This window comes from Salvelinus alpinus, chromosome 22 (genome assembly GCF_045679555.1).
Source record: "Salvelinus alpinus chromosome 22, SLU_Salpinus.1, whole genome shotgun sequence".
In the NCBI taxonomy this organism is placed as follows: Eukaryota; Metazoa; Chordata; class Actinopteri; order Salmoniformes; family Salmonidae; genus Salvelinus; species Salvelinus alpinus.
The window spans coordinates 798386-1285972 of NC_092107.1; the positions used below are offsets into that span (position 1 = coordinate 798386).

At 43.4% G+C, this 487587-nt stretch overlaps 7 protein-coding genes and 4 long non-coding RNA genes across 26 annotated transcripts; 5 read left to right on the forward strand and 6 right to left on the reverse strand.

The window, feature by feature from the left end:
* Positions 1 to 11730: 11730 nt before the first annotated feature.
* On the forward strand, positions 11731 to 75015 carry LOC139548734 (endothelial cell-selective adhesion molecule-like). Its single transcript, XM_071358511.1, has 7 exons — positions 11731 to 11903; positions 61828 to 61973; positions 66276 to 66477; positions 66843 to 66998; positions 73478 to 73600; positions 73698 to 73827; positions 74008 to 75015. The coding sequence occupies exons 1-7, from the start codon at positions 11849 to 11851 to the stop codon at positions 74903 to 74905; spliced, it is 1710 nt and encodes a 569-aa protein (XP_071214612.1). The 5' UTR covers positions 11731 to 11848; the 3' UTR covers positions 74906 to 75015.
* A 3389-nt stretch (positions 75016 to 78404) lies between these two features.
* LOC139548735 (isobutyryl-CoA dehydrogenase, mitochondrial-like) lies at positions 78405 to 83624 on the reverse strand. The gene is made up of 11 exons (XM_071358513.1): positions 83472 to 83624; positions 82212 to 82312; positions 81819 to 81988; positions 81557 to 81666; positions 81363 to 81439; positions 81127 to 81264; positions 80759 to 80894; positions 80116 to 80213; positions 79881 to 80033; positions 79355 to 79457; positions 78405 to 79187 (listed from the first exon to the last, which is right to left on the reverse strand). Exons 1-11 carry the CDS (start codon positions 83584 to 83586, stop codon positions 79129 to 79131), a joined length of 1260 nt encoding a protein of 419 aa, XP_071214614.1. The 5' UTR covers positions 83587 to 83624; the 3' UTR covers positions 78405 to 79128.
* Positions 83625 to 83800: 176 nt separating this feature from the next.
* Positions 83801 to 86104, forward strand: LOC139548737 (uncharacterized). Its single transcript, XR_011669767.1, has 5 exons — positions 83801 to 83938; positions 84112 to 84156; positions 84314 to 85338; positions 85415 to 85510; positions 85661 to 86104. It is a non-coding gene; the product is annotated as an uncharacterized lncRNA (long non-coding RNA).
* Positions 86105 to 86265: 161 nt separating this feature from the next.
* On the reverse strand, positions 86266 to 89846 carry LOC139548736 (vacuolar protein sorting-associated protein 26B-like). Its single transcript, XM_071358514.1, has 6 exons — positions 89060 to 89846; positions 88706 to 88862; positions 88265 to 88429; positions 87903 to 88078; positions 87669 to 87811; positions 86266 to 87444 (listed from the first exon to the last, which is right to left on the reverse strand). The coding sequence occupies exons 1-6, from the start codon at positions 89280 to 89282 to the stop codon at positions 87307 to 87309; spliced, it is 1002 nt and encodes a 333-aa protein (XP_071214615.1). The 5' UTR covers positions 89283 to 89846; the 3' UTR covers positions 86266 to 87306.
* Positions 89847 to 89928: 82 nt separating this feature from the next.
* Positions 89929 to 116450, reverse strand: LOC139548739 (uncharacterized). Its single transcript, XR_011669768.1, has 2 exons — positions 116391 to 116450; positions 89929 to 91509 (listed from the first exon to the last, which is right to left on the reverse strand). It is a non-coding gene; the product is annotated as an uncharacterized lncRNA (long non-coding RNA).
* LOC139548738 (junctional adhesion molecule 3B-like) lies at positions 95601 to 111830 on the reverse strand. Its single transcript, XM_071358515.1, has 9 exons — positions 111454 to 111830; positions 104879 to 104947; positions 104641 to 104754; positions 104375 to 104527; positions 102213 to 102415; positions 101969 to 102068; positions 98974 to 99106; positions 96467 to 96518; positions 95601 to 96310 (listed from the first exon to the last, which is right to left on the reverse strand). Exons 1-9 carry the CDS (start codon positions 111500 to 111502, stop codon positions 96275 to 96277), a joined length of 909 nt encoding a protein of 302 aa, XP_071214616.1. The 5' UTR covers positions 111503 to 111830; the 3' UTR covers positions 95601 to 96274.
* Positions 116451 to 127005: 10555 nt separating the features above from the next.
* Positions 127006 to 131258, reverse strand: LOC139548740 (uncharacterized). Its single transcript, XR_011669769.1, has 3 exons — positions 130847 to 131258; positions 130522 to 130619; positions 127006 to 129808 (listed from the first exon to the last, which is right to left on the reverse strand). It is a non-coding gene; the product is annotated as an uncharacterized lncRNA (long non-coding RNA).
* Positions 131259 to 157067: 25809 nt separating this feature from the next.
* Positions 157068 to 230458, forward strand: LOC139548741 (protein turtle homolog B-like). 6 transcript variants are annotated; one of them, XR_011669770.1, is made up of 22 exons: positions 157070 to 157518; positions 175980 to 176177; positions 191424 to 191570; positions 198513 to 198664; positions 203023 to 203140; positions 206256 to 206400; positions 207451 to 207596; positions 208765 to 208907; positions 209171 to 209311; positions 209435 to 209554; positions 209670 to 209820; positions 212078 to 212201; positions 216991 to 217166; positions 217783 to 218009; positions 218333 to 218417; positions 218669 to 218830; positions 218923 to 218968; positions 219412 to 219498; positions 220223 to 221857; positions 223221 to 223266; positions 224044 to 224308; positions 224934 to 225045. XR_011669770.1 is itself a non-coding variant. In XM_071358520.1 (22 exons), the coding sequence occupies exons 1-20, from the start codon at positions 157455 to 157457 to the stop codon at positions 223264 to 223266; spliced, it is 4113 nt and encodes a 1370-aa protein (XP_071214621.1). In that variant the 5' UTR covers positions 157070 to 157454; the 3' UTR covers positions 224044 to 224087; positions 224934 to 225046. The 6 variants fall into 6 exon arrangements, 5 of the variants coding, with proteins under 5 accessions (XP_071214622.1, XP_071214621.1, XP_071214620.1 ...); XM_071358520.1 differs by having other exon boundaries at positions 224044 to 224087; positions 224934 to 225046; XM_071358521.1 differs by lacking the exon at positions 224044 to 224308 and having other exon boundaries at positions 157068 to 157518; positions 224934 to 225038.
* On the forward strand, positions 178711 to 180696 carry LOC139548742 (uncharacterized). The gene is made up of 2 exons (XR_011669771.1): positions 178711 to 179954; positions 180185 to 180696. It is a non-coding gene; the product is annotated as an uncharacterized lncRNA (long non-coding RNA).
* An 8284-nt stretch (positions 230459 to 238742) lies between the features above and the next one.
* On the forward strand, positions 238743 to 294180 carry LOC139548759 (rho GTPase-activating protein 32-like). 8 transcript variants are annotated; one of them, XM_071358563.1, is made up of 23 exons: positions 255717 to 255999; positions 256101 to 256184; positions 261195 to 261287; positions 262159 to 262264; positions 262464 to 262561; positions 265248 to 265332; positions 281575 to 281661; positions 282052 to 282189; positions 282447 to 282539; positions 282715 to 282837; positions 282994 to 283071; positions 283239 to 283320; positions 283587 to 283748; positions 283879 to 283981; positions 284151 to 284295; positions 284625 to 284707; positions 284945 to 285052; positions 285384 to 285529; positions 285609 to 285816; positions 287603 to 287751; positions 287960 to 288034; positions 288188 to 288907; positions 290894 to 294180. In XM_071358563.1, the coding sequence occupies exons 1-23, from the start codon at positions 255947 to 255949 to the stop codon at positions 293152 to 293154; spliced, it is 5280 nt and encodes a 1759-aa protein (XP_071214664.1). In that variant the 5' UTR covers positions 255717 to 255946; the 3' UTR covers positions 293155 to 294180. The 8 variants fall into 8 exon arrangements, with proteins under 8 accessions (XP_071214667.1, XP_071214666.1, XP_071214664.1 ...); XM_071358564.1 differs by having other exon boundaries at positions 255718 to 255999; positions 283599 to 283748; XM_071358566.1 differs by lacking the exons at positions 255717 to 255999; positions 256101 to 256184 and adding an exon at positions 238743 to 239211 and having other exon boundaries at positions 261195 to 261367.
* A 13256-nt stretch (positions 294181 to 307436) lies between these two features.
* On the reverse strand, positions 307437 to 484823 carry LOC139548743 (cell adhesion molecule 1-like). 4 transcript variants are annotated; one of them, XM_071358525.1, is made up of 11 exons: positions 484695 to 484823; positions 375714 to 375734; positions 352868 to 353014; positions 347918 to 348070; positions 345046 to 345183; positions 340903 to 341061; positions 334848 to 334944; positions 334338 to 334510; positions 329021 to 329074; positions 313053 to 313181; positions 307437 to 312878 (listed from the first exon to the last, which is right to left on the reverse strand). In XM_071358525.1, the coding sequence occupies exons 1-11, from the start codon at positions 484768 to 484770 to the stop codon at positions 312760 to 312762; spliced, it is 1266 nt and encodes a 421-aa protein (XP_071214626.1). In that variant the 5' UTR covers positions 484771 to 484823; the 3' UTR covers positions 307437 to 312759. The 4 variants fall into 4 exon arrangements, with proteins under 4 accessions (XP_071214626.1, XP_071214627.1, XP_071214625.1 ...); XM_071358526.1 differs by lacking the exon at positions 329021 to 329074; XM_071358523.1 differs by lacking the exons at positions 307437 to 312878; positions 313053 to 313181 and adding an exon at positions 328468 to 328829.
* Positions 484824 to 487587: the final 2764 nt, after the last annotated feature.

The following is a 487587-nucleotide window of genomic DNA, read 5'->3' on the forward strand; positions in this document are numbered from 1 at the left end:
GCTGCCCTCCAGTCATGAGCTGCCCTCCAGTCATGAGCTGCCCCCCAGTCATGAGCTGCCCTCCAGTCATGAGCTGCCCTCCAGTCATGAGCTGCCCCTCAGCCTGGAGCTGCCCTTCAGTCCAGAGCTGCCCTTCAGTCCGGAGTTGCCCCTCTGTCCTGAGCTACCTTTCTGTCCTGAGCTACCTCTCTGTCCTGAGCTACCTCTCTGTCCTGAGCTGTCTCCTAAATCATGTGGGGGCCTTGGGGAGGATTCCTAGGCCAAGGTCGGGGGCGAGGGTCGCCACTCAAAGGACGCTAAGGAGGGGGACAAAGACAGTGGTGGAGTGGTGTCCTCGTCCACCGCCGGAGCCGCCACCGCGGACAGATGCCCACCCAGACCCTCCCCTTGAGTTTTAGGGGTGCGTTCGGAGTCCGCACCTCAGGAGGGGGGTACTGTCACGTCCTGACCATAGTTCTTATGTGTTTTGCTTGTTTAGTGTTGGTCAGGACGTGAGCTGGGTGGGAATTCTATGTTGTGTGTCTAGTTTGTCTGTTTCTGTGTCCAGCCTAATATGGTTCTCAATCAGAGGCAGCTGTCTATCGTTGTCCCTGATTGAGAATCATATATAGGTGGCTTGGTTTGTGTTGGGGATTGTGGGTGGTTGTTTCCTGTCTCTGTGTTTGTGTTCTGCACCAGATAGGACTGTTATTGGTTTGCCACATTTTGTTATTTTGTTATTTGTTAAGTGTTAAGTGTTCACTGTTTATTAGTGTTATTAAACATGTTGAGCACTGGCTACGCTGCGTGTTGGTCCGATCCCTGCTACACTCTCTCTTCTAGTGAAGAGAGGGAAGGCTGCCGTTACATAGGAAATACATTTATTTCCATGACTTAAAAGTTACATATCACACAATTTTGATTTGAAATCTTTTGGATTTGAGTCAGAAAAGGATGTTCATATGATAGGGAAGTTCTACAAAACCTCGTAGAAAGCATATCCAAGTGAAAATCTCTTCGAAAAAATGATATACTATTGGAACCAAGACTTAACTCATAACTGCTATTGGCATAAGACGGAGGGAAAGTTGGAGCATAACTAACGAATTTACAGTTAACAAAAATGTTAGCTTATTCCAGTATAAACTAATGTATAGAATTCATTATACAAGATACGCAATTCACAAGTTCTACAGCACGGCAGAGTCATGTCTCAAGTGTAAAACAAATAATGACTCAACAATCCATGCTTTCTGGGAATGCTATAAAGTTTGGAAGTTGTGGGCAAAGCTATAAAAATTGTCAGAAGTATTACAATGTAAACGTACTTTTAATCAATCTCTCTGCATATTTCAAGACATGACATATGGGGGTGTAGTGAGATACCCAATGGGCTGGACGATTCTCTTCTCATTACTCATTTTGAAAAAGCGTATACTAAAAATGTGGAAGTCAATCAATCCGCCATCATTGACACAATGGAAAAATCAAATGATGTATTATTTAAATATTGAAATAGGATGGGCAACCAAGAAAAACAAATTGGTACAATTTAATATCAATTGGAAAACAATAATGCAGGCAATAGGGATGGAAATGTGAGCATGCGAGTCTGGGCAGATGAGATGTAGTCATTGTTTTATTTGTCTGTAAGTTATCGTTCGTATGTATACAGTACATTTGTTTTTGGAATGTAAAGAAAAGAAAAGGAAAAAGAGCTACTCATTATTATTTGTAGATCAGTCAGTCAGTCACAACGTACCCATGATACACTACAGTTTGATCCTCTCGAACACGACCATTATCTCTCCTCTGGTGATTGCTCACAAACAGGGAGGCTACAGTCGTCAGGAACAGTAGTACTGTATATGTACAAGTGGGGGAGATATTGTATACATTTAGAGCACAGGGGAACATGATAAAGTGGATTGATGACAGAGAAACAGTCAGAGGTGTGAACATTGCGTTTTTCCCCTCTGTCCGACCTGTTGGAATGAGGGCGGGCAAAAGTGATGGTGGAAGGGAGAACAAAGATACACATATTTAGAAGGCTGTGCATTGATATGTATTGGAGACATAGAACCAGCCCATCCACTCTCCTAATAATCCTGGTGTCTCATTCATAGTCAAGTCATTCACATAGTCCCCTTTAGGGATTCAAGCACAGGAGGCTTTTGAGGGGAGTATGGCTCATAATTATGACCGGGGAAACCATGTGTTTGATGTATTTGATACCATTCCACCTATTCCGCTCCAGCCATTACCACGAGCCCGTCCTCCCCAATTAAGGTGCGACCAACCTCCTGTGGATTCAAGTATTGTGACCCTACTGTGACTGTGGGATCTGTATATTACGGCATAAAAGTACTGTCTGAGACTGTGATGCTGTACACTAATACATTATGAGGGCGCAGTTAAATGCATCACCCTAATAAATGCCACAGATGATGAGAGATATGGATATGATGCATTAAAATAGGTTACAATTCTACTATGTTTAAAATCAACAGATTATTTTTATGTAATCACGGAATCCCGAACCAAATCTCACGTGTGCTGGACATGATAGTCTGTCTCGAGAGACTGGTATTTACCTCTTTGGCATCTGTCTGTGTGAATAAAATACATTTTTCAGTGAAGAGATGCTTTTCAGAGAAAGATGTTGAGACTGAGGGTTCACACAATGAGATGATTGGGGGATATCCTCCTTGTAGATTATGTTTCTAGATTGAAGTCACCTCTCAATTTTACATTTAAATTAAAATACTGCAGACTATCGTCTGGTTGTGAAAACGAATACTCTTCACCTCTTGACCACTAGATGAGACTAATCAATCATACATTAATAACAAACTAATTGGTGATAGATTCTCTGCTGCATTTGAGTTCCACATGTTTAGAAAACGAGAAAGTAAACTGAGGAACAAGGCACAAAGAGTTGAATTGAGTCATTAATCGTGCCAGACCAGACACACTATCAAAGCATGGACACCACAGTTGAGGACAGAGAGGCCCATATAACACCTGGAATTGAGATCGGGGGTTCTTCGCACATGAACATGTTTAACAAAGAACTTCTTCAGGGAGTCAACTGCAGCTCAAAGTGAAAAGATACCAAATAATTAGGAAGTACATGCAATTGAAATAAGCTATTATACAGAATGGATGGACAACAAGGAAGTACTTATTTAACCTCTACAGGATCGGTGTCGTCGTCGTGTCCCAGTGAAAGAATACCCTGCTATTGTTTGAGGAGAGTGTACAGTTATGAACTTGAAAATGTATTAATAAACCAATTAGGCACATTTGGGCAGTCTTGATGCAACATTTTGAACAGAAATGCAATGGTTCATTGGATCATTCTAAAACGTTGCACATACACTGCTGCCATCTAGTGACCAAAATCTAAATTGCGCATTGATTCCTAAGTCATATATTGGCCTGTTTTTTTTGTTTGTATTATCTTTTACCAGATCTAATGGGTTATATTCTCCTACAATATTTTCACATTTCGTCAAACGTCATAGTTTTTCCTTTCAAATGGTATCAAGAATATGCATATCCTTGCTTCAGGTCCTGAGCTACAGGCAGTTAGATTTGGGTATGTCATTTTAGGTGAAAACTTAAAAGGACCAGTGCAGTCAAAAACATGATTTCCTGTGTTTTATATATATTTCCACTCTACGTGGTTGGAATAATATTGTGAAATTGTGAACATGATGATAATGCTCTTTTAGTGTAAGAGCTGTTTGAAAACGCCTGAAAGTTCTGCCTGTTTTGGTGGGATGGAGTTTAAGCCTTCTATTGGGACATCATCCTGAGGAAAATTAGTTAACAAATGAATAAGAAAGACAGTTCCAAATCTCTCTGCCAATAACAGCTAGTTTTCAGTTTTCCCCTCCCCACTCAGACCACTCCCAGACAGTCCTAGCTAATTTCTTGCTTAAGAAACTGCCCTTTGCTAAGAAACTATTTTTGTTTTTTGTATTTTACCCCCTTTTTTGTGATATCCAATTGCGATCCAGTCTCATCGCTGAGCCAAGTAAAGCCCCCCCCCTGGCCAAACCCTCCCCTAACCCAGACAATGCTGGGCCAATTGTGCACCACCCTATAGGACTAACGGTCACAGCCTGTAGTGACACAGCCTGGGATCGAACCAGGGTCTGTAGTGATGCCTCAAGCACGGTGATGCAGTGCCTTAGACCGCTGCGCCACTTGGGAGGCATTTTTGTTTCTTTTTGACCATTTAATTGACAACATTCACAGTGAGGTACTTAATTGTTACCCAGTAAAGATCAGAGATAAAAACGGATGCGTGGGGCTTTTAATTATGTTCACACAAAGTACATTTTAAGGCAATCCAATTTCACAAATCACAGTTGATCTCACGTGGAATATAGTGTACATTTTATGGTTCCTTAAACAAAGTAACAGTGATATAGAGGCCTACTCTACAAAGCTTGCCACACAATTTGAAAATCTGTTCTGGGAATATATGTGGAGTGAAAAATAGTGCAGGCTTAGAATGTTCCCACTGTGCAGTTTGAGATTAGTGCATCTCTCCATATACCCACCATTAATTATCAATAATTTACACTAGCCATCAGGATCAAGTTTTCTTGGTATGTTAGTGTGAATAAGCTGGGGGGGGGGTTCAAATATTAGCTAAATCTTTTCAGTAGGCTTTTCAGATATCTTTGGGTTTTGTTCCAATCTAGTGAGAGTAAAACATGAGCATCAATTACATAGACAGGTCATTGTGAGGTCATGTCAGGGTCTCTCTCATTTACTTATACCTGTCTACTGGAGGACGATGCTCAGAGCCTCAGACAGTCACATTTGACCTCCATTCAGACTAGCTAGCGACTCTGTCTGGTGTAACATAACAACTCATGTTATTAATTGAAGCTCTATTTTATAGCCAGTGAAAATCTTCTTCGTAAGCTATGACCTCTGTCAAATTGGCTGGCAATGTTAAAAAGCAGGAAAAGCAGGACCGAAAATATGAGGGCATGAAAAATTCAAGAGTCTGCCAGTCAATTATTAACTCTAAGTCCTGGAACACACAGGTCTGATGTGATGAGGTAGTGGGGTGAGGTTAGCAGTGGTGGCGGTCATGGTCGTTGTGTACTTCACTGCAGGTCGAGGTGCAGTCTAAAAGATGCTGGATTTGATATCATGTAATAAATCCATTACATCCAACAACTAAAACAACACATTGGCCACGCAGACATTAATATTTCACCTGACAACCCATTTATGAGCTGAGGCAGGACCTCAGACTTACACTACAACTTAAAAGCCTAGCTCATGCTCCTGTCTGTCCTCTCACACAACTATCTGTTAATGTTTCCTGGGGATTTTTACATGCGAAAGAAGTGTGTCCTATAAGTAAACTTTTAAATGAGACTCAGGTAATGCACTTTAACTGATTTCGCATCTTTATAGACTTTATCTGGAATAAATTTCAGTATGAACTAAATCCCTGAAATGTTTTATCTATGGCATTGACCTGAATATACATTTCTGTACAAATCAGGAATAATCTTCTCCATGCCCATTCACATCATTAGTCCATACACCCTATCCCTTCAGAAGACAGGCCACTGCCATGCTTATCTTCTTAAATCTTTGACAAGCCTGTAGGCCAATGCTTGTATCCCCTTAGCACTTGACCTTAAAGGTCCAATGCAGCCATTTATATTTCAATATAAAATCATTTTTGGGCAACAATTAAGTACCTTACTGTGATTGTTTTCAATTAAAAGGGTCAAACATAAACAAAAACAGCTTCTTAGCAATGAGCAATTTATATAGAAATAATTTTGCTAGGACTGTCTGGGAGTGGTCTGAGTGAGGAGGGGAAAACTGAAAACTAGCTGCTATTGGCAGAGAGGTTTGGAACTCTCTTTCTTATTGGTCTATTAACTAATTTACCACCCGGTGATGTCTGGTGATCCAGGTTGAAATTTCAGCTGGTCTTTTCAAACAGTTCTTACACTAAAAGGGCATTATCATCAATTTCACAATTTCACACCTACTCATTCAAGGGTTTTTCTTAATTTTTACAATTTTCTACATTGTAGAATAATAGTGAAGACATCAAAACTATGAAATAACACACATGGAATCATGTAGTAACCAAAAAAGTGTTAAACAAATCAAAATATACAGTGGGGAGAACAAGTATTTGATACACTGCCGATTTTGCAGGTTTTCCTACTTACAAAGCATGTAATGTCTGTAATTTTTATCATAGGTACACTTCAACTGTGAGACACGGAATCTAAAACAAAATTCCAGAAAATCACATTGTATGATTTTTAAGTGATTAATTCGCATTTTATTGCATGACATAAGTATTTGATACATCAGAAAAGCAGAACTTAATATTTGGTACAGAAACCTTTGTTTGCAATTACAGAGATCATACGTTTCCTGTAGTTCTTGACCAGGTTTGCACACACTGCAGCAGGGATTTTGGCCCACTCCTCCATACAGACCTTCTCCAGATCCTTCAGGTTTTGGGGCTGTCGCTGGGCAATACGGACTTTCAGCTCCCTCCAAAGATTTTCTATTGGGTTCAGGTCTGGAGACTGGCTAGGCCACTCCAGGACCTTGAGATGCTTCTTACGAAGCCACTCCTTAGTTGCCCTGGCTGTGTGTTTCGGGTCGTTGTCATGCTGGAAGACCCAGCCACGACCCATCTTCAATGCTCTTACTGAGGGAAGGAGGTTGTTGGCCAAGATCTTGCGATACATGGCCCCATCCATCCTCCCCTCAATACGGTGCAGTCGTCCTGTCCCCTTTGCAGAAAAGCATCCCCAAAGAATGATGTTTCCACCTCCATGCTTCACGGTTGGGATGGTGTTCTTGGGGTTGTACTCATCCTTCTTCTTCCTCCAAACACGGCGGGTGGAGTTTAGACCAAAAAGCTATATTTTTGTCTCATCAGACCACATGACCTTCTCCCATTCCTCCTCTGGATCATCCAGATGGTCATTGGCAAACTTCAGACGGGCCTGGACATGCGCTGGCTTGAGCAGGGGGACCTTGCGTACGCTGCAGGATTTGAATCCATGACGGCGTAGTGTGTTACTAATGGTTTTCTTTGAGACTGTGGTCCCAGCTCTCTTCAGGTCATTGACCAGGTCCTGCCGTGTAGTTCTGGGCTGATCCCTCACCTTCCTCATGATCATTGATGCCCCACGAGGTGAGATCTTGCATGGAGCTCCAGACCGAGGGTGATTGACCGTCATCTTGAACTTCTTCCATTTTCTAATAATTGCGCCAACAGTTGTTGTCTTCTCACCAAGCTGTTTTTTTTTATTTTTATTATTATTATTTTTTTTTAGGGGTGGATCAGCTTAATGTTGCGGAAAGAATGTTGCTTCCAATGTAATTGTCTGCATCATTTCCAATCCCCCATATTTTTGGGGGTAAATATATATATCCATACACGCATGCATACATATACACATACAGTGGGGAGAACAAGTATTTGATACACTGCCGATTTTGCAGGTTTTCCTACTTACAAAGCATGTAGAGGTCTGTCATTTTTATCATAGGTACACTTCAACTGTGAGAGACGGAATCTAAAACAAAAATCCAGAAAATCACATTGTATGATTTTTAAGTAATTCATTTGCATTTTATTGCATGACATAAGTATTTGATCACCTACCAACCAGTAAGAATTCCGGCTCTCACAGACCTGTTAGTTTTTCTTTAAGAAGCCCTCCTGTTCTCCACTCATTACCTGTATTAACTGCACCTGTTTGAACTCGTTACCTGTATAAAAGACACCTGTCCACACACTCAATCAAACAGACTCCAACCTCTCCACAATGGCCAAGACCAGAGAGCTGTGTAAGGACATCAGGGATAAAATTGTAGACCTGCACAAGGCTGGGATGGGCTACAGGACAATAGGCAAGCAGCTTGGTGAGAAGGCAACAACTGTTGGCGCAATTATTAGAAAATAGAAGAAAATAGAAGAAGTTCAAGATGATGGTCAATCACCCTCGGTCTGGGGCTCCATGCAAGATCTCACCTCGTGGGGCATCAATGATCATGAGGAAGGTGAGGGATCAGCCCAGAACTACACGGCAGGACCTGGTCAATGACCTGAAGAGAGCTGGGACCACAGTCTCAAAGAAAACCATTAGTAACACACTACGCCGTCATGGATTAAAATCCTGCAGCGCACACAAGGTCCCCCTGCTCAAGCAGGCGCATGTCCAGGCCCGTCTGAAGTTTGCCAATGACCATCTGGATGATCCAGAGGAGGAATGGGAGAAGGTCATGTGGTCTGATGATTCAAAAATAGAGCTTTTTGGTCTAAACTCCACTCGCCGTGTTTGGAGGAAGAAGAAGGATGAGCACAACCCCAAGAACACCATCCCAACCGTGAAGCATGGAGGTGGAAACATCATTCTTTGGGGATGCTTTTCTGCAAAGGGGACAGGACGACTGCACCGTATTGAGGGGAGGATGGATGGGGCCATGTATTGCGAGATCTTAGCCAACAACCTCCTTCCCTCAGTAAGAGCATTGATGATGGGTCGTGGCTGGGTCTTCCAGCATGACAACGACCCGAAACACACAGTCAGGGCAACTAAGGGGTGGCTCCGTAAGAAGTATCTCAAGGTCCTGGAGTGGCCTAGCCAGTCTCCAGACCTGAACCCAATAGAAAATCTTTGGAGGGAGCTGAAAGTCCGTATTGCCCAGCGACAGCCCCGAAACCTGAAGGATCTGGAGAAGGTCTGTATGGAGGAGTGGGCCAAAATCCCTGCTGCAGTGTGTGCAAACCTGGTCAAGAACTACAGGAAACGTATGATCTCTGTAATTGCAAACAAAGGATTCTGTACCAAATATTAAGTTCTGCTTTTCTGATGTATCAAATACTTATGTCATGCAATAAAATGCTAATTAATTACTTAAAAATCATACAATGTGATTTTGGGGATTTTTGTTTTAGATTCCGTCTCTCACAGTTGAAGTGTCCCTATGATAAAAATTACAGACCTCTACATGCTTTGTAAGTAGGAAAATCGGCAAAATCGGCAGTGTATCAAATACTTGTTCTCCCCACTGTATATACATACACATACCTATATAGACATACATACTTTTTTAAAGAATATACCTTTATTATTATTCCCCGCAACCCTACCACCGCTCCCCCAATTGGAGTAAACTAATAAACACTTCTGCTTTTACCTTCAATTTATACATCTTATACCTATTTTACAGACACAGTCTACTTTACAATAGTTCTCTCTTGTTCTCACCAAGCTGTTTGCCTATTGTCCTGTAGCCCATCCCAGCCTTGTGCAGGTCTACAATTTTAACCCTGATGTCCTTACACAGCTCTCTGGTCTTGGCCATTGTGGAGAGGTTGGAGTCTGTTTGATTGAGTGTGTGGACAGGTGTCTTTTATACAGGTAACGAGTTCAAACAGGTGCAGTTAATACAGGTAATGAGTGGAGAACAGGAGGGCTTCTTAAAGAAAAACTAACAGGTCTGTGAGAGCCGGAATTCTTACTGGTTGGTAGGTGATCAAATACTTATGTCATGCAATAAAATGCTAATTAATTACTTAAAAATCATACAATGTGATTTTCTGGATTTTTGTTTTAGATCCCGTCTCTCACAGTTGAAGTGTACCTATGATAAAAATGACAGACCTCTACATGCTTTGTAAGTAGGAAAACCTACAAAATCGTCAGTGTTTCAAATACTTGTTCTCCTCACTGTATTTTATATTTGAGATTCTTCAAAGTAGCCACCCTTTGCCTTGATGACAGCTTTGCACACTCTTGGCATTCTCTCAACCACCTTCATGAGGTAGTCACCTGGAATGCAGGTGACTACATTGTTAAAAGTTAATTTGTGGAATTTCTTTCCTTCTTAATGTGTTTGAGCCAATCAGTTGTGTTGTGACAAGGTAGTGGTGGTAAACAGAAGATAGCCCTATTTGGTAAAAGACCAAGTCCATATTATGTAAGAAACAGCTCAAATAAGCAAAGAGAAACAACAGTCCATCATTACTTGAAGACATGAAGGTCAGTCAGAGGTCAAGAACTTTGAAAGTTTCCTCAAGTGAGGTTGCAAAACCCCTCAAGCGCTATGATGAAACTGGCTCTCATGAGGACCGCCACAGGAAAGGAAGACCCAGAGTTACCTCTGCTGCAGAGGATACGTTCATTAGAGTTACCAGCCTCAGATTGCAGCCCAAATAAATGCATCACAGAGTTCAAGTAACAGACACATCTCAACATCAACTGTTTAGAGGAGACTGTGTGAATCAGGCCTTCATGGTCGAATTGCTGCAAGGAAACCACTACTAAAGGACACCAATAATAAGAAGAGAATTGCTTGGGCCAAGAAACACGAGCAATGGACATTAGACCGGTGCAAATCTGTCCTTTGGTCTGATGAATCTAAATTTGAGATTTTTGGTTCCAACCACTGTGTATTTGTGAGATGTAGAGTAGTTGAACGGATGACCTCTGCATGTGTGGTTCCCACCGTGAAACATGGAGGAGGAGGTGTGATGGTGTGGGGGTGCTTTGCTAGTGACACTGTCAATTATTTCTTTAGAATTCAAGGCACACTTAACCAGCATGGCTACCACAGCATTCTGCAATGATACGCCATCCCATCCGGTTTGCGCTTAGTGGGACTATCATTTGTTTTTCAACAGGACAATGACCCAAAACACACCTCCAGGCTGTGTAAGGGCTATTTGACCAAGAAGGAGAGTGATGGAGTGCTGCATCAGATGCCCTGGCCTCCACAATCCCCCGACCTCAACCCAAATGAGATGGTTTGTTATGAGTTGGACCGCAGAGTGAAAAGCAGCCAACAAGTGCTCAGCATATGTGGGAACTCTTTCAAGACTGTTGGAAAAGCATTCCTAATGAAGCTGGTTGAGAGAATGCCAAGAGTGTGCAAAGCTGTCATCAAGGCAAATGGCGGCTACTTTGAACAATCTCAAATATATATTTGTTTAACACTATTTTGGTTACTACATGATTCCATATGTGTTATTTCATAGTTTTGATGTCTTCACTATTATTCTATGATGTAGAAAATAGTCAAAGGAAAGAAAAGCCCTTGAATGAGTAGGTGTGTCCAAACCTTTGACTGGTACAGTATATATATATATATATATATATATATACAGAATACCAGTATACTGTACCAGTATATATATATATATGAAAAAAAACACAGGCAAATCACTTTTTTTGAACGCACTGGGCCTTTAATAACTTTTTTCCACAGTTAATAAGGCTTAATAAGGCTTCATAAGGCTTCATTACATGCCTTAGTTCATAGTAATTAGTACTATAGATTATGAATCTTGTGTAGAGTAGAAAGTATAAAAACAACCAGTGCAAAATTAAACCATGCCCATAATGATAGGGGGCGGGGCGTTTCATGTACGCACAGGTGCAGGCGGGCAGGTGACCCGTTATAACGGTCCACTTCGAGGGTAAGGAGGGGAGACTACTGTCTACATTTCAACTCTGGAGAGAGAGGGGCCGCAGCACATATGTAGGGGGTTTCAGGAGTGACGGGTAAAGTCAAGGGAAACAGAGCGTCGATTTCTCGACAAATGTACGGTGTACGGTGGAAGTGTACCAGCGCCAGTTCTCTGCAATGTTTGCTCGGCGGACGGGAATACTGAAATAATTAATAAACCAAGTTCTGCTTCCCGCGTTCACTTTGGCCAGAAGTGGAGCGGATGAGAGCCCACTGAACAGGAGACGAACTTCAAAAAGACAACAGACGCCCACTCCCTTTAGACAAGTTTGCTGATCGTCTTGCACCGGGCACGTGCGGTTCATGTTGGGCAATGGCGATGTCTGGGAGAGTCCGAGCGCTCCTGTTGTTGTTATGGATTTTTCAAGGTAAGATCATTTTGTGCCGCAACTATTCTATTTACTCTTTTGTTTTTTTTGGGATTATGTAAACAAGTGACACATTTTCTACTATTTCAATCATTATTGTCGTTCCAGGCTCTATGCGTCATTTATTTACACATACAGACTGTTAGGTTACGGTCTTGTGGTATACGTTATTTTTCACATTTAGTGGTTCTGTGTAGCTTTCAGAAGATGCGGCATTGGAAAATTCCTCAGGCAATTTCACATTGTTTATAAGATGTCGAACTGCTATGGCTATACGGCAGGCTACCACCTGTTTTATAATTATGATGTAGCCAATGAATACCTAAAGCATGTGTGAAGACCTCGCTCTCTAGTGTTCTAGCATGACGAAAAGCAGATCTTGGCTCTAAATCGGCAGTATTTGATATCAATAGATATATGATATTGATTAGACATGTGGGATCCACTGTCTGGCCCAAAAGCATGTGCATGTTGTTACAATAGTGTTGTAATGTAGTTTGTAGAAATTGCCTCCTGAGATTTGGCCCCTGAAGTGAAAATGTATCTAGTACAGGGAATAATAAGATATATCTACATGTTTTTTAGGTGGCTATTATTTTTCAAAGCACAATTGAACCAGGTGTTGGTTTCTTCAATAGTGGAGGGGAGAAAGGTGTGGTGTGCTCATAGGTTACTACATACAGCCATTCACCTGTCAGGACAGTTCAAACTATCAAATTGCATTGTTATTCTGATGGTAGAGATGTCGTTTTTAATCAGCTAGATTCAGACGCAGGCCGATTTTGTTTTCTTGAGCGGATGGTTAGGGGACCTGAACATAATTACAAATAATTTTGTGCAAATTGACCGCAATAACCCCAAACAGATCATATTTGATTAAAACAATCACTTGAAATATTGTTAATTTGTGTACGATCACACACATCTCTGTGTGGGAATACATTTTTTTTTTGGTTTCTCATGTTTGGGGAGCCAAGTAGAATCACCCGCATGCCACCAGTTGGGGAACAAAATAAACATGTTTTATATTGTAACTTATTTTGTGTTGAGGAAACCCCCATACTAGATTGACATCTAGCAGCAGCAGCACAGTGAGATGAGCATTGTGGTTGTCGCTAAGCTGTCCAGCCCACGCTGCTGAAGTCAAAGGAGGTTGTAATCCTCTGATTTGCCCTGGCGTTTTAACAAGGCAAGGACAAGGTACAGATTCACCGGCCGGCCCGGGTGGCGGTCTTGGTTGATGAGATTAAAACGCGAGTGATGACGACAGACTGGCTAAGGGACTGGTTTCACGTCAGGCTGGGATTAAAATGGCAAACATGGAGTTGGAGTGTGTTCATCATGACACTCCATTCAGCCTGGAGTAAACCCTGTGTTGAAGGATAGGCCACGGCCAACATGAACTCATCAACTCACAGCATTATTTTACTTCCGTCTGTCCTACTTCCATAGGATGTCAGGGGATTGACAGCAACCATTGGCTCCTCCAGTCAGAGAGGATTTATCATCTATGCCGTAGGACAGGACACCTGGGTGGAGTTTGATCAATTAGGATAACAGTATATAAGGGTGGACAACTGAACTGCATGAGCCAGAAAAGGCATTTCTCTTTTGTTAGTCTTAAATACATCCCTCAAATTTAATTCTGGACCTCGAAGCCAGTTCCACTGCTTTGTTCATTCGTTTTTCATTCTGCCCCTCTAATCATTGACTGATGTAGACCTTGGACACTAGGTGGGAGCAATTCATTATCAGGTAAAACAGAAAACTAGCAGTGCTCCAGACCTCTTAGGGTAAGATTTGAGTACTCCAAATCAGTCCTTGATTAGAGGGGAAGAACAGGGGGGAGAAACAGTGGAACTGGTTTAGAGGTCCAGATATGAATTTGAGGGCTCAATGCCAGGGATTTTAAAACCTCTCCTCGGGGACCCCCAGCCGTTCCATGTATTTTAACTATTCCACAGCTAGCACACCTGATTCAACTGGTCAACTAATCATCAAGTCCTTGATTAGGTGAGTTAGTTCAGGGCTACAACAAAATGGTGAGACATTTGGTGGTCGCAGAGGATATTTTTGAAAACCACTGCTCTGGGCTATCAGTTATAACCGCTCAACTCGGCCCCCATAACGTTCTGCAGATGTCAGACCATGATACTGCAGTTTGCTGCTAGATAAGGAAGGTGATTACACTGTGTTGCTAGTTTATGGGTGTGTATGGGTATATCTCTCTGTGTGTGCTTAATGCGAGCACATGATGGGGCCTATTAAATGCTCACCCAGCTGAAGCTGTTGCCTCCTAACATTAACTAAGCCTACTGTCAATGGAGAGCTTCCATTTACAAAACAAAATGTCATTCAAGTTTTCATTAGTTTTTGCATGTTTTTATCACCGTTGCTATGCTCAGATTAGGACAGAATGATCTGTGGAATAGTATTTCATACCCAAGCTATTTAGAGGGAGAAGTAACAAATCCTGTTTCTTTGTATTATGTTGCTACTCTGTGTTAGCCATTAGTGTCTCCTGTCGCTGTATCTGTACCTTGTGGAGGAGCAGGCGTTAATGTGATCTATGAGCTTCTTTTTTCCTCGCTGGGGAGGAAAAGCAGTAAAATTAGGCTAGGGGTCTATTGGATTGAGGAAGCCTCTTGTCAATAAACACACTGACAGGGTTGACAGCTAGTGCAAATGTCACATTTTAACTTAAACTGGCCAATTAGGGCTGACAGAAGAGATATGATGATAACATTGCTATGTGACAGTTTTCTTTGTTTGAGACAGCTGATTCGACAAACATTATCTCTATGTAAATACACTGTTAATGATATGTTAGAGAACGACCTCAATGAACGAGTCAGAACGTGAAGAATTATATTTGTCTTGGTAAAATGTATTTTATAACATAAGGAAGTGAGATTTCATCACCAACGTGCATTTTCACCCACTCTTGGCAGACCCAACTCTTTCTGTCAAACCATAATAGGAGATACACTGAAATATGTGAATTTATGTTGGGTCCATGTGAGCAATTAATCACTAAGTAGTGCTTTATGGTAGGCAAAACTCTTTGGTATTAAAGTTGATCGAACAGTAGTACTGTCCCCACCCCCAGGGGTTTTTACTTGTGTTCATTATTGTCTAAATGTGAAGTTAGCAAAATCACATGTGTTCCATAGTAACAGTGGGCACGTAGGGAGCCAGTGCCTCGGAGTCGGCTCCTCTCTCTGCAGAGATCATTAGCAAGGCTAGTGCCAAGCTAGCTGGGGCAATTTATTATTGTTATTATATATATACCCCCCACAATGCAGCCAGGACATGTAGCACCTACAGTCAATATTTCACCTCATTAACTCCTACTACTGACAGTGAATGGGTGAACATGTTACACTGAGTTTTAATATTTGAATATGTATTGTAATATAGACTCCTGTGTTTCTTTCCATTCTGTTTGAGCTCCCTTCAGAATAGCATACAGTAACCTTTTATACACTGTCAATCTGCTGATGGGTCTGACCTGAATTAGCAGCAAGACAAAAGTAGCATACAATGGTTGTTTAATGGGTTGAAAATAGGCCTGTCTCTGTGGCACGATAATACTCAGTCAAACATACAGTACAGTGATTTATGTTTGTATTTTACTACGGTACAGTGTGACTCTGTGGGGAAGGAAACAGAGCGGTTCTGATGATGAAGCCGAGTGTGGCAGTGAAGCGAGCTGAGGCACACAGACTGCAGTAAAGGTGGCGGTGTGGGTGCTGCCACACAGCTGCAGCTTGACAGGAGCACTTCACCACCAACACATCTAGATCCTGTCCTTATGTGACTAATGATGCAGGGGTGGGAAGGTGGAGGAGGGCAGGCAGGTGAGAGGGCAGGCATCAGGCGGGGGAGGTCAGGTATTGAAGGCAGGGGAGTGGGTGTGAACGGAAGGCTTAGGTGGCCAGTGAGAGGAGTTGGAACACAGGCCAGTGAGGCCACGCCACTATCACCCCACTGCCAATTACTGACTGAGACAGTAGAGGCTCCTCAGGGGAGGCCCTTCCTCCTCAGTAAATTTCATAAAATTTGGAAAACATTTAAAGTTATCCTTTTTAGATAAAACTATATATTCACATGTCGTCAAATAATTTATTAAAACACGCTGTTTTGTAATGAAGGTCTACAGTATCCTCAACAGCACTCTGTAGGGTGGCAATTTGGTGTAGCCGGAGGACAGCTAGTTTCCGTCCTCTGGGTACATTGACTTAAATACAAAACCTATGAGGCGCATGGTTCTCACCCCCTTCCATAGACTTACACAGTAATTATGACAACTTCCGGAGGACGTCCTCAAACATATATCAGAGCTCTTGCAGCATTGACTGGCATGTTGTCCACCCAATCAAAGGATCAGATAATTAGTCTATCACTGAAACCATAAGCTTCAGCTAACACTGCAGTGCAAAAAATGTGGTGAGTAGTTGACTCAAAGAGAAAGACAATAGTTTAACATTTTTGAACAAATTAATTTATTCAAAAATGAAGGAGAAGCAAGAGTGGTGGAGAGATTTAATAATTTTAGCCTATTTAGCCCTGGCTCAAACAGAGGGATGCTATGTTAGCTAGTTGGCTATATCCAACAGAACACTGGTACTCTTCCAAGTCAAGGTAAGCTTTTGGTTTTACAAATGTATTGCCATCGGCAGTTACCATTACCGCTGGTGTAACTGCCTGCTAAACTGCGTACTGACTATACACTGTAACATTACTGCATAATTGTAGTGGCTTTACTAACGCGTTAGTTCTATTAGCTATGTTGACTATGACGTTACTTTAACTAAAATGGTGACAACAGTGTAGGCTGTGTGTAGTGGTTATGATATGGTTTGGGAAAGGTTTTCACCTGGTCACATACAGCTGAGATATTGTGCATTTGAAGTTCACCAACAAAGGGTAAAGGTGAGAGGAGGAGAGTGCATAGATGCAAGAAGGGATACAATGTGGCTGCTATGAGAGTGAACTGTGTTTGTGTGTTCAGGGGTGTATTCATTCTGCCGATTCTGTTAAAATATTTCTTAAGCAGAAGCAAAGGGGATAAACATACCTGAATTTGTCCAATAGAAACTCTTGTTTACAAATGTTGGACTAATGATTACACCCTAGATCAGCTAGATGCAGGCAAGGGTGTGCAAGGCGGTATTGAATGTGTCACTGTCTGTAACATCAAATCTTTATCTCGACCTGTGTGCATCTACTTCGTTAACTTTAATTCATAGGCTAGGTTGTAGCAACCTCATAGTGGGTATAGGGAAAATTGGAAAATAATTTACAGTAGTAGCCTTAACCTATCGATGTTACTTCGAACTGTGTGAATAAAATATGAATGACAATCATCCAATAATCTGTAATAGATATAAGGCCGTGCTCATAAAAAAATTAAGTCCTCCTTGCTTTGGCCTCAAAAGTTTCAGTTCACTTATTCACCTTTTTAGTATTGACTTTTATGTCGTTTGGCTCAATTTCACTTTCATACAATGCATGTCAGTTGGAGTACTTGATGTCCAGGGGTTAACGGTATCACGGTGTCAATCATAAATGGCAGATCTCTGAGCAAGCGACGTGCCATTTGCTCCCTGGCTTCGGGTGGTGATTTAGGCCAGGTGCATCCTGGGAAAATAACATGCACTAATGGGGTAGAATCTCCTTTCGCTCAAACAGACAAACTGACAGCAGTGTGTGGGATTCAGAGATCGAAACAATCAATGGAAGATCACAAACCAACACATTTTTATGAATCATCCCTGTTAGTGTATACTACCATACATGTCATGAACAAATCCACATTCTGCACATAGTGTTGCATTTTCTTTTGCAGTTCATCACAATCAGGTTGAGCCTAGTGGGAGGCTGTGGTGGTCTAGTCTCAGCTGTAGAACTGTTATTCCCCCTCATGTACCAACACAAACAGCCCTTTGTTAAAACCGAAACCTCAAAGCATCTTTCATTGACATTTTAAAATGGCTTGCCATTGATTTCCGAGGCAGGGTATAAAGGCGTGGAAAGTGGTGGTCTGTCCGGAAAGCCTACCTTTATTCTGTCGGCTTTGTTGTGCAAGTAGGAGACGGGTTACCGGGTCGAAGTGAAGAGTTTTGTAGTGAGCGAGTGGAAGATTAGTTGTTTGTGTGTAATTGTAGAGCGACGTGATCCGGGGGTGTAATGGCAGAGGATGGGTCTGTGTTAGAGAGCTGTTGGAGATTGGTTTGCTCTGTAATGATGGATGATAGGCTTGCAGAGTAAAGCTAGATGGGTTTGTCAGGGGAAAAGGGCAGAAGATGGCTGTGTTGGAACGGAGGAGGGAGATTGATGGTTTTGGCTGTGGGGAGATGAGAGATTAGTATTCATTGAGGAGTGAGAGCGAGGCATGCTTTATCCTCTCTGCTGGCTGCAGGCCTTGGGCCAGGTGGATGGGGTAAATCAGGAGGGGTGTGACCTGGTCTTAGAAGGTGCTGTCAGGCTTTAGCCTCACAAAACCTGGCTTGTAAGGTCTAAGGACCTTCTAAGGAGGCTACTGCAAGGGATTGATCAGCACAGGGTATGGCTGTTGTCCAATGCCGATTACAGCCAGCTAAGTATGCTTCTCTCTCATGAGTGAGACTTCGTGGCAAACAGTTATTCTGGGGTCAAAATTGACTACAACATGTAAATAGGATGATTTTGGTCATAGTCAGTCTTGGCTTAAACTGAGTTTGGAACATCCGTGTGTCACAATGGGTAACTGAAGGTTGGGTTTTGATTTAACGATGTCCATTTGCCAACTAACATGGAGTGAACAGCTACAATGATTGATCTCTGTCCAATAGCATAGACAGTGAGACAGACCTGCCCAGCAGCTCTAAATTTGTTTACGTAAGACAACACGTCTTACTTGAGAAATACTGCAACACCTTCAACTCAGATGTGAAATTGTGCAACTTAAACATCCTCTGCAAAAACATCAACTCAAGAAATCTGTAATTCATTTTATCTTAGATTCAATCTGGGGATTTTGAGAAAGGGAAATGGGCTTCTATAGTGCCTCGTGGGGGGAAAAACATAATTAACCAAACGCACAATCGGTCAGGAAATACAGCTCCGACTGAAATCTTGTTTTTCTAATGATCAACAGAAAAACGCATGCCAATCGGTGTGTTCAGTTTTAAGTGGGATGCAGCTTTCTTCCACAATATGCTTTTCATTAGTCGTCTGCAGTTTCAATTGACCTCTTAATAAAGACCCTTTACTTCTTAGTTGGACTGACTCCCTCCCTAACAATGTTCTCTAAGTCAATAAGGAATTACAGAATATAAACATGTTAGATCTCAGGTCAGGGAATTGGATACAACTTGCTCTTCAATTATCCTGTCTCCAGCGGTACGTAATCATGGAAATCAGACCAATAGATTTATAAGTGCCATTCCAGGCAACCTGCTTTGGTAATTACTGTTGGGTATTGGAATTACCAGGTTTTAAGTCCCCCTGAGTCAAGACATTTGACATTACTAAGAGCCTTGGAAGTCCTGGTAGATTATATTACCTTTATGGACGTGCAACACAACCTTATTGGCTGAATGGAGAATGTCTAATCAAACCAAATACATTTATTTGCGCTGTCATTGGCTCCTAGTAACGTTTCATCAGAGTGATATATATGATAACAGGAGAAATTAGGTTACATATCGGGGGGAAAATAAACAGTGATTTTTATTAGATGTTCTTGGGAGTGGAACTTTTGAGCTTTTCTCATTTCTATTTCAAGCCCTGAGGTCGCCTGGTTGGCTCTCTAAATTGATGCGAGCAGGGCTGCTTCTCAGAAACCTGCTTCGACCTGATAAGCCCAGTAACCATTGGCATTTTCAGAGGGCTTGCTCAGGCTCCCTTAAAGTATTTTCCGGTTCAGGTGCTAAGATGTCCTAGTATGCACTCCATTCACGTGGTATGGCATCTACCATACCTCAGGTCCATCAAATATGGAACTCATTTTGAAAATATAGGGACATATTTGTTCGTTTGATAGTTTCAAATCTGAAACTGACGCCATTTTTCTGTTCAGTTGTCTCAAATCATTCTGTTATTTAACAGGCTGCAATTATTCTAAATGGCTTTACTTCTAAAATAATTATCTCAGTGGGTATTCTGCTCTCTGATATTTCTAATGGATCACTACTATTAGTCCATGTTTTCAATACAGAATGAGGCATCATGTACTCAGAGTAGCAGACGTCTCCTTTGTCAGACATGGATAACCAAATGTACATTTTTGGGTTTGATGATTCAGATGCATACAGAGAGTCTTATGTGTAAAATAGACAATTTAATGGTTGTGGGGAATTGATTTACTGGTTCTGAATGTCTGTGGCCAGTCAGGCCTGACACAGATCTTTAGGTTCTGTATCATAGTCAGTGGCATTTTCAGACAGGCAGGTTCAGGCCACATACTATAAAACCAGTGCCACGTTCAGTTGCCAAACATTGCAGATAGAAATGCCGTGAACAAAGCCGACATGATTCCTTGTTCTGCATGTTGGAAAGATGTTTGTTCTACATAACATATTTCCATCTGAACGTTCCAAAACAGTGTGTCCTGCTGAACATGCCCCAGGTCTAGAGGCTCGTGATCTGCATAAACATAGTCTACCTCTGTGACTGGTGTTTGAAGCCCCCCTGTATTCTTTCAAGGGTGCAGTCACACAAACAATTGCACTCACCGAGCATGTCAGTATTTATTGGCGTTTTCATCCACCATATAAATGGAGCAATTGTCTGAAAGCAGATACTGATTGTGGCTAGGCATTCATAGAATTTCTCATACTTTAGTGGAGATCACTACCATATTCATCAGCCATGTGCACTGCTATACTAGGATGTCTGGACCTATTGGAAATGACTGAATTGGTCTCAAGCCACAGACAGCTGGTCAGAATTCTCTGCAGCACTTTACCAGCAATGGATTCTGAAAATTGTATATAAGGTTGTCACTTTCTGTCTCATAACTTTCAACCTGTTTCTTCTCACTCTTCGAGAAGTCACATTGGAATTTTACAAGGTTAATGAAATTCTTTGTTCAAATTCCACACCTGGAGTACCTATCCACAGCAGAAAGTCTTCAAGTAACTTCCATCTCAAACCTTCCATATCCGAGGCAGCCCGCAATCCTAGATAACCATTCCCTTGCTGCAATCCACTGAAGCTATTCCAGTGTCTTTTTGGTCTTGTCTCCTTCGCTTCTTCTGTTCTGTGTACACCTTCCTACACATACACCAAACCTCTCAAATCAAATTTATTTGTCACATACACATGGTTAGCAGGTGTTAATGCAAGTGTAGCGAAATGCTTGTGCTTCTAGTTCCGACCATGCAGTAATATCTAACAAGTAATATAACCTAACAATTTCACAACAACTACCTTATACACACAAGTGTAAAGGAATGAATATGTACATAAAAATATATAAATGAGTGATGGCCGAACGGCATAGGCAAGATGCAGTAGATGGTATAGAGTACAGTATATACATATGAGATGAGTAATGTAGGGTAAGTAAACATTATATAATATGAAGTGGCCAGTGATAAATTGATTACATCAATTTTTCCATTATTAAAGTGGCTGGAGTTGAGTCAGTATGTTGGCAGCAGCCACTCAATGTTAGTGATGGCTGTTTAACAGTCTGATGGCCTTGAGATAGAAGCTGTTTTACAGTCTCTCGTACCCCGCTTTGATGCAGCTGTACTGACCTCGCCTTCTGAATGACAGCGGGGTGAACAGGCAGTGACTCGGGTGGTTGTTGTCCTTGATGACCTTTATGGCCTTCCTGTGACATCGGGTGGTGTAGGTGTCCTGTAGGGCAGGTAGTTTGCACCCGGTGATGCGTTGTGCAGACCTCACTACCCTCTGGAGAGCCTTCCGGTTATGGGCGGAGCAGCTGCCGTACCAGGCGGTGATACAGCCCGACAGGATGCTCTCGATTGTGCATCTATAAAAGTTTGAGTGTTTTTGGTGACAAGTTTAATTTCTTCAGCCTCCTGAGGTTGAAGAGGCGCTGCTGCGCCTTCTTCACCACGCTGTCTGTGTGGGTGGACCATTTCAGTTCGTCTGTGATGTGTATGCCGAGGAATTTAAAGCTCTCCACCATCTCCACTACTGTCCTGTCAATGTAGATAGGGGGCTGCTCCCTCTGCTGTTTCCTGAAGTCCACGATCATCTGTTTTGTTGACATTGAGTGTGAGGTTATTTTCCTGACACCACACTCCGAGGGCCCTCACCTCCTCCCTGTAGGCCGTCTCGTCGTTGTTGGTAATCAAGCCTACCACTGTAGTGTCGTCTGCAAACGTGATGATTGAGTTGGAGGCGTGCATGGCCACGCAGTCGTGGGTGAACAGGGAGTACAGGAGAGGGCTGAGAACGCACCCTTGTGTGGCCCCAGTGTTGAGGATCAGCGGGGTGGAGATGTTACCTACCCTCACCACCTGGAGGCGGCCCGTCAGGAAGTCCAGGAACCAGTTGCACAGGGCGGGGTCGAGACAGAGGGTCTCGAGCTTAATGACGAGTTTGGAGGGTACTATGGTGTTAAATGCTGAGCTGTAGTCGATGAACAGCATTCTTACATAAGTATTCCTCTTGTCCAGAGGGGTTAGTGCAGTGTGATGGCGATTGCGTCGTCTGTGGACCTATTGGAGTGGGTCTAGGGTGTCAGGTAGGGTGGAGGTGATATAGTCCTTGACTAGTCTCTCAAAGCAATTCATGATGACGGAAGTGAGTGCTACAGGGCGGTAGTCATTTAGCTCAGTTACCTTAGCTTTCTTGGGAACAGGAACAATGGTGGCCCTCTTGAAGCATGTGGGGACAGCAGACTGGGATACGGCTTGATTGAATATGTCTGTAAACACACCAGCCAGCTGGTTCTGTGCATACTCTGAGGATGCGGCCGGGGATGCCGTCTGGGCCTGCAGCCTTGCGAGGGTTAACACGTTTAAATGTTTTGGTAGCGGAACGTGTCAGTGGCACTGTATTGTCCTCAAAGCGAGCAAAGAAGTTGTTTAGTCTGTCTGGGAGCAAGGCATCGTGATCTGCGACGGGGCTGGTTTTCTTTTGTAGTCCGTGATTGACTGTAGACCCTGCCACATACCTTGTGTCTGAGCCGTTGAATTGCAACTCCACTTTGTCTCTGTACTGACGCTTAGCTAGTTTGATTGCCTTGCGGAGGGAATAGCTACACTGTTTGTATTTGGTCATGTTTCCGGTCACCTTGCCCTGATTAAAAGCAGTGGTTCGCGCGTTCAGTTTTGCGCGAATGCTGCCATCAATCCACGGTTTCTGGTTGGGGAATGTTTTAATAGACACTGTGGGTACAACATCACCAATGCACTTGTTAATAAACTCGCACACCGAATCAGCGTATTCGTCAATGTTGTTGGGCGCAATGCGGAACATATCCCAGTCCACGTGATCGAACCAATCTTGAAGCGTGGAATCCGATTGGTCGGACCAGCGTTGAACAGACCTGAGTGCGGGTGCTTCCTGATTTAGTTTCTGTCTATAGGCTGGGAGCAACAAAATGGAGTCGTGGTCAGCTTTTCCGAAGGGAGGCCGGGGGAGGGCCTTATTTGCATCGCGGAAGTTAGTATAACAATGATCCAAGGTTTTGCCAGCCCTGGTAGCACAATCGATATGCTGATAGAATTTGGGGAGCCTTGTTTTCAGATTAGCCTTGTTAAAATCCCCGGCTACAATAAATGCAGCCTCAGGATTTGTGTTTTCCAGTTTACATAGAGTCCAATGAAGTTCTTTCAGGGCCGTCGATGTGTCTGCTTGGCGGGGAATATACACGACTGTGATTAGGATCGAAGAGAATTCTCTTGGTAGTTCAAACAGGTGCCATTAATACAGGTAACGAGTGGAGGACAGAGGAGCCTCTTAAATAAGAAGTTACAGGTCTGTGAGAGCCAGAAATCTTGCTTGTTTGTAGGTGACCAAATACTTATTTTCCACCATCATTTGCAAATAAATAAATTAAAAATCCTACAATGTGATTTTCTGGATTATTTTTTCTCATTTTGTCTGTCATAGTTGAAGTGTACCTATGATGAAAATTACAGGCCTCTCTCATCGTTTTAAGTGGGAGAACTTGCACAATTGGTGGCTGACTAAATACTTTTTTGCCCCACTGTACCTCTACATGCTTTGTAAGTAGGAAAACCTGCAAAATCGGCAGTGTATCAAATACTTGTTCTCCCCACTGTGTATGTATGTATGTATGTGTATATATATATGCGTGCGCACCGGTTAGTCAGGCTAATTAAGGTAGCATGTAGGTATGGTTAAAGTGACTATGCATATATGATAAAGAGAGTAGCAGCGTAAAAGAGGGGTTGGGGGGACAATGCAATAGTCCGGGTAGCTGTTTGATTACCTGTTCAGGAGTCTTATGCCTTGGGGGTAAAAGCTGTTAAGAAGCCTTTCGGTCTTGGTGCTCCGGTACCGCTTGCCATGCGGTAGTAGAGAACAGTCTATGACTGGGGTGGCTGGGTTCTTTGACAATTTTTAGGGCCTTCCTCTGACACCGCCTGGTATAGAGGTCCTGGATATGGCAGCCCCAGTGATGTATTGGGTCGTACGCACTACCCTTTGTAGTGCCTTGCGGTCGGAGGCCAAGCAGTTGCCATACCAGGCAGTGACGCAACCAGTCAGGATGCTCTCGATGTTGCAGCTGTAGAACCTTCTGAGGACCCATGCCAAATCTTTTTAGTTCCCTAAGGGGCAATAGGCATTGGCGTGCCCTCATCACGACTGTCTTGGTGTGTTTGGACCATGATAGTTTGTTGATGTGTACACCATGGAACTTGACTCGCTCAACCTGCTCCACTACAGCCCTGTCGATGAGAATGGGGGTGTGTTCGGTCCTCCTTTTCCTGTAGTACACAATCATCTCCGTCTTGGTTATGTTGAGGGATAGGTTGTTATTCTGGCACCACCAGGCCAGGTCTCTGACCTCCTTCCTATAGGCTGTCTTGTTGTTGTCGGTGAACAGGCCACTGTTTGGTCGTCTGCAAACTTAATGATGGTGTTTGAGTCGGGCCTTGCCACGCAGTCGTGGGTGAACAGGGAGTACAGGAGGGGACTGAGCATGCACCCCTGAGGGGCTCCAGTGTTGAGGATCAGCGTGGCAGATGTGTTGCTACCTACCCTCACCACCTGGGGGTGGTTCGTCAGGAAGTCCAGGATCTAGTTACAGAGGGAGGTGTTTAGTCCCAGGATCCTTAGCTTAATGATGAGCTTTGAGGGTACTATAGGGAACGCTGAGCTGTAGCCACTGAATAGCGTTCTCACGTAGGTGTTCCTTTTGTCCAGGTGGGAAAGGGCAGTGTGGAGTGCAATAGAGATTGCATTATCTGTGGATCTGTTGGGGTGGTATGCAAATTGGAGTGGGTCTAGAGTTTCTGGGTTAATGGTGTTGATGTGAGCCATTACCAGCTGCTCAAAGCACTTCATGGCTACGGTCGTGAGTGCTACGGGCCTGTAGTCATTTAGGCAGGTTGCCTTTGTGTTCTTGGGCACAGGAACTATGGTGGTCTGCTTGAAATATGTTGGTATTACAGACTCGATCAGGGACAGGTTGAAAATGTCAGTGAAGACACTTGCCAGTTGGTCAGCACATGCCTGGAGCACACATCCTGGTAATCCGTCTGGCCTTGTGAATGTTGACCTGTTGAAAGGTCTTACTCACGTCGGCTACAGTTTGTGCTCTCATGCATGCCTCAGTGTTGCTTGCCTTGAAGCAAGCATAGAAGTGATTTAGCTTGTCTGGTAGGCTCGTGTCACTGGGCAGCTCGCGGCCTTTGTAGTCTGTAATAGTTTGCAAGCCCTGCCACATAAGACAAGCTTTGGCGCCGGTGTAGTATGATTCAATCTTAGCTCTGTATTCGCACTTTGCCTGTTTGATGGTTCGTCGGAGGGCATAGCAGGATTTCTTATAAGCTTCCGGGTTAGAGTCCCGCACCTTGAAAGCGGCAGCTCTACCCTTTAGCTCAGTGCGAATATTGCCTGTAATCCATGGCTTCTGGTTGGGATATGTACGTACAGTCACTGGAGAAGACGTCCTTGATGCACTTATTGATAAAGCCAGTGACTGATGTGGTGTACTCCTCGATGCAATCAGTCTGTGATAGCAAAACAGTCCTGTAGTTTAGCATATGCTTCATCTGACCACTTTTTTTTATTGACTGAGTCACTGGTGCTTCCTGCTTTGATTTTTACTTGTAAGCAGGAATCAAGAGGATAGAATTGTGGTCAGATTGACCAAATTGAGGGTGAGGGAGAGCTTTGTACGCATTTGTGTGTGGAGTACAGGTTATCTAGTTTTCTTTTTTTTTTTTTTTTTTTTCTGATTTTGCATTTAAGATTAGGATTGAGATTAGGTAAAACTGATTAAGTTTCTCTGCATTAAAGTCTCCGGCCACTAGGAGCTCCGCCTCAGGGTGAGTGGTTTCCTGTTTGCTTATTTCCTTATACAGCTGACCAAGTGCGGTCTTAGTGCCAGCATCCATCTGTGGTGGTAAATAAACAGCCACGAAAAGTATAGATGAAACTGTAGACCAAACGATTTGCCAAGAGTTATTATAAAATACTCTACTTCAGGTGAGCAAATTCTAGAGACTTCCTTAGATTTCGTGCACCAGCTGTTTGCAAATATGCACAGACACCCCACCCCTTCATCTTACCGGACGGAATGTGCTGTTCTATCTAGACGGTGCAGCTTATATCCTGCTAGCTGAATATCCATGTCATCATTCAGCCACGTTTCCGTGAAACATAAACTGTTACAGTTTTTGATGTCCCGTTGGTAGGATATTCGTGATCGTACCTCGTCTAATTTATTGTCCAATGATTGTACGTTGGTGAGTAATATTGACGGTAACTGCAGCTTTCCCACTCGCCTTTTGCGTATCCTTACGAGGCACCCCACTCTGTGTCCTCTGTACCTGCGTCTTTCTCTTGCTATTAACGGGGATGTTAACAGTATGTCCTGCTTGTTGAATATTTTTTTTTTGTCTAATCCGAGGTGAGTGATTGCTGTCCTGATACGGTGGCAGAAACATTATGTACAAAATAAGTTACAAATAAGGCAAAAAAAAAACACATACTAGCACAATTGGTTCGGCGCCCGTAAAACTGCTGCCATTTCTTCCGGCGCCATTTTAAAACAACCTCATTGATGGGGCTCTAGGGGAGCAGGTCGAGAGCTTCGAGATCCTCTGCGTTAACACGGTCCACACACACAGTTGTAAAGAGGGCACGTCAGCACCTCTTTCCCCTCAGGAGGCTGAAAATATTTGGCATGGGCCCTCAGAGAGATTAGGGCCTGCCCACTTTATCTCCATATTAGATCTGACCAAGGGGTACTGGTAGATACCCCTGACAGAAGCTGCCAAAGAAAAGTCGGCTATCGCGTCCTTCTGTTCGGGGGGGCACAGAGCTCCATGAGTATCCAGCAGCCTAACTGGCTGACATAATCATTCAGAATGGACCACCCATCTATCATGGCTGGATGCAGTCTTGAGGGCCCTTACGAGAGGCCAGCTTCATGGCCAACCCCAGAAAATACAGGCTTGGCCTAAATGAGGCTGAATATCTGGGCTACACGATTGGCCGGGGGAGCGTCTAACCTCTGCAGCGAAAGGTGGAGGCTATTTCAACCTGGCCGAAGCCCACCACAAAGAAGCAGGTAAACTTTCCTTTGGTTGGTGGAGTATTATCAACGGTTTATTCCCCAGTTTGTCACAACTGCTGCCCCTCTCCATGACATGACCAGACAACGCCTGCCCCACCACGTCACTCGGACCAGGCTTTCTCGACCCTGCAGCAGGCTCTGTGTGTGGAACTGGTACTCGTCACTCCCAACTTTCAGGAGCCCTTTGTGGTCCGTACCAATGCCTCAGAGGTGTGCCTTGGCGCCGTGCTGTTTCAGATTCGAGGTGGCAAGGAGCATCCCGTGACATACATCAGCCGTAAGTTACTCAAACATGAGAAACTATTCGACCCGAGAACAATTGTCTGTCTATAAAATGGGCCTTAATGGAGCTCAAGTACTATGTACTGGGGAGGAAATTTACCTTCATATAGATCATGCCCACCTCAAATGGATGGCCATGCCCAAAGATGGTAATGCCTGCGTCACTAGATGGTTTTTGGAGTTGCAAGCCTTTAACTTTATCGTGGAGCACAGGTCCGGGAAATCCCATTGGAATGCCGATGCCCTGTCCAGGAGGGATGCAATGGGCCACCATTGTTCCTGTTCCCAAGAAAGCTAAGGTAACTGAGCTAAATGACTATCGCCCTGTAGCACTCACTTCTGTCATCATAAAGTGCTTTGAGAGACTAGTCAAGGATCATATCACCTCCACCCTAGACCCACTCCAATTTGCTTACCGCCCCAATAGATCCACACACGACGCAATCGCCGACCCCCACCCTGTGCAACTGGGTCCTGGACTTTGACAGGCCACCCCCAGGTGGTGAGTGTAGGAAACATCACCCCGCTGATCCTCAACACTGGGGCCCCACAAAGGTGCGTTCTCAGCCCTCTCCTGTACTCCCTGTTCACCCATGACTGTGTGGCCATGCACGCCTCCAACTCAATCATCAAGTTTGCAGACGACACTACAGTGGTAGGCTTGATTACCAACAACAAAGAGCGCCTACATGGAGGAGGTGAGGGCCCTTGGAGTGTGGTGTCAGGAAAATAACCTCACACTCAATGCCAACAAAACAAAGGAGATGATTGTGGCCTTCAGGAAACAGCAGAGGGAGCACCCCCCCATCCACATTGACGGGACAGTAGTGGAGAAGTTGGAAAGTTTTAAGCTCCTCGGTGTACACATCATGGACAAACTGAAATGGTCCACCCACACAGACAGTGGTGAAGGCGGCACAACAGCGGCTCTTCAACCTCAGGAGGCTGAATAAATTTGGCTTGTCACCAAAAACCCTCACAAACGTTTACAGATGCACAATCGAGAGTATCCTGTTGGGCTGAATCACTGCCTGGTACGGCAATTGCTCCACCCACAACCGTAAGGCTCTCCAGAGGGTAGTGTGGTCTGCACAACACATCACTGGGGGCAAACTACCTGCCCTCCTGGATACCTACATCACCCGATGTCACAGGAAGGCCAAAAAGATCAAGGACAACCACACAAGCCACTGCCTGTTCACCCCGCTATCATCCAGAAGGCGAGGTCAGTACAGGTGCATCAAAGCGGGGACCGAGAGACAGAGGCTGTTTATCAATCGCAAGGCCATGAGACTGTTAAACAGCCATCAATAACATTGAGTGGCTGCTGCCAACATACAGACTCAAATCTCTAGCCACTTTAATAAATGTACCACTAGTCACTTTAAACCATGCCACTTTATATAATGTTTACATACTCATATGTATATACTGTACTCTATACCATCTACTGCATCTTGCCTATGCTACACGGCCATTGCTCATCCACATATTTATATGTACATATTCTCATTCATCCCTTTACAGTTGTGTATAAGGTAGTTGTTGTGAAATTGTTAGATATTACTGCACTATCGGAACTAGAAGCACAAGCATTTCGCTACACTTGCATTAACATCTGCTAACCATGTGTATGTGACCAATAAAATTTGATTTAGTTGATCGACAGCCCACCAGAAGGCTATGAGCTTGAGGTGTATGTGGCAACCTGGGGGCCAGGAGGGAGCTGAGAAGGACCTTGGTCAGCTCCAGAGTGCTAGAGAGCCCAAGGGGAATCGGCACCATGGACAGCTCTACAGGCACCAACTGGGGCTGGTGTCAACACCAATACTACCCTGTCCAGGTGCTGCAATCAATTGGCACCTGGAATTGGTCTCACCTGTCCCCCGTTTCTCCAAATGGGTATAAGTAGAGGTGCAGTTACTTGGGCAGACAGGCAGAGGGTAAGCTTAGACTTCAGAAGAACCGGCGTGCGTATGATGGGCACCTCGATCAGACGCCAAAGAAGATACTAGGCAATGTTTGACTCGTCTGTCTCTCGCTCTCCCTTTTCTTTGGGCCAAAGGAAGAGGACCCATTCCCGGGCAGCAACACCCCTGGTGCAAGTATTGAAACCCCAGACTCATCGCTCTCTGTTTTGTTCATTAACACTGACGGTCCAAGGAGCCGCCACGCCAGACAGTGACTCACCCTCACCCGTATTTCTCACCAACCTTTATTAAAGATAAACTTTTGTTTGAGCATCACAAAACGGTCTCCCGCTGTCTTATTTAATTGGGAGTTTCACCTCGTGACCCCTGGGCTGCCACAATACATTCAGTAACATAATAAGACTATTCCTGAAAAGTGTGGGGTCAGTGCAACATCAGACCAAACAATTACAAGGGTTTGAGTCAGGACTAACTGGTGTATTTGGAACACAACCTTGCATCCCCAGCCATCACACACTTACTGTTTACTCAAGCCAAAAAGCGGTTAATTTATGAATCTCAATCTGGGTCAGGTGGGCATGATTTGAAAGCTTGTCCAATTGTCAACATGACTAGCTAAGTTATAAAATACAATCTTTATGTTAGGCTTTCACAAGGCAATTGAGAGAAACGCATTGTATTTTTGGTGCGCATAGAATGGAATCATGAGTGCATTCAGATGCGTGCATTCACTGGTGTTTGGCTTGCTTGCGCTGTTTTATTATAATCATCAGTCTCATCTTTAAAAATACATTTAGTCTTCTTTTATTTACAGCATTCCCCTTACTCAGACAAACCATTAGCAAAAGTTGCCCAATTGCCAGGAAAGATGGGGCCAACTTCTTATTGCGCATGGTGCTTAAGTTCAGAATGGCTGTCAGTCAAACCCATACAGAGCTGTGAAGTGCAGAATCGGAGCTCTGATATGTGTAAGCATGTTACAGTACAGGCATTATGTTCTAATTTAGACGCTTTATTAGGGCCGTTTTTCAAACCGTATACCATACCCTTTTTGTCTCCACTCTCAAAATTGATGGAGAGCAGACCCTACTAAAGCGGGAGTATCAATTCTGGCAAATGTATTCTCAATTTCTGTCGTACATGGCAGCATTTTAGCCACAGAATGTTGTGCTGTCTGTGTGTAAAATAAATAAATTCACATTTATTTAATTAAATTAATTCACATATTGGCAACTTGTTCTCATTCTAAGAAATAAACATATTCTTATACAGGTACAGTAGGCCACTTGAAGCATCTTAACAAAGTGGACAGGCTAGTATGCTGTTCAAACAGTTGAAGACCGACAGGAAGGTTTTCATCAGTTCTACTTTGTTAGCTAGCAAATAGTTGGCTAGACTTGAAATATAAAGATTAGCTGGCTACGTAAAAGCTTGAGAGCTTGTTTGAGACGTGTGTTCTTTTTCTATGCCTGCTATTGGTCATTATTAGTGGATGTGTGGTTCTGTTAATTTCTTTTACAAAAAAGCAATTTTTTTATAGACTTGAAAGCCAGATGAGTGATTTATTGTTAAAAAAAGCAGCTTAAACTATTTTGATGAAATGGTGGGAAAGAGAGAATGGCGCCGGAGGAGAGGGCTGACATTTTACGGGCTCCTAACCAATTGTGCTATTGTGTTTTTTGCATTATTTGTAACTTATTTTGTAAATAATATTTCTGTCACGGTCTCTTATGACCGAAAAGAGCTTCTGGATTTCAGGACAGCGATTCTCACATTGTAATGGATGAAGTTTTTTCTTTTAACGAGTTGGATGTGAAGGATTTACTTCAGACACCTGACAAGGCCCAAATCCCCGTCATTCGCAGACCGAGATATCGGAGATGTTGGTCGTGGTGCCTTGTAAGGATCTGACGGCGAGTGAGTAATCCTCCTCTACCATCAGTCCTATTAACCAAAGTGCAATCATTGAATAACAAAATGGATGAGCTCCGATCAAGAAGGAGCGGGACTCTAACCCAGACACTTATAAGAAATCCTGCTATGCCCTCTGACGAAACATCAAAGCGTCAATACAGGACTAAGATTGAATCGTACTACACTGGCTCCGACGCTCGTCGGATGTGGCAGGGCTTGCAAACGATTTACGGACTACAAAGGGAAGCACAGCCGAGAGCTGCCCAGGGACAAGAGCCTACCAGATGCGCTAAATAACTTCTATGCTTGCTTCGAGGCAAATAACACTGAAGCATGAATGAGAGCATCAGCTGTTCTGGATGACTGTGTGATCACGCTCTCCGTAGCCGACGTGAGTAAGACCTTTTAAACAGGTCAACATTCACAAGGCCGCAGGGCCAGACGGATTACCAGGACGTGTACTCCGAGCATGCGCTGACCAACTGGCAAGTGTCTTCACTGACATTTTCAACCTGTCCCTGACTAAGTCGTCTGTAGTACCAACATGTTTCAAGAAGACCACCATAGTTCCTGTGCCCAAGAACACGAAGGCAACCTGCCTAAATGACTACCGACCCATGGCACTCACGTCTGTAGCCATGAAGTGCTTTGAAAGGCTGGTAATGGCTCACATCAACACCATTATCCCAGAAACCCTACACCCACTCCAATTTGCATACCACCCCAACAGATCCACAGATAATACAATCTCTATTGCACTCCACACTGCCCTTTCCCACCTGGACAAAAGGAACACCTACGTGAGAATGCTATTCAGTGACTACAGCTCAGCGTTCACCATAGTACCCTCAAAGCTCATCACTAAGCTAAGGACCCTGGGACTAAACACCACCCTCTGCAACTGGATCCTATACTTCCTGACGGGTCGCCCCCTCAGGTGGTAAGGGTAGGTAAAAACACATCTGCCATGCTGATCCTCAACACAGGGGCCCCTCGGGTGTTTTGCTCAGTCCCCTCCTGTACTCCCTGTTCAACCATGACTGCATGGCCAAGCACAACTCCAACGACATCATTAAGTTTGCTGACGACATAAGTGGTAGGCCTGATCACCGACAACGACGAGACAGCCTATAGGGAGGAGGTCAGAGACCTGGCACTGTGGTACCAGGATAAACGCACCCTCAACATGATCAAGATTAAGGAGATGATTGTGGACTACAGAAAAAGGAGGACTGAGCATGCTCCCATTCTCATCGACAGGGCTGTAGTGGAATAGGTTGAGAGCTTCAAGTTCCTTGGTGTCCACATCACCAACAAACTATCATGGTCCAAACACACTAAGACAGTTGTGAAGAGGGCACGACAATGCCTATTCCCCCTCCAGGAGACTGAAAAGATTTGGGATGGGGTCCTCAGATCCTCAGTTATACAGCTGCACCATCGAGCGCGTCCTGACTGGTTGCATCACTGCCTGGTATGGCAACTGCTCGGACTCCGACCGCAAGGCACTACAGAGGGTAGTGCATACGACCCAGTACATCATTGAGGCCAAGCTTCCTGCCATCCAGGACCTCTATACCAGACAGGAAGGCCCCAAAAAATGCCTAATTACTCCAGCCACCCTAGTCATAGAACAGTCTATCTACTACCGCGCGCCAAGCTAGGTCCAAAAGGCTTCTTAACAGCTTCTACTCCCAAGCCCTAAGACTCCTGAACAGCTAATGAAATGGCTACCCAGAGTATTTGCAAAGTGCCTTGTGAATATGCTGGAGGAAACCGGTACAAAAGTATCTATAGCCACAGAACCTGAGAGGCCGCTCAGCAAGGAAGAAGCCACTGCTCCAAAACTGCCATAAAAAAGCCAGACTACGGTTTGCAACTGCACATGGGGACAAAGATCGTACTCTGGTCTGATGAAACAAAAATAGAACTGTTTGGCCATAATGACCATTGTTTAGTTTGGAGGAAAAAGGTGAGGCTTGCAAGCCGAAGAACACCATCCCAACCGCGAAGCACAGGGGTGGCAGCAACATGTTGTGGGGGTGCTTTGCCTCAGGAGGGACTGGTGCACTTCACAAAATAGATGGCATCATGAGGGAAAATTGTGAATATATTGAAGCAACATCTCAAGACATCAGTCAGGAAGTTAGAGCTTGGTCGCAAATGGGTCTTTCAAATGGACATTGACCCCAAGCATACTTCCCAAGTTGTGGCAAAATGGCTTAAGGACAACAAAGTCAAGGCATTGGAGTGGCCATCACAAAGCCCTGACCTCAGTCCCATAGAACATTTTTGGTCAGAACTGAAAAAGCGTGTGAGCAAGGAGGCCTACAAACCTGACTCCGTTACACCAGCTCTGTCAGGAGGAATGGGACAAAATTCACCCAACTTATTGTGGGAAGCTTGTGGAAGGCTACCTGAAACATTTGACCCAAGTTAAACAATTTAAAGGCAATGCTACCAAATACTAATTGAGTGCATGTAAACTTCTGACCCACTGGGAATGTGATGAAAGAAATAAAAGCTTAAATAAATAATTTTCTCTACTATTATTCTGACATTTCACATTCTTAAAATAAAGTGGTGATCCTAACTGACCTAAAACAGGGAATTTTTACTGGGATTAAATGTCAGGAATTGTGAAACTGAGTTTCAATGTAGTTGGCTAAGGTGTATGTAAACTTCCGACTTCAACTGTAGGTACATTGTTTACCTAGCTAGCAAGCGATAGGTCTTAAGCTAAAGTGTGATGTTAGCTAGCTAGCTTTTGTTAGCTGTCCGGCTCCCTAGCTGACATTATTTGTTTCCCAGAGCCGTGTGCTGTTCTAGTTAGAGCCTAATGTTAGCTAGCTAACATTGAACATGGTTGGTTAGCTCTCAGCACTGTGGCATTGTTGGCACTGTTTATTGTTTAACTAGCTAACGTTGCGTGACGTGTGTACAACACCTGTTGAATATGGCTGGTGTCAGTAAACTTCTGCAAAACAGCGTAATGAAATTGTTGCCAGCAGAGCTGGTTCAGCTGTTTTCATTTTATCCAGAGTTTAAACAAATAATCGGCCAGTGCGTCAAGTGTGTGCCTCGAGAGTGACACGAGATGGGTGAGGTTAAAGCTTAGGGTGAAGGTGTGAACGATGCCGAATGGGTGTCGGTAGAAAAAGAAGAACTCTTCACTAGATAGCAAAACATTCAAAGGTAATTTTCTCAAAATTGAGTTTACAAATTGATCAACTTTCAAAGCAAAATTACTTTCCCATTGTTCCTCAAATACAGTGTATGATATACCATTTTGTAGCTGTTCTGAGTCTCTACTTTTATATAATGTAAAAAACCATTTCAAATGTTGCTTCATAAGACCGAATCCAGGTGGTGAGTCATCCAAACTCAGCAAAAAAAGAAACGGCCCTTTTTCAGGACCCTGTCTTTCAAAGATGATTTGTAAAAATCCAAATATCTTCACAGATCTTCATTGTAAAGGGTTTAAACACTTTCCCATACTTGTTCAATGAACCATAAACAATGAACATGCACCTGTGGAACGATCAATTTTACAGACGGTAGGCAATTAAGGTCACAGTCATGAAAACTTAGGACACTAAAGAGGCCTTTCTACGGACCCTGGAAAAACACCAAAAGAAAGATGCCCAGGGTCCCTGCTCATCTGCGTGAATGTGCCTTAGGCATGCTGCAAGGAGGCATGAGGACTGCATATGTAGCCAGGGCAATAAATTGCAATGTCTGTACTGTGAAACGCCTAAACAGCACTACAGGGAGACAGCTGATCGTCCTCGCAGTGGCAAACCATGTGTAACAACACCTGCACAGGATCGGTACGTCCGAACATCACACCTGCGGGACAGGTAGAGGATGGCAACAACAACAACTGCCCGAGTTACACCAGGAATGCACAATCCCTCCGGTGCTCAGACTGTCTGCAATAGGCTGAGAGAGGCTGGACTGAGGGCTTGTAGGCCTGTTGTAAGGCAGATCCTCACCAGACATCACCGGCAACAACGTCGCCTATGGGCACAAACCCACCGTCGCTGGACCAGACAGGACTGGCAAAAAGTGCTCTTCACTGACGAGTCACGGTTTTGTCTCAACAGGGGGGATGGTCAGATTCGTGTTTATCGTCGAAGGAATGAGCGTTACACCGAGGCCTGTACTCTGGAGCGGGATTGAGGTGGAGCGGTCCGTCATGGTCTGGGGCGGTGTGTGTCAGCATCATTGGGCTGAGCTGGTTGTCATTGCAGGCAATCGCAACGCTGTGCGTTACAGGGAAGACATCCTCCTCTCATGTGGTACCCTTCCTGCAGGCTCATCCTGACATGACCCTCCAGCATGACAATGCCACCAGCCATACTGCTCGTTCTGTGCGTGGTTTCCTGCAAGACAGGAATGTCAGTGTTCTGCCATGGCCAGCGAAGAGCCCGGTTCTCAATCCCATTGAGCATGCCTGCCCCCCCCCCCCCCCCCCTCTAGAAATGTCCAGGAACTTGCAGGTGCCTTGGTGGAAGAGTGGGGTAACATCTCACAGCAAGAACTGGCATATCTGGTGCAGTCCATGAGGAGGAGATGCACTGCAGTACTTAATGCAGCTGGTGGCCACACCAGATACTGACTGTTACTTTTGATTTTAAACCCCCCCCCCCCCCCCCCCCCTCTTGTTCAGGGACACATTATTCAATTTCTGTTAGTCACATGTCTGTGGAACTTGTTCCGTTTATGTCTCAGTTGTGTAAATATTTGTATGAAAATAAGATTCAGTATGTTAAGTTTGCTGAAAATAAATGCAGTTGACAGAGGACTTTTCTTTTTTTGCTGCGTTTATATCATTAATCGACCATGAATTGGAAAAAATCTATGTTTTTTACGCCATATTGCCCAGCCCCAATTTAGAGACTGTAAAACAACATGGGTTGTTTTGGAGACATGGATATAACTGTTCCATTAGGTTCTCAGAACTAATTAGAACTGCCTTTTCCTTGAATTTGCTACAAGGGATTGATAGACAGGCAAGTTTAATCAAATTAGTAATGGCACAAGGTACACTCTGTGTGTGTACACACTATGCCTTGGAAGGTAGTCACATGATCTGTTTGCATTTCCCACTAATACTATATATTTGGATTGTCTCCCAACCAAATCAAATTGTCTTTCTGGACTACTATAGTTAATTTTGTATGAACTTGAAATCATTTGGACTTGATGGTTCCAAGCTGATGTGTTATTTGAATGGGGGCTGCTTTCTCCAAGGTAAACCATGAATAGCGTAGATTACATGACGTAAAACATTGGTAATAGCTTATGAAAAGGGTATCCACCCACCCACGCAGCCAGCCAGGCCCCGTTGCCTATTGCAACTGTTGGGAATCAATGCGCAGCGCAGTGGCCAGATTAAGACGTGTTCTCTGTACAGTTGGGATCAGCCTGTCCCAAACTCCCTGCCTCTCCCTTAAAGCCAGCTTGGGCTGAAAATAAGATTAGAGTGTGGAGAGACAGCTTAGTGACCTGGACTAAGATACATCAGCCATCCCTCATCTCTGAGTGGCACAGGATCAAGCAGACTGGCTGGGGATGGGTTGGCTCAGAGATGGAGTTGGGGTTAAGAGCGGTAAACCCCTCTACTCAGCCTTTACATACAAGCATATGCTAATGTAGGCTTGGGCGATATACCGTACCGTATACTGGGGTATTTGGAAATAGACACAGGATGTTTGTGCAGTACCGTTTAATTTTTGTTTTTAAATCAATACATGTTTATATTTGTTGCTACTTTTACATTTTTTAAAGTTTTTTATTTTTTTAAGTACGCTATACAAAAATGTAAACACAAAATGTAATGTCTTGGTCCCATGTTTCATGAGCTCAAAATAAAAGATCTCAGATGTTCCATATGCACAAAAAGCCTATTTCTCTCATGTTGTGCACATTTGTTTACATCCCTGTTAGTGAGCATTTCTCCTTTTCCAAGATAATCCATCCACCTGACAGGTGTGGCATATCAAGAAGCATGATCATTACACAGGTACACCTTGTGCTGGGGACAATAAAAGGCCACTCCAAAACGTGCAGTTTTGTCACGCAACACAATGCCACAGATGTTTGGAGGGAGCGTGCAGTTGGAATGCTGACTGTAGGAATGTCCACCAGAGCTGTTGCCATATGGAGAAATGAACATTCAATTATCATAAGCCGGGGCCAACATTGTTTTAGAGAATCTGGCATTACGTCCAACCGACCTCACAACCGCAGACCCCGTTCATGGCGTTGTGTGGGCGAGCGGTTTACTGATGACCATGTTGTGAACGGAGTGTCCCGTGGTGGGGCTATGGTATGGGTAGGCACAAGCTACAGACAACAAACATAATTGCATTTTATTGATGGCAATTGGAATGCACAGATACTGTGACGAGATCCTGAGGCCCATTTTTTTTTTTTTAGTTATGTGATCAACAAAGGCATATCTGTATTAGAGGTCGACCGATTAATCGGAATGGCCGATTAATCGGGGCCGATTTCAAGTTTTCATAACAATCGGAAATCGGTATTTTTGGGCGCCTATTTTTTTTAAGTAAAAGAAATTACACCTTTATTTAATCTTTATTTAACTAGGCAAGTCAGTTAAGAACACATTCTTATTTTCAATGATGGCCTAGGAACGTTCTGCCTCGTTCAGGGGCAGAACGACAGATTTTTAACCTTGTCAGCTCGAGAGTTCAGCCACAAAAGCAAGCCATACCCGCTAAATTGTGGAGTCAACAAAAGTCATAAATAGCATTATAAATCTTCACTTACCTTTGCTGATCTTCGTCGGAATGCACTCCCAGGACTCCCACTTCCACAAGAAATGTTCGGTAATGTCCATCATTTATGTCCAAATAGCTACTTTTGTTAGCGCGTTTGGTAAACAAATCCAAAGTCACAAAGCGCGTTTACTAAAAGCAGACGAAATGTCCAAAAGTTCCGGAACAGTCAATAGAAACATGTCAAACGATGTATTGACTCAATCTTTAGGATGTTTTTAACATAAATCTTCAATAATGTTCCAACCGGAGAATGCGATAGAACAGAGCTCGCTCTCACATGAACGCGCATGGTCAGCGCATGTTCAGCTCATGATAGACTTTACTCAATCCCCTCTCCTTCGGCCCCACTTCACAGTAGAAGCATCAGACAAGGTTCTAAAGACTGTTGACATCTAGTGGAAGCCGTAGGAAGTGCAAACTAACCCATATCCCACTGTGTATTCGATAGGCGATGAGTTGAAAACCTACAAACCTCAGATTTCCCACTTCCTGGTTGGATTTTCTTCTCAGGTTTTTGTTTGCCATATGAGTTCTGTTATACTCACAGACATCATTCAAACAGTTTTAGAAACTTCAGAGTGTTTTCTATACAATACTACTAATAATATGCATATATTAGCAACTGGGACTGAGGAGCAGGCAGTTTACTCTGGGCACCTTTTCATCCAAGCTACTCAATACTGCCCCTGCAGCCATAAGAAGTTAAACGGGTTAAATCTCCAGTTCCAAGGAAGAGGGAAAACGGTCCTGGACATGGAGAACTTGAGGCCTTTACTAGAAGCTTGAGTTGTTAGATTTGGACTTGTCATCTGAAAGGCTACTGCACTTCAGGACACTGAAGAAATGACAGGCAATTGTAAGTAGGCCTAAAAATCCCTCTTCTATTAAGTAATATTTTTTTTTTCTTGTGAAAGATGCTGTTCAGCCTCATAGCCAGTTAAATTATTTAATATAGGTTTAGGCTCGGAAGAAATAGTCTGGTGAATTACTTGACTGGTGTGGTGTATAATTTTTTTTTTTTCTCCATCTGTTGCTGTTCAACACTTGCATAACCAGTTATATTCTCTGTACCAGGCACTGTTCACCTCCTATTGATTGCGCTGCGATTGCGGCTTTACGTTTCAGCACCACAAAATGGTCCGCCGCCTGCCTTATTAGTTGACTGTCTCCGGCATTCTCTCTCCTCATGAATGATAATTTTTCATTCATTTTGGGAGCTTTGGGGGGCCACATAATATTGCTGGCGGGACAGGTTTGGGGAACCCTGCACTATATATACAAAAGTATGTAGACACCCCTTCAAATGACTGGATTTGGCTATTTCAGCCACATTGTTGCTGACAGGTGTATAAAATTGAGCACACAGCCATGCAATCTCCATAGAAAAACATTGGCAATAGAATGGCCTTACTGAAGAGCTCAGTGACTGTCAACGTGGCACCGTCTTCCAACAAGTCATTTCGCCAAATTTCTGCCCTGCTAGAGCTACCCCGGGTCAACTGCAAGTGCTGTTATTGTGAAGTGGAAACGTCTAGGAGCAACAACGGCTCAGCCGCGAAGTTGTAGGCCACACAAGCTCACAGAGCGGGACGGCCGAGTGCTGAAGCGTGTAGTGCTTTAAAATCGTCTGTCCTCGGTTGCAACACTCCCTACCGAGTTTCAAACTGCTTCTGGTAGCAAAGTCAGCACAAGAACTGTTTGTCAGGGGAGCTTCATGAAATAAGTTTCCATGGACGAGCAGCCGCACACAAGCTTGATCACCATGCGCAATGCCAAGCGTCGGCTGGAGTGGTGTAAAGCTTGCCACCATTGGACTCTGGAGCAGTGGAAACGCGTTCTCTGGAGTGATGAATTACGCTTCACCATCTGGCAGTCTGATGGATAAATCTGGATTTGGCAGATGCCAAGAACACGACCTGCCTGATGCGGAGTGCCAACTGTAAAGTTTGGAGGAGGAATAATGGTCTGGGGCTGATTTTCATGGTTCGAGCTAGGCCCCTTAATTCCAGTGAAGGGAAATCTTAACGCTACAGCATTCAGTGCGTTTGGAAAGTATTCAGACCCCTTCACTTTTTTCACATTTTGTTACGTTGCAGCCTTATTCTAAAATGTATTAAATGTCGCCCCCCCCCCCATCAATCTACACACAATACCCCATAATGACAAAGTAAAAACAGGTTTTTGGAAATTTTGGCACATTTATTAAAAATAAAAAACTATCACATTTCCATAAGTATTCAGACCCTTTAATCAGTACTTTGTTGAAGCACCTTTGGCAGCAATTACAGCCGTGAGTCTTCTGAGGATGAGGCTACAAGCTTGGTATTTGTTCTGAGTGGCATAATTGACAGATTCTGCCTGCTCAGGGACAGTGTTAATCTTTTTTTTAATTGGATCTTCGTAATTTTCACTTGCCTTGCATATATTTTTCATATTAATTTCATGTATGGCGCCTGGCACCAGATTTGACTGAAGAGACGTTGCAGGCTTTCCGTCCTCGCTCATGTTCCACTTGTTTGTGTTTATCCGACAGCGATTATATTGTCCTCATACCTTATCCTCTTTTCCGTAGTGCTTGGCTTTGGGTTCATTTCTCTGACACCATGTTAATGTGAATAACTCTCGTCGGAGAGTTAGATGAGATGCAAGCATAATCCTTTACTCAGGTGTTACCGGTCACGACATCTTAATCAGACAATCATAATGCACCTGTTTATCTATCCTAGATAGGTGCCCCCACTAGCGCCATCTCAGGATTGGCCTAATGCCGTTATCTCAACACTGACCAATGCCCTTCTTCCCCATTTGGCCGGGCGACCAGCTTTAGGAAGAGTCTTGGTGGTTCCAAACTTCTTCAATTTAAGAATGATGGAGGCCACTGTGTTCTTGGGAAATTTTAATGCTGCAGACATTTTTTGGTACCCTTCCCCAGATTTGTGCCTCGACACAATCCTGTCTCGGAACTCTATGTACAATTCCTTCAACCGGTTGGGCGTACTGCCAGATTCTCTAAAACGACGTGGAAGGCGGCTTATGGTAGAGAAATTAACATTCAATTCTCTGGTGGACATTCCTGCAATCAGCATGCCAATTGCACGCTCCCTCAAAACATGAGACATTGTGGCATTGTGTTTTGTGATAAAACGGCACATTTTAGATTGGCCTTTTATTGTCAGCACAACGTGCACCTGTGTAATGATCATGCTGTTTAATCAGCTTCTTGATATCCCACACCTATCAGCTGGATGGACCAATTATCTTGGCAAAGAAGAAATGCTAACTAACAGGGATGTTAACAAATTCGTGCACAAAATAATAAGCTTTTTGTGCGTATGGAACATTTCTGGGATCTTTTATTTCAGCTCATGAAACATGCGACCAACATTTTACATGTTGCATTTATATTTTTGTTCAGTGTAAATAGCACAACAGGAGAAAGCGGGAGCAGGTCCAGAGTCCACCTGTGTATTGACAGGGGTCGTGTTATATATTGAAAGTCACATTTAGTTTTTGCTTCAATAGAGTGATCAGGGATGTGCAACTATAGTTCTTTCACAGAAAATACGTTAGTGCATCACATTCGGCAGACAATTGCTTCATTGTCATCAGATGACAACAGAAGTGAAACACTATTTGGCTGTCAGCCACACAAGTAAATGCGCTTACAATGAAAAAGCAAGGTATTTTTTGCAAAATTAGATGCATGGCCATCATATTTCATCATAGAAAGAATGTAACCAGCTACATTTCCTAATATTTTGCTTAAAGTTAATCTTGCATTTTACCAGAAAAAAGTAGGCTGGACTCACTGAAGTGTAGCTTTTCTCCAGGTACATCAGAGTGCTGTCTTTTGATAGAATGCCCGTTCCTGAATTCTCATCCAAGTGGAGAGGTGCAACTGAAGCACAATTTGTTTGCTGACCCAAAATTACAATAAGAAGCATTTTAGATCTGCGTTTACTTTTACAGCAAGGTATTTCTTGTATGTTTTTTATTTTTCTTGCTTGGGAAAAACAAATAATTTCTGTTAGGGCAACCCCTGAGTTTAACTTACTAGTTATCTAAGTAAGTGACCGAATTAGTACGGTCACGGGGCATCATTTTGTGGTAACTTCTGTGAGAAGTCATAACCCTTTTTGATGAGTTATCTGTACAGCTGCAACTGCAGCTTCATTTCCTTGTGTTTTTTCTCCTCTCCGTTCTGGGCCCATCTGCTCCTTCTCCAAGCAGAGCAGGCAGACCTGTTGCCCTAGCAACTCCCAGACTCCACACAGACCGTGTGTACACACTACTGTTCTTTCTTCAGACAAGCATGTCAAAACTTTGTTCGTTTGCACAATGTCTCTCATTCACACTTGCTTGTAAATGTCCAAACTCACCAAAAATAACATTTGGTAGCTCCAAGGCATTCAGTTGTACAACTGACAAGGTACCCTTTCTGTTTCCTTTCCTACTTATATATGTATAACTTTATGAGCTGGATTGTTGGTCTTTGCAATTTGTTCATTTTCGTTTGCTCTCATTAGCATATTTAGCGAAGCCTCCATTGAAATTTGTGATTACTTGTGCTCATTTTGTTAGCATTCCCCCATTTTTACACTGCTGCTACTGTTTATTATCCATGCGTAGTCACTTTACCGCTACCTATATGGGCATACTTCAATTGCCTCGACTAACCTGTGCCCCCTCACATTGTACCGGTACCCCCTGACTCTGTACCGCTACCCCCTGTATATAGCCTCGCTACTGTTATTACATTTTTGCTCCTTATTTGTTATTTTTCTTTATCTGCTTTATTGTTTACTTCAGTTTATTTTAGCAAATACTTAACCAACAATGCAGTTAAGAAAAATAAGTGTTAGGGGCTTGTAAGTATGCATTTCACTGTAAGGTCTACACCTGGCGCATGTGACAAATACAATTTTAATTGATTTAAATAGACGCCCAATGGGAATTTTTTTCCCCCTTGTGTACTAAGCTGGTAATGCCGTAAATCCTGGTGTGAGAGAAGGACGATAATGAGGATATAAAAATCTGGATACCGCCCAACCAAACCATATGTAAACACACTGTATGGACATGTGTGTTTAGGTGCACAGCATAGACTTCTTAAGACACACCTCACACAAACTTTATCCCACATACTCACATTATATGCATTCACACACTTGACACACACAAACACTCCCACTAATCTCTACAAATTATCACACACACACACACAGTGAACTTACCCCCAACACGACAGGTTTCAAACTTATCTGCCCTGTTAAACTGTGGGAGAATTAAAGACTTAACCCCTCTACCGCCAACTGTCAGACTGTTGTCACACAAGCTGTCAGTAATGGGATGTTTTTAATAAATTTCATCAGCAAGCTTTATCGAGACAGAGTAAATTAGTGTTTACAGTAAACGAGTAAACTATACTGTAACTCGTATCTTTGATTATGCCAGGTGTATGCATGTTCACTCTGACAGCTGCATATACAGCTGAAGTTTACATACACTTAGGTTGGAGTCAATAAAACTCGTTTTTCAACCACTTCACAAATTTCTTGTTAACAAACTATAGTTTTGGCAAGTCGGTTAGGACATCTACTTTGTGCATGACACAAATACTTTTTCCAACAATTGTTTACAGACAGATTATTTCACTTATAATTCACTGTATCACAATTCCAATGGGTCAGAAGTTTACATACACTAAGTTGACTGCCTTTAAACAGCTTGGGAAATTCCAGAAAATGATGTCATGGCTTTAGAAGCTTCTGATAGGCTAATTGATATCATGGGAAAATCAAAAGAAATTAGTTAAGACTTCAGAAAAACAGTTGTAGACCTCCAAGTCTGGTTTATCCTTGGGAGCAATTTCCAAACGCCTGAAGGTACCACGTTCATCTGTACAAAAGAGTACGCAAGTATAAACACCATGGGACCACGCAGCTGTCATACTGCTCAGGAAGGAGATGCGTTCTGTCTCCTAGAGATGAACGTACTTTGGTGCAAAAAGTGCAAATCAATCCCAGAACAACAGCAAAGGACCTTCTGAAGATGCTGGAGGAAACGGATACAAAAGTATCTCTATCCACAGTAAAATGAGTCCTATATCGACATAACCTGAAAGGCCGCTCAGCAAGGAAGAAGCCACTGCTCCAAAACCGCCATTAAAACAGCCAGACTACGGTTTGCAACTGCACATGGGGACAAAGATGGTACTTGTTGGAGAAAAGTCCTCTGGGCTGATGAAACAAAAATAGAACTGTTTGGCCATAATGACCATCATTATGTTTGGAGGAAAAAAGGGGAGGCTTGCAAGCTGAAGAACACCATCCCAACCGTGAAGCACGGGGGTGGCAGAATCATGTTGTGGGGGTGCTTTTCTGCAGGAGGGACTGGTGCACTTCACAAAATAGATGGCATCATGAGGAAGGATAATTGTGGATATATTTAAGGAACATCTCGACCTCAGTCGGGAAGTTAAAGCTTGGTCGCAAATGGGTCTTCCAAATGGACATTGACCCTAAGCATACTTCCAAAGTTGTGGCAAAATGGCTTAAGGACAACAAAGTCAAGGTATTGGAGTGGCCATCACAAAGCCCTGACCTCAATCCTATAGAAAATTTGTGGGCAGAACTGAAAAAGCATGTGCGAGCAAGGAGGCCTACACACCAGCTCTGTCAGGAGGATTGGGCCAGAATTCACCCAATTTATTGTGGAAGGCTACCCGCAACGTTTGACCCAAGTTAAACAATTTAAAGACAATGCTACCAAATACGAATTGAGTGTCTGTAAACTGCTGACCCACTGGGAATGTGATGAAAGAAATAAAAGCTGAAATAAATCATTCTCTCTACTATTATTCTGACATTTCACATTCTTAAAATAGTGGTGATCCTAACTGACCTAAAACAGGGAATTTTTACTGGGATTAAATGTCAGGAAGTGTGAAACTGAGTTTCAATGTAGTTGGCTAAGGTGTATGTAAACTTCTGACTTCAACTGTATATGCATACAGAAAGTCTCTGAGTAGTAAGGGCTAGTGAAACTACAGCACACTGTACAGTAGCTTTTGTTTTATGTATGTGTGCACTCTGCTGTAAGATTACCCTCACATGACCCTGTGTCAAGTGATTGATTGTGTTCCAGGTGTGTGTGGGGTCTGTCCATCACACCTGTTAAAAAAAAAGAACAGCTTCTCACCACTAGGCAGCTATCTGCTCCCCTGCCCCCTGGACTTCCTACCCCCACACCCCAACGGACATTTATCATTGTTACTGTCACAAATGTATTTATTATTATTTGTATTATTGTTTCATTCACTTCTCTTTTTGACCTGCACTGTTGTAGCACAGCAATTAAGAATGTCACTGTACTCTGCAATTACATCTGTGACCCTGTTCATGTGACTAATAAACTCCTCTCTCCTCAGTGGTGGCCTATTGACCTGTAAATCCCATGTGCCCGTGTCTCTCCAGCTCTGGAGTTGGATGGACAGACGGCTGAGCGTCAATAATGGCTGCCTACCCAGTACACCTGCAGCATATTCAGTGCCAATTGTAGAGAGGGGAATATTAGATGTTTGAACACAACATATTATGATAATAGCCTCTTATAGTCTGTAGCTAATATTTTCTATATCAGATAGGTAGGCAATACTGTTGCTTTATTCTTCTCTCAGTTGGTGGTCTTGTCGACAACTTGCAAGCTGGTCTCTAAATGTAAAATAAGAGCACAGCGAAGTTCTTTGATTCTTACATCCCAAGGATGTTTGCTTTTCTGTGTACATTTTATTTTTGTGCAAAGTACATGTTTCAAAAAATGATATATACATAAGCTATAAATTACCATATACATGTCAGCATGCATATGAATGCTAACATTAATTTGTTTCTTGGGTGGCTGCATCTCATCTCCTGACAGAACGGAGTTTTGTCTCCAATCCTCGGCTGACACTGTTATAGCACAGCCTGTTGATCGATTAAATCACTGCTAGATGTGGCACTTTCCCCTTCTGGTATCATATGTTAAAGTTTTCAATGTTGCCCTACCTATCTGTACCCACCCTTACAGAAATACCTAATGATTTCACATGTGAAAATGTGTTTTTGGAACACTGTATGTGACCAGGTTTTCACAAGTGTAGTTTCATGTTATCACATTAAGACCACGTGATTCACTAGTACTGGCGAATTTGCCAATCTTGGTGTTCTCTGGCAAATGCCAAACGTCCTGCATGGTGTTGGGCTGTAAGCACAACCCCCACCTGTGGACGTCGGGCCCTCATACCACCCTCATGGAGTCTGTTTCTGACCGTTTGAGCAGACACATGCACATTTGTGGCCTGCTGGAGGTCATTTTGCAGGGCTCTGGCAGTGTTCTTCCTTGCACAAAGGCGGAGGTAGCGGTCCTGCTGCTGGGTTGTTGCCCTCCTACGGCCTCCTCCACGTCTCCTGATGTACTGGCCTGTCTCCTGGTAGCGCCTCCATGCTCTGGACACTACGCTGACAGACACAGCAAACCTTCTTGCCACAGCTCGCATTGATGTGCCATCCTGGACGAGCTGCACTACCTGAGCCACTTGTGTGGGTTGTAGACTCCGTCTCATGCTACCACTAGAGTGAAAGCACCACCAGCATTCAAAAGTGACCAAAACATCAGCCAGGAAGCATAGGAACTGAGAAGTGGTCTGTGGTCACCACCTGCAGAACCACTCCTTTATTGGGGGTGTCTTGCTAATTGCCTATAATTTCCACCTTTTGTCTATTCCATTTGCACAACAGCATGTGAAATTTATTGTCAATCAGTGTTGCTTCCTAAGTGGACAGTTTGATTTCACAGAAGTGTGATTGACTTGGAGTTACATTGTGTTGTTTAAGTGTTCCCTTAATTTTTTTGAGCAGTGTATATAGCCATTAAAATATCTATCTTTCTTTTTCCATAATTAGCTATTCATATTTGTAGTAATTTATGCAAAGGATTTTTACCTCTCACCATTACCAAAATGACATTATGGCAAGCAATTATTATATTAGCAAACAATTATTGTGAATCATCCTATATTGTCCCTAACATCTTTTACTCCAACAGTTGTGGGACACACACACTCAACCCCTTTCCTCCACAACAACCACAGATTCTCAACAGTTGCACCATCCCAGAGCCCAACTCAAGAAAGGTCTTGATTTACGAATGCAAATAAAGTTGCAGCTGTATGAGAAGGCCTGCAAAACTGAGCAAAAAAATGTAGAGGTTTGATTAACCATTGTCACGTCCTAGATGATGGTCAGATATACTCCCTTCCCCTGAAACAACCACATGGTCCCCCATAGTGACCATATTCCCAAGCATCTCCGTGCAGTCAGACCTTTGATTTTGTTAGCCTAGCCCCAGTTAAAGACAGTGTGAGACCCAAGAGGCTTTAAAAGCCTGTCTCTGTTAAAACATTTGAATCCATTTAGGCTGTGACAATCTATACAGATTACACTCCTCTCACCACAACGATTTACCCGCCCGCCCCCCCCCCCAAATTTAGTTTGAAAGGCTATTAGGGATTATTATTATTAGCCGTCTCGTTTGTCACAGTTAAATCAAGGAGGTAAACAATGTGCAGTCATGGGCTGTGCCAATGTGCATACAACATACTGTGCACCTTTGTAAAATAGTATGCAAACTTGTTATATCAAACATCAAGTGCAGGATTAGACCTCGCTTCAATCTTCGATATTGTATTATCCCCAGTGCCATTTACATGTAAAGTGGCCCCCTGAGCGCTGGTCACCCAAGAATGAAATGTATAATCAGTGAAATGTATAATCAGTGAGTGACAGTCCTTGGCGATTGCCCCTCCTTACCAACCCCATTGATTATCCCTCCTCTACAGTACGCTCCTAGAGATTGACAGACCGAGCAAAGGTCCTCTTAAATCTTTTGAATTAACGTTCTTATCACATATTCCATTGATCTATAATTAGGACCTCACCAAGTTTGTTTATTTCAATATTAAACACCGCAAAACTGTGCTTTGAAAACTGCCTGGGAACAGAGTAGCAGTAGCAGTAGCAGTAGCAGTAGCAGTCTGGGGTTATGAGGCTGCAGGGCTCAGGTGGGGCCATGACTGACAACATTTCCAGTGTTTTCTAAGTACTAGGCTAAGTGCTGTGTTATGTCTCTCAGTGCTGGCTAAACTCCACTGTGGGGTACACATCATGGACACACATATTTGGTTGTGTGTATGTCTACTGGATTTGAGTCCTGGCTTGGCATTGATCTCGCTGTGTGTGTGTGTGTGTGTGTGCGTACACTGGCTTGGCACTGACCATGGTGCAGGGCCACCTGAGCCCTCGTCCTAGGGTTTTGCTACATCCCAGATAACAATTCTAGGGAGAGAGAGAATGTTTTGATGTTTACAAGTCCAGTTTTCCATTAGAATCTTCCCCTAACTATCTATGTTAGCAAAAATCTTTTGAGAACCTTTTTAGCATATGTTGGTGATGAAGGTAGAACATTCCCTTCATGTCAAGCAGAACTAATCTTGAAGGTGGTTACAATGTTCTCAGAATATACAATATTCATGTTCTAGAAGTGATTTATGGGACTTTGCAAGAACATTCATGTGTCCAGTTTTCTGAGGGTTAGGAGAATATTCCATCAACGTCACATCAAGCATACACAGAACATGGTTGCCATGTTCTCAGAATATACTATATGAATTTTCTAGACACGTTTCATGGGAAAGTTGTAAGAACATTTCTGTGTAGCAGTTGTCAAGAAGTCACCTGATGGTCCCATAGAAATGCTCTCCCACCCAAATTTATTTCACAAGACCTTGATTGGTGAACCACACATCCATTCACAGCTCTTTTTGTCTGTTGGCAATGTTAGGGATATTCAGACATAGTGTTTTCAACTGACATATTTGACACACCGGATTACATTGTGCATGTTCATTTATACAGTAATTATTATTCACCATGTCCTCACCTGGGATTTGAACTCACAACCTCTTAGTTCACACCATTCAGATCTTCCTGCTATGCCACCATGTCTGTCAGGTATCAGTATTTTATTTTACCTTTATTGAACTAGGCAAGTCAGTTAAGAACAAATTCTTATTTTCAATGACGGCCTAGGAACAGTGGGTTAACTACCTTGTTCGGGGGCAGAACGACAGATTTGAACTTGCAACCTTTTGGTTACTTGCCCAACACTCTAACCACTAGGCTACCCTGCCGCCCCAGTTAATTTGACTATTCTCTCATTGGTTTAATTGAGTTATTTAAACAATTTAAGGGCTTTCTTTATAGTTGTCTAATGTTGGTGGGGCATATTAACCTATTTTAGTGATACTCCTGAATCACTATGATCAATATTAAGAAAATGACAATAAAAACTGTTAAATCCCCTTGGATTGTCGAGGAATTTAAAAATTGTATGGTTGAGAGGAATGAGGCAAAAGGTATGGCAAATAAGTCTGGCAGCCCAACTGATTAGCAAACATACTGCAAATTTAAGAAATCATGTTACTAAACGAAAGAAAAATAAACTATACTATGAAACAAAAATAAATCCTATAAAGAATGATAGCTTTGAAGCACCTTAAATGACATTTTGGGAAAAAAGGTTAACTCGGCTCCATCATTCATTGAATCAGATGGCTCATTCTTCACAAAACCCACTGATATTGTCAACTACTTTAATTACTTTTTCATTGGCAAAATAAGCAAACTTCGGTATGACATGCCAACAACAAATGCTGACACTACACATCCAAGTATATCTGACCAAATTATGAAAGACAAGAATTGTACTTTTGAATTCTGTAAAGTCAGTGTGGAAGAGGTGGAACAATTATTGTTGTCTATCAACAATGACAACAATGGAATATTCTCCTAACCCACAGAACTTGACACATGAATGTTCTTGCACCATTCCCATTTAAGTTCTAAGAACTTGGTAACCACATTCTGGGTAAGTTCTATTTGACATTAATGGAACGGTCTCTTGGAAACATTCCTTGCACATCACAGGAACATTCTTATGAAAACATTAAGTTAATGACCAAATGAGACTCTTTAAAGTTGTGGGAACGATTGTTGTTAGCTGGGATGCCTGTCTCTTCAAGACTTTCATCACAGTCTTTTATCTAGATAGCATTAAATCATCACATCTCTTTCGTCTCTCACAATGATTCACATACATACACTCAAACCATTCCTCAACCCACACTCTATCTATCCTCACTCAAACGCCACCACAATATTGGTCTTTATCTCTATCGGTGATGTGAGATGTTTACCATGTATCTAATGAGGACTGCCTTGTTCGACTTGTTTAAACCTCGAAACAATTGAGACCTGTATTGTGTATGTGTGCCATTCAGAGGGTGAAAGGGCAAGACAAAATATTGAAGTGCCTTTGTACGGCATGTGTTAGTAGGTGCTGAGTTTTTCACGCTCAACAGTTTCCCGTGTGTATCAAGAATGGTCCACCACGCAAAGGACATCCAGCCGATTTGACACAACTGTGGAGTGAACATGGGCCAGAATCCTTGTGGAACGCTTTTGAACCTTGTAGAGTCCATTCCCCGATTTTAATTGACTGTTCTGAGTGCAAAAAGGGGGGGTGCAACTCAATATTAGGAAGGTGTTCCTAATGTTTGGTATACTCAGTGTGTATAATCCCTAGCTTTCACAGTACAGTGTTAATTCTTTATGACCTCATTTCCATGGACTGGAGAAATGGAGTCATGAACATGACTTGAGCTGCAGTGAACATGTATTCTTGTCAAACTGACACTGTCCTGAATTCTGATAGTAGCTTGTGCCCACAAAGCCAATAGTAGTCCCTTACAGTAAACATATTGACCGTAGAGGCCTACTGTATTTGCGCAAATCCAAAATACTGGAATATTTAGGTTAGAATTCTAAACAGAAGATCTGATACACACAGTTGGTGAAATTCCAGGAATAATCAATGAGGATCCTTCTAAAGTATCAGCTGAAGGTTTATTCCTTGGCCTGGCATAGATTAGTAAGAATACTATGAAATTCTTAGTATTCACAATGCCATTCATGTGGACAGGATTAACCATTAATACAAATCTATGTGAATGTCTTTGTGGATTCAGCGTGTAGGTGGAACTCGGGACAAGATTCCTGTGTTTAGATTTGCCATCCACCACCTCTCTAGGTTAAAGACTCATAAGCAAAGTAGATATTTGTCCTGCTGCCATAGGTCATGTTCTTGAGGTTCTGAAAGGCCACTCTATTGTGTTCAAGGGCTGAAGGTACACACACCTCCCCGTCTGGAGCAACATAGTCATCCAGAGGAAGCCATAACTCTATGGAGGCAGCTGCCTGGCTGTCGGCCTTTTATTCCTGCTCCTACCTCCTGACCGTCTCCTCCTGCTGGTTTCCTGACCCAACCTGCCTGCACAATGGAGATGAAGCTGCCGCTTACCGTCACTGAGGGAAAAGGTTGTTCCCTGGCAGGTTCTAAGACGTTGTGGTGGGGTTTTGCTTCCCCATCAGCACACTAACCCCTTCAAAGGCAACATCTCTTTCATCTTCAACATTTCTGTAATATTGTAAAACATTGTGACATGCATGCAGATATCTAATGTTTTCTATGCTTGAGAGGCTTTCGAGTATTGTATGATGGGCCCTGTAATTCCTCTCAGATAAGAGCTCAGTGGAAATCTGAAATCAGATCACATCTTCTTAATTACAGGCCTGCATTAACCTGTGCTGTGCTCATCAGGGCTCCACGGTGCGATATGCACTTAGGCAGAGAAGTGGCGAGGTAGAGACGGACTCCCCCAGCCAGCACTGACTCTCTCTGTCACTAGTCAGCCTGTCAGCACTGCAGCCCTCTCTCTTGGATATAAAAGGGCCAACCCGTGCCCTCCCGATTTTCCCCCCCCCCCCCGCTACACTAATGACTTATAAATATCTCCTTCAGAGCCCAAGATGGTGGGCTGCCTGCTGCTCTGGTGGTGTAACAGTGCAGACCAGAGCCATTTAGGTCCACAGCCTTCCTTTCATGCCCTGCCATCATTCCTGCCAGAGAGAGCCAGGCCCAGGCCCGTGTGGGCTGTTAGATGATGGACAGCTGTTCTGATGAGGCCACTGACATGAGACAAGACTGCTGGGCGGTATACCGTATTTTATGATATACCGGTATTGATGCACGGACTGGTTTGGGTTTTTACTTTACCTTCTATAACGATATTTGAATGTTTGGGTTGTTAAATGTGATACACCGTGTGTAACGTCCATTTTTATAGTTTACTTCGCTACTTGAGTCATCTCTCCCTGCTATCTCTCTGCGCTTTCCATACAGACCTAGCCCAGCCCACTCAAGGAGCGCATTTCTTGTTCCTCGACCACGAGACACTTGAGTTCGATCTGCATGGTCAATGCAGCACATGCAACAATGTTGATAACGATGCTGTTTTCACTTTGCTTCTTAATATAAATCAACTTCCGTTCTATAATTACACTATCAGTTTGTGTTTCTTATATCTGCAAACAGCTAGTTTGTCTTTTCCTAGCAAGTTAGGCCTAAATCTTGTTAGCTGCTAATGCTAATCGCTAGCTAGAGAATAAATGTACTGAGTCAGCACAAACGTAATTAGCTATACAGCCTGATAATACAAGTTATGGTGTGGACATAAATCAGCATGTTGTTTTTGCAACAGTATCGTCTAAATCAAAGAGGAATAGGCAAAGGAAGAATATGTTATCTACATAAAGTCCCTAAGAGAGAACATTTAATGTAGCCAAAGATTATAGTTCCCCCAGGAAACACTAAACACTTTGGTTCCTACCCTGTCACAATAACTCCTCCCTGGCATTTTCATTCGTTGTCATGTCAAACAACACAGTGCCCACTATTATATTCTAACTATAGAATAATCATTCTATTTCCATGATTGCAACAGTTCACCCAAGTGTTTTGCTCCAAATCACAAGTCAAATCGCAATTGCAACATTTGATTAAAAATAAGGCCCATATTGTGCAGCCCTACATGGCAGTGTGAAAATGACCTAAAATGAGTGCAGAAAATGCCTGAAATTGATGAAAATGCAGAAAATTATTTTTGATTTTAATTTAACGGTATAAAACAATCAGAATGGAGAAAGACCCATTGGAATAACTTAGAATGTATAATACTCATAATGCAAATGTATAACTTTTATTATATAAAAACATCAAATACCGCCCCATTTTAAAAAAATATGGTATTTTGGCCATATCGCCCAACCCTCCACTTCCATTAAACTAGTAGTCTTGACTTGCACACTATGGTGTTAAACAGCTGCACCTGTTTTTGTTTACACACATTAAAGGATTTACACACACACGATGCATTTTCCCATTGCAAATTATTATTTATTCAGCTTTGCCTTCAATGTTGTCACAATGGTGTTAAGCTCTTATCAGAGGGCATGGCTGCTGTATTGTAGTGTATCTGTGTACATCAAAACGTCTCATATCCCTGCCATATCCCTGGTAAGGAATCTACACTACTGTTCAAAAGTTTGGGGTCACTTAGAAATGTCCTTGTTTTTGAAAGAAAACCAAATGTTTTTCCATTAAAATATCATCAAATTGATCAGAAATACAGTGTAGACATTGTTAATGTTGTAAATGACTATTGTAGCTGGAAACAGCTGATTTTTTATGGAATATCTACATAGGCGTACAGAGGCCCATAATCATCAACCATCACTCCTTTGTTCCAATGGCACATTGTGTTAGCTAATCCAAGTTTATCATTTTAAAAGGCTAATTGAACATTAGAAAAACCTTTTGGAATTATGTTAACACAGCTGAAAACTGTTGTTCTGATTAAAGAAGCAATTAAACTGGCCTCACAAGTCCTCAACTGGCAGCTTCATTAAATAGTACCCACAAAACACCAGTCTCAATGTCAACAGTGAAGAGGCAACTCCAGGATGCTGGCCTTCCTCTGTCCAGTGTCTGTGTTATTTTTTTCTTTTTCTCATGCAGTTTCCAAGCAGACAAAGTAAACAAAGATGAAAAGACAAGGCACTAAGCAAACAGGAGCAGCATCGTGCAAAGATTAGACACCCATGAACTGCACTGGGCCCTAGTCCAAACACAGTTCTGACTGTTGATAAGCCTCAGTCCTGTAGAGTGGAACAGACAAGTTACCCTCCAAAAGGCACCATAGTAGAATACCATCAGTCAAAACTGACCTCTGTCTTCAGCCTACAGGATCTCTCTTGATATGTGAAAGATGAAGGATTACTGTCTACTGTTATTAATTACTGTCTTAATTCAAGCCCTATCCACTATGTTCTACAACTCACTCTCTCTTTATCAGTGTAAGTAGGTCATGGTTTATGGTTTATGACAGTGATCAATGGAGATATGAATATTAACTATTGTAGTGGTCATGATCTGGTCGTTAATGATGATATAACGGTCATGAGGTAATGGTCATTAGTGATCGAGGGGAAGCTCCTTTCCTTCACGTTGACTGGGCCTAACACTCTCTCTTATTTGGATTAGCCAAAATGCATTATTCAAGTCCAATCCATCTGTGTGTGTGTGTGGTGGGGGGGGGGATATAGGGAGGGGGACTTTGTCCTAGTGCCACAGGCAGTGAGGAGATTTAGAGTGTTCGTTTTTCAGTCCAGTTTAGTGTTTAAAAGGACTGCTCTGATTGATGGCCCTCTATATAGAATAGCCCAATGTGGTTTCATAGAGTCTCTGAAGACATAGAGGACTATTTCTACATCAATCATGCATCTCCCCACATGGGCCAGCGGAATAATGTGTCCACTTTGGGGTGGCAAAGGTTTAATAGTCTTATCTTATTCTCCCCATTCTCATGAACAAATTGATATGATACCCACTCCAAAAAAAAGTCGCTTTCTATGTTTTTCACACCTGTATATGCTAAGTGACTGAAATGCACCAGTTCTGTGTCTGTAGAGAAGATCTGTTAGCTTCTACCGTTCAAAAGTTAGAGGCAGATTTGTAGAAAGAATACAAAAAACATTGAATATTTGTCACACCGTCGCAGCAGCTCAAAAGATTCAGGGCTGACCCAAAACCCAGGTCCTGGTGATGTCCCTGTAATGCTGTATTCCATTACCTTTTCCTCTCGTACAACCTCAATGCCTGTATCCAACCTCGCCAATGTACACGGTTAAAGACCTGAAAAATAGTGATCTAAAATCAGCTTAGCTGGTCAAATATGTGTTTCTCTCTGAACTGCTCTTCCTTAAGTTTTTTTTCCATTGATCAATTTATTATGTAGTGAGAGAGGGAGACTAGGTGAGAGGGAGAGAGAGACCATACCAGTACTGTATGTGGTGGAGAGTCCGGGGGTGTGGGAGTTAGAGCCCATGTTTGCGTACAGAATCAATTTGAACACAGTCAAAACTTGAGGAATTAAAGCTCCTGTGTTGCGATGGCATACTCAAAATGGTTTAAAATAGCTTCAGAGATTACGCTAATGTAATCCAATTTAAAGGAGCCTCCTCCAAATATTTATTATTTAAGCACCATCTGTTTGAAGCCCCAGGGGTCAGCCACAAACAGTATATGCACAAAGTCTTCCACAAAGAGGGCTATCTCATTGTCCTACATCACAAACTGTCTCCGCACCATCCAGAACCCAACTCACTCCTCATATACCCTCCATATCCTCACTTTACCTTAATCCTCTTTTTACATAGCCAAACACAGGCTTAGCTTTGCGGACTGGGTACTGTATCAGGACACGTTTTGTAATGAAGCCTCATATTTTCCCATCATTGAATGCCACTCAGTCTGAGATGTTACATGGGTCACGGCCCATTTGTGAACTGTAGCCCCCCTGCCACTCACTGTGCTGTCAGACAGTCTTTCCTAGTCATTGCCCTGTGAATCCTTCCCTCTCTCCTGTGAAGACCTTCAGCCCCTCCGGAGTGTGCTACTGACACTTTCACCAGCAGCTTCAGATTAGTGGTTCATTTGAAGGCTGTCTCAGTCAGCACAGGAGAGATAGTGGGGGCTGTGCTGTAGCTTGAACACAGGATCCTCAGGAGATAAAGACTACGGTGAAACGAGAGATTATAGTGAAAGATAAGTGGTTCTGTTTAATGAGAGTTGGTTTATCTTCTGCCCGAGGCTTGAAGGCTGGAGGGTGGGCATGGTTGTGTGTTTCAGCTGGGGACTGGAATCATTTGATTGTCTTATAAGCCATTTGTATTTTTCAAGGAGCCTATGGTGGTGTTTAAAACGTAGGGAATATCCATTTGTTGTTTTTCATTGTGGATTTCAGGTGTTAAGCCTATATTTTAACATACTTGCTTTGATATCATTTAATTACTATCATGGATTATTATTGGTTATTGATCATCTAAAAATGGAGGCACTAAACATTTTGCCTGGCTACCCATCCACATCGCTCTGGCCAAATGCCACGCCCACTAACATTTCTTTCCCACGATGAGTCTGGATTTGATCTCCTCTCCGAAAACTTCTCGAATGCGAACACATTCAAACCATTTTGATTGGTCCCTGAAACCTATGGGTTGTGCCAGAGCCTGAATGTAACAGTTTAGCTTCCGTCCCTCTCCTCGCCCCTACCTGGGCTCGAACCAGGGACCCTCTGCACACATCAACAACTGACACCCACGAAGCATCGTTACCCATCGCTTAACAAAAGCCGCGGCCCTTGCAGAGCAAGGGGAACAACTACTTCAGGTCTCAGAGCGAGTGACGTCACCGATTGAAACGCTATTAGCGCGCACCACCGCTAACTAGCTAGCCATTTCACATCGGTTACATGAACACACATAGGTAGAGCTTAGTTTCGGAAGTAGTCATTGGCTTTGATACTCTAATTGATTAGAGACGATCCAATCGCTAATGACTTGTTTTGTACAACTCCCCTCACTTTGACGTCAGCAGAAAATGACTTCTATCATTGCAGGCTAGCGATAGGTGGAGCATTGGAATTAAATTCAGTATGAGTCATCAGGCTATCAAACATTGGCCATTGATTTTTAAATGACTCCACTACATCCATGTGATTCTAGTCTTTTGCTTAGTTGGTGATTCTCATAGATTTGCTGCCCCCTCTTGGCTGCTCATGGTAACTGACATATTCTCAGTGTGCTCTATTTTGAACACCAGCTTGGTAGCCTCATTCGACCATCCTGATGGATCAGGCCAACAGCTTGGCATGGCCATGACAGTTTTTGCTGAGATATTTTTTCCCATAGATTTTAGAACTCTCCAAAAAGGCCCACTATACTAATGTCTATCATACATTTTTGGGGAACAGATGAGTCTAGTTGTATTTCAAAGGCAAGATGCATCTTCTTTTTTAAACACCCACATTGTTCGTGTAAAAACATGGTAGTTATTAAACAATCCAGTTGACAGTGATGCCCCGCCTACATTGTGTTCTACAGTGGCAGCTTTTCAAGGGTTTATCTGTTGATAGATGTAGATTAATGATACCCATATCCACACCTTCTAGTGTGTCTCATCTGTCTGCAGCAACACACAACCCAGATGGAGAGTGGAGACAGAGCCAGGGATTAGGGAAGATTTTCCTTAATTTAATAAACAATTGAATGGCACAGTTCGGAGGATAAACCTAGCCCAAGAAAAAGCGGTAAGAATAGTCACGGGAATATCGAGCATTATCGTGCATTAAGGCGCAGTGTAATAATTTAAAAGAACCATTCCCATTCATCATCATTCTAATCTACAACACAGTCCAATACTCCTTCACATTAGGATACACTGTATTATTATTATCCCCAAAAGTCTGGAGGGCTTAGACTTAGCTGCACATAGTTGTATAGAATTTTTCCCATAGGTATGTAGACTATGATAAAAATTCAGGGTCATAAAGTATCACTTTGAATTACTTTTTTCAAAGTGACGCAATCCATCCTAATCCAATCACATCCTACATCCGTTTTCCCATAGGAAGAACAGTTATATATTCCTCATCCTCATCTATATACTCTTAGAAATGTTTGGGGTTCCATGTAGAGTCCTCTGTGGAAATTGTTCTACATATAACACCAAAAGGGTTCTACATGGAACCAAAAAGGGTTATTCAGAGTTCTCCTATGGGGGACAGCCAAAGAACCCTTTTAGGTTCTAGATAGCCCCTTTTTTTTCTAAGAGTGTAGCACTGCTCTTTTCAAACACACTCATCATTTCTCAGTAAAGATGATGCCCCCATTGACTTCCAACTAATGAAATAGCCCACCCCCTCACCTTTAAATCTGCCATCTCAAGCAGATACACTTGTTTCTATCCCTAGCAGGATTAGAGACAAGTGCAAGCCAAATCAGAAAAACCAATCCAGGGTCTATTATGTTGTGGAATAACAGAATGGCTAATACAATGAGGATGCTATTAAATCCACTTCAGTCAGTCTGACAGCATCAGCTGTGATTACTGTTTTGGCAAGTTGGACTTTCATTGGCACAAGAGTAGATGTTGCATTTTCCATTGGCGCATTGGTTCTCATTTGCCTTAGGAATTTCTGTGGAACAACAATTTTGAATAAACTTGTAAGTTCAATGCAAGTTCAAGTTCAGGACATGAATCAAGTAGTTTTATTTAGGCCTATCTGTTTCTGTTAGTATATGTTTTGAAAACCTATGCAGGCAAAGAGAAGTGATTGAGCTACAAATATGAGAATGAGAATCCAGTCATAACAACAGTCAGCGCAGAGACAGTTGTCAAAGTGACCATGTGTTAGCCTACCTCATCTGTGTCCAGCCGAGCTGCTGTACTTGGGTCACGTGAAGCAAGAGTCAGAGTCAGGGTTAAAGGATTGAGCCAGGGATTGTTTAGGGATTAGTCAATAGGAGCTTCACGGCAGATATTAAACAAGGGACACCATAGCAATGGGGTCACGTGATACCAGAGGCAATAAGAAAGCATAGAGTCACTGCGACTATAATCCAAGAACAACATGCCAGCCCTGACGCCAGACAGATGCCCAGTTGCTCTCTCTCTATCACTCCCCCTCCCACTCAATCACTCTCGCTCTCGTTCTCTCTCTAATTCACCCAGCTGAATAGTTTCATTCCAGAAAGAAATTAACCGGTGTGCTGTCACAATGCAGCTGTTGAGCAGCCCCTGGCCTAGCTAGATGTATGTGTGTGTACGGACTTGACCGTCTTGCTGAATGTGTGTTTGTTTTTATTGGGACTGGGGGTTAAGACCCTCCTCTTAAAGGGCTAGTGTTTTTGCAGACTAGGGATTTGAGACCCTCGCCACGTCACGCTGAGGGGGTTATCTGTGTGTGTGTGGAGAGGGGTTATTCTGTGTGTGTGCGTGGGACCTAGCGCCAAGCTGGCGGAGGGCGAGGACTACGATTGCTGGGATCAGATGATCCATCTTCAGCTGACCGTCTCAGGGGACTGGCCAGCACCCTGTGAGTGAGCCTGCCCACCACCATACTCTAGTTCAATTTCTCCTCTTTTTCTCCTTCTCTTATCTCTCTCATTTCATTCTCATCCATTCATTCAATTCTCATCATCTGATCTCTTTCATTCCAACTTTCATGCTCCTCTACACCTTCATTTTATAATCTGCCTCTTCTTCCTCAACCTCTTTTCAATGCTTTGGTTGTAGGCTGCTGGAGGATACTTTAGGTTTTATTGCTCTGCCTTATGTCTTTATGATTATCCTAAGTGTAGTTATATGGGTTATTTCTTGGCATATAGTCTTGATATTTTGTAGGAGGAGATATGGGTTAGACCTGGTCATTAAATCTAGTAAGCACTTAAGTCCTCAGACAGTTCAATCAACTAAATGCTTGAGATTATTTTATGCATATCCAGATATTCCAATCATTTCTAATGCTTGACATTAGCGAATGTCTCTTTTAGAAAGTTCAATCAACTCAAATGTTTGATTTTACCTTATGTTTTTTATGGATATCCCAAATGGCTCAAACGCTCAAGGTAAGCTTATGAATGTATTTTTTCTGAAAAGTGTAATTTTGTTTGAGGTTGTTGGCTATATCATCAATAGAACTATGTTACAGTTCAGGTTTACTGCAAACAATTCAGGGTTGTCTGACCACATACAGTAGGAACAAACAGAACTCTGGTAACCAAGTACAACATCCCAAATGTGGGTCAATTATTGATTTGTGAGATCTGTTATCTCCTTTTTGGTCTGTCAGAACCTCTGTGGAGCCGAGTCCAGCTGAATGTTGCCCAGGTTACTTAAAAGCCCTCTCAAACAGCTGTGGGGGATGACAGATCTTTATCCAATATTAATCAAGGCACTGTCATTATTCTGCTTTTGATCTCATTTTTCTAATGTGCTCCATCTTCCCCTTCCATTGATCTCATCTGGGCTTTGCAGGTTTACATCTGGCCAGTGTTTGTAGTGTTAGGGGGATTACCAGTATCGCTGTTGAATTATGATGGGTGAATACAAACAGATTGCAAGAGAGGGCTATGCAGATGTCAAGGAGATGTCAAGGAAGACCTGAATGGGCTTCAAGGCTTGGCCATTATGTGAAGCATGCTGTGACAAGTAGGGCTGGCATAATTACCGTATAACCGTGTAACCAACGGTTATGGATGAAGACCATCATGAAAATAAAATGTATTTTTATTGTGGAATGAACAGCTGACTGAAGATGGGACGGCCAGGCATTCGTGTGGTTGAGTCTGTCTCTGTTGTAACATGGACTCTACAACGTGATGAAACGTTTGTTGCACCTTGCTGAAAACAAGCAAGATGTTGTAGCAAACAAGTCATCAGTTGTCGAAGCAACGCCCCCCTCCTTGCAGCAGTAGCACCTGCAGTAAGGAGCATAGGAAAGAACAAAATGTGCGTCTTATATTTAAATTTTTTCAAACTGTTAGTACGGTGACCACAGTTATTTGGCTGACCAATAACCATCATCCAAAATTCCATGACCGTCACAGCCCTAGTGGCAATTGACATCATACTTGTATATAAAACTGAACTGATTAGATTGGAAGAGTTTTGTTGACTGCAATTCGCTCCCTACCCCTTCCTATAACCCTTCAATGTTGGCAGATCTGTGGAAGCAATATGGTGGAAGCTTCACAACTAAATCGCTTATACCTATCCAGAGCCTTCACATCTGCAAACACTGAAGGGTTAGCACGAAGGGGGTAGGGAGTGTATTGGAACCGGCTGTGCGTTGGTGCTGTGTCAGGTGAGTTTTAGTGACTGTGTCTCTGTGTGTTTGCTGTGTCAAGGTGACTCCCAGCGGGTGGAGATGCCCAGGAGAGAGATGGAGGTGGTGAAGGGTCAGATGGTGGTCCTGCAGGCCTGGTACAGCCCCACATCTGATATTGGCAGGAACAGTGTCATCTGGAACTTCATGGCCAACGACTCCAAGCAGGTATGTAAGCCATCTCCTCTTCTTCAGACATGCATGGTTTCCACTAGAGGTCGACCGATTAATCAGCATGGCCGATTTTCAAGTTTTCATAACAATCGGTAATCTGCCTTTTTGGATGCCGATTACATTGCAATCCACGAGGAAACTGTGTGGCAGGCTGATCACCTTTTACACGACTGCAGCGTCAAAAGGACCTTGTGGCTGCAAGAAGCTAAAGTAAGTTGCTAGCTAGCATTAAACGTATAAAAAAACTATCAATCTTCACATAACTACACATGGTTGATGATATTACTTAGGTTAACTAGCTTGTCCTGCGTTGCATATAATCAATGTGTTGCCTGTTAATTTATCATCAAATCACAGCCTACTTCAACTTCGCCAAATGGGTGGTGATTTAACAAAAGCGCATTTGCGAAAAAAGCTGAATCGTTGCACAAATGTACCTAACCATAAACATCAATGCCTTTCTTAAAATCAATACACAGAAGTATATACCTGCATATTTAGTTAAAAAGAAATTAATGTTAGCAGGCAATATTAACTAGGGAAATTGTGTCACTTCTCTTGCGTTCAGTGCAAGCAGAGTCAGAGTATATGCAACAGTTTGGGCCGCCTGGCTCGTTGCGAACTGTGTGAAGACCGTAATTAATATGCCAGAATTTTACATAATTATGACATAACATTGAAGGCAATATTTAGACTTAGGGTTGCCACCCGTTCGATAAAATACGGAACGGTTCCGAATTTCACTGAAATGCAAATTAATTACTTAAAAATCATACAATGTGATTTTCTGGATTTTTGTTTTAGATTCCGTCTCTCACAGTTGAAGTGTACCTATGATAAAAATGACAGACCTCTACATGCTTTGTAAGTAGGAAAACCTGCAAAATCGGCAGTGTATCAAATACTTGTTCTCCCCACTGTATATATATACATACATACATACATACAGTTGAAGTCGGAAGTTTACATACACTTAGGTTGGAGTCATTAAATCTCGTTTTTCAACCACTCCACAAATTTCTTGTTAGCAAACTATAGTTTTGGCAAGTCGGTTAGGACATCTACTTTGTGCATGACACATACTTTTTCCAACAATTGTTTACAGACAGATTATTTCACATATATATCACTGTATCACAATTCCAGTGGGTCAGAAGTTTACATACACTAAGTTGACTGTGCCTTTAAACAGCTTGGGAAATTCCAGAAAATGTCATGGCTTTAGAAGCTTCTGATAGGCTAATTGACATAATTTGAGTCAATTGGATGTGTATCTGTGGATGTATTTCAAGGCCTACCTTCAAACTCAGTGCCTCTTTGCTTGACATCATGGGAAAATCAAAAGAAATCAGCCAAGACCTCAGAAAACAAATTGTAGACCTCCAAGTCTGGTTCATCCTTGGGTGCAATTTCCACACGCCTGAAAGTACCATGTTCATCTGTACAAACAATAGTATGCAAGTATAAACACCATGGAACCACGCAGCCGTCATACTGCTCAGGAAGGAGACGTGTTCTGTCTCCAAGAGATGAACATACTTTGGTGCGAAAAGTGCAAATCAATCCCTGAACAGCAGCAAAGGACCTTGTGAATGTAACAGTATAACTTTAAACCGTCCCCTCGCCCCGACACGGGCGCGAACCAGGGACCCTCTGCACACATCAACAACTGACACCCACGAAGCGTCGTTACCCATCGCTCCACAAAGGCCGCGGCCCTTGCAGAGCAAGGGGAAACCCTACTTAAGTCTCAGAGCAAGTGACGTAACTGATTGAAATGCTAGTAGCGCATACCCGCTAACTAGCTAGCCATTTCACATCCTATATCGACATAACCTGAAAGGCCGCTCAGCAAGGAAGAAGTCACTGCTCCAAAACCGCCATAAGAAAGCCAGACTACGGTTTGCAACTGCACACGGTGACAAAGATTTAACCTTTTGGAGAAATGTCCACTGGTCTGATGAAACAAAAATAGAACTGTTTGACCATAATGACCATCGTTATGTTTGGGGAAAAAGGGGGAGGCTTGCAAGCCGAAAGAACACCATCCCAACCGTGAAGCACGGGGGTGGCAGCATCATGTTGTGGGGGTGCTTTGCTGCAGGAGGGACTGGTGCACTTCACAAAATAGATGGCATCACAAGGAAGGAAAATTATGTGGATATATTGAAGCAACATCTCAAGATTTCATTCAGGAAGTTAAAGCTTGGTCGCAGATGGGTCTTCCAAATGGACAATGACCCCAAGCACACTTCCAAAGTTGTGGCAAAATGGCTTAAGGACAACAAAGTCAAGGTATTGGAGTGGCCATCACAAAGCCCTGACCTCAATCCTATAGAAAATCTGTGGGCAGAACTGAAAAAGCGTGTGCGAGCAAGGAGGCCTACATACCTGACTCGGTTACATCAGCTCTGTCAGGAGGAATGGGCCAAAATTCACCCAACTTATTTTGGGAAACTGGTGGAAGGCTTTCTGAAACGTTTGACCCAAGTTAAACAATTTAAAGGCAATGCTACAAAATACTACTGGGAATGTGATGAAAGAAATAAAAGCTTAAATAAATAATTTTCTCTACTATTATTCTGACATTTCACATTCTTAAAATAAAGTGGTGATCCTACCTAACCTAAAACAGGGAATTTTTACTAGGATTAAATGTCAGGAATTGTGAAAAACTGAGTTTAAATGTATTTGGCTAAGGTGTATGTAAACTACCGACTTCAACTGTATATACATCGGTATCGGCATTGAAAAATCATAATCGGTCGACCTCTAGTTTCCACAGAAACCACTGTTGCTGGATGTTTTCTCATGAACTTTTCCCTGAAGTGTTATGTCTCCCTAGTTGGTGATTAGTTGGTGTGCGGTCTGAAGGAACAGACTTGTGTTGAAGAAGCTGTTGATAAACTGTTGAAGAAGCCGTTTGATTATTTCAGGGCTGGGAGCGGCTCTGCTCAGGTTTCAGACAGTTTTACTTTGTTCACCGAAGTACCGGACCAACCTCCCATTCTCAGTAATCCAATCTCCTTCTAGTAATCCCAGATCTGACCACATCTCACAGGCATTTCAGCCATGCGGCAGGTAGCCTAGTGGTTAGAGGGGCGAGCCAGCAACCCGCGGAATGCAAGTTCGAATCCCGTGTCCAACTGGAAAAAGCTGGTGGGAAGTGAGCTGGCAACTAGAGGGTTGCTGGTATCAAATCCTGGATGCCATTGCCTGCCATTGTGCCCTGAGCAAAGCATTTAACCCCCTACAACAACAGGTGCCCAGTGTGGCAGCCCCCTGCACTTCTCAAAAACCGGTATGTCTGTCTTTTGGAGGACAATAAAGTAATCTTAATTTTAATGGCATGTACAGTGCCTATAGAAATTCTACACCCCCTTGAACTTTTTTTCACATTTTGCTTCCTTAGAATTAAATCTAAAAAGGGATTCAATTAGATTTCTTTCCTATACATCCAGACAACCTCCACTTTCTTTCAAAGTGAAAGAAAGTTATAGTACATTTTCCAAATTAAGAAAAAAAAGAACTGAAGTATCATAATTGGATAAGTCTCCACCCCCCTAAATTAATACTTGGTGGAAGCTCCTTTGGCATCCATTACAGCTGTGAATAATTTTCATTAAGATTCTACTAACTTTGTAACCATATGTCACTAATGGTGTGGTTGTGTTGCGTGTATCTCCTGTATGTTTAGAAAACCTCGATGTGTGTGTGCGTGGCTTCTTCAGTGATTACGATAATCTCAGTAGTTTCACTGGCCATGGCCTGTGAGCTTATCTCTAACAGTCTAAAAATTCTAACTCCCATCTGCACATACATATCAGGATTATCTGAAGGACATTGACTTTTGTTATACGGTAAAATTGTGTGGCTATAGATGGCACCAAAAAAATAGTATATTTTAGTATATATGTATATATATATATATATATATATATATATTTTAGTATATATAATAGTATATATCAGTATTGTATATTTAGAGAACTGGTATTTCTGTAGTTACTTGCATTGGTTTTCATTACAACAAATCCGCTCGTGCAGTGTTGCAAAAATGCTAGTCTCTCTCCTCGACAAGCAACACAAATGCTGGCTTGAAAAAGGCTAACAATATGTAGAGTTTATATACAGTATGCTGTCGCAAATAGAGGGCTTCTATGGAATGGAGTGCTCATCCGGGTAAAATCCTATCATTGCTGACAGTACATTTGGTTCCTGAACTGCGAAAAGGAACACAATATACTGTAGCGGTCCCTATTGTGAAGTATTTCCCTTGTCTGTCTGTATGTGCAGGTCATCTCCTACAGTAACGGTGAGCCAGGGATAGGTAGTCCTGAGTTCAGGAAGCGTGTTGGGTTCAGCCTGTCCATGCCCTCGGCCAATCTCTCCATCTACATCAACAACACCCAGGAGTCAGACTCGGGACGATACTTCTGCAATGTCATCATCCCTGGAGCCGCCGGACTCTCTGGAGAAATGCGCCTTAATGTCAAAGGTACCATCCGGACCGGACGCCTTGTTTCTGGCACTTTCCAAAAATACTCGACTGTTTTTTGGAACAACACTCAGAGATGGAATCACAAAAGTGTAAACTGTACTGCAGTTTGTAAATATGCACTGGGCTGTCTCTATAATATTTTCCTTCAGCTTCAACAGATGGAGAGTGTGTGTTGGCACATTTCCATTACCTTGTGCAGTGTGGCCAGCATTCTTGGAAATACAGTACCCTGTTCAATTGAAATGGATTAATACAATACTTCAGGAGGTCAATTGGGGGTCAATTGTAGTAGACCAAATCCTTTCATTTGTTTCTCTCATAGCTCTTCTGTTGTTTCTAACTATCTGTTCTCTCTCACTCAGTCCCTCCCTCGCCTCCAGTGTGCTTGATGACTGGGTCATCTGTGCTGAACGGCAACGTGACACTGAGCTGTAAGTCCAGCTCGGGCAAACCCATCCCTCAGTACAAGTGGACCAAGAATGCCCCCATGTCAGAGGTCTTCTTTTCCCCCATGCAGAGTGAGTACTCCTTTATATCTGTACCAATAATGTTAGCCAATCACATTACCTCTCTTACTCAGTTAAGTTTAATCATAATATGAGTAGTCCCCATCAAAATGGATTGAATCCTTATTGAATATACACAGAGTAAAAAACATTAAACACCTTCCTAATATTGAGTTGCACCCCTATTTGCCACCAGAACAGCCTCAATTCGTCGGAGCATGGACTCTACAAGGTGTCTAAAGCGTTCCACAGGGATGCTGGCCCATGTTGACTCCAATGCTTCCCACAGTTGTGTCAAGTTGGCTGGATGTCCTTTGGGTGGTGGACCATTTTTGATAGACACAGGAAACGGTTGAGCATGAAAAATCCAGCAGCGTTGCAGTTCTTGACACACTCAAACCGGTGCGTCTGGCACCTACTACCATAACTTGTTCAAAGGCACTTCAATCTTTTGTCTTACCCATTCAGCCTCTGAATGGTACACATACACAATTCATGTTTCAATCGTCTCAATTGTCTCAGGTGACAACAATAAGGGATCATAGCTTTCACCTGGTCAGTATATGTCATGGAAAGAGTTCCTAATGTTTTGTACACTCAGTGTATGTACTGTACTGTATGATATAAGGATTACAAAGGATAGCTCACCTCCATCCATCGCCGATGTATAGCACTCAACCATGTGATGCAGAGTAACCACTACTAACCAGCACTGAAAACACCTGCCACTACTGTGAATTGGTGCAATATCATTTTAGTCAATGCAAGCTGTCATTGTCCTCTTCACAGCAGCTTTATATGGGTTATTGTAGTAAGGAGCCCTGCCTGTCACTAAGATAAGGAGCCCTGCCTGTCACTAAGATCACTAAGATACATTGATAGACTCTAAGTAATACCTAGCTTTTAAATAGCCATTGACATAAGATGGAGATGATTCCAAATGAATAACAAATATATAGTTCAGAGAGCCTATAATTATGATCTTTTTTTTTCCCACTAATTGGTCTTTTGACCAATCAGATCCGCTCCTTTGCCAATAGAAATATAATTGGGCTGACTGTGTAAACACAGCCATAGTATCTCCCATGTTTTTACTGGTAGATCTGTTCAGAAAACCCATTCAGGATGCATTCTCCCATATGGTGTTGTCTCTCCTAACCTTCTCCTCTGGAATGTATTGCCAGGGGTTCGCTTGTTAACTCTGAGTCGGGCTAAATGTTGAGGACAAATGTCATTTAAATCCAGTGATTTAGAAAGTTCTCAATGAATATGTACAGTTTTCATATATAAATAGGACATATGGAATGTCATTTACACAAACACAAGGCAGGTAAAGGTAGAGCACATCCTCCGATAATTCTTATTTAGATATCATTCAATAATTATTTACTTAAAAAAAAAAAAGGCATAGGTTAAGGCCTGATTACAGACTAGTACTAAAACACTTGAAGTAGGCATTCTAGAGTTAAGTCAACAAGTTACTATATCATTGTGTTTACTTGATAGCTACCTACACAAATAGCTAGCTAGAACAAAGTGTTAAGATTTAAAAAAAAAAAAAAAAATTTAATTGGCGATGGGATTACAGATCCTAATTTCTCTCTTTTTTTCACTCTGGTGACTGAGTTTTTTCTTTGAAATGCCACAACATGCATCACTTAATCCTCTTTAAAGAATGGGAAACGTTCACGACGTACACACTGCATGCTCATGTCAGACTTGCCGAGAGCGAGAGAAAAATATTAAATCAAGGTTTATTTTTCTTACTTTACATATGCCTTTTATATTGTATTATTTTGTGAAGATACAGTGGAAACAATTATTGTGAAAGCACCAGCTGTTTCTGAGCAACAATGAGGCTTACACTGATTGACCAAGTATTGGAATAGCTCCTCTTCTGATCTCTGATCCCCTTGCTTGTTCTATAGATTACCCAACAAATAATACACTTTATCTGTTTCACTGCCTTATTGACTCAATGTCCAGGACTGTGGGTTTGAATGCACCACCAAACACACACCGACAAACCTGCAAAATCTCTAGAACACTCTGATCCTCTGTATTTTTCTCTTTGACCTGGCACATGCTCTCTGTGACATTGAGCCTCCACCCATGTGTTCTACTGGCATTCTAAAGGACACAACTGTCGACTGAGCGTAAGGGCTTGGTATTATCAAACTCAAGTGATCATTTTGATTGTTTTGGTCCAGCAGTAGCAGTAGGCAAATTATTTTCTGCTACTGAAAAATTTGGCAAGTTTCAGTTGTTTATGGTAGTAACTTTGTCAGTGGTGGCACATTGCTTAGCCTAAATTGCCCGTATGGAACAAGAGATGTGATTTACAACACCATGTGACCTGATCCTACCTACTGTAGAAACATTGAAGTTGTTATTATAAAATTAGTCTTTGTTTTTATTTTATTATATTAAAAACCAAGCTTATGTAAATGATTATCTTTCGTAATGCTATACCAACCTAACTGAAAATGTAATCTTGCTTATTTAACATTTGACATGTCCATACATGGCTCGCACATGATGCAACACAATTTAGCCTAATGTAGCCTATGTAAGGTATTTTCTACTTATGAAAGTGCTGTGTAAGAATTCCATATTGAAGCCAATTACCTACTTACAATGTAGACTACATACATTTTTTACATATTTAGCAAAAAACTACATACATTTTTGTTATTGCTATTATGGCCTATTAGGTCACTGTTGGTTTCGGAAAAAAAGAACTATACTCCACAAATCACAATAGACTAAGACGAACATTCATGCCCTCCCACTGAATTGGAGTGCATGACAACACACAACGTCAAAGACCGTGCGTGACTTGAAGCCACCACATATTAGCTATTGATTGGTCAAGCCCTTGCCACACCTACAACTTCTTCATTCATCAAAAGCCAGACCTTTTACGACACCTCCAGGTATTTCATCCTGCCGTGAAAATGGCAACAATATTTTCTGACACACCCCATGAGCTATTTTAGTTTGTCAATACAGCGAGCTTCCCTCACATAATCAGCATGTCTCTCTCGCTTCATTCTAAGATGCTGTGTTTCTATTGTTCCTGGTCTCTACTTCTCTCCTGCCTCTGTCTCATCACTCTTTTCTTGCAAACTTTTGCAGCTATCAACACCTTACAACTCCCTTCTAAGGGCTAGGGGTTGATGTCTCTCTTCCCTAATCACTCTCTGCACCAGCCCTTCTTCTCTCAGTCACTATCTCTGCCACTTTTCTATCCTACATGACCACAGAATGGAGAGCCTGCCCCTCGCCCTTGCTTGTTCTAGGGTTCATGGGTAAGGGTTTCACACATACATCCTCAACCCATCACAACCCCCCTAGGACTCAGAAGCCTGTAGAGCCCCACAGCCTATATAATGTTAGATCTCGCCGGCTTGTAGTCCTAAAAAACGGAAATTAGTTACCTCTGGTTTGTTCAGCCATTCCTATAGGGGAATTAATGAGGAAGGAATGGGGTTTTGGGATAAATGCCAAAAATAAGGTCTGAGGTTAACACAGGCTTAGGAGATCTTATACCTTTTGTTCTATGATATATCAGTCAGTTAACATGACCTTTATTAATTATGAAGCCTTTATGTGCATTAGGTGCTTGTTTTGATTAAATAAGTACTTCAACATTCACAATAGTGGCATTAGCTGACAGCTGACAATGTTTATCTCATAGAACAAACTGTATAAAATATCCTGAGCCTGTGTTTACCACAGACCTTATTTTTTGACGTTTATCCAAAAACCCACCAAAAAACCCATTCATCCCTCCATAGGCATTGGCCAATGAGCCATGGCGGAGTTTGTGCCTACAAAAAGATGCTATTGCTCTCTATAATCTTGCTGGTGTCACCCCAACCCCCCCGTCCCCAGGTAAACTCCCCTGACCCACCACTGGACAGACACAGATATAAAGTTGAACCTTTAGAAGAATTGTATATGTTATTCATCCAAAGGTATGTCTTTATTAATCCTCACCAATGACTTTGCCTTGAATACATCTGCACATCTGCATTGCCCTTTATAAACTCAGTCGATCTGAGATTACATGTCTTTGACAAGGCTGGTTAGACTTGCGTGATATAAAATGTTTCCTTTAGTATGGATCAACTGATACGAGCCCTTGGCCCTTAGACATCTGGCCTGAAGATGAAACTACTTCATAACATAGCAACCACTATACTGTAGGTTAACCTCTTCATAACATGCTCAAATAACATAATATAAAAGTACGAAAGTCCACAGTAATCAATATGCTAATATAAAATAAATGGTAAATGACTGTAAAGGTAACAATGAAGTCAAGTAGTGAATGTAAAGGCTACATATCAAGGCCATAGAGAAAGAGAAAGCCTGGACTTTCGCACAATGGCTGTCATTGGTCCATTGCATCAAATGACACATTCAATACTATGATTGCAAGGTCCACTCTGCTGCGTTTGCTGAGATCATTGAGCTTTAATTTAATCCAGAATAAGTGTTTTGTTTTTGTCTTGTACGTAGACTAAGATTGTGTCTTAACATTCTGAATATGTATGAAACATGAAGGTGCACAAATACTGTGAGTTTGTTTGTGTGTTCTTGCGTTCTTAGATCTTTCCAGTAGACATGTTTGTGATAGTCACTTGCTACTGTAGTTAGTACTGTAGTTAGTTATTTCATGGTTTGATTTCAGTGTATTTTGATCAGTACAATACTTTCTTGGTATATAGAGATTGGTGATGTCTTTGGATCTTGATTGCAGTGCAATTTAGAAAATCTGCTAAATTTAAGAATGGGCGGATCTGTCGTTAATCTGTAGCAATTCTGTCTGGCTCCTCTGGGTTACTAATGTCAGGTGCCTATTATACACACCTATAGGCACGTCCATCCACAAATGATATCTTCTCCAAGAGGTTTTGTTTATTCTGAAATTTAAAGTATGAGTTGGCAGTAGCACCGTTGCTTTGCAGAGTTTGTGTGCTTTGCGTGCCTAATGATTTGCCCCCACCCTCCCAGAGAGAACAGCAGATGGTGCATGCTGAGGTTATCAAACAAGAATCCCAGCCAGCAGTTCATTCCTAGACTTTGGGACAGGGACAAACAGCTGTTTGTCACAATGAAAATTTAGGACAGAGGACATCATTCGCCATAGTTTATTTATAGGATTTTCTAGTCTGGTTATTAGTAAAGGTATTGACTTCATATTGTGAACTTTAGCTTCTCTGCTTGAGTTGAGCTGGTTGAGTCACTGGGTTGTTTTGATTCTCCATTTATGATATGCCTCAGAATATATGATGAAGATATATCTATTTGTTTTCCCCCTTGATCCTTTATATTGGTATATATGGGTAGAGGCCCCAGCCACCCAAGTCATAGATGGTTCTATCTGCCACTGCACAGCAAGCGGTACCGTTGCACCAAGTCTGGAACCAACAGGACCCTGAACAGCTTCTACCTCCAAGCCATAAGACTGCTAAATAGTTAGCCTATTTTGACTCATCACATTCTGCTGCTACTGCTTATTATCTATCCTGTTGCCTAGTCACTTTACCCCTACCCATATGTACATATCTATCTCAATTACCTCATACCCCTGCACATTGACTCAGTACTGGTACCCCAGTATATAAAGTTTAAAGTTAGCGTTACTCATTGTGTATTTATTCCTTGTGTTATCTTTATATTATTAATAAATTTTTCTCTCTGCATTGTTGGAAAGGGCCCGTAAGTAAGCATTTCACTGTTAGTCTACACCTGTTGTTTATGACGCATGTGACAAATAAAATGCTATTTAATTTGAAAACACATCTGATGAAAATATTCTCTTGTGACGTTTCCAATCGGATTTTGAGGGGATTTGCTTGATAAGAGCTGCCCCACATGTTTATTATTCTCTAGTGCCCCCAGTGCTACATACTTACAATAGAGCATCCCCACGCCAGCTATGACAAGTGGACCACAGCAACTAGGATTATGTCAACTGATGAAGTCCAGCTGTGAAAAGCCACAGGTTCTGATTCATCATTGTTGAGACTCCTTGTCTGGTGTTTAACCATTTGCTAGTGAGGTCTCTCCATACAACCTCATTATTTATGCCCGGGACAGAAAGGAGTGATATCATCAAAGAGGATCTGTACTTGTATAAAGAAAACCAACAGCCCATCCCACTGGGCACACACTGGTTGAATCAACATTGTTTCCACGTGGAATAGACATTGAATTGACATCTGTGCCCAGTCGGATTTGACTCCCTAGGACCAGGATACCCCTCAATACTTATAGCTTCAGAACCAAGAGAATATTGTACTTAGAGTGTGTAGTCTAATTATGTTTGTATACATACTGTAGCTACCCTTGTGTTACCTAGTGTAACTGTCAACATTACTGTCGATGGAGATTGTGTATAACGTTCTGTGCACTGTACAGTACATGAATATGTTCTTGATGTAGAGCCAAGAGTGTGTAACACTGTCTTTCTCTTTCAGATGAGAGGCAAGGCACCCTCAGGCTGAGTAACCTCACTAAGAGCATGTCAGGGAAATATGTGTGCCGAGCTAGCAACACTGCCGGCTCTGACACTTGCTCTATCAACCTGGAGGTCTTCACCTGTATGTATAGGAAGTAAACACACATAATCTCATACTAGTATATACAGACTGCTCTTGTTTCCTGTTCTAATCCTCTCTGTGGTGTCCTCTTCCACAGCCTCTAATGCTGGAGCGATTGTTGCTGCTACTCTGGGGTCCATCGTGGCACTGGTAGCCATCATACTCTTCCTCATCTTCATACTGAGGAGGAGAGACCACGAAGAGGAGGAGCTAGCCAATGATATCAAGTGAGATTTTGTCATTGGAAAACAGGTACAGTTGTTAAACATCACAGGATGTACAACTACTAGTACTCCACCATGGACAGTGTTCTAATTCAGTTTCTGCAGGTTGGTGATTGGAGGATGTGTGTAGCATGTGATATGATCTTGGTTTGTGTTTTCTCATTGGCTGTCTATCCATTACAGGGAGGATGCCCAGGCACCCAAGCGTGTTTCCTGGGCAAAGAGCGGCACAGGCTCAGACATTCTCTCCAAAAATGGCACGCTGTCCTCCATAGCCACGAGCCCGCATCTACGAGACCCCCAGCAGCCCAACAACTTCCGCTACCCCTACCCCACTGCTCCGGCCTCTGACACAGGCTCTGTGCTCAACGCCTACCGCCTTCGGCCTGGAGAGCCCAACCCCCTGCAGGGCCTCCCAGGGTACATCAGTGGCACACCTCCACCCAGGCACACCAGACCCCTCTGTGTTGCAAACAACATTGATGCCACCTCTCCACACAGGCACAGTGAAAATTCGAACCACATCAGTGGGACTCTACCCCCTGGCCTTACCCGTCCCCTCAGCACTAGTATCATTGTTGACACCCCTCCCCATGGGTTCAGTCAACCCCCCAGTCCTAACCATGTTGGTGTCACCTCTCCACATGGGCACAGCAGACCCACTAGTTCTAACAACATTGGTACCCCCTCCCCATATGGGAACAGTCAACCCCCAAGTTCTAACAATATCGGTGCCCCCTCTCCACATGGGCACAGCAGACCACCAAGCTCGAACCACATTGGCGGTAGCGCTCCACACAGGCACAGTCGACCTCCCAGTTCCAAGCACAGTCGACCCCCCAGTTCTAACCACAGCCGACCTCCCAGCATCAGTAGCATACCTCACTATGGACACAGCAGAACCTCCAGTTCCAACGGTGCCCCACCCGGTCACATGGTCACAGACCCCGACAAGACTGAGAGGGCCCAGCCCCAGGTGCCACGCCCTCTCACCTCGCCAATCAGCTCCACCACCCTGGCCCGTATAGGTGCTGTGCCCGTCATGGTGCCCGCTCAGAGCCAGGCTGGATCACTGGTATAGCCCACTGGAGTGTCTCACGTTTTACTTTTGAACACAAACTGAAGCAAATGGATAAAGACTTCCTCAAAGGCTATAGAGAGAAGGATTTGCTACAAATTAAAATCACTTTTTTTATTGCAGTTGTTCAAAGTAGAATGAAGAACTCATGCTAAAGAAGACAAATGAGAAAATATGACACTTGTGGAATCTACACTATTCAAGTCTGCACAAGTTAAGACTTGTTTTATTATTTTTGTTTTCAAATGCCATGATCAGATTCTTTAAGGTTAAAACAAGGCCTATTCTCAAAAAAAATATTTGTGAACAAGTTGTTTGTGAATCCATATATTTGACAGTTTTGACCTAGTCGTGGCCAAAAGTTTTGAGAATGACACAAATATTAATTTCCACAAAGTTTGCTGCGTCAGTGTCTTTAGATATTTTTGTCAGATGTTACTATGGAATACTGCAGTATAATTACAAGCATTTCATAAGTGTCAAAGGCTTTTATTGACAATTACAGGAAGTTGATGCAAAGAGTCAATATGTGCAGTGTTGACCATTCTTTTTCAGGACCTCTGCAATCCGCCCTGGCATGCTGTCAATTAACTTCTGGGCCACATCCTGACTGATGGCAGCCTATTCTGCAATAATCAATGCTTGGAGTTTGTTTATAATTTGTGGGTTTTGTTTGTCCACCCGCCTCTTGAGGATTGACCAGAAGTTCTCAATGGGATTAAGGTCTGAGGAGTTTCCTGGCCATGGACCCAAAATATCGATGTTTTGTTCCCCGAGCAACTTAGTTATCACATTTGCCTTATGGCAAGGTGCTCCATCATGCTGGAAAAGGCATTGTTCGTCACCAAACTGTTCTTGGATGGTTGGGAGAAGTTGCTCTCGGAGGATGTGTTGGTACTATTCTTTATTCATGGCTGTGTTCTTAGGCAAAATTGTGAGTGAGCCCACTCCCTTGGCTGAGAAGCAACCCCACACATGAAGGGTCTCATGATGCTTTACTGTTGGCATGACACAGGACTGACGGTAGCGCTCACCTGGTCTTCTCCGGACAAGCTTTTTTTCCAGATGCCCCAAACAAACGGAAAGGGGATTCATTAGAGAAAATGACTTTACCCCAGTCCTCAGCAGTCCAATCCCTGTACCTTTTGCAGAATATCAGTCTGTCCCTGATGTTTTTCCTGGAAAGAAGTGGCTTCTTTGCTGCCCTTCTTGACACCAGGCTATCCTCCAAAAGTCTTCACCTCACTGTGCGTGCAGATTTAGAGGTCGACCGATTATGATTTTTCAACGCCGATACCGATTATTGGACGACCAAAAAAAGCCGATACCGATTAATCAGCCTATTTTATTTATTTGTAATAACAATTACAACAATACTGAATGAACACTTATTTTAACTTAATATAATACATCAATAAAATCAATTTATCCTCAAATAATGAAACATGTTCAATTTGGTTTAAATAATGCAAAAACAAAGTGTTGGAGAAGAAACTAAAAGTGCAATATGTGCTATGTAAGAAAGCTAACGTTTCAGTTCCTTGCTCAGAACATATGAAAGCTGGTGGTTCCTTTTAACATGAGTCTTCAATATTCCCAGGTAAGAAGTTTTAGGTTGTCGTTATTATAGGAATTATAGGACTATTTCCCTCTATACCATTTGTATTTCATTAACCTTTGACTATTGGATGTTCTTATAGGCACTTTAGTATTGCAAGTGTAACAGTATAGCTTCCGTCCCTCTCCTTGCTCCTCCCTGGGCTCGAACCAGCAACACAACGACAACAGCCACCATCGAAGCAGCGTTACCCATGCAGAGCAATGCCTAGTTAAATAAAGGTATAAAAAAATAATTATATATATTTTTTAATCGGCGCCCAAAAATACCGATTTACGATTGTTATGAAAACTTGAAATCGGCCCTAATTAATCGGCCATTCCGATTAATCGGTCGACCTCTAGTGCAGATGCACTCACACCTGCCTGCTGCTATTCCTGAGCAAGCTCTGTACTGGTGGTGCCCCGATCCCGCAGCTGAATCAACTGTAAGAGACGGTCCTGGCGCTTGCTGGACTTTCTTGGGCGCCCTGAAGCCTTCTTCACAACAATTGAACCGCTCTCCTTGAAGTTCTTGATGATCTGATAAATGGTTGATTTAGGTGCAATCTTACTGGCAGCAATACCATTGCCTGTGAAGCCCTTTTTGTGCTTCCTTGCAGGTAACCATGATTGACAGAGGAAGAACAATGATTCCAAGCACCACCCTCCAGTCTGTTATTCGAACTCAATCCGCATGAGTGATCTTCAGCCTTGTCCTCGTCAACACTCACACCTGCGTTAATGAGAGAATCACTGACATGTCAGGTGGTCCTTTTGTGGCAGGGCTGAAATGCAGTGGAAATGTTTTGGGGGGATTCAGTTCATTTGCATGGCAAAGAGGGACTTTGCTATTACAGTAATCCCTCGTTTATCGCGGGGGTTACGTTCCGAAAATGACCCGCGATAAGTGAAATCCGCGAAATAGAAAACTTTTTTTTTTTTTACAATTAGCAACTATTACATGTATACAAATACAGTGACTCACGTGTAGGCCGTTTCACTGCTCTTCAGACTGGGCCGCTGCATCCTGACTGCGCTCTGCAGTGTTCTCTTCTTCTGAAGCCCGCGGTGCAGGTGTGTTTGTTCGGGAGAAGAACATAGTGATAGGCAGCTGTTGTCGCTCTTTTTTCTTCTTTGCAAAAAGATCCTTGTACACCGACATGCCACCATCGATTACGTTGGAGAACTGTAATGAACGGCTCATCAAAGGGTCCCATTCCTCAGCTACTCGCTTAAGTTCAGTGGCCATTCGCACCATGGTTGCTAAGCGACCAAGCGTTAGTCCTTCCTTCCTTCCTGGCCAACTTAATGTAAATTTGCCAAGCTGTTTTATGTACGTACACATAACTGCACGAGACGACAAAATGATAGCACAATTCGTAGCATGTTTTGATACAAGAAGCGGGAGTGAGTTTTTAGCGAATCAGAATGCAGAGCACAATGCACCAAAAAAAAAAAAAAAATGCATTATGAAAATCCGCGAAATAGCGAATCCGCGATAAGTGAACCGCGAAGTGGCGAGGGATCACTGTAATTGCAATTCATCTGATCACTTTTCATAACATTCTGGAGTATATGCAAATTGGCATCATACAAACTCGGGCAGCAGAATTTGTGAAAATTAATATTTGTGTCACTCAACTTTTGGCCATGACTTTATATACACCAGTTACAACAATTGACGAGGGTTTGCCTGGAGAGAATGTGTGCTCATCATGTTGACACTAAGCACATTACTGCTCATAGAAATGTAAAGCATTCTTCTCAGGCCAACTGTTCATGTGGAGTTGTGATCACCCCAGTAGAACAGGCCATTTTATAGAATTTCATACTCATATGACTGGAAATGTTTAAAGACAGTGTCAACCCATACTTGTATCTAATAAGAACGACTTACAGAATATTTGTGGTTTTATGACATTTATGATGTACACAGAGAATATATCACTAATCTCAATTAGGTAGCTGGAACGTATAATTTGTCAATGACTGAGATCTGGGTTTTAAATATTCTTCCCTTAACGGCTAAAGGTCTAGTACAGTCAATCGTGAGTTCCTGTGTTTTGAGGTTGGAATACTGTGAAATTATAATGGCCATTTAGTGTAAGAGCTGTTTGAGAAATTGGTCATTGTTTTCAATAAAACATTTGCAACATTGTTATCCAGAAATTATTTGATAGAGATACAGCTGCATTGTACCTTTAAAACATGGTTCTTATAATGCAGTACCAAATATTTTATAAAACCTCAGTCATCCAACCCACCTAGATGATACATTTAATTGTGTTTTATGATTAAACTGAAACATGAAAACCAAACGTTGCCGCCATAACTGAATGTGCAGGAGAGGCTGTGATGTCATCGAACTAATCATCTGATATAGATAACCAAAAACCTTCACCCCAATACTGATCCACAAAATACGACATATCTAATATGGTTCCACTTCCATATCCCTCAATGAGCAGCTGTTATTCCACAAACAGGAAAGGACCTAATTATAGTTTTCCCCCTATAAAAGTGGGGTTCAAGACACTTGAGGGATACAGTCAAACAACAAGAAGCCTGCCGCCACACCATCCCTTCAAGACAGGAGAAAGTCCAGTTTTGGCCAGCCCATGGCATATTTATCCAGACTCTGACAGTAAACTTCTGGCAATTATCATCCGCATCACTTCATTTGTTCCTGAAAGAGAAAATATAAAAGGGTAAATCAGTAATTTGTCAATGCAACAGTGGCTAGTGATCACAAGTTTATAAAGATGTGTGTGCCATTAAAATACTGAACCATTACATTATAAAGCACAATTTCACAAGGACAGCTTTGTCATAGTAAGAGCGGTGTATACACACCCTCCAGTATCTGGTGTACTCTGATGTCCCGGACAAACTGCTGAACAGCGTAGTCTTTCAGGTAACCGTATCCACCATGCATCTGGAGTGCCTGGTTACAGATCTGTTGAGAGAGAGCAGAGATACCGATGTGTGTGAAAGATGTGCAGCTACAGCTGATAACTAGACTTCTACATCATTACCAGTGCGTAAAAGGAGACCACTTACTGTAAAACATTGAGTCTCCAACATGCACTGGTCCTTTTTAATGGTTGGGCATCGTTTCACAGTTTAGCAAAGAAACACTGGCCTACAATACGCTCTGGGTCCCAAAAAAAAGTGTCATTGTGCTGCAGTGGAATTCCACTGCACCTCTCTCTACCTTGCGTTGAATGACTGATCCCTACATGTCAAAACGCAAGTCTGCTGCAGTTGAAACAAATACACTTCCAGGCTAATAGCTAGCTAATGGAAGTTTTACAGTAAATACTCAAATAACACAGTATCCCTAAGAACCATTTTAAAGAGGAACAACGAATTGACTCACGTTGAAGCACTCGTCAGTGACAAAGAGTTTGGCCATGGAGCAGAGGGACACAGCGTCAGACCTGCCCTCCTGCAGTGCCAGGGCAGCCTCACGCACCAACAGACGCGACGCCACTAGCTTGGTGGCCATCTCTGCCAACTTAAACTGCAGGAACTACAAAAGGAACCCAGAGGGAAACCGTCAAACACAGTATCACTAAAGGTCTTTCCCAATTCAAAGCTGATGGAATGTTTACCTGGTTGCTTGAGAGGGTCTCTCCAAACTGCTTGCGTACTAACAGGTGATCTCTCGCTAGCTGTACACATGCATGGGCCGCCCCAAGAGAACAAGATGCTGCAGGCAGATAATGCACAGTAAGTTAATGTAGCAGACACCTGAGCCTTGGTTGTGTTTTCAAAACGTGAGAAGTAAATGGGTTAAGCAAAAAAACACACATATACATACACATATATATACAGTGGGGAGAACAAATATTTGATACACTGCCGATTTTGCAGGTTTTCCTACTTACAAAGCATGTAGAGGTCTGTAATTTTTATCATAGGTACACTTCAACTGTGTATATATATATATATATATATAAAATGCAAATTAATTACTTAAAAATCATACAATGTGATTTTCTGGATTTTTGTTTTAGATTCCGTCTCTCACAGTTGAAGTGTACCTATGATAAAAATTACAGACCTCTACATGCTTTGTCAGTAGGAAAACCTGCAAAATCGGCAGTGTATCAAATACTTGTTCTCCCCACTGTATATACACACACATACACATATATACATATATATATGTATATATACACACACATACATATGCCCATCAAATAACAAACCATTAAATAACCAACCAAAAAGGTAAAACTTTTGCCACCTCACCAATATTGATCCTGCCTCCATTCAGGCCTCTCATAGCGATGTTAAAGCCCTGTCCCTCCTGACCCAGCCGACTGGTCACTGGGACATGGCAGTCCTCTAAGATCACTGCTCTGGTTGGCTGAGAGTTCCATCCCACCTGTAGAGAGAGAGAACAGAGGCCTCCGTTGGAGAATCACTGCATCCCTCAGGGCTTCAACACAACTATGACTCAACTATGCCCCCTTGTGGGCATGGCTTCACTTAGACTTGTGGAAATGAACTATATACCATGTAAGTTTGTAGGCTCCTGCTTCACAGTTTATTAGACATAAGGATTGTATTAAAAATAACCAACTTAAGACTATCAACATCAATCAAATGCCAGCTACCTTCTTCTCCTTCTTGCCAAAGCTGAGTCCTGGAGTGTCTTTCTCCACCACCACACAGGAGATCCCCTTGGGACCTTTCCCTCCCGTCCGACACATTACTATGTACACGTCTGTGTCTCCTCCTCCACTGATGAAGGCCTGCAGCAGGACAAACACAGTGAGAGCGATACCTTCACTTTATATCACAATTTATTCTTTCATATCAGCTACAGTAAGGAGATGAATAAAAACAGTACCTTGGACCCATTGAGGACATAATGGTCTCCTTCCAACTTTGCAGTAGTGAGTAACGAAGCAGCATCACTGCCACTGCCTGAAACATGAACGGGAAATGAGATTTAAAAAGACAAAGGATAGCCACACTATACAGGTTCATGGTGTCAATGCATGACGCCATCACATAATAGAAAAATTAGGACAAAATACCAACCTGGCTCAGTCAGACAATAAGAGGCAAACTTGTCCATCGTACAAAGCTCAGGGCAGTACTTCTCCCTCTGTTCAGTGTTGCCGAAGGTGTCAATCATCCAGTTACACATGCTGCACAGAAATGAGCATCTATTAATGAACACCTGATACTTACTCCTGCTTTCAATTAATATCTAGTCAATTGTCTATATGTGATGTTTGGTGCATCTCTTGAGCAGACACTTGAGAGGTTGTGGTGATTGCTGGCATTTGCCACGCCTTACTTGTGAATGCTGAGGTAGGCTGTGGTGCTAACGCAGCCTGTCGATAAGGCCTCAAAGATGAGTGAGGTGTCCAGACGAGACAGGCCAGATCCCCCCACCTCCGGCTGTACATAGATTCCCCCAAACCCCAGCTGGGCAGCCTTACGCAAGGTCTCCACCGGGAAGATTTCCTGAACAATGAAAGTTGCTTTTTACGTTCATACAAATGCCCTCTCACAAAAAAAGGGGTTTAGTGATTGCAGAGGAGGCTGGTGGGAGGAGCTAATGGCTGGAATGGCATTCATGGATAGGAGTCAAACAGGTAGTTTCCATGTTTGATACTGTTCCATTTATTCCATTGACATGTATGTGTTGAAAGGGAATAGCTAAACAAGCTGCACTGCACAGTAATACCTTTTCATCCCACTCAGCCATGTGTGGAGACATTTCATTTGCTGCGAAGTCAAAGGCCATCTTCTGAAACTCTTTCTGTTCATCACTGAGGCCATGAGCAGCTGCAAGGAGGGAGTTACGAATAGAGTCATACAGGTGTAACAGTTGTTAAAGTACAGTGTTAATTTCACCAGGTTCAAATATTAATATTTTGTTTTGTTATTATGCATGCCTGCATCCTGGGACTAGGGGAGTGTGTACTTACATTTTGCCCTGCGTGCTCGTGCTCAAATCATTTTGATGCACTATGAGAGGTAGACACGCTTTTTCTGTCGTCTTCAGAAAAGTTTGATTATTTTAAGTACAAAGTCATACACAGTGTTTTGTTCATGAATAATGTTGTATATTTAGAGGTTACTCATAAGTGGATGGTATTTTTAAGATGCACTTGTAACTGTAGTTTTTAGAATGATATTAACATTCTGAATTCAACATGTGGTTAATAGCTAGCTAAGGTATTAGCAGGCTATTTATTGTATGTGTGAACGATGGCTAGCTCTTCAAATGATCCCAGTCCCTTGTATTGTGCATCTGTTGTAATAAGAGGCTACGATTCGCAGAACATATGTGCTTTACAAATGTTTTATTTTCTTTTGGATGCAGATGCAGGATGCAAATAGTGAATTCTGCTTAATTAAAACAACCTGATCTCCAAAGTCCACGTCTAGTCTCAATCAACCACACACAACGCAGAGTTATAGCGGTGCAGTACAGGGCACATATTGCATAAAACCTAGCAGTGTTAAGAATAGAGTCACGCAGGGCACATACCGCATAAAGCCTAGCGGTGTTAGACAATGGTAGTATTGTAGAGTACGGCATAATTACCAGAATCATTTTAAACACTTTTATATGAAGATAAATAGTTGAAACAACCATTGAACATGACACACACATCACACGTGCCCTTCTACTTTAGCTGCAAAATAATGATTGACCACCAGAGGTTGTTACATAGCTAGTTGGGTAGTACAGTATAACGTTACCAACAGAGGTCAATATGACTAAGTAGTACATAAGTAGCAATGCATTTCTGGAAAATGCACACTTAGCAATGAAAAAGACACTTTATGCAGTAATTTACCTACTAGTCAGCTAACTAGTTTAGCGAGCAATTCTGCTCATAACCAACTAACTCATGTTAACGCGTCAGATGACTAGCAGTGCAAGTCCGCATTACTCTACCAACGATTTGAAACCCAAAATGCTCATGGAACTTACGGTCAACGCATGACGCTATTCCTCGTCTCTTTTCGCTGTTCGATATTAAACGACATCTTCTGCCAATGCATAAACTCAGTCTGGCAACTCTAGAGAACGTTCCAACGGCCGCCATGTTGGTCACTGGTTATATCACGCTGCTGCTGTAGGGAAATGTAGTTCCGTTACATAAGATACGTGTAGTTCTTAGATTGTGCAGGTTCAGGTTAGTTTTCTTCGATCCTTTTTCAGGAAAAGGCACATTTTTCTCATAATTTCATTAACCACCGAAATATACCCTAAGGTCAATTGCTTGCTTAAACCATAGACATTAAGGAGGCCTAAACAGAGAAATCAAACCTAAGTGAACTGTTTCTACATCACGTGCCTTTGACACACGTCACTAGCGCGGGAGTTATTCATTATTCAGCGTCCTTCTTTTTGCAGTGTTCAGAGTTTAATGACGTTCGCATCTTTATAACATACAAGTAAGTAACAATGTAATCCTTTGCATAGTTATCTGATTTAATGAAACACGTTCTTTATTTGCTTTAAATCAAATGTCACCTACTGTCACGTACACAGAATGGTTAGGCATCATTGGAATTGGACTTTGAGGTTCAATTTCTTCCAAGCCAACCACTATTTCGTCATCTCTCAGACATGACAGGTACAACGAGAACTCGTGGAAGAACACTACAATCCAGTAAGTAAAAGCATTCACATTTCTGTACAATACATGACATGCAATTGCATGGTTTTTCAACGTCCCTGAAACTGTTTCACAATCACTTTACTACCACTATGATTTGACTTTCAAATGGCTATTAATAAGTGAATGTATTTTATGTACTCTAAACCAGTCAACGACGAAGAGACAAATTGTGCCCGCAGTGAGGATTCCCTATTGGAGATTGGTCAGGCAGTCGGGGGGAAGAGGAAAGGCTCAGGGAAGACTTGAAAACAGGACTTCAAAGGAAGAAAAATCACCTGAATGACAATTGGAACGCTCCAACAGGAATCTGTTCCCAAAACTTCATAAATAACAAGGTTGTCAACAAACAAGCATACAAAGTTGTATAGCGGCAGAATAAGATACCGGGTAGGGAGTGGGCTATTTCATTAAGTTTTTCACTCACCATGTTTATTCTGAAAAATGTCTGTGCTCACTCTGGTAGGCTATGGACAAACATTAAGAATAAGCTACGTGGTGAGTTGATGTCTATTCAGCAGCTAGTTAGCAAGGTGAATTGATCTAATTTGTATGCGTTGTTTTTGGCAACCTTGTACTTTACAAAGTTTTTGGCACAGATTCCTGTTGGAACGTTCCAATTATACCCACCCCCACAGTACTGTCACAGAGCCAGAGAGATGCTTTGAAAATGGCATAAATGTCAAGATATTCTGTTCTCCTTAATAATAGGATGGTGTCATCTATGGCTATTCCATGTCAGGTTTTGTGGTTAATGTGTCCACCCTTAGATTGGAAGGTTGGGGGTTCAATCCCCAGTCAAGTTATACCAAAGACTCAAATGAGACCTGATGGATCTGCTTGGCTTTCAGCACTAAGGAAATGGATTGGGGGTAAGGCCCTGCGGCAGACTAGCATCCTGTCTAGGGGGTATACTTTTACATCAAGCTGCCTAACGATATACAGAAACAGGAGATAGGCTCTTGCCCTATGGGTCGTTATGGCTTGTTAAGGCTTACTTACTTTTACTATGCCAGTTTGGGATCAAGGATTTGAAGATTCTTCAACCAAACTGGGTGTTGGGATGTTGTTTGGAACTACCGGGCCTGTAACTTAATGCGAGACATGAAAGCGGGGCAGCAAGTATTCTTCTAGCACAGTAACTGCAAGGAGCCTGGAATATCTGGAGTTATGAAGGTGAGCCTCTACCTGTTCCTATTTCTGTTGGTTGTATTTCAGGTATGGTGCCTCTCACCTGCTTTCTCTTTTCCAGATTGTAAAGGAGTCCTATGTGGACCACAGTCAGTTTGACAAGAAAGATGTCCATTACGACACCTTCAGCAAGGCAGACAACCCCAGATGGAGTATGGTATGAATGATTTCATGTTTACATTTGTTTGTGTTCCAAATGGCTTGAGATCAAGATACATCACTGATATGTAACAGGCTTTAAAAAAAATCACAATCCAATTTAGTCTGTACTAGTACTCTGCTGGCTTGTTTAATGTTTGACTGCTAGGTTGGTGTCCAGTTTGAGAGGATGTTGAAGTACTTTATTCCTCTGTCTGAGTTGAAGAAGACCCACCTGCAGCACAAGGCGGGCCCCTGAATGGCATGGCTCTCTTCACCAGGGCCAGGCTGTCTGTCCAGCCCCTCACCAGTGGTATGTGGAGATCAGTGACACTAAGTAATATGGTTGTCAAATCTCCACATCATATTTTACAAAGCTTTTGTCTAAGTAAAATCATATATTTAAAGAAATTCAAATGAGTTTGGAGGACAAAGACCCACTGAAGATTTGGACAAGATGATGATGATGATGATGCTGCTGCTGATGCTAATATGATGTTTACTGTCTATTGAACCATTGTGCTTGTATTGAATGAAAATTGGCTCAAGGTTTCTGTTTGTCAGACACCCTGGATGGAGTTTATTTCTAATATAATATGTTTATATTAAGACAGTTCATGTGTTTGCCCTCACTATCTATAAAGGAGATAATTTCAGTCTAAACATGCAACATTTTCATTTCCAAGGTAATCGATCATTCCATCAGTCCATTGAAATATTTATCAGGTGCAAGCAACTTATTTCTATAGCAAAACAAGTCTGTGGATAACAATGCATATGGCATCAATTTATTTCAGTTTTGGGGAAGGGGCTATAATTAGTAATTTGCAGAGCACAAAAAAATACAGGAAAATTTTAGGCTAAAAGAAGTGTTAAACGTATTGAGGCAACAGGATTTAATTCGCTAGATACACTTAGGCACGACATTTCAAGTCTAACGTGGACGATACAGAAGACTTCTTAATATCAGACCTCAAATACAAGCACTTAAAATCCCTGCCTAACAGTATTGGAATGCTTAGGTAAAGCATGTGAATTTAATGGTCATATTGTGACCGTCTGTATGCTATTCACTGTACATGATGGTATAAGAGGGTGAGAGTTCTATAGCTCTTATTTGCAGGACTTTAAAATGAATGGGTTAGTAATACTTTATCTAGCCCTCTCACTCAAAGAAATTGGATGACACTTCCAATGCAGTAGAAACCTTCCATTGATCTCACTGCAATCATTACACAAGGACTGAGAGGAGAATGTGTATGTGGAGAAGCAACGGACATATCTGTGCAAAGATACAATTTCAGATTTCATTATGACAGACCACATTAAAATGTCAGGAATGCATTTGACTGGGTATGGAATGTTTTCAAAATGCATCGCTGTTACTCATGACTAACTCCCTATGACAATAGTGTTGTATACAGAGTTAGAATCCATTCATATAAAGCTAAAGCTAGAAATATATTTTGTGACAAAGAAAGTTGATAAATTGATGACAGATAACAGGGTATAATATTCAATTTCTAGGGTATCACGCACAGGGGGAGATCTAAAGTGGCCGGCTTTACTTTCACCGGATATGTGTGTTGATGGAGTTGACCTGCAGCGGAATTTTAGGCCCCTGTAATGCCTCATGCAGGCTTCTTTTTCATTGTTCAGGTGTTTACCTCTAGACTTCCCTTCATCCTTCCTTTATTCAGCAGCCCTAATAAACAGAGGGCTACTTTATCAGTGATCATGTGAGCTGACAGGTGACCCCACTACTTTTCCACAGACACTGCCAGTCTTCTGTGAGGAGAATGAGTGGAGGCAGCTTTAGGCGCTGTCCTCCCTCGCCGCCTTCTCCAGAGCACTCTCTGAGCTGACTGAGCCCTCGAACCGCTGGGCTCCGATGGTGGCCTGGCTCGACATGCTCTTCCTCACCACATCCCCTTTCCTCCACAGTGTGATTTCCTGATTGAGAAGGAAGTGGTCATGAACTCATTGTCTTAATCACTAAAGCATTTCCATAGGGACACATTTACTGCTAGGTAGGAATGCAATATATAATGTGCATCACAGTGAACAATGGATACACCATGTTGAACCTGACACCTGATAAATTCCCTCTATAAGGACACACAATTTCATCTGGGATCACTGCTAACAGTTACCCATCAGAAGCCACTGTTCTATACCTGCTGTTTGAAGTAGCGTCTCTCCTCCTCATCAATCAGCACCAGATTAAGGTAGTAACGCACAGAGAACTTCTTATTGATATCTCGCATGGTAGGGGTCATCTCATAGCCAGCCAGAAACAACCGGATTGGAATTGACTCTCCTTAAACATAATTAAAACACCCAGTTAGACCTGATAGGTAGTTTGAGTATTGCAATTTTCAAAAGCATACAATCTTCACTATATCCTTTACCTCGGACAGGAGCTCCATCCATGATCTCATATTTGGCGATGGTGTCATTTTCATGGTATACACTAGGACCGGTGCCAGTTGTCTCCCTTTTGATGATGTCAATCTCCATGTGCTTAATTTTAATCCGCACCAGCAGGAAGTAGATCTTACCCACAATGACGTCTTTCAGGTGGTACCTGTGAAAGACAGGAAGGATTGTCACAGGACTGCTCTGCCGCAAAGACAAATAGTCAAAGGTTCTAAGCTACAATGATTTCTGCATGTTCCTGTGACTAGGAGAGGTGGCATTTTGTTATTTTGTAAATTTACCCAAAAAATTGAGGTGACAGGGTACTGAAAAAATGTATCTCTTTCAGCCTTACTTGGATTTGTTGTACTCAAACTCAATGTGGAGACAGTCTTCGATCCCAACTTCCATTTTTATTGACGAGTTGAGCTCTGGGTAAGTACTGAGTGTGTGCACCACAATATCCATCTCTTTACTGATGTCATTCAGTCTCCTGCTCACCGTAGCGCGCAGAAAATACCTGCAAGTACAACCAACAAACACTGAGCAAACCTGCTGTAATCTCAACAGATGTCATCCAACAACATATCTCATTGCCCCCATTATCATAACCACTAATCATGATTTGTGTGTGTAATGCAAGACATTGAGCATATGAAGCACACACACATTACTCTTGCTGAGGATGTAGTGCTAGGCACATGACTGACGGGTCAAAGGGGATCTCGGGTTAAAAAGTGAGCCATAAAGTAATAGTTATTTTGGCAGAGAATGTTCAGGCTGAATGTTTCCTTACCGTAGCTTCACATTCTGGCCTGTGTATGACTCATAGGGCTTCTCAACATGGGTGAACTCAAAGTCGAAGGTCTGTGACTGAGTAAGCTCACCAGGCCTTGCCAGATCTTTCACCAGGGAGACAAACTCATGATGGTTTCCTCTGTCATAGTACAGCTCTGTGAAGGAAGGACAGGTATACACTTCAGACATTCAAAGACATCGCAAAATAATCACTCTCATAGAAGAATGCATCTAGGCCTATTGGCACATTCGACACAACTGTTGTTAACTAAAAAGTACAACATAAAGCGACATTGCATTTATTATGATTCATTTGGAATAGATATCACTGCATTAAACTAAGAACACTCACCAATCTGGCCTACAAATTCGATTTTGATGCCTTGATGTTCCAGTCTTTTCCCAGGGTTCTTCAGTGTAACGTTGACCTTTCCTGCCACAGTCTCCCCATCATAAAATAAGAAATATTTGTCCTTCTTCCCATCTTCAGTCTTATGTTCAGCCTTCTTTCTCGTCTCAGCATCAGTCAGAACTACATCAATTTCTGCACTTTGGCCAAAACTGAAGAAACTCATGCTTGTTATTTTCTGGCCCGTTTTATGAACAAGGTTAAGATTGATCGGGTCTGAACAGAACCTTTAAGACCAATTTAGGTGACACTTTCAGTGACCTATTTCTTACTGAAGTAAATTCTGTCGTTCATTCGAAATGACGGAAAGTGCAAAAACACCGACTTGTTTGTTACCAGCAATGATCACAGAACGTAGTAATTCTGCTTATAGTCAGCACATGCAGATGGGAGGTCTGGACAAATATGCAAATGTTATCGTTATTTTACCTTTATATTTCTTCTCAAATTCAATTGAATTCAATTACACACAGCACCATGTCTTCATATCCCTTTCGATGAAATAGCCTAAATACTACAAAACATGTCGCATGGTGATATCCACAAACACTGAAGAATGTTGCGTTTCCCTCGAACTCAAGATGTATCCGTCATTCAGACACCGATTAACAATGTAGTGAGTCTTGATTGTTTCCTTTAGAACGTTATTCACGTTAAATTGTATATTTCCTGAAAAAGCATAATATTGCAAGCGATCATTTCCTGTGTTGTTGCACTTCCGGGGTTGTCTGGTTGACTGCATTATTTTTCAAAATAAAAGTTAAACTCTTCTGTAGTCATTTGCAAAACAAAAGTCTCAACAATACAATAAATACAGTTACTAATGTTATTTGTGTCTTTATTGACAAAATGAAGTAAGCATAACAGTATCCATTACTTGCACTACAACGAACATTTTACATTTTTCAACAGTTCCTGAGTAGTGTTATTTAACAAAATAACCATGTTTCAAAAAGTCATTTTTAACAATTTCAATTTGAAACATTGTTTCATACTTATATATTGTTACTGATAAACATGTATGTGTAGACATTTGTTTCTAAAAAAGTTGTATTGCCTGTATATCCATTAATATTGTATATTGTGTTCATAAAGAAAATACAGTTAATTGTGAGTCAAAACTGGACAATATGTCCAATATTCATAAAGTACGTAATTAGTAAGCAAAGAAGGTCACTTATACAGACACGGCACTCTGAAAAAAATCATAATTACTTGATATAATCATAATAATACATCTTAGCAGCATTATTATGGGATTATACTGTATAACTGTCATATGTTTCTTTGTTATTCTGAACGCAGAGAATAAAGTCAGTTGGCTTTTAAGCACAACAGACAGTTTCATTGTGCCCCTTGGCTCTGCATGTAAAATATTTCATCAGCTTTTTAAACATGCCCCACTCATTATCTGTATGTATGTATGTACAGTTGAAGTTGAAAGTGTACATACACCTTAGCCAAATACATTTAAACTCAGTTTTTCACAATTCCTGACATTTAATCCTAGTAAAAAATACCCTGTTTTAGGTCAGTTAGATCACCACTTTATTTTAAGAATGTGAAATGCCAGAATAATAGTAGAGAATGATTTATTTCAGATTTTATTTCTTACATCACATTCCCAGTGGGTCAGAAGTTTACATACACTCAATTAGTATTTGGTAGCATTGCCTTTAAATTGTTTAACCTGGGTCAAACGTTTCAATAGCCTTCCACAAGCTTCCCACAATATGTTGGGTGAATTTTGGCCCATTCCTCCTGACAGAGGTGGTGTAACTGAGTCAGGTTTGTAGGCCTCCTTGCTCGCACACGCTTTTTCAGTTCTGCCCACAATTTATCTATAGGATTGAGGTCAGGGCTTTGTGATGGCCACTCCAATACCTTGACTTTGTTGTCCTTAAGCAATTTTGCCACAACTTTGGAAGTGTGCTTGGGGTCAATGTCCATTTGGAAGACCCATTTGCGACTAAGCTTTAACTTCCTGACTGATATCTTGAGATGTTGCTTCAATATATCCACATAATTTTCCTACCTCATGATGTCATCTATTTTGTGAAGTGCACCAGTCCCTCCTGCAGCAAAGCACCCACAACATGATGCTGCCACCCCTGTGCTTCACGGTTGGAATGGTGCTCTTCGGCTTGCAAGCCTCCCCCTTTTTCCTCCAAACATAACGATGGTCATTATGGCCAAACAGTTCTATTTTTGTTTCATCAGACCAGAGGACTTTTCTACAAAAAGTACGATCTTTGTCCCCATGTGCAGTTGCAAAACTTAGTCTGGCTTTTTTAATGGCGGTTTTGGAGAAGTTGCTTCTTCCTTGCTGAGCGGCCTTTCAGGTTATGTCGATATAGGACTCACTTTACTGTGGATATAGATACTTTTGTACCCTGTTTTTTATTTTTTATTTTACCTTTATTTTACTAGGCAAGTCAGTTAAGAACAAATTCTTATTTTCAATGACGGCCTAGGAACAGTGGGTTAACTGCCTGTTCAGGGGCAGAACGACAGATTTGTACCTTGTCAGCTCGGGGATTTGAACTTGCAACCTTTCGGTTACTAGTCCAACGCTCTAACCACTAGGCTACCCTGCCGTTTCCTCCAGCATCTTCACAAGGTCCTTTGCTGTTGTTCTGGGATTGATTTGCACTTTTCGCACCAAAGTACGTTCATCTCTTGGAGACAGAACATGTCTCCTTCCTTAGCGGTATGACGGCTGCGTGGTCCCATGGTGTTTATACTTGCGTACTATTGTTTGTACAGATGGTTCATCCTCTCAAGGATGAAACAGACTAGTGGAAGTCTACAAACATTTTTCTGAGGTCTTGGCTGATTGCTTTTGATTTTCCCATGATGTCAAGCAAAGAGGCACTGAGTTTGAAGGTAGGCCTTGAAATACATCCACAGGTACACATCCAATTGACTCAAATGATGTCAATTAGCCGATCAGAAGCTTCTAAAGCCATGACAACAATTTATGGAATTTTCCAAGCTGTTCAAAGGCACAGTCAACTTAGTGTATGAAAACTTCTGACCCATTGGAATTGTGATACAGTGAATTATAAGTGTAATAATCTGTCTGTAAACAATTGTTGGAAAAATGACTTGTGTCATGCACAAAGTAGATGTCCTAACTGACCAAAACTACAGTTTTTTAACAAGACATTTGTGGAGTGGTTGAAATACGAGTTTTAATGACTCCAACCTAAGTGTATGTAAACTTCCGACTTCAACTGTATGTATGTATGTATGTATGTATGTATGTATGTATGTATGTATGTATGTATGTATGTATGTATGTATGTATGTATGCAGGTATGTATGTATATATGTATGTATGTATGTATGTCTGTACGTACATATACATTACCAGTCGAAAGTTTGGACACTTACTCATTACAGGGTTTTTCTTTATTTTTGCTATTTTCTACATTGTAGAATAATAGTGAAGACATCAAAAATAAGAAATAACACATATGGAATCATGTAGTAACCCAAAAGGTGTTCAACAAATCAAAATATATTTTATATTTGAGATTCTTCAAAGTAGCCACCCTTTGCCTTGATGGCAGCTTTGAAAACTCTTGGCATTCTCTCAACCAGCTTCATGAGGTAGTCACCTAGAATGCATTTCAATGAACAGGTGTGCCTTGTTAAAAGTTAATTTGTGGAATTTCTTTCCTTCTTAATGTATTTGAGCCAATCAGTTGTGTTGTGACACGGTAGGTATACAGAAGACAGCCCTATTTGGTAATAGACCAAGTCCATATTATGGCAAGAACAGCTCAAATAAGCAAAGAGAGAGAAACGACAGTCCATCATTACTTTAAGACATGAAGGTCAGTCAACACGGAACATTTGAAGAACTTCGAAAGTTTCTTCAAGTGCAGTCGCAAAAACCATCAAGTGCTATGATGAAACTGTCTCTCATGAGGACCGCCACAGGAAAGGAAGACCCAGAGTTACCTCTGCTACAGAGGATAAGTTCATTAGAGTTACCAGACTCAGAAATTGCAGCCCAAATAAATGCTTCACAGAGTTCAAGTAACAGACACGTCTCAACATCAACTGTTCAGAGGAGACTGCGTGAATCAGGCCTTCTTGGTCGAATTGCTGCAAAGAAACCACTACTAAAAGACACCAATAATAAGAAGAGACTTGCTTGAGCCAAGAAACATAAGCAATGGACATTAGACCGGTGGAAATCTGTCCTTTGGTCTGATGGGTCCAAATTTTAGATATTTGATTCCAACCGCCATGTCTTTGTGAGACACAGAGTAGGTGAACGGATGATCTCAGCATGTGTAGTTCCCACCGTGAAACATGGAGGTGTGATGGTGCTTTGCTGGTGACACCGTTAGGGATTTAGAATTCAAGGCACACTTAACCAGCATGGCTACCACAGCATTCTGCAGCGATAAACCTTCCCATCTGGTTTGCGCATAGTCCCACTATCATTTGTTTTTCAACAGGACAATGACCCAACACACCTCCAGGCTGTGTAAGGGCTATTTGATCAAGAAGGAAAGTGATGGAGTGCTGCATCAGATGACCTGGCCTCCATTAATCACCCGACCTCAACCCTATTGAGATGGTTTGGGATGAGATGGACCGCAAAGTGGAAAAGCAGCAAGTGCTCAGTATATGTGGGAACTCCTTCAAGACTGTTGGAAAAGCATTCCAGGTGAAGCTGGTTGAGAGAATGCCAAGCGTGTGCAAAGCTGTCATCAAGGCAAAGGTGGCTACTTTGAAGAATCTAAAATATATTTTGATTTGTTCAACACTTTTTTGGTTACTACATGATTCCATATGTGTTATTTAATAGTTTTGATGACTTCACTGTTACTCTACATTGTAGAAAATAGTAAAAATAAAGAAAAACACTTCAATGAGTAGGTGTGTCCAAACTGGTACTACATACATACATATATAAATACATACATACATACATACATACATACATACATACATACATGCATGCATACAACTGTTCAAAAGTTTGAGGTCACTTAGAAATGTTATTGTTTTTGAAAGAATGCACTTTTTTTTGTCCATTAAAATAACATAAAATTGATCAGAAATACAGTGTAGACATTGTTCATGTTGTAAATGACTATTGTAGCTGGAAACGGCAGATTTTTTAAAGGAATATCTACATAGGCGTACAGAGGCCCATTATCAGCAACCATCACTCCTGTGTTCCAATGGCACGTTGTGTTAGCTAATCCAAGTTTATCATTTTAAAAGGCTAATTGATCATTACAAAACTATTTTGCAATTATGTTAGCACAGCTGAAAACTGTTGTTCTGATTAAAGAAGCAATAAAACTGGACTTCTTTAGACGAGTTGAGCATCTGGAGCATCAGCATTTGTGGGTCAAATTATAGGCTCAAATTGGCCAGAAACGAAGACCTTTCTTCTGAAACTCATCAGTCTATTGTTGTTCTGAGAAATGAAGGCTATTCCATGCGAGAAATTGCCAAAAAACTGAAGATCTCGTACAACGCTGTGAACTACTCCCTTCACAGAACAGCGCAAGCTGGCTCTAACCAGAATATAAAGAGGAGTGGGAGGCCCCGGTGCACAACTGAGCAAGAGGACAAGTACATTAAAGTGTCTAGTATGAGAAACAGATGCCTCACAAGTCCTCAACTGGCAGCATCATTAAATAGTACGCGCAAAACACCAGTCTCAACGTCAACAGTGATGAGGCGACTCCGGGATGCTGGCCTTCTAGGCTGATTTGCAAAGAAAAAGCAATATCTCAGACTGGCCAATAAAAATAAAAGATTAAGATGGGCAAAAGAACACAGACACTGGACAGTGTCCAGAATGCCAGCATCCCAGAGTCGCCTCTTCACTGTTGAGTCCGGTGTTTTGCGGGTACTATTTAATGAAGCTGCCAGTTGAGGACTTGTGAGGCGTCTGTTTCTCAAACTAGACACTCTAATGTACTTGTCCTCTTGCTCAGTTGTGCACCGGGGCCTCCCACTCCTCTTTATATTCTGGTTAGAGCTAGTTTGCGCTGTTCTGTGAAGGGAGTAGTACACAGCGTTGCATGAGATCTTCAGTTCCTTGGCAATTTCTCGCATGGAATAGCCTTCATTTTTCAGAACAAGAATAGACTGACAAGTTTCAGAAGAAAGTACTTTGTTTCTGGCCATTTTGTTCCTGTAATCGAACCCACAAATAATGATGCTCCAGATACTCAACTAGTCTAAAGAAGGCCAGTTTTATCGCTTCTTTAATCAGAACAACAGTTTTCAGCTGTGCTAACATAATTGTAAAAGGGTTTTCTAATGATCAATTAGCCTTTTAAAATTATAAACTTGGATTAGCTAACACAACGTGCCATTGGACCACAGGATGGTTAATGATAATGGGCCTTTGTACGCCTATGTAGATATTCCATAAAAAATCTGCCGTTTCCAGCTACAATAGTCATTTACAACATGAACAATGTCTACACTGTATTTCTGATCAATTTGATGTTATTTTAATGGACAAAAAAATTGCATTTCTTTCAAAAACAAGGACATTTCTGTGACTCCAAACTTTTGAACGGTAGTGTATATATAAAACTATTGACACAACCTACCTTCATATTAACATAAACTAGTCCAGCTTGCATTCAGAGGTTATGAAATACTGTTTTTTTAAAACAGGTTTGTTGTACTTTGTAGAAATTTTAGGAAGTAAAAAACCTTGTTTGTCTAAAAACAGTATGGGGGAATGTTCCAGCATCAGTTAAGATGAACATGCTGGTGGAAGTTCAAAAGTCACAGCTTTAAAAAAAAATCGTACTGTAATTGTAGTTACAGTAATGACTGAGGACAAAACATATTTGTGCTACAAAAAAAAGTAAACAGTGTACTAACAGGGACATGACGTTACAGTTGCCTATCAGAAAGCAAGATTGAAATAATGATTGATCTTTTTCATTATGATAACTTTGGCAAGCTTGTAGGTTCATGTGCAATGTTACAGCTCAAATTTCTCACACGAAGCCCCATTATGGGATTTGGCACGCTTTTGACTTCAGTGGGTCTCCTCTTCAGAGTGTCTTCTTTTCAGTGTGTCTCCTCTTCAGTGTCTCCTCTTCCCCTTCAGTGTGTCTCTGCTTCCTCTTCAGTGTGTCTCCTCTATCTCAGATGTCAAATGATAAATGATGATTTGTGACGGAAGTGACCCTGATGGAAATATAAATTATCAAAAAAAGACATCCATCTGCAGTTGATAATTCTTTTCGTTTGTCATTTTTAATAATACATTGTGATTACACTTTAGCTCAATAATAATAATAATAATAATAATATAGAAAACACAATTAAGTTAATTTTATTCACCTCATCTGCTTCGGCATAGTCAACGCCATCATCCTGCGCTGGAAGTTTGTAGCTAAAACACACAATAAATCCTTAATTTCCACACAAAGATGTACTAAGCAAATCACTTCACATAATATGTCACTATTAAACTGGTCCATTTAGCTTTAAAAGCCCTGTACAGAACAATGGATGTCGATTAAGGCAGCCCCCCCGCACCTCTCTGATTCAGAGGGTTTGGGTTAAATGCGGATGACACATTTCAATTGCATGCATTCTGTTGCACAACTGACTAGGTATACCCCTTTCCCTTTCAACCTATATCGTACTTTTTGGGTTAATTTTTACATTTCATTTTTAATCAAATGTTCTATTATTATCTATATTACTATTATTTTCACTGCATTGTTGGAAAGAGCTCTCAAGGTAAGAATTTCACTGTACTGTTTTACACCTGTTGTATCCTGTGCACGTGGCAAATAAACTTTGAAACTTGAAACTAAAGGTCGACCGATTAGGATTTTTCAATGCCGATACCGATTATTGGAGGACCAAAAAAAGCCGATACCGATTAATCGGACGATTTATGTATATATATATAATGACAATTACAACAATGATGACAAATACAACAATACTGAATGAACAATGAACACTTTTATTTGAACTTAATAGAATACACAAATAAAATCTATTTAGTCTCAAATAAATAATGAAACATGTTCAATTTGGTTTAAATAATGCAAAAACACAGTGTTGGAGAAGAAAGTAAAAGTGCAATATGTGCCATGTAAAAAAGCTAACATTTAAGTTCCTTGCTCAGAACATGAGAACATATGAAAGCTGGGTGTTCAATATTCCCAGTTCTTCAATATTCCCAGTTCAGAAGTTTTAGGTTGTAGTTATTATAGGAATTATGACGCGTCGACTATTTCTCTCTCTACCATTTGTATTTCATATACCTTTGACTATTGGATGTTCTTATAGGCACTTTAGTATTGCCAGCCTAACCTCGGGAGTTGATAAGCTTGAAGTCAAACAGCGCTGCGCTTCAAGCATTGCTAAGAGCTGCTGGCAAACGCAGTAAAGTGATGTTTGAATGAATGCTTACGAGCCTGCTGCTGCCTACCACCGCTCAGTCAGACTGCTCTATCAAATATCAAATCAGACTTAATTATAATAGAATTAACACAGAAATACGAGCCTTTGGTCATTAATATGGTCAAATCCGGAAACTATCATTTAGAAAACAAAACTTTTATTCTTTCAGTGAAATACGGAACCGTAGGGCCTCCCGGGTGGCGCAGTGGTCTAGGGCACTGCATCGCAGCGCTAGCTGCGCCACCAGAGTCTCTGGGTTCGCGCCCAGGCTCTGTCACAGCCGGCCGCGACCGGGAGGTCCGTGGGGCGACGCACAATTGGCCTAGCGTCGTCCAGGTTAGGGAGGGTTTGGCCGGTAGGGATATCCTTGTCTCATCGCGCACCAGCGACTCCTGTGGCGGGCCAGGCACAGTGCGCGCTAACCAAGGGGGCCAGGTACACAGTGTTTCCTCCGACACATTGGTGTGGCTGGCTTCCGGGTGGCGCGCTTGGAGACGCACTGTGTTAAGAAGCAGTGCGGCTTGGTTGGGTTGTGTTTCGGAGGACACATCTCTTCGTCTCTCCCGAGCCCGTACGGGAGTTGTAGCGATGAGACAAGATAGTAATTACTAGCGATTGGATACCACGAAAATTGGGGAGAAAGGGGGGTAAAATTATTTTTATTTTTATTTTTAAAGAAATACGGAACCGTTCCGTATTTTATCGAACGGGTGGCAACCCTAAGTCTAAATATTGCTGTTACATTGCACAACCTTCAATGTTATGTCATAATTATGTAAAAATCTGGCAAATTAATTACGATCTTCACACAGTTCGCAACGAGCCAGGCGGCCCAAACTGTTGAAGTGACATAATTTCCCTGTTAATATTGCCTGCTAACATGAATTTCTTTTAACTAAATATGCAGGTTTAAAAATATATACTTCTGTGTTTTGATTTTAAGAAGGGCATTGATGTTTATGGTTAGGTACATTTGTGCAACGATTGTGCTTTTCTCGCGAATGCGCTTTTGTTAAATCATCACCCATTTGGCGAAGTTGAAGTAGGCTGTGATTCGATGATAAATTAACAGGCCCCACATTGATCATATGCAAAGCAGGACAAGCTAGTTAACCTAGTAATATCATCAACCATGTGTAGTTAACTAGTGATTATGAAGATTGATTGTTTTTTTATAAGATAAGTTTAATGCTAGCTAGCAACTTACCTTGGCTTCTTGCAGCCACAAGGTCCATTTGACGCTGCACTCGCGTAATAGGTGGTCAGCCTGCCACACAGTTTCCATGTGGATTGCAATGTAATCGTCCATAATCGGCGTCCAAAAAGGCCGATTACCGATTGTTATGAAAACTTGAAATTGGCCCTAATGAATCGGCCATGCCGATTAATCGGTCGACCTCTATTTGAAACTGCATAGCCCTACTTACTTGGTTCCTGTGTGATCCTTGCCGGAGGAGAAGCAGTGATGTTTGTGTGCATGACAAACCCCCACCATCACAACAATGAATCCAGCCAATGCCGCCAACACCTTCAGGAAAATCCCCACAATGTCGACATCATCTGAAAATACAAACAGGGAATTTTGAGATGAGATCTGGGTAACATAAACCCAAACCCAAACCCATAAACACAATGCAGATAGCCCGGTTAGCCAATGTGCGGGAGCACTGGTTGGTCGGGCCAATTGAGGTAGTATGTACATGAATGTATAGTTAAAGTGACTATGCATATATGATAAACAGAGAGTAGCAGCAGCGTAAGAGGGGTTGGGGGGGCACACAATACAAAAAGTCTGGGCAGCCCTTTGATTACCTGTTCAGGAGTCTTATGGATTGGGGGTAAAAACTGTTGGGAAGCCTTTTTGTTCTAGACTTGGCACTCCGGTACCTCTTGCCATGCGGTAGTAGAGAGAACAGTCTATGACTGGGGTGGCTGGGGTCTTTAACAATTTTTAGGGCCTTCCTCTGACACCGCCTGGTGTACAGGTCCTGGATGGCAGGCAGCTTAGCCCCAGTGATGTACTGGGCCGTACGCACTACCCTCTGTAGTGCCTTGCGGTCAGAGGCCGAGCAATTGCCGTACTAGGCAGTGATGCAACCAGTCAGGATGCTCTCGATGTTGCAGCTGTAGAACCTTTAAAGGATCTCAGGACCCATGCCAAATCTTTTTAGTTTCCTGAGGGGGAATAGGCTTTGTTGTGCCCTCTTCACGACTGTCTTGGTGTGTTTGGACCATTCTAGTTTGTTGTTGATGTGGACACCAAGGAACTTGAAACTCTCAACCTGCTCCACTACAGCCCCGTCGATGAGAATGGGGGCGTGCTCGGTCCTCCTTTTCCTGTAGTCCACAATCATATCCTTAGTCTTGGTTACGTTGAGGGATAGGTTGTTATTCTGGCACCACCCAGCCAGGTCTCTGACCTCCTCTCTATAGGCTGTCTCGTCGTTGTCGGTGATCAGGCCTACCACTGTCGTGTCGTCTGCAAACTTAATGATGGTGTTGGGAGTCGTGCCTGGTCATGCAGTCGTGGGTGAACAGGAAATACAGGAGGGGACTGAGCACGCACCCCTGCGGAGCTCCAGTGTTGAGGATCAGCATGGCAGATGTGTTGCTACCTACCCTCACCACCTGGGGGCGGCCCGTCAGGAAGTCCAGGATCCAGTTGCAGGGGGAGGTGTTCAGTCCCAGGATCCTTAGCTTAGAGATTGCATCATCTGTGGATCTGTTTGGGCGGTATGCAAATTGGAGTGGGTCTAGGGTTTCTGGGATAATGGTGTTGACGTGAACAATGACCAGCCTTTCAAAGCACTTCATGGCTACGGACGTGAGTGCTACGGGTCTGTAGTAATTTAGGCAGGTTGCCTTTGTGTTCTTGGGCACAGGGACTATGGTGGTCTGCTTGAAACATGTTGGTATTACAGACTCAATCAGGGACATGTTGAAAATGTCAGTGAAGACACCTGCCAGTTGGTCAGCACATGCCCGGAGCACACGTCCTGGTAATCTGTCTGGCCCCGCAGCCTTGTGTATGTTGACCTGTTTAAAGGTCTTACTCACGTCGGCTACGGAGAGCGTGATCACACAGTCGTCCGGAACAGCTGATGCTCTCATGCATGCCTCAGTGTTGCTTGCCTCGAAGCGAGCATAGAAGTGATTTAGCTCGTCTGGTAGGCTCGTGTCACTGGGCAGCAAGCGGCTGTGCTTCCCTTTGTAGTCTGTAATAGTTTGCAAGCCCTGCCACATAAGACGAGCGTCGGAGCCGGTGTAGTATGATTCAATATTAGCCCTGTATTGACACTTTGCATGTTTGATGGTTCGTCGCAGGGCATAGCAGGATTTCTAGAGTCCCGCACCTTGAAAGCGGCAGCTCTACCCTGTAGCTCAGTGCGAATGTTGCCTGTAATCCATGGCTTCTGGTTGGGGTATGTACGTACAGTCACTGCGGGGATGACGTCCTCGATGCACTTATTGATAAAGCCAGTGACTGATGTGGTGTACTCCTCAATGCCATCGGAAGAATCCCGGAACATGTTCCAGTTTGTGATAGCAAAACAGTCCTGTAGTTTAGCATCTGCTTCATCTGACCACTTATTTATTGACTGAGTCACTGGTGCTTCCTGCTTTAATTTTTGCTTGTAAGCAGGAATCAGGAGGATAGAATTGTGGTCAGATTTACCAAATGGAGGGGGAGAGCTTTGTACGCGTCTCTGTGTGTGGAGTACAGGTGATCTAGAATTTTTTTCCCTCTGGTTGCACATTTAACATGTTGATAGAAATTTGCAGTTTCCCTGCATTAAAGTCTCCGGCCAGTAGGAGCGCCTGGGTGAGTGCTTTCCTGTTTGCCTATTTCCTTATACAGCTGACTGAGTGCGGTCTTAGTGCCAGTATCTGTCTGTGGTTGTAAATAAACAGCCACGAAAAGTATAGCTGAAAACTCTCTAGGCAAGTAGTTTATCACAATATACTCTACTTCAGGCGAGCAAAATCTAGAGACTTCCTTAGATTTCATGCACCAGCTGTTGTTTACAAATATGCACAGACCGCCCCCCCTCGTCTTACGGAGTGTGCTGTTCTATCTTGCCGGTGCAGCGTATATCCCGCTAGCTGAATATCCATGTCGTCATTCAGCCACGAGTTCGTGAAACATAGGATATTACAGTCTTTGATGTCCCGTTGGTAGGATATTCGTGATCGTACCTCGTCTAATTTATTGTCCAATGAATGCACGTTGGCGAGTAGTATTGACGGTAACGGCAGCTTTCCCACTCGTCTTCTCCGGGTCCTGACAAGGCATCCGGCTCTTTGTCCTCTGTACCTGCGTCGCTTCCTCTTGCAAATAACGGGGATGTAACGGGGATGTAAACAATACATAGTTGCAGTAAGAATGTCAGTTGGGTGTTTAGTGCAGGATGGCCTACTCACAGACGTCCATCAGCTGTGTGGGACACTGTGCATGTCCAGCTACATTCTTTGCCTGGCAGTAATACTCCCCCGCATCCTCCTTTCTCATCCGGCGGAATTTCTGCAGGGAAAAACGCCAAAATCAACCCCAATACATCATACAGCTTTTCTCTTGTACCAACATCATCCAACAGTTGGATCTACTGTCTCATTAAACATGATATTCATGTATCTAGTTTCCGTTCAATCTCCATTGATTCCTTACCAGACCACCCGTGTCAGCGTTAATGGAGTAGGTGGAGTTGATGAACTTGGGGCTGCTCTTTGGGTCCTGGGGAAGCTCCTCGTTGTTACGGAACCAGCGGTACTGTGAGGCAGGGAAGCCCTCGTTCTCCAGGCAGCGCAGCTCAGAGGACGTGCCAACAGTCACCGCCACAGGCACACTGCACCTGGGCACCACAGGCTTTACTGCACAGACAATAAATAAATAATAATTGTACACAATGGTCCGACAGGAATTCGACTTCTGCTTTTTCCCAACTGCCCTGGAAGACACACATACACATAGGCAAAGGGCAGAGGTCATACTACGGCACCCAAAGAACAGTTTTCTTTCGAGAGAGAGTGAGCACACTTTACTTAGAAATAGACAACACTGAAAAAACACAGCAAACTCTACTACAGGATTAAAACATTGGTCAACAACACACTAGGCCTATACTGAGATTGACCAGCGGACACACATACAGTGGGGAGAACAAGTATTTGATACACTGCCGATTTTGCAGGTTTTCCTACTTACAAAGTATGTAGAGGTCTGTAATTTTTATCATAGGTACACTTCAACTATGAGAGACTGAATCTAAAACAAAAATCCAGAAAATCACATTGTATGATTTTTAAGTAATTAATTTGCATTTTATTGCATGACATAAGTATTTGATACATCAGAAAAGCAGAACTTAATATTTGGTACAGAAACCTTTGTTTGCAATTACAGAGATCATACGTTTCCTGTAGTTCTTGACTAGGTTTGCACACACTGCAGCAGGGATTTTGGCCCACTCCTCCCTACAGATCTTCTCCAGATCCTTCAGGTTTCGGGGCTGTCGCTGGGCAATACGGACTTTCGGCCCCCTCCAATGATTTTCTATTGGGTTCAGGTCTGGAGACTGGCTAGGCCACTCCAGGACCTTGAGATGCTTCTTACGGAGCCACTCCTTAGTTGCCCTGGCTGTGTGTTTCGGGTCGTTGTCATGCTGGAAGACCCAGCCACGACCCATCTTCAATGCTCTTACTGAGGGAAGGAGGTTGTTGGTCAAGATCTCGCGATACATGGCCCCATCCATCCTCCCTTCAATACGGTGCAGTCGTCCTGTCCCCTTTGCAGAAAAGCATCCCCAAAGAATGATGTTTCCACCTCCATGCTTCACGGTTGGGATGGTGTTCTTGGGGTTGTACTCATCCTTCTATTCCTCCAAACACGGCGAGTGGAGTTTAGAGCAAAAAGCTCTATTTTTGTCTCATCAGACCACATGACCTTCTCCCATTCCTCCTCTGGATCATCCAGATGGTCATTGGCAAACTTCAGACGGGCCTGGACATGTGCTGGCTTGAGCAGGGGGACCTTGCGTGCGCTGCAGGATTTTAATCCATGACGGCGTAGTGTGTTACTAATGGTTTTCTTTGAGACTGTGGTCCCAGCTCTCTTCAGGTCATTGACCAGGTCCTGCCGTGTAGTTCTGGGCTGATCCCTCACCTTCCTCATGATCATTGATGCCCCACGAGGTGAAATCTTGCATGGAGCCCCAGACCGAGGGTGATTGACCGTCATCTTGAACTTCTTCCATTTTCTAATAATTGCGCCAACAGTTGTTTCCTTCTCACCAAGCTGCTTGCCTATTGTCCTGTAGCCCATCCCAGCCTTGTGCAGGTCTACAATTTTATCCCTGATGTCCTTACACAGCTCTCTGGTCTTGGCCATTGTGGAGAGGTTGGAATCTGTTTGATTGAGTGTGTGGACAGGTGTCTTTTATACAGGTAACGAGTTCAAACAGGTGCAGTTAATACAGGTAATGAGTGGAGAACAGGAGGGCTTCTTAAAGAAAAACTAACAGGTCTGTGAGAGCCGGAATTCTTACTGGTTGGTAGGTGATCAAATACTTATGTCATGCAATAAAATGCAAATTAATTATTTAAAAATCATACAATGTGATTTTCTGGATTTTTGTTTTAGATTCCGTCTCTCACAGTTGAAGTGTACCTATGATAAAAATTACAGACCTCTACATGCTTTGTAAGTAGGAAAGCCTGCAAAATCGGCAGTGTATCAAATACTTGTTCTCCCCACTGTATATCTCAGGCTAATGACAAGGTGGGAGCTCTGCATTGGTTAAGTGACACGGGAATATGACAATACGACCTCACCCCTGACAGCAAGACTGATTAGAATTTCATCAAAGTGTTTGTGGTCATCAATGGCAGCGACCTCACAGCGGTACTCTGCAGTGTCTGCACGGCTGGTGTTGAGGATCAGTAGGTTAGCCGGCTGGATCAGCTGGGCTCTGTGCTCCAAGTCCCCTAATAGAGAGGCAAAAACACACTCCAATCTCTCATTCACTTACAGAGAATAATAACACAGTTCTTAGGCCAATATGGTGTTGGTAAGGTGCTTAAAAAAATAATAATCTTACCCGAAATTTGATTTTGAAAGTACACATAACTAGGGATGCCGTTTTGGATTTTCTTCCATTCGATTCTGGGGTTGTTTGTTGAGATGGACTCTATCAAGCAGGTCAACTCAATAGCTGGAAAGAAAACCGTGATACTACGATGTCAAAATACCGGCAGACAACAGAAGAGACTGGCAGACAGACGGGCAATGGAAGAAAAATAATTCAGAGAGAATTAGTCAGTGTTTCAGTGACTTACGTTCAAATTCATTTGCCCACACAGTCTTGTCTGTGGTTCGGAGGATTACCCCAAGTGATGGAATGTAGCCTGTAAAAGTCAACAAATAAGTGAGAAGAAAAAAATTCGGACTGACAATCTTCAGAATTTTCATTCCAGGACAGTGCCAATTTTGCCAATGCCCGTTAAACAGATAGGCCTAAAGGATTAGAGGGTCAGGAGGTGTAGGCCTATAGCTACAGAGAGGGTGAGAAAGAGCCGTAGGGTCCAAATTAACAATTTCTCCAGAATAATTTCTCATGTCTAGGTGGAGACAGGTGGAGCACATCTCAAGGAGAGCACAAGTCTCAGGATTAGTGTCGTTTCATCACTTATCCTAACTCTACAAAACACTCTCAAATGAAACAATTGGGAGATATTTTAGTAACTCTTAAGCCTCCCTAAGTATAACACACAGTGAGTAATAAAAACAGTCCCTCCTTCTGTGTGGGCGTCAGCGATATTAAGGATTCCTAATGAGGGGTGAAATCAAGACTGAAATGTATTGGAGCACAATTCATCTGTGTATTAAGGACTTCCAAGGTATAATCCAGACAGATAAAAGCACTGCAGCTGATTTAAAATGTCTCTGGTTATCAATTCATGATGCACATGAAAGACAATTCCCTCATATGCAAGATGGGCCTGTACTCCAATAACCTGGCGGTTTGGTGGAGAATAGGCTAGTTTTATTGTACGTCCCTCTCAGAGACTGTGAGAACACGTGTAAGCTTTTAGGATGGGTTTGAACACTGCCTCAAAGGCTTCAGCCAGCCCTGAGAGTGGAGAAAACATGTGTCCTGCCAAAGTGGAGCACTCAGTCATATTAGCTCAGCTGTGAGCGCTGATGAGATCCGACTCTCAGCTTCCGTCACAGCGACGAACTTTCAAACCCCTGTACATCATGAGCTATTTTTACAACAAAAAGTGACTGGCCATCCTGAGAGATACGAGGAGAGCTTGTCCAGCAAATCTTCCTCTGGTAAACAGAGCAGGGACAGCCTATCCCTGTAAAACCACTCATTAACCTTCAATTCCTTTACAATGTACTTAGACTGAACATAATATGAATTACTAGTCTATAAATAGCTTAAACTACATGTCTCATTTTTCGTTGCCTACAAACAGACAGGCAGACCGTGTCCAAGCTTCACTGTATCCCCCCACCTGCATGAGGCTTTGTTGACCCAGACAGTTTTCAGACTGTGGGAGAGAATCTGTGGTTAATTAAGAAGACAATGGCTGATTGCTATTGTGTGCCTGGAATAAAAGCATGCCATAGCCGAAAGCTTTCCACTGTGTAGCCTACATAAAGAAAGGGATCTCTCTCTCTCTCAAAAGACCCAAGCTGTTGATCCAGTGCATCCATCCATCCATATTTTTTTTTAAAAACCCATTTCCCAGACATTCCAGCACAGCCAGTGTAAAAGCAGCCAAATCAAATTGTATTTGTCACATGCTTTGTAGACAGTAAAATGCTTACTTATGGATCCCCTACGGATGAGTAAAAAGATAGAAAAAATGTTTTTTTGTTGTTGTTGTTGTTGAAATAGTGACACAGTGAATAACAAATAAAAAGAATGAGTAAAAATAGCATGGCTATATATAGGGAGTGAAAACGAACATGGCTATATACAGGGAGTACCAGTGCTGAGTCTGTGTGTACACTATATATACAAATGTATACACCCCTTCAAATTAGTGGATTCGGCTATTTCAGCCACAGCCGTTACTGACAGGTGAATATAATCAAGCACACAGCTATCCAATCTCCATAGACAAACATTGGCACCAAATCAAATCAAATCAAATTTTATATGTCACATACACATGGTTAGCAGATGTTAATGCGAGTGTAGCGAAATGCTTGTGCTTCTAGTTCCGACAATGCAGTAATAACCAACAAGTAATCTAACCTAACAATTCCACAACTACTACCTTATACACACAAGTGTAAAGGGATAAAGAATATGTACATAAAGATATATGAATGAGTGGTGGTACAGAACGGCATAGGCAAGATGCAGTAGATGGTATAGAGTACAGTATATACATATGAGATGAGTACTGTAGGGTATGTAAACATAAAGTGGCATAGTTTAAAGTGGCTAGTGATACATGTATTACATAAAGATGGCAAGATGCAGTAGATGATATAGAGTACAGTATATACATATACATATGAGATGAGTAATGTAGGGTATGTAAACATTATATTAAGTGGCATTGTTTAAAGTGGCTAGTGGTACATTTTTACATAATTTCCATCAATTCCCATTATTAAAGTGGCTGGAGTTGAGTCAGTATGTTGGCAGCGGCCGCTAAATGTTAGTGGTGGCTGTTTAACAGTCTGATGGCCTTGAGATAGAAGCTGTTTTTCAGTCTCTCGGTCCCTGCTTTGATGCACCTGTACTGACCTCGCCTTCTGGATGATAGCGGGGTGAACAGGCAGTGGCTTGGGTGGTTGTTGTCCTTGATGATCTTTATGGCCTTCCTGTGACATCGGGTGGTGTAGGTGTCCTGGAGGGCAGGTAGTTTGCCCCCGGTGATGCGTTCTGCAGACCTCACTACCCTCTGGAGAGCCTTACGGTTGTGGGCGGAGCAGTTGCCGTACCAGGCGGTGATACAGCCCGACAGGATGCTCTCGATTGTGCATCTGTAGAAGTTTGTGAGTGCTTTTGGTGACAAGCCAAATTTCTTCAGCCTCCTGAGGTTGAAGAGGCGCTGCTGCGCCTTCTTCACAACGCTGTCTGTGTGGGTGGACCAATTCAGTTTGTCCGTGATGTGTACACCGAGGAACTTAAAACTTTCCACCTTCTCCACTACTGACCCGTTGATGTGGATAGGGGGGTTCTCCCTCTGCTGTTTCCTGAAGTCCACAATCATCTCCTTTGTTTTGTTGACGTTGAGTGTGAGGTTATTTTCCTGACACCACACTCCGAGGGCCCTCACCTCCTCCCTGTAGGCCGTCTCGTCGTTGTTGGTAATCAAGCCTACCACTGTAGTGTCATCCGCAAACTTGATGATTGAGTTGGAGGCGTGCATGGCCACGCAGTCGTGGGTGAACAGGGAGTACAGGAGAGGGCTCAGAACGCACCCTTGTGGGGCCCCAGTGTTGAGGATCAGCGGGGTGGAGATGTTATTACCTACCCTCACCACCTGGAGGCGGCCCGTCAGGAAGTCCAGGACCCAGTTGCACAGGGCGGGGTCGAGACCCAGGGTCTCGAGCTTGATGACGAGTTTGGAGGGTACTATGGTGTTAAATGCTGAGCTGTAGTCGATGAACAGCATTCTCACATAGGTATTCCTCTTGTCCAGATGGGTTAGGGCAGTGTGCAGTGTGGTTGTGATTGCGATTGCGTCGTCTGTGGACCTATTGGGGCGGTAAGCAAATTGGAGTGGGTCTAGGGTGTCCGGTAGGTTGGAGGTGATATGGTCCTTGACTAGTCTCTCAAAGCACTTCATGATGACGGAAGTGAGTGCTACGGGGCGGTAGTCGTTTAGCTCAGTTACCTTAGCTTTCTTGGGAACAGGAACAATGGTGGCCCTCTTGAAGGATGTGGGAACAGCAGACTGGGATAAGGATTGATTGAATATGTCCGTAAACACACCAGCCAGCTGGTCTGCGCATGCTCTGAGGACGCGGCTGGGAATGCCGTCTGGGCCTGCAGCCTTGCGAGGGTTAACACGTTTAAATGTTTTACTCACCTCGGCTGCAGTGAAGGAGAGCCCGCAGGTTTTGGTAGCGGGCCGTGTCAGTGGCAATGTATTGTCCTCAAAGCGAGCAAAAAAGTTATTTAGCCTGTCTGGGAGCAAGACATCCTGGTCTGCGACGGGGCTGGTTTTCTTTTTGTAATCTGTGATTGACTGTAGACACTGCCACATACCTCTTGTGTCTGAGCTGTTGAATTGCGACTCTATTTTGTCTCTGTACTGGGACTTAGCTTGTTTGATTGCCTTGCGGAGAGAATAGCTACACTGTTTGTATTCGGTCATGTTTCCGGTCACCTTGCCCTGATTAAAAGCAGTGGTTCGCGCTTTCAGTTTCACGCGAATGCTGCCGTCAATCCACGGTTTCTGGTTTGGGAATGTTTTAATCGTTGCTGTGGGTACGACATCGTCAATGCACTTCCTAATGAACTCGCTCACCGAATCAGCATATTCGTCAATGTTGTTGTTGGACGCAATGCGGAACATATTCCAATCCGCGTGATCGAAGCAGTCTTGAAGCGTGGAATCAGATTGGTCGGACCAGCGTTGAACAGACCTGAGCGCGGGAGCTTGTTGTTTTAGTTTCTGTTTGTAGGCTGGAATCAACAAAATGGAGTCGTGGTCAGCTTTTCCGAAAGGAGGGCGGGGGAGGGCCTTATATGCGTCGCAGAAGTTAGTATAACAATGATCCAAGGTTTTACCAGCCCTGGTAGCACAATCGATATGCTGATAGAATTTAGGGAGTTTTGTTTTTAGATTAGCCTTGTTAAAATCCCCAGCTACGATGAATGCAGCCTCAGGGTGTGTGGTTTCCAGTTTACAAAGAGTCAGATAAAGTTCGTTCAGGGCCATCGATGTGTCTGCTTGGGGGGGAATATATACGGCTGTGATTATAATCGAAGAGAATTCCCTTGGTAGATAATGCGGTCGACATTTGATTGTGAGAAGTTCTAGATCAGGTGAACAGAATGACTTGAGTTCCTGTATGTTGTTATGATCACACCACGTCTCGTTAATCATAAGGCATACACCCCCGCCCCTCTTCTTACCAGAAAGATGTATATTTCTGTCGGCGCGATGCGTGAAGAAACCAGCTGGCTGCACCGACTCCGTTAGCGTCTCTTGAGTTAGCCATGTTTCCGTGAAGCAGAGAACGTTACAATCCCTGATGTCTCTCTGGAATGTTACCCGTGCTCGGATTTCATCAACCTTATTGTCAAGAGACTGGACATTGGCGAGTAGTATGCTAGGGAGTGGAGCGCGATGTGCCCGTCTCCGAAGCCTGACCAGGAGACCGCTACGTTTGCCCCTTTTACGGCGTCGCATAGGGTCGCCGGCTGGGATCAGATCCATTGTATTGGGTGGAAGGCAAAACACTGGATCCGTTTCGGGAAAGTCATATTCCTGGTAGGAACGATGGTGAGTTGACGTTAATCTTATATTCAGTAGTTCCTCCCGACTGTATGTAATGAAACCTAAGATTACCTGGGGTACCAATGTAAGGAATAACACATAAAAAAACAAAATACTGCATATTTTCATTCGCATGCTCAATGCCAAGCATCGACTGGAGTGGTGTAAAGCTTGCCGCCATTGGACTCTGGAGCAGAGGAAACGAGTTCTCTGGAGTGATGAATCACGCTTCACCATCTGGCAGTCCGATGAACTAATCTGGGTTTTGCGGATGCCAGGAGAAGGCTTCCTGCCCCAATGCATAGTGACAACCGTAAAGTTTGGTGGAGGAGGAATAATGGTCTGGGGCTGTTTTTCATGGTTCGGGCTAGGCCCCTTAGTTCCAATTAAGGAAAATCTTAGCGCTACAGCACACAATGACATTCTAGATTATTATGTGCTTCCAACTTCCAACTTCAGCATGACAATGTGCCCGTGCACAAAGCGAGGCTCATACAGCAATGGTTTTTTGAGGTCAGTATGAAAGAACTTGACTGGCCTGCACAGAGAACTGACCTCAACCCCATCAAACACCTTTGGGATGATTTGGAATGCCTAATTGCCCAACATCAGTACCCGACCTCACTAATGAAATTGTGGCTGAATGGAAGCAAATCCCAGCAGCAATGTTCCAACCTCTAGTGGAAAGCCTTCCCAGAAGAGTGGAGGCTGTTATAGCAGCAAAGGGGGGACCAACTCCATATTAATGCCCATGCTTTTGGAATGAGATGTTCAACGAGCCGATGTCCACATACTTTTGGCCATGTAGTGTATGTGTGTGGGTATAGAGTCAGTGCAAGAGAGTCAATGCAGGTAATCCCGGTAGCCATTTGGTTAGCTATTTAGCAGACTTGTTTAGAATTCTTCTGGCTTAGGGGTAGAAGCTGTTCAGGGTCCTGTTGGTTCAACACTTGGTGCATTGGTAACGCTTGCCGTGCGGTAGCAGAGTCTTTAGCAGAATAAAATAATTCATACAATGAAATGTAGGCCTACCTGACAGCTTGGATGGAAATAACGGTTGACATCATCATCACATTTTGAGCGACAGATGAAGAGAGCTCAACGTTAGAAGATGCAAAAGCAGTGTGTACAACCTGTTCTCTATTTAAATATTAATGAAAAACTGCTGAGGATTGTGTGAGCGTTTCAATGTGATTATAACGCATGTATAAAGAAAATTAATTACCATCTAATAATTGTGTGGCTCATCCTCAGCATGTTTACACCCGGCCAAGCTACTACTAGTATGCTAGGATAGTAGGAAAACCGTTTAGCTAGTCAGCGCGATCATTTTCATAAAAAAGCATTGCCATGTCTGCGAATGAATACATTTGCGATGCACAACATGTACCGTTACACTACACCTTATCTTAGTGGAAATGAAAATAACTTACCAAGAATCGAGTAAAGGATGAAAAAAGACATCAGTCGTTGTAACGCCATCTTGAAACGTCTGATTTATCGGTAATTCTGGCACACATAAACCATCTAGCTAGCTACATCACACGCAGTGCCTGGTCTGAAAGGGTGAACAGGCTGGTGGACGTTTCCATAGCTACAAGGGCATCAGGGCGGAAAAGGCATCGTCCCCAAACCGGAAATGCCTTTACATCTGTTTTATGATGGTGTCCAATAATGCAATTTCCTTAATGTGCAAAACAAGATTCATGCTCCTTAATTCTCTCTGATATATCCCATACGCAGCTTTGACCCCGAGAACTAATCAATGCAAATGTGATTCTCTGTGAACATGACAGGTTAAGGTGAGAGAAACGGTACACACTCTTTTCAAGCCATTTCGCCGGGTGGGTGGTGCTATACGTCACGGTGGGCGTGGGTTTCAAAGTGCTAGGACTGTCGGATGCGCGTCCACGTTCATCCGAGAACCCTCCATCTAGGACGTAATTCATAAATAAACTATGGTGGGTTTATAGTTTACAGTTGCACTTTAATATGAGTACATCGTGTTGCTTTATTTGTACTAACAATAGCTAGCTACCAAGTGGCTGGACCAGTTTCCCCCAAAGTTAATTTGTAACGTCAAGTTTTGCTTGCTAGCCAACCAACAACGTCAATGCCGCTATCAAGCCAACCTACAACATTTATTTGAATGAAATATATTAAACTGATCATGACTAAATTTAATCTAATTTCAATGCGATTATTTTGTCAACATATAAAAATTCCAGTATTGTGTCAATCACTAAGATTAATTATTTGCGTTGCTGGTTTAATTAAAAAACTCTTAATCTGATGGATTTTGGATGACCTTGGTTTTATTTATTTGTTTGAGAGCATATGCATGAGGCCAACGTTACCATATTATTTTTGAGGCACACATACACACCCAGTCTCACGATGATAGGCCATTTCTCAACTTTAAACAATGCGAAATTTGAATACAAAATATTTGTTTAGCATCTTTCTATTCTGTGGCTGCATGAAATAGCAAACATAATTACACTTGTTTACTTCATCTTTGTGTCTCCCTGATGAAACAGTAACATCCATTAATGTAGTTAGGCTTGGCCAAATTGCCAACCTGTGCTCTATGGCTTTAGTTGTGTGTTGAATAGATTCCATGATATGGATATATGATCCGCTGTCATTTTCTACATGACACCAGTCTTGTTCTTGACACTATGTGCAACCGTATGCGTGATGAAATCTATGCCAACTGTGATGTATAGCACCAAAATGGCATGAAAATTGTGTGCCACTGAGAAAACCACATGTTTGACTTTGTTCCATTCCAGCCATTACAATGACCCAATCCTCCTATAGCTCCTCCCACCTGCCTCCACTGATTTACGATATGTTACGAATTCCAATTTGTTGTGCTAAAATTAGCTAGGTGGCTAACGCTAACTAGGTGGCTAACATTAGCTAGGCTGGGGGTTAGGGGTTAAAGTTAGGGGAAGGGTTAGCTAACATGCTAAGTAGTTGCAAAGTAACAGAAATCTAGTAAGTAGTTGCAAAGTTGCTAAAATGCTAAAGTTATCCGTGATTAGATTCAAACAGGCAACCTTTGGGTTGCTAGACCTTTGCTTAATATGCCCACCCATACATTTACTATGTTACGTCCAATCTATGAGACCAGGTTGTAAAATAAGATAAATGTGGACTGTCAAAGCAAAATGTATTGTTGCCAGAATCTGGTCACACGTCTTCATTCTCTCATAAATCCACCAGGTGGCAGTATATGACCAAACATCACTGATTGTCATTCAATCATTATACTGTGTCATGTGTCACTCCAAACACACCCCACATACAGCACAATTCCTCTGTACTGTAGTCCCAATCAACACCCAGTGAATCATCTGCCCTTGTGCGAATTGCCTTAGGTCAGATAATATTATTAAGGGTTAATACGTGATTATTACAGTGTTATTGTAAACCTATGGTTTATAGTGGGGATTAGTTTATGGTTTATATCCCTTTACTCATAGGCTATATGCAAATCCATCAAATGATAAGCCTCGCTGACTTCCCCATTATTCTCAACAATCAATCTACAGTTGAAGTCGGAAGTTTACATACACCTTAGCCAAATACATTTAAAGCATTGATGACAGCATTGCCTGTTACGAGAATTATGTTCTCAATGTTCATAAACCCAATTCAATTAAACTACTCAGTCTGCAACCCGGAATTTGTAAGATACTGGTTGAATGAAACAGACGGAGGCCCAGCTATGACAGTCAAAATGTTTATTCACGGGCGCGCTAGTTCGTTGTACAAAACCATTCATTTTATACTAGCTCCTTACGTACATACTTTTGCACACAAACAGTAGGTATCCTACGCACATACTGTATCAATACCCAGCCGACAAAGATTAGGGACCGTGAGAAGCACTCACTGTCCTCCCTCAAATCTCTCAGTGGCCCCTAGCCAAGGTCGGCACCGAATCTTGCTCAGACAGTCTGTGTTTAAGATACTATAGAGACATATTGTACAGATATATTGTTTTACCCTAATTCTGACTAAAACTACACACATAATTTATTATAATTTTACTGACTAAGACTACACACATCATTAATAATAATTTGATGATTCTAATGTATTTCATTGATGATTCTAATCAATTACATACAATTATATAGTTTCAGGTAAAATATTCTAATCATTCATTTAAACATATAAATTCCATCAACAATCCACCGTTAATGACTAAATAATACACCCTGATACATCAATTGTATACAAGGCTAATCCAAACCAATACATGTATGTACATTCGATATTCATCAATGACTGTTACAGGCCTATATCCAATCATAACGCTTCCTGTTAGGATTTTTATTACAATCTTCATAAAAAAACAGTCTAAACAATCCTATATAGTCTCATCCAACATTGGCTCCTCGTAGTTAAAAGAAACGGAGCCATCTCCTAGGCCTGGAGTCATCCCACTGTCCGGAGCTCGGAATCGGTCCGTAACTCACCATCTGTTGCGTCATTGACCTCTCCAGAGTCCTGGTAATCAAACCTTTCACACAGGGGACCAAACAACATCCACACAGAACCAAAACACTCATACAGGTGAAAGTTGCCCACAACACAGTGATGACATTTTTCCATTTCCCAAACATACTGTCAAACCAATTTGTAAGAGAATTATCCACCCCAGAGTTCTCTGCTAATTCGTGAGCTAATGTGGTTAAACCAGCCAGGGCCTTGGTCACTGATCCGTCTGGAGCTGTGTTATTAAAAAATAAACGTACAGCAATGAACCCCAATCATTCTACATACCCCACCCTTTTCTGCCAATTAACATATCGAGAGTCAGTCTATTTTACCAGGTCATGAGGGAGGTGGCGGATAATTGGTCAGAGAACCCCTTTACTGCATCCCCAGTCTCATTCACGAATCTCTGTTAATTATAATAGATGTAATTAATCCAATCCCCATTTTTATTTATTGTCAACCACCAAAAGAACGTAGAGGTAAAGTCTTCACCCATTTGATTCATAGCTTTGTATTAATCTGTAACTTCCCTGAGGATACCAATAGCATCCATCTAGACAAAGCTACTCCCATCCTGGTCAAAACTCCTCCTGTGCCTACTTTAGCCTCCTATAACTTGTCTCTGATGACTAACTCGAACTGGTTGGACCAATAACCCCGGGGCGCAAGTGCCTAACCACCCTTTCTGGTAGTTTCTGTCGTATGCGTCATTGGCTGGTACGAGCCCACCCTACATCAGTTATAGGTGCTGTTAGGTTAAGAATTTTCTCCTGTACTTCCAAACCTAAGTTAGTCACATTAACGATTACCTTTCAGCCATTAAAATCATCTATGTTCTCGGTGCCATTCTTGTATCTATAACACTGGTACTCACCAGGAGTTAAAGGGAAACGAGGTGGGTTGGCCGAGTACTTCAATCTGGCCAACCCAATCCCTGTAAAGTTATTTGCTTTCCTAGGGAAGTGTTTAATGTTTACCTTAAATCCTACATCTTGATCTTCTTTAACTCCTTATTCTGTATGTCACTCATCAGTGTATTATCTAGTTTATCTTTTACTTCTCAGCTTGTATTTCTTTCATCACATTCCCAGTGGGTCAGAAGTTTACATACTCATTTAGTATTTGGTAGCATTGCCTTTAAATTGTTTAACTTGGGTCAAACGTTTCGGATAGCCTTCCACAAGCTTCCCACAATAAGTTGGGTGAATTTTGGCCCATTCCTCCTGACAGAGCTGGTGTAACTGAATCAGGCTTGTAGGCCTCCTTGCTCGCACACACTTTTTCAGTTCTGCCCACAATTTTTCTATAGGATTGAGGTCAGGGCTTTGTGATGGCCACTCCAATACCTTGACTTTGTTGTCCTTAAGCCATTTTGCCACAACTTTGGAAGTATGCTTGGGGTCATTGTCCATTTGGAAGACCTATTTGCGACCAAGCTTTAACTTCCTGACTGATGTCTTGAGATGTTGCTTCAATATATCCACATCATTTCCCCCCTCATGATGCCATCTATTTTGTGAATTGCACCAGACCCTCCTGCAGCAAAGCACCCCCACAACATGATGCTGCCACCCCCGTGCTTCACGGTTGGGATAGTGTTCTTCAGCTTGCAAACCTCCCCCTTTTACCTCCAATCATAACGATGGTCATTATGGCCAAACAGTTTTAATTTTGTTTCATCAGACCAGAGGACATTTCTCCAAAAAGTACGATCTTTGTCCCCATGTGCAGTTGCAAACCGTAGTCTGGCTTTTTTAATGGCGGTTTTGGAGCAGTGGCTTCTTCCTTGCTGAGCGGCCTTTCAGGTTATGTCGATATAGGACTAATTTTACTGTGACTATAGATACTTTTGTACCTGTTTCCTCCAGCATCTTCACAAGGTCCTTTGCTGTTGTTCTGGGATTGATTTGCACTTTTCGCACCGAAGTACGTTCATCTCTAGGAGACAGAACGCGTCTCCTTCCTGTGCGGTATGATGGCTACGTTGTCCCATGGTGTTTATACTTGCGTACTATTGTTTGTACAGATGAGCGTGGTACCTTCAGGTGTTTGGAAATTGCTCCCAAGGATGAACCAGACTTGTGGAGGTCTACAAAAAAAATTCTGAGGTCTTGGCTGATTTCTTTAGATTTTCCCATGATGTCAAGCAAAGAGGCACTGAATTTGAAGGTAGGCCTTGAAATACATCCACAGGTACACATCCAATTGACTCAAATTATGTAAATTAGCCTATCAGAAGCTTCTAAAGCCATGACATCATTTTCTGGAATTTTCCAAGATGTTTAAAGGCACAGTCAACTTAGTGTATGTGAACTTCTGACCCACTGGAATTGTGATACAGTGAATTATAAGTGAAATAATCTGTCTGTAAACAATTGTTGGAAAATTACTTGTGTCATGCATAAAGTAGATGTCCTAACCGATTTGCCAAAACTATAGTTTGTTAACAAGAAATTTGTGGAGTGGTTGAAAAGTGAGTTTTAATGACTCCAACCTAAGTGTATGTAAACTTCAACTGTATATCCTGCATTAAACCTTGAGTTGTACTCAAATCCACTACAGTATTCATATCTGAACTCTAACTAGTTTGGGTGCTTGGGTCTTGGCATTGCTAACATCCTATCCTGAGCAGCTGTGCTCCCCCTCTCTAATATCGTCCACAGTCACTGAGCTAACACAGTCTCTATATGTCGTGTCTCACACTAGCAGCTCCACAAAGAGCAGGTCTATTCGGTCACCGTCTGCTTAAACAGAGCTGCTGAGGGCTGAGGGTAGGAGAGCGTGTGAAAGCAGCCTGTCTTATGTGAGCCTCAGTGCTGTGAACACACTGATCTAAATGAAACCTCTATACCTGACAGAGATCCCACTGGGAACAGTTGTCAATTCAACGTCTATTCCACATTGGTTTAACATAATTTCATTGAAATAATGTGGAACATTTTTGGAATAAACTAGTATGTGCCCAGTGGGTTAACTCTCATCACAACATTTTGACACGATAATATCTAGCTGTACGTCTTCGTTCTGTGACTTGTTTGCATCACAATTGTGAGAGCTTTTTGTGTGGGGATAGGGAGTTTCATTATGGGAGGTTCATTGTGATATTTTAACTCTGTCTTATTACCATGCTACTGGAGTTATAATTAAGCAATAAGGCCCGAGCGGGTGTGGTATATGGTCAATATACCACAGCCAAGGGCTGTTTTTAAGTATGACGCAACACGGAGTGCCTGGATACAGCCCTTAGCTGTGGTATATTGGCAATATACCACAAACCCCCAAGGTGCCTTATTTCTATTATAAACTGGTTACCAACGTAATTAGAGGCGTAAAAATAATTGTTTTGTCAAACCCGTGGTATATGGTCTGATATACCACAGCTTTCATCCAATCAGAATTCAGGGCTCGAACAAACCCAGGTGTAACTGATTACATAAATGATGCTTTAACAACAGAGCTGTTTTGTCTTTTGAATGTTGGCTTTTGAATGCAGAATTTTGTGGGCAAATCAGCTTCAGAAGAGGTGTTCGTTTTAGGCGGTGACAGATGGAATGGCAAAAAGAAAGTCCATTCATTCCATTCATAAATTGTGGGATTTGACATTCATACTCTCCACCTGAGATGGGAAGTGAAGGCATAAAGCAGTACTGATACTGAGGTGATTCAACAGATGGCAGGGTTTTGTAATGTAATTCAGTTTAAAAATAACCACAGCAAAGCATATTGATTAGCTTCCTCCATCTATACATTACAGTAGAGTAAATGGCTGCAACAACAATGGTTCATGCTTTCAAGCTGCCATTTCAATGTGCCTATTAGAAAATACTTGTAACTTCATGTGCAAGAGTGTTATGTTAACTCTTGAACCAAAGGGATCTATTCTCGGAGGAAAGAGATGCATAAGATGCAAATGTAAAGAGCCATTTGCATCTGCCATGATGACTTTCTTAAAGGATTTCCCAGGATTCTGGTCATTAGCATACAGAGCAGTGGAATAAATGTTCTATTCAGCTACTATGCTACTGGAGATATTGATACTCAAAGGACACATGCAGCCCTGTCATCACTACTTGAGATCGAGCATAAATAAATACAGTATTTCGTTAAATGATAAGAGCAAATTATATTTATATAGATATAGAGAGGAGACTCACAGTAAATACATTTTTAAGTGATTATGTATGCGTGTCTGGAAGCCTGGTTTAAACTTATTTAATGGAATTTCAAAGCCTTTAAAATTAGGATACTGTAAGGTCAGCCTTTCCTTTGAAAACTTCCCTAACAATTCCTTTTGAGGTACCATTTCCACCAGGAGCTACAGTAGCCTATGCATGTACTATTCAGGAGGGAATATCCCTCATATGCAGGATGTCATAAAAGAAATCACAAATAAAAAAATACAGTACCAGTCAAAAGTTTGGACACAAGTTTAATAAGTTTCTTTATTTTTTACTATTTTCTAAATTGTAGAATAGCAGTGAACACATCAAAACCATGAAATAGCAAATATGGAATCATGTAGTAACAAAATATATTTTATATTTGAGATTCTTCAAAGTAGCCACCCTTTGCCTTGATGACAGCTTTGCACACTCTTGGCATTCTCTCAACCAGTTTCATGAGGTGGCATTTCAATTAACAGGTGTGCCTTGTTAAAAGTCAATTTGTGGAATTTCTTTCCTTCTTAATGCATTTGAGCCAATCAGTTGTGTTGTGACAACGTAGGGGTGGTATACAGAAGATAGCCCTATTTGGTAAAAGACCAAGTCCATATTATGGAATGAACAGCTCAAATAAGCAAAGACAAATGACAGTCCATCATTACTTGAAGTCAGTCAATCCGGAAAATTTCAAGAACTTTGAAAGTTTCTTCAAGTGCAGTCGCAAAAACCATCATGTGCTATGATGAAACTGGCTCTCATGAGGACCGCCACAGGAAAGGAAGACCCAGAGTTACCTCTGCTACAGTGGATAAGTTCATTAGAATTAACTGCACCTCAGATTGCAGCCCAAATAAATGTGAGATCTATATACTGTTAGGTCAAGAAAGCTGGACTGTGCAGAGGGTTCATTGATCCATGGGCCGTTCATCTGGAATAGATCTCAGATGGAACAAAGACAACGACCATGACAGGCCACTCAGTCACCTGACATATATAGGGCAGGCCAGGGAGGAGAAAAGCAACAATGCTATTAGATCCTTCAACAAAAACAATTTTTGTTTTGTTTTTTGTTTAAAGACGCCACTCTTGAATTCCCTCTGTAAAGAATCTATACTGTATCTAAAATATATGTATGTTAAGAATTATTTTCATAAAAATTTGGCAATGGCTGACAAAACAGAGACATAAATCTGCCAGCAGAACACAGGGACATACTTGTAAGGGAAATTAATTTTCCTCTATGAGGAACTTGAGGAAACTGGGACTGATTTTCTGATCTGTAATAAATTATCTCTCCCTGGCTGTCCTATTTTACAGCCTGTTGTAAGGAAAATTGTGTGTTTCTTTAACATGGCAAATATGTTTTATGTCAGACATAATGCAGTTCTCTATGTTGTCCACAGCCGTGCTGTTTCTTACTAATGTGGAGAAAATAGAAGGAATAGAGCCTCCTGAAGTCTTTTATAATGCATACTTAATGAAACTCCTGCAAGAAGAATAAACAAATCGTGTGCAGGCCATGGCCTCCAATGAATCATCTCCTGTGCTCAAGCGTCATGTCCACTGTGCCTTCATTGATACAAGAGAACACACACAACACTGGAGAATAGGCCTAGTCTTGATAAGTTCTCTACATAAATAATTAATGAAACAGAAACTTTTAATTAAACTAAATTATATAACATCTGGACTTGTTGTACTAATTTGTGTTTGCTGTGACTAAATGTGACTGAACAGCTGAGATACTGAAATGGGGTCCCACAACCTACTGTAGATCTCAAGGACAGTCATTATCTCCTCGATGCAATCAGAGGGATATCATTTTTTCCACGAAGACATTTAAATCTGAATGCGGGGCATGAAATGTTAATAGGAATGGGCCCAGGCCCCCAGTATTCTCTGAGAAAAACAAACTGTTCATAGTTATATTTACTTCATCAATTCAATCTGTCAGGCCGTAAAAACTCCAGATTCCCAAGGAGACGCCACAAAGGCCCTGATCCATAAGGGAGAATATTGCCTAGCAACACATATTAGCAACAGCTCAAGGTGGGCTAGAGCAGTATGATCACCTCGGCATGTGACCATTCTACAAGATGGGGCAATGGGTTCATGGCTATATCTGTCATTTCAAAAAGCCAGTATGGGCCTAGATATCAAATAAGATCAGGACACACATTTATTCCAAAGTCAATTTGAGAACATATATGGACGTAATTATCCTGACTGAAGCCCATGGTAGCCCTTCACTAATATGAATGACATACAGTTGAAGTCGGAAGTTTACATACACTTAGGTTGGAGTCATTAAAACTCGTTTTTCAACCACTCCACAAATTTCTTGTTAACAAACTATAGTTCTGGCAAGTCGGTTAGGACATCTACTTTATGCATGACACAAGTAATTTTCCAACAATTGTTACCAGACAGATTATTTCACTTATAATTCACTGTATCACAATTCCAGTGGGTCAGAAGTTCACATATATTAAGTTGACTGTGCCTTTAAACAGCTTGAAAAAATCCAGAAAATTATATCATGGCTTTAGAAGCTTCTGATAGGCTAATTGACATCATTTGAGTCAATTGGATGTGTACCTGTGGATGTATTTCAAGGCCTACCTTCAAACTCAGTGCCTCTTTGCTTGACATCATGGGAAAATCTAAAGAAATCAGCCAAGACCTCAGAATTTTTTTTGTAGACCTCCACAAGTCTGGTTCATCCTTGGGAGCAATTTCCAAACACCTGAAGGTACCACGTTCATCTGTACAAACAATAGTACGTAAGTATAAACACCATGGGACAACGCAGCCATCATAACGCAGGGGAATGAGACTTGTTCTGTCTCCTAGAGATGAACGTACTTCAGTGCGAAAAGTGCAAATCAATCCCAGAACAACAGCAAAGGACCTTGTGAAGATGCTGGAGGAAACATGTACAAAAGTATCCGTAGCCACAGTAAAATGAGTCCTATATCGACACAACTTGAAAGGCCGCTCAGAAAGGAAGAAGCCACCTCTCCAAAACTGCCATTAAAAAAGCCAGACTACGGTTTGCAACTGCACATGGGGACAAAGATCGTACTTTTTGGAGAAATGTCCTCTGGTCTGCTGAAACAAAATTAAAACAGTTTGGCGATAATGACCATCATTATGTTTGGAGGAAAAAGGGGGAGGCTTGCAAGCCGAAGAGCACTATTCCAACCGTGAAGCGCGGGGGTGGCAGCATCATGTTGTGGGGGTGCTTTGCTGCAGGAGGGTCTGGTGCACTTCACAAAATAGATGGCATCATGAGGGGGAAAATGATATGGATATATTGAAGCAACATCTCAAGACATCAGTCGGGAAGTTAAAGCTTGGTCGCAAATGGGTCATCCAAATGGACAATGACCCCAAGCACACTTCCAAAGTTGTGGCAAAATGGCTTAAGCACAACAAAGTCAAGGTATTGGAGTGGCCATCACAAAGCCCTGACCTCAATCCTATAGAAAAATTGTGGGCAGAATTGAAAAAGTGTGTGCGAGCAAGGAGCCCTACAAGCCTGATTCAGTTACACCAGCTCTGTCAGGAGGAATGGGCCAAAATTCACCCAACTTATTGTGGGAAGCTTGTGGAAGGCTACCCGAAACGTTTGACCCAAGTTAAACAATTTAAAGGCAATGCTACCAAATACTAATTGAGTGTATGAAACTTCTGACCCACTGGGATTGTGATGAAAGAAATAAAAGCTGAAATAAATAATTCTCTCTACTATTATTCTGACATTTCACATTCTTAAAATGAAGTGGTGATCCTAACTGACCTAAGACAGGGAATTTTTTACTAGGATTAAATGTCAGGAATTGTGAAAAATTGAGTTTAAATGTATTTGGCTAAGGTGTATGTAAACTTTCGACTTCAACTGTACATTACAGATATTTTGAAAGTAAGGCTTTTGAAATGAGAGGGCATTTCGATTCTGATTGATACAGAGTTTTTTCCTCCATTTGACTTTTCCCCTAATTTTCCGAACCTATGTAAATAGCCGCCACCATAGAGATGTTGTTTAATTCTGTGGCCAACAGTATAAAGGACATGCGGGAGCTTACCTACCTATGAACAGCCCTATTGATGGAAGTTAAACAGCCATCACTAGCATTGAGTGGCTGCTGCCAACATACTGACTCAACTCTAGCCACTTTAATAATGGAAAAATTGATGTAATTCAATTTATCACTAGCCACTTTTTGTAATGCTTACATACCCTACATTACTCATCTCATATGTATATACTGTACGCTATTCCATCTACTGCATCTTGATGTAATGTATCACTTGCCACTTTAAACAATGCTACTTTATATAATGTTTTCATACCCTACATTACTTATCTTCTGTGATCGAAAAAGCCTTGGTATCATGCATGTTAACATCAGAAGCCTCCTCCCTAAGTTTGTTTTACTCACTGCTTTAGCACACTCCGCCAACCCTGATGTCCTTGCCGTGTCTGAATCCTGGTTTAGGAAGGCCACCCAAAATTCTGAGATTTCCATACCCAACTACAACATTTTCCGTCAAGATAGAACTGCCAAAGGAGGAGGAGTTGCAATCTACTGCAGAGATAGCCTGCAAAGTTCTGTCATACTTTCCAGGTCTATGCCCAAACAGTTTGAATTTCTCATTTTAATAATGACTCTCTCCAGAAATAAGTCTCTCACTGTTGCCACCTGCTATCGACCCCCCTCCGCTCCCAGCTGTGCCCTGGACACCATTTGTGAATTGATCGCCCCCCATCTAGCTTCAGAGTACGTTCAGTTAGGTTACCTAAACTGGGATATGCTTAACACCCCGGCAGTCCTACAATCTAAGCTAGATGCCCTCAATCTCACACAAATCATCAAGGAACCCACCAGGTACAACCCTAAATCCGTAAACATGGGCACCCTCATAGACATTATCCTGACCAACTTGCCCTCTAAATACACCTCTTCTGTCTTCAACCAGGATCTCAGCGATCACTGCCTCATTGCCTGTATCCGCTATGGGTCCGCGGTCAAACGACCACCCCTCATCACTGTCAAACACTCCCTAAAACACTTCTGCGAGCAGGCCTTTCTAATCGACCAGGCCCGGGTATCCTGGAAGGATATTGACCTCATCTCTGTCAGTCGAGGATGCCTGGTCGTTCTTTAAAAGTAATTTCCTCACCATCTTAAATAAGCATGCCCCGTTCACAAAATGCAGAACTAAGAACAGATAGAGCCCTTGGTTCACTCCAGACCTGATTGCCCTTGACCAGCACAAAAACATCCCGTGGCGGACTGCAATAGCATCGAATAGTCCCCGCGATATGCAACTGTTCAGGGAAGTCAGGAACCAATACACGCAGTCAGTCAGGAAAGCAAAGGCTAGCTTTTTCAAGCAGAAATTTGCATCCTGTAGCTCTAACTCCAAAAAGTTTTGGGACACTGTAAAGTCCATGGAGAACAAGAGCACCTCCTCCCAGCTGCCCACTGCACTGAGGCTAGGTAACACGGTCACCACCGATAAATCCATGATAATGAAACATTTCAATAAGCATTTCTCAACCGCTGGCCATGCCTTCCTCCTAGCTACTCCAGCTCCGCCACCCCCGCAGCTACTTGTCCAAGCCTCCCCAGCTTCTCCTTCACCCAAATCTAGATAGCAGATGTTCTGAAAGAGCTGCAAAACCTGGACCTGTACAAATCAGCTGGGCTAGACAATCTGGACCCTCTCTTTCTAAAACTATCCGCCGCCATTGTTGCAACCCCTATTACCAGCCTGTTCAACCTCTCTTTTGTATCGTCCGAGATCCCCAAAGATTGGAAAGCTGCCGTGGTCATCCCCCTCTTCAAAGGGGGTGACACCCTAGACCCAAACTGTTACAGACCTATATCCATCCTGCCCTGCCTATCTGAAGTCTTCAAAAGCCAATAATAAACAGATCACTGACCAATTCGAATCCCACCGTACCTTCTCCGCTGTGCAATCCGGTTTCCGAGCCGATCACGGGTGCACCTCAGCCACGCTCAAGGTACTAAACGATATCATAACCGCCATCGATAAAAGACAGTACTGTGCAGCCGTCTTCATCGATCTGGCCAAGGCTTTCAACTCTGTCAATCACCGAATTCTTATCGGCAGACTCAATAGCCTTGGTTTTTCTAATGACTGCCTCACCTGGTTCACCAACTACTTTGCAGACAGAGTTCAGTGTGTCAAATCGGAGGGCATGTTGTCCGGACCTCTGGCAGTCTCTATGGGGGTACCACAGGGTTCAATTCTCGGGCCGACTCTTTTCTCTGTATATATCAATGATGTTACTCTTGATCAAATCAAATCAATATCAAATGTTATTTGTCACATACACATGGTTAGCAGATGTTAATGCGAGTGTAGCGAAATACTTCTGCTTCTAGTTCCGACAATGCAGTAATAACCAACGAGTAATCTAACAATTTCACAACAACTACCTTATACACACAAGTGTAAAGGGATGAAGAATATGTACATCAAAATATATGAAGGAGTGATGGTACAGAACGGCATAGGCAAGATGAAGTAGATGGTATTGAGTACAGTATATACATATGAGATGAGTAATGTAGGGTATGTAAACATATAAAAGTGACATTGTTTAAAGTGGCTAGTGATACATGTATTACATAAAGATGGCAAGATGCTGTAGATGGTATAGAGTACAGTATATACATATGAATTGAGTAATGTAGGGTATGTAAACATTATATTAAGTGCCTAGTGATATTATTTACATACATTTTTCCATTATTAAAGTGGCTGGAGTTGAGTCAGTATGTTGGCAGCAGCCACTCAATGTTAGTGGTGGCTGTTTAACAGTCTGATGGCCTTGAGAAAGAAGCTGTTTTTCAGTCTCTCGGTCCCTGCTTTGATGCACCTGTACTGACCTCGCCTTCTGGATGATAGCGGGGTGAACAGAAAGTGGCTCGGGTGGTTGTTGTCCTTGATGATCTTTATGGCCTTCCTGTGACATCGGGTGGTGTAGGTGTCCTGGAGGGCAGGTAGTTTGCCCCTGGTGATGCGTTGTGCAGACCTCACTACCGTCTGGAGAGCCTTACGGTTGTGGGTGGAGCAGTTGCCGTACCAGGCGGTGATACAGCCCGACAGGATGCTCTCAATTGTGCATCTGTAAAAGTTTGTGAGTGCTTTTGGTGACAAGCCGAATTTCTTCAGCCTCCTGAGGTTGAAGAGGCGCTGCTGCGCCTTCTTCACCACGCTGTCTGTGTGGGTGGACCAGTTCAGTTTGTCCATGATGTGTACGCCGAGGATCTTAAAACGTACTACCCTCTCCACTACTGTCCCGTCAATGTGGATAGGGGGGTGCTCCCTCTGCTGTTTCCTGAAGTCCACGATCATCTCCTTTGTTTTGTTGACGTTGAGTGTAAGGTTATTTTCCTGACACCACACTCCGAGGGCCCTCACCTCCTCCCTGTAGGCCGTCTCGTCGTTGTTGGTAATCAAGCCTACCACTGTAGTGTCGTCTGCAAACTTGATGATTGAGTTGGAGGCGTGCATGGCTACGCAGTCGTGGGTGAACAGGGAGTACAGGAGAGGGCTCAGAACGCACCCTTGTGGGGCCCCAGTGTTGAGGATCAGCGGGGTGTAGATGTTGTTACCTACCCTCACCACCTGGGGGCGGCCCGTCAGGAAGTCCAGCACCCAGTTGCACAGGGCGGGGTCGAGACCCAGGGTCTCGAGCTTGATGATGAGTTTGGAGGGTACTATGGTGTTAAATGCTGAGCTGTAGTCGATGAACAACATTCTCACATACAGTCGTATGAAAAAGTTTGGGCACCCCTCTGAGGCTGCATAATAATTTACTCTGTCGTCACAGAAAATGATCACAGTTGCATGCCATTCATTTTCTAATAAAAGCGGAGTACTGGGGTATTGTCCAGACAAAGATTTTTAGTGTAGCAATATTAAGTTAATATTAAATCAGATGTGAAAAATAGGCTATGCAAAAATGTGGGCACCCTTGTCATTCTGTTGATTTGAATACCTGTAACTACTTAGCACTGATTAATTGGAACACACAATTGGTTTGGTGAGCTCATTAAGCCTTGAACTTCATAGACAAGTGCATCCAATCACGTACCATCACAGGGGTGTGATCGTTCTACAATGGTCCCTGAAGCGTACGATCACACCCGTGTGATTAGAACACTCAATTAGAACGGCCAGTTTCGAATGATGCAACAATCAGCATTTGAACTGGCCACACTTTTTTCAGAAACTGTTTACACAAATACAGTCTTTACAAAGTTATGTCCAGAATGTGAGCAGTTTATTTTTGGATGCAATGTTCAGATATTCACACAAGTATCTTTATCATTACACAATCATCCTAACCGGAAAAATGTAGGCTACATTTGTCCTAGCGCTAACTAAGGAAAGATTGATGCAACACAAGCTGTCATATTTTCTAACTCTCGGCTGACAAACTATAATATGAATTAGCTAATAGCAATTACTATATATAATTAATCACATCACGGGCGAGCTCACCGTTGAAAATAAAGTAAAACACTTTCTAGAAATCGAAAGTAATCCGACTAGTTTCAGCGCGCAGCCAGGCTTTTTTTCCTCACAGAAACCAAAGATAATAAAAGACAAGATGAGTTTGGTCTGTTTATAGTATGCATGTTCAAGGGGTGTGTCGTCTAGCATCGTTCACATCCAATTTCTGATGTTCTCAAAAATGAGTGAACCCTTACTCACCTCATTTTGTTATAGCATCTTTGGTCCGACAGACGATCAAGTGAAACCCAGAATGCATTGTATGTCAACAAAGATGGCTCCACACACAGCTGGAATTAGCTTAGCTCATCATAATCAGTACAACCTTCAAAACATTATTTTACACATTTACTATGTGCCCATTACAATCTCTGCAAAAATCGGAATGCATGATTTATCACCGGTAATTGAAAAACATGAATAAAATAGTAAATATATCAATAATACCACACATTTTCTGATAGTGATTTATTGATACAAATGGAGCGTGCAGGCAGTCAATCACGTAACCTCTCACTCCCACTCTGAGCCATTCAGTGTTGTTATGTACAGTATATCACAAAAGTGAGTACACCCCTCACATTTTTGTAAATATTTGAGTATATCTTTTCATGTGACAATACTGAAGAAATGACACTTTGCTACAATGTAAAGTAGTGAGTGTACAGCTTGTATAACAGTGTAAATTTGCTGTCCCTTCAAAATAACTCAACACACAGCCATTAATGTCCAAACTGCTGGCAACAACAGTGAAAATGTCCAAATTGGGCCTAATTAGCCATTTTCCCTCCCCGGTGTCATGTGACTCATTAGTGTTACAAGGTCTCAGGTGTGAATGGGGAGCAGGTGTGTTAAATATGGTGTTATCGCTCTCACACTCCCTCATACTGACTGGTCACTGGAAGTTCAACATGGCAAAGAAATCTGAGGATCTGAAAAAAAGAATTGTTGCTCTACATAAAGATGGCCTGGGCTATAAGAAGATTGCCAAGACCCTGAAACTGAGCTGCAGCACGGTGGCCAAGACCATACAGCGGTTGAACTGGACAGGTTCCACTCAGAACAGGCCTAGCCATGGTCGACCAAAGAAGTTGAGTGCACGTGCTCAGCGTCATATCCAGAGGTTGTCTTTGGAAAATAGACGTATGAGTGCTGCAGAGGTTGAAGGGATGGGGGGTTAGCCTGTCAGTGCTCAGGCCATACGCCGTACACTGCATCAAATTGGCCTGCATGGCTGTCGTCCCAGAAGGAAGCCTCTTCTAAAGATGATGCACAAGAAAGCCCGCAAACAGTTTGCTGAAGACAAGCAGACTAAGGACATGGATTACTGGAACCATGTCCTGTGGTCTGATGAGACCAAGATAAACTTATTTGGTTCAGATGGTGTCAAGCGTGTGTGGCGGCAACCAGGTGAGGAGTACAAAGACAAGTGTGTCTTGCCTACAGGCAAGCATGGTGGTGGGAGTGTCATGGTCTGGGGCTGCATGAGTGCTGCCGGCACTGGGGAGCTACAGTTCATTGAGGGAACCATGAATGCCAACATGTACTGTGACATACTGAAGCAGAGCATGATCCCCTCCCTTCGGAGACTGGGCCGCAGGGCAGTATTCCAACATGATAACGACCCCAAACACACCTCCAAGACGACCACTGCCTTGCTAAAGAAGCTGAGGGTAAAGGTGATGGACTGGCCAAGCATGTCTCCAGACCTAAACCCTATTGAGTATCTGTGGGGCATCCTCAAATGGAAGGTGGAGGAGTGCAAGGTCTCTAACATCCACCAGCTCCGTGATGTCGTCATGGAGGAGTGGAAGAGGACTCCAGTGGCAACCCGTGAAGCTCTGGTGAACCCATGCCCAAGAGGGTTAAGGCAGTGCTGGAAAATGATGGTGGCCACACAAAATATTGACACTTTGGGCCCAATGTCGACATTTTCACTTAGCGGTGTACTCACTTTTGTTGCCAGCGGTTTAGACATTAATGGCTGGGTGCGTAGTTATTTTGAGGGGACAGCAGATTTACACTGTTATACAAGCTGTACACTCACTACTTTACATTGTAGCAAAGTGTCATTTCTTCAGTGTTGTCACATGAAAAGATATACTCAAATATTTACAGAAATGTGAGGGGTGTACTCACTTTTGTGATATACTGTATGTAGCTAATGAGCTAAGCTGTAGCATTAGCATTGTCTTTCAAAAGGAGACAACTCAGAAATGTGGAAATTCTGGAGATTAAAAAAAAAATCTGACTGAGTCTGAAAATTAGGAATCAGATTCTGACAGTGACAGTGGACCCCTTGTCCACTGACGAAGTCCCAGTTCCCTTTGAAGATGCTGGTGGTGATGGAGGCAGACCGATAGTGGATGAAGTACAGGAGATCTGTGGTAGCTGGAAGGCTGCCAGCCATTTCACCCCTCCTGGCCCTGCTGTTTGTATTGATGAGTCCCAGTCTGGAGTGCCATTTCCATCTGAGGCAGAGTGCTTCAAGTTGTTTCTGACAGAAGAGCTGGTGGGAGACATAGTAGAGACCAATCGCTATGCCTTGGAGCTACAGGAGAAGAGAGAGCCAGGAGTGGGGGGGACAACCACAATTAGTGAAATGTATACATTCCTGGTGACAGTAAAGAAGAACTCCTGAAAGAGAATACTGGAGCAGAGATCCTATGTTTGCAACTCCCTTCTTTGCCACCCTCTTTTCCCAAGACTGCTTTCTAGTTCTGCTGCTATGACTCCATTTCATCAACAACGCTACTGCCATCCTAAATGACCCATTATACAAATAAGAAATGTCAACAGCTGGCAGTAAAGTGCCATGACAAACGAGACATCCATGTCCTCTCCACTGTCCATACAGCAACCATGTCGGCCACAGAGGTGGACCACCTGACGGGAGAGAAACAAACCAGACAGAGAAACATCAAACCAGACAATGCTTGACTATAACCTCAAAATGGGGGCAGTGGATAAGGCTGACATGATAAACAGCTTTGTGGAATGCACTCAGCAAACGACCAAGTGGTATAAGAGATTTTTCAATTTTTCCAGGGTAGCTTCAAAATACAACATGCCAATACTTCTGACGCATTTAGCATTATTTTACAGAGCTAATAGAAGAATGTAACTAGCTACATAAGCACGATTGAATATAACACCATAAAGGTGAGTAACGTTACCTCGCGTGTCCGCGGTCATACACAGTGAGCTACAGTAGAAACGGTATAACACGACACACAAACTATTATAACGTAATAAGACACTTACTTTGATAGAAACGCAGTTTGGATTTGAAGATGGGTGTCTGTAGTGACGCCTCTAGCACTGAGACGCTGTGTCACTTGGGAGTCATAAGGCCAGGGTAGCTTCAAAATACAACACATGCTAATACTTCCCTGACGCAATTAGCATTGTTTTGCAGAGCTAATAGAAGAATGTAGCTAGCTACCTAAGCATTGAGTATAACACCATAAATGTTATGAAATGAGTAACGTTACATCGCGTATCCGTGGTTATAAGGAATATACACAAAAACATTATGTTACAGTAGAAACGACATGCAGAAACTATTATAACATAATAAGGCACTTACTTTGTTAGAAACGCACACATTTCCAAAGTTAATATTGGTAATGAAAACAACTTTGATTGCGATGAAGACAACAGACAGAAAATATGGACACGTGTATGCAGGACGATAGATGAGCAAATGTCTGCAGATTTGAACTGCACAAACAATTGAGGGGAATTTTGTCCGGGTCAGAAATGTCCCAAAAACGTATTGGTTCGCAAAAGTAAAAATTACTACTTTTATGTGAATGAATTAGGCGGAACACACCTCATTTCAAACTGTTGTTAGAAAATAATTTAAAATTGACCAAAAAAAACAGGCTGCGTGCTTTGGTTTGAGGGCAGCGCGGATTAAATGTACTGTTACGTAACAATCACATCCAGGAATGGCGAGAACGTTCTAACATCACGCGCATAAAAAAACTCACGCTGGGGCGACCGTTGCACCTTGCCCAAACCGGCTGCGCGCGTGCGCTATCGTGCATACATTTATTTTCCCCCCCACACCAAACGCGATCACGACACGCAGGTTAAAATATCAAAACAAACTCTGAACCAATGACATTAATTTGGGGACAGGTCGAAAAGCATTAAACATGTATGGCAATTTAGCTAGTTAGCTTGCACTTGCTAGCTAACGTTAATTTGTCCTATTTAGCTAGCTTGCTGTTGCTAGCTAATTTGTCCTGGGACATAAACATTGAGTTGTTATTTTACCTGAAATGGACAAGGATCTCTACTCCGACAATTAATCCACATATAAAACGGCCAACCGAATCGTTTCTAGTCATCGCTCCTCCTTCCAGGCTTTTTCATCGTTTAAATTATATGGTGATCGCATCTAAACATTCAATGTATTACGGCAAAACAGTTTTCGTCTTTCTATCACCCACGTGGGTATAACCAATGGGGAGATGGCACATGGGTACCTGCTTCTATAAACCAATGAGGAGATGGGAGAGGCAGGACATGCAGCGCGATCTGCGTCAGAAATAGGAACGACATCTATTTTAGCCCTTGGTGTCGCAGACCCTCGTTGGCGCACGCAAGCAGTGTGGGTGCAATAATTGAATAACATGGGTTTCTAAATTTATTTTGCGACGCTCGCACACGCGACGTGTCCGGTCTGGTCAGCATGTTAGAGATATTTGGAACTCACGCATGAAAGGGTTAAGGTGACCAATTGCAAGTTGTTGTTCTCTTTGACTCTCCTCTGAAGAGTGGCAACATGGGGGCCTCAAAACAACTCTCAAATGACCTGAAAACAAAGATTGTTCAACATTATGGTTTAGAGGAAGGCTACAAAAAGCTATCGCAGAGGTTTAAGCTGTCAGTGTCCACTGTGAGGAACATAGTGAGGAAATGGAAGACCACAGGCACAGTTCTTGTTAAGGCCAGAAGTGGCAGACCAAGTAAAATATCGGAGAGGCAAAGGCGAAGGATCGTGAGAACGGTCAAAAACAGCCCACAGACCACCTCCAAAGACCTACAACATCATCTTGCTGCAGATGGTGTCACTGTGCATCGTTCAACAATTCAGCGCACTTTGCACAAGGAGAAGCTGTATGGGAGAGTGATGCGGAAGAAGCCTTTTCTGCACACACGCCACAAACAGAGTCGCTTGAGGTATGCAAACGCACATTTGGACAAACCAGCTTCATTTTGGAATAAGGTGCTGTGGACTGATGAAAAAAAAGATTGAGCCATTTGGTCATAACAAGGGATGTTATGCATGGCGGCAAAAGAACACAGCGTTCCAAGAAAAACACTTGCTACCCACAGTAAAAATTGGTGGTGGTTCCATCATGCTGTGGGGCTGTGTGGCCAGTGCCGGTACTGGGAATCTTGTTAAAGTTGAGGGTCGCATGGATTCCACTCACTATCAGCAGGGGCTGGGGCTGGATATTTCAACAAGACAACGACCCAAAACACTGCTCAAAATCTACCCGGGCATTTATGCAGAGGAACAAGTACAATGTTCTGGAATGGCCATCCCAGTCCCCAGACCTGAATATCATTGAGAATCTGTGGGATGATTTGAAGCGGGCTGTCCATGCTCAGCAACCATCAAACCTAACTGAACTGGAGATGTTTTGTAAGGAGGAATGGTCCAAAATACCTTCATCCAGAATCCAGACACTCATTAGAGGCTATGGGAAGCATCTAGAGGCTGTTCTTTTAGCAAAAGGAGGCTCTACTAAATATTGATGTGATTTTTCTATTGGGGTGCCCAAATTTATGCATCTGTCTAATTTTGTTTTGGTGCATATTGCACAGTTTCTGTTAATCCAATAAACCTCATTTCACTACTGACATATTACTGTGTCCATCAGTTATTTGATAGATCAAAATGAAATTGCTGATCCAAACACCCAATTATTTATAAATGGAAATCAAGGAAATTGTCAGGGGTGCCCAAACTTTTTCATACAACTGTAGGTATTCCTCTTGTCCAGATGGGTTAGGGCAGTGTGCAGTGTGGTTGTGATTGCGATTGCGTCGTCTGTGGACCTATTGGGGCGGTAAGCAAATTGGAGTGGGTCTAGGGTGTCAAGTAGGGTGGAGGTGATATGGTCCTTGACTAGTCTCTCAAAGCACTTCATGATGACGGAAGTGAGTGCTACGGGGCGGTAGTCGTTTAGCTCAGTTACCTTAGCTTTCTTGGGAACAGGAACAATGGTGGCCCTCTTGAAGCATGTGGGAACAGCAGACTGGGAATAGGATTGATTGAATATGTCCGTAAACACACCAGCCAGCTGGTCTGCGCATGCTCTGAGGATGCGGCTGGGGATGCCGTCTGGGCCTGCAGCCTTGCGAGGGTTAACACGTTTAAATGTTGTACTCACTTCGGCTGCAGTGAAGGAGAGTCCGCAGGTTTTGGTAGCGGGCCGTGTCAGTGGCACTGTATTGTCCTCAAAGCGAGCAAAGAAGTTGTTTAGTCTGTCTGGGAGCAAGACATCCTGGTCCGCGACGGGGCTGGTTTTCTTTTTGTAATCCGTGATTGACTGTAGACCCTGCCACATACCTCTTGTGTCTGAGCCTTTGAATTGCGACTCTACTTTGTCTCTATACTGACGCTTAGCTTGTTTGATTGCCTTGCGGAGGGAATAGCTACACTGTTAGTATTCGGTCATGTTTCCGGTCACCTTGCCCTGATTAAAAGCAGTGGTTCGCGCTTTCAGTTTCGCGCGAATGCTGCCGTCAATCCACAGTTTCTGGTTTGGGAATGTTTTACTATTTGCTGTGGGTACGACATCGCCGATGCACTTGCTAATAAACTCGCTCACAGAATCAGCGTATTCATCAATGTTGTTGTTTGACGCAATGCGGAACATATCCCAGTCCACGTGATCGAAGCAATCTTGAAGCGTGGAATCAGATTGGTCGGACCAGGGTTGAACAGACCTGAGCGCAGGAGCTTCCTGATTTAGTCTCTGTCTATAGGCAGGGAGCAACAAAATGGAGTCGTGGTCAGCTTTTCCGAAAGGAGGGTGGGGGAGGGCCTTATATGCGTCACGGAAGTTAGAATAACAATGATCCAGGGTTTTACCAGCCCTGGTAGCACAATCGATATGCTGATAGAATTTAGGGAGTCTTGTTTTCAGATTAGCCTTGTTAAAATCCCCAGCTACAATGAATGCAGCCTCAGGATATGTGGTTTCCAGTTTACATAGAGTCAAATGAAGTTCGTTCAGGGCCATCGATGTGTCTGCTTGGGGGGGAATATATGCGGCTGTGATTATTATCGAAGAGAATTCTCTTGGTAGATAATGCGGTCGGCATTTGATTGTGAGGAAAACAAGTCAGGTGAACAGAAGGACTTGAGTTTCTGTTTGTTGTTATGATCACACCACGTCTCGTTAATCATAAGGCATACCCCCCCGCCCCTCTTCTTACCAGAAAGATGCTTGTTTCTGTCGGCGCAATGCATGAAGAAACCAGCTGGCTGTACCGACTCCGATAGCGTGTCTCGAGTGAGCCATATTTCCGTGAAGCAAAGAACGTTACAGTCTCTTATGTCTCTCTGGAATGCTACCCTTGCTCGGATTTCATCTACCTTGTTGTCTGGACATTGGCGAGTAGTATGCTCGGGAGCTGTGCGCGATGTGCCCGTCTACGGAGCCTGACCAGAAGACCGCTTCGTCTGCCCCTTTTACGGCGTCGTTGTTTTGGTTCGCCGGCTGGGATCCGATCCATTGTCCTGGGTGGTGGGCAAAACAGAGGATCCGTTTCGTGAAAGTCGTATTCCTGGTCGTAATGATGGTGAGTTGACGTTGCTCTTATATCCAATAGTTCCTCCCGACTGTATGTAATAAAACCTAAGATTACCTGGGGTACCAATGTAAGAAATAACACGTAAAAAAACAAAATACTGCATAGTTTCCTAGGAACGCGAAGCGAGGCAGCCATCTCTGTCGGCGCCGGAAGTTAGCTGTGGGTGATTCCCTGATCCACCTCTACGCAGACGACACCATTCTGTATACTTCTGGCCCTTCCTTGGACACTGTGCTAACCTCCAAACGAGCTTCAATGCCATACAACACTCCTTCTGTGGCCTCCAACTGCTCTTAAACGCTAGTAAAACCAAATGCATGCTTTTCAACCGTTCGCTGCCCGCACCCGCCCGCCCGGCTAGCATCACCACCCTGGACGGTTCCGACCTAGAATATGTGGACAACTATAAATACCTAGGTGTCTGGCTAGACTGTAAACTCTCCTTCCAGACTCATATTAAACATATCCAATCCAAAATCAAATCTAGAATCGGCTTTCTATTTCGCAACAAAGCCTCCTCCACTCACGCCGCCAAACTTACCCTAGTAAAACTGACTATCCTACCGATCCTCGACTTCGGCGATGTCATCTACAAAATAGCTTCCAAAACTCTACTCAGCAAACTGGATGCAGTCTATCACAGTGTCATCCATTTTGTTACCAAATCACCTTATACCACCCACCACTGCGACCTGTATGCTCTAGTTGGCTGGCCCTCGCTACATATTCGTCGCCAGACCCACTGGCTCCAAGTCATCTATAAGTCTATGCTAGGTAAAGCTCCGCCTTATCTCAGTTCACTGATCACGATAACAACACCCACCCGTAGCACACGTTCCAGCAGGTATATCTCACTGATCATCCCCAAAGCCAACACCTCATTTGGCCGCCTTTCCTTCCAGTTCTCTGCTGCCAGTGACTGGAACGAATTGCAAAAATCGCTGAAGCTGGAGACTTATATTTCTCTCACCAACTTTAAACATCAGCTATCTGAGCAGCTAACCGATCGCTGCAGCTGTACATAGTCCATCTGTAAATAGCCCACCCAATCTACCTACCTCATCCCCATACTGTTTTTATTTACTTTTCTGCTCTTTTGCACACCCGTATCTCTACTTGCACATCATCATCTGATCATTTATCACTCCAGTGTTAATCTGCTAAATTGTAATTATTCACTCCTATGGCCTAGTTATTGCATACCTCCTCATGCCCTTTGCACACACTGTATATATACTTTCTTTTTTTTCTACTGTGTCATTGACTTGTTTATTGTGTTATTGGCTTGTTTATTGTTTATTCCATGTGTAACTGTGTGGTTGTCTGTGTCACACTGCTTTGCAGGTCACAGTTGTAAATGAGAACTTGTTCTCAACTAGCCTACCTGGTTAAATTAAGGTGAAAATAAAAATAAATATGTATATACTGTACTCTATACCATCTATTGCATCTTGCCATCTTGATGTAATGTATCACTAGCCACTGTCACGCCCTGACCTTAGATATCTCTGTTTTAATATATATTTTGATTAGGTCAGGGTGTGACTGGGTGTGACTAGGGTGGGTACGCTAGTTTTTGTATGTCTAGGGGTTTTTGTATGTCTATGTTGGCCTGATATGGTTCCCAATCAGAGACAGCTGTTTATCGTTGTCTCTGATTGGGGATCATATTTAGGTAGCCATTTTCCTCATTTGTGTTGTGGGATCTTGTTTTTGTATAGTTGCCTTGTGCACTGCAATACTGCACGTTTGTTAGATTCTTTGTTGTTTTGTTGTAAATTTCACTATTGAAGAATGTGGAACTCTACGTACGCTGCGCCTTGGTCCGATCCTTTCAACGAACATGACAGCCACTTTAAACAATGCCGCTTTATATAATGTTTTCATACCCTACATTACTCATCTCATATGTATATACTGTACTCTATACCATCTACTGCTTCTAGCCTATGCCGTTCGGGCATCACTCATTCATATATTTTAATGTACATATTCGTATTCATTCCTTTACACTTGTGTGTATAAGGTAGTTGTTGTGAAATTGTTAGGTTATATTACTTGTTAGATATTACTGCATGGTCGGAACTAGAAGCACAAGCATTTCGCTACACTTGCATTAACATCTGCTAACCATGTGTATGTGACAAATAAAATTCGATTTGATTTGATTTAAGCATGATAGGGATCAGCATTACACCTGCATAAGACCTTTAAACCATGGCAACCATTTGTGCTACTTCAAGCTGCTAAATTTGGTTCAACAAGGTGTGTTAAAAATGTGCGTAACGTCATCCTTGACAACTAAACACAGTACTGTTGGTGTACACATGGTGTGAAAATCTACAATCCAACCAAGATAAGAGCACTTTAATCATACATAATTAAAGGCAGTGTGTAGCAGAATCACTGCATGGCCTTAAGCTCTACTCCAGCAGGATTTTATTGAGATAATCATTTGAATGCTTGGTGAGGAGAAATTAGATTGTGCCTTGAACTAAACATTTGATCACATGGGCAGCACTGTTGTACTGTGTTTAACTAGATGTGTCGATACAGATGCCAGCTGCTGCAGAGAGAGACTTTCACACAGTGACAGTGAAGCAGGGAATGAGACATGAGGCAGCTCCTACCACTACACAGAGAAACAAAATGGAACTAACACTGCTAGCACTGACTTTGCTGATAACTACTTTATTGAGTAAAAATGTACTTACTATGACTGTGATATGTGGTAGTCTCACCTAGCTATCTTAAGATGAATACACTAACTTGTAAGTCGTTCTGGATAAGAGCGTCCCTGGTTCTTAATGGCACCGAAGGAGATGGCCGCCGTTTTACGATCCCGTAACCAACTGTGCTATTGTGTATGTTTTTTTGCGTTATTTGTAACTTATTTTGCACATAATGTTTCTACCACCATGTCTTATGACCGAAAAGAGCTTCTTGATATCAGGGCAGCGATTACTCACCCCATACTGGAGGTATTCTTCTTCTTCAACGAGTCGAACGGGAAGGATTTACTTCAGACACCCGACAGGTTTATTTACGAGAGCTCTGCTTATCATTTCCTGTACATTGGTCTAAATACCTCACATTTCGTCATAAATGTCCCTCCTCCTCTCAGAAACAATGACAATATAGTTCACAAGTCTTCTCCTTCTCATACATTGCCTGCCACCTGTTATACAATCTACTACAAGCCCAAGGTCTCTCCCCTCCCTGGGTGGGGACAGAATGTCCTGAAAGGAACACAGTAGTACAGCTTGTCTGTCGATAGCTCCTCTTATCTCATACATTGTCTCACACTTGCACCCTGCTTACATACTAAAAAGTAACAAAAAGTCCTTGTACTAGTTCTGACTAAAGCTACACACATCAGATTTAGATTTATGATTCTAATAAATTTCGTACAATCATACAGTGACAGGGTAGAATTCTGTTAGTTATAGTTCTACGTTAAATGTATACATCATTTAGTCATTATTCATAAAATTCATAACACCCGGAAGCTTATAAGAAATTCCGCTATGGCCTCAGACGAACCATCAAACAGGCAAAGCATCAATACAGGACTAAGATTGACTTGTACTACACCAGTACCGATGTTCGTTGGATGTGGCAGGCCTTGCAAACTATTACAGACTGCAAAGGGAAGCACAGCCATGAGCTGCCCAGTGACACAAACCTATCAGACGAGCTACATTACTTCTAAGCTCGCTTCGAGGCAAGTAACGCTGAAACATGCATGAGAGCACCAGTTGTTCCGGATGACTGTGTGATCCCGCCAGCTGTTCCGGATGACTGTGTGATCCCGCTCTCCGTAGCCGATGTGAGTAAGACCTTTAAACGGGTCAACATTCACAAGGCTGATTACCAGGAGGTGTACTCTGAGCATACGCTGACCAACTGGCAAGTGTCTTCACTGACATTTTCAACCTGCCCCTGACTGAGTCTGCAATACCAACATGTTTCAAGCAGACCACCATAGTCCCTGTGCCCAAGAACACTAAGGTAACCTGCCTAAATGACTACAGACCCGTAAGCACTCACGTCTGTAGCCATGAAGTGCTTTGAAAGGCTGGTCATGGCTCACATCAACACCATTATCCTATAAACCCTAGACCCACTCCAATTTGCATACCACCCCAACAGATCCACAGATAATGCAATCTTTATTGCACTCCACACTGTCCTTTCCCACCTGGAGAAAAGGAACACCTGAATGAAAATGCTATTCATTGACTACAGCTCAGCGTTCAACACCATAGTGCCCTCAAAGCTCATTACTAAGCTATGGACCCTGGGACTAAACACCTCCCTCTGCAGCTGGATCCTGGACTTCCTGACGGGCCACCCCCAGGTGGTAAGGGTAGAGAACAACACATCTGCCACGCTGATCCTCAACACGGGGGCCCCTCAGGGGTGCGTGCTCAGTCCCCTCCTGTACACCCTGTTCACACATGACTGCATGGTCAGGCACGACTCCAACACCATCATCAAGTTTGCCGATGACACAACAGTGGTAGGCATGATCACCGACAACGATGAGACAGCCTACAGGGAGGAGGTCAGAGACCTGGCCGTGTGGTGCCAGGACAACAACCTCTCCCTCAACGTGATCAAGACAAAGGAGATGATTGTGGACTACAGGAAAAGGAGGACAGAGCACGCCCCCATTCTCATCGACGGGGCTGTAGTGGAACAGGTTGAGATCTTCAAGTTCCTTGGTGTCCACATCCCCAACAAACTATCATGGTCCGAACACATTAAGACAGTCGTGAAGAGGGCACGACAAAGCCTATTCCCAGTCAGGAGATTGAAAAGATTTGGCATGGGTCCTCAGATCCTCAAAAGGTTCTCTCGATGGTGCCTTTCCTCAAAAGGCACCATCGAGAGCATCCTGACTGGTTGCGTCACTGCCTGGTTTGGCAACTGCTCGGCCTCCGACCACAAGGCACTACAGAGGGTAGTGCGTACAGCCCAGTACATCACTGGAGCCAAGCTTCCTGCCATCCAGGCCCTCTATATCAGGCAGTGTCAGAGGAAGGCCCTAAAAATTGCCAAAGACTCCAGCCACCCTAGTCATAGACTGTTCTCTCTGCTACCGCACGGCAAGCGGTACCGGAGCACCAATTCTAGGTCCAAAAGGCTTCTTAACAGCTTCTACCCCCAAGCCATAAGCCTCCTGAACAGCTAATCAAAGGGCTACCCAGACCCCTCTTTTAATCTGCTGCTACTCTCTGTTTATAATCTATGCATAGTCACTTTAACTCTACCTACGTGTATATATTACCTCAATTACCTCGACTAACCGGTGCCCCTGCACATTGACTCTGTTTTTTTACTGCTACTTTTTAATTATTTGTTACTTTAATTTTTTATTTTCTACTGATCTATTTTTTACTTAATACTTTTTTTTCTTAACTTCTTAATTAAAGCATTGTTGGTTCAGGGCTTGTGAGTAAGCATTTCACTATTGCTGTTGTATTCGGCGCATGTGACAAATAAAATTTGATTTGATTTGATGAGATTAAAAATATATGAACTGATGGAGCAATGGGGAGGAGTACTTGCATCTTGTCAGGGATTCTTTGACTTTTCATATTTTAGACACACACATTCTCCTTCTTGACACACACACATATGCACACACACATGTGCACACACACATATGCACGCACACGCACACACACACACACACACACACACACACACACACACACACACACACACACACACACACACACACACACACACACACACACACACACACACACACACACACACACACACACACACACACACAAATGAATGCATCTCTCTTTCCTCTCCCACTTTCTCTCTCCCCCTTTCTAGCTCTCTCTCCCATCTAACTCTCCCTGTCACATCTCTCTTTCTCTCTAATATTTGGAGATGAAGTGCTTGTTTCAAGCCAAGCAAGGAGGCAGAATAGCAGATGTGAATAATATACAAATTATTCTGATTCAAATGTTCCATTAAAGCTGCCTGAGACACTCTTGGCAGGGTAATGATAAGCAGATTGTTTAGCTATTTATTTCTGCCTGCCGTTCCTGAGCAGGCCGGCTCAGCAAAGGCTCCGGTCATGGGAATTGAGGAAGGCCCTGTAGGTTGTCTGCGATCTCTCTCTCTCTCTCTCTCTCTCTCTCTCTCTCACTCTCACTCTCACTCTCACTCTCACTCTCACTCTCACTCTCACTCCCACTCTCACTCTCTCTGTCACTCACTCTCTCTGTCACTCTCTCTCTCTCTGTCACTCTCTCTGAATTTGGAGCATTCAGCTGTATTTCTGTTAGTGAGGCATTGTTAGTCCATCCATCACCACCACCATCACCACCATAGTTAACTGTCATGATGACATCACAGTCTCCATCAGCTCCTCAGCTCTGACTGACACTCTCTTGAACACTTGAAGTACTTGAAGACAAGTAGGATTGTACAATGCTGATGAGACCAACTTTTGCTTTAAGATGTGTATAAGCATATTACTTCATTCTGAAATTGGTTTACTAACATCCCTGAGCAAATGATGATTAGCACTGAGGTGGCTATTATAATCAGTGTTACTGGGATCACAGCATCAGCTATTACATTGAACAAATTTGACCTCCTCTATGCTGCTAGTGTAGATGAATTCACCTACAGTTCTGTATCAGCCAATGCAGGCCGACTGGTGCATCATCATATCTGTGTGTCCTCTGGGATCTACACACTAATCTGATGAGTCACAGTCACATCTGTGTTGGTCTGTAATTACATTTAGAGATAACCTTGGTGCGCTACACCCACACCTTCCTTTTTCAAGTTAATTTGGTGTTAGTGGGAGAAAGAGGGAGAAGAGAAGATGCTGAGAGGGGAAAAGAAGGATGTGTGGCGAGAGGAAAAGAGAGAGGAAAAAGTGACCAAGTAAGAGGGGGATCAAAATCACTGAGTTCCTAAGGTTCACTGGTTTAGGTGATTATTATAGACCTACATTACTCCTCCATGCAGTCTCCATCACTCCCCTCCGGCCTCTAGATATCCCTTCCTATCGAATGTGTCCCATTAGAGTGTTGGCCCTCAGAGGGAGAACAGGCCAGTGTGCTGGGAATCACCCATTCAACTACAGTGGTGACAGCTGGCAGCGTCCTGCAGAGACTCCGTCAGCATCCTAAATTGCACCCTATTCCCTAAATAGTGCACTACTTTTGACCACTACTTTTGACCAGGGGCTTGAACCAAAATACAAAATACATGTTAATACAAGAGTCCAGACACTTTTTTTTTGGCAATTTCACAATACTTTTCCGTGTTTGAGCATGCGTTTGCTTTCTTGTTTCACCTCATTTGGAAGAAAAAGCACGCGAATGCTCGCTTACGGAAAAGTATTGCTCAAGTCCAACAAAATGGTATATTACGTTGCAGATTTTTTTTCTTCATTTATTTCACCTTTATTTAACCAGGTAGGCTAGTTGAAAACAAGTTCTCAATTACAACTGCGACCTGGCCAAGAAAAAGCAAAGCAGTGCAACACAAACACCAAATATAAATATTTAAATGTAAAATATAAATGTGTACAAGATCAAAAGAACAGCATCACTATACTGAGAGTGTTGCCGTTTTTAAAATTACGTATTTGGGTGTTTTTGTAGCCTTTGTTAAAGTTTTATCTGTGCACTGGCACTGCAGAGCGAGCCTGAGGAAGTCTATCACTGGTGTGGTAAGTTTCTCAAAACCAAGTGAAATCGGCCAAAAAGTGTCTGGACTCTTCTATAACATACCATTTACATTTACAAAAATTTAGATTTGGTAAAAAAAAAGCTACATTTTCCTTAAAGATCTTGGGGAGGTAGAGGACAGAGTAAGCTACATTTGAGAGAGAGTTGACAAGGTTCTATGTGGTAGACATTGGGCTTGTCTGAAAATGTGTGGTTTCTTACATTATTCTTACACAAATATTATTTGTCACATGTTATTTGTCATAGAATAGGTGTAGACTTTACCGTGAAATGCTTACTTACGAACCCTTTCCCAACAATGCAGACTTAAAGTTTTTTTTTTAAATGCTAAAAATGTAAAAGGAAATAACAGTAATGAGGCTATAAACAAGGAGTACCGGTACCGAGTCAATGTGCAGGGTACGAGGTAGTTGAGGTAAAATGTACATGTAGGTAAAAGTGACTAGGCAATCAGGATAGATAATAAACAGAGTAGCAGCAGCATATGTGAAGAGTGTGAAGGAATGTATGTTTGTGTTGGAGTGTCAATGTAGTATGTGTGAGTGTGTGGGTAGACTCCAGTGAGTGTGCATAGAGCCGGTGCAAGAGAGTCTGTGCAAATAATAAGGGGCTCTTAGGGGATAACTTGCTTAAATGTGTAGCACTCAAATATCGTACTGTAGGTGATGTACAGCTGCCATTTTAAGCTTGTGTGCTTGCTACACATTGGTAATTGCAGTTTAACCAGTTTAAACTGATTAAGCAACCAAGACTATAGCTACATTGGAAATTACTGTAAGGCACGATACAGATTTAATAATATTTCTACCATCACAATTTAAAATCCAAGCATATGTAAGAGACAATGACTGAGTTTCCACTGCAATGTCACTGCCCTTGAACTGTGTACATGAAAACAAGCTTACACGCTACATTAGCATGGATATAATTACACACAACGCCAAACACCATATTTTGGCCATAGAGCACATACACACTGTGAGAAACCGTCCTCACTATTCTGCCTTGTGCCATGTTGTGGCTTCTGGAAATTAGTCTTTTCCTGGCACCTATTGGCTGTCCTGCATCAATGCCAAGGGCACAATTTTCTACTTCAAACATAACGGAGACAATGGAGATTGAGGACAAAAAAGGTCAAAACATGCCTATAAGGAGAAAGTCAACTCAAGTCTGGTAGCCGGATAAGTTTGTGCTTTAGCCAAGTACTCGGTACTGTATGTGTCACGGTTCTCTAAAGTAGAACCCAGAAGCAGACCAGGACAAGGAGAGTAAGACGAAGGTGAGTATTTATTTACAAGTTTAAATGTAGTGATAGAAAAATCCAAGTAGCGGAGCGGGCAGCGGAGGTGAGTTGATGGAATTGAGTAAGCAGATCCAAGGAAGTAACTGAAGTCACCGACGACCAGGTAGGGATGGGATGAGTGTTCCGGGTGAATGACTGTAGACAGAAAAAACGAAGGTAAGTTCAAGGCAAGCAAGACGTACAAAACAACAAACTCTATCAAACTGGAGGCTGATACGCTGGCACAACATACTGTTCATGGCTAACGATCCGGCAGGGAATGGATGTCAGGTCAGCGCTTATGAAGTGGAGGGGTGATGATCAGGACCAGGTGTGCAGATAGCTGATGGGATACAGGTGCGGGTACTCAGAGATCCTCCAACTAGCTACGTCGCCCGGCAACTAGACAGGGTGCGTTCCAGGACACCGGAAAAAACACTCCAGGACAGAACACAGGCAAAAACAGACTCAGGAAGCGGGATTCGTGACAGTACCCCCCCTCCGACGAACGCCACCGGGCGTACTACCCGGAGCGCCAGGGTGAAGGCGGTAGAAGTCACGAAGCAGGTCAGCATCAAGGATCTGACGCCGAGGAATCCAACTCCTCTCCTCTGGACCATATCCTTCCCAATCCACAAGATACTGGAACCCTCGACCCCGCCGTCTGGAGTCCATGATGCGGCGCACCGTGTAGGCAGGACCACCTCCGATCATCCGAGGGGGAGGAGGACGAGGAGGAGGGGGCAACAGAGGACTGAGGAGAACCGGCTTGAGGCAGGAGACATGAAAGGTGGGGTGTACTCTAAGCGTTGCAGGCAACTTGAGTCGAACCACAACAGGATTAATGATTCTCTCTACCACAAACGGACCAATGAACTTCTGTGACAGTTTCTTCGACTCAGTCCGTAGAGGAAGATCCCGTGTAGCCAACCAAACCTTATCTCCGACAGTATAAGCGGGAGCAGGAATACGGCGACGATTCGCCTGGATCTGATACCGGTCCGAAACTCTAAGGAGGGCCTTCCTGGCCCGATGCCAGGTCCGGTGGCAACGACGAATGTGGGCCTGGACAGAGGGAACCGAGAGATCCCTCTCCTGAGAAGGAAACAAGGGAGGTTGGTAACCATACAGGCACTGGAAGGGAGACATCCCAGTTGCAGATGAAGGGAGAGTATTATGGGCATCCTCGACCCAGGGTAACTGAGAGGACCAAGAGGTGGGATCAGAGGAGACAAGACAGCGCAGCGTGGACTCCATCTTCTGGTTGGCTCTCTCCGCCTGACCATTAGATTGGGGGTGAAAACCAGATGTGAGACTGACTGTAGCTCCAATGGCCAAACAGAAAGATCTCCAGACAGCAGAGGTAAACTGAGGACCACGGTCAGAAACAATGTCACTGGGCAATCCGTGGACCCTGAAAACCTCCCTAACAAGGATCTCGGACGTCTCAGTGGCAGATGGAAGCTTGGAGATGGGGACAAAGTGAGCGAACTTACTGAATCTGTCCACAATGGTCAGAATGACCGTGTTCCCAACAGAAGAGGGCAACCCCGTGACAAAGTCCAGGGCCAGATGCGACCAAGGTCGCCGGGGAATAGGTAGGGGGTGAAGAAGCCCAGAGCTGGACCGATTGGTACTTTTATTCTGCGCACAAACAGGACAAGCGGCAACAAACCTCCGGGTATCTTCTCCCATGGCAGGCCACCAAAATCGTCTGCGCAGTAGCGCCATAGTCTGGGCAACGCCAGGGTGACAAGCTATCTTGCTGGCGTGGGACCACTGAAGGACATCAGAACGGACCGACTCAGGCACGAACAACCGACCGGGTGGACCGTTACCGGGGCCGGGCTGCGTCCGAAGGGCCACCATCACATTCTCCTCAATCCTCCATGTAACGGCTCCCACGACAAGGTTCTGGGGAATAATCGTCTCAGTCTTGGCCCCACTCTCCTCCGTCTTGGAGAACATCCGGGACAAGGCGTCCGCCTTGCCGTTCTTCGACCCAGGTCGGAACGTCAGGGAAAAATTGAAGCGTCCAAAAAACAAAGCCCACCTGGCCTGACGGGAGTTGAGACGTTTAGCCGATTGCACGTAAGCCAGATTCTTGTGGTCAGTCCAGACCACAAACGGTTGCTCCGCTCCCTCCAACCAGTGACGCCACTCCTCCAAGGCAAGCTTCACAGCGAGAAGCTCCCGGTTACCCACATCGTAGTTTCTCTCAGCTGGTGAAAGACGACAAGAGTAGAAGGCGCAGGGATGGAGTTTACCGTCAGTGGAGCTACGCTGGGACAGGATGGCGCCCACCCCCACATCAGATGCGTCCACCTCAACAACAAACTGACGGGAAGTGTCAGGTTGAGAGAGAATCGGGGCGTTGGTGAATCGGCTCTTCAAGTTCAGAAATGCTCGGTCTGCCTCAGGAGTCCAACAGAAAATTCTGGTGCAAGACGTCAGCGCAGTTAAAGGGGCGGCCACCCGGCTGTAATCACGGATAAACCTCCGATAGAAGTTCGCAAATCCCAGGAATCTCTGGGGCTGCAATCTCATACCGGGCCGGGCCCAATCCCGAACCGCCCGAACCTCCTCTTGGTCCATCTTGATCTCACCCCTGGAGATGATGTACCCGAGGAAGGATGTAGTGTGGGCGTGAAAATCACACTTCTCTGCCTTCACAAACAGACGGTTCTCCAATAACCGCTGCAGGACCTGCTTAACATGCTGGATGTGGCTGGAAAGCTCCTTGGAGAAAATCAGGATGTCATCCAAGTAAACGAACACAAACAGACCGATCATATCCCTCAGCACGTCATTCACCAAACTTTGGAACACTGCTGGAGCGTTGGAAAGTCCAAACGGCATCACCTGGTACTCGAAATGTCCCATAGGTGTATTGAACCCAGTCAACCACTCGTCCCCCTCTTTGATCCGAACCAGATGATACGCATTGCGTAGATCAAGCTTCGTAAACACAGTAGCACCCTGTAAAGAATCGAAAGCGGAGCTCATCAAGGGCAGGGGGTACTTGTTCTTGACCGTAATATCATTCAACCCCCGATAATCAATACACGGTCGAAGAGAGCCATCCTTCTTACTCACAAAAAGAAATCCAGCTCCCAGGGGTGATGACGAGGGACGAATGAGACCTGCAGCAAGAGACTCCTTTATGTAGATCTCCAGGGCTTCCCGCTCAGGTCGAGAGATACTGTATAACCGTCCCTTGGGAAAGGCAGCTCCAGGGAACAGATTAATTGTACAATCATAAGGTCGGTGGGGAGGAAGTGACTGAGCCTTCTGCTTACTGAACACCTCACCCAACTCGTGATATGTTTCAGGAACCAGGGACAAATCAGGAGGAGCAGACTCACTGACCCGACTGGGGACAGCATGAGAACAGGCAGTCCTGAGGCAGTTAGCATGGCACTCAATGCTCCAACTAGTTACCTTTCCAGTCACCCAATCGAACGAGGGATTGTGTTCTCTTAGCCAGGGGTATCCAAGAACCAGAGGAACATGGGGGGAAGGCAAAATGAAAAAATAAATAACCTCTGAATGATTCCTCGACAACAACATCTTAACCGGTTCAGTCCTCATAGTGATCCGTGCCAGACTACTGCCGTTCAGAGTGGTTGCTTCAATGGCTTCCGGTAATTGCTCCTTGGAAAGCCCCAACTGTTCCACTAAGTCGGCATCAATGAAGCTGTCATCGGCACCTGAATCGTTAATCGCTAAACTCTGATTCTTATTTATGAGGGTAGCAGGAAAACGAGGTCTGACAGGGCTCTTGAGAGGTTGAAACTGGCTCGCTAACAAACCTCCCAAACTTAACGAGCCGAGCAGTTTAACGGGCGCTGAGGACAAACGGAGATGTAATGTCCCGAGCTACCACAGTAGAGGCAGCTGTTGGTCTCACGTCTACGTTGGCGCTCGTCCTTAGTTAACCCGTGCCGCCCCACTTGCATAGGTTCAGTATCTGGCGGCAGGACTCCTCCACTAATCCCGTGTGAGGAAACATGATTAACACCTTCTGGTCCACCTCCTGACCCGAATGGTAACCGAGTAGCTGATTGATTGGACCGGACCCACTGCTTCTCCCTCCTTCTCTCTCGAACTCTGTTATCCACCCTAATAGATAATGCGACCAAACTGTCCAGGTCACAAGGCTCCGGATAGGAGATCAGCTCATCCTTGAGTTGCTCCGACAACCCCTGGTAAAAAGCCGCTTGTAGTGCCTCCTCATTCCACCCACTCTCCACAGCCAATGTCCGGAACTCAATCACAAAGTCTGCCACGTAACGAGCTCCTTGGCGAAGAGAGAACAACCGCTTAGCTGCATCCTTACCTCGGACTGGATGGTCAAAAAGCTTTCTCATCTCTGCCGTGAACTCCTGGTATGACGCCATGCAGGTGTCCTGTTGTTCCCAAACAGCTGAAGCCCATTCCAAAGCTCTACCACGCAGCAGTTCAATAACAAAAGCTATCCTAGCCTTGTCTGTGGCGTAAGAGTGGGGCTGCAGATCAAACACTAACCCACACTGCATAAGAAATGAACGGCATCTTCCCAAATCCCCTTCGTATTTATCAGGCGTCGGTACCTTGGGCTCACGGAAGGAAACCGCTCCAGAAGCGGCAGGTGAGAGGGGTGAAACAGGTGGTGGAGAATACGCCGGCAAACTGAGCTGATCCTGGATACTCGCCAAGCTAGCAGAGAAGTTCTGGACTGAAATCGCTATCTCCTGTAGCACCGTGCTGTGTTGTCCCACTATCTTCCCCTGATGGGTAATGGCATGTCGAACGGAGTCCAGGTCCGCTGGGTTCATTCCTGGCCGGATCGTTCTGTCACGGTTCTCTAAAGTAGAACCCAGAAGCAGACCAGGACAAGGAGAGTAAGACGAAGGTGAGTATTTATTTACAAGTTTAAATGTAGTGATAGAAAAATCCAAGTAGCGGAGCGGGCAGCGGAGGTGAGTTGATGGAATTGAGTAAGCAGATCCAAGGAAGTAACTGAAGTCACCGACGACCAGGTAGGGATGGGATGAGTGTTCCGGGTGAATGACTGTAGACAGAAAAAACGAAGGTAAGTTCAAGGCAAGCAAGACGTACAAAACAACAAACTCTATCAAACTGGAGTCTGATACGCTGGCACAACATACTGTTCATGGCTAACGATCCGGCAGGGAATGGATGTCAGGTCAGCGCTTATGAAGTGGAGGGGTGATGATCAGGACCAGGTGTGCAGATAGCTGATGGGATACAGGTGCGGGTACTCAGAGATCCTCCAACTAGCTACGTCGCCCGGCAACCAGACAGGGTGCGTTCCAGGACACCGGAAAAAACACTCCAGGACAGAACACAGGCAAAAACAGACTCAGGAAGCGGGATTCGTGACAGTATGGTATGACAGTGAACACACGTCAGAGGAGTTGGCTGGTTGAAGTTTAAACAGATGGATACCAGGCGAAGAAAACATTTGATTACTAAGAGAAGAGTACCCATTCACAAAACTATTTCATGCTACTGTAAATGCAACCTGGTCTCAGAGCATTTTGTATTATTCTGTACGTAAATCTGAGAACACTCCATTTAGTATGATATGTTAAGTTTCTTATGGTATGTATTAATTTGTGGATATCCATTGCCAATTTTGTATGATATGTTACGGATTACAATTCGTATTATATGTTACGAATGCTAGGTGGTTAACATTAGCTAGCTTGCTAACATTAACTTTGCGTTATACGCCTATCCATCCAACCCAACCAACCACTTTATTTTCGTTTTAGCCTTAAATAACCATCTGTCTTAAGTAACCATGCCAAACGTAACATATCATACTAATTGTAGCGCTCCAATTTACATTTACTATTGTTACGTCTAGTTTATAAAACCAGGCTGGTAAATGAGATTACCTCAAACTTGATAAAACAACCAGATATTATGAGTTCAGATCTTTTTGCCATATTTGGCATAGATTGGATTACCACAGTATTTGTTCAAACAATGAGCAACAGACAGGTGTCACTCCCTTGGCCCCATGAATTGGTCCTATTCAACCCCACCCCTGGAGAGCTCTCCCCCGCCATGCATGTCCCCACTCAGGGCAACAGATGTTTGGGAAATGTGACTGTAATCATTTGGGAAAGGCTGTTTAATTCCCAACTCAAGCTGCCCTTGTAGGAATCACGTGTGGCTGGGTGAGGATTAGCATGCATTGGTGCCATTGTGGGTTGGCACTTTCACTGTGACAGATGATGTCTAGATGCAGAAAGCTAGAACATGTTATCTCTGCATGGCCACTAGCATGACAAACCTACAGTCTAAAATGTATGCCACTCTAACCAAACTAGCCTATGTTAGGCTTTTGATAAACCTCTATTGACACCAATGTAAAAGTCGGGGAATTGTAGGACAACAAATGGTGTGATCTTAACACAAATGTGCACGCTTATCCGGTTCCATTTGTCAATGGGAGCCATCGGCATACAGTATGTGTGCCTATGTGTCTCCATAGACTTACTGGGATTTAAGAACTACATACTTAACGCCTGCTTTGTTAATACTGTGTAGTAAATAACTAGAGAATAACTATTGGCCAAACAGAAAATATCATCATATAATGGCACTTAAAATAACCTCACATTAGCCTAGGTATTAACATGGTAATACTATGGTAACAACTTATAGTTATTCATAATAAAAACATGATTTTCCTAAAACTCAAAATATTGGCAACAACCTGTTACAGTAATGATGCTCTAAAGAAGAGATGTACAATTTTGGTTGCATAAGAGGGGATTACATCAACTTTCAACTGCCGGAGTCTGTCACCCTAATCTAAAAGAAATCATCACACTGCTGCTGTCTCGACCGACCAAACAGTCTTTCTGTCTGTCTGTCTTTCTGTCTGTCTATCTATCTGTCTCCTACTGCCTAATAAAGCTGGGCTAATACCATCATGCCATGTTGGTGTCGCCGTGGAAACAGACCCTGTACAGTACTTATCCATTTTTACAGTCCCAAAGGGTCATGAGATGTTCTGGTCAGGAAAAGGCAATGTGTCAGCACTCCTGCAACTTTAGGCCATGGTCGAGAGACAGAGAGAGATAGAGAGAGCGAGAGAAATTAAATGACCTTGTACTGTACTCAGTTTGCCATGCAGCAGTCAGAGAGGGAGGGGGGGGGGGGGGGGGGGCAGTACTGCACCTCTCCCATGACAGTAAATGGGACAATGTGGGCAGCTCCACCCTACAAATGGCTTTGTCATCCAGGACAATTTCAATGGCAAATAAAAAACATACTTTCTTACATGTTTTAATTTCGCGATGGAAAAGGTGTTTGCCATTTTACAAATGTACCCACATTATATTTCTGTCACCTTGTCAAATGAGGCTCATGCAAGATAAAGCAAGCAACATCTTCCAGCCCTGAGTATTAACTTGTCAGAATTCTCTGTCACAGACATCAGACGATCTCTAAGAACATTTACAAACACAAGAGGATAGATATTCAGAGGATAGATATTTCCACGCTGTCATCCCTTGATGTTATCACTCTGTTCCTGCCCAAAACTCTGTTTCCTCTTGTACAAAGGCACTTTCTCCTAATCAAGAGTGACAAAATAAATGGCTTCGCTGTAACGATGTTCGTCTGAGGAAGAAGGAGTAGACCAAAGCGCAGTGTGGTACGTGTTCATGATGTTTATTATAACCTGAACACTGAAACAAAAACAAAAGTGGAACAAAACGCAACAGTTCTGTCAGGTACTCACACAAAACAGAAAACAACTACCCACAAAACAAACATGGAAAATGGCAACCTAAATAGGCTCCCCAATCAGAGACAACGAGAAACAGCTGTCGCTGATTGGAAACCAATTCAGGCCACCATAAACCTACAATACCCTAGATCATACCAAATCCCCATAGATACACAAAACCCCTAGACAAGACAAAAACCCCTAGACAAATTAAAACTAAACAAACCACCCTTGTCACACCCTGACCTAACCAAAAAATAAAGAAAACAAATATAACTAAAGTCAGGGCGTGACATTTGCTGACCATGATTTAAAAAAGAAAAGTGTAACCCAAAGCTCCCAACATAGTCAAACGTGATATCCATCCAGTCGTGAAAGTATGTGGAGTGTTGGCACCATAGAAATATGTTTGGCACTGGCATTTTAGATTCACAAGTTCACCACCCTTCCAGGGCAGAGACTTCTATTACAATACTGCTGGTCCTCCAGGCAATGTTTCATATTGTCCCGGATACACAGTTGTCTATTGTGTGGCTAAATGTTTCCCCTGGTAGGACAACAGGATGAGCCCATGAGAAAATCATCAGCGGGGATAATGAATGCTGTGAACCAGACAGCAGTTAGCTCAAACTGTACCCAGTGAACTTGTTTTGATTGCTCTGAGTTTCACAACCCAATGCATTGCATGTGTCTCAACAGGGCGTCAAATTAATCACTTCTAATTGGAGTTGTTTACCGTACTGTAGCCCAACTCTCTCTAAAAAGCCTGGAAAATGTCCCTGTCATTGCCTTGTAATGTCTTTCTAAACTCCTGAATGGCTTATGGTTGGTGGTATAGGATACAGTCCAATCAACACTAGTCTCAATTTTGTCGCTAAAATGCTATTTATTTCTCAGATAGAGTATTTACAGTGCAGTTATATTTTTTAATTTATATATACATTTGCAAAAATGTCTAAAAACCTGTTTTTGCTTTGTAATTATGGTGTATTGTGTGTCGATTGATGATGGGAAAAAACTATTTAATCAATTTTAGAATCAAATCAAATTTTATTTGTCACATGCGCCGAATACAATAGGTGTAGACCTTACAGTGAAATGCTTACTTACAAGCCCTTAACGGGATCATTTTCGTAAACAACCGCTGAATTGCAGAGCGCCAAATTCAAAAATAATTACTAAAAATATTTATTTTCATGAAATCACAAGTGAAATATACCAAAACACAGCTTAGCTTGTTGTTAATCAGATTTAATCAGATTTTGTGTAACGATCGTCTTCGGGAGAAAGAGAGGAGGACCAAATCGCAGCGTGGTAAGTGTTCATGATGATGTTTTTTAATTAAACTCAGAACACTAAACAAAACAATAAACGATGTGAACAAACGAAACAGTTCCGTGTGGCGACAAACACTGACACGGAAGACAAACACCCACAAACCAAAAGACAAAACAGGCTATCTAAATATGGTTCCCAATCAGAGACAACGACTAACACCTGCCTCTGATTGAGAACCATATCAGGCCAAACACAGAAACAGACAAACTAGACATACAACATAGAATGCCCACTCAGATCACACCCTGACCAAACAAAACATATAAACATACAAAGCAAACTATGGTCAGGGCGTGACATTTTGAAAATATGCTTTACAGCGAAAGCAATCCAAGCGTTTGTGAGTTTATCGATCACTAGACAAAACATTACGAACAGCTAGCAGCAATATAGATTGGTCACGAAAGCCAGAAAAGCAATCAAATTAATCGCTTACCTTTGATGATCTTCAGATGTTTGCACTCACGAGACTCCCAGTTACACAATAAATGTTCCTTTTGTTCGATAAAGATTATTTTTATATATAAAAAACTCCATTTGTTTGGCGCGTTATGTTCAGTATTCCACAGCCTTAGGCATGTCATCAAGGGTTGACGAAAATTCCAAATAGTATCCGTAAAGTTCGTAGAAACATGTCAAACGTTTTTAATAATCAATCCTCAGGTTGTTTTTAACATTAGTAATCGATAATATTTCAACCGGGCTGTAAACTATTCAATACAGGAGAGAAAGAAAATGTCGAGCTATCAGTGTCGCGCGCATGAACTAATGGATGGACATCCGTCTATCCACCGACGCGATTTGATAAATCTCGCAAATCTTTCAGAATAAAAGCTTGAAACTATGTCTAAAGACTGTTCACACCCGAGGAAGCCATAGGAAAAGGAATCTGGTTGATATCCCTTTATCCCTTTGTTATACTCACAGACAATATTTTGACAGTTTTGGAAACTTTAGAGTGGTTTCTATCCTACTCTGTCAATTATATGTATATTCTAGCATCTGGACCTGAGAAATAGGCCGTTTACATTGGGAACGTTATTTTTCCAAACATAAAAATTCTGCCTCCGAGCGTCAAGAAGTTAACCAACATTGCAGTTTTAAGAAAATACCCCCCAAAAAGTAAGAGATAAGAATACCAAATAATTAAAGAGCCGCAGTAAATAACAATATATACAGGGGGCACCGGTACAAAGTCAATGTCAGTGTGGGGGGCACCGGTGTCGAGGTAATAGAGGTAATATGTACATGTAGGTAGAGTTATTAGCGTGACTATGCATAGATAATAACAGAGAGTAGCAGAAGAGTTCCAGAACGTGGGGGTGGGGGCAATGCAAATAGTCTGGATAGCCATTTGATTAGCTGTTCAGGAGTCTTAATTCTTTGGGATAGGGGGCAGCATTTTCACGTTTGGATGAAAAGCCTGCCCAGAGTAAACTGCCTGCTACTCAGGCCCAGTTGCTAATATATGCATATTATTAGTAGATTTGGATAGGAAACACTCTGAAGTTTCTAAAACTGTTTGAATGATGTCTGTGAGTATAACAGAACTCCTATGGCAGGCAAAAACCTGAGAAAAATCCAACCAGGAAGTGGGAAATCTGAGGTTTGTAGTTTTTCAACTCATCGCCTATCGAATATACAGTGTCTATGGGGTCATATTGCACTTCCTAATGCTTCCACTAGATGTCAACAGGCTTTAGAACCTTGTTTGATGCTTCTACTGTAAAGGAGGGGGGAATGGGAGCTGAATGAGTCAGAGGTCTGCCAGAGTGGCATGAGCGGACCATGCTCGTTCACGTGGGAGCGACCTGCGTTCCATTGCAATTCTAAAGACAAAGGAATTCTCTGGTTGGAACATTATTGAAGATTTATGTTAAAAACATCCTAAAGATTGATTCTATACATCGTTTGACATGTTTCTACGGACTGTAACGGAACTTTTTGACTTTTCGTCTGGACCTAGTGATCGCGCGTCATGAATTTGGATTTGTGAACTCAAGGCGCGAACAACAAGGAGGTATTTGGACATAAATGATGGACTTTATCGAACTAAACAAACATTTATTGTGGAACTGGGATTCCTGGGAGTGCATTCTGATGAAGATCATCAAAGGTAAGTGAATATTTATAATGCTATTTCTGACTTCTGTTGATTCCGCAACATGGCGGGTATATGTTTGGCTTGTTTTGGTCTCTGAGCGCCGTACTCAGATTATTGCATGGTTTGCTTTTTCCGTAAAGCTTTTTTGAAATCTGACAAAGCGGTTGCATTAAGGAGAAGTATATCTATAATTCTGTGCATAATACTTGTATCTTTTATCAAAGTTTATTTGAGTATTTCTGTAAATTGATGTGGCTCTGTGCAAATTCACGGGATGTTTTGGAGGCAAAGCCAAATGTAAACTGAGGTTTTTGGATATAAATATGAACTTGATCGAACAAAACATACATGTATTGTGTAACATGTTGTCCCGGGAGTGTCATCTGATGAAGAATATCAAAGGTTAGTGATTCATTTTATCTCTATTTCTGCTTTTTGTGACTCCTCTCTTTGGTTGGAAAATGGCTATATGCTTTCTGTGCCTAGTTGCTGACCTAACATAATGATATGTTGTGCACTCGCCGAAAAGCCTTTTTGAAATCGAACACTGTGGTTGGATTAACGAGAAGTTTATCTTTAAAAGGGTGTCTAATACTTGTATGTTTGAGAAATTTGAATTATGAGATTTCTGTTGATTGAATTTGGCGCCCTGCAATTTCATTGGCTGTTGGCAGTTCCCAGACAGGTTAAGGCTTGGGGGTAGAAGTTGTTTAGGAGCCTCTTGTACCTAGAATTGGCGCTGCGGTACCGCTTGCCGTGCGGTAGCAGAGAGAACAGTCTATGACTAGAGGTCCTGGATGGCAGGATAAGGCTGTAACCTAACATAATGTGGAAAAAGTCAAGGGATCTGAATACCTTCTGAATGCACTGTATCTGTCCATAATTCTGGGGAGTAGTTAGTGAAAAAATTGTGTTGTGTGTCATGATAAGCAGGAGCTGACACCTTTAAAGCCACACTTTCTGAATTGCTATCATTTAACTGAGGAAACTGCATGTGCAATATTAAGCCTATCATTCACTGGAATAAGACAGAGTAAGTACCTTAAAGATACAGAAAACCATATAAACTGCTTTTATCCATATATGGATAGGAAAATAACACCATTTTGAATGGATGGAGAAGTACATTAGATTCTAGATTATTTTTCTGAGGGATATATAAAAAAAAAATCTGTCATTTTGATTTGTTTACGTCATGTGCAGTGTTTGGAAAAAGTGTATCTTCATATCTCTCCACATTTTCACTGAATGGAGGTGTAAAATGAGCGTGCTGATACGGTTTCAACGCTATGCCATGTGTAGCTAGGCTACAGTTAGATTGGGAGCATTAGCTGACAAGGCAACCTCCCTGCAGTCCTCGAAGAAACAGGGGTAAACAATGTTGGCATCTGTCGCCACACCCAACACATTAGCCGAGGTTGTAGTAGCAGAAAGGGAACGTTTTAACCCGGTGACAGCGACATGACCACTGCTCGAGGCTGTGAATGAGCGACAGACAGAGGAGAGACTCAGGCACAGCACAGACATCATGGCTCTTGCGCATCACCATCATAGCTCGCAGCATGAATAGATATGCCAACATTGACATGAATAATGAATGCATGTTCAAAGGCTCTCAATAGACTGGTCAGTATTTAACAATGATGGTGGCACTTGTTAAGGAACACTTCAAGGCAGGCGTTTAAAGATGCGGACTCGGCTCTCTGTCAATGCGCATGATACTGCGGTTCTACTACTACGGCACGCTTCAACTCACCTTGAGTTGGTACGCGTATGTTCTCCTGTCATTCGCATAGTACGGGGCGGAAGAATAACCAATACACGCCCCAAATCCTCTATCAGCAACCAATCCAATGAAAGAAGAGGCGGAGCTTTTGGGTAAAATATCACACTTGGTTTCACTATGCGCTCGTAAAACAGTTCCGTCTACTACAATCGCGGCGGTGCAGGTGCTCTGTCTCTTCGGGAGAGGATGCGGACGGAAGGACGGGGGAGGGAAGGGATGAAGGGAATCGCCGAGAGGAAAGTGCATAGAATATGAATAAAAAGGCATTGATAAGAGCGCGCGCTGTGCAATGTCGAATATGAAAGATTCGTTGTACGGGGCACTTTGCGTGGTAATAGCTGGTCGGCAATAGTACTATGATTTGGTATGTGGCCACTTTGATAGCAAGTGTTTTCAGCACCAGAGGAACGGCCGCTCAAGGTGAGTTGAAGTGCAATATATTTTGTGCCGCCCATAATATATGATTTTGAGCGACTGCATGTGGGTTTGCTGATGGCCTTTAAATAGCATGCTCATTCTATATTGGTAGATAAACGCAATAGCTATATTTCATTGATTTAAATGGCTGCATTTTCTCTAGTCACGTGAAAGTTGTGCCTTGGTTAATTGTTTTTTTCTAAATAATTTTGTTAAATATTAGCCTACTTCTTATCATGTAATTATGTAATTATGTAATACAGCCTAAAGAGTAAAATCTCACATTTGAAAGGAAACCTGTGAGACATATTGCATAATTCTGTATAAAATAATTTCTCCATTATTTGAGCAGAGAAATACTACGAGCATATTACTGTCTCTACTGTAAGTACATAGTGCTATGGTCGGTGATAGTAGCCTATACAGCCAGGAGCATGTGTTTCAGATGTGTCAGATAAAAGACCAAAAATATATTTTGTTCTGTTATTTGCTTTAGAAAAAAATCTGTCATGATCAGTAGAGGTGTCAGCAGTCTCAAATGTGATAATTTTGCCAAAAGGGGTGTGACGCTACACTAGTTTCCAGCATGGGAAAGTAACTCGTCACGAAATGCAGCAATATTGTCACATAACATTGGAATTTGTATGTGCATGAATGTATTCATTTAATATTATGAATTTATTTTGTCTGTTTAAATTCCATTTCATGGGGTATGTAACTGCTGTGTGTGATGGTAACTGACAATTCAAATAAAATCTAATCAAATTGTATTGGTCACATACACATATTTAGCATATGTTATTGCGGGTGTAGCGAAATTCTTGTGTTCCTAGCTCCAACAGTGCAGTAATATCTAACAATTCACAACAATACACACAAATCTACAGTAAAAGAATGGAGTTAAAAAATATATAAATATTAAGATGAGCAATGTCGGAGTGGCTTTGACTAAAATACAGTAGAATAGAATACAGTATATACATAGGAAATGAGTAAAGCAGTATGTAAACTTTATTAAATTGACTAGTGTTCCATTATTAAAGTGACCAGTGATTCCATGTCTATGTATATAGGGCAGCAGCCTCTAAGGTGCAGGGTTGAGTAACCGGGTGGTAGCCGGCTAGTGATGGCTATTTAACAGTCTGATGGCCTTGAGATAGAAGCTGTTTTTCAGTCTCTCGGTCCCAGCTTTGATACACCTGTACTGACCTCGCCTTCTGGATGGTAGCGGGGTGAACAGACTGTGGCTCGGGTGGTTGATGTCCTTGATGATCTTTTTGGCCTTCCTGTGACTTCGGGTGCTGTAGGTGTTCTGGAGGGCATGCAGTGTGCCATGGAGATGCGTTGGGCAGACCGCACAACCCTCTGGAGAGCCCTGTGGTGGCGGGCAGTGCAGTTGCCATACCAGGCGGTGATACAGCACGACAGGATGCTCTCAATTGTGCATCTGTAAAAGTTTGTGAGGGTCTTAGGGGCCAAGCCAAATTTCTTCAGCCTCCTTCACCACACTGTCTGTCTGGGTGGGTGGACCATTTCAGATCATCGGTGATGTGTACGCCGAGGAACTTGAAGCTTTTCACCTTCTCCACTGCGGTCCAGTCGATGTGGATAGGGGCGTTGTGACTGGTGCAGTGGCCATCAGAGGTGTTTACCATATGGTCTGGAGTGGAGCAAGGAATGTTTAACATTTACATGATCAATTATGCAAGTTTGTTCACATTTGAATGAAAACACTGTGTTGACCCATGGACTGATTTAACCTTGCTCTTCCAATAGTGTCCAGATGGGGGAGTGCTTTCTCGAGCTGTCACATGATGATGACTGAGCTCAATGACCCCTCATCCTCTGTCTAAAATTACTCAGCTTTCTGTCTCATTTGACAATTGAGGATTAGAATAGTTAATTTGTATGATTTGTGAGGGCCAGGGGTTCGACACAATATAAAGAGTTTTTTCTATATGAAACATAATTCGATTTTAGTTAGTCAAAACATACGTTATTATTTCCTTTCTTGCTGTTTCTTTGATCATTCAATACCTGCCCTGGTCTCTCATGTAGTGGTCACATTCAGGGTTGTCTGTTCCATCCCTGAAATAGGTATTACCAGTGGCTATACAATGTTGGTTTTACTTTTTAATCCCGCCATGCATGTTGTTGTTACTCTGTTGAGTTTAGGCCTCAATGGCTAGGGTTAGGATTTATTATTGCATAAAAACTGTTTTAGAGAAATGTCAACCGCTGAAATGTGATTGTACAAATCTGAAAACCACCTATGTAAATATTATTTTAAACAGCTTTTGTGGGGAAAAAAATAATACAATTGGTATACTTTCTAAGGATGTCTGCATCCTTTGGCTGTTGCTTTTGCTATCTTTGTGTTAGACATGTTGGTAGATGAAGTAAGATGTCAGGGTAGAGGGTAGTGCTCCTAGCAAGGTTGGGGTCAATCCATTTCCATTTCCAATCAATTCAGAAAATTAATTCAGAAAAAATTATCCTTGTAACAAACTATGGGCATTAATTACATTTAAATGTATCTCCTGAATTGACTCAAGTTTAAAAGGAAATTACCCCATTCCCAGTCCCTGGCACTATGTGTTTCATCCTACTGTACCATTACTGCCTTCCCCTGCCTGAGAGAAGGATACAGTCAGTCCCACATCTAGTCTCTTCTCTCTCACTTATTCATTCAACCGTTCTCTGATATAATTCACTCGTCTATAGCACCCATTCACCTACAGATACCTCACTCACATGCATTTTTTAAAATGTATTTAACTAGGCAAGTCAGTTAAGAACAAATTCTTATTTACAATGACGGCCTACACCGGCCAAACCCGGGCGATGTTGGACCAAATGTGCAGCACCCTATGGGACTCCCAATCACGGCCTGTTGTGATACAGCCTGGATTCAAACCAGGGTGTCTGTAGTGACGCCTCTAGCACTGAGATGCAGTGCCATAGACCGCTGCGCCACTCGGGAGCCCACATTCACTCGGACATACAACCTATACCCTCACTCATTCACTGTCAGGCATATGCTCTATTTACTCTCCCAATCATGGGAGTAAAGCTTGTAAACCCAGCCTAGAGAAAGCCCTGTGCTCAAGCTGTGGAAGGCAGACTTCTGCCAGCACAGCACTAGGCATGTGCCAGCTCTTTCTGCTGCAACCACTCCTCTCGCCTCAGCCAGTTCGCTCCCAGTGGAATCTCCCTGCAAACAAAGTCTGGAGCATTCTGGGAAAGCCAGTATGAGGAACAGGCCTGATTGAATCCCCCAGTCCTCTTTTCTTAATTTTCTTTTTTTCTTTTTTAGGGGGTGGATCAGCTTTAGTATTGCAAATAGATTGTGGCTTCTATCAGCGTAATTGTCTGCATCATTTCCAATCCCCCATATATATTTTAAATATACAGTGCCTTCAAAAAGTATTCGGACCCCTTGACTTTTTCCACATTTTGTTACATTACAGCCTTATTCTAAAATGGATGAAATAGTTTTTTCCCTCATCAATCTAACAACCTGTTTTCGCTTTGTCATTATGGGGTATTATGTAGATTGACAAGGGGAAAAATACATGTAATAAGGCTGTAATGTAACAAAATGTGGAAAAAGGGAAGGGTCTCACGAGTCTCACGAGAATCCCAGGGATAGTAAAACCACAAGCACCGCTCAGGCAGTCAAGAGGAACATTTATTCCATCATTGAACAGGGAGGTTCCAAAGATTTAAATAGGGAAAAATAACAGTCATATTATTTGTCTCAGCAGAACTTAAGAGATGTAATGTAGTGTTATTGACATAGTGAGTGAGACTGAGTGTGGCAGAGTGAGAGGATAGAGAGAGGGTAGAGAGAGAGAAAGAGAGGGTGGAGGGTAGAGACAGAGGGAGAGAGAGGGTAGAGACAGAGAGAGAGAGACAGAGAGAGAGAGAGGGTAGAGACAGAGAGAGAGAGGGTAGAGACAGAGAGAGAAAGGGTAGAGACAGAGAGAGAGAGGGTAGAGACACAGAGAGAGAGGTTAAAGAGACATTTATCGAGCAGATTCCATCACTCACACTTGTTCTTGAGGGCAGTGCAATTTCTTTGATTTATCGATGTTGAATAAACATAATTTTCCATAACCAACTGTAATTAGACAAGCCATATGAAAGTGCTAATAAGCATGCTTCTTGATGCAAATCATCTATCAGGTTATTATGGCTGAAGAATCTACTACTTGTTTAAAAAAGGAAGGAAGTTGAGTCTATGTGACTCGATCCGTGTTAGCATGGGGGAAATGTCAGTGACTTACAACTCCTGGCTGGCACAGGGCAGGGCAGGTACCACCCTCTGTATATCCTGATTTCCTGTAAGGTGCACCTCTGGCAGTCCTTCACATTGTTGAGCTGGCCTTTGGGCCTCTGGCACGCCTGGCCCGTTTCACACCCCCTCTCTGTGCCCAGTGCCCAGGCAAGAGCAGGTGTCAGCTCATTGTTGAGTGAGGGCTGGGGCCCTTCCTTAATTGGTCTGTGCTTGTCTGAGGGGAACATGCAGCTACAGAGGGCCAGAGAGTGGAGGGGAGAGAGACTGACTAGGCTAGGCTGGCTCACAACACTGGGCTGTCAGGCTAGAGATGTGTTTTAAAGGTATATGACACCCAGGTCTCTGTCTGTCAGCTGAATGCCACTGGTGTTTCAGAGATAGCAGGCAGCTAGCCTGCGGTGGCATGGCCTCTTGTCTGTGTTGTGTAGTAGTGGGCAGCCTGTGTAGGATGTAGTGTTCATGAGGCTGCTTTTCATGTAGGGGAGTGTGCTGTGCTCAATAGCATATGTTGTGCATAGAAGGAAGGGCCCACTAGCTGGTATCGAGTAGAAGGTAAAGTATAGGATTTCTAATCTGCATAATGTGTTCCCTGTCATGAAGGGTATTTTTTAAATCATAATGTAGAGCGAGGGGCTGCGATATCTAAGGTTGCCTTCTCCAGACAATGATTCCAGCTTAGGGATGCAAAATTCCCAGAATTTTCTATAAATTCCATTGTTTTCCAGAAATCCAGGTTTAAGAATTCTGGAATTCCTACTTATTCCCTCCTGATTCCGGGGAATCCTACAACCGGGATTTTGGTAAAACCAGGGAATCTATTGAGCGTTCCTGGAATTTTGCAGCCGTATTCCTGATAATAAGAAAGAGCATTTTTTCCCTCTGTTGTCATCACTTTTACGTATAGCTGTTATCAGTACTCAGTTAGAGATTTTGGAGAGGTTGATAAGTAACCTACTTGACATACAGGTAACTGCCAAAATAATGGAAACACTTGAGTAAATGAGGGATACAAAGTATATTGAAAGCGGGTGCTTCCACACAGGTGTGGTTCCTGAGATAATTAAGCAATTAACATCCCATCATTCTTAGGGTCATGTATAAAAATGGTGGGCAGACCATTATTTTGGCTACCATAGCTATGCCCTCATAGGATGACATCCACAGGGCACGAGTGGTAACTGAATGGTTTGATGTGGATGAAAGCAATGTAAACCATATGCCATGGCCATCTCAGTCACCAGATCTCAACCCAATTAAATACTTATTGGAGATTGTGTAGTGGTGCCTGACAGAGTGTTTTCCAACACCATCATCAAAACACAAAATAATGGAATTTCTCATGGAAGAATGGCGTCGCATCCCCCCAATAGAGTTCCAGACACTTGTAGAATCTATGCCAAGGTGCATTGAAGCTTTTCTGGCTCGTGGTGGCCCAGCGCCCTATTAAAACACTTTATGTAGGTGTTTCCTTTATTTTGTCGGTTACCTATATGTGCTTATTGTTAATCTTTGTTAAGGTCTCCCTCTCTGTGAAGAGTGGTTAAAGGTTCATTCATTTTTCAGTGAAGTTAGACTTCTCCATTATTCAACTACAATACCACTCTGTGGTGCCCAGGATCCTGCAAGATCAAATACATAATGTTACCATTTATAAAGGTCATGATTAAGTCTCTCCTCTCCCATTTGCTCTGTCACCGTCTGTCTTTCCTGCCTTCCGCCTCACCCTGCATCACTATCACTATAATGTATTCCTCTCGATTGCAGTCTGTTTGTCTTTTCATACGGTTTATGTTTTTGTATTAGTGCCACAAATCCAGATTTTTTTTAGAAAAGCTATTTATAGGGCAGGTATTACAATGTTTGTTTGATAAGTAGCTCAACGAGGATAGGATTGGCTTTTGTACTCGTATGTCACACTTTGATGTTAGGTTGTCAGTGTGTTCTGGGATGACTTATATTCAACACCAGTATTTTTACTGAGGCTGACTGTCTGGTAATACTACGCTGAGCTTGGGTTTGACAGACTCCATGTGGCGCCAGTGGGTGTAACTGAGAGTGAGTCACACAGCTTCTGGTCAGTCTATGACGTTGGTTCACTCATATCATTGTCTCACGCTGCCTGTGTAGGAGGTGGTCATCTGTCATTAATTATATGTAAGTGTCCATGTTAGCTATCCATGCTGTTTCTCTGTGTGCAGCCTACGATGCAGTGCACTAGGCACTCCTATCCATGTGTCCTGACTACACTCATTGCATTGCACCTCATTGCCACACACACACACACACACACACACACACACACACACACACACACACACACACACACACACACACACACACACACACACACACACACACACACACACACACACACACACACACACACACACACACACACACTGTTCTCTGATGTGACCTTCAGCACATGCAGGCTGGCATTCAATTACCACCCTGTCAGTGGCCAATCCAGCCCAGTCGCTGCACGTCCTTGAGATTCATTCTCTAGTCTAGTCTATATTCCATTACATCCAGGACATTGTGTGTTCTGTCCAGTTTAATCTGTGCTCATATCCTTGCATTACATACACCATAACCATGTGTGTGCTGGTACTGAAGTGCTTGTAGTGTCATATTCACCTTTGCTCAATACCTGATTTCATATCACAGATTATTGTGAAATTTGTGACTGGCACATGAAAAAGTTGTAAAAAAATTGTGTCCACCACACAATTTTCTCCTTTATAATCCAGTACACAATTTTCTTCATAACTAATTCCAAATTATTGTGGCTAACTTTAGCTAGGTGGCTAACGTTAGCAAGGCTAGGGGTTAAGGTTAGGATTAGGGGTTAAGGTTAGCGTTAGGGGTTAAGGTTAGTGTTAGCTAACATGCTATCTAAGTAGTAAAAAAAATTGTAAGTAGTTACAAAGTGGATAAAATGTTGTCCATCATGTGATTTGAACACGCACCGTTTGGGTTGCTAGACATTCACGTTATACGCCCACCCATCCTCCCCAAACAAACCTCCCTCCTATCGTTTCTGTCTTAAGTAACCTACTACCTTTATCTGTGATTAAAATGCACTGTATACTGTATAATGTGGTGGACACAAAATGTTTTACTTTTTGTGTGTCATGAATTTCCCAAGTAATTGGTGTCTATTTCAGGATAATTTGTGATAGTGGGTTGTAGTGCTGTAGCACTGCCAGGATCCAAAGCACTTCTGTTCCCCATCCCCTCCCTTGTAATGTTTTGATGGTAGATTTGTCACAGATTGAGTCAGTGTCAGGAAGAGGATTTAGGCATCCTGGGGTGACATGAAAACCCCACGTCTCCAAATGTAGTATGTTTATTATTTATATTTATTCAGATTTTATATGATCTCTTATCATATTGGACTTCAATAATGTCAAAATATTTCACAGCTATTGTTCTACCTGCATAATTACAGCACAAAGTGCCTGGAGAGTCCACACACGCAAATCTGTGATCATTATTGCAAGTACAGTAAAGGGTACTTTTCATGCAAATGCCATTATCGTTGCTGCGGCTCGAAAGGCTGGTTGAAATCTCAAACGGATTTAACTCCTAACTGTCCCCGCTGTTCTACTGTGAACATTCATGTTCTGCTCTGGACAGATGTTGATTGACTTGGAACAGATTAATTTGATTGATTAAGTGAGTTAAAACAGAAGTAGGCTGCTTGCAGTGAGTAACTGGCTTTAGTATTGGTAGTGAACATGCCTATTTAACTGGTGCCAAATAATCTGGAATTATTCTCTTGCATTGTGCTCTGGGACATGGACTGCCTCTGATTTAGCTAATTTACCTGCAAATGCAGACAGCAGCATAGTGTACTGGATAAAGTCGTCCCTTCAGGAATTCGTTATAAGCAGGAACAGCACTCCTGTTACATGTAGTTATGAGTTAGGATACTTGTACAGATGAGGTAGTTGCTGAATTATATGTTTTCCAAGGTGGCGTAGCAGTCGGACGTGTATTTGTCTTGTCCCGTCTTGTCCTGTGTACATATTTGTTTTCCTCGTTTTTCCCCCGTATATATTTTGTGTATATTTTAATCTCACTTTCCATCTATGAACTGAATATACTTTCCTGCAACCAGCCTCACCCAATGTGGTACGGATCTGCTATTTTTATACTTTAGAATCGGAACCCCCATCAGAAGCTAGCCAGCTAACTAGCTACTAGCTAGTAGTCAGTTAGCCACTGCTAGCGGTCTTCACCGTTAACTCGGACACCAACCAGCTTCAGCTTGGTCAATACCTGCCAGTCTGCACAGTGCAATAACAACCCAGAGCATATCGGACTGCTTTTTCTCTACCTCATCACCGGATTCCTGCCGCAAGCCCTGGTCCATTACACTGGATCATCGCAGCTAGCTAGCTGCATTCGAGTGGCTACTGCTGCCTAACGCCTTTGTCCCGAAGCAAGCATCAGTTAGCCTTGAGCTAGCCTCGAGCTAGGCCCATCTTCGGGCTAGCCGAAGAGGTCTACCAGCTAATTCTTGGGCTACAATACCTCTTTTGCCAATTGGCCTGGACCCTTTATTGCCGACACGGAGCCCTGCCGATCCATCACGACTGGTCTGCCGACGTAATTGTCCAAGGTTTTTTCAACAGGTTTTTCCATTGCGACGTCGCCGAAGGCCCATCTGCTAGCCCCGGCCCGGTAGCTGTCTGAATTGGTGTGTCTCAGCTCGCCTAGCGTAGTAGCGACTACCGAACGGCTCCCTGACTCATCTACTGCTGCTCATTAGACACTATGATCACTCGGCTACACATGCCTCTCCCTAATGTCAATATGCCTTGTCTATTGCTGTTTTGGTTAGGTATTATTGTCTTATTTCACTGTAGAGCCTCCAGCCCTGCCCAACATGCCTTACATAGCCCTTTTGTCCCACCCCCCACACATGCGGTGACCTCACCTGGCTTAACTGGTGCCTCTAGAGACAAAACCTCTCTCATCATCACTCAATGCCTAGGTTTACCTCCACTGTACTCACATCCTACCATTCCCTTGTCTGTACATTATGCCTTGAATCTATTCTATTCTATCTATTCAGACGTACTTGGCCGCCCGCGCACATTGGGAATGTCATTTCTTTGTCTGCAATGCGTTAGATAGACATGAAGAAATTCTCCGTCTGGGACGTTATTGGATATATATGAGAAAAACATCCTGAAGATTGATTCTCAACTAAGTTTGACCAGTTTATTCGACTTTTAATATCACTTTTTGAAGTTTTCGTTCATTGCGCAAATGTGTATGGACACGTGAGCTACACATGCTAGCCAAAGTTGCTAATTCGACAGACGTAATGGACATTATAAAACAAAACAACGATTTATTGTGGAACTAGGATTCCTGGCACTGCATTCTGATGAAAGTTCATCAAAGGTAAGGGAATATTTATGATGTTATTTTGTATTTCTGTTGACTCTGTTGACTCCAACATGGCGGAGAATGGCTGAGCGCTGTCTCAGATTATTGCATGCTGTGCTTTTTACTAAAGTTATTTTTTAAATCTAACACAGCGGTTGCATTAAGAACCAGTGTATCTTTAATTATATGTTAAACATGTATCTTTCATCAAAGTTTATGATGAGTATTTCTGTATTTCACGTTGCTATCTGTAATTACTTTCGCTATTTTGGAGCCATTTCTGAACATGGCGCCAATGTAAAACCACGATTTCTGGCTATAAATATGCACATAATCGAACAAAACATAAATGTATTGTATAACATGATGTCATATGACTGTCATCTGATGAAGTTGTTCAAAGGTTAGTGATTCATTTTATCTCTATTTGTGGGTTTTGTGAAAGCTATCTTTTCTGTGAAAAAATGGCGGTGTGTTTTTGGATATTGTGGTGAGCTAACATAAATATATGTTGTGTTTTCGCTGTAAAACATTAAAAAAATCGGACATGTTGGCTGGATTCACAAGATGTTTATCTTTCATTTGCTGTATTGGACTTTATATGAAATTATATTATATGATATCCCTGTGGCGCTAGGCTAGGCTATTCTAGTCAGCGTTTCTGATGAGAATGATCCTGGATCCGGGATGGGGGGTCCGTAGAGGAGCTAACAGTCAAATTTGGACCCTCTCTTTCTAAAATTATCTGCCTTAATTGTTGCAACCCCTATTACTAGCCTGTTCAACCTCTCTTTCGTATCGTCTGAGATCACTAAAGATTGGAAATCTGCCGCGGTCATCCCTCTTCAAACAGGGAGACACTCTAGATCCAAACTGTTATAGACCTATATCCATCCTGCCCTGATTTTCTAAAATCTTTGAAAGCCAAGTTAACAAACAGATCACCGACCATTTCAAATCCAACCATACCTTCTCCACTATGTAATCTGGTTTCCGAGCTGGTCATGGGTGCACCTCAGCCACGCTCAAGGTCCTAAATGATATCATAACCGCCATCGATAAAAGATAGTACTGTGCAGCCGTCTTCATCGACCTGGCCAAGCCTTTCGACTCGTCAATCACCGCATTCTTATAAGCAGACTCAATAGCCTTGGTTTCTCAAATGACTTCCTCGCCTGGTTCACCAACTACTTCTCAGATAGAGTTCAGTGTGTCAAATCGGAGGGCCTGTTGTCCGGACCTCTGGCAGTCTCTATGGAGGTGCCACAGAGTTCAATTCTCGGGCCGACTCTTTTCTCTGTATATATCAATGATGTCGCTCTTGCTGCTGGTGATTCTCTGATCCACCTCTAGGCAGACGACATCATTCTGTATACATCTGGCCCTTCTTTGGACACTGTGTTAACAAACCTCCAAACGAGCTTCAATGCCATACAACACTCCTTCCGTGGCCTCCAACTGCTTTTCAATGCTAGTAAAACTAAATGCATGCTCTTCAACCGATTGCTGCCCGCACCCGCCTGCCCGACTAGCATCACTACTCTGGACGGTTCTGACTTAGAATATGTGGACAACTACAAATACCTAGGTGTCTGGTTAGACTGTAAACTCTCCTTCCAGACTCACATTAAGCATCTCCAATCCAAAACTAAATCTAGAATCGGCTTCCTATTTCGCAAACAAAGCCTCCTTCACTCATGCTGCCAAACATACCCTCGTAAAACTGACAATCCTACCGATCCTTGACTTCGGCGATGTCATTTACAAAATAGCCTCCAACACTCTACTGAGCAAACTGGATGTAGTCTATCACAGTGCAATCCATTCTGTCACCAAAGCCCCATATACTACCCACCACTGCAACCTGTACTCAACCTCAACTCTTGTTGACTGGCCCTCGCTACATATTCGTCGCCAAACCCACTGGCTCCAGGTCATCTATAAGTCTTTACTAGGTAAAGCCCCGCCTTATTTCAGCTCACTGGTCACCATAGCAACACCCACCCGTAGCACACACTCCAGCAGGTGTATTTCACTGGTCATCCCCAAAGCCATCACCTACTTTGGCCGCCTTTCCTTCCAGTTCTCTTCTGCCAATGACTGGAACGAATTGCAAAAATCACTGAAGCTGGAGACTCATATCTCCCTCACTAACTTTAAGTATCAGCTGTCAGAGCAGCTTACCGATCACTGTACATATACACAGCCAATCTGTAAATAGCACACCCAACTACCGCATCCCCATATTGCTATTTATCTTTTTGCTCTTTTGCACCCCAGTATCTCTACTTGCACATCATCATCTGCACATCTATCACTCCAGTGTTCATACTAAATTGTAATTATTTCGCCTCCATGGTCTATTTATTTACTTACCTTCCTAATCTTCTACATTTGCACACACTGTACATAGATTTTTCTATTGTGTTAATGACTGGACATTTGTTTATGTGTAACTGTGTTGTTGTTTTTGTCGCACTGCTTTGCTTTATCTTGGCCAGGTCGCAGTTGTAAATGACAACTTGTTCTCAACTGGCCTACCGGGTTAAATAAAGGTGAAATAAAAAATTTAATAAAAAAGATGTCTAAGAAGGTTGTTATCTTAGTTACAATACTAAACTAATATAGGGCAGGCTATAATATATTGACTTGTCATCTTTCTGTTAGATGTATTGGTGCCTCAGTGATGCCACCTGGTCTTTGAGAAAAGCTCAATCTGTGAAGATATAGCGGAGGTTAGAACAGAGTGTCACGCCCTGACCTGAGATATATCTGTTTTCTTTATATTTTGGTTAGGTCAGGGTGTGACTAGGGTGGATACGCTAGTTTTTGTATTGTCAAGTGGTTTTGTATTGTCTAGGGATTTAGTATTGTCTAGGGTTTTTGTATGTCTAGGGTTTTGTAGGTCTAGGTATTTGTATGTTTATGTTTATGGTGGCCTGATATGGTTCCCAATCAAAGACAGCTGTTTGTCGTTGTCTCTGATTTGGGATCATATTTAGGTAGCCATTTCCCTTTGATGTTTGTGGGTTCTTCTTCTATGTTTAGTTGCCTGTCTGCACTATTTCATATCGCGTCACGTTTTGTTCGTTTTGTTAGTTTGTTCAGTGTTCTTTCTTTAATAAAGAAGAATGTACGCATACCACGCTGCACCTTGGTCCGATTCATATGACGAACGTGACAGAAGAACCCACCATAAATGGACCAAGCAGCGTGTTCAGGAGGAATGGACCTGGGACGAGATTTTGGATGGAGCAGGACCCTGGACGCAGGCTGGGGAGTATCGCCTTCCGAAGGAGGAAATAGAGGCAGCAAAAGCGGAACGGCGATACTACAAGGAGTTATACCAACAAGGTAGGCCACAGAAACCCCAATAATTTTTTTGGGGGGGGCACATGGAGCAGTCAGCGGAGCCGAGGAGTGAACCAGAGCCAGTCAGGGAGTCGGATGAGGAGTTCGACGCAAGATTCCGGAGAGAGGTGCTAGCATTGAGAGCGCTGCAGAGCGGGCGTGCTGGGGAGCGTGTGACTGGTCAGACACCGTGTTACGCAGTGATGCGCACGGTGCCTCCAGTTCGCATTCATAGCCCGGTGCGCTCTATTCCAGTTCTTCGCACTTGCCGGGCTCAAGTGAGCATCTAGCCAGGACGCATTGTGCCAGCTCTACGCATCAGACCTCCAGTGCGCCTCCACAGTCCAGTACGGCCTGTGCCTCTTCCCCGCACTCGCCCTGAGGTGCGTGTCCTCAGCCCGGTACCACCAGTTCCGGCACCACGCATCAGGTCTCCAGTGCGCCTCCACAGTCCAGTACGTCCTGTGCCTCCTCTTCAAACTCGCCCTGAAGTGCGTGTTCCCAGCCCGGTACCACCAGTGCCAGCACCACGCATCAGACCTCCAGTGTGCCTGCACAGTCCAGTAAGTCCTGTGCATCCTCTCCGCACTCGCCCTGAGATGCGTGCCATCAGCCCGGTACCCCCAGTTCCGGCACCACGCATCAGGCCTCCAGTGTCCTTCCACAGTCCAGTACGTCCTGTGCCTCCTCTCCGCACTCGCCCTGAGGTGCGTGTCCTCAGCCCGGTACCACCAGATCCGGCACCACGCATCAGGCTTCCAGTGCGCTTTCGCAGTCCAGAGCTTCCGGCGACAGTTTCCAGTCCAGAGCTTCCGGCGACAGTTCCCAGTCCAGAGCTTCCGGCGACAGTACCCAGTCCAGAGCTTCCGGCGACAGTACCCAGTCCAGAGCTTCCGGCGACAGTACCCAGTCCAGAGCTTCCGGCGACAGTACCCAGTCCAGAGCTTCCGGCGACAGTACCCAGTCCAGAGCTTCCGGCGACAGTACCCAGTCCAGAGCTTCCGGCGACAGTACCCAGTCCAGAGCTTCCGGCGACAGTACCCAGTCCAGAGCTTCCGGCGACATTACCCAGTCCAGAGCTTCCGGCGACAGTTCCCAGTCCAGAGCTTCCGGCAACGTTTCACAGTCCGGAACCTCCAACGACGTTTCACAGTCCGGAACCTCCAACGACGTTTCACAGTCCGGAACCTCCAACGACGGGCCACAGTCCGGAACCTCCTACGACGGGCCACAGTCCGGAACCTCCAACGACGGGCCACAGTCCGGAACCTCCAACGACGGCCCACAGTCCGGAACCTCCAACGACGGGCCACAGTCCGGAACCTCCAACGACGGGCCACAGTCCGGAGCCTCCAGCGACGACCCCCAGTCCGGGGCCTCCGGCGACGATCCCCAGTCCAGAGCCTCTGGCGATGATCCGCAGTCCAGAGCCTCCGGCGATGATCCGCAGTCCAGAGCCTCCGGCGATGATCCACGGTCCGGTTCTACAAAGGCGGAGGGATCAGCGTAAAGAGGGGGGGCGGCATCCAGAACCAGAGCCGCCACCAAGGGTAGATGCCAAGGGTATTTGTATGTTTATGGTGGCCTGATATGGTTCCCAATCAGAGGCAGCTGTTTGTCGTTGTCTCTGATTGGGGATCATATTTAGGTAGCCATTTCCCTTTGGTGTTTGTGGGTTCTTATTCTATGTTTAGTTGCCTGTCTGCACTATTTCATATAGCTTCACGTTTCCTTCATTTTGTTGTTTGTTCAGTGTTCTTTCTTTAATAAAGAAGAATGTACGCATACCACGCTGCACCTTGGTCCGATTCATATGACGAACGTGACACAGAGAGGGCCTGTAACATGATTTGCACAGCTGGCATTTATGTCTTGTTGAGAGCACAAATATGTTCCCTTGAAAAAGTTCCCATAAACACTGCCGGGTCACTGTGTCTCCATTAAGGAAATGAAAACGGCGGTAGCAGTGACTGGGCCTGTGCTGATCGTCCTCTTATGATGATCTCATAAAGCGATTGGGGAGTTATTAGCCAGGCAGTATATTATCCTGGGTCTTTATGGTAATTCCTCTAGGATCCAAAAATAATGTTAGGCAGAAACCGTGAACTCCTGAAACCTGAACTGTCTGCAGGGAAACAATGGGTTTCAGCACTGCTGTGCCCCAAGCCCAGAGTGCAGGCTTTATTTATGTGACAGCATTTAGTTCTCAAGCCAAACAATGTGGATAATATTTTATATTCCTCAACTTGTGTGGATAGTACTTGGCCTGCTTGGTCCCTTAGGGATAGACCACGTGAATTTCATGTTTTCATGTGATCACATGTGAAGTTAATGTGATGAAATGTGACAACATGTAAAGTAACGTGATAACATGAAACAACACGTGAAAACATGTGATCACATGTGAAGTGTTCAACAACAAAAAATTCTAATGTGAAATGAACGGGGTGGCTCATGTAGCTTAACCAGTGTTTGTAAAGTAGCTTACATAATGTATTGCTTTTCTCTTGGTCATGGGTTACAGTTGATGATTACCGTATAAACTCTCTAGACGCCTCTTAAGCCTCTTAATCTATTAGTGTGGAAGACACATGTTGAGTCAATAAAAATATGTTAAATTGATAGAAGAGGGCACGATTTCAGGAAACTGAGCCTCTTGAAGTATCAAATTCTCTGATTTAGTCTTCTACAGAAAAATACTTTGTTGTCCATTACAGACGGACTCCAACTGAATAGATTAGTTTCCTGAAAATAGATCCAGTCATTAGGCAGCTCCAACACACTGTAAAAGGGTGCTGTGAAAACTGAGAGGAGATAGGAGTAGTCTAAGATTGAAATATGGGGTGCGTAAAGTATACTGCACAACTAATATGTTATGAAGGTGTAATAAATAGGGGTGTTTAGGCCATCACCACTCAGTCCCCTCTACCATGTCTACCACCCTGCAGCCATCACCACTCAGTCCCCTATACCATGTCTACCATCCTCCAGCCATCACCACTCAGTCCCCTCTTCCATGTCTACTGCCCTCCAGCCATCACCACTCCGTCCCCTCTACCATGTCTAACGCCCTCAGATATCACCACTCAGTCCCCTCTACCATGTCTAACGCCCTCCAGATATCACCACCCAGTTCCCTCTACCATGTCTAACGCCCTCAGATATCACCACCCAGTCCCCTCTACCATGTCTAACGCCCTCCAGATATCACCACTCCGTCCCCTCTACCATGTCTAACGCCCTCCAGATATCACCACCCAGTTCCCTCTACCATGTCTACTGCCCTCCAGCCATCACCACTCCGTCCCCTCTACCATGTCTAACGCCCTCCAGATATCACCACCCAGTTCCCTCTACCATGTCTAACGCCCTCAGATATCACCACCCAGTCCCCTCTACCATGTCTAACGCCCTCCAGATATCACCACTCCGTCCCCTCTACCATGTCTAACGCCCTCCAGATATCACCACCCAGTTCCCTCTACCATGTCTACTGCCCTCCAGCCATCACCACTCCGTCCCCTCTACCATGTCTAACGCCCTCAGATATCACCACCCAGTCCCCTCTACCATGTCTAACGCCCTCAGATATCACCACCCAGTCCCCTCTACCATGTCTAACGCCCTCCAGATATCACCACCCAGTCCCCTCTACCATGTCTACTGCCCTCCAGATATCACCACCCAGTCCCCTCTCACTGAGTCCTCTCTGTCACTGACGCATCAGATGCTACTGATGTTCTCCTTCCATTTCCTGCATATTATCAGTGTGTGTCCGTTGCTGCTTTGCGCCATTATCAGTTAGAATATACACTGAAAGTGCCTAATCTTTACTTTCATTAAGCATGATAAGTCTATGCATATTTAGCTTTAGATTGCAATTATAGGTGCTCTTGACTCAATCCCTTCGCTGTAAATGGTCTCTTCGAGTCTAACTTATAGGCTACTTAGCCTCAGTATATTTATAATGCTTGTGTAGGCTGTGTTGCTGGTTTGTTTAGCTACGACTTTAGGTCTTAGCTACAGGCTGAATTGTGGTCATGTGCAGGGTCCAGTGACTCGGCGTATGGCACATGTGTTCCAGTGAGTCAGTCATTAACTCTAAACCATGTTTTTTTATGCTGCCTTTTTTTGCACCGCTTACCAGAGAGACACAATGGCAGAGCAGATTCTAGGAGTAAGGCCCGTGACTGGCAGACCTCAGCTCCACTTTAACAAAAAGTGTAATTTGATTAAATCTGCTCTGTTTCAGTCCAAAAGCTGTGCTGGCTAAATCACATAAAGTGGATTAACTCTTCTACCGGATAGAAGCAGATTAATATTGTAAACACAATCACTGACTGATGCATAGGACCTTCAGGGGTGGAGCCTGTAATAGAGGTAAAGAGGCTTCATGACTGTTTACTTGGAAAGGAACAATGGCAACCGTAGCACTTCCTATTTTACACAACACTGACAATGGTTTACACATTCAACACAAGGCATGAGTTCCATTACAGAAACCTACCTAGAGAATCGTACTGCTACCTTTTCCTCATCCTGAGGCGGAGCCTTTCTTTACCACTACTGTACTTGGATGCTGTACTTCCTGAAAACATTAGTAGCCATAATGCAAGTAATAGTCTTAATGAAAGCGCTAAGTTATTCAGCCGATGTTTCTGGAGAGTGAATCGTCAGCATGTCTATTGATCCCTGAAGCGATGTTCCCCCCGGGGCGAGGGGATGGGGGGTGAGGGAGGGAGGAAGGGCGGCAATGCTCAGTCTAATGGAGGAGATCCAGAGATCCAGGCTGGCTCAATGAGAGCAGAGCGGGGGAGGCAGCTGGACAAAATCCATTCCCAGAGTGAGCGTTCTGCTGAGGCAGGTAGGCCGACCTTTCAGCCGTCCGATAGGTCAACCCTCGGCAGTGTGCCTGGATATCCATGGCTAAACGCCAGCCCAGCCCTGGTACCGCTCATAGTAAAGCCCATATGAGCAGCAGCCAGCCCTGATCAATAGAGCCGCCTGAGCTGGTAACTTATTTACAGTACTGTAGGCGACCTACGCCTCAGACAGAATTCTCTCTCACCAGGAGAGATGACGACAAGGGAACTGTACAGAGCCAGACTGTCCTGTACTAGATCCATATAAGTACCTACTAGGGTCTATAAGTGGGGCCAACACTGTAGGCAGGGGTGTTCAATCTTAGTTTTGACGAGCTACATGGCCTGTTTTTTCAATCACTGTAGCTATAATGGAATGTGTGTTTTATAGGCATTGGGAAACTAAGCAGCAATATCTTCTCTGCTTGGTCAGCACAGCTGTAGTAGTCGAGAACAGTACAGCACATGTACTGTACCATTACCTCCCTCCTTCTTTAAGGGACCCTCTGCTCTTTGGTTAAAATAACCTCTCCTGTTTTTCCCCCCAGTTGCCCACGGTGTGAGAGAGGAGCCCCAGTTTGTGACGGCGCGCGCTGGAGAGAGCGTGATCCTGGGATGTGACGTGTCCCCTCCCCTGGACGGCCAGCAGCCCCCCTACGTGGTGGAGTGGTTCAAGTTCGGAGTGCCCATCCCCTTCTTCATCAGCTTCCGCTTCCACCCTCCTCATGTCGACCCAGAGTACACCGGTAAGAGCCAAGCCGACCACTCTCCTCATGTCAACCCAGAGTACACCGGTAAGAGCCTTCCACTCTCTTCATGTCAACCCAGAGTACACCGGTAAGAGCCTTCCACCCCCCATGTTGACCAAGAGTACACCGGTAAGAGCCAAGGATCTAGTGAGCATTTGCCATATAGCCTGGTTCCAATCCTATGAAATTACAGAAAAGAACAGAACAGAGGCAGCACTAACACGCTGACGCACATTGCAGCTCAGATTAAAGTGTATTGTGGGGACAGATGCCATGTTACAGTAGAGCTGTGACAGTGTGATAATGGTTGAGACTGGGCCATGGTTCATGAGAACCTCCCCTGGGTGTTTTATGGGACTATATCCTCTCTGTGTCTACATGGAGCTGAGTGTCTGGAGTGTCTGGAGATTACCATGGCCCACTAGGCCAGAGTGGCCTGCTGCCTAACACACGCATGCACAAACACACACAAACACACACATGCACACTGTATAAGATCTGCCTGGCTGGCTATTCTCATGAATCCCCATTTCCCATTTCTCACCAAATAAATAATTCATCTGGGTGGAACAGAGATTAAATGTACTGTCATTGCCCGGTTAGACTGGCTAGTCCTGCAAGGCAGTCAATGTACTGCTATATTTCTGGGTGTTAATGTACTGTATTCCGCCTATATTTCTGTGTCTTAATGTACTATATTAATCCTATATTTCTGGATCTAAATGTATTCATGCTGGAGATAAGAGGTTTCGGATTGCCTTTTACAGTAGCAGAGCTCCTATGTGGGGGTAAGCTAGCTTCTCATGCCTCTCTGCCTCTATGTCTGTGAGCTTTAAATGGGCATACCTGAAGACTGAAGTGTATTTTGTAATTCCACTATGACCTTATCTTTTACAAGGGATTCTATCTTAGATTATGTTAAATAATGGGGTTATGGTTCACATCATATGTGTTGTATTTATGTTGAAGTGGATTGGGAGTGGCACACCTCTCTCTTGCAGGGAGGAAAATACAGACTTTTACTGTTCGACTGAATATTACCCTTCGGCAAGTGTCTTAATCAGTGCTAGACAGAAATGGAGTGCTCCTCCTCTAGTGTGTTAGCCAATTGCCCAAGGTGATATGCAAATCTAACATTTAAAATCAGCTATTTTTGCACCAACTAACGCAAAGAAACAATCAATAATGCAGACACTATGATATTTAGTTTGTGCATTTTTAGTTAAAGATTTTTGGGGACAGGCTGGTCTTACATCTCACCCAAACCTAATTCCGTCTCTCCTCCAATCAGAGCCAGGGAAAAGCCTGCAGAGGGATTATGGTCTTTAAAGAACTGAACGTTTAGCTGCATGGCTTTCTTTAGCTCTACTCTCCTCTCCTCTCTCTACAGCTATTGCAGCAGTGCAGTGGATCGAAGCCTATGTGTGATATTAATAAACCCAGAGGGCAATATTCACTGTAGGCAGCAGTAGTGTTAGATTACAGTGTGTGTGAATGCCCTGGAAGGGCTGGTCCTGATGTGTACATAGTATTGTTAATTCTGTTTACAGCACGCCTCTCACTCGGTGACAGATTGAACCTGAGGTCGATCCCTACCCTTCACGCCACCACCTACCCTACTCAGCACTTCATCACCCAGGCTAAAATAGACCTGACTTTTAAAGCCTCGCCTTTTTACTGCAAGACTGCAGTCTCCCTCTTTCCTCTACCCTCTTCCCTTTGCCTTATCGATTTCCTGCTCAACAAAAACCCGCCGTTTTCTTCGTCAGTTATGGCAGCCATCCCAGTAAAAGGCTATCTATCGCATCTATATGCAGCGCTACTGGAAGAGCAATCCAGCCCGCCCTCCACGCCAATATGTTTTCCTGACGTTCAAAATGAACAAACAAGAAACAGTACTTACAGTACATACCGTATATACATTTCAAAGTTTGGAAAAGGATCTTTGTCGCAGGGCACGGCTCTAACAGAGGAGAGAGTGTTTCAGTCAGTTCATCTGGCTCGACTGTCAGGGCTGTAGCAGAAGCCGTGTGGATGCAGTGGATTGGAAGCTGTGAGACAGATTTCAACATGCCTGGTTTACTCAACTTCTCTCATCCTCTGTGACATGACTTCCTACTTTGAGATTTCCTATTAATCTCCCGAGCCTTCAAAGAAAAGTCAGTCTTTTTCACTATTGACACTAAGTGCTTTCCTTTTCCAAGCCCTGTGCTTCATCAGGTAGCTGTGGGGAGCTTGGAACAGGGTTGCCAGGTCAAGCAAAAATTCTAGCCAAATGACCACTCAAAACCTGCCCAAAAGGCCTGAAAACTAGCCAATTATTTATTTTTCACAGCAAGATAGGAATTGCCATATCTATACAATAAACCATTTTTCCATAACGTTATCGAGACAATTAAGAACAAATATCATAGTAACTTGAGACGACCGTTACAAAATAATAATTATTAATAATAATAATAATAATAATAAATAATTACGTAATAAAGGAATTTGTATATGTGAGAAGAGAAAATATAATTTGCCCTGATTAAACTCGCCAGATCATTTTCCATCAATGGATGTCGCTTTAACTCGCTTGACTGGTATGATAAAGAAATAAGGCTACAGTAGCCTAGACAAGATGTAGGCAAGATGTAAACTGAACGATTTAGCAGTTTGCTTAGTTCAAATTAACAGACTGATTTATTCAACATGAATAGTGAGGCGATTTCGCAATAGTAAATGCTTGTTTCCTCAATTTCCTGCTGGAATAGGCTACTGAGGATGGGGTCATAATTTCAATCACTGAATTAAATATGAATAATATGTATGTGAACTGAATATGCTTGTCAACAACAGCCAGTTTTTATTTTTTACATTTGTTTTACCTGCAGCCTAATCTGACTACTGTTAAAGTCAATTGAATGCGTTCATAGTAACACAAGGCTACAACAACAACAAACTGAAGTTATAGGCTTTTTATTCAATTCGTTAGCCAGCTCCAGGTAGTCTACACAAGCGGCAAAAATGTATTTGCAATGACTCCAGTGATATCGTAATTTCAATATATTTGATCAAATGTTAGCCTACAATGGCATATACATTAATAGACTACTTGATGGCCAACAATAACACATGTATAATTCTCCACATTTAGCCTAATGTCAGTTTCATTGAGGACTTTTCCCCATAAAAAGAACCACGCGAGGGTTTCATAACTTCCATTTCAAATTTCCACCCAGGCAGCCCCCGAGACCCAGGAATTGAGCATGCACAAAGCACTTCGCTTGATACCGTTTTCTTTAAGCAGTCAACATTAGAATGCAGTTTAAACCACCTCCAAGCGGATTTATGTAATGCGCTCTAGTAATGCGAAAGTAGTTTTCCAGTGCTTAATGTTTTATGGAAAAGGGTTTGGAAATAGCTGTCTCCAAAATGACAATCTAAATAGACTACCTACATGTCACGACGTGCGCGCATGCTGTTCGCTCTCCTCTCGTTCACGTCACGAGCATGACGGGCATGATACACTAGCACAGGTTGCCGACCAGTGGTGGAAGGAAAGCGGTGAGAAGCGGAAAGTGCGGGGGACCTTTGGGCGGTGCGAAGGTGGCATGGGAGGCGGTGAAAAAGCGAAACTTTTTCCAACTTTATGCAAATCACCAGCGCGACCGCTGGGCGATGACCAACGATATCGAGTGGTTCCCATGACGAATTTGATGCTATGCGACCCAAGGCTGGAGAATTTCTTCAGCAAAAATGGCTGACAAAAATACTATGATGGAAGCAAATGTAAGTGATTATAACGTCATAACGAATCATGCAAAAAAAATCTACAGTTGACAGGAATATGTTAGTTAATGTAGAGACAAACGAGTATGCATATTTTTTATCATAAAGTTAATTCACGAAAATCGCGATTTAGCAAGCTAGCTGACTAGCTAACATTAGCCAGCTAGCTGGCTAGCTTTATGGGTGTTGTGACATGAGTATGAAATTGTAATTCTGGTTGTTTGTTTTAGGGACTCCTGAAACAACCAGCAAGACAGGCTGTCGTCTTGTGAAACCGTGGATGTAAAGAATCTAGCTAGCTAAAGCATTTAATGCAAATTGAATGTACAATTTTGTAAGCTGTCCTTGCTGATATTTGCCATGCATTGCAGATAGATGAAATGACGTAGCTAGCTATGTTCTTGCTTATTGTGCAGTGGAAGATAACAATACCTGTATGCCTATGGATGTGTAGCTAGCTATCTAGCAGATCTGTGTATGGACCCAAACGTTTTGTATACATATTAGTTCAGAACCTAGCTTTGAACCTTAGCTATCATAGCCAGTTGTATCAACTTCAAAACAGTCTGAATGACATTAATGAAGCCTATGGATTGAGTAGAATATAATATAACTTTGTGCCAAGGATGCAAGTCGTAGACAAGTTATTACCATGCATGAGATCCCCACATTGTAGCCTGTACATTTAATATATTCACTGATCATGTACTCTACCGTGGCAAATAAAGGTGCAGTTCAGGTATGAATGTCTTTGAGTTCATTTTTCAGTCATATCCAATACCAGGAGCATCAAATTCCAGTCTTTGAATGATGCTGTGTCTGCATGTATGTATTACAATTATACACTTCAACAGTGTTTACCAATCTTGATCCTGGGACATCAATGGTTACACATTGTAACTAATAGACTAGAAACAGGATTTAACTAGTTAAAGGCTGATTTGTAATTAATATACAGAAATAGAATTTAAATAAACATATACTACAAATCCTATGCATCATGCAAATACTCTAAATCTGGTTCATCTCAATATCTAATGCCCTTCATCTGCATTGATCTGATAAACACAGGATATGTGTAGTATTTCATCAAATGAAACTTCATTTCAACCAGTAGAGAATGTGAAACGCTTTATTGAAAGAAGTTCATTATCCAAGTGTTATAAATACATGCATTATAAATATTATACTTGTAATATTATAAATATTATAAACTTCTATTATAAATAGAAGTTCAATCTGTACTTCAATGCACATCTGTTGTGCATTATAAAAACAGGAAGAAAGAGGTGGCAAGAGGTGTAAAATACAAAGGGAAAGAGGTATGAACATAGGAGCAGGGAAGGCAGCATATGATTAATGAATCAGTGCTACCCAAATATTCTCTCAGTTCATCACAATTACATAATAGTGTCTCTAGTCGGCCCGGAGGTTATCTTAAGAGTGGGTGAGGTGGCGATGATGGGACTGGGGGTTGGCATCCTCTCTCTCATCAAAACATATCTGCAGATGGAGAGAAAGCGCATGTTTAAGCCTTGTTTTTATTTTTATTCAAACATTGTTAGTCATCATAATCATCAGGAGGTGACATGCAAAACTGACCTTGGATCATTAACTCTGGGACTACTGAATCTCAATGTCACGCCCTGACCTTAGAGATCCTTTTTATGTCTCTATTTTGGTTTGGTCAGGGCGTGAGTTGGGGTGGGCATTCTATGTTTTTGTTCTATGTTTTCTATTTCTATGTGTTTGGCCGGGTGTGGTTCTCAATCAGAGGCAGCTGTCTATCGTTGTCTCTGATTGAGAACCATACTTAGGTAGCCTTTTCCCACCTGTGTTTTGTGGGTAGTTGTTTTCTGTCTTTGTGTCTGTACCAGACAGGACTGTTTCGTTTAGTTTCATTCTCTTTGTTATTTTGTTTAGTGTTCTGTTTTAATAAATTAATATGAACATTTATCACGCTGCACTTTGGTCCGATGATTCCTCATCTTCAGACGACGAACGTTACAGAACTACCCACCACCAACGGACCAAGCAGCGTGGTAACGAGGAGCGGAGGGTTCAGGACTCCTGGACTTGGGAGGAGATATTGGACGGTAAGGGACCCTGGAAACAGGCTGGGGAATATCGCCGCCCGAAAAAAGAGCTGGAGGCAGCTATAGCTGAGAGGCGGCGATATGAGGCAAGGCAGCGCAGCAGGCAAAGAGAGGCAGCCCCAATTTGTTTTGGGGGGAGGCACACGGGGAGATTGGCGGAGTCAGGCGATAGACCTGAGCCAACTCCCCGTGCTTACCGGAAGCAGCGTGGTACTGGTCAGGCACCGTGTTATGCGGTGAAGCTCACGGTGTCGCCAGTGCGAGCTCATAGCCCGGAGCGCTATAGGCCAGCCCCCCGCAAGTGCCATGCGAGAGTGGGCATCCAGCCAGGGCGGATTGTGCCAGCTCAGCGTGTTTGGTCTCCGGTGCGCCGTTTCGGCCCAGGGTATCCTGCGCCGGCTCTGCGTACTGCGTCTCCGGGGCGCTGGGAGGGTGCTGTTCGTCCTATGCCTGCGCTCCGCCCGTGCCGGGCTAAAGTGGGCATTGAGCCTAATGGAGAGGTGCGAGTGGTAAGCACCAGATCTCCAGTGCTCCCCCACAGCCCGGTTCGACCTGTGCTTGCACTCTGGAGGGGCCGGGCTAAAGTGGGCATTCAGCCTGGAGGAGTGGTGCCAAGGCTGCGCACCAGAGTTCCAGTGCCTCTCCACAGCCCGGTTTATCCGGTGCCTCCTCTACGCACCAGGCCTCCTGTAAGTCTCCCCAGCCTGGTGGGCCCTGTTGCAGCCCCACGCACCAGGCTGTCTCTGTGTCTCCTCCAGTCCGGACCCTCCAGCGACGCCCTCCAGTCCGGAGCCTCCAGTCTCCCTCCTGTCCGAAGCTGCCAGAGTCTCCCTCCTGTCCGGAGCTGCCAGAGTCTCCCTCCTGTCCGGAGCTGCCAGAGTCTCCCTCCTGTCCGGAGCTGCCAGAGTCTCCCTCCTGTCCGGAGCTGCCAGTCGCCCTCCAATCCGGAGTCGGCGGCGAGGGTCCCCGCTCCAGAGGCGCCACATAAGTGGGCCAAGCTTAAGGTAGAGCGGGGTCCACGTCCCGCACCAGAGCCGCCACCACGGATAGATGCCCACCCAGACCCTCCCCTATAGGTTTAGGTTTTGCGGCCGGAGTCCGCACCTTTGGGGGGGGGGGGGTACTGTCACGCCCTGACCTTAGAGATCCTTTTTATGTCTCTATTTTAGTTTGGTCAGGGCGTGAGTTGGGGTGGGCATTCTATGTTTTTGTTCAATGTTTTCTATTTCTATGTGTTTGGCCGGGTGTGGTTCTCAATCAGAGGCAGCTGTCTATCGTTGTCTCTGATTGAGAACCATACTTAGGTAGCCTTTTCCCACCTGTGTTTTGTGGGTAGTTGTTTTCTGTCTTTGTGTCTGTACCAGACAGGACTGTTTCGTTTCGTTTCATTCTCTTTGATATTTTGTTTAGTGTTCTGTTTTTGTAAATTAACATGAACACTTACCACGCTGCGCTTTGGTCCGATGATTCCTCATCTTCAGACGACGAACGTTACACTATCTGTATTTCAATGTAAAGATCTCATCTCTTTAATAATACATCCTGTTGACCTGACCAAGTGACCTCTCACCTCTGATCATGCTGTGCCCTCTATGTAGCCAGTTTAGATGCGGGAGGGGTTCACCGACATAACTGATATAACCTAGAGAATTTAGGGAGATGAGGCGAGGGATGAAGTGAAGGAGAGATACTGTTATTGAGAAAATAAGGTAGTTAAAGAGACAGTGTTCTAACAGGAATCTGTGTGTGTGGCCTCACCTGGTGTCCACACCACACTAAGTGGCTGCATAGTACTTTATGCTGGAAAACATGAACGGGCACACCAGGACAAACAATATAGCCTAGTTATAGAAATAATGAAGTGTCTTACTATTCTCCATGGTTGGCCCTCTTGCCTATTCCTTGAAGGTGGAAGGAGCTACAGTTATACACCTGAGCCTGCTTACTGCACAACACAATCCATCAATCAGATTGATACACGAGTATGTAGGTGTGGGTTATAGGGTGTCTAATTGTCCTACATTTTATTCAATATGGGTGATTTAAAATAGCCTGTTTTGTTTTTGTACAGACATCACACCCTTACCTAAACAGCACCCTCACCTGAGAAGTAGAAATCAAAGGGCGAGAAACTGGGAATTGAATAACTGCAGTTGACATAGCTAAGTAAATGGAAGAATACTCTAATTGCAATGTAAATGGCTCTTAAAATAGCCTTTGGTTGTGGATAGTGTAGTCTATGGTGTCGCCAGTGAACAGCACCCTCTTCGAAGAAGTAGGAGGTGAAGATCTCCCGTACACAGATTGCCTCTTGCTGCGTTGTTGGACCCCATCCTTGAAACATCCTGCAGAGCAGCAGACTTCTCCTCTGGCACACGGTGGCGAGCTGCAGATCCCCTCCTGATCCTCGTGTCCATCCTCATGAAGTTATGCAGGACACAGGTAGCCTTCACACACCTGAATTCCTCCATGAGGCAGTCCCAGATGGCCTTGCAGTGCCCTACACGTTAACTGTAGGCAATCGTTTTGAAGGAATCTCCAGTTACAAGGTTTCTGTAGGAATGTAGAAGACAATGTAATTATTAGACTTTTACATCACCAGGTCATTGTGGATTACTGAAGTATAATATCCCTGATAACAAATCATGATAACATTGGATTGATAGATGCATATGCACACATATGTGCATGTGACAATAACAGGATCATATCAAGGATAGCATCACAAATGAATACATAAATAGCACTTGAAGCTTGATGATGAGTTGATCATTTGACTCAGCTGTGCAGTGCTAAGGCAAAAACAAAAATGTGGGCATATTAGAATAAACTATTAAAGACTACCAGACCCCACGGGATTCTCCAATTACATTGAATGAACTACAGGACAAAATACAAACCCTCCAACACAAAAAAGTATGTGGGGGGATGGTATCCTAAATTAAATGATCAAATATACAGACCACAAATTCCAATTGGCTATATTTAAACTTTTTAACGTCATCCTCAGTTCATCTTCCCAAATATTTGGAACCAAGGATTGATCACCCCAATCCACAAAAGTGGAGACAAATTTGACCCCAATAACTACCGGAGATATGCGTTAACAGCAACCTTGGGAAAATTCTCTGCATTATCATTAACAGCAGACTCGTACGTTTCCTCAGCGAAAAGAATGTACTGAGCAAATGTCAAATTGGCTTTTTACCAAATTACCGTACGACAGACCACCTATTCACTCTGCACACCCTAATTGACAAACAAGCCAAAACAAAGGCAGTCTTCTCATGCTTTGTTGATTCAAAAAATCTTTAGACTCAATTTGGCTTGAGGGTCTGCTATACAAATTGATGGAAAGTGGTGTTGAGGAAAAAACATACAACATTATAAAATCCATGTACACAACCAACAAGTGTGCTGTTAGAATTGTCGAAAAACACAAATTTCTTTCCACAGGGCTGGGGGGTGAGTCAGGGATGCAGTTGAAGAGGGTGGGGCTTACCCCACCCTCTTCAACATTTATATCAACGAATTGGCGAGGGCACTAGAACAGTCTGCAGCACCCGGCCTCACCCTACTAGAATCTGAAGTCAAATGTCTACTGTTTGCTGATGATCTGGTGCTTCTGTCCCCAACCAAGGAGGGCATACAGCAGCACCTAGATCTTCTGCACAGATTCTGTCAGACCTGGGCCCTAACAGTACATCTCAGTAAAACAAAAATATTGGCGTTCCAAAAAAGGTCCAGTTGCCAGGACCAAGAATACAAATTCCATCTAGACAAAAGAAGAAAAAAATATATATATGTATACGGGGTGGCAGGGTAGCTTAGTGTTTAGAGCGTTGGACTAGTAACCGAAAGGTTGCAAGTTCAAATCCCTGAGCTGACAAGGTACAAATCTGTCGTTCTGCCCCCCGAACAGGCAGTTAACCCACTGTTCCTAGGCCGTCATTGAAAATAAGATTTTTTTCTTAACTGACTAGCCTGGTTAAATAAAATAATAATAAAATAATAAAAAACACATACCTCGACCTAAACATCAGCTCCAAAATACTTTAATCAGTTATAGAACCCATTGTCACATGGAATGACGCTGGAGAGACGAAGCAGGTACGGGGAGTAAAACATTTAATAAATAACGGACATGGAACGAGACAGGAACAGCGTCAGCAAACGGGTAACAAAGACAAAAAACATTTAATGCAAGCGGGGAACAGAGCAAGGGAACTGACAAATATAGAGGAGGTAATAAACAGATGAGTGAGTCCAATATCGCTGATGCGCGTGACGAGGGAAGGCAGGTGTGCATAATAGATGATAGTGATGCAAGGCAGCCTGGCGCCCTCAAGTGCCGGGGGGGGGGGGGGAGCAGATGTGACACCCATTGCCCTTTATGGTTGTGAGGTCTGCGGTCCGCTCCCTAACCAATAATTCACAAAATGGAACAAACACCAAATTGAGACTGCATGCAGAATTCTGCAAAAAATATCCTCAGTGTACATCGTAAAACACCAAATAATGCAAGCAGAGCAGAATTAGGCCGATACCCGCTAATAATCAAAATCCAGAAAAGAGACGTTCGATTCTACAACCACTTAAAAATGTATTCGGCCATCGCTAATCCATATATTTTTTTGTACATATTCTTATTCATTCCTTTACACTTGTGTGTATAAGGTAGTTGTTGTGAAATTGTTAGATTACTTGTTAGATATTACTGCATGGTCGGAACTAGAAGCACAAGCATTTCGCTACACTCGCATTAACATCTGCTAACCATGTGTATGTGACAAATAAAATTTGATTTGGTTTGATTTAAGCCCTGTATACCTGCTTCTAACATGTGTCCTGCATCCTGATCTTGTCCATTTACACCTATAAGATCTGATCACAGTCAGACCCCAATGCGTCTTTTAATCATGTACACCTATCGAAAAATGTGGGCTAAAACACAATGTGCAGGACAAAGGATACATGTTAAAACCAGGTATAAGTAAGGGCTTAACCTTTACTTAATATCCATCCCGGATCCGGGAGCATCCTCATCAAAAAAGCTGACTAGCATAGCCTAGCCTAACGGGACAGGGATATCATATAATATAATTTTCATGAAATCACAAGTCCAATACAGAAAATGAAAGATAAACATCTTGTGAATCCAGCCATCATTTCCGATTTTTAAAATGTTTTACAGCGAAAACACAATATGTATTTCTATTAGCTAACCACAATAGCCAAAGACTCAACCGCATATTTTCACCATGTTTCTACCGCATAGGTAGCTATCATAAAACCGACCAAATAGAGATATAATTAGTCACTAACCAAGAAATAATAGCCAAACACACAACCGCATTTATTCACCGCATAGATAGCATTCGCAAAAACCAGCAAAAGATATAAAATTAATCACTAACCTTGAACAACTTCATCAGATGACAGTCTTATAACATCAGGTTATACAATACACTTATGTTTTGTTCGAAAATGTGCATATTTAGAGCTGCAAACCGTGGTTATACATTGTGAAAATGTAGCAACATTTCCCCAGAATGTCAGGAGCTATTTTGGACACTCACCTAATCTGACCAAAGAACTCATCATAAACTTTACTAAAAAATACTTGTTGTATGGCAAATGAAAGATACACTGGTTCTTAATGCAACCGCCGTGTTAGATTTTTTAAAATAACTTTACCATAACAAACAGCTTGCGTTATTGCGAGACAGCGCCCGCCAAAACGGCGGAGAATAGAAATAACATTTTCCACAGAAATACGAAATAACAACATAAATTGTTCTTACTTTTGCTGAGCTTCCATCAGAATCTTGTACAAGGAGTCCTATTTCCAGAATAAATCGTTGTTTGGTTTTAGAATGTCCTTTTCTCCTGTCGAATTCGCACCACAATGCTAGCCAATGTTGATGACGTTCCCAGTTTCTCTCGACGCAAAGAACGGAAAACTCCAAAAGTCCCAATAAACGTTGAATAATCTGATAAAACTCGGTTGAAAAAACATACTTTACGAAGTTATTATCACATGTATCAAATAAAATCAGAGCCGGAGTTATTAGCCGTGTATACCGAACGCTTATCAGAAGACAATATGGAGGTGCTTCGCGCGCCTAGGTAGAGAAAGGAAATTCCTGACCTGCCACTCCAAAAGCTCTTGTTCGACCTCAGATCAAGCTAGACACCCCATTCCACCTTCCACTGCCTGTTGACACCTAGTGAAAGGCGTATGAAGTATAGGCAGGCCCTGGAACAGAGCCTCGTTTTCAGATTTTTCACTTCCTGTATGGAAGTTTGCTGCAAAATGAGTTCTGTTTTACTCACAGATATAATTCAAACAGTTTTAGAAACTTGAGAGTGTTTTCTATCCAATAGTAATAATAATATGCATATTGTATGATCTAGAATAGAGTACGAGGCAGTTTAATTTGGGCACGATTTTTTCCAAAGTGAAAATAGGTACTAAACACTTATCCCACGGGACACCAGTACAAAAAAGTATGAAAATGTATGCACTCACTACTGTAAGTCGCTCTGGATAAGAGTATCTGCTGAATAACTAAAATGAGATATAATAGAAAATAGAATATAATATAGAATATAATAGAAAATATGAAGAAAACATTTTTACAGTGTAATCACACATTTAGTCCACCAAGTAGTTTTTTTGTTTTGTTTAAGAAAACAAAAAGTGCAGCTAGGTGCAATAAACTCACATATCAGACATGGCCCTCACTTTGTGCTGCATTTTAAAGTCTTCATGTATTTCACTTAACTTGGCAGTAATCACATCATACTGTAGGTATGACGTCCTCTCAGTCTTGCACAAGCGAAAGCAGCTGACTCCCTCTCCAAGGTGTCCTCCTCGATCCAGTGGCATGTCAGGCTGAAGAAGCATCTGTTATGGGCAGACCAGATGTCTGCTGTGCAGGGGTGGAAAATGTACTCAATTGTCATACTTGAGAAAAAGTAAAGGTACCTTCATAGAAAATGACACAAGTAAAAGTGACCCAGTAAAATACTACTTGAGTAAAAGTCTAAAAGTATTTGGTTTTAAATATACTTAAGTATAAAAAGTAAATGGAATTGTTAAAATGTAGTACTTAAGTAGTACTTTAAAGAATTTTTACTTTACACCACTGCTGCTGTGGTGCAGACTGACTTTATGCTCTGGAGTTTGGTGGAGAGAGCTTCTTTCATGGACTCAAATTCCCTTTCTATCCGATGCATCAAAGTCTTTCTACACATAACTTTTCTCCCACCACTGATTCCTTCTACTAGCTTGGGGGAATGAAGGCACCTCTACTAGTGAAAAGGGTTGCACATCCTCTATGATGAAGTCAAATACCCAGTGATTAACCTGGCTTTGTTAGGTGTGTGGTTCTTCTGGTTATAGTTTTGCTTGTTTCAATGGTGTACAAGATGTCCCTTTTTGGCCATCTGTAGATGGCTGTGCATCTCTCCACTCCTCCATGTCATCTGGTTGCCTTTTCCTGCTCAGGGTCTTCCATTGATTGTTATGCATCCTCTGAAAAAACAAAATGTAATCACTTAACTATGACAATACAGTATAAGTAAAATAACAGTGGAGTGAGAAGCTTGTTATTGTTTCAATTAAGGATTGTAGCTTTACCCAAATTTTGTCCAACCTTTTGAAACTTATGTTTCACTTTCTATAGCCTGCCCCTATCTCATAAACACAGGGCTGGGGTTGGAACATGTAACCACTCACATATGGACAAAGCTGTGAATGCAATGATGTCTATGGTGGTTTATATTTTTTGTATAGAAATACTCAAATATTTATTTGGGTTGAAAAAACTATTAAACAGCAGGAAAACTGTAGTGTGGGTTTATTGATTTGGGTAGCATGGTACTCTGAAACCATAGCTAGCTAGCTAGCTAACTAAGTTAGCAACAACCCTGACACGAAGACAACCTGTCTGTCTCTAGAGACTAGCTAGCTAAGCAAGATAACGATCCACACCTCCCAATCGTCATCCTTACATCCAAGTGTTTCTTCAGGTTCGAAGTCGAGTCTCTGGATGTCGACAGCAGCTTTACCGTGGGAAAACATAGTTTGCATTGAACTGTTACATTACTACCCCTTTCTTCTCTGAACACGCTGTTCTTTGAAAATGCCATCCAAAAAATGTACTGCATGGGGTTGGGGTAATGCGCTGCGTTGGCGCGCCATACCTTTTTCCTTTGTGACTGTGTATGTTGCTCAGACGGTAAGATCAAAGAGGTACTTTTTCAGTTAATTATATGATTGACGTTAATATGAAAGGAAAAAAAATATTCTGAAAATATCCCTTCTAAATTTGAAAGTAATCCTAGAAGTAATTATCTACTTAAAACATTTTTTTTGCTGGTATTGTAACGGTTTACAGTTATTTTTTGTAATCCATTACATGTTCGTTTTGATATTTCAACCTGCGTGTCCTGATCGCGTCTGGTGTGGATGGACAAAATCAACATGCACGCAATGGCCCGGTCTAGTCAGCATGTTAGAAATAGCCCAAAAACCTGCAACCCATGACCAATACATTTTCAACTGCAACATCGTTTTCAAGGTAGCCCAATTTGGTGGGAAAACTGCAAACATGACAACACTGGCTGGGGAGAGACAGAGAGAGGTGGGGGTGGGGTGGGGGGCAAAGAAAGAAAGAAATAAAAAAAAATATATAGAGAGAGTAAGAGATGGAGAGGAGAGGAGAACCTTAGCTGGGAAGCTTCTAGACGAGAGAGAGCAAGAGATATTGCCCTCCAGGTAATGTTATCTATTAATCCTAATACTGGAAGGCAGCTCTCTTCTGGCCAGGTTCTGTTTGTAGTTTGTTTATTGTGAGAGGTTGTGAAGTAGTAGGAATTGGGAACAGCTCAAATTCAAATCCAATAATTTTCATTTTGAGTCAAATCAAATCCCCCTGACCTTGGTCATTCGCATTAGCATTCTTTATATTGAAGCCATCTGTAATCAAACTGGATAGGTTAGGGGGTATCTAACAGCACAATCCAAGGCCACTGTCTTACCAAATGAACCTGCTCAGAGACACAGAGAAGATGCTGTTGGCAGAGCAGCTACGTATTTGCCAGCTGTGTGATGTCTGTGTCAGCGCTATGTCAGTATGCTGGTGTGTGTTGGCGGTGTGATACTGTAGTGTCATTAATTAATTGAACAGTCAGTGGAATAATGAAAGAGCTGTGTAAGCGTCATCGATGTTTAGATATGCGCATCACACTGATTCATGGTGCTCTTTGGGTACACTGGTGGCCATGTTGGGTGTACCATTTGGATCAACTAAAATTCTATGGTCCTGACTCCTGACCCTACCTGTGTTCTTCTCTCCCACCCCAGGTAGAGCCAGCCTGCACGGGAAGGCGTCTCTTCAGATCGACCCAGTGCGCTCAGAAGACCAGGGCTGGTACGAGTGTAGGGTCCTGATGTTGGAGCAGCAGTACAACACCTTCCACAATGGCAGCTGGGTGCAGCTCACAGTCAATGGTGAGTCGCTGGCTGCATCCCAAATAGCAGCCTATTCCCTATGTATTGCACAACTTTGGACCAGGGCCCATAGGGCTCTGGTCAAAAGTAGTGCACTATAAAGGGAATAGGGTGCCATTTGCTTCACTTCACTGTTACTTTACTGTCAGCACCAACATATTGGAGTGTGGTAAGTGTGGTTTGGGATTGAGACCAATATGGAGAATGGGTTTCTACAGTGTAATCTCGTCAGATGTGTGTGCTCGAGTGATTCATGACAATGTTCACCTCATAGCTTGCTAACATTCCAAGCCGCCACGGTTTTCATTGTTTTACCTCAGATAGCTTTACTATAGCTAACTACATTCTGAATATTTTGTCAGAACATTCCTTCTCTCTGACTCGACAGTCAGATACAGTAGAGGTGACAATGACTTGTCTGTCTGAGATTTCAGATTTACCGTGTGCCTGCTGATTTGTTTTATCACTTGTCCAGTCCCATGTTTGGCTTTTTACTAATTGTATGTGGTACTGTACAATCATTTGTTGGAACTCACAGTTGGAACTTTTAGAAGGTTGAATAATGTTCTAATTGTAGACATTCAGTTACATAGCATTATTTAAATATTCTCCATGTAATGTTAATGGGGCGCTAACATGGCTGTCATAAAATGTTGAAGTATCATGCAGTAACTTCAATGTCCTAACTCTCTAAATGCATGGCTCTGTTCAAGACCATCTAGAGTCGTGATGCCCACGATCTTTACTATTTTATCTTCTGAAAACCAAATCAGTTTTCTATTCGTATTTTCTGATGGGTTCTGATTGTATTCATTTTGTCAGATCTTATAATAGACAATAAAAAATACTTGTCTTGGAGAAATGTAATGGAATTTAATTGCACGTTGCCATATTTAATTCAGTTTGCAGGGCCGCGGATGCTAAATTGTAGCTGCTGCATATCTGTCCATTCCAATTATTTTGGTCTCTGCTGGTGTTATTGAGATACAATATATCTCCCATTTGGCCATCCTCCGGATGGATAGAGGTGGGTAGTTATTTCTCCATACGATGCAAGCATTTGAAAATAATGGGCTCGACCAAATGCAGTGGTTTCCTTAGTCATGTTTTAACATGAAACCGTTTTTTCCCCTCCAGATAGACACCTCACAAGGACTGAAGATATTATTAGTGTGACGGTTTTGCAGTTTATACTGTCAGATTCACACACAAAATATATTTTCGGTGTGTCAACTTATGCTCACTGTCTGTGTGAGGCTCATTCATATTCTCGTCATGAACTTTCTAATCTGTACCTGATTGTATATGCATATACACTATACTTTACATTGGATGAGGTTCAACATATGTTCACTGTAAACCTAATGGTCACTACGAAACTGAAAAGGTAACGATTAAGAAGAGGGAGACTACCAATGTGTCAGTGTGTGCAAGCTTGCATCTACACACTGTGTATTTGTGTGTGAGATCATTGCATGTGTATAAGGGTACGTTTGCGTTTGGCTGTGGCTAAATGAGTTCTCTATCTGCTGAGTTACACTCGCGGTTGCCCTGCCAGCGAGTGTCACCTGCGGAGCCTCTAGGGGGGCGGGAGGGAGTGTGTGAACATCTGTGTGTGTTTGGTTTGAATGGCTTTCTGTGCAAGCCGGGCGGGCACACTGCATCTCTATGGCCGGCCTCGTCAGTGTTCACACTCAACTCACTCACTCACTCACTCACTCACTCACTCACTCACTCACTCACTCACTCACTCACTCACTCACTCACTCACTCACTCACTCACTCACTCACTCACTCGCCTATGCTCTCCACCTCTCCTACTCCCAGTCCTTTACACTATCAATGAGTTGTCTGGATAATATGTTTGATGTGTCTTTATCCTGTGTGTTGGAACCAGTTTTTGGTGTCTGAGTTCATATAAAACAAGTCTAAAACATTTTGTTTGTCCATACTTTGTTTACAGCAGTGTAATAGCAAAGGTGCAGGGCATAAGGGTAATGCCTTGTTTTCCCAATTGGGGACTGTTGGGGCTGAACCTGAAGCCAAGCTCTCATGTCTACTGAAAGAGCCAGAGCAAAATGGCTGCCAGTGTTTGTGCTTGTTTTGAGACATCTGTGAGTTGAATTGACATTCAGAGGCCTCATCGTGGCTGTATGTCCCCTCAAAGGGCCTCTGTTGGGAAGGCAGGTGCTCTCCTGGCCAGGCTTCATCACAGATACTAAAGGCAGCCATTTCCTGGGGCCAGTGGAATCTACATATGATACACTCCCTGCTTTGACTTCCTGTTTGCTGCCCTCTACTTCCTGCCAAAAGGAGAGAGGATTCATGCCCACTCAGTGGCAGGTGTCAGATGGCAAGAACTTGTGCCCGAAAGACAGAGAGGCCACTGTGGTGCCTCTCCTCTCCTCTTCTCACCCTCTCCTCTCTTCTTAGTTTAGTATCAGTTAACAGTATGCTAATAAATCAGCAGCTTTTGGATAGAGTGAGAGAATACGTCAGTTAGAGAAACAGTGAGTGAGAGATTGTGCATGTCAACTCACACAGCTGCAGTAACTTCAGAGACAAATAGTCTGAAGGGGATCCCTTGTTGCCTTGAGTGAAAATGGTTGTTGGGTTGCGGATGGAAAGTAGAGTACAGTAAACAGTAAAGAGCTAAATATATGCTGCAATTCAATAAAAATGCATCATGATCCTTTCGTGCTGTAAGTAGTAGTCCTCAGGGAAAAGACGCTCTCTCACCCACTCTGGCTGGCTCTGTACTGTAAATGTTCATTTTGTCTGAAATCTGCTCATAAAGGGAAATCAAAGGAAAACGGTGTAAAAACTGTGCATCCCCGAAGAGCAGTCTTCCAGGGAGCGGGAGAAAGAGATGGCGAGAATGAGCGAGAAAGGGAGGAAGGCGGAGAATCAGAGTGAGGAGGAGAGGAGAGAGAAGGAGAGATGTCGGTGAGCAGGTATGGAGCTCTAAGGAGGCCATCTGCTCGTGTGGAAAGGTCTACAGATGGGAGTGGTGTCTGAATCCAGGAATATAGGAGACGTGAAAATTAGGAAAGTAAGGCGAGATTGTGATGCTCGACTTGGCTTTTTGTAGAACATCTCCCAAGTTCCCCACTTGATGACACTTACGTACTGATGTGTTGTACCTGATGGGCGGAAAGAACTCCCCTGTCAACCATTCCGCTCACAGTAAATGCCACCTGCTTGCCACCTACTTAGTGTAAATTAATGTTAGGTCATCTAAACCACATTATAGATGTGAATCAAAGATGTAGACCTGTTAATAGAAAATAATCTACACCACAATCCACAAAATGGTTGCCGATAAAGCACACTTGTATTGTAAATCACTACAAAAACCAGAGGGGGTTGCTTACAAATGTGCAGAAAGGAATATATTCTAGTATACTTGCAGAATGATAATACCCAAAGCAGTCATTGAGAGAATGCCTAGAACAGCTGTTAAAGAGATTGAACGGGATCTTAAGCACATTCATATCATATTATACGATTCAGTAGGACGTAACATCAATGGAAATGGAGGATGTTGTGCACAATGTTCGAGGACCTGTTTTGGCGCGTGAGCGCTACTTTCAAAACTACTGGCTGAAATTGCATCACTTTAAGAAGTTCCTTAATGATAGTCACTGGTAGTCTCTATACAGGAGCATTGTGCAGTGAGGGGCCAAGATGGAGAGGCAGATGTCTAGAGATGATAATTGGTGTGTTTGTTTACTCCACACCATGTGTGTGTGCAGTTAGAAGTCAAGACAAAACTCTCATTGGCTAGCCATGAGAGAGTGTGATCCTCTCTTCAGCTAAGTTTAGTTCAAGTTTTATTGTCACATACACAAGTACAGTGAAATACTTAACTTGCGAGCTCAACCCAACAGTACAGTAATCGATGTCTAAAATAATAAAGCTAATAAAATACAAAAATATACTGTATATAATAAAGAAAATAAAGAAGCTATATAGAGGGTCAAGGCCAATACCACATTTACAATGTGCAGGGATAATGGAGTAATTTGAGGTAGATATGTACATGTAGGCGGGGATTAGTGAGAAAGTGACTGGTAGCAGGATAAATAATTGTAATAGTAAACAGTATGGCAGCAGCATAAGTGGTAGGTAGATGGGTGGGTGTGGGTGTGTGTTTGTGTGTGTGTAAGTGTTTGAGTGTGTGAGTGTCAGTATTAGGCGTGCTAGGTGGATATACATGTAAACATGGCTGTTAACAGGAATATATAAATACTTATGGTAATAACTAGTGGTAATATATACAGTTCCTTCAGAAAGTATTCATACCCCTTGACTTATTCCACATTTTGTTGTGTTACAGCCTCAATTCAAAATGGATTCAATATTTTTTTCCCCTCACCAATCTACACACAATACCCAATAATGACAAAGTAAAAACATGTGTTTTTTTCTTTATGATAACTTATTGAAAGTGAAGTGCAGAAATATCTCATTTGCATAACTATTCATACCCCTGAGTCAATACTTTGTAAAATCACATTTGGCAGCGATTACAGCTGTGTGTCTTTCTCGATACATCTCGAAGAGCTTTCCACACCTGAATTGTGCAACATTAGCCCATTATTATTTTCAAAATTCTTCAAGCCATAGATTTTCAAGTAGATTTAAGTCAAAACTGTAACTCAGCCACTCAGGAACATGACCTGTCTTCTTGGTAAGCAACTCCAATGTAGATTTGGCCTTGTTTTAGGTTATTGTCCTGCTGAAAGGATTATTAATCTCCCAGTGTCTGGTAGAAAGCAGACTGAATCAGGTTTTCCACTTGGATTTTGCCTGTGCTTCGCTCCATTCCATTTATCAGTATTGTATTTGCACCAAACATAACACTTTGTATTCAGGACAAAAACTATATTACTTTACCACATGTTTTTCAGTATTACTTTAGTGCCTTGTTGCATGTGTTGGAATATATTTATTCTGTACAGGCTTCCTTCTTTTCACTCTGTCAATTAGGTTAGTAACTACAACGTTGGTGATCCATCCTCAGTTTTCTCGTATCACAGCCATTAAACTCTGTAACTGTTTAATGTCACCATTGGCCTCATGGTGAAATCCCTGAGCGGTTTCTTTCCTTTCCGGCAACTGAGTTAGGAAGGACGCCTGTATCTTTGTAGTGACTGGGTGTATTGATACACCATCCAAAGTGTAATTAATAACTTCACCATGCTCAAAGGGATATTTAATGTCTGCTTTCTAAACGTTTTACCCATCTACCAATAGGTACCCTTCTTTGCGAGTCATTGGAAAACCTCCCTGGTCTTTGTGGTTGAATCTGTGTTTGAAATTCACTGCAGGACTGAGGGACCTGTATATGTGAGGTACAGAGATAAGGTGGTTATTCAAAAATCATGTTAAATACTATTACTGCACACGGAGTGACACCATGTAACTTATTATGTGACTTGTAAAGTAAATGTTTGTCCTGAACTTATTTAGGCTTGCCATAACAAAGGGGTTGAATACTTCTGACTCAAGACATTTCAGATTTTTTTTTTTTAATTAATTGGCAAAAATGTCAAAAAACATAATTCCACTTTGACATTGTGGGGTATTGTGTGTAGGCTAGTGACCAAAAAATCTAAACTTTATCCATTTTAAATTCAGGCTGTAACACAACAAAATGTGGAAAAAATCAAGGGGTGTGAATACTTTCTGAAGGCACTATACATGTAAACAGGAGTACTAGTAGTAGGATAAATAGATATATACTAATGGTAACGGCAATCAATGAACGGCAACGTAGTGGTACTAAAAAATATAATCAATAATAATTTTAGCAGCAGCGTAGGTGTGAGGGGGAGCAGTAGTTATTAGCCATTTAACAGTCTTATGGCCAGGGGATAGAAGCTGTTTAGGAGTCTGTTGGTCTGAGCACCGATACCGTCTGCCGGGCGGGAGCAAGGAGAACAGTCCATGTCTCCGGTGGCTGGAGTCTTTGGTAATTTTTGGGGCCTTTCTCAGACACCGCCTGGCATGTACGTCCTGGATGGCACAATGCTGCTGCTGCTGCTGCTGTTTAGAACCAGAGTTACCTTGAGATATCAAATGCAAGAATGCCAAGAGTGTGCAAAGCTGCCATCAAGGCAAAGGGTTGCTACTTTGAAGAATCTCAAATATAAAATATATTTTGATTTGTTTAACACTTTTTTGGTTACTACATGATTCCATATGTGTTATTTCATAGTTTTGATGTCTTCACTACTATTCTACAATGTACAACATAGTAAAAATAAAGACAAACCCTGGAATGAGTAGGTGTGTCACAGCTTTTGATTGGTACTGTAGTGTAGCAGCTAGTTAGCTAGAAATAGATGATAAACCCATAAGGATACTAGCGAGACCCAGTAACAGCTGTGCAGTATGCTGTACTGATTGGCTTTATTAGTGGCTGTATTATGTTAGATGGTTGTGATATTATGCTCTTTACTGGGTTCATATAGAGCAGATTAGGTCATCTTTGCCTAAATTGAAGAGGGAACAAATTTCTTAGAGTAAATTTTAGGGATTTATCAATGTGGGGCTGCAGGTAGCCTAGTAGTTAGAGCATTGGGCCAGTAACCGAAAGGTTGCTAGATTAGACCTTCGAGCTGACAAGGTAAAAATCTGTCATTCTGCCCCTGAACAAGGCAGTTAACCCACTGTTCCTAGGCCGTCATTGTAAATAAGAATTTGTTCTTAACTGACTTGCCTAGATAAATAAAGGTTAAATAAAAATAATAATAAAAACAACAATTTTGTTTTGAATTTTTTTCCCTCATCACTGTGTAATGCTGGTTAGAGATAGGCTGTTAATTTAAAGACTATGCCACATCCCTGAAATTCCCAACTTTTTAATACCTTCAAGAAATTAAGATATTCTCAGTGGATAGAAAATATGCTAATGCTGTTTTTTCTTTCCCAAAGCCCCTCCCACTTTTACGACCACGCCCCCACAGTATGTGGAGGCCAAGGAGGGGGGCAGCACACTGCTGACTTGCTCCGCCCAGGGAAACCCCAAACCCATGATCAGCTGGCTGAGGGAGGGGGAGGAGCTTGCAACCAGGGGAAAATACAAGGTAAGACAAACTGGACAACAAATTTACTGTACCTCGTGCTAGAAATACACGCCCTTTAAATCTTGAATCAGCAGTGAAATGGCCTGTGAAAGTGACTATATTTTAGGTCAGTAGAAATAAAACATGCAGATTTGTCCATTTTCTTGGGCTGCCATGACATTCTTTGATATTTAGGGAAATTAGCCTTGAAGGTATATGGATTCCACATCATTTAGCCCTTTAAGGTCTTGGAGTCATTCAGATGTGAAGTTGAAATCTTAGATATTATACCTGTCTTGCATGCTTAACACGAGCCCCACCCCACCACTTCTGAGGATGTCACTGCTCCTGCTTTGTTTTGTTTGCTATGGAACAAAGTACAGTAAGCACTGAATTGTATGGAAATAACCAGAACAACTGAACAGAATGGAAATATTCAGAACAACTGAACAGTATGGAAATATTCAGAACAACTGAACAGTATGGAAATATTCAGAACAACTGAACAGAATGGAAATATTCAGAACAACTGAACAGAATGGAAATATTCAGAACAACTGAACAGAATGGAAATATTCAGAACAACTGAACAGAATGGAAATATTCAGAACAACTGAACAGTATGGAAATATTCAGAACAACTGAACAGAATGGAAATATTCAGAACAACTGAACAGTATGGAAATATTCAGAACAACTGAACAGAATGGAAATATTCAGAACAACTGAACAGAATGGAAATATTCAGAACAACTGAACAGTATGGAAATATTCAGAACAACTGAACAGAATGGAAATATTCAGAACAACTGAACAGAATGGAAATATTCAGAACAACTGAACAGTATGGAAATATTCAGAACAACTGAACAGAATGGAAATATTCAGAACAACTGAACAGAATGGAAATATTCAGAACAACTGAACAGTATGGAAATATTCAGAACAACTGAACAGTATGGCTAGGCTATATCCTTTCACAGACAAGCTTTCACAGACTCCAAAACAATGTGTGGTGCCAGAACAACAACCTCTCCCTCAACGTGATCTAGACAGAGGAGCTGATCGTGGACTACAGGAAAAGAAGGGCCGAACACACCCTCATTCACATCGGCGGGGCTGTTGTGGAGCAGGTCAAGTGCTTCAAGTTCCTCGGCGTCCACATTACTAAGGACCTATCATGGTCCAAACACACCAAGACTGTCGTGAAGAGGGCACTACAACACCTATTCCCCCTCAGGAGACTGAAAAGGACCCATTTGGCATGGGTTCTCAGATCCTAAAAAAGTTCTACAGCTGCATCAGTGAAAAGGGCTACTTATCAGCTTCTACCCACAAGTCATAAGACTTTTTGCATTTATGATAAATACGATTTGAATTGATCAGGTTCGGCAAGTCTAATGACAACAATTTACAGTTGTGAATGCTACACACTTTTTGTGGAAATATATGGTTAGATTTTTTTTTTTTAAACATGCATGTTCCTCTATCTTGGTACTCAGACTGGCTGTAGACAAGTCTATACAGTCTGTTTCATAAGTCATGTTCAAGGAAGGCAGTCTATAGGTGTGGTTGTGTGTGCTGGAGGAAATCTTCAGCACACACCACCATCTGCCTGAGTATATGTGAGAATGTTGTCTGTCTGTGCACTTTTCACTGCACCCAGATTGCAGATCGAGAAGCCCTTATTTGGACTGTCTTACATGTCTGTGATTGGCCAGTAGCATCTGTTAGTCAGGCTACAGAATGCCTGCAGAGGGCGGGTCCCTGAGGGGAGGAAGAACAGTCCAGGCGTGTCAAGCCTCGGCTGCACCCCCTCTCTCATTTGTCATGTTTTGCGTTAGTGTTCCAGTTCTCTTTAAGGAACCCTGTGAACCATGGACAACCCCCTCTCACCCCTCTCTCAGCCCCCCTACACTCAGATATTTCAGATGGAGTAAATCCCAGAGCTTGCTGAAGGCTGCACCTAACATTTGGAAATGATGTGTGATGTACAGGAAGTGACAGCTATCCTCATTCCTGTGTCATAGTTTATGTCACTCAGCGAGCTGGCGCTCTGTCTTGTCCCTCTCTCACCCCTCTCTCATCCCTTTGTCATCCTTCTCTTAGCCAGTCACCCTTCTCTCATCCTTCTTTCACCCATCTCTTTCATCCATCTCTTTAACCCTTCTCTTTCATCCATCTCTTTAACTCTTCTCTTTCATCCATCTCTCTCACCCCTCTCTTATCCATTCTCACCCCTCTCTCTCTCCTCACACTCTCTCTCATCCCTTTCTTTCATCCATCTCTTTCACCCCTCTCTTTCATCCATCTCTTTCACCCCTCTTTTTCATCCATCTCGCACCCCTCTCTTATCCCTCTCTCTCTCATCCTTCACTCTCTCATCCCTCACTCTCTCATCCTTCACTCTCTCACCCTCTCCCTTACCCTTCTCTCTCACACCTTTCTTTCATCCATCTCTCTCACACCTCTCTTATCCATTGCTCATCCCTCACTCTCTCTCACCCCTCACTCTCTCACAAACTCTCTCTCTCCCCTCACTCTCTCTCTCCCCTCACTCTCTCTTGCCCCTCTCTCTTTCTCTCTCTCTCACCCCTCTATCATTCCTTTCCTCAACCTTTCTTATCCCTCTTGCTAACCCCTCTCTTCCCTCTCTCACCCCTTTCTCATCCCTCTCTCTCACCCCTCTCAGGCTCCCACACCACAGCCTCGTCGAAGGTCAGAGTGGACGAGCCCAGGGCTTTAACATGTTTGCCTTAGTAAACGATCAGAGGACTTCCTCATCCTACTGCATCAATATTACATTACTCTTAATATGAATGTTATACTAAACATGAATATCAATAGTGAGCCAAGTGCCTCACATCAAAAACCATGCTTTGATGCAGACAGCATTGAGGCGTATTGATAGTGAGGGTGGAATATGTTTATGATTTGTTTGAACACTCAAATTGTGTTTGATTTCCATGTGGTTGGTTTGCTGTGAGAGGAAACTGGAAAAACTTGTAGATACCCAAACCAAGCCATAGTTTAGACATTTGAGGACTCCCATTGTAGTAAAGAGATGGTGGTAATGTTTGTGCTCCATGGATAACTAGTGTCCATGAGGACTTGTTAGAGAATGGCAGGGATATGACAGTGGGGAGAAGAGGAGGAATCCTGGTCATCATCTCAACACCCCCTGCTGTTTGAGGTCCCACACATGAATCAATGTGTTGTGTCTGAAAGTCATTATCCTCCTCCTCCACCTTCGTCTCCTCATCCTTCCCTCCCTATCCTCCCCTCCTCATACTCCCTTCCCCATTCTTCTTCCCTATCGCTATAGAAACGGCCTGCTGACTACACTGCTGCAAGTGTAGTGTAGGTTACTGTGTCATAACTGTGGCACAGCTAGGTGTGTTTGTCCTGCCGTGGAGTGGGATTAACAGGGAGTCCTATTTCAGCTGGGCTGACCCAAGGGTAGGATGGACCACTGTGTGGGTGTGTCTAGTGGCTGCTAAACTCTCTTGGCTGAAAGGTTTGAGAGACCGATGAATAGGTATAATCCCTCCCATGTTTTCTTTAGCAGATTCCCTCCCATTTTCTTGAATGGACAGGGCTACAGCTGTGTGTAACCTGAATGAACAGAACCCAGCAACCCTACTGCATAATTTATGAGGGTATTTTTATTAGTTTGGGTTAATGTCTTCCCTCCCTGCTTATTGGTTCCTGTCAGCGTCCTCCTCGGCAGAGGGGTGAGGAAATACAGGAGCACAGTGAGACGTTTCCCAGGTTACCGCTTGGAGAGATTAGCTTCACATCACAACCAAAGTTAATTAGAGAATAACCTCATCCCCAGGCTATTGCACATATAAGCCTGGGATATCAACCACTCAAAGTTTTCCTTAGTGGGAGTGACCATAGAATTCAATGGGTGTGACCTCCTGAGTAAATTATTTGTCATTTAATTTTAGCGAATCACACAACCTGCAAGGCGTGGCTCTGTGCTTGTGGTTTGCTAGCGTATGCGGGAGAGTTAGGGGGAAGGTGTTGTGGGAGATGATTGGTGTGTAGATTAAGACGATTAAGCCAATTCCTATGCGCCGGGAGTTTCTCCCGGCTCTCTGTATTGCCTCACGAAGGCCAAGTTTGACACATTGGTCCACCAGACTCTTTGCGTATTTGCTCGGAAGTGTTTGGGAACTAGATGAATTAGAGAGTTACATGATGATGAGTTTAGACTTTAGAGTATTGGTTGTATGCTCTCTATAAAACATACATTCCTACCAAAGACAGAACCTCAACCCTGCCTTGATTTTGGTGTGCCATTTCACTAGGTTATGCTTATAAATACCATGTCTGTATGTTTGCTCTGTCTCGCACAAACATGTCCACCCCAGGTGCATGATGGAAGTCTGACGGTGCTGGGGATCACTCGGGACGACAGAGGGGCGTATACGTGTCGAGCCTTCAGCGACCAGGGAGAGGTGCTCCACACCACCCGTCTGCTGGTCCAAGGTAAGAGGGCAACGGTCACACTGTAACGTCACAGATGGGTGTAACTTCAAAGGTTGTTATGGTGGTGTGAGGGAGAAATCATGACTTTTCTCTACTGAGGTGCACACTTGATTATTGAGTATGAGTTTTGAGGAGAAGATTCCTAGGACAATTGCTGGCTGAATAGTGAAAGAACAGTTTGTCCTGACTTCCTGAAAATTCCCTTATCAGTTAATCTTTACGCTATTTTTACCTTACACCTGCTATTAAACATCTATTACATGCCTACAGCTATGTAGTACTGTGTCTAGATTGTGTTTAAGATGGAGAAATTAAGTCCTGCCGCTCTCTACTTAAACAGTCTCTGTTTCCTGCCTTTGTCACAGTATGCAGGGTTAGTGTTTGGTTTTATCAGTGTGGTAATATGGTTTAGTCGGTATCAGTCAATAATCTTAAATCCTCTCCTGACCTAGTCTGTGGCTACTGCTGCTGCTGGGGTGTGTGTGCATATCACTGTCTGTCTGAGGCATACATCACTGTCTGTCTTCGGTCCATTAACCAGGCTCTCTCTCGGCTAGACAGACACAGAACTGGGCTCTGCTCTGCTCAGATAGATGGATCTGATACAGGCTTCCTACACTTCCTGCCTTTGCCTCTATGTCTACATCAAACACGCGCACACACGTTCTCTCTCTCTATCAAAACAAGCACTGGATGAGTTAACAGGCTGTACATTAGACGATGGAGCAGGTTGGTTTTATGGTAGGCTTGTTAGGTTTAATGGTGGGGTAAAGATCTGTCAATTTCAGTCAATGTCTAAAAGGAGGATGGGCAAGAAGTCATTGGTTACATATTGGATTTTGAGGAAGGTTTACTCTACTGACCCCTCTAAACACACGCACACACTGCATGCACATGCCTGATAATACAGGAAGGGGAGGGTTGTCTAGAACAGCTGACAGGTGAGGGGAAAGGTTTAAATTAATTGGTCTGACTGAAACATCCTCATAAACCTCATACATGTCTTAGATGGTTGGAATAAGGCTTTTACAAATCCAGAGTGAATTGGAATAAATCTGAGATATAATGATACATATGAGTTTTGTACACAAGCAATATTGCAGCCTGTTTTTGTTTTTCACTAAGGAGTATCCATCCATAAGCAGGCTCTGTGGAAATGTGCCAGTGAAGTTGTCTAAGGCTCTCTGAACAATTACAAGCAGCTATCGGAGGAGTCGTGATTCTCACTAAAGTGATCTGTTTTTATTTGTTCTGTGACTTAACCACTCTTTCAGTAGTCCCTCCTGATGTATAAAGTCATTCAGTGTGTATTAAGGAAATAACCAGGAGGCTTGTAGCTGGGCCCACTTATAAAAGACAGCTTACGTTTCACTGTCTGTAATATAGTACAGAGAGCAGAGCAGCAACCTCAGGGCACTGAGGGCTCATGTTGTGGAGGCATCTGCAAGTCTGGCAACCAAGTGTGTGGTTCAAGTTACAATATGCCTGCTTACTGTATCTCATAGGCTACTAGAGAGAAGCTTGTGCCAGGGGTCTACTGTACCTATTTAACAATAAACAGATGCTGAATGGGTAATAAGATAATATTTCAGTATCCATATCTACACTGAATGAAAAATATAAACGCAACATGTAAAGCATTGGTCCCATGTTTCATGAGCCGAAATAAAAGTTCCCAGAAATGTTTCATACACACAAAAATCTAATTTCTCTCAAATTTTGTGCACAAATTTGTTTACATCCATGTTAGTGAGCATTTCTACTTTGCCAATTTAATCCATCCACCTGACAGGTGTGGCATATCAAGAAGCTGATTAAACAGCATGATCATTACACAGGTGCACCTTTTTCTGGGGCCACTATAAAATTTGCAGTTTTGTCAAACAACACAATGCCACAGATGTCAGTTTTGAGGGAGTGTGCAATTGGCATGCTGACTGCAGGAATGTCCATCATGGCTGTTGCCAGATCATTTAATGTTCATTTCTCTACCATAAGCCTCATCCAACATAATTTTGGAGAATTTGGCAGTACGTCCAACTGGCCTCACAACTGCAGACCACGTGTAACCACGCCAGCCCAGGACCTCCACATCTGGCTTCTTCACCTGTGGGATCGTACGAGACCAATCACCCGGACAGCTGATGAAACTGTGGGTTTGCACAACTGAAGAATTTATGCACAAACTGTCAGAAACTGTCTCAGGGAAGCTCATCTGCATGCTCGTTGTCCTCACCAGGGTCTTGACCTGACTGCAGTTTGGCGTCATAACTGACTTCAGAGAGCAAATGCTCAATTTCGATGGCCATTGGCATGCTGGAGAAGTGTGCTCTTCACAGATGAATCCTGGTTTCAACTGTACCGGGCTGATGGCAGACAGCGTGTATGGCGTAGTGGGCAAGCGGTTTGCTGATGTCAACGTTGTTCCCCATGGTGGCGGTGAGGTTATGGGATGTGCAGGCATAAGTTATGGACCACGAACACAATTGCATTTTATCAATGGCAATTTCAATGCAGAGAGATACCGTGACGAGATCCTGAGGCCCGTTGTGCCATACATCCACATCCATCAGCTCATGTTTCAGCATGATAATGCAGGGCCCCATGTCGCAAGGCTCTACACAATTCCTGGAAGCTGAAAGTGCCCCAGTTCTTCCATGGCCTGCATACTCACCAGACATGTCACCCATTGAGCATGTATGGGATGCTCTGGATCGACGTGTACGACAGCGTGTTCCAGTTTCCGTCAATATCCAGCAACTTCGCACAGCCATTGAAGAGGAGTGAGACAACATTCCACAGGCCACAATCAACAGTCTGATCAACTCTATGTGAAGGAGATGTGTCGCGCTGCATGAGGCAAAAGGTGGCCACACCATATACTGACTGGTTTTCTGATCCACGCCCCTACCTTTTTATAAAGTTCCTGTGACCAACAGATGCATATCGGTATTCCCAGTCATGTGAAATCTATAGATTAGGGCCTAATGAATTTATTTTAATTGACTGATTTCCAGAAATGAACTTTAAATCAGTAAAATCTTTGTGTTGAGTTTATATATTTTTTCAGTGTATGTTTTGTTGTACACTAAAAGCCTTTGTTTGTTTCCTCTAGGGCCACCTTATATTAAGTCACCTCCAGAGAACATCACTGTCAACATATCCCAGAATGCACGCTTCACCTGTCAAGCAGAGGCGTATCCTGGCAACCTGACCTACACCTGGTTTTGGGAGGAAGATAACGTCTACTTCACTAAGAAGTAAAGTTATAATCGAGATCATGTGTCTGATTGTCTGTGTGCCTTCCCTTTGGTCTTTGAGTCTTTTTCACCGTGTCATCTAAAGGCTTTTGAATCTTCTGTCCTCTCCTGTGACCTTAAAGTATTTTGTACTGTGTCTTGGCATAATTATTATTTGAGTCTTCCAGACCCTGTCTTGATTCAGTGACTTTGAATGTGTGTGTGTGTGCTGGTGCCATGTTCTACTGTGGTCCGGCAGGAGTAAGAGAGGGCCTAGCAGGGGCTGTCTGTAGCACGCCAGCCGGGTTAGCACGCTCTGATGACAATTCCACATGCCTCTTATACTGTAGTAATGATCTGAAGCGTAGCCAGGAGCTGTCAGACTCGCCCCAAGCACCACTTTAGTTTAGTGATGGAGAAGTTTTAGAAAGAACAAGTGACTGGGAGGCCAAGTGTCTGTCTGGGAGAATCAACCTATCAGAGAGTCCCTTAGAAAGAGGCCCATCTCAAATCGTTTTCTAAAGGCCTAGAAAAAGGCTGTGCATAATCAACCCTAGGATAAGACACTACTGTCCTAGTTGGGCTGCTTACAATGTTTGGTCTATCCTTGGAGGCAACAGTCTATCACGAAAGGGTATTTTTGGTCTAATCATACGATTTATTTAGTCAAAAATATTCATAGTTTAGATAAAAATATTCCCTCTGCTATTTCTTTTGCATAATGTCCTCTCAAATATTACTCAAATGAACATGGTGTGAGGTGTGTTTGTTCTTTGTTTGACACACAGCGGGAATAGAATATCTGCCAGTGTACTCTTCATGAGGGTACTTCATTTAAAGTGGCAGTGCGAGAGAAAGCACTAAGGCTGCAGCATCAGGTGATTGTGGAAATTAGGGGATTTATTTGACATACAACTGCTTCATCTTTTGGAACCTATTCAGCCTGGATGGATTTGACCAAATGCTGCCCTCTCATGGCAAGCTTGTGCAATTACATTAATGCAGCCCCAAGTGTGTGAGTGTGTCTCTATGCTTTGGCATATTCGATAACTGTCTGCCTCCTCTCGGCAGTGACCTGAAAAACCGAGTCCGCATCCTGATCGACGGAACCCTCCACATCTTCCGGGTGAAACCAGAGGATGCTGGGAAATACACCTGCAGCCCAAGCAACAGCCTCGGAACGCCACCGTCAGCATCAGCACACCTCTCTGTTCAGTGTGAGTGTTACCATGGCGACAGAGGGAGGGAAGGGGGGAGGGGCAGACAAGGCTGGCTGGCTGTACTGGAACAGGAGGAGAAATAACAGTACACAACCTGCATAATGGCAGCCAGAACACTGCTGATGTATTGTCATTGGTGATGCAGTACCATACATATCGCCCTGCTGAAACTTTTCCACCTTTGGCTGAATTTCAGAGTCAAAGGTCGGGACGAGGGAATGATTAGATATTCCTACTGCTCATCATCTTGGCAGGTCCTCTCTCATCACCATATTCTTAGCATTTTTTCCCCGTCTATGATTCCAGTCTCTGTAGAGTTGTTTATCTTCCATTGCTAGACACTGAAAGAGACAGTCTGCTAGTCTCACCCCATAGCATGCTGCTCAGTCTCTCCTTCTCCCCTTAGAGAAAGAGTCTTGGTCTCCTCAATGTGCCGGACTGAATTGAAACGGTGACCTTTTAGTTCATCTGCTATGTGGGGGGAAATGCCACCAGGCCGGATGTCTAAGTGTGTTTGCTACTATGCTAATTCCCTCTGGAGTCGCTGGTCATTGATTTCTGTGTTCTGAGAGAGAGAGAGAGAGAGAGAGAGAGAGAGAGAGAGAGAGAGAGAGAGAGAGAGAGAGAGAGAGAGAGAGAGAGAGAGAGAGAGAGAGAGAGAGAGAGAGAGAGAGAGAGAGAGAGAGAGAGAGAGAGAGAGAGAGAGAGAGAGAGAGAGAGAGAGAGAGAGAGAGAGAGAGAGAGAGAGAGAGAGAGAGAGAGAGAGAGAGAGAGAGAGAGAGAGAGAGAGAGAGAGAGAGAGAGAGAGAGAGAGAGAGAGATGATTGGCTTCAGAGGGTGACCAGAGCCCCTCGCTGAAACGATAAACCAAATTCAGCAGTCTTACACAATTGTCCTTTTTCCTGTTATGTACTATCCAAGTTGATAGCTAAAGACAATTAGTTAGCAGCTAGCTTGGGCCACCATAAAGTCACTTATAAAATACTATTTCTTACATGGTTTCCATACCGACCAACTTATTACAGGAGAAGTACCTGGCAGTTGTAATTGTGATTTAACAGTTTCAGAGTTTATGCTCCAGTCTATTTTCACTGAAAACATCTCCCGTCCATCTGTACAAAACCTCGTGCTCTGTCCTCTCTGACCTCTGACCTCTGACCCTCAGACCCTGCCCGCGTGCTCAACATGCCCTCCATCATATACGTCCCACGGAAACTGCCAGGGATCATCCGCTGCCCAGCGGACGCCAACCCGCCGGTGATATCAGTGAAGTGGGAGAAAGATGGCTACCCTCTCAGAGTGGAGAAGGTCAGTCTCAGTCTGCCATCTGTGGGGGCCTCTGTCTGTCTGGACTGATGCTGATAACACCTCATTCACCATAACAGCTGTTCACAAAGTATCCCAGAGTAAAATTGCAGATCTTTCCCTTTTAGACCATAATGAATGCGATTTATATGGACACGGATCCTAGATCAGCACTCCTTTAACGCTCTTTGAATACAGGCCCTGACATGTTGTGGAGAATATTGCAACCCTGTGATGTTGAGTGTACCTCCTCTCTCCTGTCCCAGTACCCCGGTTGGAGCCAGGCACCGGATGGGAGTATTCGGGTGGCGGAGGCCACAGAAGACTCCCTCGGCACCTACACCTGTATGCCTTACAACGCCCTGGGTACTATGGGCCAGTCTGACCCGGCCATTCTGGTGCTAAAGGTACTGGTACTGGAAGAAACCTCTGACCAAATGTGATATGTGTAGTCTTCTCTCCCCCCTTTTGGTGAGACTTGTTGTGAGACTTGGTCTGTGACATTGTGTGTGTGTTGGCCCGGCTCACAGGATCCCCCCTACTTTAACGTGAGGCCTGGTGGGGAGTACCGCCAAGAGGCTGGTAGAGAGCTGGTCATCCCCTGTGCTGCCTCGGGAGACCCTGAGATACCAACCATCACCTGGAGGAAGGTATGAAACCACGCTACAACTGGGACTAGTCTGGGAAGAGAAACATGGAAAACTCAAACTGCTTTTTTGATATAACAACCAGGGAACTGTGTGTGTGTGTGTGTGTGTGTTCAAGGTGGGGAAGCCCAGCAAGAGTAAGCACAACATCCTTTCCAGCGGCAGCTTACAGTTCCTGTCCCTCAGCAAGGAGGATCATGGGGAATGGGAGTGTGTGGCCACCAATGTGGTCACCAGCATCACTGCCAGCACGCGCCTCCTCGTCATTGGTACTGTCCCCTGTGACCTCATAACCCTCTGTCCCCATGCATGTCTGATGATCCTAGTCATTGATACAGTCCCCCCTGTATTTCCTCAGCTCTTCAGGGTTCAGAATTTAAGTAGTTTGACAGCAACCCTGCAGCTTTCTGTTCCCATTCATGATGACCCTAGTCCCAACTGTACTGTATGTATACTGAAGTACTGCTTAGACATTCATGATGACCTAGTCCCAGCTGGACTGTATGTATACTGAAGTACTGCTTAGACATTCATGATGACCCTAGTCCCAACTGGACTGTATGTTTACTGAAGTACTGCTTAGACATTCATGATGACCCTAGTCCCAGCTGGACTATATGTATACTGAAGTACTGCTTAGACATTCATGATGACCCTAGTCCCAGCTGTACTGTATGTATACTGAAGTACTGCTTAGACATTCATGATGACCCTAGTCCCAACTGTACTGTATGTATACTGAAGTACTGCTTAGACATTCATGATGACCTAGTCCCAGCTGGACTATATGTATACTGAAGTACTGCTTAGACATACATGATGACCCTAGTCCCAGCTGTACTGTATGTATACTGAAGTACTGCTTAGACATTCATGATGACCCTAGTCCCAGCTGGACTATATGTATACTGAAGTACTGCTTAGACATTCATGATGACCCTAGTCCCAGCTGTACTGTATGTATACTGAAGTACTGCTTAGACATTCATGATGACCTAGTCCCAACTGTACTGTATGTATACTGAAGTACTGCTTAGACATTCATGATGACCTAGTCCCAGCTGGACTGTATGTTTACTGAAGTACTGCTTAGACATTCATGATGACCTAGTCCCAACTGGACTGTATGTATACTGAAGTACTGCTTAGACATTCATGATGACCCTAGTCCCAGCTGGACTGTATGTTTACTGAAGTACTGCTTAGACATACATGATGACCCTAGTCCCAGCTGGACTGTATGTATACTGAAGTACTGCTTAGACATTCATGATGACCCTAGTCCCAGCTGGACTGTATGTTTACTGAAGTACTGCTTAGACATTCATGATGACCCTAGTCCCAGCTGTACTGTATGTTTACTGAAGTACTGCTTAGACATTCATGATGACCTAGTCCCAACTGTACTGTATGTATACTGAAGTACTGCTTAGACATTCATGATGACCTAGTCCCAACTGTACTGTATGTATACTGAAGTACTGCTTAGACATACATGATGACCCTAGTCCCAACTGTACTGTATGTTTACTGAAGTACTGCTTAGACATTCATGATGACCTAGTCCCAGCTGGACTGTATGTATACTGAAGTACTGCTTAGACATTCATGATGACCTAGTCCCAGCTGGACTGTATGTATACTGAAGTACTGCTTAGACATTCATGATGACCTAGTCCCAGCTGGACTGTATGTATACTGAAGTACTGCTTAGACATTCATGATGACCCTAGTCCCAGCTGGACTGTATGTATACTGAAGTACTGCTTAGACATTCATGATGACCCTAGTCCCAGCTGGACTATATGTATACTGAAGTACTGCTTAGACAAGTGACTTGCTTGTGTGTTTACAGTACATATGAGTAATAAGCATGCCTCAGGACTTCTCACAGGCATACACCCTAGTTGGCACCATCCCAAGTGTCCCCTCACTAGAGTGACAGGTGACATGTCAGAGGTGCTGAGTGTGGAGAGGACAGCGTTGACGTTTCTGACCGTAGTGGTCAGGACAGCAGGTCTCCATTTAATCCCAGTAAAAAGGTGCTGGGTCTTGGCCACACAGCTGGGGGTAGGGATGATGATGGTCTGGCCAAGCCATAGACCTTCACTCACCTTTACCTCACCATTGGTCAACACCTCAAAGTACAGGGCATTAGCCAATCAGATAGGCCATTCACAGCCATTGTAGACAGTTATATACTGTAAAGGACTGTGAATGGTAATGACAGCACAGTGTACATTATTTGACTTAATAGGACACATTTTTGGACAATGATAGTCATTCTGAGTGAGAAGGCTTTTTATACATTGACAAAACAGCTGTTATGGGAATAACACACTTGACTCATACTGTGGTTATTGAAGAATGGTCATCCTAACCTTCACTGTACAGTACATATAGACCTAACAGATTGCGCTATCACTCTTTAGTGTGGGCCAGAGCAATATACAGTAGAGATATAGAGAGGTATACTGTAGATGGCTCTGGTATTAAATATGACGGTCTCTTTTCTCTGACCCTCAGGAACCAGCCCACATGCTCCAGGCAACATTCGTGTGTTGCCCTCGGTGACCTCGGCCAACGTGTCCTGGGAGCCGGGTTACGACGGAGGCTTTGATCAGACATTCTCAGTGTGGTACGGCCCAGTGTGAGTACTCCCAGCATGCTCTAGTCTACCATCACATCTTATACTCAGATTGCAGTTGATTCCCCTAATAGAGGTGGGGGGACAGAGACTTTGGGGATTGATCTTCAACAGATACGATATGTAAGGATCTGATTTGTTATCAACAGGGCTGTTGTGGTGACCGTATTACTGCCACACTGGTGGTCACAAGTCATGAATCCAGTAAAATTCCACGTGATCGTTTAGTCACGGTAATTAGGCTTCTCCAAGCTCTGATGCTGCTGATGGTCGTTACTAGCTTACCAAACTTGCTTACTGCCTGGTACTCAGCACTCTTTTGTTCCTCTAATCACTCTGACATCAATGCAAATGTAATCAAAAATCTAATTAAACACTTCATGAGAGCCCATGAGCTCATGTTGCGCAACATTTCTATAGGCTATGCAATTGCATGAGAAAACAGAGTGATGGCCTTTATTAAAAATACGAGGATCCCATAAGCTTTCTATAGGCTAGGCCTACTATATTTATTTCTCAACCTTCCTAATATTAAGCACATTGCTTATCTTTACAACAGTAGTATAGCCTACCTGGCTGGCATGAAAATAAACCACGGGGAAAAGCGTCCTCCATTCGCCATTTAAATGCATAGATGACATGTTTGGATACAGGTGCATGATAATGGTCCATTCTAAATCAAAACAAATGTCACATATATTATTTAGTATATGTAAAGACAAGATGAAATCAAGAATAGTCTGATGGGTGACAATATTAGCCTGTCACTTGTCCCTTTTTCAGGACCCTATCTTTCAAAGATAATTCGTAAAATCCAAATAACTCCACAGATCTTCATTGTAAAGGGTTTACACACTGTTTCCCATGCTTGTTCAATGAACCATAAACAATTAATGAACATGCACATGTGGAACGGTCGTTAAGACACTAACAGCTTACAGACGGTAGGAAATTAAGGTCACAGTTATGAAAACTTAGGACACTAAAGAGGCCTTTCTACTGACTCTGAAAAACACCAAAAGAAAGATGCCCAGGGTCCCTGCTCATCTGCGTGAACGTGCCTTAGGCATACTGCAAGGAGGCATGAGGACTGCAGATGTGGCCAGGGAAATAAATTGCAATGTCCGTACTGTGAGACGCCTAAGACAGCGCTACAGGGAGACAGGACGGACAGCTGATCGTCCTCGCAGTGGCAGACCACATGTAACAACACCTGCACAGGATTGATACATCCGAACATCACACCTGCGGGACAGGTACAGGATGGCAACAACAACTGCTCAAGTTACACCAGGAACGCACAATCCCTCCATCAGTGCTCAGACTGTCCTCAATAGGCTGAGAGAAGCTGGACTGAGGGCTTGTAGGCCTGTTGTGAGGCAGGTCCTCACCAGACATCACCGGCAACAACGTCGCCTATGGGCACAAACCCACCGTTGCTGGACCAGACAGGACTGGCAAAAAGTGCTCTTCACTGATGAGCCACGGTTTTGTCTCACCAGGGGTGATGGTCGGATTCGCGTTTATCGTCGAAGGAATGAGAGTTACACCGAGGCTTGTACTCTGAAGCGGGATCGATTTGGAGGTGGAGGGTCTGTCATGGTCTGGGGCGGTGTGTCACAGCATCATCGGACTGAGCTTGTTGTCATTGCAGGCAATTTCAACGCTGTGCATTACAGGGAAGACATCCTCTTCCCTCATGTGGTACCCTTCCTGCAGGCTCATCCTGACATGATCCTCCAGCATGGCAATGCCATCAGTCATACTGCTCGTCCTGTGCGTGATTTCCTGCAAGACAGGAATGTCAGTGTTCTGCCATGGCCAGCGAAGAGCCCGGATCTCAATCCCATTGAGCACGTCTGGGACCTGTTGAATCGAGGGTGAGGGCTAGGACCATTCCTCCCAGAAATGTCCCAGAACTTGCAGGTGCCTTGGTGGAAGAGTGGGGTAACATCTCACAGCAAGAACTGGCAAATCTGGTGCAGTCCATGAGGAGGAGATGCACTGCAGTACTTAATGCAGCTGGTGGCCACACCAGATACTGACTGTTACTTTTGATTTTGACCCCATCCCCTTTGTTCAGGGACACATTATTCCATTTCTGGTAGTCAAATGTCTGTGAAACTTGTTCAGTTTATGTCTCAGTTGTTGAATCTTATGTTCATACAAATATTTACACATGTTAAGTTTGCTGAAAATAAACGCTGTTTTACAGGGAGAAGACATTTTTTGTTTTGCTGAGTTTAGATTGACATAGGCTAGTGCTTTTGCTGTACGTTAGGCCTACTCATCTTGTTGGCTGACGAAAGTAAATGTGGACAGTTCATCCAATATCTTCAATATGCACCTCGGAATTGGATAAAGACGCACGCAGTTGCGTCCCCGATGAGTCAGTCTTAACAGAAAGACCCAATCACTGACAGAGAGCAGTGTGAGTGAGAGGTGCTTCGGATTGCGCAGCACACTCAGGGAGAAGGGCACAACGCAGCACTCCAGGCCGCGAAAGGCATGGATTTTTCTAGGGTGCATGACGGCCACAAAGAGGATGCCACGGTGAAATTCGAGGCATTATCAAGTGCTTGTCAAATTGGGAATGACAGACTACTGGAGTGTGTACAGCCGGCGCAGAAAACAAAGCAGAGCTCATGCCTTTCAAGTTACTTTTTTCAAATCATCATTAGAGTCTCATCATCCAGCGTTACAATGTATTAAAAATCAAAACATATAGCCCAACGTTTGTAGAACAACTAAAGTTACATTAATAACTCTAAATTAAGCAAATAGGAGTACCTATTTATTTGTTAACTGCTCAACACAGAATAGCCGCATGTGCGCACTCCCCCAAATTGTTTGGAGACAATATTTATAATTTATTCAACTTTGTTCGATTGTATTGTAGACCTGTTGTTTTCACCTCTCTAGAGACAGCAGGAGCGGTAGAGATACTCTGAATGATCGGCTATGAAAAACCAACTGACATTTACTCCTGAGGTGCTGACCTGTTGCACCCTCGGCAACCACTTTGATTATTATTATTTGACCCCGCCAAACATTTGAACATCTTGGCCATGTTCTGTTATAATCTCCACCCGGCACAGCCAGAAGAGGACTGGCCACCCCTCATAGCCTGGTTCCTCTCTAGGTTTCTTCCTAGGTTCTGGCCTTTCTAGGGAGTTTTTCTTAGCCACCGTGCTTCTACACCTGCATTGCTTGCTGTTTGGGGTTTTAGGCTGGGTTTCTGTGACATCAGTTGATGTAAGAAGGGCTTTATAAATACATTTGATTGATTGATTATTCTTCATACTATAAAATAAAAAAAATAATGCCACAGAATTATAAGCAAATCTTGTCTGCTAAATTAACTAGTGTAGCCCACAGCCATTTGGCATAGCCACATCAGGACCTAACATAAGGACAACTCAGAGTATGCTATTATGTTCTTCTGAAATACACTACATTTTCTTCATATCATGCTTCTTTAGACCTGTCTAAAATAAATAATGGATTTATTGTGAAGGGGTAGGCTATATTACATGGATTTATTAGCCTACAACCATTTTAAAAAGTCTATGTGTGGAACCCAGGAGATGCTAAATGTGCTTATGTTAATTAACGGTCAATTACCTTGAGACCGACAGTTCTTTGCTTGACAATCACCGGCTGACAAAATGTTGTGACCGCTACAGCCCTAGTTATCAATAAGGAAATATTGATAATTGAATTACTTGAATTATTACAACGGTATCCAGGGGGAAACATATAACAGTATCTAGGGGGAAGCATACAACGGTATCCAGGTGGAAGCATACAACGGTATCCAGGGGGAAGCATACAACTGTATCCAGGGGGAAGCATACAATGGTATCCAGGGGGAAGCATACAACTGTATCCAGGGGGAAGCATACAACGGTATCCAGGGGGAAGCATACAACGGTATCCAGGGGGAAGCATATAACGGTATCCAGGGGGAAACATACTATTATCAACAGACAGGTACTACAACACCATTTTGACAGCTCAATGCTAATGGTTTATTACTCAGTCCTTCAGTAATATCACTCAGTTACTCAGTATTTGTATTTACATTATTTGCATTGTTGAAGAGTTGGGCATACAGTAAATCACAGAAGATGCATAATTCATGTGTTCATTCATTTATTAAAGGCGTAATGGAAAGACATTGCAGTAACATTCTATTAGGCAACATCCACGAGGTGCCATAAAATCACCATTATCATTTTATGTACATGTCAGCAGTCATACGAGCCATACTGTGTTGAATGGGGGCTGTGTGTGAATAATAATCTGATAGAAGTGGTGCTTTTGGCAGTCTAATATTAACAGCCATTCTCATCCATCTCTCTGTCATGGCCTGATGACACCTTAATGGACATTTGTTGACTGTAATATCAAACCATGTGCTTTGAGGAACATTGCATATACATGGAGGCATCTCTTGTGTACTTAAATAATGAATGACTTTGTACAGAGAGCTGTTACTATAAATGTTCGAGTCAAAGTGATCTAATTACCTTTAGTTAAGATTACAGAGATGGTGACGTGAATGTGAAGAGGACATTAAACAGAGTGAAATATAGCCTAGCAACAGTATTGTATTGCAACACTGTGGCCCATTGCCTGTGTAGTTTGACAGAGGCACACTACATAAGACTGTCTATCTACTGTACACCATATCTGCTATCTGAGTGTTACCAGGATGGCCCATTGACCTTATAGTCAGGGTGCAGGTTAGTTAGTATTGATACCTCTCTCTGTGTTTCTGTCCTTCAAGGTTGAAAAAGGAGAATTTTGGCCCCCATGACTGGCACTCCATGCCGGTGTCGGGGTCTCAGACGTGGTTGGTGGTGCCGGGGTTGGAGCCCAGGACAGAGTACCAGTTCAGCGTCCTGGCACAGAACAAGCTGGGCACAGGCCCTTTCAGCGAGGTCGTGACGGTTAACACAGTAGGTAGGTGGCACCAGCGCCAGAACAACTGCCTACACTGGACTGATACTGTATGCCTATACTTGTATTTTGTATTTATTAAGGACCCCCATTAGTTCGTGCCAAGGCAGCAGTTACTCTTCCTGGGGCCCAGCAACATTAAGGCAGTTATATGCAATTTAAAGTATTACATGACATTACATTTCATAACACTTTTCACAACACATTGTGTTCCCACAGGCCACTACTCTACTATCGCATATCTACAATACAAAATACATGTGTGTGTGGATTTAGATACCTGTAGATACCTAGAATTTACTATTTGTAATGCATGTTTTTTTAGATAACTCTATAGCTTATGATATGCCTTAACTTGAAATATAAAAGATTTGTATTTAAATGTTTATACATCAGTGTGTCCATTTCAGACATGTCATGTTGATTCTGTATGCTCACAATATCATTGAAACTACTGCTCTCTAGAGCTATCTTCTAGAATGCAGTTTGTAATTGCTCTCACCATCTTCTGTTTATCTCTGATTGATCACATGGGAATGTATGGGTTTGTTATGGCTGTTTGAATAATAAGAATTGCTTAACTTCCTTCTAAAACTGGTCTGTTCTCTTGTCCCCTTAGTGTCTCCCCTGAGTACCCCTGAACCACAGGTGCTTCTTACTCCACCACGGTGCCTCACAGCCAATCGCACGCAGCACGGCGTCCTGCTAACATGGCTCCCGCCAGCCAATCACTCCTCGCCTGTCGACCGCTACATCATGGAGTTCCGTCTCGGAGAGAGGTGGGAGGTCCTCGACGATCTGATCCCTGCCGCTGAGACTGAGCTGATGGCCAGGGACCTAGTCCAGGTAAAGGACCGTAAATACCTAAATGTATAAACAATGCTGTCTGTTTATAGTGACAACTGCCAATGTGTAATTAGTGTCATAACTTGTCTATAAGATAATAATGAACACTTTACAAATGACTTGTAAATCCTATATAAATCCTTTTAGGTATACCTTCATGTATACTCAAACTGTTATTGCTATTATTTTGCCAATGGCAGTTGTTTTGGGGTAATGACACCGTTATTTTGAGACAGTGGTTATGCTGAGGGGAATTGGACTGTGGTTGTGTTATGTGTGTGGAATGGACAGTGGAGGAGTGTGTTGTCTTGTGTCCCTGGCAGGAGTCCTGGTATGAGTTCAGAGTCATGGCCGTCATGGATGACCTCATCAGTGACAGCAGTAATGTGGTGGGAGTGTCCAGCACAGGTAAGTGTTACACCAAATATATTACACTACAATTCAGAATTAGATTAAGAGTATATTCAATATTCCCAAATAGCTACAATGAAATGGAATCTTTTTAAATGCTGCTGATATGTCACTCCATTAAATCCATTTACCTCCATGAGATTGGTGAAGTTCATGATTTGAAGTCCATTTCCAAGTTTATGATTTGAAGTCCATTTCCACCCCCCCACCCCCCATTTCTGAACCCCTGGGTACCTTTTCCGCTTCAGATCCCTTCCCCCCTACGGAGGTGACTGAAGAGGGGTTGGCGAGGCCCGTGGTAGCGGGAGTCGTGGCAACCATCTGCTTTCTGGCGGCTGCGGTGCTCTTCAGTACTCTAGCAGCCTGCTTCGTCAACAAACAGCACCGACGCAAACTCAAACGCAAACCAGGTATGCCTCCAATTCATCTAACTGTCTAACTTCTACTGTCCATTCACTTGTCTTGGTTGTAATCTCTATATCTCTGTTTTGTCTCTTCTAAGACCCTCCCCTGTCTGTAACACACTTCAGGAAAAGCATTGACTCACCGTAAGTACTAAAAACAAACCCAGAGAGATTAAAAAACAGGAGCCAACCTTTTGAGCTCATATGCCGATTCACAATGCAGTAGTCACTGGATTGAATTTAGATGCAACAATAAACTCCTCTTTACCTGTCTTAAGAGTTATTCTTATGGCCTCTGTTCACTTCACTCCTGTTCAGTACCAACTGTCAGGGCAGGGTATCTTTGCTAGGACAAGAGTATGGTTTGGATGTATATTGTGTGTATGTCAAAGGTTTGGAGAGAGGTCTATGTTAAAAGGAATTGGATGTGTTGACTTGCATTATAATGCATGTTCCAGTTGTTTATATCAGAATAGTGAAGTCTAGTCCTCTTGTGACTCCGTGATGGTCCCTCCTGTGTTGTGTGGAGGTTTGGCTTAGTTGACAGATGACCGTGGCCCATGTCATTTGTGTGTCTCCCACCGCAGGCCTCCTCTCACCCCCTTGCCTGGGGTAGAGCCCTGTTGGGACGTGCCAGCCAGGAGCAGCTACATGCCCCCACCAGCCAGCTCCCTGTGAGTGCTTAGCTGCTTGCACCATGCCACAGTGTGTGCTGTGCTGCACTACGCTATGCTGGCTTGGCTGAATGGATAATAAATTAATACATTTTATAGATTTTATTTACTTAGTGCTCTGCTGGCCTAACTGCATGCACAGTATACATTATATGCAGCGTATAGGGATTTGTGTTTGGGTTGGCTCAGCTGCATGCACTGTACTGTGTATATGCACTCTATAGTTGACTGTGTTGTTTACAATGCTGCTCCTGGTGTGTGGCAAATAGAAAAAAAGGGCTAGTTGGATGTCATCTGCTTTATTTTTATGCCATAAAAGCATTTGGCGCAGCATATGTCCCCAACGAGACAAATGGCCCTCGGTTTTAAACCAAGAGCAAGTAAAAAAAGATCTGTGAGACGGTTGTCATGGCTGCTTGGTAACGGTTCCTTTCTCATACTTTCGCTGGGGCTTTATTTTATTTATTAGTCATTAGCTTCAATGCTAGCAGAATGCACTGGATACTATCAGGTTGAATACAAATGAAACAGGTGTATTTGCTTTGACATGGTGCCATGGCTTTGGATTTAATCTGTCTAGCATAGCAGTGATGCCTACTGTGAATAACATGCTATTTTACTGTGTACAATTAGGCAGTTTATTGATGAATAACTGCTGTTTAAAGGGTTCATTATGAAGACATCATGTTTGAGTGTCTGCCGCTGTGTCGGTTGTGTCTGACAGGCTGTCCTCTGGGAAGATCAGTCCAGAGAGCTCCCCTCCCGCCTCGCGGCCCCAATCACTGTCCTCAGATGAGGCCCACGGCCCGGGCCTGTACGTCAGGAGGCTGCCAAGCCCTCAGAGAGACAAGGACAAAGAGCTCTCCTTCTACAAGAAAACCAAGCGTGCCATAGCCAGCAAGAAGTACAGCGTGTCCAAGCACGAGGCAGAGGTCACCAGCCCTATCGAGCTGATCAGCCGCGGTCCCGATGGTCGTTTCAGCATGGCCAGCCCGCCATCAGCCCACCGCCGCATCCAGGGCTTCCCATTCGCCGAGGAGTCCGACATGTATCCTGAGTTCCGGCAGTCCGACGAGGAGAATGACTTTGACCCCGGGCCCCTACCCCCGATCATGGCCACGCTCCGACCACAGCTCTCCCCAACATCCTCCAGTCTGGAGTCCACGCAGCCCCCCAACTACAGCCCCCGCCTCCACAGGCCCATGGAAGGTATGAGCTTTGTGGAGGGCAGTGGGCATCATGCTGCAGGGCAGGCCCCAGCCTCCCGCTACAGGGATTTTCCACAGGTCCCCTTCTATGGGTATCTAGGCAGCCGCGGGGAATCGGGTATACCGCCACCTTTTTACATGCCTGACATCAGTCCCCGTAGTTCCACTCTATCCTCCCCCCCAGGCACTGCTGACGGGGGACCCTACGGTTATCCCTCCATCCCAGAGGAGAGGGAAGAGATGGAACTCCATCATCAGTACACTGCCTCTGGCCATTCCCTAGCACATACACACAGTACTCCCCCTCGCTCCCCTCGCTCACCTGACAGCTGGCAGCCTCACGAGTTCCCCTTCCTGGGTCTGGAGGGGCCCCGCTTCATTTATCCACCTCACCACCCCTTACATCATCACCAGGACCTTCCCGACCCTCCACCGTACCCCCCTCTCCACTCTCTCCCCCCCAGCCGCCTGCACCTCCCCAGCCCTCGGCTCCTGCAGCTGGAGGTCCCAATGGCTCCGCAGAGCAGGGACCGACCCCCAGGCCCTCCAGCTAGGCGCTTAGCTATGCAACAGGCCCAGAGTCTCGGCCAGCTCAGACACACGTCCCATGGTGTGGGTGTACCAGTGTTGCCTTACCCTGACCCGGCAGCCCGTGAAGGGAGCCCAAGCACAGCCCGTAGCAGCAGCCCCCAGTCCTGGCTCAGCCCGAGGTCAGGGCGTAGGACAGACCCCTCCCTGCCCCCGCTGGTCCTCCAGCCCTCCCGCCTCTCCCCCCTCTCCCAGAGCCCTCTTAGCACCCAGCCAGGTTCTCCAGATATTCTAGTCCGCCCCCCGCCCCGCCCCAGCATCCTCCGCACATCCCACTCTCTGGAGATGCCTGAGATCACCCTGCACCCCCAAGCCACTGTCAGTTTCTCCCGAAGGTCCTCCCTGGCCACCTCCCCCACCCAGGGCCAGCAGGGAAGCCGCAGGCCCAGCCCCAGTTACCGTCCCCACATGTCCTATGCCTCCACCGCAGCCAGTTATCCCTCCCAGTCCCCCTCTCCCCCCTTGGAGGGCAGGGATGTGTTCGGGCAGTGGCCGTCCCAGAGGAGGACAGAGGAGGAGATGCTGCCCTCAGAGCCCTCCCAGCTCCAGATATCCGCCTCAGGGTAGGTGACCTACACCGGTCCGGCAGGGACAGCAACGCACTAACTAACGCACATAACAAACTTCTCCAACCTGGGCACTCAATTCTTAATGTATTCCCAGTTTATAGAATATGACTTAATGTTTTACTTCTGGCATACCAATAATACATATTTAGGCTTATATGCAGAAAGCATGTATTTGCATCTGGCACACATCTGATCAGTCATAAACAAGTTATTAATAAAAAAGTTGGTAATATACCCATCTGAATCAAGGCAAATGATACAATTCATACTCATACTTTTAAAGTGTGTCCTTATGACATATTTTGAAATTTAACCCTAGAACAAAGTCACATCTGAAGATATTGATCTTTGAATTCTGTAATTATTATTTATAAGATATTTGTGTTTTTCTCTGTATGGCGACCCATTTTCTGAAGAAAATGTGATTTTTAACTGCCATAGTTCACGGAAAATACTGTTTGCTAAAGAAAATGTTGGCAGGAAGCCTAACCTAGAATGTGTAAAACGTTACAATTGCATTAAAATGCAATCTGCAACATAGGATTTCAGGTGGCAGACTTATGGGATCTTTGAGCGAATGCTTCACTAAATAATTAACTAGCATATACAGTGTTTTTTTTATTGATTGAAAACTCTGAATACTAGTGTAGTGAGGTAATATTTATTCTTACATATTTAGTTAATTTCCTTGTATTATTACCCACCTATGACATCTTAGTAGAGGCTTTCCTTGACTGCTACTGTTTTTTAACTGGTGGTAAATGACACTGTAGCTAAACAAAAAAATTACGATTGAGTGAGACCTACACTTTGAGTGCCTTCCACCCCTCAAACAAAATGTGAAATGTACAAGATAGCAAAGTTATTTTAGTGATATTCAGCATCATTATTGCCCACATAAGCCTTCTATTTCAGGAATGATCTTCACACATTTAAACATTTGAAAATCTGAGATTTATGACCAAACACCTGTTTTACATGTTTTTTTAAACCTGAGACCATTTGGACAACTTGATCATTTCTAATTAATATCTATTACACACACATAGTCATACAGTACATGCTCTGCAGGACAATAGAAGACATACAAGAGAGCAATATACCTGAGGCGCATATAATCCTCCCCTTTTGTCTGTATACCTACATGCTTCTCCCCTTCCCCCCTTCCCCCTTCCCCCTCACACCCACCTCCTACCTTTCTGAATCCAATGGATTGCCTGGTTAGTGTAAGCGGTCATGGTCTTTTTCCACCCCTTTACAGTGTCATGGTCATATGGGCAAGTATAGTGTAGGCCTGCTGGTTTGTACAGTGTGAGGGCTCAGGGGTCTTACCTCATCTGTTTTTGATTGATCTCAGCTATCTGGGCAGCGTTGTTGTGAGACGGTCCCCTACGCCGCAATAGGTAAGGGTCGGACCCATGTCTGAGAGGGGAGGCGTCAGCAGGGGAGGGCTCTAATCACTCTCCTTTAAAGGGGAATCGCTGACTTTGGGTTGAGCCTCTTTACTGGATTCAAGTTTGCTAGCTCTAATGCTAACTGCTAACATACAGGTTACATTTCCTACAGTTCTTTGGCACAACATGCCTGCTGTCGAGCACAGTGATTAGGCTGGTGAGCAATATTAGGAGCTGTTTTGGACTGTGGAGCAGTATTTGAAATACAGGCACGGTTTTCCTGCACTCAAAAAAGCCTTGAATCAATAGAGGACCCAGATTACTGATAGACTGGAGTATTCCCCTTTAAAGTTTTGTTCCATGTGCAAAATGCCATGCATGCCTTCTCTAAATATCTCTCTTTTGACTCAAACGTATAACAATAATTCTCAAGACTAAATTCTTCGTCACATTCGTCGTCTTAAGTGCTTTCGTTTCTGTCATGTGACTGTTTTTAATGGCCATTTCCTCTTCCTGTCATGTGACTGTTCTTTAACAGCCATTTCCTCTTCCTGCCATCTCCTCCCGTCAGCATGGTGAAGCCTCTGTACACAGTGTTCATGTTGATGAAAGTGTGCTGTACAGTGTTCATGTTTTATGGAAATGTACTGTAGCTAACTCACTGTGGCCCCTGCACACAGTATTTGTGATTATGAAAATGCTACTATTTATCTAACGAGGAATGCTTTAATTCTCATATTTGTCTCCCCTCTCTGCTAATGGCTCTCAATCTCTCTCTCTCTACAGTGACACTATGAAGGACAACACCTCTAAACCTTTGTGTTCCTACAGTATGCCTTTTGAAACAATATGTTTTGGCAGAATCACTTGACTTTAGATATCGTCAAGTTAGGTTTTGAAGCTGGTGTATTCAATCCATTAAATGGCAACAAACATTTAATCTCATGAACCTGAACGTAAATGTTTGGTGTTGATGAGATTATTTTGGGTCTTATTATCATTACTTGCATCTTTCTATGATGGACTGCAAAACAAGAGTATTCATTATGAGGTAAAAGTATTTTTCAAAACAGATACCTTTCTGTGTAAAGCTCATCAACGTCCTTCAATTTGACGGGGATTTACAATTAGCCAATGATAGATACTGCTCATCTTTAACACATTAAAATATATTCAGTATTAGGGTGATTTTGATTGATATGTCATTCATTAAATGAAAATAATCCACATACCGTAGCTCTATCAAAAGATGAGAATCGTCTTTGTTGCCCCACTCAACAAAACAGACAAGCCATGGATTCTCACTGTAGAGCAAGAGGAGCAACTCAGTAACTATAGAAACTGAAGCCTTTCTTAGTTAAACTGTTATTACAAATACAGTATAGAGATTATTTTTATTTTATGGGTATCTGAAAGTGACAAATATTGACGTATTCCTTCATAATCTTTTTGAGAATTAACACAGTTCGTCCCATAGTACTTTATTAATTCCTCACAATCTAAAGCAAATGAATTTCTCAACAAATCATCAGTTTATTTATGGTTCAATATTACAGAGCCTTTCGGAATCAATGTCCTCCTGACTCCCCATCTGACTAATCACTGAGAGGATAGCGCTCCCCGGTGGTGAGTTAATGTAAAGCATGTGTATTGTGCCTGTCTTCTCCTCTTTCTAGGGAACCTCTAGGCACGTCTAGTGATCCTGCCGGGTCTGAGAGCTTACAGTCACTGCTACACCACTGTATTACTAAAGCCAAGAGAGTGGCTGCCAACACCAATAACAACTCCACTTCCAGGAGAAGAACAGGTCAGTCTCTGAACTAAAGAATAGGCCACAGGCCGACACACAACTGTTAGAAGTACCAATAAGAATAACATTTAGTGAGTTCATGGTAGCCTTGTCCCAAATCTGTTTGTGCTGTAAAGCCAAATCCAATCATTGTCATGCCTATGTAACGACCATACTTGTTGGCTTTACAGCCTGTGTTGTATCCTCAATAACACTACCTCTCCCTCGCTAGGTGTGTCTCCCTCTCAGACCCAGCAGCAATCCCAGACTACCACGGCTCACAGAGAAGATCTCTACCTGCACAGGAAGAGGAAAAGGCAGAACAGGAAGAGCCCATATCTCTTTTTGTCCTCCCTCCTGCGCCGCAGCAGACGCTCTGAGGAGGACCAGGCGGCCATCCTGGCCAGTACAGACTCAGACGGGCCTAACTACGGGACCCTACACTGACCACTGACCAGTATGTCCACTACTGTCACTCACAGACAACCCAAGCCATGGGACGTGACTACATTGACCCACCAACCTAGATCTCCCTATAACTCCCATACACTGATGATGATAATCATATGATTAATTACATTCAGCTTTTGGCAGTGGATAACCTGTCTCTAGCATTTTTCTAATAATTTAGAAACAAAATAAAGATGTTTTCCATGTCTCCTTGAGGATAATGTAGTGAGGGTCACCAGATAAAACATCTGTAATGTAAATATATAAAATAATGAAAAAGGGGAGAATCTTTTCTATTGTAGGAAAGTGCATTGATCTAAATAATTCACAACACGTTAAAAGTCACTGGTCAGGAGGAGTCTATCTGAGGTGTTACAGTGACACCGTGGACTATAAAACCTGGTGCGTTCCTTAAACAAGGACCTTGGTCTACCTTTCCTACAATTCAAATAGTGTCAGTATCTAACACAGGGTTCTTATCACAAAATATACCTCAGAGTAAGCTTAGAATTGCTGTAATTCTAGTGGTATATACTGTACTTATTTTACATTATTTTTCAAATGAAATGTATGAAATAAATGGTATATAGTATCATACACTTCCCATATGAAATGGATGCTATGGCCTGAAATCTGATTTTGATCCGCATTTAATATCGATCCCAATCTGCATATTTTGCTTAATCCCAAAATAATATTACCATCCAATACAAGGTGTGATATGATATTGGTACATTTCAAACCACTAAAAGACATATCCTCACTCTCTTGCATGTTGGCTCAAAGCCTTTAACCATGTGATCACATCCAGTAAAGTTGAGCCCATGTTCTTCTTGCTAAGACATACAGTAAGTAACCTTGTGTTCAAAAGAGGCCAAATGTACACTTGATAGGGTGAGTACAGAAAAGGGGTGAGGAAATGTGATGTCTATACAGTGTTTTTCATTAATATGGAGGAAACCTCGAGTCACTTGTGGAATATGGCACATCTCTAGGTGCCTTGTTTGCCTTTTCTCTCTTGTTTTTGAAAAGTGAATTAACTGCCTTTTCCTTCGCCTTCACGCATTTTCTCTCTCTCAGTTGGGACTCATTATAAACTCCAGTCTGACCTGGTGCAGACTCAACTTTTTCTGCCAAGGACACCTAGCTGTGAGGAAGTGGTACTGAAGGTGCATTACTCTAATTCTTTTATTAAAAAAATATCTTGACTGTGTATATTCTACTAATAGAACAGACCTATAATAACAATTAGTGATTATGATAAGTGTTATTCATTTCAGGTTTCAAATTGTGGTAATGTTATAACATAGATTCAAAAAAATCACAATTAAATCAACATTTAAATGTAAATGGTACAGAAGTAGTTATTATGCAGAAAGTGAAACTTGCCATTGATGTTCATATTTCAAAAGAACTGTAATACTTAATACTGTATTGAAAGATCTGATTGCTGTTGATTTATTATGCGATTTTAAAAAATGAGCTTGTTAGATGACAAGTGACAACATTTGTGTTACAATAACTAAGGTGAAACTCAAGGTGGGGTGGCTGTCTCGACTCTCGACTGTTGATCTCTCTAACAACGGTATAATATTACCTGCTAGCTATTTCTCTGTATGTTTATTCATTTTAACACTAACCGATAATGAATGTATGTTTTGCTGTACAGGAAATGAATGTCCTGATGTCACAGTACAATGGATGACCTGTCACATGTGGTGGTATTAAGTTTAGGTTTAATTGGCTAGTTGGCACAATAGATTGATTTGATTTATCTCAAGGGGCTAGCTGGTTAGCCAAGGAAGAATGCTTTCCTTTACACTGATGGTTACTGTTAGCATTTTCTTCTCACCCTGTAGACTAGACCTATTAGAGAGCTTTACGCTTACACACTGACAAGATGAATCACTGGAAGACATTGACATTTTAAACCCATTTGCCTGACTTGGAGTCACTTTTATCTCTACTGATAGCAATTCAGGAGTTGAACTAGCCATAACAACTCTCTGAATGTATGTTAATGAATACCCTCTCTGCTTACTATAGAATATAAATCAGTGATCAAATCAACTTTTTCATCAACATATTTTCTTTTGAATTAGTGAAATAGTTGTTTGAAATTGATACATCAACATGCATATTCTAAGAATTGGTTATATGTAAGATATGAGGAAAATCTATATTTATAATGTATACATGGTGTGTACTGTATTTGTAAAGATGAAACTAAACAGAAAGATTTTCTGTCCATGTCAATTATGCTTGAGGACAAAACTCTAGATACAGATTTAAAGCAAATTATATTAGATGTGATGAAAGTATTTGCTTTAAGGTATGAAGTGGACAATATTTATAAAACATCTTAAGGTGCCTCTTTTGCCATATTTTCGGAGACATTGTTTTACATTTATGGAAAAGTAAATGTTAGCACAGAACAAATGTGTTATTGGCATTTGGGCCTGTTGGCTGCACAAGTTCAGTAGTATTTCTTCTGTTGTAGATTATGTGAATGAATACCAATTTGAAAAGCTTTAGAAGCATCAACGTGTTGTCGCTGGACTAAACCTTATCTGGAACAGAAAACAACTTTTCTTTTCTCACGAGCACATAGGTAGATTCATTCATGATCACTTGCCTTCAGATGTCCAAAGTATGAGAAACAAAAGAGAGACCACATTTTTCATTGAGCCACAAACAATGTCATAGTTATGGGGTACTGTATGTGCTGCAACCGAAGTCGTGTTTACATTAGCTAGAGATGACATACGTGATACTAGGACGTAGTTGCTTTCAACATTATGACTTGGTGCTATGTTTAACTCTGTGGTGCTGTAGATCAGAGGCCTAATCTCTTGAAGTCCTCTGTGTTTTACTAACTCAACTAGTTCCATCGTTGTAGGTCCTATTAGTAAACTAGTGTGATTGGCAAATTGTATTGACTGTGGAACCAGATAGTGGCAATAGATAGTGTGGTGACATTCAAAAAGTACATCAAAGAGACTTAGAACACTGTAGCAGTCAATGGAACAATAGTTTGTTTCTGTCTCTGTTACATCCTCTGTCTGTGCTTCCAGGGTTCCCTCTCCAAAGTGTTGTACTTGTGTTGAAGGGGAGATATAATATCCAGATTAGATGGGGAAACCTACGTGGTGTGAAGTTATTGATCAGTACTTTGGATCAGAATGAAATATGTAACAGCAGACAGGGGAGGGAATCTGAGCCTATGGTCAGGGCATGAGAAGGTTGTTCTACACTACACACTTCCTACAGGTCAAAACTATTTTTGATTGACAGCACTGTTTTCAAGCACACTACTGCAGGGGCATAACCTTCTTACGTGATTTCTCTCCACTGTTGTCGCAAAGTCTCCTATTGGGGGACAGTATTGTACAGTATAGCCAATAAGAGTATTCATCAAACAGCGTTTGTATTTAAGCTGATTCTTCTTGTATGTTTTGGTAAAGCTGATTCTTCTCGTATGTTTTGGTAAAGGTATTTCTGACACATTCTCCATGTAGAATTTTACTAATGTATGTAGTCTTCCGGGCTCTTTTGCTTAAAAAAAACATATAGTATGTAAGAGTGCTACTTTGGAGGTACAGATGTAGGATCTTAATTTGAGCCAGTTTGCTACTGCAGGAAAATAAACCTTCAGCAAGAGAAAATGTGAATTATTATAACGATTATATTTAATGGGCATTTTTTTAGGGGTTGCAAAACATTTCTTACGGGAAAATAAAGTCTGAAATATCAAAGTGGAAATTACAAACTTCAGAAGCCTTTTTAAACCTCAAATACACTACAAGTCTGAAATATCCTGCATTGAAGGAAAGTTCTCCTGCAACAGGGCGATCAAATTAAGATCCTGTTCTGTTAGATCGACTTTTGTTTTGTGTTTTTCTGCCCTAATGCTTTTAGTGCAGGAGCTGGTATGATTATACTTAGAGCCAATTTGATTTAACTATATTTATCTTGCATGTAGAGACAATACAAAAAAGCCTATTCAGCAATCAGTCATAAACTTTCAACCTGGTTGTGATCAGACAGAAAATGGAATATGTAGTATTTTCTATGTTCTCTGTTTTTCCAGCACTGAGGAAATAGAATGTATTATTACTGTACAATAAGCGCTACATCTTTGACTGTTTTAACTAATGCTCCTCATCCTCAAGCAAGCCAGTAGTGCTTAAAGGAAGAATATGTAGTCATGTCATAGCATATTTTCATCCTTTGAGCCGTGTGCGTGCTGTATATCACACGTTTACATTCTATATTTTATGTTGACGTCTTCTGCGCATAATCTGTTTCAATATGCCTTTTTAACTGAAACAATTGATTGATATCAGACTGTTCATATGTAAATATTCCGAAGCAAAAACATAAAATACCTTTTACTTTTTGTTTGTTTTAGAATGATAACCTGCTGATAATTTGGAGCTTCATCATTCAGTTCTTTTGGATTGACATCAGGAATTATTTTCCACTTAACTTTTATGTGAGCAATTAACTCATCTACTGTATGGTGCTGTACCAAAGCCTTATGTAAAATACTAGTCTGTGTTGATTTTCTCTTTTGCCACTGTTGTCCAGGGAATTCAATATTGCCTGGGATCACATGTTACTCACTTCATGTTCAACTGCCATGGAACGTTGTTCTTCAGAATAAACCCTGATACCACCAGTGGCTTCTAGATGATAGGTGACAGAAGCTTATGGCATAGGCTCAAGACAAAGTGACATAGGTTTATTAAAAAAGGCATTGGCAAATTTTTTGTAACATTGGCTCATGAGCGGTTTGACATAGACATACAGCATGTTCTATGATGATCCATGGCATGTCCATGAGAGGTGGAAAGCAGCGTTGCGTTCATGTCCATCATATGTCCATTTCCAACGCTTAGTCCAATGTAATATTTTCCTCTCAAATTTTTGTATTTTGATATAATAAAAATCGAAAACGTGCTTATGTATGTGTTTGTGTTATTTTTGGATTAACAAACTAAAATGGAATTTCTGTCTGACCTTCTGTCTGAACTGCAGAGGTGTAGTTTCAACTACTGGACACAAGGTGTGAGTGTTAGAGAGCCAGACACCATGACTGGGTGCTAGATCATTTAACAGGTCAGGAAGAAGTATTTATTTTGAGTATTTATATATATTATCATGAGGCTATCTAGTCAGATGTATACAGTTCATACAATTGGTATATAGTGAGTTATAGAAAAGTCTGACCATACAAGGTACTGTAGGCCCATATCAAATTAAGATTATGTTAAATTGAAATCACTTCCACAAGTTGCTAAATGGGATTATTTACATTTATAGTATATTACAAAGTATTTTTCAATTACTATGTGACACCTGGAAGGTCAGTCATGAGTCTAGTGTTAAGATAACTCCACCACCCAATGACCAAACTGTGGAGAGATACTGAGAGTGAATGATTGGCCTTTGCACTAATGTTCAAATTCCTTTCTGGCTTTGCGAAAAATGATCCCTTTGAGTCTGCATATACACAGAATATACCAAACATTAGGAACACCTTCCTGACATTAGGAACACCTTCTTGCTTAAAAATATTTTTTTAACCTGTCTCCTCCCTTTCAGCTACACTGATTGAAGTGGATTTAACAAGTGACATCAATAAGGAATCATAGCTTTCACCTGGATTCACCTGGTCAGTCTATTTCATGGAAAGAGCAGGTGTTTTTAAGGCAATTTACATTAAGCAAAAGACGTTTGGTCTCTTAGGCCTTATTGTTGGTAATAGGTACACACAGATGATGTCATTAGTATATCACCTGTGTTCGGTGTGTTTATCTTTATTTTACAAGTTAAGTTGAGAATTTATGTTTGTAAATTTATTATATACTGACCTTATAGACATCATAGCCAGTCTACACTCAATCATAGGACCTACTGAAGAGATGAGTCTTCAGTAAAGACTTAAAGGTCGACACCGAGTCTGCGTCTCTCACATGGATAGGCAGACCATTCCACAAAAATGTAACTCTATGGGAGAAAGCCCTGCCTCCAGCTGTTTGCTTATAAATTCGAGGGACAATACGGAGGCCTGCGACAATACGGAGGCCAGCAGATCTCTTTCTTTCTTGGGACCTAGAACTAGCATCTCTGTTTTGATTAAAAGTTTTAAAAGATTGCCAACATCCACTTCCTTATCTCTGAAACACAGGCTTCCATAATAGGCAGTTTTGGGGCTTCATCATGTTTAAACAAAATGTACAGGTGTGTGTCGTCCAGCACTAAGGTCTAGGAGCTGGAGGACAGAATTTGATCAAGTGCAGTCTCAGTGCTATGATGGGGTCTAAAACCAGAGTGAAGCAATTCGAATACATTATTTCTCTTCAGGAAGCCAGTAAGTTGCTGCGCGACAGCTTTTTCTATTTTTTTTTAGAGGAATGGGAGATTCGATATAGGCCGATAGTTTTTTACATTTTCCGGTACAAGGTATGGCTTTTTCAAGAGAGGCTTTATTACTGTCACTTTAGTGAGTTTGGTACACATCCGGTGGATAGGGAGCCATTTATTATGTTCAACATAGGAGGGCCAAACACAGGAAGTAGCTCTTTCAGCAGTTTAGTTGGAATAGGAGCTTGAATATGTAGCTTGAAGCTTTACATTTACATTTAAGTCATTTAGCAGACGCTCTTATCCAGAGCGACTTACAAATTGGTGCATTCACCTTATGATATCCAGTGGAACAACCACTTTACAATAGTGCATCTAACTCTTTTAAGGGGGGGGGGTTAGAGGGATTACTTTATCCTATCCTAGGTATTCCTTAAAGAGGTGGGGTTTCAGGTGTCTCCGGAAGGTGGTGATTGACTCCGCTGACCTGGCGTCGTGAGGGAGTTTGTTCCACCATTGGGGTGCCAGAGCAGCGAACAGTTTTGACTGGGCTGAGCGGGAACTGTACTTCCTCAGAGGTAGGGAGGCGAGCAGGCCAGAGGTGGATGAACGCAGTGCCCTTGTTTGGGTGTAGGGCCTGATCAGAGCCTGAAGGTACGGAGGTGCCGTTCCCCTCACAGCTCCGTAGGCAAGCACCATGGTCTTGTAGCGGATGCGAGCTTCAACTGGAAGCCAGTGGAGAGAGCGGAGGAGCGGGGTGACGTGAGAGAACTTGGGAAGGTTGAACACCAGACGGGCTGCGGCGTTCTGGATGAGTTGTAGGGGTTTAATGGCACAGGCAGGGAGCCCAGCCAACAGCGAGTTGCAGTAATCCAGACGGGAGATGGCAAGTGCCTGGATTAGGATCTGCGCCGCTTCCTGTGTGAGGCAGGGTCGTACTCTGCGAATGTTGTAGAGCATGAACCTACAGGAACGGGTCACCGCCTTGATGTTAGTTTAGAGGCCATTACTATTTTCATGAATGTGTCATGAGGTGCAGGATTCAAAAACTTGAGTATTTCCATTGATCCTAGGTCCTAGCAGTTCTGTGCAGAGTCAGTACAACTGAGTTTTGGAGAAATACGCAGATTCAAAGAGGAGTCCGTAATTGCTTTATAATGATTATGATCTTTTCTTCGAAGAAGTTCATGAATTCATCACTGCTGAAGTGAAAGCCATCCGCTCTTGGGGAATGCTGCTTTTTAGTTAGCTTTGCGACCGTATCAAAAATAGATTTTGTATTATTCTTATTCTCCTCAATTGGATTGGAAAAATAGGATGATCGCGCAAGCAGGGGGGACCTTCGATATTGCACGGTACTGTCTTTCCAAGCTTCTCGCAAGACTTCCAGTTTGGTGTAGCACAATTTCTGTTCCAATTTTCTAGAAGCTTGCTTCAGGGGTTTGGGATCATCTCAAGCTCTGTCAGGTTGGATGGGGAACGCTCAGGACCTCAGACTGGGGTGAATGTTCACCTTCCAACAGGACAAGGACCCTAAGCACACAGCCAAGACAACGCAGGAGTGGCTTCGGTACAAGTCTCAATGTCCTTGAGTGGCCCAGCCAGAGCCCGGACCCGATCGAACATCTCTGGAGAGACCTGAAAATAGCTGCGCAGCGACGCTCCCCATCCAACTTGACAGAGCTTGAGAGGATCTGCAGAGAAGAATAGGGGAAACTCCCCAAATACAGGTGTGCCAAGCTTGTAGCATCATACCCAAGAAGTCTTGAGGCTGTAATCGCTGCCAAAGGTACTTCAACAAAGAATATCTTGTTTTTTTATACATTTGCAAAAACTTCTAAAAACCTGTTTTCACTTTGCCATTATGGGTATTTTAGAATTTGGCTGTAATGTAACAAAATGTGGAAAAAAGGAAGGGGTCTGAATACTTTTTGAATGCACTGTACATGTAGTTTATTCATACTGACATATAAAATCAGCACTTTCAAATAAACAATTTCCAAGATTTTACTGAGTTGCAGATCCAATAAGGAAATCAGTCAATTGAAATAAATTCATTTGGCACTAATCTATGGATTTCACATGACAGGGCAGGAACGCAGACATGGGTGGGCCTGGGAGGGCATAGGCCCACCCACTTGGGAGACTGGCCCACACACTGGGAAGCAAGACCTAGCCATGCAGAATGAGTTCTTCCCCACAAAAGGGCTTTATTACGGTCAGAACTACTCCTCAGTTTCATCAGCTGTCAACACGGCTGGTCTCAGATGATCTTGCAGGGGAAGAAGCTGAATGTGGAGGTCTTGAGCTGACGTGGTTACACGTGGTCTGCTGTTGTGAGGCCGGTTGGGCGTATTGCCAAATTGTCTAAAACGATGTTGGAGGTGGCTTATGGTAGAGAAATTGACATTAAATTCTCTGGCAACAGCTCTGGTGGACCTTCCTGCATTCAGCATGCCAATTGCATGCTCCCTCAAAACTTCTGTGGCATTGTGCTGTGTAACAAAACGGCACATTTTATATCCCCCAGCACAAGGTGCACCTGTGTAATGATCATGCTGTTTAATCAGTTTCTTGATATGCCACACCTGTCAGGTGGATGGATTATCTTGGCAAAGGAGAAAAGCTCACTAAGAGGCATGTAAACAAATTTGTGCACAACATTTGAGAGAAATAAGCTTTTGTGCACATGGAAAATGTCAAATCAAGTCAAATGTTATTGGTCATATACACAAGGTTAGCAGATGTTAATGCGAGTGTAGCAAAATGCTTGTGCTTCTAGTTCCGACAATGCAGTAATATCTAACAAGTAATCTAACAATTCCCCAACAACTACCTAGTACACACTAAATCTAAAGTGGTGAATGGGAATATGTACATATAAGTATATGGATGAGCGATGGCCGAGAGGCATAGGCAAGGTGCAATAGATGGTATAAAATACAGTATTTACATGTGATATGAGTAATGTAAGATATGTAAACATTATTAAAGTGGCATTATTTAAAGTGGCATTGTTTAAAGTGACTAGTGATCCATTTATTAAAGTTGCCAGTGATTGGGTCTCAATGTAGGCAGTAGCCTCTCTGAGTTAGTGATTGCTGTTTAGCAGTCTGATGGACTTGAGATACAAGCTGTTTTTCAGTCTCTCAGACCCAGCTTTGATGCACTTGTACTGACCTCGCCTTCTGGATGGTAGTGGTGAGAACAGACAGTAGCTCGAGTGGTTGCTGTCCTTGATTATCTTTTTGGCCTTCCTGTGACATCGGGTGCTGTAGGTGTCATGGAGGGCAGGTAGTTTGCCCCCAGTGATGTGTTGTGCAGACCGCACCACCCTCTGGAGAGCCTTGCGGTTGAGGGCGGTTCAGTTGCCGTACCAGGCTGTGATACAGCCCGACAGGATGCTCTCGATTGTGCATCTGTAAAAGTTTGTCAGGGTTTTGGGTTACAAGCCAAATTTCTTCAGCCTTCTGAGGTTGAAGAGGCGCTGTTGTGCCTTCTTCACCACACTGTCTGTGTGGGTGGACCATTTCAGTTTGTCCGTGATGTGTACACCGAGGAACTTAAAACTTTCCACTTTCTCCACTGCTGTCCCTTTGATGTGGATAGGGGGTGCTCCCTCTACTGTTTCTTGAAGTCCGCAATCATCTCCTTTGTTTTGTTGACGTTGAGTGAGAGGTTGTTTTCCTGACACCACACTCCGAGTGCCCTCACCTCCTCTCTGTAGGCTATCTCGTCGTTGTTGGTAATCAAGCCCACTACTGTTGTGCCGTCTGCAAACTTGATGATTGAGTTGGAGGCGTGCATGGCCACGCAGTCGTGGGTGAACAGGGAGTACAGGAAGGGGCTGAGCACGCACCCTTGTGGGGCCCCAGTGTTGAGGGTCAGCGAAGTGGAGATGTTGTTTCCTACCTTCACCACCTGGGGGCGGCCCGTCAGAAAGTCCAGGACCCCTGCACAGGGCAGGGTTGAGACCCAGGGCCTCCAGCTTGATGATGCTCTTGGAGGGTACTATGGTGTTGAATGCTGAGCTGTAGTCAATGAACAGCATTCTTACATAGGTATTCCTGTCCAGATGGGACAGGGCAGTGTGTAGTGTGATGCGATTGCGTCATCTGTGGACCTGTTGGCGTGGTATGCAAATTGAAGTGGGTCTAGGGTGGCCGGTAAAGTGGAGGTGATATGATCCTTGACTAGTCTCTCAAAGCACTTCATGATGACAGAAGTGAGTGCTACGGGGCGGTAGTCATTTAGTTAAGTTATCTTTGCCTTCTTGGGTACAGGAACAATGGTAGCCATCTTGAAGCATGTGGGGACACCAGACTGGGATAGGGAGCGACTGAATATGTCTGTAAACACACCAGCCAGCTGGTCTGCGCAGGCTCTGAGGACGTGGCTAGGGATGCTGTCTGGGCCAGCATCCTTGCGAGGGTTAACACGTTTAAATGTTTTACTCACATTGGCCATGGAGAAGGAGAGGTGGGGGGCGCAGTCCTTGTTAGCGGGCCGCGACGGTGGCACTGTATTTTCCTCAAAGCAGGCAAAGAAGGTGTTTAGTTTGTCTGGAAGCGTGACGTCGGTGTCCGTGACGTGGCTGGTTTTCTTTTTGTAGTCCGTGATTTCCTGTAGACCCTGACACATATGTCTCATGTCTGAGCCGTTGAATTGCGACTCCACTTTGTTCATGTACCGGCATTTCGCTTGTTTGATTGCCTTGCGGAGGGAATAACCACACTGTTTATATTCAGCCATTTTCCCAGACCTCTTTCCATGGTTAAATGCGGTGGTTCACGCTTTCAGTTTTGCGCGAATGCCACCATCCATCCATGGTTTCTGGTTAGCGTAGGTTTTAATAGTCACATCTCCAATGCACTTCTTTATAAACTCACTCACAGAGTCAGCGTATAGGTCGGTGTTGTTCTCTGAGGCTGACCGGAACATATTCCAGTCCACGTGATCAAAACAATCTAGAAACGTGGCTTCTGATTGGTCAGACCAGTGTTGAATGGTTCTAGTCACTGGTACATCCTGTTTGAGTTTCTGCCTATAAGACGGTAGGAGCAAGATGGCATCTTGGTCGGATTTCCCAATGGGAGGGCGGGGGAGGGCTTTTTATGCATCACGGAAGTTAGAGTAGCAGTGATCGCGTGTATTACCCCTGCGCGTCGTGCAATCAATATGCTGCTAGAATTTAGGTAGCCTTGTTTTCAAATTTGCTTTGTTAAAATCCACAGCTCCAGTAAATGCAGCCTCAGGATATATGGTTTCCAGTTTACATAGAGTCCAGCGAAGTTCCTTGAAGGCTGTCTTGGTGTCTGCTTGTGCGGGAATGTACACAGCTGTGACTATAACTGACGAGAATTCTCTTGGAAGATAAAATGGCTGGTATTTGATTGTAAGGAATTCTAGGTCGGGTGAGCAGAAGTACTTGAGTTCCTGTATGTTGTTAGGATTACACCATGAGTCGTCAATCATGAAACATACATCCCCGCCCTTCATCTTCCCAGAGAGGAGTTTATCTCTGTCGGCGCGATGCATGGAGAAGCCCGGTGGCTGAACCGATTCCGACAACATATCCCGAGAGAGCCATGTTACCATGAAACAGAGAATGTTACAAACCCTGATGTCTCTCTGGAAGGCAACCCTTGCTCGAAATTCGTCTACCTTGTTGTCAAGAGACTGGACATTGGCGAGTAGTGTACTCGGGAGCGGTGGGCGATTTTCACGTCTACAGAGCCTGACCAGGAGGCCGCTCCGTCTGCCCCTTCTGCGTCGCCATTGTTTTGGGTCAGTTTATGGGATTAGATCCATTGTCCTGGGTGGTGGTCCGAACAGAGGATCCGCTTCGGGAAAGTCGTGTTCCTGGTCATAATGTTGGTAAGTTGACGTCGCTCTTATATCCAATAGTTCTTCCCGGCTGTATGTAATAAGACTTAAGATTTCCTGGGGTAACAATGTAAGAAATAATACATAAAGAAATAAATACTGCATAGTTTCTTAAGAACTCAAAACGAGGCGACCATCTCTGTCGGCACCATCTTACATTATTCCAGCTCATAAAACATGTGACAAACCCTTTACATGTTGCGTTTATATTTTTGTTCAGTATAACAGAAGCAGTAATATGCATAGTAATAATGGACTGTATTTACAAATATGAAGTGGGTAATGGCACTCAGTAGAATTAAGCAATAAGGCCTTTTTTAGGTACTTTGCAACTACTTAGCATGTTAGCTAACCCTTCCCCTAACCAAATCTTAACCCTTTAACCCAACTCCTAGCCCTGACCTTAACCCTATCCCAGCGTTTCCCCAACTCGTTCCTGGGGAGCCCAAGGGGTGCACGTTTTGGATTTTGACCTATCACTACACAGTTGATTCAAATAATCAAAGCTTGATGATTAGTTGATTATTTGAATCAGCTGTGTAGTGTTAGGGCAAAAACCAAAACGTGCACCCCTTGGGCTCCCCAGGACCGGGTCTGGGAAACAATGCCCACCCCCCTCAGCCTAGCTAACTTTAGCCACCTAGCTAACGTTAGCATTAGCCACCTAGCTAACATTAGCCACAACAAATTGGAATTGTTAACATACAGTTTAGTACATTTTTAAAATTCGTAACATATTGTACGAATTTGAATTCGTAACATATCATACAAATTGTAAATCGTTACATATCAAACAAAATGGATGATGGACATCCACAAATTAATACATACCATACCAATACATACCGTAACATGTCATATTAATTGGAGTGTCCCGGATGAACATTTACTATGTTATGTCTAACCCTGAATCCAGGTTGCAACATGGGTGTGTCTGTGCACATAACCTACAGTATATACTACTGCAACCCACTGTTGAAATAGTTGACAAGGCTCCTTTTTGTATGCCAATAGCAAACATCTTTCATCTCATAAATCACCCATGACATAGTACACATAGATTTGTTTCTTTGTTAGGAGTGGAAGAGCGATTGAAACCTGTTTTCTGATGTACAAGGACAATTGAGGACACTAGGACTAGAGCAATTTCAGGAATCATTTATTTACCTTGCTGGCGCGTAAACGCCCAGCCAGGTTTTGCGCGTTCGCAGCGTTGGGTGCAGAACATACGAGGCTACGGGTTCTATCTCGCTGTCTCTTCTGAAGGACATGTTCACTGACGAATCCTATATTTGTTTTATTCTCACTGAAGCAGTGCGAACTGTGCTTCGTAGTGGGATGCTGAAAAATCCAAGTCATTGCTGTCGAAAACCCCAACAGTATTAAAGTGCGCGGCACACTGCGGCTCGGAGGATATAGAGAATAGACCCTTGGTGTGGTGGTTTGTCCTGCGGTTACAGGTATGTTTAAAAGACCATCGTCGTCATTCTTGTGCTTTGTATTGAACTCGGTTTTAGGTGAGTGAGAAAGATAGGATGTGAATGAATGTTGTGGCGTTTGAAGGTTATGGGATATGTCAGTTGTGTATGTAATGACAACATGTTGACTACATAGAGATCCTGTTAACTTACTAGAGGAGCTGTATCATAAAACCTCAATTCCATTATGGGAGAAAATGGCAGCCATCTTGGTCAGGGAGAAATCTAAAACCAGTCTGATTGGAATTAATGGCATAGAGGAGTAGGTGATACATTCCCAGCTTTTACTTAAGAAGGAAAATAAAAGTAAGATGTGGTGTATCAGAAATTGTGTAGTAGATTTATAGTCAACCTAGAATATTGTCATATAATTATAAATACAGTGTCTTTCCATGTCATTTCAGCAAGCCATGACATCCACCATCTCACATTGTTCTGAAATTGTTTCTGTAATTTATTAAGATAATTGATTGCACCTAAATTTGCCATTTTAATTTATAGGATTCATATATTATTCAGTAAAAATAGTGGACCAAACTTTTTTTAAACAATAACCACATTTCCATCCACAGTTTCTATGCGAGTAAAGAATAAAAAACCCCAGCTGTAATGGAAACAGGAAGTTTTGTTTCAATTTGATAAATGCAGACAGATAATTTGTTTGTTCAACATGGTGGAATCTCTTTGTGTCGGGAAAATGAATAATGTGAGTAAACTGGGATATGCTTAACACCCCGGCCGTCCTATAATCTAAGCTAGATGCCCTCAATTTCACACAAATGATTATGGAACCTACCAGGTACAACCCTAAATCCGTAAACACGGGCACCCTCATAGATATCATCCTGACAAACCTGCCTTCTAAATACACCTCTGCTGTCTTCAACTAGGATCTCAGCGATCACTGCCTCATTGCCTTCGTCCGTAATGTGTCCGTGGTCAAACGACCACCCCTCATCACTGTCAAACGCTCCCTAAAACACTAAAGCGATCAGGCCTTTCTAATCGACCTGGCCTGGCTATCCTGGAAGGATATTGACCTCATTCCGTCAATAGAGGGTGCCTGGTTATTCTTTAAAAGTGCTTTCCTCACCATCTTAAATAAGCATGCCCCATTCAATTTTTATTTTACTAAGAACCGATATAGCCCTAGGATCACTCCAGACCTGATTGCCCTTGACCAGCACAAAAACATCCTGTGGCATACTGCATTAGCATCAAATAGCCCCCGCGATATGCAACTTTTCAGGGAAGTTAGGAACCAATATACACAGGCAGTTAGGAAAGCATAGGCTATCTTTTTCAAACATAAATTTGCATCCTGTAGCATAAACTCCAAAAAGTTCTGGGACACTGTAAAGTCCATGGAGAATAAGAGCACCTCCTCCCAGCTGCCCACTGCACTGAGGCTAGGAAACACTGTCACCACCGATAAATCTACGATAATCGAGAATTTCAATAAGCTTTTTTCTACGGCTGGCCATGCTTTCCACCTGGCTACCCCTACCCCAGTCAACAGCTCTGCATCCCCCGCAGCAACTTGCTCAAGCCCCCCCCATTTCTCTTTCACCCAAATCCAGATAGCTGATGTTCTGAAAGAGCTGCAAAATCTGGACCCCTATAAATCAGCTGGGCTATACAATCTGAACCCTCTCTTTCTAAAATGATCTGCCGCAATTGTTGCAACCCCTATTAAACCTCTTTCATATCGTCTGAGATCCCTAAAGATTGGAAATCTGCCGCGGTCATCCCCCTCTTCAAAGGGGGAGACACCCTAGACCCAAACTGTTACAGACCTATATCCATCCTACCCTGCCTTTCTAAGGTCTTCGAAAGCCAAGTTAACAAACAGATCACCGACCATTTGAAATCCCACCGTACCTTCTCCGCTATGCAATCTGGTTTCCGAGCTGGTCATGGGTGCACCTCAGCCACGCTCAAGGTCCTAAACGATATCATAACCACCATCGATAAAAGACAATACTGTGCAGCTGTATGAATCAACCTGGCCAAGGCTTTCAACTCTGTCAATCACCACATTCTTATCGGCAGACTCAACAGCCTTGGTTTCTCTCAAATGACTGCCTCGCCTGGTTCACCAACCAGCTGGCCTTCGCTTCATATTTGTCGCCAAACCCACTGGTTCCAGGTCATCTACAAGTCTTTGCTAGGTAAAGCCCTGCCTTATCTCAGCTCACTGGTCACCATAGCAGCACCTACTCGTAGCACACGCTCCAGCAGGTATATTTCATTGGTCACCCCCAAAGCCAACTCCTCCTTTGGCCGCCTTTCCTTCCAGTTCTCTGCTGCCAATGACTGGAACGAATTGCAGAAATCACTGAAGCTGGAGACTCATATCTCCCTCACTAACTTTAAGCATCAGCTGTCAGAGTAGCTTACAGATCATTGCACCTGTACATAGCCCATCTGTAAATAGCCCACCCAACTACCTCATTTCCTTTATTATTATTATTTTTTCCCCATTGCACCCCAGTATCTCTACTTGCACATTCATCTTCTGCTCATCTATCACTCCAGTGTTTAATTGCTAAATTGTTATTGTTTCGCCACTATGGCCTATTTATTGCCTTACCTCCCTAATTTTACTTCATTTGCACACACTGTATATAGACTTTTCTATTGTGTTATTGACTGTACGTTTGTTTATTCCATGTGTAACCCTGTAGTTTGTGTCGCACTGCTTTGCTTTATCTTGGCCAGGTCGCAGTTGTAAATGAGAACTTGTTCTCAACTGGCCTATCTGGTTAAATAAAGGTTTTTATTTTATTTTTACATTTCACATTTTTTTTGTATAATTGGAAACTCCTGTATGTGCAGATATTGATATACAGTGCAAAGTATATAGACCCCTTGACGTTTTCCACATTTTGTTACGTTACAGCCTTATTCTAAAATGGATTCAATAAAACATTTCCCTCATCAATCTACACACAATACCCCATAATGACAAATCAAAAACAAGTTTATAGAAATGTTTGCAAATGTATATAAAAAAAAAACATACCTTATTTACATAAGTATTCAGACACTTTGCTATGAGACTTGAAATTGAACTCCGGTGCATCCTGTTTCTATTGATCATCCTTGAGATGTTTCTACAACTTGGTCCACCTGTGGTAAATTAAATTGATTGGACATGATTTGGAAAGGCACATCTGTCTATTTATGGTTCCACAGTTGACAGTGTATGTTAGAGCAAAAAAACAAACCATGAGGTCCAAGGAATTGTCCTTAGAGCTCCAAGACAGGATTGTGTCGAGGCACAGATCTGGGGAAGGGTAATAAAATATTTCTGAAGCATTGAAGGTCCCCAAGAACACAGTGGCCTCCATCATTCTTAAATAGAAGAAGTTTGGAACCACCAAGACTCTTCCTAGAGCTGGCCGCCCGTCCAAACTGAGCAATCGTGAGCGAAGGGACAGTGAGGTGACCAAGAACCTGATGGTCACTCTGACAGAGCTCAAGAGTTCTTCTATGGAGATGGGAGAACCTTCCAGAAGGACAACAATCTCTGCAGCACTTCACCAATCAGGCATTTTATGGTAGAGTGGCCAGATGGAAGGCAGTCCTCAGTAAAAGGTACATGACAGCCCGCAAAGTTTGCCAAAATATACCTAAAGGACTCTGAGAATGAGAAACAAGATTGAAAGGACTCTGATTGAACTCTTTGGCTGGAATGCCAAGCGCAACGTCTGGAGGAAACCTGGCACCATCCCTACGGTGAAGCGTGGTGGCAGCATCATGCTGTGGGGATGTTTTTCAGTGGCAGGGACTGGGAGACTCGTCAGGATCGAGGAAAAGATGAATGGAGCAAAGTACAGAGCTCCTTGATGAAAACCTGCTCCAGAGTGCTCAGGACCTCAGACTGGGGTGAAGGTTCACCTTCCAAAAGGACAACTACCCTAAGCACACAGCCAAGACAGCGCAGGAGTGGCTTCGGGACAAGTCTCAATGTCCAGAGCCCGGACTTGAACCCAATCAAACATTTCTGGAAAGACTTGAAAATAGCTGTGCAGCGACGCTCCCCATCCAACGTGACAGAGCTTGAGAGGATCTGCAGAGAAAAATGGGAGAAATCCTCAAATACAGGTGTTCCAAGCTTGTAGCGTCATATCCGAGAGGACTCGAGGCTGTAATTGCTGAAGCACCTTTGGCAGCTAAGTACTGAGTAAAGGATCTGAATACTTATGTAAATGTGATATTTCAGATTTTTCTAAACCTGTTTTTGCATGTCCAGTCAATATAATTGACCACAGGTGGACTCCAAGTTGTAGAAACATTTCAAGGATGATCAATAGAAACAGGATGCACCTGAGCTCAATTTCGAGTATCATAGCAAAGGGTCTGAATACCTATGTAAATAAGGTATTTATAAAAAATGTGCAAACATTTCTAAAACCCTGTTTTCGCTTTGTCATTATGAGGTATTGTGTGTAGACTGAGTAAAACAATTTAGTACATTTTGAATAAGGCTGTAACATAACAAAATGTGGAAAAAGGGATGGAGTCGGAGTACTTTCCAAATCCAATGTAATAAATGTCACCCATATGACATTTTTGGCTGATACCGATATCCAATATTTTCCTTGCCAAAAAACCCAATACTTAAAATTTTGGTGGCCTTTTAAGCATTCTAGTATAGTTAAAACACACACATGGACTTAGCGGTCTAAGGCACTGCATCTCAGTGCAAGAGGCGTCACTACAGTTCCTGGTTCGAATCCAGGCTGTATCACATCCGGACGTGATTGTGAGTCCCATAGGGCAGCGCACAATTGGCCCAGCATCGTCCGGGCCGTCATTGAAAATAAGAATTTGTTCTTAATAACTGACTTGCCTCGTTAAATAAAGGTTACACACACACACCACACTGACCAAAAGGTTATTTTGGTGGAATTTACGTATGTCCCCATTACCAGTAAAACATAATCAAAACCTATTTCTTTCACTTACTTGCTGTGCTGTTTCGTTGTTCAGTCGTTTCATTCTCAACCAGAATTTCTATGGAACGCCGTTTGGGTCTTTGAGTGTCTAAAAAGATACACGTCAAATAACGCTATTTGACCAATCAGGACCTGAATATGACTGCACTTCACATAATAATTTAACGCGTTCATTACATTTTTCGTAGTTATTACACTTACACTTGTATTTCATATGTCACAACGATTCATCGATACGTATGCTATGATGCTGGTAAAGTTGTCTTACACACCTACAGTGCTGGTCATAAAAAAAGCTAGCTAGCTCATGGATGCAAACAATGTTCTTCCCCAAAAACATAGCAAAACGACAGTCTGTTTCAGTAGCTATTGTTAGCTAGCTAACTATATAGCTAGGTGTCAACATCTAAAATAACCCTAATTTATAAGACAGTTCTTATTTGATTAATGGTGGTTGGTCCCATCTATATGAAGCAAGCCACAATAAGGGTTAGCCTTCAAAATACCAGTACGGCATAATTCTACTCTTTGTATTAATTTGCATCACCTTCAATGACATACTTTTATTTTGAAGCCAAACTGCAAATTCCAGTATTGTGCCTAATCCTTATTGTGGCTAGCTTCACAACACAACGCGGTCCGGTCGCGCCTCATTAGCCAGATGAATCTAGCTGGCTGCTTATAACGTTATCTTTGGGAAACAAGGTTAAGTAGCTGGCTAGCTATTTATTTTCATTTTCAGTAGGCGAACAACAAGTGGCAACCTAGCTAATACTTACTCACAAGGATTCTTAAATCACTGCTAAGAATAATGAAAATGATTGCAGTTTCTACTGGTCATTGTTTTCAGGCTGGTTGTATTGGTGCTAGCTAGGTACCAAGCTAAAGCTAGCTACCCCAGAAGTTGCGGTCGAACAAATGATGCTTTATTACCAATGCGGTATTGTAAACACATCGTTCGTGGCAGGTGTTTGCTTGTTTGCAGAATTTTTTGTACAGCTTTGACAGTGCTACTGTATCTTTTTTGACACGCAAAGACCCAAACGGCGTTCCATAGTATGTATGTACAGTGGGGAGAACAAGTATTTGATACACTGCCGATTTTGCAGGTTTTCCTACTTACAAAGCATGTAGAGGTCTGTAATTTTTATCATAGGTACACTTCAACTGTGAGAGACGGAATCTAAAACAAAAATCCAGAAAATCACATTGTATGATTTTTAAATAATTAATTAGCATTTTATTGCATGACATAAGTATTTGATCACCTACCAACCAGTAAGAATTCCAGCTCTCACAGACCTGTTAGTTTTTCTTTAAGAAGCCCTCCTGTTCTCCACTCATTACCTGTATTAACTGCACCTGTTTGAACTCGTTACCTGTATAAAAGACACCTGTCCACACACTCAATCAAACAGATTCCAACCTCTCCACAATGGCCAAGACCAGAGAGCTGTGTAAGGACATCAGGGATAAAATTGTAGACCTGCACAAGGCTGGGATGGGCTACAGGACAATAGGCAAGCAGCTTGGTGAGAAGGAAACAACTGTTGGCGCAATTATTAGAAAATGGAAGAAGTTCAAGATGACGGTCAATCACCCTCGGTCTGGGGCTCCATGCAAGATTTCACCTCGTGGGGCATCAATGATCATGAGGAAGGTGAGGGATCAGCCCAGAACTACACGGCAGGACCTGGTCAATGACCTGAAGAGAGCTGGGACCACAGTCTCAAAGAAAACCATTAGTAACACACTACGCCGTCATGGATTAAAATCCTGCAGCGCACGCAAGGTCCCCCTGCTTAAGCCAGTGCATGTCCAGGCCTGTCTGAAGTTTGCCAATGACCATCTGGATGATCCAGAGGAGGAATGGGAGAAGGTCATGTGGTCTGATGAGACAAAAATAGAGCTTTTTGGTCTAACTCCACTCGCCGTGTTTGGAGGAAGAAGAAGTATGAGTACAACCCCAAGAACACCATCCCAACCGTGAAGCATGGAGGTGGAAACATCATTCTTTGGGGATGCTTTTCTGCAAAGGGGACAGGACGACTGCACCGTATTGAGGGGAGGATGGATGGGGCCATGTATCGCGAGATCTTGGCCAACAACCTCCTTCCCTCAGTAAGAGCATTGAAGATGGGTCGTGGCTGGGTCTTCCAGCATGACAACGACACGAAACACACAGCCATGGCAACTAAGGAGTGGCTCCGTAAGAAGCATCTCAAGGTCCTGGAGTGGCCTAGCCAGTCTCCAGACCTGAACCCAATAGAAAATCTTTGGAGGGAGCTGAAAGTCCGTATTGCCCAGCGACAGCCCCGAAACCTGAAGGATCTGGAGAAGATCTGTAGGGAGGAGTGGGCCAAAATCCCTGCTGCAGTGTGTGCAAACCTAGTCAAGAACTACAGGAAACGTATGATCTCTGTAATTGCAAACAAAGGTTTCTGTACCAAATATTAAGTTCTGCTTTTCTGATGTATCAAATACTTATGTCATGCAATAAAATGCAAATTAATTACTTAAAAATCATACAATGTGATTTTCTGGATTTTTTTTTAGATTCCGTCTCTCATAGTTGAAGTGTACCTATGATAAAAATTACAGACCTCTACATGCTTTGTAAGTAGGAAAACCTGCAAAATCGGCAGTGTATCAAATACTTGTTCTCCCCACTGTATGTATGTCGTGAAGCTAATAGCAGTGACGCTATTACTGTGTAACTTCGGTAGGGCAACATCTGAAAAATAGCGCACTTAGTAGTGTGTACCGGTGCTCGACCAGTCGGCGAAAGCCAACATCGCTCACGACAGAGTACGGTTGATTTTCAAGGTCAATGAATTCATTATCTTGGCTTTAATGGATTTAGCCTTTTAGTTGTCTCACTAAAATGTTCTTACTCTTTCAAATGACTGATCGACTTGTTGTCTGCTCAATCCACACAGCAGACGTGGGCTAGGTTATGAATGCTGTGTTGTACGTGTAGCGCAACATTTTACGTTGCGTCATTACGCCATGTACCTACGTTATAAAGGTATGCACAGTAGCTTTGACATTGTTTTTTAACATCTGCGTTAAACTAGAAATCGGACCGATACCGATGTTGGCATTTTTAGCTAATATCATCCAATTCCGATATGTTCACCGATATATCGTGCATCCCTAGTAATAACCATCATATCGAAGTAAGTTTGGAGTCGAGCAATGATATGGTGTGGTCCTCCTACTACGACTCGGAAAATGCAATTTATTAGGCTACAGATGAAATGAACTTCACAGGGTGGTGAAAGTGATGAGCTTGATGCTCATTTCCAACAAATATTGAGGGTCTTATTCTGGTGACAATTCTGGTCGATGCAGTCAAGCATCAACCATGTCACCAGTTTGGTGGAAACACCCCTGGTGGGAAAATGTGCCCATTTTCTTTATGCAGATTTTTAAGAATATTCACATGAAATTTGTCATCAATTAGATGGAAACCAAGGCACTGAGTAAAACATGAGGAGTTCAAAGAAATTGTCAAAAGCCACCCAACAACGAGTCAGTCTCCATCTCCACTAACCTGTAAGGTTTTTTTCCTATTAATAATGTAAAATTAACAGCTGTACAGAAAGACTTATGCAATTTAAAGCCTTTTAAATCCGGGAAACAATTAAAAAAAATATTGTCAGATATTATTAATCCTAATCAGACAGGTTTTTTACATGGACAATACATTGGAGATAATAAGACAAGTACTGGAAACAATAAAACACTATGAAAAATCGGGGAAGCAAGGCCTGGTATTCGTAGCTGACTTTGAAAAGGCTTTTGATAAAGTACGACAGGAATTTATATATAAATGACTGGAATAGTTACATTTTGGAGAATCTCTTATACAATGGGTTAAAGTTATGTATAGTAACCCTAGGTTTTAAAATAGTAAATAATGTCTACTTCTCAAAGTATTAAACTGTTGACGTAAAATAAGGTTGTCCACTGTCGGCATATCTATTTATTATGGCCATCGAAATGTTAGCTATTAAAATCAGATCCAACAATTTATATCAAGGGCCTAGAAATCCAGGGCTTAAAAACAAAGGTGTCATTGTACGCTGATGATTCATGTTTTCTTTTAAATCCACAATTTCGATCCCTCCACAGCCTCATAGATGATCTACTTTTTCTACCCTGTCTAGATTACAACCAAATTATGCTACATTTACTATATTACGTATTGGATCACTAAAATATAAACATTTTCCATTACCGTACAGTTGACCAATAAAATGGTCTGACGGTGATAAGGACATACTCGATATTCATATCTCGAAAGAAAGAAATCATCTCATTTCAATACATTTTCATAGAAAGTTAGCAAAAATAGATAAGATCTTGCTACCGTGGAAAGGAAAATACCTGTCTATTTGTGGGAAAATCACCCCTTTAGTCATATCCCAGTTTACTTATTTGCTTATGGCCTTGCCTACACCTAGCGACTTGTTTTTTAAATTATATGAGTAAAATATTACATTTTATTTGGATTGGCAAGCCTGACAAAATGAAACGGGCCCATTTTTATATAATGAATATGAATACGGAGGGCATAAATGATTAAATATGAATGCATTAGACCTCTCACTAAAGGCTTCAGTCATACAGAAGTTATACTTAAATACGAACTAGTTCTCTAGCAGATTAGTAAGAATGTCTCACCCCCTGTTCAAGAATGGTCCTTTTCCCTTTAATCAGATTACAACCTCTTACTTTTGGTTATTTGAAAATGAAATAATCTCCAAAAATATCACTATTTTTAAAACAGGCCATAGAAAGTTGGTTGCAATTACTGTTTAATCCACCAGAAAAAAAATAGAACAAATATTACACCAAATATTATGGTTAAACTCAAATATACAAATTTATAAAAAACAATAATTTATAAAAAGGTAGAATCTTTGTAAATTATATCTAGGCAGAGTTGCAAAGAAAAAGCCATATCTCAGACTGGCCAATAACAAGAAAATATTATCATGGGCAAGAGAACAGACACTGGACAGAGGAACTCTGAACTCAGCATCCCAGAGTCGCCTCTTCACTGTTGACATTGAGACTGTTTTGCGGGTACTGTTTAATGAAGCTGCCAGTTGAGGACTTGTGAGACGTCTGTTTCTCAAACTAGACACACTAACGTACTGGTTAAAGCCAGTTTGCGCTGTTCTGTGAAGAAAGTTGTACACAGCGTTGTACGAGATTTTCAGTTTCTTGGCAGTTTCTCGCATGGAATAGCCTTCATTTCTCAGAACAAGAATAGACTGACGAGTTTCAGAAGAAAGTTCTTTGTTTCTGGCCATTTTGAGCCTGTAATAGAACCCACAAATGCTGATGCTCCAGATACTCAACTAATCTAAAGAAGGCCAGTTGTATTGCTTCTTTAATCAGAACAACAGGTTTCAGCTGTGCTAACATAATTGCAAAAGGGTTTTCTAATGATCAATTAGCCTTTTTAAAATGATACACTTGGATTAGCTAACATAACGTGCCATTGGAACACAGGAGTAATGGGCCTCTGTAATGCTGATAATGGGCCTCTGTACGCTTATGTAGATATTTCATAAAAAATCAGCCGTTTCCAGCTATAATAGTCATTTACGACATTAACAATGTCTACACTGTATATCTGATCAATTTGATGTTATTTTAATGGACACATTTTTTTGCTTTTCTTTCAAAAACAAGGACATTTTTAAGTGATGCTAAACTTTTGAACGGTAGTGTATGTCAACTAAGCTTAAAGAATTCTTCTCACGTACATAACTGATTACATTTGAACTAGGCTTACAGTGAAATTAATTCATTTACATACTTTCAACAAAGGACCCAGTTTCTTATTCTCGTTTATTGCATCTGCCTGTATTTTTTGGACAGAGTATAGTCTATGAACTTTATACTATGTCTAAGCCTCATTTTGTGTGTGTGTAATGGGACACATGATTTATACAGCTATGGAATTCTTCATGAGATGAAACAAAATTAATCCTACTGTAGTAAATGTACATCAGATTATAGAATTGTATGATTCTCCCCTTGAAAAAAGCATTAATCAGGTTTTTAAGCCCATAAAAACAATCACCACCGTACTGTATAAAGTATTGTCGTTATAGTACAGTATTGTCAAAGATTTCTTATAACTAAACCAAGACAGATCACATCCTGCCGTTTTCAATCGGAACAAATTAGTAAAATTGGGCAGTACAGGCAAGGAGGTGGGCAGAGCCAAGCATGAGCTTGTGAGATCCTATTGGCGCGTTCTAGCAGCGTCTGCATATTTCCATTGGGGAACGCCTCATCTGTGAAATGCGCGTGTACAATAACTCAATTCGCATTTGCACTCCATCCTAACAAAGAGATTAAAAATAAATCAATTTAGTTCCATCTTCTCCCACTGCCGGACAGTGGGCTCCCTCTCACTATCATATTTGGTAGTGAGTGGAAACTCCAAGCGGATGCTTCACATTTATACATCTCGTGAAATATCTGTCATATTGTTCAATCTCTTGTATTGTACTGTACAGTTTTGTCATCATAGTTTCATTTCCTCTTCCTGCTACCTCATCAGTCGAGCAGAGCAGATGAGTGGCTCACAACCGGCAGGTTGCCATAGCAACCCCTGGCCTTCTCCACTTTGACTAGCTTTATTAACCGCATGAGAGCGTTAAACTTTCCCCTCAACAGTCAGATGGAAACATTACACTGGGGAGCGCCTCTATCAAAACCCATGGAGATGTTGTTGACGAATACAGTACTGCCTACACCCGTGTGTGTGTTGCTCAGTTGTCTGGGTGGGGGCTGCTCAGTGACCCCAGAGACACTCAATAACATAACAGTATGAGGTGAAACAACAGTAATTTCTCTCTTCCCAGCAGCTCCCTTAGCCTCTCACTTTAGATATAAAACACTACATACACATCATGACCAAAAGTATGTGGGCCCCTGCTCGTCGAACATCTCATTCCAAAATCATGGGCATTAATATGGAGTTGGTCCCCCCCCTTTGCTATAACAGCCTCTACTCTCCTGGGAAGGCTTTTCACTAGATGTTGGAACATTGCTGCGGGGACTTGCTCCCATTCAGCCACAAGAGCATTAGTGAGGTTGGGCACTATGTTGGGCGATAAGGCCTGGCTCGCAGTCGGCATTCCAATTCATCCCAAAGGTGTTCGATGGGGTTGAGGTCAGTGCTCTGTGCAGGCCAGTCAAGTTCTTCCACACCAATCTCGAAATACCGTTTTCTTTTTCTCCCCAATTTCATGGTATCCAATTGGTAGTTAGTCTTGTCTTATCGCTGCAACTCCCGTACGGACTCGAGAGAGGTGCGTCCTCCAAAACACGACCCAACCAAGCCGCACTGCTTCTTGACACAATGCCCACTTAAGCCGAAAGCCAGCCGCACCAATGTGTCGGAGGAAACACTGTACACCTGGTGACCGTGTCAGCGTGCACTGCGCCCCGCCCGCCATAGTAGTCGCTAGTGTGCGATGGGACAAGGACATCCCTGTCGGCCAAACCCTCCCCTAATCCAGATGGTTCTGGGCCAATTATGCACCGCCCCATGGGTCCCCCTTTCGCAGCCAGCTGCGACAGCCTGGACTCGAACCCAGAATCTCTAGTGGCACAGCTAGCACTGCGATGCAGTGCCTTAGACCACTGCGCCACTCGGGAGGCCCTGAAATACAAACAGAAAAGGGCCTTCCCCAAACTGTTGCCACAAAGAATGGCAACAGTAAGGCCAGAATCGTCTCGAATGTCATTGTATGCTGTAGCGTTAAGATTTCCCTTCACTGGAACAAAGGGGCCTAGTATGAACCATGAAAAACAGCCCACATCATTATTCCTCCTCCAACAAACTTTACAGTTGGCACTATGCATTGGGGCAGATAGCGTTCTCCTGGCATCCGCCAACACCAGATTTGTCCGTTGGACTGCCAGATGGTGAAGCATGAGTCCACAACACTCCAGAGTCAAATGGCGTCAAGCTTTACACCACTTCCAGGCTTGTGTGTGGCTACTCGGTCATGGAAACCCATTTCATGAAGCTCCAGATGAACAGTTATTGTGCTGATGTTGCTTCCAGAGGCAGTTTGGAACTCGGTATTGAGTGTTGCAACCGAGTACACGATATCTATGTGCTTCAGCACTCGGTGATCCCGTTCTATGAGCTTGTGTGGCCTACCACTTCACGGCTGAGCTGCTCCTAGACGTTTCCACTTAATGGCAGAAATGTTACTGACTGACTTGTTGGAAAGGTGGCATCCTATGACGTTGCTACATTGAAAGTCACTGAGCTCTTCAGTAAGGCCATTCTACTGCCAATGCTTGTCTATGGAGATTGCATGGCTGTGTGCTTGATTTTTAATACATCTGTCAGCAACGGATGTGGCTGAAAGAGTCAATTTGAAGGGGTGTCCATACATTTGTGTGTGTGTGTGTGTGTGTGTATATATAGTGTCTTAAAGCTTTTGGCCTAAATGCGTACAGCACTGTAGCAAATGCATTAGGTTAACATGTGAGTGTGACGCTTCAGAGGCTTATGGCATGAAATTCTTCTCTTAGAGATAATGTGTGGGCATAAATTCATCACACCAGTCCATGAATTCTAATACAGGTTTCATAAATGGCATGCAGAATTGCGTAGGCTGCCCTAGTTTTCCTAGAATACCATGTAGGCCAGAGCCGTCAAAGCCAGATCAGAGCTGTTTTTGTCTCCTGGCAGCAGAAATGGAGAACTTCCTTCAAGTGGTGAACAAGATATCTTGTAGCTACCGCTACTGTACATTGCAGGATGATGGTTTTACTATGGCTAGTCTGGCATGACTGACAGATAAGTGGGGTAAAGATAATGTCCCAAATTACACCCTATCCCTATATAGTGCACTACTTTTTCTTTTACCAGGGCCCATAGGTGCAGATAAGTGCATTATGTAGGCAATAGGGTGCCATTTGGGACATACAAAATGTAAGGCATTGGCTAACATGTCAGGAAACATCTGTGTCCTCATTAAATTGTATAGCTTTGCCATGTTATCGATATTTAATGGATGAATGAATGGATGTACCTTGTCATGTTGCCATAAGGCGGTGCTGAGTGTATCTGCAACGCAGCAATGTGAAGCACAGGATGCCCTTATCTGAGAACAAACATTCTCCATTCTGAACAATCATCAAGGTCAGGCATGTTACAATTGATCATAGAATAAATGCAATGCAGTCGCCTACAGAGCTTTTGAAAAGATTACTGGAGGAACAGAAAGTTGGACCACACATTCTGATGGGTGACAGATTGCCAGACTATACTGAATGGCAAAAACATTCTGTACATGCAAACTGTTGTATTACTTAGTTCATCTTCAAAATCATGTAGCCTATCCCTGGAGAGATTCAGGACAGCTTTGGGACTTCACATAAATTGTTGATTGTTTTTTTGTGTCATCATGCTATCCTCTCTCATTAGGTACATATTTGTTGTAATAATTGTGGCAAAGAAGGGGGCCGAGTGATACATGGCAGATATGTGAGGGCAGAACTAATAAACGGGCTCTGCCCTCTCACTAAGGGTTGGCCAGATAAGGAACTACAAAGCACAAAATGTCTGACCCAAAAGAGAGAGAAACTACAATCCACCTTGCAAGGGGAACGCTTGCAAGGTGGGGCCGACTCACGTATATAAGGGGTCAAGCCACACCAGGAAGAAAGGAGAGCATGGAGCTGTGAACCATTGAAAAGAGAAAGTGATAATATATCTGCTGGATTTACTGTGTATGACTTGGACTTACCTGTTGTCTGTTTTGGACCCTGATCTATCGAGAACCTGATTTGTGTACCGAACCCTGCTATCCTCGAACACGCCTGCGGCCCGGAATGGTCCAGGCTGGAGAAAAAACATTCAGGTGCTGTCCTGTTAGTTATTTCCATCTGGTGTGATTTTGTGTCGGTCTCCCGCTTAATTTGTGTACAAACTCTCCTAACCTTGAAGAGAATTGTCACAATGTTTGATAGGAGATCCTATAGCAAGGCTACAGCCGCCATTGGACAGATGAAGTGAGAGTACAGTGGAATATAGTAGATCTGTGGGTCTGGTTTGGCCTTGGTCTCTGGCTGGTCACATTTCTGAGTCAGAGGGCTGTGTGGAACTCTGTCATTAGTGAGCACCACTCTGTGTCTATGGGCCAATGGGCTGCCTCCCTCTGCCTGCTCTCTTGGGGAAAATACTACCCTGTAATGTAATGGCTGGCCTGATGTATCTATTTAGCTACTACTCCTTACTACAAACATCTCCTATGGTCATCATTACAGCTTCTGATTTGGAGAAGAGGAAAACTCCTGCTTTACTACCTCAGTATTGGTTGGCTGGGGAGTTTTAATTCTGAGGTGTACCGACTCCGAGGTACTTTGAGTGCACAATGCACATACCGTAGCACTCCAGGACCAGGGTTGGTTGGTTACCACTGCACTGTGTTTGCCTAATATCGTACCAGATGTGAGTTCAGCTCCCAGCGTTGCCTTTCATGAGGGCTAGTTATGGAAAGATTTGGAAGGCTGTGTGGAGGTGTTTTGCTCTGTCAGAGCATTCCTTTTATTTGTTGACTGTATATAAAGAGCTGTATTAGGGATGATGGATCATGGGTGCTGTCACAACACTCCTCATGGGGGCTGTCACAACACTATCTTCACAACAACACTCATCATGAAGGGTTTGTTTCTGCCTTTCAGGACCATTCCAAACACACAGGCAAAAATCCCAGGGGGGACGGGGGGGGACACGACCCCCCCACCCTGGGAAAAATATGATTTGTCCCCCCCCCCCCAATATATCACTGTTAACATAACTATGTAATTTCAATAATATTAATAATACGCAATGAAAGCACTTATGCTGATTATAGACACTTAATAGCGCGTTTTCAAGTTTCAAAAGATTGCGACCCCCGCCCTTTTCCTCACAATGGTTTGATCCACTGCCAGTTCCTTAGCTGGCAAGGTAAAAGAGAGCTCGTATCTAATGTGTGAAAGGCACTCAAACCTCACGTCAGTTACGTGCATTATCTAGTCAATCGGCCATAGCAATGTTTGTTTTATGTTGGCAGGGTTCACACACACACAAGCTGAATTTGCAGAGCTAGCACACAAAACTAAAGTAAACATTAACCATCGAGCTAGCTAGTACCTATTCCATTTATGTGGCGTCGTCAAAGATGGAATCTTTGCTATCGTCAGTTTATTCCAAGATCAGCATGCAGCTGGAGTGCTTCAAAGTCCCTGTGATAAGGTTAGAGATAAACAAGTCCAAACTGAACAGAACAGAACTACACTCTCTTCTACCATTGTCTTAAATATATTTAATGGTCTCGTTGCAAAAGCTAAATTGTCGCTAGTGAACTTTTTTATTTTATTTTATTTCACCTTTAACCAGGTAGCAAAGATTATAGCGAACACCACAGAAACGGAATTGGTGCTCGCTAGCTTTGCAAATTCAGCTATTGTTGTAAGCCAGCCAATATGAAACAAACTATATTAAAATTACGAAAGGTTGCAGCATATGTTGTGTAAATGGTGAACTCATACAGCTGTCAACTCTTGTCACTGCAATCCGTTTCACATTTGCTAGCTACCTTTTAGATCGAAGCCCATATAGAATGATAGAAGATAAGATGATAGAAGCCCATCTCCTACTGTAAATAACCTACACACTATGTGTGTGTGTAGCCAGCCAGCCAGGTAGAAAAATGGCAGAAAAAAGACGGACATCAGAGTATTTTTCAGTACACCAAAACGCAAAGTAAGAACCCTAGTAGCCTAATATCTCAAAGACTAGTTGATAAAATGTTCATAAGAAAGAAGTGAAATGCTAATGGAAATGTTTCACAATGATGTCATTAGGCAGAGCAGGCAACAGATGGCACACAGACAGCAGAGTTGGGGACAGATATGCAGGGATAGACTGGCAGAGACAGGGAGTCTCAGGTAAGTGTGTTGAGTCTTTGTTTGGCAACATTATGAAAGGTTCTCAAAAAAAAATTGTTGTAAAATAGGGACATAATTGGAAAATGCCATGGATACCCCCACTCTCAACTTAAACTGGTGACTGAACTAAGATTTGTTTAAGGCAATGGTATTGCTGTTGTGATTAATTGTGTAGTTTTGGGTACCGGTAGTTACGAGTACGGCAAACACCTTATTTCTTTTCTAGGAGACAGACTGTGAGGGTGGTGAAAGGGAAAGAGCCAGGGAGAGAGACTTCAGAGAACAATGTCACAGCCACGGCAGGACCAGGTGTCACCCTTGTTGCCAGCAGCACCAGTATAGGGGAGAGTGGCACAGCATTGTCCAGTTACCTCAGTGATGGTACAAAACTATATCAGCCACACCCACAATTTATAGAACCGCAAACTCTTGCCAACAGAGTGTTGACGTTTCAAGAGAGATGGTTTTGCGATTTCCCCTGGCTACATTATAATCCATCAATAAAAGGAGTGTTGTGTTTTCACTGGAGCCAAGGGTTTTCAAGACAGCCATCTTTTGGCCAAAGAGCAGATGCTGCTGCCTTCATTAGTGCAGGATTTAGGAACTGGAGAAAAGCCATTGAAAAATTCACAGCACATCAAAACTGACAAGCCTTTAGAGGCCACACGGATGACAGTGGGAATTTATACCAGCTTTTGAAACTTAGGGCAGAAGAGGATGATCCCATTTTCCTAAAGTGGTTAACAGAGCGTACCACAATGTACAAAGGCCCCAAAGCACGGAATGAAATTCTGAACATCATGGCCAATAGTCATTCGAGCCATTGCAGCTGAGATTAGGTCTCTTCCGATTGTACAATTTTCAGTAATTGTTGATGGTACTCAAGATGTCTCTGGTGCTGAACAGGAGAATGTCTGTCTGCGTTATGTTGACCATGACCTTGTCCCTCACAAGGAGTTTATTGGGCTATACAGGGTAGAGGTCGACCGATTATGAATTTTCAATGCCGATACCAATTAATCGGCCTAATTTTTTTTTTAAACAAAAAAAAGTTTTTTTTTCTTAATATATATATATATATATATATATATCATACACACACACACACATTTTTGTAATAATGACAATTGCAACAATACTGAATGAACACTTTTATTTTAACTTAATATAATACATAAATACACGCACACAGCTCTGAAGTGACAATGATACTGAAGAGTCTGCTTAGGAGACAAATACTCAACTGTTTGAATAAAAATAGAGTTTAAGTTACCTGTGATGAATGTTGAAAACAAAAACCTTAATTTCTATATGCAGGAAATCCTATTTTAATAATGGGCATGGTAAGAATTGACAACCAAAGTGCGAGTCATAATTCCCATGACACCAAGCAAAATCTGAAAAGCGGTTCCTTCATTTATTGCATAGGATATTTTTAGATTCACTTAAAATAAGGTCTGTGTTTCGTGTAGGCTTACATCACCGTGCCAATTTTATAACTGTAGATATCCATAGGACAAGGTAACTCTGATCAATATTGGCTAAATATAAGCGAAGATAAAAACATTTGTAGAGTGGATTTATGAAAATATGTTGACAAACGTTACCTTATCCTAGTGAGATTTACACGGGTATCAAAACGTCGAGGCGGTTTAAGCCTGCACGAAACACAGACCTTATTTGAAGTAGATCAAGACATTCTCTATGGAAGACATGAACGGTAAAATAACGAAGGAACCCCTTTCAAATTCAGCCGCAAGTTATTACAGGAATTATAACGCGTTGACTATTTCTCTCTAAACCATATACCTTTGACTAATCCGGAAACTATCACCTCAAACAAAACGTTTATTCCGTTCCGTATTTTATCTAACGGGTGGCATCCATGAGTCTAAATATTCCTGTTACATTGCACTTCAATGTTGTCATAATTACGTAAAATTCTGGCAAATTAGTTCGCAAAGAGCCAGGTGGCCCAAACTGTTGCATATACCCTGACTCTGCATGCAATGAACGCAAGAGAAATGACACAATTTCACCTGGTTAATATTGCCTGCTAACCTGGATTTCTATTAGCTAAATATGCAGGTTTAAAAATATATACTTGTGTAATGATTTTAAGAAAGGCATTGATGTTTATGGTTAAGTACACATTGGAGCAATGACAGTCATTGATTGATTGTTTTTTATAAGATAAGTTTAATGCTAGCTAGCAACTTACCTTAGCTTACTGCATTCGCCAACAGGCAGGCTCCTCGTGGAGTGCAATGTAATCAGGTGTTAGAGCATTGGACTAGTTAACTGTAAGGTTGCAAGATTGGATCCCCCGAGCTGACAAGGTTAAAAATCTGTCGTTCTGCCTCAGGGGCAGTTCCTAGGCCGCCATTGAAAATAAGAATGTGTTCTTAACTGACTTGCCTAGTTAAATAAAGATTAAATAAAGGTGTAAAAAAAAAAACGGCAAATCGGCGCCCAAAAATACCGATTTCCGATTGTTATGAAAACTTGAAATCGGCCCCGATTTAATCGGTCGACCTCTAATACAGGGTGTCGGAGACAACAGGCGAGGGCATTGCGAAAGTGGCAACTGATGTGTTGTTGAGGCTCAATTTGCCCATGTCTGGCTTACGTGGGTAGAGTTACGATGGTGCCTCAAACATGGCAGGGAAATACACAGGTGCACAGGCAATTGTGAGGAGGCAGCAGCCATTAGCCCTCTATGTACATTGTGGAGCACACAGTAAATCTGATTACACAGGCTGGCTGCTCAGCCTCCCCACTGATCCGGGATTCCCTTTCTTGGGTCCATCAGTTAGGTGTCCTCTATGGCCAGTCAGGAAAGTTTAAGAGCATGTTTGAATGAATTGTCATGTCCAAAGATACAAATCTGACCACCCTGAAACCCCTATGTCCAACAAGGTGGACTGTGCGAATACTGCTATTAGAGCTGTGCTAGGGCAGTATGAGCGGGTACTAAGCAGCCTAGAGAAGATGGCAAAATCTGCATCCAAGACAGCTTCAACTGCCAGTGGCTTATTCGAGCACTTCAGCAAAGGCAAGACTGTGTTGGGCCTCACACATTTCACTGCAGAAGAAAACTCAGACTGTCTCTGGTATGCAGGCTGCAGTCGAGTGTGTGCGGTCATCTCTTAGGGGCAAGAGAAATGACGAAAGCTACCTTTGACTGTTTGAGAAAGCAACAACATTGATTGACTCTATTGAATCCATTGAGACACATTCAAGATGATTTGCTGGCAAAGCAGTGGATCACTATAGGGCAGAATTTTTTAAGTGTTGGATGGTGTGGAGGTTCAGTTTGGTGACCGTTTTGACCAGGACAGTCTAAACGTCCTGCAAAAGTTGGAAAGAACGCTTCTCACGGGGGATGAGTTGGATGAGTCTCTAGATCAGTACCCAGAGGTGAACATAGATTCTCTTTCAGTGCAGATCCCTCTTTTTCACAACAAATACCCCTGTAGCAGCAGTGGAGAGGCAGCAGAGGTCCTCAGGAGGCTTCCAGTGGATGTGCGGGTGTTATTTGACCAAGTTGAGGTGCTGATCAGAATTTTGTTTGTGGTGCCAGTGTCTTCATGTGAGGCTGAGAGGAGTTTCAGTGCACTCCGCAGGTTGAAGACTTGGCTACGGGCTAGCACGGGCGAAGAGAGACTGAACGACGCAGTTGTCTGTAATGTACATAAAGACAGGCTGGACAGTCTCAAGAGGGAAAATATCTGCCAGCAATTTGTTGGATCCATTGAAACCAGCAAACATATGTTCAGTTATTTTGTTCAGTAATGTGTATAGCAGTGGTTCTCAACCTTTTTTGGGGTACTGGAACCCCTGCATATTTTGAGGCAAGGCAGGCAAGGTTTTGAGCGGTCCTCAGGGACCTCCACCATATTATATGTAAAGTTACTGGAAACCTTGTGGTACTGAATACGTTCATTACACTTTTTGATTTCACGGACCCCTTTCAATTACACCAGGGACCCCTAGGGGTCCATGGACCCCTGTTTGAGAACCCCTGGTGTATAGTATGATATTTGTTATTTTGTTTAGTAGATGACAGTACATGACAGTACACTTACTGATTATTTATTTAATGTTATTTTATTTAAAATGGCATACTTTGTGTGACATAGCTGCTGTTTGAAGAGTTGAGCCACTGACTGAAGGATATTTTGTTTGATTTATTTTGGTTATTCATTGAAGTCGTTATTTTGCTTTTAGAACTGTACTTATTTGTATCTTTTTGTTCTTGTAAAACTATTGTAGTAGACTCAGGCCAGTGGAGACCAACTTTGTGATGGTTCTCAATGGAGATTATTTTAGACGAGATCACACCATGTTCATTGTATTTACGAAAACTGCACCCATACAGTGTACAGTACTATTGTCACCTACTGGCCTTTCTTGGTATTGCTGGTTGTAAGTACAAATACCTGCATACATACTGGACTGATAAGGAACACTGCTATAACTATTATTAGTAGTATTATAATGATTTAAACATTTGAACAAGTTGGGACAACCCTTCAGTTAACTACTGTACCTATCAATTATCCAGTAGTAGTGATTATGGTTCCTCAATATACATTTAACATATTACAACGTAGGCTATGTGTTACAGCACTACTTTTGGTGTCCCCCTCAGGAATTGCTCTTGAGAAAACGTCATGTAATTGTCCCCTCCAAAGTTGATATCAGATTTTCGCCCCTGCAAACACAGTCATACAAGTCCCAGTGCTTTACTCTGCCTGCAGTATGGATTGATTCCATATTGTTAAATGTTTTTTTTTTTTTTCAATATTACCTGTTTGAATGAAACAATTTTAGCGTGTAAGAAGTGGGTATTTACTTGTTTACTGAATGCCTTTCTTACTGTAGACTCATTAACCATTCATTTGTCAAAAGGCGTGAAATTATTCTAGAGAGAGCAAACTACAGCTAAGAGTGGGTTAATGTCTGGCAGCTTCCCAGCTAAGTCTCTCTGTTTCTCTCGACTTGCAGTATGATGGAGGCTGGCTGTGGGGTTGCCGCGGTGATCGGGAATGCTGCCTCAGGACCCCAGGGAAAACCAGGAAGTGGTGACGTCCTTGAGGGGTGAGCTACTCTCTCACGCGCCACACTGAACCGGTGCTATGTCAGCTGACCAGGACTCTGCAGATATCACACCCATAAATGTAAAGGAGACGTGTGTGTGTGTGTGGGTGATTGTACGGGCATGTGTGATGTGTATGGGAGGGATTGACAGGGAGGAAGAGAGTGATAGCGAGAGGAATTCTAAAGACATTAGAGATGGCTATGCTATATCATCCCATTGTAAGGGGTTGTGATGACACATGATATCTTCTCTATCTACTGTAAGTATTCTGCAAAACAACCAGGCCTAGAGAGTATAGGATGGCTCTAATTTCATCACAGATCTCCAGCAGATGAGATGAGCTCATTCTTTCAGTGCCAGTGTTCTTGTCCTTATCAGCAGATCTCATGTCTGAGCCCAGGAAGGAAGGAGACATCTCAGGGATCCACTCTTCTTCATTGTACCTGAGAAAAGTTGGGCTGAAAGGACTTTTCTTCCTCTGCCTAGCACACTGACTCAGATTTCAGCTGCAGGTTTTGTGAGGCAATCCCTGGTGGGCCCAGGATGTGTTTTACTGTATGTAGGCTAGGCTATACTCTGGAGCTTTCTGTACCAGTCAGTAGCCATCTGAGACTGTGAAGTTATTTGTTACCACCAGAATAACAAGGATGTAAATACCACAGTTTTCTGGGCCGCTGGTGCAGTGTCATGATTTGATTTGATTTGATTCGATCCCCAAACATAATGTGAATACATCGGTCTCTCTCGCTGGCTCCCTCTGGTGGAACCCCATGGACATGTTTCTTTATTTAAAGTATGTCAAATATAATGTATTTATGGATTCGGATTCTTCCTGTCTCTCTCGGTCCTTCCCTCCCTCTGCCTGTGTAGGGCCATGTCACTGTGTATTACACCAGATGAAGACAAGAACCAGCCTGATCCATACAAGAGCACTACTCCAACAGATAAGTCCCCACAAGGGAGCACAACTGCCATGGTACGGTCTTTTATCGCTAGATGAGGTCTGATAAGAGCACTGTTACCTGGGAATAGCAGTCTCTTAACTCTACTACTATGTAGTCTTATAGATACTGCTAGTATAGGTTTGACCATCTTGTAATTGGTTTACGCTTCAGGAATGTTGAGTATTGTGTGTGTTGATTGGCAGATATTGAGTATTGTGTGTTGATTGGCAGGTACGGAATGATGAGCTCACAGAGCTTCCTGTTGAGCCTGAGCCCACCCTGCGTTCCTGCGTCAGCACAGCCAGCATGAAGGTCAAAAACGTGAAGAAGTAGGTGCTCCTGTCCCCACGGAAACAGGCTATTATGGGCTGTAAAACGGACCTCTAAATCAGGGCAGTAAAATAAAATCTTTCTCTCCGCTCTTTCTCTCCGCTCTTTCTTTCTGCTCTTTCTTCTCTTTTTCTCAGCTCTTTCTTCTCTTTCTCTCCGCTCTTTCTTCTCTTTCTCTCCGCTCTTTCTTCTCTTTCTCTCCGCTCTTTCTCTCCGCTCTTTCTTCTCTTTCTCTCCGCTCTTTCTCTCCGCTCTTTCTTCTCTTTCTCTCCGCTCTTTCTTCTCTTTCTCTCCGCTCTTTCTCTCCGCTCTTTCTTCTCTTTCTCTCCGTTCTTTCTTCTCTTTCTCTCCGCTCTTTCTCTCCGCTCTTTCTTCTCTTTCTCTCCGCTCTTTCTCTCCGCTCTTTCTTCTCTTTCTCTCCGCTCTTTCTCTCCGCTCTTTCTTCTCTTTCTCTCCGCTCTTTCTTCTCTTTCTCTCCGCTCTTTCTCTCCGCTCTTTCTTCTCTTTCTCTCCGCTCTTTCTCTCCGCTCTTTCTTCTCTTTCTCTCCGCTCTTTCTCTCCGCTCTTTCTTCTCTTTCTCTCCGCTCTTTCTTCTCTTTCTCTCCGCTCTTTCTTCTCTTTCTCTCCGCTCTTTCTTCTCTTTCTCTCCGCTCTTTCTCTCCGCTCTTTCTTCTCTTTCTCTCCGCTCTTTCTCTCCGCTCTTTCTTCTCTTTCTCTCCGCTCTTTCTCTCCGCTCTTTCTTCTCTTTCTCTCCGCTCTTTCTTCTCTTTCTCTCCGCTCTTTCTTCTCTTTCTCTCCGATCTTTCTCTCCTCTTTCTTTCTTTTCTTTCTTCTCTTTCTCTCCGCTCTTTCTCTCCGCTCTTTCTCTCCGCTCTTTCTCTCCGCTCTTTCTTCTCTTTCTCTCCGCTCTTTCTTCTCTTTCTCTCCGCTCTTTCTTCTCTTTCTCTCCGCTCTTTCTCTCCGCTCTTTCTTCTCTTTCTCTCCGCTCTTTCTCTCCGCTCTTTCTTCTCTTTCTCTCCGCTCTTTCTCTCCGCTCTTTCTTCTCTTTCTCTCCGCTCTTTCTTCTCTTTCTCTCCGCTCTTTCTTCTCTTTCTCTCCGCTCTTTCTCTCCGCTCTTTCTTCTCTTTCTCTCCGCTCTTTCTCTCCGCTCTTTCTTCTCTTTCTCTCCGCTCTTTCTTCTCTTTCTCTCCGCTCTTTCTCTCCGCTCTTTCTCTCCGCTCTTTCTCTCCGCTCTTTCTTCTCTTTCTCTCCGCTCTTTCTCTCCGCTCTTTCTCTCCGCTCTTTCTCTCCGCTCTTTCTCTCCGCTCTTTCTTCTCTTTCTCTCCGCTCTTTCTTCTCTTTCTCTCCGCTCTTTCTTCTCTTTCTCTCCGCTCTTTCTCTCCGCTCTTTCTTCTCTTTCTCTCCGATCTTTCTCTCCTCTTTCTTTCTTTTCTTTCTCCGCTCTTTCTCTCTCCTCTCTTTCTCTCTCCTTTCTCGCCTCTCTTTCTCTCTGCTCTTTCTTTCTTCTCTTCTCTCGCGCTATTTCTCTGCTCTTTTTCACTCCTTTTCTCCTTTCCTTCTCTTCTTTCTCTTCTCTACTTTCTCTTTCTCTCCTTTCTTTCTCTCCTTCTCGCTCTTTCTCGCTCTCTTTCTGCGCTCTCTCTTTCTTATCTCTCGCTCTTCCTTTGCTCTTTCTTTGCTCTTTCTCTCTTTCTCGTCTTTCTTCTCTCCTCTCTTTCTTATCTCTCGCTCTTTCTTTGCTCTTTTTCTTTGCTCGTTCTCTCTTTCTCTCTCTGCTCTCTCTTTCTCTCTCCGCTCTTTCTCTTTCTCTCTCTCTGCTCTTTCTTTCTTTCTCTCTGCTGTTTCTTTCTTTCTCTCTTCGCTCTTTCTTTCTCTTCGCTCTTTCTCTCCGCTCTTTCTTCTCTTTCTCTCCGCTCTTTCTTCTCTTTCTCTCTCCTCTCTTTCTCGCTCTGCTCTTTCTCTCTGCTCTTTTTCACTCCTTTTCTCCTTTCCTTCTCTCTTCTTTCTCTTCTCTACTTTCTCTTTCTCTCCTTTCTCTCCTTCTCGCTCTTTCTCACTCTCTCTTTGCTCTTTTTCTTTGCTCTTTCTCTCTTTCTCCTCTCCTTCTCTCTCTGCTCTCTCTTTCTCTCTCCGCTCTCTCTTTCTCTCTCCGCTCTCTCTCTCCGCTCTCTCTTTCTCTCTCCGCTCTCTCTTTCTCTCTCCGCTCTCTCTTTCTCTCTCCGCTCTTTCTCTCTCCGCTCTCTCTCTCTCCGCTCTCTCTTTCTCTCTCCGCTCTCTCTCTCTCCGCTCTCTCTTTCTCTCTCCGCTCTCTCTCTCCGCTCTCTCTTTCTCTCTCCGCTCTCTCTCTCCGCTCTCTCTTTCTCTCTCCGCTCTTTCTCTTTGCTCTTTCTTCTCTTTCTCTTCTCTCTTTCTCTCTCCGCTCTTTCTCTTTCTCTCTCCGCTCTTTCTCTTCGCTCTTTCTTCTCTTTCTCTCTGCTCTTTCTTTCTTCTCTTTCTCTCATTTCTCCTCTTTCTCTCTCCTCTCTTTCTCTCTCTGCTCTTTCGCTCTCCTCTTTTCTTCTTTCTCTCCCTTTTCTCTTTCTGCTCTTTCTTCTCTCTCCTTCTCTTTTCTCTCTCTTTCGCTCTCTCTGCACCTCAGTGTATCAGCCAGTAGAATACTGATGAGGTGATGCTGCTGTATTACAGGCTGACGTTCCCCAGAGGTCATTTTCCCAGGCTGGCTGAGTGTGCCCACTTCCACTATGAGACCGTTGACTTTGGCACTGTGCAGGTGAGACCCGGCCCAGAACTGAACACTCATACATTCTATAGAGAACAGAAGTCATTTGTTGCTGGTAGTTTGGTAATTGTGTCCTTGGCTCAAGTTCATGTGTAGCTCAGTGGACATCATGGTGAATTGTTCCACAAAATACCTAATTCCCTTAATGGAACCAAGCCATTCCATCAGCAGTTTGTTCTAATTATTTTAGGTCATCCTGTCCCTGCCCCACCCCCATTCCATCTGTACTTTTTCCAAATATGGGAAATTGGAATTTAAATTCTCATTCATTATGTACTTAAAGGGATGCGTTGGGATTTTGGCATGCTTGCAGATACCCATAGACTTCCAGTCATTGCACTAACGCTAGTAAGCATTGGCTTGCAAAAATAAAGCTAACTTCCTTCATACTGGACACAGTGACATCAAAATGGTATCCACTAGTTCAGCTGACTCTGGGGAAGTAGATAAAGGGCCTCATTGCCAAAATCCCGAAGTATCCCTTTAATTTGTAAATAAAATTGGATAAGTGATACAGCAGTCAGCAACATGGAATCCAATACATCAGTATATTTAAATGCTGTTTATGAATTTTTCATCCAGTGTCTGTGTATGTTAATCCACTAAATAGCATTCATTCCTCTCTGATCTGCTCAGCTCAGGATAAACCTGTAATCCTCAGTACTAGTTAGATTAAAGTGATGATATCAACCAGAGAAATAGGGGGTTTTCTGGACAGACAGCGTTACTGTGGGAGCATCCACAGCCGGTCAGTACTACTGTAGTACAGAGCGTGAACTGTGGCAGCTTTCAACTTCCAGGAGGTGGCAGGAGAGAGCAGTTATGTGCATCACTGGAGAATGTAAGAACATTTAATTGTTTAAGATGTTGCCATGTTTGCTTAGCTTGCACTTGTGATATCAACCCATAGCCTCATCAGGTGGTCATTTTAGGATGACCCTAAGGGTAATTTTTGCTGACACTTTAACTGAAGATTCATCGCCTTTACAGTCAGCACAGATTTCAGATGGTTGAGTTTTTTTTTTGTGCCTGTGGTGATAATTAGAATCAGTCAAGCGGAAGTGGTTACTCACTCATTTGTGAAAGTGGCTGTTTATTGTCTGCATAATTCCTATGTAATTTTGTTGGCTTGCTAGCAGAGAGCAGTAGTCATCTACTCATTCGCACACTGATGCTTTAACACAGTTTCTAAACCCAGAGGCCCAGCATTGCGAGACTTACGGGAAGGAATAGGAAGCAGACACGGCAGACCAGACCGGGGTTTGGAGTTAAAAAAAATTATTCAGAAGTTGGTAATTTTTTCACAATCTAAAGGCGCAACCTAGATTTGAGCCAAAGTCTTAGTAGCTGAACATGTTATTACTCCAACCTAGTGAAAGTGACATACTGGCACGTTTTCATTTTTGTAAAAAATAAATAAAAATTTAATCAAAGAAGTGCCTTTTTATTTGACGGCGTGCACATGCGCAGTTCGGTTCGAGATGACCGTTAGACCTGATTTACATATTTATGCGCATGAGTTTAGCTAGCCAATCTCGCGGTCATGTCTACTCCCGCCTCTCCCCTCCGGCGTTCGACGTCACCGGTTTACTAACCACCGGTCCTGGCATCAATCATTACACGCACCTGGCATCAATCATTACTCGTGCCCTAATTTCGTCCACCTTGTTATCTAGAGATTGGACGTTAGCGAGTAATGTGCTCAGAAGCGGTGGATGGTGTGCTCGCCTTCTGAGTCTGACCAGTAGGCCGCTCCGTCTGCCTCTCCTGCGGCGACCGCATTGTTTTGGGTCGGCCTCTGGGATAAGATCCCATGTCTAGGGTGGAGGTCCGAACAAAGGATCCGCTTCGGGAAAGACATATTCCTGGTTGTAATGTTGGTAAGTTGACATCGCTTTTATATCCTATAATTCTTCCCGGCTGTATGTAATAACACTTGAGTTTTTCTGGGCTAACAATGTAAGAAATAATAGATAAAATAATACATAAAAAACAAAGAACTGCATAGTTTTCTAAGGACCTGAAGCGATGCGACCATGTCTGTCAGCGTCATCTTGTGTGGTTGTGGATAGATTTTCCAGATCATGTTTCATTCCATTCTGATCTTCCTACTGCTCTCTAGGTCGCTGAGGCAGTATTCCATCAGGTCTTCTGGCATTATGGCCTTCCGGAGGACATCGTTTCCGACTGTGGCCCCCAATTCACATCACGAGTATGGAGAGCCATTATGGAGAAGCTCTGGGTCACGGTCAGCCTCCACTTCCAGGTATAGGCCTCAGTCTAACGGGCAGGTGAAGAGGATGAACCAGGAGCTGGGGATGTTCCTGAGGAGTCACTGCCAGGACCGGCAGGGAGAGGGGGCCCAATTCCTTCCATGGGCGGAGTACGCCCAGAATTCGTTAAGTCACTCCTCCACCGGGCTGACTTCGTTCGTTCCAGTGTGTTCTGGATTTTCAGCTTACCCAGGCTCCGTGGACCTCGGGCTAGATCAAAACTCCTGCGGCGGATAATTGGTTCAGTCCCGCAGAAGAAGTGTGGAGCAAGACTCATGTGAGACGCCAGCGCACCGTCCACCGTCAGAAGGAGCAGCCAGACCACCACCGCAGTGGTCTGGAGGATCTCACTTTTTCATGTTTTCCTTCTCAGGCTGTTGGTTTCTGGTCCCCTGGCTGATGCTGTCCCCCACAGCACGCCTCGGCCCCCTCCTGGACGTTGAGGAAGGTCCCACCTATGCCGTCAGATCCCTACTGGACTCCCGAAGTCGTGGGGGTCGGCTCCAGCAACTAGTGAACTGGGAGGGGTACGGCCCAGAGGAGGGTGTTAGGTTACGGTGGAGGACATTCTGGATCCCAACATAATCTGTAATGTCCATCTTCGCCGTCTGGCCTGCTACTTGTCCTCAGGGCCGTCCCTCTGCACCTGCGTCGTCCTGCAGCTGGAGCCGGATTACTAACCACTGGTCCTGGCAACCATCATTACGTGCACCTTGCATTGTTCTTTGTTATATTAAACTTACCACCTGCTTCGCGACTCCCAGCGTCTACGTTACAGTTGCCATGACATCGCCTACAAGCGTGATCTGGGATTTCTATTGGGGAAGCAGTTTCTACATGTCATCATACTAAACCATCTTTGCTTTTACTGTTGAGAGAGTGACAGTGAATTGCTATGTTCGCAGCGTGGTATAACATAACATGACCAGCAAGCTATTAAATGTATGCTAAGGGACGTGTGTGAGCTGATGGGAGCTCTAGCACAGTGCATTGCAACTATATAATAGCTGACCTATTGTAGTTGTGGCAGCTGTCATACATTAGATGTGTGACTGGGGCGTAGCTGCTGAACAGAAATCTGTCTGTGACCTTGATCTTCCTACAGGGGGAGATGAGATGTGCTGTGAGAGAAATATCACTAGGGAGAGACCAACCATGCCTCACTGACACTTTTAGTACAGACCACACATACACACAGTGCATTTGGAAAGTATTCAGACCCCATGACCTTTTCCACATTTTATGTTACAGCCTTATTCTAAAATGGATAAAAAATATATACAGTTGAAGTTGGAAGTTTACATACACTTATGTTAGTCATTAAAACTTGTTTTTCAACCACTTCGCAAATTTCTTGTTAACAAACTATTGTTTTGGCCAGTCGATTAGGACATCTACTTTGTTCATGACACAAGTAATTTTTCCAACAATTGTTTACAGACAGATTATTTCACTTATAATTCACTGTATCACAATTCCAGTGGGTCAGAAGTTTACATACACTAAGTTGACTGTGCCTTTAAACAGCTTGGACAATTCCAGAAAATGATGTCATGGCTTTAGAAGCTTCTGATAGGCTAATTGACGTCAATTGGAGGTGTACCTGTGGATGTATTTCAAGGCCTACCTTCAAACTCAGTGCCTCAAAACAATTGTAGACCTCCACAAGTCTGGTTCATCCTTGGAAGCAATTTCCAAATGCCTGAAGGTACCCCGTTCAACTGTACAAACAATAGTACGCAAGTATAAACACCATGGGACCACGCAGCTGTCATACCGCTCAGGAAGAAGACGCGTTCTGTCTCCTAGAGATGAACGCACTTTGGTGCGAAAAGTGCAAATCAATCCCAGAACAACAGCAAAGGACCTTGTGAAGATGCTGGAGGAAACATGTACAAAAGTATCTATATCCATAGTAAAACGAGTCCTATATCGATGTAACCTGAAAGGCCGCTGAGCAAGGAAGAAGCCACTGCTCTAAACCGCCATAAAAAAGCTAGACTATGGTTTGCAACTGCACATGGGGACAAAGACTTTTTGGAGAAATGTCCTCTGGTCTAATGAAATAATAGAACTGTTTGGCCATAATGACCATCGTTACGTTTGGAGGACAAAGGGGGAGGCTTGCAAGCCGAAGAACACCATCCCAAACGTGAAGCACGGGGGTGGCAGCATCATGTTGTGGGGGTGCTTTGCTGCAGGAGGGACTGGTGCACTTCACAAAATAGATGGCATCATGAGGCAGGAAAATTATGTGGATCTATTGAAGCAACATCTCAAGACATCAGTCAGGAAGTTAAAGCTTGGTCACAAATGGGTCTTCCAAATGGACAATGACCCCAAGCATACTTCCAAAGTTGTGGCAAAATGGCTTAAGGACAACAAAGTCACGGTATTGGAGTGGCCATCACAAAGCCCTGACCTCAATCCTATAGAAAAATTGTGGGCAGAACTGAAAACGCGTGTGCGAGCAAGGAGGCCTACAAACCTGACTCAGTGACACCAGCTCTGTCAGGAGAAATGGGCCAAAATTGACCCAACTTATTGTGGGAAGCTTGTGGAAGGCTACCCGAAACGTTTGACCCAAGTTAAACAATTTAAAGGCAATGCTACCAAATACTAATTGAGTGTATGTAAACTTCTGAGCCACTGGGAATGTGATGAAAGAAATAAAAGCTGAAGTAAATAATTCTCTCTCCTATTATTCTGACATTTCACATTATTAAAATAAAGTGGTGATCCTAACTGACCTAAGACAGGGAATTTTTACTAGGATTAAATGTCAGGAATTGTGGAAAAACGGAGTTTAAATGTATTTGGCTAAGGTGTATGTAAACTTCTGACTTCAACTGTATATTTCTCATCAATCTACACACAATACCGCATTATGACAAAGTGAAAACAGGGTTTTAGAAATGTTTGCCATGAGACTTGAAATTTAGCTCAGTTGTATCCTAGTTCCTAGTATCATTGATCCTCCTTGATGTTTCTATGACTTTGTTGGTGTCCACCTGTGGTAAATTCAAAAGTTTGGTCATGATTTGGAAAGGCACATACCTGTGTGTGTGTATATATACAGTGGGGCAAAAAAGTATTTAGTCAGCCACCAATTGTGCAAGTTCTCCCACTTAAAAAGATGAGAGAGGCCTGTAATTTTCATCATAGGTACACTTCAACTATGACAGACAAAATGAGATTTGTAGGATTTTTTATGAATTTATTTGCAAATTATGGTGGAAAATAAGTATTTGGTCAATAACAAAAGTTTATCTCAATACTTTGTTATATACCCTTTGTTGGCAATGACAGAGGTCAAACGTTTTCTGTAAGTCTTCACAAGGTTTTCACACACTGTTGCTGGAATTTTGGCCCATTCCTCCATGCAGATCCCCTCTAGAGCAGTGATGTTTTGGGGCTGTTGCTGGGCAACACGGACTTTCAACTCCCTCCAAAGATTTTCTATGGGGTTGAGATCTGGAGACTGGCTAGGCCACTCCAGGACCTTGAAATGCTTCTTACGAAGCCACTCCTTCGTTGCCCGGGCGGTGTGTTTGGGATCATTGTCATGCTGAAAGACCCAGCCACGTTTCATCTTCAATGCCCTTGCTGATGGAAGGAGGTTTTCACTCAAACTCTCACGATACATGGCCCCATTCATTCTTTCATTTACACAGATCAGTCGTCCTGGTCCCTTTGCAGAAAAACTGCCCCAAAGCATGATGTTTCCACCCCCATGCTTCACAGTAGGTATGGTGTTCTTTGGATGCAACTCAGCATTCTTTGTCCTCCAAACACGACGAGTTGAGTTTTTACCAAAAAGTTATATTTTGGTGTCATATGATCAGATGAAATTCTCCCAATCTTCTTCTGGATCATCCAAATGCTCTCTAGCAAACTTCAGACGGGCCTGGACATGTACTGGCTTAAGCAGGGGGACACGTCTGTCACTGCAGGATTTGAGTCCCTGGCGGCGTAGTGTGTTACTGATGGTAGGCTTTGTTACTTTGGTCCCAGCTCTCTGCAGGTCATTCACTAGGTCCCCCCGTGTGGTTCTGGGATTTTTGCTCACCGTTCTTGTGATCATTTTGACCCCACGGGGTGAGATCTTGCGTGGAGCCGAGACAGGATTGTGTCGAGGCACAGATCTGGGGAAGGGTACCAAACAATTCCTGCGTCATTGAAGGTCCCCAAGAACACACGTTTGGAACCACCAAGACTCTTCCTAGAGCTTGCCGCCCGGCCAAACTGAGCACTCGGAGGAGGGAGCTGGTCAGAGAGCTGACCAAGAACCTGATGGTCACTCTGACAGAGCTCCAGAGTTCCTCTGTGGAGATGGGAGAACCTTCCAGAAGGACAACCATCTCTGCAGCACTCCACCGATCAGGCCTTTATGGTAGAGTGGCCAGACAGAAGCCACTCCTCAGTAAAAGGCATATGACAGCCCGCTTGGAGTTTGCCAAAGGCACCTAAAATACTCTCAGACCATGAGAAACAAGATTCTCTGGTCTGATGAAATCAAGATTGAGCTCTTTGGCCTGAATGCCAAGTGTCTCGTCTGGAGGAAACCTGTGCACCATTCCTATGGTGGTGACAACATGCTGCGGGGATGTTTTTAGCGCCAGGGAAAGATGAACGTAGCAAAAAGAGATCCTTGATGGAAACCTGCTCAGGATCTCAGACTGGGGCAAAGGTTCACCTTCCTTACAGGACAACAACCAGAAGCACACAGACAAGACAACGCAGAAGTGGCTTCGGGACAAGTCTCAATGTCCTTGAGTGGCCCAGCCAGAGCCCGGACTTGAACCCGATCGAACATCTCTGGAGAGACCTGAAAATAGCTGTGCAGTGACTCTCTCCATCCAACCTGACAGGGCTTGAGAGGATCTGCAGAGAAGAATGGGAGAAACTCCCCAAATACAGGTGTACCAAGCTTGTAGTGTCATACCCAAGACAACTCAAGGCTGTAATCGAAGCACCTTTGGCACAACTTAGAACTGAGTAAAGGGTCTGAATACATATGAAAATGTTATTTTAAGTTTTTCAAAATGTTCTAAAAAGCTGTTTTTGCTTTGTCATGAGTGATTGGGAGTAGATTTAATGAGAGGGGGGGAAATATTTAATTCATTTTAGAATAAGGCTGTAACGTAACAATGTGGAAAAGGTCAAGGGGTCTGAATACTTTCCGAATGCACTCTACATACACACACACACACACACACACACAGGTAGCCTGGGGGCCGGCAGATAGCCTGGCGGGTAGGAGCGTTGACCCAGTAACCAAAAGATTGCTGGATCGAATCCCTGAGCTGACAAGTTAAAAACATGATCTGCCCCTGATCGAGGCAGTTAACACTGTTCCCCGGGCGCCAAAGACGTGGATGTCGATTTAAGGCAGCCCTCCGCACCTCTCTGATTCAGAGGGGTTGAGTTAAATGTGCAAGACACATTTCAGTTGAATGAATTAAATTGTACAACTGACTAGGTATCGCTTTCCCATGCTTAACTGTTTTCTTCAAGGCCCAGTGCGGTCAAAAGTGCGTAATTATTTTCTTCAGTGTTTTTTAAATATATTTCCACATTCTGAGGTTGGAATAATACTGTAAAACTGTAAACAATTATTATTCCCTTTTAGTGTAAGAGCTGTTTGAAAAGACTGCCTGAAATATTTGCCTGTTTTGGTGGGGCTCACCATGCGGTAAATGAGTTAATAGACCAATAAGAAAGTTACAAACCTCTGCCAATAACAGCTAGTTTTCAGTTTCCCCCTCCCCACTCAGACCACTCCGACAGTCCTAGCAAAATTCTTGCTTGAGAAATTGCTCTTTGCAAAGAAGTTATTTTTGCTACTTTTGATTATTTTAAATAAGTAACGTTACTGATTGTTTTTATCTGTTTTGTAGTCGAGTCATTAAACCTCTTGTCTCAGTCGAGTCACCAGTCCCCCGAGGTTGAGTCACGAGACCTTATGGCTAAGTCCGAGTCGAGTCCGAATCACCAATGGTAAAGTCACCAGTCTATGAGTAGTCCTAGTGGGTGAGTCCTGGTCCACGTGCTCAAGACCGAGTCAATGGGTCTGAGTTGAACAAAAAATACAACATTTTGTAATATTGGTTCATGTGCACATAAACAAAACTTTTGAAAGCAAAAAATAATTATTCAGCGTTCTTTAACAAATTTGATATTTTGGTTGCTGCTGTTTTTATTTATTTTTTATTGCTGGCTTAATGCTCGTTTGTTGCTAGATTCGTGGCTGTATTGATTTGGCTCGGATTTAGTTGAAGATATCTGCCCAACAGCAACTAGTGGCAGGCTGGCGGGAAGATTTTAATGTGAGCATTGAAGTAACGCAAATATTTTCCTCCTGTTGCACAATGGTCATAATTGCCTGCAATATAAACTCAGAGATAATTCGTAAATTCGTTCCCATGCTTGTTCAATGAATCATAAACAATTAATGAGCATGCACCTGTGGAACTGTCGTTAAGACACTAACTGCTTACAGACGGTAGGTAATTAAGGTCATAGTTATGAAAACTTAGGACACTAAAGAGGCCTTTCTACTGACTCTGAAAAACACCAAAAGAAAGATGCCCAGGGTCTCTGCTCATCTGCGTGAATGTGCCTTATGCATGCTGCAAGGAGGCATTACATTTACATTTAAGTCATTTAGCAGACGCTCTTATCCAGAGCGACTTACAAATTGGTGCATTCACCTTATGACATCCAGTGGAACAGCCACTTTACAATAGTGCATCTAAATCTTTTAAGGGGGGGGTCAGAAGGATTACTTTATCCTATCCTAGGTATTCCTTAAAGAGGTGGGGTTTCAGGTGTCTCCGGAAGGTGGTGATTGACTCCGCTGTCCTGGCGTCGTGAGGGAGTTTGTTCCACCATTGGGGGGCCAGAGCAGCGAACAGTTTTGACTGGGCTGAGCGGGAACTGTACTTCCTCAGTGGTAGGGAGGCGAGCAGGCCAGAGGTGGATGAACGCAGTGCCCTTGTTTGGGTGTAGGGCCTGATCAGAGCCTGAAGGTACTGAGGTGCCGTTCCCCTCACAGCTCCGTAGGCAAGCACCATGGTCTTGTAGCGGATGCGAGCTTCAACTGGAAGCCAGTGGAGAGAGCGGAGGAGCGGGGTGACGTGAGAGAACTTGGGAAGGTTGAACACCAGACGGGCTGCGGCGTTCTGGATGAGTTGTAGGGGTTTAATGGCACAGGCAGGGAGCCCAGCCAACAGCGAGTTGCAGTAATCCAGACGGGAGATGACAAGTGCCTGGATTAGGACCTGCGCCGCTTCCTGTGTGAGGCAGGGTCGTACTCTGCGGATGTTGTAGAGCATGAACCTACAGGAACGGGTCACCGCCTTGATGTGAGTTGAGAACGACAGGGTGTTGTCCAGGATCACGCCAAGGTTCTTAGCGCTCTGGGAGGAGGACACAATGGAGTTGTCAACCGTGATGGCGAGATCATGGAACGGGCAGTCCTTCCCCGGGAGGAAGAGCAGCTCCGTCTTGCCGAGGTTCAGCTTGAGGTGGTGATCCGTCATCCACACTGATATGTCTGCCAGACATGCAGAGATGCGATTCGCCACCTGGTCATCAGAAGGGGGAAAGGAGAAGATTAATTGTGTGTCGTCTGCATAGCAATGATAGGAGAGACCATGTGAGGTTATGACAGAGCCAAGTGACTTGGTGTATAGCGAGAATAGGAGAGGGCCTAGAACAGAGCCCTGGGGGACACCAGTGGTGAGAGCACGTGGTGAGGAGACAGATTCTCGCCACGCCACCTGGTAGGAGCGACCTGTCAGGTAGGACGCAATCCAAGCGTGGGCCGCGCCGGAGATGCCCAACTCGGAGAGGGTGGAGAGGAGGATCTGATGGTTCACAGTATCGAAGGCAGCCGATAGGTCTAGAAGGATGAGAGCAGAGGAGAGAGAGTTAGCTTTAGCAGTGCGGAGCGCCTCCGTGACACAGAGAAGAGCAGTCTCAGTTGAATGACTAGTCTTGAAACCTGACTGATTTGGATCAAGAAGGTCATTCTGAGAGAGATAGCAGGAGAGCTGGCCAAGGACGGCACGTTCAAGAGTTTTGGAGAGAAAAGAAAGAAGGGATACTGGTCTGTAGTTGTTGACATCGGAGGGATCGAGTGTAGGTTTTTTCAGAAGGGGTGCAACTCTCGCTCTCTTGAAGACGGAAGGGACGTAGCCAGCGGTCAGGGATGAGTTGATGAGCGAGGTGAGGTAAGGGAGAAGGTCTCCGGAAATGGTCTGGAGAAGAGAGGAGGGGATAAGGTCAAGCGGGCAGGTTGTTGGGCGGCCGGCCGTCACAAGACGCGAGATTTCATCTGGAGAGAGAGGGGAGAAAGAGGTCAGAGCACAGGGTAGGGCAGTGTGAGCAGAACCAGCGGTGTCGTTTGACTTAGCAAACGAGGATCGGATGTCGTCGACCTTCTTTTCAAAATGGTTGACGAAGTCATCTGCAGAGAGGGAGGAGGGGGGGGGAGGAGGATTCAGGAGGGAGGAGAAGGTGGCAAAGAGCTTCCTAGGGTTAGAGGCAGATGCTTGGAATTTAGAGTGGTAGAAAGTGGCTTTAGCAGCAGAGACAGAAGAGGAAAATGTAGAGAGGAGGGAGTGAAAGGATGCCAGGTCCGCAGGGAGGCGAGTTTTCCTCCATTTCCGCTCGGCTGCCCGGAGCCCTGTTCTGTGAGCTCGCAATGAGTCGTCGAGCCACGGAGCGGGAGGGGAGGACCGAGCCGGCCTGGAGGATAGGGGACATAGAGAGTCAAAGGATGCAGAAAGGGAGGAGAGGAGGGTTGAGGAGGCAGAATCAGGAGATAGGTTGGAGAAGGTTTGAGCAGAGGGAAGAGATGATAGGATGGAAGAGGAGAGAGTAGCGGGGGAGAGAGAGCGAAGGTTGGGACGGCGCGATACCATCCGAGTAGGGGCAGTGTGGGAAGTGTTGGATGAGAGCGAGAGGGAAAAGGATACAAGGTAGTGGTCGGAGACTTGGAGGGGAGTTGCAATGAGGTTAGTGGAAGAACAGCATCTAGTAAAGATGAGGTCAAGCGTATTGCCTGCCTTGTGAGTAGGGGGGGAAGGTGAGAGGGTGAGGTCAAAAGAGGAGAGGAGTGGAAAGAAGGAGGCAGAGAGGAATGAGTCAAAGGTAGACGTGGGGAGGTTAAAGTCGCCCAGAACTGTGAGAGGTGAGCCGTCCTCAGGAAAGGAGCTTATCAAGGCATCAAGCTCATTGATGAACTCTCCGAGGGAACCTGGAGGGCGATAAATGATAAGGATGTTAAGCTTGAAAGGGCTGGTAACTGTGACAGCATGGAATTCAAAGGAGGCGATAGACAGATGGGTAAGGGGAGAAAGAGAGAATGACCACTTGGGAGAGATGAGGATCCCGGTGCCACCACCCCGCTGACCAGAAGCTCTCGGGGTGTGCGAGAACACGTGGGCGGACGAAGAGAGAGCAGTAGGAGTGGCAGTGTTATCTGTGGTGATCCATGTTTCCGTCAGTGCCAAGAAGTCGAGGGACTGGAGGGAAGCATAGGCTGAGATGAACTCTGCCTTGTTGGCCGCAGATCGGCAGTTCCAGAGGCTACCGGAGACCTGGAACTCCACGTGGGTCGTGCGCGCTGGGACCACCAGGTTAGGGTGGCCGCGACCACGCGGTGTGAAGCGTTTGTATGGTCTGTGCAGAGAGGAGAGAACAGGGATAGACAGACACATAGTTGACAGGCTACAGAAGAGGCTACGCAGAAGAGGCTACATCTGCAGGCATGAGGCCTGCAGATGTGGCCAGGGCAATAAATTGCAATGTCCGTACTGTGAGATGCCTAAGACGGCTCTACAGGGAGACAGGATGGACAGCTGATGGTCCTCGCAGTGGCAGACCACGTGTAACAACACCTGCACGGGATCGGTACATCCGAACATCACACATGCGGGACAGGTACAGGATGGCAACAACAACTGCCCGAGTTACACCAGGAACGCACAATCCCTCAGTCAGTGCTCAGACTGTCCGCAATAGGCTGAGAGAGGCTGGACTGGGGGTTTGTACCCATAGGCAACGTTGTTGCCGGTGATGTCTGGTGAGGATCTGCCTTACAACAGGCCTACAAACCCCCAGTCCAGCCTAAGGCAGATCCTCACCAGACATCACCGGCAACAACGTTGCCTATGGGTACAAACCCACCGTCGCTGGACCAGACAGGACTGGCAAAAAGTGCTCTTCACTGACGAGTCGCGGTTTTGTCTCACCAGGGGTGATGGTTGGATTCGCGTTTATCGTCGAAGGAATGAGCGTTTCACCGAGGCCTGTACTCTGGAGCGGGATCGATTTGGAGGTGGAGCGGTCCGTCATGGTCTGGGGCGGAGTGTCACAGCATCATCAGACTGCCTGCAATGACAACAAGCTCAGTCTCAACGCTGTGCGTTACAGGGAAGACATCCTCCTCCCTCATGTGGTACCCTTCCTGCAGGCTCATCCTGACATGACCCTCCAGCAGGTCAATGCCACCACGCACAGAACGAGCAGTATGGCTGATTTCCTGCAAGACAGGAATGTCAGTGTTGGCCAGCAAAGAGCCTGGATCTCAATCCCATTGAGCACTTCTGGGACATGTTGAATCGGAGGGTGAGGGCTAGGGCCATTCCCCCCAGAAATGTGCGGGAACTTGCAGGTGCCTTGGTGGTAAGAGTGGGGTAACATCTCACAGCAAGAACTGGCAAATCTGGTGCAGTCCATGAGGAGGAGATGCACTGCAGTAATTAAGTATCTGGTGTGGCCACCAGCTGCATGACTGTTACTTTTGATTTTGACCCCCCCTTTGTTCAGGGATACATTATTCAATTTCTGTTAGTCACATCTCTGTGGAACTTGTTTCGTTTGTCTCAGTTGTTGAATCTTATGTTCAATCAAATATTTATTTATTTTATGTTAAGTTTGCGGAAAATAAACGCAGTTGACAGTGAGAGGATGTTTCGTTTTTTGCTGAGTTTAAAATAGCCTATGAAACAAATAAGTCCTTCATACAGTCTCTCACATTTTGTTTTTAATATAATGTTCAATAGTAAAGTCAAATCAGTAGTCACGTGGAACGGATGAATGGTCTCTAACGGAATTGGCTATTGTCTCCTGTCAGATTGACTGGATTATTATTTGCTACTTTTTTGTAATCACCCACTGATATTTATTTTTTAATTATAATAATTTTTTACCCCAATTGGTAGTTAGTCTTGTCCTATCGCTGCAACTCCCATACGGACTCCAGTGTCAGCGTGCGTTGCGCCCTGCCCACAACTGGAGTTGCTAGAGCGCGATGGGACAAGGACAACCTGGCCGGCCAAACCTTCCCCTAACCTGGACGATGCTGGACCAATTGTGTGCCGCTTCATGGGTCTCCTGGTCGCACATGGTTGCGACTTAGCCTGGGATCGAACCAGGATCTGTAGTGGCGCAGCTAGCACTACAATGCAGTGATTTAGACCGCTGTGCCACTCGGGATGCCCACCCACTGATATTTGTGTAGGTGGTTTTATTCCGGAGTGAAAACTAAAGGGAGACTGGAGAAAGTGTAACTTTTTAAACTTTTCAATACTGAAGGGGAGAGTGAGGGAGACAATAGCTTTACTGTTTTGCTATTAAACTCAATACCATTGTTTTCAATATCGTAAAGCAGTTTGTTTCTTAACCATGCAAAGCTAAACAGTAGGCTGGTGACTGGTGGTTACGGGGAAGCAAGAGTCGCTTGCGTGATGTGTATGATCGGAGCCAGAGCGGAGCCTGCCTGCCTGTCCACACTCACCGCTTGCTGGTGTAGCGTGTCCTTCCATTGCTAGAGAACAGAACCCTCGCTGCTCTGGCACCCATTGTTGCTTATCATAGTATCCTATCCAGTCAAAGTGCAAATACAAGTCACGGGAAGGCGAGTTAGAGCCACCAATGGTCGAGTCACAAGTCCTGGACTCGAGTACTACAACACTGCTTAATTGTTACCCAGAAATTATTTGACATTGAGATAAAAACAGCTGCATTGGACCTACAACAGCTGTCATGATATAATTTATGTGCTGACTTCACCCTGAGAGGAAGTGGGCTGACAGATTAGAGGGAGTGTCATAACATTATCCCTATGGTGGGTCTCATGACTCATATGCTTGTTCTAGAACTCACACACAGGACCATCAGGAATATGACAGATCAGGTCTCAGACAGAATGGCAACATTAGGACAGCAGCCTCTGAAACACATACAGCGTACTCGGCTGATTCTGCCCAAGATTACTTCCATTCTCTACAGAAGCACAATTTTGAAATGGAGATGCCTTGGTGGTCTGTGTCCTCCTGCACCTCTGTCTCTGTGTGTCAGGGTTACATATGGGCGTGTGCTAACTACTCTGGTTTAGCCTATATACTGTAGAGCTCCTTTGTCACGAGAGGATGACGAAAGGTAGAGGGAGAGTGGGAGGGAGATTGAGAGGAAGGGATGGGAGGGAGAGAGAAACAGCGGGATGCTTCCCCTATTTCTATTCTCTGCTCTTGTGGTCTAATTGAACAGTGAAAACATGTTGTGGTTCCACCTTGCGGCGAAGGACAGGCTGAAGGGGATTTAACCTCTGGGACAGATGAAAGCAACCAGCATCTGTGGTAGGCAGCTATGGGTTCAGCTCAGTGACTTCTATCTGGAGACACAGAACTGCAGTTGAACACTGTCCTAAAGACATCCAGTTGTGTTATAAACTGACTTAATAGCTGAGGACCAGTAAAGAGTCTGCGTTGGCAGGTACCAGTATGCGGTTGTCTTAATTTCTGTCTCTGGGTCCAGATGTGTGTGTATTAATAGTAAATGACTGAAGGCATGTTTCTATTTAGGGATTTGTGCTGCGCCGTGTGAGGTTGTCAGTATTAGTTGCTTGGCTAAAATGCGTTGGTAAAAAGAGTTAGGGGATGGAAAGAGCTTAAACAAAACATAAGACATGCACTACATTTACTCAGATTAGTTTTCAGTGTTAAATGACTCCGCTCCATGTGACTGTTTTTCTATCCAGACATCCTCTTGACATATTGTTAGTAATCATTGATTCATGTTTGTTGTCTTATCATGCTTACAGTCCATCTTTCCATCCACATGACCATAGTTAATGTTATTGTTTAATTCACTCATTGACTCATGCTTATATTTTAAATCCTCTCTGTATGTGTATGAAGGAGCTGTGGTTTACCATGTTATTGAGCAGTGATGGGTAACTAGGTCATATTGTGTTGGGTATCTAGATTAGTTATAAATAACCAAAACCTCCCCTGCCTCGCAGCACTTTGAAGTTTTGCCTGTATTTGATATCAATTTATTCCCCTAACTATTCCTGAGGCTTTGATCTCCTCTTGGTGTAGGATGTTATGGAGTTCTATGGGAGGGATGGAGGGAATTTGACAAGGATTTTTGGTACTTTTCCATAGCCTCAAACGCTGAAGGGGTTTTCAATTGCTTATGTATTATTCATATACTGCTTATATTTTGGGTTGAAAAACATATGTCAAGGGGTCAATGTTGAAAATGCACATTCACACTTTCTTAACCTCCCAAGAGTTCTTTCCTTATTGTGTGTGAAGTCAGCAACTCTCAAGAGCAAAGGACCTCCAACAACCCATTTATTAAAGGGGCCTCTGTTCTTTTTTTTTTTTTAAGACCATGATTGTTTTTATTATATATTATCTAGATGTTTCCCTTCATGAAAAACCATACCCATTTCTTACCATGGTAGTATTACCCAGTTTGGTTTACTGTTCATTATTGATAGAGTTTGGAGAGTTGGCTAAGTGACCGAACATGAATTTGGTGTATGTTCTACTTTCACAGTAGTTCAGTTACAGAAAGAGGTTGCCGTATTAAACTCCTACATTATTTAGAGTGTGGTGTCCCTCACTATTTTAATCTCTCTGTACCCATTCCCCTGCAGCTGTCCTTTGCAGAGGAGCAAACTGAGGGGCAGAAGGCTGGTCTGGACTCCAAGGAGCCACTCTTCCTGGTTCAGATCTGCTGCCAGGTATAATGGAGCTTGAGGGCTAGGCCCTAGTTTCTGACCCATAGAAAAATCTGGAACATTTAACCGAAGCATGATATTCATATCTAAGGGGGTAGGATAATCCAGTGCTTCTCACCCTTTCCTCAGGGACTCCCAGACATTTAACAAATGTTGTTGTAGCCCTGAACTAGCACAACTGATTCAAGTAGTCAAGGGCTTGACGATTAGTTAACAAGTGGAATCAGGTGTGCTAGCTCTGGACTAGATCAAATACATGGAATGTCTGGGGTTCCAGGAGGAGAGGTTTGAGACAGTCTGATGCCTTTGTGTACAGTATCTTTATCCTAGATTCCTTCAATGTTTTTCTCAGTCTGGTCTCATTTCAGGCTCACTCTTGTCTCTGTGTCTCAGAGTCGGAGCTGGTTGGTGAAGCGCTCCTATGAAGACTTCCGTGTGCTAGACAAACACCTCCACCTTTGTATCTATGACCGACGCTTCTCCAAACTCAATGAGCTGCCTCGCTTTGACTCTCTGAAGGACACAGTAGAGGTAGGAGTCAGTCAACAGGACTAACTGGGAATATTTTACTATCTGCTATGATTGAGACCATATGTATCCCAAATGACACCCCATTCCCTAAGTAGTGCACTACTTTTGACCTGTGCAAAGGAAACTGGTCTAAACTAGTGGACTACTTAGGGAATAGGGTGCCATTAGGGACACTTACACAGCAATAGTTACATTACATTATCTACCCTGGCTTTGCATTCAACCTAACTCATTGCTGCTGATTCTATTCTCCGTAGGAAATAACCAAGATGTTGGCAGCCTACCTGTCCCATCTCTCAGCCATCGCTGACAACAAGATCAACTGTGGTCCAGTGCTGACATGGATGGAGGTCAGCTACTCATGTTTATCTTACTCACTCCTCAGATCAACAGGATAACTTGTTTATTCAATTAGACTTCATGCACAATTAAATGTTTCATTCTAGTAATTGATCTGATATCTATGCTGAACTCCATAATGTTGAGTATTTTGTAGACTTCGTCAACCTGTGTTTTGTCTCTCAGATTGATAACAAGGGCAACCGCATGCTGGTAGCTGAGGAGTCCTCCATCAATGTTCCTGCCATCGCCGCGGCCCACGTTATCAAACGCTACATTGCCCAGGCCACAGACGAGCTGACCTTTGAGGTGACACCTCTGTGCATCTTGTCATTGGACAGGAAAGGGGAGGGGTTTAGGGAACAGTGGGGAGATATGGGGATACATTCTGCCGTGGTTGTTGATTTTAAACCCACTCAAACTGCTATACTCTCATTTGTCTTTTCTGTGTCGTCCCTGTTCTAGGTAGGGGACATTGTGTCAGTCATTGACATGCCTCCTAAAGAGGACACTGGCTGGTGGAGAGGGAAACATGGTTTTCAGGTAAAACACCTCAAATAAGTCTGTGACTCAAACAGCTCTGTCTGTCCCTTCATACTAGTGACTCATTTTCTGCATCCCACACCCTACTGTACATGTAGGTTACTATCACTTACTCTTCCTTAGATCATATCTGGTGCATTATAGAGCGCAGGTTTCTCTCTGTGCAGGTTGGCTTCTTCCCCTGTGACTGTGTGGAGCTGATCAGTGACAGGATTCCCACCTGTGTGTCCAGCTCTGTGCCAAAACCAGGTATTGTGACCTGTTTTACAGCAACAATACTCTGTCCTCCCTCTTCCCTATGATTCATGTATAGCTGACTGGAGTTGACTCTTAAAGTATGTACTGAAAACATTAGGTGAGTCTGGCGTGTGTGTGTGTGTAACAGCGTTGTATTGGTTGCCTCTTTGGGAATAAGTGTTTTTATTCTTACTTTCATGTGTTATCCACTGGGATTCAAATGCACATCTATTGTATGTTTTATTTACAACCCAAAAACAAAATGTATATTCATTCAGTGTGTCCGTCAGTGTGTAAGAAGCATGGGAAGCTGGTGACATTCCTGAGGAGCTTCATGAAGTCCCGTCCACCCCCCCAGAAGCTGAGGCAGCGTGGGATCCTCAGGGAGAGGGTGTTTGGCTGTGACCTGGGGGAACACCTCCTCAACTCAGAACATGATGGTCAGTCTCCCAGCAGCCTTTTCTCTCTATAGTTAGCACTGTATAGAGAAAGGTAGTCTTCTCGGTCTTTGTTGTTAAAATCTCTTGGATGTTACTTTGTTGACGGCCCTTTCTCCTCTCCTTTCTCCAGTCCCCCAGGTGATCAAATGCTGTACTGAGTTCATTGAGAGACATGGTGTCGTGGACGGGATGTACAGACTCTCTGGGATCTCCTCCAACATCCAGAAACTGAGGTAAGTCCCTGCTTCACTTCTTAACATCAAATAATGTATATCATCCTGGAAAACAATGAAGAAATTCAATCACCATGTCAGTACTGCTTATGGACTTATACAGTGTTGATTGTATGTGATGGTCTGATGTTGAGTGTTAACCAGTGTCTTCTCTCATCTGTTTCCCCAGACATGAGTTTGACTCGGAGGAGATCCCAGACCTCAGTAGAGATGTTTTCAAACAGGATATCCACTCCGTAGGGTCCCTCTGTAAACTGTACTTTAGAGAGCTGCCCAACCCTCTGCTCACCTACCAGCTCTATGAGAGATTCTCAGTAAGGAGCAGAACACTGAACTGACACTGAGGGGAAAGGTGGACGCTGATTGGGGAATAGATTAATAATATAGTCATCTTGGAATAAACCAAGGGAGATACTGTACTAACAAATAAGCTTGTCTTTCCCATTTCAAAATATGTGAAATAGAAAGGTCTTATCACTGAAATGAACTTAGAATTTTTAATCAGAAATCTCCTCGTAGCACGGTGGGGTGTATTGAAAATACACGTAAAGGGGGGAACGACAGTAAAGGACAGAAAGCTCCTGCTGGCCTAGTTATCAGGCTCTCTCTCAGTGTGGACCTCTGGTGTTCCCTCCCTCCACAGGAGGCTGTGTCTGCAGCTACTGATGAGGAGAGGCTGGTGAAGATCCACAACGTCATCCAGCAGCTTCCTCCTCCTCACTACAGGTCAGTGGGAGATGAGTTCACAGCACACCCTAGTGGCTCCTGCAATGCGGCATCTTCTATATCCACTACAGTAGTGTATAAAGTCACCACTGAACTGTAGGTGCTAAGGCTCCATCTGTTGGCTAAAAGAGAGCATTGAAGTCACAGTCTTGGCTTTGTAGGCTGACAGTAAAGAAGGGTGGATTCCACATGTCTGTGTTCTACCTGATCTGTAATACTCCTTGGTCTGCGCTGCAGGACTCTGGAATTCCTCATGAGACATTTGTCCCAACTAGCCACCTTCAGCCCTATTACCAACATGCACACCAAGAACCTGGCCATCGTCTGGGCTCCAAACTTGCTCAGGTATATTGTAACATTCCAACCACCAACACTGTCATTAGTATTAACTGCGATTTATAAACTGGGTGGTTGGAGCCCTGAATGCTGATTGTCTGAAAGCCGTGGTATATATCAGACCATATACCACGGGTATGACAAATCATTTATTTTTACTGCTCTAATCACGTTGGTAACCAGTTTATTATAGCAATAAGACACCTCGGGGTTTGTGGTCTATGACCAATATACCACTGCTAAGAACAGCCCTTAGCCGTGCCATATTGCTTAAATGTACACTGTTTTGTAACTGGCTATGACTGGCAATGCTGTTGATTAGGACATAACTGTGTTTCAGGTCCAAGCAGATTGAGTCGGCCTGTTTTAGTGGAACCGCAGCCTTTATGGAGGTGCGTATCCAGTCAGTGGTGGTGGAGTTCATACTGAACAACACAGAGGCACTCTTCCGCCGCAAGGTCAACGCCCTCATCCGGGAGAGTACAGGTACAGCATTACCCTGGCTTAGGCAGTCATTATGGGGACATTATGGGAACTTCAAAAACATTTCTCTCTCTGCCCTCAGGTACCCTATCCAGGCCCAAGTCTCTGCTGGTGTGCTCTCCCTCCACTAAGCTCCTTTCTCTGGAGGAGGCCCAGGCCCGTACCCAGGCCCAGTTGGGCTCCCCTGTTACTACCCCCGTTCTGTCCCACAGCGAGTACATCGAGGTGGGGGAGGGACCCGGGGCACTGATGGGCAAGTTCCACACAGTCATCGCGTTCCCCACTGAGAGGTAGGTTGTTGGTGCTTCTAGAAACTAGTAGCTTACAGTACATTGTAGTTTTATAAACCATATAAACTCAGCAAAAAATAATAATCTGGTCAATCTGACAGGAGACAATAGCCAATTCCGTTTAGAGACCATTCATCCGTTCCAAACATCACTACTGATTTGACATAACTATTGAACATTATATTAAAAGAAAATGTGTGAGACTGTATGAAGGACGTATTTGTTTCATAGGCTATTGTAAACTCAGTAAATAATGAAACGTCCTCTCACTGTCAACTGCGTTTATTTTCAGCAAATTTAACATGTGTAAATATTTGTATGAACATAGCAAGATTCAACAACTGAGACATAAACTGAACAAATTCCACAGACATGTGACTAACAGAAATGGAATAATGTGTCCCTGAACAAAGGGGGTGGGGTCAAAATCAAAAGTAACAGTCAGTATCTGGTGTGGCCACCAGCTGCATTAAATACTGCAGTGCATCGCCTCCTCATGGACTGCACCAGATTTGCCAGTTCTTGCTGTGAGATATTTACCCCACTCTTCCACCAAGGCACCTGCAAGTTCCCAGACATTTTCGGGGGAATGGCCCTAGCCCCCGCCCTCCGATCCAACAGGTCCCAGACGTGCTCAATGGAATCGAGATCCGGGCTCTTCACTGGCCATGGCAGAACACTGTCATTCTTGTCTTGCAGGAAATCACGCACCGAACGAGCAGTATGGCTGGTGGCATTGTCATGCTGGAGGGCCATGTCAGGATGAGCCTGCAGGAAGGGTACCACATGAGGGAGGAGGATGTCTTCCCTGTAATGCATAGCGCTGAGATTGCCTGCAATGACAAGAAGCTCAGTCCGATGATGTTGTAACACACCGCCCCAGACCATGACGGACCCTCCACCTCCAAATTGATCCCGCTCCAGAGTACAGGCCTCGGTGTAACGCTCATTCCTTCGATAAATGTGAATCCGACCATCACCCCTGGTGAGACAAAACCGCGACTCGTCAGTGAAGAGCATTTTTTGCCAGTCCTGTCTGGTCCAGCGACGGTGGGTTTGTACCCATAGGCGACGTTGTTGCCGGTGATGTCTGGTGAGGACCTGCCTTACAGCAGGCCTACCAGCCCTCAGTCTAGCCTCTCTCAGCCTATTGCGGACAGTCTGAGCACTGATGGAGGGATTGTGCGTTCCTGGTGTAACTTGAGCAGTTGTTGCCATCCTGTTCCTGTCCCGCAGGTGTGATGTTCGGATGTACCGATCAGGTGTTGTTACACGTGGTCTGCCACTGCGAGACGATCAGCTCCCCGTCCTGTCTCCGTGTAGCGCCGTCTTAGGCATCTCACAGTACGGACATTGCAATTTATTGCCCTGGCCACATCTGCAGTCCTCATGCTTCCTTGCAGCATGCCTAAGGCACGTTCACGCAGATGAGCAGGGACCCTGGGCATCTTTCTTTTGGTGTTTTTCAGAGTCAGTAGAAAGGCCTCTTTAGTGTCCTAAGTTTTCATAACTGTGACCTTAATTGCCTACCGTCTGTAAGCTGGTAGTGTCTTAACGACGGTTCCACAGGTGCATGCTCATTTAATTGTTTTTGATTCATTGAACAAGCATGGGAAACAGTGTGTAAACCCTTTACAATGAAGATCTGTGAAGTTATTTGGATTTTTACGAATTATCTTTGAAAGACAGGGTCCTGAAAAAGGGATGTTTCTTTTTTTTGCTGAGTTTGTCTTTGACACCCTGTACGGTCCACTGTTTTCACTGGGGATGTTGTGTTGTGTTATAGTAAGAGGGCTCCTGGGAAGGTGAAAAAGTCCCCAGTGGGAAGCTGGCGTTCATTCTTCAACCTGGGCAAGTCGTCCTCCATGACCTCCAAACGCAAGTTGAAGCGTCACCCCAGCGAACCCAATGAGATCAAGAGCATCGCGCTGCCAGGTCAGGCCTTAACCAGCACTACACTGTCACCATCCAGGACTGTACACAACCACAAGGACCGTCTTCACAGCCATGTTATAAAATACCTCCAGTCATGTCTCTGTGGTTAAATGTATGGCTGTTTATTCCACTTGGGTGACGTGATGAAGTCATGTTTTTTCAAAAAGAAGTCTATTTCAACTTGAGTTTGTACATCCATATTATTCAGGTGGTAGAGGTGATAGTGGGACACTGCGCTCCACCAAAAGTGAAGAATCTCTCACCTCTTTGCACAATTTGGAAAGTAAATATGCTCTGTCATACTTTCAATCCTGTCAGTACCTGTGTTTCATAGTACAGTGGCACTAATTTAGATGGATCATTTGTTACCTTTTTATTTTTATGTCTAATGTTGAAGTCTGTCGCTGAATGGTAATGCATACTGTGTCTGCCATAGGGGAGCCCCAGATGTACCGCCTCCCTAGACCACACTCCACCAGCGATGCCCTCTCCACCGCATTCAGGGATGAACTGTGTGATGCTAGGGTCAAAGTTGACCACTACAATAACCAGGTCAAGGAGGTCCATAGTGGTGCTGATGGTCCAGTCTATGACCCAGCTGGCGTGTCCCCTCCACATCAGGAGGACGACCTTGACCTCTGTCTTCCAGCCCCTGGCATGGCCTTTCTGGACTTTGACCCCATGTCCTTCCAGTGCAGCCCAGTGAGCCCACCAACAGCTAAATCCGCTCCTCAATGCAAAGCAAGCGTCAACTGTAGGAAGCATGTCAGGGGTTTCAGTGAATCAAAGCCCATCTCCTCATCCCTCAATAAAGTCCTCAGTAACTCCCAGTCCCCTGACATCAGCCCAGTCCATAGGAAAAGAGGGGAGAAAAAGAAAGTGGCTCGGGTCGTCTCCCCCAAACTCCGACGGAAGTCCTCTTTGTCTCCCCCTGTGGTCGAAACAGATGTGCACACTGTGTGTGTGTCTGCCCCACGCTGTCTCTCAGATACCCAGGGGGGTGAATCCTCCTCCCCTCCACCTCTGGATCTGTGTGAGTCCCAACTAGTGAGTGAGGAGGGGATTGAGGCAAGGGCACCCTGCCGGCTCCCCAGCCCACCAAGCTTCACTTCAACGGTCACAGACAGCCTGGCTTCACAAAACCCTCCAGATGCAGGTCAGTGGCACATTTAACTTCTCTGGGATATGTGGGATGCTAACGTCCACTTGGCCAAAAGCCAGTAAAAATGCAGAGCGCCAAATTCAAATAAATTACTATAAAAATCAAACTTTCATGAAATCACACATGAAAGACACCAAATTAAAGCTACACTTGTTGTGAATCCAGCCAACATGTCTGATTTCAAAAAGGATTTACGGCGAAAGCACACCTTGCGATTATGTTAGGTCAGTACATAGCCACAGAAACACAGCCATTTTTCCAGCCAAAGAGATGGGTAACAAAAGCAGAAATAGAGATAAAAATAATCACTAACCTTTGATGATCTTCATCAGATGACACTCATAGGACTTCATGTTACACAATACATGTATGTTTTGTTCGGTTAAGTTCATATTTATATCCAAAAATCTGAGTTTAGGCGGGACGCTACTGTCTCACTTGGCCAAAAGCCAGAGAAAATGCAGAGCGCCAAATTCAAATAAATTACTATAAAAATCTAACTTTCATTAAATCACACATGAAAGATACCAAATTAAAGCTACACTGGTTGTGAATCCAGCCAACATGTCAGAATTCAAATAGGCTTTTCGGCGAAAGCAAACGATGCTATTATCTGAGGAAAGCACCATAGTAAACAAAGAGAGAGAAGCATCTTTCAACCCTGCAGGCGCGACACAAAACGCAGAAATAAAAATATAATTCATGCCTTACCTTTGACGAGCTTCTGTTGTTGGCACTCCAATATGTCCCATAAACATCACAAATGGTCCTTTTGTTCGATTAATTCCGTCGATATATATCCAAAATGTCGATTTATTTGGCGCGTTTGATCCAGAAAAACACCGGTTCCAACTTGTGAAATGTGACTACAAAATATCTCAAAAGTTACCTGTAAACTTTGCCAAAACATTTCAAACTACTTTTGTAATACAACTTTAGGTATTTTTTAACGTAAATAATCGATACAATTGAAGACGGGATGATCTGTGTTCAATACAGGATTAAAACAAACTGTAGCTAGCTTTCTGGCCACGCGCCTCTAACAAACAGTACACAACAAGTGACCCTCGTTGAAGATGGCCGTACTTCTTCATTACACAAAGGAAAAACCCTCAACCAATTTCTAAAGACTGTTGACATCCAGTGGAAGCGGTAGGAACTGCAAGAAGGTCAATTAGAAATCTGTATTCCCAATGAAAACCCATTGAAAAGAGTGACCTCAAAAAAAAAAAAAAAATCTGAATGGTTTGTCCTCGGGGTTTCGCCTGCTAAATAAGTTCTGTTATAGTCACAGACATGATTCAAACAGTTTTAGAAACTTCAGAGTAAATCTACTAATAATATGCATATCTTATCTTCTGGGGATGAGTAGCTGGCAGTTGAATTTGGGTATGCTTTTCATCCAAACGTGAAAATGCTGCCCCCTATCCTAGAGAAGTTAAAAATAAATTCAATTTTAGTTCATTTTTTTATTTTATTTATTTAACTAGGCAAGTCGTTTAAGAACAAATTCTTATTTACAATGACTGCCTACCAAAAGGAGGCCTGCGGGACGGGGGCTGGGATATAAAAAAAGACAATTCATCATGACAAGAGACAACACTACATAAAGAGACCGAAGACGACAACATAGCAAGGCACCAACATATGACAGCACAACATGGTAGCAGCACAAAACATGTTACAAACATTATTGGGCACAGACAACCGCACAAAGGGTAAGAAGGTAGAGACAACCATACAAAGCAGCCACAACTGTCAGTAAGAGTGTCCATGATTGAGTCTTTGTAAAGCCTTTTTCAATCGACAGTATCATTAATGTGCAACAATGTTTAACATGCATATGTACAGTTATTAATGCGTTTCCTTATTCACTTAAGTTCTTATGGTATTATTCTATGTGTTGTCCCCTCATGTCTGATCACAGCGTTGTTTGTCCTGTCATACTGTAGCAGCATTGTTTGTCTTATGCCTCCCCAGGAACAGATGGGCTTGTGAATTCAGTGTCTGTCCTCCCTCCTCACCCTCCGTTGACGAGTGCTGCCCGCAGGCTGGCCCTGGCCCTGGCTGAGTCTGCCCAGAAGGCCACACTGACCTCCCAGAGGAGGAGCACCCAGCCCCCCTACCCTCTCCAGAGACAGGACACCCCCCACCCCCTGGACAGACCCCCACCACCCTCTGTTCTCCACCTCCAACCCTCCCCTCAGGATTACGGTGACCTCAAGGTCTCTTCCCCAGCCACCCTCTTACCCATGGCTGGCACACCAGTTGAGAGTCCTTGTGACCGTTTCCCTGGCCATGAGAGAAAACAGGCCCCTGAAGGACAAGTGGCCATGAGTAACTTCCCTCCCTCTGTCAGTCCCTTAGAGGCTGGAGCTCTACTGCAGGGCAGCACAGAGGTGAGGGACCAGAGGGAAGGGAAAGACCGGCCCCTGGGAGCTGTAAGGACTGTACATCTTCAGACTGTGTCCTCCTCGTATCTCAGTGGTGGGGCCTCCCCTCCCATTCAATCAGTCTGCTCCGTTCAGAGCCAGTTAGCTGCTGCCGTCCTTGCTAACACTGACTCAGTCAATGCCTATAACTATCAGACTGTTCTTGCTGAGGCGTCCATGCCAGGGTCTGTGGAGGAGATCCCTCCACGTCGTCTTCTGCCGTCCTTAGTCAATCAGTACAGCTCTGATGGAGAGAGAGCTATGAGGGAGGCTGAAGACGTGTACAGACATCATCGGGTCAATCCAGCAGGACAGGTATCTGGACCTCGTCGGCCTGACTATTTCCCTCCCCACCAGGCAGGGCCCAAGAGCATGTACAAACCCACGTCTGACAGCTGCTACAGTACTTTAGGCCTCCGGAACTACCCCTCTTTCTCCCCCCAGTACAGTGGTCAACCCCAACCCAGGGAGGAGCACAGCTCCAGTGGCCACCACAGATCCAGGGGACAATGGCAGAGGACTGAGGATAGAGCCATGGGCTACCCTGGCATCCGCAGGGCACGCTCCTTCCATGCCCAGCAACCTATTCGTATTCAACTGGCAGACACCCTGTTCTATGTCCAACGTCCAGCTGTCCAGGAAAAGGAGTACAAAAGGCTACTCCAGTCAGATGTCCAACCTCTGCAGCCGTACTTTGAGAATGGCTGTGTTCAATACCGCTACAGCCCCTATTCAGACGCAGCACCTCTAGAGGAGTCTTACTACTATGTGGACCCTTACAGGACGAGTCACATCCGACACAGTCAGTCATACACCATGCGCTCTACAAAGGATTGTGGACATCCTGGTTACCACTATCATCCCTCACACAACATCCCACCTGCAAAAAGAGAACTCTTCTTACAGAGCAGGGATCCAGAGCGAGTCATTTACAAGTCCTGGGACCACCCAGACGGTTGTGACAGACCCGTCTATCAGCCAATCAGGCAAGAGAATAGAGCCAGGCAGAGGCCCCAGGGCCCTATCATGTCTCCTTATGAGAACCTGAATCCTCCCCTCCCACAGAGTGACATCAGGGGCAGAGATATCAGTCACACCAGAAGCAGGTCAGACCCAGGTAATGCCTGGCTGCTGGCCATCGACAGAGTGGACAGCCAACGTGAAGTACCTGCCATGTCTCCAATCTCCCATGGTCAGCAGCTTTCAGACCCTAGTGATTGCATCAGGCACCAGAGGGTTCATTGGCCAGGCGAGGAGCCAGTCCCTCCCAGGAGAGAGAGCGTCTCCAGGAGAACCCAGCCCAAGCAGGGCACCCCCCAACGATATCAGCCACAGCATTGCAACGTCCCCATGCTCCTAGATGTTAAGAACGTGGAGCAGGGTAAGTGTGGTCATAGTAGAGGCTGTGACCAGGACAAGGTAATTATGGGCAACGCTGCTAACAGCTACTCTGCCCGATTAAAACCAACCATCCCCAGGAGACCACGATCACAGAGCATCAAAGAGCCTCGTTACTACCACCATGTCAAATCACCTGTGGAACCAAATCACCCTGGGTCCTTCTCCACTCAGCCCCACAGGAGAACTCAGAGCACCAAGGCCATGCCCTCTCACTATGATAACCTGGAGGGGTACTACCCAGCTCCCAAGCCCAAACCCTCAGGATCTGGTAAGGCCATGCCAGGTCCGTTCCCTGGCCATGGCTGCATGCCCCCACACAGCCACAGACTGCTGTCACATGGCCTAGGGGTCCACGGGGCCTTCCTGCAGACAGGCCTCAGGCCGGAAGCTGGAGTCTATGCTGAGTGATTCAGTCCTCTAATCACACCAGCAGCTAAAAAAGGCCAGCTTGGCATACATCTCCAACTCAACAGATGAATGTTGATGTTTATAAAAATGTTACAAATTCATAGACATATCCCTTCAAACTGTTTTTAAGAAAATGTTGAATTGACACGAATGGGTGGGTCATACTGTTGGTAACATGTAGATAGCAAAGAAAGAGGGAAATTATTTTCTCATAAACTAAGAGGTGAGATTTTGAAAGCTTGTTTTAGGAAATTGTTTATGAAGGTGTTGTATAATTTTCATTTAATGTCCGTTAGATAATATTGTCCAACAAACAGAAAATGCCATTTGAAATGTCTGCCAAATATTGTTAATCTTATGAGCAATACTATTCTAAGATATATGTCTTACTGGGCCTACTGCCAGCGTGATATTGTTTGCCTAGATCATTTATGCCCTAACTGAAGAAACATGCACTTTTTAAGAATTATAGCATCTGAGAACCATGCATAGGTCCTTGACTTTTCATGTTTCGCAATTCCACTGATTCTTCACTGAAGGTGTTTGGTAACATTGGCACTTGTGGTGTTATTTAGTTCATACAATAATAGAAGACACTGAGGACATTTCTTCACCTGCACGTCTCCCACCTTCACATAACAAGACACTCAGACATGGAAAGATGAGAAGGAGAATGGAGGATTGTGACCACAGTTGGGGTCCAGCTAATGTCATGTTATCAGGATAAATAACTTCCAAACATGTACGTGTGCTGCAAATGTGAAAGAAGTGTACAGAATGTCAATGCACTCCTCACCATAACAGGAAGCTATGATGTATTATGAGGACATTCCTTTCTCTCTTTGTAGGCATATTTTAATGGTATGTCATGTTTTAACTGTTGCTTTACTCTATTATAGTTTTTTTATTCATTAAAGATGTTATTTAAAACCAACCCTCTGTAAATGAGATATTGCTAAGACATTTTAATGTTCTTTCTTTCATGAGATAATCTAAATTAAAAAATAAATAAAATTGTAAAACATACTATGACATTGTGGATGGGTTTATTTGATATTTTGTCCCATTTTGTTAATGGGAATGCACATCGGATTATGTAATTGGTTGGAGCAACAATGCATACTTACTGGGCCTTGCATTTGCTACCATGCATATTCAGAAGTTTAAGCGCTAGACTGCAGAGGGCACTGCAGTATTGCAGAAAAAGTGGTTCCCTAATAATGTCTCTGAATCTTTAGTGAAGATGGAACTCAATTTTTCTTTATGAATCAATTTTTGTCCTAAAGTCTGTCTCAATCCTTAGATGTGCAGTGTATTACTACACACACAACAGTGACTGTAGTTGTTTCCCAATAGTGTCTCATTAGCATAGACAAATCTGACAACCCCGAAAATCTAGTATTTTTGTTAATGCATCCTCTCCCCTTGATCTGTCACCCATATCCAAGGAAACTGCCAGTGCAAATTTAGGAACAAATCATCCAGGATAATTTATCTGTAGTCTGCCGAGCAAATCGGGAATATTCCCAGAACATTAGCAAACATTCCAATTAAGTTCTAGTTAGGGTTTGAACCAGTATCTTGGCAGAGGAGACGATGACTGACGAGATCTCTGCCCAGAAAGCTACCATTTCAAGCTACCATTCACCAGCTCTGCAAGAGTTATGTCAAAATAAGTTTGGTACTCACCAAATATGCCTGGCCTGCCCATCAACTATCATCATTTACTGCCGTTACGCCCGGTTTGTACTTAAAAAAAAGGTAGAAATAAAAATTCACAGGATGATAACGTCCCACAAACATTCAAAGAATGTTTTTGACCATCAAATCATTTTTTACAAGAATTTCTAACATTCAAATGTTGTTCACAACATCTGTAAAATCTACCACAGAACATTCCCCCAAGGTTCTCATTTGGTTGCCAGGGAATGTAATAAAACAATGTTCTGGTAATGTTCTTATAACATAATGCCTCAGCAAAATGTGGGAGCAATAGAAGTGGTTCTGAGGAAACATTACAGGAATGTTCATGTACATGTTATTCAAAACACCCATAACAATAATATTCCTACAATGGTCTCATAAAAAGAGTGTGACATTGACTTGATGGTTCTAATAATGTTGCCTGAACATACTTCAATAAAATGTTGGAGCAATAGAAGTTGTTAAAAAAAAAAATCCTGGAAAATTGTGGTTGATCGAACTATTACTATTAACACCTACAGTGCATTGGGAAAGTATTCAGACCCCTTTTTCCACGTTTTGTTACGTTAGAGCCTTATTCTGTAATGGATTAAATAAAAAAAATACCCCATAATGACAAAGTGAAAACAGGTTTTTATTACATTTAAATGTATTAAAAAAACTAAAAATTTAAAAATTACATTTACATAAGTATTCAGACCTTTTACTCAGTACTTTGTTGAAACACTTTTGGCAGCGATTACAGCCTCGAGTCTTGGGTATGACTCTACAAGCTGGGCACACCTGTATTTGGGGAGTTTCTCCTATTCTCTGCAGATCCTCTCAAGGTCTGTCAGGTTGGATGGGGAGCGTCTCTCCAGGGATGTTCGATCGGGTTCAAGTCCGGGCTTTGGCTAGGAAACTCAAGGACATTAAGAGATTTGTCCCGAAGCCACTCCTGCATTGTCTTGGCTGTGTGCTTAGGGTCATTGTCCTGTTGGAAGGTGAACCTTTGCCCCAGTCTGAGGTCCTGAGCGCTCTGGAGCAGGTTTTCATCAAGGATCCCTCTGTACTTTTCTCTGTTCATCTTTGCTTCGATCCTGACTAGTCTCCCAGTCCCTGCCACTAAAAAACATCCCCACAGCATAATGCTGTCGCCACCATGCTTCACCGTAGGGATGGTGCCAGGTTTCCTTCAGACGTGATGCTTGGCATTCAGGCCAAAGAGTTCAATCTTGGTTTCATCAGACCAGAGAATCTTTTTTCTGATGGTCTGAAAGTCTTTAGGTGCCTTTTGGCAAGCTCCAAGTGGGCTGTCGTGCCTTTTTACTGAGGAGTGGCTTCTGTCTGGTCACTCTACCATAAAGGCCTGAGATCGTGGTTTTTGCTCTGACATGCACTGTCAACTGTGGGACCTTATATAGACAGTTGTGTGCCTTTCCAAATCATTTCCAATCAATTGAATTTACCACAGGTGGACTCCAATCAAGTTGTAGAAACATCTCAAAGATGATCAATGGAAACAGGATGCACCTGAGCTCAATTTTGAGTCTCATAGCAAAGGGTCTGAACACTTAACACTTAAGGAAATAAGGTATTTCTAAAAAAAACAGTTTTTGCTTTATCATTATGGGGTATTTTTTATTTATTTAACCAATTTTAGACAACTGGACAGTTTTTATGTTATGAGAACATTTTCCGCAACCTAACCAATATTATGGGAACTTTCACAGAATCAATTTTGGTTTGCTAGATGTTTTGTTGTAAATGAAGAGAAAACAAGCCTCCATCAAATCACAGCTGACAGAGGTTTCCTTGCACTTACAAGCAATTACTGAGACCTGAGGAGGTCGAGACATCCCTCCTGTCAGCTCAGCGTTGCTCCGGGTGCAGCCATCCCACAGAGCCATTGTATATTCATTGCTGCATTGACATTCAATGTGCACCAATACCGCGTCCTCTCATAACCAACAAGTTGCAATTTTTATGCATGTGAACATTGGAGGGGAAATGTCTTATTGGAGACGACTTGGGTATAGTGAGCTTTTAGCAAAGCGTTTTGCGCTGCATCCAGACCCAGAGCGATCCGTTTGTTTCTTGGATGTGCTGTTTCACAGGAAGGTGTGCATGTATTATTCAGATTTACTGTGGTGGGTCTGGTCCCCAGCTAGATGGCCATCTGCTCGGTGGACATTGTGATGTTTTTGGAACATGCTGCCTTTCAGCTTCAGGTTTACGCCTCATAGTTCAGTGGGGACAAATTAAATGAAGGGGTTATGGATTCCTGTGATAATGTCCAATGCCCTTTTCTCAAAGTTGGCCGCCCTTTCCCCCTAACCAAAGTAGTTTAAGTTAAGGGGAAGCGAGGGTTAAGTTGAGTTCAACTGTGAAGGGAAAGTCTGAATCCTCTTCACCTGGTTGCTTGGATAATTATTCCTGAACAGCTGTGCTTGTCCAGATGCAGAGACAGCTAAAATGTGCTGTGTGGGGGGAGTTTGGTGCCAAGCTGTGCCTGTTTGGTGGAGACAGCAGGTGCCTGGCGGTAGGACGCCTCTCAGGGGGGAGTGGTCTGTAATCTGCCCTATGGGTGGGATTGTTGTCTGAGAAAGTGCGTGTGTGGCTCAGCACTATAGACCCCTGTACAGAGACACTGTCCTTGGGGATAATACCAGGGGGAAAGCAGCTTTATGGGGTGCCATGCAGACGCTAAGGAAAAAGGCCATGGTGATATGCACTTTTGAGTCTGATTAGCATGTGGCATATTCTGCTTTTCAGCAGCTCACGGTTGACCCTATTGGAATCATTTCAATTGCTTGTTCTGTCAAAAGGGGTAGGTGCCATTACCAAGGCAAATAGAAAGCTTAAAAAAGTATTTGCATCCCTCATAATCACCTCAGCAATAGGGTGCTAAATTAATTAGCAACAACCCCAATCAACAGAACCTTGTTAGTGCTTGAGGTTTCTAATGCTGTAACCTTGGATTCGGATGGAAGAAAGGAGGCAATCAGTGGCGTTCACCTTCTTGCTGATGGATTGGAGGAATAGGGGTTGATGGGATAGAGGAGGGCAGAGAAACAATATGGGCTGATTAAGTGCCTGATTAGACCTCACAATTACATTAGGCAACAGCTCTTCACTGAGCATCAACCCTTACACGGCCACTCTTCTATTCTGATATTCTCATGTGGATTTCTGTATTCTATTCTAGTGGAGTTGATTGTGGTTGAGAAGAAGGCGTAGTTGGACTGTGTTCTGATGCCAAATGCCAGGTGTCACTGTCCCAGACTGATGATGAAGCGCTTGACCTTTCCCTGTAGGTGACCGATCCTAAATGATAATGCCCTACCTGTCACCCTAGCGAAGTAGGCAATTATTCAGGAAAATACTGTTGGTACAAAGGGTAATTGTTAGACTTTTGATAGGAATTAGTTGTGTATCACTAATTATCTGCTGTACTTGCCACTAGTCTGTACCTAACCTTGTCCCTAGGCTCAAGTGCTAGAGAGCCAGCTGGGGACGAGATTAGTCAGTTTCTTATAATACAGCTGTTAAATCAAATCAAATGTATTTATATAGCCCTTCTTACATCAACTGATATCTCAAAGTACTGTACAGAAACCCAGCCTAAAACCCCAAACAGCAAGCAATGCAGGTGTAGAAGCACTGTTATTGGGTGATTGTCTTTATAAGGTGTAAGGAGAGGGTTAAAGCGTTTATCGTCTTTATAAGGTGTAAGGAGAGGGTTAAAGGGTTTATCGTCTTTATAAGGTGTAAGGAGAGGGTTAAAGGGTTTATTGTCTTTATAAGGTGTAAGGAGAGGGTTAAAGGGTTTATCATCTTTATAAGGTGTAAGGAGAGGGTTAAAGGGTTTATCGTCTTTATAAGGTGTAAGGAGAGGGTTAAAGGGTTTATCGTCTTTATAAGGTGTAAGGAGAGGGTTAAAGGGTTTATCGTCTTTATAAGGTGTAAGGAGAGGGTTAAAGGGTTTATCGTCTTTATAAGGTGTAAGGAGAGGGTTAAAGGGTTTATCGTCTTTATAAGGTGTAAGGAGAGGGTTAAAGGGTTTATCATCTAAATAAGGTGTAAGGAGAGGGTTAAAGGGTTTATCGTCTTTATAAAGTGTAAGGAGAGGGTTAAAGGGTTTATCGTCTTTATAAGGTGTAAGGAGAGGGTTAAAGGGTTTATCGTCTTTATAAGGTGTAAGGAGAGGGTTAAAGGGTTTATCGTCTTTATAAGGTGTAAGGAGAGGGTTAAAGCGTTTATCGTCTTTATAAGGTGTAAGGAGAGGGTTAAAGGGTTTATCGTCTTTATAAGGTGTAAGGAGAGGGTTAAAGGGTTTATCGTCTTTATAAAGTGTAAGAAGAGGGTTAAAGGGTTTATCGTCTTTATAAAGTGTAAGGAGAGGGTTAAAGGGTTTATTCCATAAATGGCTGTTTGTTTTCTGCCTCGGATCACTTAACATTTATGACTGATCCATAAAGGTTATGTGCTTGAGTCACTTGTTCCCCATCAAATGAGATACCAAAACACACACACACACACACACACACACACACACACACACACACACACACACACACACACACACACACACACACACACACACACACACTATGCTAATAGTCAAAACACTCAACGGATGCCAGTCTTCCATGACTGAGTGAAGACAGTACAGTATCAAGGCCTTTTCTGTCATTGCATTCTTTGATGGAGAGAACCTGAGTGTATTGAATCACATGGTTTATGGTTCTCCCCCTGAGAAGCCACACATGGTCAGGTCAAGATAAGATGGTAAAATCATCTGAAATACGTCACCTCTCGGAGTCGGAGTTCAGCGGAGCGTGATTAAGACGTAATCTTGATGATTGCTGCAGGTTCGTCTTGCCACCTTTGTCTTAAAAAGGAAGCCGATGACTGTACAGGAAAGAAAATGTAACTAGTTTATGGCTTCTGAGGCGAGCCACTGGCCACCAGTGTCAGATGGGTCACTGGACACCAGCCATCTCCCCAGAGGCAGCCATGTGTGCACTATAGCAACTACACACACTCAATAATAAACAGGTAGTCCGTTATCTCTATTAGATTAATTTGATGTGGATTTCATTAACGTGCTTTACGACATGAAGGAGCTGAGGATGTGTCATTATCATAAATCAGCTGATTGGCACACTCATTAATCAAATGGAAACACAAATTAGGAGGTAAACAATGTAAAGAGCAATTACTGCTGCCTTGTCCTGCAGCTGTATCAGACAGATTTGGCTATGCTCTAATTGTTTTACATTCAAAATGAGACATAATGGGAAAAATAAGACTTTGTCCGTCTTGATAAGAGGTATTTTATAGAATTGATGAACTTTTTTGAGAAAAAAAATAAGAGTAATTTAACTCTTTGGCCTCAGACAATAGGCCCATTTGGCCTCTAATACATGTTCTCCTTTTTTATACAGAGCCAATTTTCCTCTGTTCACATCAGTGGTTCTACTGATGGACACAGCCTATTGATAATCTGCTGGGCGAGATAGTGGGAGTTCTACTCTCTAACTTCAGATACTTAGCTGTGCTCTGCTCTGCCTTTCATGCCGTTGGAGAATGAATAGCCTTTGATAGCTGTTGAATTCTGCTCTTGGTGATGACTTTGCTCATCCACCCAGAGTGAAATCCCATTCCACCGCGCCTCTGTCTGAGTGTTCCATCGTATAGAGACATGCTGTGCCACATAGAGCATGAGGATGCCACAGGCGATATGCTATACTGTATTATGTGTTTTATACATGTGTTATAACAAGATTCTATAACAAGATTCACTATTGTTTTCACTATATATTTTACCTCTTGGTGATGTCATTCGGAGACATAATGTTAACTTTCACTGCTATGTTGAGGACACACAGCTGTACATTTCGATGAAACATGGTGAAGCCCCAAAATTACCCTCCCCGGAAGCCTGTGTTTCAGACATAAGGAAGTGGATGGCTGCAAATGTTCTACTTTTAAACTTGGACAAAACAGAGATGCTTGTTCTAGGTCCCAAGAAACAAAGAGATCTTCTGTTGAATCTGACAATTAATCTTGATGGTTGTACAGTCGTCTAAAATAAAACTGTGAAGGACCTCGGCGTTACTCTGGACCCTGATCTCTCTTTTGACGAACATATCAAGAATGTTTCAAGGACAGCTTTTTTCCATCTACGTAACATTGCAAAAATCTGAAACTTTCTGTCCAAAAATGTGGCAGAAAAATGTATCCATGCTTTTGTCACTTCTAGGTTAGACTACTGCAATGCTCTACTTTCCGGCTACCCAGATAAAGCACTAAATGAACTTCAGTTAGTGCTAAACACGGCTGCTAGAATCTTGACTAGAAACAAAAAACTTTATCATATTACTCCAGTGCTAGCCTCTCTACACTGGCTTCCTGTTAAGGCAAGGGCTGATTTCAAGGTTTTACTGCTAACCTACAAAGCATTACATGGGCTTGCTCCTACCTATCTTTCCGATTTGGTCCTGCCGTACATACCTATACGTACGCTACGGTCACAAGTCGCAGGCCTCCTTACTGTTCCTAGAATTTTTAAGCAAACAGCTAGAGGCAGGGCTTTCTCCTATCGAGCACCATTTTTATGGAATGGTCTGCCTACCCATGTGAGAGACGCAGACTCGGTCTCGACCTTTAAGTCCTTACTGAAGACTCATCTCTTCAGTAGGTCGTATGATTGAGTGTAGTCTGGCCCAGGAGTGTGAAGGTGAACGGAAAGGCACTGGAGCAACAAACCGCCCTTGCTGTCTCTACCTGGCTGGTTCCCCTCTCTCCACTGGGATTCTCTGCCTCTAACCCTATTACAGGGGCTGAGTCACTGGCTTACTGCTGCTCTTCCATGCCGTCCCTAGAAGGGGTGCGTCACTTGAGTGGGTTGAGTCGCTGACGTGATCTTCCTGTCCGAGTTGGCGCCCCCCCTTGGGTTGTGCCGTGGTGGAGATCTTTGTGGGCTATACTCGGCCTTGTCTCAGGATGGTAAGTTGGTGGTTGAAGATATCCCTCTAGTGGTGTGGGGGCTGTGCTTTGGCAAAGTGGGTGGGGTTATATCCTGCCTGTTTGGCCCTGTCCGGGGGTATCGTCGGATGGGGCCACAGTGTCTCCCGACCCCTCCTGTCTCAGCCTCCAGTATTTATCCTGCAGTAGTTTATGTGTCGGGGGGCTAGGGTCAGTCTGTTATATCTGGGGTATTTCTCCTGTCTTATTCAGTGTCCTGTGTGAATTTAAGTATGCTCTCTCTAATTCTCTCTTTCTTTCTCTCTCTCTCGGAGGACCTAAGCCCTAGGACCATGCCTCAGGACTACCTGGCCTGATGACTCCTTGCTGTCCCCAGTCCACCTGGCCGTGTTGCTGCTCCAGTTTCATCTGTTCTGCCTGCGGCTATGAAACCGTGACCTGTTCACCGGACGTGCTACCTGTCCCAGACCTGCTGTTTTCAACTCTCTAGAGACAGCAGGAGAGGTAGAGATACTCTGAATGATCGTCTATGAAAAGCCACCTGACATTTACTCCTGAGGTGCTGACCTGTTGCACCCTCGACAACCACTGGGATTGTTATTATTTGACCCTGCTGGTCATCTATGAACATTTGAACATCTTGGCCATGTTCTGTCCACCCGGCACAGCCAGAAGAGGACTGGCCACCCCTCAGAGCCTGGTTCCTTTCTAGGTTCCTTCCTAGGTTCCTGCCTTTCTAGGGAGTTTTTCCAAGCCACCGTGCTTCTACACCTGCATTGCTTGCTGTTTGGGGTTTTAGGCTGGGTTTCTGTACAGCACTTTGTGACATCAGCTGATGTAAGAAGGGCTTTATAAATAAATTTGATTGATTCTGCACGAAACTCAACAATAATATGGTGTACCGTGTCAATGAGCTATGCAACATTTTAGCATTCAAGAGCATTGAATGTACGACTTGATGTACTACATACTACATTACACTTCACAGTCTAGTAGTCCATATTGACTCTTTAAATACATAAATAAACTTCCTATGATAGTCAGTTTGACATATAGCCATTGGCAGCTACTTGCATACAAACACAAGATTCTGTCTCTCTAAGATGCTTTTCCACACCCACACAAAGAAAATTCAATTTAAGTTTAAACGCTAATGAATAATGTGCCACTAACCTTTTGTTTTCTGATGGAGTCCTATAGTGTTTGAATTCATGTCTATTTAATTCATTCATGTCACACTTAATTACCAAACTAATTAATTTAACAAGGCAAAAGCGTCACACGGATAAATGATTGGAGAGGAAGTAGGCAGTGTTCTTCTTTAGCCACTCCCTCCCTGCATCAACAAAGCCTATTTCTTATGGCTTCTATTAGTGTCATCAATAAGCCTGATTTATCCTCTAGTTTACTGTTATTTCACTCACTGGTCGATCAACAAAACAGATGATACTTTACACACTGTTAATAGTCTAGACAGCCCTTTATGAGGTTGACTGGACAAATAGTGTTAAAGGTTGAGACAGTTTTACACAGTCATTTGTAGTGTTGCTGAGCAGCTGCTCTCCTCATGGTAGATGAAGCACGAAGACTAGGGGTCATGTTTTCTCTTGTGTTTTTCTCCAGGACCCCAGAGGAGCTAGAGGGCACTAGTGGGAGAGATGTGAGTTCAGGCAGCAGATGACATGTCCACTATACTGAGGTTAGGTAGCTGTCTGTCTGTATAACATTAACATAATGCTCATTCAGTCAACAAAGTCATTAGAAGTAAACCTCTCTGGCTGTTAGACTGGCAGAGAAAAACAACATTCATAATTAAATAAACCTGCCACAGAAAAGTTATAAAAGTATTTCCTCCGTTTTTTTTTACTGACACTAATAAGTACTGTGTCTTGTGGTCGCCTAATTGGACAAGTTCCAAAGGAAAACAAATTAAACATACGTCAGCTGACAAAGTAAGAATATAACTAATTGCACACAAAGACAGAAATGACATAAATACTGAAAGTAGTTGAAGTGAGAAGCAGGTAGGAAACATTACATTTCTTACTGTACTTGCAACAATGCTATCTTCAAGCTATTCAAGGCCATAGAGATAAACGTTAACTGCTATCTAACCACTACATTCAAATTAAAAGTTTAGAAAATGAATTACATCTGAAGAAAACATCTCAAGAGTGCTAAAACAGAACATTATATTGTTTTCTTTGACATTCTTTAATTTAATCTATTTTCATAGAATAGTAACGTATTATTATAATTGTGCTGTTTTTGCATTCTCAGCCATATGCAAACTGAACATCGAATCCAGCACATTTCCCCCTGGTAAACATCAGTGTCTGATTAAGTACTAGCCAACGAGTATTAAACCAAACATCAAGCAATAGCATCTCTGACTTATGAGCCTGTAGTGCTGTTCACTGCATCTTCAGGCTTAGAGTTAATCACCTCCCAAACACAAGACTCCTCTGTCTGCCAATCACACACAGGATTAGCAGGGCTTGGCTATGTGTTTTAATTAACCAACGTCTATCCTCTTCATAAAAGGCTGAGATAACGGCCTGTCTTTCGGACTGATCATACGATTCAGGTGTTTGCAATTGAGATTCAGTATTTAGATTTATTTTGTTGGGGCTAACCTCATCTATTTTGTTTGTTCATATATGGGGCTTTGGTTTTTAGTTTTCTACTTTTTAATGAGGTCTGTTTTGAGCATTTGTTTCCCATTAAAAGTTTTAACTCGATATACTCCAATGTGTGCCTTTGCTTTATGACCAAGCCCTGACATCCTCCACAGCACTTCTGGTCAGAATGATATTCTTATTCTAGTGAAGCAGCCGCTGTCCCTCAACAATCAATTACCACTGTTGGTAGTGTAGATCTCTTGTACAAAGCAAGTCCCTGAAATAATTATATGTTTTCTTGTTGGCTGTTGTGTGTATTTCCACTGAATATGTTGTAACAAAAGTATCTCTGTGGAAAAAGTAGAGGACATATCCTCTTTTGAACACTGAGAATTAGAGCTTTGTACAGAAGGATGTTAGGTAACTGGAGTAAATGTTTGTTTGTCCTTCCCAGTCATTGTCCACACAAGGTGTGTGTGTGTGTGTGTGTGTGTGTGTGTGTGTGTGTGTGTGTGTGTGTGTGTGTGTGTGTGTGTGTGTGTGTGTGTGTGTGTGTGTGTGTGTGTGTGTGTGTGTGTGTGTGTGTGTGTGTGTGTGTGTGTGTGTGTGTGTGTGTGTGTGTGTGTGTGTGTGTGTGTGTGTGTGTGTGGTTACACAGTACCTGGAATTACGTTAGCAGGCAGAACCTGTCACCCCTAGCTGTCGCTGTCTATGCTCACACACATGTATCTATTTATACTTATATCATTTAATTAGGCCGCAGCCAAGCGAAGTGATACATGCCATCAATCTTAATCAATAAATTAGTCAACTAAACAAGCCATGCACTGACACTCATTCACTCTCCATTCCCCCACTGTGCTAATTACACTTAAACATGGCATTGCAGATTAAAATGGAACGTTTAAATAGAACATCTTAATGAAACATCATACCGTAAAGTTAATCAATTCATGTACTTGTGTACTGTTTCATGTTATACGTGTGTAAGCATACAGTGTGCATAATGTTCATTAAAATGTCAGCATTTGCATTATTCATATTTTCACATTGTTGTCCCAAGCTCCTCCCATGTTTAGATCAGATTGTTTCAGTCATTTTCACACTAGGGTAGTTTGCAGAGGCGAACTCTTCACAACTGTATATTTAACTTAGTAGAGTAGAAATTATGAAACACACTATACATACACCAGTATGTGGACACCCCTTCAAATTAGTAGATGTGGCTATTTCAGCCACACACAGGAGTATAAAATTGAGCAAAGCCATGCAATTTCCATAGACAAACATTGCCAGTAGAATAGCCTTACTGAAGAGCTCAGTGACTTTCAACGTGGCACCGTCATAGGATGCCATCTTTCCAACAAGTCAGTTCGTCAAATTTTTGCCCTGCCAGAGCTTCCTGTAGTGAAGTGGAAACCTCTAGGAGCAACAACAGCTCAGCCGTGAAGTGGTAGACCACAGAAACTCGCAGAATGGGACCTCCGAGTGCTTAAGCGCGTAAAAATCGTCTGTCCTTGGTTTCAACACTGCCTCTGGAAGCAATGTCAGCACAATAACTGTTCGTCAGGACTTCCATGAAATGGGTTTCCATGGCCAAGCAACCACATACAAGTCTAAGATCACAATGCGCAAGCGTCGGCTGGAGGGGTGTAAAGCTCACCGCCATTGGACTTTGGAGCGGTGGAAACGCATTCTCTGGAGCGATAAATCACGCTTAACCATCTGGCAGTTCGATGGATGAGTCTGGATTTGGCAGATGCCAGGAGAACGCTACATGCCTCAGTGCATAGTGCCAACTGTAAAGTTTAGTGGAGGAGGAATAATGGTCTAGGATGGTTTTTCATAGTTCTGGCTAGACCCCTTAGTTCCAGTAAAGGGAAATCTTAATGCTACAGCATACAGTGACATTCTAGACAATTCTGTGCTTCCAACTTTGTGGCAACAGTTTGGGGTAAGCCCTTTCCTGTTTTAGCATGACAATGCCCCTGTGCACAAAGTGAGGTCCATACAGAAATGGTTTGTCGAGATCGGTGTGGAAGAACTTGACCGGCCTGCACAGAGCTCTGACCTCAACCCGATCGAACACCTTTGGGATGAATTGGAACGCCGACTGCGAGCCAGGCCTAAACGCCCAACATCAGTGCCCGACCTCACTAATTCTCTTGTGGCTGAATGGAAGCAAGTCCTTAAAGCAATGTTCCAACATCTAGTGGAAAGCCTTCCAAGAAGAGTGGAGGCTGTTACAGCAGCAAAAGGAGGACCAACAAGGGCGGTATTACTTTTTCATGATCCTGTGGATAGTGGAGAGAAATTTCTGGTTTCTAAGGTTAAAACATTTCCATTAAAGCTTGAATAATGCTGCTGACCTTTAGCTGGGATCACTTCAAATAATGGAAAAAGAATGGTCCATGCTAATAAATGAGGTCCTGTTCTTGAAAATGCGTATCAATTTGTCAAATCAATGTTAACATCCAAAGGCTGTTACTGATATCTTAACGTGTGTGGAGTTAAGCTACTGTATGCAAAAAAAGACCCCTTCAATCAGGATCACTAAATACAGTACATCACTCACCACATCACATCTAATGGAGATGAAATACACTGCCCAGTTTCAATTGAGAGGCCAAAGTGGGTAGTCAAATATTTAAGAAATATCAAAAGCTCTGGATCTAGAGGCTGAGTTGAATACAGTGTTTTGAAGCAAAGTACAAATACAAAATCTATATCCACACCAGGGGTAACAGTACAGGACCAAGGGAATGATTGCTGTCACAGAGCAGATTGGATGGTAAGGGTTGTGGGTTCATTCCCCACGGGGGGACCAGGATGAATATGTATGAACTTTCCAATTTGTAAGTCGCTCTGGATAAGAGCGTCTGCTAAATGACTTAAATGTAAATGTAAATGTAACCACCTTTATGGCTTGAACCGTATTAGAAGTTCTTGACAATAGGAATATCAGGTCAAAGACAATACAGCCCATTTCACATTGATATCTTTTTATTAAGACAAGTACTCTTCAGATTTTCTTTTGTAAAAATGTTTTATGAACCAATACAAAATATGTATGGGAACATGAGGAAACCTTTCTTTACTACACAGAAATGTTGCCCAGGTACAGAGGGACTAAAGATTTCACCTCAAAACAACTAACTGGAGCAATGAACAACCAAACGTTCTAGGCATCAAACATGTTCTCCTACCAAACAGCCAAGAAATGTTGGGGGTTAATCAGAAAACTTAACCACTGCAATTATACCACCTGTTTTTTGAAAACCAATCTGAAAATGTGACTGACATGCATCATATTCAGGATACTAATACACCATTAGAAAGGAAATAGATGCTATTTAAGTCTACACAATCCGTAATCGCGGAAGTTCAGCTTTACAACATGATTCAAATTTAAAGGCATGTGTTCCTGCGTTAGCGAAGACTGCATTCACGGTAAACACTGTATATGTCAGCTCAAACGGAAATGACCTTCAAATTTCTATCGCACAATCTGTGATGCGATCAGCGATACAGATTCAATAGAGCCTTTAGTCTCCATTTTTTTGTGATTACTTGTTCTTTATGTCTGGGCAAAAAACAGATGATATGTTCTACTGTGGATATAAGGATTTATCAACAACCACCCTTGTATTTTGCTGGACACTGACTGTACAAGTGATATTGTCTGATTAACAAATCTAGTTCTTTCTTTGTGAACTAGGTCTATACAAAATAAGATGTAACATTTAACAGTGCACCATATATTAAGAACACAAACATATACAACTGAGAAAAAAAATACTTTCTGAAATGTGTAGTATTCTTGGGGGGCTTTCACTTTGCATTTCACCTGAGATGCAAAACACAAGATTCAACATGAACCTGAGAAAGTGGAAACACATGGACTACATATCAAATAGCACTCAGAGGCCAGTTTATTAGGTACACTCATCTAGTACTGGGTCGGACCCCCTTTGCCTCCAGAACAGCCTGAATTCTTCGGGGCATGGAAACATTGCTCAATTGGTATCAAGGGCCATAATTTGAGCCAGGAAAACATTCTCTACACCATCACACCACGGCCACCAGCATGTATCGTTGACACCAGGCAGGATGGGGCCGTGGACTCATGCTGCTTACACCTAATCCTGACTCTGCCATCAGCATGTATCGTTGACACCAGGCAGGATGGGGCCGTGGACTCATGCTGCTTACACCTAATCCTGACTCTGCCATCAGCATGTATCGTTGACACCAGGCAGGATGGGGCCGTGGACTCATGCTGCTTACACCTAATCCTGACTCTGCCATCAGCATGTATCGTTGACACCAGGCAGGATGGGGCCGTGGACTCATGCTGCTTACACCTAATCCTGACTCTGCCATCAGCATGTATCGTTGACACCAGGCAGGATGGGGCCGTGGACTCATGCTGCTTACACCTAATCCTGACTCTGCCATCAGCATGTATCGTTGACACCAGGCAGGATGGGGCCGTGGACTCATGCTGCTTACACCTAATCCTGACTCTGCCATCAGCATGTATCGTTGACACCAGGCAGGATGGGGCCGTGGACTCATGCTGCTTACACCTAATCCTGACTCTGCCATCAGCATGTATCGTTGACACCAGGCAGGATGGGGCCGTGGACTCATGCTGCTTACACCTAATCCTGACTCTGCCATCAGCATGTATCGTTGACACCAGGCAGGATGGGGCCGTGGACTCATGCTGCTTACACCTAATCCTGACTCTGCCATCAGCATGTATCGTTGACACCAGGCAGGATGGGGCCGTGGACTCATGCTGCTTACACCTAATCCTGACTCTGCCATCAGCATGTATCGTTGACACCAGGCAGGATGGGGCCGTGGACTCATGCTGCTTACACCTAATCCTGACTCTGCCATCAGCATGTATCGTTGACACCAGGCAGGATGGGGCCGTGGACTCATGCTGCTTACACCTAATCCTGACTCTGCCATCAGCATGTATCGTTGACACCAGGCAGGATGGGGCCGTGGACTCATGCTGCTTACACCTAATCCTGACTCTGCCATCAGCATGTATCGTTGACACCAGGCAGGATGGGGCCGTGGACTCATGCTGCTTACACCTAATCCTGACTCTGCCATCAGCATGTATCGTTGACACCAGGCAGGATGGGGCCGTGGACTCATGCTGCTTACACCTAATCCTGACTCTGCCATCAGCATGACGCAACAGGAACCGGGATTCGGCAAACCAGGCAATGTTTTTCCACTCCTCAATTGTCCAGTGTTGGTGATCGCTTACCCACTGGAGCCGCTTCTTCTTTTAAGCTGATAGGACTGGAACCCAGTGTGGTCATCTGCTGCAATAGCCCATCCGTGACAAGTACCGACATGTTGTGCGTTCCGATATGCCGTTCTGCAAACCACTGTTGTACTGCGCCGTTATTTGCCTGTTTGTGGCCTTGCACGATTCTTGCCATCCTCCTTCAACAAGCTGTTTTCGCCAACAGGACTGCCGCTGACTTTATGTTTTTTGTTTGTCGCACCATTCTCCTTAAACCGTAGACACTGTCGTGCTTTTAAAAAAAACAGGAGGCTGGCCGTTTCTGAGATACTGGAATGGCGCGTCAGGCACCGACGATCATACCACGCTCAAAGTTGCTTAGGTCACTTGTTTTTCCCATTCTAACGTTCAATTGAGCAGTAACTGAATGCCTCAATGTTTGTCTGCCAACTCTATATACTGTAGCAAGCCACGGTCATGTGACTCTGTCTGTAGGAGCAAACCATTTTCAAGAATGGGGTTGTGTACCTAATAAACTGGCCACTGAGTGTATACTGAAAACAAAAACAACACTTAATTTGAATCCCTACAGCGATCATTTCAATTGTATCCAGAATAAAACATTGATGATTAACAAAACAAAAGCAAGTTCAGAACTAATCAATACACTTTGAGATTAATATTGATTTGCACATTTTAATTTGTTATACTGGTATCGGTTATGTTCTGCATCACCCTCAAGCAATTCAATTAAATAAACATCAGATTTCCAGTGCGGTTTTGCTTGTTTTACCTTTCCCAAAGTGTGGCGAGCCTTGGCCACAATTGCAGCACATAACCTCATACAATAACCTTATAAATACAACAAAAATTGATTAAATTAAATACACTTTTTTGCCTACCTTGTAAATTCTTATTGGACAGAAATAGATCGCCCGTAAATAAAATCATTAATACTACTTAGCTTGTTTGTTATAAGGAGCTGTTTTTTAAATAGAAGCAGCCATATCATTCAGTTATGATTCCAATTATTTAGCTTGTTATTCCAGTTCTTAGTACTGTCTGTTTTATGAGTTACATGTGAATAGAGAGTAAGACCACCACTACTAGTGTAAGGTACAGAGAGATTCATATACTAAGATATATTCGGAGTGACACTGTTGACATCGTACTGTATACCCTTTAAATAAAGGAAGGCACTGTATTTAGTCCTTCACTCTTTTTTTCTTCATTATTATGATATATTCCAAAGCAAAGTTTAATCATTGTTTTAAGGCAGTGGCTGTCCTTTTTTATTCATGTATTTGGAGTTGTTTTGTCTATCACACTGTTATATCCAATAAATCCATTGACTAATGCACCATGGAAAGATAAAAGCAGGAACTTCAATATGCATTACAGGGATTCCACAGCAATCTGTACATTTACTTCAAAAGCTGAAACATGGCAGAAATGGAAACCGTGCTAGTCATTCCCCATTCAAAACTTATCGGGGATCTTCAATAACTTATTATTCACAGACACGATTAGGAATGCTCATTGAGCAATGACCATTAGTTGTGTGTTACTTTTTCTAATTTGAAAACAAAACATTTTAACAAAACAATAAGTCATGCAAAAATTATATTCAAAGTGTATCATAATATCCATAAAATATACAATGGCAGTCAAAATAATACATACAGAATTCCTTGTGTACTGGCTACTGTTTGAAAAATTATAATGTTTTAAACATCATTACAATTAAAACATCTTCAATCTAAAGTATAAGTAACATATTTTCTTCCCTTTCATATTGAGATATATTCCTCTCAATAGCAACCCGAGTCAACAGATTAGATAAAGGCCGAAGACAATAATAAAATCGTGTTTGAAGGTCCTTGTAAGGTTTCTAAATATATATTCAATATATTAAAGTCAGTATATTATTCAAGAACAAAATCAAACTTGTTTTATCTGTAGAAGATAATTATTTGAACTGGATTTGACCCTTTGCTGAAAACACTGGGTAATATATGCACTGTATTTGAACACGTACAAGCATTACTATTACATTGGTCCTTCACTGACCTTTGAGGGTATGAGTATGATGACCCAGAGTAAACCATATTGTAGTGACCTTAGCGCAACACCTAGTGACCTCATCAAGGGGATCGGACCTCTTGGCATAACAGTTAAGGCGTTGGCTTAACAGTTGCTGGACCCATGTTTGAGTCCTGGTTGGGACTACCCCCTGAATTCACTATAATATCATGATGTTGAAGCAACACAACAGCCTGTTGCCCCGACCAACATCTGACAGACAAACCAACAATGCTTATGACCATGGCAGCAACTCCAGTCAGTCTTTTAGCCACAGAACAAACATAAAAGGGATGTTTCAGTATGTCTGATAGAGCAGGAGAGGTCATATTTATGCTTGAGTTAAGAGGGACAGTATAGTTTGATATTGATGAGAGCTGTTTACAATAGATTTTAGATAGTCTGGAAATGACTCATATGTGTTGTTGGCTGCTTCTACAGTACACAGCATAGAGAGAGAGTGCTTCTAAAAGCCTGGTACACAAGCTAAGATAGAGCTGCAGGACAACTAGAGAAGAAGTGCCGTGTCATTCAATCTCCTCTGAAAGCTAACTGCAGCAAAAAGGATCTGGTGGAGTCGACAGGCTTGAGGGGAAAAAAGAAAACAACAATTACGAAAGAAATAGAACAAGGCACAAAATTGTCTGTAAAATAATTGAACTGTACAGAATGGGCCCCAGCAGTCCAGGAGAGGTTGGATGGGCGAATCCACGACAAAGCAATGAAGCCTCCAACTGCTCATCCACTCTAATCCTCCTCTAGAGTTCTCATCATTCTTCTCCTCTTCTCTTCTCCTTTCCCCACCTCTCATCTTTCCTTCTCAGCTGCACCAGTTCGACATCCCTCGTTACCCCCCCTCCCCCCACCCCCTCTGGCCCACTCAGAGTTAGATATAGTGCTCCTACAGGACGCCCCCCCCCCTCAACATAACACCCCCATGGCCTCTCATCATTAGATGTAGTACTCCTTCTTCTCTTCCGTGTTGTTGTGTCCCCCCTCTGCATTAATGATGGCCGTGTCTGCATCTGCTGCGTCGTCTGCCCCTTTGGCTTCATGTGTGAAGTAGGTGCCTGCAACGAATAAACAAATTCATGAACACCCCTGTTGGACTCAAATGAATGGTAATGAATCTCTCCAGCTAGTCCACCTCTAGGTCTACGAATTATCAATGATAGTGTACACCAGTTAATCTCAAGACAGTGGAAGCATTGTAACAGCCAGGGGACCCAGGTGAGCCGTTATACCTTTGTGTCTGGCGAAGTAGCGCCCCAGGACGATGAGTGCACAGAGGATAGCGAACATCACCACGGCAACCACACCTCCGATGACAGCGTGGTCTATCTTCTGTGGCGCCCCCTCACCAGCTCTGGAGTCTGGAAACAAGCCAATAACAGCCTCTTAAAACAATGATCCCCAGACCCCAGCCAATCACAGCTACAGTTGAAGTCGGAAGTTTACATACAAATTTCTTGTTAACAAACCATATTTTTGGCAAGTCAGTTAGGACATCTTCTTTGTGCATGACACAAGTAATTTTTCCAACAATTGTTTACAGACAGATTATTTCACTTATAATTCACTGTATCACAATTCCAGTGGGTCAGAAGTTCACATACATTAAGTTGACTGTGCCTTTAAACAGCTTGGAAAATTCCAGAAAATTATGTCATGGCTTTAGAAGCTTCTGATAGGCTAATTGACATAATTTGAGTCAATTGGAGGTGTACCTGTGGATGTATTTCAAGGCCTACCTTCAAACTCAGTGCCTCTTTGCTTGATATCATGCGAAAATCAAAAGAAATCAGCCAAGACCTCAGAAAAGAAATTGTAGACCTCCACAAGTCTGGTTCATCCCTGGGAGCAATTTCCACACGCCATGTTCATCTGTACAAACAATAGTACGCAAGTATAAACACCATGGGACCACGCAGCCGTCATACCGCTCTGGAAGGAGAAGCGTTCTGTCTCCTAGATATGAACGCACTTTGGTGCGAAAAGTGCAAATCAATCACAGAACAACAACAAAGGACCTTGTGAAGATGCTGGAGGAAACATGTACAAAAGTATCTATATCCACAGTAAAACGAGTCCTATATCGAAATAACCTGAAAGGCCGCTCAGCAAGGAAGAAGCCACTGCTCCAAAACCGCCATTAAAAAAGCCAGACTACGGTTTGCAACTGCACATGGGGACAAAGATCGTACTTTTTGGAGAAATGTCCTCTGGTCTGATGAAACAAAAATAGAACAGTTTGGCCATAATGACCATCGTTATGTTTGGAGGAAAAGGGGGGATGTTTGCAAGCCGAAGAACACCATCCCAACCGTGAAGCACGGCGGTGGCAGCATCATGTTATGGGCTTGCTTTGCTGCAGGAGAGACTGGTGCACTTCACAAAATAGATGGCATCATGAGGCAGGAAAATTATTTGGATATATTGAAGCAACATCTCAAGACATCAATCAGGAAGTTAAAGCTTGGTCGCAAATGGGTCTTCCAAATGGACAATGACCCCAAGCATACTTCCAAAGTTGTGGCAAAATGGCTTAAGGACAACAAAGTCAAGGTATTGGAGTGGCCATCACAAAGCCCTGACCTCAATCCTATAGAAAATCTGTGGGCAGAACTGAAAAAGTGTGTGCGAGCAAGGAGGCCTACAAACCTGATTCAGTTACACCAGCTCTGTCAGGAGGAATGGGCAAAAATTCACCCAACTTATTGTGGGAAGCTTGTGGAAGGCTACCCGAAACGTGTGACCCAAGTTAAACAATTTAAAGGCAATGCTACCAAATACTAATTGAGTGTATGTAAACTTCTGAACCACTGGGAATGTGATGAAAAAAATAAAAGCTGAAATAAATAATTCTCTCTACTATTATTCTGACATTTCACATTCTTAAAATAAAGTGGTGATCCTAACTGACCTAAGACAGGGAATTTTTACTAGGATTAAATGTCAGGAATTGTGAAAAACTGAGTTTAAATGTAAACTGTATTAGAGCAGTGACTCACTTCTGATTAAATCACAGAGCAGGAGACTGGAAGTAGCATAGTAATTTACAGTGTATTCAAAGTCACAAATACTTCAAGAAATCAGGTAACATATGCTACCAGAAATACAGGGATGTAGCAAGACTACATTTGACAACTTATACATAGAAGCTACCATAGACGTCCATGGTCAACGACTGACCCATTCAGGGAGGTAGCTGCGACTCAATGAAATTCTATTAGACCTATTCTGTTACAGGGTGTGTTGTTCAACAATGAAGGACAATGACGCATTGTACAACATGAAGCAGTGGAGTGAAAACAGTGTTTTCAGTTCAAATCAACATTGAAATGTATGATTAACCTCCTCCCACTCAGTCACACGTTCTCTTCCCTTCCTACTGTGGCTGTATGGGCTGTAGAACAGAATAGCCCACTTCATTTCGGTTTCATTACTTTTTCTGCATACAGTTGAAGGGCACTTCTGGATGATGTTATTCAAACTACCAAATGCAAGTCTAATGTATATGTATGTGTTACATAATGAAGACCCCATGGCCATTCAAACTGATCATGTACTGCCGTGAATGAGGCAACTGCACATGGGGTTGTCATCGTCATCTGTATCTACAGTATGTCATTTATAAGTCATTAGTCATTGTCTGTATGTGGCGATGGACATTCACAACAGAATATCTACAACGTTTATTCTCTGTGCTTTCAGATAGAATTAAATCTGGAGAACTCTATGACACTGTATCATATTTCCAAATACCACTTATTATGGGACGCTAGAGATTTTCATCTCCAAAAAGTATTTGTGTAAAATGTTCTGAAACTGTTACATAAAAATCATATACTTGACATACCCCACAATTTCAACAGAAACAGTCCAGGGAACTGTAAAATACACTCTGATTTAAGAGGTAATATCAGGAAGTTATAAACCTCAATCATAGGGAGTAGACACAAGCACATAGATAAATCTGGCTGCAATGTGCTGTCCCCTCTCACAGAAATACATTTCACCCACGGGAATCCAGAAATTGATCGTTGTCCACTGTCTTAGGGAGATTTATACGTCTGCTAGGTACAAAAGAACAAGGCAAGACATTAAATCTCCAAACATTCCACATTTTCAGCACTTGAGGTGTACAGATTAAGTGTGGGGACCTGTATCAGTTGAGACTGATGGAGGGGTGAAGAGGAGAGGTGAGAGAAGGGGTGTTACTTTACTGCCTGAAGGAGAGACTCCATTTCCCATCAGTCCCCTCTAATCATGAACTGAAATTGGATGGTTTTGAATAAAGATTATGATTAGGAGAAATGACTTTCTTTCTGAATGCGAATGGGAAAAGCCTAAAATGTCTGACACCTACTTAACTTGAATAGAGAGTAAAGACATGCTTCAATGCCATTTCCTCTTCAAAATGGACTTACCTACACCAAGCAGGGGCAGAGCTCACATACTGTAGACACAGACTAGAGTCTCATCTGCTGCTGCTGTTGGTTGTATCTCAGGCAGGATGAGCCGAGCAGAGCAGAGCTGTTTGTTTCCAGTATCAGGGACGTCTTGTAGCACAGCACAGAACGCTCCCCGAGGAGAGGGCCCGTGCTCCATGCTAATCAACATCAACCCGCTAAATGGACTGAGCCGAGGAGCCCTGTCACATCCCCTCACTCGCCCCGGCCCCGGCCCCGGCCCCGGCCCGCCTCACCCTCACCTTGCCCCCCACCTCCTTCCATTTAACACCTGAACCAGCCAAACGTCTGGGAGCACAACCAACCTGCCACAGCGCACAGAGGGGAAAATGGAGCGGGTTTCTTTCACACAAAGAAGTGGGCCCGTCTATATCATTGAACGTATCTAAAAGGTTTTACAAAGTATTTGTTTCCATCTACGTAACATTGCAAAAATCAGAAACTTTCTGTCCAAAAATGATGCAGAAAAATGAATCCATGCTTTTGTTACTTCTAGGTTAGACTACTGCAATGCTCTACTTTCCGGCTACCCGGATAAAGCACAAAATAAACTTCAGTTAGTGCTAAATACGGCTGCTAGAATCCTGACTAGAACCAAAAAATTTGATCATATTACTCCAGTGCTAGCCTCCCTACACTGGCTTCCTGTTAAGGCAAGGGCTGATTTCAAGGTTTTACTGTTAACCTACAAAGCGTTACATGGGCTTGCTCCTACCTAATTTTCCGAGTTGGTCCTGCCGTACATACTTACACGTACGCTACGGTCACAAGACGCAGGCCTCCTAATTGTCCCTAGAATTTCTAAGCAAACAGCTGGGGGCAGGGCTTTCTCCTATAGATCTCCATTTTTATGGAATGGTCTGCCTACGCATGTGAGAGAAGCAGACTCGGTCTCAACCTTTAAGTCTTTACTGAAGACTTATCTCTTCAGTGGGTCATATGATTGAGTGTAGTCTGGCCCAGGAGTGTGAAGGTGAACGGAAAGGCTCTGGAGCAACGAACCGCCCTTGCTGTCTCTGCCTGGCCGGTTCCCCTCTCTCCACTGGGATTCTCTGCCTCTAACCCTATTACAGGGGCTGAGTCACTGGCTTACTGGTGCTCTTTCATGCCGTCCCTAGGAGGGGTGCGTCACTTGAGTGGGTTGAGTCACTGACGTGATCTTCCTGTCTGGGTTGGCGCCCCCCCTTGGGTTGTGCCGTGGCGGAGATCTTTGTGGGCTATACTCAGCCTTGTCTCAGGATGGTAAGTTGGTGGTTGAAGATATCCCTCTAGTGGTGTGGGGGCTGTGCTTTGGCAAAGTGGGTGGGGTTATATCCTTCCTGTTTGGCCCTGTCTGGGGGTATCATCGGATGGGGCCACAGTGTCTCCTGACCCCTCCTGTCTCAGCCTCCAGTATTTATGCTGCAGTAGTGTATGTGTCGGGGGGCTAGGGTCAGTTTGTTATATCTGGAGTACTTCTCCTGTCTTATCCGGTGTCCTGTGTGAATTTAAGTATGCTCTCTCTAATTCTCTCTCTCTCTTTCTTTCTCTCTCTCGGAGGACCTGGCCCTAGGACCATGCCTCAGGACGACCTGGCATGATGACTCCTTGTTGTCCCCAGTCCACCTGGCCGTGCTGCTGCTCCAGTTTCAACTGTTCTGCCTGCGGCTATGGAACCCTGACCTGTTCACCGGACGTGCTACCTGTCTCAGACCTGCTGTTTTCAACGCTCTAGAGACCGCAGGAGCGGTAGAGATACTCTTAATGATCGTCTATGAAAAGCCAACTGACATTTACTCCTGAGGTGCTGACTTGCTGCACCCTCGACAACTACTGTGATTATTATTATTTGACCATGCTGGTCATTTATGAACATTTGAACATCTTGGCCATGTTCTGTTATAATCTCCACCCGGCACAGCCAGAAGAGGACTGGCCACCCCTCATAGCCTGGTTCCTCTCTAGGTTTCTTCCTAGGTTTTGGCCTTTCTAGGGAGTTTTTCCTAGCCACCGTGCTTCTTCACCTGCATTGCTTGCTGTTTGGGGTTTTAGGCTGGGTTTCTGTACAGCACTTTGAGATATCAGCTGGTGTACGAAGGGCTATATAAATACATTTGATTTGATTTGATTTGATCCGCAGGGGGACTGTAAAATCTATAACCCGTCACTAACGTCTAATGGCTAGATGAATGACAGATCTGTAATGGAACCGTCCCATGCTGTTGCCCTGTCTGGAGTCATTCAATGGTTCTGCCTTTTAGTTCAGAACCACATTAGAGGTCCTTTATGGCATTGCACACAAACTAAATAGAATTTTGATTATGTTTAAAATGTGGAAGTGCTCTAACAGTCGGCCATTACCTCACACATAGTCCTGCTGTTGGCTGGGGAGCTGTGATAGGCCCACACCTCGGTCCTGACAGGATGTGGCTGGGGAGCTGTGACATGCCCACACCTCGGTCCTGACAGGATGTGGCTGGGGAGCTGTGACATGCCCACACCTCAGTCCTGACAGGATGTGGCTGGGGAGCTGTGACATGCCCACACCTCAGTCCTGACAGGATGTGGCTGAGGGAGCTGTGACATGCCCACACCTCAGTCCTGGCAGGATGAGCACAGCCAGGTGGATTTATGGGGGAATAAAGAGGATTTGTGGCCGATGCCCACATCGTTCGGCACAGCACTGAAATGTGCTCTGCTGGAGTGAAGGGGCTACATGCTTTATGGTTCCCTCTCTCTCTGTGTCTGTTCTGGAATGACAAATTATACATATAATCACAGTTACATATAACTAACTGACTGGCTGACTGGCTTAGTGACTGACTGACTGACTGACTGGCTTAGTGACTTATTGAATGAGTGACTGACTGACTGCCGGGCTGACTGACGTATTGACTGATTGACTGACTGACGTATTGACTGAATGACTGACTTAGTAACTGACTGATTGACTGACTTAGTAACTGACTGATTGACTGACTTAGTAACTGACTGAATGACTGACTTAGTAACTGACTGAATGACTGACTTGGTAACTGACTGAATTACTGACTTAGTAACTGACTGAATGACTGTCTTAGTTACTGACTGAATGACTGACTTAGTAACGGACTGAATGACTGACTTAGTAACTGACTGAATGACTGACTTAGTAACTGACTGAATGACTGACTTAGTAACTGACTGAATGACTGACTTAGTAACTGACTGAATGACTGACTTGGTAACTGACTGAATGACTGACTTAGTAACTGACTGAATGACTGACTTAGTAACTGACTGAATGACTGCCTGACTGACGTTTTGACTGATTGACTGATTTAGAAACTGGGGATCAGTTGTGTGTAACTCTGTCCCCTGGCTGATTACATGGAATATTGATTTCATTAGTCATACTGGAACTCACTTGTATACACACTGTGGATTTACAGATGTAATTACACACATTTAATTGCAATGATGACTCTTGTGAATTGATGGAAAAAGCTCATAACATATTAGGCAAGGGGCCAAATTCAATCTCACTCTCCATTGCAATATGTTTGTGGAGTATGTGGCCTGCTCTCACACACTCCTGAAGAAGACTGAAAGCATCTACTTTGTAGCAGAGTCTACTTGGTAATAGCAGAGTGTACCTGGTAGTAACAGAGTGTACTTAGTAGTAGCACTGTCTACTTGGTAGTAGCAGAGTCTACTTGGTAGTAGCAGAGTCTACTTGGTAGTAGCAGAGTCTACTTAGTAGTAGCAGAGTGTACTTGGTAGTAGCAGAGTGTACTTGGTAGTAGCAGAGTGTACTTGGTAGTAGCAGAGTCTACTTGGTAGTAGCAGAGTCTACTTGGTAGTAGCAGAGTCTACTTGGTAGTAGCAGAGTCTACTTGGTAGTAGCAGAGTCTACTTGTAGCGTATTTTAGGTTTAAAATGGTTTCTGAAGTTTGTAATTTCCACTTTGAAATTTCAGACTTGATTAATCAACCTACAAAAAAGTCCATTAAATATAATGCACATAATAATTAAAAGTTCCTGTTGCTGCAGGATTATTTTCCTGCTGTAGCAAACTGGCTAAAATTAAGATCCTACATCTGTACAGGATAAATATGGCAATTCAGGCTGGACTGAATTCAAATGAGCCTTAGATTGTCTAGTTAAATAAAGGTCAAATAAAACAAATCAAAAAGATTTGAAAGCGTCTTTGTTGAGGTCAGTTCATAGAGTGCAGGCATCACTTAGGGCTGTGAGGTCAATCCTGTATGTGTTGTTTGGAAGGAAAATTTAAAAAAGAAAAGTTCTAATTTATGTTTTCATTAAAAATAAATACAGCTTATGATACATCTTATGACAGGGTCATCTAAATATCTCCAACTGCACTGCTGACAAATATGAGCATTGTCCTCAATACAAACGCAATGCCTCGACCTTCTTCAGCACAATAGAGATTCAGAGACAGACTTGCTTTGTCAATTCTGAACAAAGCAGTGAAGATTCGCAGACTCAATCGTGACATTTTATGGAGGTGCGAAAATACAGATGAAGGACTATTGGCAACACATCAAATCTGTGAATGGAGAGTTGACTGTGAACTCTGTACCTTGAGATGTTAGCAAACATGTAGTTGGGAAAACTTTGGATTGACAAAACAAGCTTATTGACTACACAAAAAAGGCCATTGTGAATGCTGCCTGCTTCTACCTAGTTTTTTAAAGCTGTTTTTCTGGAGGTCATTGCTAAGAAAAGTGATTGACAAGCTAATGGAAAGATGTGTCAGTGCTCTACCCTGCTCTCACAGTAGCTACTGCACCACAACATGACCAACTCTAATCTCCTCAGAAAGAATATTCAAGGAACTGAGTTCCCTGAACTTCCAATGCCAAATATTGTTACCCTTTTCAGGGTCAGCAGGTAGACAAACTAACAAAACACTTCTGGTTAGTCATTCTACTGCAGTGCATGTCAACCTAAGAATGTTGAAAGGGTTCATCATGGGTTTTGAGGAATATTGAATCTGTGCCTGTTTTCCTTTTTTTTTACCTCAAATATTCCCAAATTTGCTCTTCTAACATGAAAACGTCAGTTCCTCAAGAGCTGAGAAAAGTTTTAAAGTTTTAAAGTTAAGTATCCATATTTCAAGTTAAAATCAGGTCATATGAGAAAACCATCTTCATTTAGTATGATACTCTTTGAACATCCCCATCCTAGCACAGTAAAACCCATATACCCCTGGGGACCAATTAGAATGGACTATTGTACAGACTAGAATGGAGCCAGTGGCTCATTTTCTCCACATATAAATATCATTTATTTTTTGTTGATAAATCAAGGAAGCAAAGCACACCCATTACAAAGGGAACCAATCTGCTAATCTGAGCCAAAACTCATTTGCATATTAAATAAGTATTTCATGTTAAACCTCAAAGGCTAATGATATACAAGTGTTAGGTGTTTGCATTAAATGTTTAACAAATGCTATAATGTTTGATGAACAATGAATGAACACACATTTGTTGCTTTCTGATTCAGGCCTGGCTCTAACACTATTGACTCACAGTAAGTGTGCGTTAATTCATTGTTAATCACTATGCAGTGAAACCGACCTATTGCCTCTACCGTTCACCTCTCTTTCATATACAGTATATTTCATAATACACTAGTATGACTTTACTTCAGGCCTAAATGCATACATTATCATAAGGTGCCATCTAATTTCTAAGGTGCTAAACCAAGTGGGTGTATGTATTTGGAGGAGTCACTCAGTCAAAGCCGTGAACAGCTGAATCATTCACGTCTTCTTGCTTCTGTCTCAGCACCAGGAGAATCAGCATAATAAAGTCACACTCTGGTCTGTCTGTCTGTCTGTCTGTCTGTCTGTCTGTCTGTCTGTCTGTCTGTCTGTCTGTCTGTCTGTCTGTCTGTCTGTCTGTCTGTCTGTCTGTCTGTCTGTCTGTCTGTCTGTCTGTCTGTCTGTCTGTCTGTCTGTCTGTCTGTCTGTCTGTCTGTCTGTCTGTCTGCCTGTCTGTCTGTCTGTCTGCCTGCCTGCCTGTCTGCCTGTCTGCAGAGCTATCTTTGGCAGTGCTTCAGCAGCACAACTAGGAGAGCCAAAGTTAGGCACTGTACCGTTTCAACATCAGAACATGGAAGACTTCTCACTTCCACTATAGCCCATTAACTCACTGACATAGGCTTCAACACTATTTAGTGACACCATTTAGCCTCACCTTGGTGTGGTTGCTAACACTTAACATGGCTATATTATCTAACAGATAGGACATAGCTCGTAAGATACTGTTAACAATTATTTTCTCAAACTTGCATGTATTACTGTTTATAATCTTGTTACACATTGTTGTGACAGTAAAGACAGTTTGATATTTTGTAGAACATTTGGTAATGTTTGTTTGTGCTGAAGATTACATGCACAGCTTGAAGACACTGCCCACATACTTTTGGAAGATGAAGAAGCCAAACCACTCCATAAGACAGCAATGAAACATATGAGAACACATGAATAAAAACAGTGAAAGTATCAATGTGCACTTACAGTAAGACAGCATACTTTCTCTAGTTTCACTCCAATACATTTCACCTTTAGTCATTGACAAACAAATTGCCTCACAAAACAAAGCAGGGGAGAGAAAAGTCGAGGTTAAGAGTTCCATTCATTCCTTATTCTTAGTGCCAGCTAAACTCAGATTGACTCATTTATTGTTTATGAAAGGTCCTTCCCTGGAGTAGGATCAGTTTAGCTGGTTGATAGTGGATATACTGTGGTGGGCTAGCATCCTTGCAGCATACAAACACAGGCTTGACAGAGTTCTGTGTGGTAGCAGGCAGCATGACTGGTGGCCTATCTTTGGCTCCTTTAAGACAATATAGAGCCTGCAGCTGAACGTGGACCTGTGGGAACCCTACAAGGAGAGGACTTAGTGCTCCTCCAGCCACTGAGCCTGTACATCTAGACCAGTTGTTAAACCATGGGGCTCTGGCAATCTCATTCAATTGAACAGGATTCTCAACATTTACCCTGTTTCTTCTTACAGTTCATTTATTCAACATGCACACCAGAACAATGTACAGGAGTCCTGTCAAGTGGTTTGAGTTTTCCATAGAGATCATTGTGAATGGTGAGAAGTGTTTCTGTGCAGATTCTTCTATACTCTCTACTTTCTCCAGCCAAGGCGAGGTAAGGAGGGTGTTAGCAGGAGATTACCCGGGATATGATGTCCCTCCCTGGGATCATCTCTGAACGTTTGACGAGCGAGGGCTTCACCTCCGCAGACTGCCTTTATAAACCCTGAGCTGTAGAATCAGAACGACTACTTCCCTCTCACCACTAGAAACCAGCCTGCCAGCACAATACCAGAAACCACTCTGTTTAATAATGCTGGCTGAAATCTATTCACGCCAGCCCCTCATATAAGCCATGGTGCCTGGAGCATTGCATTAGGTTAGCAAACCAATCAGAGGCAGCACTTATGAATTAGGATGGGCACTGTACTTGTTTGTATGCCATTTTATAATAGTAAAACATATTTTTAAATAACTTCCACATACATTTGTGAATTGGAAGAAGGTTTGGGAACCCTTGTACTCTCGGCCTCTTTACTTAAAAAAAGTGAATACAGCTGGTTTAAAAGCTACTTTCAATGCACTTTACAATAACCTTTGGTTAAGTAACTATTGGTGTATATATAGTTGACAGTGCAGCATTGAAAATAGGTTTTATAAAACCCATGACAACGCTTTCATAGACTGATAGTGACTCATTTCTCGCCGAACTCTACAGGGACTTAAAGCCCCTTAGTCCTACATACAGTATTTTATATAGGAGCGCTGAAAAGCTTGACAATGTGAACTCTCCAAGCAGCCAATTTCTTTCTCTCTTTCTTTGAGATAGAGCAGTAGATGCAAAACGTGGAGGGCTGGCCAGCTCTACAACAGAGATGTACAATTGACTCTGTGGTTTCATGCTTTACCATGGCATTTGCTCCTCCTCAACACAAAACCATATTTAGGCCTTGAACCGCTGCTGCTCTCGCCTGTTGCTAGGCTACACCAAGGAAATCGAGAGAAAAAATAAAACACCTATCAGAGGAGAGAAAAATCTAGCAGGGCATGAAAGCATTACACTGTGGAAATGAAAAGCTACATTCCACATGAACTAGGAGCCACACAAAGAGGAAATGGTGCATAAACAACTTGTTCAGAATGGAACCACACAGAATGTTTCCCTTAGCTTATAAAAGGAAAGTGGAGAGGCCACATGGAGGGACGGTTGCTTGTGTGGATCAATGGAAAATGGCAGCTTGAGAGCTGTATGTTTACACATTCATTTGGATAACACCATTCACACACATCACAGGAGCGCACTATGTGGCACTCAGGGCTGGGAGGAACTAGCTCAAGTTGTCCTCGACGTGTTCCTAACAGGAATTCCTATGAAGGCCAATACAGAGTTATCTAAGTACAATGTAAAGCTATGGTACATTACATGATATTTCAATCTCTATGGGCCTCAGGTTTACAAGAATATTCTGGTCATGACACTCATTACCCTCTGTTGCGAATGTAAGTTTTGTGCTTGAACAGAGTAAAAGGCCAACAGAAGGTGCGGTTCTGCAGCTTAGAGTAACACAATGTGATGCATTGCATGCCAGGTTAACAAGGCCCCTGAGACAGGATTCAGAAGAGTAGTGAACAGCAAGAAAGCTCTATTACATCCTACCAGCATGCACTGCAGAAATCATGTCAAACCCCCGTTTTAGTCCTGTCTCTCGGAAATCACTGAGGAGTTATGAAAACGTCTCCGCTGCCGCATACAGTAAACTGTAAGTGAAGAGTAATTGGTTTACAATGAAAAACACAACACACAATTTTAACAACCACCTGTTTTACGAATTGCATTTTCAAAGTAAATTGGCTGACGCCCATGGGAGGAGTCATCTGTTGATTCTCTGTAGAGACCATATGAGATCAACAGTCTCCTCAGAGTTTTGTCCTAGTCCAAGGACAATCATAGAAGATTAGACGTACACATGTAGGATCTTTTGAGACAGTTTTCTACAGCAGGAAAATAATCCTGCAGCAAGATGAAATGTAAATTATTATATAGGTTATAATTAATGAAAAAATAATTAAAATGTCCTGCATTGCAGGAAAGTTCTCCTGCAACAGGGTGATCAAATTTAGATCCTACATCTGTATAAAAGTAGAAATACCGGGACACAGTATAGTAGGTGTAACGGCTCTCGTTTGTAGAATGAAGAGTGGACCAAGGCGCAGCGTGGTAGGCGTACATCGTGCTTTTTATTGATGACACCAAAACAAAATAACAACGACAAAAAACAAAAGCGAAAAGTTCTGTCAGGCACAGACACTAGACAGAAAACAAGATCCCACAAAACCCAAAAGGAAAATGACAACTTATATATGATCCCCAATCAGAGACAACGATAGACAGCTGCCTCTGATTGGGAACCACACTCGGCCAAAAACAAAGAAATAGAAAACATAGACTTTCCCACCCGAGTCACACCCTGACCTAACCAAACATAGAGAATAATAAGGATCTCTAAGGTCAGGGCGTGACAGTAGGATTGTCATTGATACAGGAGATCCTATATATAAAAGTTCACCCCTCTTTTGTGGAGTAAAATATTCCAAATGGACAATTCAAAAAACCTTAGAAATAGGAGCTAGAGCTTCTTCATGTCCCAGACCACTCATTCACCTTGTAGACCTGATTGTGCAGTTGATGAGACACTCAGGCTCTCTACTCCCTCTACTCAGACACACAAAATGGCCTCCGGAGGTTTCCAGCACCAGCATGAAAGGGACCTGATTACTTCTCTAGTGCCTGAGTGGAAATCAAAGAGCCATACTGTACCACCACCCACCACCACCTCCTCCTCTGTAGGAGCCTGCGGTGTGACATGCCATGGGACATGTACGTATGGTACATCTCGGTGGGCTGGCTTTGAATGACTTGGGATGACTTCATGTTAGCTCTGGAAGGACATGGTCAGCTATGAACGTGCATTTGCCCCTCCCCTGTGTGTTAGTAGAGAATCACAGCAGGACCTATGGAGTACTTCCATAGCGCAGAATTTCATCCAAACGTTTGAGGGAACTCTGCTTGCAAATATTGATAGAAATCAATTACGAGGTCTGCGTTTAGCTGGCAAACAACAGAGAATATAATTAATGGCAGTTGTCAGTGCTGCAGTTACTCTGCAATATAAATGCCATATTTAGTTATCTCTAAATGTCACCTCCTGATGCTGCCAAGTACTTTTGGCCAACATTAGGCTTTAATAGATATTTTAAAAGCTCTAGCCCATCCCAGTACTCCCATTCTATTTCTCTCACTGCCAGTTTATCAGAAATGTATTATCTTCTAAATGGACTTTCTCTCACTGATGAATGCATTTGGCGATCCTAGTACATGGTCTCCATGTGTCTGTATATGAACAAACCTCAACTATCTAGAATGGAGGAGAGACAGATTTTTGTTTTGTTTTTCAGTTTATTTGAACAACCATATTATACACAAATAAGTCTTCCCAATAGTCAACACACTTCTTCCTCCACAAAAGTGAAAAGAATAAGAACTACATACAGTGAGGGAAAAAAGTATTTGATCCCCTGCTGATTTTGTTCGTTTGCCCACTGACATTGAAATGATCAGTCTGTAATTTTAATGGTAGGTTTATTTGAACAGTGAGAGACAGAATATCAACAAAAAAATCCAGAAAAACGCATGTCAAAAATTTTATAAATTGATTTGCATTTTAATGAGGGAAATAAGTATTTGACCCCTCTGCAAAACATGACTTAGTACTTGGTGGCAAAACCCTTGTTGGCAATCACAGAGGTCAGATGTTTCTTGTAGTTGACCACCAGGTTTGCACACATCTCAGGAGGGATTTTGTCCCACTCCTCTTTGCAGATCTTCTTCAAGTCATTAAGGTTTCGAGGCTGACGTTTGGCAACTCGAACCTTCAGCTCCCTCCACAGATTTTCTATGGGATTAAGGTCTGGAGACTGGCTAGGCCACTCCAGGACCTTAATGTGCTTTTTCTTGAGCCACTCCTTTGTTGCCTTGGCCGTGTGTTTTGGGTCATTGTCATGCTGGAATACCCATCCACGACCCATTTTCAATACCCTGGCTGAGGGAAGGAGGTTTTCACCCAAGATTTGACGGTACATGGCCCCGTCCATCGTCCCTTTGATGCGGTGAAGTTGTCCTGTCCCCTTAGCAGAAAAACACCCCCAAAGCATAATGTTTCCACCTCCATGTTTGACGGTGGGGATGGTTTCTTGGGGTCATAGGCAGCATTCCTCCTCCTCCAAACACGACAAGTTGAGTTGATGCCAAAGAACTCCATTTTGGTCTCGTCTAACCACAACACGTTCACCCAGTTGTCCTCTGAATCATTCAGATGTTCATTGGCAAACTTCAGACGGGCATGTATATGTGCTTTCTTGAGCAGGGGGACCTTGCGGGCGCTGCAGGATTTCAGTCCTTCACGGCGTAGTGTGTTACCAATTGTTTTCTTGGTGACTATGGTCCCAGCTGCCTTGAGATCATTGACAAGATCCTCCCGTGTAGTTCTGGGCTGATTCCTCACCATTCTCATGATCATTGCAACTCCACGAGGTGAGATCTTGCATGGAGCCCCAGGCCAAGGGAGTTTGACAGTTCTTTTGTGTTTCTTCCATTTGCGAATAATCGCACCAACTGTTGTCACCTTCTCACCAAGCTGCTTGGCAATGGTCTTGTAGCCCATTCCAGCCTTGTGTAGATCTACAATCTTGTCCCTAACATCCTTGGAGAGCTCTTTGGTCTTGGCCATGGTGGAGAGTTTGGAATCTGATTGATTGATTGCTTCTGTGGACAGGTGTCTTTTATACAGGTAAGAAACTGAGATTAGGAGCACTCCCTTTAAGAGTGTGCTCCTAATCTCAGCTCGTTACCCATATGAAAGACACCTGGGAGCCAGAAATCTTTCTGATTGAGAGGGGGTCAAATACTTATTTCCCTCATTAAAATGCAAATCAATTTATAACATTTTTGACATGCGTTTTTCTGGATATTTTTGTTGTTATTCTGTCTCTCACTGTTCAAATAAACCTACCATTAAAATTATAGACTGATCATTTCTTTGTCAGTGGGCAAACGTACAAAATCAGCAGGGGATCAAATACTTTTTTTCCCTCACTGTATAGTACCGTAGAAGATCCAACACTAAACCGTATGTACAGAGGTGGGCCAGCTGACACTGTAAATAACCTGTCCTTCATCCATATCATAAGTCAAAGAGAAAAAAAATCTGTCAATGTTTCCAGACCTACAAAGATGGATGTGATTGTGATTTGATGGGGGAGATGTAAAGGGCATTGTAATGTGACTGTGATGTGAGTGTGGGCAGGTTGAGATACGGCTGCATGGCGATGCTGATAAGATAGCAGACTGCCGAGCGACCGACATGTCTCCTCCATCCTCACAGATCAAACGTGACAGGAAAGGGCTGTGACAGGTGTCACTGAAAGCACAGCGCAGGGTGTCCGCTATGCCACCTATCAGTAGAACAATCTGATTAAGACTGCCCGCCCGCAGTCTCAACCTCTCTCTTTCTCTCTCCCAAACTCTCTCACCCACTCTCTCTTTCTCACTGTACTACACTACTGCAAACACACTCACAAGCAAGCATGCACACGTGTACACACAGGCGAGGGATGAGAATGAACAAAGTGGGGACATACAGTACCTTGGGTGTTGTCTAGGTTCAAGGTGGTGGGTGTGGGGATCGTGGTAGGAGCATCTAGATGGAAAACATACAAAATAAAGAAGAAATGTGTAAGAAATAAAGTGTGAGAAGCCATTAAGGATGGGGTCATGGAAGCATGGAAGTACTGTAGCAGAATTGGGAAAGTATCAAATCTCTCAGTAACTACTGTAGTATTACTATAGAGCAAGATAATGATTTAGGTTCTGTATGGTCTCAATAAGATGGCTGTTTTTTTCCCACAGGAAGGATGTTGCTTTCCCATATTGCATTCTTCATCTGTAACCTGTGTCAACGCATCATTGATGTCTTTTCTACTGTCTGGTGATAGTGAATGCAATATCAGAGCTTTGACAATGCACAGTGTTTGATATCAGGTAATTCCAATCTTACTTAAAACCCCTCTAGGGTACGTGGGACGGTAGCGTCCCACCTCGTCAACAGCCAGTGAAACTGCAGGGCACCAAATTCAAAACAACAGAAATCCCATAATTAAAATTCCTCAAACATACATGTATTTTACACCATTTTACACCATTTTACACCATTTTAAAGATACACTTGTCAAAAAGGCTTTACGACGAAAGCAAACCAAACGATTATGTTAGGTCAGAGCCAAGTCACAGAAAAACACAGCCATTTTTCCAGCCAAAGAGAGGAGTCACAAAAAGCAGAAATATAGATAAAATTAATCACTAACCTTTGATGATCTTCATCAGATGACACTCATATGACTTCATGTTACACAATACATGTATGTTTTGTTCGGTAAAGTTCATATTAATATCCAAAAATTTGAGTTTACATTGGCGCGTTATGTTCAGTAGTTCCAAAACATCCGGTGATTTTGCAGAGAGCCACATCAATTTACAGAAATACTCATAATAAACATTGATAAAATATACAACTGTTATGCATGGAATTTTAGATCCACTTCTCCTTAATGCAACCACTGTGTCAGATTTCAAAAAAACATTACGGAAAAAGCACACCATGCAATAATCTGAGTTTGGCGTTCAGAGACCAAATCAAGCCAAACAGATATCCGCCATGTTGGAGTCAACAGAAGTCAGAAATAGCATTATAAATATTCACTTACCTTTGATGATCTTCATCAGAATGCACTCCTAGGAATCCCAGTTCCACAATAAATGTTTGTTTTGTTCGATAATGTCCATCATTTATGTCCAAATAGCTCCTTGTTGTTCTCGCGTTCAGTACACAATCCAAACTCACGACGCGCGTGCATGTCCAGTGGAAAGTACGGACGAAAAGTCCAAAAAGTTATATTACAGTCCGTAGACACATGTCAAACGAAGTATAGAATCAATCTTTAGGATGTTTTTAACATAAATTCAATCATGTTCCAACCGGAGAATTCCTTTCTCTTCAGAAATGCAATGGAACGCAAGCTAACTCTCACGTGAACGCGCATGGACAGCGCATGGTCAGCTCATGGCAGACCTTACTCAATCCCCTCTCATTCGGCCCCCCTTCACAGTAGAAGCATCAAACAAGGTTCTAAAGACTGTTAACATCTAGTGGAAGCCTTAGGAAGTGCAACATGACCAATATCCCACTGTATCTTCAATAGGGAATGAGTTGAAAAACGACCAACCTCAGATTTCCCACTTCCTGGTTGGATTTTTTCTCAGGTTTCTGCCTGCCATATGAGTTCTGTTATACTCACAGATATCATTCAAACAGTTTTAGAAACTTCAGAATGTTTTCTATCCAAATATACTAATAATATGCATATACTAGCTTTTATGGCTGAGTAGCAGGCAGTTTACTCTGGGCACGCTTTTCATCCGGACGTGAAAATACTGCCTACCCCAAAGAAGTTAAACCTCTACTCATTAACAATAGGCCAATAGGTTGGAATGAACACATCTAATTTACTATTTTGTATACTCATACTGTAGTGTGAAAAATTAACTTAATGTGCCCAATATTGTTCATAAACATTCAATGGGTAGTTGGGAAGTTAGACATTAACATATTAAGGGATTATTTCCAGTAATTAAGTTAAGCAGTGCATTAAGCAACTCTGGCGCTCTCCCCTGCAGTTCTTCTGCACCCCTTGCAACAACAACAGACTGATAGTGTACTGACAAGGCCTTTCATAACACCAAAAACAAAATAATGAGAATTACAAAATGGAGGCCAATACAGGTATGCAACGGTGCTAAGAGACTGGAAAGCTTCCCTGCCACTAGGAATATCTTCCTGTTTCTGGCACAGAGAGATAGCGCCGGCCCCTTGCTGGAGACAAGTCACAGCGGGAGAAATTTGTCTGGCTGTCTTCATGCCTTTACTGTCTGTGCCCATCAGAAGCCCACAGTAGGGGACCACACACTTCCAAACTAATGATAAAACATCAATGGTGGCATAATGTCGCTTCTGGGGGAGGAGGGAGCAGGGGGGAGAGGTGAGGGGATATCAGGAACAGATTCTCCGCAAACAATATTTATAGGGGATTTCTTCTTTCCCTGTGACCGAAGGCGGTCTGATAGCTGAAATGTCAGAGTCTGGGAAATTGGGCATGCAGGCCAGGGATAAGAGGCTGCCACAAAGGCCTGGATGGGATATGGCACATATAATAGTCTAGCAAACAAGTATTCTCCATGGGCAATTTGCAGGCTGGATTACTCTTGGCTCCACATTATGAGAGCTGAAATATGAATGTATTTGGAGGTGCCATATTTTCAGGGTACATTTCTATTTGTAAGAACATTTGATATGAGAAATTCTAAGCATAAACTGAAACAATGCGGAAGAAATTGTTTAGCTATGCCCTCTTAAACCTGGCAGCCAAAAAACTTTATTTTTCTTCAGCTTGTTAGCAATTCTGAATACATAGCAACGGAGATTTCTGACTCAAACAAATATTCCATTAAGTAATACAGCACAACAATGTCCTCAGATGCATTTTTCAAAACACATTAAACTATGTTTTCTCTTGAGACTGCATGACTTGGTTATTAATTTGCAGCCTGATGTTTCATTAGTTATTCTGTTCTATGGTGCAGAGATGGGTGATGGTTCAGAATCCGTGTGATTCAACACGTTTGTTTTCACAACAGCGCTTCATCCAAGTCAGGGTCAACAGAGCCATATTTGAGCATACTTTCTGACTGGGCTTGACGCCCAGATGGCTGCATGGGAATCTTTGACTTCATGGCCGTGTAGGAAATCTCTGGGTCAGAGAGTCAACTGCAGAACAAACCCTTGAGCAAAATACATAATTGTTCTCCTGCCAACAGCCAGTATGTGTGAGTTATAGCACCAGGTCAGCTTTGTACAGTGAACGGAGTTTGGTGGGAGCCTACAGTAGCTGGGAGCCTAGTTGCTTTGAACCAGTTTACTCCCACACCGGATGTCAACCAACCACAGACCAGCACTCACAGTCTACTGAAAACAACGCAGAACCAGCAGAGGAGGCCAACCAGCCTAACTACCTTCTCTCTCACCCTTAGACCAGAATACAACTGACAACTAAACATGCTTTGTTACTTACTGTATGCTTTTTTTTACTTACTGTAGGAGAGTACACAGAGTACACACAACATTTCTAGTGTCAGGGATAAAGTGGTTTTAGTGCAGCGGTAGGCAGAGGCAAGATGAGAGTAGCATACTGTATATTCCAACTCTCAGAAAGTAGCACACATATGCATATCTAATATATCTAGAACAGCACAGACCATTGGTACACATACTGTACTCTCCTGTTGCACTACATTAGCTAGGTTCCTGGTCATCTAGCTTTGACATGGTACTGCACACAGTCCTCTGACAGATCCACATTAATGAACATCAGGGACATACTAAGAGATAGCAGCTGTGGATTCCAACACTAGACACTAATGGGCTCCTCCTGGGCCTAATACAAGTAGAAAACAGGATAATGTACACAGAAAAACCCACCCAGCAGTCTCTTCACCTAGAATCTCAAACTTAATTACTCAAAGCGTTATCAACACCTTTTACAAATCTCCAGTGTCTCATTAATACTCGAACTAAAATAATAGAGACTGCACTGATAACACCAGAGATATGCTGTCTCTAATGTTGAGGTGGTAAAAGACTGAAAAAGACTTGTGGTGGGAAGCTATTTCTGTAAGATGGGATATTTCATTGTGCCAAAGGCATACAAATAGGTAATTCTACTACAAAACATGTACAGCTCACACATGCTAGCATGTTTGCTGCACCGGCATACACACATTTTCACCATGGAAATTCATTCACAAGTCTTTTTAGTGTACCGCAGTTTGTCTAGTTTATCTCTGTTGAGTAGGGAGCAGGTTGTTCCTTCAAAGAAATGTAGGAAACTGCAATATGGAGACGTGAGGAGGGCCTATATGAAGAGACGGCTACTATAGAACTTGATTATGCATGGGAGAGGGGTATATCTCCAAAACAAATGGTCAGCTCACATTCCCAATCAATCCAATGTGCCAAAACAAGTATGAAAGTAAAAGACAAAACAACATAAATCAAAGGATGGTGTGTATGGAAAATGTTTCCTGTTCTGGCAGTTTTAATTTCTCACAAGCTCTTTTATGAAGCTAAATCTATTTGGAAATACAAGATGTGTGTTGTTCAAAGCCAAAAGTAATCATATTCCAAACAAAGGATCCATATGGAAGCAAGACTACAGCCTGCTTCCCAAACCTCAAACCTCTTCCTGTAGATACAGTAACTGTATGACAATTACATTACAGAGGGAAAGTGAATCATGCCTCTAATGGATGAGAGCGGATGGGGCGCCAATTATGACTTCAGTCATAGGATGAAACCCTGAATAGGCCTGAACTGTTACTTAATAGCACGTTCCATGCTTTTGTTCAGGAGATGATCACTAGAGGACTAAGAGGGACAAACAAATGTCACCATCTGCCTAAGAGCACTTACAGAAATACAATCTCAGAGTGGCATTGCTAGAAGTGCCACAGTAACCTAAGTCAGAGATTCATACGTAAGCTACAAGTTAGATTGAGGATAGTCTGTGAGGTGTCAGTCAGAATAAATCAGTAAGTCAGAGCCATCTGTTGCTATGTTACAGTGCGTCAGTGACATGGTTTCTGTGACAGATTCACCCAGAGAAACCTGTAATCAGTGAACTGACACATGAGAAGTTTCAATGGAAAATTTAGCGAATTCTAGTGAGAGGCCACGATTGCGTACTCGACACATCCTGTATCAGCAATACAGACCACCTGGCCTGGACTCATCTCCAAATATAGATAGAATCGCAAAACAAACGACAGGCGACAGTAGCCATGACAGTACCTACCGTATACAAAGAGGATATAGTCATCGTAGGCATCTCCCACGGTGTTGGAGGCAACACAGCGGTACGTGCCGTTGTACGACTTGTTGAGGTTTTCGATGAAGAGGTCAGAGCCGGTGATCACGGTGTGAGATGGCACATCATCATCCACTCTGAGCCAGCTGATCTGATGGGGCCTGGAGGACACAAATACCAGCCATATCAGAAAGACCCTGCACGACCCCCGTCAATAGACCAAATCTCACTCTAAAGGTCTGAACTCAGATCAGCGTGGGAGAGCCATTGGCAGGTTCCTCCTAATGATGCATTTTACACAAAACACACTAGCAATTGGTAACATATAAATGCTACAATGCATTGGAAAGGTTAGGGGAGTCCTTTGGCTGGCAGAAAAGGGATATAGGAAGCCTGGAAATGTCATGTAGTTGTCTATGTTGGCATTTTTAAGGACAGAGTGGAGTGCTGTACTGTTAACTAGTATTAAATGATATGTGTGGATGGATGGATACTCACTGTGGTTTGCCTTTTGCTATGCAAGTCAGCTCTAGATTCTCTCCCTCTCTCGTTAAACCTTCAGGGAACGCCTGAACGATCTTCACTTCTGGTTGATCTGAAAGTAGACAGATGTTATTTTCACATACATATTGTATAGAAGCAGTGCACACTTTCTAATTCATATCATATTCACAGCTCTAGCAATGTACACCTATCTCAACCTGACTCATGCTTTCAGTCACTCTAAAAAAAAGCGTTATTGTATGTTCAAACCAGTGAAAGAGCCATTTGTCGGTGCGCTATAATATAACAACAAATGTCATTTAGCAGACACTTTTATCCAAAGAAACCTACAGTCATGCGTGCATTTTACATATGGGTGGTCCTGGAAATCAAACCCACTACCCTGCTGTTATAAGCACAATGTTTTACCAACTAAGCTACAAAGGACCATGCTGCAATGCATTGGGAAGGTTAGGAGAGTGCTTTGGCTGGCTACGACAATGCCATTCCTCCATTGCTTATATTATTACTCTTGTATGACCAGTATATTTTCAGCTCAACTCCACCGACTAAGGCTTTCAGTGGTATAGGACTGCATAAACCTGGCTATCAAAGCCAGTTGGGTTCTCAGTACATCGCGCCGACAGGAACAAACATCTCTCCGGGAAGCAGAAGGGTGGAGGTATATGTTTTATGATTAATGACGTATGGTGTAACTATGATAACATACAGGAACTCAAGTCCTTCTGTTCACCCGACCTAGAACATCTCACAATCAAATGCCAACCGTACTATCTCCCGAGATAATTCTCATCAATAATAGCCACAGCGGTCTATATCCCCCCTCAAGCCGATACCACGACGGCCCTCAAAGAACTTCGCTGGACTTTATAGAAACTGAAAACCACATATCCTGAGGCTGCATTTATTGTAAATGGAGATTTTAACAAAGCAAATTTGAAGAAAAGGCTCCTGAAATTCTATCAACATATTGATTGTTGTACTCTCGCTGCTAAAACTCTCGACCATTGTTATACTACCTTCCAGAATGCATATAAGGCCCTCCCCCGCCCTCCATTCGGCAAATCGGACCACGATTCCATCTTACTTCTCCCCTCCTATAGGCAGAAACTCAAACAGGAAGCACCCGTGGAAAGGACTATTCAACGCTGGTTTGACCAAACAAAATCCTCGCTTCAAGATTGTTTTGATCACGTGGACTGGGATATGTTCAGAGTAGCTTCAGAAAATAATATCGACACATATACCGCTACTGTGAATGAGTTTATCAGGAAGTGCATAGGAGATGTTGTACCCACTGTGGCTTTTAAAACTTACCCCAACCAGGAACCGCGGATAGATGGGAGCATTCGCACATAACTGAAAGCGTGAAGCACCGCATTTATCCAGGGCAAGAAAACGGGGAATATGGAAGAATACTAACAGTGTAGTTATTCCCTCCACAAAGCAATCAAGCAGGCTAAAGGTCGGTATAGGGACAAAGTTGAGTCCCAGTATGTGGCAGGGTCTACAAACAATCACAGATTATAAAAGGAAAACCAGCCACGTCGCGGCCACAGACGTCTTGCTTCCGGACAGGCTGAACACCTTCTTCACACGCTTTGAGGATAACACAGTGCCACCGACGTGGCCCGCTATCAAGGACTGTTGGCTCTCCTTCTCGTGAGTAAGTAATTTAAGCGCGTTAACCCTCGCAAGGCTGCCGGCTCAGATGGTATCGCTAGCCGCATTCTCAGAGCATGCGCAGACCAGCTGGCTGTAATGTATACAGATATATTCAATCTCTCCCTATCCCAGTCTGTTGTCCCCACATGTTTCAAGATGACCACCATTGTCCCTGTACCTTAAAAAGCAAAGGTAATTGAACTAAATGACTATCGCCCAGTAGCACTCACTTCTGTCATCATGAAGTGCTTTGAGAGACTAGTCAAGGATCATATCACCTCCACCTTACCTGCCACCATAGACCCACATAAATTTGCTTACCTCCCCAATAGATCCACAGACGATGCAATCCCCACCACACTGCACACTGCCCTGTCCCATCTGGACAAGAGGAATACCTATGTAAGAATGCTGTTCATTGACTATAGCTCAGCATTCAACACCATAGTACCCTCCAAGCTCATCATCAAGCGTGAGGCCCTGGGTCTGAACTCCGCCCTGTGCAACTAGGTCCTGGACTTCGTGATGGGTCGCCCTCAGGTGTTGAAGGTAGGAAACAACACCTCCTTGCTGATCCTCAACACTGGGGCCCCACAAGGGTGGGTGCTCAGCCCCCTCCTGTACTCCCTGTTCAGCCATGACTGCGTGGCCAAGCACGCCTCCAACTCAGTCATCAAGTTTGCAGATGACACAACAGTAGTAGGCTTGATTACCAACAACGATGAGACAGCCTACAGGGAGGAGGTGAGGGCTCTGGGAGTGTGGTGCCAGGAAATAATCTCTCACTCAACGTCAACAAAACTAAGGAGATGATTGTGGACTTCAGGAAACAGCAGAGGGAGCACCCCCTATCCACATCGATGGGACCGGAGTGGAGAAGGTGGAAAGCTCCAAGTTCCTCGGCGTACGCATCACTGACAAACTGAAATGGTCCACCCACACAGACAGTGTGGTGAAGAAAGCGCTGTATCTTAGTCCAATGCCGCTCTGACATATATGTATATATATTCTTAATCCATTCCTTACTTCGATTTACGTGTATTTTGGGTATATGTTGTGAAACTGTTAGATATCACTTGTTAGACATTACTGCACTGTTGGAACTAGAAGCACAAGCATTTCGTTACATCTGCAATAACATCTGCTAAACACGTGTATGTGACCAATACATTTGATTTGAACATAGCCCCTTGGTTAAACATATAGAGAAAAGGGCTATGTGTTCAGACAGTCTAACTATAAAGTAAAATATATATATTTTTTTCTCTTATCTATGTTAGCAAAAGATTGCCAAAATGTCAAGTGGTTCAAGTTGAGCTTTCCCTTTTGCCTAGAAAGGTTAGGCAAAGCACTCGTCTCTGTTAATAAATGAATATTCTACACAGACTACCAAAGGTTAGCTTAACCTTTCTCTGATGTTCTACAGTGTGTAAGGACGGCTGTTTTACCTCTTCAATCAATAAACCATTGGAGGAAACAGCAAATCACATTTGACACAAGACTAGAGCGTGCAGGTTTCTCTTCTTTCATGTTACACAACACTACATCAAAAGTTACTTTTCCCTGGAGGTGATTCTATTACATTCCAGGAGACGTATTGTAAAGTTGAATCTCTAACTCTGGACTGACAGGTATTTTAACTAGATACAGAATTGATGATCTAATTCATTCATATACGGTACAGTGCCTTCAGAAAGTATTCATACCCCTTGACTTATTCCACATTTTGTGTTACAGCCTGAAGTAAAAAAATATATATATTAAAAAACTCACTCATCTAACCACAATACCCCATAATTACAAAGTGAAAACATGTTTTTAGAAACATAAATACATAAATATCTCACTTACATACAGCTGAAGTTGGAAGTTTACATACACTTAGGTTGGAGTCATTAAAACTTGTTTTTCAACCACTCCACACATTTCTTGTCAACAAACTATAGTTTTGGCAAGTCGGTTAGGACATCTACTTTGTGCATGACACAAGTAATTTTTCCAACAATTGTTTACAGACAGATTATTTCACTTATAATTCATTATATCACAATTCCAGTTGGTTAGTTGACTTACACTAAGTTGACTGTGCCTTTAAACAATTTGAGTCAATTGGAGGTGTACCTGTGGATGTATTTCAAGGCCTACCTTCAAACTCAGTGCCTCCTTTCATGGGAAAATCAAAAGAAATCAGCCAAGACCTCAGAAATATAATTGTAGACCTCCACAAGTCTGGTTCATCCTTGGGAGCAATTTCCACACGCCTGAAGGTACCACGTTCATCTGTACAAACAATAGTACGCAAGTATAAACACCATGGGACCATGCAGCTGTTATACCACTCAGGAAGGAGAAGCGTTCTGTCTCCTAGAGATGAATGTACTTTGGTGGGAAAAGTGCTAACCAATCCCAGAACAACAGCAAAGGACCTTGTGAAGATGCTGAAGGAAACAGTTACAAAAGTATCTATAGCCACAGTAAAACGAGTCCTATATTGACATAACCTGAAAGGCCGCTCAGCAAGGAAGAAGCCACTGGTCCAAAACCACCATAAAAAAGCCAGACTACGGTTTGCAACTGCACATGTGGACAAAGTTCGTACTTTTTGGAGAAATGTCCTCTGATGAAACAAAAATAAAACTATTTGGCCATAATGACCATCGTTATGTATGGAGGAAGAAGGGGGATGCTTGCGAGCCAAAGAGCACCATCCCAATCGTGAAGCACAGGGGTGGCAGCATCATGTTGTGCGGGTTCTTTGCTGCAGGAGGGACTGGTGCACTTCACAACATAGATGGCATCATGAGGGAGGAAAATTATGTGGATATATTGAAGCAACATCTCAAGACATCAGTCAGGAAGTTAAAGCTTGGTCGCAAATGGGTCTTCCAAATGGACAATGACCCCAAGCATACTTCCAAAGTTGTGGCAAAATGGCTTAAGGACAACAAAGTCAAGGTATTGGAGTGGCCTTCACAAAGCCCTGTCCTCAATCCCATAGAACATTTGTGAGCAGAAGTGATAAAGCGTGTGCGAGCAAGGAGGCCTACAAACCTGACTCAGTTACACCAGCTCTGTCAGGAGGAATGGGCTAAAATTCACCCAACTTATTGTGGGAAGCTTGTGGAAGGCTACCCGAAACGTTTAACCCAAGTTAAACAATTTAAAGACAATGCTATCAAATACTAATTGAGTGAATGTAAACTTCTGAGCCACTGGGAATGTGATGAAAGAAATAAAATAAATCATTCTCTACTATTATTCTGACATTTCACATTCTTAAAATAAAGTGGTGATCCTAACTGACCTAAGTCAGGAAATTTTTACTAGAATTAAATGTCAGCAATTGTGAAAAACTGAGTTTAAATGTATTTGGCTAAGGTGTATGTAAACTTCCGACTTCAACTGTAATTATTTACACCCCTGAATCAATACTTTGTAGAAGCACCTTTGCTGGCGATTACAGATTTGAGTCGTCTTGGGTATGTCTATATCAGCTGTGCACAGATTTTCTCAAGCTCTGTTAAGTTAGAAAGCGAGCGGCTGTGAACAGAAATCATCAAGTCTTTCCATAGATTTAATGTGATTCAAGTTTGGGCTTTAGCTGAACTCAAGTCTATCATGTGCCTTTTTCTCAGAAGTGGCTTCCGTCTAGCCACTCTCCCATAAAGCCCAGATTGGTGAAGTGCTATAGAGACTGTTGTCCTTCTGGCAGGTTCTACCATTTCAGACAAGGAACTCTGTAGTTCTGTAAGAGTTCTTGGTCACCAAGATCCTAATTTTCCCGGTTGCTCAGTTTGGTCGGACGGCCAGCTCTAGGCAGAGTCTGGGTAGTTCCATATTTTTTCCATTTCCCAATGATGGAGACCACTGTGCTCTAGAAATTGTTTTATATATGCCTCATCACAATTCTATCTCGGAGATCTACGGACAGTTCCTGGGACATCATGGTATAGTTTCTGCTCTGACATTCACTGTCAACTGTGCAACCTTATATAGACAGGTGTGTTTCTTTCTAAATCATGTCCAAACAATTTAATTGGCCATAGGTGGAATCCATCTCAAGATGATCAAAGGAAATTGGATGCACCTGAGCTCAATTTGAAGTAGCAAAGGGGTGTGAATACGTATGTAAATTGTATATTTCTGTATTTCATTTTCAATGAATTGCAATAAATAAATAAATAAAACATTTGTCACTTTGTCATTATGGGGTATTGTGTGTAGATGTGTGGAATTCCATTTGGAATTCAGGCTGTAACACAACAACATGTGGAATAAGTGAAAGAGTTTATATACTTTCTGAGGCACTGTATCCCATAGGGACTACGAGAGTCAATAACATTCTATTTCCAGGTCATGCCTGTTTCACTTCCGGGTCACTCACATAGCACTTCCAGGTATCTCTGTGCCCGGAGGTCCTTCACGGCTGGGTGGTCGATGATGCAGCTGACTGGCTCTCCGTCATCCTCCTTGGACACAGTGAGTCTCAGCCGACTGGTGACCGTGAACATCCTGTCATAGGTCTCATCCACCGTCATCTCCCCTAGGAACAATATAACATACAAAGGTGTGATGGAACCAAAGTCTATAGAGATGTCTCAACTCACAACAGACTATCATACAGAGCATGGGGTTACTGAGTCAGCTTAAAACAATCTGACTAGCATCACCTGGTTATTCACATGGACACAACTAACATCTACTGCAATGGATGTATTCTGTTTCACACTGCACAAGTTTTGCAGTCAGGCTAAAAACAAGGTAACTTTGACCACCCTTTACACCTTAAAATCATTACATATACTTAAGCCTACTTGATGTGGTTTTAGAACCCACAGATTCTCATTGAGTCCAACGTGAGGTAGGGACGATGTGGTTGTGGTTTGTTAACGAGTGTGTGTCTATGCAACATCCTGGATGCTGAGTGGGGTTCTGTTCTGTGGTGTCCAGGCTAACCCCTACAGTAATCAGCTGCCCCCCAGGTTCCTACATGTGTCTGGCTGTCAGAGGGGCATTCATTTAGAGAGCATTACAATGCCACAGGGCCAGCACATTAGCTGCAGTGCTGAGTGTGATGGTTTACTTGCACTTAATGAAGTGAGGAAATAATTACAGGGCCTTCTGTGACCTGCAGCACACTTCCATCTCCGCCAGCCGACCAGCCAGTCACAGGGGGGCACGCTTAGGGCTCAGAGAAGGCTTCACACTGCTGCTCCAATACACACTGACCACATACACTAACATGCACATTGCTATAGCTTTTAACCCAATGACACTTACATAGGGAAACATCCTGAGAGAAAAACAACCTTAGACAAAGGTGGTTTTGCTCTGCAGATATACAGTAATAATCGTAGCAGAACAAACATGGATTAGGCACCTGTGTTAGTTTCTATTTTTAATCGTTGACAGTTCTCTAAGTATATCACCAATTTGTGACTTGGATCTCAATGTGGGCACAGACGTCAATTCAACATCTATTCCACGTTGGTTGAACATAATTTCAATGCAATGACATGGAAACAATGTTGATTCAACCAGTGTGTGCCCAGTGGGGAGCTAATGAATTGCTTATGAGAAGTGAGCTGTGTTTCCAGAGGTGCTAAAGGACGTGACTTCCTGGTCCGTCCACGTCCTCCTCTGCCAGTCTGGATTAGCCCCTGTTCAACATGGTGGCATTTCACTAATCTAACGAGCCTGTCTGCTTGCCTGCCTGTCTAACGTACCCACACCACACCAGCCCTTCCTAGAGGGCCTGACATCTCATAAACACAAATTGACTTCCACTTCTCTAACACTGGAGGCGAGGATGGCATTTAGCTTATATTCGCTCCTTCTAAATATTTCATCCTCTCAACAAGCCAAATATGTCCTCTCTATTCTAATATACAGTGGGGAGAACAAGTATTTGATACACTGATGATTTTGCAGGTTTTCCTACTTACAAAGCATGTAGAGGTCTGTAATTTTTATCATAGGTACACTTCAACTGTGAGAGACGGAATCTAAAACAAAAATCCAGAAAATCACATTGTATGATTTTTAAGTAATTAATTTGCATTTTATTGCATGACATAAGTATTTGATACATCAGAAAAGCATTACTTAATATTTGGTACAGAAACCTTAGTTTGCAATTACAGAGATCATACGTTTCCTGTAGTTCTTGACCAGGTTTGCACACACTGCAGCAGGGATTTTGGCCCACTCCTCCATACAGACCTTCTCCAGATCCTTCAGGTTTCGGGGCTGTCGCTGGGCAATACGGACTTTCGGCTCCCTCCAAAGATTTTCTATTGGGTTCAGGTCTGGAGACTGGCTAGGCCACTCCAGGACCTTGAGATGCTTCTTACGGAGCCACTCCTTAGTTGCCCTGGCTGTGTGTTTCGGGTCATTGTCATGCTGGAAGACCCAGCCACGACCCATCTTCAATGCTCTTACTGAGGGAAGGAGGTTGTTGGTGTAGATCTCGCGATACATGGCCCCATCCATCCTCCCCTCAATACGGTGCAGTCGTCCTGTCCCCTTTGCAGAAAAGCATCCCCAAAGAATGATGTTTCCACCTCCATGCTTCACGGTTGGGATGGTGTTCTTGGGGTTGTACTCATCCTTCTATTCCTCCAAACACGGCGAGTGGAGTTTAGAGCAAAAAGCTCTATTTTTGTCTCATCAGACCACATGACCTTCTCCCATTCCTCCTCTGGATCATCCAGATGGTCATTGGCAAACTTCAGACGGGCCTGGACATGCGCTGGCTTGAGCAGGGGGACCTTGCGTGCGCTGCAGGATTTTAATCCATGACGGCGTAGTGTGTTACTAATGGTTTTCTTTGAGACTGTGGTCCCAGCTCTCTTCAGGTCATTGACCAGGTCCTGCCGTGTAGTTCTGGGCTGATCCCTCACATTCCTCATGATCATTGATGCCCCACGAGGTGAGATCTTGCATGGAGCCCCAGACCGAGGGTGATTGACCGTCATCTTGAACTTCTTCCATTTTCTAATAATTGTGCCAACAGTTGTTGCCTTCTCATCAAGCTGCTTGCCTATTGTCCTGTAGCCCATCCCAGCCTTGTACAGGTCTACAATTTATCCCTGATGTCCTTACACAGCTCTCTGGTCTTGGCCATTGTGGAGAGGTTGGAGTCTGTTTGATTGAGTGTGTGGACAGGTGTCTTTTATACAGGTAACGAGTTCAAACAGGTGCAGTTAATACAGGTAATGAGTGGAGAACAGGAGGGCTTCTTAAAGAAAAACTAACAGGTCTGTGAGAGCCGGAATTCTTACTGGTTGGTAGGTGATCAAATACTTATGTCATGCAATAAAATGCAAATTAATTACTTAAAAATCATACAATGTGATTTTCTGGACTTTTGTTTTAGATTCCGTCTCTCACAGTTGAAGTGTACCTATGATAAAAATGACAGACCTCTACATGCTTTGTAAGTAGGAAAACCTGCAAAATCGGCAGTGTATCAAATACTTGTTCTCCCCACTGTATACATGTATATCATTTGACGACAGAGATATTCAGTCCTTATGTAAACAGGACCAGGCTATGAAATGAACTCTCCCTCTTGCTGTAGTGTATGGATAGGCTAAATAATAAATGGGTCTTCTTGATCATATGTGAGGCAATAAGGCACCACCCCATAGTACCATACACTACTGCACCTCTCTCCAGGAGCCTACAGTGAACTTGAGGCATTCAAATAAAGTACTTTCATAAAAGGACTTAGCAATTAAAGGTAATAAGTGAGGTTCAAGGCTTTCAAACCGTTGAATCAGAAGTCTGATCAACCAAAAGACAACATGTGATCAACAGAAGCAAACGTGCTGCTGGTGTGTGAGCTGTGGTCCTTCAGCAGCAGGTAACGTATGCTCTTAGTAGGCGCGGCTGTGACCAGATTTACAGGCTGTTGCCGGGCGGATTCCTCAGAGAGAGTGTTGATTCCACATCAACTCCCTGGTGTCTGGCGATGACACAGGTTTATGAGTGTATTAAACCAGTAAAGATACTGGGTGCCTCAGTGATGTACTATAGGGATGTACTTTAGCCTACACACTGTTCTGTTACAGCTAGGCTGCTGGCTGGGCGATGGGAGAGGCTGTAGTGAGTGGGTGGTGAACAGTTGGGAGTTCATTTGAAGCCACTTATCTGGTCACTGGAAAAGGCCCACTACAAGTTCACCCCAGCACTAAAATGCTCTGCTTCTTTGGTAACTGTTGTAATGTGGCTATTGCTGAGGAGACAGTTAGCTAACGCAGTGCTTTATGAATAGGTAATACTCAAAGTCAACGCTATACCTAGTTCAATTGAACAACTGAAATACTCATATCCATACTCACTCTTTAGTCCTTGAACAGATCAGTAGATATAGCATATTGTGACGAGGGTGAAACCAAGTCCTGAATGTAAAAGGAGCATTTGCAGTTTCCAGCAGGATGCTGTGGAGAGTTAAAGCTGCCTGGCTGGGGTTATATCTGAATGATATCTGAGGGAAAGTGGAGGAGGCTGTTATTCCTCTGACCTGTCAGCTCTTGCTCTCCTTTCATCCATCTGATGGAGGCGGCAGGCTTGCTGACCATGGCTGTACAGGTGAGCTCTGTCTCGTTCCCCTCACTGACCACATCCTCTCGGGAATCCATGATTGGACTGCCTGGTGGGACTGACAGACAAACAGCAAGAGCCTCAGATATGTATGTACAGACCCACATATACACAGACGCACACACACATGTTTGTGTGTGCACAAAGGAATGCACACAAAAACATGCATGCACTCTCCCTTGCTTGCACGCACATCAACACATAATGTCCTGTTCCACTACGCTATAGGCTATAATGTCCTGTTTCACTACGCTATAGGCTATAATGTCCTGTTCCACTACGCTATAGGCTATAATGTCCTGTTTCACAATGCTATAGGCTATAATGTCCTGTTTCACTATGCTATAGGCTATAATGTCCTGTTTCACTACGCTATAGGCTATAATGTCCTGTTCCACTATGCTATAGGCTATAATGTCCTGTTCCACTATGCTATAGGCTATAATGTCCTGTTCCACTATGCTATAGGCTATAATGTCCTGTTCCACTATGCTATAGGCTATAATGTCCTGTTTCACTATGCTATAGGCTATAATGTCCTGTTTCACTACGCTATAGGCTATAATGTCCTGTTCCACTATGCTATAGGCTATAATGTCCTGTTCCACTATGCTATAGGCTATAATGTCCTGTTTCACTATGCTATAGGCTATAATGTCCTGTTCCACTATGCTATAGGCTATAATGTCCTGTTCCACTATGCTATAGGCTATAATGTCCTGTTCCACTATGCTATAGGCTATAATGTCCTGTTTCACTACGCTATAGGCTATAATGTCCTGTTTCACTACGCTATAGGCTATAATGTCCTGTTCCACTATGCTATAGGCTATAATGCCTGTTCCACAATGCTATAGGCTATAATGTTCTGTTCCACTATGCTATAGGCTATAATGTCCTGTTCCACTATGCTATAGGCTATAATGCCTGTTCCACAATGCTATAGGCTATAATGTCCTGTTTCACTACGCTATAGGCTATAATGTCCGGTTGCACTACGCTATAGGCTATAATGTCCTGTTTCACTACGCTATAGGCTATAATGTCCTGTTCCACTATGCTATAGGCTATAATGCCTGTTCCACAATGCTATAGGCTATAATGTCCTGTTCCACTATGCTATAGGCTATAATGCCTGTTCCACAATGCTATAGGCTATAATGTCCTGCTTCACTATGCTATAGGCTATAATGTCCTGTTTCACTACGCTATAGGCTATAATGTCCTGTTCCACAATGCTATAGGCTACAATGTCCTGTTGCACTACGCTATAGGCTATAATGCCTGTTCCACAATGCTATAGGCTATAATGCCTGTTCCACAATGCTATAGGCTATAATGTCCTGTTCCACTATGCTATAGGCTATAATGTCCTGTTTCACTATGCTATAGGCTATAATGTCCTGTTTCACTACGCTATAGGCTATAATGTCCGGTTGCACTACGCTATAGGCTATAATGTCCGGTTCCACTATGCTATAGGCTATAATGCCTGTTCCACAATGCTATAGGCTATAATGCCTGTTCCACAATGCTATAGGCTATAATGTCCTGTTTCACTACGCTATAGGCTATAATGTCCGGTTGCACTACGCTATAGGCTATAATGTCCTGTTCCACTATGCTATAGGCTATAATGCCTGTTCCACAATGCTATAGGCTATAATGTCCTGTTCCACTATGCTATAGGCTATAATGTCCTGTTCCACTATGCTATAGGCTATAATGTCCTGTTCCACAATGCTATAGGCTATAATGTCCTGTTTCACTATGCTATAGGCTATAATGTCCGGTTGCACTACGCTATAGGCTATAATGTCCTGTTCCACTATGCTATAGGCTATAATGTCCTGTTCCACAATGCTATAGGCTATAATGTCCTGTTTCACTATGCTATAGGCTATAATGTCCGGTTGCACTACGCTATAGGCTATAATGTCCTGTTCCACTATGCTATAGGCTATAATGTCCTGTTCCACAATGCTATAGGCTATAATGTCCTGTTCCACAATGCTATAGGCTATCATTTCAATTTCCCCTTACAGAAAGAAAACATATATAGTAGCATGACCAATGAACACAAGCTAAGCATGTCCAACCTTGATTATCTATTCCGCGTCTCTCACATAGGGAAACCAGCCTGAGACACTTGTAGAAAACTCTGAAAGATGTGTCGCGTCAAGAGCTCCTAAAAATCACCCGTAGTTCACACTTTTTGCTATTAGATTTCATTTCTAAAAGCAGAGTAATTACTTTGAAGTGTACTTAATTCCTTTTCAATCCCCTAGGATGTCTGCAAGTATAACACAGCTGTACTATTAGTGTAATTTCACGCCGTAGCTCCACTTTTTGTCACAAATGACTCTCAATAGGGAACTACTTAGAGCATCCAAGTTAACATTCAGTAGGATTCACACACTCAACAGTCAGTCATCAAAGCCAGTCCGAGATAGATATATTCTGTTATCCATAGCAGCATCTGTTCCTATTCATTACCATGCTATTGAGCACTGTAAGAGCCTAATTGGCTGACAGTAGGAACAGTGGGACTCAATATAACAAGATTAATAAAGAAAACACATTCATTCAAATAATTGTATATTCACAGTTTATATAGGATGTGTGAGAGTGTGGTCGAAAGCAATGTCTAAGTTATGAATATGGCACCATGTAATGTGCATACATAACATGGTGTGTACATACATAGTGCCATGTGTGTGTGTACGTTACTTGTGTATACATGCAGGCGTACATTCATGCATGTGAGTTTAGGCATGTGTGTGTAAACCTACCCAGCACAGTGATGTCTGCGTAGGCCTCCTGAGGAGGGTCTGTGTAGAGCTGGCACACATAGCGTCCCTCATCTGAGAGAGACACGTTGGACAGAGACACCCGCAGTTCGTTGTCGGAGAAATTCACCAGCTGGAACCGGCTGTCCTTCAGGGCTGAGGAGATACAGATGCCAGACAGACAGTTAGGACTGGGAGATACACACACGTGTGTGTGTTTGTGGTATGTGTGTGTGTGTGTGTGTGTGTGTGTGTGTGTGTGTGTGTGTGTGTGTGTGTGTGTGTGTGTGTGTGTGTGTGTGTGTGAGAGAGAGAGAGTAACAGAACGAGAGAGAAACAGAGAGAGAGTAACAGAAAGAGAAACAGAAACAAAGAGACACAGAGAGAGTGAATCAAAAGAGAGACAAACAAAAGAGAGACAAACAGAGAGAGAGCAACAGAAAGAGAGAAACAGAAAGAGAGAGAAACAGCGAGAGAAACAGAGAGAGAGAAACAGGAAGAGAGAAAGAGAGAGAGAAACAGAAAGAGAGAGAAACAGAGAGAAACGGAGAGAGAAAGAAAGAGAGCGAACAGAGAGAGAGAAACAGAGAGAGAGAAACAGAGAGAGAAAGAAACAGAGAGAGAGAAACAGAGAGAGAGAAACAGAGAGAGAGAGACAAACAGAAAGAGAGCGAGAGGGAACAAACAGAGAGAACAGAGACATACTGAAATAGTGCAGTAAAAGTATTTGGTCTGTATTCATATAGCTAGTAGTTATGCTGAAAAAAGCCTCCTAAATGGTAAAAAGCCTCAGCATAACAACCCAGGTCTCTAAAAAGAAAAGTGAGTTTCAGAATGATTCATAAAAGTTGATTTATAAACCATTTAATCTCTCCAGTCTACAGAGCACTCCCTGGGCAGGAAAATAGGAGAAGTGCCCATGAAGACCTCACATATTCTGGAAAAGGAGAAGTACTGTAACATACATTATGAATTCAATCACAAGAGCTTGAGGTCCATACTAAATAAAAAAGTAGCTGTTTTGAACAAAAATCTGTAGTTTGGACTGGCGTGCCATAGAAGTATGGTGTTGCTCAAGTTAGCTTTGAGTGTGGCAACCTAGCTTAACATCCTACATCTTACATTTAGCTACATCTTTTTCCACGTCAGTTAACCCCCCATTTGAACACTGTTTTACATAAATACCCCCAGATGGTTCCTTGGAGAGTGTAATGATATTTTGACCTACCCATTCCTTATCAGGTCTTCTATTAGCGCAGAGCTAAATAACTCAATCTATTCAGCCTATCTTTAAAACATGGGGAGTGTTCGTTCCTGTCAGAGCTCCATGTCAGGCAGCATCTTGATCATTACAGAGGCCTTTGAGCATCTTCCTATATGAAACCTCATTCCCAATCCTGTCTCATAATTTGAGGAGTCTTTGGAAGTCTCTCCTCAAAGGATAGCGATGAGCCTTGGCATAGCGTTGAGAGTCAAAGGCCTTGCTAGGGAGGAATTAGCTGGCATGAAGCAGTTTGTTCATTGACAGGTGATTACTCAAGTGTGTTGAGATTATAAAGAGGCTGTAGCCAACATCAGGGTTGCACTGTAAAACAAGTTCAGAGGAAAAATGCAACAACAAAAAAAATACAATCAATAAGTAATGTTGGATCATTGCCCTCTACATCAGGTGTAATGTATTTAACTCTACCTACACGTACATATTACCTCAATTACCTCGACTAACCGGTGCCCCCGCACATTGACTCTGTACCGGTACCCCCTGTATATAGCCTCGCTATTGTTATTTTACTGCTACTGTTTAAATACTTCTTAAAGCATTGTTGGTTAAGGGCTTGTAAATAAGCATTTCACTGTAAGCTTGTTGTATTCGGCGCATGTGACAAATACAATTTGATTGGATTTGATTTGATGTACCGTATGTGAGCTATAAAGGTTGATGATGACACCAACATGAATTGATGATGACATCCATAAAGTTGGTTTGTTTCCTCGATCCCTAAGTATTGGAGCACTGGGCCAAATATATAAAGCAACAGTAAAAGCCTTGACATTGGGTCTCTAACGTCAGGTTCGGGGACAGTGTTACTGTGTTAGTGTTGCTGGATCAGTAACTTCCCAGGTGGTTGACAGTGAGTGGACTTGATAGCTCTGTTGAGCAACTCTATGGTATTTAAACCAAAAGAAGCAGACGGAGAAAGCTAGTGCATTTGTAGATTTGATGGGGGATGTGTAGCCCTACGGTAAATGTTGGGTATTATTATCCTGGTAGAGTGTTTTGTGTAAGTGTCTGTATCTGTTTGTGTCTGTTGTTTTCCCTGTGTGACTGTGTGTCATGGTTGTTTTCCTCCTCATACACAAAGGGCTGACTCTGTAGAGAGAGGCCCTGGTGACAGGTAACAATGCCACTAGTCAGAGGGGGGTCACCACAGAACACAGCCTTCTGGGAGCCCAGCCCAGAATAGACCTGCTGCCCTGGGATTTACCAGGCTCCGCTGCGGGTGTAATGTTCAACCGGGAGCAGCAGTTAGATATGATCAGAGCTCTGACTCATATCTGATACTAACTCCAGCCAATTTACTGACACCCAACTGTTTCTATAATTACACTTGACTATTGCACTTCAGCCATTTTCATTGCTGCCAGTGTGAGTTGGCTTTAAAATGGGATAAGTGGTAAAATGACAAACTGTTAAAGAGGCTGTGTGGAATATGAGACTAAATAGAGAAAAGATGTGAGGCCAGAGTTCTTTCAAACACAGATTTGATAGATCACACACCATTCTATTTGTGTTGCATTCAAGGCTGTCACGGGTGTCATTGTGTTATCTTTATTTGAATCTCTCCTTTAACGCGGTAAAACACATCAATTACATTAGCAAGACAAACATGACAGAGATGTACACTCAGCCTTCTGTAACTTTCTGCCATACAGTGGAAAATTAGAACACCAATCTGGATACCACTCAGACTTGTGAAATAATTTTGGATGGAGATGAAATATGAAAACAAGAAGAAGTGTTTCTCATATCACCTTGAAGGTTGGCTCCAATCCAAGACACAAACAAGTGAAACTCATGCAAACTCAGGTTGAACCGAGAGGAAGCCATATGCTCATGCATACACATTGTCCTAATCTTAGATTCTCTTTAGATTTCTTATCTAAGAGATTATCTGGAAATTGCATGAACAAAATGATTAATAAATCAACTCAATGGCCAATTAAACATTAAATCAAGGACAGAAAGCATCCTATTTATATCAGTATTGTAATCTAGTCCTTGAAATATGAAGCCATCACCAATAGCATCATAACTGATGAGTTGCCATAAACTGCCAAAACCTTAAAGAGTGATTTATTTTAGTACAAGAGGCCCTGAAATATGGTACTTGAGATGAGACCCTGAGATACGGTTCAAGAGGGAGATAACCTGTGTCATCTTTTGGAAATGTGTCTCATGAAATGGTCAGTATAACGGTAGAGTATCCAGCGATGTTCTTCCTGTTGAGAGTATCCAGTATGATGGGGGAGTGTCCAGTGAAGCAACACCATAGAATACTAGAAAGGATGTGTTAGATAGCTAGCCAGGCCGTTATAGAAAAATGATTCCATAGCATTTTCAGATTTAAGGATTAGTTACCTTTTTTTACAACCACATCTATATTTTTGATGTAAATAGCATGTTATAGGAGGATCCAGACACCTTTTTTTGTGATTTCATGTTTTTGAGAAACTTATCCCAAACAGCAAATCACTTCCTTATCCTCATTGTATAGTATGAAAAAACATGAACAAAAGTCTTTAGATTGTGTCATTCCAAACTTTATCCGCAATGTTATATTCCATTTTTTTGCGACTCGAGTGATACCTCTCCGTCCATTCTATGTGTAACTGACAAAAATAAAGGAAACACTAGAGTAAATGACGGATACGAAGTGAAAGTATGGGGTGCTTCCACACAGGACAATCCAGACACTTGTAGAATATATGCCAAGGCACAATGAAGCTGTTCTGGCGGCTCATGGTGGCCCAATGCCCTATTTAAACACTTTATGATGGTGTTCCCTTTATTTTGGCAGTTACATGCAGCAGCAGACTACATGGAAAATGGAACAACAGCTGGATAGGGGAAATGGCTTGAGTCGAGCAAGGAGGGAATATAACATTGAGGATAAAGTTCAGAACTACACAATTTCACATGTACAACATCTAAAGACCTGCATCACTATACTGAGAGCTTTGCCGTTTCTAAAAGGATGTATTTGGGTGTTTTTGAAACCTTTGTTGATGTTTTCTCAAGACCCTTATACTGCACAATGAGGATGAGGAAGTGATTTTCTGTTTGGGGTAAGTCTCTCAAAAACATGTGAAATCACAAAATAGGTGTCTGGGACCATCTATAACATGCCATTACATAAAATGTCAGATTTGTTTGTGAAAAGGAAACATCTCCTTTAACTGCCAATATGCCAACATTCCATTCAAACAATGCAGTCAATCCACAGCCATACACTGGCTCCAATCAGTTGATAATAGGACTTAGACAAGCTGTAAATGCAACAAGTACTAGAATTGTATAACATAATAGCACTCACAGCTTTTCAAGTAAACTAAATCTGAGACATTTATGATCTGTTTACATATATTTTAGAGGCTATTTATGCAGAAAATGTATATAAAACCTGAATAAACTGTATTTATAATTATATGACAATAATAATTCCATTACACAATTTCTGATACATCACATGCCTTACTTGCAATTTCCGCAATAAGTAAAAGCAGGAAATGCATCACCTACTGTATGCCTCTACTTCCATTCATTCCAAATAGACCGATTTTGGATTTGTCACTGACCAAGATGGCTGCCATTTTTGCCCCATTATGGAACTTTGAGGGTTTATGACATAACCCCTCTAATAATTTAATAGGATCTCTATGAGAAGCACTTACGTCTGACGTCTCTGAAGTAGATGGTCTGTCTGTTGGGGTTAAGGAGCTGGATGACTGAGTCATCATTGTTCTTCACCCTGCAGCTGATGGTCGCCATCTCCCCCTCGATCACTGACACATTATCAGTCCCCAGGTTTTGACCTTCAACTGGACACAGACAGATGGACAAGAGGAGGAGGAAAACGCATGAAAAGTCTAGAATTACTGCCATTCAGATTTTTTTTCATTGTGTAATGTTAATAATTTGGGTATTGAGACACACAAAACAGCATTGGCACAATAACAGACCACGGATTTGAACAGCATAATACTTCAGCACACCCACAGAGATGTGAACACAGCCTGACTGCTATAGACATATGTTGGCTGTACTTGCAGCCACATTCCTAATCCTCCTAATACAGTAGAAGGGCCTAGAATAATAGCGCCGAAGGAGATGGCTGCTGTTTTACGATCCTGTAACCAATTGTGCTATTGTGGCCTTTCACGTTATTTGTAAGTTATTTTGTACATAATGTTTTTGACACCGAGTCTTATGCCCGAAAATAGCTTCTAGATATCAGGACAGTGATTTAGGTCCCGTGGAGCACTGGAGGAATACTTTTTCTTCAACGAGTCGTACGGGAAGGATTTACTTCAGACGCCCGACATGGCACTCATCCCAATAATTCGCAGGAGAAAGAGACAAAGGTATCGTGGACAAATATATAACTTTACCATCGGTCCTATTAGCCAACGTACAATCAATCAATAATAAAAGAAACAAACTATGATCACGTATATCTTACCAACGGGACATTAAAAACTGTAATATCTTATGTTTCACCGAGTCGTGGCTGAACAACGACATGAATAACATGCAGCTGGCGGGTTTTAAGCTTTTTCGTCAGGATAGAACAGCGGCCTCTGGTAAGACAAGGGGTGGCGGTCTATGCATATTTGTAAACAACAACTGGTGCACGAAATCTAAGTAATTCTCTAGGTTTTGCTCGCCTGAGGTAGAGTATCTGTCACGCCCTGATCTGTTTCACCTGTCTTTGTGATTGTCTCCACCCACCTCCAGGTGTCTCCTCTTTTCTCCATTAGTCCGCGGTGTATTTATCCCTGTGTTTCTTGTCTCTCTGTGCCAGTTTTGCCAAGTCAACCAGCGTTTCTCCTAGCTCCTATTTTTTCCCAGTCTCTGTTAATTTCCTATCCCTCCTGGTTTTGACGCTTGCCTGTCCTGACACTGAATCCGCCTGCCTGACCACTCTGCCTGTTCTGACCTCGAGTCTGCCTATCCCCTTGTACTGTTTGGACTCTGACCTGGTTTATGAACTCTCGCCTATCCCCGACCTGCCTTTTGCCTACCCCTTTTGTTATAATAAATATTGGAGCTCAACCATCTGTCTCCTGTGTCTGCATTTGGGTCTCGCCTTGTGCCCTTATAGTACGAACTGGCCATGACAGACCCAGCTAACTTGGACCAGCTCCGTCACGCTGTCTCCCTGCAGGGAGCCACCATTGGGAGGCATGAGGAGCTACTGCTGGACCTTTTGGAAGGGCTTCATTCCCTGACTGAACCCCATGACCAAGGGTTCAAGGCTATAATGGAGCAAATTAGTGAGTTAGCTCATAGGCAGCCTGCCACCTCTGAGACCTCCCAACCACCCAGTAACCTTTCTACTACTAGTGGATTTGTTCAACCTACCCCGGCTCCTCGAGAACCCCGCTTTCCTCCTCCGGAGCGTTATGCAGGTGATCTTGGTACATGCCGGGCTTTCCTTTCCTAGTGCGCCCTCATTTCTGAATTCCAGACCTCTTTTTTCCTTTCGGACCGGTCGAAGTGTAATTTTCTTTTTTTCAAATGTAATCATGCTAATGTCCAGAAGGGCACTCTCCTGGGCAACGGCTGTGTGGGAGCAGCAATCCGCTGTGTGCCATAGCCTGGAGGAATTCATGTCAGAAGTGAGGAAGGTTTTCAATTCTCCGGTGCCCGGGAGGGAGGCAGCTTGAAAACTATGCATGTACATCAAAACATCAAAACTCCCGTAGTGTGGCAGACTACGCAGTAGATTTTTGCACATTGGCCGCCGAGAGTTCCTGGAATCTGGAGGCTCTGTTTGAAACCTTCCTCCACGGACTGTCGGAGGGGATAAAGGACGAGCTCACAGCTCGGGAAATACCACGGGACCTAAATTCCCTCATCGCCCTGGCGATTAGGATTGATGGGCGCCTATGAGAATGCTGGTGTGAGAGGAGGTCGGGTCTCGGGAACACTCGTTCGTCTGCTGATGCTGGTGACCATCCGAAGGAATCCGGAAATCCCTGAAGTTTTTATTCCTGAGGAGAGCCGAAAACACCCAAGGTTCCCAGAGAATCATCGGCGACAGGCGAGTTGGATACTCCTGAGCCCATGCAACTGGGAAAAGCTAGGTTATCGGTTGGGGAACACTCATGTAGGCTTCTAACTGTTGTCTGTACTGTGGAAGGGCAGGACATTATAAAGCCACTTGCCCTGTTAAGAAACCCTTTTCTTTAGTCGGTAAAAGTACTCCGGTGAGCCAGACTGGGAGTCCCCTAACTTCCATCACCCATCCGCCTTTGTTTGTGATTCTGCTGTGGGGATACCAGTCTAAGTCTCTCCGGGTGCTCATTGACTCTGGGGCTGATAAAAGTTTTATGGATGCTACCATGGTTTCTGAATGAGGTATTCCCACTCAACTTCTCTCTGTCCCCATGGATGCAAGGGCACTGGCCGGCCGCTCTATTGGAAGAGTCACCCATACACAGTTCCTCCTCATCGATTCCCCCCATGTTCCTGTGGTTTTGGGATTTTCTTGGCTCAAGAAACACAGTCCTGTTATTGACTGGACCATGAGCTCCATCCTGGGTTGGAGCCCGTTTTGTCATTCTCATTGCCTAAAAGCGGCACAGCCGTCCTTGAGACATTCCGCTCAGGACGTAAGCAAAGACATGGATGTCTCTGCCGTCCCCACTGAGTACCATGACCTTCTGGAGGTCTTCCGTCAGGCACGGGCTACTTCTCTTCCCCTGCACCGTCCTTATGATTGTGCCATTGAGCTCCTCCCAGGCACCACACCACCTCGTGGTTGGCTATATTCTCTATCCGACCCGGAGACTAAGGCCATGGAAGAATACATAGAGGAGTCTCTGGCTACTGGAGGCATCCGTCTGTCGGCATCTCCTGCCTGCGCAGGGTTTTTCTTTGTGGAGAAGAAGGACAAGACCCTGCGTCCGTGCATTGACTACCGGGGTCTGAATGATATAACAATCAAGAATCGTTACCCCCTACCACTCCTCTCCTCGGCTTTCGAACCTCTCCAGGGGGCCACCATTTTTTCCAAACTGGACTTTCGGAATACCTACCACCTGGTTCGGATACGGAAAGGAGATGAGTGGAAGACAGCCTTTAACACAGTCAGCAGACATTATGAGTACCAGGTCATGCCGTTTGGACTCACCAACAGCAGACATGCTGTCTTCCAGGCATGTGCATTCCAACAATGTGCTCCGGGACATGCTAAACCGTTTTGTGTTCGTCTACCTTGACGACATTCTGTTTTTTTCACAGTCTGCCGAAGAACACATTCTTCATGTCAGACAAGTCCTTCAGCGCCTCCTGGAGAACCAATTGTTTGTGAAAGCCGTTTCATTCGGGGCTACAGCACTCTGGCGGCCCCCCTCTCTGCACTCACCTCTCCCAAAGTAACGTTCACTTGGTCTCCAGCGGTCGACAGAGCCTTCGTGGACCTGAAGCATCGGTTCATCACAGCACCCATCCTCGTCCATCTGGATCCGTCCCATCAATTTGTGGTAGAGGTTGATGCTTCAGATGTTGGAGTGGGGGCCATCCTGTTCCAGCAATCTGCCCAGGACCAAAAGCTCCATCCCTGTGCCTTCCTGTCCCATCGTCTCAATCCTGCAGAGAGGAACTACGACGTAGGCAACCGAGAACTCCTGGCGGTCATGATGGTGCTGGAAGAGTAGAGGCACTGGCTGGAAGGAGCAGACCAAGCATTCTTGGTTTGGACCGACCATAAAAATGTGGAATATCTCCGTACAGCCAAGCGCCTTAACTCCAGGGAGACCGGGTGGGCTTTATTGTTTACAAGATTCAACTTCACCATTTCCTACCGCCCAGGGTCCGAAAATGTAAAGCATGATGCTCTCTTCCGCCCTCTCCTGACATCTCTGCCTTTGTCGCGGTGTGCACAGTGTGTGCTCAGAACAAGACTCCACGGCAAGCTCCTTCTGGCCTCCTTCAGCCACTACCTGTCCCTCATTGTCCCTGGTCCCATATCTCTCTGGACTTTGTCACTGGGCTCCCTCTGTCTGATGGCAACCCTGTCATTCTGTCAACCAGCGTTTTTCCTAGCTCCTATTTTTCCCTGTCTCAGTTTTTCCTAGCCCTCCTGGTTTTGACCCTTGCCTGTCCTGATGCCGAATCCGCCTGCCTGACTACTCTGCCTGTTCTGACCTCAAGCCTGCCTATCCCCTTGTACTGTTTGGACTCTGGCCTGATCACTGAACCCCTGCCTGTCCTGACCTCGAGCCTGCCTATTGCCTGGTACTGTTTGGACTCTGACCTGGTTTAAGAACTCTCGCCTGTCCCTGACCTGCCTTTTGCCTACCCCTTTTGTTGTAATAAATATCGGAGCTCAACCATCTGCCTCCTGTGTCTGCATTTGGGTCTCGCCTTGTGCCCTTATAGTAGTGGTGTAACGCACCGTAGTTGATCCGTGATCCGTACGGATCACCCCCCGCGGTTCGGCACGCATGTGAACCGCGGATCAATTGCAAAGTTTAACCATCATAGTGTGAAATACAGTTTTACTGCCACTGTTGCTTTTAAAAGTAATAATTCCCTAAATCTCGATGCAGAGTTGCAGTGAAAAGATGTGTGTACGGTTCACGTGAACGGGGGCGTGTTGAATCCCAACGAATCAATCCTGGATGCTCGCGTTGCAAAAAGCAAAGAAGAAAAAAGAGCAGTGACAGCCATGGCTGGCGGAGGAGCTGAAGAACTGGAAAAGCCTCCCGCTTCATTTAAGTCTCATGTATCGGAGCATTTTGGCTTCCCTGTCAAATGTGATGACGGAAGAAGGGTGGTGGACAACACCATTACGGTGTGTAGGCATTGTGCCACAAGAAAGCCGTAAGATCATGGAAATACATTGTGCATGACCACACAGTAAAGCGTCATCACCCTGGTGTGTCAGTGACGGGAGCCAACTCAGCCAAGAGACAACAACTTCTCACCGCGGCATTTAAGCAGTCCTTTGCTGCAGAATCAGACCGGGCTAAAGCCATCACCAAATCTATTGGGATGTTTAACGCTGCAGACATGAGGCCATACTCTGTTGTGGAAAACAAAGGGTTTAAAAATATGGTGAAAGTGCTTGAGCCACGCTACGAAATCCCCTCGAAATCGCCCTTTATGAACAGGAAAATATCAAATATGTCGACAAATTATCCAAGGCATCCTCTGTGTCCCTCACCACAGATGGGTGGCCCTCCAGGGCAACGGAAAGCTACGTGACTGTGACTGCTCACTACACCACAGATGAGTGGGAGATGCTAAGTCCGGCGCTACAGACACGCCCCCTCTATGAGAGTCACACAGGCACAAATCTGGAGCAGGTACTGCTAGGAGCAGTAGCAGAGTGGAAGCTAGAGAGGCCCAATAGCAATATCCCAACCACCACAGATAATGCCAAGAACCAAGTAAATGCAGTGATAGAAGCTGGACTGGGGCCACAGATAGCTTGCTTTGCACGTGTGATCAATTTAGCATCCCAAAGGGTAAACTCAGTGAACAAGATGGACCGCCTGCTTGGGAGGATCAGGCAGGTGGTTTCCTTTTTCCACCGAAGCACAACAACCGCTCACGTGCTTAAGACCAAGCAAGAAATGCTACAGCTACCGACCCACAAGCTCATACACCATGTCACAACAAGATGGAACTCCACTTATGACATGTTGGAGCGCTATCTTGAGCAGCAGGCAGCTGTATACTCTGCACTGACAGACAAGACCCTGAAAAAAAATAAAGACATCATCACCTTGTCTGATGATGACGTGAAAGTGGCAGAGGAGGTCCTCCAGGTGCTCAAACCCCTCAAAACGGTTACAACCCTATTGAGCACTGAAACTGCACCATCTGTGTCCATGATCCTACCTCTGAAAACAAGGATTCTACAATCCATGGCCTCGAGTGAGGAAGACAGCACCATCACTAGAGATGTCAAGGCTGCCATTAGAGAGGACCTGAACCCCAGATACCCCCCTAATGTACAGGACTACCTTCATAGATCTACTGCACTGTATCCAAGGTTCAAGTCCCTGTCTCACCTAGACCCTGCCCTATACCGGAGGACATAGTGATCTCACCACTGAGTGAATTACTTAAATAATAAATATAGTGCAGTCTAATCTTAGTCTATGTGTCACGATCGTGTGGAGGAGAGACGGACCAAAACGCAGCATGTGGAAAATAAGCCATCTTCTTTTATTTTACTACGAAGATGAACATGAAACGAAACACTATTACAAACTATACAAAAACAACAAACGACCGTGAAGCTATAAACGTAGTGCACACACACAGGCTACAAACGTTCAACATAGACAATTCCCCACAAACAGCTAAAGCCTATGGTTGCCTTAAATATGGCTCCCAATCAGAGACAACAATAACCAGCTGTCTCTAATTGAGACCCAATTCAGGCAACCATAGACTTTCCTAGATACCTACACTCAACCATAGACACAGCTAGACTACTATACTAAACATAAACCCAACTACTCTAATAAACTCCCTAAACCTTACAACCACCCTAGACACTACAAAAACCACATACATTCCCCATGTCACACCCTGACCTAACCAAAATAATTAAGAAAACAAAGAATACTAAGGCCAGGGCGTGACATAACCCCCCCCTTAAGGTGCGAACTCCGGGCGCACCAGCACAAAGTCTAGGGGAGGGTCTGGGTGGGCTTCCGTCCACGGCGGCGGCTCCGGCACTGGTCGTGGTCCCCACCCCACCATAGTCACTACCCGCTTTCGTAGCCTCCTCCAAATGGCCACCCTCCACATTAACACCACTGGATTAAGGGGCAGCACCGGACTAAGGGGCAGCACCGGACTAAGGGGCAGCACCGGACTAAGGGGAAGCACCGGACCTGCGTCACTACCTGTTGACTACCTGTTGAGTCTGCAGACGTGTTGCTGTGCGTTTTGCTGCCAACTTTACTTTACCTTGCTAGCTGACAACTTTACATTTTTTTTGTTTTGTTTTTAATTACCGTTTATATTTTTAGTTTTTCCATCGCAACTTTCTTCCCTCATTCAACTTTTTCACTCCGGACGCTTTATCTGGACATGGTTCGTCAACACCTTCAACAGCCGAAGCTAAGTACTAACATTAACATGATGTCTTTTAATTGCAGTCGCTGTACTCATAATATACAGGAGAACGATCGCCTTACGGCGAGAATAGCTGTGCTACAAGCCCAGCTTCAGACGCAATCGTTAGGCAAGGGTAATTTCAGTGTAGGAAAGGAAGAAACAGCGTCTGTGCCACCAGTAAGTACAGATAGTAACGTTAGTATAAATCCCCCCGCACAGTCCCCGCAGCCGGACAACTTTCTCATGGCTTCTGGAGGGAAATGCTGTTGGAATGCTCAACCGGTGTCGCTCATTCAGCCGACAGAAACTTTCAACCGGTTCTCCCCATTATGTAGCGAGTCGGAGTCTGAGTCTGAGTTTTCTCTTGTCTCTACTCCTCCCGTTACGGGGTCTGAGACGCCGAAGGCTCCCACCATTAGCTCTGACAAATTGAAAACCCTAGTCATTGGCGACTCCATTACCCGCAGTATTAGACTTAAAGCGAATCACCCAGCGATCATACACTGTTTACCAGGGGGCAGGGCTACCGACGTTAAGGCTAATCTAAAGATGGTGCTGGCTAAAGCTAAATCTGGCGAGTGTAGAGAGTATAGAGATATTGTTATCCACGTCGGCACCAACGATGTTAGGATGAAACAGTCAGAGGTCACCAAGTGCAACATAGCTTCAGCGTGTAAATCAGCTAGAAAGATGTGTCGGCATCGAGTAATTGTCTCTGGCCCCCTCCCAGTTAGGGGGAGTGACGAGCTCTACAGCAGAGTCTCAGCACTCAATCGCTGGTTGAAAACTGTTTTCTGCCCCTCCCAAAAGATAGAATTTGTAGATAATTGGCCCTCTTTCTGGGACTCACCCACAAACAGGACCAAGCCTGACCTGCTGAGGAGTGACGGACTCCATCCTAGCTGGAGGGGTGCTCTCATCTTATCTACCAACATAGATAGGGCTCTAACTCCTCTAGCCCCACAATGAAATAGGGTGCAGGCCAGGCAGCAGGCTGTTAGCCAACCTGCCAGCTTAGTGGAGTCTGCCAATAGCACAGTCAGTGTAGTCAGCTCAGCCATACCCATTGAGACTGTGTCTGTGCCTCGACCTAGGTTGGGCAAAACTAAACATGGCGGTGTTCGCCTTAGCAATCTTATTAGGATAAAGACCTCCTCCATTCCTGCCATTATTGAAAGAGATCGTGATACCTCACATCTCAAAATAGGGTTACTTAATGTTAGATCCCTCACTTCAAAGGCAGTCATAGTCAATGAACTAATCACTGATCATAATCTTGATGTGATTGGCCTGACTGAAACATGGCTTAAGCCTGATGAATTTACTGTGTTAAATGAGGCCTCACCTCCTGGTTACACTAGTGACCATATCCCCCGTGCATCCCGCAAAGGCGGAGGTGTTGCTAACATTTACGATAGCAAATTTCAATTTACAAAAAAAAAAATGGCGTTTTCGTCTTTTGAGCTTCTAGTCATGAAATCTATGCAGCCTACTCAATCACTTTTTATAGCTACTGTTTACAGGCCTCCTGGGCCATATACAGCGTTCCTCTCTGAGTTTCCTGAATTCCTATCAGACCTTGTAGTCATAGCAGATCATATTCTAATTTTTGGTGATTTTAATATTCACATGGAGAAGTCCACAGACCCACTCCAAAAGTCTTTCGGAGCCATCATCGACTCAGTGGGTTTTGTCCAACATGTCTCTGGACCTACTCACTGCCACAGTCATACTCTGGACCTAGTTTTGTCCCATGGAATAAATGTTGTAGATCTTAATGTTTTTCCACATAATCCTGGACTATCGGACCACCATTTTATTACGTTTGCAATCGCAACAAATAATCTGCTCAGACCCCAACCAAGGAGCATCAAAAGTCGTGCTATAAATTCTCAGACAACACAAAAATTCCTTGATGCCCTTCCAGACTCCTTCTGCCTACCCAAGGACATCAGAGGACAAAAATCAGTTAACCACCTAACTGAGGAACTCAATTTAACCTTGCGCAATACCCTAGATGCAGTTGCACCCCTAAAAACGAAAAACATTTGTCATAAGAAACTAGCTCCCTGGTATACAGAAAATACCCGAGCTTTGAAGCAAGCTTCCAGGAAATTGGAACGGAAATGGCGCCACACCAAACTGGAAGTCTTCCGACTAGCTTGGAAAGACAGTACCGTGCAGTACCGAAGAGCCCTCACTGCTGCTCGATCATCCTACTTTTCCAACTTAATCGAGGAAAATAAGAACAATCCAAAATTTATTTTTGATACTGTTGCGAAACTAACTAAAAAGCAGCATTCCCCAAGAGAGGATGGCTTTCACTTCAGCAGTAATAAATTCATGAACTTCTTTGAGGAAAAGATCATGACCATTAGAAAGCAAATTACGGACTCCTCTTTGAATCTGCGTATTCCTCCAGGGCTTAGCTGTCCTGGATCCGCACAGCTCTGCGAGGGCCTGGGATCGGGAGAGACACTTAAGTGTTTTAGTACTATATCTCTTGACACAATGATGAAAATAATCATGGCCTCTAAACCTTCAAGCTGCATACTGGATCCTATTCCTACTAAACTGCTGAAGGAGCTGCTTCCTGTGCTTGGCCCTCCTATGTTGAACATAATAAACAGCTCTCTATCCACCGGATGTGTACCAGACTCACTAAAAGTGGCAGTGATAAAGCCTCTCTTGAAAAAGCCAAACCTTGACCCGGAAAATATAAAAAACTATCGGCCTATATCGAATCTTCCATTCCTCTCAAAAATTTTAGAAAAAGCTGTTGCGCAGCAACTCACTGCCTTTCTGAAGACAAACAATGTATACGAAATGCTTCAGTCTGGTTTTAGACCCCATCATAGCACTGAGACTGCACTTGTGAAGGTGGTAAATGACCTTTTAATGGCGTCAGACCGAGGCTCTGCATCTGTCCTCGTGCTACTAGACCTTAGTGCTGCCTTTGACACCATCGATCACCATATTCTTTTGGAGAGACTGGAAACCCAAATTGGTCTACACGGACAAGTTCTGGCCTGGTTTAGATCTTACCTGTCGGAAAGATATCAGTTTGTCTCTGTGAATGGTCTGTCCTCTGACAAATCAACTGTACATTTCGGTGTTCCTCAAGGTTCCGTTTTAGGACCACTATTGTTTTCACTATATATTTTACCTCTTGGGGATGTTATTCGAAAACATAATGTTAACTTTCACTGCTATGCGGATGACACACAGCTGTACATTTCAATGAAACATGGTGAAGCCCCAAAATTGCCCTCGCTAGAAGCCTGTGTTTCAGACATAAGGAAGTGGATGGCTGACAACTTTCTACTTTTAAACTCGGACAAAACAGAGATGCTTGTTCTAGGTCCCAAGAAACAAAGAGATCTTCTGTTAAATCTGACAATTCATCTTGATGGTTGTAAAGTCGTCTCAAATAAAACTGTGAAGGACCTCGGCGTTACTCTTGACCCTGATCTCTCTTTTGACGAACACATCAAGACTGTTTCAAGGACAGCTTTTTTCCATCTACGTAACATTGCAAAAATCAGAAATTTTCTGTCCAAAAATGATGCAGAAAAATTAATCCATGCATTTGTTACTTCTAGGTTAGACTACTGCAATGCTCTACTTTCCGGCTACCCGGATAAAGCACTAAATAAACTTCAGTTAGTGCTAAATACGGCTGCTAGAATCCTGACTAGAACCAAGAAATTTGATCACATTACTCCAGTGCTAGCTTCCCTACACTGGCTTCCTGTTAAGGCAAGGGCTGATTTCAAGGTTTTACTGTTAACCTATAAAGCGTTACATGGGCTTGCTCCTACCTATCTTTCCGAGTTGGTCCTGCCGTACATACCAATACGTACGCTACGGTCACAAGACGCAGGCCTCCTAATTGTCCCTAGAATTTCTAAGCAAACAGCGGGAGGCAGGGCTTTCTCCTATAGATCTCCATTTTTATGGAACAGTCTGCCTACCCATGTGAGAGACGCAGACTCGGTCTCAACCTTTAAGTCTTTACTGAAGACTTATCTCTTCAGTAGGTCATATGGTTGAGTGTAGTCTGGCCCAGGAGTGTGAAGGTGAACGGAAAGGCTCTGGAGCAACGAACCGCCCTTGCTGTCTCTGCCAGGCCGGTTCCCCTCTCTCCACTGGGATTCTCTGCCTCTAACCCTGTTACAGGGGCTGAGTCACTGGCTTGCTGGTGCTCTTTCATGCCGTCCCTAGGAGGGGTGCGTCACTTGAGTGGGTTGAGTTACTGACGTGATCTTCCTGTCTGGGTTGGCGCCCCCCCTTGGTTTGTGCTGTGGTGGAGACCTTTGTGGGTTATACTCGGCCTTGTCTCCGGATTGTAATGTTGGTGGTTGAGGATTTCCCTCTAGTGGTGCGGGGGCTGTGCTTTGGCAAAGTGGGTGGGGTTATATCCTTCCTGTTTGGCCCTGTCCGGGGGTTTCTTCGGATGGGGCCACAGTGTCTCCTGACCGCTCCTGTCTCAGCCTCCAGTATTTATGCTGCAGTAGTTTATGTGTCGGGGGGCTAGGGTCAGTTGGTTACCTGGAGTACTTCTCCTGTCTTATCCAGTGTCCTGTGTGAATTTAAGTATGCTCTCTCTAATTCTTTCGTTCTCTCTTTCTCTCTGAGAACCTGAGCCCTAGGACCATATGTCAGGACTACCGGGCATGATGACACCTTGCTGTCCCCAGTCCGCCTGGCCTTGCTGCTATTCCAGTTTCAACTGTTCTGCCTGCGGTTACGGAACCCCTACCTGTCCCAGACCTGCTGTTTTCAACTCTTAATGATCGGCTATGAAAAGCCAACTGAGATTTATTCCTGATTATTATTTGACCATGCTTGTCATTTATGAACATTTTGAAAATCTTGGCGCTCTCTAATTTTCTCCTTCTCTCTTTCTTTCTCTCGGAGGACCTGAGCCCTAGGACCATACGTCGGGACTACCGGCCGTGGTGACTCCTTGCTGTCCCCAGTCCGCCTGGCCTTGCTGCTATTCCAGTTTCAACTGTTCTGCCTGCGGTTATGGAACCCCTACCTGTCCCAGACCTGCTGTTTTCAACTCTTAATGATCGGCTATGAAAAGCCAACTGAGATTTATTCCTGATTATTATTTGACCATGCTTGTCATTTATGAACATTTTGAAAATCTTGGCTCTCTCTAATTTTCTCCTTCTCTCTTTCTTTCTCTCGGAGGACCTGGGCCCTAGGACCATGCGTCGGGACTGCCGCCCGTGGTGACTCCTTGCTGTCCCCAGTCCGCCTGGCCTTGCTGCTATTCCAGTTTCAGCTGTTCTGCCTGCGGTTATGGAACCGCCACCTGTCCCAGACCTGTTGTTTTCCAACTCTTGATGATCGGCTATGAAAAGCCAACTGAAAATTATTCATGATTATTATTTGACCATGCTTGTCACTTATGAACATTTTTGAACATCTTGGCATAGTTCTGTTATAATCCCCACCCGGCACAGCCAGAAGAGGACTGGCCACCCCTCATAGCCTGGTTCCTCTCTAGGTTTCTTCCTAGGTTTTGGCCTTTCTAGGGAGTTTTTCCTAGCCACCGTGCTTCTACACCTGCATTACTAGCTGTTTGGGGTTTTAGGCTGGGTGTCTGTACAGCACTTCGAGATATTAGCTGATGTACGAAGGGCTATATAAAATAAAATTGAATTGAATTGAATTGAATTAAGGGGCAGCACCGGACTAAGGGGCAGCACCGGACTAAGGGGCAGCACCGGACTAAGGGGCAGCACCGGACTAAGGGGCAGCACCGGACTAAGGGGCAGCACCGGACTAAGAGGCAGCACCGGACTAAGAGGCAGCACCAGGATAAGGGGCAGCACCAGGATAAGGGGCAGCACCAGGATAAGGGGCAGCACCAGGATAAGGGGCAGCACCAGGATAAGGGGCAGCTCCGGACTGAGGGACGGCAGCTCCGGACTGAGGGACGGATCCTGGCTGGATGACGGCTCTGGCGGATCCTGGCTGGACGGCTCTGGCGGATCCTGGCTGGACGGCTCATGGCTGGCTGACGGATCTGGCTGCTCATGGCTGGCTGACGGATCTGGCTGCTCATGGCTGGCTGACGGCTCTGGACGCTCATGGCTGGCTGGCGGCTCTGGCAGATCCTGTCTGGTTGGCGGCTCTGGCAGATCCTGTCTTGTTGGCGGCTCTGGCAGATCCTGTCTGGTTGGCGGCTCTGGCTGGTCATGGCTCGCTGACGGCTCTGGCTGGTCATGGCTCGCTGACGGCTCTGGCTGGTCATGGCTCGCTGACGGCTCTGGCTGGTCATGGCTCGCTGACGGCTCTGGCTGGTCATGGCTCGCTGACGGCTCTGGCTGGTCATGGCTCGCTGACGGCTCTGGCTGGTCATGGCTGGCGGAAGGCTCTGGCTGATCCGGTCTGGCGGAAGGCTCTGGCTGATCCGGTCTGGCGGAAGGCTCTGGCTGATCCGGTCTGGCGGAAGGCTCTGGCTGATCCGGTCTGGCGGAAGGCTCTGGCTGATCCGGTCTGGCGGAAGGCTCTGGCTGATCCGGTCTGGCGGAAGGCTCTGGCTGATCCGGTCTGGCGGAAGGCTCTGGCTGATCCGTTCTGGCGGAAGGCTCTAGCGGCTCCTGTCTGGCGGAAGGCTCTAGCGGCTCCTGTCTGGCGGACGGCTCTGTAGGCTCATGGCAGACGGACGGCTTTGCAGGCTCATGGCAGACGGGCGGCTTTGAAGGCTCAATACAGACGGGCAGTTCATGCGGCGCTTGGCAGACGGACAGTTCAGACAGCGTTGGGCAGACGGGCAGTTCAGGCGCCGTTGGGCAGACGGGCAGTTCAGGCGCCGCTTGGCAGACGGGCAGTTCAGGCGCCGCTTGGCAGACGGGCAGTTCAGGCGCCGCTTGGCAGACGGGCAGTTCAGGCGCCGCTTGGCAGACGGGCAGTTCAGGCACCGTTGGGCAGACGGCAGACTCTGGCCGGCTGAGACGCACTGTAGGCCTGGTGCGTGGTGCCGGAACTGGAGGTACCGGGCTAAGGACACGCACCTTCAGGCTAGTGCGGGGAACAACAACAGGGCACACTGAGTTCTCAAGGCGCACTATAGGACTGGTGCGTGGTACCAGAACTGGTGGTACCGGGCTGAGGGCACGCACCTCAGGACGAGTGCGGGGAGAAGGATCAGTGCGTACAGGGCTCTGGAGACGCACAGGAGGCTTGGTGCGTGGTGCCGGGACTGGAGGCACTGGGCTGGAGACACGCACCACAGGGAGAGTGCGTGGAGGAGGAACAGGGCTCTGGAGACGCACTGGAAGCCTGGTGCGTGGTGTCAGTACTGGTGGTACTGGGCTGGGAACACACACCACAGGGCTAGTGCGAGGAGCAGTAACAGGACGCACAGGACTCTGGAGACGCACAGGAGGCTTTGTGCGTGCTGTAGGCACTGTCTTAACCAGACGGCTAGCACGCACCTCAGGACGAGTATGGAGAGCTGTTCCCGGTGACATTAAATCACCAACACGTTCATTCGGACGGATGCCGTGCCTCATACACCAAACCAATACATCCCTCATAACTCTCTCCTCCAATTTCTCCATTAACTCCTTTACTGTCTCTGCGTCACTCTCCTCCAAATCCGCCCTCACCGGCTCCTTACGGTAAGCAGGAGGAGTTGGCTCACGTCTCCCGACTGACCCAACTAAACTACCCGAGAGCCCCCCCCCCCCAAAGAAATTTTTGGGTTTGACTTACGGGCTTCCAGCCTTGTTTCCTTGCTGCCTCCTCATATCTCCGCCTCTCTGCTTTCGCTGCCTCCAGCTCAGCTTTGGGGCGGTTATATTCTCCTGGTACTTCGCGGTCCAGAATTTCCTCCCAATTCCAATAGTCCTGTGTAGGTGGGTCCTGTTGTTGTTGCACACGCTGCTTGATCCGATGTTGGTGGGGAATTCTATCACGATCGTGTGGAGGAGAGACGGACCAAAACGCAGCATATGGAAAATAAGCCATCTTCTTTTATTTTACTACGAAGATGAACATGAAACGAAACACTATTACAAACTATACAAAAACAACAAACGACCGTGAAGCTATAAACGTAGTGCACACACACAGGCTACAAACGTTCAACATAGACAATTCCCCACAAACAGCTAAAGCCTATGGTTGCCTTAAATATGGCTCCCAATCAGAGACAACAATAACCAGCTGTCTCTAATTGAGACCCAATTCAGGCAACCATAGACTTTCCTAGATACCTACACTCAACCATAGACACAGCTAGACTACTATACTAAACATAAACCCAACTACTCTAATAAACCCCCTAAACCTTACAACCACCCTAGACACTACAAAAACCACATACATTCCCCATGTCACACCCTGACCTAACCAAAATAATTAAGAAAACAAAGAATACTAAGGCCAGGGCGTGACACTATGCTATTGCTATTATCATCCATTTTTGATTTGGAATAATAATAATGGATTTTATTAAATGTTATTGCCACAATTATAGTTCTATGAAATAGGAAAATCAATAATTTGTTAGTTTAATAGATCAAGATCAACATTTTTTCTGCAGGGTCAAGCCGCAAAGCTGGCAGGAGCAGACTCAGAGGCATCTCCTCCACAAAATAATTTGGCCATGAAGGGGCTTTTCGGGGAGACCTTTGCGAGCAAGGACACAGGCAAGACATTTGCCATCAAAGAGGAGGTGACATTCTACAAGGCAGCAAGATGCATTCCAGTGGATGGTGATCCACTGGTGGAAAAGCAATGAGTGTAAATACCCTCACATTAACACGATGGCAAGACGCTACCTGGCTGTACCTGCCACTTCAGTTCCTAGTGAGGGTGTTCTCCACGGCAGGGGACATAGTGACTGCAGACTGTCTACCCTCTCCCCAGACAATGTAGACATCCTCATCTTTTTGAAAAATAATTTGAAGTTATAAGCTCAGGTCTGCTTTGCTTTATTTTTTTTTATGTGGACACAGGCTATTTTTTCATTCACTATTGTTCAAAGGAAGAATTGCACTTTAATTTAACAATTGAGTATTGAATATTTTAAGATTGTATTTAAACATTGAAATGTTCTTTAAGTAGTAAATGGAAAGCAGAGTTTTATTTATCTCCCTTTTTTTTTTGCTGGTCCAAAAAATGATCCGATCCGTGACTCAAAACCGTGATCCGATCCGAACCGTGAGTTTTGTGATCCGTTGCACCACTACCTTATAGTATCTCATGATAAGCTGTAGACCACACTATTTACCAAGAGAGTTTTCATCTGTATTTTTTGTAGCTGTCTACATACCACCACAAACCAATGCTAGCACTAAGACCGCACTCAATGAGCTGTATACGGCCTTAAGAAAACAGGAAAACAGTCATCCAGAGGCTGCGCTCCTAGTGGCCGGAGACTTTAATGCAGGGAAACTCAAATCTGTTTTACCTCATTACTACCAGCATGTTAAATGTGCAACCAGAGGGAAAAAAACTCTAGACCACCTTTACTCCACACACAAAGACGCGTACAAAGCTCTCCCTCGCCCTCCATTTGGCAAATCTGACCATAATTATATCCTCCTGATTCCTGCTTACAAACAAAAACTAATGCAGGAAGCACCAGTGACTCTGTCAATAAGAAAGTGGTCAGACGAAGTAGATGCTAATCTACAGGACTGTTTTACTAGCACAGACTGGAATATGATCCGGGATTCTTCCGGTGGCATTGAGGAGTACACTACATCAGTCACTGGCTTCATCAATAAGTGCACCGATGACGTCGTCCCCACAGTGACCGTACGTACATACCCCAAACAGAAGCCATGGATTACAGGCAACATCCGCACTGAGCTAAAGGGTAGAGCTGCCGCTTTCAAGGAGCGGGACTCTAACCTGGAAGCTTATAAGAAATCCCACTATACCCTTCGACGAACCATCAAACAGGCAAAGCGTCAATACAGGACTAAGATTGAATCATACTACACTGGCTCCAACGCTCGTCGGATGTGGCAGGGCTTGCAAACTATTATAGACTACAAAGGGAAGCACAGCCGAGAGCTGGCCAGTGACACGAGCCTACCAGACAAGCTAAATTACTTCTATGCTCACTTCGAGGCAAGTAACACTGAAGCATGCATGAAACCATCAGCTGTTTCGGACGACTGTGTGATCACGCTCGCTGTAGCCGATGTGAGTAAGACCTTTAAACAGGTCAACATTCACAAGGCCGCAGGGCCAGACAGATTACCAGGATGTGTACTCTGAGCATGCGCTGACCAACTGGCAAGTGTCTTCACTGATATTTTCAACCTGTCCCTGACTGAGTCTAAAATACCAACATGTTTCAAACAGACCAACATAGTCCCTGTGCCCAAGAACACTAAGGGGACCTGCCTAAATGACTACCGACCCGTAGCACTCACGTCTGTAGCCATGAAGTGCTTTGAAAGGCTGGTCATGGCTCACATCAACACCATTATCCCAGAAACCCTAAACCCACTCCAATTTGCATACTGCCCCAACAGATCCACAGATGATGCCATCTCTATTGCACTCAACACTGCCCTTCCCACCTGGACAAAAGGAACACCTATGTGAGAATGCTATTCATTGACTACAGCTCAGCATTCAACACCATAGTGCCCTCAAAGCTCATCACTAAGCTAAGGACCGTGGGAATAAACACCCCCCTCTGCAACTGGATCCTGGACTTCCTGACAGGCCGCCCCCTGGTGGTAAGGGTAGGTAACAACACATCCGCCACGCTGATTCTCAACAAGGGGGCCCCTCAAGGGTGCGTGCTCAGTCCCCTCCTGTACTCACTGTTCACTCATGACTGCATGGCCAGGCACGACTCCAACACCCTCATCAAGTTTGCCGATGACACAACAGTGGTAGGCATGATCACCGACAACGATGAGACAGCCTATAGGGAGTAGGTCAGAGACCTGGCCGTGTGGTGCCAGGCCAACAACCTCTCTGTCAACGTAATCAAGACAAAGGAGATGATTGTGGACTACAGGAAAAGGAGGACCGAGCACTCCACCATTCTCATCGATGGAGCTGCAGTGGAGCAGGTTGAGTTCAAGTTCCTTGAGTTCAAGTTCCAAGTTCCTTGGTGTCCATATCACCAACAAACTATCATGGTCCAAACACAATAAGACAGTCGTGAAGAGGGCATGACAAAGCCTATTACCCCTCAGGAGACTGAAAATATTTGCCATGGGTCCTCAGATCCTTGAAAGGTTCTACAGCTGCACCATCGAGAGCATCCTGACTGGTTGCATCACTGCCTGGTATGGCAACGGCTCAGCCTCCGTCCGCAAGGCACTACAAAGGGTAGTGCGTACGGCCCAGTACATCACTGGGGCCAAGCTTCCCGCCATCCAGGACCTCTATACTAGGCGGTGTCAGAGGAAGGCCCTAAAATTGTCAAAGATGCCAGCCACCCTAGTCATAGACTGTTCTCTCTGCTACCGCACGGCAAGCCGTACCGGAGCACCAAGTTTACGTCCAAAAGGTTTCTTAACTGCTTATACCCCCAAGCCACAAGACTCCTGAACAGCTAATCAAAGGGCTACCCAGACCCCTCTTTTTACACTGCTGCTGCTCTCTGTTTATTATCTATGCATGGTCACTTTAACTCTACCCACATGTACATATTACCTCAATTACCTTGACTAACCGGTGCATTGACTCTGTACTGGTACCCCCTGTATATAGCCTCGCTATTGTTATTTTACTGCTGCTGTTTAATTATTTGTTACTTTTATTTTCAATTTTTCTACTTATCTATATTTTACCTAACACATTTTTCTTCCTAACTTCTTAAAGCACTGTTGGTTAAGAACTTGTAAGTAAGCATTTCACTGTAAGGTCTATACCTGTTGTATTCGGCGCATGTGACAAATCACATTTGATTTGATTTGATGTGATTTGCACTGGTTGGCGTTATTGATCTCTCAGTTCAGAGTGGGTCCTGTGACTCTCTGCCAGATGGGCTGTAAGCACTACCTCTCACACACAAAGAGAAAGAAGGAGTTAGAGAGAGAAAGAGATAGGGAGAGAGAGGGAGGGAGACAGACAGACAGAGCTGAATTATAGCTCTCCATCTGAGAGAGAAGGAAAAGAAAGGAGACAGGGAAGGACGGAGAGAGACAGAAGGAAAGGGGGGTAGTGGAAGAGAGAGAAGGTGGAAGAGAGAGAGAGAAGTGAAAGAGAGAGAGACTGAAAGAGAGAGAGAGAGAGACAGAGAGAGAGAGTTGAATTACAGCTCTCCATCTGAGTCTCTGAGCACAGGGCTTTATTCTTCATCTCTTAGGAACAACAGCCTTGTCACCCACGGAGTCACCCACTGAGTTAGCCACTGAGTCACCCACTGAGTCACCCACTGAGTTAGCCACTGAGTCACCCACTGAGTCACCCACTGAGTTAGCCACTGAGTCACCCACTGAGTCACCCACTGAGTTAGCCACTGAGTCAGCCACTGAGTCACCCACTGAGTCAGCCACTGAGTCACCCACTGAGTCAGCCACTGAGTCAGCCACTGAGTCACTCACTGAGTCAGCCACTGAGTCACTCACTGAGTCAGCCACTGAGTCAGCCACTGACTGAGTATTGCCACACCTGTGCCTACCTGCACGGTCATGTTCTCATCATTAAAGCCAGAAACCAAGCATCCATTTGGTTTTCACAAAGAAAAAAGGTTTGTTTCCAGCCTTCCAGGTGAGGGTAAATCAAAAGTCACCTTGTGCTATCGGGCCGGAGCCAAAAGGCATAAGAAGAAGAATGGAGAATGCTTTTAAATGTCTCGGATTAGCACCAGGAGAGGAACAAGACTCCCAGCAACAGCCTGAAGAAAACATCCAAAGCACATTTGCATGCCTGAGTCGTCAGACACCTCCAAACCGGGCTGACATTTACAAAGTGGAAAAAAGCCCCTGCGTTTTCAGATAGTGATAATGGGAATAGACAGCCAAACTAACAGGATTCAAATGAGCTGAGAGAATGCAGCGACCAGCAAGAAATTAACCTCCTGTGGAGAAATACACCTCAGACCTGTCTGTAGCAATGAACTTTCCATTTCATTCCACATCACAGATATTGGTTCATCAAGCACACACACAACACAGGATGGTGATGACTGAAAATGGACATTGATATTGACCAGAGTACAGTACATTCTGTACTAAATGGGTAGTATCTTGAGGTATGTGAGTGTTATCCTATTGTAAGGAAATCCTTTTTTTCTACTCCATGGAAGTGTTCTGTCTTAATTGAGTATCTGTGATGTTTGAGGAATCCATATTTGTTTTATTATTAGAAGCCTCTGTTTTCAACTACCTCTGAAGTGTGAATGTATAGTGGACTACTAGAGCATAGCGAAATACTCTAAAGGCGAATTGGTCCATAATTAACTCATTATAACACAATCAAATTCTTGTTTATTAAGTGTGCTCCAATGTTGGAATGTGGAAGTGTGTAATTAATTTGAGTGTGTCTGACTGAAATCCAAAAGGCTGCTCTGACATACTTATAGTAAGTAGGCCTACCCCAGCAGAGGAGCCCAAAACAGTTTGAAGTGTTGTTTTTATTTCGGTTTTGTTAAAGTAATCTAGCTGGCAGTCAAAACAGCAACACGAAGAAGCCTCAAAGAAAGGTCATTCTGTTCCCAATCTGTTGGACTGAGAGGAAAGGGACTGCTAGAGAAAATATCCATAAGGTTTCAGCAGCCCTTAGCAGGGTTGGGTCCTCTCCAATATCCATGGCTCATCTCCAATTCAAAACACACATAAATAACAGCACTGTGATTAGTAATCCCATCAAAGGGAAAACAGGCCACTTTGTGGAACATGGATTCTTTTTTGCAATTCTAGTAAACATTTTCAATTGCCTCAGCATCCTGGTCATGATTCGGTGCAAATGAGGAGAGGCAGTCATTCATTTCTGGTGGTGGGAGGGGTAGGCGGGAGAGAGAGAGAGATATGGGGTGCAGACGACTGGCTGATAAATTCACCCTCATTCTAGCAGCTGTCTCAGAGTGCAAAGCGCCAGTATTGCCACACATGGCTGTCCTCCTGTTCCTACGTCAGAACACACTGAATGACACAGTCAAAGATAATTCATTACAGGGCCTTCAAAGGGCTGTGAACTCAAATGCCGGGATGTTACGGCCTGAGATGGGCCCCATCAACAAGCAGCTCATAACGCAAGACACCGAGAAGAAACTCTGCCGCTAACATTTAGTAGTTGGGGGGTTGAAATCAAGAAATATAATCTAAGTTCCTCTCTTCATTCCTTCCAAGAAGTTAGGAATGGGCACCTTTTGATTCAAATTCCTTTTTTCTTTGAACTTCTCTCTCTCTTTTTATTTTCTCACTGAAAAACATGAAAGGGGCAGTGGAAAGCAGGACAGCGCCAGGCCCCTGATTCCTCTCCCCTGAGTCACCGATGTCTGGAGCGGCCCTGTCCTTTTCAAAGAGGAACCAGGATCATTCTACAGTCATTAAGAATGAAAATAGCTCTCTTTCTCACACTCCCATTCAATGCCTTATGAGCTACATACATGTCCAGCTCAGTCATTAAGCCCTGCTCTCTAAGAAGGGAAGCTCTTTCAAGGACATCTGTAAGTAAAAAGCCATAATATCATTGGGCATTATTTGTGCTTCACTGTTTCAAGGCTCCTCTGCATCGTAGCAGGGCTTCTAAAGTTTCTGGCCTTCTAATGTAATCTCTTTTATCTCTGAAGACAATCTCTCACTCAAGTTTCATCTTGTTTCTGATCTGATGTCAGATGTCTGATGCTGCTTTGACAAGGCTTTGACTGAATAGAGATGTACAGAGACATTTCCCCTCGGAAAAGCATCTCTCCTGTACTCTATTATCTTATGCAGATTGTGCCATGTTCACTGCAGATCAATGTTGGGGACTGCTCAATCTCATGTTCCACTGTATTGGCAGGTTAGAGGCTCTTTGTGCTCGTTGTTTCTTCTTAAGTGTGACAGAGAGACTAGGGGAGCTTCTAGCCTATAGTAGTGGTAGACATGGGCTTTCACAATACATAATGTTTAGCTTTGGTTTAGTGTAGGCTACCATAGTCCCTTTGTACAGTACATACCAGTCATGGGTCAACCAATAGAACACTAGACATAGACAACAATAGAATGCACAAACAGTAAACATAGTGACAGTAGCCATTAACAACAGGGAATGTAGAATGTACTCTGCCACCATCTGACATAGTCTTAGTTGAAATGGCCTCTATGCACAATAGCTGTGCTATACAAATACAATCAAATTGGCAGTAGATTGACATACGATTGTCGAGATTGCACAGCACATGAGCACACAACTCGATGCTTTTCACAAATAAATAAAGAGCAAGTGGAGCAAATGGCATCGAACATCGTCAGATGAACATTAGAGGAAAATCAAAAGTACCTGACAAGGTCTCAGCGGCTCCTGTTGCAGCAGTAGAGAAGGAGGAGGAGAGGAAAGGGGGAAAAAAAGACAGAACAATTGTAAGCAGAGGCCCATATTCATGATAGGACAGAACAATTGTAAGCAGAGGCCCATATTCATAATAAGACGGACACATTCATTCATAATTCCCACACGGAAGGTAACTCTGTCAAAACTCATCTCATTTTGGATGAGTCATAATCCACTGGTTTAAGCGCTTCCTCTTTTTAATTTTAGAGACTTGCATAAATCCCGAATATGTGTCAACTGAAATACTGAAAATTCCAATGTATTTTAGGGTGTTTCGCTTTACAAACCCACACAAAAATCATCTAAACTTTTCAGCACCTCTTTTACAACTACTGTAAAGTTTCAGTCGTTTGGGGGATATTAATATGGAACAGCTCAGGGGTAGCTAGTTAGCTATCTGTGGACTTGTTTTTCCCACCTCTCTCTGTTTGAGATTCCTGCCAGCCCAGGGGTAGAGCAGCCTCTGCCTAGTGAAGGTCCCCTGAGAGCCCTGGGGCACACCGGAATTCGCACGCTCGGAACAGTGGCCAGCCACCAGAGACTGGTATCTCACACCAGCAGGCCAAGGGAGACTGGCATGTTCTCAACTCCCCACGGCACCACCCTGGGCATCCTGGACTCATAGCACCGCTCTGAGTGGGCTCAGAGCAGCTCCATGGGGCCCTACCCTGGGGGTAGCTACCATCTTTCACACACACAGACCAACTGCCATTCATAAAACAACTCCACTGACTGCATAGTCTTATCGGCATCCTATTTCTAACATCACAGCTTGTTATAGTAAGCCTATTGATGCAGGCTAACATCTAATTGGACCATTTCGTAAAGAGCAAGCAGGCACACACTAGTCTTCTTGCCTGAGTTATCATCTTTGACCTAACCTGAATGGAAGGCATGTCCTTGTTATACTCTCTCAGCCTGGCAGGAATCCCCACAGGAGACAAATCACAAACCAGCACATAATAATAAAGGTACATGTCAGATTACAAATCATACAGAAAGTCGACTGAAAATGTGTTTTATTCTGTTATAGTATGAGGAGTGAGGATGTAATATATCTATATTCTCAGCCTAGTTTAAAACTATATTCATGTGGCAAAGTGTACAGCCACAGACAGGACTACTATAAATACCCGCTGGTCCTGTCTCTTGTCCCCTGCGCCCCCTTGCTACCCTCATCCCCAATACTCCCCTGTACCTGGAGCACATTAGGCAGGAGTTATGAGGTGCCAGCCAGGCTGTGATTAGATGTCATGGCTGTCTCTCTGCTTAGACAGCACTGATAGACAGATTTCAGGGGAAATGCGTGTGATGCTATTCCCCGCAAGTGGCAGCCTCCACCGCAATCTGTCAATCATAGAGAATGAGGCCAGACAGGCCCACCGTCCTCCAAATAAAGCCTGTCCTTGTCTGGGCCTGCTCTCCTCCTCTTCTAACACATATTCCTTAGACTTCTGTACTTTATTGTACTTAGACAGAATCTACAAATGTCTGATATGCTGTTGTATGAATGTATTACCTGACATATAGTAAAATCTACAAACTATCTGAGCATTAGATAGTATGTGCATGCTTTCAGACAATACTAGCAGTGTTCAGCAGGCTGTCATCTGGGTGAATCCACAGAGCTGCAGTACACTCTGTGAGCCAGACTGATATCTCTGGAGACGGTCTCTCTTGGTGAGGGTGGAAGAGAGCAGCCTCTCTTTCCAGGCTGCTGGGTAATAGCATTTGGGGAAAGGTAACATTCCCTCTCTATGCTGTCAAGGAAACATTTTTCCTTCTTATTTCTGGCCATGATCTGCAGCTTATCGCATGTTATCTGTGTGTGTGTTCACAATGCATGTGTGGCAACAGCAGGAGGAGGATGCTGGGATGCTGGGATGCTGTGCGGCCCAGGCAGTCTCCTCTCCTCAGTGACTCAGCTTCTGGCGTGTGTGTGTGTGTGTGTGTGTGTGTGTGTGTGTGTGTGTGTGTGTGTGTGTGTGTGTGTGTGTGTGTGTGTGTGTGTGTGTGTGTGTGTGTGTGTGTGTGTGTGTGTGTGTGTGTGTGTGTGTGTGTGTGTGTGTGTGTGTGAGTGTATGTCCCACTGTGCTTTCATTTAATTAAAAGGTTGGGAGGAGGGATGCAGACCTTTCTCTTAAAGGACATTTGGTGGAAAAGCCAGCACCTGCTGAGTAGACCCAAGGAACATAGATTGGCCGCTGTGGTCATCATTTTCCAAACAGCAAGCCATCAGATGGTTTAAGACCTCTTCTCAGAAGTAAGAACACTGTCCAGTTACCTTCAGTGACGTCTAAGATTTGTGTTCTAGCCAGTGTCTAGCCACAACTACTGCTCACAATATCCTGTGTTTACATTTTCCAAATAAACAGCTTTAAAAAAAAAAAAATACTGTACATTCAATCTGGGATTTGAATGTGATATTACTGTAGTAACCACTCTCACTCATGCTGAGTCATGCCATATTTGTCTCAGCCTCAAGTCAAATACCATAATATTGTTAGGTTCTAATTTTCAGAGTACAAACTCAACGGACACTATGAAAGCTTTAAATCAAGTGTATTCTTCCCTGAGGGTCAATACAGCTGCATTAGACAAAGACATGGTTTCACCCATGGTAGTATACAGACCCCACTTTGGGTGGAGTCTCCTCGTTATCGCTACACATTGCATCATAGGCAGGGAGCTGAGTGATCTGGGCCTCAAACGGTTCCTCCCCTTATCAGTACTGCCACATGTGATCCTTTTCTCTCACTCAGCCCCTCCCAAGCTTCATTATGGCTCCCTTCATGTCTCTTTTATAACTAATGATTAATAATAGTTCAAGCTAAAAAACCAAACGTATAAATATACACTGAGGGTACAACACATTATGGACTGCTCTTTCCATGACATAGACTGACCAGGTAAATCCAGAAGAAAGCTATGATCCCTTGTTGATGTCACCTGCTAAATCCACTTCAATCAGTGTAAATGAAGGGGAGGAGACAGGCTAAATAGACTGTAGTGACACCTCTAGCACTGAAATGCAGTGCCTTAGACCGCTGCGCCACTCGGGAGCCCCAGCTTGACACAACTGTGGGAAGCATTGGAGTCAACATGGGCCAGCATACCTGTGGAATGCTTTTGACACCTTGTAGAGTCCATGCCCCGACAAATTGAGACTGTTCTGAGGGCAAAAGGGGGGTGTGCAACTCAATATTGGGAAGGTGTTCTTAATGTTTTGTATACTCAGTGTAGTACACTGTGCAAACACTGGAGAAAATGTAACACTCCAGCTATCTGTATAGTTGCCTGCAGCAGAGCGCTTTAGAGGGAGGTGTAGAGAGAGGTGTCAAGAGTAGCTATAGCTAAACAGAGAGAGCTGCTCTGGTACCCCACCGTTTTCTCAGATATGGCTTAATCCAGGTATCTGGTTGCCTGTGGAATATCTGTGAAAACACTTACCTATAACACCAGAGGGAATGCTCAGGCTAATTCCTCTCAGTGGCAGACAGAAACATGTTAATACATCTACAGGCTGTTCCTTCAATATACTGTAGTCAAAGAGGATTCTATATGTATCCCCACTTAAACAGTTTTCCCATGGCCAGAGGAGGTTTAACTGCACCCTATTGATGGAACATACAAACAGACACTGAAGGTCAGATATGACAACCTCTCCCTGGATATGGCTGATTCCATGCTCAGAATATTAACATGGGCCTTTTGCACCCCTGAGTACAAGCACAGAAGCACACACACACACACACATGTATGCAGGCATGTACACACACGCGAGCAGATGTGGCTCGCTCACACACACACACACACACACACACACACACACACACACACACACACACACACACACACACACACACACACACACACACACACACACACACACACACACACACACACACACACACACACACACACACACACACACACACACACACACACACACACACACACACACACACACAGAGTTGAAGCCTGACACGTTAGAGATAACTAACTAACAATTCTAAGGGATTGAACAGTACGCTCCCATGGTGAGTTCACAGTGTGATTTTCTGGTATTCAAGGGCTAGTTGGTAAGGAGGCTGATGTATGTGAGGATCTTGCAAAGATTGCATCATGTTTGTCTGAAAGCATTTGCAATACGTGTTTATAAGCTCTTCAATTGGAACTTCAAGTCCTCTCTGTAACACTAAAGTAATGTCTTCATTCTGAGAGCAGAAATGAAACAGAAAACATAGAAGCTGACAGAGAACTCTGCCCCTGCCTGTCTCAGGTGCCACTCACTGTCCATGGTTGTGTTAGAGATACACACCTCTGACTGGATGCCCAGCAGCCCCGCCAACTGCCATCTCTCACTCTAAACACGTCACATATACAAAGCTTTCTCTGCAAGTTGTACCGACCTGTGCTATATATCTGTGCAGAATACTGGCATCCTTTATTAATAAAAAAAATTAACAAAGAAACCAACAAAGCAACGAACTTTCGCTATGTCACCTTGACACTTCAAAGTCACTCTGATGTTTGACATAGCAAAATATAAATGACCACAGAACAGCATTTTTCACCCAAGAAAACGGAACCTACGCCATTATACAACAACAGTGACACCTCAGCCTCCCACTCATCCAAAATAGATTTAAAGGGGTTCAAAGGTTTTGAACAAAACAACCAATATCAGTATAAGCATGATTCTGCATTGTGTTATGCTAGCACGAATGGTTGGCACGAATGGTTGGCACGAATGGTTGGGTAAGCACTGACTTCAAGGTTGCCGTTACAATAGGCAATGTACGCACCCACAAAACCACACAGGTTTAGAGAGGAACAGATCATAGTGAATGCGTAAACCCTGGCTGTGAGACACATCACATCTTATTCACGGTGTCTGTTCAGCTAAAGCCCTGTCTTCCATCTTGCTCCAGAGGGAGAGATCACACAGAGCCTTGATTCTTTTCAACCCGGTCTCAGGTGGAGGCGAGGCGGCAGCAGGAGCGTTAGTGGTAATGCCGCTGGAGAGCACACAAAGCCCGGACTCAATGCACAGCTCGCCTCTGATTGCATTGTGCTCACATGCAGCTTCTTTAAATCAAAACTTGGAAAGAGTCTTATACGGGTGTAATCATTGCCTCTTTTCTTTTAGTTTTGGGTACATTGTTCCCCTTCATCTATTGTGGTGCCATGCAAGGGGCTGTGCTGACGACGCCTGACGGGACAGGTTGGGATGTGTGTGTGTGCTTGTGTGCATGTGTGTGTGCATATGCTTGCGTGGGTTCATGTGTGTACATGCATGTGTATGTGAATGTGTGTGTGGGGGGGGGGGGATTAGGACATCAGTAGAAGCCTCTGACAGCCTGTCCAGCAAGGAGAGAGGGGTCAGGGATGTAAGAGGGGCTGGAGATGGGTCAGGAGGCAGCTGCTGCACCACCGCTCACTGTCTGGAATCTCTCACAGAATATTAAACCACTGGGGCCTCAGGCAAGACGCTCCCTCGCCTCATTTATGGAAAACACAAAGCCATCTCAAAGGGTATTGCTATTTGATAACTCTGTCTGCATTGTGATGGAGTATGGCTATGAGCCATGAGATTTGAGTTTTGAGACAACTTGACAAAATGTGTTTTCTAACTGTTTTAAAAATCCCCTCATTATGACATAATGACAAATCCAGTCAGCTATTGTGAGCCTAACCACTGAGCATGCTATGCCATTGAGGATCTGTATTACAAAGAGACAGACACATTACATATAATCTCCATAGTTGGGCACTTCTGGTGACCTTGGTTATGGCATATCATTAATTCTATGTATGGATGATTATTTATCCCCACAACAACATATCTTCTCTCTCTCTGTGTGTGTGTGTGTGTGTGTGTGTTGTGTGTGTGTGTGTGTGTGTGTGTGTGTGTGTGTGTGTGTGTGTGTGTGTGTGTGTGTGTGTGTGTGTGTGTGTGTGTGTGTGTGTGTGTGTGTGTGTGTGTGTGTGTGTGTGCGCGTGCGCGTGCGCGTGCGTGTGCGTGTGCGTGTGCGTGTGCGTGTGTGTGTTGCACCTGTGCCCATTCTGTCTGTGTCTGGCCCTGGTGCTGCGTGTGCGTGCGCGTGTGCGTGTGCGTGTGCGTGTGTGTGTTGCACCTGTGCCCATTCTGTCTGTGTCTGGCCCTGGTGCTCATACTCTCATAATCACATCCATCAGCCCACAGCTCTAACTGCATCCAGGACCGCTAAATACATCCATTTGTTTGCAGGTGTAATTTATTTTTTGTGCCTCAATCAGACACCTGTCACACACACCTGTTGCCTGTGTGTGTGTGGAACTCAAAAAATAGTAAAAGAGGAGAGGAGGCCTTTTGTTTCTTCTGCGGGTTTATAATGAGCACACTGTTTCCAATCTTCTTCCACCATTTTTCAATTTCCTATTCCTTTTTCACAGTCAAATCACAGCTATCAATCAGGTGTGTGTGTGTGTGTGTGTGTGTGTGTGTGTGTGTGTGTGTGTGTGTGTGTGTGTGTGTGTGTGTGTGTGTGTGTGTGTGTGTGTGTGTGTGTGTGTGTGCGTGTGTGTGTGTGTGCGTGTGTGCGTGCGTGTGTGCGTGCGTGCGTGCGCGCGCGTGTGTGCGTGCGTGTGGTGGTGGTGTGAACATGCATACCATTATAAATCGCTGTCAAAACAAGGCTGTCTCCCTGCCCGTCTCCAAATGATGCACAATGTACACAGTTGAAATTACCTTCTCTATTTGAGTAAATAAATCTATTTTACACACTGTTCTTTTACAGTGGTTCAGACAGGACATGCCATGTATTCATTTAACCATTTATTAGAAAAGATTACAATATTTGCAATATGTTAGTCTTGGCGTTAGGCTCTGCTCCTTCGGGGTAGCTCACTGCCAGAGCATGCATAATGATAAGATCATAATAGTAACAGAGAGTGAGCAGGGTATGCTATATCAATCCCCCTGAACGAAGCAAAATCACAGCACAAACAGACATGGAGAGTAATGCATGTTACAGCAATAGCATGTCACCATGAACACCAGCACATAGCGTGCACGTGTCAGCCGTCAGGGTTTGAGGGTGCAGCACCTGGTTGACTAAATAGGCCGCCATATTAAGGTCGAGTGAATCTAATTGCTGCAATATCAGCTGATGCAAATACTCGGGTTTCCTGTCTGGTGTTCCTGTAACTACTGATAACACATTATACAATGTATGTATACAGATATAGGATCTTCATTTGAGACAGTTTGCTATAGAAAGAAAATAATCCTGCAGCAACAGGAAATGTGAATTATAACGTGGATTATCATTTATTACATTTTTGTAGGGGTTGATAAAAAAAATAAGGTAAAAATCAAGTCTAAAATTTCAGTGGAAATTACAAACTTCAGAAACCTTTTTAAATCTCAAATACACTACACATTTTAAATGTATTTAATTGCAGGAAAGTTCTCCTGCAACAGGGTGATCTAATTAAGATCCTACACCTCTATGGCTCGGCCTACACAACACAACGAAGAACACAAATACGCTACGGTGAATAAAATAATTGTCTCAGTAGATATCAAGTCAAACACCTGCATGTTCAAACCATAAGAATATTGCAATCTAACGTCAAATCGATAGCATGTGGCAGCAAATGCATAGTGTCAGCAGTAAAAAGAGGAAGATAAATCTGACTGAGAGCACACCCAACGTAAAATAAAAAATGGACTATTTTAACATAATGCAGCATTTACACTACCATTCAAAGGTTTGGGGTCATTTAGAAATGTCCTTGTTTTTGAAAGAAAGTTTGAGAAACAGACGCCTCACAGGTCTTCAACTGGCAGCTTCATTAAATAGTACCGGCAGTCTCAACGTCAACAGTGAAGAGGCGACTCCGGGATGCTGGCCTTCTAGGCAGAGTTCCTCTGTCCAGTGTGTGTGTTCTTTTGACCATCTTAATATTTATTTTTATTGGCCAGTCTGAGATATGGCTTTTTCTTTGCAACTCTGCCTAGAAGGCCAGCATCCTGGAGTCGTGTTGACATTGAGACTAGTGTTTTGTGAGTGATATGTTTTCCAGTTACCCCTCTCACCCTGTAGGTGAGAACAGAAGTGAGAAGTGCTTCTATACTGCCTGTGTACCAGCTATATCGCCCTCTAGACAGAGAGAAAAAAACTGAGTAGCTTACACTGGTGTTTTTCAGGTACTATTTAATGAAGCTGCCAGTTGAAGACCTGTGAGACGTCTGTTTCTCAAACTAGACACTCTAATGTACTGGTCCTCTTGCTCAGTTGTGCACCGGGGCTTCCCATTCCTCGTTCTATTCTGGTTAGAGCCAGTTTGCGCTGTTCTGTGAAAGGAGTAGTACACAGCGTTGCACCAGATTTTAAGTTTCTTGGCAATTTCTCGCATGGAATAGCCTTCATTTCTCAGAACAAGAATAGACTGACAAACTTCAGAAGAAAAGTCTTTGTTTCTGGCCATTTTGAGCCTGTAATCGAACCCACAAATGCTGATGCTCCAGATACTCAACTAGTCTAAAGAAGGACAGTTTTATTGCTTCTTTAATCAGAACAACAGTTTTCAGCTATGCTAACATAATTGCAAAAGGGTTTTCTAATGATCAATTAGCCTTTTAAAATGATAAACTTGGATTAGCTAACACAACGTGCCATTGAAACACAGGAGTGATGGTTGCTGATAACGGGCCTCTGTACGCCTATGTAGATATTCCATAAAAAATCTGCCATTTCCAGCTACAATAGTCATTTACAACATTATCAATGTTTACACTGTATTTCTGATCAATTTGATGTTATTTTAATGGACAAAAAAATAGATTTTCTTTCAAAAACAAGGACATTTCTAAGTGACCCCAAACTTTTGAACGGTAATGTATATGTATAAAGAAAAAAGGCAAATGGGAGGAAAGACTATTAGTGAGGACTAACTCCAGGATTATGCAGAGTCGGCGAAATGCGCCAGTGTTTTACAGAGTGTATTGATTAAAACAGAGATCTATTTGAAGAGACCCCGCCAAATGGCAACTATAGTAAATTCACAATGGCAGGCTAATATACGACTTCACAGCTTGACATTTCCTCCCCTCCACACGAAGCGCTCTCTAGCTGTGTGCCAATGGCCATATGATTTAGTCCGGACTCACATGAATATTTCATATTAGCGCCTAGCTGGCTCGTGGCTTCCAGAAAATGGATTAGTTTTAGTGAGCTTTGCAGAGACAGCCAGGAATTCTCTCACACTTTTGATGAATGGCTGGATAGTTTATGTTGTATTAAAAGTGCAAAACAAATGACTATCAATCATCGGACATTGACATGACAGCAGCTATACGCTTAACCCCTCCCATTTCTGAAATTCCCTTTCTGTGGTATTCTGCTGGATCAGCTGTCAAAGCAAATCAAATCAAAGCCTGCGCTCTACAGAACAGGTCAGCTTGGAGTTCACTATTAGACAAGCCTACTTTGAAAGAGAAAGCAAAATATTGGTTACTATAAAATATGGGTTACCAAAGAGGGCGATTTTTGTAATGCATTAACTTTCAATAGACACAATAGTAGGCTCTAACCTGGAGTTGAACCCTCTAGTTCATTTAGGAAACACATGTTAGGTAACACCACCTGCTTTAAGAGCATACCAATGGTTTCAGATAAAAGGAGGAAATAGAATCCAACTATGAACGTGGTGTGATTTAAAATCAATGAAACATAGAATTAAGAATTACATTCGTTTTTCAGGATTTCTGCCTGAGTGAAAAAGTAGATCGCAGCGATGACATCTGAGTGTGCATAAAGGTAGAGTTGCTAATGAATGATTAAATCTGCTCATCATGCTCCCACTACTACCTGTGTGGAGTGGGTTTCATTTGATTGGCTGGGTAATTACCTGAACGCTGGTTAATTGCTTGTTCATTTGCCCCTGATGACGACCACATCCAACTCACAACAAGTCTGCCAATCAGCAGTTTACACATGGTGCACATGGGGACTTGCTGAGAGAGTATGCATGCACATGGGGACTTGCTCAGAGAGTATGCGTGCACATGGGGACTTGCTCAGAGAGTATGCATGCACATGGGGACTTGCTGAGAGAGTATGCATGCACATGGGGACTTGCTCAGAGAGTATGCGTGCACATGGGGACTTGCTCAGAGAGTATGCATGCACATGGGGACTTGCTCAGAGAGTATGCATGCACATGGGGACTTGCTCAGAGAGTATGCATGCACATGGGGACTTGCTCAGAGAGTATGCATGCACATGGACACATGTATGTACTACGCACATACTACAGCCCTGCAGCTTAAATCTTCTCCATAATTAAATATAATGACAAATAACTATACATAACCCACAACTCAAAAATTCACTTACAACAACATAGCTATGATCTAAAATGAGATTTGGCCAATCTCCAGCAAGAGAGCAGATAATCAACTACTAAATTATCCCTATGTGATAAACAGTAACTGCTATGCCAAGCTGAGCGAAGCAGGAGCTCTTCCATTTGGATGTCCATTGAAAAACAGCAGACATGATTGAGAGAACGAGACCACTGCGTGTCTTGGCTTCTGAGTTAGAGAGATAGGCGGCATGCTCACAGACTGGCAGGGAGAAAGAGAAAGAAACACATAGAGAGACATATATAGAGAGATGCATGGGACTGACTATAACTGTTCACTCCCCCACCAGATTGATATTTTATGGTGTACGATGTGGTACAGATGACTAGGAGAGGCTGAGATGAAGTGAGAGGCAGTGTGCAGGCAGGAAGAGTTCATTGATTTATTGTGTGGGTGCCTGTCTGGCATGTGGGTAAGTTTATTTCAGGTATGTGTGTGTGTGTGTGTGTGTGTGTGTGTGTGTGTGTGTGTGTGTGTGTGTGTGTGTGTGTGTGTGTGTGTGTGTGTGTGTGTGTGTGTGTGTGTGTGTGTGTGTGTGTGTGTGTGTGTGTGTGTGTGTGTGTGTGTGTGTGTGTGTGTGTGTGTGTGTGTGTGTGTGTGTGTGGGTGTGTGTGAAGAAACAGTGTCTGTGTGGGTGTGCACGAGTCCACCCACATGTGTGAATGTATGGTGGGATGCTGAGACAGAACAGAGATTGCGTATATTTGTATGTGTGTCCGCGCGCATGCACGTGTGGGTGTGTGCATGTGTGTGATGAGTGAGCACTGCCTGCAGTCAGACTGAGCCCATTAAAAAGTGGAGACACAGGGGGACAGATGCACCTCTCTCTGAGCCCAACATGAGGCACAGGAAACAGGCTCTTTGATCATTACCTGCCTGCCAGTCTGCCCTCCACAGGGACCGCCCATTACCACTGCTGATGTGCTGCTCTGACAAGCCATAAACACACACACACACACACACACACACACACACACACACACACACACACACACACACACACACACACACACACACACACACACACACACACACACACACACACACACACACACACACACACACACACACACACACACACACACACACACACACACACACACACACACACACAGAACAACACTACTCACATTCACAACTATCACTCAAACTAGTGTTGTCGTCACTCAAACCTGTCCCCCAAAGACACATATAGAATAGCCATGGCAATGGGTTGAGATTAATGCATTTACAGGTATTGATTGCTTTGGTGGATATACTGTATGTAAGCTACTCAGTTTTTTTCTCTCTGTCTAGAGGGCGATATAGCTGGTACACAGGCAGTATAGAAGCACTTCTCACTTCTGTTCTCACCTACAGGGTGAGAGGGGTAACTGGAAAACATATCACTCACAGACTACTATGAGAGTCTCATTAGCTGACAGTGTCATGTCTCCCCCCACGCCCCCTCCCCACAACACGGCCAATAGTCTCTCTCCTTGAAGTGGTTTAGCTCCATCAACCTGTACGAGGGGGGGGTGAGGCCCAGCCACAAACTGTGTTTGCTCTGTTGATGGGATGGCTGATACGAGAGCTGCAGGTTATTGGCACAACTGAACTGGGTTTCAGGTGAACTCATTTTATTGTTTGCTCAGAGAGGTCATTCGTGAAATAGCCATCACATAGCTCTTCCAGCAGAGATATAGAATGCATCACACAGATTTTATCAGACTCCCAGCATTAGCCATCAGACAGGAGGCATCAGACATCAGCACACATCATCAAACAGTCGCCATCTAACAAACAGCATCGGCTGAGATGCTCCTCTGTGACTCAGAGCCTGTTAGCTCTACATTCCCTCACTGGAACCTATTTTGTCTTTACAGACACACTGCCCGATGACAACATCTATTACTGTGCATATGCACATTCCCATCTTCAAATAAGTCCCTATATGAAAATATAAACCTCAACATACAACTGAACACAGTACAGATCCTAGGCATACAAATACATTTGCGGAGGGAGTTGAAAAGAGAACACACAGAAGGCTGTTGTATAAAATACCTGTCTACGGATTACATCTTCAAACTAAGGACAACCATGGCATCCGTGATGGAGAGGGAGAAGCGTTCATCCATGTATACAGGCAAGAGAGACTAGCTACATTTTCAGATGTTATGCATTTCTAATTTGGTCAGAAAGTAATTGTCATTGCAAGTTAAAGTGTACTGTTAGCTAGCTAGCTAATGTTAGCTGGCTGGCTCGCTAGCTAATGTTACGTGTAGGATATGTGTAGTAATATTATTCTTATCTCAGAGACATTTGCATTGCTAGTTATAGCCTAATTTTAGCTAGCTAGCTAACATTGAACCTAGTTGGTTAGCTACCTGAAGATTCATGCAGGGTAGTAACGAAAAGAGTTGGGATTATGGTTCATTGTTTAGCTAGCTAGCTAGCTACATGTCTAAACAAAAGACTCCACTCTGCAAGTAACCATTTCACAAATTAGCTAAAGTTAAGACGTTTGATTATTTGAACTGGCTAGCCAGCTAAGTTAACATCAGCTAGCTAGCTAACAAGCTAGAAACTAACCAAAACATTATTTAGAAAGTTGCTTTTAGTTGCCTGGTTTGCTAGATTGACAGATACTAAATACATTTTTAAACAGAATGGGTTTATTGGTGTTAAAATATACCAGTTATGCTATTTTGGACCACCAGGCTGCTTATGTCATGCAGCCTGTAGTTTTTGTGTTTATACGTTTTCATAACGACAATGACAAGATTGATTTAGGACGACAATAGAATGTTCATGATGTCACTGCGACAACTGTCTACAGACATGTCGATAGACGTAGTATAAACAGTCTTTAGTCTTGAAATCTTTGGTTGTTTAGTATACTACCATACTCACTCTGTTTAGCACATGGTCTCACTTGTGAATATTTAATGAGATGGGTGTAGTTAAGGCTTAAAAGGTTGTGAACGATGCTTAATGGGTGTAAACAAAGAAGAACTCTCCGGTAGGTGTACCAAAATATTCAAGGGGCATTTTCTCAAAAATGGGTTTACAAGTTGATCAACTTTCAAAGCAAAATTACTTTCCTATTGTTCCTCGGCTGTAGTGTATGATATACCATTTTTTTTGTTCTGATTCTCTCCTTTTATCCAATGTAAAAAACACAATTTCAAATTTTGCAACATAAGACCGAATCGAGCCAGCAGGTCACAAATAGAGACTAATGTTGTTTTATCTGTTGTTCTATTTTATGTTTGAGAGAGGCTGTGCTGTACTGTTCTTAGAAGCTCAGGGGGGAGAGGGACAATTACAGGAGGACCAAGGTCACGGTTAGGAGGACACAGTTTGTTTGCACCTGACAAGAGGCTGGCATGGGAACGAGAGTGTGAACAGCCAGCGGTGCTATATCAGTGCTCTGTACTGAAGTGTTGGACCAATCACGGCCCCCACAGTCAGTATTGGAAAGCCCTGCCTGGCTCTTGGCAGAGATGTGGCTCTCTCTGTGATTCTCCTCTCGGTGCACTGCTCGCTGGGCTATGAGTCAGTGAGTCAGCCCCAACAATGAAACCAAATCCCCAGGAGCCATTGCTCACCTTTGATTTGTGCACAAGGTTAAACGAAACGTTGCATGAAGGCAATAGAGACTGTGATTTCCTGGGGTAAACTGAATGGGGTATGATAGAGGCACAGACGTAGGTAATATTACCCTCTGAGCTACAGGTCTGTATGTTGCCCTACTCCCCCTCCTCCTCAATATGACCCACCTAGTTGCTATGGTGGCCAAATGTCACATTTGCATTTCTTTTGTAAGTGGATTTTAGCAAAAGTTAGGTGGAAGGGGTTATGATAGAAAAATGATATCTGCGAAATACTGTGTCGTAATGTAAATGAACTTTTATCACACACAGATCTACACGTCTGAAATAAACACTTGCAAAAACAATAACATTCAGACTGAGTTAATTTTCAAAAACTAATTTCATTGTTCCAAATTGCCCATTTTACGCTGTTCTCTCTCTCTCTCTCTCTCTCTCTCTCTCTCTCTCTCTCTCTCTCTCTCTCTCTCTCTCTCTCTCTCTCTCTCTCTCTCTCTCTCTCTCTCTCTCTCTCTCTCTCTCTCTCTCTCTCTCATGAATGGGGTATAGAGCAACAGCCTTCATTATCTAATGAGATTACCAGAGTCAATTTCAACGATGCACATACCCCACATACAGCCTGGCAATAACACAGGGCCATATAATGAGGTAAAATAAAGGCTAAATGAATCCCTATCAGTGGAGCCAGGGGATTGGGGGAATGTGAACTGTACACAATTAGCCAACTCATCCAGAATACAGAATCAGCCAGCGCCACACTACTCACATACTGTAAACCTCGTTAAGGTAGCAAAGCACACAGTCAGTCAATCTACTGTAGCGAGCCCTGTGGTACTATACAGTCAGTCAATCTAGTGTAACTAGCACTGTGGTACTATATAGTCAGTCAATCTACTGTAGCGAGCCCTGTGGTACTATACAGTCAGTCAATCTACTGTAGCTAGTACTGTGGTACTATACAGTCAGTCAATCTACTGTAGCGAGCCCCGTGGTACTATATAGTCAGTCAATCTAGTGTAACTAGCACTGTGGTACTATATAGTCAGTCAATCTAGTGTAACTAGCACTGTGGTACTATACAGTCAGTCAATCTAGTGTAGCTAGTACTATGGTACTATACAGTCAGTCAATCTACTGTAGCGAGCCCTGTGGTACTAAACAGTCAGTCAATCTAGTGTAGCTAGTACTGTGGTACTATACAGTCAGTCAATCTAGTGTAGCTAGTACTGTGGTACTATACAGTCAGTCAATCTAGTGTAGCGAACCATGAGCTACTATATAGTCAGTCAATCTAGTGCAGCGAGCACTATATTACTATACAGTCAGTCAATCTAGTGTAACTAGCACTGTGCTACTATATAGTCAGTCAATCTAGTGTAGCTAGTACTGTGGTACTGTCACGTCCTGACCATAGAAAGCCTGTATCTTCTATGGTAGAGTAGGTCAGGGCGTGACTAGGGGTTAGTCTAGTTTATATTTTCTATGTGGGGTTCTAGTTTGTTTTTTCTATGTTGGTGTTTTAGTATGATTCCCAATTAGAGGCAGCTGGCTATCGTTGTCTCTAATTGGGGATCATACTTAAGTAGCATTTCACCTGTGGGTTATGGGATATTGTTTATGTTTAGTTGCCTGTTAGCACTGCATTGTCGTCACGATTCGTTTATTCTTTATTGTTTTTGCTATAGTTTCACTTCTTTAATAAATTATGTGGAACTCTACATTCGCTGCGCCCTGGTCCATCTCTACAAACAAACGTGACAGGTACTATACAGTCAGTCAATCTAGTGTAGCTAGTACTGTGGTACTATACAGTCAGTCAATCTAGTGTAGCTAGTACTGTGGTACCATACAGTCAGTCAATCTAGTGTAGCTAGTACTGTGGTACTATACAGTCAGTCAATCTAGTGTAGCTAGTACTGTGGTACTATACAGTCAGTCAATCTAGTGTAGCTAGTACTGTGGTACTATACAGTCAGTCAGTCTAGTGTAGCTAGTACCGTGGTACTATACAGTCAGTCAATCTAGTGTGGCTAGTACTGTGGTACTATACAGTCAGTCAATCTAGTGTAGCTAGTACCGTGGTACTATACAGTCAGTCAATCTAGTGTAGCTAGTACTGTGGTACTATACAGTCAGTCAATCTAGTGTAGCTAGTACTGTGGTACTATACAGTCAGTCAGTCTAGTGTAGCTAGTACCGTGGTACTATACAGTCAGTCAATCTAGTGTGGCTAGTACTGTGGTACTATACAGTCAGTCAATCTAGTGTAGCTAGTACCGTGGTACTATACAGTCAGTCAATCTAGTGTAGCTAGTACTGTGGTATTAAACAGTCAGTCAATCTAGTGTAGCTAGTACTGTGGTACTATACAGTCAGTCAGTCTAGTGTAGCTAGTACTGTGGTACTATACAGTCAGTCAATCTAGTGTAGCTAGTACTGTGGTACTATACAGTCAGTCAATCTACTGTAGCGAGCACTGTGGTACTATACAGCAAAGACAGAGCAGGATCTATCTGGCTCTGCCTCTCATTCAGTTCATTACCTCTGTACATTGATCATACAGAGCCTGAACTAAGATCAGTTCTTACAGTCTGAACTGCTGTTCATCTCTTGTTCTAACAAGTCATGGTTCATTATTTAGAAAACTCTTTCCAAAGGGGTGCTGACATTGTGTTAGCTTTCATCTCCTAACATTTTTCCCAAATCCCGGAACGACTCTAACCCCCATGGTTAAACATGAGAGAACTGAGATATTTTAAAAGTGACACCACTTCAAAGGCAGTGTGTGTGCTGCAGACCCAAAGAGAGACACAGGAAAAAGATTCACACAAGCCTCCTAGTCACCTGTAATCCACTGTTAATTCTAGGTCCCTTAAATCACACATTAAAATGCATGCCCACTCACCCAGGAACTGGTGAGTACTTGGGGACACATGGATGTTAGGATAATTCAGGAACATATGATTCAAATATACACTGACTGCATAATTCTTCAGCCACACTGTACATTTGTGTGCTGCACACTGATTAAATACTGATATGTATGTAGAGAACCGGGTAGCAGCTATATGTTGATATGGCCTAAACCAAGAGAAGGAAGAACTCTGCTCATGAATATATCATTGTCATTAAGCATCGGCAGCAGCCGTTTTAAAGTTACAACTCCTCGAGAAACTGAAATCTACCATGTTTTCTACCTTGTTGTTTTTAGCTGTTCCACTGAATGTCTCACTCTTTCATCACTTCCCTCCTTTTGTCTTTGCCTTCAAACTCTTTGAGTTTCTTCTCACAGCGGGTTTTGAAAGGTGCATCTCTCTGACAGTGAACTGCTTTACCCATACATAAACTGAATACAGCTACATCAAAAACTATTGACTGCAGTGGAGGTAAAATCTCCATTAGTCTTCCAGGTGCAATAGAAAGAAAAGCAACGTGTCCTCTGAGGATGGAAACACATCAATAAATAGAGGAAAATAGCTTTCAAAATGCAAGATTGAACTTATTGTGAAGAGTCAGTTGTGTCAGCATCTACAGTATGCCCACCTCATTTTGACGGGATGTTAAATTGTTCAAACAGACAGTTTTAACAATTTAAAAGTATATAATGTAGGAGTGAAACTACTCAGTGACACTATATCGCAGTGACACTATAATCACATGCCAGTATACCCATGATGCAGTTGCAATGGACATGAGAAACACTCATTTGGCAGAGTACTAACAAGCTCTTGGGGGGAAAAAGTGCTTCATCTTAAGCTGCTCAAATTTCCATTTCCGTTTGATTGGACTCTCAGAGTGTTGTACGGCGGTTCAGCAGTGGAGCGAAAAGAGTCCACTTCATAAAGCATTCTGGCTCTTTCTGGACATCTTGTCCTCAGCAAATAAGCAGAAAGCAGATTGTTAGGATAGATTATACTAGAGAGGGACAGCATAGTATCTAAAGGAGAGATGACTACTTGATGATTTGATGTCTGTACCATAACAGAAGTTCTCCCTTGGGGTTAATGGTGAGGGGAGGGCATTGAGTATTCCATGTGTTGTGTTCAAGAGCCACAGCTGTTCAGTAACTGGTCGGCTTTCAGTTAGCTTTTATTTTTTTTACCCAAACCTCTATAATTTTTCTGGCAGATCTCTTCTGCATCAACATATGAGAGCATAATGGCAAGGAGATTGAGTCATTCCAACCTCATAGAGGGATCAAATACCATCTAAAACATTATTTCTAAAATAGATGCGTTATTTGTTGACACACACTCCATTCACCAAATCTTTCAGCTGAATTCCCACTTTCATTTTCTCTCTCGTGTGATTTGAAGCGTTCATGTTCAATCAACAGTGACGAATGAGAACATGAGACCCTCCTGAGGGTGAAGCTGCCTAGTGCTAGGCTACTTGTTCCTGATGATGATGTATGTGTTTGTTGGCTTAAAATAAAGCTGAGAGCAGCTAAATCTCTCCACTCTATATTTTGCTGTCTCTTTGGGTTTATCATGTGCAGATTTGGCAGCCAATTCCAGTCTTAAACACAATATCCAAGGGCAATGCTAAGGTCAACAACGATCCATAAACAATCCCTAAGTCTGAGACTCTTCCACTAAGCGTTATTCAAAGACGATCAATAGGATTTTGCGATTCAAACCCTAAAAAACAATTATGCTGGTTATCAGCAAAGCTCTCGTCTCTCCAAGAACTTTCTCACTGATCAATTATTAAAATCAACTTCAGATTTATTTTATTGTGTAGGACTTCTGAGAGGTAATTTTTCATTCCAACGGCCTTAAGCATTTCTTATTAAAATACATTATTGTTCTTGTAGATGTATTTATTTGATGTGATAGCTCATTAGTCAGATGAATGTAATGTACTCTCTCCTCTCAGCAGAGCTGGTGTGCTTGCAGAGTGGCCACCACGCTCCTGTGTCTCCATGGAAAGTTCAAGTGCACTGGTTCGCCACAACAAATGGCTCTTACAATGCATTCGCAATCAATCTAATATGAAAAATTAGCAGATCTTTGGCATTTAATTAAATTGGAAGTTGTCGTTACATATTCCACACACATATGTAAATGTATCTGACAGATCTTACGGTTTCAGTACAGTGCCAAATTAAAACAATTCTACTCATCAAACTAGCCTTGTCTAACTGTAATAGCCCCCATGCACCAGAAACCCACAGAGAAAAGTCCTGCCTCAGTATTAGTATTCTTTTCAGGACCATATGTGAGTGGGCAGAGCATGGGAGTATTCCAAATGGCACCCTATTCCCTACAAAGTGCATTACTTTTGACAAGAGTCCTGCCATTCAGGACACAAAACATGGCTCTGGGTTTACAACTGACTTGCTGGTCCAGAGTGAAGTCTTCTATAACCCTCTGATTAGACAGAGAGTGAACTCTCATCCCGCCAGATACAGCAGGCCTCTCTACTACCTAACTCAATGTTTACATTTACATTTTAGTCATTTAGCAGACACTCTTATCCAGAGCGATTTACAGTTAGTGCAATCATCTTAAGATAGCTAGGTGGGACAACCACATATCTCAGTTATAGTAAGTACATTTTTCCTCAAAGTAAGCTACCAGCAAAGTCAGTGGTAGTAGGGGGGGAAAAGTCAAGTGCGAGCGTTAGTTCACGATAAGCATTTATTAGGAGGGGTTGCGAGGGGAGGTGCCGTGGGATTATTTAAGATACTCTATGAAGAGGTAGGGTTTTAGATGTTTTTGGAAGATGGGCAGGGACTTTACTGTCCTAGCTTCAGGGGGAAGCTGGTTCCACTTGTTTATTTATTGTATTTTATTATTATTATTATTTTTACTTTAGTTTATTTAATTTAATGTATTATTTTCAGTGGTTTGATGGCACAAGCAGGGAGCCCAGCCAACAGCGAGTTGCAGTAGTCCAGACGGGAGATGACAAGTGCCTGGAGTAGGAGCTGCGCCACTTCCTGTGTGAGGTAGGGTCATACTCTACGGATGTTGTAGAGCATGTGTAATACACTCACCATTGTTTTGCACCTATAGGCTACGCTACAGTACAGCTCCAAAGAGTTTAAATGGAGTGTGTAGATGTATACATAAAGTGCCTTTGTAATTGATTGTTCCATTGACGTCTGATACATGTCTGCACTCTATAGTAGATAGGCTATACAATAGGATTGAAACAATAGCAAATTGACTTCATTTCCTAATTTGTTCCCTGAAGATGAGAGCTGGATCGTAGACTGTGAATCATCTCATCCCCCAGCCAACCTCAGCCTCAGGAACTTTCTGTTTTAGGCATCTTGGCTTGAATTGGCTCTACTACCCTCTACACTGCCAAAGATGACCTACAGTACATTGTTTCAGTGGATACTACAAGTTAAGACTCTTCAGGGCCTAGACCAGGGCTGCATCCCAAATGGCACCCTTTTCTCTATATAGTGAACTTCTTTTGGTCTGTGTCCACTATGTGCACCATGTTGTCCACTAGAGAATAGAGTGGCATTTGGAACACATTTGATCCACAACATGACAACGTGTCACTCAGGTTGACCTCTTTTCTAAGACAACAGTAAAGGACAACAGCCAGTGGCGTGAACTTCGGATCTGTCCTTGTAACACACTCCCACCTCTGTGAGTGGATGTGAGTGGACATAGTACATATAAACCTACAGGTGTAGCAGTGATGTGGCTTGAAGTTACAAGCCCCATTACCTCCAAATCCAAACAGGATAACACGTTTTGCTTTTATTGTGTCTGAAAAGGATTTCGATTACACAGTTAAACGCTGTTTACAAACTGTGCTAATACAATTGAGTCCGGTGTTTCATCGGAGTCCTGGAGCAATTTTTCAAATCTATCTGCGCTAGAAAACAGACTGATGGAAAACACATTTACTGTGCTCTGATTACAGATTATTACAACCCAATGAACAAACACTTGTCTTGTCAACATCTCCACCATCAAATACTTCCTCATGATTGCAATCCTGTTTAGAATTTTAACTGAATGCATTTTGTTCCCGTCACACAGTCATTCCAATATGCATTATTCAACAAACTGAAAAGCACAAACACACGTGAAAGTGTACACAGTCCATTCATTACTAGAGCAGTAATTGCATCTAAATTCTGCTTTTGTTTTTTTGGCATCATCCCAAAGAAATGTATGAAAAATGTAACCAAACAAAATGCACAGCTACATTTGTACTTCTAATCCCCATAAAATAATGCCATCACAAGCTGAGTGAAGTGTGAACTTGAGGTGGATATTTAAATCTGCTAGCCTGGAAATGAACTGCACACTGAGCACACTGAGCCAGGTTCAAACTGGCAGGAAACCAAGGCTTCAGGCACTGTTTCCACAGAAACACACTCAGCCTTACTCTGAGTTTAACTCAAAATCAAAGGAGATTTCCCCCACAGGCTTTCTGATTCAACGTATAACCTTTCACCTGAGCGTTCTTAAAGTCTTCAGGAAAAAATCCAGAGGTTTAGCTTTAGCTCTGTTCCATGACTGATGAGCTGGGGAAGTTTCCTCAGCTAAGGCTACAACATGACACCTTGCCCTGGGCAGACAGACACACAGCTTAGGCTAGGCCACAGTGTTACCTACAGTACCACTGCACTGGCAGGGAAGGACGGCCACCATTGATTTATTTCCTAACATGTAGGGCCTCCCACTATTCAAGTTTCCATCAATGCATACATTAATACGTGGAAGGGTAATATGGAACCTTAGCAGTGTGCATTGGTGAAGAGATTTGAGCTATTCTGATAGTGTAGTCAAGTTAAAAAGCTCCACTCTAAGCTTATGTTATCCTGATCAACAGTACAGGTTTATCTATCTCTTTTGCCAATGCTCTGAAAAGAACCATACCAAGGTGAGAACCAGGGAAGAGCAGAATTGGCATCTGTTACTGTATCACATTCACATTCAGCTCTACAGGAAGTTGTCACAGACATAGCTCACACTACAGGAAGTTGTCACAGACATATCTCACTCCACAGGAAGTAGTCACAGACATAGCTCACTCCCCAGAAAGTTATCGCAGACATCTCGGTGTGTAGGTACATGATGCCCTTGGCGCCGGGCCCAGGGACGGGGAACAGCGGATCCCAGATAAGTCGCAGCACAGAGTCAGTTGGCAGAGCACAAAACAGGAAGTGATCACGACCCATATCTCAGACCACAGGAAGTTATCAGATGCGGTGTACTACACAGAAAGTCATCAATGACAAACATTAAAGTAACATGAAAAGATAAGTTATGTTACCCTCAGCTGTTACTAATTTCTACCTCTGAGATTTTTCATTAGGGCCTATGATTGTTCGAATGAGGGAAGTGCATTTTGTAATTGGATATGCAAGCAAGTAAGTGAATAATGGATCTTTATGAGTAAAAAGCCTGTTTTGCATACGATAGGGAAAGCTGCTGTTTTGCATAATGCATGGTGGTGTGGTGGTCATTTTTTAAACTGATAAATGTGTTTTCAGGCTTGTGCGATACACAGTGTGCATGAGAACACCCCGGTCTGTGATTAAAAGGAGCAGTTTTATATCAGAAACATTTGCTTTAATCAGCTCTAATGGGATTGCCTTTAATTTCTTCTGCACAGCCCATAGCCTTGACTTAAAGGGATACTTCGGGATTTTGGCAATGATAATTATCTACTTCTGCAGAGTCAGATGAACTCGTGGATACAATTTGTATGTCTCTCTGTCCAGTACGAAGGAAGTTAGAAGTAGTTTTGCGAGCCAATGCTATCTAGCATTAGCACAATGACTGGAAGTCATTGTGCTAACGCTAATTAGCAATTGCGCTAGCTCTAGTTAGCAACTTCCTTCAAGTGCAGAGACATAAAAATGGTATCCACAAGTTCATCTGACTCTGTGGAAGTAGATAAAGGGCCACATTGCCAAGATTCCGAAGTATCACTTTAACTTCAGAAGCTCCGTATGGCACAGATTCCTTCCTCATCCATTTAATCAGCCCCCAACCAAAGAGTGATCACAATATAGACTTTCACTATTTATTTATTTTTTTCCAGATAGAACTACACCCAACACATAGCTCTCATACCTCACAAATAAGATCATGGTATTAGGCAGGTTATTGTGTCTTGGAGAGCATGAAGAAAACAAGAGCTTCTCTAGCTATCCTCTTAAACTCCTCAGCTCAAACAACAATCAATAAGTTACACTTAATACACTCTTCGCAAGAGTCTAATAAAGCAGAGTACTTCTATATTCTTCCTATGATATTAATTTGTCATAATAAAGTTACTTTATTTATCATCTGGCAATATACAAAAATGATTCCTGTAACTTTAAAGTACTCGCAAATCTCTCTGTGGCTGGCAACATAGGCCAATAGTGCCTCCACGGCTGGACTCAGAGCTCAGAGCATGGCCTCAGGTTACGCTGCTATCAGACAGATGATAAAATGTTAACAAAGAAAGAAGACATTAGAAAGCAAATGGGAGACAGCTGGTGCAATCTTACTGGTGCAGCAGAGGAGATGTCAGACAGTCATGCTGAGTCACTGCCAAAAGCTACAATATGGTCACAAAAATATCACTGGTATTACATGGGCTATTCTGTGAAAAGAAAACAGCACCAAACAGAGACACAGTTGGGTCTTTAGGCTTGTCTTTCAGGCCAACTACAAAGCAAAGTGTATGCACTAACCATACTATTTGTGATGTAAATTGAGTATGTAGTATGGTTATTGGTCATAGTATAGATATAGTTAGTATGCCAAAAGTTCCCGGAAGTCGTACTACATTCACCATAATTAGAAGTATACAAGCATTGGACACTATTTCTGTGCTTTTAGGAACAATAACGCAATTATTCCGAAAATAGGCGTGGCTTTGAAACATTTTCAGATTTGAAGAAAATGGCGGAAAATATGCTGCCGATGTTCAACGAGAGCGGATGCAAATGCACAAAAAGTAAATATTCATTGCTTGAACTAACTATGACAAATATTAAGAACATTTTCAGCAATGCAATAAAAAAGTAATGACTTTTCAAATAAGTTACGTTACACACTATGTTGGCTGACAATTTGTTATCTACACTACTAGCCTTACAAACCGCATAGCATATCATTACAGTAGTTGCTCGTATGTACAGGTATATCAGCTAGCTACCTATAGTAAACTTAGTTGGCTACTAATACATCGAACTTGCCAGTATATTAACTATTACATAGTTGTGTGTGGTATGTCTATCTCGATCCGCATACAGTGTATCGTGTGCCGAGTTGAGCCATATTGGGTTTAACATAGAAATGGACACAAATAATGAAAAATGAAATACAGGTGGAGGAAAACATTTATTGACTTTATTATTCACATCATTCTTAGATTAGCTAAGTGGTATAGTCGTTGTGTGTTCTCAATGGACATTTTGTCCATTTGTTATGCTAACAAGCTAGTGTAACAGTATTGCTTCCGTCCCTCTCCTCGCCCCTACCTGGGCTCGAACCAGGGACCCTCTGCACACATCAACAACAGCCACCCTTGAAGCATCATTACCCATCGCGCCACAAAAGCCACGGCCCTTGCAGAGCAAGGGGAACAACTACTGCAAGGTCTCAGAGCGAGTGACCTCACCGATTGAAAGGCTATTAGTGTGCACCACCGCTAACTAGCTAGCCATTTTACATCGATTACACTAGCAAGAAGTTGCATAGCAACAGCATCAACTTCCGGTAGACAGGCTAAGTGCTAGTACACTAAACTGAAAGGATACTGTTTGTTTACAGTATACTGAAAAATGAAATAATAGTACAGTCGTGGCCAAAAGTTTTGAGAATGACACAAATATTAATTTCCACAAAGTTTGCTGCTTCAGTGTCTTTAGATATTTTTGTCAGATGTTACTATGGAATACTGAAGTATAATTACAAGCATTTCATAAGTGTCAATGGCTTTTGTTGACAATTACATGAAGTTGATGCAAAGAGTCAATATTTGCAGTTTTGAACCTTCTCAAATCAAATCAAAGCAAATGTTATTTGTCACATATACATGGTTAGCAGATGTTAATGCGATTGCAGCGAAATGCTTGCTTCTAGTTCCGACCATGCAGTGATATCTAACAAGTAATCTAACAATTTCATAACAAATACCTTATACACACAAGTGTAAAGGAATTAATAAGAATATGTAAATAAAAATATATATTGATGAGCGATGGCAGGACGGCATAGGCAAGATGCAGTAGATGGTATAGAGTACAGTATACACATTTGAGATGAGTAGTGTAGGGTATGTAAACATTATATAAAGTAGCATAGTTTAAAGTGACTAGTGATACATTTATTACATCCAATTTTTAATTATTAAAGTGGCTAGAGATTAAAGTCAGTATGTTGGCAACAGCCACTCAATGTTAGTGATGGCTGTTTAACAGTCTGATGGCCTTGAGATAAAAGCTGTTTTTCAGTCTCTCGGTCCCAGTTTTGATGCACCTGTACTTCTGGATGATAGCAGGGTGAACAGGCAGTGGCTCGGGTGGTTGTTGTCCTTGATGATCTTTTTGGCCTTCCTGTGACATCGGGTGGTGTAGGTGTCCTGGAGAGCAGGTAGTTTGCCCCCGGTGATGCGTTGTGCAGACCTCACTACCCTCTGGAGAGCTTTACGGTTGTGGGCGGAGCAGTTGCCGTACCAGGCGGTGATACAGCCCGACAGGATGCTCTCGATTGTGCATCTGTAAAAGTTTGTGAGTGTTTTTGGTGACAAGCCTGTTGCGCCTTCTTCACCACGCTGTCTGTGTGGACCATTTCAGTTTGTCCGTGATGTGTATGCCGAGGAACTTAAAACTTGCCACCTTCTCCACTACTGTCCCGTCGATGTGGATAGGCGGGTGCACCGTCTGCTGTTTCCTGAAGTCCACAATCATCTCCTTTGTTTTGTTGACGTTGAGTGTGAGGTTATTTTCCTGACACCACACTCCGAGGGCCCTCACCTCCTCCCTGTAGGCCGTCTCGTCGTTGTTGGTAATCAAGCCTACCACTGTAGTGTCGTCTGCAAACTTGATGATTGAGTTGGAGGCGTGCATGGCCACGCAGTCATGGGTGAACAGGGAGTACAGGAGAGGGCTCAGAACACACCCTTGTGGGGCCCCAGTGTTGAGGATCAACGGGGTGGAGATGTTGTTTCCTACCCTCACCACCTGGGGGCGGTCCGTCAGGAAGTCCAGGACCCAGTTGCACAGGGCGGGATCGAGACCCAGGGTCTCGAGCTTAATGAGTTTGGAGGGTACTATGGTGTTAAATGCTGAGCTGTAGTCGATGAACAGCATTCTTACATATGTATTCCTCTTGTCCAGGTGGGTTAGGGAAGTGTGCAGTGTGATTGCGATTGTGTCATCTGTGGACCTATTGGGGCGGTAAGCATATTGGAGTGGGTCTAGGGTGTCAGGTAGGGTGGAGGTGATATGATCCTTGACTACTCTCAAAGCACTTCATGATGACGGAGGTCAGTGCCACGGGGCGATAGTCATTTAGCTCAGTTACCTTAGCTTTCTTGGGAACTGGAACAATGGTAGCCCTCTTGAAGCATGTGGCAACAGCAGACTGGGATAAGGACTGATTGAATATGTCCGTAAACACACCAGCCAGCTGGTCTGCGCATGCCGTCTGGGCCGGCAGCATTGCAAGGGTTAACACATTTAAATGCTTTACTCACGTTGGCTGCGGTGAAGGAGAGCCCGCAGGCTTTGGTAGCGGGCCGTGTCGTTGGCACTGTATTAACCTCAAAGCGAGCAAAGAAGTTGTTTAGTTTGTCTGGGAGCAGTACATCGTGGTCCGTGTCGAGGCTGGTTTTCTTTTTGTAGTCCGTGATTGACTGTAGACCCTGCCACATACCTCTCGTGTCTGAGCCATTGATATGCGACTCTACTTTGTCTCTATACTGATGCTTAGCTTGTTTGATTGCCTTGCGGAGGGAATAGCTACACTGTTTGTATATTGGTCATGTTACTGGTCGCCTTGCCCTGATTAAAAGCAGTGGTTCGCTCTTTCAGTTTTTCTTTTTCAAGACCTCTGCAATCTGCCCTGGCATGCTGTCAATTAACTTCTGGGCCACATCTTGACTGATGGCAGCCCATTCTTGCATAATCAATGCTTGGAGTTTGTCAGAATTTGGGGGGTTTTGTTTGTCCACCCGCCTCTTGAGGATTGACCACAAGTTCTCAATGGGATTAAGGTCTGGGGAGTTTCCTGGCCATGGACCCAAAATATCGATGTTTTGTTCTCCGAGCCACTTAGTTATCACTTTTGCCTTATGGCAAGGTGCTCCATCATGCTGGAAAAGGCATTGTTCGTCACCAAACTGTTCCTGGTTGGTTGGGAGAAGTTGTTCTCGGAGGATGTGTTCGTACCATTCTTTATTCATGGCTGTGTTCTTAGGCTAAATTGTGAGTGAGCCCACTCCCTTGGCTGAGAAGCAACCCACACATGAATGGTCTCAGGATGCTTTACTGTTGGCATGACACAGGACTGATGGTAGCGCTCACCTTGTCTTCTCCGGACAAGCTTTTTTCCGGATGCCCCAAACAATCGGAAAGGGGATTCACAGAGAAAATGACTTTACCCCAGTCTTCAGCAGTCCAATCCCTGTACCTTTTGCAGAATATCAGTCTGTCCCTGATGTTTTTCCTGGAGAGACACCAGGCCAGGAAAAACATCAGGGACAGACTGATTTGACACCAGGCCACCTTCTTGACACCAGGCCATCCTCCAAAAGTCTTCGCCTCACTGTGCGTGCAGATGCACTCACACCTACCTGCTGCCATTCCTGAGCAAGCTCTGTACTGGTGGTGCCCCGATCCCGCAGCTGAATCAACTTTAGGAGTCGGTCCTGGCGCTTGCTAGACTTTCTTGGGTGCCCTGAAGCCTTCTTCACAACAATTGAACCTCTCTCCTTGAAGTTCTTGATGATCCGATAAATGGTTGATTTAGGTGCAATCTTACTGGCAGCAATATCCTTGCCTGTGAAGCCCTTTTTGTGCAAAGCAATGATGACGGCACGTGTTTCCTTGCAGGTAACCAATGGATGACAGAGGAAGAACAATGATTCCAAGCACCACCCTCCTTTTGAAGCTTCCAGTATGTTATTCGAACTCAATCAGCATGACAGAGTGATCTCCAGCCTTGTCCTCGTCAACACTAACACCTGTGTTAACGAGAGAATCACTGACATGATGTCAGCTGGTCCTTTTGTGGCAGGGCTGAAATGCAGTGGAAATGTTTTTGGGGATTCAGTTCATTTGCATGGCAAAGAGGGACTTTGCAATTAATTGCAATTCATCTGATCACTCTTCATAACATTCTGGAGTATATGCAAATTGCCATCATACAAACTGAGGCAGCAGACTCTGTAACAATTTATATTTGTGTCATTCTCAAAACTTTTGGCTACGACTGTATATAAACTCAGCAGAAAAAGAAACGTCGCTTTTTCAGGACCCAGGATCTTTTTCAAAGATAATTCGTAAAAATCCAAATAACTTCACAGATCTTCATTGTATAGTGTTTAAACACTGTTTCCCATGCTTGTTCAATGAACCATAAACAATTAATGAACATGCACCTGTGGAACGGTCGTTAAGACACTTACAGCTTACAGATTGTAGGCAATTAAGGTCACAGTTATGAAAACTTAGGACACTAAAGAGGCCTTTCTACTGACTCTGAAAAACACCAAAAGATAGATGCCCAGGGTCTTTGCTCATCTGCGTGAACGTGCCTTAGGCATTCTGCAAGGAGGCATGAGGACTGCAGATGTGGCCAGGGCAATAAATTGCAATGTCTGTACTGTGAGACGCCTAAGACAGAGCTACAGGGAGACAGGACGGACAGCTGATCGTCCTCGCAGTGGCCACACCAGATACGGACGGTTACTTTTGATTTTGACCCCCCTTTTGTTCAGGGACACATTATTCCATTTCTGTTAGTCGCATGTCTGTGGACCTTGTTCAGTTTATGTCTCAGTTGTTGAATCTTGTTATGTTCATACAAATATTTACACATGTTAACCTCTCTTGGGTAGGGGGCAGTATTTTCACGTCCGGATGAAAAGCGTGCCCAAAGTAAACTGCCTGTTACTCAGGCCCAGAAGTTAGGATATGCATATAATTGGTAGATTGATAGGATAGAAAACACTCTAAAGTTTCTAAAACCGTTAAGATTATGTCTGTGAGTATAACAGAACTGATATGGCAGGCGAAACCCCGAGGACAAACCAATCCTCCCCCCAAAAATTCAGCCTTACACTGTTTTCAATGGCTGTCACTTTTATTATAAGGCGAAATCCTCCCAGATTGCAGTTTCTAGGGCTTCCACTAGATGTCAACAGTCTTTAGAAAGAGTTTCATGCTGGATTTTGGAAAAATTTGCCAGAAATTGTAGTTTTTCTGGGTGGTTCCCATTTTGGCTATAGTGTTTCCAAGAACGTGGAAGAGAACGCGTTCTTTGGTATTTTTCTCCGGTAAAGACAATAACGATTCTCCGTCTTAAATTTTATAGTTTATTTACGTATTAGGGTACCTAAGGTTTGATTATAAACGTTGTTTGACTTGTTTGGAAAAGTTTATTATTAACGTTTGGGATTCATTTTGTATGCATTTTGATGGAGGGAAACTGGGTGGATTATTGACTGAAGCGCGCCAGCTAAACTGAGTTTTTATGGATATAAAGAAGGACATTATTGAACAACAGGACCATTTGTGATGTATCTGGGACCTTTTGGAGTGCCAACAGAAGACGATCATCAAAGGTAAGGCATTTATTATATCGCTATTTTTTACTTTTGTGGCGCACCTGCCTGGTTGAAATATGTTTTTCATGCTTTTGTATGCGGGGCGCTGTCCTCAGATAATCGCATGGTGTGCTTTCACCGTAAAGCCTTTCTGAAATCTGGCACAGCGGCTGGATTAACAAGAAGGTAAGCTTTATTTTGATGTATTACACTTGTGATTTTATGAAAGTTAAATATTTATAATTCTGTAGTTTGAATTTCGCGCTTTGCAATTTCACCGGATGTTGGCCAGGTGGGACGCTACCATCCCACCTGCCCATAAGAAGTTAAGTTTGCTGAAAATAAACGCAGTTGACAGTGAGAGGATGTTTCTTTTTTTGCTAAGTTTAGTATGTAGTATATACTCATTAAGTATGTTGTTTACAGTATGTTAGTACAGGTATTTGACCACAGTGTATGTGTTTGTGCACTATTTTACATGTACAGTAATAACCTTCTTTCTTAGACGCGCTTGTACTACCAGTGAGCCAATACGAAAATAACAAAAAAAATGTCTGCAGCTCATGCAAATAAAGAGGCAAAAGGAATACTGACTATTAGCTCATTGCAGCATCTTCGGAACCTCAACTTATTTGGGTGAAGTTATCTCCTTTCAGACTTTATGGCGAAATGTTAGGAGCAGAGAGGATTTTATTTAGCTTTACTGAACTTGTCAGACCTGGGTACTCCTGAGCTCAGTTTAGCTGAGCCAAACAGGCATAGAGAGAGACATGAACCACTGGGTCTGAACACCTGACCAGCAAATTAAAATTATAGAACTAGATGCATTCTAAAATGCTAACACAGGTCATATACTTCACACAACTTCTGAATGAAAACTAACCTTATATAGATACACACCTGACAGCACAGTACAAGTGTGTACATTGCACAATGACTCACAATTAGCAAAATACATAACCAGGGCTGTTCTATTTTCCAAGCAATAGCTATTGTAAGACAGCTGCAGTACGAAAGGTTACTCTGCGCTGCTCCAGGGAAAACAAATTTTTCCCCCGTCTATCACTAAAGTTGCTCTATCAGCCCCAGAGATACAAGAACAAAATAAATTGTATTCTGCTGTTCCAGCTTCCAAATTGTACTCTTAAAATGGGAGGTCTAAGACAGAGAGTGGCCTTGGGAGGCTTGTATACAGCAGCATCTCTGCTTACTCTCTCTGGTTTCTCCACTGACTTTCATTCATCACATGGCCTGACCCCTGGTCACTGCCCTTAGCCAGATACAGAATGGGTGCTATGATGGATGCCTTATTAGAATCCTTTATTGGTGTACTTTAGCCGGGAGATAAACTTTGTAATTAATGTCTCAGTTTGGTCATCTCTCATTTATTTCAATCGGCTAAAGGTGACTCTTTCAGTCGACCGGAGAACAATGGCAACCGGAGAAGACAGGAGTTTGGCAGCAGAGCGGAGCACAGGAATGCTGAATAACAATCCCACCATCCATCATGGAATCGTCCTGGGGAGAAGGTCCAAGGAGGAGGAGTGCTAGCTAACCACCAGAAAGAGTGGGAAGAGTCACGCTGCTACTACTCTGCTGGTCAGCGCTGGCTGGACGACTCAGCATCAGAACACACCGTTAGCTTGTTATCCCTGTTACTGTGGAACAAACAGAGACTTACCAGGTCTTCTTATGAAGCTTAATTCTTATTTGAGGACGGGAACACACAGTACACAACAAGCTATTGTATTGTTTGCTTGTCCTGCCCACTAAAGCAGCTAGCTAGAGTCTTGAAACTCCAGCAGCACTCCATCTTTCCTTGCTGCGCGAGGACAAAATGCTAACCCCAGCACTGGAGGTAATGGGATATGCAGTCATTAATTCTGCTGCTGGCTGGTTCAGGCTCTTTGACCAAATGACATGCTGGAACAGGGCCATGCTGATACAGTACTGGAGGCTAGCACCAAGTTTAAAGCGCAGCCATTACTAATCCAGAGGAGCGCAGTATCCTGATAACACCACTGGCCTGAATGAGTCACAACACTACCATGAAGGATACAAACACAATGTGCTCTCTATGCATACACTGCAAATAGGTGGCTGAACAATGACTTCTCCCAAGGACAGATTTAATGCAATACCTGAACTTGCTATAGGCCTACAGTTTAATTGTGCAATGACATTTCAAGGGAACTCAAAGAAAACCCGAAGCAACTTCAAAGCTGTCCTTTGCTTAGAGGTCAACACAACAACCTTGTGTTTGCTATGGATCAACTGATGATCTATGGCATTGCTACTGTATTATTGGTCCCCAGGTCAACTGGACTAGCTTACTGTTGAGGCTGCCTGATGCTATGCAGGTAGTGGGCACTGCCATGATCCTCTCTGCCCACTGAAGCAGATGGTCAGTAATGTCAGCTTGTTTCCACTCATCTCCCAGCCCACCTAATGCTCTTATCCCGGCAGTTATTCCAATGGTTCTCAAAAGGTCACGTCTGCCATGCTGAAGCCAACAGAGGTCTGTTACACTAACAATAACACTGCCACTAACTCATCCTGTCTGGCGACACACTCCACAAGGGTTCCTGTACTCTGTGTGTTTTGTTTAAGTGGGCCCTGTCTCCAATCGGCTAAATCAACAGGCTGCGTTGGGAAGTGGAGCTTCAGAGAGACAGGTGCGGTGCGTTGCTGTTTAATCTACTGTCTGCCTTCCTGTCTGTCTGTCTGTCTGTCTGTCTGTCTGTCTGTCTGTCTGTCTGTCTGTCTGTCTGTCTGTCTGTCTGTCTGTCTGTCTGTCTGTCTGTCTGTCTGTCTGTCTGTCTGTCTGTCATTCTATAGCTAGAGGACTCCTGATAACTCTAGGAGTGATAAGTATTATTTGTTTTTTCTTTATCTGTTGTGGTCTAGTAGTCTTTTTGCTAGCTAGGGCCATCTCCCTTAAGTGCTGTCTGTTTTCCCAGTGTCCTACTTGGTGTGTGAACTGCTGACTGCTCATAATTTGCAGATTGTTGTTGACACATCAACCAGGATCAAGGGGCAGGGCAATTTGTGAGTTGTTTTGGTAATCAGTTACTGTATTGGGGGGGGGGAGTGGTTTCACCTCTCCTAGGCAATTAGAAATTAGTACATCGAGGCGTGCTCTCCACCTCTGCTAGGCAATTAGCAATTATTGTTAGTTATTCAGTCTCCCCTGGTTTCTCAGTGGCGGCTGTGTCAGTGGCGGTTGTGTCGCAAAACTAAGACCATCGCCGAAACAAAGACTGTTCTGCAAGAGTTGATAGAGGAAGGAAAGAGAGGGAGACTCCACATCACTCATTCACTTGAGTATTTTACCTAGTTATTTACAGATGATCAAACGTAGGCTATTTTGTAGCTTTGTCAACTATGTGTGTGTATTTTCTATACCTGTTCACACCTCTCCCTGTAGGCTTTACAGACACTCCCCACCCCTTGCCTTCAACCCTTCTAATTTGGTGTACCCTGCGCGCACAACCCATGTGGAATTCCGGGACTCTGGCAGCTGATCCGCGGTGAGGAATAAGGAGTTCATCTCAGCCTATGCTGCCCTTCAGTCCCTTGACTTTTTGGCCCTGACGGTGACATGGATCATCCCAGAGAACACTGCTACTCCAGCTGCTCTTTCTTCATCTGACTATGTTTTCTCTCATAGTCCGAGAGCATCTGGTCATCACGGTGGTGGCACAGGTCTACTCATTTCTCCTAAGTGGAGATTTTCTCTTTTCTCCGTCTCACCTGTCCCACACCTGTCCAACTCCTCATTTCAATTCCATGCTGTCACTGTCACTTGTCCACTCAAGCTTAACATTAAAGTCATCTATCACCCACCAGGTGCCCTTGGAAAGTTCCTCAATGAGCTTGACACCTTGATAAGCTCATTTCCTGACGATGGCTCAGCACTCTTCGTACTTGCCGACTTCAACCTCCCGACGTCTGCCTTCAATTCATTTCTTTGCAACTCTCTCTCCTTGGCTTTTTTGACCTCACCCTTTACCAATCCCCTCCAACTCACAAGGCAGGCAATACGCTTGACCTCATCTTTACTAGAGTCTGCTCGACTACTAATCTCACTGCCACCCCCTTCCAGGTCTCTGATCACTACTTTGTTTCCTTTTCTGTCTCCCTTTCCTCCAACCCTAACCACTCAGCCCCTACCCAGATGGTCATGCACTGTCGCAATCTCTCTCTCCCACTACTCTCCTCTTCTATCCTAACATCTCTCCTTTCTGCTAAATCCTACCTTCTGTCTCCTGATTCTGCCCCTTCGATCCTCCTCTCCTCCCTTTCCGCATTCTATGACTCGCACTGTCCCCTTTCCTCCCGGTCGGCTTGGCCTTCCCGTCCTGCTCCGTGGCAGAGTGACTCATTGCGATCTTACAGAACAGAGCTGCGGGCAGCTGAGCGAAAATGGAGGAGAACTAAACTTCCGGAGGACCTATCATCCTTTCACTCCCTCCTCTCTACCTTCTCTTCCTCTGTATCCGCTGCTAAAGCCACTTTCTACCACTCTACATTTCAAGCTTCTGCCTCTAACCCTAGGAAACTATTATCCACCTTCTCCTCCCTCCTTAATGCTCCACCCCCTCCCCCTTCCTCCTCCCTCTCTGCGGACGACTTTGTCAACCACTTTGGAAAAAAGGTTGAAGACATCCGCTACTCATTCACTCAGCCTATCAAGTCCACTGGTCTCACTCACACACAACTACCCAATGCCTTGACCTCTTTCTCCCCTCTCTCTCCAGATGACATCCTACAACTATTGAGGTCTGGTCACCCGACAACCTGCCTGCTCGACCCATCCCATCCTCCCTTCTCCAGACTATCTCTGGAGACCTTCTCCCATTCCTCACTTCCCTCATCAACTCATCCCTGACCACTGGCTACGTCCCCTCTGACTTCAAAATGGCCTGAGTTGCTCCCCTCTGCAAGAAACCAACACTTGACTCATCTTACGTCAAAAACTATACAGCCTTATCCCTTTCTTTTATTTTCAAAACACTTGAGCGTGCTGTCTCTGACCAACTCTCTCGCTATCTCTCTCAGAATGATCTTCTTGACCCTAACCAGTCAAGCTTCAAGACGGGTCACTCAACCGAGACTGCTCTTCTCTGTGTCATGGAGGCTCTCGGCACTGCCAAATCCTCCTAGATCTATCCGCTGCTTTTGACACCATGAACCATCAGATCCTCCTCTCCTCTTCTCTCTATACACCAAGTCACTCGGCTCCGGCAGACGGTCTCTCCTATCATTGCTATGCAGGTGACACTCAACTACTTTTCTCCTTCCCCCTTCTGACACCCAGGTGGCGACACGCATCTCTGCGTGACTGGCAGATATCTCAACATGGATGTCGGCCCACCACCTCAAGCCTCGACAAGAATGAACTGCTTTTCCTCCCCGCTCAAAGACCTCTAAAACACGGTTGACAACTCCATAGTGTCGCCCTCCCAGAGTGCAAAGAACCTTGGCGTGACCCTGGACAACACCTTGTCGTTCTCTGCAAACATCAAAGCAGTGACCCGCTCCTGCAGGTTCATGCTCTACAACATCCGTAGAGTACGACCCTATCTCCCGAGATAGACACTAGAGGTCAACCGATTATGATTTTTCAACGCCGATACCGATTATTGGAGGACCAAAAAAAGCCGATACCGATTAATCGGCCGATTTTTAAGAATGTATTTATTTATTTATTTGTAATAATGACAATTACAACAATACTGAATGAACACTTTTATTTTAACTTAATATAATACATCAATCAAATCAATTTAGCCTCAAATAAATAATGAAACATGTTCAATTTGGTTTAAATAATGCAAAAACAAAGTGTTGGAGAAGAAAGTAAAAGTGCAATATGTGCCATGTAAAAAAGCGAACGTTTAAGTTCCTTTCTCAGAACATGAGAACATATTTATTTATTTATTTATTTATTTCACCTTTATTTAACCAGGTAGGCAAATTGAGAACATGTTCTCATTTACAATTGCGACCTGGCCAAGATAAAGCAAAGCAGTTCGACACATACAACAACACATGGTTACACATGGAGTAAAACAAACATACAGTCAATAATACAGTGAAAAATAAGTCTATATACAATGTGAGCAAGTGAGGTGAGATAAGGGAGGTGAAGGCAAACAAAATATATATATAAATAAATAAAAATATAAAAAAGGCCATGGTGACGAAGTAAATACAATATAGCAAGTAAAAAAAACAAACACTGGAATGGTTGGTTTGCAGTGGAAGAAAGTGCAAAGTAGAGATAGAAATAATGGGGTGCAAAGGAGCAAAATAAATAAATGAATACAGTAGGTAAAGAGGTAGTTGTTTGGGCTAAATTATAGATGGGCTATGTACAGGTACAGTATTCTATGAGCTGCTCTGACAGCTGGTGCTTAAAGCTAGTGAGGGAGATAAGTGTTTCCAGTTTCAGAGATTTTTGTAGTTCGTTCCAGTCATTGGCAGCAGAGAACTGGAAGGAGAGGCGGCCAAAGGAAGAATTGGTTTTGGGGGTGACCAGAGAGATATACCTGCTGGAGCGCGTGCTACAGGTAGGTGCTGCTATGGTGACCAGCGAGCTGAGATAAGGGGGGACTTTACCTAGCAGGGTCTTGTAGATGGCCTGGAGCCAGTGGGTTTGGCGACGAGTATGAAGCGAGGGCCAGCCAACGAGAGTGTACAGGTCGCAGTGGTGGGTAGTGTATGGGGCTTTGGTGACAAAACGGATGGCACTGTGATAGACTGCATCCAATTTATTGAGTAGGGTTTTGGAGGCTATTTTGTAAATGACATCACCGAAGTCGAGGATTGGTAGGATGGTCAGTTTTACAAGGGTATGTTTGGCAGCATGAGTGAAGGATGCTTTGTTGCGGAATAGGAAGCCAATTCTAGATTTAACTTTGGATTGGAAATGTTTGATGTGAGTCTGGAAGGAGAGTTTACAGTCTAACCAGACACCTAGGTATTTGTAGTTGTCCACATATTCTAAGTCAGAGCCGTCCAGAGTAGTGATGTTGGACAGGCGGGCAGGTGCAGGCAGCGATCGGTTGAAGAGCATGCATTTAGTTTTACTTGTATTTAAGAGCAATTGGAGGCCACGGAAGGAGAGTTGTATGGCATTGAAGCTCGCCTGGAGGGTTGTTAACACAGGGTCAAAAGAAGGGCCAGAAGTATACAGAATAGTGTCGTCTGCGTAGAGGTGGATCAGAGAATCACCAGCAGCAAGAGCGACATCATTGATGTATACAGAGAAGAGAGTCATGAATATGAAATATGAATATGAAAGCTGGTGGTTCCTTTTAACATGAGTCTTCAATATTCCCAGGTAAGAAGTTTTAGGTTGAGGTTATTATAGGAATTATAGGACTCTTTCTCTCTATACGATTTGTATTTCATATACCTTTGACTATTGGATGTTCTTATAGGCACTTTAGTATTGCCAGTGTAACAGTATAGCTTCCGTCCCTCTCCTCGCCCCTACCTGGGCTCGAACCAGGAACACATCGACAACAGCCACCCTCGAAGCATCGTTACCCATCGCTCCACAAAAGCCGCGGCCCTTGCAGAGCAAGGGGAACAACTACTCCAAGTCTCAGAGCGAGTGACGTTTGAAAAGCTATTAGCGCGCACCCCGCTAACTAGCTAGCCATTTCACATCGGTTACACCAGCCTAATCTCGGGAGTTGATAGGCTTGAAGTCATAAACAGCACAATGCTTGAAGCATTGCGAAGAGCTGCTGGCTAACGCACGAAAGTGCTGTTTGAATGAATGCTTACGAGCCTGCTGCTGCCTACCACCGCTCAGTCAAACTGCTCTATCAAATATCAAATCATAGACTTAATTATAACATAATAACACACAGAAATACGAGGCTTAGGTCATTAATATGGTAAAATCTGGAAACTATAATTTAGAAAATAAAGTGGAGCCGTTCCGTATTTTATCTAACGTAAGTCTAAATATTCCTGTTACATTGCACAACCTTCAATGTTAAGTCATAATTACGTAAAATTCTGGAAAATTAGGTCGCAACAAGCCAGGCGGCCCAAACTGTTGCATATACCCTGACTCTGCGCGCAATGAACGCAAGAGAAGTGACACAATTTTCCTAGTTTAATATTGCCTGCTAACATGAATTTATTTTAAATAAATATGCAGGTTTAAAAATATATACTTCTGTGTATTGATTTTAAGAAAGGCATTGATGTTTATGGTTAGGTACATTCGTGCAACGATTATGCTTTTTTTGCAAATTAGCTTTTGTTAAATCATCCCCCGTTTGGCGAAGTTGGCTGTCTTTGTTAGGAAGAAATAGTCTTCACAGTTCGCAACGAGCCAGGCGGCCCAAACTGCTGCATATACCCTGACTCTGTTGCACAGAACGCAAGAGAAGTGACACAATTTCCCTAGTTAAAAGAAATTCATGTTAGCAGGCAATATAACTAAATAGGCAGGTTTAAAAATATATACTTGTGTATTGATTTTAAGAAAGGCGTTGATGTTTATGGTTAGGTACACATTGGTGCAACGACAGTGCTTTTTTCGCGAATGCGCTTGTTAAATCACCCGTTTGGCGAAGTAGGTTATGATTCAATGATAAATCAACAGGCACCGCATCGATTATATGCAACGCAGGACAAGCTAGATAAACTAGTAATATCATCAACCATGTGTAGTTAACTAGTGATTATGTTAAGATTGATTGTTTTTTATAAGATACGTTTAATGCTAGCTAGCACCTTACCTTGGCTCCTTGCTGCACTCGCATAACAGGTAGTCAGCCTGCCACGCAGTCTCCTCGTGAAGTGCAATGTAATCGGCCATGATCGGCGTCCAAAAATGCAGATAACGATTGTTATGAAAACTTGAAATAGGCCCTAATTAATCGGCCATTCCGATTAATCGGTCGACCTCTAATAGACACAGCGGTCTAAGGCACTGCATCTCAGTGCAAGAGGCGTCACTACAGTCCCTGGTCGAATCCAGGCTGAATCACATCCGGCTGTGATTGGGAGTCCCATAGGGCGGCGCACAATTGGCCCAGCGTTGTCCGGGTTTGGCCGGGGTAGGATTGCCTAGTTAAATAAAGGTTAAATAAAAAAATAAAATAAAAAATATATAAAAAAATCTCACACAGGAAGCGGCACAGGTCCTAATCCAGGCACTTGTCCTCTCCCGTCTGAACTACTGCAACTCACTGTTGGCTGGTCTGCGCCCCGCTTGTGCCATCAAACCCCTGCAATTTATCCAGAACGCAGTAGCCCACCTAGTTTTCAACATTCCCAAGTTCTCTCATGTCACCCCACTCCTCCGCACACTCCACTGGCTTCGCATTCACTACAAGACCATGAGGGTTACTCTACCTACGGAACAGCAAAAGGAACTGCCCTTCACTACCTTCAGGCTATGCTCAAAACCTACACCCCAACCCGAGCACTCCGGTCTCTTGGCCCACCTCAGGTGTCTTTGCCCTCCCACCCCTCCCACAGCTCCCGCTCAGCCCAGTCCAAGCACTTCTCTGTTCTGGCACCCCAATGGTGGAACCAGCTTCCCCCTGAAGTTACGACAGCAGAGTCCCTGCCCATCCTCCTAAAACATCTGAAACTCCACCTCTTCAAACAGTATCTTAAATAATCCTCCTCTTCACCTCGACCCCCCCCCCCCCCCCCCCAGCTCTGACTCTACTGACAGCTATGTCATTGAGGAAAAATTTACTTTCTATACCTGTGATATGTGGTTGTCCCACCTAGCTATCTTAAGATGAATGCACTAACTGTAAGTTGCTCTGGATAATTTTTGAAATGATGTCTCTCTCTGTCTGTCCCTGTGTTATCTATTCCACAGTCTGTGAATGGCAGACACATCCCAAGGGTTACACAGGATATCCATTAGCCCAAAGCTGCCGTTTGACATGCTCCAAGTGAATTGTACTCATCCTGACACAATGCCATCTGAGGCTGGTGCCGGCCCGCGGTGGCGTGGAGCTAACTCACTGGGAATTACCAAGTAAGCAGCCAAAAATCATGTCAATACCTCTCTATTACAGAAACATGACTTGATATACAATATAATTTGCAGTATGTAGTAATGTAGTAATGTTCAAAACTATCTACAGGTAGCTACAGAGCCTCAAAACTGACATATTATTGACACAGTATGACAGACACAGGTAACAGAATGGTATCTGGTTACTAGCTGCATGGTTAGACCTGCTAATACAATGTACAAAACTAACACCAGCTCAGGCTAAAGAGGGTCATATTTGGCAGGTAAAAAGACTGGTGACTTTCCTGCCATCTGGTGACCTCTTAAATGAGACACAGAGACATTTCTTCCCCAGAGCAGCCCTGTGTGATGGTGTCTCAAATCATTTGTGATTTCTCCCTCCCCAGGTGTCCTTCATTTCCATTCAGGTCATTCTTTCGACCGTGTTAAACAAATAATATTACACACAGATTGCAATACGATTGCAATTTCTCCGCTTGGCAAATTACACGGGAAGCCAGGAGAAATTGAAAAACTGGCAGCTGCACAGGTATCTGACAGGGGCTGTGACCATGATGAAGAGTCTTCCACTAAGCATTGTTTACTTGGCCAAATATCAGAGCTTTCCATAGTCCCCACCTCCTGTTCCCAGCCTGCCAGCCTAAAAAACAGAAGGGGAGAGCTGCCAAAACTTTGCAAATAAGGAGCACCAACAGACCAATGATGGCTACAGCATGTATAACAATGTTCTAACTGCCTGGCTGAGAGGCCATTTCATCTCTGCTACTGCTTAACTAGAGGACCTTAGCATGGCCTGGAGGGCTACTGGTTAGGAGGGCTACTGGTTAGGAGGGCTACTGGTTAGGAGGGCTACTGGTTAGGAGGGCTACTGGTTAGGAGGGCTACTGGTTAAGAGGGCTACTGGTTAAGAGGGCTACTGGTTAAGAGGGCTACTGGTTAGGAGGGCTACTGGTTAGGAGGGCTACTGGTTAGGAGGGCTACTGGTTAGGAGGGCTACTGGTTAAGAGGGCTACTGGTTAAGAGGGCTACTGGTTAGGAGGGCTACTGGTTAGGAGGGCTACTGGTTAGGAGGGCTACTGGTTAGGAGGGCTACTGGTTAAGAGGGCTACTGGTTAAGAGGTTTGGGAAGGGTTTGGGAAGGGTTTGGGAAGCCTAAGGATTAAAACCACCCTAACAACCTAATATCATGATAAAATGAATATCAAGCCCAGCTCCCAAAAGACATCCATGACCCGGATAAATGCTTTAGACAAATGTACATGCAAGAAGCAACACACAAGAAACACAAGTTAGTACTGTATGGACACCTTCATTCCAGACCAAATGGATAGCTACATATTTGTAATAAGATTTAAACTGTAAAACACCAGGTCCCAAGGGAGGTCCTACTTTGAGGCATATTTTCCCTCACGCTCAACAATTAGAGATCGGAAGAGTATATCTTGAACATGACCAGATTATTTAGTATAAACATATACAGTAAACACACACATCCATGGTTAAAACACACACACACACACACACACAAAACACATCTGCTCAGAGAGAGAGAGAGTTATGACAGGAGTAAAGTGGTTATCTGAGATAAGAAACGCCTATCCTTCACCTGAAATCGTTTTTCGGACTCCAAATTTAATCTGTCAGAGACACCTGTTGTAATAACAACTCAAATGGATGCAGAAACATGGAGTATTCACCTGCCAATATCCTTTTAGAACCACTTGGAGAAAATGAAGCTATATAATATCCCCCTTTTTAAGTCGTTCTTTGATGTGGAAATCTTTATACAAGTCAAGCCATCCGGTGAATGCAAAAAGATTTCTAATAAACAGCATTTCTCTACCTAGAAGCACATCCATATGATTATGAATGGTAACTCCTCTGGAAACAAATGCATATAATATAAAAATAATTGTTTCGCTTTATAAACTCATTTAAGTACACACATTTTAATATTACTCTAAACATACATTTTCCCTGCTATTTTAAGCATGAGGATCTCAGCTAGTTTTCCTCTCTGCCTCTATCGATCGTGTCAAAGCATCTCTTTTCGTAGGGGGCCTTTCTGTTGTGACAAGCTCCAGACATGCTTCCAGCACCCTGTGTTTTAGGCTGAAAACCGGTGTTTATGTGGATGACAGCAGGCTTTGCCCAGAACTATGTGGTGTGATAGCAAATTGATCCAGTCCTTTTGAGTTGTGAAGAAGGAATATACTTGACCTGTTGGCTTTGAGGAAATGTTGTGTTGATATAGCAGTAAAATACAGGTTTGGACCTGATTGGAGAATTATGGTAACGTTAGTAGGCAACAATTGATGATTTTTCTCTTTTTGGGGCTTTGGTGGATAGTTCTATTCTGTAATAGTATGGAATTCTCTGAGGGATTCATCTAGACATAACAGACAGCTATACTGAGTGCCGAACTGTGGCATTTTAATTTTTAATTTTGTGATATCCAATTGTGATCTTGTCTTATTGCTGCAACCCCCCAATGGGCTCGGGATAGGCGAAGGGTGAGTCATGGGTCAACCAGCCCGCTTAACCAGGAAGCCAGCCGCACCAATGTGTCGGAGGAAACACCATCCAACTGGCGACCGAAATCAGCCTGCAGGCGCCTGGCCTGCCAGAAGGAGTCACTAGACCGCAAGGAGCAAAGTAAAAAAAAAAAATGGCCAAACCCTCACGACGCTGGGCCAATTGTGCACCGCCCTATGGGACTCCTGGTCACGGCCGGTTGTGACACAACCTGGGATCAAACCCGGGTCTGTAGTGATGCCTCAAGCACTGCAATGCAGTGCCTTAGACCGCATGCGCCACTCGGGAGGCCCTGTGGCTTTAAAAAAAATCAGATACAGTATGTCTTAGCTTTACGTGCCTGTGTCCACTGTCTTCTGAATTGTAAAAATGCTTGGGCATACTGTTTCAAAGGATTTCAAATTAGGCTACTGTAGCATGCATTTGTAGTGTTAGGTTCTAATTTTTAAGAGTAAATGACTCACGGACACTAGAGAAGCTTAACCAAGTTGAATTCTTCCCAAAGGATCGACACAGCTGTATTCAGATAAAGACATGTTTCCACCACTACAAGTATATATACTCCACTTTAGACACTCCTCCTTCTCTCCAGTCCTTACATCTTATGGTTCCACAGGAAGAGGGTAATAAGATAATAAACCCTAATTTCTCCCTTCAGGGGATCTTACCTGACCACAACCCCTCCTTCGCCTAATCCACAGTCCATCCGCTTCCCCTATAGCAATTATGTGACTTCCTCCCGTCCACCCAACACATTCCAAAGCCATCTGTCTTTCTACAGAGAACAATTAACTTCTGATGTAAAACCCAGTCTCTTACTCTCCTTAATATACTATGCTTCTGATCTATCATGTCTCTAGTATATGTTCATAGTTCACCCCGAATCCAACATGAACGTGAAGAACGTGAATAAGTCAGCATCAAATCGTGTATCTCTATATTGCAACAGCAGTGTATGCCACACAGTTGCTGCTTTCTAAAGTAAAAGGAGAATCTCATACAGTATATGATCAGAGATATGTGAAACATTAAGAAATTAGGACGGATAAGAGACAAATTTAAGAACATCTTCCACACAAACCTTTCTCAGAGCATCAGTTCTGTATTAGCAGGGCTTGACTGTAAGTGTTTTAATGTGGTATTGATTAGTGGGGTCATTAGCACTGATTACAATCTTCAGCTATCATCCCAGTGCTCTTTGAGTGTTTGGACTGTAGATGAGCTGACTGGAGGGAGAGCAGGGAGAGCAGAGCAGCCCGTGGAGGGGACGGGAGCGATGTTACATGCAGAGTAGCAGGCAGCGTTTGATAGGCTAGCTGTGATTTAGTGTTCCCCAGCCAGGGCAGTGCTGTTGATTGAGGAGAGCATTACATCACAGTTGATAGATCCGAGAGAGAGGCCCACAGCAGAGTGGAGCTACATCAACGGCTTCTGACAGTGGCGTTAGTTCTGTTGACAACTGATGGAAATGGGTTGGTGAAGAAAACACTGAAATTATGCACACAAAGAATGCGTACACACACACGGAAGCACAGACACAGAAGGAAAGGCACACCTAACTAACTAAGAACGAGACTGCGGTTCTAAGATCAATTATATGTTTGACTGTCTGTCGCTGTTTCTAAGGTATATATTTTGGCAACAGCAGTACCAGACTGAGACAGTGTTTACATGACAACCCATACATACTAAGATCTCCTCTGAATACATGACTGCAGTCAATATGGAGGGTCAAACCATAACAGAACAACAAAAAGACAGCTGCTCAGTACATGGAATTATAGTAAAAAAAGCATTTAAATTATATTGAGATTTTGAAGAATGTCTTTGAAATGATTAAGGATCTATGGAATCATCCACCCATATACCAAAACATTTAGCAATTCTTATGATTCATAATTGTATTGTAATTGTGTATAATTTCCGGAGAACACAACCATTCCCTCTACAGCACCACCTTTCCTCTCCCACCCAGCAGCAACAGCAGCACCACAGCAAATCCTGCTATTGGGCCAAAATACCAATTACTTATCAACACAAATGCTAATGTGACCTTTAATATAAATACAACATTATGAATGAGATTTGAATTCAATAGCTGTCAGGCATGAAACACATTTGCTCATTTGACAGGGACCTACAGCAATGTCTATGTAGATTCATTGAAGTCAGACTAGTTTAGTGCTATAAAATACAAACATGTCAGTGGATTTAACAATGCTAGACAAACATTGTATTGGGTTGATAATGCTGCCTGCACAAGGATTTGACTGTTTTGATGATGCGAGACAGACATTTTGCTAGTTTATTCATGCATAATATGTCATTTCTCTGGTCAACTTCAAATTCTCAATTGTAGTAGAATGACATTGGAAACATAAACTGGACATTGTCCCAGACCTTGCAACCAGATTCCACAATAACTCAAAATAAAAATAAAAATAGTGGCAAAAGACTATTCCCCCAATAACCTAAAATGAAATGCAACAGAGACTTTGGCCATGAGGAACATGTGTCACATATCCAATTAGCTTCAGAGAGCTCAGCGATACAAATGAACAGTGATAAAAATGCCTTCAATTTCCTTTATCAGACAGTGGAACTTCCAGCCACTGATAAGACCTATCCTCAATAAGACACTGGGAGATGACAGGACGCTAGTAGTGTGTGGTGGTGCTATGTTATATTGGTCTGAGATAAGGGATAACTCTGTTCCACACATCACCACTCAGACTCCATAGCTCTGTTCCATACAATACACTCTCTCTCACATGAACACGCACACATAACTGTGTTCCATACCTAAAAACACACTCACTCACCTGAACTGAACACATACAGCAGACAGTGGAATGTCAATCATGACTCCGATACTAACAGATACACAGTGTAATGAATTCATAAGACTATTCCCTCAGTGTCGTGAGGATACACACACACACACACTAGCACACACACGTGGGGCAGCAGGTAGGCTAGTGGTTAGAGCGTTGGGCCAGTAACCGAAAGGTTGCTAGATCGAATCCCTGAGCTGACAAGGTAAAAATCTGTCGTTCTGCCCTCGAACAAGGCAGTTAACCCATTGTTCCTAGGCTGTCTTTGTAAATAAGAATTTGTTCTTAACTGACTTGCCTAGTTAAATTTAAAAAATTACACACACACAATGATAAGGCCCATGGCAAAATTACTGGTACAGTAATTGTGTCAGGCAACTCTGCATCTCACTTAATGGTATTGGCATAATTAAGCCATGCAAGAGTGTCATACCATCCTAAACTATTAAGGATAATAATACTGCCTGCAGTGTAATCTAAATACACATCAAACACGCCTTTGGATGCACTATCATTTAAACATTTTACACAGTACAACCACAAACCTGAGAGTCATTCACTTCTAAAGTAACCTGCTTTCTGAATAACCAGGCCCACCGCCCAAAGCAGCGGTTCCCAAATAAAGGGTCACCTGTGGGATCACCTGATATGAAAATGGGGTCGCGGGAGAATTTCCAAAATCCTGAAGAAAAAGAAAAAATATATATCCAAAATATATATATGTATTATAATATTGTTTTTGTATCCCAAAATCATTGTAATGTGGTTAACCTTAATCTAAATGAAAATGATTCAAATCTAAAAGATCAAATTCAACCAGAGCTCCCTTAGATGGGGAAAGGCTACACTTGGGACAACGTTGCACTTGAATCATTCCCACAGTGAATGGCTAGGCTCGCTACGACATGAAACCACACACTATTGCAGAGACTTTGACATTACTGGTCACAATTGATATGGTGAAAATAATGTGTGGGAAGGCAGAGTCAAAGAAACTCACGTCAATACCTTTGTTAGATAACACTGTTAAATGAAGAATGTATGCTATTGCTAGCAATCAAGAGTTAAATCTGACTGAACGATTCAAAAACTCCCCAGCTTATGCTCTCCAAATGGACATTAGCTGTGAGGGCCGAGACGCCCAAGCATTGACTTTTGTTCACTATATATCGGGGGATGCTATTCACGAGGACATATTGTTCTATCTCACGATTCCCGAGCATGAACCGGCACAGGGGATGTTCAGTTTGCTGCAAGGCTATATTGACAAAAAACTAATTCCATGGGATTGAATGGTGGGCTTTTGCACAGATGGGGCTCCATCTATGGCAGGACGACGGGCAGGCCTCTGCACTCTAGTTATGAATGTGTCTCCCTCTGTCATATGGACGCATTGTATGATACACCGAGAGCAACTGGCGGCGAAAGAGCTGAGCACAGAACTCTGAGATACTGCAGCAGGTAATTTCGATTGTAAACTACATCAAACCACATCTACTGTACGCACGCCTGTTCGCAAAATTATGTGGAGATATGAGATCAGAGCAGGACAATGTTCTATTTGGTGGTTATTGAGGTGGAGTGTTGGAAAGATTTTTCGCATTGAGAGAGGAACTGTCATTCACAATGGATGTAAATAAAACAACAAAAAAACAGGCTTGGATGACTTTCTGTGTAATGAAAAGAAAATGTCTCATTGCCTATGTAACAGACATATTTGGGAAACTGAACAAACTGAACGCAAACATGCATGGGAAATACAAAAACATTCTACAGATGAGTGACCAAATCAGTGGATTCAGAGGAAAGCATTATTTTTTGGAGAGAGAGTCTTTCAAAAGCGAACCACGCCCCCTTCCCTCGGCTGTGCATGTTTCTAACAGACAACAGCATCAGTAAGTGTCCCACACAAGTGATGACTGCTCATCTCCAACGCTTGGAAGAGCACTTTGGAATCTACTTCCCAATCCATTTGACTGTGGTCCTGGCTCAGTTGACATGCCGGTAAGTGAAATCGAACAGCTGATCAAGCTGTCATGTCACCGAATGCTGTAGACAACACATTCACAGGTCACTACGGAGGTTCCTGACTCAAAGGGAACACCCTGCCATCTCCCTCTGAGCATTAAAACTCATGGTACTCTTCACCAGCTCATATCTGTGTGAAGCTGGATTCAGTGCTCTCGTCTGCATTAAAACCTAATATCGATCCAGGTTGGATGTGACAGCAGAGATGAGGAGCATACTGTCAACCATGCCACCTGACTTTGAGAAGCTCTGACACGACATGCATCAAGCCACACCCATCTCATTAGTGGCGGTGAGGTAAGAGATATTATGTCAGACTCATTTGCAATTGACTGTCAAAGCCCCACATTACAAGTATGTGATGGTGAGAAGACAATCAGAAATACTGTTAGAACGCTTTTCAATTGACTGCCATTGCTCCAAATAAAAAAGTAAATATTGGCTGTTAATGACATAATTATTTTCATATGGTTGTGAGAATTTTAAGATATCAAAATGGGGTCGTGGCCAAAAAAGTTTGGGAACCCCTGGCCTAAAGCCTTATGACTGTACAGTTATCGCAGTGAAAACAGTGCCAGCAGAGTAGGGTTGAATATTTATAACAGAGTGCTCAAGTGCGCACTGATTTAAAGCAATGATATACGAGTGATAGGCTGTTTTAAAACATATTTAATTGTGGCTGCAAATAAAAATATATATATATTTGCAATTAAAAAGTAAGGTGACCCCCTAAAGCTAGATGGAATTGTGTAATTTAGACACGCATTCAATCCTTATATTATCCTACTGGACAGCAAATGTAGGTCTAATTGTCACAAGAGAAAAAGTTACCATAATAAGATGATACATGCATTGTGAACTGCGCTCCACAGCGTACTGAGGTGCGCTGTCTGTCCCCACCCTGAGCGTTGATGATTGATCATGCAAATAGCAGCGAGAAGCCAGATTTAGATATATCATTTTATAGTTCCATTTCACGTCATGCTGTTCATAGAAATAATTTATAATAATTTACCTGTTTCTCGCAGTTATTTATCCTGGGAAAAGGGAGTGGGTTTTGGTGGTAAATCTCAGTAACCCGGTTCCCGCTTTTCAACCCTACTGCAGAGGGCTTTGTGTATATGAATGCACGGGAGCTTTTTCTCACTACAATAATATTATATTCAATTTCTTGTACCGATATGCTAGTCAGCTTTTAGTTTGCTCTGAGTCAACCCTTTCCCATCCCATTCAGGCAGTGACTGTCTATTGAGGCCTGCTCTCCAGATTGGGGTGAGATGAGGGTTGAGTCTCATGCCTCCAGCACCATCTGCTCCATAGGGCTGCTTTTAGACATGCTGAATAGACAGTAATGTAGATGCACTTTGTGATTATCAGCGCAACTGCTTCATCAATGGAGAGGGAGAGGCAGAGGCAGAGGCAGAGGCAGAGGCAGAGAGAGAGAGAGAGAGAGAGAGAGAGCCCCCTGAAGGTACATGTAAACAGTGGATTATTATAACAGATCAATCACCCATCTCTATCATTCCACACTAATTATTACAGTGTATGCACATTGGTACAAAGTTTTATTTCCTCAAACGATAGCATAGGTTCCATTTCAAGATGTGTAATTGAAGGTAATATCAAAGTGTGCCAGTGAGTGAGATGACTGTGATATTTCAATGATCCCTCTGGACCAGGCAGGAACAGGAAAGGAAAGCAGCCCAGAAGTAAAGCTGAAGAGAGTGTTTCTACTGTATGTCAGTGGGCTCATCTTAAAGCCTCGCTGATCGAAAGCACGCCTCTCTTCTCCTTTCATATCCCTTTTTCTCCTATCTTATCCTGTCCTCAACTCACACCTATTCCCCCTCCCCTCTCCACTCCTCTCCACTCCTCTACCCTACGCTTCCCCCTCCTCTCATCTCACCTCCTCTAGCCTCCTCTTCCCCTTCCTCTCTCCCCTTCTCTACCCTCCTCTCCCCTTCTCTACCCTACTCTTCCCCCTACTCTCTCCTCTCTCCTTCTCTACCCTACTCTTCCCCCTACTCTCTCCTTCTCTACCCTACTCTTCCCTCTACTCTCTCCTCTCTCCTTCTCTACCCTACTCTTCCCCTCCTCTCTACCCTACTCTTCCCCCTCCTCTTTCCTCTCCCCTACTCTCCCATACTCTTCCCCATCCTCTCTACCCTACTCTTCCCCCTACTCTCTCCTCTCTCCTTCTCTACCCTACCCTTCCCCCGCCTCTCTACCCTACTATTCCCCCTCCTCTTTCCTCTACCCTACTCTTCCCCATCCTCTCTACCCTACACTTCCCCCTACTCTCTCCTCTCTCCTTCTCTACCCTACCCTTCCCCCTCCTCTCTCCCCTACTCTTCCCCCTCCTCTCTTCTCTACCCTACGCTTCCCCCTAATATGTCCCCTTCTCTACCCTACTCTTCCCCCTACTCTCTCCTCTTCTCTACCCTACTCTTCCCCCTACTCTCTCCTCTACCCTACTCTTCCCCCTACTCTCTCCTCTTCTCTCCCCTACGCCTCCCCCTACTCTCTCCTCTTCTCTACCCTACTCTTTCCCCTACTCTTCCCCCTACTCGCTCCTCTCCCCTTCTCTATCCTACTCTTCCCCCTCCTCTCTCCTCTCTCCACCCTACTCTTCCCACTCCTCTCTCCTCTCCTCTCACCTTCTATACCCTACTCTTCCCCCTACTCTCTCCTCCTTTTTTCTTATCCTCTCCTTTCCTTCCCTCTCTTCCGCTCCTTCCCATCTTCTCCTCCACTCCTCCCTCCCTCCCTCTCCTCCCCCTCTCCCCTCACCTCTCCTCCTCTCCCGGGGAGTACAGATGTGATTCAGTGGTCAGCTCTGTGAAAGCTTATGATGGGTGGTCAGGGCTTATGCATATTGAATACAGAGTCAGCAGGAGTTACAGCTACCTGACTATCTGCTGAGCAGGAATACTGCTATAAGCATGAATAGTAATATTGTAGGTTGATCTGAGTATTAATACTACATGTATGTAATCATATGCCATGGTTATACTACTCTCTGCTATACATTAATACTGAAGGCCTATTTAAGTATTAATGCTGCAAGACTATAGTATTCCTTTATATCAATATGGCATGGTTGCAATAATAAATAGGCCTATTTCTGTACACAGCAGTACTACAAGAGTACATTTCTATAGTAACAGTGTGCCATTGCTGCACTGACTCTATGCTTGTCTGTGTATTGAAACAGCAGGGCTACAAGCCCATCTGCTGTGAATGGGCAGAGCCATGCTGCAGTACATCACCTCAATCAGTCGTCCAACCCCTCATAGGGAGTGATCACCACCAGTGCACAAACCCCCATCCCCGACAGTGAGGCCAGAAAGTGCTTACCTAAGTGAAAAATACAGAGAGAGCATTAAATCAGTGAGCATAACATCCCAGTGAGCGGCAGACTCGCTTTCACAGATTAGCCAATCTCTCTTCAACATAGCATACTGCCAGAGTGAGTTTTTTTTTCTTCTCTTAGCTTGAATTGAAATGGAGAGAGAGTAGGTTATCCCATACATTCTGGTGCTCAGCATTTTCTAATGTGACTAAGTACAGAAAATGAGGGAGGTCAATGCACATCGGAGCGTCTCACAGTAACAGTATGATTGAATCGAGAGAATAATGACAAATTATTGCATGGGGTAAAAAAGTTAACTCTCTCACACAAAAAAAACTAATTTCACGAACTTCTGTGAGCCACAATAAAATATTTGTGTGGGAGTTAGAATTTGTGATGTGGAGGGAGAACATAGCCTACCGTAGAGCGAGGGAAAGCTTACATTTTTCTAGGAATACGTTAGCAAAAATATTCCGCTTCTTCAGTTCTGGATCTTCACGGAACAGACTAGATAGTGTGAGTCTGCCCAACAACCTAACTGGCAGGAAGAGGACAACAGTATTGAGCTAGCTGAGAGGTGGGCTCTGTCCTTCAGCCTTGCCTGAGAGCTTCCCTACAGAGGGAGATAGGAATCCAAGATGGCGTAGCAGTCGGATGTGTCTTTGTCCTGTCTGTCCCGTGTAAATAGTATTCGTATTTTTCGTTTACATTTCGTATATATTTTAATTTCACTTTCCATCTAGGAACTGAATATACATTCCTACATTCCGCCTCACCCAATGTGGTACGGACCTGCTATTTTTTTTTATACTTTAGAACCGTAACCCCAATCAGAAGCTAGCCAGATAACTAGCTACTAGCTAGTAGTCAGTTAGCCACTGCTGCAGTCTTCGCCCTTAACTCGGACACAGCCAGCTTCAATACCGGGCCATTACCTGCCAGTCTGCAAGCGCGATATCAACCCAGAGCATATAGGACTGCTTTTTCTCTACCACATCACCGGATTCCTGACGCAAGCTCTGGACAATTACACCGTATTATCACAGCTAGCTAGCTGCAACCGAGTGGCTACTACTGGCTAACACCTCTGTCCCGAAGCAAGCACCAGTTAGCCTTGAGCTAGCCTCGAGCTAGGCCCATCTGCCGGCTAGCCGAAGAGGTCTACCAGCGAATTCTTGGGCTACAATACCTCTTTTGCCAATTGGACTGGACCTTTTTTTTGCCGACACAGAGCCCTGCCAATCCATCACAACTGGTCTAAATCAGCTACAAGCTAATTTAGCCATTTTTTTGCCGCTGCTAGTAGCTTTTACCTTCTGCACAGACACCAGCCCTGTTATTAGCCTGGATATTACTCACCAATTTACCAGCATCGGACTGTCTCTCGACAACAACGCCGGATTCCTGCCGTAATCCCTGAGCCACTACTTCTGATCCTCACAGCTAGCTTGCCGCTAGCGCAGTTAGCGCCACTGCCACGAAGCTAGCACCAGTTAGCAAACACAATTCTACAATTCACAACCTCTCTTTCGCCATTCGGCTTGGATTCTCTGGATTCTCTGTCGACACGACCACGTCTGAGCAGACCCCCTCCGTCTGAGCAGACCACCCCCCGGGCTACTAACTTTAAACGCCGCGTGCTAGCTTAGTGGAGGCCTCCCTGCTCCATCTACGGCTGCCCCCTGGACACTATGATCACTTGGCTACATAGCTGATGCATGCTTGACTGTCCATTAATTCACGGTACTCCATTCTGTTTATTTGTGTTTTATCTGTCGGCTCTGTGCTTTAACTCAGGATCTGTGTGTAGCTAATCCGACCCTCTCTGCCTAGGCGTCGCCATTTTTACCTGTTGTTGCTGTGTTAGACTAGCACCCTGTTATTGCTGCTGTTATCTTACCTGTTGTTTTAGCTAGCTCTCCCAATCAAGACCTGCAATCACTTTATGCCTTATTGTATGTCTCTCTCAAATATCAATATGCCTTGCATACTGTTGTTCAGGCTAGTTTTCATTATCATTGTTTTGGTTTGCAATGGACCCTGTAGTTCCACTCTCCGTACCTCTGATACCCCCTTTGTCCCACCCCCCACACATGCGGTGACCTCACCCATTGAGACCAGCACGTCCAGAGATACAACCTCTCTTATCATCACCCAGTGCCTGGGCTTGCCTCCGCTGTACCCGCGCCCCTCCATACCCCTGTCTGCACATTATGCCCAGAATCTATTCTACCACGCCCATAAATCTGCTCCTTTTATTCTTTGTCCCCAACGCTCTAGGCGACCAGTTTTGATAGCCTTTAGCCGCACCCTCATCCTACTACTCCTCTGTTCCTCGGGTGATGTGGAGGTAAACCCAGGCCCTGCATGTCCCCAGTCACCCTCATTTGTTGACTTCTGTGATCGAAAAAGCCTTGGCCTCATGCATGTCAACATCAGAAGCCTCCTCCCTAAGTTTGCCTTACTCACCGCTTTAGCACACTCTGCCAATCCTGATGTCCTTGCCGTGTCCGAATCCTGGCTTAGGAAGGCCACCAAAAATTCTGAGATTTCCATACCCAACTATAACACTTTCCGTCAAGATAGAACTGCCAAAGGGGGAGGAGTTGCAATCTACTGCAGAGATAGCCTGCAAAGTTCTGTCATACTTTCCAGGTCTATGCCCAAACAGTTCGAACTTCTAATTTTAAAAATTAATCTCTCCAGAAATAAGTCTCTCACTGTTGCCGCCTGCTACCGACCCCCCTCAGCTCCCAGCTGTGCCCTGGACACCATCTGTGAATTGATCGCTCCCCATCTAGCTTCAGAGTTTGTTCTGTTAGGTGACCTAAACTGGGATATGCTTAACACCCCGGCAGTCCTACAATCCAAGCTTGATGCCCTCAATCTCACACAAATCATCAAGGAACCCACCAGGTACAACCCTAAATCCGTAAACATGGGCACCCTAATAGACATTATCCTGACCAACCTGCCCTCCAAATACACCTCTGCTGTCTTCAATCAAGATCTCAGCGATCACTGCCTCATTGCCTGTATCCGCCACGGGTCCGCGGTCAAACGACCACCCCTCATCACTGTCAAACGCTCCCTAAAACACTTCTGCGAGCAGGCCTTTCTAATCGACCTGGCCCGGGTACCCTGGAAGGATATTGACCTCATCCCGTCAGTTGAGGATGCCTGGTCATTCTTTAAATGTTACTTCCTCACCATATTAGACAAGCATGCTCCGTTCAAAAAATGCAGAACCAAGAACAGATATAGCCCTTGGTTCACTCCAGACCTGACTGCCCTCGACCAGCACAAAAACATCCTGTGGCGAACTGCAATAGCATCGAAGAGCCCCCGCGATATGCAACTGTTCAGGGAAGTCAGGAACCAATACACGCAGTCAGTCAGGAAAGCAAAGGCCAGCTTTTTCAAGCAGAAATTCGCATCCTGTAGCTCTAACTCCAAAAAGTTCTGGGATACTGTAAAGTCCATGGAGAACAAGAGCACCTCCTCCCAGCTGCCCACTGCACTGAGGCTAGGTAACACGGTCACCACCGATAAATCCGTGATAATCGAAGACTTCAACAAGCATTTCTCAATGGCTGGCCATGCCTTCCTCCTGGCGACTCCAACCTTGGCCAACAGCCCCGCCCCCCCCGCTGCTACTCGCCCAAGCCTCCCCAGCTTCTCCTTTACCCAAATCCAGATAGCAGATGTTCTGAAAGAGCTGGAAAACCTGGACCCATACAAATCAGCTGGGCTTGACAATCTGGACCCCCTATTTCTGAAACTGTCCGCCGCCATTGTCGCACCCCCTATTACCAGCCTGTTCAACCTCTCCTTCGTATCATCTGAGATCCCCAAGGATTGGAAAGCTGCCGCGGTCATCCCCCTCTTCAAAGGGGGAGACACCCTGGACCCAAACTGTTACAGACCTATATCCATCCTGCCCTGCCTATCTAAGGTCTTCGAAAGCCAAGTCAACAAACAGATCACTGACCATCTCGAATCCCACCGTACCTTCTCCGCTGTGCAATCCGGTTTCCGAGCCGGTCACGGGTGCACCTCAGCCACGCTCAAGGTACTAAACGATATCATAACCGCCATCGATAAAAGACATTACTGTGCAGCCGTCTTCATCGACCTGGCCAAGGCTTTCGACTCTGTCAATCACCATATTCTTATCGGCAGACTCAGTAGCCTCGGTTTTTCTAATGACTGCCTTGCCTGGTTCACCAACTACTTTGCAGACAGAGTTCAGTGTGTCAAATCGGAGGGCATGTTGTCCGGTCCTCTGGCAGTCTCTATGGGGGTACCACAGGGTTCAATTCTCGGGCCGACTCTTTTCTCTGTATACATCAATGATGTTGCTCTTGCTGCGGGCGATTCCCTGATCCACCTCTACGCAGACGACACCATTCTATATACTTCCGGCCCTTCCTTGGACACTGTGCTATCTAACCTCCAAACGAGCTTCAATGCCATACAACACTCCTTCCGTGGCCTCCAACTGCTCTTAAACGCTAGTAAAACCAAATGCATGCTTTTCAACCGTTCGCTGCCTGCACCCGCACGCCCGACTAGCATCACCACCCTGGACGGTTCCGACCTAGAATATGTGGACATCTATAAGTACCTAGGTGTCTGGCTAGACTGCAAACTCTCCTTCCAGACTCATATCAAACATCTCCAATCCAAAATCAAATCAAGAATCGGCTTTCTATTCCGCAACAAAGCCTCCTTCACCCACGCCGCCAAACTTACCCTAGTAAAACTGACTATCCTACCGATCCTCGACTTCGGCGATGTCATCTACAAAATAGCTTCCAACACTCTACTCAGCAAACTGGATGCAGTTTATCACAGTGCCATTCGTTTTGTTACTAAAGCACCTTATACGACCCACCACTGCGACCTGTATGCCCTAGTCGGCTGGCCCTCGCTACATGTTCGTCGTCAGACCCACTGGCTCCAGGTCATCTACAAGGCTATGCTAGGTAAAGTGCCGCCTTATCTCAGTTCACTGGTCACGATGGCTACACCCACCCGCAGCACGCGCTCCAGCAGGTGTATCTCACTGATCATCCCTAAAGCTAAAACCTCATTTGGACGCCTTTCCTTCCAGTTCTCTGCTGCCTGCGACTGGAACGAATTGCAAAAATCTCTGAAGTTGGAGACTTTTATCTCCCTCAACAACTTTAAAAATCTGCTATCCGAGCAGCTAACCGATCGCTGCAGCTGTACATAGTCCATCTGTAAACTACCCACCCAATTTACCTACCTCACCCCCCATACTGCTTTTATTTATTTACTTTTCTGCTCTTTTGCACACCAGTATCTCTTCTTGCACATGATCATCTGATGATTTATCACTCCAGTGTTAATCTGCTAAATTGTAATTATTCGATTTATTGCCTACCTCATGCCTTTTGCACACATTGTATATAGATTCTCTTTTTTTCTACCATGTTATTGACTTGTTTATTGTTTACTCCATGTGTAACTCTGTGTTGTCTGTTCACACTGCTATGCTTTATCTTGGCCAGGTCGCAGTTGCAAATGAGAACTTGTTCTCAACTAGCCTACCTGGTTAAATAAAGGTGAAATAAAAAAATAAAAATACTGCACTGCATTCAGACTCAAGCTATGTGTGAAGTGTGTTTTGTGCTCGGCTCAATGAGAGTGGTTCCATCAAACGACAAGGACGTCTTCCAGCCAGGCCGTTACCGCAACACAGCTTGGTTCTGACTACCTCTCTCTCTGTTATTTCTCAGGCCATTCTCTACTTTCTCAATGCCCCAAGAGCCTCTCAGGCTCAAACCAAGAGGCCATAAAGGCAGACACAAAAACAAGGTCAACGTGGAAAAGAAAAACAAGGAAGACCCTGCCACAACCTGAGAACGAATACACCCATGCATGTATGAAGTCTTTAATCTAGTCAGGACAAAATACCCTCTTTTGTCATACTAAAATACATGAAAAACCTTCAGACACTGACAAACCCAGAAGAAGTGTCCAGTTTCTCATCCTAGTCTCAGAGCATTTGGTATTATTCTGTATATACATCTGAGACACTCCATTTAGTATGATATGTTACATTTCGTATGGTATGTATTCATTTGTGGATATCCATCACCCAATTCGTATGCTATGTTACAAATTACAATTAATATTATATGTTATGATTTGCTGAATGTACAATATGTTACACATTTGCAAAACGTACTAAATGTTATGAATTTTCTCAACTTATTATATATGTTACGAATTCTAGCTAGGTAGCTAAAGTTAGCTAGCTGGCTAACGTTAGCTAGGCTAGGGCTTAGGGTCAGTGATTATGGTTAAGGTTAGGGTTAAGTTTAGGAGTTAGGTTAAAGGGTTAAGGTTAGGGTTAGGGGAAGGGTTAGATAAAAGGGTTAAAGTTAGGGTTAGGGTTAGCTAATATGGTAAGTAGTTCCAAAAAAGTATTAAGTAGTTGAAAAGTTACTAATTAGCTAAAATTGTACTAGATGAGATTCGAACTCGCAACCTTCGGGTTGCTAGACATTCGCGTTAAGGAACTAACAATCCACCCTGACCAACCTCCCTACTTTCGTTTTTGTCTTAAGTAATTATTTGTCTTATGTAACCATTCCAAACGTAACATATTATACTAATGTGAGTGTCCTGAATTTATGTTAACTGTGTTGGTAGTTGGTTGAGCGTGGCGCTTGCAGCACCAGGGTTGTGGGTTCGAATTTCCACAGGGGACCAGTCAAAAAAAAGTATTAAAATATATGCACTCACTACTGTAAGTCATTCTGAATAAGAGCGTCTGCTAAATAATTAAAATGTAAAATGTAAAATGTAGTCTGAGACCAGGCTGAGTTTCTAGTGTGCTTATCAGACAACAGATGACGTGGAACAAGATTTACGCATCCGATTTCATAAATTATTCATAATACTGACACTGGGGTGCCAAAGCAAAGAAATTACTGAATTCAAGGGTGAAACAATGAGCCACCAACTACACAGGGAGGAAGATGAAGAGCATCCATCATAATCATAATAAGCAAAGGGCGGGGGCATATTATTCCAGGAGCATAGGCATTCAAAGTAAGAGTAAAACATAGCTGTAAGCTACGGTGTAAGTAAAAACAGGGTCCAGAAGAGGAAAAAGAATGTCCCGTGGTGTCTCACAGACCAGTGATACAGGTTCATCATTGGAGAGGCCTCCAATAGTGCTGCAGGCCGTTTAATCAAAAATGAGCTGAGCTGTGACAGTCAGTGAAGGACCTAGACAGACCAGCCCACACAAAGAATGCCACAGATAGTTAGAGGGGGAATAGAAAGAAAGAGGTGCGGAGGCATGGAGGGAGAGAAAGAGAGTGTGTGAGAGGGGAGATGGGAGGAGTAACAGGGAGAGAGAGAAAAAGAGAAAGGGGGAGAGAGAGAGAGAGAGCGAGAGAGAGACAGAAAGAGAGAGAGAGGAGGAGAGGGACATAGAGAGGTGGGGGAGATGGAGAGAGGGTGAGAGAGGGAGGGAGAAAGGTTAGGGGAGAGAGAGCAGTTGGGAGCTCTGTCTGTAGAACAACTCTCTGCTTCAGTGAGAGATCAAGATTGACAAAGAGTAAGAGTTATGGAAGGTTGCAGTGCATTATATGGGGGATATACAATAGGGAGCTACAGGGAGGGAGCTGGGGTGTTGTCAATAGTCTTTAAACATAACACAGACAGAGAAGTTACTGCACATTAGCTGAAAATACAGTTAAGTTTGACCAGATTCAAATAAATTACATATTTCCTCTGATTATTTTTTTATAAATACATGCGCCAACTCTTATTCCAATTACTGTTCTGTATGATGATATCTTGTGAAATAACACAAACGAGCCAAACTAAAGAGACCAGGGGACACAGATGGCTGAGTTCAGACAGACTTCAGTCTGGTTCAAGAAAGCTTGTTTAGATGTATCCCACTGCAATATGTAAAGCATGCCTTTGAACCCCCTCTATTGCATCTGCCCTCCGCTTTCAACAAGAGGCTCTTTTCTTGCCAAGGGATGTCGCTCCCCTGCATACAGAGATACTGTACCTGTGACATACAAAGAGACAGAGAGGGGACAGCAATACGATATTGAATAATTTCAGCAAAGAAACAAAGGTGGGAGGCACAGCATTAACAAAGTGAAATTAAATTCTACATTTGGACTAGAAAGTCTGACATTTAAAACCACTCAGAAACTTCTTAGAGTTTTCTCTTTAATGTGGCAATATGTAACTGTTATAGATCTATCATTCTACTTGAAAGCAAGTCTAAGAAGCGGTAGATCTGTTCTTTGTGCGCTATTTCTGCTTCCCATTCTTACGTCTTTTACGTTTTTTTTTTTTTTTTACACCAGCTTGAAAAGGCTGAAACAAAAATATTTTTAGTGATGGAAAATATATTTCACAGGGGTTTAGATGGTACAATGATTCTCTACACTATACTAGCTTATTTTGTCACATAAACTGAAATTAGGCAAATTATTAGAGTTTTAGCAACAAGGAAATGGTGGAGCAATTCCTGCATAGTGAAACTTTAAGTCACTGTGGGAAACTTCCGTTTTACTTAACTCTGCAACTATAAGTCATTTGCTTCAATAGCACTCAAACCTGGCCATTCAGCTTAGGGCTCTCTTCATCACCACATATAAACTCTGTACCTTCATAACTTACTTACAGTAGCTTGATAACAAATAGCAAAAACACGGAAGTCTGTTGCATTGCTCAAATAACGGTCAAATGCTCAGTTTCTAAAGACATGGTTTAAGTACCTGCCAGGTGACATGGAAAGGCCATCAATACATGGCCATAACTGCTATCAATTATAAACTTCAATAACTACAAATTATGAAACAGATCAAACAATGAAGTAAACGTACATCAATTACCCATTACGCTCAATGATAGGAGAGAGTGGAGAGACTGACCACAAGATAGAATGGGAGGGACAGTGCACTTGGCAACCGTATTTCATCCATTTATCATAGACGTAAAGGTAATAGAACTTCAGAGCACTGCTAATAACCAACGACAGCCTCTCTGTAAAATAGATGAAAAGTGTGCCATTATGGGGTGGACTCCTGAGAGGAGAGGCCATGCGGCTAATGACTCATTAGAGACTTCTATAGCCAGACAGGCTGGGAGCCAAAAGGCCAGGAGTCCTCTTTAAAGACTCAATAACCAGCTGACACTAATTGTAGCCATCAGGTTAGCACAGATTTTCATCTGAGATAATAACAGTTTGCCGCCTTGACACGTCTTGGCCTGCTACCCCCAATTGGCATGGTATGTCCACTAGGGCTGACCCCATTTAGTCGACTGGTCGATTGTTTGGTCGATGCTGGTCGACCGAGATTTCTTTAGCCGAGCAGTAGCAATAAAAATAAATATATATATATCATGGTGTACAAGACCTGTCTGATTGGAGCCTGTCTGAGTGGACTGCTCCGCTGTGGAGGCCGTGGGGTGGCAGGTAGCCTAGTGGTTAGAGCGTTGGACTAGTAACCGAAAGGTTGCAAGATCGAGTCCCCGAGCTGACATGGTAAAAATCTGTCATTCTACCCCTGAACAAGGCAGTTAACCCACTGTTCCTAGGCCATCATTGAAAATAAGAATTTGTTCTTAACTGACTTGCCTAGTTAAATAAGAATATTAGTCTAAGATGTGCTGTTGAATGTGGTTATATCACATAAGAAGAACTGTGCAACACTAATAAAAAGGATAACTAGCTAGGTAAAAAAGGCAAAACAGGAATTCTAAGATTGAGCAGATATATTGTAATGTTTCTGCTTTAGCATACAGCTAGCCAACATAGCTAATAGCAGACACCTGCAGTGACTAGCACTATCTCTCACTAAGACAGAGGCAGGCAGGGCAGGATGCTTTAAAGTTCAGTACCTCTGCCTAGGCCTGTCAACGTGGTAATGTGTTTCAGTTACAAAAGAGCCAGATAAGAGGAGAGAAAGAGACTCAGAGCTCATATTTTCTTCCTCGCAGCGCTCAGACATATGACACACAAGGGTCTAACAGCTTGCACAGATAAAACTATAAAACCATGCATGATACATTGACATTTGAGCAAAGGCACTTACTGCTTGGTGCGGAAAGAGTGGGGCATTCTTGATGCTAGATTTAAATGCTATATAAGTTACTGAGGAGAGGGAGTCTTGCTGCCTGGCAGTACAGAGTACTTCAGACTTAATATAGCTGATTGACAGCCAGTCTCCCCTGGGGTCGACTGAAGAGGAAAAAACTTAAGTATTTTACAGCATGAGTGACAGTGAGACCTAACAACCCTACTGGCATTATGTCAAAAATACGAGCGGAGTCCACGACCTAAGCCTTGATCCTATTTTTAAAAAGAGTTGTGACAACTCAATATACCATTAAGGCTATCCCCCGTTGAGATCTAGATTATTTGGATAGGTTTGGATCTGAGGGTTTTGTCAGTGAAAACTGACATCTTTGGGCACTTCTTGAACAAACTTGGCAGCGATAACACAGGGGTTAATGACTGTATTTCCACCAGTGCTGTTGTTTACTGAGGTAAGCTGTAATGTCTATTCATAGCTATCAATAACAAGATGACTCATCAATGCACAGTAAACAAACCAAACAAAGTGTGTGGTGGTCATTTCTCACAGCACTTTCTGATGGAAATGCTGGGGTTCAGAAAAACACAATAGAAACACATCTTTTATGAATGGTTTCCAACTGGGAGTTAAAGCTTTGACTAGCCGTGTCAATCAGGGGAAACAGATCCATAACCACTGCTTTTATAAGGCCACCGTGAAATAGGAGCTTTTAAAAGACCAGAAGGAGTGTAAGCTGAGAAACAAAGGTCAATCAAATATGGACTCCTTTAACGATTGCTTTCCTCTCTCACTAATTCCCAGAGGTCAGGGGAGGGGACAGGGGGAGTAGGGCATAGTCAGTACTGCTAGTGCTAGCTCAGTCTCCAATGCTTTGGTATCCCTATCGAAAATAATCCACACACCACAAAGTAACCCTTAACAGTTTAACAAGGAAAAGCATTCTCACACCACTAAGTGCCTCTCCTTGTCCCTCTAAAATAGCTTCTATGTCATCGTCATGTTTACCATTTTCATAAATACTTGAGGATACGCCATACTAACCATCCTTGAACTGAGTGCAGGACCTGCCGCGTTGCTGTTAGCTGCTGTTATTAATGTGGTAATTTAAGCCCCCTGCGAGGATTCCTAGAATTAATTTAGGCATTTGGGGATGATGCTTAGCGATGACAAGGGCCATCCGTCTTGTCTTAACAGTCCTAATCTTTATGGAGGATCCAGACCTCAGGTAGTACATGTGATGGATAGCACCCTGCCTGAGGACAGTCCACTAGTAGAGAGAGAGAGAGAGAGAGAGAGAGAGAGAGAGAGAGAGAGAGAGAGAGAGAGAGAGAGAGAGAGAGAGAGAGAGAGAGAGAGAGAACCATAGCCTATACCCTGCCTACCTAACTGTAGCTACCTCTAGCTACACTGTCCAAAGTATTTTACTGAGGGGCTGGCTACCTGGCAGGTCTGTATACTACATTCCCAAAGCAAAGCCAATGTTTTGGAACAAAAGTCCACTCCTGTTAACCATTCTTTCCAGTAGTACCACATGGCCTGAGATAGTCCTAGGCTTAGAGATAAGGGCTGCGTAGAGCTCCAGCTCTGGGCTGAATGCCCACTCACACAGGATGACTCTCCACTGAGTGGTTCATTACTGACCTGAAGACAGAACAATCACCAGCCCCTTCTGCACTCAAGAAAGAGCTGAATTACATAGCCTAGTATGAGATGCCCTGAAACAGATGGGTCTGGAGAACTGCAGGTCAGATATACCACAGTGTTATTGAGGATGGAATAAACATGTACTTAACATGTGTATGTATTCTGTTATACCAATGACCTTGAACACAACATCTGTGTTAGTTTGAGAGAAAATAGATAATCACATTGTGGGTTAGATGTGTTTTTCACTCCATCCATAATGTCCCATTACGTGTTGTGTTTATCTATGGCATACTGCAGTAAGCCTTTAACGGGTACACACTGTTACTCAGACCACTCCTGCCCGGTGGGAGAGCACATTGACGCTCCATTCAAAACCATAACGTGGCATTATAGTCATAAAAGTAAAAAAAATAAAAAAAACTATTCAAATTGCATGCAGATACACTGTTGTTAAGTCATTATGACAAAACACAAAATCACTGTTTAGTGCACATTCATTTAGGCATTACATCAAGCTCTAGTGCCTTTTGACTGAGCAAATAAAGAGAAGTGAAAGTGCAGTTATCCATCACAAATCATCTCGGGCCTCCTGTCATCTCACACAGCATGTTAGCCTGTCACAGCTTTAATTAACTTATTCTGCAACTGCTGACAACAAAATAAATAAAGAAATGGTAGAAAAATAGAGGAGGTGTGGGGAGTTAATATGGGGACATGAAGCATCTGTCTGTGTCCCAGTACTCTCTCTTCTTTATTTTTTATTCTCTCTCTTCTCTCTCTATCTTTCTCTCTCCCTCTCTTTTTCACTCTCTCTCATGCACCAGTGCTCAATCATGCCTACTGTACACATGATTCCTTGACAAACAAATGATTAATTGTATGTCATGTTACTAATATCATCATCATCATCATCATCATCATCATCATCATTATCATGCCACATCACCACTTCATATGACTGTTCTCTTTCTCTGTGTGTGTACAGTATGTTCTCTCTATTGTCCTCGCTTGTGTCTGTATCATAGAACACCATGGCACTACTCTCAATACTCTCTAACATGAGTCCTATCTGCTACACACTAAGCGTCTATATGACATCAGCATGGCACCATGCCACTGACTCTCTGTCTCTGACAACATACATCTAACTGCATCAAAACAGTTTAGCAACAGGAGAGGCCTCTTTACTGAGAGTGGGGCCTCAGATCATATCAGTGGGCATTATGGAGGACATTAAGTGAACCATTAGTGGACATCTAGGTAGTGTAACTACAGTAGAAGTGTGCATTAAGGTACTTGTAAGAGGCCTTGAAATAACTATAATTGGGCATTGAGCAGAGGAGGGGCGCTAATTGTACCCTCAGATAAATATGAGCGGGCACTTTTACAGATGAGAGTTAGGAAATAAGATAAAGCAGCTTGGAAAGATTTCCTCAGGGGAGTAGAAACCTTGGCTCTCAACTCAGCCGCATCCTTTGTCTTTTTGGCTTTTGTTTTCTCCACTTTAAACAGAGGGATAATCTGCTTCAAATTGCACCATATTGTTGATAGCAGAGAGGCTTATTGTCTGCCTTTCATGTCTCTGATAAAAGACGGAGAGAGAGCTACTGTTCCAGAGGAGAGTGTGCCACTTCTTCATCTCCATAAAGGCCCTATTCATCCCTCTACCTCTCAGGACTCTGGTCTCTAGCAGCCTGCAGGCAGCAGCAGTGGAGAGCAGAAGGCTGGGGCCGGAGAGGATACGGAGAGGAGCAGTGCAGAGGCAGCCTGATGCGCTGAGCAGTAAGCACTAAGCACATCCCTTTTGTTGTACTCTTTCATTAAGACAATTAACATGGGACTGCTTTCGAAACAGCACGACTCAGTGGGACAAAAGACTGGAGTTGGCGGCAGCGATAGCTAGTTTTACTCCCCGACTTTGAAACCGAGCGATAACCATCTGTCTGACACGCTCAGGCAATTCGAGCCAGCAGAAAAAGATACAGAGAGCAGGGAGAGAATATATTATTTATTTTGACACATCACTGAGGAGGACGGTGGTAGTACCACTTATCTTTGCAGCAGTAAGGCGTCATGCACAGCAAAATAATCTTAATTGCATATTAATATCACCAAATGAACCTGTCAGTGGAGATCAGTCAACACAGTGTTGGTGGTAGTACATTTCTGCTGATGACTACTTTAACCACTCTCCCATAATGGGTGTAAAACTCAGGTGGAGAGGCAGAGTTATTGCTAGCCTGTTTTACTGTTCGTACAATAATTCTAATTATGTTAAAATCATGGTTAACTTTGTCTGTGGTTCAAGTTTTAACCAGCATCATAGTTAGGCAAGCAGGGAAGACAAGAGTCGGAGACTTGAAACTCACTCAGAAGTACATTTAATTTCACTTAGAGGGAGGACACACAGACATGTTGTGTTTTATAAAGAGCCCTAAAGGAACACAATGGCTGTGGAAAGCTTTTTGTGGTCACAGAAGAGAGGGGTGGCTGACCTCCACTTGGCCATCTTTATCACAGCCTGGGAGAGAGTAACAGGAGCTACAGGCCATTATAGTAGCAGGGGAGGGCTAACTAGGGCTGTTACAGTGACCATATTACCGCCGCACCGGCTGTCATGACAGCAGTAGAGTTCTGTGTGACTGTTGATCTCCTCTTATGCACTCTGGACATGCTTTGGTAGAACCCTACTTGCTAACGACCATTCAGCTCCTAATGGCCTGGTACTCAGGGCTCTATTGTCCCTCCCATCAGGTCCTAATGGCCTGGTACTCAGGGCTCTATTGTCCCTCCATCAGGTCCTAATCACCTGGTACTCAGGGCTCTATTGTCCATCCATCAGGTTCTAATGGCCTGGTACTCAAGGCTCTATTGTTCCTCTATCAGGTTCTAATGGCCTGGTACTCAGGACTCTATTGTCCCTCCATCAGGTTGTAATGGCCTGGTACTCAGGACTCTATTGTCCTCTCCCTCCAAAAGATTGTGTCTTTTTCCCCTTGGCCCTGTTCCTGCCCATTTCATAATGGGCCATTCTAAATTTAAACATGACTAATATGTGTTACATATTAGTAAAGACAAGACTAAATTGATAAAAGTCTGATGGGTGAAAATATGATCACTTGATGAGAGAACAGCTGTGCAGCCTGAGGCAAGGAACAGAGGGCAAACTTTTTTTGCTACTTTCTCAAATCATCAGTAGCCTACAGTCCCACCATGCAGCCCATATATGTTTTGATTTCTAAGACATTCTGAGGTTTGTATCATTCACAACTAAAGTTGCCAAATACCTCTAAATCTAGCATATAGGACCTGTTTCAAATGTTCACTTTTACGTTCAACATAGCCACTTCATATGCGCACTCGCTCCGTAATGTGATCCCCCCCCCTATGTTATTCATCTAGGTTCAATTCTCATTGCATGGGACTTATAAGCATATCTTGTCAGCTAAATGAACAAGCCTACAGCCTATGGCATGGAACATCTCCAGATAGCCTACTGTAGGCCTATGTTAACTCATTAACTCATACAGCCCTAGGGTTAACCCGCACCCGCAGAGCCTTTCTCTAACACACACACACACACACACACACACACACACACACACACACACACACACACACACACACACACACACACACACACACACACACACACACACACACACACACACACACACACACACACACACACACACACACACACATTAACATCGGAGGACAATGATGTGACATGTACATACACACTGTCACAATTTATATTCATAATAAAGGTCAAATTCACAGGTGGAGGGTTCATTTCATACAATCTAAAAGCGGCATTTCGAAAGATAAAAAAGCAATAAAAGAATATAAAATTGTCTCGCTACCAAACATATTTGGTGGAATCATTACTATTGAAATAGCGCAGTATATTTTCCAGATGATATACTTTAAACAAGATAATCATAGGCGGTGAGAAGTGAGGTAGAAATTTCATTGTGCAAACGATGTGATTCTTTTATTTAGAATCCAAAGGAAGGCGCAGGCTGAATATGACATGAGATGATTCAGAAGGAGTCGAGCGTAAGGGAATACTTTACAAAGCTATGGGCATCATAACTCTCTCTTGTGGTATAATACAAGACATATCCAAGGAGGTGTGAAAGGAGTGGGAATTGAGACGTGTGTGCTGTACAGAGTGTACATTATAAAGCTTTTGAAAAATGATAAAAGCCTTGGATGTGTGAACTCTGCCTCGAGTAAAAGTGTGAACTGGAAAAGTTTGAGCATCAAAACTTGAGTGTTTGCAAAATAAAATTATAGGAACTCTTTATGATGGACGCAGGATTTACAAGTGCAAAATCTATCACAAAAGAAGACAGGCACTAGACTTTTTTGGCATTACAGTAATCACACGACAGTTGTTAGATTTTGGATGCTCGTGTTGTATCAGCCGCGGTTTTGTACGCAATTCACTAAAGCTACCAATGGGGAGGAAAGCCAAAGAGGCTACCAAGAGGAGCTTTAATAAAATGGCTGTTGTTTTTCAAATCTTGTCTCACTTCACAGCACTAGCCTAATAATTTACTATCTCCACCCCCTCTCCCCACCAAAGGCTCTGCTAATCAAATAGCGTCTCTGAAGAAATTCAATCCGTTCTTCAAATGAGTATCATCATCATAACTAAAAAATAGTCCTTGTCATGTTAGCCCAGTGATAACCTCCTAACATGTGGTAAATAGAATGGCCACCATGAGACAGGACTCATGAAGCGAAGGGAGGGTTTGGTATTGGTTTAAACATAAAGCCAGTGGAGATAAAGCACATACTATGGACATGCTCATTCCAGGTCCAGTGGGGTCGATATGAAGCTGTAGTGGACAGCAGTCAGATTTAAGGCCTTGTTGAGAATGGGGCTCTAAAGGCTATTAAAGGGCCAAGGCTGTTAAAGGGGGTGGCTGGATACAACCAGGGGAGAAGAATGAGGAAGTAAATCACCTGGCTGGACCAGGGGTTAAGGGAGCCACACTGTCGGCTAGTCTAGTCCATTCAGACCTCTAAGGACTCTTACAGATGAACACTCAACAGCTCTATGGATGCTCATCGACAGGACAAGTCCATAGATAAACACGGCCAATGTCTAGCACATAGACAGCCCTAAGGAAGCAGGAGATGATATCACCCCCATCTCAATGTGGGTTATCCTCTGGGAGCTTCCCCTCTATAGCACTGATACAACACATGAATGCAGAGCAGGCCATTGACAGACATGAGACAACATACCGTAGGTTAGAGGGGGTCAGGGCTCATTCCAATATCCCTAACAGACCCAAAAGCACAAGGAACATAACTCATTCATAGAGATTTCATCAACATTTCCTCTGATAAGGCTTTTCATTTATCACAGCCATAAATATTTCACTATAGCTCTCACATTTGGAAACGCGGCACTTGTGGAAGTCGTTCCAGGAATTTATCAACACTCTGTCAGAGAACATGGCAGCCAAGTTTCCCTCTGTGGGGATGAGGATCATGCTGGCACTGATAAAGCAGAGACCAAACTGTGGGGATGACACACTGGAGGATGTATTGGCGGTTGGGATCAGGTTTCATAGAAGGGAGAGTAAATCATACAAGAAGCGATATAAGGAAGTTTTTTTTTACAGGCAACAAAACAAATCATATTTTTAGATCATTCATAGACCATTCAGCTCATGGAACATCAGGCAATTATACTGAACGCTTCAACCATAACTTCTGTTATTGGCTAAATATAATGATGGATTTGAAACTAAAGTTTTAAAAAATGACCTATTTTTCTCTTCCTCTGAGCTGCCGTCATTAACTTTGATGACGACCATCACTAGTAATGAACCAAAGAGCTGTATTAACACAATAACAAAAGGAACACTTGGTAGACTGACATAAAAGGCCAAGTTCAAAGGAATATTGAATTGCAGAGCATTGCATCATGTGAGGACACCACTGAATCATCTGCTGTGGAACCCGTTCCAGACGAACCTACATCTGAGCATAAGCTGAGAGACAACAAAGGTTTCAGCTCCACTGATCTTGTCAATCACTATCACCTCTTTTAAGAGATCTTGTCCTTAAAATTCTCTAGAAACGAATGAGCAATGTACAAAGCAAATGGATTTGTCTGTGAATTTCATCATCTTATGTCAATGCAATTAACAGTGTCGAAAAACTTAATTTTCTTTGAGACAGGATATTTTTTTTTATGTTTGAAGATTTTCATGTCTGAAGTAGCAGCTTTCAGAAGGGTTTGTATGGTTGTATCATAAAGGCCTAATTTAGTCTATGGCTTTCCGTTAGAAAAACGAAGACACACCCACTTATCACTACACAACCTCCACTATGAACTAAAACACAGGGTGGTTCCCTTTTGCACAACCATAATGATAGCCTGCTATTTCTGCTCTGGCAGCTGGTTGGCTACTCTGCTGCAAACACACTCTGCTTTATTTGCCCCCCAAATCTCATAACACATAGTTTGTTTCAGTTTCATAAGGTTGCCTGTGTTTTTAAGTTGTAAATGGCTTTAAAGGTTTTAAGTGTTGACTGTGAAACTCACACTTTAAGTTTTGAATGAACAACAGTCTGTAGACCATAGGATTCCAGAGAGTGTTGTGTTAATTGTGTGACGCAAAACACTCACTGCCTGCCCAGAATAAAGTCAGTAACATCTCTACAGTGAGACTTGTGTTTAATGATCAGGGTAGCACAGGGCATGTACATATTAGCTCATCATTAACTAACTGACTTTATGGCAAGGGCAGGGGAGGGGAGATTCAAGTCTAGAGTGAGGAGAATTAAGAGGGAGAAAAAAGAGAGGCCATTTAAAAAATATATTAGAGTAGCTTGAAGAGGTAAAACATGTTGGTTTAATGGTTTACACAAATTAGACGAAAATTGTATACTTTGGAAATCGAATAGAGAGACAGCGAAAATGTTTTACTTCTGAAATTGAAGAGCCAGTGTATTAGCAGGTGCTTATAAAAATGTCAGTATTTCAAGTATTTTATGTCTTGTTACAATTTACCATGTAATAATATACAATATATATACAAATGGTAATAAAGAGAAGTTCATGAATGAAGAAGAAAATAGCCAACGGGGGAACAAAGATTTTCATTTCCTCTCCAAGGATTTTCTTTAAAAATTGTCTGGTGTCCGGTCTGGTCTGTCTGTGAGTTAACAGGAGCCGCTAGGAGATAGAAGTAATTAAAAAGAGCTAGCAGATCTGTTCTACAGAGAGAAACGAGCTGTGAGCAGCGATAAGATACCTGCTCATCTGTTATTCAGCTTTAGTACAAGGTTTAAAGTCTGTTCTGTTTGGGGCCTTGAGCAGTTTAGTTCAGAAACCTACAGCTTTGACAGGCGAGCAGCACAGCTGTCATCTCTGACTGATTCCACCCCTTCACGTACTCAATTAGCATTAAACATACTGTACATGACAGTTTATTTCTTCTTCTTCTTTCTTTCACCTTCTCCGCTATGCAATCTGGTTTCAGAGCTGGTCATGGGTGCACCTCAGCCACGCTCAAGGTCATAAACGATATCGTAACCGCCATCGATAGGAAACAATACTGTGCAGCCGTATTCATTGACCTGGCCAAGGCTTTTGACTCTGTCAATCACCACATCCTCATTGGCAGACTCGACAGCCTTGGTTTCTCTAATGATTGCCTCGCCTGGTTCACCAACTACTTCTCTGATCGAGTTCAGTGTGTCAAATCGGAGGGTCTGTTGTCCGGGCCTCTGGCAGTCTCTATGGGGGTGCCACAGGGTTCAATTCTTGGACCGACTCTCTTCTCTGTTTACATCAATGATGTCGCTCTTGCTGCTGGTGATTCTCTGATCCACCTCTACGCAGACGACACTATTCTGTATACCTCTGGCCCTTCTTTTGACACTGTGTTAACAACCCTCCAGGCGAGCTTCAATGCCATACAACTCTCCTTCCGTGGCCTCCAACTGCTCTTAAATACAAGTAAAACCAAATGCATGCTCTTCAACCGATTGCTGCCTGCTCCTGCCCGCCTGTCCAACATCACTACTTTGGACGGCTCTGACTTAGAATATGTGGACAACTACAAATACCTAGGTGTCTGGTTAGACTGTAAACTCTCCTTCCAGACTCACATCAAACATCTCCAATCCAAAGTCAAATCTAGAATTGGCTTCCTATTCCGCAACAAAGCATCCTTTACTCATGCTGCCAAACATACCCTTGTAAAACTGACCATCCTACCAATCCTCGACTTCGGTGATGTCATTTACAAAATAGCCTCCAAAACCCTACTCAATAAATTGGATGCAGTCTATCACAGTGCCATCCGTTTTGTCACCAAAGCCCCATATACTACCCACCACTGCGACCTGTACACTCTCGTTGGCTGGCCCTCGCTTCATACTCGTCGCCAAACCCACTGGTTCCAGGTCATCTACAAGACCCTGCTAGGTAAAGTCCCCCCTTATCTCAGCTCGCTGGTCACCATAGCAGCACCTACCTGTAGCACGCGCTCCAGCAGGTATATCTCTCTAGTCACCCCCAAAACCAATTCTTCCTTTGGACGCCTCTCCTTCCAGTTCTCTGCTGCCAATGACTGGAACGAACTACAAAAATCTCTGAAACTGGAAACACCTATCTCCCTCACTAGCTTTAAGCACCAGCTGTCAGAGCAGCTCATAGATTACTGCACCTGTACATAACCCATCTACAATTTAGCCCAAACAACTACCTCTTTACCTACTGTATTTATTTATTAATTTATTTTGCTCCTTTGCACCCCATTATTTCTGTCTCTACTTTGCACTTTCTTCCACTGCAAACCAACCATTCCAGTGTTTTTTAGTTTTTATTTTACTTGCTGTGTTGTACTCACTTCGCCTCCATGGCCTTTTTATATTTTTATTTATTTATACATATATTTGTTTGCCTTCACCTCCCTTATCTCACCTCACTTGCTCACATTGTATATAGACTTATTTTTTTCACTGTATTATTGACTATATGTTTGTTTTACTCCATGTGTAACTATGTGTTGTTGTATGTGTCGAACTGCTTTGCTTTATCTTGGCCAGGTCGCAATTGTAAATGAGAACGTGTTCTCAATTTGCCTACCTGGTTAAATAAAGGTTAAATAAAAAAATAAATAAAAAATCTGAGATTTTCTCAACGCATAAAATAATTACGTGGCAAAGTTTAAATGTTAGATTTAATTGAAATGTGGATGAATGTGGAAATAAACAAAATTAAAAGAGAGTCTGACTAATTGCAGCTATAATTAGCCACCTCGGAGACACAAGACTTTATCTAATTAAAACACCCAACCAGCCATGCAGTGAATGAAAGAAGAAAAGCCAGCAGTCAGAACATCTTGAAAGGAATATCCTGAAGGAAAGGAAGGCTGAGCTGCTTTACTTCAGTGGAAAGCTCTTCACCTCAAGGTTACAGCAGCCAGCCAGTGTGCTGCAAATGAAATACTCAAGGAAGACATAAGTCTCATTAAGGCCCATAAAGGACATCCCTAATAAAATCCTGGGCCTGACATAGGAGCTCTCTAGTGATGGCTGATTAATTGCTGGTGCAAATGAAGGCATGGGAGAGAGGCTGGGCTTTGTGGGTGTAATTTATCCTCCTCTGTCCTGTCTTGTCCTCGCTGCCTGGGGTGATCTGCCTGCAATATGGGGCGGTGGTGTCGTAGATGGAGAGTGGGAGGAGAGGGGGACTGACTGTCTTCATAACACAGAGGATATCATGTTCATGTTTAGATGCCGGCTAACATCATCTATTTAGATTGTTATTTGGTGATGACAAGCTGTAGAAGTTGACACCTGGGGACTTTCACCAGGAAAAATATTTCCCTTAGCATGTCGTAGATTGATTCTGATGACCCTCACACATGAGGCTGTGGATGAAATATGGTGACAAAGATTTTAACCAGTCTGAAGTTGACCCAAAATATAGTCCAAGCGCATCATACATCAAGTGGAAACCATGCTATTGCATGACAGCTTGCTCAATAATTCATCAGCTATGTACTGTAATTTCACAGATTCTCTGACAGGCAGAAAGGACAGGATGTATATTTCATCATAGCTAACCTCACCTTTTGTCAGATATCTTTCTGATTAATAGAGTGCTATCCAATGCCAGGGAGGGTTTACTTCTCAAACATATGGTTAATGAGTGAGTAATTACCTTCATAAAGTGCTTTGATGCCTTGCCTTTGATCATTTCTAAATCTAACTGAAGTGGATTAATCATTAGAAAGAGATGGGCTTTAAGAATAGCCTGTAAATGATACATGGGGTTGGTCTGTGGTTTAGCAGCCAGGGGGAAGGACATGCAGGTGTGGGGGGGGGGGGGGGGGGGTGCTGAGGACCATCCAGGACCATCCAGCCCAGGCATGATATAAGACCCACTGGGACCAGACCCCCATCTGCCCCATAGGTGCCACATTGGCCAGGGCCAAGCCACACCAGGAAGTGGAGTGAAGGAGAAAGAAGGGGATAAGGGGGTTTCTGTTAATCCATTTACAGTGAATTAGAAGAGTGTATAATTAGAGTGTATAATCTTCCCCCCTTGGCATGGCAGGGCACCACCCATAGAGCAGTAGCGGTGTGTGGGTAAAATCACTGGGGAAGACAAGCCAGAAAAAGAACATATTACAACCTACATGTTGTGATAATTGTGTTGTTTGCTCTATAACCTGTTAGTTCGTATGCCTTAACACCGTGATATATAGGCCCAAGGCCAAGACAATAAGAAGACACAGTGGCAAAATAAATTCAACCACACCTTTGTTTTTTCACAAAACCGGAGAGCAACCTCTGTCTGGTGATGTCCACAAAACATATTGCATGTAACAAATAGTTACATGACCTACAGCGTGGTCAAGCAAGTTAATGTTTTTGACATTTTGGGACTACTAAACAACTATTGATTTAGAACCACAGAGATTAACCGCAAGTCACAAACAAAACAGGAGCTGCCTCCACTATTCCAGCACCATTTCAACTTCAACATTTCAACATCATCAAATCACCTCTGCTTAGTCTAAAACAGTGACAATTAAAAGATACCAAAAACTGTTTAGTCCAATCAATGTAAGCTAAATATGATGTAGCCCATGGTTCAGATTTTGTGTGCGTGTGCGTGTGTGCGTGTGTGCATGTGTTCGTGTGTGTTAGAGAAAGGCTCTGCGGGTTAACCCTAGGGCTGTTGTGGTCAGTACAGTTTGTTAGCCGGTTATTGTCATGCAAAAGAGTCAGGTCTAAAGAAACATTATGATATGAAGAAAAAGTATTTTAGAAGAACATAATGAGTTAACATAGGCCTACAGTAGGCTATCTGGCGATGCTCCATGCCATAGGCTGTAGGCTTGTTCATTTAGCTGACAAGATATGCTTATAAGTCCCATGCAATAAGAATTGATCTTAGCTGAATAAAATAGGAATCATTTTTTCCCATTACAGAGCGAGTGCGCATATGAAGTGGCTATGTTGAACGTAAAAGTGAACATTTGAAACAGGTCCTATATGCTAGATTTAGAGGTATTTGGCAACTTTAGTTGTGAATGATACAAACTTGTGTGTGCGTGCATTTGTGCAAGTAGAATTTTTTTGGGACCTACCCTACTTGTAGAGAAACGCCAATGCTATCCTCTTCTCATGTTCACAAAATGGTCTATCACTCCGTCATACAGTGCACGCTTACATTTTTTAGGTCCTAGGCTACCTGGCTGAAATGCTTGCTTACTAGCCTAACTTCCTTTCATGGGCAACATTAGCTAGTTAACATTAACCTTCTACAGTACCAGTCAAAAGTCTGGATACACCTACTCATTCAAGGGTTTCTCTTAATTCTTACGATTTTCCAAATTGTAGAATAATAGCGAAGACATCAAAACTATGAAATAACACATATGGAATCAATTTTAGATTCTTCAAAGTAGCCACCCTTTGCCTTGATGACAGCTTTGCACACTCTTGACATTCTCTTCACCTGGAATGATTTTCCAACAGTCTTGAAGGAGTTCCCACATATGCTGAACACTTGCTGGCTGCTTTTTCTTCACTCTGTGGTCCAACTCATCCCAAACCATCTCAATTGGGTTGAGGTTAGGTTATTGTGGAGGCCAGGTCATCTGATGCAGCACTCCATCACTCTCCTTCTTGGTCAAATAGCCCTTACACAGCCTGGAGGTGTGTTGGGTCATTGTCCTGTTGAAAAACAAATGATAGTCCCACTAAGTGCAAACCAGTTGGGATGGCATATTGCTGCAGAATGGTGTGGTAGCCATGCTGGTTAAGTGTGCCTTGAATTCTAAATAAATCACTGACAGTGTCACCAGCAAAGCACCCCCAAACCATCACACCTCCTCCTCCATGCTTCACGGTGGGAACCACACATGCAGAGATCATCCGTTCACCTAATCTGCGTCTCACAAAGACATGGCGGTTGGAACCCAACATCTCAAATTTGGACTCATCAGACCAAAGGACAGATTTCCACCGGTCGAATGTTCTTTGCTCGTGTTTCTTGGCTCAAGCAAGTCTCTTCTTCTTATTGGTGTCCTTTAGTAGTTGTTTCATTGCAGCAATTCGACCATGAAGGCCTAATTCACTCAGTCTCCTCTGAATAGTTGATGTTGAGATGTGTCTGTTACTTGAACTCCGTAAAGCATTTATTTGGGCTGCAATTTCTGAGGCTGATCTTATCCTCTGCATCTTCCATTCCTGTGGCGGTCCTCAAGAGAGCCAGTTTCATCATAGCGCTTTATGGTCTTTGCAACTGCACTTGAAGAAACTTTCAAAGTTCTTGAAATGTTCCATATTGACTCACCTTCATGTCTTAAAGCAATGATGGACTGTTGTTTCTCTTTGCTTATTTGAGCTGTTCTTGCCATAATATGGACTTGGTCTTTTACCAAATATGTCTATCTTCTGTATACCACCCCTACCTTGTCACAAAACAACTGATTGGCTCAAACACATTAAGAAGGAAAGAAATTCCACCTATTAACTTTTAACAAGGCACAGCTGTTAATTGAAATGCATTTCAGGTGAATACCTCATGAAGCTGGTTGAGAGAATGCCAAGAGTGTGCAAACTTGTCATCAAGGCAAAGGATGGCTACTTTAAAGAATCTCAAATATAAATATATTTTGATTTGTTTAACACTTTTTGGTTACTACATTATTCCATACGTGTTATTTCATAGCTTTAAAGTTTTCACTATTATTCTACAATGTATAGTAAAAAATAAAGAACAACACTTGAATGAGTAGGTGTGTCCAAACTTTTGACTGATACTGTACATCTAGCTACATATTGAGCTTCCATCATCTCAGTCCAGGGGCACAACGTATGAATTTATAGTTGGATCAGAATCGCCGTTATAATCATTGGCCAATGCGGAGAATTAAGTAAAAACACATGTCCAAATTCCTATCTCCATCCATGGGTAATTTTAGCTAGCTAGCCACTGGATGAAAACAACACAACAAGATGCAACAATTCAAGTTGTTTCTGTCAATGAGGTATTTCTCTCGATGCGATTTGATAGGAGTGAAGCCAGAACCAAGCTGGCTTCCCTTCCCTTTTTTCGTGTGCCAGGACCATTCACAGTTGAGCTCACTCAGTTTAGCTCATCGCTGATTGGCTGTTATTTTATACTTTTTGATAAAGGGAGGCCAAATGCTCGCTGGATTCCCTTGCATTCAATGTTATGGGCGGCAACAATGTCATACTCTTTTTGACCAGACAACATCATATAGATGGCTTACAAATACAGAGACAGAGGGGCGCTGTTTCGCTCGCTCAGATGCTTTCTCCGGTGAGATACATTCACCCTCTTGCGAATTGAAGGAAAATTATGAAAACACAGAGAGATGCAAGATAAATTATTTTATATGATTCTTTTCCTTATTTTTAGTAATTTTTAGGGAAGCCTGGCTTCTGTTGGCATCCATAAATACACGCCACTGACATGGAGTGTCAAGAAGAGTGAACAATCACAATGAGAGGTGGAGCAGCCAGAGCGCAGTGGCAAACACAGGCTAACAAGCAGCCACTCAGACAGGCTGACAGAACACTGTAGACTCACAGACCAATCAACTAGCAGGTAACAGAGAGTTCCTCTGACAAGGTGAAAAGGAAACATCCCAAAATGTAACACAGTAGACACTAAGCAGCATCACGACCAAGCTAACACACAAGAGTCCCAGTCAATATAACAAGCAGCACCACAGACATTGACGTCACTGCTCTGCTGTGGGTGTAGAAGAAACCACAGACACCCTGGCAGAGTCAATGTCACTCTAGGGGTCTGTAAGTGCTGCTGTATTAGTGGGATCCATAAAGGCTACATGTCATGTGAACTAACAGGCAATTGGCTGGATTGATGATGATTTAAAAGGCTGTGAGAGGAGTAGATGGCCCGTCTAAAAGGCTGCTGACAGTAAATGTCTGCAATATGGGCCTGATGCATCCTGGTGTCACCTTCAAATGGGCCCCTCTTCCTCTGACTGAAGGTTTGATTGGTTCCATAAATACAGATTCTAATTACATCCAGAGAGAAACACAACGTTCTCTTAGAGGCCATTCTGACAATCTGAAGACAGAGTAAATGAACCAGGCCTCCGCGGCCGTTATGCATACCGTGTCTGGCTGATATGTCAAAGTGATTGCTTAATGCTCCATAATTATGCCATTGTAAATGTCTGATAGCTGGGCTGGCCTGGGGCTGAGAATGTACTGTAATGTGTAGAGAGTCTGAAGGGGACGACCGTCTGAGATGTTTTGCTGCAGATTTCAGTGTCGGTGTTGATGACATGAGAAGTGATGAATATTCAGAGGTGACCTACCCACACAAAGAACGATGGCAGGAGACAAAAAACAAACATGCATTTAGTCTGTGTCTGGTGTCTGCCCCAATCTGGGGAATCATTAGACATGATTATGCATAATGGCTGGACAAGGAATACCATCCATACCATCCATCACACTAATAGTATGTTTATACAGAATTCCTTATTTGAATACGTACATACATAAATAGCCCAGTAAGCCTAGTGTACATAGGATCAAGGTTTGAGGGTTTGCATAATAATGTCAGTTAGATGTTCAACAGTTGGAATGACTGACAGGCAGCAGGTGGCTTCCCCGGAGATGCAGGGTGTCATTAAACATGCAGTCAGTCATTGAGGGAAATGTGTCTCAGGTTCTTTTTGACAATATTAAAGATCCATTTATCATAACTTAATTCAACAAGCAAGTCTACAGTAGAGTTAATTCCACAAATTCAATTATAATTAAATTCCCTATCCCTCTAAATTCATTTTAATTTCATTCCAATTCCAGGTCAATCTTTGAATTCAGAAATATTTCAATTCCTCTCAATTCCAATGTTAGGTACAGTTGAGTTTACATAAACCTTAGCCAACTACATTTAAACTCAGTTTTTCACAATTTCTGACATTCAATCCTAGTAAAAATTCCCTGTTTTAGGTCAGTTAGGATCACCACTATATTTTATGAATGTGAAATGTCAGAATAATATTAGAGAGAATGATTTATTTCAGCTTTTATTTCTTTCATCACATTCCCAGTGGGTCAGAAGTTTACATACACTCAATTAGTAAACAATTTAAATTGTTTAACTTGGGTCAAACGTTACATATAGCCTTCCACAAGCTTCCCACAATAAGTTGGGTGAATTTTGTCCCATTCCTCCTGACAGAGCTGGTGTAACTGAGTCAGGTTTGTAGGTCTCCTTGCTCGCACATGCATTTTCAGTTCTGCCAACACATTTTCTATGGGACTGAGTGCAGGGCTTTGTGATGGCCACTCCAATACCTTGACTTTGTTGTCCTTAAGCCATTTTGCCACAAATTTGGAAATATGCTTGGGGTCATTGTCCATTTAGAAGACCCATTTGCGACCAAGCTTTAACTTCCTGACTGATGTCTTGAGATGTTGCTTCAATATATCCACATAATTTCCCTTCCTCTTGATACCATCTATTTTGTGAAGTGCACCAGTCCCTCCTGCAGCAAAGCACCCCCACAACATGATGCTGCCACCCCCGTGCTTCACGGTTGGGATGGTGTTCTTCGGCTTGCAAGCCTCCCCCTTTTTCCTCCAAACATAACGATGGTCATTATGGCCAAACAGTTCTATTTTTGTTTCATCATACCAGAGGACATTTCTCCAAAAAGTACTATCTTTGCCCCCATGTGCAGTTGCAAACCATAGTCTGGCTTTTTTAATGGCGGTTTTGGAGCAGTGGCTTCTTCCTTGCTGAGCGGCCTTTCAGGTTATGTCGATATAGGACTCGTTTTACTGTGGATATAGATACTTTTGTACCTGTTTCCTCCAGCATCTTCATAAGGTCCTTTGCTGGTGTTCTGGGATTGATTTGCACTTTTCGCACCAAAGTACATTCATAACCCTCTGTGTCCCCCATGGTTTTGTGCGTGTTTGTTCATTGTAAGTTGATCTCATTTGTGAGCTTGATTATGTTCCTTCTTGGAATATTAGTTTTTTTGAGTAAAGTTACGTTTATTACTCATCTCTGTGTACTGCGCCTGACTCCGCCTTACCTGCTACACCTAGACGCCTTACACCCATGGTGTTTATACTTGCATACTATTGTTTGTACAGATGAACGTGGTACCTTCAGGCATTTGGAAATTGCTCCCAAGGATGAACCAGACTTGTGGAGGTCTACAACCTTTTTTCTGAGGTCTTGGCTGATTTCTTTTGATTTTCCCATGATGTCAAGCAAAGAGGCACTGAGTTTGAAGGTAGGCCTTGAAATACATCCACAGGTACACCTCCAATTGACTCAAATTATGTCAATTAGCCTATCAGAAGCTTCTGAGCTTCATGACATCATTTTCGGGAATTTTCCAAGCTGTTTAAAGGCACAGTCAACTTAGTGTATGCAAACTTCTGACCCACTGGAATTGTGATACAGTGAATTATAAGTGAAATAATCTGTCTGTAAACAATTGTTGGAAAAATTACTTGTGTCATGCACAAAGTAGATGTCCTATCCGACTTGCCAAAACTATAGTTTGTTAACAAGAAAGTGGTTGAGAAACGAGTTTTAATGACTCCAATCTAAGTGTATGTAAACTTCCAACTTCAACTGTACATTCTAAGAATTAAATTCAAAATTCAATATTATCCCCCAAAATTCCACAAATTCCAATTCAATTCCCTCAGGCTGATAATGTCACTCTTCAGACAGCCTAGCTGTATTGGAAATATAGAAATACAAGTTGAAATGATGTAAAACTAATCCTGGAGTCATTTTTTTTTTTTAATTCCAACGATTAAATGTCTTTACAATTCCAATTCAATTCCAATTCCATAACTTGATTGTTGAAATTTGAATTGAATTCAACATAAATTCTCCACTTCATGAGTCAATTCAAGAATTGAATTAGAATTTGACATTAAATTGTAATTAACCCCAACCCTAGTCTACAGTAAGTGACAAAGCCCTTCATATGCCATAGAGAAGTTCTATGGCAGGCTTATGTCCCTGTAAATGACAGCCAGTCATCCATTCCTTCTACCAGTTACCTTAGCTAGGACTTTTCTCCCTGTAGCTGATCCTATCCTCATCCTAACCCAGTGGGGTGTGGTGGGTGTGTTCACCAAATCCCTCCCCAGGTCACGTTTTCCTCAGAACTGTAACAGAAATGTTCCGCCTGCAGATGTTTGACCACAAAGGGCTGTGAGTGATATAGTGAAGTTAACATAATACAATCTCTGCCTAATTAAGGCCACCTGGAGCTGGAGATCTGTCTTAAACCTAGTACTGGAGCCTTAAACCATAGTTAATGTTTGTTTTTTAAATAAAATATTTCACTATGAGTTCTGAAAGGAGTAGCATAGATAAAAGGGGAAACCCAGGTAGTTCACATGGGGTATGAAAAGAAAATGTCATGAATAGAGTGTACTGCGTTTTGTAAACATGGCCCTTTGCCAAAGTTTTTTTTAAATGGCGTTGTTTAGAAGGATGGCAAGGGCAAATTGATTTATTGCACATGCACACTTCACAGAGTAGGCGTTCCCTAACAGAAGTATGAAAATACATACTAAAACACGGCAATTAGATCTCGCCAGCTCGTGCTTGGCTCTGCCCACCTCCTTGCTTGTTCTGCCCACTGTGCTTATTTGCTCCCATTGACGCGGATTAACTATCTTTGGTTAGTTACCAGTATCTTTGGGAGTCGACTACTCTGGTGATACCAGACCTCAATCTCCAAAGTGGTAGGTTCTGGACAAACCTAGAACTACTGGAGTTGTGAGCGATATGACGTGCTCTGAAATGACATACAAAACCAGACAGGATATAGTTAACTGATTTCATCTGGTTGTGACAGAAATGTATCTAATCTAGCATGTGATGTCAGTAAAATAATTTCAATTGTATCAATGAAAACAACAAGACGTTGATAGATGTCTGAACAGGTAAATCAAGCCTGTATCTCTGGTACGTGTAAGAGTCGGGGATATTATCTGACACCACAACATAGCAACACTAAAGCCTCGTCCTCTCTCACAAGTCATCACCTCCGTATGGCAAGCCAGCCATTCCAGCCCACAGTCTGTTATGTGCTGTGAAATGATTTAATTACCAGTCTGGTGATGACTCGGTGTCTTAAGCCCTCATTATCAGACAGTGCACATTGGTAGGAAGCTGGAAAATGGCACATTTGTAGCACATAAAAGGCTAAATGGCAGCCTCAGGTCTCCAAACAAAAAAGATCAAAACAAAATGGCAATACAGATCACATTTTAACATTATTAGCATTTTTATCAGACAGACGGAAGACACGACAACCAAAGCATCTTTGTCCTTTCGAAGATCCTTTGTGGTGACACATCTTTTTTTAAACATGAATAAAATAAACTGTTAAAATCTTGTTGAGATAGTGTGGGAAAGAAAGAGAACGAAGGTCAATTTGGAACAAAGAATTTCCTGAGTTTACATAACTGCTGGGTGATTAGGTGTCCTAGATACTGTATATTTGATGAGGCCAGATTGGGAAGATAGCCAGGCATTTTGGCTGCACCCGCTAAAAACTGGAAGAGCCTTTTTTTGCAAACAGACTCTTGAGAGGAGGGAGGCAGCAGACAGTAACAGTAGTCTAATACTTGAAACCTGCACTTCCTGATGTATTATACAGTGACAATCCTCACTGCACTGAACGCATTTAAATAAATGCAGATTTGGGATTTAAGATGAAACCAATGTGTCTGTCATAGTGATTCACAATTACATTCAAATGAACAATATTTCACAGCTTTGGAGTAAACATTTTTTGTGTCTAGTTGGAACTTCTGCTTCAAAAGTTTTCCAGGTGTTTTTGTCGTTATATTGTTTATTGTGAAATGTACTGTACATCAATAATTTTTAACATACCTTTTACCATCTAAAAGGCTTGAAGGAACAGAGTGATTTGCTTGTGCTCTGGGATCCATGATATGGTTTCTGAACCATTTCCCTCCACACTACTTCAGCCTATTTAGATTATGCAAAGCTTTCAAAACTTTGTTGAAAATCACCCTGAAAAAAAGTCAAATTAGAAAGTTCTAGCAACTGTGGAAAAATATGAAACAACCTACTGAAATACTAATGGGAACATTCATATCCTGTCAATGTTGTTTTTAATGGAATATGTGACGCTGTGATAAGACGTTCAGTCATGTTTGTTTGTCACCATATCACCAAACATTTATTGGAGACAAAAAAAAGAAAAGCCTAAATGTGAAGTGGTTCAAATTAATTGGCCTGGACAGCCAATTAAAACATGTAGAGAAAAAAAATACCCCCCTTGAATTTAAATACTACTTAAAAAGTTATTGTTTAGTCAAGCTAATAGATTCATGACAGCAGGGCAACACAAATCACTCACAGTTCCAAAGTCATAACTATTCACATCAAACTTTAACAATATGACCAAACAAGTCCACTGAAAAATACATTATTCTCTCAACTCAATAGACTCCTTCCTCTACCAACTGAACTTGTGTAACATAACGTGTGACTGTCTGCTTGTCCACCTGAAGACTAATAACATGTGAACAAGCTAATCCAACTTCCCCAATACCAACCCAATTACCAGAGTTAAGACAGGCCTGCTCTCAGGCTGGGGAAATCAGCCATAGCTCCTCCAACAGTGCCTTTGTCAAACAGGCCCACCCTTTCCCTTCCTAACTCAACTATCCTCCTCCCCTCCCCTCTCCTGCCTGCTCAACCACAACTACTATGCTAAATAAACCATTTACATCTCCCACTGCAGCAGCACAGCTTATCTACATTTTCCAATAAAACTCCTAAATTGATGGATGTCATCTTAGTGCTCACAGGTCATAACTCATGCTGCTTTCTAATAACACTGTGTTGTGCTGTTATGAGGTCTAGACATACTATTCTTTCCCACACCATCCCTAAGCCTGTCCTGTTTTCCTTTATTGATATCTATTTAAACACCAGCAGAGTTAGCCTTCCTCTGAGGCATGTTGTATACACATGCATTTGAGGATCCGGCTTTTGAGGCGAAGGAAAGTCAATTCTCATTGAAGTGTAGACTTTGACTGTACAAGGAGCAGACATAGATGCTTTGGGATGGGTCCTTGTCGGACCACTGAGCATAAACAAGCATAATGCATCATGTAAATATTACACAAACACAAACTCTCTGACCTTACATCACTTGCGACTTTTTGTAAGGTGTTTTTAGTTAACACTGAGTATGTATTGTGTGTTTTCAGATACCAGAGATGTCCCACACTGGCCTTGGACTGCCTACCCTTCCAAAATGTTGTAAATGTTAAATGACAGCCACTGTCATCAATGAGACAACAAATTAGTCCAAATAGCCCTGTTAGTGAAAACTATTTCCCATTCCTTCTGTTTTAGGCCTCTGTAAGGAGAAATCAATGGGCTTGACTTGGTGAAATTAAATGAACAATGTGGAGAGGCCTCAGTGTTCTGGGTGAATAAAGGACACGTCAGGTCTGGGGAAGATGAGGATGGAGGAGAAGAGGAGGAAAGGAGGATAGAGAGTGCTCCTTCCCTGTGACAAGAGTTGCAAAGGGATAAACTTCAAGAGGGATGGTGATATGAGTAAGAAGAGTTTGCAGCAAAGTGTTTTGATGTAGACATTCAATCAAACCCCCACTGCAGACAAAGCTAATTGTTACTGTACAACAAAAATCTATCCTGCAATTCAAATGTTTTTGATTTGTTTTTAATCAATTAAATTAATGACATTTAAATGTGGTTTATTGTGATAGATTTTGTTTTACATAACTATTTCATTTACTGACAGTGCAAGTGGTGGGTCTATGTTATACGTTGTTATAAATGCTTAGTCATCATGATGAAACCTTCAAAAAAATACTAAACATGCCTTTAGTTAGCCTATACTGTGGCCAATCGAGTTTGTTAGCCAATCAAAAATTACAATGAGTGACAATGAGGTGAAAGACTGAGCTGCAGTAGCAAAACCACAGAGCAGCATGGGAGAATAATTCATTATAAGAGGACTGGTAATGCATGGTATGGAGTGTCCATAAAGTGGCAGGCAGATGACACCTGTAACACCTGAACAGATTAGATATTTTGACAGTGGGCTTGCTTTCCTTGTTAAGTACAAACAGACTGTCATTTGGCAGCCCATGGACGAAGCCCATATTTCCTCTTTAATACATTTACCTGTCAAGCAATGTGACTTTGAGTTTTTGCCTTCCATTAACTATATTGCCTTCCTGTCTCGCCGTCCCTTGACAGACAGAGCACTGGACCAAGAGTGAGAAGTAATCAATGGGCTGCTGGTTTGGGTCAATTCATATTATTGCTTGGGTTGCACAGTCCCGATTCAACTGACAATGACAGATTAGAGGTGTGTGTGGGAGAGTAATTAAGATGGTTCTTAAGTCAGGCTGATAACTCAAAGAGGCTGACGCTAGTAGCTAGTAGCACACTACCTGCAGACTGCAAACCCTCTCTCATGTAAACATCAGAAATATGATCTTATACCACACAGTATACGACCTTGAGAAATGATAAGTTCTACAGTAGTTGTGTACACTGTTGATGTGGTTCTATATGACCCTATTGTAATAAGATTTCATACAGGCACATCATGCACAAATTGCTGCATTGACATACAAGGCCCCATGCTGTTGTGTGTGACAACTCTTGAGGGCAATTCTACAAAATACATTTGTCTATGAAATACATAATATTCCAACACAATTTTTTTCCTTTAAATAGCTATAGCTAAGTTTTTTAGCTCTTCACCACTGGAAAACAATTCAAAGGGAGAGGGTTATGGCATAGTAGCCATAGTAGCCAAGCCTAGTGGTTAGAGCGTTGGACCAGTAACCGAAAAGTTACTAGATTGAATCCCCAAGGTAAAAATCTGTCGTTCTGCCCCTGAACAAGGCAGTTAACCCACTGTTCCTAGGCCGTCATTGTAAATAAGAACTTGTTTTTAACTGACTTGCCTAGTTAAATAAAAAGGTAAAAATAGGCTTACAACAAGTATGTCAGTAGCTGTTAACTATTGACAGCATATAATGTATTCTAATAAATTCTATAATGTATTAAAATAACGACGGGAAATATCTGTTTGTATTTGTATTTATTAGGGATCCCCATTAGCTGTTGCCAAGGCAGCAACTACTCTTCCTGGGGTCCAAACACATCAAGGCACTTACATTACATATAAAACAAAAGATAAAATAGTACATCATATAACATTATTACACCACTAGATATCTACAATACTAAATGTATAATACCACCATACAGTGCATTCAGAAAGTATTCAGACCCCTTGACTTTTCCACATATTGTTACGTTACAGCCTTATTCTAAAATGGATTCAATATTTTTTTCCCTCGTCAATCTACACACAATACCCCATAATGACAAAGCGAAAACAGATTTGTTTTCGCTTTGTCATTAATATTTACATAAGTATTCAGACCCTTTACTATGAGACTCGAAATTGAGCTCAGGTGCATCCTGTTTCCATTGATCATCCTTCAGATGTTTCTACAGCTTGATTGGGGTCCACCTGTGGTAAATTCAATTGATTGGACATGATTTGGAAAGGCACACACCACATAAGGTCCCACAGTTGACAGTGCATGTTAGTGCAAAAAGCCATGAGGTCGAAGGAATTGTCTGTAGAGACAGGATTGTGTCGTGGCACAGATCTGGGAAAGGGTAGCAAAACATTTCTGCAGCATTGAAGGTCCCCAAGAACACATTGGCCTCCATCATTCTTAAATGGAAGACGTTTAGAACCACCAAGACTCTTCCTAGAGCTGACTGCCCGGCCAAACTGAGCATTCGGGGGAGAAAGGCCTCGGTCAGGGAGATGATCAAGAACCCAAAGGTCACTCTGGCAGAGCTCTAGAGTTCCTCTGTGGAGATGGGAGAGCCTAGCAGAAGGACAACCATCTCGGACCAGACGGAAGCCATTCCTCAGTAAAAGGCACATGACAGTGCACTTGGAGTTTGCCAAAAGTCACCAAAAATGACTCAGACAAAAAATAAACAAAATTCTCTGGTCTGATGAAACCAAGTTTGAACTCTTTCGCCTGAATACCAAGCGTCACATTTTGGAGGCAACATGGCACCATCTCTACGGTGAAGCATGGTGGTGGCAGCATCATGCTGTGGGGATGTTTTTCAGCGGTAGGGACTGTGAGACTAGTCAGGATTGAGGGAAAGATGAACGGAGCAAAGTACAGAGAGATCCTTGATGAAAACCTGCTCCAGAGCGCTCAGGATCTCAGACTGGGGCAAAGGTTCACCTTCCAACAGGACAACAACCCTAAGCACACAGCCAATACAACTCAGGAGTGGTTTCGGGACAAGTCTCTAAATGTCCTTGAGTGGCCCAGCCAAAGCTCGGATTTGAAAAAATGTATTTAATCCATTTTAGAATAAGGCTGTAACGTACTGTAACAAAATATGGAAAGAGTCAAGGGGTCTGAATACTTTCCGAATGCACTGTACAACAATATTACAAAGTACGTGTGTGTAGATTGTGTGTGCTAGAGCTTGTGTGTGTATGTGTGTGTCTGTACCTTTGTGTGTCTCTTCACAGTTCTCGCTGTTGCAAAAGGTGTATTTTTACCTGTTTTTTTTATCTGATTCTACTGCTTGCATCAGTTACCTGATGTGGTATAGCGTTCCATGTAGTCATGGCTCTATGTAGTACTGTGGGCCTCCCATAGTCTGTTCTGGACTTGGGGATTGTGAAGAGACTTCTGGTGGCATGTATTGTGTGGTATGCATGGGTGAGAGTGCTAGTAGTTTAAACAGACAGCTCGGTACATTCACCTTGTCAACACTTCTTAGAAAAACAAGTAGTGATGAAGTAAATCTCTCCTCCACTTTGAGCCAGGAGAGATTGACATGCATATTATTAATATTAGCTCTCTACGTACATCCAAGGACCAGCCGTGCTGCTCTGTTCTGAGCCAGTTGCAATTTTCCTAAGTCCTTTTATGTGGCACCTGACCACACGACTGAACAGTAGTCAGTAGTCAAGTCAAGGTAGGACCTGCCTTGTTGATAGTGTTGTTAAGAACGCAGAGCAGCGCTTTATTAGGGACAGACTTCTCCCCATCTTAGCCACTGTTGTATCAATATGTCTTGACCATGACAGTTTACAATACAGGGTTACTCCAAGCAGTTTAGTCACCTCAACTTGCTAAATTTCTACATCATTCATTACAAGATTCAGTTGAGATCTAGGGTTTAGTGAATGATTTGTCCCAAAAACAATGCATTTAGTTTTTGAAATATTTAGGACTAACCAATTCCTTGCCATCCATTCTGAAACTAACTGCAGCTCTTTGTTAAGTGTTGCTGCAGTCATCTCAGTCACTGTAGCAGCTGAAGTCTATAGTGTTGAGTCATCCGCATACATAGACACACTGGCTTTACTCATGTGAGTAAAAAAAATTAAAAGTAAGGCGCCTAGACAGCTGCCCTGGGGAATTCCATTCTACCTGGATTATGTTGGAGAGGCTTCCAATAAAGAAGACCATCTGTGTTCTGTTAGACTGGTAACTCTTTATCCACATTATAGCAGGGGGTGTAAAGTCATAACACATACGTTTTTCAGGCAGCAGACTATGATCGATAATGTCAAAAGCCGCACTAAAGTCTAACAAAATAGCTCCACAAACTTTTTATCGTCAATTTCTCTCTGCCATTCATCAGTCATTTGAGTAAGTGCTGTGCATGTTGAATGCTCTTCCCTATAAGCATGCTGCAAGTCTGTTGTCAATTTGTTTACTGTAAAATAGCATTGTATCTGGTCAAACACAATTCTTTCCAAAAGTTTACTAAGGGTTGGTGACAGGCTGATTGGTCGGCTTTTTGAGCCACTAAAAAGGGCTTTACTATTCTTAGGTAGCGGACTGACTTTTGCTTCCGCCCAGGCCTGAGGGTACACACTTTCTAGTAGGCTTAAATGAAATACAATTATTTTATTGAACCTTTAATTATCTAGGCAAGTCAATCAAGAACAAATTCTTATTTACAATGACTACCTACCCCAGTGATGCTGGGCCAATTGTGCACTGCCCTATGGGACTCTCATAGCATTCAGCCTGGATTTGAACCAGGGACTGTAGGGATGCCTCTTGCACTGAGATGCAGTGCCTTAGACTGCTGCGCCACTCGGGAGCCCAAATAGGCAAATAGGAGTGGCAATATCGTCCGCTATTATCCTTATTGATAGACAACAATAACTGTTTCACCTCTTCCTCACTCACTTGACGGAATTCAAAAGTACAATGCTTGTCTTTCATAATTTGATCAGTTATACTTGGATGTGTAGTGTCAGGGTTTGTTGTTGGCATGTCATGCTTACGTTTGCTAATCTTGCCAATGAAAAAATCATGAAAATAGTTGGCAATATCAGTGGTTTATGTGATGAATGAGCCATCTGATTCAATGAATGATGAAGCCGAGTTTGCCTTTTTGGCCAGAATTTCATTTAAGGTGCTCCAAAGCTTTTTAGTATCATTCAATATATCATTTATTTGTGCTTCATTGTCTAGTTTCTTCTTTTTATTTAGTTAAGTCACATGCTTTCTCAATTTGTAGTACGTTTTACCAATCAGTTGTGCTGTCAGACTTATTTGCCATACCTTTTGCCTCATCCCTCTCAACCATTCAATGTTTCAATTCCTCATCAATCTAGGGGAATTTAACCTTTTTTACAATAATTTTCTTAATGGGTGCATACTTATTAGTAACTGGAATAAGCAATTTGGTTGCTCTTCAATAGACACCACAGACCTGCAAATATTCTTTACATCATCAACATAAGACTAACTATGAAAACTTCTTCTATGACCTCTTGTACACTATATTAGGCTCAGCCTTTGGAACTTTGGTTTTCCTAGTTATGGCTACTATATTGTGATCACTACATCCTATGGATTTGGATACTGCTTTAAAGCAAATTTCTGCAGCATTAGTAAAGATGTGATCAATACATGTTGATGATTTCATTCCTGTGCTGTTTGTAACTACTCTGGTAGGTTGCTTGATAACCTGAACCAGGTTGCAGGCACTCAACCAGACAACATTCTTCAGAGATACTTTAGATCAGTGGCATATGTTACTTCAGATACTATTTACCTGAAAAGGCTTTGTGAAAAGGCTTTTTACATTCTTCACAATAGTTTTCATTGTCCAATTCCTTGCTCAATGATCATGGAAGAACATAAAGGATATTAGAAATGACTAGTATAACAGTGAGTAGTACACTATATATACAAAAGTATGCTGACAGGTGTATAAAATCAAGCACACAGCCATGCAATCGCCATATACAAACAATGGCAGTAGAATGGCCTGTACTGAAGAGCTCAGTGACTTTCAACGTGGCACCGTCATAGGTTATCCAAGATGGCGTAGCAGTCAGTCGTCTTTGTCCTCGTCTTGTCGTGTCCCGTGTATATATCTTTTTATATATTTTTTCTTTGCATATATTTTATTTTATTTTTCATAACCTCAACTTCAACATACTCTCCTTCAATCGACCTCACCCAATGTGGTATAGATCTGCTATTTTCTTTACTTTTGAACCGGAACCCCCAACAACAGCTAGCCAGCTAACTAGCTACTAGCTAGTAGTCAGTTAGCTACTGCTAGCGGTCATCAGCTAACCTTTAGCCCGGACAACTCCTGCCAGTCTGCACAGCGCGACTCAAACCAGAGCAAATCGGACTTATTTTTCTCTATATCTCCGGATTCCTACCACAAGCTCTGAACCTTTTCACCTGGATCATCGCAGCTAGCTAGCGGCTATCCGAGTGGCCACTCCTGGCTAATGTCTTTGTCCCGAAGCAAGAACCAATTAGCCTGGAGCTAGCCTTTGCTAGGCCCATTTCCTGGCTAGCCGAAGAGGTCCATCAGCCACTCCTTGGGCTACAATGCCGATTTTGCCAATTGGCCTGGACCCCTTTTACTGCCAACACGGAGCTCCGCCGACCCATCACGACTGGACTACCAACGTAATTTGCCCGAGGGGGTTTTTCAACTGGCTCCTCTGTCGCAACGTCCCCTGAATGCCCATCTGCTAGCCTGCTAGCCGCGGCCCGCTAGCCGTCTAGAGCATATCAGACTGTAAACTGAAGAGGCCCATCGGACAAATTCTTTGGCCACTATACCTATTTTGCCAATTGGCCTGGACCCTTTTACCACACGGAGCCCTGCTGATCCATCACGACTGGTCTGCCGACGTAACAGCACGAAGGGGCTACAACAGACTTCTTCCTTTGCGACGTCCCTCTAAGGCCCTTCTGCTAGCTTGCTAGCCCCGGCCTGCTAGCTGACTGAATCGCCGTGTCTCCTGCCCGCCGAGCTACTCACTGGACCCCTATGATCACTCGGCTACGCATGCCTCTCCCTAATGTCAATATGCCTTGTCCATTGCTGTTTTGGTTAGTGATTATTGCCTTATTTCACTGTAGAGCCTCTAGCCCTGCTCAATGTGCCTCAGTTAACCCTTTAGTTCCACCTCCCACACATGCGGTGACCTCACCTGGTTTAAATAATGTTTCTTGAGACAATATCTCTCTCAACCTGCTCCTTTTACTCTCTGTTCCGAACGTACTAGACGACCAGTTCTTATAGCCTTTAGCAGTACCCTTATCCTACTCCTCCTCCGTTCCTCTGGTGATGTAGAGGTTAATCCAGGCCATGCAGTGCCTAGCTCCACTCCCATTCCCCAGGCGCTCTCATTTGTTGTCTTCTGTAACTGTAAAAGCCTTGGTAGCCTTGGTTTCATGCATGTTAACATTAGCCTCCTCCCTAAGTGAGCCTCCTCCCTAAGTTTGTTTTATTCACTGCTTTAGCACACTCTGCCAACCCGGATGTCCTAGCCGCATCTGAATCCTGGCTTAGGAAGACAACCAAAAACCCTGAAATTTCCATCCCTAACTATAACATTTCCCGATAAGATAGAACTGCTAAAGTGGGAGGAGTTGCAATCTACTGCAGAGATAGCCTGCAGAGTTCTGTCTTACTATCCAGGTCTGTGCCCAAACAATTTGAGCTTCTACTTTTAAAAATCCACCTTTCCAGAAACAAGTCTCTCACCATTGCCGCTTACTATAGACCACCTTCTGCCCCCAGCTGTGCCCTGGACACCATATGTGAATTGATTGCCCCCCATCTATCTTCAGAGCTCGTGCTGTTAGGTGACCTAAACTAGGACATGCTTAACACCCCGGCCATCCTACAATCTAAGCATGAATCCCTCAATCTCACACAAATTATCAATGAACCTACCAGGTACAACCCCAAATCCGTAAACACGGGAACCCTCATAGATATCATCCTAACCAACCTGCCCTCCAAATACACCTCTGCTGTCTTCAACCAGGATCTCAGCGATCACGGCCTCATTGTCTGCATCCGTAATGGGTCTGCGGTCAAACGACCACCCCTCATCACTGTCAAACGCTCCCTAAAACACTTCAGCGAGAAGGTCTTTCTAATCGACCGGGCCCGGGTATCCTGGAAGGATATTTACATTTACATTTAAGTCATTTAGCAGACACTCTTATCCAAAGCGACTTACAAATTGGTGCATTCACCTTATGATATCCAGTGGAACAACCACTTTACAATAGTGCATCTAACTCTTTTAAGGGGGGGGGGGTTAGAAGGATTACTTTATCCTATCCTAGGTATTCCTTAAAGAGGTGGGGTTTCAGGTGTCTCCGGAAGGTGGTGATTGACTCCGCTGACCTGGCGTCGTGAGGGAGTTTGTTCCACCATTGGGGTGCCAGAGCAGCGAACAGTTTTGACTGGGCTGAGCGGGAACTGTACTTCCTCAGAGGTAGGGAGGTGAGCAGGCCAGAGGTGGATGAACGCAGTGCCCTTGTTTGGGTGTAGGGCCTGATCAGAGCCTGAAGGTACGGAGGTGCCGTTCCCCTCACAGCTCCGTAGGCAAGCACCATGGTCTTGTAGCGGATGCGAGCTTCAACTGGAAGCCAGTGGAGAGAGCGGAGGAGCGGGGTGACGTGAGAGAACTTGGGAAAGTTGAACACCAGACGGGCTGCGGCGTTCTGGATGAGTTGTAGGGGTTTAATGGCACAGGCAGGGAGCCCAGCCAACAGCGAGTTGCAGTAATCCAGACGGGAGATGACAAGTGCCTGGATTAGGACCTGCGCCGCTTCCTGCGTGAGGCAGGGTCGTACTCTGCGAATGTTGTAGAGCATGAACCTACAGGAACGGGTCACCGCCTTGATGTTAGTTGAGAACGACAGGGTGTTGTCCAGGATCACGCCAAGGTTCTTAGCACTCTGGGAGGAGGACACAATGGAGTTGTCAACCGTGATGGCGAGATCATGGAACGGGCAGTCCTTCCCCGGGAGGAAGAGCAGCTCCGTCTTGCCGAGGTTCAGCTTGAGGTGGTGATCCGTCATCCACACTGATATGTCTGCCAGACATGCAGAGATGCGATTCACCACCTGGTTATCAGAGGGGGGAAAGGAGAAGATTAATTGTGTGTCGTCTGCATAGCAATGATAGGAGAGACCATGTGAGGATATGACAGAGCCAAGTGACTTGGTGTATAGCGAGAATAGGAGAGGGCCTAGAACAGAGCCCTGGGGGACACCAGTGGTGAGAGCACGTGGTGCGGAGACAGATTCTCGCCACGCCACCTGGTAGGAGCGACCTGTCAGGTAGGACGCAATCCAAGCGTGGGCCGCGCCGGAGATGCCCAGCTCGGAGAGGGTGGAGAGGAGGATCTGATGGTTCACAGTATCAAAGGCAGCCGATAGGTCTAGAAGGATGAGAGCAGAGGAGAGAGAGTTAGCTTTAGCAGTGCGGAGCGCCTCCGTGACACAGAGAAGAGCAGTCTCAGTTGAATGACTAGTCTTGAAACCTGACTGATTTGGATCAAGAAGGTCATTCTGAGAGAGATAGCAGGAGAGCTGGCCAAGGACGGCACGTTCAAGAGTTTTGGAGAGAAAAGAAAGAAGGGATACTGGTCTGTAGTTGTTGACATCGGAGGGATCGAGTGTAGGTTTTTTCAGAAGGGGTGCAACTCTCGCTCTCTTGAAGACGGAAGGGACGTAGCCAGCGGTCAAGGATGAGTTGATGAGCGAGGTGAGGTAAGGGAGAAGGTCTCCGGAAATGGTCTGGAGAAGAGAGGAGGGGATAGGGTCAAGCGGGCAGGTTGTTGGGCGGCCGGCCGTCACAAGACGCGAGATTTCATCTGGAGAGAGAGGGGAGAAAGAGGTCAAAGCACAGGGTAGGGCAGTGTGAGCAGAACCAGCGGTGTCGTTTGACTTAGCAAACGAGGATCGGATGTCGTCGACCTTCTTTTCAAAATGGTTGACGAAGTCATCAGCAGAGAGGGAGGAGGGGGGAGGAGGGGGAGGAGGATTCAGGAGGGAGGAGAAGGTGGCAAAGAGCTTCCTAGGGTTAGAGGCAGATGCTTGGAATTTAGAGTGGTAGAAATTGGCTTTAGCAGCAGAGACAGAAGAGGAGAATGTAGAGAGGAGGGAGTGAAAGGATGCCAGGTCCGCAGGGAGGCGAGTTTTCCTCCATTTCCGCTCGGCTGCCCGGAGCCCTGTTCTGTGAGCTCGCAATGAGTCGTCGAGCCACGGAGCAGGAGGGGAGGACCGAGCCGGCCTGGAGGATAGGGGACATAGAGAGTCAAAGGATGCAGAAAGGGAGGAGAGGAGGGTTGAGGAGGCAGAATCAGGAGATAGGTTGGAGAAGGTTTGAGCAGAGGGAAGAGATGATAGGATGGAAGAGGAGAGAGTAGCGGGGGAGAGAGAGCGAAGGTTGGGACGGCGCGATACCATCCGAGTAGGGGCAGTGTGGGAAGTGTTGGATGAGAGCGAGAGGGAAAAGGATACAAGGTAGTGGTCGGAGACTTGGAGGGGAGTTGCAATGAGATTAGTGGAAGAACAGCATCTAGTAAAGATGAGGTCAAGCGTATTGCCTGCCTTGTGAGTAGGGGGGGAAGGTGAGAGGGTGAGGTCAAAAGAGGAGAGGAGTGGAAAGAAGGAGGCAGAGAGGAATGAGTCAAAGGTATATTGACCTCATTTCGTCAGTAGAGGATGCCTGGTTATTCTTTAAGAGTGCTTCCTCACCATCTTAAATAAGCATGCCCCATTCAAAAAATGTAGAACCAGGAACAGATATTGCCCTTGGTTCACTCCAGACCTGATTGCCCTTGACCAGCACAAAAACATCCTGTGGCGTACTGCACTAGTATCGAATAGCCCCCGCAATATGCAACTTTTCAGGGAAGTTAGGAACCAATATACACAGGCAGTTAGGAAAGCATAGGGTAGCTTTTTCAAACAGAAATTTGCATCCTGTAGCACAAACTCCAAAAAGTTCTGGGACACTGTAAAGTTAATGGAGAATAAGAACACCTCCTCCCAGCTGCCCACTGCACTGAGACTAGGAAACACTGTCACCACCGATAAATCCACGATAATTGAGAATTTCAATAAGCATTTTTCTACAGCTGGCCATGCTTTCCACCTGGCTACCACTACCCCGGTCAACAGCCCTACATGCCCCACAGCAACTTAACTAAGCCTCTCCCATTTCTCCTTCACCCAAATCCAGATAGCTGATGTTCTGAAAGAGCTGCAAAATCTGGACCTCTATAAATCAGTCGGGCTAGACAATCTGGACCCTCTCTTTCTAAAATTGTTGCAACCTCTTTTACTAGCCTGTTCAACCTCTCTTTCGTATCGTCTGAGATCCACAATGATTGGAAAGCTGCCACGGTCATCCCCCTCTTCAAAGGGGGAGACACTCTAGACCCAAACTGCTACAGACCTATATCCATCCTACTCTGCCTTTCTAAGGTCTTCGAAAGCCAAGTTAACAAACAGATCACCGACCATTTCGAATCCCACCGTACCTTCTCCGCTATGCAATCTGGATTCCGAGCTGGTCATGGGTGCACCTCAGCCACGCTCAAGGTCCTAAACGATATCATAACCTCCATCGAGAAGAAACAGTACTGTGCAGCTGTATTCATCGACCTGCCCAAGGCTTTTCGACTCTATCAATCACCACATTCTTATCAGCAGACTCAACAGCCTTGGCATCTCAAATGACTGCCTCGCCAGGTTCACCAACTACTTCTCAGACAGAGTTCAGTGTGTCAAATCGGAGGGCCTGTTGTCCGGACCTCTGGCAGTCTATGGGGGTGCCACAGGGTTCAATTCTCAGGCCGACTCTTTTCTCTGTATACATCAATGATGTCGCTCTTGCTGCTGGTAATTCTCTGATCCACCTCTACGCAGACGACACCATTCTGTATACTTCTGGCCCTTCTTTGGACACTGTGTTAACTAACCTCCAGACGAGCTTCAATGCCATACAACTCTCCTTCCGTGTCCTCCAACTACACTTAAATGCAAGTAAAACTAAATGCATGCTCTTCAAGCGATTGCTGCCCACACCTGCCCGCCCGTCCAGCATCACTACTCTGGACGGTTCTGACTTAGAATATATGGACAACTACAAATGCCTAGGTGTATGGCTAGACTATAAACTCTCCTTCCAGACTCACATTAAGCATCTCCAATCCAAAATTAAATCTAGAATCAGCTTCCTATTTCGCAACAAAGCATCCTTCACTCATGCTGCCAAACATACCGTCATAAAACTGACTATCCTACCGATCCTTGACTTCGGCGATGTAATTTACAAAATAGCCTCCAACACCCTACTCAGCAAATTGGAGGCAGTCTATCACAGTGCCATCCGTTTTGTCACCAAAGCCCCATATACTACCCACCACTGCGACCGGTATGCTCTCGTTGGCTGGCCCTCGCTTCATATTCGTCGCCAAACACACTGGCTCCAAGTCATCTACAAGTCTTTGCTAGGTAAAGCCCCGCTTTAACTCAGCTCACTGGTCACCATAGCAGCACCCACCCGTAGCACACGCTCCAGCAGGTATATTTCACTGGTCACCCCCAAAGCCAATTACTTCTTTGGCCGCCTTTCCTTCCAGTTCTCTGCTGCCAATGACTGGAACGAACTGCAAAAATCACTGAAGCTGAAGATTCATATCTCCCTCACTAACATTAAGGACCAGCTGTCAGAGCAGCTCACAGATCACTGCACCTGTACATAGCCCATCCAACTACCTCATCCCCATACTGTTATTTATTTTATTTATTTAGCTCCTTTGCACCCCAGTATCTCTACTTGCACACTCATTTTCTGCACATCTATCACTCCAGTGTTTCATTGCTGTATTGTAATTATTTTGCTACTATGGCTTATTTATTGCCTTACCTCCCTTATCCTACCTCATTTGCACACACTGTATATAGACTTTTTCTATTGTATTATTGACTGTATGTTTGTTTATTCCATGTGTAACTCTTTGTTGTTGTTTGTGTCGCACTGCTTTGCTTTATCTTGGCCAGGTCGCAGTTGTAAATGAGAACTTGTTATCAACTAGCCTACCTGGTTAAATAAAGGTGAAATAAAATAAAAAAATAGGATGCCACCTTTCCAACAAGTCCGTTCATCAAATTTCTGCCCTGCTAGAGCTGCCCCTGTCAACTGTAAGTGTTGTTATTGTGAAGTGGAGACGTCTAGGAGCAACAACGGCTCAGCCGCGAAGTTGTAGGCCACACAAGCTAACAGAATGGGACTGAAGAGTGCTGAAAAATCATCTGTCCTTGGTTGCAACACTCACTCCTGAGTTCCAAACTACCTCTGGAAGCAACGTCAGCACAAGAACTGTTCGTCGGGAGCTTCATGAAATGGATTTCCGTGGCCGAGCAGCCACATACAAACCTAAGCAGTGAAAATGTGTTCTCTGGAATGATGAATCACGCTTCACCATCTGGCAGTCGGACGGACAAATCTGGGTTTGGCAGGACAACGCTACCTGCTCCAATGCATAGTGCCAACTGTAACGTTTGGTGGAGGAGGAATAATGGTCTGGGGCTGTTTTTCATGGTTCGGCTAGGCCCCTTAGTTCCAGTGAAGGGAAATCTTAACGCTACAGCATACAATGACATTCTTGACGATTCTGTGCTTCCAACTTTGAGAAAACAGTTTGGGAAGGCCCTTTCCTGTTTCAGCATGACAATGGCCTCATGCACAAAGCGAGGTCCATACAGAAATGGTTGGTCGAGATCGGTGTGGAAGAACTTGACTGGCCTGCACAGAACCCTGACCTCAACCCCATCGAATGCCTTTGGGCTGAATTAGAACGCAGACTGTGAGCCATGCCTAATCGCCCAATATTAGTGCCTGACCTCAGTAATGCTCTTGTGGCTGAATGGAAGCAAGTCCCCGCAGCAATGTTCCAACATCTAGTGGAAAGCCTTCCCAGAAGAGTGGAGGTTGTTATAGCAGCAAAGGGGGGACCAACTCCATATTAATGCACATGATTTTGGAATGAGATGTTGGACGAGCAGATGTCCACATACCTTTGGTCATGTAGTGTATGTCACTGATCAGAAAATCAGGTGTTTGACTAAGTTGCTAACAGACAGTTGCTAAATGACTGTCAATAGGGTGAACTAACACCATGCAGATGTCAGATTATGAAGTCAGTAGGCAACAGGCAGTCATTACTGAACCCCTCGTCTTACTGACTCCTCCAGTCGACTAGTTCAGTGGATTGGGCAGGTTTCCAGAGGGCCACTGATTCTGATGGCAGGTGGGACATCCCACCGTTGCCCTCCAAAACGTCCAGTCGCATCCAGCTGTGTAAGTGGATAATGTGGCTGCCATTTGAGTCAATCTGGGCGAAAGCATCTGCTAAGCAAACCACATCACTTAACCATGGCCGATGGGGAGTGACTGCAGCGTGACTGTTGATGCGGAGAGGGCAGAGCAAACAGATGTTGATGAGTCTCACCCATTTACTTCCTCCAATTAGATTAAGTTGAGGCAATCTGATGACCTGGCATTCTTGAGTATTTATCAGATCAGTTGAATACGGTATTCCCACTTACCCAGCCAGCCCTACTCTCCTCTCCTCTGGCAGCATCTGTGTGTTTATTGATCGGCTGAGTCTCTCGTTCAGAAAGCTGGATCTGTACAGATTATCGATTTGTAATTCTCTCCCTCACAGAAAGCTGAATGGTCTTCTATCCACCACACTGATCAACAGTTATGTAGTCTTAGAGATGGGGATGCTTCTCAGCTGTTGTCGTGGTTTCTGAATTGTTCCACTTTCTCTCCGTGAGGCTGGTTAAATAAACTGTATGCAAGCTGCGAAGTTTCCAAGAACATTTGTTTGAAAAATATCAACATTTCCACCTGCAACTAGCTACAATTTACCTTTTTGGAAACTCTGAACAGTACTCAGATTTAAAAAAAATCTTGGTCGGCCAATCGATTGGTCTACATTTTTAAATGTGTATTTTTCCATATATAGACACACCCTATGTGTTTGAATAAAATCAACTATATATGCACTGAGCTTGTCTGATGCATTATGATCATGGTTTAATGAAATAAGACACAAACGACTCAAGAAGGAGCCAGAGATCAACATAACCAGAAGAATAAAAAACTTCACCTGTCTCGACCATCCTCCTCCCGCTCCTACAGGCTTTAGCAGATTCTGCAGTTACTGTATATTGAATGCATAAACAGACATTACAGTAACCAAACAAACATTGTAGATTAGAAATTATAGGAATTAACGGTAAATGTACTATTGGTGATATACACTTCATGGCCCAAAGTATGTGGACATCTGCTCGTCGAACATTTCATTCCAAAATCATGGGTATTAATATGGAGTTGGTCCCTCCTTTGCAGCTATAATAGCCTCCACTCTTCTGGGAAGCCTTTCCACTAGATGTTGGAATATTGCTGCGGGTTCTTGCTTCCATTCAGTCACAAGAGCATTACTGAGGTCGGGCACTGATGTTGGGCAGTTAGGCCTGGCTTGCAGTCGGCGCTCCAATTCATCCCCAAAGGCGTTCAATGGGATTGAGGTCAGGGCTCTGTGCAGGCCAGTCAAGTTCTTCCACACCGAACTCGACAAACCATTTCTGAATGGACCTCACTTTGTGCACAGGGCCATTGTCATGTTGAAACAGGAAAGGGCCTTCCCCAAATTGTTGCCACAAAGTTGGAAGCACAGAATCGTCTAGAATGTCATTGTATGCTGCAGTGTTAAGATTTCCCTTCACTGGAACTAAGGGACCAAGCCCGAACCATGAAAAACAGCCCCAGACAATTATTCCTCCTCCACCAAACTGTACAGTTGGTTCTATGCATTCGGGCAGGTAGCGTTCTCCTGGCATCTGCCAAACCCATATTTGTCGGACTGCCAGATGGTGAAGCGTGATTCATCACTCCAGAGAACATGTTTCCACTGCTCCAGATTCCAATGGCAGCGAGCTTTACACCACTTAGGCTTGTGCGCGGCTGCTCGGCCATGGAAATCCATTTCATGAAGCTCCCAACGAACAGTTCTTCTGCTGACTTTGCTACCAGAGGCAGTTTGGAACTTGGTAGTGAGTGTTGCAAACGAGGACAGACGATTTTTACACGCTACACGCTTCAGCACTCGGCTGTCCCGTTCTGTGAGCTTGTGTGACCTACCACTTCGCAGCTGAGCCATTGTTGTTCCTAGACGTTTCCACTTCACAATAACAGCACTTACAGTTTACTGGGGCAGCTCTAGCAGGGCAGAAATTTGAGTTTGAGTTTATTACATTTTTACAGGGACAGTGCACATTAATCAACGTTTCAGTAAAAGTGACGGTTTAACCAGCCGGCTAATTTTCAACCGCAGTCCCTGGGAAAAAGGTGACGAACTGACTTGTTGGAAAGGTGGCATCCTAAGACGGTGCCACGTTGAAAGTCATAGAGCTCTTCAGTAAGGGCCATTCTACTGCCAATGTTTGTCTATGGAGATTGCATGGCTGTTTGCTTGATTTTATATATCTGTCAGCAACGGGTGTGACTGAAATAGCCGAATCCACTAATTTGAAGGGGTGTCCACATACGTTTGGCCATGTAGTGTATGTAATGGGGAATTGATAGACACTAACAATCAAATGCAAACAATTCACACAATGAAGTTATGAAACAATGAATGTGCACAAATTGGTGGGAAAGAGCGCATTCTGGAGAGAGATGTGCATCTTAGTGACACTCCCCTTCTTCTTGAACTGTGCCATCCCAGTAGCCTCCGCAATGGATTAGTTCACTGAGATGGGTACAAATCAGACAGGTGTCTTCTGTGCCATAAAAATATATATTTGCTGATGCTCGACTAAAAAAAATATTGGTCGACCAACAGCCTATCGACCAAACAATCGTCCAGTCGAATAAGTGGGGTCAGCCCTAGTTCTGTGCATGCTAGGGACTGTGCCATGTCTGTTGATAGACTCGGTTCTGTTCTGCATTAAAACTGTCCCATGTCTCCATTCACGAGGTGCTGTGCTATGAGCCGGTGACTGGTTCACAGTCTCTCTTAATGGTGTTCTGTGATTGCTCCATGAGGCATGCTAATGTGCACTCCATGCTTTCCTAAACAACAACATTGCTTCTTCATTTTCTTATCATGGAAATGATTCGCACAGCCATAGCCAGGCAATGTGGACAATGCAGTGAGGACCCTCAGATCCAGGGCACAGAGAGAACAATGTCATATTCATACCAGCAAACACCACTCCTCCTCCTCATTATCACAACACTGGCATGAATGAAGCACTCTGTCCTCACACTCATCAAAGGGCCCGCCACCAGTCCATTACTGCTATTTGACTGTTTACTACACTTAAGTTCAACAGCCAACATTGTTGTTTCAGCACTGTCTTCAGCATTCTTCATTCATTGACAACTCAGCGTTCTCTATAGTGAAAATGCATTTGACGAAAAGGTGGGAGGTCTGATTCGTATTCCATCCACAAATAACTCTAAAGTCAATAGGATGTCAACAATTCCCCTCTCCCTGCCCTTTGACCTTGGCCTAACACATGTTTATTTAGCAAAAGGCTATTTTACACAGACAGCAAAGTTGTATTGTGTTCCCCTGCTGAGGGCTTGAAGGGAGGACTATGTGTTTGTCCCAAATAGCACCATATTCTCTATATAGCGCACTATTTGAAAAGTAGTCCAATATAAAGGGAATAGGGTGACTTTTGGGATGCACCCTAGTAGTCTTGAAAGGTTGAAAAGCTATACAAGGTCAGTGATGGAGAGACATTCTGCAGGCACCACCAGACATAGCCAAAGGCCATCTCTTCTGACCTCTCACCTCTCTTTAGCTGCATGCCTTCACCCAGTTTGACTTGAAGACAAATACAACAGTAGAACCTCACTGCGACCCTTAATCACACTTCAGCTAAATCCTCTGCTTCCCTTCACATTTCAGCAGACTTGCTTATCCAGGTGCAATTAGGGTTAAGTGCCTTGCTCAAGAGTACATCAACGGATTTTTCACCTAGTCAGCTTGGTGATTCAAACCAGCAACCTTTCAGTTACTGGCCCAACACTTAACCACTAGGCTACCGACAACCCTGTACAGGGGACAAGTCAGCAAGAGCTCACTGAAGAAAGTGTGTGGACACGCACAGAATTTGAGTCTGAAGCAGACAGAACTACCCACACAGCTGGAAATGTGCTGTCTTCCATCAGACACTAATGACTAACAAAACTGCAGTAGCTGATTTTCTTATGGCTGTCAACAGTGTCTACCGGATCTTCTCTATTTCTCAAGTTGTACTGAGAAGAGCTGCCATGTCTCAGCCTTCCCTTCCCTAAGAGTAACGTTGTTTGCTGCCACCATATCAAGTAATATCCTGCATTATCTAGCATTATCTAGCAATTAGGGTGAGGCTTATTAAGCAGAATCTCATGTAAATTTAATGAGCTATAAATTCAATTTCTTTAAATAGAAGAGTATATTATTGTTACAAATGATGTAGTGGGCCCAGAGTACAGGCAATGAAATATTTCACTAGCTGGCAATGGGCCATTAGCTGCGGTGTTAAATTTGCCTTGAAACAGGATAAGTGCATTTCACTGCAGGCTGTGAGAGCTGTGCAATTTTCCAACCACAGTGGCCCACAGGATATCAATGGGGCTGTACTTATTACTTATCATTCAAATCGTCTATGAGCATACAGAACAAGTTAAGTGGACAGGATCAGTACACTGGCCCCAACAGTCAACAACACTGTTAAACCGCTGTATTCAAGATACGTGAAGAACACAGGACCATATATTATATTTAAACTGGCCCAGTAGATGCCAGTTCAGTTACCAAGGCCTGTGAAGTATGAGGGTGACGACGCAGCACACAGACAGAATACAGTGCAACAGCCTTACATCACTCTATTTCAAAGCCAAACCCTTCAACAGCACTCGGACAGCCATCTTCAATCACCATCCATGTCACACATAGCAAACTGTATGGCAAACATAAGCCCCATAAAAAGTGTATGTTTCCTTTGTTTCTCAGAGAAACACACCAAAAGCAGTACAGGCCTGCCTAAGGCTCCATGACAGCTTCTATTGATCCATTTCACCATCATTCAGCGCTGATGAATGAGCTGGAGCTGACAATAAAGAAGCATTATGCAACCCTCTGAAATACCATGATCAGATCACAACAGATATGTACTATAATAGAGGAACCCCCTGTAGAGATAGAGGAACCCCCTGGAGAGATAGACGAACCCCCTGGAGAAATAGAGGAACCCCCTGGAGAGATAGATGAACCCCCTGGAGAGATATAGAAACCCCCCTGGAGAGGTAGAGGGACCCCCTGGAGAGAGAGATAGAGGAACCCCCTGGAGAGATAGAGGAACCCCCTGGAGAGATAGATAAACCCCCTGGAGAGATAGAGATAGAGGAACCCCCTGGAGAGATAGAGATAGAGGAACCCCCTGGAGAGATAGATAGATAAACCCCCTGGAGAGATAGAGGAACCCCCTGGAGAGACAGAGGCCCCCACTGGAGAGATAGAGAAAGAGGAACACCCTGGAGAGATAGATAAACCCCCTGTAGAGATAGATGAACCCCCTGGAGAGATAGAGAAAGAGGAACACCCTGGAGAGATAGATAAACCCCCTGGAGAGATAGAGGAACGCCCTGGAGAGATAGATAAACCCCCTGGAGAGATAGAGGAACCCCCTGGAGAGGTAGAGGGACCCCCTGGAGAGATAGAGATAGAGGAACCCCCTGGAGAGGTAGAGGGACCCCGTGGAGAGATAGAGATAGAGGAACCCCCTGGAGAGATAGAGATAGAGGAACCCCCTGGAGAGATAGATAAACCCCCTGGAGAGATAGAGGAACCCCCTGGAGAGACAGAGGCCCCCACTGGAGAGATAGAGGAACCCCCTGGAGAGATAGAGGAACCCCCTGTAGAGATAGATGAACCTCCTGGAGAGATAGATAAACCCCCTGTAGAGATAGATGAACCCCCTGGAGAGATAGAGGATCACCCTGGAGAGATAGATAAACCCCCTGTAGAGATAGATGAACCCCCTGGAGAGATAGAGAAAGAGGAACACCCTGGAGAGATAGATAAACCCCCTGGAGAGATAGATGAACCCCCTGGAGAGATAGAGAAAGAGGAACACCCTGGAGAGATAGATAAACCCCCTGGAGAGATAGAGGGACCCTCTGGAGAGATATAGGAACCCCCTGGAGAGATAGAGGAACCCCTTGGAGAGATAGAGGGACCCCCTGGAGAGATAGAGATAGAGGAACCCCCATGGCGAGATAGAGGCACCCCCTGGAGAGATAGAATAATCCCCTGGAGAGATAGAGGACCCCTGGAGAGAAAGAGGAACTCCTGGAGAGACACAAAGAGAAATTCAGAATGTTATAGGGTTCAAACAAACCCTTTTTTTACATGCAGCATCTTATCTCAGCGGTTTATCAGAGAGGAGGATGAGCCAATCCATCTCTCACCTTGAGTAATGTGTCTGTAACAGATGGATTATTCCAAACAATATTTACAAGATCCTTCAACAGTCATTTTAAATCTGTATTTTTGTATCGGTACTTGTCTTTCCTTTGAGGTATAAACCAACCAGGCTTGAGGTCAAATAAACGCCTGCCAAGCCTAGACCAGCTAAGCAAGATCTAGTCCGACTTTGCCCTTCTCTTTGGTGCTCTACTCTCACTATAAAAACATATCTAAATGAAGTGGCGACCCGTCATTTTGAGCCCCGCATTTTTTAGGAGGGAGCTTGCCTGTTTTGCATGTTATTTTGGCATTAATATGTGTCACATATCAGTTTGTAAACAATGTAATATATATATATATATATATATATATAACTAGCTAGCCATTTCACATCCGTTACATATATATATATATATATATAATTGAGAATATAGCCACATACAAACATGGTCTCTTTTTCGTTTTCTTGAGTAAGGCAGCTCCAAAATGCAGGTGTTTCAGCCTAGCTCAGTGCTTTCTGTGGTGGTGGTGCGAGCCAACAGAAAATATGGAGCGTTGCGCTGTGATTGGATCAGTGTTCTGTCACTCATGGGTATACTACGTCTAAGGGTAGAGCTAGAAAATTCTAGCCCCTTGGGTGCTGCCATAGAGTTACATTAGAAGTGCCCATCCAAGAAGGCTCCAGGTCATTGGCTACAGATAAAATTACGTCAAATCACGTTATATGTACAGTAGCTTTGATTGGACTGATCATGTCAACATCATACTTTTAAATTCGTAACTAGTAGGTAGTCATCATCATGAATCAAGTCGACAATCTACTAGCAAATCCTTTTTAATCCTTGTCATATGAAGAGAAATAATGAAAATAAATTATAGATAAAATGTAGCGGTGCTCATCGGCCATTAGACATAAACATTACACATCAAGTTGGAAATCGCAAATTCAACAATGAGTGGTTTGGAATGTATCAGTCGCTAACTGCAAGCATTGCAAAGCAATCATTAGCCTGCTATTCAGTGGAGTGGCTATGTGGTCCCAAGTCTAAGCGTCTCTTTTCCAAGTTTAAAATGATAAACATTCAACATTGGCCATGCTGTCAATGAAGCATGATTTGTGCCGCGCTCAAAACAACTGTTAACTCAACTGTTAACTCGGAACTTTACCTCCCTTATCCTACCTCATTTGCACATGCTGTATATATACTTTTCTACTGTATTATTGATTGTATGTTTGTTTATTCCATGTGTAACTCTGTGTTGTTGTATGTGTCGAACTGCTTTGCTTTATCTTGGCCAGGTAGCAGCTGCAAATGAGAACTTGTTCTCAACTAGCCTACCTGGTTAAATAAAGGTGAAATAAAAAATAAATACAAATAATCTGCGAAAACATGACTTCAGTGAGTTCAAGACAACTGGGAAATCGGGAATAAACGAGCTACGACTGGGAAAATACGTTTTGAACTTTCATCCAACTCAAATTATAAACCCGTCGTCTTTCTAGAGCTATGACCTGAAGATCAATGACATCATCATGATTCAACCTTGTTTTTTTCCCGAGTTCCCAGTTGCTTTGAACGCATCATAAATCCAGAGAACGCCAGACTTTGCTCACGAAGGACTGCCGCGCCACCTTCATGTTCAAGTAAGCTCAGCACAACATGGTGATCCCAAAAATGTCCTGTATGCTGCTGCATAAATTATGTAAAATTCCAGGGAGATATGTATACTGTAGCTAAGAAAGTAATACTAAGTGTATGTTGTGTAGTTAGCTGTTAGTAGCCCATGAGCCTCACCCTAATAATTTGGTCTATTTTCCCTACTGTTCTGACTTGGTGGTGCACATGTAGCCTATAACGTGTTTTTGAGAAATGTAATCATTGAATAATGTAGGAGCTTTCATTGTTTGTTCATACTCCCCCTTTATTTATCCTACGGTTCTGACTTGGTGTACAGGGAGAACACTGTAAGAACGGCTCATGTCCTGAATTCTGTCGCTGTACATTTCAAAAGTGCTGAACATATAGTTATATTGACTATGTACATCCTAGCTCGCTCATTAATGTCTTAATCGAAATTACAGATGGCCTCTTATCCGCTTGTCATCCCTTGATGCCATAGTTTGTACATCTCAATTGTCAGTAGAAACCACATTCATTTCAGCAAGTCAGCCATATCAGCTATGTTTTTTTAAAGGCAGTAAATGAGGCTGAATTAACTGTTTTGATGCCAGACAAGGCTCCACTGATAGCCAGGTGTAGCAGTGGTATAGTGCAATTAATGTATTGTTTAGTGTTGTGTTGTGTAGTGAGGTGGCTTTGCTGGCATGCATCCCACTTTTTTATGTTTTTGCCCCACAAAAATTTGCATGCTAAAATCGCCACTGTCTAAATGTTATCCTACCAAGCCTGGTTAACTGTTGTCCTAACAATATGTGGGTTTTGTTACAACTGTAAAGCTTTGCTAGGCCAGCATATAATCTTCAAATCTTGCACCACTTGGGATATTGTATTGGAAGCTATTGTGTATTTTGGATGCATTTAGGCATTTAACACAGAGAGAGAGGTTAATTAAATTAATGGTGACAGAGAGCGAAAGTCTAAAATACAGTGAATGGTGTTCAACCACTACTCAATGCAGACAGACTACACTCCTTTCAACAGTCGTCAAGTGAAAGCCTGTAGTTTACTATGTTACCTATACATGTACAGTGCCTTCAGAAAGTATTCACACCCCTTGACTTTTTGTTATAGCCTGAATTTAAAATGGTTTAAATGTAGTTATTTTGTCACTGGCCTACACACAATACACCATCATGTCAAAGTGAAATTATGTTTTTTCAAAAATTTTACAAATTAATGAAAAATGAAAAGCTGAAATGTCTTCAGTCAATAAGGATTCAACCCCTTTGTTATGAGAAGTCTAAATAAGTTCAGGAGTGAAAATTTGCTTAACAAGTCACATAATAAGTTCCGAGCACTCCCATGGAAAGATACAGGTGTCCTTCCTAAGTCAGTTGCCGGAGAGGAAGGAAACCGCTCAGGGATTTCACCATGAGGCCAATGGTGACAAACAGTTACAGAGTGTAATAGCTGTGATAGGAGAAAACTGAGGATGGATCAACAACGTTATAGTTACTAACCTAAATGACAGAGTGAAAAGAAGGAAGCCTGTACAGAATGCAAATATTCAAAAACATGCATCCTGTTTGCAAGCCACTAAAGTATTACTTCAAAAAAAAATTGCAAAACAATTAACTTTTTGTCCCGAATACAAAGTGTTAGGTTTGGGGCAAATCCATGCTTGTAAGCGTTAAGGACTGGGGAGTTTTTCAGGATGAAAAAGAAATGGAATAGAGCTAAGCACAGGCAAAATCCTAGAGGAAAACTTGGTTCAGTCTGCTTTCTACCAGACACTGGGAGACGAATTCACCTTTCAGCAGGACAATAACCTAAAACAAAAGGCCAATTCTACACTGGAGCTGCTTACCAAGAAGACAGTGTATGTTCCTGAGTGGCCAAGTTACAGTGTTGACTTAAATCTACTTGAAAATGTATGGCAAGACCTGAAAATGGCTCTCTAGCAATGATCAACAACCAATTTGCCAGAGCTTGAACATTTTTGAAAATAATAATGTGGAAATATTGCACAATCCAGGTGTGGAAAGCTCCTAGGGACTTACTCAGAAAGACTCACTGCTGTAATCGCTGCCACAGGTGCTTCTACAAAGTATTGACAGAGGGGTGTGAATACTTATGTAAATTAGATATTTCTGTATTTCATTTTCACTAAATTTGGCAAATATTTCTGAAAACATGTTTTTGCTTTGTCATTATGGGATATTGTTTGTAGAAAATGTGGAACAAGTGGGAATACTTTCTGAAGGCACTGTGTTTCTTTAGCCATGTTGCTTTAGTTTGGATAGGCTTCTGAGCAACAAAATGTGGAATCCTGATTAGACCACCCCCAAACATCCATCCATCCAACAAACACACACACACACACGCATGCACGCGCACACACAAACACACACGTAAAAATACACACAGAGACCTGTTGATTTTGAGTTGCGAAAATGAAAGGCTACATCTGAGCAACATAAGAGACCTGTAAAGAATGTTATGGTCATCATTACATTTTAGGCTACTGTCCACACTACAACAGTAGGGTAAATTAAAAGATTATGAACATATTTTTGGCTACAGTGTCTGAGGTTTACTATATGAAATTATACGGGCAGACTGACTGCTGCTGGGTAGAGATTGGTACATTGGTTCTGGACATCATTTACCGTGTAGATTAGTACGTGCACCGTATCAGCGCACCTCAGTCTATATAGCCTACAAATAGCAGGAACAATCGGGCAGGATTTAAATTCCTTGTAATCCAGTAATTCAAGAGATTTCTGGGTCCGTCAGTATCCCATTCGCGGTAAATAATACGTAGACAAGCTCTAACTGTCAATATGTATAATAGGATAATAGTAAGGAGGTACAGTATGTTGTCGGTAGGAGCCTATGCGCCGAAACCTGTTCACCTCAGCCGTGGAGGGGACACACTGACGTGAGTGTAGCCTACTGTCGCTGCATTGCGTGTTTTCCGGACATCCATTTAGAGTAGTCGAATAGGCATTCGAGTTATTGAACATAAATATGAGCAACTGTGAGCATTTGCAATACATTTACACTGACCACTCTGTTCATGTTACACCGAGGAAACTCTTCCACTGGCAATTATGTGGCACATAGAAGTTACAGTGGTAGAATAACGTTACACTGTAGCCTATGTTATTTTCTTTGAATGAAAATTGTAGGCTATTTGTTGATTATCTCATTTACTAATTTTCACCACTTTTGAAGTGCAACATAACATGCTACTTTCTGATTATAAAAAGGACGGACAGGCTATCCAAAGGTCCCCCAAAAACAATGGCATATATGTTGTTTTGTATATAGGGACACGGGTTACAGAAAAGGTTGCACATTGAAGTAAGATCAAAAGAAGCAAAGTGCCGATGCTGAGATTTAGGAGAAGCTCACGCGCATCCCGCACCAACCATCTCAAGTTGTAGATAGCCTATGTTCTTTCACTCCATGAGGTCATACCATTTTTGATGCGCCTAATCACGAGTAAGTAATCCTACCTTTTAGAAGAAACGCCGCTGAAATCACGAAAACAGAGAGAGAAATAGTGAGAGATCCGTTTCCCGTGATCGCCATGTTGGACACCTGCTCGAGACTGGCGGCGCTAAATCACCTAGAGACGGCCATGGGATGCGAGCGGAGGGAGGGCGCAAATAGGGAATCTTCTATCAAATGAGACTCCGTGATTTTTAGAGTCACTTACCTTATGTTTTGCATAATTCCACCCATAGTTCAGTATTTGTGATTTGAGACAAATGTCAAATTTAGGAAAAAATAAATATTATAACATGTTTATAAACTGTGTAGGCTATGTGCATTAATTATCAATGTTGATAATTATCCCCAGTCCAATTAACACTTAATCGGCTATAAAAATAAGTATTACGTTGTTATTTTCTGTTTTTTGATTAGGCCTAATACTGTGTCAAGGTGCTTTTTATGCTAAACCCCTTATTCAAATTAGTTTATTACTGTTTCCCTATAATACGAGCAATAATGTGTCAATAACAGCGTTTAATGGAGCGTGTTTCGTTAGTCAGAATGTCTATCACGATCATAGATCACGATTCAGAAAACATCATGTACTTACAGTTTGTTTTGTCAAGTACCTACGCAGTTTGACATTTAACCATTGTCACTCACAGAGCGCCCCCTACGTTATTCCCTGAGCTGAGCAGTTTGTCACGAATTACGACGTATAGGCAGTATCCCTATAGGCTACATTATATGTGATTCGGTGTTAAACTTTGTCAATGCGTGTGTGTGTGTGAGTGTGTGTGTCTGTCTGTGTGTTTTTTTTTTTTTTTTTTTACATGTGTGTGTGTGTGTGTCAGTCACCCCACACAGCACAGGTCCTACAGGCTCAGGGACTAATAGCATCAACAGGAACCTTGTTCAGTACAAAATATGTCATTTATGTGTTTTGAGCACGGAGCACATGTGTATCTAGAAGGTTCATCTCAAGCAATGGATTTACTTATAGCTAGGCAAGGAACAATACAGTTCACCAGATTGTTCTACACACAGTGCCTTTCCATCTCTCTCTCTCTCTCTCTCTCTCTCTCGCTCTCTCTCTCTCCAATAACTACACAACCTATCAGTCGTATCTTCAACAAATAGACTTACTCTCCAGAGTCTAACCTGGCTGAAATAGTGTTACAAGGAAGTGTGCATGAAGGAGTCTGCATGATAATGTTGAATCTCACTTATCTTTTTATGGTGTCAAAAAGAAGCCAGGACAGCTAATTGCACAATCTATTCTCTGAGAGTATGTGTCAATCCTCATTTCAGGGGATGAGCAGATAGCATTTTAGAACTTCACTCTAATGTCTGAGCCGTTTCTATCGCTACAGATTGAATTCCCTCCCATCAAATTCATTTATGATGTCATTACCCCTGGCAGCTTGACAGCCCTGCCTGTCACTCAGATATGTACACAAGGTATTTTCCTGACGCTACTTTGTTTGCTAGGAGAATAAGATGATGGGCAGCTGTCAAGAACTGTATAGCACACATTTATTCTGTAATAACCCTGCATTTACATTATTGGATTTATTAGAATATTTCTTGTAGAGCTGTTTTGAAACCGTTTTGTGAGCTTGGTGTATTTGGACATAAACAAGGGGCTTTGTTATATGACTTAGCACAAACCATAGTGTTTCATGTATGTCAGAGTCTGTTGCCTACTTCTGATGAGAATCCAACATGATTTTAAATGGTCTTTCACATATAACATTGCAGAGTCTTAGAGAAAATATTTCACAACAAAAGGAAAGTTTTGGACAGAACTATTTAGTTGTTATTGCACTACCAAAACTCACACACACTTCCAAACTTCTGTTGTACCTGCTTCTCTCTTTTGCAGCTTTGCAGGCTCCCTCCACTGGTGTGTGTCTTTTCTGCGCTCATGAGGATAGATGAGGTTCCTGGGTCTCTCTGAGGAGCCGACCGACCGTCTTTCCCCCAGCAAGATGAATAATGGATGGGACTGGATCAGATGGCTGGCTCTCTTCATGTGGGTCCTCTGTAGTAATGACCAGCCTCAGTCCACTGTGTGTGTGTGTGTGTGTGTGTGTGTGTGTGTGTGTGTGTGTGTGTGTGTGTGTGTGTGTGTGTGTGTGTGTGTGTGTGTGTGTGCGTGTGTGCGTGTGCGTGTGCGTGTGTGCGTGTGCGTGTGTGCGTGCGTGGGTGGGTGGGTGGTAGAAGGTGACCACAGTGTCAGTGTGTTCTCTGGAGAGATAAGGACCTGCAATGAAGACAAAAATAATTGGTTGAGATTTTGTTTTTCGATTCATAAATTCCTTGTGTCTATGGCTAAACATTATTGTACATTTTTTACTTATCAGATCATCTCTATCAATGTTATCTATGCAGCACAGTAAGTGCCATGTTAATTTGGATAGGAGCAAAAATAATTGGTTGAAAACATTCTAGTAGAAAATGAATCTCACACACCCCTCCAATCAACTTCTGATTAGAAATGCAATGCATTTTAAATTAACAAATTTTTGTTGTTTTTGTTGAAATCAATCAAATTAACATAATTATTTGAGGTGGTAATCTTTTTATCTAGACAAACAGTTTTACCATGAAAACAAGTTACTTCTGTTGTGAAAGAAAAAAATAATTGAATAAGACCTTTAAGATAACCCTTATTGGCTTATTGAAATGAAATGTGCATTTTCTCATGCTTAAGCCAAGTAAGTAGGATGGAGGTGCATATGATAGTGTGTGTGTGTGTGTGTGTGTGTGTGTGTGTGTGTGTGTGTGTGTGTGTGTGTGTGTGTGTGTGTGTGTGTGTGTGTGTGTGTGTGTGTGTGTGTGTGTGTGTGTGTGTGTGTGTGTGTGTGTGTGTGTGTGTGTGTGTGTGTGAGAGAGAGAGAGAGACCTGTA

Coding starts and splice junctions, on each gene's coding strand:
- LOC139548734 (XM_071358511.1), top strand. CDS start 11,849: ATGGCGATGTCTGGGAGAGTCCGAGCGCTCCTGTTGTTGTTATGGATT. Junction 11,904..61,827: donor GTTGTTATGGATTTTTCAAG/GTAAGATCATTT, acceptor TGCTGTGTCAAG/GTGACTCCCAGCGGGTGGAG. Junction 61,974..66,275: donor TGGCCAACGACTCCAAGCAG/GTATGTAAGCCA, acceptor CTGTATGTGCAG/GTCATCTCCTACAGTAACGG.
- LOC139548735 (XM_071358513.1), bottom strand. CDS start 83,586: ATGGCGGCCGTTGGAACGTTCTCTAGAGTTGCCAGACTGAGTTTATGC. Junction 81,989..82,211: donor TGGCTGAGTGGGATGAAAAG/GTATTACTGTGC, acceptor TTCATTGTTCAG/GAAATCTTCCCGGTGGAGAC. Junction 79,458..79,880: donor TCACTGACGAGTGCTTCAAC/GTGAGTCAATTC, acceptor CTCTCTCAACAG/ATCTGTAACCAGGCACTCCA.
- LOC139548736 (XM_071358514.1), bottom strand. CDS start 89,282: ATGAGTTTCTTCAGTTTTGGCCAAAGTGCAGAAATTGATGTAGTTCTG. Junction 88,863..89,059: donor CGAATTTGTAGGCCAGATTG/GTGAGTGTTCTT, acceptor CTTCCTTCACAG/AGCTGTACTATGACAGAGGA. Junction 88,079..88,264: donor TTTGAGTACAACAAATCCAA/GTAAGGCTGAAA, acceptor TGTCTTTCACAG/GTACCACCTGAAAGACGTCA.
- LOC139548738 (XM_071358515.1), bottom strand. CDS start 111,502: ATGGCGTTACAACGACTGATGTCTTTTTTCATCCTTTACTCGATTCTT. Junction 102,416..104,374: donor AATCAGTCTTGCTGTCAGGG/GTGAGGTCGTAT, acceptor TTGTCTGTGCAG/TAAAGCCTGTGGTGCCCAGG. Junction 99,107..101,968: donor CACACAGCTGATGGACGTCT/GTGAGTAGGCCA, acceptor TTGTATTTTCAG/ATGATGTCGACATTGTGGGG.
- LOC139548741 (XM_071358517.1), top strand. CDS start 157,455: ATGATTTGGTATGTGGCCACTTTGATAGCAAGTGTTTTCAGCACCAGA. Junction 206,401..207,450: donor AACGTCTACTTCACTAAGAA/GTAAAGTTATAA, acceptor TCCTCTCGGCAG/TGACCTGAAAAACCGAGTCC. Junction 225,065..225,278: donor CACTTCCAGGAGAAGAACAG/GTCAGTCTCTGA, acceptor CTCCCTCGCTAG/GTGTGTCTCCCTCTCAGACC.
- LOC139548759 (XM_071358563.1), top strand. CDS start 255,947: ATGGCAGAAAAAAGACGGACATCAGAGTATTTTTCAGTACACCAAAAC. Junction 262,562..265,247: donor AAGGTCAAAAACGTGAAGAA/GTAGGTGCTCCT, acceptor GCTGTATTACAG/GCTGACGTTCCCCAGAGGTC. Junction 288,035..288,187: donor CTCTTTGCACAATTTGGAAA/GTAAATATGCTC, acceptor TGTCTGCCATAG/GGGAGCCCCAGATGTACCGC.
- LOC139548743 (XM_071358523.1), bottom strand. CDS start 484,770: ATGGCGATCACGGGAAACGGATCTCTCACTATTTCTCTCTCTGTTTTC. Junction 345,184..347,917: donor CGCAGACATCACTGTGCTGG/GTAGGTTTACAC, acceptor TTTGTCTGTCAG/TCCCACCAGGCAGTCCAATC. Junction 341,062..345,045: donor AGGAGAGCAAGAGCTGACAG/GTCAGAGGAATA, acceptor TATTGTTCCTAG/GGGAGATGACGGTGGATGAG.